The 470,351-nt window shown below is 38.4% G+C and overlaps 4 protein-coding genes across 5 annotated transcripts; all 4 read left to right on the forward strand.

The window, feature by feature from the left end:
* The first annotated feature begins 8,873 nt into the window (after positions 1-8,873).
* Positions 8,874-18,390, forward strand: LOC128934253 (V-type proton ATPase subunit S1-like). Its single transcript, XM_054271737.1, has 3 exons — positions 8,874-9,047; positions 12,871-13,114; positions 17,845-18,390. The coding sequence occupies exons 2-3, from the start codon at positions 12,878-12,880 to the stop codon at positions 18,052-18,054; spliced, it is 447 nt and encodes a 148-aa protein (XP_054127712.1). The 5' UTR covers positions 8,874-9,047; positions 12,871-12,877; the 3' UTR covers positions 18,055-18,390.
* Positions 18,391-45,380: 26,990 nt separating this feature from the next.
* On the forward strand, positions 45,381-68,176 carry SLC13A1 (solute carrier family 13 member 1). Of its 2 annotated transcripts, none has more exons than XM_054275763.1 (15): positions 45,381-45,479; positions 47,278-47,406; positions 48,155-48,291; positions 52,188-52,375; positions 52,966-53,023; positions 53,113-53,179; positions 53,669-53,832; positions 55,427-55,546; positions 56,749-56,847; positions 56,937-57,038; positions 62,816-62,919; positions 64,480-64,589; positions 65,250-65,411; positions 67,611-67,748; positions 67,849-68,176. In XM_054275763.1, the coding sequence occupies exons 1-15, from the start codon at positions 45,381-45,383 to the stop codon at positions 67,990-67,992; spliced, it is 1,821 nt and encodes a 606-aa protein (XP_054131738.1). In that variant the 3' UTR covers positions 67,993-68,176. The 2 variants fall into 2 exon arrangements, with proteins under 2 accessions (XP_054131738.1, XP_054131747.1); XM_054275772.1 differs by having other exon boundaries at positions 53,672-53,832.
* A 76,947-nt stretch (positions 68,177-145,123) lies between these two features.
* On the forward strand, positions 145,124-430,050 carry CADPS2 (calcium dependent secretion activator 2). The gene is made up of 30 exons (XM_054272587.1): positions 145,124-145,568; positions 202,430-202,543; positions 238,315-238,647; positions 260,771-260,851; positions 262,369-262,605; positions 266,713-266,834; positions 283,450-283,561; positions 293,234-293,373; positions 321,172-321,238; positions 326,954-327,062; positions 328,225-328,428; positions 335,948-336,084; positions 339,644-339,831; positions 350,731-350,832; positions 354,928-354,991; positions 357,055-357,178; positions 359,644-359,664; positions 370,522-370,625; positions 372,171-372,179; positions 374,177-374,333; positions 381,424-381,565; positions 381,695-381,814; positions 390,143-390,298; positions 391,966-392,113; positions 395,694-395,768; positions 399,174-399,257; positions 399,365-399,397; positions 408,914-409,021; positions 425,564-425,668; positions 429,444-430,050. Exons 1-30 carry the CDS (start codon positions 145,245-145,247, stop codon positions 429,612-429,614), a joined length of 3,891 nt encoding a protein of 1,296 aa, XP_054128562.1. The 5' UTR covers positions 145,124-145,244; the 3' UTR covers positions 429,615-430,050.
* Positions 430,051-439,946: 9,896 nt separating this feature from the next.
* Positions 439,947-442,366, forward strand: FEZF1 (FEZ family zinc finger 1). The gene is made up of 4 exons (XM_054278849.1): positions 439,947-440,744; positions 440,909-441,043; positions 441,323-441,455; positions 442,062-442,366. Exons 1-4 carry the CDS (start codon positions 439,947-439,949, stop codon positions 442,364-442,366), a joined length of 1,371 nt encoding a protein of 456 aa, XP_054134824.1.
* Positions 442,367-470,351: the final 27,985 nt, after the last annotated feature.

Here is a 470,351-nt window from a genome sequence, read left to right on the forward strand (position 1 = left end):
TTCCCTGTGACTAGCCTACATCTGGGACAAACAGTGCTGGCAAGTCTCCCAGCACTGTGAGTAACACACTTTGGCTCCTGTCTGCATTTTTCAATTAAGTGACCCACCAGACCCCTGTGTAACCTCTGTCCAACTCTCACTGCATATCTGTTCCATTTTTTTTTGCAGCAGACACTCCTCCATCCTTTTTTACATCTCCCATAGCAACTTGAATTTTGCATATGGACGTAAGAAAGGGGGGAAAAGCAACCAGTTGGAAGTGGGTATTCCCCTAGCACTCTAAAAATTATGCAAAATCTGTAGCTTCTTTTATCTCTGTGGCAGAATTGCCTGAAACAGGGCCCAAAATCTAATGCTCAGCCTGGGGACATTGGCGTCAGCAAATAGCTCTTGAATGATACATCTGGTAGATTCCTTTCAGGAATAATTTTGTTTTACAAGGCAAGTTCTTAATATATTTTTTCTCTCTTTTGTACATTGCTTGCAAAATCTGATTAACTAAAAAGGGGTAAGTTCGTTCTAACACTTTTGAAGAAGACCAGTTCATTGCTTTCATTGAAGTAATTGTGTTTGGGTTAATTTAAGGTGGCGAGTGAATTAAGTGTAGTAGCTCCTTCCAGCTGCTATTCCAGCTCATGTTCTGTTTTACTTTCTAAAATCAGGATATTTTTGTAGAGAAATACTGCTCTTTCTTAGGCTAGATGAAAAAGTTTGGTATAAAAATCCATTGAAAATTGTAGCAAGAAAATAACAGGAAAGATACATTTCTTCAGAAAATGGGGACTGCATTTACAGGTGTTCTTGCATGTACCATACAATATCTGATTTTAAAGCCTTCCAAGTGGAATTGAATTGAAGTTTTCACAAGTGCTGCATGCCAACACCTTGCTGTGCTCTGGGTTCTGTTGCTCACATGGTCCCTGCTCACTCTTGTCTCTGCACAGTGTTGGTGGCACAGAGTAGTTCCATTCTCTGTAAATGACAGTCAAGAGATCTTTCATCCATCCCAGTGCTGCTACAGGACAGGCCTGTGAAGAAGCAGATCTGGCCAAGAATGTGTGAGCTGATCCTGCAGATCATGTTTATGCACGGATGGATTTGCCCACTGAACTGAGCAGTGTAGTAAATACTGAGGTTTTGTTGTCTCTTCTAGCAGAAGGTCTTGAAGTGCTTGCTCATGACTTGGTAATCTCCACAAGTCACAGCAGTTCTATCAATTATAAAAGAGAACATTATGTTTTACAGTGAGATCATTATCTCTTACTGTAAGACGTGCATTTTGACTCTAACATTTGTGTCCCAGCCTTGTTTTTGTGAAAAACTCTGAGTGATGCAGAGCACCAGGCACAAGCTGAGTGTCACAGTTGCCAAGCCATTTGGCTTGCTGCTGGAAGTGTGCGTGGTTTGAGAGGGAAGCCATCAGATATTAATGTGAGACATGAAGGTTGGTTATATATGCAAGGCACTACAATGATCATAATCACTGTTAATAAATGAATGCACATTTCTGGGCATTCTCTTTTACCTGCTTCATCAGAGTAATAATAGAGATGGGAAATAGAGGTCAAGGATTCTTCTGGGAAAAATATCAATATGCTATTGAAATTTATTCTGGTGTCTTGTTTAGGCTTACAGTTGCAGTACAAATACATAAAATAGGGTTGGAAGGGATCCTAAAGATCACCCAGTTCCAATCCCCATGCCATGAGCAGAGGCACCTTCAAGTAGACCAGGTTGCTCTAAGCCCTGTTCAACCTGGCCTTAAACACTTCCAGGTCTGAGGCAGCCACAAGTCAGCCTAGAAGGGAATTAAAAAACAAAATCCCAAAATGTTAGAAATAATAAAAATGTGGACAGTTAAAACTTTCGGAAATAGAGATAATTGGTAACTCTACTTAATGTTCTAGATTTTGACAGTTTAAAGCACTGTTATGTTACAGTCTTCCACTGACAGGTGAAAGAATGAAGTCAAATCAAATATATTTCTGTTTGCTGCATGTGTGATTTTGTAAACTTGACACCATAAAGAACATTTTTTCAGTTATGCCAAATTCTAATGCTTGCCTTTGAAATTGCTGACCTTTAGCAGTGAGATTGCCTGCATCACAGATTTGTGATACACTGTCCTTCAAGAAAATTTTGTATTAGCAGAAGTGGTCGTGATGCTATCCATCGTGAGACCATGAGGCCATATCAAATAGAAAGCATGGAGGAAAACTGATCTGTTTGTGTGGGAAGGAATATTGAAATGATAATTTCAAAAAAGGGATTTGAAGTGTGCTGATACTTGGCTGGGATGTGAGTGCTGAGTGGTTTCTGATATGCCACAGCCAAACCCCAGAAAGAAGCACGATCTGCCATTTTGCAGTACCCCTCTACTGAGCACATGGCAGCCTCCTAAGGTCATCTTTTTAAAGGACATCTTGCAAAAAAAAATTTTTTTGTTGGTCCCTGTTAAAGCAAATGGAGAAAATGCAAGCATACAGTTCTTTTGGTATCCTGTGAAAAGAACTAAAGTTGGTACATGATATGTAGATGCAGTTCCGTCTACCAAACCCCAAATCCAGTTCAGATAAAAGGTATTTGTCTTTGTGGTGTTATTTTAGCAGTTGTAGCACCTGCCCTTCCTTCCTTGGACCTTGTGCTTCATGATTTATGGCATCATACGTGATCCAAAAAGATTCTTTGTCCTCATTTTACAATGTATTTTGAACTTTTCTCTACATACATTCCCTAAATATTTTCAGGTTCTTTTCTTCATTTGTGCTATGCTGTGCAATGCTAATAAGCAATATCTGGCTCTAATACTGCACTTTTTTTTTTTTTTAGTAGAAGCTAGGATTCTTATGTAGTTTTACAATACTAACAACTAGATTAATCAGGTTATGACTAAAATTGGAAAAATTGCCATTTGTCATCCAAGTCAGGTATATACAGAGAACACACTGTAGTGCACAAAATAGTATGGATGTATGGACTAAACTAAGATACAGCCTGAAAAGAGAAAGGGAATGGACCCTTCTGCCTACTCACCTCCCTCCTTGAAAGTACAGAAATATCCTTTCAATGAGAGCACCAATCCCACAGATCGGATGTGGTCATAAATCTATCCTGTTAGAAATGAAAAGGAGCAGCAAGCACTGCCAGGACAGTTTTCTTATTCTTGATGTGCACACTTTAATGCAGCAATAAGAAGTCAAAAAACAAAAGATTGAAACAGAAGACAGAAGCGTCTGTTGAACTGATATCCAAAAATCCCATGTTGTAACCTGTGTAAAATGTCTGTTTCTGTTGTTCATTACTGTTCATCAGTTCAGCAAATGAAAGTTTCATTTTCACAGTATTTTGTGTGGTTTTCATATGTGTTTACAACTGTTTGATTTATATTTGTTTTCAAGTGTAATTTCAAATGGATTAGATGGCCCCAAATCTTTTTTCTTTTCTCTAGCCACTCTGTGTTGGAAGAGCCAACAAAATTGTGGCAACAACAAAACAAGTAATTTTGGATGTAAGGTCTGTTTGCTTTGAAAAAGATGTGTATGTTGGTGTATCAAAATGTTCCCAGATCTGCTTCCTTTCTTGTTTTCAAGAGAAATGATTCTGAATTGGGAGGCTTGAAAAACAGATCAAAGGGAAGAAGTCTTTCAGGCTACCTCTATTGCAGGTTCAGTTAGTAATTACAACATTCCATTGTGGTCTAGGAAAATGTAAGTTCTTTGTTTTTCTTCTGCACGTTATTTAATCAGGTCTTACTGTTGTTCACTGCATGACTGAGATCAAAAATGCCATTGATAAATTCAAAGAATAAGACAGTGATTCACACATCCCTCAGTTCAGGTTAGCTGAAGGAGAAGAGCACACTGAATGACAGAATTAAATATGGTGTAATGACTGGCAACACTTCCACAATGTATTGTTCCTAAATAATCTAATTTGATTTACAGTAACTCAGTGTAAATATAATCCATTTGTCAAGGAAGTGCCTTGTAATTTATAGTTTAGCATGAAATATATGGCATCGGAGAATGATTTTGATTTGGTAAGCTCATGTTTGTGCAGCAAAAAAATAAAAAGCAAATGTTCCTTAAACAGAGAAACAGGGACATAGTGGGGAAGCTCTCAGCTTCCCACTGCAGTTACCTGGAAGGAGCAGCTGCTGTCCCCAGGTCTCCAGTGGGTCCCAGGCTGGGCTGTTTCAGAGTTCCTCCTTCCAGCCTGAAGACTAAATTTTTAAATATCTCTCTCTGATTTCAAGCATGCTTAATTCACAGAATATCTGAGTTGGAAGCAGATTGAGGGTTCCCATGAATGCTCATTTCCCCAAGTTTTGGCACACCATCTCATTGCTATTCACTGGACAGCCTGGTTTTGTTCCTTCCTCCTTCCAAGCTCATTTAAAGCTTGGTCATCAGGCCCCAGTGGCTCCTGGGCTGGAGCTCTTCCCCTCTGAGACACGTACATTCTGTCAGGTGCCACTGGACCACGTGTTGAGTAAGTTATCCCATGGTCAACAAATGCAAAATTTTTCCACTGACAGCAACCTTGGAGCCATGCATTGACCTGATGGATCTGCCTATTCCTATCAAACTAGTGAATTTCTTTGCCTCTGAAAGCCCTTCTTTCCAGGTTTGCATTCTTTTGGTTCAAATGCTTTCTGAGAGAGACAAGGGAATCTGTATGTAAGAGCCTCATGGCAAAGGACTGCTCAGAGAGCAATAGAAATAAAGCTGTAGTCTTATGATTATATTTTAATAGTTTTCCTTTTAATTTAAGGTACTTCGACCTAATCCCCAAAGTTATCCCAGCCACAATGTAGCATTGTTTTCAGCAGGTGGTTTTTAAAGCCCTCTTTAGATGAAACATGGGGCCCACATAGTAAAGTCAATAGTTAGACAGGATATAATTTAGACTTCAAATTTTCCTCTCAATTTGAAATAAAATGATTACATTTCAGGAAAGTCTAAGGAAAGGTTTAAAGTTTTATATCAAAAGTTGAATATTTTCTTTTGTTGTACCCTCTTCTTTTAAAGAACATGGTATTCATTTAAAATAATGTTTGTTCTGATGTTTTTGAAAAGGCACTACACTAAATTAAAAAGAAATTCATAAAGTATGCGTGTATGGGAGGGGAAGACTGCATTCTTCACTGGAGCATTTAGTCATAGGGTTTTAATGCAGCCCATTCTGCACAATTGATAGAATGAGGTACCTGCAAAGGCAAGCTGTAAATAACAGATGGCCAAGAGTGTTTGCAGAGCAGCCATTCAGGTGACAAAATCTTCTGGGGCTCCTCTCCACAGGCAGGTGATAAAGTGATATTATAGTCTCTGTTTCAGACTGGAAGATGACTGACTGTCATTAAGCCTGTCGTTTTACACTGGTTACAACATTGGCTGTCTTTAAACCCATGAAAAGGAGGTCCAGCAATAGCTCCACATAATTACAGTAATCCTTGTAACCTTTGTGTTGCCTTTCATTTCTTGTACCCTAAAGTTATTCAAGGGTAGAGGCCACTTGTAGTGTACAAGGTTGTAAAGCTGACATGGGAATCAAAAATAGGTGGAATATTCCAGATATGAATAGAGTAAGAAGTGAGGAGAAAGATAAGAACAGAATAAATTTGTTGTGTGGTAAGGTAAGGTTGCTTTAACTGTTGATATCTGTGGGGCTGGTTTACCAAGGATGCCCTGGGCACATTTTTTATAAGCATTACCAACTAAGTGGAATTCCTAGAAATATCCTAAATATTCATGCAAATATCCTAAATTCCTGGAAATATCCTAAAAACAGATGTGTCTCTTGTAGGCTGATGTTCACCACATCAGCCAAATGAGTGGAGGTCTTCTTTTTCCAGAAGCCATCAGAAGAGTCTAAAAATAAGCTTGCTGTAGCTAAGTAGACTGCTCTCATGCTTGTTAAAATGAAGACTGAAAAAATGGTTACTGTTACTTAAGGGGAGAGTGTCCCTGAACTAGCAAGTTGAAATTTTTTCATGATGTTATTGCAGAAAAAAACCCTAATTTCTTTCAATATTTTTTCTGGGAAAAAATTCTTCTATCTGTTAGCACAAATGAATGCTACTATCTTAAGGCAACACTACCAACATTGTTTTACATTCATTTGCCCAGTATCAATGGTGCTTATTTTCACATGTGGACCTTGGGAGCCTCATTAGCCTCCACACCAGCAGTTAAATAGACAGACAGTAACAACTATTGAGGTTGATGGAGGATTTAAGGAGAACAGGTGCTCATGGTACAGAATGGTGAAGTCTGTTTTCAGCTGAAATGACTCTTACAAATGGATGAATTGTTAATGTGTTGTTATTCCAGATTTCTAGAAGAACTGAAGTGGTGGCAGAATTAAGACGACAATTAATGGCTACAGAGGAAGAAGAAAGTTCATCATATCCTCCTCTGAATGTAACCATTGGAAATGATACATGCATCCTTTTTTATGCTAGTAATTTCAGCCTCAAAGCCAACAATTCAGTTTTAATAGATTTGACAAATGCAACATTTTTAGCACAGAATGTGGATATTTCTGCCTCTGAGTGCACAGACAGCAACACAACGTGAGTAGCATAAGAAATTTCATATCATAATACATGTAATTCAGAAAAATTTCAGAAATATTATGTCAAATCAGTGCTATTTTAATTGTTTTCTTCTAAAGCATCCAAATCTTAAAAAAAAAAGTATTTTTAGAACAAAGAAGTTAAATCAAGACCACAAAAACTGTTCAGATGAGGCCAGTTATTTTCACAAGTTTTTTCTTCTTATGTTCCCCACTTCCTTGTTTGTTTGTATTTGGCCCAAACAGGTTTCCCTGTGTCTGATCTCACAATCACAAAAATCTCCACTGGCATTAATGAGACTATAATTTCATTCCCTCAAAGGGGAGTACTGCCAGTTACGAGGTAGTAACTCAGCTACAAGTACATTAATGAAACAAGATCTCTGTTTTCCTTTACTTTGAAGCACCTGCTCTTGGGTAAATAAAACCCTAGAAATATTTAGTCATGTTTTTCTATGTACTGAACCTTTGCTATATGACTTTTGTAATTGCCTACTGATTTACAATATATCCTTCAAATTGAAATGTCACAATGATCTAATTAAAGCTGACTACTCTAACACTAAAAATCTGTTTCTTATTCTTAGACTGTCATTAAAATACACAAGACCAGTGAATGGAATCAGCAGCCTAGAGATAAGGTAACTTAGGATTTCTTTTAAATAGATCTTTTGTGGTTCACAATGCCTGTTAATGAACTAGGAACAAAAAAAAGGGGAGAAGTTAAATGAAAATATTTTTTAATTTATTATTTTCTTTTTCTTCTGAGGAGCCATGATGCAGGAAAACAACAGTACAGTCTTTATACAGGAAATATATTATTATTCTCAGGTAAAGTCCTGAAAAAATAAAACAATATTGTAGGCAAACATCCATACTATAAGGCACTGGTATATGCAGCTTCCTGTTTTACTAATAGGATTATTCCACAGTCCTCTCAGGTAAATCTAACTGTGATTTGTAAAAACTTTGAGGGGTTGAAGTCTACCTGCGTGGCCAGGGCTGTATTGAGTCCTAATGTGGGTTGCCAGTGCACTCTGTTAGTGCTAGCTTGTGGTTAATGAGAGGTGCAAAAAGTTTTAAAGTCTTTACTCCACGGATGGTGACAAGACCAAATTTCTCCTACCATGGCAAGAGAGACATTCTGTGTTAAGGTAAAAGGATCCCAAAGGAACTTGTCCTGAGGAGAGTCAGTGATGTGTTCGGAGTGGTATTCAGAGTGCGTAGAGACCCTTGTATTCAGTATTAGAGATCATGGCAGGTGGCAAAAGACCAGACATGTATCTCCCTTCTCCCTCAACCAGCTAGAGCTTTGTAAGAGAACATACTGTACAGATAAGGTTGCTGTTAGTACAGTATTTTTACTTTTTTGCGTATTGAAATTAGCTGTGTATAGGATCCCTGGGGCTTGTCCTTGGTGATGGTGTCATGCATGCCTTGGTCTGTCATGTAAATTATCAAAGAGACATGTATTTCCCTAAACACCATGGGGAATTAAAAAAATACTTTCCTTGGATCCCATTTAAAAGGTACTGATCTCAAACCAAGACTACCCAAGCTGTGTTTTTCCTTTCACTACAAGTCCCAGAATATCATTTTCTCTGGTGCTGCCCTGATGCTCTTCTGTCTGCTCTTCAGAGCTCCTCTCCCACTCTGATAGAGACAGGCCCTCCAAAACACTGCTCTGATTCTCATTTTTCATCTTTGCACATCCTAGCACAAGTCTTAGCTGGTCTGCTGTAATCTCCTTCTGTGTGAATGAGTGTGGCTGTTTCCTACATTTGTCCTGAATATGGCTATCCTCAGCATATCATCTTTTCTAGTAAAATTACAGTTCCAGAAAATAGTACAAATCACAAAGCATCCTATGGAGCATGACACTGTGCTTCAAAACTCGTTCACAGCTAGATCTTAAAGGTGTTGTTTCCTTTAGTAATCAACAGGCTTCACTTAACTGTACAATGGCAAATTTCAAACCTTGAGACAGTACTATAGAAACAAAATCCTTTGGCAGTTTATCTTAGATTTTGTTTTCTGCAGCTGGCAGAAGATCAAATGTGATGTTAGTGCAGACATGGATTTAGTGAAGATTATTTAGAATTATGTTTAGTAATCTTTTGTTAAAAACTTTTCATTTTAATTAATTATTGGATGAAAAATTTAATGCAGTCATGAATCTGAGTTGCATCAGGAGAGAAGAAATTTGAAGCAACTCTGCAGACAAACTGTAATTTAAACGAAAATGCCAGTACAAAAGGTGAATGGTTCATATTTTCTTTCTTTTTCAGGAAAAAAAAATTATATCTTTTGAGCCTGTTACAGTAGAGGCAGAAATATTCACAAAGTCTTTCTTGACCTGTGCCTCTGCTTGAACACATTACAGCTAAATACCAAAATGCATAAACAGCCCTTGAAGCTGGAATAAGAAACTCAGGCTCTACAATAGGTGAGGACTTGAAAAGAGAGCTCAGGTAAGGTCCTGGATGTTTTCATGCCAAGTAAATAAGCACAGGCTGGCTGTGTTTTGCAGGAGAATTTGATTTATTCCATTGGGCTATGTGTGATCCAGGTTTTTAATAGACCTTCAGGGCAAATAAACACAAATATGTCTAAATTGATCAATTTTTATTTATGACACAGGTGCTTAGAAATATAAAATGGAATAGAGGAAGAATTAGGGAGTAGCTTCCAGGGTAACCATTTCTTGGACCTTCTCTATGCCTTGGCCTCTATGTGGGAGATAGAGACTGACTATCTCTGTACTGCTTTTTTCCCCTCTCCCCTTAACTTTTTAAGCTGTCTTCATCTTGACCCACAAGTTTCCTCATTTTTGCTCTTTCTATTATCCCTCCTGTCCTATTGAACATGGGGAGTGAGCAAAGAGCTGAATGTGCGCTTGCCTGCTGGCTGGTATCAACCCAGAACACCTCAGAGCCTTTATAAATTAGCAATAGTTCTAATGACTCACTTGATAATTTTTAGTTTCCTGTTGGATTGTCACTTGATGGGAGAATGCTGTCATTTTAGGCCTCTGTTAGCTACCATAATATAGCAGTGCATGCTATATAATGCAAATAATGAGATTCATGGAACAGAATCAGAACAAGCCATTGACTTTTTTCATGATTTGCTAACACTTTATTCACCTTGTGTATCTCAGCATGTCTCTTGTCAGAGCTTCTAAAATTCATGGAGATATGTTGCAACCTCTGTTTTCCCCTCTGGTTCATTTTTATTTGATTTCTTTTTCAAGATTACACCTTGCTAAGATCATGGTCTGCTTTAACAAACAGGATACAAGCCAGGCAGAGAGGTGGAAGGAACAGAGCTGAGAGCCATGACTGCACTTTTTGCCTCTGTAAAGGCCTTTTACTAAGTGTAGGATAGCATTTCTTGAAAGTGACTCCAGAGAGGTCCATGTTCAAGTAGCTCAGTTTATTCTTCAACAAAGTTGGTTCTAACTTCAGCAGCATGAGCAGGATCCAGAGGCTGCCCCCCTTATCAGCACCAGTGCCCACAGCAGAGCAGCTGGTCACATCCCACCTGCACTGACAGCTGCACTGCTGCTTCATCCTGTGCACACACTCACAGCTGGCACCTCCCTCGCTCTCTCTAGAGCCACAGTCTCACTCATCCTCCTGCACTTGCACTGGAGATGAGCTGGAAGGGAGTGCCTGCAGAGTGTTGCTGTGATTGTGTGAGGAGAGCAAGCTGCTGCTGCAGCAGGGGTGGGAGCAGTGGGCAGTAGTCCTTGGCTGGAAGAAGCAAGATCTCAGTTCTCTCATGAACTGATCCAACTGTTCAAGCACTTGTCTGTCATTTTCTCTGGGGAAAAGTGTCAAAGTGAATGGGAGTGCACAACATTAGTATTCCAAACTTACATTGATACATACTTGACTGCTCTTGTTGCTCCATGTATAGAACAGAATAGAGCCTACCCAAAAAACATGTTTTAGTCTTCTGCTTAACAGTTGTATTTCTCTTTGAATATTTGAAACAGTAATTCTAGCTACCTCCCGCTTCAGAAATACCTCTGCTTGTAATGATTAGCCACAGGAGACACGATCAGTGGTGGTGGCATTCAGAGTTCATATAGTTCTCTGGCACAAAGGGAGCCTGGCCCATGACCAGGAATTTTTTGTGCCATCATACATAAAGTACATAATGTCTCTAATGTACATAATTGTCTCTAATGTTTAACATGAATGTAACATTTCCTTAAGAAGTCAAGGTACTTTCAGTTCTGCAGATAAAACCTTTGTTCTCTCTCTGCTCTGTATGATTAATTTGCTATAATGTGCTGTATTTGCTATCTACTCATTTGAGAAAATGTTAAACTAAATTAAGTAATTCTATAGATTTTTGTTTTTTGAATGCCTTTTTTTCTTGTAGTTTAATGAACTCTATTCACATCCATTATCAGTTAAGTGTGTGATTGTTGGAGGTTATTCACTGTTAGTTTGGAAAAATGCTAAGGATAACAGCCTTCATTACTAAGTTAACTGTGATCAACTAGTTAACCAATTAGAATGTTAATTCTCATAAGTCTGCAAGTAACACAAGTAACATTTTCGTCTTTGGTGTAATATGAAGAGACAGCATTCCCTTCAAAGTCATTTTAGACTATACTCACATGCATGGCCGTATAAAACTTTTCATTCTTAAGGTCAGCTTAAAGGGAATTTCCTTCTTTACCACTTTTCTCATCTTATCAGCAAAAGTACAGACCACACCCAGCCTCTGTGGTTGTCATAAACATTTAAGTAATCTTCTCTGTGTTTATAACTGGCTTTCAGCAAGTTATAAACACAGTTTAGTGCTAGTATAGTGCCTATAGCATTGCTACTGGGGCAATTCTGTTCAGATTGTACTGTACGTCAGGAAAAGATTCCTTTCTTCTAGCAATAATTTAATTTTGTAACTGCATAAGAATAGAACATTTTCTATATATATCTATAAATGTGGACTATATAGGATTCCTTTTTTTTTTCTTTTTCACTGATGCTTGCACTGATGCTTTCTGAACTTACCTGAATCAAAAGCCACTGATTATTAATAAATATTTTTTAAAAGCATCATTTTTGGTTAGATTTTATGCTGTGTGGATGACAGTATTGAAAGTAACTAATTTGTACAAACAAGCAATACTCTACAGAGAGAATATTTTCTCTATATATATATACCGTACAGAACATAAAATAGTTTATGTTGTGCCTCTTTTAAAGTGATTATTCTTTTTTTTCAAACCAATCATAATTGCATCTAAGTTATTATTTCAAATTTTAAAGTGAAAATACAGTGTCACTCATTGTGGATAAACATGTTTCATTTTGTAGCAAGTCTTATTTATTGATAAATAGATTTCTCTTCTAAATCATTTGTGGTTACCAATAATCAAAAGAAATCATCAGCAAACTATGTAGAAATACACATGCATAGACCAAGTAGGGTTAAATTATCAAACAATGTACAGTAATGGTAAAGGCTTATAATTTCCTTATGAAATAGCTTGAATGCCTAAAAGTAGCTTCTAAAATCTGGTAAAGAGTAGCGCATAGTCCTGATCTGTAAAGGATCAGAATGTACTTCTGGATGTTCTCATTTATGTCTGCTGGGAGCTGTTCAGACTGCATTGGTAGTAACATAAATTCCATGATTATAAACTGCTGCAATACTACACATACACAGATGCTTTCAAAATTATAAAATAGTTTTTTGTGCCTAGCCTACTTCAAATTGTGAAACTAGATCTGACAATCCTTCCTGACGCACCAGTGGGAGAAAGCTCTGTCTTCTACACCAAATTCAGACATTTGGGAAGGAAATGGCCATTTAGGCATTTGAGCCAAGAAAGAATTGCAATGATAAATTAGAATGGCTGTCATGCCTGTAGCTATCAGAAAAACAATTTTCAAAAAATCCCATAAAATGTTTATTCAGAGCCACTGCAATCTTACTGACACTTTCTCAGCTTCGCCTCCATTTATTATAAACTGTTGGTAACTGATGAAACACAGCACTGGCAGAGGCCCTTGAAGAATGAAACTGCATTTGCTTCTTGCCTGCCACAGTTATAGAAAGCTGTGCTTGTGAGGTGAAAGTGTAAGGAATAAACACATTCACAGAACTTCTTCACTTGAAACAATCTTAATGACATGGGAGCCCATGTCATCATCATCTGTGATGTTTGCAGCCAGCAATAGTGAGCCTTTATCTGTTACTTTATCAAATATGTATTAATATTTTCCTTCTAACCTGTTGACTTTTTCTTTTTGTCCTCTGTTGTATTCCTAGGTTTTTAATGACCAACAAGTTCTATGAAGTCTCGGCTAGAAGATGGTCCACTTTAGATTCAGTTGAGATTGTACAAGATGGAGACAAGTTAGCTAAATTTATTGTTTCTGGCCTCTCTACCCCTGCAGAGTATTCATTTCATTGTCAGATGGTGGGAACAAGCAATCTCTATCCTGCAAGGCTGGTTAGAGATCCACTCAACAGTGAGGCAAAAAATTGGGATGTTTTCCTTTCCAATTTGCAAGTGAGTATGCTTTGCCATTTCAGAGATAACTCCAAGTACTATTACTTGCTATTGTAGGTGGTGAATGACACACATTCATAATGCCCTTACTTTCATTCCAGCCAGAGGGAAAACATAAAAGAAAAGCTGTTCCCCTAGGTGAGCTATTCAGTAGGGGGGTAAACAAGACGCCAGTTGCTGAACAAGGAAAACATGAAAGCACAGCTTTGAAAAACAAAACTATGAAGTTGTCCACATAAAGAAAACCCAATTAAACCAAATGCGTCTAATCAGGCAAAGAATGGCTAAGTCCTCATGCCTGTTTAATGAATTGGGCTGCTCTTGGAAACAGAGGCCTCTTAGGTGGGTGGCTTTATGCTGCTTACTTTGTTTTTGTTTGATTTCTTGGTGCTTTGTTTACCTAGGAAAGTACAGCTTAGTGTGGCTGCTGTTTTTGGAGACATGGACTGTCTGTACTCCTGCAGAGAGAAACAAAGCCCAGTGCAAGTAGATTTAAAGGGAGGTTTGCCATGGACTTCAATCTGGAGTGGTACTAGTTCCTGCATGACCCAGAAGGAAAGCAGATGGCTTTTTTTGAATGACACATAGCTTTTCTGCTTATTTAGTAGTAGTTAATACTACATCTGTGAGGTATAGATGATTTCACTTTTACTACTTTGAGCTTTGCTGTTGACTTAAGAGAAGCATAACAACATTTATATTTTAAAACAATATTTCACTGAGGGATGTCTTTGATGGAAGAGATCATTAAAATAATAGGAATAATTCCAAACTGTACTCCATTTGTCAAACATGAACTAACCCCACAATAACTGGATAAAAATGCTGATATAATTGTATTTATAATTTTGATAACAAATCAAATCTCAATAATCTGACTCCAGACTTGACACTTCTGCTTAAGCAATGGAAATCTCACAGAGAGAGCATTGGTGCTTAGATTTATTTTCCACAAATTCCAGTATCATGTCTCACCATTTTTTGAGAAACAATGTTGTAATACATACCAATGTTGTGAAGGCTCTTTATGATGTTATTTTTTTGTAAAGGTCTGTAAACACCATAGTTCATGCAACTGTACTTTGCCTAGTAAACTCTTTGGAGTTAGGCTTTCACATCACAGAGATATGAAAGGACATGACCTATGAAATTACGAAGTATATACTTACCACCTATCTTTCCTGTCAGTTTCTATATGCACTGATATTGCTGCCTTCTTAAAGCTTAAATAGGCCTTGCTCCAACCTTAGCAGGCATCCTTTCATTGTGGTCTTAACCAAGAGTAGAAGTGGTGGTTTCCCACCTTCCTTACTGATTGGGAACCGCAGCTGCTTCCACTGTTCAGACAACAGAAACTCCAGTTCCTCTTGGAAAAGAGCTTTTTCTCTGATCAAACCCTAAACATAGAACACAACCCAAAATTTCCCAGTCTGGTATTCTTCTGTGGTGTGAGGAAACAGAAGGTGACCATTCTGGGCTCATTTCCAGGTTCTATCTGACCTAGATCATACTTTTCCAGGTATCTTCCACTGATACATACTGAAAGGCGATCTCTGTATCAGTCTTATTGCATAAGGTTTAGAAACCCCCAAACTCTATTGCATGGTGAAGAAAGCATGTGGGATGTGCTCAGTAGTTGCAGCCAGCACAAAATCTTGTTCCTGAAACTGAGAAACATGATTTTCACGTCAAAGTTACGCAATGAGTTAGAAACCAGGATCCAGTGCCAATCAAACTGGCACAACTGCACTTTGCAATGCTGGGTCCTGGAAGTTGAATCACAGCACTAGGGGGACAATGTCAGCTGCACAGGGAAGCCTTGCACTGCTTGTTCCTGGGCAAGGTTGAACGGGTGTAGCCTTTAACTTCATTTCTGGAGCTGCCTCACTCACTACCATGTAAAAGAAGCTCTGTGGGATGCTGCCTAGGCACGGTGACAGCCCAGGGTGTCACCAGACCTCTGCAGAGCACCTAAATTGCTCTGGGTTTGGTGGGGGTTTGGTTCATTATTGCTGCTACAGGAATGGCTCTTCTACCATGATATCTTTTGTGCTTTTGAGCATCTCATGTTTGTCAGTGAAGGTAAAGAGGAGGCTGCCAGCAAAAACACTGCTTTTTCTTAGTATGTGGGGTTCAGAAGTACTTTGAAACCCATGAAAAACTGCCAAAAACTTCAAAGTCAAGAATATTTTGATTCTTTGTAGGTAAAACATCTCAAAGTTCAAAAATTAGAAGTTTGGTCTGCACTTAAGAGCCATAAACCCAGCATATTTTACTTGAAGTTTTTGTCATAGGCCATATCATTAGAAATCTACATTCAAAAATATTTAAAAATTAACAGTAAATACAGGCTTGTATAATCAAGACAAATGACTGGTCTAAACACCAAAATCAAAACTTCCACTGGACAAAGGCCTATATACAAAAGACTTCTGCATTCATAAATATTAGAAAACTACATGTAAGTATTTTTAACTTTTCTATATATGCTGCTGAGATTCTCATTTTTTGCCTGATGTCTAACACCCCCACAGAAATGATAAAGCTTCAGAAAAACAATAAAATAACCCAGCATATTCTCTATCTCCCCCCCTAAAAGTAGACATAGCGTTTTAGGAATGTTCAATTTAATCTTTCACCTAGATGGTTCAATAAGCATAATGCTGTTTTAAAGATATATAAGACCACTAGAATTGAAATAATAAATTTCAATATTTCTGGCTCTAAATCAGGAGTGGCAAAGCCCCTCTAAACTGAATATACCTGTTAAGTACTTCAGAGAGCCCTTGTAAATGTGGTAGGAAATGTGTATTGTTTTCCAGAATTTCAATCCATTTTTTTGAACACAAATGACATGAATCATCACTTTCTGTCCATTTTTATTGTCAATAATTCTTTCAGGCTACATTTCACAACTCCTATTCACATTCTCACTTGTGGTCAAAGCAGTGGCTTAACAAGCAAAGGCTTTTGCAGTCATGTATTCTCTAAAGCTGTGCAAATAGTTGTCCAGCCCTGCAGCTTGTGTTCACTAATCCTGCTTTAATCAGAAGTCTCAGTACCTTTGGTGAAAGCAGACAGTCTTTGTGAGTTAGCTACCATGATTTGGCTTGGAAAGATTCTTCTGAAAGGTTGAATTGCTAAAATTGTCTTCACCTCCACATTATCTAAAGAGCCTTTAGTTCCTCACAGTTTAATTAATCACCATTCTGGAAGGTACACACATATTACATGAACATTAGGGACCTGAGCCATGCCTGAACACAAACCCAGAGTGTTTACTGGTGTGTTTGTTGCCTGGTAGTTTTGCTTGGTTTGTACCAACACCTTTCCTAGGAAGTACAAACTCTTTTATTACCACACATAAACTCAAGCTTTCCATTTATTTTATTGTAAATCATAGAATAATCATGGTGTGGGAACACATAAAAGTAGAAATCCATGATCTTCTGCTTTCGTGCTTATTTCTGGGTGAGAGAAGTGATTTAAATAAAATAATCCATTTAAAAAATTATTTGATAATATTTTATGGAAAACAGGAATTTTTAACATGTCATTTCTTTACCAGTGGGAGCCTGTTTGATATTTGGTGCTTTCCTTACACACCCATTTCATAGATTCTGTAAATGTATAAGAATCCTATTCTTAATTTTTCTTTATAAAATTATTTAAGAATGAATCAAAATGAATCAGATTAATTCTTTCATTCCCCTTCTTCCATCAGTTTTTTCCCTTCCTTCTAAAGGAATCAGTGCCTTTGTCATTATATGCATGTTTGTAGAGGGGGGATTGTCTTCCCTTTCTTCATAGTTTTCTAATCCTTTGGTTGGTTTGAACAAAATTTCTAGGAAGTCATTGGACTCAAAGGCATTCAGTTTGTTGGTATTTTTGTACAATTGGGATCTAGACAGAGACCGTATCTCCAAATTGGTTGATTTTTTTGAGGAAAATAATATGGTCAGAGGAAAGTCAGTGGTAGACAATGGGAATTCAGTCAAATCAGAGATATTACAAACTTTTTTAACTGCTGGAAAAGTTTATATAGGTTTTATAAGTTAATAGACGCCATATATCCCATACCTCAGTAAAGCAAGCCTTTCCTTCTGTTTTGAGTCTTTGAATTACAAGGAGGGAGGAAGAAAGATTTTGCAACATTTTTCTCCCTGAACTCTCACTAACTCTCAGCCAAAAAAGGTCATCTTTATTAGATGTGTTTTAAAGTAGGTTCTAGGAATTTTGTCCATCTCCTCTGTCAAGGAAATCTTAGCTAAAACTGTCAGACTATTTCAACAGATCTCATGATCTGAGGAGCCCTAACTCTCATGCCTTTGAGTGCTTTGAGTTTCCTGGTTCTGAAGTGGTCATAGAGCTGATGATCAGTGAATACTGACAATACTGATTATGTGAATACAGAATACTGTTCAGAATACAGAGAATGCAGAAAACTGACCACACGTCCCCTCTGGGACTTTACTTCTATAAGTAATACAAATTTCTGACGTGGGGAACCTACTGCTTACCAAAGAAATGGATTCTACATCTTTAGTTTCCTGGGTGAAAAGGAGATCTAGAAAATTGTTTTGCAGAAAATTTTGTTCTCACTTTTTTATTAATGGGCAGAGGGTATGATTGATAGTTAAAAGCTGTGGGGTTTTGTAATTACCAAATATTTCCTGAAAGTAAGGACTATGCTTAATTGCACTCTTCTATCTGCCTTTTCTCATTTTCAGATTCAAGGCTTCAACATTATAAACAACCAGTTTTCCTATGCAAGTGACTGTACAGGTTTCTTCACTCCTGGAATTTGGATGGGCTTGGTGACATCTATAATTTTACTGTGGATCCTGACCTATGGCATCCATATGATCATGCAGCTCACGACAAACAACAGATTTGATGATCCCAAAGGTCCAGCTCTGTCAGTTCCTCAGACAGAATAGCCATGGATTGACTTAATGCCACTGTGGCTTTTCCTACCCTGGCCTTTATGATTTTTATAACCTTTTTACTTCAAAATATGTTTAACTTAAAAAGATATCATAGGAAAACCAGATAATGAAACTACATATAAAAATGCTCCTTGTGCTTAGCAATGACAATAATTGTATCTGTTATTATGATCATTTGTTAACAGCTTTTTGTGTTAAGGTTCTGAAGTGAGACTGTAGATTACTCTCTCTGGCTATTAGACCATTAAAAACTTCCTTCAGATTAACTTCTGTTGGCAAAGAAAACATACCAAAAACACAGATAATGGGGAAGGACAAAATGTTTTATGAGAAATTATACAGTAAAAATACTGGTCTCTCTAAAGGCTCTTTAGCATCATGATGATGTTACTTCTTAAGAAATTTTAACTGTGTTTTGAAATTTTTTTCTCTTGAGTAAAACATCCAGAAATGTACAGGACTAATAAAGTATAAGTCAATAAATAAATGGTCCTGAGGAGTCTTTTCAAAATATATCACTTTGTTCAGATGTGATATCACAAAGGAGAGTGGGTAGATTGTTTAGCTTCCATCTACTGTTATCTTACACTTTTGATAATTATGTTGAGTAACACTGACTTGTGTTTGCTTTAGCAGTGGACAGCTGGTGGGAGGTCAGTCAGTGGCAGAGAGGTCCTTATCCAAACTGATCACAAAATTAGATTTGGTGTCATGGCAATGAATGCAAATTTTCAAGTATAGAACCTATTGTGATTCTATGTGCTGGTTCAGACAGCATCTTCACAGAGGTAAGGTAGTTTTCTTAGCCTCCTTCATTTTCCAGGCATCTTTGGAAAAGTTATGAAGCTCACAGTAAAAACAAAGGAAAAATAATATTATATAAAATCATTAGAAGCACTGTGTCAATGTACTGTTTGAGTCTGAGCATTTTATGGTCATTTCAGTGCTTCTAGAAGCCTGAAAACATTCACAGTGTTCTTCATTTTTCTGCAATTAATACAAACACTACATCTTTCAATTGGGTGATCTGATTATGGAAAAAGTTACTGAATTTTATGTGGAACTAGGAAATAGTAAAAGAGCAATGGTAAAATTGTAAAAAATAGTAAAAATGAGACTTCTATTTTTTCCTCTGGAATGTTTTTATGACTGTGCATGTTCAATTAGTAGTTAAAACCCTCAAAAATATAATTTTGACAAAATTACTATTGTGAAATGAGAAAAATTCTAACTTTTCTGATCTTGATCCATGTCATAGTACAATGATACAGAGGAAAGACAGTTAGAACCAACTATTTAACTAGACAGACAGTAGTTTCTATCCATGTTTTCTGGGTGTCACACTTTTATTATGCAGTCCAAAATGTAGATAAAATGTTTTCTGAAGCTATTCTTTCTGAATAATTCAGTCCTGACCTGTAAAACAAAAGGAAAGTGTCATACAACTAGCAGAGGTGTCTCCTGTGCTGTAATATTTTTCCCAAATGCTTTTCAGAACTTCAAAAAATGTATTTGATCTACACAGAACCTCTGTGTTAGAAAGGCATATTTCCTTTGCACAAATTAGTTGCCAGGAGACAACTGGACTTGTTCTATTAATTCTCCCTTTGAAGCAAGCTTGATAAGTATGACTGTGATGACAGAAAATTGACATAATAGTCACATAACTATTGCTAGAAGAGGGAAAGGCTATGCAAAGGACTTGAAAACTGCTTTCTTAGGACTTTTATCTAGCTTCAGTGAAATTTGGAAAAGATTTTGTTGAACAGTGGCAATAACAAGAGCTGAAGGAGAGCTTTACCAGGCCACCTAGCTTAGGATTCTATCCCCAGCAGTGGTATGAGTATGGAGAGCATCTCTTAGTGCTCCCTGCAGATGTTCTCCATTCTCCACCATTTAGCTCAGCCCTTCCACAACCAGAAGTGTTGCCTTTGTATTTAATAGCTCTGGGTATAGCTGCAGCCCATAAATTTGTCCAGCCTGCTCTGAAGCCTCTGGGCTCTCACACAGCTCAGTGTCTTGATTATAGTATGGCATGGGAATGCTTACATCCTCTCTTGCTTGCCTAGGATGGACTCTGGAGAAGAGGGCAAGGAAGCAGTCTTGTATTGACTGTATCATGAGGAAAAGATAAGTCTTTTTCAGAAGAGCTGTTTGATGTGTTTGGTATTACACATTCCAAGGTGAAGGTGAAGGCATTTTTAATGGAGAAAAGCTTTTTCTTCCTACCTTCTCTCACAGCAAGGATACCATGCTTTGGCAAGTAGGGCCTGGGGGGCATATAGTCTGTTTGTACAGCCACTTGGGATGTCTTTGTCATGGAAAGATGAAACCACCCACAGGCTTATCCTTGTCATGTCTGTGCTGGAAAACACATCAGGAAAAGAAAGGAACTATCTACAGCTCTAGCTGTCCTGTGGGCCAGCTGCACTGGGCTCTGGGGACAGTGGCCTGTCTGGAAAGGAGCTGCTCTCTGCCCACATGGAATGGGCTCACCTTGCCTGGCTGGCAAATGCCCGCCCTGCTGCTCAGGTCTCTTCTCACAGGGGCCATCCCTGCTGGCAACACCTGGACAGACATCCAGAACCCCCCTCAGAGGACCATGCAGGCTGCTGGAGTGCCATGCCCTCTGCAAGCCCTGCAGCTGCCCATCACCCTCCTGTGGCTGGAGACAAGGACAGCTGATCACTGTTCAGCAGGGCTGGCTTCCTTCTTTGTAAATAGGACTGGGCCTCAGGAAATTCTGGGAGGATTTTGCACCTGTGTTTGTTTCCCTTTCTGAATAAAGTTGAAACCCTGTCAGGAGCCTTCCAGTTCTACGTACTTCTGATTTCACAATTCAGCTTAATCATAAATGTACTTGTTAAAACATGCCTGTTTTGGGAGCTGTTCCAGACAGAATATTAGCTCTGTCTGGAAAAGTGTGAGCCTTTAGGACTTCTACCAAACTTCACTGAATTTATCAGAAGTACTGACTTCTCTGTGTGCTGGCTCATTTCTCTACCAATTTAAAAAAATATACAGTAAAGATGAAGGGGATGATGGGTAAGCATATGAGTTTGAAAAGTAAAAGATTTTTTTTTCATTTACATATATATAAATTAAATTTTATGAAAAAAAAATCAGGAACTTTATAAAACTCTGACAAACCTAAAAAAAAATCAATTTAACTCTGAAGAATTAAGAGTTAAACCAGAGAAACCCCAAAACTAAACACAGAAGTCCTGAAGAAATAAGGTATTTCATCACAAAGTGCAGCAATAATCATTTGATGAAAGGGATAGCTGAAATGGAGCTAGAATCTGAACCTCCTGATTTGTGTCCTGGTCTTTGGTTTCTCTGCCTGTAAAATTACTCATTCCACAAATCCTACAGAAACCCATCAATGACTTATAATGACACCTAATTATAATAGATATAGCCCAAGAATAGTATTTTCATGGAGACAATAAAGGAAGACAGGTTATTCCATCTGCAGGGAAAACTCAATGAAGTAATTAGCTCCACCTTTCTTTCTGTGTGACTAATAAATTATGCACAAATCTAAATCAGCTGAATTACTAGGCTGTGCCCAGGAATTAAAGAGTTCTGTAATTATTTCAGCACAAACTGAGGTCAAACAGGAGAAGCTATAGAGGCTGAAAACAAGGAATGACCTTGATTAGCTAATTCCTAAGATAATCAGAGACATAAGAAGGAGTCTGAATGTTGGATTCTGGTCACTGCTGGCAAATAACATAGCAGTGGTGGTGATGATTTTCAGGGCAGGTAGTGACAATCTTATTGTTACACTAAACAGGAGGAAGAGACAATGCACACAAGGGGGGCAGGGGACTCCTTTTCCTGAAGGCTGTGTTTTAATCTTGCATTCTCTGATGGGTTGACCTTGCTTGGCTGCCAGATGCCCACTTGGCTACTCTCTCCCTCCTCCTCCTCAACAGGATGAAGGAAGAACATAAAATGGAAAATCTTGACAGTGATACCATTTAGCAGTTACCACTATGGGCTAGAAAGATTTATGGAACATTAACTTATTGCCAATTAAAATAGGTTGGGAAGTAAGAAACCAAAGCAACACTAAAGCAATGCCTTCAGTCTGCACAAACACCAAAAAATCCCATGGTGTCTTATACCTTCAGTAAAAACCCCTGATCTTCAGTTTGCTAATAAAGGTTCTGTTCTCAGGTTAGTTCATTACCTACTAAAAATAAAATAAAGGAGAAAAAACCAGTTTCTTCAGAACTCAGATTTCTAAAGGCTTAAAACTTTGAAGTACAGGGAGGTGGGGCAAGGGAAAACAAGAGATCTTACCAAGGGGTGGTTCCTGAAACAAGTAGCCTCTCCTCGCCAGAATGCGGGCCAGTGTCTTTCTTAATCTTCTTTCTTGTGTAGGTGGAAAGGAGACTTACAGCAGTGACTGAGCCCAAGAGCAAACCAGCTGCTATTGATGTCCCACAAATGAAGTGGCTTCTTTCTCTCCACCACAACTTTTTGTATACCTCCTGTGGAAACACAGGTTCCCTGCTCCAAATTATCTGGATTTCTGTATAACCCCTGGAGCTGGTATGTTCTTGTATTATTATTATAGTTTGGCTTCATTTTAGACTGTCTTTTATGTCATTCATTATTGCCATAATAGAAGATTGTTTACTGATGTATGCTTTCTGCTTCGCAGAGAGAAATATAAGTGCCCAGTTGAAGACTGAGAAACCCATTTTTAGTCTTCCTTAGTATTTCTTTAGCTAGTTGTGTAAAAGTAACCTAATGAAAAAAAGAATGGTGTACAATCAGCATGACAGCATATGCAACTAGCTTTCGTTAATGAAAACTGAAAAAATAATGTTTGTAATGTAAAAAAGAACCCTAACAAATGCTTTCATAAAAGTAATTTAGGAAGGTGGATAAGTTAAGGACTTTCTGATGTAATGTTTGAATTACAATTTTGTGTACCCTATTTACTTTGAGTAAATATGAATGCATATGGATAGCAGATGATCAATTTAGTTATTTAACAGATATTTTTCACTGAAGTGTACTGGCATGATTTAAGATACTGCTGTCCCTAACTACCCTGCTTTTCATCCATGTGTATCTGTGCCTCAGCTGCCTGATAAGACCACAATGCTGTGCTCCCTCGTTGCACCAATGGTGCAATGTGTCAGATTGTACACTGGAGTGGCAGAGATGCAGGTTCTTGTCTGGGTCTGCCGTTCCTGCTGCTGAGTAATAAAATCCTGGCAGAGGAGCAAAGCAGATAGCTGCAAACACTGATGTGTAGCAATGCTGAGGAAAGATCTTTACTATAGTTGACAAAAGGGGAAATATAAAGAATGGAAATTGTCGCAGACATCTTTTCATTAAAATCCTTTCTTAGGATTTTTCTTGCTGAGAAGCTGAGAGGCTTCAGCAACAAAATGTAAACAATGGTTATCTGCTGCTGTGGAATGCAACAGGTGCATCTGTGATTGGCCCATCTTGGATGTTTATAGTTAATGGCCAATCCCAGCCCAGTTAGCTTGGACTCTCTGTCCAAGACAAAAACCTTTATTATTCATTCCTTTCTATTCTTAGCTTAGCTAGCCTTCTGAGATGAAAATTTTCCTTCTATTCTTTTTAGTATAGTTTTAATGTAATGTATATCATAAAATAATAAATCAAGCCTTCTGAACATGGAGTCAACATTCTCATCTCTTCTCTCACCTGAAAACCCCTGTGACTACGGTCACAGAAATAGCCAAGTGCCTTGGCAGGACCAACATTACTGTCAGCCTGAGAGGCAGCACCAGCTCCAGTTCAGGGAATGTGTTTTCTGTTTCCACATGCCTCAACACACTTCAGCTAATAACTATGTCAGGGTAAGGTCTGGAGTGCTCTGTTTGGTGTCCTGCTGTGGAGAAGATAGATAGAGAGCATCTAGACCCAGCTGTGGACAGCTTCTCTCATTCTGTATCTTCAGACTGCAACTGAACAGGGATGGCCAAGGCCCCCAACAAGTCTCAACTCTTCTCTTTAGTGAAAAAGAAGAAAAACAAGTGTGGAAGGGGAAGGGCAGAACAGATCTCTTCCTCCACAGTGAGAGTCCTTGCCCTTCTGGGTGGTTTCCTGAGTCCTTGCCTGGAACAGCAAGAGTGAGAACAAAGGACCCAGCCACTTTCAGCAGAAGTATGCACACCTGTGTGATGCTGGGCTGTCTTGGAACGTTGTTCAAATCTTCAGCTTTCTCTCCCAGAGCCACTCTTTGGAGCTGTCTGCAAACTAAGGCAGAAGTCACTGCTTTGGCTGCCCTCCAGGAATTCTGAGGTAGCTGAAAGGGAGTGTGAGGAGGGTACCAGGCAGCTATATCACATTTATCTTATCACCTGCATGAAACAGCAGCATTAGACCCTAGAGTGCTTGAAACAGAAAGCTGACTTCTGATTAGAAAAATCTGAGATTTCATCTATCTTTTTGCAACTAATTAATATTACAATACCAAAACAGACAGTCTGCTTTTGCTTGTAGATCTTTCTTGGATATGTACTTATACTGCAAGAGTGGACTGGTTACATCAGTTTTTATTGATTTAGATTTTCACAGGAGTTTTTGCCAGTGTACTCATTCATTTTGACATCAGAATTTATACCTTAATGGCTTACTGCTACCAATTCCTGTGGTCTAACAGTGATTAATAGATACCTAAATAGAGATAAATTAGTATGGTGGGGTTTCCATTTGGGTTTTGTTTTGTGGTTTTTTTGTTGTTTTTTTTTTTTGTTTTGCTTTGTTTTTTTCTCTTAAATAGCAAAAAAAATTGTTTACTGGATAGATCAGGGAATTTATAGTCCACTCATGTTTTGACATAATTTGAACCCATTTCTTCTATAATTGCTTTTATAGCAATTATGAAGCTCAAGGGGGCAGAAAGGGTTTATTGGGCTAAACATGCTTCTGGCAATGGCTACATGAGCTAAAGATTAATGATGACTTTTCTGAATTGTAATATCTGAAATTCTCTATAAAACTGGTGTCTAAGAATTAAGAAAGATATAGATTTTTTTCCCAATGAATTACTATCTTCTGTTTGTTATGAAACTCTTGGTTAACACTTGATCTAGTTACTTTTACCAGCTTTATCAGAAAGGTGAGGGCCTCCTTCAGCAGAGTCACTGTTTTCATCTGGAGAGCTGGTGGTTTCACTCCAAACGTTCAGAAAGGCTGAATGTTACTCATGAAGTAAATCTGCCCATTGCCTAGTCAGGAGTGCATCCATCTTCTGCAAATCCAGGGTCAGATTCAGGTGCTCCGCAATGGGACTCTCACTCTAGAAGCTCTTTCTGTTGTATCTGGAAGTTACATAGTGATGAAAATTATAGCTCTGACAGTGTAATATATAGGCCCTCCTGTCTCAAAGTGTCAGCACAGTTTAACTGCAATAGAATTTGTGGTCTAGCACTTTGCACCCTGAAGGGCACTTGCAGCAGGGGAGATAATGCCTGCCATTTGTTCTAAGTGAAATAATTTCATTATTGTCACTATGCATTATTGGTTTACTGTGTTTGGGAGGAGGATGATCTTTCCCCTTTAAACACTAAGGCCAATGTTAAACAATTTTATATTGGATACTTCTTTTAAGGAACATTGTATCTTCACTCTACTGGTAGTGCAGTGGTGGTAGTCATTTCATACCAGATAATAATACAAACTTCTGATACAGAAAGGGTCTCCAATTCTTGATGTATTAATGGAAATCAGTTCATGTATACATTAAAATTGAAGCTTTTTGTCAGAATACAGTCTCTTTTCTCTGGCATGCTACTGTATATTCCCATATATAAGCATGAATAAGGTAGAGCTAATATCTGAGATAGCCTGGTTGTGTAGGCCATGTGGTTTGTCCAGAACCATAAAATTAGCAGTTCTCCCCCAAAACCTGAGGGATTAATGTGAAGATCATACAGATTTACCTCTTCCTCCTCTGCAGCATGATGGTCCTTCCCTGTCTTCTCCAGACAAAGTACTATCACTCTCCCATCACACAGGCAAAACTGGTTTGGCATTTGAATATTGAACCTGCTTTTACTTCATCATTTTTGTTCGTGGGACTATGCCACTCATCTGAACTTCTGGCTTTAAGCTTGGTCTGAGTTGAAACTTACATTGTTTCTCCACTTCTCGATGTTTGCAATGAACCTTCTTAGCCAGTAAGCAGCAGAAGTGAGGGTTAACCTGATCTGATTTGGAAATACTGCCAGGTGTGAAACTTGAGGTCCCTTCTGCCCACACAAGGCAACACCTTCTAGCTGGTCCTTCCTGTTGGGTGACCTGCATGCCTAGAGATGACCTCTGTGCTTAAAAGCATTTGACAAGTGCAATGCACACCTGAGAGTAGCACAAGGCCCACTTACAGCCCTCTGCAGGAGGAAGCTGCTTATTTGTTTTGAAAATAGAGGCTATTGCTTAACTAACAGTACTTCAGTCACTTCCATGGCAACAGGCTCTGAGAGACAAAGCAGGCCTTCATCAGAATGCACAGCAGCTTGAAAAGAGAATGGAGATAATTCTACATAGCAGCAATATGAAGTTTCCATTAATTTTTGAATTTTACCTGTTAGTTAGCAGATGATTTAATCAGTGAAGTAATGGCTATTCTGCTAACCATTTATGAGCAAATTGGCATTGATTTCTTTCAGCTGTCAGGCATCCCTTGTTTTTGTAATGACTGGGGATCTGCCAGCACAGCGTGGTGCCCCCTTCCCTCCTCTGCCCACACAATCTGCCAGGTGCCTTGCAATGATAATTGTATTTAAGGGGGAACAACATTTGGAAATTATGGCCTAGTTCAAAGGTACTGGAATTTTTGTATGAAGAAGTCAAGAAATCAAAGGAATCTGTAGCAAGTTACATCCATGTTTGTGATTGAATATGAAAGAACATGAAAGTAGTTGGAAGTGAGGAAACATGGTGGATGCAGTCTTTTTGTTGTCCTCTCCCCCAGGTTTTTTTAACTGCTTCTTGAGAAACAGAACAAGCCTTGATAGATCTTCACAAAATTATAGTTCTTTCTGCTTTTGCTCATGAGTGTTTAAATCCAGTATTCCTAAAAAGCATCTGGGAAGAACAAGTGTGTTGATATTCAAATTATGGGCAAATACTGAAATTTCATCCTCCTATTTTATCATTGTATCATATTTTGTATAATGATTGCATCAAGATTGTAAGAACATAAAGTACCAAATTCATAATCTCCTGTTGTTCATGCTTTTAGATGATGTGGCATTTTTTAATGCAGGTAATTTTGAAAGCTAAAAAGGAATCCAGTTTTAGAGCAGAAACCCCACAATACTGTTGCAGTCCTATTAAGAACTACTTAGCCATAAGGTAGCTGCATAAAATCCTTGATTTTCGACTGAAACAAAGGTCTACTTGAAAACTTCTTCCCCATTTATGTTCTTTCAGTTAAATATGTAGGCAATATAACAGAAATTTTTGGCAATCCAAAGGCTGCTATGGAAGCCACCAGCTCAGCAAAAAACAGGAAACATTCTATCTAGCTATCCATCTATCCATCTCTGCATCTATATATCTCACAGAATCACAGAATGGCTCAGGTTGAAAGGGACCCCAGTGGGTGTCTGTTCCAATCTCCCTGCTCAAGCAGGGTCATCCCAGAGCACGTGGCACAGGATTGCATCCAGATGGTTCTTGAATATCTCCAGGAGGGAGACTCCACAGCCTTTCTGCACAACCTGCTCCAGTGCTCAGTCACTGCAGAGTAAAGAAGTTCTTTCTTCATATTCATATTCAGGTGGAGCTTCCACCCACACCCTTGTTGTTGCTCAGACAGTGAAACAGCATCTCTGCTTTGCCATTTCTGCGCACACACACAGAGGCACAGCAAAACTCAGGTGTCACCATCACTTGTAAGGAGTCTATCACCTCTTAGTCTGTCCTCAGACCTTGCTTCCATGTAGCACTCCCATGAACTTCCCTGAATATCTGCTCTAGTATCTCATTAGTTTTGGAGTTAGGAACAATTTTCATAATTCCACGCATCCAGAACATTTTATTTTCCTCAATTCTTACACTGGGGTTTTTCTTGGCTGTAAGAAAATCAGACCCTTAGATGCCTAATACATATTTTTCCCTGATACAATTTGCTGAGATGAAAAATTCTAACTTTTTTATTGTATATGATCTGAAAAAAAATCAGGAGAATCTCTGTAAACAGTCCTGTATTCAAAATTTTTTTTGAATGTTCAAAGTTGAAAAGGTCACACATATTTAATCCCTTGCTCTTCATGCAGAAGAAGCTAGTCCTTCTCCTTCACCCTTTAAACAAGTAGTCCCTCAAGCCTGGTCAACATTAGAATCTCAGGACCACAATATTAATTGTTATAGTTCATTATCTGAAGAATAAATGAAAGTTATTAGCATTTTTGTAGCTAGATTAGAGAAAAATGACAGAGCATTCGACTTTTGTGAAGCCTGGATATTTTCAACAAGTTGGTGAAAGCAGAGTCCTTTGAAAAGCCGGTGTTGAAAACCTTTCAATTTCTCCTGAAGTAATACTATTTGTCTGAATGTGACAAAATTCTCACTGTGGTTAAATGAATTGTGAGGATTCTGTCCTGTTAAGTAGGGAAACGAACCATTTTTAATTAAATTTTTTTGTAGTTTAGTCTGCCAGAACTTTTCTGTAGTTTAGCCTGCCAGCAAGTCCACTGAGGAGCAGAGAAAAGAAAGAGAGCAGAGAGACAGAAATGACAGGGCATACTGAAAATGAGATGAAAAAGGAAACACTGGAATACTTAATTCTTCCAGAGAAAAAGTTGCTTCTGGTACTGCGAAAAAGGCTCAGCTCCACCTTCCAGAGACAGGAAAGCTGAATATATATAATAATTACAGATGGATGAATACCATGAATAGTCATTCACATTCTATTTTGATTGTATTTATGTCATCTTTTTTTCTTTGGTTTTGGTAGATATTCTAGTGAGCTTGTGGTAAACAGCGGCTCACAGTTGATTAATGTAAACTCCTTGTTTGTACATAACAGCTTTAACAATATAGTATGAATAATTCAGAATCTTTAGCAAAAGAGATGTAAACAAACATAAAGTACTTCCCCTGCCCACCATTCTCCCGCCCCCCCACCAAAAAAAAAAATCCTTCTTCATTCTTTCCTTTGGAGTATGATAAAACATACAAAAATATATGTTAGTGAAGATCACTGAGAATTTTTAACAAAGAAATCTTCCATTTTATGTACCAACACTGCACTGTGCAGCCCCTAAATAATCCTAGCACATCCTCCCTAAGTGATCTCCTATACTTATAAAGGTTTGAAAGTTTACTGCCTTTAGAATTCTACTGACCATTGCAACAGCAGAGTTTATGAGAAACTTTGAGTAATAAAAATTGTGCTCTTGTTGCTTTGTTGTAAGTTTGAATTTGGCACACATGTTAACAAATACTGCATGTGCTTTCTATAAAATACAGTTCTGCTGCAATGTATTAGTAGCCTGTTTTCTGTGAGTAACTTTAGTCAAATCACACTACAGCAAACCATGGAGAACCACTGCAAAAAGAAACCTTGCCAAAAATAATGTAAATGCATAGTTAGTTAGAATTAAGTGAATTAGTAGGAAATTAGGGAATCTTTATACAGACTTCTAAAACTCAGAAGAAGAGTGCAATGTGTGTTTTGGGTTATACTCAGCTATAACTCACCCCACTGCCAGAATCTGACATAGGCACAGTTTGCACCACATCAGTCACTAGCTGTGAACCAAGTGTGTTCAGCTACAGAGATTAGTCAATGTTAAATTGCATTAGGTGAGGAGTTTCCTCACTAATTATTATATTTATAGTCCCATTGCCCACAGTATCGATAACAGTGGGCATGGACTTAACAAGAATGTTGTTTTGCAGCTTAGTCTGTTCTGATTGTGACTTTTAATTGGGTTGTTGTTTTGGTGTTTTTGTTTTTTTTTTTAAATAAGAGATGGGCCTTAATTGCAATGGCCCTTTCCACAATACCTCTGACTTCCTGCACAAGTGTGCATGTGCCTCTCTCAAAGTTTGATGGTGCCACTCAGATTCAGGGATACCAGCAGCTCTTTTGCAGTCTGTTTTCAGGGAACAGGACTGACAGGAGTCACCTGTGTCTTGGAGAAGGCAGCCAGGGTGCAAAGCAGAATGCTGAGGAGACCCAAATGTGGCAGTAACAGCACAGCCCTGGTGACACTGCCACATCCTTTTGTGCAAGTGTCTGAGTTTGCTGAATTTGCTGTGTCGTCTGTCAAGAGACAAGACAGGTAAGGAAGATATCAACAGAGTTAATGGCTTTTAATAAGGCTGAGGGCAGCACAGTTCCCTTTGCCTCCAAGGCTGAGCAGCAGGGCCTAACTCATCTTACCCCTAGGGCTGGCCACCAAAAAGCCAGTTGGTCCACACAACTGAGAAACTCTGAGCCAGGCAGTTTTAACGCTTAGTTTGTTGCTACAGATGTACTCATGCTGATCACTTAAATAGAAACTTAATGGGCTCAGCCATCTGGAAAGAAGGCAGGATGAGGGAACTTGCTCTTGAGGGAGAGTGCTGAGGGACTGGGCAGGTTCAAGAGCTGTCAGGGAGGGGTAGCAAAGGATCAGGGCACAGAGAAGGGAACCTTTAGCTCAGAGATGGGAACTGTTGCAAGGAGCACAGAGCAGCTGGCCAGCCCTGACAGGGACAGAGGGAAAACTGTCCACATCAGAGGGCTGTGCAGGATTTGCTCTGGTCAGGAAGCCGCAAAACCAGCATCAGAATAAAGGATTGTTTTGGACATGGAGTGGTCTGTGTAAAAAAGGTAATATTTATTTATTTAATTTTCCTAGCATATCAAGTAGTTGATTATTTTCCATTTGAAATGTTAGCTGATTCACTTTATATCATGATAAAGCCTATTTATTTTAGAGAGTTGTTTGTTTGTTTGCTTGTTTGTTTTTTTAAGCTTTCAAGCCCCTCAGTTGCCTTTGAGTAGATGTATAAGAAAGTGGATTACAGAGGCCACTCGAGCGCTGTGGGAAGCTTGCAGTCTCACCCAGCTGTGATCAGCTATTCCCTGGCCCCACCAATACTAACTTGAGCCTGGTTGAAGACCAAATTGTTATAATACAGGTTATTTGTCTCCTTGGTTGCTCTGCAACCAGCAACAGCAGGTTTCCTGTTGTTAGATCACCCTGACACTCTGCAAAGGAATGTGGAGGCATTGAACCTTGTGACAGAGGAATTTGCAGGCTGCTTGAGTAGCCAGGAGAGCTTTCAGAATCTGACAGAAACTCCCATTAACCTCCCAACGTTATTGTTCAAAATACCTGGGGAAAGTGGTGTTTATCTGCATAGCCACACAACATATTTATCTTTTAAAAGATATCATGACACTGCATGCTTGGCTGCAGTGGGTTCACAGCACTTACTGTCTGCACATAGCTAGTGCACAAGGATCCAAAGTGAAATGGGAGCCCCTTGATGGGGCTGTTAACACAGCAGAAATCTCTATTCCAAAATGTCTTGACCTCAGCAGCCAGAAGAAACTGGTTTTGAAGGTCAGGCTATCAGCCCTGCTCTGGACCAGGGCTGCAGAGCTGGCCTCTGCTCCCCACTGGCACCTCTGGGCAGGCAGGAGGAATGTGCCTGCTTGCCAATGATTGCTGATAGCCAGCAGCTGCCTCCTCCCAGGGAAAAGCAACGAGCCTAGTGAGGCTGTCCCTTAGGAAAAGCTGATTGGGATGAGCCAGCATCGAGTTGAGCCTGTCTTGTTACTGGAGAGTTGTATTGCCCTCATCAGGGGTTAAAAGAGAAAGCCCGAACAGTTGGTTCTGTATCTCTTTGGCCCTGGTTACCATAACTGGGAATGTAAGTTGTTTTCAATAACTATTTCCTTTGTATTGATAAAAAATTGTGTTCTACAGAGATCATAAACTGCTAAATCCAGTAGAAAAACATTTTCATAGCATAAGGGAAGTTGACAAAGAGTGTTATGGTTGTTTTTTTGACATGAAAGTTACTGTGTCACACATCAGGAAAGTAGAGGAAAGGATAATTTTGTTGAAATGCAGGCAATTTGTTTAAAGTGTATCCAAGAGTTGGCTGAGAAGCTAATTTGAGCTACTGCTGTTCAGTTTGCTCTGTTAAGAATCCAGCCCTTGGGAGCCCAGTGTTGCTGTGTCCTGCTACCCAGCTGTACACAAAATCATCTCTTACCCTTAACTATATTCTTCTGTCTTCTTCATAAAGTTATAATAATGCAGGATATGTTTTAGAAAAAAGTGACCCTGTTCTGAAAAAGTCGGCATAAGAGACAAATTTTTTGTGGTATTTTTAGCTACTGTTCCACTGTTGTTGGATGAATTTAATTTTATTTTGGGGAAGAGGGGTGGTGGGGAAGAGACCATATACTGGAAGTTGATTTGGAAGAGCCCTTAAGATAGGAAGTTTGCCAGGATATCTGAAGCTCATTCCTACCATTTGAACCTGTAAATCTTTTACAGAGCTATATATATGTAAATTGGCTGTTTGTTAATCTTTGCAAAGATTAAGAATAGAGGTAGTGATCTGAAGCTAGGTTAGAGGGAGCAACGATTGATGTCTCTCCATAACTAATTCCAGTAGGAAATTCCAGATTGCCATACTTTACATATTTGTGCTGTTGTATCTCTCTCCTCCTTGTCCTTAATGTTTTTCTGGGACTTGGAAATGTACAGCTAATGAAGCCTTTCATATAATTTAAAAAAAATACTGTTAGTTTGTAAGACAAAAAAGATGTTTCAGAATTTTTAAAGAGCATAAATTAAGCTCTTGCCACTTCTTGATTTACACCCAGTGGATCTGGAGATTTGACTTCCCAGATGTAAGCAGATCCTTCAGGCAAGTGGGTCAGTAGGGCTGGCAAAGGCTGTGTGTTTCCAGGCCACGGGAGCTGTTAATATACAAACTAGATAGTTTAATCTAGTTTCAGATCAAAACTAGATTAAAAGCAAAAAAAAAAACCTTCTTGCATGGTAGAAAATTAAGAGGGGGAACACTTATCTCAAAGGCATGAGGTGTTTCCAAAATTAGATTGTTCAGCTGATATTGGCTTTGGGAGCAGCTGCTGGGAATGTAGCCTGGCCATCTGAACACGTTTCTATGCATTGCTCTCACTGATATGAAATAATCTATGGCCATTTATTCCTGCTTCATATCTGCCACACGAGGCTAGTAGCTGACATGTTGCAAATCTATCTCCCAAATTTCTCTTGAAAGCTCTTGTTGAAGAGGCCTTGCCCACCCCTGATGTGAACTTGCATGAGCCCATTAGCCCTGGGGGCTGGGGCTCAGCCTCACGTGGCTGAGCTGGCTGCCTCGGAACCAGGCTGCTCCAGGGATATGCAGGAGGCTCAGAATTACATCTAATAATAAAGTAATAGCATCTTTATGCATTTTTTAATATATCCTCTTAAGTTCAATTAAGAAATCTGATTCTTTCCACAAAAATGGCAGGGCCATGAAATATTAATTTAGAGCTTTCTTTGAACCTGAAAAAGGTAATTATTTCAGAATAAAGGAGAAGGGGATAGTGCAAGTCAAACCTCATGATTAGTGCTCCCTGATCTTTCATGCTGTTAGAATTTGATACTGAATCAAATTCAAATGAAACAAATTAGAAGAACCCTAAAATGTGATTCAGGGCAGCTCTGGACCTGATCTCTGAGCTTGATCTATTTTAAAAGAAAGTACTAATGGTTAAGCAATTACTGATTAATATTTTTTCCTTCTGTATTACTTTAATAAACACATACGGAAATCAAAGTGGGATTTTTTTTTTTTAAGTCTTTATTCACTGAAATATATTTTCCTTGAAATACATGTTTTCCTTTACTGTTTATTAAATGACAGATACAAAAATGCTCTCTTTTTAGGAGGCTGATCTTTCATCCCAGAAGAAATCAACTTTTTGTAAGGAAAAAACCAATTGCAACATGGCATATAAGTCTCATGTTGGAGCCTGGTTGAATCATGAGACATTAAGGGGGATTGCTCCCCAACTCAATGAAACCTCCTTATCCAAATTAAGAAGGATGCCTACTAATTCGTGCAGATTAATTCTGTGGATATGAGAAAATTTGCACTTGGTCAGTTTTCATCTCATGACCTTTTCAAAAATAATTTCTCAGGTGATTTTTTTTCCCACCTCTCCAGTATTCCCTCAGAGAATTCCTGTGAAAAGAAGTAATCTATGGAAACACATTATTATCAAGCAGAATTTGCTTTTCAGAGTTGAGCTTTCTTTAACATGACAGCGGATGTTTTTGGCATGGGCAATGTAAACAGTGGGACAATGCAGATGCAGAGAGAAACATCCCAGCACTGCTTCTGAATTTTAAACTGCTCTTAAGACATGCTATTAACAACATAGCTACCCTAATATTCTGTGATTCATTTCTGTGGGTAGTAAAACACATACACATGGCTATAGGCATGAAGAGGAGATCAGAGACTTTCTTCACTACTTCTACTCTGCTCTGGTGGAGGTTATTTGGTTGCAGACTCCTCTCATTGCTGCAGTTTCAGCCTGAAATTTAACTTTGTTAACAGGAAATTTCCTCAGCCATGCTGAATGGGGCTGGAGATGTGAAATGTGTACTATACCTTACATTCTTATTCCAGCAGAAGCTTGAGCCAGGCCCATTTTCCTTGTCCTGCCTGGCTTGGGGCATGTTGGGAGCCCACACTCACTGCCAGAAGTGCTGTGTGTGCTGGCAGCGTAGGGGACACTGCCACCCAAGCTTGGAGAGTGTTTGCTAGGTCTTGACAGAACGGGGAAAAAGAGGAATGAGTACAGTTAAATCCAAGGCTTCACAAGTCAGTTTTATTGCAATTTGAGTTTGTTTGCAGCAGCAAAGGGCAATGGGAGTACTTGTGTGGATTGTTTTGATGGTAGACATCATAGACATTTTTTATGAGAAAGTTAAGATTACAAAGAATCCCTGAATAAATAGATTTGTGCCTTTATTGTCAAAAATTAGTGTAAGATTAGGAAATAATGTTTTGAATAAGACATTAGCCCAGCTTTGATCTAGCTATGTACTATTCTCAGGACCTTACAGAAATAAGTTACTGAAACAATTTTATTGTTGATGATAAACTGATCACTGAAAGTTCCAAGAAAGACAAAGAATGACTGAAAATTTAAGAAAAGAACAAGGAAAACAGATCTGAAGTTTGGCTAAATATATTACTGTCAATGAGAAAAATGTGAATGTGGTCATCCAGCAGTTTGATAAACTTTATGAAAAAAAAGAGTACATAAGAAGACTGAGAGAAGAGATTTTCTCCTGAACTCAAAAGTACTATGAAGTCAAACATTTACACTTTATAAGATGCATTTATTCATGTGGGGTTTTTTATATGTGGACATTTATGAAAAACAGATATTATTCAGAAGAACAAAATTTTAATGTGAAGTTTTGGGTCAAAGTGGGAGAAGACCTAATAAAGAATTCTAAAAAACTCCAAAAGATAAAATAAAACTATGCAGAAACATGATTAACAAAATATCACCTGGGGGAAAAATGTGAGAACTTACAAAGTGTATTAATAAAATGGAAATATAAATGTCATTTACTGAAAGGAAGCAAACTGTTAAAATCATTAGTAATTTAAAAAGAAAGGAGAAAAACTAAGATTAAATCTCGGAATAATCTGTTTAGAATAATTATGCCACTGAAGAATTTTATATAGTTACATCTATCAATTAAAAGTTCCTGCATAATTTTGACAAAATTTTTTTATTCAGTTTTGGGTTTCACCAAAATAAATTTATCCAAGGAAATTAATTTGAACTTTGCTCTAAGTCAAGCATAATAGTTAATGGTTTTGGCTGATGAACATCTTTCCTCAACAATAACACAATTGATCAAACATCTTAGGTAAAAGCCAGCATGGATGATGACATTAGCATGTCATCATCACACAGACAACATCAATTATGAGAAGCATAACTCTAGCAATACCAACTATCTGTCATCACCTGGAATAATTAAAAATGAAAAAGCTAGCAAATGACTGGGGAAAGGATTTAAATATTTTTCTTTCTCATGTTGCGCCTCAACAGATATTGTTATGGTATTACTGACTCACATTTTATTTGATAAAAGTCCCCATAAAAGATTTTGCTGTCATGAAGGGAAATCCCATGCAAACAAAGACACCTTTTATAGTGCCACTATAGGCAAAATTTTTTCCTGTTGCTTTTGCGTTCTGTATAAAAGTAAATAGAGAATAGTTTGGGTTGGAAAGGACCTTTAAGGAGCATCAAGTTTATTTCCTGCTGTGGGCAGGGACATCTTTTACTGGACCAGGTTGTTCAAAGTTCACCCAAGCTGTTCCTGAATGTATTGACTTATGAAAATTAAAACACTTTCCTGGGAGTTAGATCATGCAACTAATTTTAAAACAAAATTCCTCCTCCAAAATGATAAAAATCGAAAGTATAGGATGGTGTTTTATCAGAGCACACCTAGTTTATTTGCAGTTCAGATAGTTTGCTGACAATTGTGGACTATTTTCAGACATATATTTTGAAATTCATTACCAAGCCAATGTTTTGTAAGTTTGAGGAATATTATTAGCACTTTATGAAATTAATTCTTACAAATCTGTGTTAACTCTACCACAATCTCTATCCTTTCATGAGGAATGTGCACATTTCAGTGGGAAGAGGTCTGAAAACTCTGTGCTGTTAGAGAATTAGATCACGGTGCAAGACCAACAGTTCTGCCTTTATAGCTGCTCCAATGTGCACATGAGCTCTCCCAGGCTGTGAGAGTGTCTCTTCTAGAAAGGCAGATCTGCTTGTCCGTGCAGATCCACTGCACGTTAGACTTTGGGTTCACACAGCACCAACTACACGTCATTCAACAAGAATAAACGTGGAGCTGTATTTTAATGAGGCAAAAAAATTGTTAAATGATAAATTAGGCCTATAAATAATTTGAGGTTTGTGTTCTGATTTTGTACCAGGGGCACATGAGAGCAGCCCAGAGGACACATCTCTTACAAAATGGTATTATTGCCTGTTCAGCCGATGAGCAGAATATGCAGGAAGATGAAAAGCTTATGAAGGCTTCAGGGTTTTCCCAGCCCATACTGGTTATTGGCAAGGGAAGTTTGCCAGAATATGAGAGGTGTCAGTTTCCAAAAGGCATGTGTCTGTTGTCCTTAAAAGGAGCACATTGGACACCATGTTCAGGAGTCTGAGGCACTCGGTGAAGCCTCTGGAATGAGGGTGGAGAAAATAATTGGGCAAACTGGAAGCATGGCAGCTCCTTCATCAAGAGAACTGTACTTACAGAGAGGTCCTGGCCAAGAAAATAACATGCTGTGGAAGCTGAGTTACAGGCTTGCCTGACAAGTGTCCAGGATGGGTTCTGAGTATGTGGAATTTGACTCACCTGGTTAATGTCATGCTTCAGCCTGGAAAAGCTCTCAGCAGAACTTGTTTGCTGTAGGTACAATATCTCATTGATGAAGCTAAATTGGTTTCAGCTCTGAAGTCACACTGCTCACAGCTGCTTCAACGGTGAAGAGAAGCATTGTCAAGGAGCTGTTTGAGAGAAGCAGATTGATGTAGAAACAGTTTGTATAATGAATCTCAAATAATTGAGACTTCTTAAGCTCTCAAGGTATGCTTCAAATAAAGGACACCCATATATAGGCCCTTTATTGTTTTAAAATCCCATTATTTCTTTTTCTTTTACTTTTTTTTCATGAACAGGAAGTTTACGTGTAGTTTATGTCTTGGAAATTCCCTTTTGTGTCACTGGGCAGTGATTCCAGTGGGAAGAATGACAGTAATGGAGTACCCAGAGTAAATGAGAATATTGGAGAACCTCTGTGCTATCTAGCATCATTGGAAGAGAATAATTTGTTTCAGAAACTTGGAAGAATATATAGTGATTTCCATATATAGAATATATAGAATATATAGTGAAGCACTTGAACTGAAGCACTTGAACTTAGAGCCAAAGAAAATGGCTCTAAGTACAGGTCATCTTGAAAAATCATCACACTAAAGTAATTTAGGTACAGTGAGTTTCTATTCAAAGTGAGAAGGGACATGTTTACAATGAATAGTGAACTTCTTGCCCATTAAAATTTTCAGTGTCGAGTAATTGGATTTTGTTTCTTTTCAGTTTGTTTGCTTTTATGCAGTAAGGAGTGTGAAAGTGTATTCAACGTGTCAGATTCTTTCCATTCAGAAATACAAACTGAATGTAGGTATAAAATGTGTTTCTCCTCTCATAATATGACAATTGATTCAATCTGGTTTTTGTGAACTGCTTCTCCAAAAAGCATCAATGATCTCTTTCAAAGAGAACTTTCTCAACTGCTCTGTAGTGTACAAAAAGAAATGCAAGGAATATTATGAAAATAAATGGGGTTTAGTGTTCTTTTACAGTTGCTGTTTAGTATGTCAGGACAAAATTATAGGAATACAACACCCAAATTATTTCAGAAGCCTCCCAAGTCTCCATCTTCAATCTGCAGATAAATATCACATATTATTCAGAATTTTATGCTATTGAAATTCCCAAAAGGTACTTTTGTTTTGATCCTTACCTCCTTTTCCATACAAATCTCATTGTCCCTGATAGCATTCTGCTAAGCTTAGAAGAGTCTGTTCCTTAGGAGATTCTTTGAAAAAAGAAAACACACAGTTTAAAATACAATTACAGTTCCATAAAGATTTACTAACCTAGTTTTTAGAGCATTTAGAGTTGTTGGAACAGTTGTCTGTTATCCCCTTGCATATGTACTTAGAAACTGGAAAACTTCAGGATGGGACATGTCACCACACATCCAATTCCACCACTGTGGAACTGCACTCAGTGCAGCTCTGCTTTCACTTCTGTAAGAAGAAAAAGGGAAAGAGGAGTGTTTAATTCTCTCTATATGCTGTATGGGGATGTTAATAGAATTTTCAGTTCCAAAAGCTTTTTTGTTTTTGAAGAAAAATAATGAGCAGCAACAATGGGAACCAGCCAGGCAAAATTTCCTGTACCTGTTAAAAGCTTTGCAGAACTTGCAAGTTCTTGGGGAATTAGTGCTTTTGACTTAATTTTTGTGCTTTCTAATTTGTGAAAATTTATTCTCAATGGCATCTTTCTAAAGGTGGAAATCAGTATTGGATACAAAAGACATTTAATTTTTCCCTGGCAATAATGAAAATAATGAAGCCCTCTGATCCCAGCCACTGGCAAATTAATACACAAATAAAATTAGAGATGGTTTCCAATTTTTTTTTAAATGATAAGGAGTGAAAGCTAATTATTCAATAAAAATAATAATGTTTAAAATACTGACAAAATCTTGTTTTGTGATGGGTACATGCTATACCAATTTACTTAAACCCTAAGACCGAAGGAGAGGAGATAGTTTCTTTGCTCGGTGCTCCAGGTCTTTTGTAGCTGTTCTTGACTCCAGAGAGCTTCTTAGGATTTTTTCCCAAACAAGCAGAGAATAAAACAAGTCTGTCCTACCACAGACATCTAAAAGTCAGATGCCTTGAATAAGGTCTTGTAGTCAGTGAAGAGAAACACTCTGTAATTCACCTCAGCCTGGTTAAAGCACTTCAGTTGAGCAGGGTGGGAGTATATCCATCTATCTGTAGATTGTGAGACAGAGGTTATAGTGACCAATTTAGATACAGAAGTGCAAAATCAGAAGGAAATCCCACAACAGTGCTTACCCAGGCCATTTCTGGAGCTTTCTTGTCTTTCCCCTACAGAATAGAACTTAGTAACTTTAGAGTTCAAGTTTTTCTATATAAAAATGTTAGTTCTTACAAATCTGTGTTAACTCTACCACAATCTCTATCCTTTCATGAGGAATGTGCACATTTCAGTGGGAAGAGGTCTGAAAACTCTGTGCTGTTAGAGAATTAGATCATGGTGCAAGACCAACAGTTCTGCCTTTATAGCTGCTCCAATGTGCACATGAGCTCTCCCAGGCTGTGAGAGTGTCTCTTCTAGAAGGGCAGATCTGCTTGTCCATGAAGATACACTGCTTTTTTGGTAATGCTTCTCATTTTTTTTAATCAATAATTTTGAAAATTTAATATATAATTTTGTAGAAGCATAAATCCTTCAAATTTCTTTGAGAAGATTCTTTTATTACATACCTTTGCCCTGTTTTTCCACAGATTTCTTCCTGTTGAGTAATACCTTATTCATCTTACAGTTCTTGTTGTGATATGTGGTATTTCTGTTACTATAATTAGTCATATATTGGTGTAAAAAACTTTCCCTCTAGATTGGCTGCTCTAATATAGTACTTATCTCATTCTATAAACCTATCCTGAATAATCAACCTTTGACAAGAATATATCGATTTTTCTTTTCCTCTTTCACATTTCTATCAATCCTGCCTTGCTGCACGTTGTACTAGAGTCTGCATGCTTTGAAATTTTCAGAAGTATTGCTTAACTGAAATGTTTTTCTTAGTCTGGTAATATTACCATACTGTCTGTGATGTTCCAAAGGTTTTTAATTTCATGTTAAGATGAAAAGTGGTACAGTAATTTACAAGGCCATTGACAAGGTGTGGTGGGTTGACTCGGTTCACCAGCCAAGCACCACTCAGCTCTTCTGACTCCAGCAGGACAGAGGAGACAATAGGAAGGGCAAAGGTGAGAAAACCTGTGGTTAAAAACATTTAATAAGCAACATAAAGAGAAATAATAAAATGGAATAAAAAATTAATACAAAAGTAAACACTGACCACCTCCTGCAAATAGGTCAATGCCCAGCCAGGCTCTGAGCAGTGTCTCTCATCCCAAAATACCTGCCTCCTCCCCAAGTTTTTATTGCTAAATCTGCTTTTATATGGCAGAAAGTATCCTGCTTAATCAGTTTGTGTCAGTTACCTTTATTGTGTCCCCTCCTAACTTCTTGCACACCTTCAGCCTACTCACTGGGAGGCAGAGTGGGAATATCTGGATGCCATGGAAGGACTTCTCAGCAATAACCAAAACCCAGGTGTGTTATCTGCATTTTCAAAACAACACATGGTCCAAACCAGCACCATGAGAGACCGCCATGAACCAAATCCATCCATCCCAGCTCAATCTCTAGCCCTTAGTCCATACAATGGATGCCACTCTCAAGTCTTACACTATCCAATACAACCTTACTAAGCACCACTCTCTTTCCTGTCACGTGATACACATATGTACAGATAGGATTCTCATAGTCTATGGGTCACCCCTGTAAAACATCCATAAAATGCCCATTGAGTTGTGTGATGCATGACTTGGCCTTCAAGTGTTGTGGTGGCTGCTCAGGACAGGAGAGGTTGTGTGAAATTGTTGCCTCATGTTGGATCATTGCAGTGCTTGTCTGTCTTCTTGCACAGCTCATTCTCCATTGCTTCAGGTGATTCTCGACTTCCTATAACATGGAAATCAAATCAGAATTTACTTTCCCCCAGGGTTTAATGTCCTTGGGACACACAACAGATATCCCCATTCTCCCACATTACCCATGAGCTGTATCCAGGTCTGTGAGCAAATTGCCCTGTAGCCCTGGCACTGATGACCTGCAGGTGCCCTGTGCCAGAGACTCCAATGGAGTGGTGCATCCTGGCAGCAGCACAGAGAGCATTTCTCTCATCTGGTCCTGCCTGGAGTGGCCCAAGGGGACTGCATGAACTATATATTGCTTGAACTGTGCAACAGTTTGATGCTCAGGGCTTCAGTCAGAACAGATGTCTTGGATCACTCAAGAGAAAGAACTCACAATCGGACTGCGAGTCCTGGAATATGCATTCTACAGAAAATCATAGTGCCTAGGAAATTTTATTTTTTGTCAGCTAACCAGTGGGGACATGACTTCTGTCTCATTTTATCTGTTGGGATATGATGATGCCCCTCTTGCCATCTCATTCCCCATAACTGGATCTCTCATCTTCCTTTGTTTTATTGAAAAATAAGCTTTTGGAACAATGACAATTTTTCTCTCCTTTTTCTCAAACACTTCTTCTGCTTTATTGTCCCACAAAACTTTGTTTTGGAGCATACAAGGCCTTCTTCAAGTATTAAAGAGAAATAGCAGTCCTCAACCAAACTGCAATTACAGCTATCTACACAAAACTTCAGCATAAAAGGACCATTCCTACAGGCTTTTCTGAGGTCTGAAAAAATGAACCAGAAAATTCAACTACTGGGAAAACACACAAAGGAAGTCCATAGTTAACTCAAGACATAACAAAAATAAATTAAGCTTTCCAAGAGGGCTAGGGATTAAGATATCAATAGTGACCCAGATCAGCTAACACTTCATAGCACAACTAGAAATATTCTTTATTCTTAGCAACGCTGCCTCTTTTAATTTTTTTTCCAGTGTTGTCAATATGTCCTTATTTATTTTTCAAATTGAATTTTTTTTTCATAATCATTCAGTTACACGTCAAATCACATTAAGACCACTTTTGTCTTCACATGCAGAGCTGTATGTTCAAAGTTCTTTAAGCAGGATTGCATATCCTCTCTTGTTCCTTCTTCCTGCCTGTAAGGAAAGTTTTCTCCCAAATTGCATTCTTCCAGAAAGCCTCCAGCTCTCCACCATTAAACTTACTCCACTGCATATTCATTCTCTCCCTAACCATCTATCTGTCTATTCTCAGGGTACCTGCAGAAGCTTGACTATCCAGAAACATCTCAGCATAGTTTGGAAGGAAACCTCCTCAGCGTAACACCTTGTTCTCCCCTGACCATCTCTGACAGCTGACCAGGGACCTGCAGGCAGGTTTGAGAATTTCAATGTTAATTATGCAGGACAATTTCTACTTTTCATCAGCAATATTTTATTTGAATTAGTATTGGAAGTATCTTTTCTCCTTTGTTCTGGACTTCTATCTCCACACAGCATTTAGCTATAGCAGTGATTACCTAAGAATGCTGAAAAAGCAGATTTTATGGTTTAGTACCAGCTGGAAGGTCTTATCTTTGTCCTGCTGATTACAAGTTTATGATTCAAAAACATTCACAAAAATATGGGCTAGAAAACTAAGCAGAAGAGACCTCTTAAGGATGCCATTTGAAATATCTTCAAAGTATGAATGTACAACAATTGCAACTGCTCTTCAAGAAGAAATTTTAAAAAATTATTTGTACACACAGGCATAATTTCCCCTAGAGCATTTCTTCTATGCTTACCTCTGACTTGCTCTTGGTTTATCTAAAAAGTTCATTGAAGAAAAATAAAATGCATATAATTTACATCTTTGGTCACTAAGTGAATTGCTTGAAGAAAAAAGAAAACTAAATTGAGTTCATGTGACATCTTTAATTTCCATTTCTGTCTGATCAGTCTTCTAGAAATTTATAATACTCCAACATTTTTCAAGTATTTGGCATAACAAAATATATTCAAATATATTCTAAAATAGTTCTCAGATTACTGTATGAATTATCACCCATGAATTTTGTGTGAATTTCCTCTGGAACTGTTGACTTGAATACATATATTAAATCTAAATATTCGCTACTCCCACCATCACTGTCCCTACAGTGTGTTCCAGTTTTCATATTAAAATTAATTTGACTTCCATTTACCTTTGTAAAGACTAAAGCAAAGAAAATGAATACTCCAGCACTGTCTGCAGTTTGTCTTCCCTTTTGCTTACTAAATTACTCTCCTGTAATTTCCTTTTACTTCTGATACTTTAATAGAAATTTTCTGCGACTTCTTCAACTGAAATATGTTTCATATCACAATTGTTCTGAATTTATCAGTTTAAATGCTTGTTGTTCCTTTATAGCACAGATTTTTCCAGGTCTCACGTGATTCTCTTTGGATTTTTGGATATTTGAAGATTTCCTAATTCTGTCTCTGAATTCTTTAATCAAGTTTGCCTTTATATATTTAGAACAGCCCCTTTCAAAAGTTAGCATTGTGCTTGAACATCTTTAATCTTACACCATCTTCCCATGAAGTCTCAGTCTCATCTCCCTAGGTTGTGTCAAAGATGTTTTCCCAATTCCCCAGTAGCAAGGCTGTTATTTCATTTTACTTTTTCCAGTTTGTTTCCCACCTTTGGGTTTTCAGTGAATTGCTTTCTGACAGTTAGATATGAGATACTGCTTTCCCATAGCCAAAGTCCTCCCTTCCTGAAACCAGAAGTGTGTACTCAACACCGACAATCTAATCCCTTGCTTTGCCTGCACCTTGACACATGGGATTCTTATAATCAAAAGGTTATATGGATAGCAAAAAACTGCCTTTATTGCCTGTCCTTTGGATGGTTCTGATGGCAGCTCAACTCTTCATCTGTCTCCTCTTCTGATTTTCTGCTTCGTGTAAGTTTCCGAGCACAAAACAATGTGTTCTTCCCCCTTTTAATCTTCACCCACAGATAGTATACAAGCTTCTTTCCTATCTTTTCCTGTTCCTTATGTGATGCTATTTTGTTGTATTACAAAGACAGTACCAAATGTTCTTTTTATTGAAAAAGGGGGAAATTCAGGCAAAAGGATTTCTTTATTTTTGACTTTTATCTCAAAAAGTCTTCTACTCTTAGACTTCCTCAAAACTTTATATGATGAACATAAAAAAGAACTTATCCTTTTTCTGCATGAGAAGAGAAAATGAGCTATTCCCTGCCTGGCAAGACAGAAAAAAAGGCCTTGTTTTTCTCATATACTTTAGATTCTAGACAGATAAAAGCAACAGAAAGTCTGAGGCTGGAAGGGACTTCTGCAAGTTATCTAGTCCAACCTTTTACTCAAAGCAGAACAAAGTTCAGGTCAGGTTGTTCAGGATCTTATGCTATGAAGTTTTGAATATCTCCACAGATGGAGAAGACAATGAAGAATTTTTAATTCTGTTCAATAAAATTATCTTGGTTATGATTTCACATAAATGCCCCAACTGGTTTTGAGCATATATTTCATGTATGTTATATGTTTTGACTTCCTACAGAAGTCAGCAGTGACTGGGAGAGCACCGGAAGGTTTCATTTTTCTGACTGTCTAGAACCTGTTGTAATTACATAAACTTCTTATGAGGAAGAGCAGGGAGAGAAAGTCCTGAGAGGGCTGACATCTAGCCTTGGACACTTATCTTATCAACCTACTGTTAATAAACTTGCTAAAACAGTAAAGAGCCAGATTTAATTTTAACTTGCTTTACTGGCCTGCTTTAGCAATGGCTAAAGGTGATAGCTTGGAAAAATATTAATCAGAGTCAGCTATTTAAAGTCAGACATGTTTTTTGGCAGTTTCTTCAGGGAAGTTCATCTAACAGCCATCAACCATGAAGATTCTCAGCTACCTCCTGGTTTACCGAAAGTTCCTGCTCATTGTCCTCACCCCGCTGCTTTTACTTCCACTTCCACTTATCATCAAAACCAAAGTAAGTGACCTGCTTGGACAGATCATTATTTTGCACCTGTATGTAAAGATTGAGATTTCCAGACCTTTTCAGATTAACAGAATAACAAATAGTTTGAGTTGGAAGGGACCTTGAATGAATAATGATAATTGCATTGTGATTATTTTTCTGTCAATCCAGTGTATTTTCAGAGACATTTAGAGAAGACGGCTTCAACATAAAATTCTGTACTGGGTGTATAAAGCTCAGAATCACATATTTGTTTTCTAACATCTGGACTACATTGAAAATATTGTTATCATTATTATTTTTGGACTCTTAAACAGCTCTGTATAATTGACAATGGAGATGAATTTTCAGGAAAAGAGCTGCAATTACTTTTTGTTTAATAAAGGATTGTAAGTTCATCACATTTTGTGTTGTCTGATAGGAAATGACTGAATTCAGTGAGCTGACAAATTCCCTCTGGTTCCTAAATAGAGCAAAAGCTATAGTTTTGTTTTACTGGAAATAAATTGCGGCATTCACTAACTCTTGGGACAACTCCAAGCTGATGAAACAGCTATCTAACAATGTCATTAGTGACTCTATTTGGTACAGCTCTGATGCCAGCAGATTGAAATGGAATTCTGTGATGTGTTATCATGTGTGTGTTATACATACCATGTATGAAAATACATGAAAATTTGTTTCAGAAGTTTTTGCCTCACAGTTACATGGTGGGTACAGAGCAATGTGCTTCTCACTCTCACATCACATTCCAATATTTGATTTCCTTTCTGAGAGGAAACTCATGGGAAATTCTTAATATCATAGGACTTAAGTGAGATGAACATTTGCTGGGTGAATGGATATTTTAAAATTGTTTAATACATAACAAAAACTTCTTTCCCAAAATAAATGATAGCCACAGCTGACTGACTTAGGTTTAATATTGTTGTTTTCCAGTCAAAGGTTCCAAGAGCTACATCATTAAGCTGCTCCTTTCCCAGTACAAAACATCTCTGCTGTTGTTGAGTAATTTCATACCCTAACCAGGGGCACTAAGAGTTCCAAACCATTTTCTTTAAAAGCAGAAATATAAACTTAAAACTACACAAAAGAGATTTCTAATACTCTGGAAAAAAAATAGATTTAATTCACCTCATTATATTTGTCAGGGGCTGCATTTTATAGACAGCATTGAAAATTATTCTCCTGAGAAGAAAAAAAAAGAGAAAAAAAGGAAAAGAAAAAAACTCCTGGTTTTAAGGAGTTGAAGCAAAAGACACTCACTAAATTTACAAGCCTGAAAAACAACGTTTCCTGTCAGAATTGCATGATACCTTTTTTGTTAGATTATACCCTTGCCTTATTGCTACTGATGACAAAACTTCAGGAAAGAAAACATTTGACCAAGTACTGACTGCGAGTACTCCTGGACTCCTAAATATTTGCTTACAGAGGCAAAATGCTTTTGATTTATAGGAATTCATGGCCTGAGAATGCTTCAGAATGACCTAGAAGGTGATTAATTGTCCTTGAAGGAACAGGCAGCTGACTTTTTTCCCATTGTTCCTGAGTGATAAAATTGAAATAATTTTACAATTTTACTATCTCTTAGAAAAAATTCTGTACACCTATTTTGCTGAATGTGTTTCATATCTCAGCAGGATTGTCAATAGCACACAATAACTACCCTAAATGCAGGTCCTTTGACTCTTGCTTTTTCCAGCTGTGGGGACTCTCTACTGATGGAGATGTGCTTTTTGAACTGTGATTTTTTTTTTTCCCCCTGGATGATCAGCTCATGTTGTTATTGGTGCCTTTTGTATTCTAGGAAGCAGAATGTGCATACACGTTGTTTGTAGTTGCCATCTATTGGCTCACAGAAGCTTTGCCACTGGCTGTTTCAGCTTTGCTGCCTGCCTTTATGTTCCCCTTGTTTGGTATAATGGCATCCAAGCAGGTAACCTCCATTTTTCTCTGTTTTATACTGTGCATATCAGGAATCAAAACTCCAAAGAATGAAACACGTAATGTTGAAACCTGTCAGGCAAATGCAGGGATTTGCTGAGTGCCAATCACAACAGTTCTGCCTCAGGACTTGCTTACATGCTTTGTCTTCAGGACTTGTTCACATTTTTAAAATAATTTCTTTAATAATTTCTCCTAGATAGTGGCTCAGTGTTTAGATGTCAGTTGATGGGAAAATGCTGGGTAGTTATGAAATATCCTTAATATTACAGAGGCAAAATGTCACAATAATGACATCATTTGCAAACTGCTGACTATACACCTTCGTGTCAAACAAATGAAATCACAGCTAATCATAATCTAAGTCTATGCTTAAAGTTGTTATTTTACCTGTTGGATAGATAAAAAAGTAACAAGAACAACATTTAATTGCTGATTTAGTATGCGTGTGAGATGTGACTGACAATTTCGGATTGTTCTATCTGAAACTTTATTTCTTATTTTGTTTTAACCCTATGCACTTTAATGCATTTATCCTTGAATCATTAGGTTAAATCTATTTAATAGTTCCAATGACCTAATTTTAAGAAAAAATACTCTCTTTATTTATTTCCTAATATAATCTTATTGATTTTTTTCATTAAATTGGTATTACCAAAGGCTAAAAGAAATTCACCATTGAATCTTAAAAATGGGTTTATTTTCCTTTTTGTTTTTTGGGGTTTTTTATTTTGTTTCAGGTAGCATCTGCTTATTTTAAAGACTTTCATCTGCTGCTGATTGGAGTAATTTGTTTGGCAACGTCAATAGAAAAATGGAATCTTCACAAAAGAGTGGCTTTAAAAATGGTGATGCTGGTGGGTGTCAACCCTGCATGGTATGTGCTAAACAGTGTCTTGAAGGATAATAATACTTGTGGAAATCTATGTATTCCAGAAATAATTGCCTACTGCTCTTTCTACAGTAGAAATCCAGCTTTTCTTTTATACTCAAACAAAGCAGATATTTAAATTGATATGAAAGGTTTGTAGGTGACACTTTAATATTTTGCTGAAATCCTAATTGAAAGTTCCCTGTAGTGCTTCTATTCCTAATGAGGATCCTTCTGAACAAAAAGTATGATTAGATTGTAAATAATACAGGGGTCCTGTTTCTTGATGGTCGTTGGAACATTACCACCCAATGCCTACAATATAAAATTTGTTCTATGCTGATTTTTTTTTTTTTATTTCAACAGTGTTTTCAAAATCCTGGACATTCCCAAAAATACTAAAAGAGTTCAAATATACAGTGAGGGGGAAAAAGACCAAACAGACAACTAAGCAGGTGGTGGGGAAGGAAAAACACATTAACATAATGTCTTTACTTAAGGTGTCTTCCTTTGTCTACAAATGAAAAAAAAATATCAAAGGATAGGCATTTCCTCAGCTGGATGAGGGGATAAGGTAAAAGAAATCACACTCCCTGCTTACTGACTATCAACATATATTTTTGGAAGTGAAAAATCTTTTTCAAAGCTTTGCTTGTTTTACAAACTTGCAGAAAGAGTTTAGGCTGACAGAAGCATCTGTCAGCATTCAAGTAAGGCTGCTCATAAGATCTAGGGAGCAAGTTTAGCTTCCCAGAATACAGCATGCTCACGACACCTTGCCAGGAAGCAGAAAGGAAGCAAAGGGTCAGAAAACCAGAAACCCCAGGCCTAAAAAATAAGATGCCTCTTAAGTTATTTAAATAATGACACCTCATAAGAATGCTGGATTATTTCTATTCATCAGTAATTTGACTGACCTAATTTTAAATATCACGTGTATTTTGATTTAGTTGTACCTCTTTTGATAGCTTGTAGCTTTCTGTTTGGAAAAAATTCTCTTTACATTCTTGTTCTACTGCCTCCCATTATCTTAAGCTGTGTTCTTGTGCTATGCAGGTTTAGTTATTTTGACTTCTCTTTTGAACACTCCTAAATTCTCATCTTTTAGCTGAAATGTTGAAAGGGAGATGACAAGTGGATGGTGTGCTCTGCTAAGCTGAGCATTGCTGGGGAGCTTGCTGTGAACAGTCAAACCTGAAGACAGCATCTGAGGATACCTAAAGCAACTCCAGAGCCGTAACCCTGAGGAAGCGCCCTTCATACCTATCACATTTCCTGGTCATGACAAAGAGATGATAAGAAATGATGAAATGATGAAATGATGATCATGATGAAATGATCTGTGAAGGATGAAATGATCTGTGAAGGTAGATCTGTGATCTACCCACCCCTCAGCATCTGCTGCTCCCTAGCTGTGCCCACGGTGCAGCCCGTGCACACTGTAGCCTCACCCAGCCAAGGCAGAGATGTCACTGCATGAGACCTCTGCATTGCAGGCCAGAAAGGGTGCAGCAGTGAAAGTAAAATAGCAGGAGACTTCTGGATTTTCCATTACATATTCTTCTGGAGAAACTGATGTGTATCAGACATATGTGGCCAGCAGGACCAGGACAGGGATGGTCTCCCAGTACTCAACACCAGTAAGGTTGTAGCTCAAATCCTGTGCTCAGTTCTGGACCCTTCACTTCAAGAAAGACATTGAGGTGCTGGTGCAAGTCTGGAGAAGGATAATGAAGCTGGTGAAGGGTCTGAAGCACGAGTCTTATGAGGAGCACCAGAGAGAGCTGGGGTTGTTCAGTCTGGAAATAAAGCTTCTCAGGGGAGACCTTATCACTGTCTACAACTGCCTCGAAAGGAGGCTGTAGCCCAGGGAATGTCAGCCTCTTCAACCAGGTGAAAAGTGAAAGGATAAGAGGAAATAGCTTCAAGTTGGGCCAGAGGAGGATTAGATTGGATAATAGGAAAATTTTCTTCAGTGAATTGTTGGTCAGGCATTGGAACTGGATGCCAAGGGAAGTGATTGAGTCATCATCCCTGGAGGTATTTGAAGACGTGTATGTGTGGCACTTCAGAAGACAGTTTAGTGGTGGACTTGGCAGTGTTATGTTTATGGTTGGACTTGATGATCGTAAGGGGTTTTCACAGCCCAGATTTTTCTGTGATCCTGTAAAGGCTTTCTGTCATTTGAGCTAAGCAGTAAAGTGTGCCGACTAGCAGAGAAAGTTGAATACATCTATACAACCTGCAAGGGAAATAAAATACTGGGCTTTTTGCACTACAAAGCAAAGAGTGACTTTGTAGTTGGATATAATGGAATAATTATCTGATATTTCATGCATAATATTTTTTAACAATGCCACAGAGAAAATAATGCAGAAAAACTAGGCCTGAACAGAATAGGATATATTTTATTATTTTGCAATCATTTTTAGAGTCCCTCAGTAGAGCCCATCACATTGTACCAAATGGTCACCTGACTATCCATTATACCTGACCATCAATCCATCTAATGCTGGAAATTTATGATGAATAGTTTTAGAATACATTAGTGAATGTCTTAATTTGGTTTTTCTTTTAAAATCCTCTTGCAAGTTCTACTAAAATGACATTTTCCTACAGTATGAAAATTCATATTCAGTGTGCTTATTCTGACCTGTATTTTCTGCATAAGAAACAATTCTTCCTCAACTTCTGTCTGCCAACCTAATCCAAAACTGCCTAAATTAATGGGTTTTACACTACTGATGGCAATTCGTGCTGAATCAGGTCTGTGACTTGCTGGTCTACAGATCATTTTATCACTGCAGTTAAAAGTGCACAGGGAAAGACAAGGTTCCCCTACTGAGAAAAAATCCAGTTTGAAATGTTGTTGCCATTAGCTGAAATGAAAGGCTACAAGAGACATTTTGATGGTATTTTTACATCATCAAATAATGTTTATATGATTTTATATAATAGCTATATTGGTTTCATGTACCAAGTAAAACTGACTTTTTTGTGAAGCTTCTGATCAAGGCTGCACAAAGAATTTTACAAATTGCACAGAAGTCTTCTGATAGAAAGGTGCAACACCACCGTCCCTCCACTAAGTTCTCTTGCTGTGATGATGCATGGCAGCTGTTTCATATCAGTGATAGCACCTTGGAACAGGGATTTAAGAGGACTGTTCACATTTGCAACTCCAAGAAATGCATTAAAAACAACATTGTGACCTGTATTCTAAATTTACAATACAATTTCACCAGATACAACATTGAAAGTTTGATTTTTCAGTCATTGATGCAATTCAGTGTATTGCATTGCTATCTGTAGTAAACCTACAAAAAGTTGAGCCTAGACCAGATTACGGAGGTGTAATGACCCTTCCCTTTCCCATTTAATATTGAAGATGACATTTACTGAAGCTCAAATAATGCCTATGCTTGTCTTGGTGCTCTGAGTAAGAGCTAAGTTTTGTACCTCTTTCTGAATTTTTAATATTTCTTCCTGTAACAACCAAACTGGTATATCTAGAGAGCTTAACACTTAAGTGAAAACTTCAGGGTTTTGACCTAGACTGTACAATATGAGATTAATAGCGTCAGCCACATAGCCATTTTAACTCTCATTTGAATTTGTTACATGCATGGTGTTCTTTCTTCAAAGATGGTTCATATACAGTATAATTCTGTAAATAATTATTATTGCTTCTGCTTCACTTTAAAGCATATTTGGACCTCTAAAATATGATAATTTCAGCGTCTTAGATCAAGACAATTTTAATTCAAAAATGTTCTCAGAATTATAAGCTTAAAATTTTCAGTGTTTCAACTTTTCTGTTGACAAAGTTCTCATTTATATTAAATAGACTGATGATAGGAGGTGTTACTGTAGCAGTCACAGACTCTTCTCTCCTGTTCCAGGCTTATGCTGGGTTTCATGGTTAGCTGTGCTTTCTTGTCAATGTGGCTCAGCAACACCTCTGCCGCTGCCATGGTGATGCCAATCGTAGAAGCTGTAGCTCAGCAGATCATCAGAGCTGAAGCAGAAGCTGATGAGCTGGAGATGTCCTGCTCTAATGGCTCCATCAACCCAGCCCTGGAGCTGGACGGTAGGCACGCTGCAGTTCTGCCTTTGCCACCCTCAGTGGGCAGGAGGGAGCACTGAAATGCCAGAGGAGTACTGGCATCTTCTCGTGCTTCACTGTGAGGCTTCTCTCAGATCACCGTGTGTGAGCTCTCATGGTCACAAAGATCAATTAAAACTGAACAGATGCAGAAGGTGGCAGCTGGATGAGAGGAGGGGAGACAGGTAGGGGCTGGCTTATCAGCCTCTCTTATCACCTATAAGATGGCTGGAAGGAAATATGCCTCCAGGCTATAGATATGCTAAGGCTTAAATGTTAGCACAGGAAAAGAGCTCTTTAAGCTATAGGGTAATGTTGGAACAACTACTGAATCTAAACTGATGGCCTTCACAGTTAGATTGTAAATTAGGAATATTTCTCCTCATGAGAAGATTCAGATTCTGAGGAACAGAAGTCATGAAGGAGTAGGGCACAAATCAACTGTTTCTGAGATGGGTGCTTGCAAATGTATTGATGGGATGATGTGAAGTAAGTGCATGGGATGAGATGTTGATGGAGCCTTTCCAGTTTTTCTCCCTTAAATACTTTTCTGTCTTTGCATCACTGTCTTACAGAAAATATAGGAGAACAGGAAAGCCCAGATTGGAAAGAGAAAGAAAAACCAGCAAATGGGTAATTGTTAATGATTTAGTAAATTCTGTTCTAAGAATTCATCTAAATAGAATATCTGTTTGCTACAATACATGCCTTTGTTTTTCCAGATATAACAACAATGTGGGTAGTACTGTATGCACAGTTGAAAAGGAAAATGAAAAAGGAAATGAACAGGTACTTAAAGTATTTTTATTATGCAGTGAAGCTTAGTTTTAACCTAAATTGCACTTCTATGCTCTACCTAAAATGGCACAGGTTGTAATGAAGTTGGTTACATGTGAATAAGAAATATACATGTAGTCAGACACATGTACACACTTTGCTTGTGTAGCCATTTCATTACTGGTTCGCCCTCCCATTTCACACAAGTTAAAGCAACCTCACCAGAGTACAAACTCCATATCAGGTGTGTGTATATGTATCAGCCTATACAGAGGCAGTTCTGTAAAGACTAATATCAGGGAAGGGACTTCAGGATTTGACTCTGCCTCCTTTTCCTTTACATGAATAATTGCATTACCAGTATAACTGTGAACTCAGACACACTGTAGACAACTATGCTGCCAGTAAATTGTCTGGCTCTTCTGACATATCCTCAAATTCTATTTTTGTGCCTGATGATGAGCCCTTCTTATACATTAATTAGTGTAAATATTTTCTAAGCAGAACCTACCACCTGCTGAAGCAGAGAGAAAAAGCAGAAAGGACAAATACAGTGGGATTTTCAAAGTGATGTGTTTATGTGTGGCTTATTCTGCTACCATTGGAGGACTGACCACAATCACAGGAACATCGACTAATCTGATTTTTACTGAGCACTTCAATTCGTAAGAGACTATATTACATTATTTGTACTCTTCTTAGTCCAGAAGTTTAACTTTCTTTCTTAAGCTCTCACATGGCTCCCCTAAAACGCATTAGAAACCTTGCCCTTTGATTTGATATTATTTGATTCTATTGCTTTTCCTAATTTTTTTTTTAACTGAGATAAAATGAAATTGCAGGTTTGTATTTGCCTTAGACTGGGAGAGTCTGTAAGTGACCTTCCAAAACATGCAACAAGATGACCATTGTTTGGTTAAGTAGTACATTACAATTTCGGTAGCTGCATGGAAAAAGATAGATTTTTCTTAGAAGGAAAGCAATACTTGGCATGAACAGAACAATCACTATCTAAAGATCTTTTATTAATTTTTAAGTACAGCAGGAAACAAGTTCAGACTTCTTAGAAAAGAGCATCAGGAGTCTTTCAAGAGGCTAAGCACTGTTGAAATTAGAAATCTGGGTCCATTAATCAACAAAAAAAGCAGATAATTTCAAGGCAGTCTGAAACTTTGTATTCAATGGAACAATGTTTTAAGTTTTCGAAAGCATTTTCTAATATTCATTTTCTTTCTTAAGTAGAACTACTTTGAAAAGAAAATTGGCAAATTTAGTTCTAAATCCCTTGGAATCTAATGGTTCTTGCTGATAATTTTTTTTCTTCTGCAAACCTACCATTGTCAGTAATAGTCCTACTTGAATTCTGAAATAAAATAAAGCAAAATTTTTTTTTGTCTTCCATCCACTGTTTTGTATTGCACATGACAAAATTGTTGAATACCAGTCATTGATAGCGTTTTTAGAGTTTGCCTGCAAAGAGTTTACTGTTATTGGCAGTAAATCACTGTAGAAAGAGGATTGTTAAAATCAATCACACTTGTAGATTTTCCAGAGGGAATAGGTCTAGAAAATAAATCAGTGTGTCTTGCCCATCCTTGCTTCAGGCAAGACCTGTAGTAGATAGTCCAACAATAGCAGATAATCCAACCAGAACTATGTAATAGATTATTTTTAAAAAACATTTAAACTGATCATCCATTCTACCTGAGGGATATTTGCTCTGGAGATGAAGAATACCTAACTTCAATTTTCAGATTACTAGAAATACTTACACAAATATTCATCCCTGTACAACTTACATTGTACAAAACTGAACAATAGAAGTTTCAGTGTTGCTTCCACTGTTGTCTTCTACATCCATTGGAGCTTTTTCATTTGAGTATATTTTCTTGCGCTAAATTCTCATCTCAAAAAATTCCTTTCTTTCAAGTTCTGTTTCTTTATAGTCCTAACAGCCCTTAGGCTGTGCATGGCCCTCCCTTGCCTACTGAACTCACTTTAGACACACCTCAGTCTGTGTCAGATGCCCAGACCTGTTGCTGATCCATTGCCCAAATAACTGGCACAGCCAGTTCCTGTAGTGGTCATGATGACCAGGAAGAGGATGGGAGGGTGAGGCAAGAGGATACCACAGACCACCCCATGCTGAAGTCTGCTGCCAGCCAGAAATATTCTCCCACAGAAGTGCTTTCTGGTAATTCTCACAAGTCTTCATTCCTTTGCAAAGGTGAACTAAACTTTTTTTTTACTTTCATCCAGACGTTACCCAGGTTGCCAGTGCATCAATTTTGGATCCTGGTTTGTCCTTTCCATCCCCATTGCAGTTATTATTCTGCTGCTCTCCTGGCTCTGGCTCCAGTGGCTTTTCCTTGGGTTTGAGTAAGTGAACAGTATAATCAATAAAAATAAAGGTTATTGATATAAAATTTTATTTTTACCAGGAATAAATATTGCATCTTAGCTTAATATATATTGAGCCTTTTCCTTAGGCTCAATAGGAAGAAAATGCAGCAACAGTGATTTTGTGACCTTGATTAATATGGCTCAATCTCCAGATGGAAAAGAATCTTCTAAAATAAGAATCCCGGACTATTCAGCCCAATGTGAAAAGTCCATACCACAAATGGACTCACTCCTTTAGAATATACACACAGAGTCATTAGTCAGTGCATGTGTGCAAGACAAAAGAGTACTGAAATCATATGCAATTTTTTTACTGGAAGAGTCATAGGAATACATCCTTTATTGGAGTGCGGCATTGGTTTGAATACTTGAACAATGTCTGTTATAAGCTAGATGGCTGTATTTGTAAATGTGAGGTAAGAAACTTCTGCTTTTCCTAAATCTATATCTGGTGATATGGTAGGGTTTCTGTTTCTCCACACAGCTTGGGCTTTTATGGTTTTGGAGAGGACAATATGTCTTTTGGGATGGTCCTTCAAAGCCTTTTTCTCCATGAGTTCACTGGAGAGATAGGTGGGACACCAATCTTCCAAAATTACATGGCCACTTGTGGTGCAAGACATGAAAAGTGAGACTAGTTTTAAGCAGACAGAATCATCCCATGCTTGCCACTCTATATGTGAACATTTATAGTTTCATTTTTCTTGATTGTTTTGGTAATGTTCTTTTTTACTTTGTATAAGAGACTTATCCAAGAATGAAAACCTGGCTTGTAGCAAATACCCTGCTGATCAATATGTAATCTACTCATGTGAGAAAAACCTTTTCATTCAAAAACAAAGTAAAGCAAAGCCATAGATTTAAAGAGATTCCCATTAAAGAGAGTTATGTATTTAATTCTTTCAATTAGTTCACATGGTTAAAGTTTCATCCTTCCTGGCCAAATGAGTTGGTCAGTAAGAGAGCACATTTTGTTGCTGCCTCTGTCAGTTTCCCACTGGGCTTTGTCAATTAATTCCAATATGCTCAGTTTGGTGTGTAATAACTAAATGGGAGATACTGCATTGTAAAGTGACAAATATACATTTGTCAAGTGCTATTGGTAACTGGAAAGGCTGGACAATTTTTTCTGTATACACCAGTACCTCATCATTCAATATTGCTGCTTTATATTCCAGTTTAAAAAACATGTTCAAGTGTGGCAAGAAGAAAACAGCTAGAGAAGAGGCCTCATCACAGGTGATTCAGGAGGAGTACAAGAAACTTGGACCAATTAGGTATTTCAAACTATAAATCTGCAAACAAGAGCAGGTAAATCTAAATGTCAATTCAGGAAAATTTATAATTCATTCTACTTCTGCTATAGCTACCCAGAAATTGTTACACTTGTCCTGTTCATTCTAATGACCCTCCTGTGGTTCACCAGAGATCCTGGCTTCATCCCAGGATGGTCTTCACTTTTCCCAAAGTAAGTGGTCTCTTTTAATAAACCAAAAAGAACTGTACTGTGCCTTAACTATATACCTTCTTTTCTAACCAATTAAAAAAAAATTAAAATACTTTCAATATTTCAGAAATATGCCAGGCCAAACTTGTTGCAAACCTTTGTAGTGTATACAGGAGATAAACTCCAGCAACTTCACATATGTACATGAGCAATAGCTGAAATGTGTAAAACCTGTTATAGAATAAATTAAAGTGCCTCTTAAGAGGGATTGTTACTAGATTTTTGGCTTAATATGGTGAGGGAGAATGCCAAAGGTATTTTGATGCCAAAGTACCCCACTTCCTCATCAAATGTGAAATTCAAAGAATAAATCTGGTTAGGATTTTTTGATCTACTTCCCTTAGTGACAGCACACTTATATGCATACAGGCCAACATCCCCTGCTTTGACAGCTGAAATTAATGATATAAATTACTGTCCATTCATACATAACTCCCTGAAAGTCATAGTTTAACTGAATACCAAAAAGTCAAGAACTATTGTAGGGGTTTTTTTGTCTTCTGCTGCAACTTTTCCAGGATCATCTGGATTTCTTTCCCTAAGTAATCAGTCTTACAGGAACTTATATTACGTATATTACTTATATGGTATCTCCTTTTCTCTTGCTGCAATTAATGTAATTTCAGTTCTGGTTTTCTGTGATAAAGTTTCAAGTTTTGCCATGGAGTGGTAGGAAGTAGTTGCAGGATTGGGAGAAGTGGGACTTAATGCTGTTTAAGTCCTTATGGGTTTAACATTTATTACTGGCTATCCCAAAGGCCAGCTCTAGACTAGAAGGGTTATTTTCCATTTTGTTTTCCTGTGTGTTTGTGGTAAATGACATGTGAACACACATACCTCATGCCTTCTCTCTTTAAGTATATTTCTACCACTTACACACCTTCCCAGTGCTCTTCCAGAAAGTCTGGGAGGTAGTGTCACAAGGAATAATTGTAGCACTTTGAACATTTAAACTGTAACACAAAATTATTTAGCAAAAAAAAAAATACCATTAAAAAGTCCATTAAAAACTAAGATTAGTTTAAAATTATTTACTTTTAATCATCAGGAAAAAATTGAAAAGGAACATTTGTTTTTCTCTTATAACAACAGCAGAGCTGATGATCACTGTCTCATAGGAAACACTACACTCTTGAAAGGGTTTTGGAGTGGTGACCTACTTAAATGATCAGCTAGCTAAGCAATCACGCTGGGTTGGCCTTTCTTCCTTCTTCCTATTAACACCCACAGTTCACCCAGCATTGTCTAAAGAGCTACATATTAAACTGAAATACAAGGCACTGTAAAAAACCTTTCAGATATGTGACTTAGGGTTCAAATTACTTTTTTTCATCCAGAGAGCTACATATTCCTATTTGAAGCTGGTTATCATTGTCTGAGGATGTTGTTCATTGGTAGAGAAAAACAGAACATTCTCAAAAATGAGCAGGGTTACAGGCTCTGCCCAGGGATGTTACTTTGTGGATGCTCTCTAATGTTGCCCTTGGAAGGAACTGCAAGCATGTGTCACAGCACATTAGGCCAAATTATGTTGTAATTCAGGTGAGCTAACCTGAAGAGAAACAAAGATTTCCTTATGAACTTTAAGAGGAAAGAAAGCATTTCTTACTATTCATACCCTGACTATTTCTAGATAGTTTTAATTTATCAATTATATTAACAGGCACAAAACCAGTAAATTAGGTTAAAACTTTCTGAGCAACTTTTCAGGAAAAATAAAGGAGTGGGGAATAGGGTTAGCACAGGTACAGCTGTAAGCAAGGCATATTCTTAGAAGTAAAACCCAAACCAAACAAGAGCAACAACAAAGAAATGGGAGGGAAAAACCCCTCAGATCTTAGGAACTGTATTTCTGACACTGTGATGTCCAAGAGGCTTGTAGCAGTGCACTGAACTGCAGATTACGTTTCTTACACACTTGTTCCCTAAGGCCTCTGCATATAAAATTGCTCAGTGCTTTGGACTTAGGTACAGAGATAGGGATGTGCATAACTTCTTTACATTTATGTTACAGGAAACATCTATAAGGAAATATTCTCCACCCTTACAGAAATCTGATAGCACTTGTTTTCCACAGGGTTTTATCCCACAGCCTCAAGAAGGCCTAAGGAAATTCTGCCACCAGAAAACAGCTTTAACCTTATGAAAAGCCACAATGTTGCTCTGAGACTAGTGAGGGCATCCTGTTAGGTGGGAATTGCACCACCCTCAGGGTCTTAAACCAGAAAGAGCTGTTTGAGCCTTTATTCTAGCATGTAGAAGATCAAAAGAGTTACACTGTTCTGTGTGTTAAACCTAGTAGGAATTTACTTTATCAGAACCTGAATTTCCAGAAAGAAACCAGGCTTGATGTTAGGGTGGCAAAGCCCAGGTTCCTCAAATTTTGGAATTTGCTAATTTCCTTGATAGTCATGTCTGTTGTCAAATTGAAAAAGACAAACTAACATACTGCTTTCTGTCAGAATATGCGTCCAGATATCTATTTTTGTCTTTCTCTATTGGTTTAAAAAAATCCTCTGTACTTTTAAAGTACATGTATCTTGTGATTATATCACCTTATAAGCTTTGCTTGATGAACTAAATTAAATACTTAAGTCTTTGTTTCAAAGAAAATTTCCCATCATTGTCACCACCCATGTCATCAGACATTTGTGTGCAGCATCATGTTACTGAGTATCCCTTTAATATGCAAACACTGATACTTTTGAAATCCCAGCAGAAATACCGCTATTTATTTATGCTACCTTCATACCTCTTAAGAGCTACTTTTTGTACTGTCAGCAAGTTTTTAATCCACATTTCTGCTGTAGCAGTACTGAGTAGAGCCCATTATTTCCAGCTTTATCAGATGCCTTTCAAAAATACATTACTTCTACCAGTTCATTTTTTTTAAGAAAAAAATGTATATTTATTAAAGTCTAATCCTTCCTTTGCTGTCCTGCCCTGCACCTGTTACCTCCTTCTGTGAGCGGACAGCAGGATGTTTTAATAAATATTGTATAACACTGCAGAGAGCAGCACAGGGTAAAAATGCCTGTTTCCTCCCCATCTGTTGACAGCACATGATCACACATCATTTCTGCTACAGCAGTTTCCTTCTCTGTCCTGGTCTGATTCCAGGCTGCCGGGTATTAGCTTCAATTAGAGCAGTTCCAGGTTGGCCTTTGGCCTTTGGGTTTATGAGCCTCATAAGAAACAGAAAGTTCAACACTGAGCTGCAGCTGATTACAGCTGATGTAGGCAAGGTAGGCTTCCCTCACTCTTCCACAGATTATTGCCTGGATGTACTGTATAGTTTTCTTCATGATTTATAGCTTTCTTTACTTCTAATATGAGACCACTATGTATTTTTGTCCACAGCCATGTTCTCTACTATAATCTCAGCTGGAGTGAGATCTCTTGAATCAACAGGTTTTTTGCTTCCTTATAGCACAATCAGATTTGCAGTCTCATAAGCAGGTAGATGTTGTATATGCAGTTGTATTACAACTTGCATAAATAGGCTTTAAAAAACGTTTATCTCAAAATTTGATAGTGATTGAAAAGCTTCTGTTTGGAATGACACTGTGTGTGTCCTCATAATAGTTTGATTGGTGGTAGGATGTTGTGTGTGTTCCCCAAGCAGGTTTTTTGAGAATGTTGTTTTGCATCAGGAATACTGAGTTTGTGAGCAAAAAGTTGCACTCCCTAGTTCAGCTAGAGTAAGTGCAGAGTCCTGCACCTGGGGAGGAACAGTCCCTGCAGGAAGGGGGCTGCAGGCTCGCCTTGACAATGTTTAAAACTACATGAGAGAGAGCAAAGAGGAAAGAGTCAGGCTCTTCTTAGAGGGGCTCAGTGACAGGATGAGAGACAGGATGAGAGACAATGGGCACAAAATTAAACTTACAGGTTGCCTCCTGAACATCAGGAGATGTTTTTCACCTGTGATAGTGATCCAGAGAGGTTTTTGATTTTCCATCCTTGGAGATATTAAAAAACTGTCTGAACATAGTCCTGGGCAGCTGGCTCAGAGTGACCCTGCCTGAGCAGAGGGGGTTGGCCCAGACAACCTCCTGAGGCCCCTTTCAAACTCAACCATTATATGAAAATGGAGCTGCCTAGAGGAAAGTGACAGCATGGATTGTTTCTGTATCTAGATCTCACTTTCCTTCAAAACTTCTAGCAAGCCTTAGAAAAATGTAGGATAGGATCCAAGAGGAAGAGATTTTATATCTCTAGACCTGGTGCATCTGGTCCTAGGCTAAAGATGATATACAGGCAGAACCTCCTGCCTTAAGAAACCAGAAAAATATAGTAACTTTTTTTAAAATGTATTTTCTATGCAGGCAGAGTCTAGGAAGGAGGAGACAAAAAATATTAGAGAATCACTTCAATTTCTAGGGCATCTTCATTTTGTGACAGTGTTAGCTAAACTTATGCTGGTTTTGGTGTAAGTCAGGTATACATAATAAGGTTTTGTTTGAATTTCACCTAACAAATCAAAGGACTAGATATTTTCAGCATATCACTGAGAGAATTGTTTTTGCTTTCAGTGAGAAGCTCTGGTTCAGTACAAAACATTAAGCTGCTGGGAAGATCTGATGGGAAGTTATTATTGGACCTACTGTAGCTGAATATTTAGAAAGCATATGGTCTGAGGCTGAGAGAACAAATATATTGGTGTGTTGCTTCAGAAAATCTTACAGAAGAACATGCAGAAAATAGAAAAAAATAACAAGGCTAAGAAAATGTTTGCTTAGCTTTCTTCAGTAAAATTTCTATTAATTTCAATGGCCATCTTGACTGAAATAAGACAGGCTGGGATATGTCATCAGCTAACATTGGTTAACAGACTTGTATGTGTTAAAATGGCTTTACAGCTCAGCTTGGCACCTTGCCTGATCGTGGTGCTACTCTTTACAAGTTAGGATATTGAAGCAGTTTAAGACACAGTAGTGCAAACAGTTCTTAGGTACTGGAAATGACCAAAACAAACACAACCCTTGTGACTGTGACCCTAGTAATAACAGTCATAGAGGACGATAATAAAGTTCTGCTGCCTTTCCTCACCTAGAAAATCCCCCTTGTTGGTATGCACTGTGTTCTTTAAGGCCTCTTAAACAGAATCTATTGCAGCGCATATTAAAATTATTAAATTTATCATTAAACTGTGAAAGCTAGTTATCTAAGCATCAGCTACTTCTGAATATCCCCCTCCACCAGCTAATTTCTGTATGGCAAAATAACACATGCTCACTTGAGATATTTATTTATGAATTTATAGGGCCTCCACCAATAATTTCTATAGATCTGAGGAGCTGACCTTGATTGTCTGCCAGGTACCCACCCAACGACTTTGTCACTTCCTCTCCTCAACAGGAAAGGGGATAAAATAAGGTCAAAAAGCTTTTGGGTCAGGATAAAAACAGGGATAAATGATTGCTTATCATTTACCACTATGGGCAGACTTGATATGGGAAAAATTAATTTAACTGCAAGTTAAAAATAGAGTTGGATGGTGAGAAACAAAGATAGAAACTAAAGCTCTTTCCCCTTGTCCTATTTTTCCAGGCTCAACCTGACTCCTCTGCTTCTTTCCACCACACCTAATGGTGCAAGGGATGAGGAATAGAGGGTTACGGTCAGTCCACAGCAGACTGTGGGCTTTCCTGCTACTCTATCCTCTTCCTCTCTCCTTCCCTCCTTCTCCCGACTATATATGTTTATCTGGTTTTTTTTTGTTGTTGATTTTTCCATAGATATAAAAGCTATATTACGGATTCAACAGCTGCCTTAGTGATAGGCCTCCTGTTCTTTATTATTCCAGCAAAAACATTGCATAGGACATCGAATGGAGAAAACAGTTGAGTATAATTTGATGTTGATTTTACTACAATAAGGTATCTAAGATGCTACTGTAAATGTAACTTATTGCAGTGGTTAGAGGAATGTAGTTAAATACTAATGCTGAAGTCTTAATAGAGGGTATAAAGCACTGGGGTGTAAAGCATCTCTGACCTGGAAATCAGTGCCATCATACAATGTGAGCAGCAGGAGCCAGTGCTGTGCTGTGGGTGTTACCTGTACCCATGGACACCAATGGAAATCACCTGCCCATTCACTGCAATGGGCTTTGAAATGGGCTGCATGGAGCAGGGCTAGGCTCATGTTTTGAAAATGCTACTGCTTGATTAGGGTACCCTATAAAACCCAAAATAGTACATTAATTCATTATCATGTAATTTTCCCTCTTCAAAATGGATTTTTTTGTTTAAAGCATGCCTCTGGCTCATCCTCTTTATGCATTTAGTTGTCCTGCTGAAAACAATGGGATCTAGGGGTTCACAGAGAACAGAAGGTGTCTTGGTTTGGAAAAACAGGTGTGTGCTGTTGAAGGCAGGTGCCTCCCCTGAAATGGAAAATGTAAACCCCCTCCCTCTGAATTGTTGTAAATTTGAAATTCAGCGGGGCTCTCAGGCAAACATATGGAAGCAGGAATAACAGTGCTTTATTAGGGAAGAAAATAAAAAAAAATCCAGAAAATAAACAATGCAGTAAAATAAAACCACACTGACAGAGTCAGAATACAACCTGACACCCTGTTAGTCAGGGTGTTGGTAGCAATCCAATTGGAATTGTGGCTGCAGTCTTCCTGGAGTGTCAGGTGTGGTTCTGTTGGAGCAGTGATCCTGTGGAAAGGTGTAGTCTTCCTCTGAAGATCCAGTGGCAGAGGCAGCTGCTCCTCTGGGAAATCCAGTGGAGAGGCTATCCTGGTGTTCCAGAACCTCAAGATTATACCTGGGTAGGAATGCTTGGCTCCTCCCTCTGGGCGGAGCATCTCACAATGGGATGCTGTAGTTCTTATCAGTCATGCAGTGACATTCAGTAGCCTGTTATCAGCAGATGTCTTCCCAGAGGGAGGAGTGATTGCAGAAGAGATAAGGAAAACTGCCCACTTAACAGAAGACAACTGCCATACAGATGGCAAATAGAATACAATTTGCTTGGCAATCCAGGACAGAAGGTCAGAACCTAAATGAGTGAAACAGCATTGGCTCAGCAATCTGCCTGAATAGTGAAGTTTTACTGAATAAATAAAACCCATTGGTATACTACACCTCTCTTCTACATGGGAAGGAGGGGAAAGGGACCAGTGCTCCACTGGCGGTAACCATCACAGCTCTAATGTTTCCATGCCATGACAGTTTTCCCCTGTCAAAGATCTGTACCAGGAAGTGCAGGTTGTTTCAGTCAGAGACCTTGTTCATGTTACAATTATGAGCTTTTTGTCTTTGAATTTTTCCCAAGTACTTCCTCAGGGAGATTATTTCAAGAGCTTGTCAATATGTTTTTAAATGTTGGTTGGGGGGTTATATATATATATATATATTTTTTTTTTTTTTTTTTTTTTTTTTTCCTCTAGCTGTTTCTGGTTACATTCCACTGATTACTTGGAAGGAATTTCAGTCATGCATGCCCTGGGAAATAGCTATTCTTGTTGGTGGCGGGTTTGCACTGGCAGACGGCTGCGAGGTAATGCAATTTATAGAAGTACTGAACAAATAATGTGACCCAATCAAGAGCAATTCAGACATGCAGTGAATTCACAGTTATTCTCTTGTTTTAGCAAGTTATTCTGTAGCAACATTGAACAGGATAAATGTGATGAATATTCAAGATGTTCAGAAAGCAGTTTTAGACAAAAAGAAGTTTCCTATGTTTTCCAAGACTATGCACAGTGATGACTACTGTTTCTTATTTAATGCAGATCTGATGGGGGCAGGGGTTGTGACAACACACTGTTTCCAAAGCCTTAATGTCACTGAGATAACTCCCATGTGGAGCCTGATGGTGACTCCAGTAAATCAAGCAGCTTTGGACCTAGACTCTGGTTATGAGGTTATGAAGCCTAATATACTCGTATTACCATTTTCTGATTAAGACTCCTCTAACCATCTCAGAGATGCAAATATAAATAAATGAAATATAGTTTGCATGGGCTCCTATAGAGCACCATTGAATTAGAAAAAACGTCTTAAAAACACGTGGTAGAAATATAGAAAATATTTCAGATTTTTCTCTTTTACCTAAATACTTCACTATTAGCAGATAAGTTCTGTTTATATATAATTCAAAAAATTTTCCTTTCAGTGACTTGCTAAACATAATAATGTTCTCATGTTCCTAATGCAGGTTTCAAAACTTTCTGAGTGGGTAGCAAGTAAATTGACACCTCTAGGATCATTACCCTTGTGGCTGATTATCTTGATATCCTGCCTTATTGTCACTACAGTAACAGAAGTAGCCAGCAATCCAGCTACCATTACGATCTTTTTGCCCATACTATCTCCTTTGGTGAGTATAACAAGCTTATTTTTAATCAGAATCTACTCTATCACCTATGTAGTAATGCTGCTGCTCAAAGAAGTGGTTTAAAAAAGTCTCAATAAAATACTTCAGGTCTTTTGCTGTCCTGTATTGTGCATTGTATATTTGGTTGCTTTAGGTGTTTTTACCAGGAGATGCTGAAAAATTAGTAAAATTAGATAAAAGTTCATTTTATGGATTAAACGCAGATGGCAATCAAGCCATACGCAGCTGCTCACTCACTCCCACACCAGAGGGGTCCTGGACAGAATTAGAAGGGGAAAAGCTAGAAAATTCATGGGTTCAGATGAAGACAATTTAACAGGGAAAGCAAAAGCCCCATGTGTAAACAAAGCAAAACAAGTAGTTAATTCACTGCTTCCCCTGGGCAGGCTGCTGTTCAGCCATCTCCAGGAGAGCAGGGCCCCATCACACATGACAGTAACTCGAGGTAAGAAATGCCACCACACCCAACTCCCCCTGCTTTATGCACTGAGCATGATGCCATATGGCATGGAATATCCCTTGGTCAGCTGGGGTCAGCTGTCCTATGCCTCCTGCCAATTCCACTCCAGCCTCTCATCACTGTGGCAGTGAGAAAAATAGGAAAGGCCTTTGGTGTATGTAAGTACTGCTCAGCCAGGAGAAAACAACCCTATATTGTCAACACTGTGTTCAGCACAAATCCAAAACATACAAGCCACTGTGAAGAAAATTACCTCAGAAAACTCCAGTACAGTTCAACATGTGAAAATTGATGCTGTCTTTACTATTTGTGAATATTTGAAGCTCTTAAAAGGACAGTTCTCTTAGGGTTTCTTCCAGACTGCATCTTCTGCAAAAATGGTTAACACTCCAGGTTGTCACAAAGAGAAGAGAGGTCTAATAGATGTGCTTTGTAATTCACATTTCTTCTGTCCTTAGATCAATTATGTTCTTTCTTCTCATCATCTTTATCAAAACATCTGATTCTTTCTTCTTCAAAACTTCTTGTCTTCTCGTCTGTAGCTTTTTCCTCCTGGCCAGCCTTGACACATACTAATGCCTTTTTCTTTGAAAGAAATGTTAGTCCTCTTTTCCAAGAATTACAGAATCAATTCGGTTGGAAAAGATTTGTGAGATCATCATGTTCAGTCTTTGACTGATGGCCACTTTGTCAAATAACCGTGACACTAAGTGCTCCATCCAATTGTTTTTTGGACACTTCCACAGATGATGACTCCACCACCTCCACAGGGAGCCCATTCCAATGTTTAACAACCCCTTCACTAAAGAAATTCTTCCCAATGTCCAACCTGAACCTCCCTTGGTGCAGTTTGAGGCCATTTCCTTGTCCTATCGCTAGTTGTCTGGGAGAAGAGACTGAGTCCTCCTTTTAGGGAATTGTAGAGAGTGATAAGGTCTTTCCTGAGATGCCTTTCCCCAGGCTGACCACTCCCAGCCCCTTCAGCTGCTCTTTATAAGGACTTCTGCTCCCAACCCTTCCCCAGCTCCATTGCCTTCCTCTGGACAGGCTCCAGCCCCTCAACGTCCTTCTTGTAGTGAGAGGTCCAGAGCTGGACACAGCACTCAAAGTGTGGCCACAACAGTGTTGAGTACAGGGGGACAAACACTGCCTGGTCCTGCTGGCCACACTGTTGCTGATACAGGCCAGGATGGCAATGGCCTTCTTGGCCACCTGGGCACACACTGGATCATGTTCAGATCCCATCAACCAACACAGCCAGCTCCTTTCTTCACCAGGCACCTTTGCTGCCTGCCCCCAGCCTGTGGCACTGCCTGCAATTGCTGTGACCCTAGGGCAGGACCTAGCATTTAGTCTTGTTAAATCTTATCCATCCAGTCTGTCCAGATCCTCTGCAGAGCCTTCCTACTCTCCAGCAGATCAACGCCCCCCAATGTAGTGTCATTCACACCTTTACTGAGAGTACATGCAATCCCTTCATCCAGATCATCAGTAATGCATCATATACAAATTCAGCTTTATCATCTCTCTTGCAGTGCTTTTGCTTTTCATGCCTGTGCAATGTTCTTTAAAAATGATTTACCAAAAAAGGTGTTTTCTCATTATTTAAACTGGTAGTTCCATTCAGATTTCACTTGTGTTAATATAGGAAGTTTATATTTCTGTATTTAATTTGGCAAATGCATCCCTTGACAGCTGTACTCTCTTTCATTTTTTGGTAGGCTGAAGCCATTCATGTGAACCCACTCTTCATTTTGATACCTGCTACCTTGTGTACTTCCTTTGCATTCCTGCTTCCTGTAGCAAACCCAGCCAATGCCATCGTGTTTTCTTATGGTCATTTAGCTATTATGGACATGGTGAGTTTTAAGCAAAAGTCCTAAAGGGGATTTTTGGCATTCAAAAATTTTTCTTCATTGTCTTGATGCATGTTTCTGCTTTCCTTTTCCTCTTCTTTAGGTGAAAGCTGGCTTGGGCATTAACATCATCGGAGTTGCTGTAGTTATGCTTGGGATCATGACATGGATAGTGCCTATATTTGATCTCTATACTTACCCAAGTTGGGTACCCAACATCCCATCTACAAATGGCACTGGGCTGTAAAAAAAAGTTTCCTTTTATTTTCTCACATGTGGTGAGTCACTTAAAATGCTTTCAGTCACCACAATTATAAGGATCTACATTACTATAAATGCTGTATTTCACAGTCCTAGAGACTGATGATCCAGTCTGAGAGTCTAATCAGGAAGAGTGCTAGACTTTCTAAAGATCATAGTTAGATCAGGTTTCTAATCTAGTTCAGCTAGTCTGAATTTTTATATCTTCATGTTATGAAGGAAAAAATAAACGTGCATAGCCATTATCACGGGCAATTTGCCCCCATTCTCAGGGTAGCAGAATAATGAAATTTAGAATTTATTATTTCAAATAAAAATCCTTGTTATTACTTTTTTGGGAGTTGTCAGAGAGCATGTTGGTTTTCTGTTTTCTAGATTCAAGCTTTGTTTGAAACAGTGTTGATCACAAACAAAAGATCAGGGAGGGGACTGTCTTGAACCCATAGTTTACAGACCCGTCAAAAATGCACAAAAATGGAGAAGAGCATCATGACCGCTTACACAGCACTTTATCTATTAAGCACCTTGTAACCTGGAAGGAGAATGCATACTTAAGCAAATGTTTATGCTACATCCTTTTAGGACTTCATTAAAATACATTTTTGCTTTTGTAAAAGGAAAAAAAATATATTTCTCTGTATAGACATATGTTGATTGATCTGAGTTGATCTGTACAAGTTATCATCATATCTCTCTGCCAAAAGTAGATATCTCTCCTTGAGGAATGAAACCATAAGACAGTGCTGAAGATTTAACAGTCAATCTGTCAACCAAGTGAATCTTCACCAGGAGGCTCATGATATCTGCAGGACAGGTGGCAGTTTAAGGTTACTATACTGTGTAAATATTATAATGTTCTAAACAAAATAGCGTAATATGGTCAGAATGTAGGTTGGAGTTCAAAGCTATCCCCAAATAATGATGTTCTTGGTTGTTGCATATTTTTCACCATAAAGACTATAGCTTTACTTGTTGTGAAGATATGTAATAATTTGTAAAGAGCATGTAGTCTAAATGTAGTCTGAATGAAAGCTGTGTGTATTTAGATTGGATCATGCCTTGGGGCATCCATATGATAGTTGTAAACATCAATCTGTCTTTTAAAGATAGTGTCCATTTTTCCTAACAACAACAACCAAAAAATGCTGTTGGTTTTTGATTAAGGGTTTACATTTGGTTTTGGTACTGCATATTTAGAGATGTCAGTCATGACTTCTGCAATGCCAGAATGCAGTGTATAACCTTGTATATGTAGCTTGTTACCTGTAACTATTAGTTGCAGGTTCAGCTGCAGTGAATTATTAAAGAAGCACTTTTTCTTAATTAATGATTCTGTGTAAGTATTGAATAAGTATTGGTGCATGACACCATGCTTTTAAGCCTGATTGAGGCTGCTATCACATTTTTTTATGCAGTGGCAAAATAGGGCAATGAACATCACTGGGGCAACCAGGAGCTGCCACTATATATGCTTATTGATCTCCTGTAGTATTGATCATCAGTACAGATATACAAGGCTTGGCTAAATGAAGTCAGGTACCCGAGGGAAATGCTGATACAAGTAACTAATCCAAGATACAAATCCTGGAATATATCATATGGTATTTTACCATAAGCACGTGCAGTGCAGGAGCTCATGGCTTAATTCAGACCTTTGGTCCTGAAGGCATAGAGAGCAAGACGAACAAAGAGTGCTCCTACTTACTTTAAGGTATCACTTTCCAATTTTGTCAGTAATTTCCCAATTATTCAAGAGCAGTGGAAACAGTGAATCACAGTATTTCAAGTGGAAGGGATCTCAGAAGCATCCAGTCTTGCTCAAAGCAAAGTTATTATTCTGTTCAGACCAGGTTGCTCAGGGATTTGTCTAGTCATCTTGAAACTCTCCAACATGAAACCCATCATGCACAATTTCCCTGACTAATGTTCTCCAGTGCTTTACTGGCCTTGTGGTGAAATATTTTACCTTTAAACAAATAAGCAAACATATTTATTTCAGGTTAACAGATTCATTATTCCCCCTTTTATTTGGGATTGATACTTTTCTGTTAGCAAAACTGGGGTTTTTTACTTTTTAATGAACCATGAAATAGGGAAGACAGTCCTCTTTGTGGCTTTATGTTCACCACTCCCACTGGATGTTGTATTTTTAATCTCCACAGGTCTGATCTGCAAAGCCTTACAATCATGTGGCAACTGCTGTTTAGCCAAAGGAAATCTGTTAACTCTTCTGAGCTGCCCCTGACTTTTATTAACTTTCCCAAAACAGAATTGGCTACAATTGGTTATAACCTCAGCCTTGAATATGACAGTGAGGTCTACAGGTCCATGAATGCGCTTCTCCTTTAAATCAGGCTTTGACACCAGCATTCTCTCTTCAAGTTGCATATCTTCATGGAAGAAAATAACCATTTTGCACCAGTTAAGAGAACTCTTGAGAAGCTGTCAACCATAAGAAGTGATACAGTTTTCAGTAAAGCTGAAGCTGTTTCTGCTGGTTGATTTTCAGCTGCTCATTTTCTTTACTTTCTGGCCTATTCATAAAATCAGTATGACAACAAAGGCCTGTCATGTCTGAACCATCATAATTCAGACCACAGAATTTCCCTAAGTTATTTTTCAGGGAAGAAATTATGGTTAAGTATCTTAGTAAACATGCAAAAACAGTAAAATTTTTCATGAAGGATGCATTTTTAAAAACTATTTTCACTAAAATTGGTGTATGCAGTGGATAATATACAAAGAGACAAGGGAGAGTTTTGTAAAGCTGGTCATCTCTTGGACCTCATGTTTTTGTAATTTGTTAAAATGAAACACAGAATTATATATAAACTTACTTTAAGCAACCAGTATCTTAATTGTGTCATAATGTGCTAAGTTAATGACGAAAGTAAATGATTAAACATGTTGGTTTTGGAGACTTTATATTGCAAGTAAGGCAGTTATGAAAAATCAGGTTGGTAGTACTGGGAAAGTAGGTTCTCAGCAGAATTATTAACTTGTTTTGCTAGAAGTATAAGGAATGGGTCAGGCTCAATGTTTGAGATTATTTGTTATTATTATTAACTTATTTTTAAAGCTTTTAGGAATGTTTTAAGTAAAAATTAACAACTCTGCAGTTCAGGGATTAATATTGATATTTTATTCCCCACCTGAGAGCATTGAAATGGAAGAAAAAGAAATTCAGAGTGTGGTCATCTTGGTACACAAGGAGTGGATTTAGCTTGGACTGCAGGCACAGATCACTATGCCGATCACCAGCAGAAACACACTCTTCATATGTTGCTATTATATTCCTTGCTTTGACTAGAATTTGTATTAGGACAGATGGTGGGAATGCACCTATAATTATTTTAAGAGTTGATTATTACATGATGACATTAACTATTTGTAAATTGCTTTGTTCCTAATTTCCATATAAAAGGTGTTGGTTTTTTTTCTTTGAATCAGATGAGTCTAATCAGTTTACTTTAATAGTACATAAGTAATATTTGTGACTTACTATTTATTTGTGATCCCATTCCTGATTAATTAGAAGGAGCTTTTGCTATGTACTTCACTGGGGATATGTTCTCCCTTTCTATGGTCATGGTATATTTAGTGTATTTTCACTTTATTTTGGAAGATGTGCATTTACATTAGAAGAAACCACAAACCATGTGTACCCTGGAAATATCTTCTTGGCTTTTCTGTTTTACAATCAGGCAATCAGATCAATCTTGCAGCATAAACCCCTTTATGTACTTTTAAAATGAAATGACTGTGTTTGTTTACTGCCAGGGTCTAGCTTGTTCAAAATCAACCAGCCTATAGCTCAAGGGCTCACTGAAGAGCAGTGCAGCACAGCAGCTCAGGAAGAGAGTAGAAAAAAATATCCTGGATTTCAACACTTTGATTATGTGTGGATACGAAACCACCTTGCAACAACAACAAAAATACTCTTGCATGTTATGTGCAGCTGCTGGCAGGACTGGAAGGCTTCTAGTGAGCCTGTAGATGTCCAGAAGTTTAGTCCTGCCCTCTCTCCTGCCCTGCCCTTGGCAGCCCACAGCAGGATGCCCCTTTCTGTGATGGTGGCATCCCAGAGCACCTGAGGACATCCCCCAGAGGTCAGGCCTGCACATATATCAGATCACTTTGCAGCTATTAGTCAGAAATTGTAATTTCAGTTATCAGCTTAGTTTTTTGTCTCTGCAAACTTCATTTGATGGTTTATGGTTTTAACAATCACTTGAACTGAATTCCTGTCAGTGCTATTCCCTAATACTTTTGCCTTTTGTGTTTGGAAGTTTATATTTGTTATTTTACCTGCACAATGTTCAATTTCTGCACAATTTTACTTTACAATACAAATCTAGTGTTTTTAAAATAAATATTTTCTGAATGCTGCTCAGTCCAACATGTTTATCACTTACAAGAGCTAAAGTTGTGATCTGCAAAGAAAAGCTATTTGTCAATAAAAGTGCCTGAGATTTCTTAAATCTTTTTTATTGTTATAGACCAAATCTTCATATACATGGCAGAGGAAAATAATTGCTAAGAATAATTTAAATTAGCTGGATATTGAAAAAGTCCACTTTCAAAATAATTTTTAAAAGAGAAAGATCTTTCAGCTTTGAAAAGTAGTTGTAAAAAATCTGCTCTCTGCCATATTCCTGTACAAACACAGAATAAATATATCACGGTCTCAAACAGATTTGGGAATAATAAGAAATTAGAAGGCCAAAAAGCAAGGCATATACCTATGAAAAATAGTTCTTTAGCACCTTGTTTCTGATTCAGGAATAACCAGTTTAGGTTAGGATGCTGGAGCAGACCCAAAAGGATAGCAGGAAGAGTCACTTCCAAGCATTTCATTTGGTCATCTTTCAGTGCAGGGCCTCAGATTCTGCCATCTTCAGTTGTGGCAAATGTGAAAACTTGAGTGAAAATTGCTGACCTAAGTTTGCAAAATCTCTGTACAAGATGTAGGATAAAAGGTACACAAGAAGTCTAAAGAATCAGCAAACTGATGCACCCAAAACCATCCTAAATAAAATTATAGTTAAAAGCATGGTCCTGGAACTCTTGTCCTCACGCATCAATCCAAGAATGCTGCAGGGCATTTTTGTGCATCCTGCTTCCTTCCCATAGAGATTTCCATTTTCATCCTCCAACATTCTTTAACAACACAGTAAGAATGAAAACTTTTTGTGACCCTTCCTTAAATGCTGACTAATTTGAATCCACATATTTTACATCTCAAGAGACCAGTGTTACCAGGATCAGCCTTTTTCTGGCAGACCTTAGGGCCAGCAGAGAAAAATTCCTGATCCCCAAAAACAGAGCTTGAAGTAAATAGCCTGGGCAATGAGCTGTGAGGGGAAGCTCTGGGTCTGGTGGCCGGGAGCACAGTCACACCTCTGCTGTCTCACACTGGTGCCCCCTCCAAGGCACAGGAGAGATTCTCACCATGGGAGGCTGAGGATAGGAATGTTTTGCTGCAGCTGGATTCTGGTCTCATACCCCACAGAGAGTTACAGGCACAGTGACATTCATAGACGTCTAAATTAGGAATCAATTTGAAAAATCTGAGAGAGAAGTGTAATATTTCCAGACTAAGCAAGCAGGCAGGCTGATTCACAGATTTTTCTTTGAATATAATTCTTTAGGTAAGTAATCATGCAAAAAAAAAAAAAAAAATTCAAGGCCTAAAATAAAGACAGCTGGTTTTCCAGGCCAGGTGTTTACTTTAAAAATGAAAGTCTTTCTATTATAAGTGGGATCTACAACAATATAATTCAACAGGCTAAGAGATAAGACCTTTGTGGTACACAGAGCATCAATGAGGTAAGGTTTTCTTCATCCTGAACATTTTAATTTATGCTACACTATATGATGTCCATCTTCACCTGTGCTTACCATGAGCATAGATAGCAAAGCAAGCATATGTACTAAAGCTAAAAAACATTAGCATCTTAGGCTAAGTCAGTCTGGAATAACTAAGCCATAAGCATTTGATAGTTTTTTATGACTTGTCTCAGCAGAAGTAAACAATGTTTAAATCTCTTGTATTTTGTAGCACTTCCTTGAATACATAACAAATGGAAAAAGCATTTTCTGCTCTCCTAGATGATTTCTCTGAACAATTTCCCCCTTAAGTTATCTTGAAAAGTTCTGTCTCTTATTACAAAGAAATAAAAGGAAGAGATGAAGAAAAGAAAATAAATGAGAAGAGCATGGAAGCAAAGAATAAGAAGAGGAAGGAAGAGAGAGGGAGAGAGAGAGAGAGAAGCTAACCTACAATCTGCAGTTCTGAGTCTCACCTTTCAAAACTGGTAATGATCCACGTACAAGACTGACAACTTCTCCTGACATTCTTCATGGATTTGAAAAGTTCAGTTTGCGTAATATAAAAAACCATGTGGTGGCTAGTTCTTTCTTTAGATGTTATTATAATGCATCAGAGGAGAAGGAAATGGATGGCATAGATAGTACTGTAATTTTTACTGTTCTCACTGTGAAAACAGATGGAGTTTTGCACCCATTGAGAACAATCCTTCAATTTCAATAAGCCTTTAACACTTTCCTAGTTACACTGCATATTTTCAGTGTAGCAACTATTGAATGCATGGCCTAGGCAGTACCTCAAGGGTGACATTTTTGAAATCCACTCTTGAAATTGGTCTGGAATCCTCTTTATGTGATAGTGAAGTAAGATAAAAGCCTTATAACTAAAGCTGAACTGCCAGTGCCCTCTTGCAGCCACCTCCCTCCTTATTCTCAAGTTGTATTGAAGTTACAGTATGAGTTTACAGAACATAAAGACGAAATAGGTTGTGTTATTCATTAAGTTGACAAGGTCAATGAAGGTCATTATGTGAAGCTGCCAGAAGCTTAGGAGTTTTCTGCTTCACACCTGTGATTGGACTAAATCACAGGAAATCTAAATCTCCTCCTAACAAATCCAAGATGGAAACTTCCATCTGCTCTTATTCCCCTTCAAAGGTGAAAAAGTGCAGTAGCAGACAGATGAACTTGGTCCAGCCAAACAGGTTTTGTTTCTATAATACTCCCTCAAACTGTGTCACAACCAAAGGCAGCTAAATGTTAGTTGCACCCTAATCCAACCTCTTCCCATGGATTTTACCTTGCACTGTCACTTGGGAGCACAGCTCCTCAGATTTTCTCAAGGTTCTCTTCTGACAGTAGATACCCACACAAGAAGCTTGCAGTCCAAGGAGGCATCCTCAACTTGGTTCAGTTTCTACAACTGTAGAATGCATATCCCCTCAGCACATCTTGGGTCTTCCTCCTTGTCCACATCTGGGAAATGTGGAAATGTGAAGCTATCTCTGATTTGAAGCCGTTGAGCTGTTTTCCTGAAAAGTAAGCAGTGTTAGCAGAAAAGCAAAAAAATACTAAAAGAAAACAATAGTACTAATTACAGCTAGCTACTGTATTGTGTAGGGCCCTAGCAAAATTATGAGTGTTCTTTTAGGCTAACAAAGAAATGAAAGTAAAAAACATTTTCAGAGACTGGTGACAGACAACATTAATGAAAGGTTTGAGCTATGTAGATCAGAACTATAGAAAATCCCACTCATTTTACTTTTAAGAATAGCTGTAAGCCCTTGCAGTGTGATTACCCAAGGCTGTGAGCCACATCCTGCTGAAATCCATTTGTAAATAAAATTCATACATAAATAAAATCACATCACTTGATTATGGTTGCAAATTAAATAGAACTGTTTCCCAAGATACGTGCTCCCCCAGGATAAAATAATGACTTTCAGCAGGACCGAGCAATAAATTGCTAGCATCATATTGGCTTCTATCTTAATTGTGAAAGTAACTAAATATCAGTTGGAATGTGAAACTAGTTTGGGCATTTTTCCATATTTTCCTGTGTCTACTAATACCTCAAAGCATAGCAATTGCAAAATGTTTTTGTAGGTACTTATTAAGACAATAAATAGTCTTTGCAATTTTGATTATAGCCAAGATACTTGTATTGTTAACACAAGTAATGAACTTGTATTAACAATACTTGTAAATGCAAAAAGCATGGCAAAATAATTAAACATTTTTAATTTGGTTAACATATTAGTATTTGCAGGTGATAATGTTGCTATTAACTTCAGGAGGTACTGCTCCAGCTGCAAAAATAAAAAAAAAAGCTAGTGAGAAAAGAGAACTCCATTGAGATGAATGCCAAGTTCATCTACTTGAGTTTCAGGAAAGAAGACTCTGGTAGCCCAGGAAGTTGTATAATATGGATTTCAACCCATGACATATAATTTAACTTTTTCTCACATAAAGTAGCCATGTCTCAGCTGGAACCAGGGGATGTGGTGATCGATTGATCAATGCTCCCTGTAATGGTTTATTTTGTGTCTGTGTTAAACATTTTAGCTGCCATTCTGCCACTTATTCAGACTTCAGCTCTCTAGACTGAAAGAACTAAGATGTTTCTGTAAGTTCCTGAGCATGATGCCAGTGGCCAGTCATGGGTAGATCAGCACAGAGACAACCTATACTTTACCCAGTAGATAAGTCTGACAAGTGTTATTGCTCATGTAATTATCTGTATATAGAAGCAGCATTTCCTTTGTGAAGTTCAGTATCCTAAGTTCCCAGATGCCCAGAAATATTGAAAAAAATTTGGTGTGGAAAAGTCTTATGTTCAAAAAGTTATGTATGTTTTAAGCAAATGTAAGTATTTATCTGACAGAGGAAAGTTTTCGATGGGATATCTGCCTAGTGGGTTCTTCATCATTAGACAGTTTTCAATTTCTAAATCACTTGAGTATTTAATAATAATTATTTTTTAAAATTTTGTTCATTTGTTTATGCTTTTCTGGACATTTTGCACTGTATTCACATCTCTTCTAAACCCAGGTGCCACAGAGGTGGAGGCCTTTTAGGGTTCAATCATATATAGGCAGGTATTCCTGGTAAATCTAGACAAAGCCCCATCAGCTCTGAGTTCAGTAATCCACACTCCTTTTCTACATCCCAAAATGCAGTTTATGCCATTTTTAAATTCCTTTTGGTGAAGTATATTTCTCTGCTTATGAACCACTGCAGACCCTGGACTTTTTCAATCCTACCTGTGTCCAGGTAAGAAGTCCTTAACTTCATTAAGTTGATTTCATTGGAATCCTTCATGGGGAACCTTCAGGAAATCCTTATCCTCACCAAGTTCAACAAGGCCAAGGGCAAGGTGCTGCTACTGAATTGGAGCAAATCCCAATATCAATACAAACTGGGGGATGAATGGATTTAGAGTAACCTTGCTGACAAAGGGCAATGATTTCAACTGAAGGAGGGGAGACTTACATTGGCTATAACGAAGAAAGTCTTTATCAAGAGGGTGGTGGGGCACTGAAGCTGTGCAGGGAAGCTATGGATGTCTCATCCCTGGAAATTTTCAAGACCAAATGGAGCTTTGATTGCATTTCAAAATATTTACTCAATTTAGCTACACAGTTTTGAATTCTAAATCCATCTCCAAACAGACCACAACCCACAAAATATTTCTGTTACCTGTAGGCTTTATTATATCAGTCCCTTGCATGTTATCTAAATCACTGATTAAACTAATGCTACAGGAATCCAGAACCAAAATTTTCTCAAAGATATATATCTACTAGATATATGCCTCCACTGTTTTTGGCAAACTACCCTTGTTTTTTAAGCACAGATTTTGGACACACTATATGTGTTATACCTACACTATGTAACTTTCTTCTAGGTCCTATCACTATAAACTACTTAGGAGAATGCAGTGAAACAAAATCCTTACTAAATCTAAGATACATTACTTTTATTGCTTCTTAATTTACTAGACCAGTCTTGCTGCATAGTCAGAGAAGATGTTGCTTTTTCTGGCATGACTGGCTTTTGACAAACTAGTGTTGGCTGTTTCTTACCAAGTTATTATCACCTAAATATTTAAAATTGGTTATTTGATTGCTAAAATAGCATTCTGTGTATCCAAGTGAGCCTGACACATTTGGTTGTTCATTATTTACTCATGTCAGACCTTGCTGTGTACTTTCTCACAAAGAAGTGATTATTCAGAAATTGTTTCATGTGAATTCCTGAAATATTCAAGAGCATAATTCAATAAATTATCCCTGGTCTGAGTCCATCATATCTGTTCAAATGCCCTTCATCTGTTCTTTTTCTATTCTGGATTGCTTCCCATACCCTTTATAATTGCCATTTATTGAGCATTGGTTACAACTGACTTTTGTAAGAAAATTTATACAGAAGTAAAAGGTCAGAAGATTTTTCTCTTCTTGGTGACTTACTGACTACATCTCTTACCCCGTAAGCTATGGCCTAGACTTTATACTCCCACAAATTTGTTTGTTAAACAATATTCTGTTGTGTCTTTTATGTTCTTTGTTACTGGAAACACATTTTGAATACTGGCTGTGGAGGGTTCTGGAAGGACAAGAACCAACGAGCAGGTGCCAGTGAGCAGTCCTAGTTCATGGCCCCTGCTCAGCTTGGAGTCCCTGTGCGTGCCAGGCAGCAGAAGCGTGCACATCATCAGACACCTCAACACTGGCACGCTGCAATTGCAAAAGTCATGGGAGCTTAGATGTTGTACCTTTCATGAGCCTGTTCCACAAAGGTGCACAGAAGTGGAATGGATGTGATTTGTCACTAACTTTTTAATGCAGACAGAAGGTCCTTACATTCAATTCAGCTGAGAAAACAGAAATTATTCTCCAGATTACTTTGTGTTTAATGTTTTACATTAAGTTCAATGCTTTTGTTTTTACTTCAAATATGGCAGTCACATGGTATAAGCTATGGCTTTTCTTTACCTGATTTCTTTCTTAGTGATTTCTTTCCATGATAAAGAAATCTTGCTAAAATGGAAATAGAAGAAACCTTCTCAGTGTGAAGAGACACATAAATGGGCTTTTTGGCACTTCATGTGTTTATGCTTCAGGATGTACAACATTATGGAAATAAATATTCAGGAGCATGTTGGAAGTTCTTTAAACATCTGAGCATAAAATTAAGGGCATGTATGTAGGATATAATGGAGTAGCAGTTTTGTCCTTTCTTTCTGAGGAGCATCTGTATGTATCCAGTTTTTCTGACTTCATAGAACCTTGTTGAAGTGCCTCCAAGAAGCAAACAAAATATTTAAGGAAGCAATCATAGCACCATAATGAATACTAACCTATCTCAGGGGTAAAAAGGTCACTAAATCTATTAGGGCTATTGAGCTTTGCCTGCTGATATTTCCAATTCCTCTAACTTATTTCCTTATTATTTCTAAGATAGATAACATAACTTGGCCTTGAATTTATTAATGGCCTATGCCACTAATTATACTACAGGTAGCAGTTAGAAAAACACAAGGTAGATAATACTAAATAATTATGCAAAGACTTTCTGCAGTTTCAGTTTTAATTGGCATTGCCTCAGCTAATTCCAGCTAAGTGAAGTTAATATGCAACATTGCATATTCAGTTATAAATATATTTGTATCAGAGGCTTTCCATGGATCTATGAAAAAATAATAACTGATATTCATGGAGCAACATAAGAATCACCACTCAGGTCTCACTAGGAAAGGGATTGTGTATAGAATTTGAGTGTAGTGTCTAAGAGAGGACCATGAGGTAGGGGCCATGGGCTTCTCTTCACTGTTTTTCTGTGGCTTCACTCTAACCAGTAGCTCAACTTGCATGTGCTTTTTTTTAACGAATACTATTGAAGAGATGGAATAAAAACACCCTCACAATCTTCTAGGAGATTGCTGACATTCAAAATAAGTTGCTCAATATTATCCAAGATAGAATGAATAGTTTTATTGGAACAAGGTGAAAAAACAGAGAGAATATGCTGAAATTTTCATAATATTCTTTTGTTAAAACTACGCATACTCAAGTTGAAGATGATGTCATAATGCCATCTATTTCCTAGTGTAGGAAATAGATGGCATATTCAGTAGCAAAGTCAAATAAGGTGAATTGTTTCCCAGACTGAGAAACAGCTGTAGGTGAAGGAGCCTCTTCCTGAGACAGTAGAGTGCAGTGAAAATAAAAATGATCCCTAGACCTCATGGTTTAAAGCTAAAGAAGTTAAAGAAAACCTGAAACAGTTACAGAAAACATCAAATCCTTTTTAGCATCTAAAGCAAGGAATCCTGTAAGCTTCCCTAATGGGTGGCTTTCTTCCCTTGCTCATTCAGTTTCCAGCTACTTTTCACAATAACAATCTTCTCCTGTTTTCTCACTTTCCTTTTATCCAGAAGGAAAAGTTCGAGCACATGCACAAAGAGGTGGCAATTGTCTGGAGAGCCCTCAGGAGACTAGATTAGGTTTTGGCTGACCTTGCCCAGATGTCCACAAAACAATAGGAATGTTCTATTGTACCAAATTGCCATGTAGGAATAAATCCCAAATTTCCAATAACCCTAATAAGTGCTTGGTCAATGTTGCTTTTCCTTTTCCAGCTGGCATTAGGGTAAATCCCACCCCCCTGCCCCCCCAGGAGTGCTAGCATGCAGAGATGGAAAGAAAGAGTTATGACTTTATTAAGATGCTCTCTTCTTGAAAGACCCCTTGAAGATATAGCACTGAGAGAACCTGGCCATTGCAAAAATAAACATCTAATAGGGTCACATGCAGCAAACTAAGACAGATGTCTGTAAATAAATACAGTTTATTCACAGAATAAGTTTAATTCAATAGTCCTGGTTTTTGACAAATCAGTGTCTTTTCACCAAAGGAAGAATTACTGCTCCCTGGGAATTTAACACTGTGCTATTTGTTATTCATTAAATACAAGAACTATTAATGTGACTTATAGAACTTAAAGCTCAATGGTGACTTCAACAATCTGTCCTGTTGGCCCTTAAAGATTCTAGGTGTATGAATTTTCCCTTTAATACATTTAACACCAATAACTCTTACCATCCATGGGCTGTATACTGGTTGGAAAGATCATGGCTCTTTCATTGTCCTCTGTTCACCCAAGGGAAGATATTCTAAAATGTGAGTTTTTCTGGGAATGAATTAAAATGTTGTGGTAGGGTGCCTTCTTGTTGTTATCCTAGTTGTTTGGGTTGAAACTGGATGGGAAAAGTATCCTTTCACCTCATAAAAGGTAAGGGGAAAAATAGTAACTGGTGGCATATATGGTAAGCAAATGACAGATGTGAAAATCTAATAATGCCTTCCTAATAGGATGGAAGAACTCAAAATATATTCAAAGACAGCATCTCCAGGAATCCTATTCTGTAAAATTATGGCAATGAAAAATTGCCATAATGTTGCAGTGTGTTATAATAGCCTCTTTTAAACTTCCGGGTCCCTTTGCCAGGTGTGCCTATACCTCTCTCCCTTCCCCCTTGCCCCCATGCTGAGTGAGTCCTGTCAATCAGGCTTAACATTCCAGGAAGGCCGTGGTGTGGTTGGTCAAGTTCAAAAGATGCCCCTATGCCCAGGGGTCATTGGCCTGTCTGGGTGTCATCCCCCCCTGAGACCCTGCCCCTCCCACCTGGTTGGTGCTCAGTGTCCCCTCCCCTCCCCCTGCCCCGGGAGCTTGAAAAGGTAATAAGGCCATGCGGTGCATTCTGTTGGAGCAGTTGCCTACGTTCAGACCTCTATAACCATGGAATAAACCTCTGGATATAAACCCTCCAGCAGAATCCATCTCCTTTCCTCCTCACCATCGCCTGAAGCTCTCCTGAGGTAAACGGAGTTCCTAACAAGCCTGGACTTGTTCAGTGCCCAGCTGCAATCTCCAGCAAGCTAAAGGTATCTCTGGGGTGACACACCGCAGTTGCTGCCTTTGGCCCAGCAGCAAGGGTCAGACTGGCCCAGGCACAATATAACTGGTAATATTGGGATTCATATTCCAATACCATAACAGATGCACATTAGCACTCCCTTTTGTTCTGTTCTCTTTATCAAATACGTATTCAGAAGTGAATTATTATTTTTCTGGCTGTTAGACTGCAGAGAGCACAACAATTTTGCTATTTTTTTAGCACTGAAAAAAAGGGGGGAAATGTATAATCTATGTGTATATTCAATACCTATTGGTCAAATAAAATGCTGGATTCAACTGCATACAGGTGTCTTTGAGAAGCAGCAGGATAGTATTGTCAAACTGCCTATCACTGTCTTGTTCCACTGTGCTGCTGAGTATTGTGGTTTGAAACCAGGACACCCTGTCCTTAAAATTACCAATGTGTAAGTGCTTTGCTGGGTAGTGGCCAATGATACCAGGCAAGATAAAGTCCACTGAGCTTTTAATATTGCATTTGTATAGATAAAATTTACAGATAACATCTGTTGGATATACCCAAGAGTATCTTAATTTGTTCATCATATTTGGGAACCTACCCAAGTGTTTTTCTTTCTCTCTGTCATAAATAGATTTACTCTGAACACCATGATAGTTATTTATTTAAATTCCACCTGTCCTGTAGGGGATCCAACTGCCTGACAGGACCAGGGCTTTAAAAATGACAAGCCTAAGTATCTATAAAAAGATATATTCTCTTTCAGTATTAGTAATGATATTTTTATGCTCCAACACCATCTAACTTAGGGGGTTTTGGGGTTGTTTTCTGCTTTTCTTCATGATCATGGAGAGTGCAGTTACATAAATGAGAGGAAAAATAAGGTAATACTTTTTCAAAACTTATTTTAAAACTGTAAAATTATGCCAGAAGCAATTATTTTCCTGCTTTCCGTTTTCTTTGACTTCTATCCCTCATGTTTCTTTGTATTTTTTTTGGCTTGGCCAACCTCTGAGCTGCTTACACGCTTCATGCAAACAATTCATGAAACCAAAATTAGTCTGAACTGATATTTAATGACCTGGATCCAGAGGCACACATGAATTCCTGCTACATAACCCCCAAAACAATACATTTCATGGTAGGGAGCTTGAGAGATAAATTTTAAATAAACAGGGAAGTCTGTGTAATATCATGGAATATCCTTGGAAAGGATGCTGTGGCACAGCCAAACTGGAGGTAAGGATGATACCAGAATTGCAATAGAAACCAATAGTTCTTGCACACTTAATTTAAATTTTATAAATTTAAAAGTCAAGATGGCTTTTCCATTAGAAAAGTCCAAAAGAACATTAATGTTTCCAAGGAATATTTTCCTTACAATTGCATTAATACTTGTGATATGCCTTACAGAAAAAAAAATAATGCACACAGACAACTGGGATATCTTCTCCAAGTCCTGCTGAATATCCATCAGCAGTGATGCATTTAGTGGGACAGCATTCCTGCTCCCAGGCTTCCCCAGACTCCTAATGTGGCCTTGGAGAGATCCCTCAGCTTTTGCATGGGCAGGAGGAAATATTCTCCATGGGCTGCTCCCAATTAAACACAGTAAACACAGATATGTGAGTACATGTTTCGACCACTGCAGTGACCACACTGGTGTTACAGAGGTCCACCTGAGCTTTCTATCACAAATAAATTAATCAAGAACAGCTCATCTATACAAAAGTGTTACCCCTGCCGTGCAGCCAGGAGCCACGCTGTCTGCAAAATAGTGATCAGTCAAATCAGTTCTGTTGAAAATTAAAACTGCCTGAAGGCAGCTTTATTTCATCTAAATAACTTTTTCACATCTTCATATAAAATGATAGAGACTCTAGGCATGCTACTGGTTTTTAACTGAGTTTATTTAAAGCAGAATTGTAGCATCATTTGGACATTGGCCCCTTTGGCCCCTTCTTTACATACACAAAGTAAATAATTCATTTTCAAATCCAGGGTTGCTGCTCAAACTGAATTAAAATCTGAGTTTCACCAAGTTAAAGTACAGGCTTACATAGGAGCTGAGACATTTAAAATCCTGGTATTGAAACAGAGAGATACTTTGCATGAAATTCTTTGCCCTACATTTTAACCAGTTACAATAGAGGTCTTTAAATTAATCCTCTTTTCTGGAGCTCCTTTCTGGTTGCAAGGGGGAGAGAGAGATTCCCATAGAAGAAGATTCCTTTGACTTAGCAGCTATCCTACAAAGCAGAGCTTCAGCCCTCTGAAATGACTTCTAGAGGCAAGGGAGAGACACCCACTAGAGGATGCTTCGGACAAGATGTTTAACAGTAAACTAGCTAAAACTTTAACCTACTCCAAACTATTGCCTCAGGATATTTATCAAAACCATCCAAAAAACATCAGCTGATTAAACCTGGTGGCAAATGTCTGTGTTCTCCACAGCTGCTGGCAGGTGCAGAGGATGTCTATGCAGACCCCAACCCCTCAATATTATCAGATAGGGCTGTGGTTTGGGAGCAAAATTAGTAGCTGCAGACCTACTGGTTATTGTCTTCTCCATTTTATTGGAGAAGACAATAAAAGTTGCTAAGTACTAAATTGCTCTAAATACTCTGCTTGGAATGCCGCAGTGATACAGAGCTTATTACTGGGTTTTTATTTATCCCTTTTGGCAATTCCTTAACTGCAATTTCTACCTTAAGACAGGTAGAAGAAGCAACTGACAGTCAGTAAACTATGGCAATTTTCAGGGAACCTATGACTCCTGAAGTGATCATTGTCAGTTGGTTTAAATTACAGAAATCTTTAGGCTATACTGCCTGTGTCTGGATTTCTCAGGTTATGAGGAAAAAAAAAAAATCAAGGCTATTTTCTCCTCTGCTCAGCAAAAGAAAAGGAAAAATTACCCCTGTAGGTTAGGTTAAGACAAAAAAAAGAAAAGCAATAAAACAAAACCAAATTTCTCATTGATTTTGTTCATATGAGAAAGACATCAAAATCATAATTAATGATGTTAGAATCTTTTAGATATGGTCTCCAGGGCTGTGGAAAACAGAGACGTGTATGGCATCATACAACTCACACCAAGGTCTCAGCTTGTTCCAAATACTATCCTATCAACCCTGATTCACAAAGGCAGTCCAACTGAAGGAGTCCTAAAGTCATTACTGGTTGTTCAGTGTTTCATCTCAAGTTACATGCTCTGAGAAATAAGTTTTAAACCCATAGCAGGGCTATAACATTCCTGGCACCATGAAGACATGCTGGGATGCCTCCTGTGACTGTAGTGTTGGAATGGAAGGATCCAGCTCTCTAGGAAGGACAGGTGTGGGTAATGAGTGGATGGAGCTGCCTTCTCCATCAATGAGCAGCTGGAGGGCCTCGAGCTCCACATGGGAATGTTGACTGAGAATTTGTGAGTGAGGATCAAAGGGAGAACAGAGACAAGAGATACTGTAGGTGAGTCTGCTACAGGCTATAGTCTGCCTGACCAGGCAGGCTGAGTGGATGAGGACCTCCATGGACAGGAAGGAGTGGCCCCACATTCACAAGACCTGGTCCCCATGGGGGACTTGAGCAATAGTTCTTGAAGGAACAACACAGTGGGACATAACCAATCCTTTTCCAAGTGCTAGAGGAGCCTACAAGGAGAGGTGCTATGCTGAACCTTTTTCTCACCAGCATGGAGGGAGGGGCTGGTAGAGAATGTGAAGATCAAGGGCAGCCTGGGCTGCAGAGACTGAAACAGAAGTCCCTCCTAAGATACTCAGGAGAGCAGGGAGTTTGCCCAGCAAGCTCCCTACCCTGGACTTTTGTGGATGGCAAGGGCAACAAGAAAACTTCTATAGGCACGTTGGTCATTAGGTGAAGACTAGGGAAAATAAAGGTCCTGTCCAGAGGGAAACGGGAAACTGATTTACCTGGGATACAGAAAAGGCTGAAGTACTCAAAGTTTTTGCTTCAGTCTTCACTGGCAAATGCTCCAGCCATGCTGCCCAAGTCACAGAAGGTAAAAGCAGGGACTGGGAAAATGAAGAACTTTCTACTGAGTAAGATGAAATCATCTAAGGAATCTGAAGGCATGCAAGTCCATGGTGAGACCTGGTGAGATGCATCCATGAGTTCTGAGGAAACAGGCAGAGAAGGTGGCTAAGATACCACCAATTTTACCTGAGAAGTTGTGGCATTTCAGTATAGAAAGAGGGTTTATGTGAAAGATGGAGAGAAACATTTTACCAAGGTCTGTAATGACAGGATAAGGGGCAACATTTTTATCCTGAAGGAGGTAGATTTGGATTGAACATAAGGAAGAAATTGTTCACTGTGAGGGTGATGAGACAGTGCACCAGGCTGCCAGGAGAAGTTGTGCATGTCCCATCTGTGGAAGCATTCAAAACCAGTTTGGATGGGGACCAGGCCAACCTGATCTAGTGGGTGGCATCCCTGCCCACAGCAGGGGGATTGGAACTACAAGACCTTTAATTTGCCTTCCAATTAAAACCATTCTATGATTCTATGATAATGAGCCCATCAAATGGCATTTATAAAAATTAAAAATAAATGTTTGAAATATTTTTTGATTCTGTCATCTGACTTAATTGTAATTCTGTAATATTCTTCCAGCAATTTAGCTGTAAGCATGAACTATGAACCTGCTCACTGAAGAGCTCTCAATAAGTGCAAGTGACATAAAGATAGAAAGACTGAGATTAGCTGACCAGTTCTTTTCTCTGCAGAACACACAATTCTAAGTCATAAGTAGTTTGTTTTTCCTTCACAATTTATTTTTAATCCCATCTCTTTCAGCTTGATCTGTACAGATATAAAACGAGGCAGATGCATGAGCTTCCTCCTTATTATTCCTTAGCATTCCATTTGAATATTTACTAGTAGAGAAAGTAAGAGCCAACAATAAAATTTCAATGCAGGATTTCACAGCACTCCTTAGGAAAGATGATTAATAATCGTTGTCAAAAGTACAGGATATGAATCAGCCTCTATGTCCTAATGATTGGCTCTGTGAGAAAAAGAAAACATCACTATACCAAGGCAAAAAAGGTATTTATAAAGTGATTTAAAGCAATCTACTTGCTGATTTACTTAGCTAGGTAATCACTACAGCTTTGGTCTGGGAAAGAAAGATTTCTGGCCCAGTTTAAAAATATGAATTGGTATCTCAGAACACAACTTCTGAACAGAAAAAAAAAGATTTTGTCTTTGATTTATCTTAGATCAATAGTGAATCTCTAACAAAACACTGCAAAATAGGTATTACTTTGCATACTGTGATACAGCAATTTGTGCTTGCTTTTCCTTTGGTAATAGGTCTTATCTAGAAAAAAGTAGGGATGAACATATTCAATTAGCTTTCTATAATACAGTGTCATTATTTAATTCTCCTACCTTTTTATCCATGGACATTTTCCCAGTCATTTTTAGTTACTGCCTCCTGTGGGCTTGTGTAGCAGACATGCTGACTCCTTAATTAAAATTGCATGCCAGGAAGTAAGTAACTGCCAGCTGAATGCTTGCCTCCTACTGCTGCATTCTGTCGGCTCAGGGATGGTTTTCTTTCTCCTCCCTTCTTATTATTTTTTAAGGAAATGCCAGTTTCTGTTTCTGAAAGTAAATTTGGGGAAATCTGTGAAATGCATTTAACCTGGTGTTCAAATCTAGAAAATGTTGTTATTTTTTGTATAGAAGAAAAACATAAGCACATTAGAGGAATGAAGTCAGTTTGATAAGTCTGACTAACCCAAGGACTGTGCAATTAGTACTGGTTTAAAAACATTGATGGACAAATCAGAGTTGCTTATGCTGTTCTCATCTGAGGACATATCTGCAGAACACTCCTGGAATTAAGCAAGAACTTTCCTCAGACACATCTCTGTTTTCCTGGAGGTAAAGTCCCATTCATGGAGGGATGAGAACACTGGACACCCGCCTGAAGCTCCCCAGGCTTTGAGAAGAGACGCAGGACAGCAGTTGGTCTTCAAGAGCGCACAGGTGGGGCATGCACATCTCTGCAAAGCAAAGGGGCTCCCACACCATCCATGCTGCTGCTGCCCAGGGCCAAAGGGCTGTGGCCAGCACTCCTCTGGAGACTGGTGCTGCTTCTCTGTGCTTGTGCACTGAGCTCTGTCGGGAACCTTTCCCTCTGGAGACCCATCACACTACCTTTGCTCTCAGCCAAGTCAGGGCAGAGTGTTGAAGGCCACTCCTAGAGTTGAAATGTTGAAGTCAGAATCATTAGGGCCCACACCTTTTGTTGATTTTCACCATTGCTTCCCATGACATCAGCCTCAGGTAGTTTCTCATTTTGCTCCTAGGAGATTACATACAGAGGCCTTCTCCTAAAGAGGGGAAAATTTAAAAACTTTGGCCTAAGTTCCTCCTATCCCTCTCGTTGTACCTTTTGCACATTCCTCACCCTGTCAAAATAAACTCACAGTTCCAAAGCTTTCCACATACCTGCAGAGAGCTGAAACAGGCTGGTTTGTTTGCCCTGATAACTGGAATCCACCTTTATGTTGGCTGCCAGAGACCTCCAGGTAACTTCTGCTCTACCAGCTCCCAAGAATGGAGCTCCTGAGCAGCCAGAGGCCTCAGCAGCTTCAGTTCTCATGCATGCTCTGCTCCAGAGCTCCCAGGGAGAAACAAGGGCTTAGCAGCTGTGATAGCTGGCTGCTTTAGTATTTCATATCTTCAGGCCATGATTTTTAGGTTTTTTACAATTGTCTTTGTTTTTTCGCCTACAGAGTGAAATTTTGACCCTAGAAAACTCGATAGGAAAGTTCCCCTGGATTTTAGCTAAGCTAGGATGTCAACTTATTATGACAAAATGAGGAAGCAAAGCAAAGGTTTTAGAGACAAGTAACATATTTTATTGCAGTAACTGACATAGTGGGAAAAAAACAGGTAAGCCTTTGGGCTTACAGGCTTTATATTCATATTACACTGGCTTAAATATTCATTTGAAGTTAAAATGTACATGAATATAATCTAAATACAGCAGGGCTTATATTTTAACTAGTAGTCAAATTATTCACACTTTTCAGAACTAAATTTAGGCTTCCTTTTTTGGGTTGAAACTGATAAAGCACAAAGCACCACCGCAACCGAAACACTGAAAAGGAAAATAAATTTTTAAAGCCCTCAAAGTGCAAATTGGAAGCCAGCTAAGGTCCTCATGTAGATTGGAGAGAAATGGCTCTCTTGCTCTGGTTTGCATTTTATTTCTCATTTTTCATGTTTATTACATGCAGGTAGGAGCAAAGATCGTGAGTCCAGATGTCTTGCTGCATTTAAACCTTCTTGAGTTTGGATTCAGGAAAGTGAAAAGGAGCAGACAAAAACATGGATAAATACAAGATAAATTTTGAAAGAAAACTTTTAAAAACCAATCATGGTTGCTAAGTAACAAAAGCATACTTAACCTTTGCTAATGATTAACAAAGCACAAAATTGGCACAAGCCAGGAAACAAGTAGCAAAGGAGTTTCATTTTGGGAGTTTTACAGGTTTTTTACAATTTTTGCTCTTCTAAAATTTGCAAGGCGATAAGAGGGAGGAAATTACTAAATTACTGAGCTAAAGAAGACTTTGTTCCCTTGTGGAATACTAGCAAGAGATGTTTGTGTTCAGAAGATTTTTCCCCAAATGATACTCACCCTGAAATGAGATCTGGGCCTGAATGTACCAAGCTCACTTTTGGGTAGGTGCCTGGCTTCCCAAGGTTTATATCACCTACTCATCACTCCAAAGACATGGGGCATGACCTTCACTTTGACTTTCACAGTTAATTATGACTGTTTGACTGTTCAGAGTCTTCACCGAATATTTTTATGTCTTGATCCTTTTTATCCCAGCATGGGTGATCACAGATACTGCTTAACAAATATTATTTCAGTCCTTGAAAATCTTTTATTGCATCAGCTAAAGTTAAATCCAGTCTATCTCATTTACATATCTCTAAATTCGTTTATAAGGCCTTTATCACTATGTTTTGCTGAACTTCTTACAAACTTCCCCCAGAGTAGTACATAAGGGATCAAATTAATTTCTCTTTCAGGTTTGGGCTGTTAGAAAACTGAAGATTGTACAGTGAGGTACAAGAGTTAGGCCATGAAAATGCATTCTAGAGATCCATGAGACCACAATTTAGTCCATGGCTACCAATGCTATGAGTGCAAGTTACTTGCATATAAAAATCTTGGGAAAACCAAGACTTTAAGAACATCTGTCTCCTTGTTTACATAATTAAACCAAGCTAGATTTGTTTAGATTTATCCTTTATGTCTCTTTTATATTTCTGCCTGTTTGATTATGGGAGAAGCAATAACTTGCAGTTATGAAAGCAAAACTTTGTCTACATGATTGTAAGATCCTTGATCTCTGCACATTTCTGCTGTGTGATTCCATTTCTGCATCCAGTGAAAACTTTTACTGTTGCTGCTCTCTTGCCTATTTTTCCTTTCTGCCGTCATTACCAGGCAGTACATCCTCACAGGGTACATTATGTCACAAAAATAGATGATGTCTGTTCCTGTCAAACAGCCTTTGTTTGGAATGTCAAAGACAGGGCACTAGGACAGAGCCTTCTTATTACCCCTGGCTCAGAAATGGATGTCACACACCTGTGTACTGGAAAACAAGATATTCAGTGAAACTGCCTGGGTATTTTGGGAATTATGTCCTTTATTCTCCAAAAAATAACAATTTCTTGAAATTGAAACATAGAAGAGGAACAGTATTGACCCTTTTTGATTCAATTTTTTGTATAAAAACAGAAATTACAGTTTCCCAGTTTGAAATTATATTTAGCATCATAATTTAAGATAATGAGACAGATGTTAAAAATTATCTAATATATAAAACCATTCAAAGTCAATTGGAACAGTATATCTTGATTGATGCAGACAAACTAACTAATACAAATACAAGTACAATAATTATTATGCCAAAAACATTCAAAAAGACAAATGTTTACTCTAAGCTTGGAAAAGAAATTATTTTAATTGCATAAAAACCTTCTTGGATGAAAAAGCTACTTCTCAGAAAATGTGCAAGAAAATCCTGGCAGTACTTTTTCTCATAAACAAGACAAACGACAAAGAGACTAGGAATAGGAATGCCAGACAAAGCCTTTACTAATGCCTTTACAATTTAAGACTTCATTGGTTCTAAATTTAAAAGAGTTAACTCTGGTAGATGGTGATTTAAAGCATTCATAGACTAAGATCCTAAAGGGGAATTTCCTCACAGATCTTCTAAAGAAGACCTTTAGAAGACCTAGATTTGGAGGACGTACTGTATATCAGAGACCTAGGTGGAAAAAGCAGTTTCCATAAATCTGTTCAATAGGGGTGAAGTTTATTTCCTTTATTTGTGACATGTCTACATTAGATGCCTAGGCCTTTACCAATGTTATGCTCTAATTAAGGGATTAAAAGACACACGTCCTGTTGATGATTTTTTAGGTTTATGCTAGAGATGTATCTCAGAATACACTGAATTGCTCTGGTTGCATGTTTGTCATGCAGACTATTAAGGCAGGGTAGGATATCCAGTTTAGAATTACAAGTCTAAGTTTGGTCACCGAAGTAAAACCAGACAATTTCTCAAGTGTGTTTGTTTCATTTTGAGAATAGATACAACCAAGACAACAGTATCTTTCTCCAGTTGTTATGATGGTTCAGAGAGTCCCTCTCATGCACTTGCTTAACCCATGGTGCTGGTTAAACACAGCTGTGTATACTACTTATTCATCTCTGCAGAAATTATTAGATCTTCATGTAGCACTGGGTATGATTATTCACAAATTAAAGAGTTTTATTACAACTTCCAATGTACTAAAATGTTTCCAATTTAAGCAAACTGAAATTGCCCCTGGATTATGGATACTGTCATAATAGCTTTGAAGCCACTGCCTTGCTTCATAATACTGTTCTTTTAGAAAGCAATCCTGCTCTTTTTAAGAGCATTAAACATCAAACTGATGCTAAATGCAAAGATCCGAAATCAAGAGGACAGTTATAACAGATTAACTTTACATAGGGGTTCAAAAATTTCAGAGCAAAACTGAACCAACTAAATACACTCTCCTTAATCGTATTTACAGTTAAGAGGAGGAAACAGGAAAGAGAAGGAAAAAAAATGGCCACATCCTGATGGGGTTAATAAAGTAGGCAGGATTAACAAGGCTGATGAAATTAGGTAAGAGAGTCTGCCACAAACAATAAAAACATTTTTAATGGGTTTTCCTTTTACTGGGAAACATTGTGTGAAACTAGCCAATGCACTGGAAAATGAAAGCACCGGTGGACTGGAGGGAGCATGATGCATCTGATACTGAAGAATCCAGACATAATACTTTGTATGTTTGCAAAGTACAAGGAGATGCAACTGAACAGAAATTTCAGTAATCAAGCATCAAGAAAATTCATGCAAAGTAAGTGATCATGTTAAAAGACTTTCTGCAGAAATTTTCTGTAGAAAATTATCAGTGTCATAGCTGAGATTAATCCTGTAAACTTCCAAATAAAACATGGCTTTTTGTAGATGTTGATGTTCAGGATGTTAACCTACAGAAAATGTACAGAAATGCTTACTGATCTATACTTTAACACAGATCTTTTCCAAATGCCCCTCAAACTGTAGTTCCTCATATTTCTGACAGATATATACCAAGTACACAGAGGTGATGGGAGGCATGACACTGAAAGCCTACTTGAGCTTCCCTGAGCTCTTTCCTTGGCACAGTCAAAATTTTGATATTTTTTATCTTTTATACTAGAAGCCTTAATTTTTTATAGAGTTTAAGATTTTTTTGTGTGTGCCTGCACTTAGATGAAGAAAGATGAGGGGTACAATTAGTATGATGGGGGTACATTTAGTATGATTGGCCCCCTGCAGACCCACATTTCTGAGTGTGAATTGCACCTCATTTCCCCCTTTCTGCCTACCTACACATACACACTGACACACACACTTCTTGTTGCTGATAATTTCTAAACTCATAGCAGCTATCTTAAATTAATTTACATTTTCAAGGGGCAGTTACTCTTATTATTGAAAAACACTTTGTTTTTCAAGCAAGTTCCATCTTTACCCTTACAGTGTCTCCACAGGAAGGGAATTCCCTGCTCTGGCACAATTCAAAGTCCAGTTCTGCAGTTAAGCTCAGAATTTAAATTGTCTTACATGACATTCCCTAGGTGAAACTCATTCATATTCTTATCAACAGATTATTTTTTGATATTCTGTTTGAAATTTGGCATCAAATACCTATGTTCCTCATAAAAAAATAAAGAATTTGTTTTCAAGAACTGCTGCCAAAACTCTGGGCATTATGCAAAAGCAAGGAAAGTCTCTTAGAAAGCAGTAGAAAAGGTTCAATATCTTGAGCAAATAAAAAAAAGTACCTGTGAGCCAAAAATTCAAGTACCTGTGAGCCAAGATGCTGGGTCAGAGTGGACATCTGATGTACACTGGGAAATACATATTCACAGATTTGATAAAGAAAAGACAGAGTGATACTTTTCTGCCTGAGAGAAAATAAACACCATTTTATTTACAGAAGTTTAACTCTTTTATCACAAAATAACTAATCAGCCTCTTTGCTGCATGCAGTACTCAGAACAAATTCTTTTTGCTGTGTGAAGATTCATGTGTATGTCTGTACAAAGGAAAACTCCCCCAAGACCAGATGTCTTCTCCAAAATCATATTTCATTGCCAAAGCATCATGGCTACTGGACAGCTCAGAGGCTGAATAGGGGTAGACAGATTTGATCGTTTGTCTATCAGTATAGAAAATGAATTCCCAGTTCTATTGCCATTAGAAGTTCAAAGAGAATGTAACAGGCATATGCAGTTTTAAAAAATAATAAATCTAGTTCTTCCCAGATGCAGAATCCAGCTGTTTGAAGCTAGGACCAAAGCAATCCAGAGTGTACTGCATATAATCCAAATGGCCTGACACCCCGATCTCTACTGAAAGACTGGATATAAAAAAAAAAAAGGTTTGAAATATTATTTGGCTCTTTAGCTATTAATCATTTCAATAACACCTCAAGAGAATCTGACAATGCAGTTACAAAACCACAGAGGTTAAGTATAGATAAAAACCCCACATCTCTGCAGAACAGTGCTTAAAAAGCCCATAAAGCACAATCCAGTACTTAAGATCAAATGATCCAAAGTGAGCTGCTACTGAATCTAAAATTGACTATAACCTTCTCTTTTGGATCTGAAAGTTCTCCTGCCTTCGGCACCTGACCCTTACCTCAGGGAGTGCTGGCACAGGGTCACTCTCTGCTGAGGGACTCTGAGGCACCCACCTGCAGTCAGCAGAGGTCTGCTGCCTCCCCAGAGCTACGGTCTGAAAGGAACACAAATCACTATCCACTGTTACTCTTTCAAGCAGGTATGACTCCAACAGAAAAAGGTCTCCCTCCTAACCTGAATGCACAAAAAATTAGTTCCTTCACTTACTAAAAGGCCGTTTACTGTGGGACTTAAGCTTGTTGTTTACTTCTACAATTGCCATATCATTAATTGCTATCACATCCTATCTGAGGATGCTTGATGAGCACACTTAATATTCATGCATATACACAAATTCTTTCATCTTGGAAGGAGGGCTGTTGACAGTCTTACAGTGAACAACATTCTCTTTCACCGAAATAATTTCTTACATAGCTTAAGTGCACTTACTATGGGTTTAGAAAGAAAAAGCCTTTGCACTGCTGGTATTTTCAGAAACTGGATATAGATCAAATTCCTGGCAAATAAATTCCAAGCAACACATTTGTGTTCCATTTATTTTTTGCAATTGCAGTATATGATCGCCAGTGTTCACTAAGACTGACATCTATTTTTTCATGTTGGTGAGACTTTTGCAAGACTGGCCAGCTTTCTAAAAATCTCCCCTTCTTGCTCAGACTAACTCAGTGTGTTCTTGTTATCTTGTCACCATTCTACTGTAAATTTTTTCCTCTTTTATATGAAAAGGCCCCCAAGTAAATGGACTTTATTATTTTTATGGGAGAGCAGAATATTATCCTAAATCTTCAGGGAGTATTTAGGAGTTACTACCCAAAATACTGTTGGAAAGTTGCATGTTTGAATTTTATAGCATGTCTCTTTTTTGGTCATGGACAGAGGGAAAGATTCAAGCTATATCTCCATGCTATTAATGGTGTGACTGAAGCAGGCTGGAGACATCAAACTTGCCCCAATATATCTATATAGGTGGGATATAACAATCAAAAGAGTCACAGAGGTAGAAAGTGGAGCCTTTAGCTTAGGCAAGAAATCAGGGCAGCTGCCCAGAGTTTGGCATGTAGCCAAAGTGGTAGAGCTGCTAGTTCAGAGGTGTATAACACATCTCCTATTGTACACATATAGCCAAAAAGCAAGGCAAGTATATTGTCTTTCTGGCAGGTAATCATGTCACATCTCAAAAAAACTTAACTCAAAAAGCTGTTTGCAAGCACTTCAGGTATTTCTATTAATTCATCTCTGATTAACCTGAGAAGAGGTGGGATTTATTCTTATTTCTGCATTATGACTTCAGGGAACTGATCTTTGCTTCCCTGGTTATATCTTTCCTGTTCTGTAAAAGTGGAATAATAAGAACTATATAAAGCATTCCAAAACCTAAGAGGGAAGGAAGTACAGAAAGAAAAATACTGTTATTTCTTCACCTTATCTACACCATATCTCTTCCTCCAAACAGCATTTTGTTCTAAACAAAAGAAATTCATCAGAAGTTCAACATCATCCTTGGCCCATCATGTTTCTATGGTTACAGAGCCAGTGTTTTTCATCTGTAGAAACCAGCAAGAATTTTCCATTTTACAAGACTGTTGTGCCCTATCTCTCTAACCCTCCCTGATCAAGGACAGGTTATTCTCATCTTGCCAGCCTTGTCAAGCCCTGCACTGAAAGCATCTCCCAATCAGACTCTAGCACAAAGCTTTTAAATACACAGTAGGCATTATTTGCAATAATACCAAGAAATAGCATCACTAAGAAATGGAAATGTAAAAAGGAATGCTAAACTTTACCCCTGAAGGCTTATCCAGTCTCCATTTTTCCACAGATCAGACAGGCCTTGGCATGATGGCAGGGACATGATACTCTTCCCGCCAACTCTACGTGCCTTGGTGTCTGTCTCAAGCCTGTTGCAGGGCTCATGTCAGAGACAAGCCACCAGGCTTCACCTCAGGTCCAGCCCAGCTTGGATATTTCCTCGTGGCATTTGATTTTGTATTTAAACTGCAACACAATGCATACACAAGCATATATATCTCTATATATGCATATGCTGTCACAGCAGATAAGCAATATATGTAAATATACAAGCACACACACACACTTCTACTGCACAAACTACCTTGAGGCAGCACAGATCCCTTTTATCACCCCAAGTTTTCTACAGTAATAGCACATACTTATAGATTAAGCCTAAATTTCCCTTAAGCACAAGTTTACAATTCCCTACCATTCCCTTAAAATCCTCTTGAAATATTAATTTTTTTGTCTTCTCTATGCCTCTATGAAGAAAAACAACCGTGCCTCCCTTCTCAGAAAAGGAGCAAAGCCCACCCCTTCTCAGAATAACACCAGAATATGGCTGATTCTGAGTCAGCTTCCTCTTTATTCCCCTGTCCCAACCAGTGTATTCCTCATTTGCATTCCTCTCCGTCAGTCATGTGTGGGATTTTATCTGTTGCTGTAACATTAGTGAAAATTACCACATAAAACTTCAAAGTTAGTTTGGTGCATGACTTCTTGTAAGAACACCCTTTAACAGAATACTGTTTCCCAGTCTTCTTCCTTATTTTTCTCTGGACTCTTTCTAACTCCACAGGGAATGACCAGGGCTTGAGGAACCTGCAAGAATTCCTGAAAGAAAATGCCTAGGAAAAAGTATATGGCAGAATTTCCTGCCAAATTTCATGAGAGAGAATGGAAATTTTCTGTACTTCATTAAAGTTCATTAAAGGCAACTTCCCACTGTCTAATAACTCTTCCTGTGCTTTTCTACCATGAACCAGCAGAAGCTCATTTTGAACCCCTTTCAAACATGCACAATATTCCAGAGTAAGGAGTTCTGGTCTAGTTATTTGTGGCATGAAGCACCCTGTACTTTTGTTTGACCTCATACCTAGCTCTATCACACAATTTCTGAGTGCAACTTGGACTATATGTTCAGTGCTAGCATGTGTGAATTCACAGTGAAAAAAAGAGAACCATTAAATCATAGCCAGTGTGCAGCTCCAAATCATTGGCACAAAGGTTCAACTGAGCAGAAGCTGGCACAACCAAGATATCATTAATTTAAGTGACAGATCAACTAAAATTCACAGAGGATTAAAGTGTTTTTCATGTTTTTCTTCTAGACTACAGAGTTTAGAATTAGGATAAATATTTGATTGTGATAGAAGGTTTACCAGGGTGACATATGCCAGAAAGGAGATAAGAGGTTGACAGCAGGAGTTCCTTGGAGAGGAACCTGTCATGGCCCATCTCTCAAAAGCTGCTAATTCAGCAAAATAACTAAACCCGTCTTCCACTCTAGATCTGGTTATGGTTAAGTTTTATTTTTGTGCCTCATCAAAAGCTTAACTGCAGTTTTAATTAAAAAATTTTGACAATTAAGTGGCTGCCAATTTCTTCCTAATTATTACATTCACCAAACACTGGAGCTAACTTGCCATCATTTTGAATTTTCTAAGTGGAAAGAAGTAGAGAAAATAGATAAGACGTCAATTACAGTGAATTGCAATTAAGGTTATTGGCAGATAAAGACTCTCAGGGATCTAGAGTCCTACATAGCAATAAGCTTGATAATCAGATGGTCTAACCTTGCACTGATAAAGAGAATGTGTCATGTTATGCAATATAAATTAATCATTTTAAATCAAAATTTAAAAGAAAAAATGGATAGAGAAATACACACTCAAAATCCTCTCTTTTCCTTGTCATTGAGGTGACAATCACTTATCTGATCACAGGCTTCTTGACTGCATCCCGAGCAGAGAGCCCAGGAGCTCCTGGCACACACAACCATGTCCCAGCTCTGTGACAGAGTGAAACCCCGGGGTGCTCCTGCCTGGAAAACAGGCTCAGGCCTCCCTACTGGATGTTTTTCAGGCTCCTCAGTTTAGCTGGAGAGGATTTGCTGGGCAGCCCTGTGGGGCTGCTGGCAGGATCTGCCTGTCAAGAGACACCACAGCACACCCCCAGCAGAACACAGATGCTGCTTTTTCCTTCTGTCATTAAACCACAGCAAAAGCAGCCAGCTGATCTAATATGTAGATTATCATAACAAAAGACAAATCTAAGGAATGATCCTGAAGGTGATATCAGAAGGTAGGAGGCTCCCTGGATTGCTAACTTCTGTGGCAAATCAATTCAGAAATTACTAATGACAGAAAATGAGAGAGAGAAAACCCTACCTCTGATATTAGAGATAAGAACTGTCATTTAAAGACAATGACAATCTTTCCACCAGCCAGACCTTGTGGAATAGCACTCATGTCAAGTTAGAAGCATGAAAACAAGATTTCTTCTGTTCTCATTTCTTCCCACCACATCTCTCAAACAATAATGAAGCTGAGGGGAAAGGGAGTCGTAGTCTTACCAGCTGTAAAACATTCACACCAGCAGATACCATGAGGTTAGAATAGACATGCCAGTCCTGGAAACAGGATTTCTGTCCTTAACTCTGCAACCACCACCGAGGCTTTGTCATGGTTGTGCTGAACTGTCTTTGCATTTCTTATTCTGAAAGGGGTGAAAAAAAGAGCTGTGCCCATTTTCCTCCCTGTTAGCACTGCCCAAGGGGCAGTATAGGTCAGAAACACTCATAAGACAACCCCATTCTCCCTTCCCTGTAGCATGGAGCTCTATCAAGCTGTGCTGTAATACCTTCTTATTCACCATAGTCTCCTTTAAATCTAAATAATTAATTTCTTTCATATTCAGAGTCCCATCTGCTTACTCAGGAGACAGGAGAAAGCTGACATTCTTTAGACAGCAATAAACCACCAGCACATTTCACAGAACATCCGTAAGGTTTTATTGGGACTTCCAAGTTATACTATATTATAGTTCCCAATAGTAAAAGAAATTCTGCCCTCATTTTTTTTCTGCTCACAACATTGTGTGACAGGGACCATACAAGCAAATATCTTTTATAGACAGCCTGATAGATGATATAGATAAAATAGGAGAGATGTAAGTTCACTTTGGCTTGTGCTCAGTAAAACTCACCACTGGATTCAACTAGCAAAAAATGTATTTTTAGTGAAACATAAAGTGGAAACAATAGACCTTGAGATCCAGAACTAAGATGCACTGCACATAGAAAGTGCTGTTTTGGTTCACAAAGACATTGCCCCTGTGTCATTGCTTCAGCGGTTATTTGAGAGAATAAAGAGTTTTGCACCCTCAGAATAGAAAGAATGAGAAAACTTGGCAATTATACCTAATAATCTACAAGGAAGACAGCTGCTTTGGCATACCTGGCACATTCCAGCATCAGCTGCAGGTAAGGGATTGTGGAGGTGACATCTGCATCCCAGTGGCTGGTCCTGGGCCCCCTGCTTAGGGGGTAACTGGGAGCCACGGTGTCTCAGCTGTAGCTGGCATTACCCTGTACTGTCATACTCTGCTGAAAAACCCCAGCCCACCAGTGCAGGGAGCACCCTTCCTCACCCCAGGTGCAGTGGTGGGATGCTGCACGGCCTCAGCACTAAACTAAACGGGAGAGCAAGCTCCAAGCTCGTGCAGCTGCAGTCAACATCGACTACTTTAAACGAGTTTTTAACTTTCAAAGACTTCTTACAGGTTTATACAGCTAATTAATGTTGTCCCCAAACTATCAAGTAACTCCTTTAACTTTTTTTTACTGAAACTTATGGCACTATTCTGCCTTGGGAACTGATATGACTGCCAGACATATGATGGCGGTCTCTCACAATAATACCGTGTGAGAGTGACAGGCTCACTTAAATAGTATTAGAAGTAACTAGAATAGCAATGGTTGGGAATTGGTTGGAATTATACACTATATAAGTGCAGTTATTTAAGTAAGCTTAACTTTGGAAATAAAGCATATACAATTACCTGAAAGCAAATGCAAGTTTTCCCAGTAATCATTAAATTATACTTTCAGAGGGACAAGACACATTCCATTTTGAAAATCACTGTGGTGAGAAAGAAGCAATGCAGCACATGAAGGTGCTGTAGTGGATTTTACATTTACATTTGATCTCTTTACATTAAAATTATCATTCAAAAAGAGACAGTGTAGCTTAAAGAGAAAAAAACTGATTAAGTGCCAAAATTACTTGCTGAATTTTTAAATGTTTATATGCTCTAGTAAGTCAAGTGGTTAAATTACTTGATCGCCGTGTCTCTCTACAGTTGAAGATCTATAAATTGCCAGCCAAGCTTAGTGATGTTAGTGATATACATAGACTAGAGACAAAAGGGTTGCAAATTATTAAGGCAATCATTTCACTAATCAATTCTACTTTGAAAATACTCTGATACGGAAGTTCAGATCTCATCTTTCCATTAAATAATAATATAAGAACTTAGAAAATAGAAAACAATTTATTTTGGTGAAGGTAAAGTGGATAAAATAATGCAGACAACAGAAAATTAAGTAATGGTAATATTTAATTATTTTATTCATTTTAGTTCTGATCAAAAGGTTTAAACTCCTAAACTGCATAATGCTCCCAGTTATTTTTCATATACCTCCTACTGTGCACAGGATGTGAATAAAAACATGCCTGTAAACTTTAAATCACAACCATCAAAAGGGATACTGGGGCTGAAATTTTGCTCCATAAGTATTCATAAAATTTTTTATTCATCCAGAAGTCATGGAGTCACCAGGGTAGAGCACTTACAGAACCAACTTAGACTTAGGAATTTACAGCCTTATTTAGAGAACTGCATTATTCTCTGGAGTTCTCTGCTGTTTTCTCTTAGTGAGACACCTAGACTACCAGCTTCTAATTTAGATCCCCAAATGGAGTTTTGTATTCCTATCATGTTGAGAAGATGAAAAAACTGCTTTTTGAAAGAGACTTGAGAAAGGAGTGGGGAGAGGAAGATTAAAGAAGTTTTGAGGCAAGCCAGGAAAGAGATTTTCTGCAGTTTTTCAGACAAGCAGGATCCAGTTTTGTACTTAACCTCAAAGAGGGAAAAAAGCAAATTTTGAAGACCATAGATATGTTTGAATGGAGCTGTAGAAGACTTGATTGCAAAATACCTCAAAAGGGCATGTGTGTGTGTATATATATATATATATATATATATGCAATTATTTATCTAACAATCTAACAAAATCTCAGGAATGTGTGTGGAATGCAGATAGCCTCTCCATAGTTAACACTGAATATAGAATATTATTATTCAGTACCAGAATATGATTCTGGTATTGAATACAGCTTTCAAGTTCAGCCCTTTTCTTCAAAATTCTATCAAAAGAGAGAAAATATGCAATTTGCATAAAATAGCTCATCCCAGACTACCTAGGTTTTGAAAAATTTTTAAAATAAATATGATTAAGTATTTCTGCTTACTTTAAAGAAACCATTTTGAACTTTGTTTTATATTTTTCAGAAAATTACAGTAAGAAATGGCATGATATTGGAAATTTATTTAAATGGTCTAGCTAGCTGAATAGAATTCATAATGAACTATACATGCTTCTGAAATTGTATGATAAATATCTTCTTGGAAATGACATTAGGAAAATGGGGACCTATGAGATCCAAACTGAGAGCTGGTTATTACACTGACAGCAGCTCAAAGTCAAAGCCATCTTTTGGCTGCAATGAATACTAGTTGATGATTTCAACACAGGAACCAGATATTCAATCACACCTGGCTTACCTTCTCTGGTCACCCTAAAAAAGTCCAAAGCAGGTACACATGTACCTGTTTACATGTTCTCCTCTAAAGCAGGATGGACATTGTCAATGATCTGGGGAGGTTCAGACAGTGAGCAGCACAAAAGCTGCAGGCACAGCGTATGAACCTTGCTATTACCTCCTTCAATTTCTCAAAAATTGGGGTTTTTCCTTTGCCAACAGCTACCCTCCCTGAAAATTCCTTCATCTGGGAGTTCATCCCTCTCTTCAGTCCCTCAAGATACATTTGTCCAACTGAGAGCTAGACAATATCTAAAACATCCTTGTATCTCCCTCTGATGGGTGAGACGGAGAGAAGAGCACCCTCCTTTTTGCAGTGCCTTTTGCTAGTCCTTGCTAGCCCACTTTGACCAGATGTGCCAACAAAAAATACCTCTGCTCCTCCTGGTATCAGTCCAATTAAGCCTTCTGTCTCTCTGGGGCAAGAAGACATTCTCTTCTCCCTGGCTGGAGAGACAGAAACCAGAAACCGTGTGTGGCAGGTTCTCCCTGTGTGTTTATCCCACATGCAAGGGCAGACTGTGGGACTGGCAGCCTCCCCTGTGCTTTTTCTTCAATGTCTGCAGCCTCCAAACAGCTCCTGAGATTTGTGCTGAGAGCTTTTGCTGCCCCAGGACTCGACCAAGACTTTCCACAGGCTGCCAAGGTTTTCAAAGAGCCATGGCTCACAGTCACAATGGTAGAAAGCCAGATTTTGTGCTGAATGCAGTATGGACACAGCCTCTAGTGCTGCTGTTGAATTGCTCTCTTCTATGGAGTGTACTCCATTCACATCCTTATCTCAATGGACCTCGGAGAAAATTAAATGCCTCTCAAACTAACTCTTTCCATCCCTCTCTCTCCATGTTCATGCTTTCTTCTTTGGTTGTGCTTGTCAGATCCATGTGAAGTGGATAGTCACAGTTTATAGCTTACAGCATGCTTTTTTCTTCTACCCCCTGCCCTACCCCCAAAAATGCAATAACCCCTTAATTGGTCTGTCTTATGTATGTAGCTGTGATTGTACAGCTTTACAATTTTATTCATTGTTGAATTTGTTGTCCTGCATCTGCCACTAAAGTGTTAGGCAATTCTGTTACCTCAAACATAAATATAAAATAATTACTTTGAGTAATTATACACTATTTAGTACATGTCCTAGAAATCATTTGTTTATATTTGACCAATAATGAAACCACATAGTAGATATTATCTTTAAAAAAGGGATAAACATGTACTTAAATTACAGCAATTTTTAAGACAGTAGTTATTAAAAAATTAAATAGTCTGATTATAATAAATACCCTAGAGATATTTCAATAATAGTTACTGATAATCATTACACAATTAAAGGCTTTTGTTGTTCGTGCATATACTTATATATTCATCAGTGACCACTGGGTTTAAATGACTTCCCTGCTAATTGCATTTAGCCTTCATGCAACTTTGTCTTCCTTTTTCTACCATGATTTGTGCAATATATACTTTCTATCATTTATGAAATTTCCACAACACTTTTCAGCTACTTCTCTGCACTTTTCAAATATTTTTCTTTTGATTCCGTCTAGGTCAGACATTGAAAGACCTCATCCAGAAAAACTAAAGCCAAGCTGAATATAATTAATTGACCCCAAAAAGGCCAGCAGAATCCCATTCACATAAAAATTATTTCCTTCTGGCTCCTGTTTGAATCTTGCTATTTCTGAAAATCACCCACAAATAGAGAAAGGGGAGACACAGAGAGGAGCAATACCGGGAATGGAGAGTTTTGCAAAAGCCCCACCCACTGGCACAGGCTGGTAAAATGCCGTGCTGGAAAGGGCTGGTGTGACCTGCTGCTGCTGGGAGGCAACCATCAGGCTTTCACACAAGCCACACATCAGCTTAAGACACCCTCACCAGCACTGGAGAAGCAGGGCTTAATTCAATCCCTTATCTACCCTCAGTAATGCGACTGGAAGTGTTGCTTTTCTTCATGTTTTCCCATTTAGCACTATGATTTACGTTTGGCCTTCAGCTTGCATCATCTCTTTTCTGCAAATCCATCCTCTCCTTTGCTTTCTCTCTTCTTTTTTTTTTTTTTTTTAAGTTTTTCACTTCAAATCTTAGTAGTTAAACAGAAACCATACTTAGCAATTCCTCCTTGGCTTCTTCTTTCAAGGAGGACTTGCAAAGCCCCGTGCTTGGCAGCAAGTGCTTGTGCCACCCCAGCAAAATCCCTCCTGAGCAGCACTGCTTACTGGTGACAGCACTGTCCTTGCATGAATCACAGACATGTGGAAAGATGCAGAGTGCTAGGATTTGTATGAATATTCAGCTTAAATATATGTCTGAAGCCCTCATTTCTATAATTAGACTTCCAAATATCATAATAAAAAATAAAGGTATGTGTGTGGTTTTCTGTTATTTGTTTGGCAGTTGCACTTCAAGTACTTGCACTTGGTGATGTTGTTGCTGCTCACTGTAGCAGATGGCTGGGTTAAATCTTTTGCCCTTTGCACAGGAATGTTTTTGCTATTGTTGTTTGATAAAATAACTGGCTTTCAAAAGCAATTTTAATTTAACTAATGTACTCTTTGGGAGACAGGTGAAATTTATAAAAGTTTGTTGAAGCAAAGTGTCTGGTCACAGACACATTTAAAATGAGGGACATGTACGAGGCAATTTGGGTAGGATGTTCAGAACAATGGCTTGAAACAAGCTTCTGTTTATAAATTGCTATTTACATAATCTGCCATTTCTGTTATCTACAACATTTCTGCACAACAAAATTACTGCAAGCAAATGAAATTTAAATGTCACTAGATGAACTAATCTTAGCTAAAGCATAAGAAATTTAAATTAGCCCATCGTTAAAGCAGCTTGCATGACACCCTTAGAGGATGAAGTAATCTTTTCAGCTGGACAAGGATGGTGGCTCAGGCCTTATTTTTGCTAAAGTGGTAATTTGGCTGTAATCTAAAGATGAGAAGTCTCATTCTTGGAAGGTATCACTGTCCTGCCAAAATGACACACTTCTCACATGAGTGATCCACCTGCAGGTCACCTTATGTTTCAGTTTGAACTATTGAACAACATGGCTGTTCTTGTTTAACCGTGCAATATTTGGTATTGTTACTTCTGGGACAGCTAACCAGGAATGGACATTATGGGTTCAATCCCTAAGAGTGTCTTTTGACCCTGATTCAGCAAAACATTTAAAGCTAAATTAAATGGGAACCATGTGAGTAATCTGACAGAAACTCAAGAGTACTTTGTGCTCCTCAAAATAAGCACATGCTTACAGTCTTTGGTGGATTAAGGCAAGAATGAGCACAAGTTTGTGGTCAATGAGACTTTGGTTTGCCCTGTTAATAACATGACCCTTGTTAATCACTTTGGGTCCCAGGATGCTCTCTGAATGAGCTCACACAATACCTGCACCAGTAGCAGCAGCGTTTGGGCACCTGGAATAGACAAGGCAACTCTAAGTAAGGTATGTGCTCTGATTAGCCATCAGCAGTCTTTGCAGTAGAAGTGATTTTTACTGAAACATGGTGAGAAGTCCTGTCATGAATAAATGATAGCACACACCCATTATGAAGGTTGTGTGGGGCAGGAAGAAATAGGGTGATGCTGTGTTGTTCTCCCCACCTTATTAATGCGCATGTTCTGGCTGCCAAGGGCACTTAACTGCATCAACTGATGTCCCTAACCCATATTGTGTATGGGCACCCCTCAAGATCTCCTCTTCCTGCCTTTCTTCATCGCCAGTATCATGAGCCACACGAAGACCCTGTGAAACATTGCTCCTGCACCACTCCAGAGATGTGCACTTGCCCACAAATCCATGAGGTTGCTGTAGCTAATAAAGTCTCTTCCTTACATTCACTGTGGCCTTATTGCTGAGGAAGTCAAGAGGGAGATCTGGCTCTTAGGCTACAGCATCTGCTTGTGTACACTCAGCACTCATTGCAGAAGCACACGCACCACAGGAGGCTCAAGCACAGCCTTTCTCTCAAAGATCTCACAGAGATCAGCACAGCCCAGCAGCTGGGTTCAGCTGCAGCCAAGAATCCCACCTGTGTGTGTGCCCCCATTTCTTTATCTTTGCACCCACACTGCAGTGCAATTTGCCCAAACCCAGCGCAAGGTGACCCAGTGTAACTTCACACTAGGACAGGGAAAAGGCACAAGAGAGAAGATCTTTCCATTTCCCAGGTCCACCAAGTGTGAGCTCCATTTGTGCAGATGTTGACCACAGTTCTTTTTGCTTCCTATACAGGTCCTTCCATATGCATGTGTTATATCATCCCATACATGTGGTTTTGTATGGGATCCATATATGACCATGATAAGTGTGGAGATAAAGAGGATGCAAAAGATTACACAGAAAACTACCACTGTAAAGAGAAGAGACATCTTATGGTCTAGGATGAGAAAAATGGCAGAGGAAATTCAGTGTAGGTAAATTAAGAGATGTGATGAAAATAAACACTCTTCACTTTATATATCTAAAAAATATGACCTTCAAAAACACTACTTCCAAGGAACAAAATTTGGTGTTATACTAGATAGCTCTATGATCTCTCTGTCTTTAGAGGACCACCTTCCTAGGGAGGAAAAATGTTTTTATTATTGCATGTAGTCTTAAGGAGCACATTCTAAAATAATTTGTTGTAAAAGCATTACAATTATATTTAAAGATTTGTATTTAAATTTATATAGTGAGATAAAACAGATGCAAATATTTTTACTGGATTATTTCCTGCCATTTTTTCCTTCTTGTCAGGTTGTTTGTAAAGATGATGGAAAATTCCTGAGGGCACCATAACTGTGTTTCGTAATATAAGAATTAAATGTGCATGACTGTAAAAATGGAGAAATCTTTGGGGATATCTTCCTTTTATAGACTGTGCTGCTATCACAAAAACCAACAGTCATGTAGAAAATTAAAGAATTAAATGTCAGAAATTGCTCTTGTTTTTAATTTCTTCCACTAACCATGTCACCATGATTTATTGGTACATATTTTTACAACAAACACAGAGCATACAGAGAAAATGTACTTATAAATTATTAGTATTTTAGACTAAAATTACAGAAATCATTCCTTTGAGATAAAAACTTATAAATATTTCTATTTTTTTTCTTTTATTTTATTGACTCAGGCAGCAGTACTAAAGCAGCACAACTGAATTGTGCTTTGTTTTTCTGCAATTGTACTGTAGGACTAGATGACCTCCCAAATCCTTGCCAAACTGAATTACTCAATGGTTCTGTGATCATTGACCAAGACCAAGGCTGTGGCTAATTCTAAGCTGCTCTGCCACTATTCCCCAAGTGGTTAAATACACACTTTTCAAGAGAGACTAAAAGGACTTGGCCAATATTTGAAGTCCAGCCCCAGCACTATAACAGAAGCCTGAAACCAGGCTTTAGTTCCTTTAGTTGAATTATAGCACAAAACCAAAATAATACAGCTATTAGCCAGCTAAATGATCAAAGACTCTATTTATGTGTAATGTTTATAAGGCTTTAGTGTGACAAAACTCAGTCAACACAGTTTGTCCTGCTTAACATAAAGTTAGGAAACACTTATCCACATCCTGATTCATTTGACCTGCTTGACCATGGTAAATGGAAATCTCTGCCTGTCCATATGTAATGCATCTCTGCAGCAAAGGTCTTCATACAATGAAAACTTTTAATAACGAGTGCATTAAATAGTATTAAAAACGAAGGGAGGAAAGAAGTCTTAGAAGAATATATGGGGACTTACAGACTCACACTAGAGTAGCAAGTTTTAACTTGTGAGCCCATACAAGCACAAGGAATTGGAATGCATAAAATACATGGGTCTTGAAATACCCTATTAATGGCCAAGTGAAGGCTAAACATTTAATTCCAGCAAAGTGAATCAAAGGATAGCAGAAGATAAAGCTCAGTCTCTTCAAGAAGAACCTGATTCACTAAGAAATGAAATGTGAGCTAAATAGAAAGCCCTCTAAAAAAGAAGGGAACAGCCATCCATTTACCAGACTATTAAAAAAATTTAGAAACTGATGGCTAATTTCTTTCTTCACTTTTGTCTGAGCAAGCTAAAAGAAATGCCCTAAATTTCAGTGGAGCTGGTCCAAACTTCTAGCATTTTTAATGATGTCTGTCCTTTGTCATAAAGATCAATTCTTTTCCTAAACCCTGAGTGCTATTGTCTGCTTTTCAACGTTGTAGGAGTTTTAATAAGATTAGTATTTTATCTCTTGATGTTCTTTTTAATATTCCAGGCAACTAGATAGTTTCTGTAATGTTCTGTGTGGCTGCCTCCATAAGCTGTCTTTATTCTGAATTCACTGAACAGGTGTTCCTTTTATGTACCTGCAGATGGTAAGGCTACCAGGAAGGACATCACAGCAAAGCTAAATAGCATTTCTGACAATATAATGCCAATTCCTCATCCAGCATACATCTATCATGAGTAACTTCAAAATGAGCAGGCTCCAAATACCAAAGTGGACTTAGATGGAGTAGTGGAGATACAGAGTTCTGGGGGGTAATCTAGAAGTCTCACACTTTCTACAGAAAGACATGCTTTTGCTTTATACACAGTAAGGAATCCTGCTAGACTCTCACAAACAAACAAACAAACAAACAAACCCAAACAAAAACCACCAAAAAAACAAAAAACCAAAAATAACCCCACAAAACAACCAAACACTTCTCCAAAAGGATACTCTCATAAAAAAAAAGCTGGTTTAAATTTAAGTAAAAGGGCTTATTGGGGATTTCCTGAATTATTTCATCGCTGTATTTTGTGTATATTGAGTAATATTGTAATATTAAATAAGAAATTTTTAATGTGGTTTTACAAGAGACAAGACAAGGCTGTGACTTAAGAGGAAAAGGACTTTTTTGTTATTTTTGATGTATTGTCTGTCTGTTCTGGTTCCCATGAAGCATTTGATAATCACCAGTTTTCATTATCCAATATCTTAACTGCTGGCCCTCATAAACAGTATCACAGAGTGAGCCCAATCCAAAAGCTGCTATGGCATAATCTCATTTCCTTGGCATTGTGAATTTTTCATCAAGAGGGATGGCAATGTTTGTAGTGTCTTAGAGGTGTGCCCTTTGCCTCCTCCCCACCATAGTTCTGCTGTTAGAAGCACCTGAGTTCAAGCTGGTTACCTGCACTACAGAAAACTGAAAACAACAGTATCTAAACCTTTACTGGCAGCTTTCATGGACTAAGATTCTAAATGTGATGAAGAACAGGACACAGAGATTATGGCTTTCACAACAAAATACAATAAAGTTATGTCAATCTGAAGCAAATCAAATTGCAGCGCTATTGCATGTAAAGCCACAAGAATTGCACTTTGGACTTAGGAATTTTTAACAAAACCAACAGCACAGGGTAATAATTTTGAACTAAACTTTACTAGTAGCCTACATGACTCTAGTTTCTACTTGATATCTGCCAGAAAAAGTAGAAAGGTATGAACAAAGCCTTAAAACATCAAAGCAAATACAATTATAAGAATCTAATATAGAAACCTTAAAGGCAAGATATACAGAAGATCAACACATGCTGATTTAATTTCTTACATTCAAGAGCCAAGAAACTTAGACATTTTTATATTTAGAATATGCCACCAACAGATTAGGCCTATGCTTAATAAAAGTGCAGCATACTGCATTTTTTATAGACCAATATGTCCTCATTCTTAACCATAGGAAATATTTTCATTGTTTTAATGATCAGAGACAAGAGGCACCTTTCTGTTCCAAAATAAAACTACAGTAGGATTGCATAACACGCTTTCTCTCACGCTCTTTGGCACATGCTGAGAGTTTGTCATTGACACAGCTGATAGGTATGATGTGCCCTAATGGCAACACTTTGCATCAGAGATCAATCCCTCTATCTACAGCTCAGTTCTAAGATACAGCATGGTTTAGTACAAATGAATATCTACATGGCTGTTCAGGACTAAAGCACACAAAGAATAAAGTCAAAGTCATCGCCACTGAGACTGCAGGAAGACTTTGGGGAGAGAATAAATGTATTTACTCAAGTTTGGATTAATGAGGATACATGATGAAGATCTTCATTTCTGTTGTTTTTTTAAAGAGATGTAAATAACACCACTTCATTTCTCAGCTTAGCTCCATTATCAGCCTTAGATCCAAATGTATTTCTATTCATTAACTGACAGTGATATTTGTTATGAGTTTTCTACTAACACAGGCCATAAATCTTTTATTCAGCATCCTAAGGCTGTAAGAAAATTGTGAAAAATCATAAAAGGCAGCCTGGCCCTTCACAGCTGGTACAGTTTGTCATGAAAATACCAGTTAAGAATTCCAAGTTGATTGTCAGTTACATTAAAAAATTATTAACTAAAAGTTCTCAGGAAAAAGTGGAGAGGGGAATAAGCTCTTGATTTACAAAGGTACTGAATCTCCAGTATAATGCACTAGAAATCTAGAAGAAATAGATTCTAAGGATTCCAAACAAATATCCTTAGTAATAGAAGTATATGGCAAAATGAACCTTCCCCATTACTTGATAATAAACACTATTCAAAGAAGAAACCTAGCTTAATTCTGATTGGACTCTTACATCCTGAAAACTGATACATTATTCATCAAGTCCAGTTAGAAACTACTCTGGATCAGTACACAGACTTGAATATACAAGGCAGGCTGTGCAAGTACTTACATTCAAGATAAATTTGCATTGATGAGCAAGTCCTGAGTATGCATATGTAGCGGGATAGAATATAAGAAAATAAATATAGTGTAAAAAGGAATCTCACCCCTAAGGAGTTGCAGCTGGGCCAATTAGCAAAGATTAGGAACAGGCCTGACTTTAACAGGCCACAGGTGTGACCAATGAGAAGAAGAGTGCCATAAAGGAGTGGGTTGGCTGGTTGAGTAGGGAGTTAGAGTTGTTTGGCTACTTTATGAAAAAGAGTCGGTGCTCTGGGGAGATGCCCACAAGAAGCACCAAAAAGGTAAGAAACTTTTGTGATAAGGGGACAACAGTATGGAACCCCTGCAATGAGATGGCAGCATGCATAGGTATGAAAAAAGGGAGTTCTATGTTTATGTGCTTATTTAATTAATGCGCAAATGCAACACCAGCTACATTCAACAAGAAAAAAAAGCATATAAAGGGGAAGGAAGTATTAGTATCCCAGTTTTACAGAGCATGAAATAATGAACAAAGATCTTAGTGGCTTATCTTGAGTTACATAGGAAGTCTGAGGCACAGGCAGGAAATGAAACCAGGACTGTCTGCTTTTCCCCCAATTCTTAGCAAAAAAAGCAATCCTCACCTTTAAGTCTACGTATCTGGGATCAAAGGCATACAGATGCTTTCAAACTAAATCAGAGAAGGTTTGTACAGCACTGTTCTTGTAAGCAGTAAACTTTCAACTTAATCTATAATTGAAGAGGCAGCTTTTCCAGGAGGCAAGCCCACGACAGGGCACTGGTTCAGTACAGAATATGGCTACTTATGAAATTTTTAGTACTTTTTCCTCTATCAGGTCTGTAGTCCTTAAATTTTTCCATTTGAATTTACTGTATGTAGTAAGATCATGACCATAAATAATACAGCAGCAAGAAAACAAATCAATAAAATATATCACAGATATAGTCTGACTAAGAGACCACTTGCTTTTAAAGAGCAGAGCAAGAAGCACTACCTAATTAGACTGATGGCTACAGGTTTGTGAGAGGAAGGGATACTGGCAGGTTACTGGTGAATTCAATCTCTTGCTGGACAGTTGAACTCTCCCCACAGGTCCTTGTTACACAGCTGCCTAGAGGATAAGATTGAAGGAGGCCCTGGAGAGCTCTGCCTGGTCACTCCTGTTCCTTTCCAAGGAAACCAGAGTGCACTGAAGAGTGATGTGGGTGAGGTTTGCCCTTATATAAAATCAGCAGGTGGCCAGAATAGGCATGGCTACCACAGTACAGCCTTGAAGTAACACATGCTGTAAAGCCTCAGGTCACCATATCTCCTGACTTTTTATTATGCTTGTCCCATCTCAGAACTAAGAATGTACTTAATTTCTTTGTGTTGCTAAATCTTTGTGAGAAATATTTTCACCATCTGCAAAAGAACATACTGGAAGAAAATAACTGTCTGTCTGAAAATGTAACTTTTGATTCCCACCCCCCCCCCCACCCCGTGTAGGGCACCCAAGGTTAAATAAATGAACTTCTGATTGAATGCAAAACATAATTATGAATGCAACATATTTGTTTTGCTATGCCTTACAACAATTATGTGAAAAAACTGTTTGTTCCAAAAGATACTTTGAGAGCGCACAATGTAAAGGATTACAATACAAATATTACTGAGTTAAAGAGTAGGAATGTTTTATGAATGGTGAATCCACACAGGCCGATTCCGTTCATATTAGTGGCTTATTTGCACCTTTCTTTACTTGTTTTCCTGAATGAAATGATAGTCCCTGCTAAAAAGAATAGATTCCTCACCTCAAAATGAGCAACAAAAAGCTAAGAACAAGATACATGCGTTCTGCATGTAATTATGTGTTGCTTGATGGATATTAATTGTACTAGCTGATGATTTGGTCCCTTATAAGCACAGGACTGCATAATCTCAAATATAATTCTGTGATATAATATCACAGAATATTAAGAATTGGAAGGGACCCCAAGCATCAAGTCTGACTCCTGGCCCTGCACAGCACCATCCCCAAGAGTCTGACTCCTGGCCCTGCACAGCACCATCCCTCTCAGTGCCTGAGAGCATTGTCCAAGTGCTTCTTGAGCTCTGTCAGACTGGTGCTGTGACCACTGCCCTGGGGAGCCTGTTCAGTGCCCAAACACCCTCTGGGTGAAGAACCTTTTTCTAATATCCAACCTGAACCTCCCTGACAGGACTTCAGGCCACTCACTTGGGCCCTGTCACTGGTAACCACAGAGAATAGATCAGTGCCTGCCCCTCCTCCTCCCCTCTTGAGGAAGTTTTAAACTGAGGTTTCCCCTCAGTCTCCTCCAGGCTGAACAGACCGAGTAACCTCAGCTGTTCCTCATAAGGTTTCCCTTCAAGGCCCTTCACCATCTTTGCTGTCCTCATTGGGATGCTCTCTAATAATTTAATGTCTTTCATATATTGTGACACCCAAACCAGCCCCCAGCACTCAAGGTGAAGCTGTCCCAGCTCAGAGCAGAGCAGGACAATCCCCTCCCTTGCCCGGCTGGTGATGCTGTGCCTGACGCACCCCAGGACAGGACTGGCCCACCTGGCTGCCAGGGCACTGCTGACTCATGTTCAGCTTGCCGTTGACCAGAACCCCAGGTCCCTTTCTGCAGCACTGCTTTCCAGTCTCTCATTAGTCAGTCGGTCTGTACATCCAGAGCTGCCCCATCCCAGGTCCAGAATCTGGCACTTTCCAATGTTGAACTTCATAGAGTTGGTGGTTGCCCTGCTCTCTGTGTTGTCAGGGCCTCTCTGCAGGGCCTTCCTGCCTTCGAGGGAGTCAACAGCTCCTCTCAGTTTTGTTTTTGCAAATTTATGCAAATTTGCTCAGTATCCCTTCCTGTCCTGCATCCAGCTCATTTATGAAGAGGTTGTAGAGCACAAGGCCAAGGATGCAGCCCTGCAGAGCCCCATTAGTGTCAGGTCACCAGTCTGATGTCACCCTACTCACTCTCTTTGTCTCCAAATTAGCTGGATAGATATATGTGTAGAACTGTCCCACTCAGCTTGTGGCTTTGATTACAACTTCCTCAGCTGCATGGATGCCACACATCTGCTGTTCTAAGGGACTGACCCCTTCATGACCAGATTCTTCTCAATCATCCACATCAACTCAGTGCCACTGCCTGTCCTGGGCCTACCAACTTTTTCTACCTCTCTGTGACTTTAAATCTGTGAGCCTGACTTCCCATCAGTTCTCATTCCCTCCTGCTCTGCCTGCCCTTTACTTTGCTTGTGAGCAGTGCTCCTGTCTGTGTTTATGTCTCCTGCACCTTTGGTCATGACCATGGAAACTGCCTCCATCCAGCCTGTCAGTCAAGTCTGCAGCACAGCTGGCACCTTTGGCAACAACTCCAAATCACCAACAGTTTTTTAAATAATATTTTAAATTGTTATATTTCTTACTATCTTACAGCTAAATATTTGTCCAGATTTTTATGATTCAGCATGTGATTGGTATTACAATTATTTTTTTGCTGTTTCTGACATGTCTCTTCTTGCCCACTTGTGCCTATCAAAATTTTTATTTAAGGAGCACCTTTTTGGCTGGTGGCTATAGCAGTTCTCTCTGCCTACCCATAGACTCTCCTTTTTTGGTCTCCAGCTACACACCTTGTGTTTTGGGTACCTCACAGCCTCTGTGTATACTCCTTGAACCTCTTATTCAGTGTCCAGAGTTACTCCACAGCTCCCATCCCTATAATACCACCTTCCACTCTGTACTTTCTAATTTCAAGGATGCCTTTGGCTTACCTCCCCACAAGACTCTCGTTGGACATCTCCAGCAGTGGCACTCAGCACTGCCCTACCTTGTGCCAATTCTGCTGTTTCTTACGCAATGTTTGCTGGGATAAAAAAGTCTGAACCAAGACTTCAGGCTCCTGGGCACCATGATGATGGAAGCAATATAAATGCTTCTGGATCTGAGTCCTAACTCCATTGTTGCTGAATTTGATGGTCCCAGTGGACTCTCTGAACTTAAACCAGATGAAAGAAGAGCAGAAATCACTTTGTGCATTGTAGATTTTGTATTAATTTCTACAGGGATTTCCAATCTGAACATTGTTCTGCAGCATGCAAGGGCCATGTATTTCCTACCATGTCCATCTCTAATTGACAAAAAAATGAAGGTCCCTTCCTTACTACAAATTATATATATAAAGTTTTGTTATGATGTGTTGCACCTTCCAAAATTAAGAATAAATATCCGTTGTCGTGTCAACATGAGAGATTTCAGCTTTTGAGCCTTCTCACAGAAAATTCTACTCCAGCCTTTTACAGTTACCAGTTAGGTTCTCTTAGTGCTCTATACTTCCCTAAGTAATGTATTCCTAATTTCTAGGATACTAGAATAGGATACTATTCTAGTACTAGAATAATAAATTGTTCTGTAGGAGACTGTTAACTAAAGGAATGTAATTTACCCAATAAGGAGAAAAAAAAATTAGATTTCATATAAGCTCATAGGAGCAAATTTAGTTTGTGTTATCAGGTGGCAGGGCCACAATGATACTTGATTATAACTCAAATCACCTATTTAAAACTGTGAACTGTTTTTCAGCTCTATTTCATTTATGTTCAGGGTATTCCACAAACAGTGGAAAAAAAATAGTCCCAAACAACCTCATTGCTGCTGATATTGGAGCAGTTTAGGAAAAGTCCTCCTTAAAGCCAAGTCATAAAGCAATGAACTGACCTGTTGGAGAAGTGCAGGTCACAGCAGGGCATTGGGAGTCACCACCTGGCAGACTACTAGATGGCACTGTTCTGCTTGGCACAGCTGTAAACAGAAACTTGTTTGCTGGGCTACTGGGACACCCAAAGGCCTGACTGATGTACCTTTTGTAATCAGTACGAACAGAAAAGAAAGAAAAGGCAATCTTAGTGTCTTTTTGTATGAGGGAAATATTTTTATTCTTTTCTTCTTATTTATTGTAAGGATACTTAAAAAACTCTAAGCATTAAAAATACATAATCAGGCATTTCGTGTTACATTACTTTAGTAATTTCTGACATGGTCTCATTAGCTAAATGCTTTAATCATTGTAGACCCCAAGTTAAAATCAAGCTGCAGTGAGCAATGACAGTTATATTAAAAACATATTTTTCATGTGAGTTTCAATGGTTTTAAGGCAAGCTAATTTTAGTATAACTGATGGTCTAACAGGAAAGCAATATTCAATGTCATTTGAGGAGATTCAAAACCAATTATACGTATGGGAAGTAATTGCATGTGTGAAAGAGAGGAACTCAAGGGACAGACCCAAAGGACAAAACTGCTAACAGTTAAATGATGATCTTTTTTTTCAGTGCAGTGTTTGAACCAAGATAATGATCTCTGATTAATAAAATCAGGGTTTTATTCTGATCTGCTAATGACCTAGGGTGAATCTGTGAACTGAACTTCAAGGCTCAGAGCTGACCTGCCCCTGCAGAGCCAGCTGGAGCCTCAGGCCTGCATGGATGCACCAGCTGGAGCTGAGAGGTTTTCCAGCTCTGGTGGAACACGAGGTGAATTTTTCATCATCCAATTCAGGCAAAATCAGGCAAATTTACTTAGATCACCTCTTTAAATGCTCCAAAGAGAATGCTTCTGTGGTCCCATCTGTTCAGCAGAAGAGCTTGGGAAGCCAGTATCCCCAGAAGAAAGGTTCCAAGAAACACCTCTGGGTTAAGAACTTCTTAAATCATTGCAGCTTTTTGCAAAGTTAAGGTCTGTGCTTGATATCTTTATTCCTTTATATAGTTTATCTGCCCAAGGGCTGGAGAAGACCTAAAGTAATTTAGATTGCAAAGGGGAAGTACTGAAGATCTTGGTAAGTAGCACATCCTTTCCTGATTTGCTTCTCTTACTCCATGAAATAATCTCGTATATCTCTCATCTCAAAGGCTCAGCTTTTCTCTACTGCCAAGCTGTGATGAAGTCTTTGCAGAGATCTTCATGTGTTTATGTTTGGCAAAGGGACAATCTGCCACATGCCAAACAGAAAAGTTTTATGTAATCATTCCAACACTTCTATCTTTTAATCTGGAATAGAAAAGCCAAAACTGTGGGAGAGGGTTTCATATCTTGTATTTACCCAGATGTCTAAAGTTTTTTTTCTATCACATGAAAGAATGCTGCAGACTGCTAAGTGACAAAGGATTTGTCTAGTTCACCAAATCTTTTGCTTTGGGACTTCTTTTGCCTGCAGCATTTACAATAAGGCACCTTCAATTTCTAGTAGCTACATTGTTCTTTGACAAACCTTTGCCCTAATATTGCTATAGGCCTAATGTAAGCTATTCAGCTGTGCTCACAATCAACCACAGAATGAATTGCCTTGCAGAAGAGAGAGAGAAATTATGTCTCAAAGACCTTTAAAATAAATTCAATAAAATTCATAGAACCCTTCCAGCACTTTGCCTGAGACCAAAGCAATTCTCAGCAGGCCCATCAGGTCTGGCACGGGTAAAGCAGGCAACCCACTGCCACTGCCTCCCGGCTGCTGCACACTCCATTTGTGCACAGCAACCTCTCTTTCAATCTCTGATCCCACATGTCAGACCCAGTTAGATGATGGGTCACTCCTGGGTGTTCCAAGGAACATTCAGTTACTGATTTTTTTTTCTTTCATTGCAAGTCTGTTACACATAGCTTCAGTTAAGACAAGTTATTATTGTTATCACTGTTTAAGAAGTTTGTGAGAATGATTTTTAAAATCCATAAGGTTTCTGGAACTATTCAAGTATTTTAAATTAATTTATCTTCTTTTTAATTATGATTTTTGTCTCTCTTTTTTTCCCCCCAGATGTGATGTGTTCTAACCCACTTCAGATCTTAAATCCTTTGTTGTACAGCCGACAGGAGGTTGACTTAGTACAAGGGAACTAATGATGTGAGGATAAGAAGCAGCAGGCATGGGAAACAGTGTAAGGATAGCTCTTCCTATGGCAATGAAAATATTGTATATTTTTAGGGATATTTTAGAAAAACTTGGTATGGTGGAAAAACACAGCCTTTGACTTAGCACAGAGAGTCTGTTGCCCAGGGTCCCCTGAAGCACGGGATGGCCAGGCATTTCACTGCAGGCAGAGGTGGGGGTTCCAAGGGCAGGAGTACAACTGCCACAATGGGGTGAGGTCTGTGAGCTGTGTCTCATCATGAGGGTACTGCTGTGGAGTGCTCCATTGCTGCCCAGGTATTCAAAGATTGCAAGCCAAACATCAAGAATGTAAGAGTATCTAAAAGAGCAACATAGGAAGGCATTCACAGTCTTACCATGTACTCATGGGATATCTTTCAAATCTCTTTTTATATCTAGAATCTCCTTAATTAAATTTAAACCTATTTTTCCTTAGTAGCCTAGAAAATCAGGATGCAATAAAAGTTCCACTACCAGAAGCTTTAGGTTAAAATTCTGTATGCTGGCAATGCTGACTGTATGAGATTCTACCTCTTCAATTATCAATTCATTTTGTGTTATTTTTTTCAGCTTTATTTCTGAGTAAATCCATCCTGCTGCCTTACCAGCCCCACTCTGCTTTGCTTATGAGCTCTAACAAGGTCACAGCATGAGGTAGCATGATTGCCATCAATAGACAGAACAGGGTTGTGATCATGGTGATTTGCTGAGACATCCAGGCCTGTAATTGCTTAATAATAACCATATCTGGTCTTTTTTTTGCACAGCAATCCTGTGTTAAAGTTGTCTCTGACTCCTAGCTAACTCAAAGTCGTGGTGCAAAAAGTACAGCTGCTTGCAAATGGTGTGACAAATATAGAAACCATCAGATATGTAAAATGCTGCAATACAGGAGTAAGAGCAGCTAGCAGAAAAATCCCTGCTTGGAAAAATCAGGCTTGAGAAGCCCATGGTTTCCTGAAATAAAACAGTACGCAGTCATACTCAGGAAATACATCTCTGTATCTCAAATTATAGTTCTGTAGGACATCCTGTGTGCTTGTGGTCACTTTTCAATTTTTCATAATTGTTTTTCTGATCTGCCAGTGAATATTCAGTCCTGAACATAATTACTTTATTCCCTCAAAGCTATTCCTTAAGGAATGCCATTTGGGTGAGGGTTAGTAAACAATCTTGGATGAGAGACTTTTTTAAATGCCTCCTATATTAAACTATTTCAAGAACCATGATTGATTGGCATGATTTCTCTGGACCATCCAGTATAAACATTAATCTTTGCAAGAGCAAGTCCTGAGGATATTCAGGTGGCAGGCTTTTTTTTTTAATGCAGAAGGAAATTAATGTCTGGGACAAGTTGTCAAGTAGCAGTTGTACCTGTCAACATCACTTTGTGCCCGTGTAATACATGAATTGTATCACAAATGTATAGAAAAAAATGACAGTCCAGATGAGAAAGTTAGACAGAAGGATATACAGCTTCAGATAAGACACCTGTCTGCCTTTTCTGATTAAATTTTACCATTTTGAGTAACATTCCTAGGTAATAAGCATGGGAATTCTATGAATGAAAATGCAGTCTATTTTATTTGCTATTTTTCAGTATTTGAATGATGAATTTCTCCATATATGCTTTTTTTCAGCACTGAGGAGTATCATTACAGTGTAGAAAATGCTACCGAGGAGAAACAAAGAAGAATAAAAAGCAGAGCAGCAGCAATCAATACAAAGATAGGAAACCTGGTAAAAACAAAACAATTTAGTTAAAAGTCATGACATAGGTTTATATAACTAGTCAAAACTTATAAATCAAATGTCCTGACAGCCCATCACTTGAGTCAGTTTGTTGCTCAAAGGTACTTGAAGAAAAAAAGAAGTTTGCATCAGAACTGAGTGAGTTCAATTCCTGGTTGCAGAGAGAGAAGATTGTGCTCTTTACATGTAAATCAAAACAGTTATGTGCTATATACTATGGCATAAACATGAAATAAAAGAACTCCTCTGTTCTGGTGATGATAGGATGATATGAACAGTGGCTGGAATCACAAGACTTTGAGACAGATTGAGGAGATGCTGAAGCAAAGGGCTGCACCATGCAGAAAGCAGGTTATACCTGGCAGCAGATTTTCCAAGTACTTTTCTGCTTCTCTGATGATACAAGCTGCAAGCTGTGCAAAATGATGATGTGCTTAAATCAAAGTGTTCTATTAACTCATACTTTTGCCCATGGTATGTTTCTATGTACTTAAATAACTGTGCAAATTTTGGTGTTAACAAAAATCCAGAGACTCACAGATAGAGGAGAGAAAGGAGGAGTAAATCAAGCCAAACTAGCTGGCTTGACAGTGCACATAGCTGTTAGACTTCGTGGCATTCTCAAACAGACTTTCAAGCTGTAAATTTCTCAGTCTGCTTAACAGTATTATATTTTACAAACTTGCTACCAGATTAGTCTAAGGGAAACAGCCATAAATCTGTAGCATTCAATTTAATTCACCTGAGAAAGCTTTCTGACTCTCAGTCTAGACTTTAATGACTTCCTGGAAATTGTAACATAAAAAAAATCCTCCCAAAAATTTCAAGTAGGAGCACAAAAAGTAATTGCTCATTTGATCAGTCTTACACTTCATGAACTTTCCACAGGTAATTTTTACCCATCAGATCAAAAGGCAGATTTCTTCTAGGTTGCACTGAACTTCTTTAAATTCTTGCAAATTAAAAAAGCAGTAATATCACAGAAGAGCCATTTTGTTAATATCTGCATAGATTTTCTGACTCATGTAATTACATTTTAAAAAAATTTAAAATATGGATTCCCCATGTAGAGCAAAAAATTTATCAACTGTTCAGACATTTTACCTATAGAAAAGCATCTTCTGCATTTAAAACTGTAAAATCTAAATTTTAGATTGTATGTAAGCAAATAAATTCCTATCTTTTTGTAAACTGAAAGCATGTTCATGTTGGAAACTCTGAGGATTCTGCAGTTTTAAAGTCACACCACATTTCAAGGAGTTTGCAAACATAATTAAAGAGCAGATTTAAATTGTTAAAGGGATTATTGGGCCTTCTAAGTCTAGGTGTCTAACATTGGTTCAGTTGATGGAATCCAGAGGGAATAAACCTAAGACCATGACTTTGGAAAATATACACACTTAAACATAATTTTCTGCAAATGCCAAGATATAGGCACATGCATCTCCTCAGGGCAGTGTCTTTTAACTAGATAGACCTTTCTCAGTTGTCTTTTCTAGGAATATTTTCCCAAATCAAACCCTAAAATAATATACCTGCTGCAGAATATGCAAGCTTATCTGGTGGGGGTAGAGGATGTTCTTGTGTCCTTTGGCTCCTGGCATTTTGCTACACGATCAAACTGCCACAGATGATATTTTCAAGGACAGGCAATCACACTGCACTTAAGCAAACAACAATATTCAGCTGCACAGCGTCAGAGACTCCAAGGCTATGGAAACAACATTATACTTCAAAGGAACATCATAAAAAAATTCTTGATTCAACCACACTGGCAAAGTTTGGGGTCTTAAAACTTAGAGGCCCTGGCAATTTCTGACCCAAATACCTCTCACACACAAACATATATTAAAAGAGCAAGCAAAAAAACCAAAAAACTAAACCCAAAAATCTAAGTAGTTATTGTGTGGCAGAGCATGTTCTTATCTTTGCAATATACATAATGAAATACAGTCACTCACCAGTTCATCATTCAAAAAGCTAAATCTGATTTTACAGTGAAAATGCAATTTTGTCTCATCAGGTTCCATAGTGCTGAAATGCTAAACTTAACAATAGAAACTGATGTGATATGTTTGAAATTAAATTGAATCACTGCAAACAATGGGTTTCTTCAGGGGCCAGCCTTGATTGAATATGTTTTTCCACTTCATTTTGCAAAGAAATCATCAAGTGTAATGGCTTCAAGCAATCTAAGTGACATGTAGGTTGAGAAAATAGAAAAGCATCACTGAAAAAATGCCACACACAAAGAAGGAGAAATTATCACACAGGGCACTGAAGGCCTTATCACTTCCACATTTCATCTGAAGTCCTTTTAAGCAAAGCAAGGAGCCCAGCCTTAAGCCAGTGAAGTCAGTAAAAAAGATTCAGACTTCTTCAATCCCTGAATAAGGCCAATGCCTGAAGGCCCCTGTGCAAACCCAACATGTGATGGTAAAAGGTGGATGGTAGAAGACAGAGGGATGAGTTTGGATTGTTTATCAAATGCCAGATTTGTCCAGAACCATCAATGGGAAGAGAGAAGAACAAGTTCTCAGCCCGCAGACAAGACACCTCAGAGCCAGCCTGATGGGCCAGGGCCAAGGCCACCTGCCCCAATGGATAGTACAGGCCATGGGCTGGATGGAGATGCTGCTCTGCATGGCTGCTTGCTCCACACAGAAAAACTGGAACTTTTCCTCTAGAAGAGGAGAATCTTACAGTGATTTTCATCCATTTTCCTGGGAAGAAAGGGAGAGTACAGGCCTGAGAGCACATCACAGATATATAATAGAAAGAGGCTTGTTTAGCTCACAATCATTCATTTAAAAATTACATATAAAGCAGGATGGATCTCAGCCTGAATTTAGTCTTTTCATGGTCATTTATTTTCTTCAAATACTGTCCTAGGGTGATGTTATGATGCTTGTATCCCCATTCCTTGTTCTGTGTATGCTGGATATTATGTTCTGTGCCTTCAAGACTGGCCCTGAAGAGCGAAGTTTTGTTTTGGTTTTGCTATCAGCCACTTCCCCCATGGCTGGCAGGACACAGAGACAGGCAGTACATGGTGCTGCTTTTGCTTTTTGCTTTGCTTTTCACTTTGCTCTTGCTCTTGCTTTTTGCTTCTGCTCATTAGCTAGGTTAACTAGGCAGTCCAAATTTTCCCTGGACTGTTTCTCCTTTCCTTTTTGAACCAACTTGAACCTGCTCTGGACTGGGACCTGGGAACGCCGAGAGTTTGCACCTTGGGGCTGCAGCAGCCATCCCCAGTGCCAGAGGGATTGATAACAGAGCGACCACCCCCAAGAGAGACTTTCTGAATTTGTCATCTTTTTCAGAGCAGTGAAAGAGCGTTGTCATCTGGTATTGTTCCTTTTGTGTGCTGGTGGTGCTGTGCCTGTTAAATAAACAGATTCTTTCCACTTCTCTCTGAGGAATCCTTCCTGAACTGGTTGGGGGGAGGAGCCATGTGGGTTTGCTTTCTGGAGGGGCCCCCTTTGGAGATTTTGTCCCAAATTTGCCCTAAACCAGGACAAATACTCTGAGAGACAGACTTCTTCAATATAGCCACCATATACTAATTATTTTTTTTCTCTTTCTGCAAATAAATACTAAAATGTTAGGGAGAAATACTCAGTGTAGTTCATTTCTTTCAGAGCTGAACTACCAGCCAATTCCTGCTTTCAGAGCCAGATGGCTGTTAGGTAATTCCAGTATCAACTGTCCAATTCCTAGTTGCCTGTTTAACAATATTGTTCATTTTATTTGTTTACTTTAAGGATAGATCTGCAGGGAGGTTTACAGTCTCTATTCTTACTTAGGGGAAAGCCTATATGAATAAAGAAGGGGTTAGGAAAACAAAACCTGTGAGGTTTCCTGGGGAAGATTTTTCCTAATCCTTCCAGGAAAATAATGAGCTGAGTGATTTATTGAAAGAAAAAGCACTCAGTTGAATGCTGCTCCAGTCTTTAGAAAATATGGACATCTGAGCCTTCCCTGCAGGACAGCAAATGTGTCCATAGCAGTGTTTTCTTTTCAAAACTGAGCTCCACTGCCTTCTGTTGCCCTCCAAAGCCCTCTTACTCAGGGACATCCTTCTGAGAGCTCACCTCAGAAGCTACAGAGACTTTGGAAGAATTTCTAGGGAAAATATGTAAATTCACAGAAACCAGCTCAGTATCTCACATGGAAAGCCTGCAACACTCTCACTGGGTTATTGCCACAGCTGCAGCTGGTACAATAGGAATCCAGAATCTACTTAGAACAACAGTTTCCAGGTTCACCTTTTCAAAGAACAGAGACTGTGAAGGCTCTAGTCTTCCTCCATGGCTCACAGCTACTGTTTGGCTCATAACTTAACAGATATATCAAAACAGTAGTAGTAGTAGTAGTAGTAGTAGTAGTAGTAGTAGTAGTAGTAGTAGTAGTAGTAATAATAATAATAATTATTATAATAATAATAATAGTCTTTCTTCTACATTCATGTTCTTCCTCTAGGTAAGTTATACAGCCAAGGTGAAAAAATGCTGACCTGCTAGAGCCAGTGATCTTAATTAATATCTACCAATGGAGAATATAACAAATGATATATCAGGAATACTAAATGTGTCAAACTAAGACATTTTTACATTTACAAATATAAAGAAACTTTAACAAATTAAAATATTCACCATTTCCTTCCTGTATTAATAAATTTTAAGCTAGGTTTTATTTTTCTTTCCATGTGTAAAACTTTTGAAAAGTTGGCAAAAGTTTTTTTAGCCCTGGAAGCACAGAATTTTCACTAATTCTTTTTTTTTTAATTATTGTCTTAATAGCAGAGCCTACTGAAGTTATGATGACATAGTTTTCATGATAGCTTTTTTATTCCTAGGAAATGAAAGAAGTCTAATGCAGTCTGTAAGAATCCAGTCAAATCAAATGGGTAAAGTCAGATCAAATGAATAAAGATTAGGCATGGAAAGCGCACATGGCTAACTATGTTTTTACACATCATTTTATGCTGGTGAAAATAATCTTGCAATATGACAGAATCTCAGAATCTTCCACATTACATATTCTTTTACAGACTGCCCCTGGAAAATCAAGAGAAAACTGGGAATTACACCATGATCCCTTTTATTTCTTCCAGCTATTTTTCTTGGTGGCAATGTCTCTGCATGTTAGATAATGCTTTACTTATGCCTGTGCAGCTGCAGTGTTTTAGGAAAGTGTCAGGAACAGAAAAGACAACAGATAACTGACAGCATAAGCAAAAGCTTTGGCTACCTTAGGACAAAATTTGCGTAGGGGTCCAAAGGAAAGGTTCAGCTTTGTATAATAAGAGAAAGTACAGTAATTTAGGAATTATGTGACTAGAGAAACTGATGATAAAGATTAATTTTGGAGCACCCTTTTGGTTGCGTTGATGTGGACAGACAGAGCAAGGGTGAACAACTAAGCTGCCTTGGGCAGGAATTTCAGTGGTGAAGGAGAGATGAATTTGAGATGTGAATCAGGAAAAAGAAATTTGAAAGCACATTGATCTTGGGGAAGTGGAGACAGTCATATTAAATATATTACCTTACGAATATTTGTACTTAGCTCAAGACATTACATTTTGAACGTGTGATTCTTTGTCAGCCCTCCATAGGGCTAGACAAATAGTCTCTGGAAACTGACCTGATAAATCATTTTTTTTTTAAATTTGTTTGTGGCAAAAAGACCTTCTGAAGGCTGATGAGCAGAAGTAATTGGCTTTCACAGAGTAAGTGCCAGGGTTTCATCTTGATTTGATAGAGGATTCATTTAAACTTGAGTGTTTCATGCCTTCTTTCTTAAAAAGAAACAAATATTTACATTTCCTCCATTCTTATGCTCATGCAATCTAATTAAGAAAGGTAACAGCATTAAGCTTTTCTTAGAAGTTGATATATGTGAGCTTAATGAGCTGTGGAAGGAGCAATTTGAACCAGCCACACTACTTGGTTTTAAATTGATTTTAGCCACTCAGAAAATGGACTTAGGTATCATCAAATCTCTGATCTCTCTGTGAAAGCAGTTAAGAAGCAAACAAATTGCTAGAATTTAAAAGGAGCAGGTGGGAAAGTAATAGCAAAAGTATAATAGTGCCATTCTCTAAATTGTCAGAATGGTGCATATGGCTCTAGACTCTCTATTCCCACAAAATACAAAGTAGAAAAATAAGAGCTCAGAGATAGTTGAAGAGTATAATTTAGATTAAGAGAATAATTAAATACTGGAAAGAGAGAATGGTACTATTTTCAGAGAATAATTAGAACAGATATGCACAAGACAATGAAAAATCTACCATTTTTTTTTTAAAGTTGCCCCTCTTTCTAAAGCATCTGTACTTTGTTGCAAACTGTCCTGATGGTGTCAGTACTACACATTCTACAGATAAGTCTTATCTAATTTCTAGGTGATAACAGTAGCATGAAGAACTCCATATTAAAGATTTTCTTGAAGCCAGTCCTGTGAACATCTTCCTATTTAATCTGCCTCCTACATTTTGCTGTGACCTGTTTCCTACCCCCAGTGAGCCTATTGATGCAGTTGGAAATGATGCTGCCTGAGGATGCAATTCAGCCCTTCCATGCTAGCAGCAGGTGAGCGATGGCACGGCGTGCATAGCACTGCTATGCAGATCATGCACAACTCTGGCTGTCCTTCAGAACGTTTCATCATGTCAGTGTCAGTAAATTGCCTCATCCTCAGGTGTTTTCTCTCCCACATAAGAACCAGGAGGTTGGCTGTGAGTCCAGGTAAGGGAGGACAATGTTAGCAGGTAGATGAAATTGCTCTGAAGGATTTTCTGCGCAGTCATCTGTGGTTAGAGGTACATATTCATTACAGCCAATTGAGCCTGTTGCTAAGGCCTGCTCTCTCATCTCTCCATGCCACTAAACTCTCACAGCCAGCCTCTCCAAACGCTTTCAGTTGCCTGGGAGACCCCGCTCCATCCTGGCGAGCAGCAGCTGCCTCCCTTCTGCACACCTTCCCAGGGTCTGTGCTGAGCTGCAGCGACCTGCCCCAGCACAGGGCACTCAGGGAGCAGCAGAAAGGGCCCTTGCCCATCCCTCCAACAGCCTGGGGTGCTGCGCAACACCACTGCATACACCTGCAGCACAGGTTTCCCACTAAGTACAGGTCCACAGGCGCTAAGCTGTTCTTAAAGGTGCCCCATGGTACAGGCCAAAACCAGCTGGAAAATTCAGGATGAATATCACAGTTCATGCATCAGGAACAAAATAATTTTATTTCTAAATTATTGCAGAAAACTCAGATTTTTTAGGCATTTGAAAATGTGGTATGAATTTGCATAGGCAGTAAGCTCAGCTGCATACTTCACCCTCTTGCTTCAACTTCAAAAAAAACAGCTTCAAATTTACTTTCTTTTAAAATAAAAACAGCTAACATAATAAAAATGAAATAAAAAATATGTACTCTTAGACAATAAGTCCATCAAAGCCAAGCACTACCCTTCACACAATTCTCCTCCTTGGAGAACAGATGAAGAGAATGAACCATATATAATTTTGACCATTTGGTCATTTAAAGCATTACTGCCAAAATAACTGGGAGAGCTTGGCTGTGACTCACATTTTTCTGCTAAAATCCCATAATGAAAAAACACACTTTTGTGACAGACCTTGGCTCCTAAGTAACAGCACATCACATAATTGCTTGAATCTTTTTGCCTTGTTTATTTCTAAACCAAATTTCCTCACCTCATAGCTTTCCAGGAAGATTATGACTATATTTTTGAAGAATCTAATTTGCACGAGTTTTTTTCAAGAAAAAAACAACCCTCCCCCCAAAAATACACAAAGAATATCTCTTGCTATCACAAGTAAAAATCTTCAAATAGCCTAGGTCACTGTTCTTTACATGCCCAATACAGTTATCAGACATACTGTAGAGCATTTCTGAAACTTGTTTAGTACTGTTTAATATTACATATGCAAGACATGGAAAATAAATATTGGTTTATTTACACCTCCACCTCATCAAAATTTATTGAAATATAGTTAGGTCTTTAAATTAACCATTCAAATAGATTTCCTTCAAAGGAGCATGTTTTTTAAAGTGGCCCTTTAAACCCTAATTGTAATCAGGCTTCAGACAAAATTTCCAGATGGTAGTTTCATTCCAGACAATCTGCTCTTTCGAGTGCCTCTCTCTGTAAAGCCCAATGAGCATCAAGTGCATTTATCACATTCTGATGCAGTTCCTGGCACAAGATAAATTTACTTTTCATCTAATAGCATATCAAATATTTTACATTGTCATAATTGATGCAGCGATTGCAAAATTGCTGTTCAGCAGTGGAAAAAATGCCATTACAGAACTCAGCCAAGCACCCTGACAGTCTGATGTGAACCCTAATGAATTAGCTGACAAACGAGCCCAGTAAGGTTGCTCAAGTATGCTCTCCAAGCAGCAATTCACAAAATCTGCTTTTCACTGTATTTTTCCCTTGTGAGGCTAAAATCCATGCAAATTAGTTCTCATCTGGGGTCAATATTAAAAATATTGAAAACATTTGAAGAGAAGCTTCCAGACTTGTTCCCAGCCCAGCGCCATCCTCAACACTTCCTTTCTGCACACTAAACCCCTCTGAGCCTCTCAGCACCAGCCATGCTTTAACACTTATTGGCTGTGACACTGAAACAGATGGAACAAGAACATTTTGACCACTGCCCAAACCAGAATTTTCTCCTTGGAGATGTGTCTCCCTTGGCCTGTTGTACTCTTGCTTCAGAAGAGTCCTTCCGTAGCATCCCAGGCTCACAGTGAATCTCACAGAACCTTCACAGCACTGAATCTGCAGAAGAGATTTTGAGATTCTGTACTGCAATCATAGTGCAAAGCCTGCCTACCAAGTGTTCTGTAAATCTTGTTCTGGCAGATTTTGATTTAGAAATAGGATATAGGCCTTATCACAGTTGAGGATTGCATAGAATCATTTAGGCTGGAAAAAAACTTTAAAATCTGAAGACCTCACATAACAATGGACATAAAAGACAATGTATTTTAGAGACAGAGATTCATCTCATCTGCTGTTGGTTGGGAATAACAAGAACTTTTCCAGTCTGAGCAGCCCTGACTGATAAGGTTACAGGGATGAGCAAACCAGCAGCCACCTCTGCTGGATGGCCTTAACTCAGAGTGGAAGGATTTTATCTCAAAGCTGCATTCACATTTGTAGGTGCCACTCAGTTACCATCTGAAAGGTAAATTCCATCATCAACCTCACTATCTAGCCACCTGACAAACACACCAGGAATACTCAGGCATGAAACCATGAGGGAAAAAGGAGAGAAGGCTCAGGGCTGCTCATCCTACTGCTTGCCCAGAGGGCTCCTTGGAGATGACAGTGAGAGAGACTTTCAATCCAAATGGAAAAAGTGCCTCTTAGAAAGCAGGTTCCGGAAACTGGACCACAAATGTCACATAGGGGTCCAACAATGACCTTGCAGGGAAAGCACTGCAATTGGTGTGATGGTAGGGACAGATGAAAAAAAAAGTTCATAGTCAGACCATGAACAGCGATTCTCCACTGCAGAGGAAACAAATGTACCTCCAAAATTACCTGTCCCAGGAGGACTTCAACAGAGTACTCACATATATGTGTATGGAAGGAATGCTATAAAGGATGTTCCAACTTCAGCCCTTAGTCCGATTTCAGAGAGAATGGGAGTCCAAGAATATTCATCTTTAGCAGCTCCAAGACTCTGCTTTCTACAAGCAGCCTGTTAAGGAGGCCAAACAGGGAGCAGCAGGCACCAAATCACTGGGGCCTATTGAAGGCATAGCCGGACAAACTTGATCAGTAAGCCAGGACATAATGAATAACAAATGTGAACCAGGAACCTGCAGGGAAAAAAAGTAATGGTCTGTGACAGGTGTGTTGTGTACCTGCAGACACGCTGTGTGCACCTCAGTTCTGAGGCTGTCTGACCTCTCCCAGGCACCTGCTCTGCCTGCTGCCCAGGACACCCACCAGAACTGCAGCCTGGCCCAAGGACTGCAGAGCCACAGCAAGGGACCTGCAGGGATGGAGCTTGCTCCATCCTTGTCCCACAGGCAGAGGCAGTCTCTCATTAGGGCAGGGCCAGGCACAGACACAGCACTGCAGTCCAGGTGGGCAATGGTGCAAATGAGGGAACCTCATGGAAACTCTTGAGAGGTGTCTTGCAGCTGTGGTCACAGTGGATATGCAGGGATTTACAGAGGCTCGGTAATGTGTAAAATAGATGCAGGCTGTATCCGAGCCTCGGATGCCCTTAAGAATCCCTATATCAGGAAAAGGGGACAGCATCTAAATATTCTTAATGTTATGGAACCTGGTTCCTTGATTCTTTACCTCCCTTTTATGCTCTGTCACAGAACCAGAGTTCAGAGAAATTATATGTTTGTGCTGTTGCTGTTTCATGGGACTTATGAAACAGCATAGTCTCTCAGGATGTACCTTTGCTCAAGGAACCTATTCCTCATGAGGCACACTGATGTCTTTACCTGTCACAAAGACTGTTAACTGCAAGCACCTATGGCTTTTATGACTTATATTAGAATTTATTTTAGAAGTTACTTTTTTTTTGTATGTCATTTATGTACCTACTGAAAACACAGTATTTAGTCATCAGATCTCCTGGAGATAGCTGCTTTATAAATCCATAAGTACATTCCAGAAACTCTTCACTTTTTTCATTTTCTTATTTTAATGATAATATATATACAAAAAGAATCAAGAATTCTGTCATGTCAAGATTATAATGGATGAGACCATGACTTCATATTTTTAATAGGTCTTCTTGGTCTGGAATTATCTTACAAGTTTCATAAAGTGAAAAAGACAAAGCCAAGGGGCATTTTGCCACTGCTTCATCTATACCATTTACCCTGAATTCATGCTTGCCACTGAAACATTCCATCTTTTTAGAAATGATGTGAGCACTTTGCTTTGTTGATGTGGTGTGCTACCTAATGTATCAAACAAATGAGGTATCAGGTGGCATTATAACAACACAGCACATCAGCAGAGTTAGCTGTCTCTGTGATCAGGTCTTGCATCATTACACCAGAAAGCAATCAAAAAGCTGCTTGAAACATGGCACTGTAGAAAGGAAGAAAAACATTCTGAAGCATCTGTAACAAGAATTCGCTGAATTAAATTAAACCAGAATACACTGACAAGTTCTAGCCTTACATTGTCATGTAATCTTTTGCAACCAATCCTAAAGCATCCCATGAATAATTGGGCATACACTACATTTGCTTTATATATGTATAGGTTTAGACTCCAGTTTATATTAGCTACATTAAAGAAACTTATGCTTCCATCTTTTCTTTCCTGATCCTCTGAACTGGTTCAACAACCAATTTACCTGCACAGGTGTTATCATGAGATCATATTAAGAGTGATATTTCAGGTTTTGATCAACAGCTAAATAACAAGGAGAAAAAGCTGAAAAAATATCTTTCAAGTTTGTGTTTACCTTTCACCAAAATACTGATTTTTTTTTAAATATAGGGACTATGTCAGGAGTAAAAGAACACAGGTTTTTTTCAATAACATTTACAAGTGAATTAAATCCATTACCCATCTGAAAAAAAAAGGTTTCTAACCTTCTTTACTTAGTTCTTCTTACCTTCATTATCTCTGAGGTAATTGGAGTTTCACCAGATCTGGAATCAACAGGGTGACAGATTTATTCAAAGGAGGATGCAGTCTGCAGATATTATCATTCAAATCCTCCTGAAACAGAGGGAAGATGCTATGAGTCTCTTATTGGCATATTTCATCTCCTAGACCATACTGGATCAGCTCAGGTACACTCCTGAAACTAAGTGTGCTCTCTGTCTTGCCCATTAAAATATCATTCACCATTTCCTTTTTTTTCCTTACTGCCTACAGCATTATGCTGCACTGAACCTTCTTTCCTTCTTCCTTTACTTCTGTGTTAGATATTTTTTATGTTGTTTCTTCCCCGATTCTTGTTTTCATAGAGAAAAACTGACTCAGACTATGTACAGATAACTCCAGAAGTAAATGAGTAACTGAAAGACACTGTACAGAAAAAGAGAGATTTATCAACTGATCACTTGCCCTTGTCATTGCACCCCTTCAGAGAAATGAACAGGGAGAAAAATGTATGGGCACACCTGGATGACTCCAGAAGGTAAAATTCCCAGTGCATTGAAGTATAGTAGCGTCCTACCTGAACCACACATGCAATTGCATGGACCTGGGAGATGTGACAGCCTATTCCCTCTCTGACAACCTCTTTTTCCTCATCCCGTCAGCAGTTTGTCTGCCCTGCTGCAGCCACAAGATGTGGTGGAAGGCTGTTACTGAGCAATGACCCACTGCCCAGGCTCCAGGGGCATCATGCTGTAGCTGGTTGCTCTCCAGCCAGTCCTCCAATTGACACCATTGTTATCACCAAAATCCCACAAAACTATGTGTTGGCTGCACATCAAATCTCTGCTCTTGGGTAGCTGTAATGTCTCAGATTCATTTCTCCCACAGTCTTTTCATCTGCTGGACAGATTTGGCCATTATCTTTAATAGCCAACTTACCCCTTTAAGCAGACATTCCAGTGCACTGGTTTTTTTCTTGGGTTTTTTTTCCCATTAAAGTAATGTCTAGAGGAGTTCTTGCACCATCACTTGCCTTTAGCAAACAAGGAGGGAGTGAAGCTCAGCTGTGAAAGCAAGGTACTGACCACTCATAGCCTGAGCATGACTGATAAACCTTTCACTGGTTTTACACTTTTCAGGCTTGAACAAAAATGCTGTGACTAATATTTCAATACATGTAAATTAACATATTGGAGTGACTGGAAACTAACATTTGCAATATGTTTGCCAAAGAAATTGTTACCAACACAGCTTACAACAAGAGCTCTAAGCTACAATTGCAGCATAATTTTTACTTTTCAATGCAAATTACTCTGGTCAGATTTAAGATACAGCACCATCTTATGGATATTTCTTTATAGATTAATGAGTGCAGCTGGTTATCTGCTGGCAGAAATATTTCTTTGCAAACAAAATGTAGCAGGGCAGAACTATCCATTGCTGCACATTTTGTATGTGGGAAAAGCCAGAATGAGCTCTGGAAATCAGAAAGGATATTGTTCTGACACACTTTCTCAAACTTTCCTTTCAACTACCACGTCTGTGCTAAGGATGCCAAGTATTCCCATTACTGTAGTATCACAGATTTCAACAAGTACTAAAATTTCATGTAAGAGATATCATAATACTTGCTGGTAATTTCTTAACCATGTTAATAATGAATACATTTAAATTCCATTTAATTTGTCTCTTTGTTTCAGGGCCGTTCATAAGAAGTAGGATCAAATTTTCAAGATTTTTTGCCTCAATTTTAAATAATAACGACTATCTCAGTAAGTTTTCTTTCCATGAAAGTTTAAATTTATTCCTATTTTGATCATTTCAGGAACTCCAAGAAAAAACCCAAGAGAACAAAAACCAAAGCACATTCAAATAGCAAGAACCAGCAATTCTGTTTTCCAATTTAACAGCCCACTATTTAAGAGATCATTTAATTAAAAGAGGTGTAAATGTTCACTGTCATTTCATGCATTCTTAGTCATAAATGTCAAATAGAATCTTTTGTGAAAGTAAAAGCCAGACCTTAATTTTTTTTCCTTTCATCAGCATTGCAAAAAAAAAAAAAAAATTAAACTAATTAAATATATTTTTGCCATTTGTCACTTAGCAAGAAAAGCATTAGCTGAGTTTATTGCTTTGGTTTTTAAAGTATTCAATTAAGCATTGAACCATTGAATGCTCCAACTCATTAGCAGTGACTGACTACACAAACCCTGATTCTCTTGACTAATTCAGATCTGATTATAAGAAAAAAACATATTATCACTTAAAAAAGAACAACCTTCAATAAAACTCCGCCTTTTTGGGAGCCTGTGTAAGTATGTGTTTAATCATAAATACAGGTTTTAGTCTCATCAAACTCAACAGTCTTAAAGTTTTGTAGGTACTTGCTTGACTAGTGTTAAGTTTGCAGGTAAAATGAAGCATCTTCCTGAATGGTGGAAAAAATGTCTGTAGGATTGATGGATGTGTAGATGTGTGTGAATTGAACAGAAATATTTTAAATTACATGACTGTTATCTAAAATATAGTCTAAAATTCTAGGTACCCTGCAACCATATAGTTGTGTATACAGTGAAGTCCTAGGGGCTTTGAAACATTAATTGATTTCTGTAATAACTTATGTCTGGGATTTTGTTTCTTAAGGAAGCGAAGGTTTCCAAAATCCCAACAGACTGTATGCTTGCAACCTCCCTGAAGTATCACCACTGAGGGGTGAAGGAGAAAGGTTTTCTTTGTCTTAGGTCATTAAGATTGTGTTGCTGCTGTCTCCCACACTGTCCTATCCAAGGCCCTTTACAGTTTTCTGATTTACAATAAATGTCTTAAACTCCTCTAGAAACCAAGGGACGGGCAGTGCAATATCCTGATAACAGTGTTGAGGCCTCACATTGAAGCAGCATGATCACATCTTCACCTGTATGATCTTTGTAATAAAAAGGTCAGGCAGGTGCTGCCGGAGATCAAAAACCCTGTTACAAAACTCAGTAGCAACGAGTGGCAGGTGAATTTGGCATAACTTCTGCCATTCATTTTGTTAACTTTCTCTTTAACACTAATCTCATGCCATTATTCAGCAACAATTCCCCAAAGGTTGTATTCCAAAAAACTGACTGCAAAATGCAGGACAGAAAATAGAAATTATATTTGTATTTGTTGTTTGCCTTTGGAATTAGCTTAGTACAAATATTTAAACAGATTCTGTACGAAGAAAGTATCACTTTCTACTTCTATATCTATTGTGGGGACAAATATGTTTCAATAAACTTGGCATTGAAGCACATGTTTTCATCTAGGACTCTACTGTCTGCAAATAATTTTTTGTGAAAAAAACCAGATTTTAAAAAGGAATTGATTTTTAAAAATGTATTTTAGTAAAATGTACTTAGTAAAATTACTTAAAATATCTATTAGATACATGAAAAGATGAAAAAAAAATTAGTATTGCTCATGGGGTGTCCTGTGCAGGGCCAGGAGCTGGACTTGATGATCCTGACAGGTCCCTTCCAACTCAGCATACTCTATGATTCTATAAATATGTTCCTACTTTAGAAGCAAATGCAGGAATTACTTATCTGGCAAAGATTTCCAGCACTCCTTTCAGCTTACTGCCAGGCAGAAATTTGGTAGTTTCAGAAAAATCATGTCAGGGCTTCATTCAAATCAAATCAAAGTCTTACCTGTCTTGATTTTTTAATGATTTTATGACAGCCTCTCTGAAAGAGTCACCATATGACAGAAGGTGATAAAAGGCTGAAGAGCCAATGTGACATTATTAAAAGATGCATACAGCCAAAGGCAGCAGCACCAAGCTCAAGTTCTTGGGAGTCCAGGGTTCCAAATGGTAATTTTGCCTTTGGAGTCACCAGATCTGGGCAAATTGCACTCTTTTTACCTATGAGAAGGCATTAGAGCACAACCACTTCAACTTCCCTCCGCAGGCAGAAGGACAGGGGGTTTTGGGAGGGGCTGGGGGAATATGAAAGCTGAATTCTCAGTATACTAACTACAGGTGATTAATTTAAAGATGCTGTTAAGATTGTAGCAAATTACATGAACAATGCAACTTCATGTTTTAACCAAAAATTTCCTGGAAAAAGGATCATAAGGTCATCTGTGAGAGGAATGAACTGGACTGTATTAAAATTGAACTGAAACTGTACTAAAGCAACTATATATTGAAATCACGTCTTCAGCTAATCCAAGGCATTCTGTTAGAGAACAAAGAGGCTGAGAGCATGAGAAAGCAGAAAATTTTCAAATGGTGATGGAGAAAAAGAGTGCCCTGTCACTTTCACTTATTGGTTGAAATTATTTTGCTGTTTCAAAATAAATAAATATTTTAGCCAAGTCTAGCCATAGAATAGTAATTAAAAAAAAAAGTGATTAACAAATGTTTTCAGCTTGCTAGGTTTAAAGATATTCCCCTTCAGAAAGGTTATAAGAAGGTCTTCTAAAGGATAAATCCAGACACTAACAAGACTTCTCTTATCCCTGGATTAAAAATAATTCTATTCTGGCATATCCAATGAGCAACTTCCTTTAAGTTCAAAGACAGGGCAGAATTTAGGAGCCTTTGGAAAACAAATGGCTAAAGTTCACTGAAGAGAAAAAAGGGACTATTTCTGTCAGCAGTGGACTTTGAATCAAGTCCTAACTTGTCAGGATTAACATTCAAAACATGGACAACTGGTGTGATCAGAAGACTTTTCCAAGAGGCATAATCACAGTGACAAGATTTTTGCCCTTTCCAGAGCACAGCCCTTGGGCATGCTTGGGCTGCCTCTATCTGCATTCTCTGCAACATTTTTCTGAGGAATAAAGTATATAAGTTGTTTGCAAGGATTTCTTCTGGGAGATATATCAAATTCAAACTCATACATAGCCATCTGAGAGACTATGACTCTCTGAGTACTCAAAATGCAGATTTCAACCCTGAGAAGAGGGATTCTTTTTGTTTTGATCATGTGCTGTGAGAGGTCTGGCAATGCATTTGAACACTCTCTCCATCACCAGACAGAAAATGACCACATCCATCACTCCCTAAGGGTTTGAATCAAGATGGTTTCCTAACATGCAGTGGAAAGATGTGGTCAGATCACAAGGTTCTCTTGATACAATTTCAAACTCTTGAAGAAATTTCCATACAGTCTCAGCATCATTTTAGAATGGTTTGATTAAAAAGTTAATCTTGCTTTGCCATCTAGAAGTATTTTTTTTACATGAATCACTGAGTTAATGATCCTCTGTACCATTTATTTCACTATCCACAATCTGACAAAACAAACATTGACTCTGACTCTTGTTCTAAACATTAGGGCATGATTGTTTAAAGTTAATCTATTTTCTTTTCCAGAAGGATGATTCTCAACTCGTCGGTCAGGACAGTGCAGAATAGGGCCCTGTTAAATGACAGGTCATTTCCATAACAAATGGAATGGAAGATACGGAAAGGACAAAGTCCACCTGAATTCTGATACCCACCTTAAAGGAAGACGAATTCATTTTAAGTAACTAGACTGAGACTGAATTCCAGAGTTCAGAGCAAACAAGAAATAATTCTCCTGAACAAAGCAGGCAGTCACCCATCATGATATTCAATTATAGGCCCAGTTCCTGGTAAGAGTCCAAACAAACTGCATTTTTGGACAATTTTGATTAATTATGAGCACTGCCAGAGACCTGAGCTCACCCAGGAAACAAAATCAACAGGATAACAATACCCTCAAACTAATAATACCCTCAAAATATTTTTAAGTAGATGATATGCAAAACTGCAGACTTGCATAGAGAGAGTAGAAAGAATTAGAAAGGCTGAGCCCCTTCTGCATCCCTGTTATCCCACTCCCCTCCTCACCCCTACTCCTTTCAAAATCACAGAGCTGCTGTCCCTGGTAATATCACTGCACTGAACCCCTGCTTTGGCTGGAGTGGGGCCACATTTCTAACAGAATGACATTGGTGGCTGCTCAGTTCACAGTGTTAGGAAAATGAGGCAGCTCTGCCATTGGAAATATTAAAGGGACAGTCATATGCAAACTCATAAATTCTATCTGTTCAGCATGATGTGGTAAAACTGGCTTACCTCTGAAGTGCCAATTTGGGGGAAGTGCACTTTGAATGTATCCATTGCCTTGCAGGAAGAATAAGGGATCATTTAGCCCACAGAAAGCTGAGCAGGAGGAAGATAATTCCTTTTATTAAAAAAACCCTTTTATAAATTTGGAAGGAATACATGGTTACCCATGTTTGCTGCAGACAGGTAAGACTAATATGTTTAAATTGCTCATGGAAATGGTGTAGATTTTAGTGGCTCTGAGCTCATTACTGGCAAGAGGCTGAAAACTCCTGCTCCTGCTTTTGCTAACAGTATCTCCCAGTCATTGCCCCCTCCTGTTTCTGTTGTCCCCTTTGCAGGACTGGAACCAAGTTTGAAGGCAGTGCTGAAGGGTAAAGAAAAATGAGGTACTTGGTTTCCTCTGCTCAGGCCCAAAAAGTGCCCCAAGCTCTCAGCAGGATCATGCCCTGCAGTGCTTCCTGGAAAGGGGATGGGGCCTGAAAATCCACCCTATGTTTCCTTCTCCTTGCCCAGGTATCAAGTGGAGAACCAGGTCACGACCTCTTTGACAGTACCTGCTCCCTTCAGCATTAAGATGGACACCGTGTTGTATTTTCTCAGATGAGCCCACTTTGCACCTGACAGGTTCCTCTCGGGGCCTTTTCCTCCTACACAGGGAGAGTTCTTAAGGTCCACCCTTGTCTTGACTGAGCAGAATATCTCCAATAGGAAAGGGAGTGGAGCCAAAGTGGTTTTGTCCTCCAGCATGCCCAGGCATTGAGCAAACACAGTGCAGGGTGAGGAGGGACAGAGGTTGGGATCCTCAGAAAATCAATAACACAGGCTAGGTTGCATGGCACAAGTTTTGAAAATGGGAGGCTTGGGGTAACATTAAGACAAGCTCTCTGAATTGAAAAAGTTCCATGTTGGAACTATTTGCCTAGGAAGATTAAATACTAGAAGGTACTAAGAAAAAGTTACACAAGCATCAGTCAAAAATTACTCAGGTGTAACAGATCTTATTTTGGAGCAGAAATACAATCCCAGTAACTTCTTATGTTCCTTTCCAAGTCTACTTTCTATTATTTCTCTTAGAACTGAATGGGGCTTAAGCAAGCACACTCCTCTGGAGATTCCAGAGGATTCTATGGAACAGGATTCCATGGAACTCACTAGCTGTGTCTGGCAGCATCACGTGCAGCATGTCCTCTAAAGGATACCACATTCCACTGGATCACTGGAAAGACTCCACACCACTCACAACAGTGAATCCTGTGTCATCTGGGCTTGCTATGAAACCAGGTATTTTAGAAAGTAGTAACAGTCCCTGGTCATGCTAGCTGTGTGTTAATGATAACAGCCACATGAAAGTATTAATGAATTATGGCATAGCCATAATGCATTACGTGAACATTCCTTGATGTTGCTAATTCAGAAGTCTACTAACCTATACCAAGACTAATTTAAAGAATTTCACTGGCATTATTAAGCCACAGGACAATAGACTCTGTGGTGTACATGCCAATATCCTTGCCAATAAAGACAGGTTGTGAGGAAGAGAGGTTTCTTGTGGATAGAAGCATTCCTTTAAAAAACGAATTTGGATATTTCTTTAGGTTTTTAAAGGAGATATTTGTGTCATTTTTTTCAACCCCACAGGTGAAAATCAAATTGCCTTAAGTATTTGAGCTTAAGGTGTAGAGAACACTACCTATCAGACACAAGGCTATTCTGAAACAAATTAATTAAAAAATCTCCATTTTATAGCTTTTAGTACTAAGTCATGACGTGACACAATTTTTTATATGTCCTCTTAGTGATAACCTACTCTTTACATAGCTGCTGCACAGCTTGTGAGTAATGCAGTGCAGCCAAAATGTCAGAGCAGGGCATATGATCAGCACTTTCTCATATGTTTCTGTATATTTACATACATATACACCAACTAAACATGAGCTACAAAACTGGGACCTAAGTGTGGAAATGATTGGATCAAACCTAGGTTTATCTCTTTATATGAATCAGCTCTTGCCATCACTTACACTGGTCAGCTGCCCCTGGGGACTCAACTGAGGGGTTTTGGGTTAGATAGTACAAAAAGATTTTTCACATGGAAGGTTGTTGGACACTGGGATGGGTTCCCCAGGGAAGTGGTCACAGCACCAGCCTGACAGAGTTCAGGAAACCTTTGAACAACGCTCTCAGGCACTTGGTGTGACTCTTGGGGATGGTGCTGTGCAGGTCCAGGAGCTGGATGATCCTTGTGGATCCCATCCCACTCAGCATATTCTGTGATTCTGTGATTCTGTGATTCTGTGATCTGAAAAGACAATGGGAATTTCTCTTAAGGGCTAGGAAGGCTAGTCAGGAATCAAACATGTGGATACTCTTTGATCCTCCCCATGCTCTTGTCTGAGACTTATCTAACTCATGAACACTGGCATCAAGTTCTGGCTTGCCAAAAAGAGCTATCAGGTCATAAAAGCCATTTTGTTTAATGATTACTCACAGAGAGTCAGATAAAATGTAATTGTTTGGGAGGAATGCTGTCCCAAACTCTGCAATTCTGTATACATCAGTGGAACAAAGGTGTTTACATAGGAGAAGAAGAATATATTACACATTGCCTGCAAATGCAAGTTGTGATGAACTGATGAAAGAAAGACTTTGAAGCAGAGGAACAGTGTGATGCTGGCTGCAAGAGTGGAACCTCTCCATCTTCTAAGCCTGGGAATGCTCTGCCACTTGCTTGTCTGGTTGAGAGGACCAAAGAAATGAATCCCATCTTTTCAGGCAGAGAAAGAAATAAAGAAAGAAGCTGTCTAAACATATATGCAGAGTCCCACAACCTGTATTGTTCTATATTGAGACCCACTATGAAGTAAATTGGTGGCAAGCCTGGTTTTCAAGGAAAGCTCCATTTTGTCAACACAAGCTGAAGAGTTCTGTTCATTGCAAGTTAGTTATTACTACTACCCATTTTCTGTGTGGTCAACATCACAATGTTTAGTGATTTCTTTTTACAAATTCCAATCCAAATACTTGAATCTGCACAGAACACCTGAAATGAATAGAGAGGTACCATCTGACATGCCTCCGGGAGAAATGCATTCCTGAAATGAAATGAATTTATATTATTTTTCAGAAATTATACTGGCAGAAATTTTAGCCACCTCCTGCAAACTTTTCAGAAAGGATTAAATTAATCTTCTATGGAAAAGCTGGGGGACTGGAAAATGTATTAGCTAGGCACAAACTTCTCATACCATAGACGTGAGCACTGCAGTGGTAGTAGTACACAAATGCTGATAAATTAGTTTTTCTGAAGATCTACTGTACACAGATCATCAGGAAATCATCAGAAAAAGAATGTTAGCTTTTTTGAACTTTCAAACTTACATTCTTCCAAGCAGATTGTAAATACACATTAACAATACCATAGGCCCCTAGAGCATCTTTATTATGTGTTTTTGCCTAGGCAAAAGCTCATACATACAAATGGACAATAGTGTCAACAAATGCCTTCAGAAGCAGTAAGCAAGACAACAAAAACAATACATACTCAACCATCTTATTATTAAAAAAAAGAAATCCCCTAAATATAATTAAAATATGTTTTTCTACTTTACATTTAGGTTTTATACTTTTGAGGAAGTATTCTGTCATGCTTTCCAATTTTTCTCCAAAAGTTCATGGTGTACAAACAAAGGAGGTCACAGTGGGTAAGGGTAAAGCAATACTTCACCCACCATTAAGTGCTGCCTAGTGTGATAGAGTCTCATGAAAAACCAATTACAAATCACCCTGGAAACATCACTGTCATGTTTGGCTGTGGCTATGACCTGCTTAGAAATAACATAAGGTGAGATTCATGCTTAATCACATGGTTTCATAATCTAAAACATTAGAGAAATATAGTACAAGTGTCTAAAATGACAGTGCTATGCATGAAGCTAAAACTCATTACTGAGCCTCAAAATAATAATGAATTATATGACCAAAAGACAGTTACAGGTCAATTACAAGACACTGATTCTCTACTAGGAAATCTTTTACTGAGCATAAATATGTTCTTGTATACCTTAATTTTAGCCACATATTTTCTCAAATGAAGGATTTGAAAACATAGGTAAAATTTTTTTATCTTGGGGAAAAAAAATCTTAAATCAGCTCAAAACTGATCTTTTCACCACTAGCTAGTTAATTGTTTCTTTTATCCCCTAAAAAGCAAACTTTAACAACAATATCCTCATTTCATTGCCATATAAAAAAGAAGAGTCCGGTTCTTAACACCATTTTGTTTAGGTAAATATATTCTACAAACTAAGTAAGGCAGAATATAATACCTAGGCAGAAAAAAATGCAGTCAAATGAGTGCAATTGTATATAAGTCTGTGCTGAAGTTGGACAAATTGAAGAGTAAATATAAATAAAATGGGGGTTTAGTTAAATTTTCTTAAAGGGAATGAATGATTGACTTTTCATTGTTGTGGTTGGTTTTTTTAAGCTTGTAAGTATTTGAATATGAATATTATGCATTGACATTTGTGCACTTAACTGGCTGAGCATTTGAACACAAGCATCTGAGGAATGCAGGGACAAGTTCTGACTGGTTCCTGTAAGACTGATACCACATTGTTTGATGGTGGCATTATCAGGGAAGTACAAAAAGGGCTCCAGAAAGGTAGCTTTTGTGCTCTGCAGAAACATCAGAGTAGCTTTACAGAATGGAAATACACAAGATCAAATAAAAGGTTGTGATACAAGTAGCTGCAGAAGGTAAGGGTGCTCATCCTAAGCTGTTAGATATACTGATAGTTATTGTCAATTCATTGTACCAAGGTACCAAATTTCAAGCTGAGAACATTTTATTTTGAGCCTGATCTGATGGAAAACAAAATCTAAATTGTTTTTAAAATTCATCTTTTTCTCCAAAAAGGAGATATGGGGGAAAAAATCTGAGGCCTGCTGACTTGCTAGAGGTCCTACTCTGGAAACTGTTTCCAAATATATTCAAAGCAGAAAACTGATGGGATAGCCAGCATGGGTCTGTGGAGGAGAGATTATGCTTGAGCAGCCTGATAGGCTTTCATGACTGAGCAACTCGCTTGGTGGATGAGCAGAGAGCAGTGGGTGTTGTTTATCTTGACTTCAAGCAGGCTTTCAACACTGCCTCTCTCCCACAGCAGTCTCACAGACAAACTGATGAAGGGCAGGCAGGCAGGCTAGGTGGGAACACTAAGCTGCTGGCCTAAAGGTCTGTGATCACTGACACAAAGATCACCTGACAGCCCGTCAGTAGTGCTGTACCCAGGGATTGATACTGTGAGCAATGCCATTTAACATCTCTGGTTGTGACCTGGACGATGGGACAGAGCACACCCTCTGACACTGAGCAGACACCATGAATTTGGGAGGAGTAGTTGATACAACACATGATTGTGTGAGTGTTGTGTGACTCAACCAGCTGGAGAAAATAACAAACAGGAATCTCAAAAAGCTCAACAAAGGGAATTGTGAAGTCCTGCACCTAAAAGATTAAAACTTCCATGCATCAGTGCAGGCTAGGAGCTGGCTTCTGAAAGCAACTTTTCAGAAAGATTTAAGTTTTGCTGGAGACCATGCTGAACACGAGCCAGCAATGCACCCTTGCAGCAATGAAGGCCAACAGCATCCTGGGCTGCATTAGAATAGTGCCACCAGCAGATCTTTCTGCTCTCCTCAGCACTGCAGAAGCCACACCCGGAGTGCTGGTCTCTATGATACAAGAGGAATGTGGACATGCTGAAGCAAGAAAAAGGTCAGAAAAAGAAAGAAAAAAAGAAAAAGGAAGGTGATCAGTGATTTGGAACGTGGGACCTGTGTGGAGAGGCTGAGAAAGCTGGGATAGTTCAAACTGAAAACAGGAGGCTCATGGGAATCTTATCAATTTATAAATACCTGATGGAGGGGAATAAAGAACACAGAGCCAGATGCTTCTCAGTTATGCCCTAGAAGGATAAGTAATGGGCACAAAATGAAATACAGGAAATTAATTCTGTTTAGACAAAGGACAAGGCTTTTTTTATTGTGAGAGTGTCAAACATGGGCATGAATTGCCCAGGGAGACTGTGGAGTCCCATCCTTGCAGACATTCAAAACTTGGTTGGACCTAGTCCTGGGAAATCTGCTTGAGGTGACCCTACTCTGCTGTTGGACTAGATGAGCTAAGAAAGTTCCTGTCCATCTTAACAATTCTGGTCCTGATATAAAGTGTGAGAGAAAGTAAGAGAGACATCTCCCCTCCATTAGGGTTCAGGCAGCCAGTGGAGCGACCATAATCTTTTCTAAAAAGAAGAGTCATGTAATCTTATGTATGATAACATGATTATCCTGCCCTTAATGCAGCAGTAGTTCAGAGATGACACTGCTGGATTGAGCCATTACATTTAAAATTGTTTGGGACCTGACTGCTTTAAAGTTTCAGAGAATTCACATGCTTTCCATATCTTTAGTGGAAAGATTTTTGTAGTGCTTCTTTATTTTTATTTACTAGTAGAACGAGAACAACTTTTTGCAAAAGGCATCCACAAATCTGAGTGGAAACTGTATTCCTCTTAGTGAAAAAGTCATTACAGTAACCATATTTTTTATGAAACTACCCCTTATCTATTAAGGGACTAGCACTACTTGCCATGGAGACACAAACACTGGCATGTGATTGATGATGGTGGTCCCACAAAAACTGGCTTTACCAATTACTGCACTGAGGAAATGTGACCAGAGATGTTCAATAGGTTGACATGTATGTTTTCCCCTGACTACCCTTCTGCATTTCACAGATTTTGCTTACTACTATTAGTTAATGTTAAGGATAGAAGCCAGCCAATAAAAATAGCTTACCTATTTCTGTTTGACTGCTACATTTTGCACCCAAAGTGTGAAGAAAGCCAGAATGTTTGTTAGCACAACTCTCCCTCAGTATTCCCCTCATTCCCCTGGTACAGATCCAGAGGCAGAAGAACCCAGACTCTTAATGCTTAATGCTGCCATCTAGCTAGTAGTTGATGCTCACAGCAGGAGGAATTCCACCTTCTGAGAGCTGGCTCACGAGGGAGATAACTGACATCTTTAAAGATCTTTTCCTAAATTTGCAGTACCAGGCACTTCAAAATATTGATAATGGACTAGAGCCTTTCACCATTCTAAACCCAGCTCTGTTCATACAGTGAGAATCAGGTTGGCTGCCTGAGTTTGTTGAGTTTTCATACAGGGCTTTGAAAACTTGCCACTGCTAATGAGCAGGGCCTGGAGCAGTGTGGACACAGCCCCAGCTGCCATCATTTTAGAGCTGCATGGCCTTTCTGTGTGCCAGTCCATCCCTCCAGCCTTTGTCCTCCTGGCCCCTAATACTTCCTGCTCAGTAGTTCCCTTGTCTTCCCTGGTACCAGCACCATCGCCTGTGGGTAGGCAGGGAGTGAGAGAAGGACCTGATCCACATAAAGTCTGATGTCCCTTCCCTCCCCAGCCTGTCTTCCCAGGAGGCCCTGATCAGACCCCAGAAATTTGGCTCTCACATGGTGAAACCTTTTTTGTTTAATTTTAGCGAGTGCTAGTGGTAGGCTTTTGTATGTTTTTCACAGCCTTAACTGTGACAACAACCACTGAGACTATGCACCTATCTGCATCTAGATAGTCTAAAAAAAAAATTATTTCAGACAGATGTGAACCACCTATTTGTGGCTGCAAGCTGTAAACAGAAGCAACTTGCGAGAGCAATGTACACTTCGGCATCAGCCCACCCGCCACCTCAGAAATGCTCGGTTTCGGTGGCATCCTATTCTGGGGCCATTTGAGATGCCTCTCATTCCCCCACCAACACCTGGCAGAGGGTGCCAGCGAGGCTCGGGGTCGACGGCGAGCACAGCGTCCGCTCTGTCCGTCCAGCACGGAGTCCCGCCGTGTGTCCGAGCCGGCTAGCGAGCGGCGGCCGCGCTTCCCGCGCTGCCCGGGACGCGGGGCAAGGCAGGGCCCGAGCGGAGCAGAGCTGCTGAGGGCTCCCTGCCGCTTGTCGCTGGGAGCAGAGCAGCCGAACCGAGCCGTGCCGTGCCGTGCCGTGCCGTGCGCTGGGCTGCGTTGGCAGCTGCGGTGTCAGGGCAGCCCCAGCCCAGCCTGCCCGACCCCGTCCCGGACCCCGGCGGGCCGCTGCGCTCGCCGGGGCGGGCGGAGATGTTAGCCCGGCCCCGGTCCCGCCCCTGCCTCCGCCGGGAGCCGCTCGGAGCAATTCCCACGGCAACCCAGGCTCGACCCCCTTCCCAAACCCCGCCTCTGCTCCCCGCCCCGCCGCTCCCGCCCGGCGGCCGCCGCGGGTCGGAAACAGTCCGTGTGTAAACTCGACGTGTCCGGAAAGGTGCGCGCCGCTCCCCGCCTCGCTCCGTGCCCGGCCGCGGGGCGCGCCCGCCGAGAGCGATGCTGGACCCTTCCTCCAGCGAGGAGGAGTCCGATGAGCTGCTGGAAGAGGAGCGGCGGGACGTGCTGGTGGCGGCGGGCGGCGGCTCGCCGCGCTCGCTGCCGCAGCCGCCCCGGGACTCGCGGGGCAGGGAGGCCGGGGCGGCACGGGCAGCCAGCCCCAGCCCTTCGGTGCTGAGCGAGGGCCGTGATGAGCAGGAGCGCCTGCAGCGCGAGGAGCGGGAGAAGCGGCTCCGGCTGCAGCTCTACGTGTTCATCGCGAGGTGCATCGCGCACCCCTTCAACGCCAAGCAGCCCACGGACATGGCCCGCCGGCAGCAGAAGGTGAGCCCCCGCTCCCCTGCCCCGCCGTGTGCGCTCGTTCCCCCCGGGCCGTCCCGCCCGCCGGTGCCGCCGCCGCGCCGCTCCGGCCCGCAACAGGTGCGCGGGGCCGCGGCTCCGGCCGGCGCGGCGCGGGGAGCGGCTGCTGCAGGGCTGGGTGTCAGCGCGCCCTGCCCCGCACACGCCCCCTCTGCTCAGAAACCCGTCCGTCAGCGGGGGTGAAGTCGTGTAAGTTTGTAGAGTTGCGCTCGAAGTCGCCGTGCGAAGGGCACAGGAGCGCAGGGAGCGGGCGCGCTGGGGCCGGGCTGCGCTGGGAATTTATTCCTGCTTCTCGGCCGTGCCTGATGGGTGGAATTAAACCTTCCAGAGGTGCCTCCTGCCGCTCGCGTTCTGACCGTCTGTACACAACCCGAGCAAATTAAGCCATGAAACACAGGTGAACGAGAAAACTATTTTGTTTCATGAATTACTGAGTGTTCTCTCTGTACGTAGAAGCAATCAACATGCGTGCTTGTGGTGATAATGACCTGCTAATGAAGGGTGACCTAAGTTGTTCTCTGTGTCTTATACGTGAAAGACAAGCTTTTGAGAACTGGCAGGTGTGTGTAGGTATTTATGCTTATTCTCTCTTATTTTGAGCTGTTGAATAAGTAGAATACCTAAAGTTTTGGATTAAGGCATTACATTTCCAGATAACAACTTAAAAGCTCCGTTCCTGAAATGCTTGGTCTAAAAATTGTGTTTTTGCTTTCAGTTATATAAACAAATAAACTAATCCAAAACAAAAGAAACAAACAAAAACCCCGTTTTACATCACTTTCTAGAAGGACAGTGATAGGACACAAAAATTATTTAATTCTACGTGGATTTTATGATTTTTATACTTCCATATGTCTAAGGGTTTGTAAAATCCAGTTCTAAATGTTTTGGCATGACTGAAGTATGCCTTCTGTAGGTAATTGTGTTCAGTGAATTCTCAGACAAGTTAATGTGGCAACATAGTAATAATAAGATTGCTTCCGGAAGATTATTTTGTTTTTATTAAGTGTTAGGTACTTAAACTCTAGAGCCTGAATAGAGACATTTTGTAAACAGAAAGCCGAAAACATCTGAAATAATAATTTTCAACCCACTGGAAATTCCCTAGCCAAAGATGGAATCATCATAGAAACTATATTTTTAAGAGATGTCTGGATCCCTCTAAGTGTGACTTCCCACTGGACAAAGCCAAAGCAGACTTGATGTAGTGTTGATATCAACCTAGGTTTAAGCAGGAGTCAGAAGCCTCCAGGGATGAGATCTCACAACCTGTCTGTGTGACCTGCTCTACTGCTCCATTGCCCATCTCTTGATTAAAGTTTCCTAATCAGCTTCCAAGTTGCAGCTTGTGGCCATCAATTGCGGAAGATACTGAGCATTTAGAAGTTCTCACTGATCTAAGTCACTAAGTATAGGAACTGTTTTAAAAATAACTACTGTATTAATTAGTTTTATTAATAAAATGTATGAAAAGAGATTACTGGTGTGCAGCAAATGCAGAAATAAAACTGTTGTGGATTTAACTATGAGCAATGAACAGACTGATTGACAAAATTGACTTGATACCTACAATTAAATATTGCTCTTACTAATTACTACTCTTAAGTGAACTCTGGAGTTTTCTTTAATTGCTGTATGTACAAAGCTACTTTTGTCATATTTAGGAATTCAGCTGCAGAACAAGGATGACTTGTCTTTTCCTGGTCAGGAAATAGTGTATTTAAATAAGGCATAACACAAAAAATAAGTCTCCTGAGGAGTTGCACTTCTTTGTAGGCCTAATGAAATGCACAAAACCATCCTTCCTCTCATTTGACAATTTCGTATGTATTACCCAGTAAATTATTGCATGTAGGGTAGTAGAAGTGGTCACGAGTTTTGAGAGTTCAGAGAACCTGCTTTGATAGTTTGGGATTGCTGGGAGATGTCTGAAGGAGCCCTCTTTCATGTCTGACTTCTGTTCTCTGCACTGCCCTGTGGCCTCCTGTCAGCGTTGGGAATGAGAGCACAGCCACCTGTCCTAAACCATGTCCTGAAGGAGGACACTTTGGGAGGTGTCACAGGGGGTCTGGAGAAGAGATGACTGAGAGGGGACCTTGTCAATGTATATAAGTATCTGAAGGGAGGATGTCAAGAGGATGCTCTTCTTCATGGTGCAAAGTAGTAAGACAAGAGACAGCAGGCAGAAACTGATGCACAGAAGTTGCATCTGAATATGAGAAAGAACTTCTTTACTGGAGTATGAGGGAGAACTTTACTGCACGGGTGATTGCACCCAGGAACAGATTGCCCAGAGAGGCTGTGGAGTCTCCCTGACTGGAGATATTCAAGAACCATCTGGATGCAATCCTGTGCCATGTGCTCTGGGATGACCCTGCTTAAACAGCGAGCTTGAACCACATGAACCACTGTTGCCCCTTCCAACCTTACCCGTTATGTGACTCATATTCTATGGGATAAAAGTCTATCTTATTTCCTGAATTAATTTTCTATGTGCTAAGATAGGATATGGACTTGATCTCTTGCTCTTTTGATTCAGTTGGGACTTGTGTGACAGCATGTGGCTGGCTGTCCACTGCGAGCTGGCCTGAGGTTCCTTCCCTGTGTTGTGTCACTGGAGATGTTGGCTGCAGCATGCCCTGTCCATCATGGGTTATCCAAGGTACGGTTTGGAATGAGAGCTGTGATGCTGTGTCATTTCAGCTTGTGAACTCCTTGTAGTGCTTTTGCACCAGCAGTCTTTCAAGAGCCTAATAATAGTATCCACCCTGCTTAAGAGCAGAAGTAATTTGTTCTTTCTGCCAGTTCATTTGGCATATTGCTGAGCAAATATTGAGGAATGCAATTTGCTTCCTTTTTAATGTGGAACATACTTTCCAGTAAGGGAATGAGATGGAATTCATATATCAAGTATCTTGAACTGCGTTGTAATATAAGTAAGGAAATGGGTTACAGTATGGCTAGCTTCTTACGTTCTTGCTTTAGTATCAAATTAAAATATACTATATGATATCTTTAAACCACCATACTTAACGACTCTGTTATACTAATTAAAGGATTTTGACTACAGGCAGTGTGTTTCACTCCTCTGTTGTCCTTTCTTCTTCCTTCTTTCTTCTTGCTAAGGAAAATTAGCTCTGTTGTATTGTGATAGATAACGTTATCTAAAAAAGAAAATCAAACTTTAAGAAAAAACAAGAAGTAGCATAATTTGCCAGAGTCCGTCAATTCCTCTATCTTGCTTTTAATGATAAATTCAACATAATTTAGCTCGGGGTTTGCTGCATCACATACTTTTATAATATGTCTCTTTGGTTTTTTCCTTAGTCTCTAGGATGCATATGTGATAGAAATATTCTTTTTTTAACTGTTCAGAGTTAGTTGATGACCTGCTATTATATCCTACCTTACTTTGGTTGCTGGTAGATTTTTGATAGGAATGGGGAATAATCAAATATTAGAGATGTGGAACTGAAGCATGGTGTTGTTTTTCAAGGTGAGGTAGCCTATCCTAACTCCATTGAAAATGGAGTTAGCTCTACAGAGAAGGGCTAGTATGTATTTAGTAACATATTTTGAATAGGTATTTGTGAACATTTAGTTGTGTATTTTCCACCTTTCAGAGAAATATTGATGCATCATTACATATTGTTATTTTATAAAGCAAATTTTGTCTGTCCCTGGTTTAAAGAGACTATCACTTTTTTGTACTACCACTTTTTGATGAGTCCCCTCAAACATATATCACCAAATTTTTCTTCTGCCTCTTTACACCTCCTTGTTTCTAGTCCCAACAACAAGAAGACCATTCCTCTTTCTTCTGTTCTCCTAGCCCAGCCAAACCGAATCTCAAACCACCAGATTGAGATTTAGTGAAAAAAATTCACTTGTCACTGTCTTCCATCAAGGGAAAGGGGTGTGTGTGAACATATATTATATATATGAGTATATATGTACTGAGTGATTAGATGATAACTGGTAACTACTGTCCATACTAATCAGTTGTACACCCATATGTACCCACCCAGTTGTACTCAGTGAGTGTACAGAACCAAAGGCAGGTTCTGTATCTGGGAGGTGAATCAGAGTTAAAGTTCCTGGGGAAGGAAGGGACAGCAAAGTGCGACAGTTAACTCACAAAAAAAAAAAAGAAAAAAAAAAAGATGTGTTTTCTGTTTTTCCTGTGTTTTTCTTTCTTTCTCAACATTTTAAAATTTCCTCTAGTAATCAAGTAGAGTAGCCACACAGAAATCTAAGACTAAGGGAGAAGTAGCTAGGCTACTCCTAGGCTAAAAACGATTTTTAATGTATGAAAAGCTTAGTGCATCAGAGCTGATAATTCAAGTCTTGCTTTCATAGGTGATAGTATTAGAAGTAATTGATCTGGCCATGTAGAATTCATAACTGAGTTAACTTCCTGAATACTTGATGACCTATTTTCCTTCCACTCCTTCTCTCCCATCCGGCTACTAAATCATGAGTAGATCAGAAGCATTGACTTCTAGCTAATTCTCAAAAGTAGGAGCAGTAGTCAGTGATTCATTTTCATCTGAATTTTGTGCATTCATTCTTTCTTCTTTCTTGGGCCTTATCTGTAAAGGAGAGATTTATAATGATACTACATAACACTGGCAGGAAATACTGGTTGTGGGGATAGACTTCATTCTCTGGACTGCAGTTTTATTCCCAATGTTTGTCTTTCTTCTGTCTCAAGCCCTCTATATCCTTGCTTTTGAGCTGGTGGTATATATCTACTTATTTATTGGCTAAGCATGTTTTGGGAAAGAAAAATTGTCTCTTGGCCTCTGAACATGCTTCATTAGATATTGCTTTCTGCACTGCTAAGGTAGCAAGGAGAATACATCCAAACCCATTGTTTTCAGAAACTCTAGACACATTTCAGAGAAAAAAACCATAGCTATAAAACTTGTTCATCTGGTCAAAATTCTGCTGAAGATCTTTCTAGGAACATGTCTTCCAATTCTGCCTTCATTGCTTACTTTACAAATTTCAGTTCTTTTTGTAGTGTTATAGAAAGTAATTTAAAATCACATTTATTTCATTATTTTTCCCCATAGCACCTTGTCATCATGCTCTAAGCTGTGTATAGTTTTTATTTTCAGTCAAATGAGTATAGAGAGTTCTGGTAAATCCTGTCAAAACCCATAATAGGGTAGCCTACAGACCTGTCTACATGCTGAGGCAAGGTTATTCACAAATAGATCTTTCTACCCCTGTGAGAACCAGCTGTTTGGGGAAGAAGTTGGTTTTGCCTGCAGTAGGAAAGTTGGTCCCCATGGGCAATTGAATCAGCCATGACTGAAGAAGTACTGAAGGGTGATGAGAGAAGCAAAACCTCCTAGTAATCAGCACCACTTCAGAAATGACAACCCATCAGAGTTCTGTTTTCATCTTAAATTCTTCTTCTGGCCCACCAGCTCAGCATTGATCAGTGTGGCTTGGCCAGGCGGTGTGCTGGGAGAGCCACGTGTTGGTAAACAGCTGTGTAATGAAGTGAACACGTTTGGACAGTCTGCAAACCTCTCATGGTCTACTGTGATGAAAAATTTATTACTCTCTTATTTTGTCTGCTTTTTTTTCCTTGTTTTCAATGCCTATTTTACTCATACTTGCCTTTGAAATTTGAGTAGTTATTGGATGGGACAATTTTATTTTTTGTTTTCTGAATGCATGACCTCAGATTCTTTTTTTCTGTCACCTGCACAGTTTGACAAATGTGCCAACTCTGTTGGCAAATACCCCATTTGAAGTGCTGTGGAAGACTAATTTTTAGGGTTTTTTTCTACAGGGGAGCTGACAGGAGGAAAGTTTGAAGGATCAGTTGATTGCCACCCTCTCTTCAGGGACTCTATGGGGGAATTGTCTGGCTGGGCTGCCTTGCATTTCTAAGCCCTTTGCAGCTGTTATTCTCAAGCATTTTGTGTATCTGAACTGGTGTAAGTGGTGATTGAGAGGCAGAAATACCAAATCAACTCGTCTTTAATACTTTCTCAGACATCATCTGTGAAATATACTCACTGATGCTGTGGAATAACAAAGCTGGGGAAAGCACTTTTTTCCCCTCTGAACCACACTGCTTTACCTGCCCGAGGTGCAATATATCAAAATATCAATTATTACATGCTGTCTTTAACTGTACACTATTGCCAGAACAGAAAATACTGTTTGGTTGCTAGTTTACTATTTATTGAGCAGTGTATTTCTGTCATAGCAAATTTTTAGTTTTTTCCCCTTGCTCCCCCATGCAAGCCTGTTGTCACCAGTTCATGATTGAGGACACTACTAACCAATTGCCTTTCCATTTTCATGCTGGTTATTAGAGTCGGTTTTTCTCTTTTTGGCTTTGTACCATTTCTTTTTAATACTAGTGAATATCATCCTGAAGTTGCTTTCAGTATGTATTGGTTTGCTTTTTTAATGTACCTTTGTATTTGTGTTCTACTTTCCCATTATCCTTGTTTTTACCTTGTGTGTAGATGTCCCTTACTTTGCTAGCTTAACATATCCCTGCCTCCTGCTGCTTCCCTTGCTGCAAGTGGAGAGCTGATAGCTCAGGGACAAGACTTGCTTTAGTGACCAAAGAGGTGTCCCTAGAGGAGATGGGATGGTGTTTGTGGTCTGCTAGGAAAGTGCTTGGCTCTCCACCTCGCCTCTGCTCTTTGAGGAGTGTGTTTTGGGGTGTTTGTCTTTATGCCTTGACTCTGTTTCACTATTTAGTTGCACTGAGCCTCAGTTAGTATGTTGCTCTCTCTGAACCAGGTGCCAATCTCTAAGGCTTTTAAACGTTTAATCCTGTTAAGAATAAGAAGCTTGACTAGGCCAATATTCAAGCAGCAATCAATTTATTATTTAATATGGTAAAGCATGAGCAATACAGCACTGGGTGCGGTGGGGGAAGTTTTCCCTCCAACTGCACACCGATAATTGATGGTTACAGGTATTTATAGGGGTACTCATCAGTTTTTTTCAGCAGTTTCTATTTCCAATCTTTTACTCATCAGCAATTTTTATTCCAAATTATTACATCACAATTCTATACACTATTGTGATTTTAATTTCTCAGGATGTATCTCAAAGGAGTATCCCCAGATGGTGACGGTCCAGTTTCCGAAAGAAGAAAGATGAATCCCATCTGGTGGAGATTCCAGCTCCCCAGATGTGTCTACCTTTTAATTGCAGAGACTATAAATCTCATAACAGTGATGTCCAGCTTCCCTTTGGTCAAAACCATAAACCCTTGAGGTGACGTTCATCTTCCTTTCTCAAGCTGTTTTTCTCTGCTTCAATAAGGCGTGAGATAAGCATATTTCCTTTATATATATTCCAAAGCTATAGTTTCAAGGATACAAGTAATATTCTAAAATTATACTTCAAAAGGTTATTATTGCAGAGCTTTTCATAGATTAAATGCAAGCAAAAAGCAACATCTTTAACACCTTAATTCCAGTGCTCCTAAATCAACCAGGGTTAATTGCAAACAAAAGATAGGTTCAAAGGCCTTTTTCCATGCTTTATTTTCTTCAGTTATTATTAGAATCGCCTGTTTGTACCTGACACGAAACACAGCTTTGCATCTCACAATCCTGAAGTCAGTTTTCATATAGGGGTTTTTTGGCCCGTTAGCTGCAAACATGCCTCCTATATTTATTTTGTGCCAAGTTACTCCCCTTGCTGCCAGCTGATGGCAGTGGCACGCACAGGTCTGGCACTCAGACTCTCTGGGACGTCTGGCTCTTGCCATTCGGGATGGGAGGCAGGGTGAGGAGCAGAGTCTGCTCAAGTCCTCCTCATTTGCTTAGTGCCTGTCTCCAGTGCCCACTCCTGCCTAGAAGTGCTGGCACTGAGCTGAAAGCAGCCCAGTTCTTGTGCATTGCAGCTGATTCCCCCAGGTTTCAGAATAGCAGCTGTGAAAAGGCAGTTTTCAGTTTGTTGCTGTGTGTGGGAAACCCTGAGCAGCAGGAGAAATAGAGTGTTTGCATGTCAGTACCAGGCTGCATCAGCTTAAGCTTGCATTTTGAAGGTTATTTTCTCAGCCATAAGCATTGAAGGCTTTTCATTTTGTATTTAAAACTCCCAAGAATTTGATGGTACTTGCTCAATAGAATTTATTTCTAGTTCTTTCTTATTTTGCAGTGAGGAGATAAAGCCTATGCTTCCCTTCAAGTGTGACTGCTTGTATGCATGAGTGCAAGAATGTTCTTGAGTGTTTTTCCTGTCAGGAAGGGGAAAAGCATTAATTAATAGCATTGTAAAGAATGAACAGAGCTACAGTGAGTACTTCTTTAAATATGTGACCTGGTGAATCAAAATTAGAAAAAGAGAAGGTGATTACACAAGAATTTTTTTGCAACTTTGTTTCAGTTTTTTTCTTAACCATTAATTATTCATTTGTGTTCAATTGTCTTGTATGTAGGGTTTTAGAAATAGAGGCTGGCAGCTTCTGTGTAATGAAAGTGCTGGAGGGACACTGAGTGATAGACACATAAAGAATCCTTAGGATAATACTTTGAGTAGACTTGTTTGGGCCGTAGACAAGGATGTGGAAGGAAGGACAAATACACAGGGCATAAATGAGGCTTCTGAAGAGATGGTGTACATCTACAGTGATTAGAGGAGAAATAGCCACCAGTGATGGAGAGTTTCATGGACTAAGTTGAAGGTGTTGAGAAAGTGTATGGAACCAAATTAATTTTGGAATAGAGTAACTGTTCAGCAAGGACAATGACAGAGTTAAAGAGGAACGAATTTGTAGCAGAGAAATCCATTGGTCATGAGAGTTATGCTTTTCAGTATTAAACAGAAATGAAGGAGGAAGATCTTGGGGAGTGAATTTGCAAGAAAGAGATTGGTCTAGAAAAAAGGATAATGGTTAAACTGGTAAATAAGAGAATAGTCTCAAAATCCATGCTAGTGTAATACAGAATCACTAGGACAAAGACCTGGTGAGAAAAATGGTATGTAGAATGGACTGCATGAAAATCAAAGCAGTAGCATATAGTGCACTGGGGAAAACTTTTTTCTGGAGAAGGTTTGAGTTGTTTTATATGTTTAGATTTTTCTAATGGTGAATTCATGAGTTTTCTTTTTCTAAGAAAAAATTCACCTTCAGGCAGTCTACGCCAAATGTTTATCTTCCTGGCTTTTGCTGGGAAACATCCCCAGTTTGTGCCTATTGCTCATAAATTCCTTGATTTATTTGTAAATTATGTATTCTGAGGCCTTGCAGCAAGGTTATTTCTTATTCAGAAGTGTTCTACAAATGTTTTTTCCACTCCAACTATTTAATATACCACATACATATTATTGCTAAAATATTTATATTGACTATTTAATTTTTTTTATTATTTTGACCTTCTTATGGATAGAGCATAGGCAAAAAGAAATAAAAAAAGGTAAGAGGTTGTTTGGTATAGATCTGATATTAAATCATAGAAATCAGTTCTCCTTTCTCTTCCTTCCTACAGTGCCATTAATAGGCAGAGGATTTTTCAGTCTTTTACCTGTGGGGATTTAAGAGTAAATAGTGATAGTGTGTTGAGATGGAAGTTAACAAACTCCATTAGAATTTTTTTATTTGCAGTAATATTCAGCTAGCTGTTGGAGTATTTGCCTGAATGGACACTTGGATTCTGCTTGCAGTGACTTAACTCCAAATGCAGTGTCATTCTCATAGCCACACATGTGCTACACACAGTAGAGATTCTGAGCATACTGGTACATGGTTATGAAGCAGCTAGATGTGTTTTAGCTTAAATATTCTATGATACAAGTTCTGAAAATCTTGTTTATATGACTTTGGGTTCTTTTCAGTATACTTTGTCTCCCACATTAATTTACTTTAAAAACACTTCTTGAAATTAAGGACAGCTTTTAAAGTTGTCTTTCTCTGCCATCCAAAGTTTTTAGGTGCTTAATGTTTAGGTACTTAATAACTTCATATTCTCAGGGCTTTTTCTGTGATAATAAATGTTACAAAATTATATAAATTGTACATAAAGCTATTATAAGACTAACTATGTTTTGTGAATAAAAGCCTTCTTTTTTATCACCTGGAATATAAACACCCAAATATCCTACAGTGGAAAGCTGAAAATTACAGGATCCAGCTGTGTGTGCATATATATTGATGTGTTTTGCTCCTGTGTTGCTGAAAAGGAAGTGTTGTTCTTAGCTGTGTAATGTAAAGCTAATCTGTTTGTTCAGCAGATCGCAGACCCACTGATTCCACACTGTGTGAGTATTTTTGTGTGTGGCTCTCACACACCCTGAGTGTAGGATGTACCTTACAGGACTTCTGTTGGAGCCAGATGAAAGTTTGTTTGTCTCCTGTTTGCCCCCAATACCCACAGCCCGGGGTGGGGAATGCTGAAAACCTCTTTTCTTGTTGAATTGCCCGCAAGGTCAGTGGCATGCTGTGAGCAGAGCTGCTGGTGTCTTTGCTTGACTCTTCCCTAAACTTTAATTGGAGCAACTGGATTACACCAGTCTTTCTGCTGCTTTAATATACCTTACTCTCTGTAGATGAAAAACCCCACCTAAGTAAGAGAAGTATTATTTATTTAAAACAATAAAATTATTCAGATTATTACTAAACCTCTAGCTGGTTTATGTGTTCTGGATATTTAAACTCTAATGGTTTATTAACCCATTGATTGCTAACAACGTTTGGTCAGAACTCAGTCCAGAATGGCCTTCAAGAGGCCACAGAGGCATGACAAAATCAGCAAACTGGGTAAAGCTTCCATACATGACCCACTTGGTGTATTACAGGCTGAGTCTGTTACAAGTGCACTTAACTATAGAAAGCAGCACAAATGGGTACGAGACTGTATGGGCTGGTAGTTTCTGTTTCACTGTACAGATGCACTTCTCTGGTGTCACTGTGCTTGCCAGTGTAGATGTGACTTCAGAGAGTCAGAGAGATTTAATATACAGCAATTAATACAGAGTCAAGAAAGAGAGATGGAACCTAAATGAGATAAATAGCACAACAGGGACAAGGAGTCTCCTTTCTGAGCCATTAAAGCAGGACAGCATATGCAATGCAAACATAAAAACAGCTGAAATAACAAAGTAATAAGAGTCTTGCTATGTCTGAAGTTAATTAAGGGCAACAAACTGCCCCTAATTACTGAAAGTGTGGGCTTCTCAGCAAAGCTGCCTGGGATACTAATTAAAAGAACTGATTATAAGAAATAGAATGAATAATTAATGACTAAGAAATGGTTTTCAAGAGTATCTTCAGAGAGCAAATAATGTGCCCTTGGAAAATATTGTGACACACTGAGCCATCCCCTGAATCTAATTCTGGAGACAGACCTGAACTGACTTGCAAGTTTGCTGTGCCTATGCTTTCTAGTGCTGAGGCAGGGACTAATAGGGGCAGAATGACAGGTGAAATAGGAATAGTATTTCCATTTCAATATCAAATGCTCTCTTCAACTGTTTTCTTAATGTATGACTTCAGCAGAAGAACCTGCTTGTGAAACAAGCCAGTGTAGTGCATTCTGTTTCAATGGTTGGCTTTGCAGTAGCTCCCTGCTCACAGAGCTGAGAGAGGCCCTCTGGGGAGCATCCTCTGTGTTGATCAGCAGCATGTGTGTCTGTAGCAACTGTTGGCTGTCAATTGTATGGGCCACCAAATGGACTGTGATTCTTCAATGTCCTTGAGAAGACAGCAATATGGAAAATTCATCTGACAGAATAAAAATTGAGAGTTTAAAGATTTATCTCCTTCTTAAGCTCAAATAATAAGGTTTTTTTTATCCTAAGCAGTTCTTTAAAGGGACTAATCAGGGGTAAAGTTTTATCCAGGCATCCATTTGGGTATTCCAACCTAATTGGCACTCCTTAATTTATTCATTTGAACTGTTTTTAATAGCCTTAATCCTCAATTACATTGACACATATATAGAAATTTAGATTAGGAATAAATAAAAATAAATGCTTGGAAGCATTAAACCCTAGGAGCAATTTCCTGTACTGGTTCCGAGTCTCTGCTGGAGGCTGAGGTGGGAGGCTGCAGGTAGCCCAGAGTACTGGGGTGCACATGAAGGGGACATGGGTCTGTGCAATCAACCCACTGCTGTGTGGTGTCCATCTAAGACAGACGTGACATTTAATTCTCTATGATTGATCTTTGATCATTGTAGTGAGCCCCTCTTTATGTGGGATTCATGTTCACAGAGGGATCAAACCCAGAACCAAAAAACCCATGTCCTTTGGAGTGTCTTTTAGTTGTTCTGAGCTTCAGTAGAGCTATTGGGGCATCCTTGGTCCCATGAGGTTGTGTGCTGCACTGAATTGATTAATATCTGTTTGGTCCCATGAGGTTGTGTGCCCCAATGAATTGATTAATATCTGTTTGGTCCCATGAGGTTGTGTGCTGCACTGAATTGATTAATATCTGTTTGGTCCCATGAGGTTGTGTGCCCCAATGAATTGATTAATATCTGTTTGGTCCCATGAGGTTGTGTGCCCCAATGAATTGATTAATATCTGTTTGGTCCCATGAGGTTGTGTGCTGCACTGAATTGATTAATATCTGTTTGGTCCCATGAGGTTGTGTGCTGCACTGAATTGATTAATATCTGTTTGGTCCCATGAGGTTGTGTGCTGCACTGAATTGATTAATATCTGTTTGGTCCCATGAGGTTGTGTGCTGCACTGAATTGATTAATATCTGTTTGGTCCCATGAGGTTGTGTGCTGCAATGAATTGATTAATATCTGTTTGGTCCCATGAGGTTGTGTGCCCCAATGAATTGATTAATATCTGTTTGGTCCCATTAGGTTGTGTGCCCCAATGAATTGATTAGTATCTGTTTGGTCCCATGAGGTTGTGTGCCCCAATGAATTGATTAGTATCTGTTTGGTCCCATGAGGCTGTATGCTGTAACTCTGGATGTGTTCACATCCTGGAAGAAGGATGTGAGCACAGTTGACCCCTGTGTGCTCCCAGTGAGACCATGATCCATGGCAGAGGCAGAAAGCCATAGGTAACCATGGAAGGGGATTAGAATGAGTGCTGCACTGCACGTTTATGATCTCATTAGTTTTAAAGTTACGATTAAGCATAAAATACTGAAATAGAAGTTACTTAATACTACTGCTTTTTCAGAAATATCTTATTTGGTCTGTGTATTGTAGTAGAACTCATAAATTGCCATTTAATTTCTTTAAAAACAAGCATCACACTCCCAACCCCCCAAACCAAGCCAATAAATCCAACATCCCAAACCCTGCAGATCTGTGTTTCTGCCTTGGCTTTTGTAGCTTTTTCAAAGACAAAACTACTAAACCCTGTAGTTAGGAAGCAAAGATGTTTCATGTGAATTGTGTTAAAAATAAAGATTTTATTTTTTTTATTAATATTGAGCTTTTAGAATTGATCTGATTCCTGAGGGCTAGGTCAGAGTTCATTCTGTTGAAATGAATACACTGAATTTCTAGTATTCTGTTTCTGTTTTTTAAGTTTCACAGGCATAAGACTTAAATATCTACTTGATTCTATATTCAGGATGGATTTGTGCCTTGGCTGCAGACATTTGCTTTGGAAGCATACTTGTTCTCAGTGTGAAGGATAATTTGTTTTCCTAATTTGATTGAATTTGTTTTTTCCTATAGTGGAAAAATGATGAGTCCAACAGGAAAACAGCTATCTCAATTGTGGTTTAAAAAAAACACTAAGAAAAAATTCTCCTCCTGCACTGCATAGCTGTAGAGATAGTGCTTACCTTTTACTCAGCCTGACTTTTTAGTGAGGCTACAGAGCAGCCATCATAAGTCACTTTTTAGGGAAAAAAAAAAAAGAAATTGATCTATTTTATTTTTAGTAGTGATGTGGTTAGGCTGGAACAGCTGTTTCATATTGGTGGTCAGACTAGCACTACCTCAGTCAGTGCTAATAAGATAAATGGGGTAATGCCTATTGACTGTAATAGCTGGAGTAATGTGTCTGCTCAGAGATTGAGTGAAGAGGTGTGAGGAGCTGCAGCTCTGAGCAATAGAGATGGTCAGTGATGCAAATCCATTTCTGTCTATAGTTCTGGAGAGCCTGGAAAATGGACAGGATTGCATAATAACATCAGAATAAGATAGCTAGCCTCTAACCTTTACTTTCTGAAAGGCTGAAGGATTCAGGGAGAAAATCAGTCATTTTGTCAATGGGGTGAACCCATCCTTGGAAAGGATGTGCATTTGTGTGTCTAAGGCACATGTCAGATATCATGTATTCACCACAGCCATTCATATGAATAAGTGAGCAAAACAGTACTGAGGGTACCAAAATTGAAAACCATCTCAAATACTTGTAAGTAAATACTTGTAATGCTTGTAATGTAAATACTTGTAATGTTTTCTAATTTTGGGCCCAATAATTTTAAGCCAAATAAAGCACTAAAATAATATGTTGTTTGTTTGTTTGTTTGTTTGTTTTCTGTTGCATGTGCAGTCAATGCAGAAGAGTGAGAAGGATCAAGATGGACTAAACAAATCGTGTTTTGAGGAGGATTTGCTTGTCTGAGTTAGGGACACCATTTCTGATGCAGTACCTTCTAAACAGTTTAATGTCTGTATTTGAAAATTGTGTTCATACAACTTTGGAAACCAAAATGAGGGTTTTTTGGAAGCACAGATAGGAGAGCTGTAGATTTTCCCTCAATATATTGTGTGAAAACAAGTATTTTATTCCCCTGCCAGTTCACAGAATTCTTTTTGAATCACCAGATAGTTACCAGGGGACACATCTGCTGCCAGACAGCTCAGCTACTGTATTTGTGCCTTTGACAGAACATGTAATAAGCCAGGTTGACAAAGCCGCTGTGCCTCAGGTACACCAAGTAAACATGCTGGCAAATATCATGGCTGAATGAAATTTTGGATTTGCTATAGGATGGTAAGATTATATTGCAAAATTACTGGAAAGCTGATGAATGTATTCAACACACAGACAAGTTACTGTGTATCATACTTGAACTGCAAATGAGAAGGGACCTCCTGGGTTGAGTCAGTCTCATGTCCAAAAATAAGACATCTTGTCTCTTTTAGAAGCAGATGAACTTTCACTTAGTAGGTGTGGCTACTGTTTTTCCTTACTCTAATAGTTGTGAGACTTTTGTTTCCCAGACAAATGCATTTGCATGTTTGGTTTATACCCAGTTCCTGTTCTGTCGGCTCTGCCCTGCAGCTGTAATAGCAGCTTTTCCTTCCTGAAGGATTTAGTAGAGGGTGGTGTCTCATTCTGCTATATGAAACAATCCAGGTCTGAACCATCCCTCAGGCAGTAGTCTCTCTTCTTCTCTACTATCCTAACTGTCTTTATCTGTAGGTTTTGCAGCTGGAATTAATGCCCCCTTGTTCTCATGTCACATGAACATGGTGCCTGGAGTGTGCTAAGGCAGTGTGTCTGAGCCTTCAGCTCTGAGCAGCCAAGGAGAACAAAAATATTGCAGAAATTGTTATGACCTGGCCTCAAGTTTGGGATGCTGAATTTCACCCCATTTATGTTACCACAGCTCCTGTGGTGGCTGTTTTCCAGTACATCTTTTTATCCAGTACATTTTTTTAATCCACTCTGTGTGCTAGTGCATCCCAGCTCTGAATGCCAATATCAGTCTTCAGATTCAGAATATTTGTAGTCATATTCCTGTTCTCTCTGCCAACAACGTGGAAACACTGTATTTATAGTCAGTTTTCAGCTACTCTCTATTTCTCCTTTAACAGTTACCTTCACATTTTTGGAGTCTTTTTTCCCTTTGTGACAGTATCTCCACTGTGTAACTGTTGTCTAGAGAAGATCTGCAGCCAGAAAGCAAGAGTAAAAAGAAAACAGATTACTTGATTTTTATAATCTTTTAAATTATTGTGGTAAATTGGCAACTTTTTAATCCTTCCTATTCTGGGTCAGTTATTACTCCATTACTCTTACACTGATTCTAACCTTATTTTTATATCCTTGTCCTGTGGAGTCTGTGCTTCTCTGCATATAGATACCTGCTGCCCTCTTTTGGGAAGGAGGATACTTTGGTCGATGCTGGACAGCTTTCAGACTCTTTAGAAGAGTTTGCTCACTGTCTCATTCAGGTCTCTCAGCTCTTCAGATGACTGAATTGACTAACTCTTCTTAATTCCTTGACATAGAGAATAAATTACCGCTTCTCAGTTTCCAGGCTAAAGAGATCTTCCTGACAAAATACAAACTACTGAGACCAGAGTTGTGTTCAATAACCATGCCTATCAGCAAGCTCTCAAAATAATTAAGTGCTGTGGTGATAAAGAACAAAACGTGTTCAGTGGCACAATTTGTATGAATTCTCTTGCAGTGTTGCTGTGTTCTAATTTGTTTTTAGCCCAACTGCCATCAATAGTCTTGAGTTCCTGGTTGTCCAGTAAGGTTCTAAAAAGGCTGTTCCTGGCATTCTGCCTGGCTACATTTGGCACACTGCAGGGCAGAGTTTACAAAACATCTGTTAGGTCAAGTGTTTTGTTGACCACAGGAGGTTAAATGGTTAGGACATACTGATTTCTCTATAGAATCTGTATAGACTTGTGAATTTTCACTATACTTTTGCATATGACTTGAATGCTTGTAGCAATCATGTGTAGCATGAATAACATATATAACAGCAGCATTTGGAGTTGATCCTTCCCTCTAAAAGGTTGAGCCAGTGTTTTTGTTTTGCAACCCATTGGCATGTGTATACACAAGTTTTCTGTGCAACAGAAAACACAGACTGGTGCTTCCTTCCTAACTTTCCTTACTTTGACACCACAACTTTGTGGTTGAATAGAGTACAAGAGTGAGTTACTTATGGCCCTGTGTCATCTTTTATTCTGCCTGTAGTGTGGTAATTCAGGCATCTCCCAGCATTGGATACTTGCAAGAACCTTGGCTTGTCTGCCTTACTCCTACTCAGCACTCCTAAGTAATAATTTTAGGAGAAACTGTTATAAAGTATATACTGTGGATCCTTCTGAAGGTCAGTCATTTTTTCTGTGCTTCTTGAGAATGCTGCTTGTGCTTGTGCTGGGGACCAAGTGAATCACTTTGACAATCTTGGTCTTATTCCTCTGAGGTTTAACTGCACAAAGTTAAGCAAACCTCATTCACCACAGCTCTTCCACTTCTCACACTCCTCAGGTGTACTGGATTTTATGGAATGGCATATGTATCTTTTGGTTTACGTTTGCGTTGTCTGGTCCTTTGCACCAGAAGGAAGAAAAGCTTTAGAAAGGGGAAAAGATCCTGTCAAATTAAGTTGGTAGTCTCGGTAGAAGAGTGGAGAACTGGGAGTTAGAGGAAGGAATAAGCTCTCTCTCTGGAAGCTCTGATTTTTGTATGCTTCAATCCTTCATCATTATGCCTTCTGTGCAGAACAGGAAGAATATCAAAGTATTGTTCCTCTACTGTAACTTTGAAAATAATAGAAATACTGAAAGTTGGGTTCCATCTGAAGTTTGGAAAGGAAATTACATCTCTGGGATATCAGACTACCCCCTAGCTGACAGTGCAGTAGCTATGTAGTAAGTGTCAGCTCAGTTCCTCTGACACGTACATAATCACTGTGCCATTTTCTTTCTGTGACAGTGAGAGAGATGGAGGTCAGGAATCCTGTTCTGTTGTCTTTTGGCTAGATACATAAACTACCAGTCCAGCGTATACCAAAGTTTTTTAAGGCAACTTCTGCATGATTGAAGATAAAAATTTATTCCTGACTTAAACTGGGAAGGCTGGGAGGCTTTCAGCCAATTTCCTTTCATTGTTTCCTTCAAACATGTGATGTTATCTGGTCTGCCCTCATGTTGTTAAGTGTGTGCGCTGTCCTGGAGCCACTTAACCTTTTCCCCTTTGCCTGTGTGCTGTGCCCTGCTCAGATCCTGGCCTTCAGGGGACTCGAGCAGGGAAACTTCTGTGGTTCAGTGGGATTTTGCACAAGTAGATGCTCTGTGAATATACTGTGAAGTTGTAACTAAGAATTTATGGAGAGTAATAGCTTTAAGACTATTTTATCCTTTTCTTTTTTCTTTTTTTTTTTTTTTATCTTTAAGAAGGGAACAAAAAAATGGTCACACTGCTAAGCTCTAATTAGAGTAGCTTTAGAGAGACCTGCTTGATTTGCCTTTTGAGCTCTGTGCTCTGTCAGGTAGGTTTTGATCAAATGCTTTCCTGCCAGCATTCAGTTGTTAGCATTCAGTATAAGTTAGTCACCAGTGAATTATGGTCTGTGATATGGTCCAGGTCCCATTGCTCTAGTTCTTTTCTCTTTATTGATTTCCATTCTCATTTTCATTATTGTCCTGGTCTCTCACTGCGTGCTTCCTAGTGCTTTTATTTTGTAGCTTTTCAGAATGAATGTCCATGAGTCATGATTTGAAATGAAATGCTAATAATGACATTATGCAACACTTGGAAATAAACATTTCTGAGATTGTTCCTTTTAAGTGGTAGACTTTGAGAAAAATCATACCACTTTGCAATGATAAGGCAGTAGGAATTAGAAAAAAAGAACAGGCTGGTAAACTTTAACATTTTAATTTAAATACCTCCTTCTTGAATAGGTTTGCCAGCATCAGGAAGAGTGAGAAAATTTTCTGGGCCATTTCCTTTAAGCAGAAATTAAATCATAATTGGTGCAGAATTAAAAAATATGTAATTATATGGTTTTTCCTAATATACACAGATCTGATTAATGGCTGAATAATGTTGTGTCCCTTTTCACTGTGGGTTTCTGTCTTTAGGAGTGTGCAAATGTTAAATGCTAGCTCCCCAAGTTGTCCAGAGGGACATAACATGGTATGGCCATAGAGCCAAACATTGTGTTCAAATAGGTAAATTTGAGCATGGAGTATTGTGATATGAAAACTTGCCAATTTTTGACTGTTTCTGGTCAGCTGTTGGGTCTATAGTTCTGGGTTTGTTTCTAAACTGAGAGATTTCTACATAACTCTTTTGTTTCAGTGGTTTCCTTCTCCCTGGAAGTACTGCTTTTTAAAGACTTACTGATGAATGTGGGAAACACTTCAGATACAAGTTTGTGTCCCTTGTCTTTTCTTATCTTTACAACTCTCTTTAGAGTTCTCTTGAAGGTGAGACCACAGAATGCAGCTGCAACTGAAGAAGTTTCATTATATGCTTTGCAGAAGTACAACTCCCATCCTCACTGCTGTCTTTTAATGAGATCATGTAATCTGAATACTGTGCTTTTTTTTAACTGTTTTTCAGGAGTCTAAGTATTGCCAGAGGAGTCAATACATGGCGTAAGGATAGGCAGATGAGAGGGGGAATAATTTGTTCTAGGGGAGGCAATCTGGATTTTCCCTTCCTGATTGTGATGAACACCCTTGCTTGAATGTTTTGACTATGGGGAAAACTTTAGAAGCATTAACAAAGGAAAACTCTTATTTGGCAAAATTTTCCAGAACTAAGCATACTTTTAGTTTGGGTAGTATAGTGTTTCCTAGTAATTGGTATTTTTTTCTAAAGTCAATTTATATGGTTTTACTTGTTTTGACAATGATGCTGCTGAAGGTCAGACATGAATAAGAGGAACCCCTCAAACTCTTCACTCTTTTAGCTCTTCTGCTTTCAAGATACTAATTTAGTTAAATTAATAGGAATTACAAAACTATTGGTGGTTGGGAGCCCGCTGTAAAAATAAAATCCATTGTAAAGAAGAGACAAGCATCTAAAAGACTTAGGTGAGTTATACAGTGGTATCAAGCATTAGTTGTCTGAGGCAAATCTGCTGTTATTTGTCTTAAAAATGCCTGTTGAGCTAATAAGCAGCTCAGTTTAGCAATTCCTAATTGGCCTGTAATTTAAGAGCACCTGGAAGTGATGAAAGGACTTCAGTGTTATTTGAGTGAACTCATACCAATATCAATGCACTGAAAATTAGGTGTGTGACGATAGCAGCCCATAGCCAGACTGTAAAATATCTTCTTTTTTTGATATTTCATTCAGCCTTCTGTTTAGAAAGGGACATGTTTGTGAATCTGCCTTAGAAGGAATTGTGGATTTTTGAAAGATGTGTTCATTTTGAAGGAAAAATAATTTACTATTCTTATGTGAATACAAGATTTCTGGGTGGTGGAGAAGAATACTTGGCTTTAAACCAGATGGCTCATGAAGAATGTGAATTTATTCTTTAACCTGTGACTCTGGGATTTCACTGTATATAACCAACATAGTCATCAATCTTTTTTTTTAATTCATTTTAGATAACTCTGTAGCAGTTGTTTGTAGGAGCAATATGATTTGGGTAAATATGTCTGAAAGTCGTTGTTAGAAGTTAGAAATTTAGGCTGAATTTGCATGGCTCTAGAATTTAGCAGAAATGGAGATCAAATCCTGGAGGAAAATTCCTTGTCAAAAGATGAGGAAGTGTTCACAAAAGGCTTACAGAATCCTGATTTATTTGCCTTATTTTTCTGCTGGTGGATACTATTTATGATTAAATAATTCATTATCTATTGTTATGAAAAAGGGGGGTTTGTTTTTTTTTTTTTTTTTTTTGCTTACACAGAACCTCATTTTCTAAAGCAAGAGAAGAACTGTTCCTTAAGTGTTAGCTCCCTTTAAGCGTGGATTTTCCACAAATTCTGGATTATTGTGGATGTTTTGAGCATGCTGCTGTCCTGCCATGATGCCAGAAACATCTGTTATTTTTGGGTAATAAAATGTTTCACTTTCAGAATATTTTTTAAACTGTGATGCTGTATCAGGATGGAAACTGAAAGATGTAAAGTTTTGTGTTAGCCTCTTTAGTGATTGTACAGTTTTTTGTCCTACATGCAGTAAATGAGTCTGTGTACTTTATCATGCACTGTAACCACTCTTCATATATTTTACTAATAAAATAACGGAAAATTTGGAGGGAATATGCATTTTATTGTAAAATAAAAAATCTTCCACATAGTAGGATTATTTCCCTCACTTCATACACAAAGAGGCTTTATTCTCAAATGCTGTAATGTCAAACTGGCAGTATTGTTGTGGATGCAGTCAGTGACTCAGAAATGAGTTAGCTAATTTTCAGTTCTGTATTTGGCTGAAGAGATGAGTTTGCACATGCAAGTAGACAAGTTTGGGAAGGCAATATGTAAATTTGGGCACTCTTATCTGGACTCCTATTTAGTCAGGGGTTATTTGGTCAGCAGAGACAGCTGTGCATCAGTTCATTCATTAGGACATCCACTCATCTGGGATATTTATAAGGCATGTGCTGTAGAGTGACAAGTGACTTGCTTGCCTGGATTCATTGACTCTGTGGGTAAGATCTCCACTGAGCACATGGGGGAATTTGAACATCCTCAACAGTGAGGACTCTGACCTTTCTGAATATCTGTTCAGAATATCTGTTCAGGGGTTTGACCACTGTTCTATAGGTGTAGAGAAGAATTCTCCATGAGTTGAGTTCTCCAGCTGTGAGCAGTGTAGGTGGGACACAGCTGCCTGGGTCTCTGGCTAGGGGGAAGTGCTGACCTGCAGTGTCATTCAAGTTGTGGTAAGGAATATCTGTGTGACTCTCTTATAAGGAAATATATCCTGCATCCTGAAGTATTGCCAAACTGTTTACAGTATAGACTGTATCTAGAGTTGAATGTTGGTGTTGCATTTGTTTTTCTGCTGTGCTGCAGTGTTACCACATTGTGTTTTGCAAGGAGTCACTTATGTCAAACCAGAATTTGTCAAAATGAGGACTCAAGCAACAATATTTTGCTTGCATGTGCTGTTTCACCTTTGGCATTAGGTATTGGACTGTCTAGTTCTTGACTTTATGAAGTTAGGTGTCAGGAGATGATAGCACTTGTTCTACCTATGGTAATTTGAAAAATAGAATCTTATGCTTTATACAGTTTGTTTATTTCTCCTTTATCAAGAGTATTAATCTTATTTTCAGTCTTTCTTTGCAAAGACCTTTCGAGGTAGCTTGCTGCATCTGAAGCCTTCCATAGTAACTTTATGCTTCACTATATGCTATCATAGGTTTGTCTTTAAAAAAAGAACAGAAGTTCTACCTCCTTTTGGTGTTTCTAAAAGCAAACTTTCTTGGCATATGGGCTTTAAAAATTTAAACCTTCAAGTTTCAAGGTTTTTTCAAAGGAAAAATTAGTGCCTTTATGAGACTGCTTTGCTTCCTTGCAAGCTTTGACTTCTTTTAGATCAGAGACAGTGCCTTGGGGAATCAGTGTTCCATTCGAAGTAATAGACACGCAGATAGCGGTGAATTCTAATATTGTGAGAGATCATGATATGGGATTTCTGTATGTTAACATAAGTAACTTTAGAGCAGAATTGTTGTTAAAGACTTATCCATTTTGGGTGGTTTTTGCTTCCTTTTGTTTTCACCTGGCTAGCTTGTAATACCAGACTCGAATACCAAGAAGTGTCAAACTGTTGAGAGCAGCACGTCTGTAAATGTGCATTATTTAATGTATGTGGCTTAAGGTACATAAGAAGTATCTAAGCAACATGAGAATTAGAATACAAAGTTAAGTAATGTGCTTCCTTTAGTGGTCAAGAGCTAAATTTGCAAGACCAAAAGAATAATGGAATATACATTCAGTATCCTTCATGATTCTGGTAACTCCTTCAATGGCCACTTGTGTTCTATTATCTTTGTGTTGCCATGGAGTTGACAATCTCTCTTTTCCCTGGGAACTGTGCTCACTTGTATCACCCATGGGACACTGTAATAGCTTTGCACCATTCTGGTGCTGAAATTTCTGGTCAGAAAGGCTCTGGAAAGTTTCAATATTGAGTTCTTGACTAACTTCTTCCTGTGTTGAGAGAAGACTCAACACAGGAGTCTAAGTGTACCTGAGAAAGAAGAGCTTTTATAATTTATATTACACAGGTGGGTTTTGTTGGTTGGTTGGTTGGTTGGTTTTTTTTAATCCCTGTGTGTTTCTTTTTCTACCACTGTTATTGGAAGTTGATCAGCTTGATGAGCTTATTTTGGAGCCAAAGTATAAAGCTTTTCTTTAAAAAAACAGAACATAAAAGTCAGAACTTTAAGCTTACGTTTGTGTAGTCTTAAACCATATTCATGGGTCATCATGTGGCTTTTAGTTTAAATACCAAAACCCTGTTGCTACCCACAGATCTTTTTGAGCAAAAGCTAGTTTTGTTTGGTATTTATCCTAAATTGTCTTGACTATGAGTAAAAGTAGTTTTGGTTTTAGATTTAAAAACTCTTTCTGCTTGGTTTCTTTGGAGCCTTTTGTTGGCTTCTGTTTAGCTGGAATAGCTGAACTTCAGCACAGAGATACAGTTACTTAGAGAAGATTCTTACAAGTGTGAACAAGAGTGCTGTGGGCATAATGTAGCATTTGTATTGATTTCTCTTTTTGTTTACTGCAAGTCGGTGTTCAAGTGTAACATCCTTCTGAGACCTGGCACTTGAGAATGCCTAAGAGCTCCTTCTCCCTTCCGTGTAGCTGCTTGTTTCTGCAGGGTAGTGATGCTTTCAGCAAGCTACCGGTAGTCTGCTCTGCAAACTTTTTGCTATCAGAGTTCACTTTGATAGGGGATGAGAAGAATTAACTGTTTCAGAGGGATAAACAAAAGTGTTGTTGAGATGTAATCTTTCAAGTAATTACTTCTTGTAAGTGGTCTCAAGCACTTCAGATGATGTAGAAAGCTTGGTGGAGGAAGAACTAAATATTTCTTGAAGTCCAGGCTTGTATCAGACCTGAGTGCCAGTGAAAAAGCAGATGAGAAATTTTAGGAAGGGTTGCAGTTAAGGAGAGGACATTTGTGGCAGATGTGGCTGGTGGCCTCCATGCAGTGCCATGCAGGATCCCTGTGTGCCGTGCACCGCAGCTGGCACCAGCGCTGGGGAAGCGTCAGCCGAGCTGCCGTGCTCTGAGGCTGCTCCAGCATCTGCTGGGCCTCTCTCTGCCCCCTGCCTGGCCACTCCCTGTCAGAGGGGATAAGAGCACTGTGCAAAGCATCCAAACTGCCTGTGTGCCTGGGAGGGAGGAGGAATTTGCTGCCAGTGAGGACGGGCTGGGATTTGACTTTGGTTTAGCCATGGTGGACAGTCTTGCTGCTTTTCCTAGAGATGTTGAAGGATATGCCATAGGGCAGGCATCGCACTGAGAGCAACCCTACTTATTTCACCACATTGACTTGTGAGGACATTTCCACCCAGTTCTCTCTCATTTTCCTAACCAATTTTTCTTTTCTACCAAAAGTCATCCCATAATGGAGCTCTCCTGCAAGTCCTGTCTCCTTGTGCTGGTCACCTTCCCGTTTCCCTGTGCTACCTCCAGATCTTGTCCCAGCCTTGTGCAGCCTGACCCAGCTCTGGTTTCCTGTTTTTCCCAGTTTTCATCCTACAGCTGTTCACCACCCTCTCACTCTCTTTCACCATTCATCAAATCACCTTCTCTTTTACCATTTTTGCATATCCAGTGTCCAGTACCTAAAGGATGCTTACAGGAAACCTGGAGAGGGACTTCTTACAAGGGCATGTACAAGGGGGAGTGACCTTAAACTGAAGAAGGGTAGATTTGTGTTAGACATTAGGAAGAAATTCTTCGCTGTGAGGTTTATGAGGCATTTGAGCAGATTGCCCAGAGAAGTTTTGGACTTCCCATCCCTGGAGGTGTTCAAGGCCAGGTTGGCAGGGGCTTTGAGAAACCTGGTTTAGTGGAAAGTTTGCTGCCCATGGCAAGGGGTTGGAACTAGATGATCTTTAAGGTCACTTCCAACCCAAACTATTTTATGATTCTGTGATACCCTGAGCTGGGTAGGGTGATCTCATTGATTTGGAGGGAAACACACAGCATGGCTACACTGGCAAAGGCAGGATGGCTGTCTGTAGTTTTCTTTTGTAACCTCTGTTTGCTTGTTAGCTGTGTCAGAGGGCAGGCCAGCACCTTGTGGGGTTTTGGCTGCAGAGGGAGATTTTAGCTGCTGGAGGTTTTTCAGAGTACACAGCTGCAGAAGACTTGATTGACTAGACAGAAATTAGTTTTATAGCTCTGCTGGGTTGACCTTGGCCAGCTGCCAAACATACAACCAGCTGCCCTCTCATTCCTTTTCTTAATAGGACAGGAGAAGAAAATATGATGGAAAAGTTCTTGTGTCGAGGTAGACAGGGACATCTCTTAACAGTTGGCATCACAGGCAAAACAGACTTGACGTAATTTAATTTAATTTATGGTCAGTCTCAAGAGTTGGATGGTGAGAAACAGTGGTCAAAACTGAGATGTCTTCCACTCCCATGGCACCTCATCTTTTTCCCAGGCTTATTACCGCTTCTTTATTTCCAGCTCATTTGCCTCTTCCCCCCCACCCTTAGTGGCACGGTGGGAATGGTAATGGGGGCTGTGATCAGTACAGAACAGCTTCTCCCTGCTGCTGTTTCCTCCTCATACTTTTCCCTGGTCCAAGGATGGGTCTTCCCCAGGCTCTGCACTCCTTCAGAAAACACCCCATGCTCCAGAGGAGTCTCCATGGGCTGTTGGGGCACAGCCTGCTGCACTGTGGTATCTCTGCTTGGGGCCTGAAGCGCCTCCTCCACTTTTCTCACCTGAGTGTCACAGGACTCGTTCTCACACTTTTTTCCTCCCTCCTTGCTGCGGAACAACGTTTTGCCCTTTCTCAAGAGTCTTTTCCCAGAGGGGCTGTCACTGTGCCCTGAGGAGGCTGGGCTGGAGCTGTGACTCTGGCTGTGTCCCGCCCAGGGCTCCCCTCACAGGGGCCACCCCTGCACCCTCTCATGGTCACTGCTTGGGCAAGGACACCCCCTGCAGTAACTTGTCTTAAACAAGAGGTTGTTTCTATGTAGATGGAAAAATACCTTTTCTGCCGACAGGGAACATTCTTTTGTATGCTTCTGAATCCTCGGCCTACAGAGGTGTTACGGCCCTGTACCGGTCACCATGGTCATTGCCTGGGATAGTGGGGCAGTGGGGTGGGCTGTGATGAAAGGGGAGATCACTGCAGGTGCATAAAAGCAAAGTTACAGCCTAAAAGTGAAATTTGTGCTGTGTGATCCAATTAAGGGGTTTCCAGTTGAGTGCTGTCAATCTTGCTTACCCAAGCAAAGCATCTGTCTAAGTATGTTAAATCATGCATAGGATGAACAAGATTTATTTAGAAGTGATCTGTGTGTTTGCACAACACAGTGATTGCTTCTTTATTTGTGGGTTTGTTCTTTATGCATTTGGGATATTTTCTGGTAGAATAATCATCTTGATTACTTTCTTCTGGTAGCATTTAAATCCGTCTTCCATGCCCCCTTACTTTTGAAAAAGATATAACTGATTTCTTTTTTGTTTTTTTTTTTTAGGTCTAGGTGGATTGGATATTATGCTCTTTTTATCTGCCGTAGCAGCCAAAGAAGGAATAATCTTAAATCAAGAGGTGCACAGTCCATTGTCATAGTGCTCCTTTTTATTAAAAAAAAAATTGGTTTAAGTAATGCAGGGGGAAAAAGCATTCAACTTTACAAATACTTAATTTCTGTTCTCTCTAGGGATAAAAGGACATGTGGGAGTCACTTAAACCCCGTTGTATTAAATGTTACTGGTTCATGGTGATTATTGCTGTTCCCTGCAATATGTCTTTACAAAGTGAGAGGGGAAGGCAAGTCAAGCTTGGCCTCCCTATGTGTGAGGGTGGACTCTCAGAGGTGCTAAGCAGCCTTTACTCCCTTTGCACACCAGTGGCATTGGTGGGTTTTTTTAATGTTGCTGTATTTTTACCACATGTATTCAGCCCTAAACTGGATGTAATTTTAAGTCTGGAACATCAAAGAGCTGTTTTAGTTGGAAGTGTCTTGGGAGGCTTTTTTATTTTCTCTTTTTGTCTCTCTCAGGTTTTATCTATTACTTGAAGGAGACAAAGAAAACATGAATATAGAGGTTTCTGTCCATTGTGGCTTTGATCTGTTCCAGGAAGGAAATAAGAGCTGTGTGGATGCACCCTGTCTCTAAAGGTGACCCTGTACCACTGTTGAAGATCAGAGATTGACTTTCATCCCTCCTACCTTTTAATGTGCCAGGGAAGGAATTCAGGGGACCAGACCTCTCTGCAAAAGCTTTTGCATTTTATTGCACAGCAGAAATACCTGCTTTTACTGTTCTTTCCTCTCCCACCTGATGCACTTGGAATAAATGTTTAGTTTTAAGCTGGAATGGAGAATTAATAGATAAGATGGTGTGAAGATAGCTGGCTGTTTGCACTGCAGCAGGTAGGGGAGAGCTCAGCACTTGAGATGTGTGGGAATCAGGGAAGGATGGAGAGCTAACCTCAGTGTTACTTTCACAAAGTTGCAGGCAGCATGAAGTCCTACATCCCATGACTGTCATTGGGTATATTGGCAGCTAGGCTATGTTTCTGGGTTTCAAGACACTTTTTTATTTTTCAGGATGGCAGAGAAGAGCATCTAAGTATATCCAATAGTTTGTTGTTCAGACACACAGAAGTATTTGCATGTGAGTGTAATTCTGTTCACATTTACAAATATTCTTATCCTTTCCTGCACAAAAGAGGAATTAAATTCCTTTGATGAAAATCATGCTGAAATGCTGACAAGGAATGAATGGAATAAGGGTTTTACACTGTTATTTGAATAGTCCAGTTGACTTTGAGACTGTTGATGTGCTTGAAAGAAAAGCTATACTGATATATGTGTAATTTTGCTCTAAAGTCAGTTTCATTATCTCTCAATAGCTCACTTTTTAGCACTAAGAGATCTTGTTCTGAAACAATTCAAATCTTAAGAATTATTGTAAGTTACTTCATATTATTGAGTCCTAATGCTTTAGGTTTATAGAATAAAACCACAAATCCTACAAATGCCAAAATCTTTTGGCAAGTTAAACCGTAGTTACTGTATGTATGTGCCTAGTAGAGAGGACTTAAGAATTCATGTGATGTGGAAGCGCAGGATTTAATACTTTCCAGCAGTAACCCCTCCTGGTAACCCCTTACTGCTACTCAGAAGCTCTTGGGCTTTAACTGTGCTAGTGAATGCATAGGTGCATGAACTGAGTTTATATAGTTCTTCTTGCTGGAGAAGTCACATTGACTTTTCTAGTGTAGGTGATCACTTGAAATACAAAAAAAATGGAAAAAATTATCTGGGAGAAGCCTCTGTAAGACAAGGTAAAACTTCTTGAGGAAGAATCAGGAAACCAAAGAAATGCAGTTGGAAATACACTAGTAGCCTACAGCTAAAAACTGAGTAGCATCCAGTTTCATACAGTAGTTCAACTTGACGTTAAGTTAAAATTGTTGATGAATTTTAACAAAAAATACCTTGCTAAATTAGATTTCTCTTTCTAAATCAGGAGTTGAATCATATTTCCATGATTGCTTATTGATGCAAATGATATCAGATTCCTTTTTGAATGCATTAATTTCGGTTGTACCTTTTTTAAGTGTTCTGAGTAAAAGTGCTCTTTATAGTTTGGGTAAGACTTTATTTCATACTTACAGTATGGCCATTTTTAATGACCTCATTAACTGAAATAGTTTTCAATTCATTTCTGATAGTTTGTGAGCAGGAGGATTTTTTAAGTAGAAATTGTGTTTGCTTCTTTTCATTTTTAAGTTTTAGTAGTTATGGCAGGGATGAGGGAACTCGACCCTGTACGTCAGAACAAGTGGATTTCATCACAGAATGGCTCAGGTTGGAGGGGACCACAGTGCATCATCAGGGCCACCCTCCCTGGTAAAGCAGGGCCATCCCAGAGCACATGGCACAGGATTGTGTCCAGACAGTTCCAGTGGGGGAGACTCCACAGCCTCTCTGGGCAGCCTGTTCCAGTGCTTGGTCACCAGCACAGTGAGGAAGTTCTTCCTCATGTTCAGGTGGAACTTCCTGTGCATCAGGTTCTGCCCATTGCCTCTTGTCCTGTTGCTTGGCCCCCCTGAGAAGAGCCTGGCTAGTGGGAGTGTGTGGCTCTGTCTCACAGGTCACTTTGCATTGTCAGCAGAGGCAAGGCAGGCATTCCAGGCTGCAGGGTCCCATCTCTCAGTGTTTGCATTAGGATGAGCAGATCGTGCTGTGCCTGCTGGCCTGCCCTGTCTGGGAGGGGACCTGAGCTGATGGATCAGCTGCCAGAACAAATATATATTTTATATATAATATGTATATATATATTCAGAGACATCTCATGTGAGGGTACAAAGCAGAAGGAGCCTGCCACTATTAAATGCTGACAGGACCAGAATCTTTTGGACTTTTTCTTGTGGAAGCTTAGGCCATATTTACTGAAAGAAGTAGTAGCTTGTTAATAATGATTCTTGTCCTCCTAATTTATCATATCATAAAATGTTTTTGTCAGTGCATTTGCCCTGTTACAATTTTTTTTTTTACAATGCTTGTGAAAGTATACAAAATCTTTCTGCAATCTGAAAAAGACTAATAACACATTTGAACTCGCCAATTTAAAGGCTTGTTGCTGTCTCCTTTTCCTATCAATGACTTGCCTTATTTTGCTTTACTTGAGTGGGTCAGAGGCTTTCTACTTGTGAATTTAACTGAGTTCCTTTATTTGTTCAGTTCAACATCAGTATATTATATTTTTGTCCTACCTTTCTAGTTCAAATTAAAAGGTTGAGCCTAGAAAATTTGTACAATGTAGGATGTGTTTGAATCCCTGAAAGCTCTTCCAGAACTTTATAAACTCAGAAATCTGTGTCTTGACATAACATATGCTCTTGAATCCGTGGAGGCAAATTGTCACTGGAAATGGTCTTTGAGCTTTAAGATTTCTATCACAGGGATTTTATTGCCAGACAAGTTGCTGTGTAATTAACTGATGGCTTGCAATCACAAGTTCTTGTCATAAAGTGGAATACTACATAATTCTGAATTGAGATCTGTTTGTTTGAAAACAAAGTTAATTATCCTATTCTTCTTAATACTTAAACTTCTCTTGTGGTTCTCTTTGTTTAGAAAATGGTTTTTCTTAAAAATTCTGAGTATTTGGCTTATCTTCATTAATTTGCATTTAAATTATGACTTTGGTCTTTTGTGCAGCTAGAATATAAAGAAATGCTGATAAAGACATAATTAGGTAGCATTTTCCTTTAAGGGTTTATAACTGCTTACTACTGAGATATGTGAGGGGGAAAGGAAAAGAAATTGATAGTGTTGTGCTGATTCTCTGATACACTTTTCTTCCATAATGCATCCATTGCATACCCTGAAGTTCAAACCAGAATCTCTTCTACTGGCATGCAAGAGTTTTATGGGATAATTAACCTTCATCCTCTCTGGTCTGTGAGATTGTGTTCTGTGAGATTGTGAATATATAAATAAAGAATGCACAGAGAATGTATTTTTAAGCAAGATAGCATGTAGCAGATTGCCAAGTTTTCCCTTCCTCTGTTTCCTTTGCTTTTCCATTATGTTAACACTCGGATTAGACCAAAGCTAGATGGTCACCCCACAAGTGCAGGTTGTAAGAATAAGCAAAGGAGTGGGGAAATTAGTGTTGTATTCACTTACATGCACTTGTGGAGCCACCTCAGCAACGTAAATAGGTTTGGCACACACAGTAAAAGTGTATCTGTATATGTATGAATGAAATGGCAAAGAGTGTAGTTCTGAATAGTTAAAATAGTGTACATTTTATAAAATATGTTATTAATATGCACTACAGGAACTCTGCTATGAAGCATGTGGTTTTGCAAGAGATGTAAGGGGGAAAAAGAGGAGACAAGTGTAAAAAGAGAAGATAGTCACACACTGTCCTCTGTCTCTGGGGAATCATCTGCATACTGGGAGGTCATGAGTTTCTCGTGTTATTGATAGTTTTTCAATTCAGACAATTCAGAAATATGAAAGAAATAATAAATTGCTGCCTTAGAATATCTTCTGATTCTCCCTGCCCCAAAGATTCTAACTTCAGTTTTAATTTTTGCTCATAAAAAATCATAGGCTTCTGTGAAAAACTTTGAATGTCTAGTCAAAGCAGAATACAGAAAAAAAAAAGTTATTTTGTCTGCTCAAAACAAACAGCTCATTCAAACACTGTACTTTTTGGGTTTTAGACGCTTTCAGAAATGTTAAAGATTTTTTTTTGTATTATTATCTTGTGGGATGCAGCTGTTAGTCACCCATTTTACAGCTGAAAGTTGTAAGTTTACACATGGCTTCAAGCTGAGTTCTGAATAGAATGCAAAAATAAATATCTCTGTTACTTACAGTGATTATCCCACGTAGGAAGTGAGGCGACTTCTGCACACTTTTCTGCACATCAAATGAAAACTGGTGGCAGACTCAAAATTTATGATTCATATTTGGATTTAATAGTCACCAGTCAGTCTATACCTAGAGATGACAAACAGCTTTGGCTGTTGCAGTAGTTCACATTAACATTTTTCTGCCTGCTAGCATTTTTTTGCTTTGTTTTTATTACTTATCTGAACTAGGACAGACACTAGCAGTGTTACCCTGCTTTCATTTTTTTTTACCTGGGGTCCTGAAGAATTTGTGAAAACTGAATTTTAATTCTTTTTCTATTTTAAGTTTGTGCGCATTTAAATGTGATGCAAGTAGGATTTATCACCTTTCAAGAGAAGAACAGAAGATTATTATAACTCCTCTGACCTAAACAGACAATTTCCCCAAGCTTGCTGGATCTTTTCTTGGCTGGTGGTTTTGAGCACTTTCTGTGCTAATGGCTCAGAGTTTTCTGCTTTTTAGCCTTCTTGGAAAGGATGTATATAAAGCTTAACATTGTATATGGTAATACACAAATCTGGCTAATTGGCTAATATTTTTTAAATGTGCCATGCCTTTTTTTAGTTATCTTTTTTAATATATGTGGTCTTTTGGACAGAAGGTGCTGTAGTGCATTGCCTCTAGACTGAATTCATGCTAGAAGCCCTTGGCTGTATCAGGTGCCTGTGCACGGTAGCCCATTTTGCTGTTTAACATTGTAGCAGGAGATCATACCTGTACTTTTCTCACAGATGACTGTAATGGGATATTTTATAGTTGGATATATTGCCTGCCATCTTTAGACTGCACTCTTGTTCCTGGAGCCATGTAGAAACATCCCTTATCCTGAATATTCTGCTGCTGTCACAAAGTTAGTGGTTTCCTGGTGCAGCATATGTTGCCCATATGGGCTGCTCTACATGCTGCTTCCCCTCCAGTCATTCCTATCAACTGCGTTGTGGATCTGAGAGTTTTAGGTTCCAACACTGGATGACCTACATATGGCTGAAAAGTAGCCTTTATTTCTTTAGCCACTATAATTATTTTGGTTCAGCTGGTGAAAGTGTTTAGAATAAGTTGTATTTAGAAATAAATGTATCGCACTCGGCATTGCACGGAACATTAGCCTGGTGAGCTTTGTGTTGGTGGTGTTTGTTTTCCCAGAGCAGAGAGGTTTGCTCTGTGCTCTTGGCAGCTGACAGAAGGGCTGGAAGAGCTGCCAGGTGTCTCTGAGGAGCAGAGGAAGGTCTCACACCAGCACTCCCCTCCTGCCCTCCGTGTGTGCGAGCACTGGAGCCTGTGAGCGAAGGAGCAGCCAGGCTGGCTCCTGTCCCACAGCCCGGGGCTGGCACGGAGTCTGTCACCAGCGCTGGCCCAAGGAAGGGCACAGGCTGAAATGAGAGCTCAGCTGGATGCTGAATCCACCCAGGGCAACAAAAGGATAGGAAACAAGGAAAATGAGCTGATGGAAAGAAGGATGCGTGTTGAAAACCTGGAGTTGGGATTGATGCAAAGACATTGATAGCAGTGGGGAATAACAAAGAGGTTTCCTCAGTAATAACAAAACATAAATTAAATTAATAACTGCCTGAGCACTTTGTACTACAAGACTCTGAGATAATTCACTAACATAATAAAATCAATGACATGCTGGAGTTCTGTAGCCAAATATTTCTTGGGCAAAACAAACTAGTAAAACACAGCACCAAAGGGCCATCTGCTAACATGAAACACTATATTAAAACCTTTCATTTTACCATTAGCATGTGTGCGTGCATGTAAAATGTGGTCCTGTAAATCTTTAAAAAGGAAAAACAAAGAGTAATACTATTTGTATCTATTGTAAAAGCTATTAAAATACAATCATTCCAAAAATAGTTTGCAGTCCCCCTTGTTGATACATATATTCCTGATTGTGTTGGATATTTTTAAGTGAGAGAATTAAATCCTTTTTCCAAAAGGTAGAAATCACCAGTGGAAAGGATTCTTGAGAAAAGATTTAGCACTAAGCTCTGCTATTATTATCATGTTCAGTAATATGCTATCTTTTAGTCTGTGTTAGCAATGTAAGGGAAAAAACCCATTTCTGAGAGCCCACTCTGCATATCTTTGTGAGAAAAAACCTTGTAAATGGAAAAGTGTGACACTGATAAGGAAAATCTTAATTTTTATGTATTGGGCCAAGCTGACTGAACTCATGCAAATTGTGTAAGGTTCTTCCCTACTCCCTCTGAAATGGCAAGAGGATTATGCACTGTGTGTATTGCCTCTGCTCCATTGTCTTCCTTTCTTCATTTCATTGTTTCTGTTATGCTGATAGGAATTTATTATTAATCTCAAATCAAATTAATAATCATACAAGCCTTTTATTGTGGCTGTGGTTGCACTGTAACTTGCCAGCCTTTATACTGTTAATAAAGAAATATACCTGAGATTTTTGACACTTGCTGGGTGGAGTCTGGATTTTCACCAGTTCCTAACTGTGGTCTGTTCCTGCTGCATCCTGGAGCTGGATGATCATTGTTCAGTTCACTCTATTGCAGTGAAGAAAGAGCCTATCACTTTTTGTTCTCTGTGTTTTGGTTCTACATCTTGTCTGGGAAATTATGCCGCTTCTCATCTGTTGTCTTCTAGAAGAAAGATGCTTTTGGAAAGAAGCTCTTTCCACTACAACAGATCTATTAAAACTGATTTCTCCATCTCAGGAAATGGCTCTTCAGTGACTAAGGAGTCAGAATTTTCCCCAGGAACTGTGGGATTTTGATCAGCATCCTAAATTGCTAGAGAAAGTCTCTCTTCACTGAGCACTTTTTAGGATCTTTCATAGTAATGCTACGCTGCTGTAGGAATAAAATGAGGGGTAAAAGCTGAAATAGAGACTAGTCCTTCTAAGCACTGTGTTAGTAAGATGGGAGAAGATGGCAAATCTTAAATTTGGGTTCAGTGAATCTTTCCTGTGCAAAGGTGAATAAAACCGAGAATTACTTGTGCTGATGATAACACTAAGGCTTAAAAATTATGAAACTATTTTTTTTTGTTTCCCCCTCACTATGTTTCAAAACTTTTTCTCCCTAGGCAAATCTAAACAGCAGATGCCCCAACTCTGTCAATAAAGAAAAAATAATTAATTGAATCCTGGTCTGTGTCCCCATGTGGAACAGGGAGAAGTGACCCATATTTATATCATTCATGTTTGTTACTTGTAGGATGTGTGTTCTGTAGCTGCACTTTTTGATTTTAGCTCTCAGTTTTGTCTTCTTTCAAAGCACAGCTGATTGTTTCACCTCTTTCACCTGCACGTACATCTTGTGTGGTTTCTGTAGCTTTCTTCCTGCCTTTTCCTTCACCATATCTCTGCCCTAAATGCTTCTATGAAATCTTAGAACGAAGGTATAAACTGAGATTTTCCAAAAAAGCCTAGGGAAAATATTACGGAACTTACAATTTGATTACAGTTGCTGGTGTATGTTGGATTTTGGGGGCTTTTGGAAAGTTTGTATTGACTCAATAGCTGAACTCCCAAATCTAACAGTTTCATTTGATTTAATTGTCAGATTAAACTTTTTTTTCCAACATCATTTTTGTTTGTTTGTTTTCTTTTAGGGAGGCAGGGGTGAAAGAAATGGTGTAGGAAGAACTGTTTCCTTAAGCATTTCCTAATTTTCATTAATAACATATGGTCAGCTGATTTGTCACAATTTTTCAGTGTCTAAGGAAGAAGGGGATGGTGAAGGGCACCTGTTTATGTTAGTTTGTAAAACAGGCAATTCTGTGTTTGTTTACCATGTTGTAAAGTAAAGGTTATGAAAGCTGCCAAATACCATTATTCCAGTGCATTTGACAAAGTAGGACAGTGGGAAGACAGTGTCTTGGGACTCACCTGTGATGGCAAATATTGGCTCAGTTTGATTATCTCAGGAGATCTTTAAATATCACAGAACAGGTGAAGTTGGAAGGGAGCACTGGAGACAACCTAGTGCAGGATCCTCTGCAGCACATCACTCAGAATTGTGTCCAGACAGATTCTGAGTATCTCCAGAGAAGGAGAATCCACTACCCCTCTAGGAAATGCAGTCTAAGATTACTCATAAGATAGACAAAATTTCATTTATTTTGATAACTTTGAAGTAATTTGTGGATTTTTTTAAACTTTTCTTATACCAGTTCATCAACATGGTACTTAAAAATGAAGGATTTCTATCCTTGATAACCATATCCATGTTAGTGCTCTAGGCAGCTTGATTTATATGAAATTAGCTCTGTTCTGATTCTGGGTTTATGCTAAATGACTTCCAGGCATTCCTGCCAACCTTAAATTCTCTATGATTATGTTGGAGCAAAGGATGGTTACATGATTAGATTCAACTGATATTTCAAATTTCAAGTTCCAGGACTGCCAACATGACTGATTGCATGTGTGAGTGCAGATTAGGTAATTTGTTTGTTAAAATCTGTTTGGAATTCATGCTTCATATATAGGTTTAGAAAAGACAATTTGACTTCTTTAAAATAAAGGCAATTTTTCCAGTTGTTAACAACATCTGGTGCTGTTTTAAATCTGAATGCTAAACCAAATTTCTGAGATTTAGAATTTGTCACCTGGATTGATTTCTTGTTCCCTATGGTGTGTTAGGGAGTTTGTTAACTTGTTGTTCTGCTTTTTTCAACACTAATATGTATCCTTTAGAGCCAATATGCTTGACCAAATTTATTAACCATCATCCTTTCCTTTCATTAATTAGAATACTAATTATCCTATTTCCCCCCTGAATTTCCTGCCAAGAAATCTGTGAAGCAGTCTTGCATAATAGATTTAATTGAAGTGTTTTGGTTAATAAGACAGATCTGAACATACTTGGTTCAGCTTCTTGGTTCAGTTCTTTTCCACGATTGCTTTTTTTTTTTTAACTTTTCTCTTGAGATTCAGCTTCATCTCTGTAAATGAGATCACCCTGTAGCTGCAAAGAGCGAATTTTGGGTTTCCATCACTTATTTAGCTGTCTGGTTTTACAGCAACAAGTGGTATACAATGAGCATTCTGAACCTCATCCTCACTGAGGTAATAGGACTTTGGGACTGTCAGCCCTGTGTATCAACCAGTGCTCTGTCTGTAGAACTAGAGTTGTGTCTGTTGATTGGATTTTCCCTGACCTAATTAAACTATCTGCTACTTTCATACTAATTTTTTCAGCTTTTAATCAAGCAGTTTAATTGTCTACAGTCAACAGCTGAATTTGTCACTGGGGCAGTGGGGTACCTCAGGATGGAAACTGTCTTTTGGAGAGTTATCTGACATGCAGGGAGGACATATGTGCATGCATCTGTGTTTAAAAAGAAGAATGTCATATGAGAAAAATATTTTGTGATGATTTTTGTGACATCAGACAGTCTGACATTAATGTGTATAGGTATATGTGAGGCAAGTTAAGGTAGGAACTTTAGCTATGGTTTCTTTTGAGTTCTTGGTTTTTGCAAATTGAATGGGTACTTTAAACACAACTTTTACAGTATACGGCTCATTATCTTCTAACTAATAAGTGCATGTTCCATTGCCACTCCATTTTAAACCTCAGAACAAGAATTCATGTTCTTGAGAAAATGTTATGAATTTCCTGCAAATATCTGTTAGTACAGGAGAGTTGGGTTAGCAGTGGTATTAATATATTGACTGTACTTGTCAATACAATCAAGCCTCTATGCAGTCAAACCTCTTGATACAGACACTTTTTTACTTTTAATGGGAAACCAGGAGACTTACAGGTAGATAGATCTGTGAATCTAAACAAAGCTGCAGGGACAGCACAAAATAAGTCTAGGGTGTTGATTTAACCTCAAGGATTTACTGCACATGAGGTCAAGATTTAGAGCTTCTATTGGATACTGCATGTGTCTTATCTAAGAGGATTGAATTTTAGGCAGTGAAAATTACAGATCATTACCAGCTTCTTTACTTATTTGTAGGAGTAGCAAATATTTCCTGAAATGAGACAAAGCTAAATGGATATGTTATTTTATGAAAAGAGCTAAATCCTGGAATCCTGACAGCTTAAAATCTAGCTAGTGGGCATCAGGGTTTTTTTCCCCAAAGTGAGAGTGTTTAAAATAGGTGTAATTCAGCTTTATTGGAGAGCATTTTGGCAAAAAAATCATAGAAATACTCAATCACTTGATCTAGTGCAATGTGGAGTTTTTTTTCTTTCTTCCTTTCCAGTGAAAAATATCAGATGCTGAGGAGAAAAACAGAAAAGGGAGGAAAAATAACACAAAAACTCTTAACAAAACCAACACACCAAACTAAAACCCTGTGTATGCATTTCCAAATAATGGTACCTCTTTGTTTATCTTCTCTCTCTAAGACAAAGTTAAGAAATCCCCTGAACTTTGAGACTTATTTTCCTCATTGGTATTCAAATTGTTGCTTTTGGGGTTGATGTTGGTGTGGAAGTGGTAGTTACTGATAAAAACCTTTCAGCTGGTAGGTGGCTGTAGTATCTTGCTGGTGCTTTTGTCTCTCTTCCTTTCTGCAAGTTTGTTATGAATTGGGTGTACTGTGCTGACGTGCATTGCTGAGCTCAGAGGGCCTTTCAGAGGCAAGTATTGCTGCCTCTGCCACTTGTTTTCTCTCTGGCAAGGCAGCAGAAGCCAGCAGCTGGTCACCTTCTGGACACACTGCTGTTGTGCTCATGGAGCTCAAGTAGCTGAGACAGTGTTTTAAAACACAAAAATGTGCCATTTTGTATGAGGGCTATTTCTACTCTCCATATCACTGCAGTCTTCTTACTACTCACCTATCTTTGTTCTTCTGTTGAAATTAGTATCCATTGTGCTGTCACAGACCTGGCTGGACTTGTGTGAGGAAACACTTTCTTCTTTCTCATCTTTCATGGATAAATTCTGCCAGTGTTGACATATTGGGGATATACTGTTCTCTTGTGGGTGCTGGAAAGTCTTGTTCACAATGGACAGATGGATGTTTGACCTTTGAAGTCAGGGAGAAACTCAGTAGGAGTGCAGTGGAACAGAATAAAGGCAAATGTCCTGAGGCAGAACTCTTTTAGGGACTGGAAGGAGTGGGAAGGATCATTTTAGGGTGGAAAGTCATTTCAAGGGAACTAGAAGATTCTCATCAGTACTCTTTTTATATCTTCTTCAGCACAGCTGGAAGATCCAATTGCTTTATAAGAAGCTTGCCTGCTGTCCCATTGTACTCAGCCTCTGAGTTAAAACTTACTTGGACAATGCCATTCAAGAGCTCACAGTCCTCCTTCCTACACTTTCTTGCAGAACAAGTGGAGAAGGCGATAAGGAGTTACATATTGATGAACCAGAAAATAAATCAGTATACAGAGTCTTGGCAGACATTTCTTACCATAGTTGACATAGCTAACTGTGCAGCAGATGTGTGACTAAAAGTAATTTGTGGTTGTGAACATACTCAGTTTCTCTGGTCAGGATGATACATTTCAGTTGTGTTTGCACAGTATCAACTAAACCATGCTCTATTTTCAGTAAAAGAGTCCATATGAAGATTTTTAAGGAAACTGATGCTCAAAAATACTGGAAAAAATATCTCTATCTGTTTATCTGGCCCATAGAAGCAGAATATGAAACTTAAATTCTTCAAAAATTAATAAAAATTTAACACTTAATGCCATCATGTCTAGTGATAGAAACCTATTATGTAAGGCTGGGTCTTTACATCTATCTTAATCATTAGGGAGCCTTTCCTTCAGTTCCTTTTCTGTTTGCATGTAATTAATTAGGAATAAGAAAATAAATAATAATAATAAAAATAAAAATAATAAATTAATAAAATTATTAAATAGGAATTTTCTAGAGTTGCTGAAACCTGGCAATTCCATATTTATCAGTCAACACAGTTGAGTCATCTATAGCTGCATCTATATGCATGTGTGCTGCAGGTCAGGCAATAACTGTTGTTTTCAGACATACATTTGCTCCCTGGATCTGACTCTAGCAGATATAGGAGATTCATCATGTTTTGTGGATTTTTTTCTTCTCTGGGTTATTCTGAAGGAATAACTAGCTGTGTGTTTAAATACCTTGCTTATACTTTTTGCTTTTAGTCTGAAGTTTGGATTTCAGCTTAATTAACTCTGAATTTGAGCTATTTCCAAGGCACGGTTCTGGAGGGTGACTGCAGTCTGTAAACTAAAGACTTTGTTCTGGCACATATAATTTCAATGTTCTGTGACTCCTTCTAGTTTCAAAAATCTCATTGAACTACTTTGCACAGAGAAGAAGCACAGTATCAGAATTCATTTTCTGGTATAGGCAGGAAAGATGAGATTGCAGAATCAATGTATGCACTTTCAAGGACCTTAGCACACGACCTTCTGTCTGTGATGCCTTGAATGTGACTTCCACATTTTCTGCTATTAGCAGCATAGTCTGGAGATGAGGGAACCTTTAAAGAATGCAGAGATGTTTGCAAGGTAAGCTACCCAGAGCAATGTGCAGTATCTCTCTCAGACAACTAAGTACTTAAGGGTGGTGCCTTTTTTTTTAATTAGGCAAGTGTTCCTGTTTTTGCCAATCATATGTGCAGAAGACACATCTAACCATTGCCTTATGTGTCTTCCTCTTTTCTGACCGATATCTTCCAGTGTTAATATTTTTTATGAGTAACTTTGCTATTGATATGTACAGAAATAATTAAAAATGGTCTCAAAAGCAGTTTTCTAACAGCTTTTGAAGAGTTGGGGTCAGTGGAATAGGAGAAATAGAGATTCTTCTGAGAGATGGACAGCAAAAGGCTAAGATGCAGAAGTTGTGAATTGCAGCAAAGGAGACTCCAACTTGATATCAGGAAATTCAGTTCTGATGGTGAATATGGTTAAGCACTGCAAGAAGTTGCTCAGAGATTTTGCAGAATTTGTGTTATTGCAGATGGGCAGGCCTGGACTGGCCAATGCCCTGAGTGTTGTAGTAGTTTCAATATAGCAGCTTTGATTGCTGACTGTGCTTTTGAATAGGAGTTTGGACTGTATGTTCTCTACAGTCATATCCCAGCCATCCTACATTTTTCTTTGATTTTTGTGCGTGAGAAGTGCTCAAATTATGTGTACTTTCATAGCATGCTTGATTCAATCCAAGAAATTTTGGATTGATTTATTTGGACATATGTGTACCAGCTCTATGGTGTATACAGACATGTCTCAAAAGCATGGGACACACTGAGCTTTGGTGACATTGCCCAAAAATAAGAAACTGTTAGGAAAATCATAGAAAGAACTATGCTTAGGGAGGGTTGGGGAAGCTTACTTGGTGACATGATTTAGAGGTGTGAGCTGACTGCAGCAATGTCACACACCAGTGTGCTGGAGCATACAGGCTCTTGGCACAGCTGGAGTGGTAAACATGCTGCTAATACTGGAAATTATGTTGGAAATAATCCTGTACTGTGAGAGTTACTCATCTCATGGTGGCAGAGTTGACTTCTGGTAATGTCAGACTACCCTCCCTAGTTAATCCCTGCCTGTTTCCTTGTGTATTAATCCATTAAATTCACTGGGTGCAATTTAACCTAATTACTATATATTTTCATTGAAATATACCGTATTTGCTTCATGTGAAGTAATTTTAACCGTATGGGGAAACTACATGGGTTTTGGGCATTCTTTTAGAAAATATTCTGAAAGAATAAAGAGCAAAAGCTGTGCCTCTGGAAGAGCTGAGATAGATCATGGGTTGGTTTATTTGTGATCTTTAATAAGCCCTTGAAGGCTTAAATTTTTGCTTAATGGCTTAGTGTTTTGGAGGCAAAAACAGTGTTTAGTTTAACCAGCAGTTTTAGCTGTTGATAGTCAGCTATGCAAGTTCGGTATGTCTTTGCTTGCTTGTTTTCTCTCTGTGCTCTTTTGACTAGAGAGAAAACAGTTAAAATTGCTATTTCATTCTTCCCTCTCCTACTCCCCTTTTTCAAGGGGAAAAGTACTCCTCGTGAGGGTGGCAAAATAGGATTTGTAGAAGATTAGGGCAATAAAATGTGTATGGAATCCCCTTTTCACTCTTCGTGATCAAGTGTTTGGACTTTAAGAATAAAGAGGGATGGATGATGGCTGTATGATATGCACTTTCTTACTTATCCTCCTATATTACTTGGACACCTAATTTTTATGTGTTAGGATAGTAGCAGCTTGAGGGAGTGGAAGAACTCTTGGAACCTGAACTTGTGAAATGTTAATCAAGCACACCATACTGCAAATACTTGTCAGTGTAGAAGAAAAGGTAAATTGAGAAAAGTTCACTGTTTTTTCTATACTTCATAATTTGGGAATTGATTTCAAGAGGAAAAAATGGAAGTATTCCCAGTAAATTTTTAATGCACATTCAGTAATAAATAACAGGAAACCTCATCTCCACTCGCTTATCTGCAGCCCATCTCACTCTGAGGTCCACTTGCTGGCTGCTCTTGTACTCAGGGTTTTTTCATACAGCTCTTTGCTCCTTCTTTTCTTCTTTATTGCACACTTTATTAAAGTCTGGCACAAGACATTGCGTCTTGATGCTTGTGTCACACTGAGCTTTGTCCTTGAATTGCAGCTGGCCAGTTCCAATCACTCAAACCCTGGAGAATCTGATACTTCAGACTTGGGCTGTTCACTCATGCATAATCAGTTTTATTTGTGTATGTCTCTTTCCCCATTTGTTTCTTAACATTATAACATAAATTGTTCTAGTGTAAGTAGAAACTAAGCACAACATCTGATAAAGGGGTTATATTATCTTGTGTTAGGATGTCAGTAATGCAGGGGTTTTGTGAAGTGTAAAAACTGTTTGACAGACTCCATCCTCTCATTCATATCCTCAGACGAAGTTTTAAAACCAGTTCTTCCTTTGAAGTTGTTTACTGTGTACCTAAAATCCAAACAGTTTATTATCCAAGTAATTACCAAACTCTATTCATGGTATTCATTTTCTAGACTCTGTTCCCTTGAATTCTCTTTTCTAAATAAAAGTTTGTTGAATTCTAATATTGTTTCTCACCTCTAGATTCCCTGTAACTGTGTGGTACATTTCCTTATCTATTTTTTTAGCTAGCTCCTAATCAGAATTGTAAGACTTCTACAATATCTTTTAAATCTTGATCTATTTTTTTTTTACACTGTACTGAGTCTATCAAATGCATGTATCCCAAAATACTATGTCAATCCAGTACCCTTTCAAACCTTAATGAACAATCTGTGACAAGTTAATTAGGGATATTTATAACAATTCCAGACTTAGTGATATACTTGTGTGAAAAAAGTTATTAGATGCTGTGTTGTCCTCTGAACATAGAAATGATCTTGTTCGGGTTAAAGTTTGGAGGTGATAAAAATGGAATTTATCTATTCCTCTGTTCTGCAGTTCTAGAAGGAACCTTGGCACTGGTTTCAGTGATTTAGTCTCTAGCAAACATTTGAAGAGAGGAAAGGAACGTGATCACTTTTTGCCTGATTTCCTGGGTTTGCTGGGGGTCAGCAAAATATTCTTACTATACCATGATTTCCACTTCTGGGTTACTTTATCAAGGCAAAGGACCATATTTTCTTCTGTTGGAATGCTAGCGACAAACTACTGAACTTGGCTCAAACTTGGCTCCCTCACTTAGATCTCTGGCCATCTGTTCCTGCTCCACCCAGGCTGCATCTGATGCTGCTGCCTTTTCCTTCTGATCTCTTGTGTTTTATCAAACCTGATTCCACAATGTGCCCTGGAAGTTATTGAAGTCTATATCAATGGTATAAAACTGTCAGATTTTCTGCCACTCTTCTCTTTCCAGCTGCATTCCCACAGTGTACTGCACTTTTATTTCCTAGCAGGGAAGCATGGACTCTTGATTTAAGAAAGGAGTAGTGAGGTTTCACTGGCATGGGCTGTTTTGGCAAAAACCTATGAACTTTACCATGAGTATAAAAAGGAATGTCTTTATAAAAAATTGATCATAGGTAAATCTTCAGATTCACATGTTCTCGTAGTGGAAGCATTTTGTTTGAAGTAACTTCTTGTGTAATGTGACTATTTGGATTGATTAATTGGAGAATGTCTTGAAGCTGTTGTTCCCCATTATTTGACTTATGGAAGCTGTAAAAAAAGAAGAGAAAAATAATACATATTATTATGTATTAATAATAATTAATGTGCAGAGTAAGAGTGAAGATCTTAAAGGTAGCATTACCGTTGGATTTTCTTTGTTACTTTGCAAATAAAAAAACCCCAAAACTTTCCTGTAGAATGAGTTTTAGTAACAACCTTTATTTACTGTTGATTGAATATGAATGTGTAGAATAAACAAATCTGTAGTATTATATTGCACAACATCATTGTTTGTTGTGATTCATTTGGTTTATTCATTGAGGAGGAGCAAGTTATCAATACATCAGGCATGGTCCAGAGTCACATTTCAGCTGGCAGACACTCAGCTTTTGTTTTCAACATTCTATCCTGATTAGTATTCAGAGCATGGAGGAGAATGTGATGCAAGGGAATTGGTTTCTGTTTTACTGACTGACTCAGCCATTTAACTCTGTTCCCTCAAGGCATCAAAGACTACAATAAAAGAAATACATTTTGCCAATAACTTCCTATGGAAATAAGTGCAGCTTAATAACTTTTTTAATTAGTACTAACATTATTGCAGAGTGAAAAACTCCTTAATTAACCTTGTCTTCTTTTTTTTTTTTTGGTTTCCTGTTAAGACTGTATTACTGATACTGAAATCTTATGTTAATCTAACCTCTGATTTATAATTGAAGATGAGATTTTTTTTTTCTTTTAATTGAAATTTCAATTCATCACAGGAAGGTGGTTTCTTCCAGTACTATTCCTTGTGGGAAGCAGAATTTTCTATGATTTTATTCCTCCTTATTTTTAAGTAGGATAAGTGATAAGGTTAAGGCCAGATTTCTCCAGACTTTTATGTTCTATTTTTACAGAATAAAATTTATCTCAGTGCTGTATTGTGCATTGCAATGTGTCTGATGGTTCCTGATGCTTGCATTGAAGGGCTGATGAGAAATGAGATACTGGGATACAACTCTAAAGGATATAAAGTCTTTAGTTAAACACTGTATTGAACACTTAATTTTAAAAAATCTAATATAAGTATATTCGAAACCTAAACCCCAAAATTTCTCCATTAATTGGTTTAGAAAAATGCATCTGTGTAAAACTAGTGACATGACTGAATTATAGCCTAACTGTCTACCTTCTTTTCATGGCAAAGAAAGGAGCAGATATTTGCAGTGGTGAATAAATATGTCTTTGGAGGATAGTGATGCTGGGCTTAGGTAGAAATTGAGAAAATAGCTCAAGCATAAGCAGCGTGTGTTGAATGTAGGAAAATTTGGATCACAGAGATAATGTAGGGAGAAGCAAAAATTCTGCCTGGAAGGACGCCTGAGCTGAAGATGATTTCCATTTCTAGTCCTGATGGAGAAGTGCAGTGTCTCCATCAGCAGTGAGAGAAGGAAGGAAAGGAACTGTGCATGGACACCACTGTGAATATCTGAGGAGGGGCACTGGACCCACGTTGACACCCAGGCACCCTGGGAGAGATACCAGAAGGACACCAGTCCCTTTTTCTGAGTTAAACCTGAGATGAGGGAAGAAGCAAAGGGACCTGTGGGGGGTCTGCTTAGGTAAGCCTGTTGAATGAGATCCACTTATGCATGTGAGCTGCAATGAATACAAAGATGAAATCTTCAGGATTCTCTCCAAAGCATCTGTGGGGAAAGAAGACACAAAAAGAGAAAATTTATGAAACCTGAAAGACTGCAAAAGTTTGAAAACCTTAGAGAAATGAGGAAGACGAAGATACAACATGGTTTGTATTTGAAAGTAAATTATTGTAAATCTTGATGAAAGCTATTCTGATAACATCAGGGAACAGCTTATACAATTTGTGCAGTGTGGATGTGGAGATCTACATGGAGATGTCATGAATTATGTTGTTTCTGCTTCTGTTTGAGTAATCTGTGTTCAGATGTTAAAAATGCATTTTTATTCATGGGGTTGAGGGCTGGTTATTTTTAAGTATGTTGTTCTGCCTTTCTGCTGGAGCATACCTGACAGGAGCAGGAGGAGAGGGAACATAGGAAGCAGCATGCTAGAAGCTCTGTGATCACTGAAGGAGGTAGAAGTAAGGAAGGAGGGGAGATAAGATGTGAAGACCCAGGCCTATTGCTAGGAAAGGGATGATTCTGAGGGTCATAAATAGAAATGAAAGAGGCATCAGAGAGCAGTAAGGGCAGATTGACCCCTAAGGAGAACAAGTTGGGATGCTGATGGGGGCCAGAGTCATGATCATGTCTGAAGACACTGGTCAAGGTCAGCCTCTGTGCAGTGGTCCTCTGTGAAGCCGTGGTGATGAGGCAGGTTGAAGACCAAGCCAGGGCAACTGGCTTGTGGGTCAGTGTGTGATGTTGAGGCTGAGGATCAGGGAGGTGGGAGATGAGGTGCTGATGCATGCCTTGTAGCCACCACAGGGGCCAGGGAAAAGCAACTCCCAAGGTAAGAGGCTCAGGACCTGTCTGCTGCCCTTCACCACAATTCTGCAGTGATGGGGCTGATCTCTACCTCAGCCAGCACATTATACAGCAGAGGGGATAAACACGGTTATTTTACTCAGAAATATTAAAATACTGATATTGTCCATTATTCAAGTTCTCTCTTGTGCAAGTACATCTGTGCTGCAGAACAAATTAAAGCTTATCAGTTATGAAAATTCTGGCCTGAATTGTGCATATCAGGTTGCAGAAAGACTTGGTGAGAACCAAGAAGCATTTTCAGAAGGGAAGACAGAAATAACACTAGGAATGAAATTTGTAGGTTATAATTAGTAGGTGGTGTGATGGCAAATACTGTGGGTTCATTTCAAATGGTTAAGAAGAGGGAACTATTTAATTAAGTAGAAAAGGAAAATGAATCCAGAATCTTGATTATGAAAGAAAAAAGGCAGGAAATGGTTTCTTTTTAAAGTATGAAACTGCCTTCTCCCTCTGAGAAAACCCCACAGGAACAAGGATGAGATAGGAAAAATGTTCTGATAAACAGAAATAAATTCTAAAATTTTTGGATGATATGAATACATACCATGCAGAAGAAATCACTTATCTTAAGAAAAGGCAGCACTTGAAATAGGGTTAAAAGGCATCAAAAAAGGAGAAGGTTCTGAATCACTATCAGAAAAGCCTGACAATAAAATCTGTTAGCCACTGTTATAAGTTCCTATTTAATCACTGAGGATTCCTTTGCTTGAAATCTCTGAAACATAAGGTTTTTGTGATACTCAGGGTGGGAGGGTGTTTGTGCATTTCTCCTTTTAGGAGAATTTTAATAAGGTGTCTTCTTGAGGCACTTAAATGCATAAAGATTGCCAGGCAAAATAGAGCTTTGGATAGCATTATTGTACCAGTCTCTTGTGTGAAGTCTGACAGATTTATTTTGAATGTGAAAACTGTACATTTAGATTTATGTACTGTGTTTTCCTTCTACACTTAAATGTTATAGCATACAGTTCTGAGATGAGCTCATTTTTCCAGAGAGCTGAGTGATTTTGTAAGAGTTAATGAATTTACTCATTAATATATCTGCTGTGGAAAAAAATATTTACAGATGTTTGAGTGCTGCTTTAAACTTTTCATAAGTTTTCATAAAATAACACTTTGATGGAAGGGGACAATGTAGTCATGGGTGGTATATGTACATACAACCACAATGAAATGGTCTGTGGAATGCTCCATCTTGTGTTTCAAATACATGGTTCAGTATGACTAAATATGTAATTTGGATAGTATGTCTATGTATTTTGATATGGAAAGGATGTCTAGTGCACCCAGACATCTGAGAAAACATTTGATTGTAATGCTAAAGGATTGAATGTTACCTCTGCATCCCTTTTAGAAAGTTTTGAGTTTTTTCAGCTTGATAATTCGAAACTAATCTTAGCTTGAGAATTCAGAATTAAGTGGAGTACTGCTTAAAGCTGCAATCAAGTTGCAAAATCTGTATTATTCTCCCCAGTAGTTTCAGCTGTCACAGACATGTTTTATCAAAAATCCTTTCCTTAGGATTTTTTTCTCCTGAGAAGCTGAGAGGCCTCAGAAACAAAATGTAAACAACAATAATTATCTGCTGTTGTGGAATGCCACAGGTGCATCTTTGATTGGTCCGTGTTGGTTGTTTCTAATTTATGGCCAGTCACAGGCAGCTGGCTCGGACTGTCTCGGTCAGTCACAAGATTTTATCATCATTCCATTCTTCCCTTTGCTTTCAAGCCTTCTGGTGAAATACTTTCTTCTATTCTTTTAGTATAGTTTTAATATAATATATATATCATAAAATAATAAACCAGCCTTCTGAAACATGGAGTCAACATTCTTGTCTCTTCCCTCTTCCTGGGACCCCTGTGAACACCACCACATTCAGCCATGTAAAGTAAGCCTTGAGAACTTTCTGCAAACTGACCAGAAGGACTTTGATGATCTAGTATGGCTTCCTAATTGTGTGCATGTAAATAAATCCTTTTGTTCATTTTTTCAAATCCTTTCTCTCAGCTAGAATATTTGATTCAGGGAGATGTTCCTTTATACTTTAGTCTTCGAATGGTGGAGAATCTCCTGCATATCCTGATGAGAAAGCCTAGTGGTGTATTAAGAATTTCCATTTGAGTGTATTAGATTGACTTCCAGTGTTGAATAATCCTGTAGCAATCATGGCTCTTTGATTTAAGAAGAACAAGATTTGTGGGGAAAAATAAAGTCCTCCTATTAGATTGGTTCTTTATGACTGGCGGAGGTGGTAAAACAAAAGGGAGTTTTTGGTATGTGAGATATTAAAAACTTTTTGCCATTAAAATGGCAAAAGCAAAAAGTTTCAGAGTTACTTAGGTTATAGAATAGGTAGTTTGTGAAAGGTGCACGCAGTATTGGCAGGGGACATGATAAAACTTGTACTTATTTATTGGATGTTTCTCTGGTAGAATCTTATAATGCAAAACAAAAACTAAACTTTCATGGGTTCATGAGTACTGCAATCCTCTAGGTTAATGAAAAGTAGTTTCCAGAGAGAGTTCTGGGAGATGGGGCCGACAAGTCAGAAAGGGAGGAGCATTTTCATGGCAAGCGCTCTCTTTGCATTGAAGGAGCTTTTAAGTGCAGATGGGTGGCCGTGTGCAGTTGCTTAGTTTCATCCCTGTGGTCTTCATGAGATTATCTGCTGTGCTGGTTCTAAGTCATATTGCATGCTGAGAAATAAATGTATTCAGGGACTTGGATGTGTCTCTCACGGAGGATGTTTATTGCGATGGTATGCAGATGTTTGTATTTATTGTTCAGATAGTTTCTAGATTTTGTTTGTTATAAATGTATTCCTGAGGCTCCTAGAAAAGTAAGAGATGAGAATGTTTGAAGGCTCCTCTTGTGAGGCTGAGAAAGGATTCCAAAGTAGAAATTTTTCCCACTGCAGGTTTCCAAGGTAGAAGAGCATATTACAAATAGAAGTGTACAAGATGAGATAGTACCTGGATAGCTCCTTCAGAGTTGAAGTCCTCTTTCAGAAGCAGGGTTGTCCTTGCCTGACAAAACTGAAGGTCACTTGGCTTAGCACAGTATTTACTTTTTTCATGTAGTCTCTAATATTAAGAGTCCTTGAGCATCCTAGTTCTACCATACCATGGTTAAATTGGGTTGTGTATTGACATGTGTAAAATAGATGTCCATATGATGTGATTACTCAACTGTTAATGACCTTACAGGCCAGACTTTACCTCTGTTTCTGTAATTTCTTCTGGTTTTTAATCGATCAGAAAATCAGTCCATCTACCCAACCAGTGGTCTAGTGGAAGGTTTGCTTCCCACAGTGCAGGGGTTGGGACTGAGTGATCCTGAAGGTCTCGTCCAGGCCTGACTTCCATGGAAGGCGCTGGTAGCTGAGGTTCCCACTGTGGCCACACATCACTGTGTGCTCCTGCTGGGCATGGTTTTCATGGTCACTGCATGAGTCATCACCAGTTTCCTTGTCTGGAAGCTTTGTTTGCATAGCTCTGAGGCATGACTGTTCTCCTTGTAACTCTGGCCATCTCAAGGAAGTAAGGCTGCAGTGCCCCTGTGTACCCTGCATGGGACATGGCCACAAGGGACAGCAGAACATAGCCGCCCTAGCTGTAGAGCTCTGGCAGCCACTCCAGACTAAGAGGACATCAGTGAAGCACAGCACAGAGGAAACAAATATTATAAATTTAGCTGATGATTGTCAGCTAAATTCTACAGCAAATCTCAGGTAGTAGGAGTAGGTACAAAGAAAATGATTGCAGCTGTACTGACAACCTCATCTCGGTGGAGATAGCTTTTATTGGGGTGTGTTATTTACTGCCTTTAGGAAAAACACATAGCAGATTCTTTCTTTTCTAGCATGGCATAGTCTGTAAAAGTTTGACTTTTTTTTCAACAAGAAAGAAACCTATCATTGCTATGAATGTGTTCTAAGAAGTTAAATTATCCTGTATTTATTTATATATTTTCTCACTCTTCTGCCAAAAAATTAGGAAAGTCTGATTTTTATTTCTTCTTTTCCCCCACAAAATACTTGTTCCTCTTCATTATCAAAACACATGTTTTTCTTTTCCCCTCAGGTGCCAATCTGACCTTGCTGGAATCTGTCTCCAGTTCTATATTTTGGTGGTCAGTGAGATACACTTGAATGCCTTAACATATATCAGGCTTTGCTTTGCTCACTGCCTGGGATTTTTGTGCCATCACCTCTACTCCCTGAAGAAAACTAACCCCCAAACCCTCTGGTCCTTGTGAGATATTTTACAATTCTGCCAAGGAATCTTGAATATGCTCCTCTGGACAATGAAATTATTTAAAATTTCAGACCTAATGATGCATAAAATATTTATAGCTAAAACACCCTGTAAGTGGAATTGACTGACCATTATGGTAATGGTAAATGTTCTGGTTTTTAAACAAGGCAGTGAAAGGTAAATGCAATGTTTGCTTGTTAGATTATAAAGAATGATAAATGTGTTTGGTAAATGAATTGGCTGATTTTGGTAAGCTAATATTTGATACTACAAGGCACTGAATTGTTACACTAGGATTATGTACTCAGTGTAGTGTGCATGGAGTGACAGCAAACAGAATCCTTACAGACACTGTTTTACTTGGAATAGCTTCAACTTCAAGAAAATCAAAGAACAGCCGAGGTTGCTAAGTGACAACAAAATATTTATCCTTTTTTTAGAAAATCAAACCGGTTTATGCAATGAGGAGTAGGGGACAGCATATATTGTGTGCCACCCACATGCTGTATAGGACCATTATTGCACATAATTAGGACCTGCATAATTCAGCACAGTAACCACGAAGCTATCACCTCTGCCTTAGTACTGATATTTTCTAATAGTGTTTATTTAGTCTTCTTCCTCAGAAAAAAATAATCCATTATAAATGAATACTCTCTGTCTCTGCTGTGAAATACAAGTATTATCCTTTTGTAGACAGATACTGGAAGGGGAGGCAAGATGGGAGAGAGAGAGAGAAAACAGAGCAAGAATCACTGTTTATAACAGGCCATTTGCTTTGCAGGCTTATTCTCATCACCAGTGTGAGATGAAGCTCACTAAGAGGCAATGATGTGGCACAAGTGTTATGTTTTTCTGGAAAGAGAGGATAATGATGGGTTCAGCCTAAGGCTCCATGCCTTGTTCCTGGCTCTCAGAGAGGAGCATTGTGTGGCTTTCCAGTCTGGCCCTGTGGATAAAGCCCTCCCCACCACCACGGAGGGTGATGGGAAGCTCTAATTACAGCAGGGTGGTGAAGCCTGGGGTGGCTCTTGAGTCTCACTCAGCAGCAGAGTGAGAGTTTTTTCAGGTGTCCTTAGATCCACTCCTACCATTCAAATGCTAAGGCTGATTTGGGAGGAGGAGAGCTGCTGTGATGGGCTGAGCATCAGTATTGCCTCCCAGCTGCACTGGGAGACCCTGCAGAGGAGACACAGGGAGGGAGTCACTGAGCTCAGCATCCTTGAGCATGCTACTGTGGCAGTGGGATGAGCTAGTCTTTGACAGAATTTCATCTTATTTTTTGGGTTTTTTTGATTTTCCCCTTGACAAAGAGGTTGTCAGGACAAGAAACAAAGTTATGTTCAAAGATATGTGTGAGAAGTTGACTGGAGAAAGATTTATTTGTACCTTCAGTTTTCTTAAATCGCCAGACGAAAATTTATCTCCTGACTGAATTGGAAGAGGGACAGCTGTTTGAGGGAACCCTCATCAGGTTCTTTTTCCGCTCTGCTCTCAAAAATTACAGCTTTGACTGAAGTTTTTTAAAAACAACTGCTGCAATCAAAGACATTATACAAAATGGCATAATTTTGAAATAAAAATGCTTCTTATTTCATGGAAGCGTTAGGGGACTTGGGTTTGGTGCTGCAGACAATACACATCACAGCACTGAGGGTTCAGCAGGTGGCTCTGTGGCTGGCTCCTCCCTACCCCTGTGTTTTTGCAGTCTGTGTAAGAAATATTTCACCTTGCTCTGTCTGTAGTTGCAGCCATCACCTCCTGCTATTTCCCTAAAATTCCCATATGGTCTGAAGAGGGGAGTTGCACTCTGCACTGTGGGAGGGAGCACAGAACAGGCAGTGCTGTTGCTGGTGTTGAGGTCAGGGTTGGGGACGCTCCGGAAATGCAATCCTGGAGTGGGCGGAGCCACAGCCTGCGGTGTCCCACACCCACTGCAAGGTGGCGATGGCTTCGAGTGTCACCGCCATGGCTCTGAATGTCCCTGCCATGGCTCCCAGTGTCCCCGTGATGGTTCCGAGTGTCTCCCCCATGGTTCCGAGTGTCCCCACCATGGTTCCGAGTGTCCCCACCATGACTCCCAGTGTCCCGGCCATGGCTCCCAGTGTCCCCGTGATGGTTCCGAGTGTTCCCCCCATGGTTCCGAGTGTCCCCGCCATGGCTCCGAGTGTCCCCGCCATGGCTCCCGGTGTCACTGCCAGGGCTCCCAGTGTCACCGCCATGGCTCCGAGTGTCCCCGCCATGGCTCCCAGTATCCCTGTGATGGCTTCGAGTGTCCCTGCGATGGCTCCCAGTGTCCCCGCCATGGCTCTGAGTGTCACCACCATGGCTCTGAGTGTCCCCATGATGGCTTCAAGTGTCACTGCCATGGCTCTTGAGTGTCCCCCACCATGGCTCCCAAGTGTCACTGCCATGGCTTCCAAGTGTCACCGCCATGGCTCCCCGTGTCCTCACAGTGGCTCTGAGTGTCACCGCCCAGCACCACACCCGGCCAGTTGCTCTGTGGGGACAGTGGCAGTACCAGCCTGGCTGGGGCCCATGCACCACTAACCACCTGTTAAACCTGTTCATTTCTAATGTTTTTTCAGGGCAGTGGTCCCGTGTGTTATATCTCTGCCAGCTGCTGTTGGCTGCATGTGATCAGGGCAGTAGTGAGTGCTCTGTGTACTTAGGCAGCAAGAAGCAGATGAAGATGCTCTTAGTGAAGCATCAAGCACTGTGAAGCTACAGTTTTATTTTTTCTCCTTCTGTCTTTCAAAGAGAAATAATCAGTATTACTCTTAAAAATTGTTTTCTATGATTATTGTATGTATACGATACAAAATATCAAAAAGAGTATACGAAAATCGTATTGCTCTTAAAAATGTATTGTTTTTGCTTCGTTGGAGTTTATTATTTAAGGAAGCAAAACTTGTGACATTGGAATAACTCCCTGAACTTCAACATCTATTTAAAATACTACTTCTTATGAAAATAGGATTTTTAATTCTGTGTAAAAACGGTTTATTGAAATTGTTTAAAGGTAAAAGTGGAGCTAAACCAGAAGTGCCCCTAGGTTTTCATACCCAGCTTTCACTTTAGAAGGGAAAAAGCAAATCTTTAAATTAATGCTCAAACAGGAATATATCTGGATATATGACTTCTTTGAAATGTTAAATGCAAGGTGCGAAAGTTTTTTTAGTGGTTAAATGCTTGAAGCTCTTTCATGCTTTTATATTACTCTGGTTAAATTGCTACTGCAACTTGAAAAAGTTATTCTTACTTTAATTAAATAGCTCTTTGAGAAGTTTACTCTTAAAAATTTTCATTGTTTGATAGCTTATTAAGGCTAGCGAATGTAAAGCGAAAAAAAAGTTACCTTTTTTGAAAGACACAGGGATGAAAGGGAAGAAAACTTATCTGTTGTGTGACTGCAATAAAGAAAAACAAATCTGAGGGCAGTTAATCTTGTTTTCCCTTAAATTTGTCTTTACTTATCTTCAGTCATTTTGCAGAATGCACTCAGATCTGATATTCTGAGTCACTGGAATTTAGTTACAGTATACATTCTCCCATGAAGCAGCAGTAGTTGCTCATGAAGTATCACACAGAGTTATGACAACAGATTCTATGCCACTGAGACTGCAAAATCCAAAGAAGCAATAGAAAGCTGAAGCAGGTTAATGGAAAGCAGCAGAATCAATGAGGCTTTGCTGTGAACTTTTGTTAGTATTCCCAGTTTAGTTTACATTTGGAGGTACATATAGTAATGTATTTCTTTAATTTTAAATTTCCTGTTTGTAGTTATTCCTACTAAAATTAAATTGTGGAAGCAGAGGCACTGGCAGTGAAGATGAGAGCTGACTGAAAGCCAAGGTCTGATGTGCATGGATCTTGCACAGAGCAGAGGAAACGCTTGTGCCATTGAAAGGAAGTGCTGCTGTGAAGGATTTGAGCTCCATTATGGGAGCTCATTCCATGTTGACCAACTTCAAAGGTGGCTCAGGCTTTGACAGGTTGAGCTGCTTGGCAGTATCCAAGAGCTAATGTCCTGTACAAACGCCTGTTTCTCTGCTTTTGCTGCTACAGCATTCCAAGTCAATTAGTCTTTCTTTTTCTCTCCACATTTCCAAGCTATTACTTTTACTGTTAGCTTTGTTTCATTTTTAAGTGCTTCAAATTGAAGAGTGTTAATGAATTCCTTAAAAATGACCAACATAACAAAAGAGATGAGAGAGAATTCACTGTACACTCAATATTCTGACAAGTAAAAAAACCCAGAGGAGCTGTATGCTGCAGTAGACTACTATAAATTATTCTGTATCTTGACAGTTAACTGCATTTCTATATATGACAGTGCTTGGGACATGTTAAATAGACTTCAGATCATCATTAGGACAAGTTGTAGCCTTTCATCTTTTCCATTGGAAATAGTATTATTTTTTAGCTTTGCAGGAGAACTTTATTCTGTACATCCAGATTTGCACAGAAATAAAAGTAATTTAGGAAATATACAGTAATCCTAAAATGCCACTCAAACCTTAGAAATTCTTACTACCTAAGGTAGTGAATATGGAAGCCATATATTAAATATTTTAAAGGCATTTCAGTTTACTGAACTATGATGGTTAGAAATGAGAAAGTCAGAATTAAATTTATATTTCATTGCCTTAGTCATAAGGTTTTGTTTGGTGTGGGGGTAATAGAGAAGCAAATCACCTAAAGAATGAAGTCTGCAAGCATGAAAACACATTTTCATAATTGCCTTGGCAGGAAGCCTGCATGCTCTCGTGGCAGAGCTGTGAATATTCCAGGGGATGAAGGAGCTGCTCGCTCTGCAGAGGGGCACTGTCTGTGAGAGTGCTCATCTCTTTTCTAACTCCCCCAAAAGAACATGTGTATGCTGGAAAAAAACCCTCAAATCATCCATAAATATTTGCATTTCTGGTATCTCAGCTGGTCCAAAGTATTTAGAAAATGAAAGAAGAATAAGAGGAATCAACTCAGTGCAATGGAGTTTGATTTCTGTTAGAAACAGCTATCAAGTCTTTGTAAGGAGTGGATTTTTGGCAGGCAGGTGAATAGGTGCTGTTTTGGGTGGATGTGCAGACACAGTATGAATAATTCTCCCATCGATTTTTAATTAGCAGTGGGACAGGATGGGGTGTCAGTGTCAGGCTGCTGCTCTCAGGAGTTCGTCCAGGAAATTTGTCCAAGTCACAGCAACCTCTGTTGAAGTTTGCTTGCCTCTACAGGAAGCCTTTTTTTCCATGGGGGTCTCCTGGGGCTTGTTCTGTGTCGTTAATTGTTCTGTTAAATGAGGAACAGAATTATAATGTATTTATAACTAGCTTGAATTTTTTTTTGGAGGCATAGTTTTTTGGCTTTGCATCACTACTGCCTACGTTGCATTTTTTTTAGAGGATTTCTGGTACCCAGTATATAGATGGCATCTATGCTGTTGTTTCCTGTCAAAATAAAACAGCTTTCAGGTTTGTAATCAATTTGGAGAGTTTTGCAGAAAATTGTTAAATTTTTCAAACAACCACATCAGTTTGCAGACTTAGCAAACTTCGTGTAGAATGGAAATCTTCCTGTGATAATTAAGAAAATAGAAGTTGTCCACAGTAGGCCCATTATCAGGATAGCAGAGATTTTGCTAATTTGATAACAGTGTTGTAGCTTAATTGACTTAAAAGTGTTGACATAAGAGACCTGAAAGCCTAAGGCCACCATATTTACTGTAGATGCCAAAAAACTCTTCAATAAGAAATTATTATGCCATTGGGGGCAGTCTTATTTGCTCCAGGTTAGCCATTACCTTTCTTCCCTCTGGAGAAATATTTACATTTTCTGGCTATATGTTTATTTGTTTATCTGTTTGTTTGTTTGTTTTACTTAAGCAAAATACAGGAGGGATGAAAAACCTTTCTGTCGGTTGTGTTTGAAACTTTTTTTGTGTTAAAGTTCAAGAACATGATGTGATATTCAAGCTTCTCACAGTTTTGATAAGGAGAAATATCCTATTAAATAATTCAAGAGTGGATAGAAACCTTGGCAAAAGACCTGGATCTCAGATCCCTGGAGAGCTTCTGAACTTTGCTTTTTCCCTTAAAATTAAACTTTGATAAAAATGGGTTGATTGCAAGGTTTAATTGTGTAATGTGCTCTTGTAGGAGTTTGTTTTCAAAATGTACTCAGCTTTGGTATGAAGTCCCCCAAGTGTTATTGGGTGTCAATCTTGGAGCCATTGTCTGCTCTTCCTGAAGATCCAGTTGTCTCATGTCATTCGTAATGTTGTAGCATCAGTGGCTGGAACTCCATTTTCTTCACAGTGCACATGCTTGCTGAAGCACTCCAATGGTAGTGCTTAGTTTACTCCAAGAAATGGAGGCATCTCATTTGTTTTTGTTCAGTTACTGGAAGGCTGAAAAGAAAATTATGTATTTGAAGACAAGCTAAGAGCTGTTTTATCAGCTGCTGCTGCTACCATGGAGAAGATCAACCATTATATTCAGCATGTGCATATGAAATACTGCACAGAAGCATCCATGCAGACCTACCTCTGGCATCCCAGGGACACCAGGGGAAGAGCAGAAGTTTCCTTGCATGCTGCCTGTGTGCATGTCTGGCTGCCACAGCGTGGCTTGTCCAGCTGGGACCCCAAAGAGCTCCACGCTCCAGGGAGCCAGGTGGCCAGGGAGCCTGTTTTCTTTTCCTGTTCACAATTCCAAGTGTGTGCAGTGCTGTGTATTTTTACATGGAGACTAACTGCATTTATTTTCTTCTCTCCCCTCTCCTTGTTTTTCTCTTGCACAGCTCAACAAGCAGCAGCTGCAGGTACTGAAGGAGCGTTTCCAGGCCTTTTTGAACGGGGAGACACAAATCGTGGCAGATGAAGCATTTTGCAATGCTGTGAGGAGTTACTACGAGGTGAGCTGTGTGCTTTGTGCTCTCTGTTATGTTCACAGTATGCCTTTTAATGCAGGTACAAGGAAAGTAATTTTAAGTTTCAAAGGCTGTGAACTTCCAAACCTTCTAGAAACTATTTCCTCCTAAACCAGCTTTGCTGTTTTAAAAGTTGAAATCTACTGCCTGAGCACAGGAGAGAAACTGAACTGGAAAATATCCACATATCCACCCTTTTTTAAGAAGGGGAAAAAAATTTATAAGAGAAGATAAAATGAAAAACCCCTGGTGCTAAAAATCTTCCTGGCAGCACTTGATACAGCTAGGCACTGCTATCTTTATCTCCATATGTCCAAGGTAGCTCTTTTAATCAGCACTTTGTAAGTTACCATCCTGAGAAATATGTCTTCAGATTTTTAGTTGCCGTGCAAAAGGTTTTGGTGAAGACCTGCCTGTTGCCTTCCAAAAGAACAGAAGGTTTCCATGCAGACAGGCCAGCTCTCACAATCTGCTGTGACCTCCCAGGCATGTTCAGTGCCTGCAGCCCCAGTGCAGATCTGTAGGTGAAGTTTTAATTGCCTGAGGGGCAGGTCCAGTTCCAAACTAGAGGACAGTTCCCTGTCCATCAGCAGCATAGGGCTAGTGAATTAACTTGTTACTCTTAGTAAATGTTGCTATGTTTTATTTTGCTTCATCTAACTTCTGACCTGCTCAATGAATCAAAAAGGCTGGATGTTAAACTTCTGTGCCTTTTGAGAGATCTTCCCTCATATTTCAGCCTACCACTTTTTTTTTTTTTTCCAAAATTTAGCTTTATTTTTGGTATATTATTTGTTTGTTTTTCCTGTCAGCTATTCTTTGCTGGTGAATAACTTTTTCCTCAAGTAGAAAAAGATGTGATTTATGTCCTGGATTGATTTTATCTACAATAAATTATATTGCACAAGAAAAAAGAGAAGGATGACAAATGGTTTTCCTTTTGTGCTGACATCATGGACTTGGTGTGTAGAAATAGAAATTTGTATAGGAGCCATAAAACTCAGTGTGCCTTCTCCCATATTATGGCCTGACCGGTGCTGTGGCATTTGAAATTAAGGAATTCTCACAAAAAGACTTGTGAAAAGATGAGGATATGTCTGCATGTGAAACTAGAATTTTTAGGTAGTATTTTGGGTGTGTAACAACATGACAGAAGTGGTTAGAAAGTAATCCATTTTTCTGTATAGCCAATGAAGAGGTTAAGGCTGGGAGGAAGGACAGTTTGGAAGATGGTGCAGGGCAAGGCTGTGCTAGTCAGTGGCCCAGCAATAGGTTTCAGAGTAGGGGGATGTCTCAAGACACTGAACAGAGGGTAAAAGTGAAAAGGACTTAAAGGTTCATTCTTTAGCACACTGTGTAAAAATCTTGATGTTTTAGAGGAAGTAGTCTGTTCTTAGGAAAGGATGTGATAGTGAATAAAAATTATTTGAAAATAAATGTCTAAACAGTAACTGTTAAGATTTACTTCATGCCTTTTTTAATGAAATTTTTTAAACATGTTGAGAACTGTTTTTTGGCATATCTGCTCTTGCAGTGAAAGGCTGTGCATAATAATCTAAGATAGCGCTGTAAAATGAACAGCTCAAATTCTCCAGCTATTTTCAGACATTCACCATTTTGAATTAAGTGTTTTGAGTGTCCAGATTCAAACAGAGAATTCCAAAGCATTACTGTCAAGGATGTAATGACACCAAAGGCTTCATCCTATGTTAGTATACCATCATCTGATATACCAGCTGTAATTTCAGTCTTTTTTTTTTGTTTATCCCAGCCTCCCAATTCCATTTTGCATTCTTTCCACAGACTTCCTTTCAGACTTGCACAACCCTTTCCAGTTGTGCAGCTGGAGTCAGCATTTGCTAGTGATTTTTAATTTCTTTTCAGGGTTGTAGTAGATAGTTACCAGTAGATTTTATGACCAGTGCAGTGGTGGAATCCAGCTGGAGACTTAGTTCAAGTTACTGCTCCTCTTTAATGCATTTTAATCAAATTTTATGGATCTGATCAATATTTTCATATTTACTTGTATGTATCTCTTGTGCCTTTTTCCTTATCTTTGCTACCCATTGGTTGAAAATATTAGTCTCTATTACTTCTTTGTGTGCTCTGTTGATGCTGGGCTTTGGTGCTTTCTCCTCTCCATGTCTACCACATATGGTCCATCACATCCTCCATGTGGTGTTTGTTAGTACTGTGAATTATGGGCATCTTCCTTGTTTCTGGCATATGGCATCTTACAAACTTCTGTGTTAATTTCCTTATACTTCAGTTGCTCACCTACAGTTTAATTTTACCTGATAAGGCAAGAAAGAAATATGTGGTCTGCCCAGTAATTATTTTATTCTGAAAATTATTAACTTGCCTTTAATCCTATGCAGTAGGCATGGTTTGAGAGTTATTGTAACATTGTTTGCAAATCCAGATTATATTCATTACTGTAGTTGATTTTCTGCTTTAAGTTTGAATGTGAAAGAGAAGGTCTGCTTTGGGGATGTGACATAAATTCTGTATCAGTAGTTGCAGATGTTTTCACTCTAATCTGTCATTAATGAGTTTGTTCAGACTGTGTCCTGTTAAGAATCTTAAGAAAAAGCTCCAAGGATTTAGGAACTTATTATTGCTAAGTCTTTGATTTGCTTTTTTATAAATATTTGCAGAAAGAGCAATTTGTTTGCTAAATAAAGAAATATGAATTTCAGCATTAATTTCACTGGCTCAAAGTCCCGCTCCTGTGTTAGAACACTTGGGAAGTTTACACCAGTCAAGTTTTTTGCCTTATTTCCTCCACTATGTCTTTTCCAATGCTGCTGTTGTTTTTAAGATTTTGTATGAATAATCTGGCATCAGTTTTCATTTATCATAAAAAATTAGTAGGAAAAAAAAAAATATTCATAGGAAAAGTTTCATAAATTCTTCTTTAACTCTCCAGAAAAGGTTATTTTCATATTCTGTGTAATCTCCCTCTAGAATCCCACCATATTTTCTGAGAGTCTCACTGAAATTTAGCATGTTTCTTTTTTGTATACATTAAAGTATGATTATCTTGTTTTTCTTTTCAGTCTCAGCTTAGAGAAGGTATGGAATTGTTTACTCTTTCTGAAATCCTTCTCTCAGAATTAACATAGGATTTTATTTTTCTGTGTGTGGAAAATTCCATTACAGACAGACATTGAGCCAGATTCTAATCAGTAGAACATCAGATGCTAGTGCTGCTTTTCAGATAAAGAGAAAAATTCAATCATATGGCAATTTTTTATGAGTAATTATATTGGACACACTGCTAAGTATAAAATTAACTGAGAAAGTGACTTATGAAATGAAATCCTTTTTTTGCCTAATTCAACCCTGTATTTTAAAAACTTGTTTGTGAAATAGTAGGTAATCTTCCATTCATCAATTCTTGCGTGCTCTTGCACTGAGGTTGGAAAATGCTGCTGGGCAGAGCCCTGGGAGGTTTATTCACCACCTGTAATATACTTACCTCTAATAGGTATGCATATACCTTGGGCTAAACTCACAGTGCTAATCCTTTATTCTTGAATGTATGCAGTCTTAGATATCAGTAAAATGGGTGCAAAGAACTGTAATGAATATTTGAAATACTGTGAAAACGTTTTCAATATTGTAATGATTGCAAGTTCTCAGGTTTCCAGCACTGCCTAAAGAAGTACTCCATACTGGTGTTTTTCCTGTTTTTCTTGCTGTTCCATTTTAAATATGTGGTTCTAAGCCATGATTACTTCATGCTGCTTAAATCTGAATGTTAAATGCAGGATCTGTAACACTTAGTACTGTGGGGTGTTTGAGAATTTAAAATCAGAGTTTGTTTGACTGTACCAGTTTGCCTGCGATACAAAGATCATATTTAACATACTTTCTGTTTAAATTGAGGGGATTTGTGTACAGAAACCTAGGTGTTAGTTTGGCACTACCAGGCTGCCAAAAATGAACTGAAAGTAGAAAACAAATTAAATAAAAAATAAGAAAAATAGGAGGACCCATATCATAGAATCATAGAATGATTTGAGTGGGAAGGAACTCTAGAGATCATCTATTCCAATCTGCCTGCCACAGGCAGGGACATTTTTCAGTAGATCAGTTGCTCAAAGTCCCATCCAGCCTGACTTTGAGAGCTTCCAGCAATGGGGCATCTAAAAATTCTCTGGACAATATGTCCTTGTATTTGACCACCCTTATTATAAAAATTTCTTCCTTACATCCAACCCAAATCTACCCTTAAGAGCTTTCTAAGTGGTAAAAGAAAGCCTTTTCCTTCCTTCATACCAGTGTGCATAGGTGGCATCTTTCATCTTCTGCAGGAAGTGAGCCAAGTGTCCTACAATTACCAAGCTCCTTTGGTACCAAATTCTGAACTGCTAATGCAAGTCCTTGCACTTATCCTTAGAAAAGGTTGAATTTTGTTCATGAGAGCTTTTTTATATGAAGACCTTAAATGATTTGTTACTCTGTAGAAAAAGTTGAGGTATTTCTGTAGAGAAAGGAGTGACACGATGCTATTTCTACCTGTGATTATGGAAAACTTGATCTGAAAATTTTTTGCATGGATGTGAGGGCAGAAGGATCTCCCTGATGAAATGAGAAAAAGGATCTAGCTTTCTGGAGTAAGTGGCGCTTTGGTTGCTTTTACAATTTTATTTTTACTGTCAGCTATTTTAGGCACACCATTTTTATTCTAGGAAACAAAAGGCATAGTTATCATGATGAATGTTTCAGAGATGAAGATGACACCTAAAGGAAACAGAAAGCATTCATTAGAATCAAAACATAGTACACACAAAATAAATAGTAATTAAATGTTGGAACATTCAGTTTTTATATTATTGAGATAAAAGAATGGAATCAGTAGATTAACCATTTATTTAAATACATTAAGCTAATAAGTGTAGAAGATAAAAGGTTCAGAGTGAAAATTCACTGTTGTCTGCTTTCATGTTTTTAAAAAGTCATAATTGGCATGCACATGTATTTAAGGATATGGGCTTTTTGTTCTGTTCAGGTTCTCTTCAAAAATCTGAGCACTACACCAGCATGGGATTTATGGTTTGTACAGTCTCATTTGGAGAAGCTGTTTCAAAAGGATATTTTTTTATATTAACTTTAGGATGGTCTTGTAGTTTGCCTAGTGAGGATGCCTTTCAACACATTTGTAGTTGTAGCCTATTAGCACTTCCACAATTTCCTTCCAGTTGCTTGAAAACATGGTCAGACTTGAGGTCAGTGTAGTATTCTATGGGTTCTGTTATTTTAGCTGTTAGAACTGGTGTAGACCAGTTCTTTGAAAAGCTTCTTAGAAATTTTAGGGCACCCCCAGGAAAGATGCATAACACAGGTTTATGTAGGTCATCCTCTTTGCTAAAGAAGCTCTAATGCCTTCAGTGTTTTGGATCACCAGCCACAATTTGGCATGTAATGGAGATCGTCTCACTGTTAGCAGTCTAATTATTTTCCTGAAAGAAGTGAGGGGGAGATAAGATACAACAAATTAAAACGTGCTGTGCATGATCTGGACCCCTTCACACTAAGGAGAGACCTGACAGAGTGGAACTGCAGGGTTGTGATGTGCAGCTTTCCCTTGAGAGTGCTGTTGTGTTGCTGCTGCATGGGAAGTAAATCAGTGCTGAAATCCACAAAGTCCCTTGCTTCACGCATAGCTAAGTGTAACTATTCTTTGTGTTTCCAGACTGGAACTCCCCTTTTCACTCTCACCTGTGTGGTGTCAGAGAGGCTGTACACCTGCACAGAAACACACAGCTGCCATTGACACTGGGCTTGTCCAGTCTCTCCGCACGCTGATATTTGTGGATGATCCCTATTCCTTTGAGGATGCCGTAAGGTTTCCATATTAGCATGGTTGTAAAAGACCTGTATTTCAAACTTTTATATTAGGTAGGTGGTTGATGGATAGAGTTTAGTGCATTACTTATACCAGTCCTTTGATTTGGATGTGCTGATAGGAAGACAGAAAGGAATGGATGTAGATTAAAAATTTTCCAGTAATGGTATCCATTTTTGTTGGTTTGGTGACTGTTGTTGTCCCAGGCAAAGAAGGATGCCTTGTAGGTCTGACACTACACTGCAGAGGCAATTAGTGTTTGGTAGTGAGGTATGTCTACTGTAGTAAGCGTTACGTGATGTTAGCTACTTGTTTATTAGATAAATTCTGAATGTCTATTAATCTGAACAAACCAATTAGAAAACTAGCAATGGCCCACACTGTTACACAACAGTGAATTTGGTCTGCTTTGCTTAATTGTTTTCTTCCCTAATCTCAGTTCTGTTTTACTCAGTCTCAGAGGAAAATAAAACTTATCTGAACCTTGGTTTTGCAATTAACAGCATGTTGCACTGAGACATACACTATACATGTTTTTGTTGATGGTGTCTTCTGGGCAACTAAAAGCAGTGGGGATTTTTTCAGCTAGCCTGATACTGGCAAAAAATGTGACAGTTTAACATCCCATCTGCCAAAATCTTGCAGGAGATACTAACATTTTATTCTGTGGGTTTTTTTAAAATTTGAAAATTATTATGTGGAAGAATTTTTCTTTCATTTCATCATGAAAGGGTGATAACTCTTGATATTTTTAAGTTATCCTTCCTACTACCTTTTCCAGGTCTCAGCACAGAGCCCTTAAAGGCCTCTGGATGTGGAAATAATATCACAAAATATTTCATTGGAGTTATGTTAATGCCAATGAATTTTCTTTTGTGTCTTTTTATCGTGATATCTGTGTGTCATGATTCCATTCAACAGTATCTCAGGGAATCTCCAAGTTACTGCGGAACAACAGGAAACTTTTTTTCTCCATTTAGCAGTTAAACAGAAATTCAGCCATGACTGAATTTTTGTCTCTCTCTGTGACCAGAGAGAGGTGTGTAGTTTCACCTTTATAGTACACTTGAAGTATCTCAATAAAATTGAAAATTCTTATAAGATGCTTATGTAAGCCAAAGTTAGTCCAAGCAGGGTCTCTCTTTGTCATGACTCTTTAGGTTCTAGAATTTTCTCATGTAATTTCTTTAGGCTTCAAGTTTTGATTAGCAAGCCACTGCACAAAATTGCTATATTCGCCTAACCAATCATTTCATTGAATTGCAAAAAACTACTGTCTGATTGATTTCTCGAGCTTAAACACACGCAAAAAAAAACCAAAAAAAAAACCCAAAACCCCCACAAAAAACCCCCCAACCAAACCAAACAAATCAACCAACCAAACACCCAAAACACAACCCATTCAACAAACAAGCAGTAAAGGAGAAAACCTCTTGTTTTCCTGCACCATCAGACTGAATTTTTATGACTGGTATTTACTCTGTAGATTGTTTTGCTTGCTCTTGGATTTCTAGATGGTGGGATAAATGGTTTTTTTGCATGTTTTAATTGAACCTCTCTGTCACTATTTTACTTTGTGTTAGAAAGCTTTTCCCATCAAATCCTTAGAGCTGTGTGACTTTTCAAAATCTTTTAAACATAAAAGTAATATCTTGCAAAAGTGCTGTTAATGGTGAATTCTTAATCTCTATGTAAACCAAGCTAGAGAAGGCATGGAAGTACGGGCTAAAAAAAGTCAGAAAATGTATGGCTGAAATCCAGAAATCAGTACATGAGAAGTGAGGCTTTAAATTCTCACTGATCTCTCTCAACTCCATTTCAGATCTGTTCTGATACTAATTTCAAAAGCCAACAACAAATTCTTATATCCTGAGAAATGTAAAGGCAGAACACAGACAGTGATGATGTAAATACTTTCTGAATGATTTTTTTTCAAGTATTGCTTGATTTACATTTCCCACCATAGGGTATTTCTGAAAAGCTTTATTGGAAAACAAGATTCTTCTCAAGCTTTTATTTCCTTAAGTTTTAGAGATGCTTTTTCTATTTCATGTTGCCTTTAAAAAGCTATCCTCACTGAGCAAGCAAGAGGTTCCTTCAAAGTTAAGGAACCTCTTGCTTGCAGGCAGGCATAAAGTTTCTATCCACCCAAGATTCTCAACAAGAAACAACATTATCTTAAACAGAGCATGCTAGGAGAAACAGATTACTGAGTCTGTTCCAGTTACTGAATGCCTTCTTCAGGCATTGCTAGTGAACAGTAACTACCTCATTAAGGAAACTTTCTTTCCACTCGGCCTTGCCATTAAACCATTTCTCCTAATTTCCTTATTCAGATTTTCCTATTAACTTAAAGGCATTGCATTAATTTAAGGTCATTGCTTAGCTTGCTTTGTTTTAAATGTGAAGTGTACAATCCCTTCTTTTACTGAATTATCATTTTATATAAATGTGTCTGTCTTATGCCTCCTTAGCAAAACAAAAACACTGAGCAAATTACATATTCTTAATCTGTGGTATATAATTTCATATCAGGCATTTATTATGGTCCCTCTTTGACCTTTCACTTTCTTATTTCTCTGGCTGCAAACACAGCCCCAAATCCTGGTGTGGTTCTGATATTTTGTACTGCTTTATATTTTAGCCTGCAATTCCTCTCACCCAGGTAGTGATGGTCCTTACAGAAGTGAGTGATCAGAAGGGATTCAAATTTTAAGACTAATGTAAAGGAAGAAGAATATGCCTGCAGGTGAGCACGTGTTTAGGGCAGCTGGTCCCTGAGCTACCCTGTCTGTATCTCAGCTTGTCAGAGCTGGCTGCTGTCTGTGTGCTTGCCAGCATGTGGTCACAGAGATGTGCTCCAGCGTCCAGAGCAGAGTCCCACACAGCCTGCCTGCTTGCACAATTGCCAGTGACCGGCAAGATGATTAAAGACCATGCTGCTGGTTGTTTGGTTGGGGTTTTTTTTCCCTCATTAAATAGTCAAAAGATGCAGTTTTGCATCTGTACTTAGATCCATATGGTCCTAGATGCGCACATGACTTGATTTCCCTGGACATCTTTGTGCTTCCTGATAGCTGAAGAACTGATGCCAGAGTCCTTGTTAAGATGCTCACCATGCTACTGGTGCAGCACTGCCCAGCCAGAAAGTTGCAACTGGGTGCTTGGAACTTTGGAGCATCACTTTACTTTCAGCATTTCCCCTCAGCTTGAATGTCAGCATGCTGGTTGGCAACCTGAATGAGAGAATGAATAATCTCCTGGGGATGAGACCTTGATATTTTTGTTTTATTTAAGTTTTCTGTTCTTGGTGTACTTTTCGTAAACAAGGAAGGTTTTCCTTTGAGAGCAGCAGGCATCCTTTGTTTCCATGTGTTTGTTTCTCTGTAATTTTCTGTGATAAATATGCTTCATGAATAATATGTTGTTCTGCTCCTTGGATGTGGGTACTCCTGCAGCAGAGCCTTCCAAGTCTAAGAAATATGTTAATCAGGGATGAATTTTCAATTTCAAGGAAATCCAAACTTTTCTCAAATCTTTATCCCTGATCAGCATAAGGTTAGTCACAAACACTTATCTCCCTTTTTTGAGTCTATTCACTTGCAAGTCTTCTGTAATCTTTCTTTGAACGTGAACAATAAAAGGAGTACACCTTTGTCAGTTTATCTATTAAATTACTGCTATTTATTTCTTTTTCTTTTGGTTTATTTATTCTCCTTGGTTTATTTATGTCCAGACAATCTGGAATGCTGTGGTAGAAATCTGGACAAATTACAGGAGTCAGTATCCAAATACTGCCCCTTCACAATTTTGCTGGTTGTCTCTGAATGCAATTCAGTTTTTAATGCTTTCGAGAGTGTTTCCTCTATAAGTAGTTAAATTATATGGTTGCAAAAGGAAACAAAGCAGATCTAAGTGTCTAGTTCTGTACTGTTTTTTTCAGTGTTGTAATGAGCTGTGACACATGCAGTGTAATCAGTAGTAGTGAAATGCCCACTGAAATCTCTTTGGCTTTACTCTCTTGTCATCTCTTATACCTTCCTCCAGGGCAGTAGTACAGAAGTCTTTTGTTTGAGATAAATCTGCCAATTAGAAAATATCCTTAATTTTTGCCTTCAGATAAGTAATTTTGTAATTTTAAAGTTTAATCTTTCATAATGGGAAGCAAGTTACCTTTTTTTTCTTGGTTTTGATCATTTTTAGCTCAATAAAACTTAGCAGAAAGCTATGAAAAAAACCCCAAAACAAAACAGCCAAATCATTTTAAAAAACTTGATTTTTAAAAAAGGCAATGAGCAAGTTTCCCAAACTTAGTAACATTCAAGCAGCAATATTGTGTCAGATCAAAATTCAAGATACTCAAGAATCCTTTGTCAGATAGTGCCAAATCAAAGGAGATTCCTGATGAAAAAATACCAGGGCAGGGGAGGCTCATGCAAGGATTTCCAGGAAAGTCTTCTTCAATTCTAGTCACCAGGGCTCAGGGAGATCTGCCTGTCCGCATTTCCATCACTGTTAACAGCGTAAAGCAATTAACCAGGTCTCCTTTTGTCTTTCAACCACAGGAGGAGCTTGTGGTTACTGTATTTGTATTCCTTGCAGGCACTTGTGTGTCTGAAAAATGAGCTTTGCATCAGTTGTTAAAATGTTACATTTTCTCATTTCTCAGAAGTTTGTTTTTGGGAAGGCATATGGGTGATGTTTTAGAAGCCCTGTTGTCTTATCTCCCTCCACAATCAATTCCTCCAATGTAGTAAAGGTGGTTTTAGTTGCTGTCTGACCATTCTTTCTATGCTTGTGTTTGGAGGGAATAATAGACTTACAGAAGTAATCTTAAAATACAGACATTTCTTCTGACAGTGGCATACTGTCCTAAAAATTTTACAGATGTTCAGTTGTGGAAAGACAAGTAAGCTGGTCCTTGGGACTCCAGTAACTGATATAGGTTGTGTAACTGGAGAAAAAAGTTCTTTTGAAACACCAATTCTGACCTGAGACTTACAGCAGTAATCAGTGATTAATTGTAAATGATCTCTGTTGCCTGATTCCAGCTCTCAGGCTTCTGACTGTGCTTCAGATATGCTGCAAATACAATTGAGAAAATGAAACAAGGGAACAAAATTCCATTTATCTTCCTCTGTTTCACTGCATGCTTTGAGCTGATGAGTCTTCTGTGCCTTAATTCTGGCAAGGGGCTCAGAGGGGAAGAAGAAGGAGTGTCTCTCAAAGTGTGCTGGGAATCCACAGCCTCACCATGGCAGTGCAGCTCACTGTGATGCTTTTAGCTCTTTTTCCCTCTTGAGCACAACCATCAAGGCTCACTGGGAAGTAAGCTAAGGCTTTCATCCTTCCACATGAAAGAGATTTACCACTTTTCTAATCCAACTAGCAGTGAGTACTGCCTCAGAAAGTCAATTTCTGCTGATGGTGAACTGATCAGAAAGGAAGAGGTAAAATGTCCTTCTTCCCTACTTGGGTTCTCCTGATGCGGCCATTATGCTACTCTAAAATATCCTTATAGTTCATTGTGTTCAGCACTGGTGTTGAATTTCAAAGCTAAGATTGAAAGGAAGGATAGATCCAAGTCCACACCAATAACAGGCCCTGAAGAGAAGATGAATGAAAGACCAAGAGAAATAAAAGACCATAACCCTCATGTGAGTAGCAAGTTTCTCACTGTTTGAGGAGTGAGCTTTAAACATGCAGGACTCATGGAAGTGGCCATGGACCCCGATATGTATGGATGCCAAAGGCCTTTTTTTGGATGCCTCTGAAACAAAAGTTGAGATGTCACCCCATGATCTACTTGAAAAGTGTTCTCCTGGAAATATGCCTTGTTTCTGATACTGAGCAAGGAAGCTCTTCTGTGTAGGAGGATACAATATAAGAAAATAAAGGTAGTATAGAAAGTAATCTTACTCCATTAAGGAGTTGCAACTGAGCCAATTATTAGAGATTGGGAACAGGCCTGACTTTAACAGGCCACAGCTGTAGCCAATAATGAGAGTGTTATAAAAGAGTGGGTTGGTTTGCTGAGGGGAGCTGGAGTCAGTTGGCTGCTGTGAGGACAAGGAAGAGTCAGTGCCTAGAGGAGCTGACTACAAGAAACATCAAGGATCAAGGAGGTACAAAACTCTAGCAGTATGGCACCCTTGCTATATAATGACAATAGAACTCTTGCACTCTAATGGCAACACTTCTACATTTGATATTGAACCCAGATGGAGTATGCAGCTTTTGTTTCCTTGGCAGTTTTACAGAGACGGGCCTGAGAACTGCAGGTGGGCTGCATCCCTCCCATGCGCCAGCCTGATCATCATGACCAGCAGGTGTGCAGGTTGCATCTGACTGCATTCTGTAGGCCCATGGGGACTGAGTTGTCTGCCAGCATTATAAGACAGTTTGATGATGCAGAGGTCAGACTTCTATAACCAAAAATGGCAGCAAGAAAAGAAAAATTTACATGTGAGAGATGCTATAGCTATTTTAAGACTGCCTGGATAAGGCCTCCTTGAACAGGAGTCACTGAGAAATTTCCAAGCAGTTGGAGGGGAAGATAATTTAGCTTGTGAAATGTAGATTTCTGTTCTACCATTAACTCTGAGAATAACTGTGTGTATGCTGTGAATGGAAAGGGGAGTTTTAAACAAGTTTTTGTCTTTGCACAGGCCTCTGGCAGTAGACAATAACTACTGAGGCAGCCAGCACCCCAAAACCCCCTCTTGTTGCAAGTTCTTAATAATGGCAAATTAGCTCTAATACAAAATGAATTATTCATTTGATACACAAATTTACAGAAATAAGATTTTAACAGATGACTTACTGCACAGGACAAACAAACACTGCTAGAAGATAAACAATACAGCACGATTGAGGTACTTGTATTACAGCTAGCAAAGAAGTTGTACAGATTAGGATTCTGTGTATCTTACCATCCACTTGCTGATGCGAGATACAGATGATACTTCCTCTCAGTTTTCAGAAAAGTATCCAGGGATATGCATCCAAACTTTGTGGGCAAAGCCCTGCACATTTCCAGGGAGTGTGTGGGAGAGTTCTGTCTCTGATAATTTGTGTAGCTTTTATATTGTAAAGCAGTGACTTTCAGTCAATGATATTTAAATTTTCTTTCTGTCTAGATCTGCTCTCCAGACCAAGCTATTTATTCTCACCTGGGGGTCCCAGAGATAACTCCCTGTCAGGTTATCTCATCCATGTACAACAGCTGAATGTGTTGGTAGAGAAGGGAGGGGAGGAGGAACGTCCTGCCACAGTGCATCACTACAGAATCACATTGATCACTATGGATGTCTTCAGGCTTAGCATTGTTTTATGGCTCTTGATCTGAATATGCAGAGTAATTTCTCCTGACTTAAGTATGAAGACTTGCAGGGGCTGTAGACTTCACAGTAATTATTTCTTTAAACCTGAATTTGTCTACTGAAAGGAAAGGTGAGTCTGTCTTTTCCTAAAGTGACACAGGAGGCAAATGCTGCTTCTAAAATGTTCATGTTTAATCATAAGAAAGTTGAATAAGTTATCCTGAAGGACTGAAAAAATGTGTAGGTAAATAGCATGTGGTACAGGGACTAGAATAATGGAACTAGTCAAGGAATGAGATTATGAGAGTCAAGGAATGAGACTATGAGACTTTTTTTTAGAGGTAGGTAAGCCCTGTGTGTGTCCGTGAACCCAGACCTCATTCTTTGAAAAAATAATAGTGAATACTGGTGGCAGGGGAGTTTGCAAAGCACAAGCAGGCATGGACTGAAAGCTGTGTGCAGTGCAAACAGTAATAAGATGTCCTTTTTATTACTGTTTGTTTAGAGAGGGGGGAATGCCTTTTTTACTGAAAGCTCTTAAAAGTACTGAGGTTAAAAATGTAGAAAATGTCCCTTATTGTAGTCTGCAAATTTAATTTTTGGCGATGGTCTTAATTTGCTTGTTAGCCTAAGTTAGAAGAGATGTTAATGAATGTTAAGGTCATGCTGTTGAACTGTCAGAAAAGGTTATGGTAAAACAGCAGTGTGAACAGGTTAGCAGCTTTTGTTAAGGACTGTTCCCTTTCCACTAAACTGACTTTGACACAGGAGTTGGTGATTTGCAAAGGAGGTCTATTTTCCCTGTCAAAGTATTGTTACTGCTAGTGTAATGACAGTCTCTGAGTTGGAGTTTTACCTTCACAGCACCAAAAGACCCTTGATACTCGTGCTAAAGCAGCCCTGCTACATCTTTATCTCTTTGTTCTCTGCATAGAGCAGGGTAGCAGAAAGATCTCCTGTACCAGCTGTGTGTTCAGGTTCATTGCTTTGTTTGAGGAAATGCCCAGGAGTCCAGTGTCCAGAATTCTTTTTCTGGCTACCAGTGCAGATACTGAATAATATTTATTAGACTGTTTGAACTAATGGAAGCATTTAGCTCAGTCTTTGTTGATTCTTTAAAACATTTATTTGCCTTAAATTTTTCAAATCTGTGATCATGAAACAGTTGCTGTTCTGATTGAAATCAACTGGAGACATAAGCCTGCCGCAGTTCAGAGATTCAGAATGAGCACAAAATTGCTAACCTAAATAACTATGGTAAGGGGTGAGAGTGTGTGTGTGTGCAGAGGTGTGTTGGATTTTTGGGGGGGTTTCTCTTTACTTTGTTCATTAACTGAGAAAGCTTTGTGGTGAAGGTAGGTGCAGTGGGTCTGGAATATACAGAAGCTTAAAATGGAAGTCAGAAAAAGTTGCAAAATTACACTTCTAAAGGTTATTTCTGTAAAATGTACTTGGTGCTTGTAATTCACATGTTGCTGTGTGATGAGATCCAGCTGGTACCTGTCAGCCTGATCATGGATCAGACTAATATCCTAAGCATGACCCATTATTGAAATAAAATGCAGTCCTGAAAAACAACTACAAAGAAGGCTGTTTACATTTAAAATTCAACACACATTTAGCTAATTAATAGAGCTTCAGCAAGGGACTCATCACATTACAGCCTTCAGAAATTTATTTAATCTGGACTGGAGCAGCCTATCAGGCTACATTTTGTAGAAATGCAAAGGTTCTGGTGCTCACATTTGGATTGACAGGTCTGTTTAAATTAGACATCCCCCTCAATTTGTTACATCTGTGCCCGGTTTCAACATGTCCAGTCCAAGCCCAAGAACCAGCTTTTTGCCTTACATTGAAGTTGGTTGAAATTTGTTTGGAGTTCCTAAAAAGTAAGGAGACATGGTATTTTAAAAAGCAGGATTTATAAAAGGTTTTTCCAGTGATTCTGTTCAGATGAAAGGTGAGTAATAGACCAAAACTTGGTGGGAATTCTATGTGCATAAAATATCCTGAGCTGGAAGGGACCCCACAAGGATCATCCAGTCCAACTCCTGCCCTGCACAGCACCATTCCCAGGGGTCACACCTTGCGCTGAGAGCATTGCCCAAACACTTCTTGAATTCTGTCAGGCTGGTGCTGTGACCACTGCCCTGGGGAGCCTGTTCAGTGCCCAAACACCCTCTGGGTGAAGAACCTTTTCCTAGTATCCAACCTAAACCTCCCTGACACAACTTTGGACCATTCCCGTGGGTTCTGTCGCTGGTCACCCCAGAGAAGAGATCAATGCCTGCCCCTCCTCTTCCCCTTGTGAGGAAGTTAAAACTGCAGTGAGGTCTCCCCTCATTTTCCTCTTCAGGCTGAACAGAAGTGACCTCAGCTGATTCTCATAGGGTTTCCTCTCAAGGCCCTTCACCATCTTCATTGCTGTCCTTTGGATGCTCTCCAATAGCTAACATCTTTCTAATACCACCAAAAAGTGCACACTGTTATTTATAGTTCTAGCATATAAGTCTGTAGTTAAAAAATGAACTGCTGGTGCTGCTTTGCTTTCTGTGGGGGCTGGGCTTGATAATCAAATTCATCATCTGCAATCCAGACCCAGTGAACTTGGATGGCAACGAGCAAGAGGTTGCCATAAGCAGAGCTGAATGTTTGTTTTTCAAATTTGCATAACTAATTGACAGCTTATTAGGAAAGCTGAAAGCTAAAGGCAGGAAAACAAATTGGTTACAGCAGAGGAAAATTATTGTTACAGCATTTGGGTACTGGGGACACTTAAGCTACATTAAAAAATTATCATTCGGGGGGTAGATGGAGCAGTCTGTCAGGAGGCCTCAGAAATAAGTTTAAGCTGAGCTTGTTGGTACTGCCACCTGTTTGATTCCATGGCTGTGCTTCTGCAGCACACTGCCTGACTGCTACAGCCATGGCCAGAGCAACAATAAATCTTGTTCCTTGTTCTGGTTTTCTTCTCTGGGAGCTCCAGCTGTCCTGTTTCTGCACCTCCATGCCATGCTGGATGGCTGCACTGTTCACCTGCATGGGGCCTGACGGGCAGGAGTGCTGACCGTGTGGGTGCTGCTGGCTGGGCTGTGAGCTCCAGAGCTGGTCTGAGACTGCAGCCATGGGCAAGGCACCCACTGCTGCTTCCCAGGGCTCCTCTGTCTGCCAGCAGCATCCTGAGCCACACTCTGGGAGAGAAACTTTGATGATTCAGTGTGGACTGTATTGCACCCACCGGCAAACAGGATAACCAAGTGTAGAGAGGGAAAGGATGTATCCAGCCTCAAAGAAAACATGTAAAAAGAAAATAGCCTTGCCGGCCAAAACATCTACCTCAAATACCCTAAAATAAAGAAAGTGTTAATTATGCTAAAATAGTTCTAATCATATATGTCTTGTGGTCATGATGAAAGCAACAGTCTTAAAGATTAGAAATACAGAAAAATTGGCTTCAGAGGTAGAAGAGAAGAAATCATGCTGTCTGCTGATTTATGTTTGAGAGTGGGAGAAACTTGTTTCTTAATTTCTGTTGTAAGGATGGGAAAGTTAAGGAAAAAATATTTTTAGGTAGCTTTGACTGGAGATTTCATGTAGCTGGTTGTAAAATACCATCAGATCTTTTTAGGGCTTCTTGCAATGATTTTTCATATAGGACTTCTAAGGAATATCTTTTGGGTCATGTAAAAATAGGACTTAAAGAGTAGAATTTCCATGGCAGCATTCTGGAGCTCATCCTGCCTCTTTAGCTGGCCCTGTGCCTTGTGCTGGGAGCATTTCAGTATGTTCTTGAGGAAAATGTTGTGAGGAGGAGGAGGTTTGTTAAGAACTAGCTGAAGTTTAGACAGCCAGAGGGCTGTATGAAAAAGATGGGCATTATCTAAGCCAGAAATGGACTGGGCTGATGGAAATTGGAAAAAGATTGTACCAGATTTTTAAAAACCAACTATAGGAGAAAGCAATAACTTCAAAATAATGCATTGTTTGTAAATGAAATCATAATATCCTATCTTAGAAAAAATAGGAAAAAAGTCTGCAAAAAGTCCCAATAAATTGGAAAAAGCAATTTAAAGAAATGTCAGTTAAGCAGAGCACATATATTAAAAGCAGAAAATAGTTTCCAATAATCCAAGTGAGTAGTTGTACAAATGGTTCTCATTTGAAGGGGGCAGGTATCTTCAGGTGCAGCAGATTTTTAGATGGCAGGAACCACAACTGTGATCTGTACAGAGCAAGTGATAACTGTGCAGAAGGAAGACTACTCACAAAAAGAAAACAAACCCATAATTATTCTGCATGGATCACAGAGCAGTCAGGGTTGGAAGGGACCTCTGGAGATCTTCTAGTCCAAACCTCCTGCCAAGGTAGAGCCCCTTATAGCAGGTGACAGAGAATCCTGTACAGTGGATTTTGGATGTCTCCAGACAGGGAGACTCCATGACCTTCCTGAGCAGCCTGTTCCAGTGCTCTGCTATCCACCGTGTGAAGTCTTGTGTTGAGGTGGAACTTGTGTTTTAGTTCATGGCCTTTGCTCCTCGTGTCACTGGGCACTGGTGAAAAGACTAAACAAGCCCTGCTCCTACAAGTCTTTCCTCACAAGAGAGATGCTCCAGTCCCCAGATCACCTTTGTGGCCTCTGCAGGACCTGCTCTCGTGGTTCCTTGTCTTCCCTGTGCTGAGGAGCCCAGAACTGGAGCCAGCCCTGCAGGTGTGGCCTCACTGGGGCGGAGTAGAGGGGCAGGATCACCTCCTTCAGCCCGCTGGCCACACTCTTCCCAATGCACTCCAGGATATCAAACTGTAATGATTTGTAATGACTTCAATTGCTGTCTATTGCTACATTTGTTCCATCTCCGGAAAAGGATATAGCAGAAATAAAAGAACCATAGAAAAGAACATCATATGTGTGCATGTATATTTGTATATTTATGTGCATATATTTTTTACTTATTTGTAAACCAGAGTGCAGATTATAAAGACTCTTTAGCAAGGCTGCTGGACTAAATGCAACTACTCTCGAAGTTTCTGAAGCACAGAAAAATTGCTAAAGTTCCTGAAGCTTAAGAAACTGTAAAGATTCACTGGGTGGGAGGGGGAAAATGGATGTGGAAAATTAGGAGCAGTTTAATAAGAGTCGATTGCCTACAAACTGTAGTTGCGAATGTGTTGGATAAAAACAACCATATCCACAAAGAAGGAGAGCCTGCAATTAAACTGAGTGTAAAACATGTGTAATTAGAAGCAATCAGTACAACAGAGAATATATTCAATGTAGGAGATTGATAAGAGAATATTCATAGGGGGTAGTGGAGAAAAGAAATTCTGAAGTTACCAAGACAAAGATGCATGCTCTCTGCCTCTGATTCAGCACTTCTTGTAGTTCATTAAAGAAAAAAAAGAGTTATATACATTAAAATGACAAGGGTGTTACTTAGCATCTTTTCTAACTTATAACTACAACTTCTATTAAACTAGCTTCAGTCTGGCAAAAGGAGACACAATTTTAGCTATGTCTTGTTATCACAAGGAAAAAATACTATCCCAGTAATTAACATGACAGTCATTACCTCTTTGGGTAGACCTTCATATGAGATGGTTGCTTGGAATCTTTAAGATCAGGATAGCTACAGCCTTGATATATTAGTTAAATATAAGCTAAATTTCCCTTATCAGACTTCACATATGGTAACTGAGTCAGATGCCTTGCTCAGAAGGTTAAATATTTGTTTTCTAAAGATGTAAACAAGGTCATGTTAGGCTTGTGAGCAGTTTCTGACTTTAGGAACTACAATAGAAATAGCTTCTCCAGGTCTTTTATCTATTTTTTCTGTCTACTCTGTTGGCATTTTATCTTCTTTGAGGCTTCTCTCCAGTGATTTGTTCAAGCTCGTGTTTATGTATTTTAAATTAATTTGTTGCTGGTTAAAACAGATTACCATGCCTTAGAGGAGGAACTAAGAATAAAGACTGCTTCCTCCCAGGTGAATGTTGTAATTAACATTAATCCTGTGTGCCAACTTCCTATGTCTCAGCTGTATTAGGAAGATGGAGAAGGCTCCTGGACTGAGGAAAGTCAGTCTCCTCATTGATGGAGAATTTCTCCTTTAGAGAACAGGAGATGTAGTTTTCATTCTCCCAACCTCTATCACCTCTCACTGTGAAGGAAGTGGAGGAAGACATGGCTTCTTGTCCATGTCTCAGTTAAATTATTTGACCATTTCTCTCCAGCACTTTGAGGCAAGTTAGGTCAGCCAGCTTGATGCTTGACAGTGGAGCTCTGGAAAAAAATAGGATCTTTAGATACCATCTCTTTTGTCTGTGTTTAGACATCTGTGAGCCCTGTAATGTTGTGCCAAACCTTCTGGTACAATGCTTTTAGCATGCGGAGGCACCTAGGCCTGGAATTTCCGCTCCATGGTAAATTCCTACCAGCAGAGCTGCGGGTTTCTTCTGAGGTCTGTCCCTGAGTTTTCACAGCTCCTTGCATTATAAAGGGCTTCTGATGTCTGTATGCCACAACTACTTAAATAATTGATGCTTTAAATAAATGGAAAGAGTGAAATGGTTTTTAGGATGTGTATGTAAATGCTTTCAAATACAGTGGTTTGAGAATTCTTTTAAGTAGACTGTAGTGAAAACTGTGGTGGGAGGATTTCTTTCCCCCCATCTCACTGTCCCCACTGCATAACCAAGCTGTGAGCCAGGATTGTAAACTCATAGAGGGATAGAGCAGGTTGTTTCAGTTATCCATTTTTTGTTAAGTTTCAGCTGGATTAGCTCCTTGATTTATATGACTGAGTCATGGAATTGAGATAATCAGCAGATTTGAGTCAGGTGCCAGATAGCCACTGAACACTTGATGAGAAATTTGGGCAGGAGGTGTTGGCTGCCTTTGGGTGGCTGCCAGTCTCTTATTGTCATAAGCATTTTTGGTCAGGACTACTTCTTTTTCCTAGCATTTTAATAATTTGCAGGGGGAATTGAATGATGATATTATTGACCTTGTTAGATGTCATTATTTAGGTGACAGAGCTAGTATTAATGCACGCAGAAAAATTCAAATTTCATCAACGAAAGAATTTTAATGGTAATATGGAAAATAGTTTGACAATGCTTCTTCACCTTTTTTCCAGCATTCTGTAGAAGATTAAAACTTTGTACACAGATAGCAATTTTCTTTTTTGATATAAGATGATGACCCCCTCCAAGCCTTCTCTATTCTTTTTCACTTTTAGCTATAGATAATCGCGATTCTGTTGTGACACATGAAGAAGCTTTAATAGTATTTTCTTCATATAGTGTGTGGCTCATAATTGTTACATAAAAACACAAAGTGAAGTGCACCCAATTAAACACCTGCAGGAATAAAATAGGATAAATCAGGAGAGAAGCCACCTCTGTGTGGTTGGGGTACACATCTGTGATGCATTTCTTTTCTAGTCCTATTTTGCACAAATTAGAAAACGTAACTTTTTTCTGGCACTGTCCCCAGAGTTCTCAACTAGATAAAATGAGAAAAACTGTACTATTGTCTTCTGATCCCAACTGAAATATCAGAAGATGTTACCTAAAAAGATGAGGAAGTCAATAATAGTTCCAGTGGGTTTTAGATGGATAACATTGATCTCTATGACTGTGTTGGAGTCAGAAGTTCATGTTGTTTATATAGCATTTGTATAAAGTCTCTGTGGTATTATGGATTGTTTTGAAGTTGTCTTCAATCCTTCAGGTTTTTTCTGCTTTAAATAAAGCTACAGAATGGAAGTCCAGCCTTAGGTTCACTCTAGAACTAAAACAAACCAACCAATAACCACTAAATGAAATGAAGCATAATATCTAGAAAGTGCAAGCAAATTAGGGTTCCTAAGTTACTTCTGGACTGGAGCCATGCCATATATATGTATCGCACCACCTTTTTTCCCCTCACATTTTGACTTCCTTACCCATTAACTCAGTGGGCATAAGGTAGAAAAATGGGTGCTGTTCATAAACAGTGTTTCTGATGAAGAAAACAGTGCAGGGAGGGTTCTTTTGATGAAGAAAACAGTGTGTCCAGTTTAACACCTTTGCTCAGTTTAGTGTTAGTTCTGAGTATGTCTGGGTAGCCGTGAGAAAGGGGCCTGGTCCATGTTTCACTGGCTGCTACACATGGAGTGAAAGATGAATCTTCTTGGATATCTCCTAGAAATATTCCAGCAGGGAGCATTTCCAGTCTTACAGGCTATAGAGAGGAAAATTAAGGGTTAAAAAGGGAGCATCGTGCTTTTAATTAAGTACTGAGAAATAGCTAGCATGAACCTTTATTTGAAGTAAAGCTAAAATCTGGTTAAATTTCAGTGTAAATCTGTTTCTGTTGCTGGTATTGAGACATAACTGCCTTTTCTGAAGTTTTAATTTAGGCTTTTTCAAATCTAGAAGTGGCTGCTTAGCTTGGCGTTTTTTCATTCTTGATGTCAGTCATTCTTTGCATCCCAAAAGATCAAAGCTTGTGCATGACAGTGAAGTTTTCCTGCCTTTTGACAATGTGTTTATCAACCTGCCTCTATGATGATTCCACTGCCAGTTTCTTACTTGATGACATTGCATCTCTAATTGCTTCCGTATTGCATGGCTGAAGCTGGACTTTGCTGTGTGCCTGGAAGCTCCAGAGTTTTTGGTATAATTTAATGCAGGCAGATTTCAAATGCAGCCTGCCAAAACGTATAACAACTTGAGATGTTGAGCTTGGCTCTGTCAGCACGTGAAGCAGTGCCTGCCAAAACCATGGGATGTGCTGGGCGTGAAGGAGGGCAGCTCCAGGTGATGCCAAGGCAGCATTCTGGTGTTTGCTGTAGCTTCCGTAGGTGTGAGCATCTTCCTGGCTGTGGCTGCTCCACAAGCACGTGCTCAGGGATGTGGCAGAGCTGCTGCACAGCTTTGCTCCACTGTGCCAAGCTTTGTGGTTCGAATCTGACAGTCTTCTAAAAACCCTTTTCTCCTTGACTTGAAAATAGAGTTCACTTTTTTGGTCTTGTTGGGCAGATGCGTACTGACTTTGTGGCTACAGCAAGTATTAGACTGACCTTCCAATAGTGTTTTTTGTTAGAGTTTTTTTCCTTTTCTTAATCTTTGCCCCTTACATGTTCAAATTCTCTAGCCTTTTGCCTGTTTTGTGTTTTATGGGCTAAATTCTTAGTGTGAGGGTGAAATAATCTGAATTTCACTGATTGGAGCCATGAATTCTGAAATGACACCTCAATACAAACTCTTAAGTACACGCTTACTGCTTCTATTGTAACAGATTTTTTTTCAGTACTTAAATAGCGATCATGATAAATATGCAAATTCTACAGTAAATTAACCTGTCAGTAATAATAACTATGTTGAAAGGTGCAATCATTTGTAGAAGTGGCCATGATAAGGAGGTTGTTTCTGGCTGTCATAAAATTGATGATTAAAATAAAAAACCTTTAGGGATTATTCTGGGCTCTTCGGACCATCAAATTAGAAAATCTGTGTTAGAAGATGACAGAAGGCTCTTGGTATGAGTAATATGTTTCAGAAGTTGGCAGATGAATAGTGCAAATGTTTCCAAATAGCCTGATGCAAAATTGAGTTACTTTTTTATAAAAACTACTTAGATCAGTGTAAGTCTGCTGCTTAGATAAGTGGGAAATATGTTTTGAGAATAGTCTAAAAGAAGCTGTAATAAAAATGAAAAATCTTATGCATTAGTGGAATTATGGCTAGAGATTGAGTGGAATGACAGTACAAAGACTAAATTTAGAAGAATTTACAATTAGACTTTGGCTTTGCAGTGTTCAGGTCTTGGCCCTATGGGTGGCAAGAGATGTGTGGTCTTCTCTCTGGGCATTAAAAGTGCATTATGATGTTGACTAATAGGCTAGTCACAATAACCAAATAACTTAGGCTTTATCTTGGTGTAAGTAGAGCTGGTTTTCCAGCAGGAGGGTAATGTTTGCTTGCTTATTACATTTGACTTGCAAACCATTTGCATTTCTTGCCAAAGCTCTTGACTGGCGTAGCTTGAAAACATTTTAGAATATAGGTGCTACTGTCATTTAAGAGACAAAGCTTAAAAATAAGCATACTTTCTTGTACATTTCTGGTTTATTGAAACTGGAGCCTATAATTGGAGAAAAGAGAAGTGAAGTCCTTTTAGGGTGAATTTGAAACAGACTGGGTACACACTGGAGACGGAGAACTTTTCAACATCATGGTGGTATTGTTTTTTTAATTTCTTTTACCATCTTGAGTTCTCCACACTGTACTTGTTGCTGGGAGCTTTGAAGCAAAAAAGTTCAGGACTTTAGGGGGTTTTTTTGGGAGAGGCCCTCAACTGTAAGAGCTCTGTGAGGAATTTTTTTCCTGATTCTGTGTGTAACTGTGCAACAAAACTCTGTAGGATCTTGAATTTCAGTGGGTAGATAACTTGGGTTTGTCCCTTGGTACACAACCGTAGTTACCTCTAGGCAAGAGGTTCCTCTGATTGTAATAATTGCAGACTGCCCCATTAATTGCAAACGAAGTTTCATAGATTGTTCTGCTATTGTCAGCACCTCCCTTGGAAGCCCAGGAGAGAAATGCATGTTTGTGGAAATGCTGAGGGAGGAGGATAAAGGCGTATGGAGAATGTCTTCTCCATCGTCCCAGGCTGGGTGCAAATTTTACCTCACCTTACCATTCCTTTGGAGTTCAGACATTACCTGAGCAGTATGGATGCCATGGAGGTCAGGGGCAGTGGGAACTTGACACGCAGAAGTTTTTCCTGTTAGAGGTAGAGGCAATAACTCACTGGTGTGGCTGTAGAGAAGAACTTACTTTTTGTGTCTTAAGTTAAATTTAAAACACAAAATAAAATAAAGTTAAATCTTTGCCATAGAAAACTACTAGCAAGGCAAAATAGTTGATGATTGTGTAAAATTATTTATAAATAAATAAAGAAGAAATCAGAGGTGTTTCTGAAGTGAGATGATATCTTGAACGGTGATCTTTAAAATGGTCTAGAGAATGTTGAAGTATAGTGAATTAATATTTTCTAAAACTTAAGTACTCTAAAGAGAGAGTAAACTATGACTGAGAAACCTCAAAGTTACCATTAAAGCTATTTGGACCTTGACATATAATTGGAATGCATAAAAATAGTCCAACTTTTAAAAGTTTGCATTCTGCATGCTAAAATCTAGAGGGATTAAACAGCAGACCAACTGTTCATTAATCTTCCCATTGAAGCATTGCTTTCTGAAGTGCAGCCAGCTGGGTGATTATTAAATCTAAGGAAGGATTTAAGATTTAGAATGCATTTTGAAGCTCTTTTTGTGTATTATAACTTTCCTGCCCACACTATGAATTGATCACCCTTGTGAAAAATTAATCAAGGAAAATGTATTGTTGTTTTTTGACACACAAAGATTACACTTAATAAAGATGAAGAGAGAGAATGTATTTATGATAAAGGCTGTTTTTTTAAGAAAGTTGTATTGGAATAAAAATATTTGTACGACTACAGTTAGCAGCTGAATGTGACATGCCATGGCTTAGTGTCTGCCAGCCCCGAATATCCTTTATAACTTTCTGAAATAGAAATGCATTCTAATGAGTGATGAGATGGTGTTACTGTTGAGAAATGTCCACACAAGTAATAATGCATTCTAAGTGCAAAGACATAAAAAACAATTCCCCAAGCATTCCCATTTTCATGATGCATTGTTCCTGCCTGCATTTGCACTTATATTCCATTGTTCTTATCTTCCTCTTAGAACAGAAAGACTTTGGAGTACAGATTGTCCTTTGGGAGAAGCAAGGAAGCAGTTTTTGTAACACCAGATACATTCTCATCACAAAACTAGTATTATCTATCACATCAGCTTGCAGTTAAACTCAACTGTGTTGTTCCATCCTGTTTCTCCCCAAATGATTCAAAGTCTTCTTCTGTTGTGACTGTTTAGAAGTTCTGGAAGGCGCTCGCACCACTTGCCTTGGGGTGTTTTGTAGAAGTCTGGACAATGAATCTTTGCAAGCTTCTCTGTCCTCATTGTGGCAAGAGAGCTTCCTCTAGGAGGGCTTCAATGCAGAGCCTGCATGAGGAGCTCTGGGCTGTCCTCTGGAGCAGTGTGCCCTTGCCCAGTATTCGGAAAAGGGTCTAAAATGGGTGAATTGCATAGGTAAACATGGGTAGTAGGACAGTTTGTACTCCTTTCATCTTCTAGATTACATCTCTTTATCTACTTGACTCCAGTCAGGCAGTTTCAGATACCTGTGGCAGTTGCCACCTCCTTTTCCCCTCTTCAGCCTTGGTTCTTACTTCCCATATTTTAGTAAGGATGGAATTATTTTTTAAGCAACTATCCTAGCAGCTGTTGAGTCATGCAGGAGGTGAAAGGTGCAAGCAGCCTTTTCTATTTGGTTTTGGGATGCAAAGTACACAGCTGTGATTCTTTCTCATAGATCTTTTGCTCTGCCACTTCATCTAATTCTCAAGAATACTGTTAAAACTAGGTCACCCTTCATGGGGTACAGAAGAAGTTTTTCCTTAGGTGGAAAGTGGCTGCATTTTCCCATGTGTCTATTTCTCCTTAATCCTGGGGATCACTATAGGAGAAAGGAGCCATATTGGTAGATAGGATATCATCAGGAAGCCTTCAGAGGCTTTAGAGGGTCTACTCTTGTCCTTGTTTTCCAGTGAGTACCCAAGTTTTGCAGTATTTGCAGTGTCAGTTCTTTTCCAGTTTCCTTAGGCCACAGAGTGAAGTCAGTGCTTTAACCTTTCTCCCCACCCAACAGTGCCCTTCCTACTCCACTGAAAATATAAGCCACTAAAACGAATTAGTACAGGGAAAGAAAGTGGCAGGTTGTTTGCTTAAGTTGTCAGTTTGCTGGCACTTCTTCAGTTGCTAAAGCAGAAAGAAAATAATGTTATGAGACAACATTTCAGGTGGCTTCAGCCCAATTTCTGTTTGCTCATGTCCTTTCTGAGGATTCAGCTGCAGAATATATAAACTGGAAGTGAAACAGTGGCACTGATCAGTAAAAATACGTGTTCTGAAACAGTGTCCTCACTTTGCATGAAAGTATTTAGGGTGGTGGTGGGTGATGGGGACTGAAAGGATCTCAGCAGACCTGGTCTGACTATAGAGTCCTTGGCATTATAGTCAAAAATTGAGATATAGTAGTGTGCTCATTTGAACTAAAAGCTATTAATCTATACTCAGGTGAAAATGGTTAATCCAGAAGCATATTAGTGGTAATAGGGAAGTGAAATAGCCAATTCTTTTCATCTCTGACAAAATGAACCCGGTGCAATACCAATGATGAAAACTGTCACTTACATAACTTACACTTTCAGTCAAGTGGAATAAAAACTAGAACCACAAGTGACTGCAGAAGAAAATTTAGAGAAGTGAAGGACTGTTTTCTCTTCTTTATTGTACTTGGCCATTTACTTCAATTTTTCTCACAGTTAATGCAAGAAATTGGATTTTATATTTAGAAACATTGTATCCTAAGAGGTAGGACTGTCGTAAGAGATAAAGTGCTGGGGCTTCTTGTGTTTTTTACAGCACTCAGTAAACACCAAAAAGTATTGAGGAGTTCCTTAGCAAGCCAAATGAAAATATGAGTTACTGATTTTAAGCAGGTGTGTGTTTTTCTCAGGTTTGCACATACCAGAGGTAGTTTTGTATAAACTAGTCATCATCTGTTGATATCGGAATAGATAAGTATGCTAAGTAAATGTTTTTTTCCTAATCCTTTTTAGCAAGACTCTGTTTGCTACTCATTATTTCTATGTAAATATGTTTTCTGTTTGATGTCTTTTTTTTTTTTCAATCTTTGGTTTCTTCTTTTCTGCCTTTTTTTTTTTTTTTTTTTAGCTTTTTTATCCTTTGTCTTCTTCCCTTATAGTCAGGGTTGGACACCTTCCTTATGGAATTTGCTGGAAAATAGGGACCAATTGTGAGGTGAGAGTAAGCCTTTTTACAGTGGCATCCCCAAGGCATGCTGTGTTACACATTCAATTTAACAGCCTGTTTCAGTTTTAGGCTATCTAAAATAGAGCCTTTGAAATCCTCATAACCTGGAACTTTGCAGTGGTCACCAAAGGGAGGAGTTGTGGTCAGGCAGAATCAGCCCACTGGAGAGCAAGCTGTTAGCTCTCTTACAGCGTGCTTCAGCCTGAGCAGTGGGGCTTGGGAAAAGGGGAAGCTGCTGTTGAAGGGAAGATCACAGTGCCTGTTCCGAGGGGAGGCTGAGCAAAAGTGACCCACAGCCGTGCTCACACAGGCAGCAGCGTGTATACTGTGTCTCACTAGGGTGTAAAAACTATTGCTGCTGTTACCAGCCGTGAAAGGAGGATAAATATGCTGGTTTCAAAAGGGTAGCTGGTTAACTTTGATAAATTAACCCCGGAGAAAACGCTGCTTCTGGATGAAACAGTTTGGTGGATTTTTTAATGGTGATTGTCACTCTACCTCTGTTTGTTCTTATGCCCAAGGCACGAGCATTGCAGCACACGACTGTGAAATGTCTTGCCATCAGGAACAGGAGTTTGGGTAGACATTGGCAGTTGCTTGTGCATTTAGAAAAAGCTGGAAAAGAAAAAAATCCCAGTGCACAGTGCTGTGTAGTTTGCTTACAAGCATGTACCCCTGGAGCTGTAGCAGATATTTTAATTTTCAAGAGTTTGAGTTTTGGTGGTTTTTTTTACAGATAGCTGGTTGCTAAGCTGTGGTAAGTGTTCAGTGTGCAGCTGTTGTGCCCGAAAGAGATGAAGAAAGCAAAGTACATCACCTGAAGATTTCAGCTTGTGATGGTTTCTGAACCATTAATATTTATAAGAAGAAAGGTGCTCAGGAAGGGTAGTAGGTATATTTAAAAAAAAAAAAAGGAAAATTTGGAATTATATGCCTCTTTGGATGATGATGGTTTACTACTTTAAATTTTGCTTCCTTTTTTACCTTAATGTAATGTGCTACTTTAAAGAGGTTTTAAAAACAAACAGAAACCCATGACCTCAGTGTAAGCCAAAACTCTTTTTTTTTTTTTTTCAGATTTCTCACCCCCTCAAAATTAAGGAAAACTGTACAATGTACTTCTAAGAGAAGTAACTTTCATTAACAAAATAATCATGAAAATTCTGAAGTAATTAGAGTTTATAGGTGTGATTTCTTAAAATATTTTTGCTTTTACCTGAAGGTGAGGACTCTGTTCTGATGACTTACATAGATTTAAAAATTGGATCCATTAACTCTGATCATTTCATTGTAAAAAAATCAAAATAGTGCCTGGAGGATATTTCTAGGGTATGAAAGAGAACAGGGGAGGAATAAGACTTGCAAGCAATGTCTAATTTATTTTTTTTCTAAAAATGTGAGAAGTGCTTCTGATTTCAAAATACTGAGCAAATCTCATTAACTACCTCAATTTCCACTCATATTCAGCAGCCAAGAGTTATTAGAAGTAGCTATTAACATGCTACATTGATAACTACTAATGTCTTCTTTGATATAAATGCTATTTCAGTAGCCAGTGCAGAAATTTTAAAGAGCATAAAAATAATTATATTACTCTTGGATATATGATGCTACTACATTAACTATTTATTTTTGACCCAAAATGATCTTGTTGTTCTAATTTGCTTAGTTGAACTAATCTAAACATCAACTTAATAATTTTTGGTGTGAAGAAAATAATTTTTTCTTTCTTTCAAGACTGTTGTAAGTGCAGTGAGAATATTGTATCTTCTGCTGCTCCAGGCTATGGCAGCAGACAGTGCTGGACATTACATATGTTAATTGCTACTAGGAATAAACCTTTTTTCTTAAAATGTAATAGCTGTGGAAAGCTGTTCTCCAAATTGTGAGAAGTTTTTGCGCCTTCATCAAACAAGCCCCAGCCCTTGATGTGATGCATTGTGTGGTTTCAGTCTAGAGTGGAACTACTGAGCAGTGTGAGAGCTGTCCCAGAGAACATTGCTCACATTAACGACTGAAATTGGAATAATTTTTATTCCTGTGGAACAGGAAGGACTTTAGGTTGGTGAGATCTCTCAACAGTGACTCTGAGGAGCTGCTGCAGTAGCTGCATTGGGGCTCTTTAATATTACACAGAAAATGTCTTATGCTTTGTTTTGCCTCAAGTAATGATTCTAGCACAACATGATGATGCATGTCACATCCAGTTTTTTATTTAAAAACTTGTTTCAATTCCTTTTACTTTGCAGAACAAGAATTATTGTCTTTTGGAGAAATTTTAGCGCTCAATTTAGCCCTGAAAATTGCTGTCTTTTTCAAAAAAATTATTCTGTAAGTCATAAACTCAAGATGGTAATTGTGCAAAGCACAGCAGGAGCTTGAGTACAAAACACATCAGAAAAGTATATCAGAAATCTAAAAAGCTTTCATAGACTTGAATATTCCTTGGACTTCCATCAAAGTCCTTTTTGCCCTTGTTCAGTCTTTATCAAAGAGGTACTTCTGTTCATTTTTATTTTTTAATTGACAATTTCTGATATGACATAGTTGCTAATAATCTTTATACAGTTCCAGCTTTGCTCCTGGTAAGATTAAAGGAGAAAATTCCTTTAAAACAAGAACACATCCGTAAGAACAAAATGTTTCTCTCCGTAGCTGTGTATCTGTGTCTGGGTGATAGCGTACTTCTGAAAAAAATCTCCAAAGAGAAATAAATATCTTTGGGCCTTACATGACAGTCCTTTTTCTAAGTTATATGGAAAGGTTCTGTTTTAACAGTAGCATGTTTTAAGGATGCCCCAAATACCAGTTTCAGCATATTGTCCTGAGTAAACACACTGGAGATCTAGGTAGTTACCTCTCTGGATCATCAGTCATTGTGCTGCTGTAGGAGGGCAGTGCTTGGCCCTTGTGCAGCAGGACCCTTACAGTTGTGCCAGCCTCTGGTGGAGTCTTTGGAAGAAGGAGACCATTAAAGAAGGTGTTTGGATTGCTGGTGCTGGCCCAATGGTCATGCTGTAGTTCTTGCAGCTCCTTAGAAAGCTTCTGGAGGCCAACAGAGTCCTGAATAGTCCTAGTTAGAAGGACATCATGTACTATCACAGGTTAAAAAAAATAATGTGCAGCATCAGTTGGAACAGTTGATGCAACCACTTTTGAATGCTCAAATGTAGGTAATGAAGCATTTCCTATGGTCTGCATCAGTGCAGAGATTCCTGTTACAATTGTTTTATGCCTAATTCAGAATGGCATATAAGTAATAGAAGGAGGAAGGTATCAGAACTTCTGGGTAACCTATTATTTTGAGACCCTGGGTGCAGTGGCTGTGTTTTTTATTCCACCTTGTCATGAATGCGTGATTTAGATTTCTTAAAGAAGCCTTGTGAAAGGTATTAGCAAAAGCATTTTGAATATGGTGTTGTGAAAGTGTGATTTAACAAGGTTCAATGTCAACGTTCACTCTGTTACTCTGCAGCAGAGTTGTTTGAACAGTGATTCAAAACTACAAAGGCATAAGTAAAGCTACCAGGGCACAAGTCAAAGTTATCATGCTAAAAGGTTACACACAATATCAGTTGCTTACCAAAGATCTGCCATTGTAAAGGGTCTCAGCCTTGAGAGGCTCAAGGGAAGATCGCAGCTATGCAGCCAGGCTGTTTAGCTGGGAGAGCTCAAAGAAAACTCACTTCATCTGTCATATACAGGGAACACAGTTCCATGTACAGGATATGTATGTTGGCTTTTACTGAAATTACGTGCAGTGGGAGAGGTATTTGTGAGATTTCTTGTGCCCACAGCCTTCTTTGTTCCTTGATAAATGGGTCTTGGAAAAGCCACCTGCTGTTCATGCGTGAGTCGCCTGAGCAGCGTTCCAAGGTCACCAGCGCTCACCTGGGTCCCTCTGCTCCTTTGTGGGTTTTCAGAGAACACATGGGAGCTAGAGGAGTTCTTGGCCAAGCTATGGGCCAGGCCATGGCCTCCACTGGAGCCTGTACCAAGCTGCTGCTGGTTTGGTCATGTGGCTGAGCGCACCCATCACACACCCCTAACTGTGCTGGAGTCTGCATGGAGCTCAAGGGTTTGCATCCAGAATTTAGCAAAAGTGTGAAAAGCTGTTATGCAGCCCTGAAAGAGGTATTGGAAGAAAGGTAATAAGCTGATTCAGGTGGTGTTTAGTGTGTCTAGCAGTTTGCTGTCCCAGAGATGTAGTGTGCAATTTGGGCTTTCACAGTATCTTCCATGAATGATGATGCATTGAGCCCTGACTGTTAAGACATAGGACATGTCTAAAGGGAAAAGGTGATCTCCTCAAAGCTACAGGAGCAGAAGTGACCATCAAAAATGAAGAGAAATCTCTAATGGCTCTTGTGGAAGGTGGCAAATGAAGCTCCAAGTGGTGCATTGCTTAAAGAGGAGGAGAATGTTGGTGCTTTTGCACTACTAGAAGGTGTACAGAGGCCTGATGAGCAAGAAGTTTTCAGAGGTTGAGAAATCATTCCTGTGGCCCACCTATCCTACTACATTTGCTTGAATTTTCTTTTTTCCTTAGCTTAAAAGTAGAGAGTAAGATAATCATGTTTGTGTTGCCTAATTGTATAATTAGTCAAATTTGGTATGATGTCTAATAAATAGAAAAGTTATTTAAGTTCTAAAAGTTATTTAGGTTATTTATGTTCTAGAAGTGAAAAACAGTTATTTTCATAATATTTCTAACATTTTCTTAAGTTGCAGACACTGCTAAATAATGATTTTCATCTTTAAACAAAAATATACTTTTAAGGTAATTATCTAGTGCTAAAGACTGTTTTGAATTAAGGTTTTTTACAGGCATTTGCATTAGATGAAATTGCATATGTGTAATGATTGGAAAAAAAGTGGATTTAAACAGTGCTTGTGTAGTTTACAATTGTTACTGGGGCTTTTTAAAAGCATGTTATCTCACCTTTGAATGCGTTGAGCTTTATCCATCAGAAACTGAAGGTGTGGCTCAGTCCAGAAGTATTTAGGAGGACACTAAATCACACGAACTGAAAAAATTCTTCAAAGTGGATATATATGGCCCATTGGAACCTGTATTTTAATGATCTGTTTTCTCCAGAATGCATTTTAATTGTTAATAGAGCATTCCTTTTTAGTGTTTGATACTTTGTTAGCAGTGGGTAACATGGACAGTTGATGCTGATTTGTGGATTCAATAAACTGGTAATGATACTTGACATTCAGATGTTGACTGTCCACAGTATCAATCCAGGATGTCTTTGAGGAAGTCTGAAAAATGTTTGTAGTAATAAGAAATGCTTCATTAAAAACTTTGACTCTTTCAAATTATTTCTGAATAATGTTTGGACTTCCAAAAGATTCTGGCTGATCTGCCAAATCTAGTTCCATGCAGAATTAAATTTTTGTGCCCACAATAACTTTTTCTGATGTTTTATATTTCACACTCAAACCTCTTAATATTTTTCATCTCCAGTTCCCCCTCCCAAGTTGAGAGACTGGAGATAACATTTTATATTGTAAGTTTTTGAATAATTATTTAATTAGAACTAAGTCTAATGATCGGTTGAAATACAGGAATGAAGGCAGTACGAACCAGAGATTTAGTGAATGTACTTAATTAGCATTTTGCTTTAAAGATAAATATCAATAAAAATATTTTCCCTCATGGGGATGATTTTGCTGCTCGTATAATCTTTGAAAGCTCTGAAACCAAGCAGATGAATCTCAGAAGTCTAACTGAAGCAAATGATTTTACATTCAGCATGAATGTACCATATGTCTTTCAGGAACAGGATTAATGAGACACTTAATAGCTTTTTAATGCTATTTTAGTGTTTTAAATTTGTGACACATTTGATACAATCGTAATAGAATTTCTATTCTCTTATGGTTTTCTGTTGCAAATAAATCCTTGACTATGAAATAGTTTTACTAAAATGTTATTATCGCTTTTTAATTACCTTAAATGCAAGTACTTCATTTTAGAGATGATGTTACTTTTTTTTCCCCCTCAGGAAAAAAATGGTAAATTTCCACTCAAATAGGAATAATACTGCAAGAGCTTTAGGTCCAGTGGATTCCTTTGCAGAGCAAACCATGTTTTTCATACCCTGTCACTCACACCTTGAGTTTATATCTTGAGTAATTTCCTTCTCTATCCATTGTATCTTGAGAAATAATTACCTTAGAATAATTTTTGAAAATTTAATAAAAATACAGTTTGTGACCCAAAACACATCAGAAGGGAATATTTTAGAGTCAAGGGCACATGCATATTATACTTTCTTTTTGCACATGCCTGTTGTTTTGTCCAACATGAACATGCCATTATTTTGTGATTATTATGTGCACCAAGTGTTGCAATAGTGCTTCCTTTCCATGATCAAGTGGTCAAAAAAATGGAATGGGTCTTGCCTGGAAAAAATTCTTTTGGAAAATCAACTTAAGAATCACTAATAAGTTTTGAATTAGTAGGGCTTATAAATCAAGGAGAGTGCTTGCAGCTTTACAGCCCTTTCATTCAGGATTAATCATTTCGAATAACAACACAGAAAGAAGGTAATGCAAGGTGAATGATATGCTGATGTTCTCACAGTGTGTATTTTGCAGGTTTGGAGTTGGGGTTTTTTGGTTTTGGAAGTATTTTTTGGTTTTGGGGGGGATTTGGGGGGTTTTTTTGTTTGGTTTTGTTTGGGTTTTTTTGTTTTGTTTTCACAAGACTGGTCCAGTTATAATAGCAATACATCAGTTTGTGCAATCTTGCATGAATATGAGATTTTGGGTGGGAAGTGTCTTTAAATATTCTTAATTTCTCACTGTCTTCTGCATCTGCTTTCTCTTGTTGGTAGGCAGGCTAATGTGATAGAAGATTAAATATTTTGATGAACAGTACAAAGTAGCTGAAATAAGTTTGAAGTAATTTTTTTACCAGTGAAGCTGTTAGATGAATAATTTGTAATTACAGACTGTTAAAACAAGGCAAGACTTAATATCCTTGCACCTGTTTGTGTGAATAAGTTTTATTGCTGAATGAAATGTCTGACTATTAGTTGTTTTGAAATGAGATTCAATATTTGTGTAGTCTTTTGAGGAAATTAATGTAAGCAGTAATTGACAGTAACTACGTCAGGTCCCATTATGAGTAAGAATTTAACCTTAGATGTTCATGTTTACATAAAAGAAAATGTATTGTAGTACAGATAGAGCATCACATGTGATTAGCATATATTGGTGATGGGGTTTTTTAGAATAATCTCTTTGGGCAAATACTTCTAGCTTTAATCTGCAGCATTCCTGTGCAATATTGATTAGTATATCTGTTGAAAAATACCTTTTATAAGTAACAGTGTTTTAAAATATGCGGCAAGAGAACGTACATTGACACATTTTAGAATTAATTTTTTTTATCTGTTTGCATCTGTGTACTCCTCTGCTCAGCTTTTCAGCTCCTGCCCTACTCCACTTTTCCGTATTTTGAAAGTGAAGCACGGTAGGTTGGTTTAGATTGGTTGTTAGGTATACCGTCTTCTAACATGACCTGGAGTCAGAGCTCTGCTCTGACTTTTCCATTCACAATCATACATGATTTCATAGCCCTTGGTGACTGTAATGACTGTCTGAAAGTGCATGCTTAATTCCCAGTTCATACATCTGACTGGAGAGGGCAGACAGGCAGAAAGGTGATGGTTCTGTTTCAACTTAGTGGTTTCTCATGTGTTCCTTGCATTTCAGCTGTTCTTGGGATGTTGGTGTGGCACCCAAGCAGCTGAACCATGCAGAGTGGGGGGCCTTGATTCATCTCCCTCTCCTGCGGAATCCTGGTGGTTCTCCCTGAGTTATCCTTCCAGTGGCATGATGTAGTTTAATCCCTGCCCAAGGCACACATCCATTGTTTACACAAGTGATTGTGCTGCATTGTCAGCTTTTTGTTGGTTGCATCTTGCAGAGAAACAGTTTCATGAGACTTGTGCTATAAATGAGCTATGTTCAGGCTACATACAGTGTCTGGAAAGGTTGACCTTGCCAGAGCCCTTCTAAAAGAGATGAAAACAACTGTTCTTGAGCACTGAAAAGTTTTTACAGAATGTGGACCTGATTTAATTGGTTTGTTGTTTTAATGTGACTTGTCATATCTTAGAGTATGAGTAGTTGGGAGGGGCATTTTTATGTTGATCATTGCTGATTTTACATGGAGAATCCCATACTGTATCTCCAGTATTGTATCTACGGCAGTAGAAAGAGCTCTCTGTCTTTGAGTCTATCTTCTCAAGTGTTAATATTGATTGTGGTGTTTCTTTAGTTTTTGGGGATATTTTGGTTTGTGGTGTTTTTTTTTTTCCTTTTTTCTTCCTGGATTTCTGTCTCATTGTGGGTAAATTTTAAATTAGCTGCTGTTAATCCAAGGTTCATCTAGTCTAGCTATTCTAAATTTATGCATAAATACTTGTAAAAAAACCCCATAACAAACTGTATAACTCTCTCATATAAAGCCATCTTGTGTAGGAGCAAAATATTATCTTGTACTCCCTTACACAGGAATTGTTTTGTATTTGTGTCCATGCCTGACTGGTTTTGTTTCTTTTTTTTTCCCCTCTTCTTTTACTTTAAAAGGTTTTTCTCAAGAGTGACCGAGTTGCAAGAATGGTCCACAGTGGAGGATGTTCTGCAAGTGACTTTAGAGATGTTTTTAAGAAAAACATAGAGAAGAGAGTCCGAAGTTTGCCGGAAATCGATGGATTAAGCAAAGAGACAGTGTTGAGCTCTTGGCTGGCCAAATACGATGCCATATACAGGGGAGAAGAGGACTTGTGCAAACAGCCGAATAGAATGGCCTTAAGTGCTGTATCAGAGCTGATTCTGAGCAAGGAACAGCTTTATGAAATGTTTCAACAGAATCTAGGGATCAAAAAATTGGAACACCAGTTGATTTATAATGCCTGCCAAGTAAGTATTGGTGTCATTTGCTTTTGTTGTGTCCAGAATATCTCCCCTCTGCCAGCTGGTCCAGGGCTTCCTCTCTGTGTGTAGAATCATTCAATTTTAGGTACATTTCTGCAGTCCAAGGAGATGAGACTGCTCAGCAAGGAATCTTTGCATGATCTGATTGCTGCTGAGCCCTGGGATAAAGGGTGTGCAGAGAATGTGGTACTTATGCTACAGGGGTCTCCTTTTACAGTGTCACAGCTCACATGATTTGAGTGATTCTGAGGAATGTGCCATGGTCTGTCCATCTGCATACCCTCTGATAAATTAGATATGCATGCACATACGTTTCTAAGCCGGTGTGTGTTAATCTTTAAAAGAAATTTGCTGCCATAAATAGATGACAGGTGATTCAGGCTCCTGTTGGACATCCAGTGTCTAGAAGGTTTGCGTGTTAGAACTAAATGTGCTTCCATTCAAGCATCCTCTGCAAAGCTAATTTTCACATTTCTGCATTGTTGTTTTGTTGGATAATGATTTTTCTTGTAAATTACTGAGGCCAAGACAGTCGATTCAACAGTCATATTTAGATTTATGTGTATAATCTCTTGCTAATCAGTAATATATTTGGTATGTAAAAGTATTTTATTAACCAGTGTTCATAGTGATGGAAGTGTAAATTAACATTTACTTAAGGAGGAAAAACCTGAAGAAAAAGAAGATATTTTTGCTAGTCTCACAACCAAACAGCATAGATGAAGCATTTAAACTGAGATCAGACGGCTTCTTACACTGTCTATGAAATATTCAACCAGATTACAGCTAAAATGTGTTTCATATATTATGCTGAAGGCTGGTTTGTAGTTATAGACCATCTTAATATAGGAACAAATTATATGTGTTAGTGTAGCATAAAGTCATGTATCTGTTCTATGATCGAAACATCTGCAGTATGTAACACTTCTGCTGCTTCAAATTATGAGCAGTGTTTTGAATTAAATGAAATAGAAAGTATTCCTTCTTTTTTTTCCTATTGGTCCCTTCTTTTTTGCTTTTGCCTCTAAATTTTCAGGTAAATCACTAAACCTCTGAGATATGTGGGTTGGTAATAAGATGAAGAAGCATTGAAATCTAGGGGAATAATTCTGCTTAATTTTGGGAGGGTTTTATATACGATAGAACGGAGATGCATGGGAGGCAGTTTGGATAAGTCCTCCAGAAGTCATTCAGTCCATCCTCCTGCTCAGAGCAGGGTGAGCCATGAGGACAGACTGGGTTACTGAGGGCTTTACCAGGCAGGTCTTAAAACTTCCAAGAATGGAGATGGATTTTGCAAACCTTATGGGCAACCTTTTCCATCATCTGAAAACGTGAAAAAACCACTTTTTTGCCAAGTAGATAACTTGTTACTTATCATAGAAACTCGGTATGGATTCCTCTCTCCTCTAAAGTCTGAGGATTGCTGAGTCTTGCTTTTTACATTACTGTGGGTGGTCAAAATCTACTGTTAGTCTGCACTGGGCTAGAGGAACACAAAAAAAGTGTGCCCTGCACAACTCTGAAGAATTAAACAAGAAAATTGTTCCCTTAGTCTAGTAGTGGTTTTGATGATACATCCACTAGATCATTGTATCTGTATACTTGAAGGCCTCTTTGTTTTGGTTCGTATCTGTATAAAATGTGATGGACCAAAACTGTTTGGCAGATATCAATAATTTTCTGTATCATTCTTGGTCCGTAACCCATAGAGAGACTGAAACATCCCAGTGGCTAATTTCTGTCTTCTAACATGGTAGAATTGTGAGTATGGAATGGTTGTCTTTTTTTTATTTCTTACTTGAAAATTAAAGAGAAAATAACCTTGTTGTGCGTAAGAAGGGAGAAAGATTGACCACCCTGACACGTGCAAAGATGACTCAGTCGGATTAAGAGAAGGCATTTCTCTTGTTCTTCCTGCTTCTAAGGTCTGAAATCTGTTAAATATCCCTTGCAGGTCTCTGAGGTACACAATGTTTACCCTGGATTTGTGTGAGTATTGGAGGATGGGAACTAATGAAAATCTACTTCTTTGGGAGCAGATATATGAGCACCTATGTACCTAAAGCTGGAAAGAATGGAGAGGGAAAAGCTTCAGGACTATACCCTTGTTTGGGGTTCTAGCTTTCTGCAGATTTTAGTTTTCTGAGGCAAGGATGAGGTTACTTTGCTAAAGCAAAAACTTCCATTATGTACTCCAACAGAGTTGCTACCGACAACATTTTTCATATCCTGTTCCTGTGGTCCAGTCAAGCACATAATAGACCAAAGTTATCAGGAGAAGTCTGTTGCAAAGAAAAAGACAACCATCATACCTAACCTTGCTGAGAAGTGCAGCGTAGACAGCAACCAGTCTCTGATAATGTAATACCTTTTCTCCTTTAAGGGTGAAATCCCTTATTTCTCTTTATAGTTTTAATAATATTTTAGTTTAGCCTGTATCTTACTCCTTTCTACTGACAGTGTATTTATAAAAGTTGAGATGAAGTTAGGCTCTGTTTTCAGTCAGACCAGCAGTTTTCATTCTGCCCTAGAAGCCTCTATCTGTCTTTGTATGGAAATGCTCACTTTCATTTCCCTTTGCTGCTGCTGTTTAGAATACTAGAGACATGCAGATAATGATAATCAATAGTGTCTGGGAGCAGTGAGATAAGTCCAAGCCCAAATAGATATTAAAATTGTATTTTTGATAGAGGTTTGATTAGTTTGGCTTCTAGCCTGTGCTTCTAGCAGAGAATCAGATATATGAAATTCTCTATTTTTTCCAGCTCTGAGAAAGAGTTGCCCTTTAAAGCAAATCTGTACAGTTATAATTTGTGCAGAAAACTCTTTCTTCTTTCCCCCATTTTTTTATGCCTTCCAGCCATTTGGAAATAGGAAACAGAAAAATGTCTTACAATGTTGATGATAAGAGTAAATTATCCTGCTCCTACAGGGTTGCTAAGCAGACAAGAGTGCTCTGTATAACTGTAGGAGGTATTGTCTGCCAGCCTCCTCCTTGTGACTTCCTCAGCATTTAGAACTTTTTATTGGATTTCTGTGTCTTCTGCTCCCCAGCCTGTTGTAAATGGAGCATTCCCTTCAACTCATGGACCATTGATATCTTGGTATCTCAGCCCAGCAGGCTGTTGTCGCAGACATCTTTAATGAAAAATCCTTGCCTTAGGATTTTTCCTCCTGAGAAGCTGAGAGACCTCAGGAACAAAATGTAAACATTGATTATCTGCTGCGGTGGAATGCAGCAGGTGGATCTTTGATTGGGCCATGTTGGTTGTTTCTAATTAATGGCCAATCACAGTCAGCTGGCTCAGACAGAGAGCTGAGCCACAAACCTTTGTCATCATTCTTTGCTATTCTATTCTTAGCTAGCCTTCTGATGAAATCCTTTCTTCTATCCTTTTAATATAGTTTTAATGTAGTGTATATCATAAAATAATAAATCAAGGCTTCTGAAACATGGAGTCAGATCCTCGTCTCTTCCCTCATCCTGGGACCCCTGTGAACACCGTCACAGACTGTTCTGCCGGGTGTGGGTTCCTGCCCATCCACACTGGCTGTGGTTCTCCATCCCTCGTGTGATAGAGTGAGCACCAATGTTCATTCAACCAGAAGAAAAACCTAATCAGAAATAAAGTGAATAGTGATAGACAACTCTCTGACACTGTCAAACAGAGTTCACATAGCTATGAGAATTTTATGCGTTTTCTTCGAAGAACTCTTTTTTCACAATTTTCTAGCATACACTAAATGCCTGAGCTTGTACTTAGGGAGTGAACATTAACAAGATGTTTACATGAGGATGTTGAAGATGTCCATGATCTTGTTTTTGACTTGACAATTTAGTGACTGACCAGCAATTGCTGTTAACCACCCACATCTCTTTGTGATTAAAGGGTTTGGTTTTGCAAGTGTTTAGACTTTCACCTGATTTTTATTTACATTGTGTCGCCTCAAGCAGTGTTATATGATAAAGAGATGATTTCTAGTTAGCTGGGACTTAATGAGCTCCTGGACTTGCGTTTGAGATGCTTGGCCAAACTGTTTCAATTTCTTTGATTTACAGAGATCAGGCATGATACTTTTTTCCTTTTTTTTAATTTTATTTATTTGCTGATGTAGAAGATAATTCTGCAGTAAGTCAAACCGAAAGAAACTCAAACTGATTTGTGGTCATAGACTACTATTATTACACCACTTTATCAGAACCAGAATTTCTTTGTCAGGTAAATTGTAATTCCACGCAGGAGTTTATTTTATTTTGTAAATGCCTTTATAGGGTTGCCTTTTTTGGGTGATCTGAATTCTCTTCTTGGGTGCCCAGAGGAGAGAACAATACTTTTCATAAGAAAAAATGCAAATCACATTCTATTTTCTAACAAGCAATAAATAACTTTCAGCATAATGTAACAGCTTTTAAGAATTATTTGCTAAGTGTTTTAGTCTTGACAATCAACTAGTGGTAATCTTTGCTAATCAACCACAAAGTAGGTCTTTTGGAAATAGCTTTAGATGGTGCTTTGCTGCAAGATACAATTATCTGCTTAAAATCCTTGTATTGTGTCTGATTCTTGATTATCTTTAGCAAGATACTACTTTTTGTATGTGTCTAATATTGAGAACGATGGATTATATTGTCCCTTCCATAATAAATATTTTTAATTCTAAGAGTAGTTTCTGTCTAGAATTTCTTCTGACTGAAGTCTGCTTATGGTGCTACAATTGCAGTCTTTCACCTAGCACTTTTCTGAAGTTCAGTTAATTATGTAGTTTTGGAAATAAGTCAAATTAAGGGCAATTTAATTTGCAGCAAGGCCTTTGTGACTTTTGTATGTGTTTAGTTCTGATCCTTTCCTGGGTAAAATGATGGGAAATAGTAGAGTTATTTCATAGATCATAGAATTTCTCATGCTTCTGGATATTTTCTGTAGAAACTTTCATACCCTATATGATTTATGAGGACAAGTATAAGTTTATGAAGCACAAAGAAGAATGATATCTTTGTACAGAAATTTTCAGTGTAGTGTTGGTTTTCTTCCTCTTGGAGTAATTAAACAAGTACTAAGATTCAGTTTAGGTTTTAGACCAAAATTTAAACAGATTTGTTAATTCTTTACGTTGAGACCTGGTGCAGGGCAAAATATTGGTTTGGGCTGTATATTCTAGAACACATAAATATGTATATCTGCAGGGGCTTTAGTCACAAGAAAAGACACTGACATCTGGGAGATGATACAACAGACCAGGGCTTCTGTTAAGCCACTGTATTTTTGATGGTCACCAATGACTGTCATTCCTTACTTCATGTACAGTTTTTACCTTGCACAGCAAAGCAACCTGTGAAGAATATTAGCAAGGTCCATTGCTGTATTTTCAAGGTAACATCAAGTGTTAGCTAAGACATCCACTGATGTCTTAAACATCCCATAGAGCTCAAAACGTCCTTTTACCTTGCCCAAGATATTCCTATTTTCCTTTAATAAAAAAAATCCCACACCACAGTCTTGTTCTCATCATGTGCTTTATACAGGAGATCTGCTGCTTTCAGGCCTTACCTGCTAAGAGTTTACTGCTGGGTAGCTGATGCACAGCCCCAGCATGGGGCAGGGTTTTTTGCTCTCTAGATAAAAGACATTTTTGCAGACACTGCAGAGTGGATGCAGACAGGGCAGGAGTGAGGGTAGAAGCTGTCAGGCCTCTCAGTGGGCAGAAGGGACTGCAGTGGTTTGAGAGATGTCTGGGGAGAAGAAAAGCAGTGATTTTGTGGGACTGTGGGAGGCTGGTGTAGAGTTATAGTTAGTATTCAATTGTTGACTGGATTTTTATATGCTAAATGTGAGTCTAGAAAGTTTCTTCACATTGTCATGGGATCATAGTGATGTCCTTCCTTACAGAACAGGTCGGTCCTTTTAAATTGCCCTATGTGTCTGTCAACCTGAAAACGGTTTCATGCCTTTTATAGCAGAAAAATTCAAATAACCACACTTCAGGTTTATTCACACATGCTTTTAGTTTCTAGTACCTGTAAACATATCTTGGAATATATCCAGAATATATCTTCCTTCATGGTGTCCTCCTAAAAAATAAAAGTTTGCTTTCTGATTGATTTTACCCTCTTCATGGGGAAGAAAGATGAGCCACTGTCTGTTCTTGAGCAGAGTAATTCAAACCAAGTATTTCAATGAAGAAATAAATTGTAATTCCCTACAGGATTTTGGATGAGATATCATTCTTGATTACATGCATATAGGATTTTAATATGAAATTATTTCAGTAATTATATTTTCTTAATTATGTTCTTCATTGGTATTTTGCCTCCATTCAAAAGGTTTGGAAAGGTCTCGCTCAACACAAAAAATTTCAATGCTTCTGGAAATAGTGTTGCAACCTCAACTCTTCCTCCCAAGATTACTTCTGTGATCCTCTTTTGAGAAATTCAGAGCTAAAATGAATAGTGTTTGTGAGGCCAGTTTAGATTTTCAACTTAATAGCATGAGTTCTGAAGAAAAAGGAAGTCTTGTGACCCCAGGTGCTTCAGTTCTGTTAGCATGCAGTGATGGTATTTAAATAGGCTGGAGAGAGAGTGTTTCAGCTCCTGTTAACAAATGTTTTTTTCTATAATGGCAGAGTTTACTTTGGGAAAAAAGTCTCTGATTGGCCCAAAGGTTGTTGATTTGTTCTCATTTACTCTAATGATAGAAGAGTGATGGAAAGAATATTAAAACATCCTCAGAAAAGCAAGTTACCTTTTTACCATGCTTAAGTATCTGATTCTGAACAATGTTTAGAAGCCAGCTACATCATTAAATACTTTGAATTATTTTTGTTTGTAGCTAAAGCAATACTGAGAAAATACCAGGGAGAAATGGTATGTTGGCAGCATTAATATGTTTTTCAGTACTTGAGGTATTGCAGTATCCTTATGCAGCTATTGCACAAGGAAAATAGGCTTTGACATACACATTTAAAAGAAAAACAAGTGGATCTTCTGAAAACCATAAAACTATTCAAAGCTTTATTTGTCCAGCATAAGCATTAAGAAAAAATTCTGAAGGATAGTTTTGCACTTTTAATTTTAAGATGAAAGTTACATGTGGATTTTTCTATCATAGAGCTCTTTATGCATATGTGGCTTCTGTTTTGCATCTGTGTGAGAGGTTTGGACATTTAGGGTCTCTAGTAGACTGAGAGAGTATCAACACTCATCCACTGGTGGATTTACTAGTTGGCATCCTGGTAGGCCTGTTCTGTGCATCACCTCTGTTGCCATGAGAGGCCTGGCTGGGATCAGCAGAGAGAAGCTGAGAATCCATCACCCATCTACCCTGCTCAGTCTTATGCCTCCTCTGAGGATGAAAATCATGGACACTGGGACTTTGGCTGCAGATCTTTCTTTCAAGCTGCTTTGTTTTCTAAGACTGTCTTTGGCATTCAGTGAGTGAAGGAACAGCAGTGGAATGGCTGTGTTAGCACAATGAAATAAGGAAGTTGTTCTGGGCTTTATAAAAGGAGATCCTCTGAGCTTTTAATTTTACCTTGCCTGTGTTTCTTCCCCTAAATACTCTTTTGGAGCCTTAATGAAGTAATTAATGGTGTTTTGACAGTCGCTTGAGTTCTAGATCCAAGGGAGTTAAGCTTGCCTGAACACTCAAAGCCAAATATATCCAGCATTTAACTTGCACTTACATTAAAATCACCCATGCATTTGACTCATCATGTTTCATATTACCAGATAAGAATAAAATTTGTCTACTTTAGTATTAAGGAATAAAAATAAATCTTTTCTACCAAAGGTGGTTGTATTATTAATTTATTTTTAAATCTTTTTTAAAGAGAGATTCTGTGTCTTCAGGTAGGTGAATACAAAACAAATCATTTTTACAGCCACATTTCCAGACTGATGATTAAGTTTATTAATGTGTCTGACTGCTAGCTTATATGTGCATTGGAATGAATCCCTGTGAGCAAGCTGAGTAAGTTAATGACCCTTAGCATGAGTTAGTTACCTGTTCTTCTTATGGCAAATTAGTATTTTATATTTCATCTTCATCAATTTGAAGTAAAGAAGTTTTGCTTAGACAACTGTTTCTCTGCAGCATTTTTCATCCTGAGGTGTCTTCAGCAGCCATTGTGAGGCTGCTCCTGTGGAAAAGCCACAGGAGAAGAATCATCCTGTTTCTGTATCTCTTTGGCTCACTGGTAGTGAACTTTTTGTTCTGAAGCTCAGCTGCTTTTTTCCTCCATTTTTTTGAGATTTTGAGGGAGAACCTTCTTAGCTCTTCCTTCTTCAGAGGAAGTTTCTTTACAAATAGATTCCAGGACAAGATCCTTAGGGGTTCCTGCACCCCAGTCACTCCAGAGGCAAAGACGCAGGTCGATGTGGAAATGAGCTGTCTCTTACTCCCTCTCTATATATATGTGTATATATATATATATGACAGATACATATTTTGGTCATTAACTCATTATCAGGAAGAATTAGAAAAGGCTGCTCAGGGAGGTCCCATCTGGACACATTAGGTTTGACCCTGCCTTGGCAGGGAGGCTGGACTAGATGTTTTCCAGAGGTCCCCTCCCAACCCCTCCTGTTCTGTGATTCTGTTATATTTTAAATATAAATGTAATAGCACCTCCATAGTACAGGATGGACTGCCCTATGCAAGAGTAATTGTTTGTATAAAATGACTGAGAAATCTACAGCTCTCTTCGAATGAGCAATAATTCATGTGTTTATTTTTTTGTCCTCTAGGAGGATATTGCTGTGCCTGTCCTAAAAATGAGAGAGCTCTCAGGACACCTTTTCAGCTGTCTCCTCTGCTGAGGCTGTCCTGATGTCTAGAATCTAATCTCTCAATCTCTAAGCTTTCAGGCTGTCCATCCCAGATACCTTCTCACCTTGAAAGCAGATTGATTCTCACCATCACGCAGGGAGGTGCTGCTTGTCCTTTCATTTATTCCCAGACTTTGTATTACAAGCCTCAAGGACAGTTGTTCAGATTCAGTCTGGTGTCTGTGCCAAAGCGGTCTGATTTGTGATTAGATGTTCTTCATTTCCAACTTCTGAAATGTTTACAAGGATATGCCTGTTTCTCTCTCTAGGTCTTCTATACGTAGGTGTATTATCCTGATTTTAGTGTTGTATGCATTATATAAAAATTCTCAGGCCAACTAAATTAAACTTGGTCAGTAACATGCGTAGATACTGAAAAAAAAAGTAACTCTCAGACTAAAAGTTTACAGCCTACTGAGAAAAAGCAAGAGAAGAGTAAAAGTAGGATTCATCTCTACTTTTTCCTTATAAAAATCTGTTTCTTGAGATAATGAATAAATAAATTGACTCCCAGACATTTTAGCTACAAACAGGAAAATTCTGTAATAATATTGAGGCTATATATTTAGTAGAAATGTCAACTTCTAGCTGATGTTAAGAGGAGGTGGTGTATGGTAAGCACACTGGGGCTATTGCAGGAGAAATATCCCTTGCAAATGATGTAAGGGAAGAGTCACTCCTGGTATCACCTTGGAATAAGCTGTCTTCCCAACTGGTCATGCAGTGCCAAGATTTTTTAATGTGGGAACAGTAAAATTCCTGTAAATGAGGGAAGATAGGACTGAACCATGCCTGAGAGAGCCTCCAAGGTATACACAATTTCTGAAGAAGCTTTATTTTATTCTTAGGAGCACTGTAAACTCTGTAAACTCATGTTCCAGTCAATCTGGCACAGTCTTCTCACTGTACTGTGTCTTTTCTCAGGGGGCTGGAGACAGCAGAATCTTTCCTGAAACACCTGTGCCTCCCTTGGGGAACTTTTCTGAGTGATATTCCATGTTAACCATACTGGAGTAACTACTTTGCCTTAAAGATGGATAGGAGACTTCCTGTGAAAACTGGTGTTTTCACACATGTTTGATGTTAGCAATGAAGCTCTCCCTGTCTCTCTGCAGCTGTTCTGGAAAACTGGCTCAGGACCTGGCTGCAGGAGTGGATGAGTTCTGTTGTGGAAGGAGAACATGGTGGACACTTCAGGTTGTGGGGGTGGGATCCGAAGAAAGACAAAGCAAAGTGTTCTTGGTTGAGTTCACCCTGTCCTGGACAAAGGCTCTCATCTGCTGGCCAAACCTTTATACTTCCTTCTAGCCTGCATCTGTGAGGGTACAAAGATTCCTGAGGCCCTTTTGGCCTTCCAGCAGCTGCCCCTTAATCTGTGTGAGCACTGGTGACATGACCCTGATGTCAAAGGTGACTGTAAGAGTCTGACAACAAAGACGGCCCAGGTGCCATCCAGTGTGGCAAGAAAGCCAAGACATGATTGTGGGCAGGATTGCTAACCTAACATGGAGGATTTTAAACTAGATTTTTAGACGGATGAGCCCTAAACTGCTGTCTTTTGGGCCTCACTCCACAGATAAGAACCTTCACAGATAGAAAAGTCAAATTCTCATGGTGCAACACAAATCTGAAGTTTGCCTTCTTATACATTGACCTCTGGATTAAATCTATTCTTCAGTCCTTACTCAACTGTTTGGGATTTTGTGTTGTGTGGATAGGTATCTATACATCACACCACCACTGATCCCTAGAAATAGGTGGAAATACAGAACATTCTCCAGGTTATGCTATAAAATGGAACAGAATTGGGGGAAATTGAATTCCATTTCTGCTGTCATCTAGCTTCTTCACACCATGTTTACAGAAAGTTGTCAGCTTGAAGTCTGTCTAATAAAGTCAGCAATATTTAATTATTTGGAAAAAATACTGACGTGACATTCAAGGTGCTTTTGCTTACTTAATGCAATTCCATTAACATTTATTGCCCTAATTGCGTATGTTCCCTTTGGTTTCAACACCCCAAAGAAATTCTTACCAGTGATTAGTAAGGCAAGAAAACATTTTGCATGATATTTTTGGAGAGTGAGTAGGGTAAGCAGAAGGAGAGGGGATTTCCTTATGAAGCAAGGATGACTTCAGGAAAATAGAAAACACTGTGAGCCACTTTAGGACATAAATATGCATATACCAACAAGGTTTGCATGCTAATCTTTTGGTTGTCTTGGTTATGGTAATCTCTGTGCAGGTGGTGGGAGAGGAGGAGGGTGGAAGGCTTTTCCTAAGGAGGATCAGGACATGAGTCATAACTCATTTAAGGCCCATCACTTCCTCTGAGGGTGGGTGTGGGAGGGTATTCCCTAGGCAGAACCTGAAACTAAGTTGTATTTAAGGTGACAGCCAATATCTATTTCAGCAGGGTCTGGGGGAAGGTGAGAGAGAGAATAAAAGCACCCATTTCTTTGATCCTCTTACTCACCAGAGATTACCAGTGCAGCTGGGACTTCCACAGTATCCATGGTAGGCATACAGATAACTGCTTAAGCACTTTAAATAACTCTGGGGGCTTTTACATCTCTCCATTGATCACCTAGGGACCCTACATTCTGACTTAAAAGGTACTTTATTTAGATAGTTCAATAGACTCTGTAAATAGCTTTGAAGCTTTTTGCCCTGCCTAGGTGTAGGGAGAACACTCATACAAATAAGATTAAGATTTGAGTGAAAAAAATTAATAAAAGTTAAGCTATTTTGTTTGTGGATATTCATAATTTCTGTGGCAAAGTTGGGGTGGAAGGCATTTTCATAGTTACCAACAACTGAAAAGTTTGACCTTTACAGTGTGGAAGATAGCACTGTGATGAGTGTGAAAAGTCTGTCTTAAAGGTATTCCTGAACTCCAATAAGCAGATGTGAAAACCAAGATATAGTTAGATTAAAAATGTTTACAGTGTGGCATATTAAAGACTTATTCTTTCATTTCTGTTAGTAAAAAAATGATGCTTTGCATCCATATCTTTGATTTATCTGAAGGATGTATTCTTAGTATTTATTGTGACTAAATCTGTAAATAGTAAGAGCTTGTCATTATTATCCTTCCTTCTGTCACAGCATAAAGTGCTTTCCTTGTATTTTCATCCTGTCTAGCAGTGGTGGCCAAACATTGTAGTTTCGACCAGTAAGAAGGGCAAACCTGGGTTTTGTCAACTGCTCTGTTGCATTGCAAATGCCAAGAGAAAGAGAGGCAGAAAATTAAATTGTTTTCTGTGGCCCTTCTGACCTGTGCTGACATCTTTTTTCTCCTCTATAATCCCTTACTGATTCAGTAATTTGAATCCTAATGTAATTCTAATCACATCTAATTGTGCAGTTTAATATTTATGTTTGTTATGTAAAAACAATGCTGCTCTAGACACCCAGTGGTCTGACTCCTCATCGCCCCATGACACTTTTTTCTGAATGACAAACTCTGTAGTAAATACCCAAGTCTAAGTAGCAGTCTTCTTATGGTACAGTCTTGATGTTTTCAAAGGAGGTTTTGGATAAGGGTTTCTTATGTTTTCCTTTTGATTCGTTCCTAGGGAGTTTTAAGCTTTTTTTCTATCTGGTTCACTCTGTTTAGGAGAATTGTTGCCTGTTTATTCAATATATTTTGGCCTGGAAAAGGCAACGTAAGAGAAATCTCTGACTTTACAGATGAGGTGAATATGTTTTGTCTACTCTAACGTTGCTTGAGCTGCAGGGAACTCCAGGAGAATCTCACAAAACTGCATGGGCAGAAGTGTGAGGAGATGTGATTTCATTTAGCTCTAATGTAGCTAAGCTAAGGTGTTGCACCAGAGGAGAAATAAACCAGTGCAGGTCCAGAAGATGCTGAACTGAGCATGGGCAATTACAACTCAGTAAGACACTTTTGTTTCCCTGTGGTGAAATCATTAGTTCTTTATACAACAGTGGCATCATTTTCCTGCTGTATATAACCTTCTTATGCCTTTACATTCAGTATTTTGTGCAGCTTTTTTCTCCCTCTCTGAAGGATATAGGGCAGGTCAGTGAGGACTAGAGGGTGGCATTGAAAATCATGGAACAGCAGCATTTTGCAGGGTGACTGAAAGGGCTGAAACTCTTCAGTCTGCAGCTGAGAAGGTTGACAGGGAGGAGGAGTATGGTTTACAAAGTTTACAAAGTCATGAAGGTAGTGGGTAAGGTGAATGTGTACCTTCACTCAATAAATGCTACACCACCAGAAACTGGGACACCCAAGGAAATTTGTAGGAGATTGAAAATGGAAGCAATGCGTCCATATGCAACTTTTGGAGAACTTGCCAAACCTTTTGTCATGGGGAGTGATGAGGGCAGAGGTTCACAAAGGTATGGACAAGTTGCTTGAGAGCAGGTCCATAATTTGACAAAAATAGAATTTTGCCTGGGTGTACCTTATAGCATGCCACACATTTCCTCAGGCTCCACAACTATCATTAGAGATGTTTGCTTTGGAGAGCAGCCAGGCCTCAGCATTTTACCCAAATAATCTCTTCTGCTCTCCCTTTCACACCCACAATTCTGGTCTGTATGGACCAAATTCTGGGGGAGTTTAATGTTGTCATTTTCTTTTCCAAATTTGTTTCTTATTTGGGTTTTTTTCCCCCTTTCAGAATCTGCTGGTAGTAATGTCCAAGTATTATAATGATTCCAAGGCTAAGTAAAGAGTCTGTAATACTTACAGACACTCTAGCTAAAGCCCATTAGATGTCTAACTACATGCTGTCTCATTTTTGTCTCCTTGTTGCCTAAACAGACTGCTGTGAATAAATAAATATTTAAAATGTCTTTATCTAGGTCAGAGTATCTTTATCACTGAATGCTCACATTGCATAATTAACAGCTTCTGTGAACCAAATAAGGCATCAGCTTTTATCTTTGCATCAAGTCAGAGTTAAAACTAGTAGCAGACTCAGTATGGAGGTAGTGATTTTCTTTGTAAATACGAGGTCTTAGCAGACTTTCTTCAAATGGTGTTATCCCAATATCTAGGCAAAATAGTGATATGTGTGAATTATTGAATTATCTTCATTTGTTTACATATCTCTTGCCATGATTTTTTCAAGACAAGAAACCAATCTCAGCTCTTGGAATTTAGATTATCAGAATGCCAACATTCCTATAAAATATATCTTTTATTTGGGCAATCAATGCAGAGCAATTAAATGACCATTATGTGGAGAGGACCATGCCTATAAATTAGTGAAAATCCTGGTTGGGAAGCTCTAGTTTCTTTTCAGCTCTCATTAACAAAAATGGTGCTGGGATTCTGTTCACATCCAAATAGGCCAACAAAAACCTCATTCTTAACTGTGCAAGGAGATTTGCATTGCTTTTCCGAGTGTCCTGTTCACAGAATATCAGATCAACTCTGTAGATCAAAATATACAATAAAATATTGAAGGCCACATTTTCATTTGGTCTAGAATAAATTTTGAACTGTTAATTTATTTTTTAGTTTTCTTCGGTAATGGTAATATTAAGAAGAAGAATATTAAATGTCACATGACATTTGCGACATACAATAAAGGCCAAGGTTGTCTGGCAAGGTTAATCAAGTTCACTGTTAATAAAAGGTTTTCCACTACTTAGAGTTTCTCTGAAAGGTTAATAGCAGTCAAGTAGGAAAGATGATTGATAGGGAAGCAGTCATTGACTGAAGTTGTATTGTACAGCTGCACATCACAGTATTAAATAAACTCTTTCTTGATAGAGATTTCCTCATTAATACATGGTGTGTATTTATTTCTTCAAATATCTCACCATTTACAGAATTGGCAATGTACAGTGGAAGTTTGACCTCTGTACATGTCCTGAATGAGTGGATTTATGTCAGCTCTTCCCATTGTGTACATTGTGACTAGCTTGAATATTGGATGTACTTCCTTTCCTGTTTATTTTTAAGTCTTATTGTAGGTTTTAGTTGGGATTTTGGTATTGGAAGCCCCTAAATAAAATGAATAATGAGAGACATTTTAGCCAGTGCTGAAAACTCAAAACCACATATACTTTATTTTCCAAACTTGAATGTAAGGACAGGCCATATTAGATTCTCAGCTTCGATTATTTTGGAAATTTCTTAAGGGTCCATCCACTAGTTGATTAAAAAAAGTCTGTATTTTAAATTTTATAGTTTCAAGTGTTGTTTTTTGCAAGTTTGAATTATTTTGTTAATTCATTTAATTCATTAATATAATGACTCTAGATTCTGGGTTGGTTTAAATATTTTTTATGATAACCATATTTTATAAATCAGTATATAGTAAGTTTAATTAATGAGTACAAGCAATTAGTATAAGTGGTACCTTACAAATAAATATTGGAATCAAATAAACAGGTTCAGGACTTTATAAAAATATTTCAGAGAACAAAGTATCTCACTATCTGACATTGCACATGATTTTTTAGAGCTTTTTAGGTAGTACAAAGATTGTAAAAAAATTTTTAGTACAATTGTACATTTGTACACATTGAAGGTGCTCAGACACAGTTTTTGAAAACATTGATTTATTTTTTTTTATTCAGCTGAAGCCAGTGTAGAGTATTTGACTGTTAATTTGCCTTGCTCTTTACCTGCATTATTACTTGTTTTAACAATATTGCCACACTACAGAGAGTGATATGCAAATTCCAATATTTATATGATTATAAAACTGCTGCTTAGTGTCCCCCCAAAAAAACTGTTAAAAAATTAGCAGTCAGTAAGACTTTTGACTAAAACTAATTTTAGCAAATGTTTGAGCTTTTTGTGGGCACTGTGTTGCCAGAAAACTGAGTGATCAGCCTGGCCAGCTGTCTGAGAGGCAATCTTGTGCTCTGCTAGAGCAAAATCAATATAAGAAGCCTAAGAGGCCTGATGGTGCATTGGGAGAAGGTGTTTGAACACCTAATATGGCTTTTGGACCTGTGCAGCTTTTATAAGTTACTTCAGACACATTGAAAGCAAAAATTATTTCAGTGGTAGCTGAGTTTTGTCATAAAAATTTTTCGAAAATGTCTCCTGCATTTTACAAAAGAAATAATTTCTAAAGTCGGTGCCTTTTCTTCCTCTTTATTTTAAGTATTGAGATTTTCTCTCTCTTGACACCCTTTCCCTTATGTTTCACTAGATTTTTTTGTTGCACATATTCTAAACCAAATTCTCCATATATTTGCCAAAACTAGTGATTTTTGAGGGATTTGTGTATGTTGACTGGGAAAAGGACTGAGTTGGGAAGAGCAAGATATAGGAAATGAATTTTTAAAATTTGTGGTTTGCAAAGTTCTGTGAGAAATCTAAGGGATTTCATTACCACAGTCTGGGTCATCTGTCAGCACAGGCATTTGCATGATTCATGATAGGGATTTTACAGCATGCAGAGAATATGAGAGTTTTAAAATATCATTTTATTGATCTCTTTTACGAATCTTAATTAATCCTCTGTGTAATCTATGGACAAGGAAGAGAAAATAAAACTGAAGCAAAATGGCACAGCCTCCACTGAAATAAAGGAGTGATGACATTTTCTTTACTTTTACAGCTGTGTCCTCCTTGCTGTGAAGCAGGAGGCAGGAGGTTTATCAAAAGGTCCAGAAGTAGCTTAAGAAAGCTCCACACATCCTGCCCTTTAAATCTGGTTTTTACCTCCAGTATGATGTGGAAGCAATTTACTTCCATCACAGTCATCCTTCAGAAGTTAAATCCTGTTGAATTCATGTCCAAAAGTGATTTCAGTCATGAACTGGGTATGGCTTTTCTGAATTGAAATTTGTTGATTCTTCTACTTTCTCATATTTAGTTGCTAATCTTGGTTCACAAATTTGGGAAACTTTGGGAATCTCAGCCGGCTGTTTGTGTTCAGTGCACAGTGGCTCCTTAGCACTGCAGACACCTTTATTCTTTTCCCAGTCTGCTCCTCTCAAGCAACCCTGCCTGTGTAAAGATAAGCATGGGAACAAATCCTGCAGGCCTGAGAGGTGCCAGGTCTGTCTGCAGCAAAACTCCTTTTTTTTTAGTCAGAGATAAGAGTAGCAAGGACAGTGATCTGAAAACTGCCAGCATCTGCATCTGCTACACCCATTACCTGCCTGCTGCTTTCTTGATTGATGCCCAAAGTTGAGTGCTAGGACTTCCCCATCCTCTTCCAGCCTTGATGACATTAGTTGCTTCTAGAAAACCATTTTTTTCATTACTCTATTATCTCAACAATTTAGATCCAAGTCCTTTATTCCATTTGGTTTATGTTGAATGTTTTTACCTTGGCTGTCTGGCACTAGTCAGGGAGGGACCCTGCAGGTTACCTCACAGGGGCATCTGCAAACAGCCTTTCAGCTCAGCAGGCTCAGTCTTGGTTATTGTGGCAAAAGGTAGCTGTAAAGGAAAAACAAGCATTGCTGTCACACAGAATGAAAAAGTACTTTGGATTTCATGTTGCAGAAAGAAGAGCAAGTACTTAGATATGTGTAGCATCATTTCAGTCATTAAATGTAGAGAAATTTATAATACTATGGGCGTATATGTGTAGTTTCATGTTGATGTTACTGTGAATTAGAAAGCTGCAGGGAAGCTAACACAGCAATAAAAAAATAGTCATGTGGAGGAACTTGGTTTGAGCATTGTGAAGGCAAAGAACAGTAACTTGCAGCAGTTTTGTATTCATCTATACACAAGCTGATCTCGTTTCTTGGGCATAGGGTATCTGACTTTGTGTGTAAAGTAGTGCAGGTGTGTGCTGGGGGCTTTAGCACAGCACCTCCTGGCAGCATTAGTACCTTTTTTATCTTAAGTTGCACATTAACCAGATTTCTTTTTCTAGTGTAATTTTTGGGTTTTTCTGGACCAAAATACACTGCTACATTACAGCCTTCTAAGTAATTTCAAAAGAGAAAAAATATTTGAATAGGAATCACAAAGTATGCTGCCTTTTTCCAACCTGTTAAAATATAGAAGCATTCATTTATTCAGATGTATTTATAACAGATGTATTTCTCTTCTGTGCTGTTCAGGCATACAAATTAAGCAACAGTTTGTCAAGTAAGATAGCATGATGTTTCTGAATAGTAATTTTTAACTCTGATAAGTTTACAGTCTTACTTAAATTACCAGATAAACTGAGGAGCATTGACTTCATGCAGATTCAAGACAGAGGACAGCACAACCTGAAGATGTGTCTGAATGCAGTTTGATTTAGGCTCTGGTAGTGGCTGTTTGGAGCATGACTACTGCAAAAGTGATTTTTTAAAGGTTTGTAATGTGATTGGGATTGAGCTGATTTTCACAGTCAGGATCCTGCTAAATGTCAGATCCTTACTTCAAAGGAAGGTACTGCTTGAACTCTTTGACAAGATGGTCACCACTTTTCTAATAGTGGATAAAGCAGTGTGTTGTCTATTGCCTAGCATGGTCTCTTCAGAAGAAAGGTAGTGTTTTGGCTGAAATCCTTAAAGCAGAAATTTGGAGTAGAAAACTTCAGTCTGTCTTTCAGAAGTGGACACTTGCATAAGCAACTGAATCCTCTTAATAAGACTTGCTGGGCAACTTGCATTTTGAGGATGCTCCCACTCTATCTCCAAACATGTTTGTCCTTTCCAGAGTGAGAAAAAATAAAGGCAACTTCAAGCATTAAGGAATAAAAATATTTTTGAATTAATAGCTTGATGTCTAATGGTGGTGAGTTTATTTTAGAAAGCTGTTTTAATGTAACACCATTGGGAATAAAAAAGAGACGATGATCTTTTTTTTCAAAGTAACTTTTTATGCCCCCAAGTGTAGTCACTCATAAGTACTGATTTTTCTGATGAAGCTTTAAAAATCAAAATCATCTTTGGAGAAAGAAAATCCATCTCACTCATGCTTTTGCTCAGATGGGAATGTTCCAACTGAATTAACTAGCCCTCAAAAGGGGAGTCAATGTCTTTGCCTTGGTTTTACAAGTGTTCGACGCCGTATGCGTGGCATTTAGGGGAAACATTGGTTTGTTTGGCCAGGACTTCTGATGTGTCTGATCTGCTGAAAACTGGTCTCTGGTGTCTGTAGAGTGTTCTGTAGTCTGAGGTCCCCTGCTGGTAAAACACTAACTGGTTATGTTAGGTTTAAGTGACATGGGAAGCATCTCTAGTGTCGATGAAATCAGTGAATAGCTAGGGTATGGTACAATTACTGTTGCAGCAAGCTGAAAAGTTTCTTGTTAAATGAGATTTCTGTATACCCTCTTTTTCAATAATCTCTAATGCTGCAATTTTTAAAAAACATGACTTTAAGAGTGGGAAGCATTATGTGTGATGCCCATGAAAATGTGAATTGTTCATAAAAAAAAAAAAACAACAAACCAAACCTTTTGTACAAAGCCTCTATTATAAATCTATCCAGATGAGTGGTTTCTTTTAACCAAATTTCAATTGCAATACTGAGAAGAATCTGAGTAGCTGTTCTGCACAGTTGCATTTATATTAATTTCTATGCAGTGTCATGCTTTTCTAGTTTTTATTTAACAGTTTGAAAATTACTCCAATGGTTGTCATATCTTGATATCCACAGATGTCTTGGGCATGGATCTGATATTCAAATACAGAATTAAGGAAAAGGGTACACTTGATGTTAATGGTTGTCACGTCTCCCACCCATGTTATGGGTCCTATCAAGTGTCTCTCTATGTAAAAAAGTGGATACAACTCAGAAATTCCGAATTCTTACATTTGCAGAATTTTCTCAATCTTGAATTTTCACTTTATATTCATTAGATAAATAAGTTATGATTGAGTACACATCCATAATCACTCCAATGCATTGCTTGTAAACTTGGTTATTCATGTAGTTTTTTGAGTTTAGAATAAAAACAGGTAAAATCATCTTGCATGGAACGAGATATCAAGGTTACTGTTTTTCTGATTATCACTTCATTTTGCATACTGCAAAAATAATATCAACAGCTTTACTTCTTACTGGGACAGATGTGAATGACCTACCAGTCATTATTACCTTGGCTCTTCCCTGCAAATAAAACAACCTTCTTTGCTTTTCACCTCTTCAGCTTCTTTCCATACTTTACAAAACACCATTACATACAAACAGCAAACTCATTAGAATTTATAAGTATTTTGGGAAGAAGACTGAAGTTTTAAAGTAACTAAGTAGGGAAATCATATTTTTAAGTACTCAAGTGCAAAGAGATGATGAAAAGCAATGCAAGGTTAAGGAAAAAATTGTAAGATATTCAAGATTAGCTTACATATTCATTAATTTGAATGATCATTTTTTAAAATGGAAAAATAGCTACATATCAGTCTTGAAGTGAAATCTCTTAGTACTTCAAATGAATTAATAGTGGAGGCAGTCATTTAAGTTGTGCATTGGCACAGGAAGAGGTTTTAGCTTTGTTCCATTCTACACTCTTCTTTTTGCAGAAATCAAAATTCAGTCATTGAAATTTCAAGCAGATATTTTCAAGCAAATGTGTGTCATGGTATATATTATTAAAATTATTTTGACCTTCTCTTGGCCCAAAAAAGAAAAACAAAATAATTTTTCTTATTTGACAGGCTTTCATAGTGAGAAAACAAAAATAATTACAAAATTATCTGGTTATAATACAAAAGAAAATAGAAATATTCTCAGTGACAAGTTCAATAAGTCTCTTCTTTTGCAAAATGGAAGAATGCAAACTTGGGAATCTTTTTGGAATACCATAACTATATTCTGAAAACTTAAAACATTTTCTTTCATGAAGAAAAGTTTTGCTGTTTATTCTCACAGTCAAGAAAAGAGGAGATTTTTTGACAGGCTTAGTGGGAGAACCCTTCCAGTCTGGGACATGATCCCTCTTGTACTCTCTGGTATAAACTTGAGCCTGTTTGGGGATGCCATCAGCTTTTGTTCTCTTTCTTTCTGGTAGCCTGGCTGAGTTTCTGCAAGGATTTTGTAAGATGCCAGATTGTACAAGTGGCAGATTCCATGTTCCGTTATCACTTCTGTACTAGGAAAACACTTTTCATCCCATTTCTAAATATGGTCAGATTTGCATTAAGCACATGGACCTGTAAGCACTAGATAGTGGATTTTTAATTGTTATTTTTCTCTCTTTTTTTAATTGGAATCCTAATTTTCATGAATGTTTTGGTTTGAGAAGCATTAGATTTAACTGAGAAGCATTGTAAAGGAGGTGTTGTTACATACTTGGCATGATACACTCAGAGTAGCAGTCTTAGTGAGAAAAACACTGAAAAATCCTAGTTGAATGTAATAAATAATCTGCCAAACTAACTGTATGTTCATTAGCTGGAGATCTGATTTAATTAAAGGACCAGTTTATGCCAATTTGCATCACTAATGATTTTGAGTTTTCTTTTAGTCAAGAGCAATACAGGTATCCCTAAACCTTAGCTATACACTAAATGCACCAGGGTTGTTTCAACATGTCACATGTCTGTGTTTAGCCCCAGGGACAGAGAGAGGCCTCTGTAGCAACTCTGTCTTTGCCCTTGTTTGGCAATTATTCAGATGAGATGGCAAGATGTGTCACTCTTTTTTCTTCTTAACAAGCCTTGCAGGTCCGTGCATTGAGCTGGAGCCCCACTTCACCTCCCTCCCCTCCACTGCCCTTGAAAAGTGAACAGGTGAAAAGTGAGTTGGGCAGTTTCATTCCTGGTGGGACCCAGGTGTTCTCTTGAGGTGAAGAGATGTGTCCTTCCCCTTTGCCTCCCTGGTAGAAGTCAGACATTAAGTCCTGACTATTCTGTAGGTATGAAAATATTGGAAGTTCACAAACTGGATATGCCTTGGGGTGAGCAGTTGAGCAATACTGGGAGAAAGGAGCTTTGTGAGTGAAATAATACCATTCTTAGGAAGCAAAGTTGCACAGTTTTATTCCATATACCTATATATGTCTATGCAGGAACTCATGGCACCAAAGGGTAAATTTCCTTGCAAACATTTTCTGAGCCAATTTGTCATTCCAGTTTTCTGATAAATGGAGGAATTATTTTAGCTGCTATTTTTATAAAGAAATAATACCTCTTCTATATAGCCTGAGTATTAAAAATGCAAGGGAGCACTGGTTACCCTTCAGAAACCCTGAGTGCTCTGACTGTATGGTGGCCATTATATTTCTTTCATCTTAGTGAGCCTCAAAGCTGTGTATGTGCTTAATGTTTCACTGATTTTAAGATGAAAATTAATTTCTCTTGTTTTTTAGCTACATGGCTTGCTATAAATTCAAAATATAGTGCATTTCTCACAGTTGGATTTGTTTTTGTTCTCTTTCCAAGTTGGATAACGGAGATGAGCAAGCAGCCCAGATAAGACGTGAACTAGATGGACGACTGCAACTGGCAGAACAAATGGCAAGGGTAAGTGGTTGCTTTCCTGTACCAAAAACATATCTCCAGATAAGATTGAGTGGGATGGTCCATAAAGTGTGTTTCCTGTTTCTTATTCTAAAATTAAACTGAAGATTGTTTGAAAACAGTCTGGCAGATGCATTTCTTTCTGCTCTGAAGAATGTCTGACAACTGGCTAGGGAGAGAGCAAAACCTGGTTTTGGAAAGGCATATCCTGTGTGATCCAACATTTCCTTCCACAGCAAGTCCAATTTTATTCATTTTTTTACTTTGGATGGGAAAAGCGTCTTAGCAAGAGGATAGATCTTTTGAGAACACAATAACAGTGTGTTTTATTTGTCTTTTGTGTGGGCATATTATTATCTGAATGATCCTCACAGGATACAGTACAATTTGAAAAAACACTACTAAGGGTTTGAGTTTTTTTGCTAGACAGCCCTGAGCCTTGGCCTGTGTTTTTAGTCTCTAACTGTGAATTACTTGTTTTTATTTTTAGGGTTTTCTTAATAAGTCATTTACTGGCTCTGCCATGGTGTGGTGAGCCAGTCCACACGACTTGCTGCAGGACTTTTTGGTCACAGTCGACTTGCTTGGTCTTTGTTATTGAAACAAAATCAACTGTAAACGTTTTAATGTAAAAAAATATATGATAGGCCTTATAACATAAAACAATAAAAATTGTGCAGTTTAGGAGCTAGGTGCCTGTCTTTGCAGACAGTATATTGGGATTAGTGTTTGTTTCTCATTACTCTCCTAAGATTCCAGTATTCAATATTTGGAGAAACTGTGCATAAAATTAGCTCTGTATAAGTTCATATATGCACTACACATGTACATATGTTTTTTCTTTGTGTTTATTGTTATAAACACAATATTTAAATATTATTGTCTAACTTCTACAGAGGAAAAAAAATTATTAAGTTATCTCTAATGTTTAAGAGAGAGATTATTATTTAAAATAAACTAGTGCATTGTAAGTAAATGTTACTTTCAAAATGAATATCCCATTATTAAAAATAAAGTAAACAATTATAGGAATTTCTTGTCATGGTTGTAGTTTATTAGCTTTATATTAGAAGCGTGAATGTGATTGACTTATTATTAGTAGCATGGGAAATAAATGAAGTAAAAAAACTACTGGTGGACAGGTCCTTTTATAAATGTCAGTTTATAAAATGTTGAAGGTAACATTAAAGGCATTTTATTAATTAGTATGCTTAAAACACCTGTAAGTGGAAATACCTAATGTGTGGTTCTTCAGCTTGGGTTTATGGTTAAATGAGTCAGGAAGATGTGCAAGGATCCATTTTTACTTTATTTCTTCTTTTGAAAATTACCTGTACTGAATTTATGGGACAGGATTACCTTTCCATTATATTTTGAAGACATAAAAATAGATAGACACTGAAATTATTACTTCTATTGTTATTTATTGTCGCTTAACTGAAAGCAAGTTGGTAAATTAATATGATCTGTAATGTGGGAATTTTTTTTCCTACCCTAACTTTTAAAATTTATTTTCCAAGGAAAGAAAATTCCCAAAATTTGTAACAAGGGAAATGGAGAACATGTACATAGAAGAGTTACGGTCTTCAGTGAATTTGCTGATGGCAAATTTGGAAAGTCTGCCAGTGTCTAAAGGTGGGCCAGAATTCAAACTGCAGAAATTAAAGCGATCACAGAATTCTGCATTCTTGGACATAGGAGATGAAAATGAAGTTCAGCTATCAAAGTCTGATGTGGTTCTCTCCTTCACATTAGAGGTAATCACAAATTTCACAGGAAACTTGTTGATGCTTTAAATTGCTAGAATATCTGTCTTGATACTCTTTTTTTATTAGTCCTTTCTTGGTAATTTTAGAATGTTATGTTAAAGAAGTTAATCATGCTCTGTATCTTTGGTAATTAGGATTTAGAATACAGCTGGATGATGCATTTTCCTCTTGCAGTGGTAGTTGCATTTGGGCCCACACAGTAGTGTGGGAAGTTGAATCTCCCACACAAATGTACCTTTAAATGAATTCCAGTTTATTAAATAGCTAAGTATAATTTTAAATGTTAAAATGAAGCACTGTTATTATCAGGAATGCCTGTCTGGAATTTTATAAATGAATAGAGTTTTCTCTCTAGAAGCATTTAGATAAAACACAGTGATTTTTCTTTACTGGTGATCATAGCAGTTTTTTATAAATTTCTGCATTTTCCTCAAGAAAATGTTTTTTCTGAGATTATGCAGGAAGTCTGGCCTGTAGGGATGCAGTCCTAATCTGTATGGATTTCATCTTCTTCCAGAGGAAGCCACAAATACATTTGGTTATCAAACAATTCTGATGACAGAATAGAATCATAGAATGGTTTGGGTTGGGAGGGACCTTAAAGATCATCTAGTTCCAACGCCCCTGCCACGGTCACCTTCCACTAGATGTGGAGATGACGGATTAAAGCCCCCTTCAGCCTGGCCTCATAACTCAGGTCCAATTCTGAAAATGTGCATACCAAGAAATTATTATTTTGCTTTCTGTATTAGTAGAATCAAAACATTACCACAGTGTGCATTGTGTATTTGTTGGTCAGAAAGTGCCATACTTGTGTTATGCACTTGAAGTGCCTGTAGTTTGTTTAAGACAGCAGGTAATGTTACACAATAAATATTTCAATTGTTAGAGAGTTCAAAAGACATAAAAATAGTTTATCCTTTAACTATTTATTTTCTCAAGTGAAATGAGCATCTTTTTTCATGTATTGAAAAGTCAGATAATTTTTTCCCATGTTGTCATTAAAGATACAGAATAAAAAACATCAAATATGGACAATGAAGTTTCAATTCTTTGTATAAAAGAGAAATTACTTATCCCAATATATGCAATTTTAATATTGCTAAGTAATAATGTAAAAGCCCAACAATCAGCTTTCAGATCCATCATTCTATATGCCAAAAAGTTTTAGTTCATCAAGCATGTAAAACTGGAGTGCAGTCTTAGTGTTGAAGGATATGAGAAAATGAAGTATTTATAACTCCTGTGCTAAATCCTGTGTGCCTCCATCACATGTGCCATGTCTGCCTCAAGGGGAATACCAAGCCTGGAATGGTCCATAAATAGCATTTACAAGAGTAGTTCTGAATAATCTAAAAAGTACCATAAAAAGTTTGGCAATAATATTTCTGGTCTTCAAGAAAGCATGCTTGGTGATAGATGTAAGAAGAAGAAAAGCCTTCCCTGTCCCTCTAGAGAGAAACGATGTGGTATTTAGGGTAAAAGTTTGAAACAATAATGAAATGAAAAATGACAGGAGATATAATTTCTGGTACATTTATAGCAGCTTTGCTTTGTTTATAGCCCCTCTGCTCTTCTACCACTCTTCTATATATGTAGACTATTAGGTCTGGTGAACTAAGATTTTTTTTTTTCCTTTTTTCCCATTAGCAATGAGGAGATTTGCTGCAAGATAACTAATCCACAGTTCATCCCATGCAAGGCAAAGAATTAAAGTATTACTCCACATGAGATAGTTTGTAGTAGGGCAGATTTTCATTTTAGACATGATAGTAACCACATAAGTTGACTCTCTTGCCAAACAGTGTGTGCATCTTTTGCTCTTGAGAAGCAAAATCTCTGAAGGTATAAGGGCAAAAAGAAAGTTGAAATTATATGAATGAAGACTGAAATATGAAAGATGTGATCTTTTTCTGTGCAAATGGCCAAATAAGAAGTGCTGATTGCATTTCCTAGAAAACAGAGTACTTCCTTCTTTGAAAATGTGAGCTCAAATGTACACGATTCCACATCTTTTGAATAACACATAAACATATCTGTGTCACACCTTGTGTGGGGACTCAGTTGTAGGGTAACCAGCAGAATCCCCATTGGGGGCTGCTGAACTAGCACATGAATGAATAGGAAATCTACATCATGTAGGACAGGGTAGAAGAACCCCAAAATTTCTAGATGCTGGGTAAAGTGGGCAGGGTTCTTGCTGTCACTGTGCATTGTTATTATAAATAGTAGAACTTGTTAGTAATATTAACAGTGTTCTAGTGGGAGTAGACCTTACTGACTGAGGTCAGAGACATTCCTGAGCCTCCTCACTGTATGCAACAGCCAACGTTTTTACAATTTGAATATTTCTTTAAATATCCTGTTTGTAGAAATTTATAAAATAAAATTTTAAAATCCATAGTAGTAGGAGGGGACTTATTTATATTCTTCAGCTGTTAGACAGTTTCAAAAGTAGACAGGCATCTAGGAAGTTGTTTATCAGCTAATGAGCTACTACATCCACCAGTGACAGTTTCCTTTGGAAGGAATGAAATGCAACTTTTTTCCAGTGCTGGAATCCAGAATTGTTACCAGAGAAAAGTGTACTGTGCAGTTACATTGGAAACTCAGGAAAAGAAGTATCAACATAAAAATGAGTAAACATGAAGTCAGTATTCAGCAAGGACATAGATTTATGTAGAAAGACCACATAGGCAGTATTACCTAGAAGAATCTTTAGTGCTGCCTAACTGCTTGAATTCCTGAACAACAGATGGAAAAGAAGGATGACTTGATCATCCTCCCTGGATTGCTGTTATTATTTATGAACCATAGTAGGCAGTATTGTTTATTTATTGGTAATATGAAAATGGTCTAAATGATGAATGACTGTTGTCTTACTGTAATATTTACAAACTGGCAATTTTGCAAGACATGTACCTATTACTAACATTCTGGGATATTGAAAGAAAAAAGGATTTTATAGCTGGGGGGCTGGGGGTAAAGTCTGGTTTAATTTGCTTGAATTGGAACAAAGTGTCACATGTGCAAAGAAGTTCAGTAGCAACGTATTTTAGTAGTTGCTTGCTGACCTAAGAAGCCTATTGCCTATGATGAGACCAAAAGTAGTCATTACTTCTGGCACCTTTAAAACAAATTAAATAAATGTTGGTTTACATGTAAGGTTCAGTTGAGGGCAGTTTCTGTTGATAGAGTACATTTTTCCAAGTTTCTTTTCATGGGCCCAAAGGGAACTGTCAAGAAAAGCAGCTTTTCCAAAGAAACCCGGGGAACCTGACTGTGTTTTCAAATCTTCTGAATTAGAAACATCTGAAATGCAAAAATTCCAATAATTTCACACTGTGACAAGATTTATAAAAGGCAGAGAGCATTTAAAGTAGAGCTGCATTTGGCTTTTCTGAGCAAGTGTAGAGTAGTCTAGAGGAGGTGAAAATCTACAGGATCTGCCAAGCTGAAAATTTCCCTGGTGAGGAAAACTTTCAGGGCACAGCTGGTAGTGGTGGCTTTTTCTGTTTCTCTTCTCCCTCTTCTCCATATGCATACTGAACCTGACTGCAAGTACTGCCCTGGGAGAAGAAAAGGATGTGCATAGTGGGGAGAATCTTACAGGAGCTGATACCAGTGCTCTGACCTGCCTCTCGCTCAGCACAGCACCAAATCCCTTCTGAGGTTCAGGGGTTGCAACCTCCAGAGACACAGCGCCATAACTCACCTGTCTAGATATGATCAATGTAGTTACTTGTTTACCATCAGACTCATTAATAGATACAGTTTCTCATGTACAAAAATTTAGAATTATGTTCAGACATGAGTCTCAAATTGTGCTATTGGCATTTAAATAATGATTGGAGTGAGTTTTTGGTCACTGCCCAAGTAGAAACAGAACAAAAATTTCAGTTCCTTTTAGATGTTGTTGAAAGCGGAAAAAGAAGAAAAAATCAAAACTTTCCTCTGTCTTAAGATTTGAGTGAGTGGACTTTGGGATTTTGGGGATTTTTGGTTTTTTCTTAATCTTCACAGAGCTTAGTACTGCAATAATTATGCTGTGTAATTTTTTTCTGAAGGGTGAACTATTTGCTCTCTTTTCCTCAGATTGTTATAATGGAAGTACAAGGTTTAAAGTCAGTCGCTCCCAATCGGATTGTCTACTGCACCATGGAAGTGGAAGGGGGAGAAAAGCTTCAGACAGACCAAGCAGAAGCTTCCAGGCCACAGTAAGCCACTCTGCTCTTGCTGCATCAGTATCTCTTTTCTGTCATGGGGCAACTTGTCTGGTTTTCTTTACAAATTTTAAAATTAGCTTAGTGCTAGGTTATGGGATTTCTTTTCCTGAGTAGTTATCTTGAATTCTTTCTGAGAAGTTAAAATACAGATAATACTTTTTTAGGGCAAGGTAAGTTCACTCTGTGGATGCTGTCCAAATGAAAGCCATTGAATGAACAGGTGAGGAAAAGAACTAGAGACTACATCCTCCAAAAATACAAACCTCTTGATAGATGTTAGCCTGAGGTGATTTTATGTATTCTAGGTTAATGTGCAGGTGGCCTTGTGGAGTGTAACTTGTACAATTGGAGGGAAATCAATACTCAGTAATCAATCTTGACAAAGCTTGCTCACCTGCTGAGCCTATTTCATTTTAAATTATAGGATCCAGTTCTTTCAATTAATTTTTGATGGAGCCAGTCAGCAAACTGGCTTGGAGGGGGATAACATCATGCCATCTGTAGTTGAACCAGTTAGTGTAGCAGAGAGTAGGAAATTAAATTGGTTGATTTGTTTGACCTACACGCTGTCTTCAGACACTTTTCACTCTGTTAAAATGTAATTTGGAATCTTTTGTAGATAACTTTCCAGACAGTATGTTGAGGTTTTACTGGCACCATAGTGTGCCGTGTGAAAGACAATTTAAAAATTGCAGTTGTTACAGTATCTGATAAAACATCTTCAGCAGAATTGGGATGGTAGTTTCTCTTCCATTCAGACCACAAAGACAGAATTTTTTTTTTTTGACAAAATTAGAAGCACAATTTTATCTGTCTCTTCTACAGTTGGGAGTAAGAAGGAGATCTAATTTGGTGGACTTTATTCTAGCTGTGGCAACTTTCCTTGGCAAATAAGCCAGCAGCATATTCAAACAGCTTTGCAGAACACTAAGTATGTGGGACAAGATGTAAAATTCATTTGTCACAGTCCCTGGCTGTGTTCCTTCTCCAGGGTATTGGAATGCTTATTCTTATCATTTCCATGTACTGCAAGGGCCTTCTAAAAGGAGCAATAATAAAAAAGACACACAGATGTACACATTGAAGCAAGGTCATAAGTGGGTATGCAACATCATCTGCTGATTTTTTCACCTTTTGGAGTGTTTTTTGGCGGTTCGGGGTCCCATGAGACCCACTAGGGGTTTTTATGGAGGGCACATCTCCAAACTGTCCTGTGTCTTACAGTTGCTCTCATATGGTTCCCTGCAGCATATGCCTACAGCCTTTGCCTGCTGGCACAGCCAAGGTTCTTGTTTCTTCTCATGGTGTATTGGTCTTTTTCCTCACCCTTGAACTCGTTCAGGTCTGTTTTAGATGCTTGGTTAACCTCTGATGTCATTGGTATGAGTCTATAAATCACCTAGAATACACAAGTTTTTGAAATTTGGACATGTTTATCTTCCTTTCAGAAAACAGTCTGAGGATGTTAAGGGTTTTGTTTTCTCTAGCTATTTCCAGATATGGTGAACAGAACATGATAGGGATGGCTCACAATCAGTTCATGCCTTACTTATTTCATACTGCAGGTTAAGGTAAAGGTTGTAAAGTCAATCAGAAGTATAGAGATTCATCAAGTAAAAATTACAAAGAGGGTAATTGATTTTCCTACTTGTAAAAGTGGAAGCTTTGTAAAAAGGAAGTTCCAGAAAAGATGGAGTCAATATAAGAACTGAAGTGTTTCTAGGAAAAAGTGTAATGTTAGGACCTGCTCCAAGCTTGTAAACTGATTTAATGAACTTCAGGCTCAAAAGGTATGAGTTGATTGAATATGGGAGAGAGACAGATTATGTGCTATTGCATCTAAGTGATATCATACAAACCGAAGTCATATGGATTTGTTTGCAAAAAATTATGCATTTTTAGAAGATGAATTTTTGAGAAATGCCCTGAACTGTAGCCTGGAAGAACAGAAATGGGAGTTACTGGTGCTGTTGACCTGCTGACCTCTAAAACAGTGTGACTTAAAGGGGGAAGGATTATAGAGCTCTGAAAAGTATCTAGTTCTTGTGCTGCTCTGAGTTGTGCTCTTTTCCATTTCTGGCAAGAGTGATTAGGAGACACTGGCATGCAGTATGATTATGAGTATTTAGAGACTTAGCTTTTGAGCACAGATAGAGACCTCGTTTGAGGCAATGGGGGAGGATATTAAATTAGACAAGCATGAAATTAGCAAATTACGAGCAAACATTAAGAAGATGGAGGAAGCTGCCTATGTAAAGGGACGTGCTTTCTTCCATAGTTTAGTTTTTCTGTTAGAGCCAAATCAGGTTTTTTTGGCAGTAGCAATATTGCTTTTATCGATTGGTGGTGGAGGCAACCAAGAGGGCTCAGCAGAGTTTAATCAGAAATTACAGTGGTGGAAGAGCACTGGTGGGCAAGCACAGCCAGACCTTCTCTTTCCTGATACAGAAAAAACAGCTGTCAGGTGCCTGAGGCTACTGCCTGCCTGCTCTGCCTGCTGCTGGAGCTGCCTTTTACTGGTATGATTTTTGGTACTGTCTTTCTGATATGATGGAAAAGTATCAGTGAGGCTGGAGGAGATGGTAACTTCAGATTTTAAGTAGGATGTGCAGCTAGAAAAAGGGTACCAAAACTCTCTTACTAAGCATAGAATGAGACAGTGATGAAAAGTAAATGATTACCACCAGCCTGCTGTGGGGACTGCTGGCAGGAGATATTTTTCTGTAGTCAGTTAGTCATTTTGAACTGGTAGCTACACTTATGGAAAGAAAAAAAAAAACAGTATAAAGAATTATTTATGCCTACTTTTTTTATCTTTGGAACATCTCTATATGCAGTGCAATGCTACTACTCACAATTCAAAAACTTTTACAGTGAAAAGGAGAAAATAAGATACTCAGATGAATGTTTCAAAATGCCATTGCAAGCCAGTGTGATCTTAGAGGAGAGATTAATGGAAACATGAGTCAAGTGCACACTTAATTCACAATTTATCCACTATTCCAAATGCTGAATATTTTCGCAAGTATTTTTATGCATGTATGTAAGTATTCCTCTAAATCCCTGAGTGCTATTTTAAGAGTAATACAAAAACTAGAAACAATATTCATTCTTAAAGGGAAGATGCCTAATTAACGTCCCTGGAAGGGGCTTTCAGTTTTCATCAGTAGTAAATATTTTCTGGTTTTTTAATGCATTTAACTCATGCTTTCTTTCTCTTTGAATAATGACTTTGTAAGTTTATGTTTAAGTGCTTCATTTTCTTCTTTAGCAACCTAAATGAAGTACTGTTTATATGCATCTTACTGAGTAACTTATGGTCATTCTAAAATGCAACTGCTATAGAATGATGTAGTTTTACTGAGCTTATGTCTTGGACAGTTTTACAAACAGATCAGTTACACAGCTTCATATGCAAACCAAATAAAATTTTTATAACTGCCTGTGAAATATTTCTTCATTCCTTCCGACTGTTTCCTGCCTTTTAGCCCTGCTGAAAATCCCTCCAGCATAGCCTGTGACCTTTTCTACCAGAGATCAGTAAGCAGAGCCCTCAGAGGGCCCTTTTAGTTGTGTGAAGCTTTGCATAACTTTGTTGTGATGCCACAGGGGGTCATCTGCAGAAATCCAGTGCTAATTTCATTTTTCAAATGTTGTTGAAGTCGTCTTGTTTTTAGTTTTGTGGAGTCTGGTATCCACATTTCTTTCTTACCCTTGATTTTTATTCATTCTGAATATTAAATAATGTGATTTCTTGAAAGTGTCATGTTTTAGGCATGTAAAATCATGCCTAAAAATAAAAAAATGGGAACATACTGTCATTTAGTACTACATGTGACTTCTTCTTGTCACATACTTATGCAATCAGAAAAGATCATATCTTGATGGTGAGAAAACTTTAATAGAGACAGGATATTTATTCGTGTGGACAAGACAAATAAGATGACCATATTTTACTGCCAGTGATTGTAGAATCTTATTAAAAGGGCTATTATATGTTAGAAGTATGTGAAGAATGCATGATTAAATCTGACTAGAGGAGGCAGGGAACCTCAGTCAGTACTGCACAAATAAAGTAAATGCTGCTCACATTATTTTTATGCCATATTCTACCATCATTAATTCCATAAAATATTTGAAGTATGAGAACTTGTGCATGCATTAGCTAAAGATTGCATAGAAAATCTTCCATAGAGCAGTTTAAAAAATGGAGAAAAAGGCTTAATTTGTAAAATTTCAGACTTTCTTAAATTACATTATCACTCATAAAAAATAGTACTTTTTTAATGTGATGTTTTGAGAATGTGGCCTAAGCCGACATTTCTGAAAGGAAAAAAGATAAATAACATTTATAATGTTGGACAATCATGTTCCAAACATCAGGAAGTTTTCTTTCTTCACCTTCATTGTAGTCCCTGCATCTTTATAGTTTTTTTATTTTTTATTAAGGGAAACAAGGGGACAATAACACTTAAAGCTGTCGCCTAGCTTGTGGTTGACAACACAGATATACAGTGTGTAAAGGAAGAGAAAGCACACCTACTCCTCCTTTCCCACATGCTACTGCTCTCTGTCTGATACATGTGCATAAATGAAGTTTGTTTAATTCAGTAACACTTCAATTATACTGTTGGTTTTCTGCAGTCATTCCTCATATTGTTTTCATGTGTAGGAATTCATGTTCTTGCTTTTGCACAAGAGAAAAGATAAAATGAAGAAGTTTTACTTGCCTCATATTGCTTGAATTCTTAAATAGAAAATGAGAGAATATACATAGGAAGAAGGGCGGGACAGAAAGACAAATTTTGGCTGATCAGAGAGGCAGTAATCAAACTCTTCTGTTGCTGGCAAGCTGACTAACTCTCCTTACAGTGTTTACAGTGTTTTCTGTTCTTTGTTTGGGTGCTTTTTTTATTGAAACGGGTATATTTGAGCATGGGATTTTCTACATGGGACTACTAAGACTGCATTTTCATAGTACCTGATACAACTGTGCTTAGCCTTCTGTTCATATGCTTCCTAATGTATCTTCTGAGGAAAGACTTCCTTTAGGATTTAGCTTCTTGATCAGGGTTTTATACTTTCACCTGTTCTTTTGACTGTTTATTACCTCTGAAAGATTTCTACTTGCAGCTAGGTGCTGCAAAATCCAGTGTTGATGTCACAGATCAAGTACAAAGTAGTTCATCCTAATTTTGGCATACAGAGTTATTTTCTTTAAGTCGTAAATACATTTACGGCAACATTTACAAAAGTGAGGTTATTTGTTAGAGAATGTCTGTGTATTTTTAGTAATATCATTTCACAGGCTTAAGTTTGACAGACATAATTATGTTGAGGTATGCAATGCTGAAAACTTGGTGAAGATGAGCATGATCCTTTAATAATATTTTGGAATTTTAAGGGGAATAGTGGGGATCATGACAGGAAACTATGTGTGTCTACTTTCATAAACTAGGCTTGACTGAGTGGTGTAAGGATTGTTATAATATTCTCTAAATTTCACCTTTCTATCTCTAAAGTAAAAACTCCATCATTGTGTTCATCTTGTCATGTATCAGTATGTGCCTCTGGAGCAATTCACAGAATACAGTAAAGAAACAATCTTTCAAAAAATTGGGTTCATTGATTAAATACTGTATAGGTTTGTTATCCAGCTGTTAAGAGGAGAAAAAAGAAATTAACAGTAGGAAAGTATCTGATGTTTCCTTGGTTCTGCAAAGGAAATTATGGAGAAGAAAAAGAATACACATTTATCTCAGTGTGTCTTCTGGATTAATGCTGGAAAAGTTTCACATAAAAGAGTTTCACCAAGTTTCACTTGGTGCCTTGGTTTTATGGTCTGTCATTGATTACTATTTTATATTGTAGAAGAAATTTTTCCTCTCTCTTATTGCAGAGAAATATGAATTATATACAGACACTTAATATTAAAATACATTTGAAACTCCACTGGATAATAACCTGAACAACCTAATTTTAACTGCTCTTGCTCTGCACAGGGTTTGAACTAGGTGACCTCCAGAGGTTCCTTTCAGCCTAAATTTTATGGTGATTTTGTGATTAACTCCCAAAATAGTCTAAGTCTGCTCTATCTGAGGGACTTGTGAAAGCCACTTTTGTTAGAAGGGAATATTCTGTTTTCAGGTAAAGAAGCATAGCATGGAAGAAATTGGGATGAAAGGAGATAATTAAGGTTGGTTTTATTCTCTGCTCTATTTGGAGAGTCAACAATAAACATAAACCTTATGTCACTAAGGCATATATTAGGGTAGATAGTATATATACCCTATATAATACATATAGCATATAGAGAGAGTATTAACCCTCCTCATCCAGAGGCACCACTGAAAAGGAAAGAATAGCTATGTATCTGTCTTCTTTTAAAATGTAGTATTATGTTACATGTGTCTTGCAAGACTGATACCAGTTTTATTTCACAGTGCATTTTGGAAATTTTGGGGTTTGAAGATGCATGTTCCACCCATGCCTTTCACTGTAATAATCAGAGCTTGGAGGAAGACTGTTTACACACTGCTTAATGCACAAGTTGTGTCTGTTTCCATTCTCATTCCCACCTGATCCACAAAAATTGCAACTAATATCTTGCAGACAGCTGTAAGCTTTCTATAACATCGTGCTAAAGCAAATGCAGATGTGTGATCCAGTTTAAACCTGGAAGGCCTTTGGCTGTGAATAGCATGGTGAAGCCAAATCTTCACCATCAAATCTTACTTATAAGCAAAATGGTTTTGATGAGGAAAACCTTATTCTATCTACCTGGTCTCTGGCTGGCTCAAGCTGAAGGCAAGGGCAGCCTGTAAAGTATCATCTACAGGGATGTGGTCTGTCAAAGAAAAAGGTGGGGGAGAAGGATTACCTCAAATTTTACCTCCCTTCTCCTCCTAGAATACTTCAGTAGAGTGAATTTGAAATTTGTGTTTCAGAGTGATCTGCACCTGTCTTATCTTGGAAAAGTTCAATTGTTGTTTGTGGGTAATAGTTGACTTGAAAACAACTCCTTTGGATTCTTCTTAAAGTGTGATATGACCTGAATGCCCAGTTTTATATTTTAAAAATATCCTATTCTTGTATCTTGATTTGAAGAGACCTTTCAAAAATTTGCTTATATGTCTTATAAGTATGACACAGGTGCATTCAAATTAATTAGAAAATATTTTATTAGATATAGAATTTTAACAGATTTTGTAGCCTACTTTAGTTTAGAGTTGTTGTTTTGGGTATAAAGAAATCTTGAGAAAAAGGATTTGAAACAAAGAAGTTTCTACTTTTGGATCCTGCTCAGGCTAAGAATACTTTATTCATCTCAAATGCTCATGGCGTTCAGAAAACTGTTTTTCACCCCACTATGGGCAGGCTCCTCTTTGCTGTCACTGTGTTAGTATGTGCATTGATCCTCAGAGGTGTTGAGAGTTCCAGTAGTTCTAGAATACAGAATAGCCTACTGAACAGATGAAAAAAATATAGTTATAGATCCTAAAATTTCTTAATAACTACACATAATTTCAGGTGTGAGTCCACAGGTTAATGTGCCTATTTGAAAGCAATACCAGTGGATTGAGAGTAGGAGGACAGCAAAAACAAAGGCAGGGTGGTGTGGACAGCTAATAAGAGCAGTATGAGTCAGAAAGAGCAATAAAAGGGGTTTCAGAGTAAAACACACTAATCGGTCTTATGCCAACTGGAATACTGACATTTTCTGATTCTATTCCTGGCTCCTTCCTGGTAGACTCTGCAGGCCCAGGTGGGTCAGTCTAGTTTGTGATTTGTTTTCCCATGTCTTTAGACTGACCTGACAGCATCTACCTGCTTCATCAGAGTACTGTCTGTGAGTTTATCAATGTTTGGCAAGATTTTGAAGGTTTAAAGTGTCACAGAAATACAAAGTAAAATGAAGTAAATAGGAGTTGCAACTTTTAACAGTATTGTTGTGGATTCATAATTATCTCCTTTTCAAGGAAATAGTGAAATAAATATGCATATAGAAATTTCGAGAGCATAAATGACCATGTCTTGCCCTTTTGCCCATCACCAGTCTCTAGGTGGTTTTGAACCTTGTTGAGAAACAGGAGGTAATGCCTCTCATGAATTGTTCACTCAATATGTACCACTGCCTGGCAGTGTCAGTCTAGATACACACCCATGAAAATTTTCACCCTGGCTTGTGTCTTGGTTGCCTGTATTGAAAGTGAGATGGGAAAGCAAGACTAATAATTTATTCATACTGTTTTATGTTTGTAATGACAATACTTGTCATAATAGCATTCTGCACTGTTAGGGTGCACTTTTCTTCTTTTCAGTGTAGGAAGCCTAAATGAGTGTTTTTACTTAGGTGCTTATTATGCACAGGACCCCTCTTCTGGTTTGCTTTTCTGCTTTCTATTAGATACATTTTTGTTTGAAAAGAAAACTACTCAGTTTTCTTGTGATTTTTTACAAGTAATTTTTTTCTTATATTAATAATTATTTATGCTTAAAAATAAATACATGATTGTGCATAGATCATTATTAGCTCTCAGATAAGCAGTAATTTTGAGGTCTGTTAATTTTTTTATTTAAAATAGTTGTTATTTTACCAAAAGCAGATCCTGAAAAAAAAAAATCTGCATACTGACAGATTATTCATTTTTCTCTTTCATATTAGTCTAGTTGTATAAAGGAGCATTACAATATAGCATATCCATCTAAACAGTGTATCCTTGCTGTTGCTGAAATTACATTTTGGAGCTTTCTGTTCCTTGAGAAAAAAGTTCCAAGAAGGGATTTCCAGTGTTATGTAACAATCACCCTAAAACCCCTTAATTTTGCTGCTGAATACACAGAAAAAGAAAAAATTACCCAAATATTTACATTTTCATTTAGTGACTACACTAGGTAGTGGCTCAGCAAAGCATTGAGAAGTCAAGCAATGGGCTGCTTGGTGTGTGCAGCTGCAGGTGCTGGACACAGATTTTCTGGAAGGAAAGTGCTGAAGAGATGGTTTATTATTCTGCATTTCAAACTATTAGTGTGCTGGGTCAAAAGTTCCCATATAGACAGAAATAAATGATAAAGGGTAAAAGACAGTAGTGTAGACTCAGCTTAGGTGGAATCAAAGGTGACATTTAAAAGTAATTGTGTGACTTTCCATACTTATACCAGGACTTCCCTTTTCACTTTCCCTTTCTCATGTCACTCACCTCTGTAGAACAATTTATTTTTCTGCTATCTACATTTTGTGGCTTTAGGAACACTTTGATTGGAACCTCAGGGTTAAAACCATTGCCATTGTCATTTTCCTTCGGTAGCTGACAGTCCATAAGGTAGTAGCTAAATAGAGAAAGCATTTATGCAGAGTATCAGTGTTTCTTCAATAGGGATTGTAAAACAATGAATCTGTAGCTCTCCTCAAGATTTGTGCTTAAAATAGTGGCATCATAGTAACACAGGGAGGAACAGAGTCACAGAAGATTAGGTAAGGTCATTAATGAAAGGCCAGACACATGGCTACCTCCTGGTTCAGTTTGCCTGAGTGTGGAGCTTTTCTGTGCTTCTACTGTGAAAGGTTTTTATGATTTGTTTAGTACTTTCTTTATGCCTTGCTTTTCAGCTGCAGTTTAATGTGCTTGCTCTGAGCGAGCAAATTATGCTCCTTTTTCTTCCATTAAAATAAATGAGTAATTTTGAAATAGAGAAACAAAAAAATATTTTCCAGGGAAAGCATTAACAATGTAAATCCCATTCTAAGCATTATAGAAATACAAGCTCTTTCCCTTGGGGTTGCAAGCATTAATTCCAGATCTCACTGATGTACTGGAGAATGCATACCTAAATAACTAAATAACTAAATAAATAAAAGTAGTGGTTGTAATGTTGCATATAAGGAATGGTCTTTACCCTGTTAAATTCTTAGTGGTGCACAATAGGCTTCTGTTGCATGTGCAGCACCTTTCAATATCCTTTTTCAAAGGGAGAGGCTTCAATGTTCTTATTATTTTGTATGGTAGTCATAACAAAAACTAAACATGCTTTTGGGCTGTATGAGACAGCTGTTAGAGTTAAATCTGTGATTTCCAGTGTAGCATCCTGGTGTCAATCATTAACAAATGGATGAGTAATTTTGTGCTCAGAAGAGAAAATGAAATGCTTGTGATATTTTTCCAAGTATCAGCGGGGAAGAACAAGTAGCAATTAGCACCAACTAATACTCTCTTTAGGAGTCTCAGTAAAAACACCAAAATCAGATAAGTATGGATTTAACTCTATTTTTATTTGTGTGAGTGGAGCCTCCTTGTCAAATTATAGATTTATTGTCACATTGCTGCGGGGTGACTTGCACTGCTGGTACAGCGCCTGGCTCGCGGTCTCACATTTTCTCTCTGTGTCTGTGCAGTTGGACATAGTAATATGCAGCACTTCATAAATTCCACACTCACACAATCCTTCACTAACAACAGAAGGTTTTTCAGACCTGCATTTGAAGTGCTTCAGTGTATCAGTGTACTTGGATGTGTCAGGGGGTGCTGAGCCTCCTCCCTCCTTTAGTTTCCTGGTATTTCATACAACTTGCTCTGTGAGTGTGATTTCTAACCTGAGGGTTAAGATACCTGGTTTTATACAGTCAAAGTTGGTTTCTAAACAAAGTAGAAAGAGCAGAGATTGTATAGGTTCTTGACGTGGTTGAAACACAAAGATATTGCGGAGACCTCAACATACTAATTCCAGTCCAGCTCCAGGATGTGCAAAGGTGAAGGGCTGGTAAATCTCTTACTCCTCTGGAGCAGAAAGTTGCTTAACAAACTATCTTGGATGGGTCTTCCTGCTCATTCCACCTCTGTCCACATCCCTGTTTGGATAGCAAATAAGAAAACTCTTCCAGAAGGCCTCTTAAGGTAATTTAACTTATAGTTAAGAAACATGATGAGGTTATGCAGAAGACTTAAACCCAAAGTCAAACCCAGAATGATGCAAAAGATGGCACCAAGGAGACTAATACACTCTGATACTAGTTTTAAAAGGGAGATTTCCATATTGCTGAGGACAAAACAATGGTGTAAAAATTCTGTAGAGTTGGTATTTTATCAGAAATAAAGTGTTCCAATAAACAGGGCTAAAATAAAATTTCTAGATCTTTGCTTAGAATAATAAATTTTATTACATTCACCCCCATGATCTCATAAAAAAAGTTTTGACTAACAGAGACCATGAGTTAAATGGAAAACCTGTGAGAGAAAATTGCTTCTGTTTCCAGTGTATGAAATGCATTCCAAACTGAAGTAGAAGAATAAATTCCCTTAGAGGGGTTTCTGTGACACAGTGATAAATCTTCAGCTGAAATAAACATTCACCTTCTTGCTGGCAGTAGGTACTTTTGCAGTGAAGGGAAATAAACTTTGGCAATATATTTTGTCTCTAATTATTATATCAACCCACGTACCTCTGACAGCAGCAGAGAAATATGGTGAAAAGACTGTGGCTTATGGTTAAAGATGAACAAACATCAAATCACTGCAGTTTCTATAGTAAGGAGAATGAGTAGGTAAAAGCAGAAAAATTATTTAAACAGAGGAAAATTATGTGGTGAAATGAGACCCTGAAGAGGCAGAATTAGGGGCTTTTTTTAGACTTAAAGGTGGTACTTTTAGAGCTATCCAGTATGCTACATGGGCTGCAGCTAAAAGTGCTGTGCGCTCACTGCAGCAGTTAGTGTTGAAATTAGTGTTACTTCGAGCAGTTTATCTAGCAAGATTTAAACAGACAAAAAAGCAACCGTACTATAAGGGTAGTTATTTAATATAAATATTGCATGAGATGCATACTTGTTTTGTCTAAAACTTTGCACTTCCCATCTGAACACTTCCAGCACCAAAATTGTTCACATTATTGGACCAGTACTCAAAAATCAATGGCTCCTCAAAGGTGTGAAGGTGGTTGTTTTTTGTTTCCATCATTTGCATACATTTGCTAGTTAAAACATATGCTATTACAAACACAAATCATTGCATTTTTCTTTGTAGTTAAGATTTACTAAAGGTACACTGTTTGCAAATAACAATTTCATAAGGTAGATGAATTAATTTGCTTGATCTTTCGTCCTTTCTTCCATCCTTCCTTCAGGAGCTCCATAGCAGAGCAAGCTGTAAGTAAATTACCTGCAATATACTTTGGCTCAAACAAGATCTAAATGGCACGAAGGAATTGCATCTCTTTTCACAGAAAGCCAGGTTTCAACCTACAGGTTCAGCTGTATGAAAAGTAAAAGTCAGCTGTAAGATTTATTTTCATGGAGAAAACATTTCAGTTGTTGATGTTGAAAGTTAAAATAGAAATAAAAGCAGCTTTTTTTAATTCGGCATTCAGATTCTAGAGACCACATTGTTAGTTCCTATTTAAAACAGAAAGTAGTTCAGTTAAGCAATTTAAAAATTTTTGTCTTGCAAGTAATGTGAACGGTCTTTTGTATGGTGATTGACTTCCATGTCTGTGGTTCAGCAAAAAAATATTTTTTGGGAAGTACTGTATTTTCTTCAGGAAGAATATCAGGGTGCAAACCCGAACTTGGCATTGATTTGTCTGACATATACGTAGCAGCTTAGCTTTTTAATTTAAAGGAGATGTTCTTTCCCAGGAGATTAAGAAATGCAAGAACCAGAAATATTAATGTTTTAATAGGGGTCAAAAAATGCATTTTACAGGCAACAAATTTGTTTTGGAAGAAAATAATGACATTTTTGAGAAACAAAGTGGATGTAATTATACTAGCACCTAAAATCTAATAGTTGAAACAAGAAATCACAGTAATGGTGATAAAAATTTTCATAATGATATTTACTATTCAGGTATTGATTTCATTAATTATTAGGTATTCTCCTAACGTATTTTCACCATTAAACTCACCAGCTCCTTGAACAGATATATAGATCTAGAATAAATATCCAAAAGTATGGAGAAAATTGATGGAATTTTGCAGTAGAAATAACAAGTGATTCAGTAAAATCTTATTTATTGTCAAGGAATACTGTATTTACAATCTTGGCATAATAGGGAAGATTGATGCAATTTAATTACACAGTTCTTAGTCACAGCTGGTGATAGGACAGTACCTTATTCAAAGTTATTGTTTGCATGTATGTTGTAATGAATTTTAAATTGATCTGTATGCTGAAAATCTGATATAGTTTTTTATGCTCTGAGATATAGAAGCTGAAAGTGTAGTATCCATTTAAATGGAATTTGGTTAAAATGAAGTGTTATTCATAAACAGGAAGAGTAAACAAATTGTTGATTTGTTGACTGGAGTCTGGCCAGCTGTCATAAAAGAAATAGCCAAGGGAGAAAATAAAGTTGAAATCTGACATATCTTGAACACCTATATAATTTCAGAGCAGTAAAGGGTATTTCAAAATAGGCTAGTTTGTGTACACCTGCATGCTTTACTCAGTCTTTCCTTTATTTTGGGTCATCCTTAATAAATACTGAGTTCCTGGTATCTTGTTATATTCATGGCACAATCTTTACAGATATGAATTTTATTTCTGACAGAACTGAAGTTTATTGGGAGACATTGACAGTGCAAAATATAGCCAGAAAGGCCATTCTTATTGCTACACCTCATTTCATACCAACAAAAAAAAAAAGCAAATTTTTATTCACATAAACATTCATACAAGTTAGATTACAAGTTGGAGTTTGGATTAGGCTGTCATTTGTGACTTCTGCTTCAGTTGTTGCCTGATGCATAATAACATAATAGTGTGCTTTTAAATGTACAGCATATAGATGAACTCAATCTATCTAGATAAAGTCAGTTTGCTTGGAGTATTGGGTCTCTTATGTTCTTTCTTTGAAGGAGCAAACTAAAATCAACATGATACCACTCTTTTGGCTGCTGATGTCAAATTGTATGAATTCATACCTCTGCAAAAACATGAAGCTTCAAAGAAACAGGACTTGTGTTCTACTAATTCACAAGGAACAAAAGGATGATCTACGTGTACTTTACTGTTATATTGGCAACATCAGATACCCACAAGTTAAGTGTGTTAGTAAGGGATGCAATCTTGGATTTGCATTTTCTAACTGAACATGATTTCTCAGGAGCTCTTTCATGAGCAATGATATTAAGACCTAGTCAGTAAATTCTGTGATCATCAGCTCTGACACATAATTCACTTCCAAAGAAATGTTCCTGAGAAGCTATGGGAGTCAGCTGAAGTCCTAATCATCCAGGAGCATGCAGATAAGTGCATGGAATATTTCTACCATGAACATTAAGCCTTAGGAATTGATTCAGACCATTCATTTTCAGTCCAAGATTTTCACTTACTGCTGCAGATGAAACAAGGGATGAGAGAAAGGTGTCAGTCAAGGCTGGTGATCAGATTCAATGCTAAAGGTGATTTCTAGTACTACGTGAGTGCCAACAACAGGTGGATGGCCCCACATTACTCCCATTCTCATCATCCCTGTGCCTCTAAATTGGAGAAGGAGCAAATTCTCTCAGCTTCCTGGGCTAGGCTCATGTGTGCCCCATCCCTGGGGGCTGTGTCCTGCAGAGATGGAGCCTGGGTCTCCAAAGATAGCTGCACCACTTTCCAGGAAGTTCTTTGAACTTGATGCCAGGGTGCTCAAACCCCAGCAGATGCTGAAGCACACTCTGCTGCTCAGCTTGCAGCAACTGAGCAGGTGATGGTCTCTTCATTGAATGGGCTGGGTCTGTTCCCATCAGTCAGCATGACCTCTTCTTTCTCTTCTCTTTTGTATGAATTGATGCTGGCACTAGACTTTTGTAGAGAAGATTTGGGTTTGTTTTGTTATTTTAATGGGAGTCTCTCTTGGGTTTGGTGTTTTTTTTGGTTTTTTTTTTTGTGGTGCTGTCCAATATGGCATGCACTGTTTAATGCCTCTGGAAGCTCAGGGACAAGCAAACCTGACAGCTGAGAGAGAAGGTGCAGCTATCAAAATGCTTAGATTGTGTTTCCAAATTCAAGGCAGCATGCTTCCTGAATACTGGGATCTGGAGGCTAAACTAAAAATACAACTATCTCATCTTTTATGAAGGTGCTTTCTCCTTGGAAATTTCATTTCTGTATTGTGACTAAACCTACCCCTAGCACGACCACTGGGAAAAGCAGTAGTGCTAGGCATTGTCTAATTCTGAATTTGCAGCATCTATCATCAGATCATAAACAGGTTTTCTCTCACTCAGGAAGGTAATTTGTCAGAGTTCCTATTTCTATTACCACTTTGCTGAGGCTAAAGCTATGCATGCCACAGACAGATTAAGCATCTATCTAACCTAATCAGAGTGAAGAAGACAGAAATTAGCGCAAGATTCGATTAATTTGTGGTGAACCTCCCTTTCAGAGTCAGGCATGTTCAGCCGCCTGTAGGACTGGTTTATACAGAACTGCTGCTTCCTTAAAGCTTTTTGGTTTTGATTGCATATTACTTTCTAGATTTGGTCTTGAAGTCTGCAACTCATGCTAATTGAAGCATTTTCTTTTGCCTAATAGGTCCCTTTGCTGGAAAATTGCTATTCTATGTTCACATTGCAATACTGGAGAGATTGTGTATTCTTGAATGTAAATGAAAATTGTTGCTTTTCCTAAATGAGGGCCTAAGATTTTGGCTTGTGTAATACATCCTTTTATAGAGCATACTCTTAAGGTCTTCTGTTTTCTTTATTTTATTAGTTTATCTCACACAGTGGACAAAAGCAGGAGAAACTGGACTGTGCTTACTTTTTGCATTTTGTATGTACCTACTAGCATAATCACAATAAGTTTAATCAGTTAATGCAATGAGCTCCATGTGGTTGTCCAGGATAATGAAATAGATCATTGAAGGAAATTGCAACCTAATTTGTATAACTTTTGTTTTATGTACCACTGACACACAGGGAGGTGGAGGGGAAGGCTGGCAAACCAAGTGTCTTAACTGAGATAAGAGATTAATGACTAAAAGTCTGTCTGTCTAATTAAGGTTCTCTAAAAGCACAGAGCCTTGCAGCAGTAATTATTTTGCAGAGCTATAGTCACTCCAATAATATTTTTTTCCTATTACTTGCATTTGTGTTTATGTTTTTCCTACATTCTAAGTTGTAAAATATATAATATAAAATATAAGATTTTCTCTGCCTAAGTCTCCTAATTTATTCATGCTGTGGTTGCCTGAAGTGAATTGTGACATGGTTCTTTGCTAAATTAATTTGACTGGTGTGCAGAAGATAGTGAATATGTTTCATAGAAAATATATCTCTCTTTATTTGCCTTCTTGCTTGATTCTTTTTTCTCTATGAAGATATAATTTCTGTTCTTTGAGTTTTGCCATTAATAATTTTTGGATTGATATTTTATGACAAAAGTCATAAAGAAAAGCCCTGATTTGTTTGATGGCAGGGAAAAGCCATTTTTTTCTATGTAGATATTTGATCTTGGATGTTCAAAAATGTACCTCCCTTTTCTTTCCCACCCTCCTCCTCCTAAAGCCTGAAAATTAAGTTCCAAGAGTGCATTGATAAATATTCTACAAAAATATTAAAAGTCCTATCACTCTCAGGCCTGTACTCAGCCCCAGTTAAATTTTGTTGGTTTTTTTGTTGCAGATGGGGAACCCAAGGGGATTTCACCACTACTCACCCTCGGCCTGTTGTCAAAGTAAAACTCTTTACAGAAAGCACCGGGGTGCTGGCACTTGAAGATAAAGAACTGGGAAGAGTGAGTATTATGTGCAGAGAAGAGAAATATGTGAGAAATGATGGGTAGAAGTGTGAATATTGATAAAATGTGCCATAAAATGATATAATGCCTTCATTACCAGGCTGTTTTGCTGTGGCTCTATCAAACAGTGGTTTTTTTATGTTAGGGTGGCTTTTAGCAGTGTTCAAAACGTGGTAGGTTGACTTTAATTACCTTTCAGAAACTTACATCCGACATCCACAGTGGTTCTCTTTGTCTTATTTAAAGCATTAATTTCTACATGACATATCAATGCTTTTATCTATTCAAATTAGGAGTGGAAGGGAGAGGGGTAGGACTTGGCATATAATAAATGTAGCAAACAATGGGGGTAAGGAAAGGGAGGACTTAAGTGGTAGAAGGATGGAGCAGAATGGGAGAGGAGTGAGGGATAATATGGGAGAGTAAAATAAGAGCTTATTCTTGTACTCCGTGTGCTTTTCCTCTGTTTCTGTGTTTCCCTATCTTGGCAGAATAATCTGATATTGGCTCAGTTAGTCAGAGGACAGTGCTAATAATGCCAAGGTCATGGGTTCGATTGCCATATGGGCCATCCACTTAATAGCTGGCTTCAATGATCCTTCTGGGTCCCTTCCAACTCAGACTATTCTGCAAATTCTGTCAATTTATCCTTCTTGAGCCAAAATCAAGAGCTAGTGAGTGCAACGTATCGTAGAAAGAAGACAGTAGGGTGAATGAGGCAGAGAGGCTCTGCAAATCTCCCCCTCTTCTTCTGTTGAAATTTTCCCCTCTGCCATGTAGCACATGGAAGACAGCTCACATTTTAATGCTTAGTTCTACAATCAGAGTCCTGGCTGTTTCTCATTCAAGCAAGCAAGCTCATTGGAAAGAGCAGGGCTCTTCTGCACTTTGTGCCTCTGAACACAGGTGGTTGTGCTCAGACACGTTGTCCCTTGCATTGTGTCACTTGTTAAAGTCAGGACTGTGTCTTCAGGATTACTTCTTGCCTCATCTCATATCCTTCTAAGGGGCTTCCAGGGTCGCTTGGTCAAGGTGTAGGTGGGATCTGCATGGAGAAGGTTCCCACAGAGGTAATGCCCTGGCAAGAGCCAGGCAGGCAGTGTGACAGGCACAGAGGTGCCACAGTGTGCAACTGAGCAAACCAGAGTCACAAATATCTGGATTCAGAACAATTAAAGAGACACTGAAAGGGTGAAATTGCACACAGAGAAGTTTTGTCTCTGTCCCTCCTTGCACAGTCCTTTCAAAGAAGCAGAAGGGAAGTCAAGTGCCAAGGTGAAGGACAGTGGAGGAGGGACTATGTGGCCATTGTGAACAGTAGCCAGCATACTCATTGCCAAGGAGTCAGAGAAGAAAAGAACCATTATCAATACAAAGAGGCTAAAAGTATCACAGGTTTTAGCAAGATCCTCTGTTTCTGCAGCCTCAAATAGGCAAAGTTCAGGTACCTTGGTCTGCTTTCTTACACTGCAGCTTGTCTAAGTTTCTAGGAGAGGAAGTTAAAAAGATTTCAAATTTAATTTTAAAGAATAAATGCATTTCAAATGTAAACTATTGAGTATAGCTTTTTCCTTACTTGTGTCCTGTGGCCACAGAGGGTTGGTGTGTAGGTTTTTTAGTCTTTCCTCTCCCTGCCCACTCCTGGCTGCCTTCTGACACATCTGTGTTTGTCAGCTAGTCCAAGCAGTTTAAAGAAGGTGTCTTGGTTGGGAGCAGTGAGGGGAAAGAGAAAAAACGACAAGTAATTGAGAGGGGATAGTGACCTCAGTGCCCTGTTGTTGGAATCTGACCCAGCTTTCCCAGAAACAAAGCAAGATCTCTAAAAGATGAGGTAGGGAAGAGCAATCTTCTGTTTCTGATTCTCACTTTCCTGGTACTTGCTTCTTGCTTTTATCAGATGCTCTGAGATTTGGCACTTTGTACCAGAATAAGCCTATTAAAATAATTTCTTTTTGCTGTTTTTCCTCGCCTTGTGAAAAAGTATAAAGGCCATCACCTTTTTTCCCTCTTGCATTAAAGCTTGTGCTGAGATTGGGAATAGCAAACAGGAGTATCCATGGGATGCCTGGATACTGCTTTTCTGTTGTATAATACAGTCCTGATTTGCTGAAGAATTCTTTCTGAGAAAGACATCAGTAAAAGAGAAACCTCCCACAATGACCCTATGTATATGCACATGGTCTTTAGCAGTGAAAAGTAACATAAAAAGGGCATGTTGGCTGTGCAGTAGCCTGTTTGGGTGAATGTCTTTCTGCACCTCCCAGGTCTGGTAAAACCTGTGGTTGCTGACAGACAACTTGTCCTTAATTCAGGAGAAAAAGAAATCTTCCAAGTCACTTCTCTGATATAACCAGAGTATTTGTGAGAGGTGGTTGCTAGCTCCAGGGGAGACTGGGAGAAGGTTTGACATAACTTTTACAAAATAATTTGCAGTACTATGTACTCTTGTGGTACACATTTTAGCTTTCAAGCTCTTCTTTTGTTGGTGATGTCTTTGTTTTCTGGTCTGAGATTTTTAACTTCAGGTATTATTTGAAAATATGTGGGATCCCACTGGATAAGCTTAATTTTTGTAAAGTTTGGCAACTTTATGCATGGTCATTACAATGCAGTGACTTGCAGGAGTCCATCTGATTCAGCTAGGTTTCTTATCCTTGGAAAAGGTCTGAAGATCCTTCCTACTGGTACTTTTCCTGTACTTAATAATTCAACTCAAACCTTTCCCTTCTGAGGTAGGCTTACTGTGGACATTAATTTTCATCTGTCAAGTACTTTCTTAAAAGTGTGTGTCTTGACGTGATACCACTTTTCTACATTACTGAAGCTTGCATTTCCAATACCTTGCAGTTGTCCTGAAAGTTTTGTTCTGTTTAATCTATAATTAGAAATATAAGGCAGCATCAAGTTACATGATTGGAATTTTGAACTTCCATCACACACCAAAAGGTTTCTTCTGCCACCAAGGGGTCAGATTTTTAGAAAAAAAGAGACAGATCATACTTGCAGCTTTTCATACTCCATGTTTGAAAACTCAGGCTCACAACCTCTGCTGTGGACCAAGTGATAGAAAGGCTGATGTCTGTATTTAACATCTTTTCCCTTCAAAGCATTTAAGACATGGTTAACTGAAAGGAAGTAATACTTGCTATGTCCCTTGTCTTATATGGCTGTCTTCCTCCAAAAATACCAATAAATCCAGTTGTGAATCCCAAGAGAATATTTTGCTTGCTGCAGGATTTTCTTCTGGTTTCCTGCTGACCACTTTCAAACAAAAATAAATCTTAATATTTATTCTCCGTTCTACACAAACTGTGTACAACAATTTGTACAGATTCAGATACAGATACAACAGAACAGTTGTACAAATTCAGTTTTTCACTGAAATTAAAAACAGAGATGTGTGCTGTACAAAAATGGAAAGGATGTTATATGGATTTGGGTTCTGCAGAAGCTTTTTTCTGAGCTTTTGGTGTGGTGTGTGTCACTCTACAAACAGTGAATTGAACCCCTGACTAACTTCCAGAAAGGAAAGCAAGCTTCATCTTTGAAGCTAAACTTATTCTAATGAGGAAATGTTAAGAACTTACTTTAGTCAAAGATCTTTGAAATTTGTGGTACAGATTTTATGTGACTGATACTGATCTGGCCACTTGAATAATTTTTGTATGTGCATGCAGAAGGCAGAATTGATGTTTCATTTGTATGTGCAACAGCTGAGAAAGTGTGAAGAAGCCTTCAGAGTTTGATGTAACAACTTCTAAAAAAATCAGCCTCGTGGTTTCTGAAACACAGGGATCTGACACCACTTTTGCTTGTTCAGTACTTTGTGTATAAAGATGTTCAGACCTAGTAAGTAATTCAAAGTGACAGCCCTTGTGCGTGCTTAGCACACATGTGGTTACAATGTGAGAGCAGCAGGTGGTGTTTGATCGCTGATACTTTTTGAATATAAGAATATTTCAGCCTTGTTGCTCTGACTATTCAATTAAAAGAGAACTATTGTCTCACAGCCTGCATGTCACAGTCAGCTGCAACCAGCAATAATTAGCTGTGTAGCTATGCTTTTTGGTTTTTTTTTCATTTAGTGCTGTTACTCTGTGTTTGATTTAAAATTATAAAATAGCAGTACTGGGTAGGTACCTATACTCACAGGATTGATGGGTTTCTGAATGTTGACTGCACTGGGCAGTTGTTGTTTTTCTTCTGGGCCACATTCAAAGAGCCCCTGAGCAGAGACAGTTTCATTCTGTGACTGTTAATTTAAAGCCTGCCATCCTGGGGATTGTGTTTCTCCATCGCACTTTGAAATTACTGTGGTTTCTCAGCCCTGAGTTCTTCTGTCTTTCTTTTTTTAAGTCTGGAAAATTATAAGAGATTGCTTCCACTCCTGCTTTGTCTCTTGCTCCCCAAGTAGTTTGCCTGTCAGCACTCTGTGATGTCTGAGTGTTATTGTTTCCATTCTAACAGGGAGGTTCTCAGTAGCTTCTTTGAGAGTGCCTCTCATTGGAAATGCTTGAGAGAGTTTGCATTCAGGCCTTGTCTCTCTTAGATGTGGGGGAGAGCCTCTTTGGGAAGGACTCAAAGACTGCTTTCATCAATTGCTAAGGCCTGTTAGGGTTAGTGTTCAGGCAGCGCCATCAACAGAGGGTGATTGTATAAATTGCGAAGTCTTCCCAGTTCTTTTTCATCAGCAGTATTCTAGATACCTCTCTCACCATGTGCCTATTCAATTTCTCTTGTTTTTTGTTTCTTTTTTTACCACCTGTTACCCAAAGCCTTGTCTTGGTGTTTCAGCCATAATGCAATCATAGCCTGAAGCAAGAGATCACTCAATAGGTGAGATGGTGGAGCTTGCATAGAAAACTCATAAACTCCCTCGGTGATTGAGCTCTTATTAACCCATTCTTTAGGGGTTCCCAAGATGATAACTTTTGTAGGGGAATTATTCTCAAGAGAGACATCTCCTTTTCCCCCTTCTACCTCCAGTTTTGAGTCTCTTCTTTAGCTCCTTTTTCTTCATCCACCTGGCAGCAGGGAGTCATGACTTAAAGCTCAGGGAGAGTGAGTGCAGTGCTGTGCTTGGCAGGCTGCTGCTGGGGATTCAGCTGAGCTTCTTGTCACCCTGACAGCAGCTTCTGCCTTTCTGGCATCAGCCAGTCTTTGGGAAAGGGGCTGACAACACAGAACAGCTCCAAACTTTCAAGTTAGGGTAGAAGATGTCTTGAGAAGAGTCAGTAGACATTTCTTTCAAAATCAGATGTCCCATAAGTGAGGTTGGGGCCATTTGTATTCTGAAAGAGCACATCAGGCATGAGAACTTTTGTCTCAGTTTTCCTGTTGGAGACTATGGAGTTTGAAGAAAGGATAGGAAGCTGGATGCCAGAAGCAGGAACAATTCCCTGGGGTATCAGGGCACAGAGCAGGATTGGGAGACACCAGGGCAGCCCCTTGCATCAGTAGCATCCCTGGGGATGAGGCTAGGCTGAGGTTTGATTTGCTTCCTGAAGATGACCCAGGCTGTGTTATGAAGAGGAGACTGTGGATAGGCTGCATCTTTCTTTTTTTCACAGATCTGTCTGTACTGAAGGCAAGAAAACAATTTTCTGTAATAGCATGCTAAACATCACCTGCCTCTTCAGCCAGGGCATTAAGGTGTAGATCTTCTTCACTTTCATCTCTTTTGCTTGTGACAGTGAGCCAAAACTCAGCACAGTCGACTCAGAATTACCATGATTACCAAGGTCTGGTGCATAGAGTCTAAGATCTCAGAATGTGTCTTAGATCATCCCTACTTGAACAATCTTTCTCACCTCAAATACTTGGGTCAGAAGTGTGGGTAACTCCATCACTTGGGCTCAGCTGTTGAATATCATGGGGTTTGGTGGAAGTAGGGGACTGGGGAGCATCCAGAACATGACAACATAAGTTGGCTGACATGCAGCCACAGGCATCAGGTGGGGGAAAATGTAGAGAATATCTTGATTCTTGATTTTTCCCAAGGTCTTGCTAGTCTGTTTGTCTCTTGCCTTCGTGAGTCCCTTTTGAAGGCTGCATATTTTTTTGATAACAGGACAACTGCAGCCTGGAATGGTTAGCTTGATAGCTTTATCTCAACATGGGAGTACCAGTAGGAGATACTTCAGCCCAGAACTTTTGACTCTGAATCTTTTGCTCAGTTACCTTCTCTGAGAAAGCAAGAACGCCCCCAGTTTTAGAGTACTTTGGACAACTCAACCTTTCTTTCATACCTTTAAAAGAAGATATGATCAATGTGCCAAAAATAGAATTAATAATTCCAGCCTTTCTGGATTGGCTCAGGTGTACTTTAATTAACTTTTTTTATTATGATCCAGCTGGGGACCTAAATAAATAATGGAATCACAAAAATGGTGGTTAGTTCAGCTGTCAAGTGATATTAGCTTCAACCTGTCTTTCTACCTGTCAGCTTTTAAGGTCAAGAGAGAAACATTTTCGGTCATTTACAGCTAAGAAACAATATTTTCAGAGCATCACTTTGCACAAATGCCTACAAGTTATGCTCTATGATATTTAAAATTTTTGTGTTTATTTTTCATCCAGATGTGGAGGGGCACAAAGGGAACTTGACATTTTTTTAGTTACTGTGTGGTCTGAGGAAATGTAATGCTAGATGTAATTGGAACACGTGGTCAAGTATTTTTTAATGATTATGAGATGATTAAATTTACTGAATTGTCTCAACCCACGCTGTTCTCATACTATTAATTTGCCTTAAATGAGTTGAAGCAATGCAATGCACAGCAGCTGTGTTTGCTATGTAGCTTTCTAGTCATTAATAGTTCATTATACTTTTTAATGTTGATTACCTGTTAGTATAATTATGGTAAACACTTTCCTATACTAAAAACTCATAATGCTCTGTGCTGTTGCTGAATAAACTACCATGGTGATATCTGCAGGTGTATGAACAATAAAATAAATTAAAATAAAATAAAATAAACTTCAGAAATATATGATGTAGTACAGAAACATATGATTCAGTAGGAATTCTATTAAATTTATAAAATTTTCAGGCACAGTGAGGGTATCCTCTAGGTGATTCTTATGCCTGCCAGAGGAGACATTTGAGTTGATACCTTTTCATTTTTTAAAGTAGATTATGAAACAACCAGAAGATTTAAATCCTTAAGGAAATCTGATACAGAATAACCTTAGAAAGTTTCTCCATGGACAATGGCAATGACTTCAGACTGCAGCATTCCATAGTGGAGAGAATGCTTTTAATAGAAATTTCAGCAATTTTTTACTTTTCTTATCAAGGAGAATTTGCCAAGTGTTTTGGTTTCAGTGATTTTGCGGAAGCTTGCAGCTTGCAGCCACCTGATGCTGTGGTTCACAGTAGCTATCAATGCCCTTAAGAGCAATATTAGTATGAAGGTTTTTGCAAAGATAATTCATGCTTGTCACATGCTTTGTGTGTGTTTTTGTGTAACAAAAAGTTTGATTACAAAGTTCTTTCAAGCTCTCGTTGTTTAAAGCTGGAAGGCTTGACAAAATATAATACAAACCCAGCACAGTGCATGCTCAAATAGTCTGACAGATACTTATTCTTTGTGAGAGCTTTGAAATTGAAGCTCCATAATACTCCTTTTAAAATTCAGAAAAGGAATTGTCACTACCACAGATATACTCTTGTCTACTTTTATTTTCATCAGCATTCTAAAAACTCAGGAAGTTGACAGGACAAAGGTGTTACTTGAGATGCATGAGCTGTAATAAGCAGTTACAAGACAACAGGAACTACAGACTGTAGAAAAGGAAAAATTCTTAGCATCACCTGCAGTCCTGTGTGAATGCCTAGTGATTAAATGCAAGGAATGTATAATAATTCTGCTTATATAATCTTGCAGTTAAAGGGATAAATAAACTAAAAATAATTTCCCCCTTGATACATCAGAACACAAAGGTTTCCATGCTCATAATGTTTTTAAATGTTATTTAAGGAATGCCTTTTACTCAGAATGAGAACCAGAAAGAAGGAATAACTCTGTTATAAGTAGTGGTTTCTGTGCATTTGTAAAAAGAAAAAAAAGGTAACCAAGTTTGCTAAAATCAGAATGTACTGATTCTTCTGGTATTGCTTTAAAAGGTACTCAGTGTACTCAATAGGTCTGACAGGTTAATTCTTCCACTGGTCTTACAAAGGTTGCATATTTGATTAGGAGTGATGCATCATATTCCTCTGCTTGACTGCAGCTCCTGATATTAACAGCATGTGCTTCTGCAGAATATTGAGAATATTTGAGATGAGGAACTGAAGGCCTTCTACTTATACCATCTTTCAGATGATTTTGATCTGAATGACACTGTTGTAATATTTTTGGCTAATAACATCTGTTAGATTTATACTTGCTTGGACAGTTTTGCTCAAATCCTTAACTTATCCTTTGTAGTAACACAGAGGACAATATATTGTGTTTTATATATATGACACAAGTACTATGTGTAGGAAATTAACTTGATGGTTAACATAATGATTCATTTTATTTTTCAAGAAATGAAAGATGTGAAAAATGATGCTTTTTAGAGTGTTGTTACTTTCAAAATGATAACGGTAATTCATGGTAGCTGTAATTCAGAACTCACTGAATGTTATGAAAGTCTCCCTAGTAATACGTTTAGAATACTTTAGAGTCTAAATTCTAATACTTTAGAATACTTCAGAATCCAGATTCAAAAGTAGTGCTTATAATAAAAATGAAAGAAATTATATTTCAGCAGCATTTAACTGCTGAACATGTCACTTAGGGTAAGAATTTGATGAAGCAGTAATTTTTAATTGTACTGACTATAAATGGATACACTTTTTGGATGGTAAATAAATATTTAACAATACTCATAATTTAAAATAATTAACAATACTAATAACAATAATATTTTATTTGTTGTGACTTACACTAATCTAAAATTACTTGTTAATAAAAGTTTCAATAAATGGATATAAATGTTTTAAAAATTAAATATTTAAAATTCAGTGTTTTGGGGGTTTTTATGTCTATTACTGTGGATTACACAAAAGGTTTGTGTCATATCACATGTGAATTGGACATAGTATCTTACCTCTATTACATTCCATTTGCAGCAAAGGTGCTTTGGAATTCATCTACAATTTCTGTGGTTTTTTACTAAAATTGACTTTTATTAATGCTATTGATCAAAATTGGAGACAGTAACAAGAGATACACTTTGGTTATCTTCTCTCAAGCAATGCCACTACTGAGGGCTGATCCGTTGCATAACGCTACAGCAAATGGCTTCAAAAGGGTTTCCAGCAGAGCACTGAATAATGTAAAAGTTTAAGTTCCTATTTAATTGTACATGACCCTTTTGAAATGCCAACTGTTCCTTTAAAAAAAAAAGTTAATTCAAAATGTATTAACAGGAGGAAATTTTATTAACTCATAATGGGAAAATTTCCATTTGTAAGAGAAGGAAGGAGTTAATTTTTGAAATTGGTCTGTTACAATGAGATTGAGTCAGCTGGTTTATTAGATTTAGGAAATCTTTTTTAGTCATCTTTTGTATTGGAGGAGATGCAACAAGAATCTTCACTGCTTAGACATTTCCATTAAAGACTACAAGCAGTTTTTTTAATCAACTTGCTGAAGTTTTTCTTTTCATGACTTGCAGGTTGTGTTGTATCCAACATCCAATAGTCCAAAGTCTCCTGATCTGCATAAGATGATAGTTCCCAAAAACAGCCAGGACAGTGACCTGAAAATTAAACTGGCAGTGAGAATGGATAAACCACCTCACATGAAGCACTGTGGGTAAGTGGCCATTTCCTGGCTGTCTCTATTTTACTATTTTGTCTCACTGTGCCTGTGTTTTAACAAAGTATCTAACGAGTATTTAACAAAGTATCTATAATCATAAAGTTTGTAAAATATTTTAAATGTCTAAAACATTACCTATACTATGGTTTTGTGTTATTCATTTTATACAAAAAGTTTGGACTAATCAGGAATAAGGTTCATTTCAGATGTTCTGTGATGTGTAAATACAGATGATGAGCTACATCTGAAATGGAGAACTAAGAGTACAGTCTCATTTAGATACTGGTCTTGAATTTATGGCACTTTGTTAAAAAATATTTAGGAGAAACATACTTTTCCATTAAAATAGGGTTAATTATATACTTGAATAAATATACCACATATACTATGTGGTATTTGCCACACAGTCTCCCCTTCCTTTCTCTGTCTGCTGCATGGTCTTTCTCTTGAAAAAAATTATGTATGAATGCTAGTTTAAGGATGTTTTTCTGTCTAACACTGAAATTGTGTGGAATAGATTGTTCATAAAGAGAGCTCCTTTAATCAGCTGCCACCACTATTCCTCAGCCCACCTGCAAAAACAGGTAGTGTTGCTGACAGTAAGAAAGTTTGAATCCTTTTTTATAAAGCAATCAAAAAGAATCAATGTACTTTCCGTGCTATATAGGTTTCTTTTTAGTCTCCTCCTGTTTGAATTCTTCCCATTGTACACAGGCAATAATTGCCAAAATTTCCTATGTATTATGCTTTCTTTAAAAAAGCACCCAAACTGACTTAAGTTTTTTTCAAAGTGTTAATCAGTTGGACTCAAATTTCCCAGGTATCAATTGTATCCCTCATTTTGGTTTTGTGAAACTTAGACACAAATGGTTGGGACTTAACAATGGGATTTGGTGCATGGAGACCTGTCCCTGCTGACCAGGAACCGTGAGGAAAGGGAGGGAATCCAGTCATGGAGTCAGTGGGGGACTGGAGTTACTGTGCTTGGAGACTGGAACTGAGATGAGAAAACATCCAAGCAGGGCAGCAAATACATAAGGGAAATGGGATAATGTAGCAGGAGAAAGCAGGAGGACTCGGGTGACATGGATAAGTTGGAGTAGAGAGCAGAGATAAGCGTTTGTACTAAAGCATGACGCTCTCCTGTGAGTCCCACCTTCTGCCCCATTCATTTGCACTCACCAAACACCTGTGAAAGGGTTTGGTGATGGTGGCACATCTTTGTCTGGATCCAGCCCATTAGCCTGGATTCAATTTCCTGCTGCTGGAGGGCGTTCAGCTGCTGCAGGGAGCGGGGGTCACAGTGCTTGCTGCCCGCCCTCCTCAGCAGCCTTGTCAAAAGGCAGCCACACAGGCAGGCTGCCTTGAGCACATCAGCAAAGAACGATGTCCAACTGATTCATCTGCACATGACCTGGTTCAATTGCAAACTTCCACCCTAAACACATCAGGGGTGTTGTGCTGCTGTGCTTCCATCCCAAGCAATGACTGGGAGAAGTTCCCGTTTTTGATCAGGTCACTGATAATGTCGGGGTCATGCTGTCTACAACCCCAATTAGAGTATAATGTGCAGCTGGATCCAGCAACAAGGAGAAGGCTCCAGTGTTTCCTCTCATCATGCTCCTGTGTTTCCCCAGAGGCTGTCTTGGCAAGGAGCTGTTCTTCTGGGGTCTTCAGAGGGTCTTCCTAACCTCCCCAGTTCAGTTTTCCATACTGGTTTATATCAGTCTTCTTGTCTGACCATTAAAGAACCAAATCAAATATTGTTGTCAATAATTTAGTTCAACCATTATCCCTTTTGTCTGCTGCTGATGGTTGCTTCCTCAGATTGATTTTGAATACTTGTCTCCTGGCATTGTGATTTACTTCTACATTTTACTTCAGGGTCATTGCTGTGACTATTCTTTAGGCAGATACTGTAGTTCCTCTCACTAAAAATGCTATGGGTCAGTCATAATTTTATAAAGCCAAGTCTGTCAAAATTTATAAAGGAATTTATAAATTTTATAAATTCCTTTTCTTTATAGCTATTACCTATAATGATTATTACCTAGACACTTGTTAAGGAAAGTTAGGGCACCAATGGATCTGTGGACTTCTCCACCATTAACATATGTGAAATTAAATAAAAACTTAATAATTCCTTCAATAACCATTGAGTAGATTGATGAGGTACTGTAGGAAACACTGGAGTTGCAGTAAGAGGAAGGAAAAGGTTATTTATTTAGAGGGAAAAGAACACCTGCTAGCAGAATTGTTAGTGTGTACAGTCAGGAACTGTTAATATTATGAAGAGCCATCATCCAGGCACTCCCTGCAGCCTTCTCTTGACTTCCTGGGTAAGTGTAAGTATTAAGTGGTCATTTGCTGTTTTTTCAAGAGGGATTCCTATCTGCTTCAATACACCTATTAAAGCTGCTCTGGTTCTGAAATGATGCTGTGTTATCAGGGAAATCTGCATTTGTGAAGAGACTGGAAACCTGTGATGGATGATGGGCAATGTCATCAGAAAGGCAAAGGAATATTTCAGAGTTAAAATAGTTGAGAGTTGATTGAAAGGAACTGGCTTTTATCCCCGTTTGTGCTGCACAGAAGGACCTCCTTGTAAGAGACTGAAATGTTTCCCCCTGTAGTAACTGATCGTATCTTATTTGTTTCCTGTGTCCAGTTTGATAGACTGAAATCTGATTTCGTAGCGGTGCGCACCACTAACAGCTATTAGCTGAAGTCAGTGGAAATGGGGCTTTAAATATTCATTGTGCTCTTCAAGTCCAAATATCCTAAAAATTAATATCTGAAGCCTAAAACTTTTAGTATTTCAATTGTCCTGTTTTCAGGAGGGTACTGTTTACAAGGGAAAACAGTACCACCTCCCAGGATCATACACATATGAGGGTGAATCTAGGGAAGCAACCGGTAGAAAAGGTTCCCACACTCTGGAGGAGCTGTGGGAGTGGAGGCACTGTCACTTTGCTCAGCCAAAGGCTTGTGCTCTGCTGAGCAGGGTTATAACAGTGCCAGGATCTGCAATTCCCTGGAAAACCTGCACAATATGGAAATTCAAGTCTCTCTGTAAAGCAGGGTTTGCTTAAAACATAATGAAGGAGGCCATAGGATAAAATCAAGTGCTGAAGAGCTCAAAGACAGCTGCTGCTATTCTGAATAGTGAAAATGACAGGGAGATCTTTGTCTATGTTAATTTTATTTTATTTTATTTTATTTTATTTTATTTTATTTTATTTTATTTCCTTATTAGAATGTTGTCATATATATACAGGGTCGTAGAGTACACAAAAGGAACAGATATAAAAGGATGACAGAATGTGATCATCCTTTCTCTGGGAATTTCATAATATCAGCAAGTTGAATTTTACAACCTTTATGACAGACTTCTAGTGTAGTTAATGTGTTCAACCCAGCTAATTCTTCATTGTATTTTTCAGAGGCATCTCATGCCTTTTCCTTAACCAGTGTTTGAACTAGACAACTTATATTTTCTGTGTGTCAGAGTTAACAAACTAACATACAAGATTCGGTGTCTGTCATAGGAAAAGAAGGCAATGTGTTGGCATTACATAATGTTTTTCAGATGAGAGTCTCAAAATTTATTCAGAGTTGAATTCAAATTTTATCCTACAGCCAATTGCAGAAAGATGGGTTTTAGTAGATTGATACTCTATCTAAGATAATTGCAGTAAGAGACAGTTTTTTTAGATATGGGAACTGTGCCCAAATATTTCAGGTTCTGCAGGGTTGGCAAAACCCACAGGCCAAATCTAATGGTGGTTTTCAATTTTATCTCTTGAGAACATTTTCTCTTTTTTAAGGCTGACTTTACTTACTAACGCAGGGGATACGTTAGAAGACTTCAAAACTTGTCTTGCATTTATGTTTCAAGAATATTCACTTCTACAAATTATACTGTCTTGTACTGAAGTCACAAATAGTATTCTGGACTGCAGCACCTTCAAGTCATGTTCTCACTTTGATTTCTGCAGTCATAACCAAAAATTGTATTTTAAATTATAAAGTTGGGATTTTTAATTATTAATTGTAACCTTTCTAAGAGAAAGAAATAAAAATCTTTATGACTCAACACTACTGAGAATCTCAATTGCAGTTCATTTGTACTTTTCTAAAAAAGAGGTTTATTTTTATGTTGATGCATTTGTACAGTCAATCTAGTGTTACTCCACTAATTTGACTTAAAACATTATTAAAGAAACAATTCATGTTTTTTTAATGTATTCTGTTACCTGCTTAACAAAATGGAACACTATTATACATCTTACAGTAAACATAATCCTATTACTTATTTTACATTTTTATTTTTATTCTTGCATGAAAGGCTCTCAAAGTGGGAATTAACTTGACTAGTAGATAATTATCCTTTTGTATCTGAATCCTGTCAATACATTACAAGGCAAAGCATTCACAGCTAGTCTGAGTAGTGACAAGGTAAATATAGCTCATTAATGGGGATTTGTAGAGCAGTTCCAATTATTGACAATTCATGACATTCCAGATTCCTTTCTCATAATTTGTATTATATTTTCTTGCTCACAGGATGTGGTAACCTTTCCCTTATCTATAAGTACGAGCACATGCCACATACTTTTAAAATCTCCTTTACTTAGTAAAGCAAACATCCATATAAAAGATTTTTTAACATTTCTAATTTTTTTTTCAGTTGAAATCTTAAATAAAAAGCAAATCATCAGAGGAAAGAAGTAAAATTTGAGCGAAAAACTTCCTCTATAAAATGCTAAAAGCCTGTTTATTTCTGTTGAGTTACAACAGCAGCATTAGGTAGGTACTGTTTGCTTCAGGAAGGCTCAGTTGGATCTCCTTAATTCATAATTATATTAGGGTTTAAAACCCCAGCAGGACAGGTTAATTGACTCAAGATATGTGGGTTACTCTAAATATCTTCTCTAATGCATGGGGGTTTTTTGATGTGCCTTTGCACATCTGTGTGCATTTAAATCATGCATTATTTTAAAAAGTAGATTGAGTTGTATCTTAGCATAGCCTAGTGGTTACTAAAAGGTATTATTCTGTTGCTTCCAATCTAGAAATGGAAAAAGAATGAATGAGAGATGGTTTTGTAAAGCTTGCTTTAAAATTATTAGTAGTGCTCTGTGGTCCTACCACAAAAAAGAAAAAAAAAAAAGGAAAATAAATAATAAAGTAAAATGAAATTCTTACTAACTAAACAGCCTGAACAGGACAATATTACTAAGTGGTAGTATTTGGGCTTGACTTCCAAAGTAAAACATTTCAGCCTTGCTCTTGCTCTAAACTTTTGCCAAGATTTGAAGGACAAAATTAATTCTTCATGTTCTGTTCTGCTTTCTGCTATGACATGTTACATAGGGAACTGATATTCATTTAATTTCTTAAACTTGTGCATTTGGAATAAGCATTCTACAAGCACTTAGAATTTTCTCTCTGTCTCTCATCTATAAAGAAAGCATTTTGGTGACTTCTTTAAAATTGTAATCTCTGTAATAATAAAGAATCTGTGCAAGATGATTTTCCTGTCACAATTTGTTGATGCTTTGGGTTTTGCTTTGTAGTTTTTTGTTTATAGTTGTAGTTTGAGAATATAAAGATCACCATTAATTTGCTAACATTTTAATTTTTATTTTCTCTTTTGCACTTGAAATTGGCCAAGATGTTCTTAGGAGACCATTTAAAAGTAGTAAATATAGGTACTGATTCCTGAATGTGACTAAAGAATCACCTTTCTCCTGCTGATGTAGTTCCAGAACTAAAGGAAATCTGTGAGACAAATGCTCTGGTTAGCAGTCTTCTAAGATCTAGAATTAGAGAAGTAATTTTTTCCTCTATTTTATATGACACTTGTCACCCATCCTTAGAGAGGAAGATGAGTATAATCTGCTTTGCAGCAGAGTGAAATGAAACATTGGAGTAAACAGAGATCGCCCAAGGTCACGGGCAATTTGGTGACAGAGCTGAGGATGGCACTGGGGTCTCAGTGGTAGGGCTGTTGTGTGTGCCTGTCACCTGGATAAACCACGGTCACTGCTGCTACTGAGCTCATAACTCAGCTGATCAGAGCCATGGGGGCACTGAAGTCAGCCAGAATGAGGGTGGTGCCAGCTCTTACACAGACACTTTGTCTGTGGTCACCTGGCAAAGAAGAGCAGGATGAGAAACAGAATTACCTTTGCAACTTAAAGATGGGTAATCTGGGTTTGATGTGAAGGTGACATCTGCTCCTACTTTCATTATTTCAGAAAAATATGCAAGGTGAATACATTGAAATTACTCTATTGCAACTCTGGGTTACTTGTACAGATAAAGTAAGATGTCAAGAATACAATCACACCTCTTAGCAAGTGCTGCAAGATCCCTGTCACAGATAAGATAGAAGGAGTTTTTTGCTAATTTAAAACTTCAAGTTTAATTTTTTCTTAAATGACTAGGTGTAGAATTGCTTCAAAGTGAAGGAAAGTGTTAAAAACCTAATAATACTTAAGATGTTTCAAACATCTTAGAAAATCCTTACTAATGCTTGGTATTATATGGTAATATGAAGCATAGACTTTTTCAATTAGTACTACATTCTGAGAGATAAAACTTTGTATATTGCTTTTCAACAGTACTTGAAAATATGTTTCTCCTTAGTGTTTTTCTCTTTCAAAAGCAAGAGCAGATTATCCGAGAGATTTGTTTTGCTTTTTAATTTCTTATCAATATAGCCTAATTTCCTGAACCAAAAGTTAAAATACTCAAATACTTACCTAATTACAGCATTTCTTCATTTACATATGTAAATTCTTCTGGATCTCTTTATAGTGTTTGATTCATTTTTCCAAGTTTGTGTACTGCGTATCTGGTTGTAATCATAAAGTCAGCTTAGTAGCACCATCTAGCTTTCTGTTTGCTGCTGCTGCATTTCTTCTTAGAAAAGGGTAGCAGAGCAAAGACTTCAGCTGCTGCCTCAGAGAGCAAAGCTCTCCCTTGTCCTTTGGTAGAACGCTTACTATTTTATTTGGGAATTCAAGGCCAGGAAGCATAGAAGTCAGATGGAGGCTGTTGAGTTTGTTTGAATTTTGCAAGCTTTACATAGCATCAGATAGTTTACAATTCTTTTCTGATCATTTAATCATATGGCCTCAGTATAGCAGCCAAAACAATTAGGTGTTTAGGCTATGTAAGCATTCTCTGAGTTTTCTCAAAGCAGCTACCAGGTAGGGTGGGGTACCTTGACAAGTTGGCTTATCAGTGCTAAGACACTGGCAATGGAAAAACAGAAAAGGTGCACTGGAGGTAGTAAGGTAAATTTTTCTCTCTCTATATATTGCACTTAGAACAGTAGTTAGTATTTTTGTCATTTCTACTACAATTACTCCTAATTAGTCTCAAATAAATTTATACGGTAGATCTTTCTAAAAATGCTTGACAGATTGCCCGCTGCCAGCATTTTTTTGAGATGACCAGCAATCCATATACAAATGGGAGATTTTTCTACTAGCTTTGTGCCATTTGAAACTCCTCTGTGAAAAGACAATCCTCAGCCAGTCTTCCTCATGTGTAGTAAAGGGATGATTTCCACAAAGTAAAGATGTATTCTTGATTCACTAACCAAATAACAATAATATTCCTGATTCCTGTTGTCACAGTTGTTGCCTTGTGAAATCCTGCTACATGTTGAAGCACTGTGGGATGCAGCACTCTGCTGCAAGATAATCCCCTCACAAGAATTGTGTGTATTCATCTCAGCTGGGTCTAAGTAAAACTTAGTTGCTCCCTCTCACCATGATTTTATATTGTGTGCAGTTTTTCTTGACTGTCCTGTTACTGGCAAATGGGATGCAGCAATGTTTGCTCAGTCTAACTGGCCTCTAGTGCCCAAGTTGTCCAAAGAACCTCATTTTCATCTACTCACACTGAGGAGCTCTTTTCCAAAGAGTGCCTTATAAGCTAATTTTATGTCTGGAATACAGAACATGAACAAAAGTGTATATTTCCAAAGGGAATTGTCTCATAAAGAAACTTATTTATGAAGCAAAAGGGAGGTGGAGATTTCTTTTACTTTAATTGAAGAGGTCATGGGACTTGGTAGCAGAGATATGGAGCCATAATAGTTGGCCAAAACCCAGCACAAAACCCAAACATTGGCACAGTGATGCCAGTACCTGCACTACAGACCTGTTGGGGTCACTGACATGTTCACAACACTTTTGAATTTGAGTTGGCTCATGCTCAGGCTCAATGCATGGACAATGTGACCATGTTTTTACTTGCCATATACTTTTGAGACACTGGGCAAAAGATTTCATTGTCATTTCTTACAGGAAGGGATAAAGATGTATTAGAGTTTCAGCTGAGTTTATTTGACTTCAAAGACAAAAGAGGTGTGAACTAAAAAGTTTCATTTCCCAATCCATGTTCAGTCTGGACCTAGCATGACAATCTCAGGTTTGATCAAGACAAGCACTGTGGCTGTAGGTGGCTCTGTAGGGCTGAGGCAAACTGTATTAACGCAAGGTTTTTACCATCCATGAAAGCTATGTTGTGTGGCTGATGAAATAGGCTTTTTTGAATTTCAGACACGGTGGACTGTTGAAGAAAAAATGTGGGGCTGGTAAAAAAATGCAGTCAGCACCTGAAGTGTGCAGCACAGCAAATACCACTGCATATTCAGAAATGCCTGCTCCTTACTTTACATGTGCCAAAGTGTCATCTAACATCCAGCACCACAAATCTGTGTGTAGAGCATACTTTCTTTACTCAGTGAAAAATCCTGAAGAAGGATATGTCACAAACTGCTATGAAAATATCCTGGCTGCAAACTTTAGAATACTTCATTGAATAATACTTCATAATACTTCATCTGCTGGAAAAGACTAGCATGGTTGATCTGCAAGTTAACTACAGCAGGAAGTTAACATGATTCCTTTGAAACCATAACAGCTTTTCTTGAAAAACTTGTCAAGAGGGGATAATCTTTCTTTTCAAGAGTAAAGCACAGACAGTTGCTGACTCTGAAGATCCAAGACCCTGTGACCCTGAAGACAAGCATGTGAGTATCCCTTTCTGCAAGATAAAACTCATAAACCCCAGCACAGAGTAAACCCAAGGATTTCAAGGACTTCCAACATTTGGAATGAGACTACTGAGAAAGTAACAGAAAATTTAAAAACTAAGCTAGTGTATTTATATTTCTGCAGAAATATTGGTCAAATTTTGGCCCATAATTAATTAATAACTGGGCTCAAAAGCAATGGTGTATATTTTTTGCTTATTTTGTCAGAGGGTCAAAAATATCCTTCATGTAGGTGTAACTATCTTATCCTGCTAGATTCTGATAAACCTGTCCTCATTTTAACATTCATAAAGGAACATGCTCTTGTATATATCAAGATCAACATTTCCTATGTATGTTATAAGCTGCGCTTCTGGTGCTGTGTGAAGGTGTTACTATTATTATACCAAGGTGTCTCATGTGAGTATTTTCTGTTGTGCTACTTTGTGCTTAATGCTGGCATTTCATTGTGCTAAATGAATGTTAGCATCTTGCCATGGAGAAAAGTGCTAATGTGATAACTGTCTTCATTTAAATGATTTTGCTATTACACACTTCTGCAAAATCAATTTACTATAATCAGTTACTTTTTAAAAATTAAATTGAACTTCATGAAAAATGACACATTAAAATTACATTAATGATTGATTGGATAATGGTAATGGCTTAATGTGAAATTACTATGGAAGGAAGAAGCAAAAGTGTTTATCCTGCTGCTAGATCCTTAGAGAACAGATTATAGCTATGAGCCTGATTTTCAGTGCTTCACATAGTAATTGCTTCTGAGGAGGCACAGGGAATCTGAAGATCTTAATGATATGCCACTGCCACTTTAATTGCTGAAAGAAGCCAAGAGAATCCTAATTGCCAAGGGAAGCATTACTAATTAAGGTGTCATTCTTCATTTATTCCATAGAAATTCATCTGAAATATTTGTAAAAGCTGAGATGTAAATTTAGATCCAAACTCACTTAGCTTAATCACAACAGACTTTATGTGAAAATATCTATGGGTTAGGCAAGGTTGATCGTAAAAATTAAAATATTTATTTTCCTATGAAAAATTTTGGTTTGCTTTTGCTCATAACTTCTTTAAAAATGAAGTAAAATAATTGAGAGTAGATTAAATAATCTGGTTTTATTAATATGTAATTTATATTTAAATTGTGATTCTATCCTCACATTAAAAAATTGTTACAACTGTTTACATAGGGTGCTTCTTTTTTATATTTCACCTTAAAGCTCCATACTTTTGAAATATTAAGATGGATTTTCTTCAGCTCTGATAGGCAGAGTAATGCAGGTTCAGTTGTATAAATATATTCTTTAGATCATAACTGTAGCAACACTTGTTCAGTATCTCCTTGCCTTCACTAGGATGGAGTATGCATAATTGATTAGGTATAGAAATTTCCCATGATCAGTGCTGCATGTGTGTCAAATCCTTCTTTGGCTCAGCTTTGCTAAAGTCCTTATTCAGCCTCACAAAACAAGCAGTTGGGGTGAGTGGTCATGCTGGTGGCACTTGTCCATTTCCTGCATACTGGGTTTTGTACCTTGTTCTCTTCTCAGCCTTCTTTAATGCAGTTATTCACATTCTCACAGTGTCCTAAACTCTTCTTCTTTTGCCATGGATTATCTCTTATGGTTGACCTTAATGGTGCCTTGCATTCACATATAAATGCCAATTCTTTTTCCTCTTGTTATGTAATATCTCAGAATCTATGACCAAACATCTCGGCAGCCCATGGAACATCTAGGTAGACTTTTCTAGTTTATACTATCCAAATTTGCAATTCTTAAATTTTAAGCTCTTCCCATCTCAACTTCTTGGTCTTTGTGTGCATGTGTTAGAAAAAAAGGGAGTGAGAAAACCTTTGGCAGTAATTCTCAGCTTGTCACAAAAGAGAAGAGATCAGTTCCAGGCCATAAAGATGGTGATGAGCTGCACTGCAGCATCACTTAGACTTGTCATCATAGTTTATGGGACTGACTCCAAATTCATGTCCTCTCCATATGGGCAAATTTGAATGCAGAATCACTGCTGAGAGAGCCTGGTCAATTGAGTACCTTCTAGCAGCAGCCACTTGTTGCAGCAGTGGGATGAGATTCAGCCCTGCACCAAGAAGGCAAATTGCATGTGATAAACCATGGAGAGAGAAGAATTAAAGAATTAGTTGTTCAAAGAGCAGTAAACTGGGCTTATCTGAGGCACCTGTGAAGGATTTTTAGCCACTGATGGCTACCAAAATTATGTTACCCAATACAAAGAGATGGGAAATGTGAAAGACCTGATCTCTGTTTGGCATTTGTCTTCTTGACTGCAAGGGGAGCCAAGTGTGAAGTGTCCCCAAAGAGTTCTGTACAGAGACTCAGTGATTGCTGGGGATCTGATAATCACCTCATATGCATTTCTGGTGGTGTAGTTCAGCCTCTGTCCTGTCTTGTCCTAGGCTTACATCACCTTAGTGGCTGGAATATGTGAGGTACACTGGCTGAGCACCACAGCTCATTTCATTTAATTCAAGAGAGGTCCAGTTCACCTGCCATGGATCAGTTCTGCAGTGTGAACTGCTGCAGCTTTGGGGCAATGAAGGGATTTTCTTCATAAGCACACTCGTTACTAAGACTAATTAACCAATGGAGATAAAATCTTTTTTCTTTATATATTTCATTTAAGTACCTGAAAGGGGTTGGGCCAAACTGAGCAACATCTTCAACTGATGCCCATGTCAAGGGTTCCATTAAGGCTTCAGTCCTGGAAGTACATGAAATATATGTTGTGTGAAGTCTTGCATTTGTGATTGTAAATATTTACTTTACTGGATTTTTTTAAAAAAATATAAAGAATTCAATCTAAAAATTTTGCCTGTTATTGGAAATGCTTAAATCAGAACTTTGGAAAGTTATTAATGTTCAAAAAGTGGGGGTTTTTTTCTTCTATTTTCATTAAAAATAGCAAAGCTGTTGGTAACTCATAAGCTGAAATGATCCACTAATATTTTACTGCAAATAGACATTAAGTTCATTCAATTGTAGGGGACGAATTGAGAAGAAACTTGGATTTGTAACTGGGATTTTTTTTCTAAAATTCTAAGTTATAACTTTACAATTTCATTTGCATGTGTTTTTTCTACCAAGTAAGTAGGCTAGATGGACTGACCAGTCAGTGCTATATGGATTGAAGGTAGTATTAAAAAATTAATTGTTTTCATGTTGTAGCAAAAAATGCATGCCTTGTTATGTCCTCACAAGGAAGATCATGAGCTGAGTAATTTCATGGACGTGAGGTGAAATATAGGTAGGACTTTTTTTTTTTTTTACTATGCATCATTGATCTTACTAAAATGAAAGCATAGAGGAGACCGCTTATTTTTAATACAATAAATGATGAAGAAATTTATCATATCAGAAGTGTTCTGCAATTTGCAGTAATAAGTTCAGATATTGGGAACTTCACAGTAACTCTACGGCGTATTTGAGGAGTCTCTGCTCTCACTGGAGAGTTCAGGCTGCCTTCTGCTGAAATTTCTTCATGCTATTGTTACACAGTTCCCTTAGCTTTGGAAAAGAATCATTCAGAGCAAAATCTGACTTTTAGTTTTGCTTGAATTTGCAACTCAATGCACCCAAAATATGCTGACAGTATCATTAGAATGAAATCACGTGCAGGTATTCCTGCTTCATAACTTATTCCAGAATTTTATATGGTAGACTCCATGTGTTATTTTATATTATATTTTTTATTTATTTCAGATTAAAGTTTTTAACTTTTTGCCAAATAATGTTTTTTTTGAAGCTTGTCTAGAAACTTCCCTTACATGCATGAGTCTGCAGTACTGGGGACACAACTGATTATGATATTCATAACAATATGCTGTACATAGTCACCCAAGCAATATTCTCATTTTCCCAGACTGCAGGACCAATCATCATTTAAATAGTTGTTTCAGATTTTGTTTATATTGCTTTATTCTACTACAAATAAGCATATCACAAATATCATGCAGTTGAAAGATGCAGTTTATTTATTAGCCTTTCTCATCAGGTGATCGGAGCTGTTCCTTGATACCACACCTTCATCTGTGACATCAGATTTAAGAGAGAGTTATTTTCACCTGACATACATTGACACTGCATATGGTCTGGCCTGGCCTGGCATTATTTCTATACTGAAAGTGCCAGTCTATTAACTGCAAGGATGGGGGCATGCCACCTACCTCTTATGTCCTTCTGTCTTGTGCTGCCCATCTGTTACTTCTAGGAAGGTAAAATTCACCTAATTTTTGTCTTTTGGAATATAAGCCTTTAGAAAATCAGAGGTACTTATGGCAGCAACATTGTTTTCAGAAACTAAAAGTATGTGGCCAGTCTAATCCACTCTCTGTGTCAGAATGCTGCTTCAGAAACTGCAGGGTCACTTGTGGTATTGTGGGTCTGAGGGTGGATTTCAATTCATAATACCCTCTTCTTTATGGCAAAAATAATTCTAACACAATACTGAATGTAAAGGCAGAGGTAACTTTCTATAAATTCAATTAAGTGGTTTGTTGGTTTTGTTTTTCCTCCACAGTAGCATAGTTTCAATTATTGAAGTATTGCATTTATTTCTCACATAATAGCAAAGCCCCATGGTCCTGTACTACTCTTGTTTTGTTCAAATGGTTGGTTTGTCATAGCTAGCTCCCTTTAAATAGTCCATGTCCTGTTACACAATTGTGTTGGCAGATCAATACTGTACTGCTTTGTCAGGGGCCTCATCCCCAGATAGGCATCACCTTGGAAGCCTGACATGTAGTGTAGTTAATGATGCTTGCATACAGAGTTATGCACTGTTAGCTCACATGGTCCTTTTATTTAAATAAAAAATGTAAAGAACAACTTATCCCGTACTACAAATGGTCTTTTATGTGTGCTTACCATTACAAACCTGTTTCCATTTAATCCCAACTTAAATTAACTTTGTGCCTGCTCAGCAATGTTGCTCAAAGTTGCCCCATCTAATCTGGCTTTGAACACTTCCAGGGATGGGGCATCCACAACTTCTCTGGGCAATCTTTTCCAGTGTCTCACCACCCTCATAGGAAAGAATTTCTTCTTAATATCTAATCTAAAGCTACCCTCCTTTGGCCTAAAGCCATTCCCTCTTGTCCTATCACTACATGCCTTTGCAAAAAGTCCCTCTCCTCTTTTCTTGAAGGTTCCCTTTAGGTTCTGGAAAGCTGCTCTAAGGTCTCCTCAAGGCCTTCTTCAGGCTGAACAATCCCAAATCTCTCAGCCTTTCTTCATAGGAGAGGTGGTCCATACCTCTGAGCATCTTTGGGACCCTCCTCAGGACTTACTCCAGCAGGTCCTTGTCCTTATGTTGGTGACCCAGGGGCTGGACTCAGTGCTCTGGGTGGGGTCTCAAGATAAATGCATGCATGTTAATTCCTGCACGTGTATGTTAAATTTTGTGTATGGTTTGTCTTTGGAGCAATGGACAGCAAAGACCTCTAAGGCTGCCTCTCATGCTGCTGTTTATATGGACTAACCTGGGGACAAATTGGCAGGGGAAGTGTTCTGGTGGGGGTAGGTTTGAGTTCCACTGCTAAGTTTCCATTGGGGTCAGACCAGCTTCCCTTTTCTTCCAGAGCTTCTCTGGTAATGTTAGAAGATTGCTAGCCCAGAACTGTTGTCTTCTTTTCTTCATAGTTTTTTCCAAAGATGGAAATCAATATGGTTGTGATGAGAGAAGTGTACCTTCTCCTAAATACACTACTAGTTGCCCTTGCTCAGTAAATCAGTGACTTAGAAGTTAGCCATTTTATAATGGTTTATTACATTTGTGATTTTAACTGTTTATTTAAAATTTGAGATCATTTTAGGTTCTTAAGTAGAATGCACTATGTAGAAAGTCTTAAGTAGAATGCATTATGTCATAGACCAAACGAATGAGAGTAAGAAACTTGGCTCAGATTTTAGTAGTTTTGCTGTAGAGAAGTGTGCCTAAAAATATACTCTCCTCATAGCTGGATAGCTGACAGCAATTATCGTTTCTAAAGCTGAATGTTTGTAGATCTGTAACCTTTTTCATCTGGTTTAAACTCTTAGTTTTGAAGGGCAAGGTAAGATCTGAAGCAAAGGTCTAAAGATTTAAGGTTATGGAATGATTCCTCTTAGATTAAGGGCAGTAGGCTGGGCATGGGATGTCATTTAACAGATCTTTTAGTCAAGCCATTTAGAAACACATTCTGAGTAATGAAGACGTCCAAATGAAATTGGAGTTACGCAAGCAACACATCTGGGACAGGTATTAAATATTACAAATATTCCCAATAGTTGAGAGCACTTGCTAGGCTAAGATCTCTACAAATAATACATGCATTACAATTGGGGGGTTTTATTCATTACTGATGAAAATAAAAAAAAGCTTCAGAGAAGGGAGACCCAACAATTTCTGTAAATACAGCTTTACCGTTGTTTTGTATATCGAGAACAATGGATCCATTTTCAAACAGAAAATAGCTGTGATCCTTAGATTAGAATTGGATGATTAAGTTAATAAAGTAATCATGTAATGTGAAACTTTATTGTCATTATAGAATGTGAGTGTTCAACTTAATCACAAATGTTACGTTCATTTTTAATTGAGCTGTATATACTCTCCTTAATGGAAGGCTTGGTTTTTTTTCCTTGCACACTCAATATATTTTAATTGAACACCTGATTCTTGCCATCAACACATTAACATCTGGACACTCTGTTTTATGCATATAGATATACTGATTAAAACTCAGTAGAGAAGTAGATAATGCGAAAATAAAATGACATTATAGAACACTTTCAGCCATATTTTTTATTATATATTGAGAAGCTTTTAATTACCTTATTTCATTTAATTAGTCCCACTGCTTAGGTCATTTGTTTTTTATTGATATGGCATGTCAGCAACTTTGCTAATTGGCACAAAATGGCATATGACTAAACTGTCTTGTCTAGTTTGGTCCAAAAGAATTTCTTATGTTTTTTCCACATTCCTGAGACTTCTTATTTATTTCGCAGTCTTTTCAACAATATAAAAAATATTTTGACAGAGCAGCTTGATTTAAAATTTGACATTCCACTTTTCATTTTTGTTTCTGAGTTAAATAAGATTCTTTTTAAGTGATTACTTCCTAATGTATTTTACCTTCAGAAAATAACACTAAATTCTGTAGCTTTTAAAAATTTTAGTCTTTCTTCAGAGAGAAAATTAATTTAAAGTATTTTTTGTCATTTAGACTTTAGGCACAGTTTGTCAGCATTTACAAATATAGTCCGGAAGAAGAGCAACAGTCCTGTGCCACCCCAGCAGTTGTACTCTAAGTTTTAGAGATCTGTTTCGCACTGTTCTGTTTTAAGCCAGTGATTTAACAAATCTGACAGCTGTTGAGTATTGATGAGCTCGTTACATAAAAATTTTAGTGCATAATATTAACTTCCTATTGATTATTAATACACCTTATAACAATAGAGATTTATAAATATAATTTAAAAAGGATTTTTTTTGCCTGAGAGAATTTCATTGAGTAATTGATACTAGATCTCTCCTAATTTGAGATTCTTCTGTTCCAAACCATCTTTTGTATTTTTCTTTGAAGATGTAACATATTTTTTACTCAATAATTTCTAAAGTTTTGTGTAGTATCTCTGTACCAGGCAAAAAAGATTACAGTTTAACTAATTAACGTTTTTTGGTTTACCAAATACTGATACTTTTGCAGATTTTTTCTATGCTTTTTGAGTTGTTGGATAATCTTTATAATGTATGTGTTCAACTGTGTTGGCACTTCAGCAGATGAAGTAACTCATCGCTATGCAATGAATGTTCTCCCCTTAATTTGAGAATAAATGTATTATTAATATTTATGACACTGTGCTCCCACAGATTCATGATTTGTGGAACAATAAGAAATTCTACTAATTTAAAATACTCATTTCAAAACTATTTGAAATATAAGTTTCACACTCCTTGCCCTGAAGTTTAACACAACCACTTTTTATGATTACACAGTAGCATTTTCTTTCCTCTTCAAGTCTGTCACAAACAGGTAACAGGGATCGATTTGAATGAGTTTTTTCAGTCTGGGCCGTGGCATTTTACATGTCCTGACATCCACAGGAGGGCAGCATGGTTAAATCAAGGGAGAGGATGTGAGTATGATCATAATGCAGCTAAATTAATCTCACTTTTGATTGTTTATATCATCTTGTGAAAGTGTTTATACTAGAAAAAAGTGCATATTTTCCTGGCCAGGACAGGTAAAGGAACTGCATGTTAATTTTTGAAGTTTCAAAGTGTAGCTTCTTAGTACCTATAAACATTAAGTTTTTCTCTGTATATACATGATCCATTTTGGAAGAAGGTCTTAAAATATTTAGTGTGGGAGTTATTAAAGCCTAGTTAAAAATTTAATTCTTGAAATTCCAAGAAATTCTGTTACAACATTGTAGTAAATAAAATATTTGAAGAGTGGAGGCAGCTGTTCTTATATATTTACAGGACACAGTAACTGCTCTATCCTCTAATACTTGACTGAGCTATAGCAGGAAATGAGTCCTTTTATATACATGTCTAAATATACATATACATTATATATACACACACACGTATATATATATATACACACACACATGTAAAATTCTATTTGGGGAAAGAGATTAAAAAATCTCAATCTCACAGTTGAACAATAATTATGAGTAACACAAAAAATATTCATTGTAATTTTTTTTTAATTGATCACCCAAATGCCCATAGAAGACATTTTATTCATTTGGGTTATTTACAAATAAATGCTATTTTTCAAAAAGTACTTCTAAAACTTGAAGTGAGGAGAAGCTTTTCTTCTTACCTCTGCTCTCATCCAATTCATCAGCACCACAGCTTCTGTTCTCTGAGATTTTATGGATTTTAAAAAGAAATTATTTAATGGCAATTTTGTAGATGAATATCAGTGTAGCATTGAAGTTTTGGGAAGGCAGTTGTCAGACAAGTCTGTGCAGCAGCAATGGACTGACCCCAGTAGATGGCTCTGATGCTCCCTCACAGGCAGGATTCTGTATTCCTAAACTCGTACACTCACAAATCAGTTCCAGTTTAGCAACTCCAATGGGAGAACAGCATTTGAATGTTTTGTTTGCTACATATTTGCTATAATAAAGAACTACTGACAAATAGGAAATTCTGGTTTTTTATAGGCTTATATCTTTCTTGCATAGCTTTTTTATTTTTTTTCCCTAACGATCACCCAAACTAAAACCATCTTAGGAATTTTCTTCCTAATTATATAAATCAATTTTTAAAATCCTAAATACATGAAGAAATGCATAAGGAACTTTCTCAAAGGGGAGATATTTTTCAGTGATGCATTTCTGTTGTTTTCTGATATAAGTCCTGCAGAAATCAGTTTGCTTGTGTAAGGCATTTTCAAGGATAAACATCCAGTTATGTTAATGATTCTAAAACAAATTCCTGTACACTGAAGTCTCTTCCAGTGCCACAAGACAATTGCTGGATAGTGCTAGAGGTGCCAGTTTCAGTATGAGCCCTACAAGCTGCTTCAGGCACAGCTTGTTCAGGTGTGGAACTGTGCTCCTGGGTGTAGATCTTAAACATTTTAAATGGTTGAGAAAATCATTACAGAAATTAATTTAAGCAAAAACCCATTTAAAAGTTTCAAACACAGAGACACCATTTCTAGATGAAGAAGCTTCTAGGGACAGTATCAGCGTGGGTATATGAGGAATCTGTATATGGGAATATATACCTGCATGCTTCCCTCCATGTCCTGTTGAGAACAAGGCATAGGCCTGAAAGTGCTTCTGAGTGTCCACTTCTGTGTTCTTTTGGAGAAATTTCTTCCAAAGTGACATGGAGTCAGAAGTCTATTTGTTTCTCTGGCGTCTTTAAAATTCTAAATGTATTCTGTATAGGAAAGTTTTTTTAAAATTTATGTTTTCAGAGAACTGGTTTGCTGGGTCGTACTATGAAAGCCTTCTTCCTTGTTCTTGCCGTTGTATTGTCATCAAAAGATGACCAGGAGTGTAAAAGTACTTTTTTGAATCTAGTTTTTGATGAAAAGATCACCTACAGGTGTCATTCTGCATCAGTAGGTTTTTTGAGGCAGGATGACTCTATTAGAATATTAGATTTGCCTTAGTGTCTTGGACCAAATGTTCATCTAAGTAGTCTTCCACTATGGCCAGAATCAGATGACTTGGAAAATTTTTATAAGAGTAATTTCTTAATATTCTTTCATACTTGACCCATCTGCAGATGAAGGACTTTCTGAGCCAGATAGGACTCTTGGCACATGCGAACATTCATTGCAATTAAATTTCTCTTTTGCAGCCTGTCCAGGAATGCTTAAAATGCACAATGAAATGTAACTGATGGAAACAAGCCTCAGTGGTGGCACTGCTGTGTTAGAGTGGAAATTATTGTCTGGCACTGTTCCTACATTCCTTAGAGGTGCTCGAGACACGAAGGAGTCAGTCTGATACACAACAGTGTTGTCTTGTCTTGCTGTTGTGTGCTGGGTAGACAGAAAAGTGGTATTCATTGGATGCAATGTTCACATGAAGTCTGCTAAGGTAAAAGGGAGTTTTCCAGTGTGTGAGAGCATGAAGTGTCAAAATTTCAATCCAGAAGAAAGTCATATAGTACCAATTAAAAAGCTTTTTTTACTTCTGCAACATGGGGAGAAACTGCTATTTAAAAGATTGTGTATGAATTCCAAAAAGGGTTAACTGCGTTTTTGCCACTGCTGCTTAAATTGTACTGTAGTGCTTTTCATTCTGGATGGTTCTATAATTGCACATATAAAAAGATTTGTTTTCTGCCAAGTGTGCCAAACATTTTGAAATCTCTATAGTCAATGTCATCTCTATTCATTATTAGCTAAGTTCAGCCATTGCATCCACAGAAGTTTTACCTCCTAGAATTGGCTGAAAAGAGCAAACAGGTTTATTTTTCTGAATTGTGCTTCAAAATGAATAATTTAGTAGGGCAGCAAATAACAATCATTTTCCACGAATGCCACATGGTTGACTTTTCATGATTCTTAGATACAGAAAACCTCCTTCATATCATCTCTTTTCATGCAACTAATTACAACAGCTAAGTTAAGAGTCTGCACTGTAGAGATCTGGGAGAGCCCATGGAGACAGAAGGGTGCTTCCAAAGGGTAATCTGCAAAGTTCTGAGGGGGAAATATACCCCAAGCACTTTACACTGGATCCCTACAAAATACAAAGGAAACATGATTACTGAAAGTAGCTGAGTGGAGTTGCAAAGACAAATACATTTAATTTGCTGTTTCCCTTATAACATTTTCTTTTCCCCCTTTTTTTTTTTTTTTTTTTTTTTAATCATAAGTGTGTTGCATGTTTTGACACACAGTTAAAAGGCTGAACAGCTTTACAATCTTCTGAAATGCATTTTCCAACTTCTGGAAGATAAGGGCTGTTGTAAGGCTTTCCTGAGTGTTTCTTCTGGTGCACTAGGACCTCAAGTTTTGAACAGTCTTGCTCTTTTCCACTTCGGTTTCTCTCCCAACAGAAATTAATGTGGAAATACTAACCTCCTGCACTGGACATGTTGTGAGGAGTAATTGCTTGGTTTATAAAGCACTTGACTAAGTGTCAAGTAATGCTCCTATTAAGAGAATAATGCTATGTAAGTGAGAACTTGCTAAACTGATTTGTTTCAAAGCTTTGGTGATGTTTTTAAGTGGTGGTTTTAATTGAATTCCTTTAGGGTTTCTTTTAAAAATCCAGCTATCAAGAATTTTTTAAAATTGTTTGAAAACATCATATCATTCTGAATAAGCATCTTCTGTGTGCACAAATTAAAGGAAAGTGCTAGACTTATTCATTATCATAATTTCTGTCCTTTCTTTCAAATCACAAATAGGATACCAAGTTGAACATGCCTTCTCATGCCTTTGCTAGCTTAGGTATACCACTTTATACTAATTCATAAGTACTTTAAAATACTTAGTCATGATAATGACAAAAAATGTTATGAAAATACTTAGAATTTACTGTCTTTAGAATGAAAAGATATGTATCTTATTCTTCTAACATGTTTTATTTAAAAAATAACTCTGCTGAGGTCTGTATTCTTTATGAAATTTAAATTATATCAATACAAAAATGGCAGTGAAAAGGAGTGCATAACCAGTCAGAGATAATCAAAGCCAAGTATCATTCCTGAAGGAACTCTCTGCTCTTACTGTCTTCTACCACCAAAGTTTTCAACACCTTTTGGCGGTTTCCATCAGTGGATGTGTATGACCTAAAACAAAAGTAAGTTTTTCATGCAAACAAGCTCTCAGCAATTAAGGCTTTCTAGATCACAAAAACTATCACTGCCTGGCTGGAAAAAAGGTCATTGGTCTTTTCTATCTGATTGCGGTGCCATGTGCTTCCAGTGGCATGGAGAGGTGTTTAGGCTGGACACCAGCTGCTTCTGGGTGCTCAACATGCTTGCAAGTTCTTTAAGGTCTGTCAGCGTTAAGAATTGTTTCCACAGCCAAAGTGAATGCTCAAGGGAGAGCAGTGCAATTGAAATTTTTTCTACTACTTCAACATCAGAATTTAAATTTAGGTTTTCCCTTTGAAAAGCAGTCTCTTTGCTCCTTCTTTCTGTGCTTTTGTGGTAACAGGCTATTATCTTTTTAGATTAAATAAAACCAAGAGTTCACCTTCAGGGGTGTACCCGTATATTCTGCAAAACACTGGTAGCTGTTTTGTCCATGGGTTCAGTTCAGAGCTAGTCCAAAGTAAACTGCCTCAAAAAGCTCAGAGGGTGGATGTCAGCTCCTCAGCACCAGCTGTTTTGCAGCAGTGCTGCATTACCTGTTTACACTGCAATTAGATTACATTAGAATCAGAGTGCTTTCTACATTTATGTTGCATCTGAAGGATTTCATTCTTTTATTGCTTGGAATTCTTTCAAGGCTACAGAATGTTTTTCTGTCTTGACAAACACTCACATTTGCATGCCAGATAGGTTTCATGATATGACATAAATTAGATTAATAATTCTCAAGTTGCCATTGTAGTTACCTCTCAGGTTCCATAAGTACTGGCATGCATATTCACAAATGGTGAAGCGCTCTAGAGTGCAGTAAGATATCACTGATAAAGAATCTAGGGATAGCAGGTCATCCAGCAGTCTTAAAACCATTTAGACTGGAAGAGAAAAGTGTACAGCAGGGAAAAAAGCCTCACATTTTCCCGTTCATGCCATGAGTATCTTGCTTATTGGAGTAAATGGAACTGTTTTCTGTGGCTGTGATGTTTTTATTGCTTGACATTCTTACACGTTTCTTTATTCTTAGCAAGCATAATTACAGTAGTTTAGGCTGATTGTTTTTCATTCCGTCTGTTGAAGGCTTATTTAGTTCTCTTTCTCAAGAGCACAGAAAGGACTAAAATGAATTTGAAAATGTTTACAGCTAGGTTTCTTATGACCCAGGTCATATTGTTGTCTTGAATCAGTTTTCTCCTCGTCCTCAACTGAAAACAAAAAAATTTCTTAATCTTGCAGGGTTAAATAAAAGGAGGAATGCAGTGCAGGGAAGATTCCTTTTATGCGAGACGCGGGGATGACTGAAAGTGCCTGTGGGCATTTGGTCCCCATTGGCTCTCTCAGCGAATGCAGTGATGCCCACGGATAGCCTGTATTGTTGTCAGTTAAATGGGATCATGAGTGTCTGAAAGGTGTTTGAGAATGAACTGAAAATCATTTTCACAAGTGGATGATTACTTCTGCCACATGTTAACCGAACTCTATCAGAGTGGCCCAGATTTTTGAGACTGCATTAATTGCTCTTTCAACCTTGACTGAGGTTTCTCTTTAAGAAAGGCCTTTGCTGGACTAAACTGCTACACGTATTGATTTTTCTTTCTATATTTTTTTCATTGTTTGTGATAAATGAAGCCTTTTACAAGTAGAGAATTTATCATTCAAAATGTAGATAGATTGCTTCATTCCTTAGAATAAAAAGGCTGGTCTAAAAATGATCTCTGTAGAAGGAGTAAGTCCATTCTCATTTCTCTCTCAGTGAATAGCTCTGGTATTCCACACACAATTATGCTTTTTCAGCTATTCATTAGTGCTGATTTTTTTCATCAAAAAGTGGAACCCTGCACCCTCGCAGTGAGGTGAGGGCTTTAAGCAAATAAGCTGCCATCTTCCCTCCTGTGTGTGTCATCATGGAACTGAAAGTGAATTATAATATTTAGCAACATGGTTTTGCATTTTGGTAGCACAAGGAAATGCACTTTGAGAGATGTACAAACTTTGTGTAATTACAACATGGTTATGCCCAGACTTTTACAAGAAAATGTTTGCTCATTTTATTTGTTCTGTTTCTGGAGAGGAAAGTGATACTGACTGAGATGAGATGATATATAAAACATTTTTATCCAGGTGTTTCTGTGTTTTGTAGTAGAAATGTAATTTCTTGTAATTTTATTTGTTTTCCAGGAAAACTAAATATTAAAGGGAGGGGGGGGTTTGTACCATGTTGTAAGCATTGTGAGGTATAATCATGTGTAATTCTGTGACTTCATACAAATCCAATTTTTATTTTTTCATTGGAGAGTGAGTGAAGAGAAAAAAAAAATATTAAATAATATTGAAGAAAAGAAGATTGCAAAAGATTGTTTTTAAAAGAAAAAGTCTCAGAAAAGTGATTGTATGGTTTGTACATTTGGTTGCATTTTCATGTTACTACAAAACATGTTAGAAAATTTTCATATTGGGGTGACATTTAATGACTTATCATATTTTCTTTGTGATTAGTACAAGCAGGTGTATTAGTCCTAAGTTACCAGAAATTACATGAGTAAAATAAGAAAACTGAAGAAGGCAACCACACATGCATAGTAACTATGAATATACTTTCTAATGTGAGTTAGAACAGACATAGATGTTATGTGTACATATCTCATATATTATATATTTTTACAGAATAGAAGTCTGTCGTTTATATGTGTTTCAATGTACATGAAAACCCTGATCTTTTCTCCTTGTCAGAATATTTATTAGACATTCTCCAAACATGATTGTAAGGAGAACTCAAAACAAATCTAAGCAGTTACTATTATGGTGTTTAGATACAGGGGAAGTATTTCAGTGTCTTCTTTCCCTGTATATGGCTGAACTTTAATAATTCAAGTATCATTTTAGATTATCCCAACTTTGGAACCCAAATGACAGCAAGAAAAATTGAAGCAAATGGTGGTTTTAGTGTTTAGAGATCTGGAACTGGCACTTCTGAATATCAGTTTCTTGTTTGTATTGCACAAAATCTTTTGCCTAAAGATACAGTGTTTGAGTGGCTGTTCTGTGTTTCTTGTTGCTGCTGAGGATGTTTAAAATAGTCTGAGCAACTGATGCTGAGCATTTTGTGTACGTTATTTAGGATGGAGAGAGTGACTGTGGCTTGTGGGTGAGTGCAGAGACACTGATGGGTAGAGGAGCAGCAGGCTGCAGCTCTGAGTTCGTGACTGAGATTCTGTTCTGGTTTTCAGTACTGGCCTTTACCTGAGACTCATGGAAAGTTACACATATGTCCATCTTAAAAATAGAACGTTCTTCAACTTAGCTCTAAGGCTTAGCTCACTTCTGAATCTGTTAACCTATTAATTTTCTGCTCCAGTTGTGAAGCCCAAGTGTCGTTTAATTGTGAAAACTGGCTATTGTAGATTTTTTTTGTTCTAGACCTCAACTGCAGTTTCAACATATCCTAGATGTTGCTGTCTAAATATAGGAAGGTTCTTGAAGGTTCTTAGGTCCTGTGCTTCCTTTTTTTTCTTTTTCTTATTTTTTTTTTCTCCAAATGGAAAATGAATGTGAAAGAAAGGCTCAAAGAAGACTGTAGAAGCCTAGGTGGGTCCTTCCACCTAAAAATGTTAGACTCTTGACTAAGAATTAATCTCTTTATCTTTCAGGAGCAAACATAGTTAAGATGAGCACAGGATATATCCCTTGTAAATGGCTGAAACTTAAGAAAAAATCTGGTACCATTAGAGATGGCACTGGAAGAGGGATTAATAACATACCTGTGTGTTTATAGTGATTTGTAAAACCAGACAGCATAAGTCTTTGCATTTCTATGCCAAATCCCAGCTTTGTGTCATGAATATTATATTCTTTGTTACCTGGTCTTATGTAAGATCTGTGAATTTTAAAGTTAGGTAGTTAATGTTCCGCTCTTTTGTTTCCCAAGGAAGCTCTTATTTAGCACCTTAGGTAGAAGTGATTTATAGGAGCAATAAAAATGCACATTGCTATTTAATTTCTTTTTGTGTGCTTTATTATTTTATACTTTTGAATTTGTTGTATTTTATATTATTTCTCCTATACTGCAGAACTGTAGGTGGTATGTCTTACATGAAGAGCAATTTAAAAGGCAGCCAAGTTATATAAAAACATCACCTTTTCTCTGATTTAAAATGTTCTTTTAAGACCTCTTGTTTTAAAAGCACATTTCTGGAGCAGGATCAGTTAATAATGAGAAAGAATTAGCATAGAGTTTCTAAGATTGGGTTACTCATTTTCTGATGTGCAAGAGGCAAGAAGTCTTTGTTAATCTATGATTTCTTTACAGTTATTTAAGACATGCCAGAAGGGTGGGAACATGGTCAGGATATCTTTGTACTGTAGCTTTGGAGGACTGTGTATTTTCATCTGAGTTTTCAAAGTACAGTTTCAAAATGGGGCAGTTGCCTTCTCACATATATCAAAAAAACTTTCATGATCCTCCAGGAATGCAGGGGGATGCAGTGGATGAATCACCATGAAGAACAGAGCAGTCTTAGGACTGAGAGAGACCAAGGGCCACCCAAGGACTTTTTTACTTTTCTCCCTCAGGTCATTAAGCTTCAAGGTTATGTGAAATTCATAATTTATTTCCCCTCCACGCTCTGACACTAGTAAAGGCATTAGCATGGCAATAGCAATGTTGTGTGCTTTAGGGAAAGGTAATGCTCTGAAACATATATGAAAAAGAAAACAGTTTGTATTTTGTGGGAGAATGTGTGACCATAAGTCTGTGAGATAGATGTTTCCTTCATTGCAAAAAGTATAAATTTAAAAATAACCCCTAGTAGGTACTTTTTTGGTACCCTTTCTGACATAACCCTTACTCCTTTATTTTCATTGAATTTATAATAGTCACAGAATTAAGAAGTAAAAAAGACTGTGGCAAGATCTGGACTATTCAAAGGCCACATCAACTGGTAATTGTGTACACAAGGCCAATTTTTTTCCCTTTTCATACAAATAAAAAGCAGAGTAACCAAGTAAGGTAGACCTTCAATACAGGTGTAGCAGAAGTCAAAGAACTTCTGTTCTGTTTTCATAATAGTAATGGAGCCTCTACATAATCTGAAAACAATAATTGTAAGCAGTACGCTGAACATTTATTTTAGACATAAATTTGTCCTTTGTGATGCCTAATGTGGGAGAAGGCGTTCTTGAGAGTACACCCAGGATGGTATAAAAAAGTTTTTGCCTTTATCTTGCTTACTCATTTCACATAGGATGTCGGTTCATTGCTCTGTTTTTTGACTGAGGTGCAAACCACCAGGCAGCAAAGCCACAGAAGTGAGTGGAGGACAGCAGACCATATTCTCTTACCAGAGAGGCCCCTGTTCATCTGACCAACCATCTCCCATCCTAGTTATTTTAGCTACTTCATAATGTGTGTACTGGCATCCTCTGGAGAGTGCCCTGTGAAGCCAAGATTCATTGGTCTGAACAACCTTTAACTCTGCCTGTGACCACCCTGGCTGTACCAGCTGTCCTTGACAGAAGCTGGCCAGCCTGAAGGGGCATCTCCTATGTCATATTTTGCTCTCCTGTCAGATTTTAAGCAGCAAATCGTTACCACTCATGGGCTCTTGCTTACAGTCTCACAGCTCATCCTTTTCTTCTTGCTGTCTTTGTTATCAACAGTGCAACATGACCACAGTGACAGAAAAAGTGTCACTATAATGCCAGAAAATTCACTCCAAGTTCTTGGGTAATGAATGTGCTCTCTCTACCACCCAATAGTATCAGCATCTGTGGTTTTCTCTTCTCACTGGTTGATACTCCTGATTATGTCCTCTGATTCAAAGCCTGGAAATTGCTAAAGTGACAAGGAGTTTTTGTAATCTAAGAGCCTTTATAGTGAAGTGCTTCTGTTTGGGAAATTAGATTCTACTTTACTCTGAAAAAAAAATTAATATTGTGTGTCTGGTGACATTGTGTATGTGAGCATTTTATCACACTATCTCTGGGACTGAGTTCTCACAGACTAAATAAACACTAGCAAATCTGTGGAAGCCAAATGGAATAAAAACTGTCAGGAACATCAGCTTTGATAACATCAAGTATTTCTGTGTATATACTTTAAGCTACTTTTTCTGTTTTTCAGATAAAATTGGTGAAATAAAATATGATAAGCCGTTAATCTTTGCAAACATGAGATCATTTGTTTCTGATTTTTGTCTTGTTTTGGGTGAAAAGGAATGTCTCTTTGCATTTTTATGGTTTGAGTACATAGAAAAAAAAAGATCAACTTTTTACATATGACAACACTGAAGAAGCAGCTCAGTAGACAGAGTAAATTAATACACAGATTTTTGTTTGCTTCTTCTAATATCATGCTCCTTATTAATGGAAAACCACTCCCTTTATTATTTCCTTTGCAGGTACTTGTATGCCCTAGGACAGAAGGTTTGGAAGCGGTGGAAAAAGCGCTATTTTGTCCTTGTTCAGGTTAGTAGCCAGCCATGGAATTTCAATAAAATAATTCTTGGACTATAAAATATGTATGATTTCTGGAATAGTTTGTAAATCAGTATCTTCAGGCAGCACATGCAGTACTACTCCAACTTCTTGCAGGACAGAGACATCCAACTTTTTATTTTTTTTAATTTGTATACCTAGTAAACAGAAATGTTACTAAGTTTTACACACATATATAAATGGATCCATACGCTGAGCAATGTTTCAACTGAAACCTATAAATTTCTGGATGAAATTTTTGTGACTTTTTAATAGTCTGATGACAGCTTTGACAGCACTCAATTTGAAATAAATTCACGTATTACAAAATGGATTGTACTTACTGTTTAATTTATTCTATCTCAGCAAATATTTCCTGCCTTTGAAATTAAAGCAACAATACCTATATTAAGAACTTTTTCTGATTTTTTAAAATAATGCTATTTTTTTCCTTTCTTGTAACATTAAATTGGGTGAAGTTATATAATTGTTGCATAAAATTTGTTGCAGTAGTTGTTCTTGGCCACAAAAATGGTGCTCATATTTTATAACTTTTTGTCCAAACCTGAACTGTTAGTATTTTCACATGCTAGTGAATGGTAATATTGACCTGAGATAAATAGAAAAGTAGATTTTGAGTGGTCAAAACAGAGAAATTAATGATTTTAGGGAGTCTTTGGAAAAAAGTCATTGTTTTCTGTTGATGTTCGTCTTCAGATTACATTTGATGTTCTTCACAGTAAGTTCAGAGGTTACTGTTCTGTTTCCTTTGTTTTATTGACAGAAAACTCTTAAAATCTGAGTCTCCATAAGTATCATACAAAGATTGAAGTCTGTTAATGAGGCTTTTTAAGAAAAAAAACTTCTAAAACTGCTTTACAGAAAGTCTGATTTCTCCATCAGTCACACTCACCTGGTCTCCTCATACTCCTAAGTGATTAAAATCATAAGGTTGTAAAAAAATTACCAACTGAGCAAGTTCTTTATTAATGTTAAAAGCCAAGAATATTTGAAGGAAATTCTGTAAAGTCTACAGAATTAATTTGGTTTCTGATTTTACCAAGGTCCTGTGTGAAGTGATGAGGACATTTTGTGACTCTTAATATTTGTTGGGAAGATCTCTATATAGGATAGCTGTCAAGGCGTGCCTGTGAAGAGAAAATAATTTCAAGTTGCAAAGAAAAACAATAATACTGCACGCTCCCTTGTCCTTCGTGCTTTTCTTCAACACTTTTCCTACTTGTCACTCCTTTCACAGAAAGAATGAATTTGTTCTTTTCCTCTAAACCACAGGTGTCGTCTGATTTTTAAATTGTACATCTAACAGACACACAGTCTTCATGTGTGTGTAATATGGAACCATCATCTGGGAGACTGGTTTATTCCAGTCAAGTTAATTTTAACTATTTTCTCCTCTCTATGCTGAAATTGAAATACTGGAGGAGAATATTACAGGAATTTTCCTACTGTGATGGGATTTAGTCATCTATTTCATTTTAAAACAGCTATCAATTCAATAAAGCTATATAAAAAATACAATGTTAAATCAATATTTACTGTCCTGACAGCTCTGGCTCATTGATATAGTCCTGCTGTGATACATTCACTGGCAATAAGCTGAAGTCAATACATGTGAAATAGCATTCAGTAATGGACCAGTCTGTTGTATTGATATATTATTGACATATTGACAAGTCTTCCTCTATATATTAACTTTTAGCTTACAGTAGTAAAACATCAAGGACATGAAATTCAGTGCTAGAACAGAGGCTACTAGTATGGTTTAACACACTTTGAAAAATTAACTCAGTTGTGACATTAGATGAATAATGTTGACTTTTTCCGAGTGTGATGTGAGTAATGTGCACCTTCATTATTGCTGCACCTTTTACAAGTTGTTAGTGGTTTCTGAAAGAACAAATCAACATTACAGAAAGGTTACAGTATCTAACCTCTTCATTTTTTTTTTTATTTTTATCCTTTAGTATCCAGTCTCGTCTCTAAAAGGTTATTAATTTAAACCAGAAAAAGACAGGGATGTAACATGGTTGCTAAAAAGCCACATCAGACCTGATGTGTTTTGCTTAATTTACTGCCTGATATCTTCCTCCAGTAATTGGAATGCAGATCCACTTCTATCCTTTTAATTTCTAATTTTAATTAACCTGCTCAAATGTTTGAAAAGTCAGTCATTTGTTTCATGGATAATTTTTTTCCAGACGCACAAACCACGCAGGGTAATTCTTGCTGCTGAGCCCTGGAGTGGGCAGCCCAGTGCTGGCCTGTAGCAGACCCCACAGAGCCAGCTGCCAGGTGTGCAGTGACACCTCCTCCCAGCACACTAAACAGAGGCTGTGTGCCCCGTGGGGGCATCCCTTGGTGACATTCCTCAGAAGTCACAATCACACTTCCATACCTATCTGTCTGTCATAAATGCATAGGTTGTTGGCTTTCCCCCTTTTTACAAAACAGAACAGCTGATAGGTGTTTAAACATCTGGAAAATCTGGACAAAATTCAAGTAAATGCAGTTGTAGGAAGAGGATTGCCTTTTATTCTGTCAAGATTACCATTCAAGAGGACAAACTGATTCTGTTTTTGTCTGAGAATGTGTTGTACATGGTCCTGACTTGTGAGTACTCATTATTCTATGAAGTATTTATGCTAATTTGCTCAATTCTTAGGCAAAGCTGATTACAGCTCCATTTACTACTAATAGTACTCTTAAATCCAGTCATAGATCTATATTTAAAAGTGTTATTTCAGACTGTGCTGGTGATTCTTTTTGTAGTAACTGAGAGCAGCCACTTATGACCATAAGGAAAAGGGCTTAAGAGACTTCAAGTCTCTCTGTAAATAAATGAGGCAAGTTCTGTATTTCTTTGTTTTGTTGAGCCTTTTTTCCCCCAATAAAATTTTCTTGAATTTTCTCTATCTGTTTCTTTCGTGAAGAAATTTCAAATTGTCTCATTTTCAACCAAAAGATGAAGTCACCGATTGTGACTGCTTGTTCCTTTAAAATAAGAGAACACATTTGCAATATGTTCAATAAAATAAAATCAGCAGCGTTATAATGTCTGTCTTGTTAAAGCGGTAAGGTTAAAAATAAATAAAGATACATAGCTCAGATCTTACACAAGTTTTTCTTCAAAAACTTTCAGTGGCTGAAGAAATCTGAAAAATATGGGCATCCTATCCGTTTCCATGATTAGTTTTTACTAGCTTCCCTTTTGATGGCTCAGATTGCCTATACAGTGTGGTTGTGTGGAATTGTTGACATGAAAATGTGAGAGATGAACGTGGATCTTGCCAGCTTATTTCATTCAACCAAATGGAATAAATTGAAAAATGTTTTTACTACAGTGCCAAGTATCAAAAATTAAAATTATAGATTCAGTTTACAAAGAAAAGAAAAGGAGGAAGCTCTCATTAAACATAATCTTAGTTGCAAAGGATTTAGATTTGTGTGACTAGGCAACATCTTCCTCCATGCTTGTCCATGAGGGCAAATATGGTTGTGGGACAATAAGCAGGGAAGTACCAAGCAGGGACAGAGGTGATGCTGCTGCCAGGCCTAGAGCAAAGGGCATGAGCCCCATGTCAGGGTCCCCTCCCAAAGGAGACCACCTGCCCTGGCTGTCTCTGCCCACAGCCCAGACTCCCATTTCAGCCTCCTGGGGCCATCATCCCAGCCCCAGAAATGCCGCAGCAGGGCTGGCCTCCTGTTCCCACATCCCAGTCCATCCTTGGCCTGTGCCCAGGGCTGGGGCTGGGGCTGGTTGTCTTGCTTGCAGCTGGACCCTATCTGCAAGGCCCTGCTCTGTCAGCCCAGGGAAATCTTAAAATATTTTAACCAAAGTATGGTAATTTTCTAAAATTTTCTATGAATGAAAGCAAAACTGTGGGCTCAATGCACAAATAGTGAGGTGCAATTCTGCTATGCCTGTCATGCTGAAGGATGGACTGACTGCTTGTAGTAGTCCCTTTCTGAAAAAATCCTGAAAAGGATTTTCTGAACAGGCCTGAAAATCTGAATTTTGGTGTAGACTAGATTTTCCTTTGTGTTTATGTATATTTAAGGTGGTCTTGGTGTGCCCATTTAAGCAAATGTACCAAATCTGATGTGGAAAGCTGACACTCAGTTGCCTGACAGTGTCTCAAATTCCTATCCTTGTAAAACTGTCTTTGCTTAACTAAAGAAATAATTAAAACTAGAAGAGCTATGTTTAGCTTCTCTCCCCTTTAGACTCCTGCTATGTGTCTGGAGATACCAATTTGGCATTGGAGACCCAATGACCATTTTACAGAGAGTTGTTACACCTGTTCCTTTTGCTTGGACAGGCTGTGCCAGGGATGTTCAGTCACCATGCACTGCACACACATAGATAGCATAGTCCTGTTTCAAAAAGGCCCAATACATAAAATAATGAATATTTTTAGAGCATTACCCAGATAATAATCACACATTCCATTCTTATTTTCAAAAAGCATCAATCTTTTAGAAAGAGTAAAGGTACAGCACCAGCAAATATATTAATTAAGCTGAAATCAGCTGTCCAGTTTTTACTTGAAAAAGGATCATTCCTAAAGTTGTAGCTAAAACAATAAATTTATATAAGTTAGCTGAGCAATCAGCAGTCAAAATAAAAACGATCCACTATATATCAGATGAGCTCCTTTCCTGTCTGGAAATCATAGCACAATTTTACAGATAGCTTAAAACAAGTCTGTTGGCCAGGTATCCTGAAGTCCTTGGAGATGAGAGTTTCAGAGGTGCATATGCATTCAGTTCCCTTTAGTTTCAGGTGTTCACAGATTGATGTGCTCTTTCTTCTGGTCATCTTCTATAATCCTCCCAGCTCTACATGTAAAACTGGGAACACCTCGGTTTTCTTCCAGTGATTGCTTTTCTCCTCACAGATATTACATGTCTTTCTTTATCATTCTTTATCTTTCCAGTCAGCTTTTCCTCATCTATCCTTATAATTTTCTATCCTGTCTACAGAGTCAAAAAACACCTGGTCACAGATTCTCTTCTTATTGCTTCATAAGTTTTTTGATAATTGTACTTGATGACAGGTGACTGGTGTTGTCCATGCCAACTGCAAGCAGCTTGGCCTACACGGTACCTTGTCTAGTGAGCCAAGCAGCACAGGGCTGGGTGAGAACAGAGATGCAAAAGACACAGAAATTAGACTGTAAAATCAAACTGAAGGTTCTGATACTTGCCATCATTCGCTAGAATTGGCCAGATTATAGCAGTTTCATGGTAATTGTGCCACTTGTTCTGCAAACAGTACTTTTATACATAAAAGTTCTTGTTTTCTCAGTTTCTTGGAATATAGTTATTTTTCCTCTTACAGTATACTGAGTAATTTGGTCAGTACCGCAATACTAAGTGTTTTCATTACCAGAATCTATATGGCTTCCCCTCACTTTTTCATAAAGCACCTGCCCAAAATTTATTTCAGGAAAGTGCAGAGATGTGTGTTCGTGGGTTATTTATTTTAGAGCTTTTTTTCCTTCATTTTGGCAGAAAGGGGAAATAAAGGAGGAAAAATTTTACACTGTAAATGCTTCTGGGAAAGGGGAAAAAAAAAAGTGGATTTATTTATTCAGTGCAAATGAAAGCTAATTTAAACCATGGTACATTTCTTGTACAGTTCTGAAATGCAATTCATTAATTAAGAAGTCCTTTCTTATTCAGGTTAGCCAGTACACATTTGCAATGTGCAGTTACAGAGAAAAGAAGTCTGAGCCTCAAGAACTGATGCAACTGGAAGGATACACTGTGGATTACACAGCTCCTCACACAGGTACTTTACATTATTTTGAACTAGCACAATATATTTGTGTAAAAAAACTGTTTCAATTTGCTCCTTTTGATCTAGCAACAAAAATTCCCAAGTTTCTTTGACAGAAAAAAAAATCTCAAGATTCTTTGGCAATTACTCCACTAGGACATTCTGATGTGAAAAATCATGCTTTTAGAAATAAGTTTGTTGTAAGACTAATGAAAAATAAACTTTACACTAAAGTTTCCTGAAACATTGTAAGATCACATAAAATACGAGAAGAATATTGTGAATTCTAGTTAGTCTTCCCTTTTCTCTTTTTGATGTTGGTGACCTGTGGCAGTATACTGTGAAGTATATTCATAAATAATTTAGAAAAAAGACAAATTATGACAATGCCTGTAAAAGACAAGTTATTCATAGTAATCAAAAATCAATTTTGACATAACAGAAAAATCTCCACAACTTAATATTAAAATGGAAGAGGGAAATCCCATGCGGAGAAAAACAATTCTGTCTATGCAGCGGAGGGTTATGGAATTAGGAGACTTCTGAGACATTAAAGATTTATCTTTGAAAATGTTGTGTCAACGTTCAGGATAATTGAGAAGGCAAAAAAAACTCAGAAGGCATTTGGAAAACTGAAACAATTCTGTCATAAAGAAATCCCCAGCACAGCCACGTTGACTGTTGTGTCCTGTTCTCCTTACGTGCTCTCAGAAAGAAAAACACTGGAATGAGAAAAAGGACTAAGGAAGAGCAGCACTGATAAAGGATATGGAGTTGAGTTGTCTCTGTTCAATAAGAGATAAAGTTGACAGGGATTTCCAGCTAATAAAATATTACCAGGAAGGAGAATATTTTAAAAAAAAGCAAAATAGCATATGGCAGAGAGAAGATTATTAAGAAATAACTTGGAGCTGAATTTAAAATGGAGTCATGTAAATATTTTCTCATGTGATTTCTGTATTTATTTTACTTATGTTACTTCTATGTATTACCATTTGATCTTTATAGCTCTAGATTTATCTTATTTCTAGGTCTATAAATACCTATAAAATGTTTTAGCACACCCCTCCACACACACACATACTCTGAGTAAAGCCAGTAATGTAATAAACATTGATGGTGATTGAGAAGTAACTTGTATTTATCAAGATTACCTTTTTATTTACTCCTTCAGGTCTCCAGGGTGGTCGGATGTTTTTCAATGCTGTTAAAGAGGGCGATACTGTGATATTTGCCAGTGATGATGAGCAGGACAGAATACTCTGGGTTCAAGCCATGTACAGAGCCACAGGTCAATCCTACAAGCCTGTTCCTGCAAGTCAAGCTCAGAAGATGAATCTTAAGGGAGGCAATGCCAACACAGATGTATCTCCACTTTGTAAGTTGGCTTTTCTTTTCTTTTGTGGCTTTGGTTTTGGTTTTTTGCTGGTAAAATATGTAGCAGTTCCCTCAATGAAGTTTAATTAAGCAGAACTTATTCACTAGGCAAATGTGTCTAGCAGTTCATTGTTAGCCAGAAGCTCTTTGACTCAGATTATTATTAACAACAAGGGAAATCCTGACTTGCAGGTCATTATTTTTATTATAATCCATGAAAATACAGCAATTAGCTTCATATTCCTTACAATTGACCCATATATTACCATGGAGACGGTGTTTGGTTTGCATTATATTTTTCATTAGCCAGCCAGTGTAGTGTTGAATAGAAAAGTGTCAATCTATTCTCACAATTTTTGTAGATTTAGATCAGCTTTATCATGCATTGTACATATTAGTTACCAAAAAATTGCTATGTAGGCATTGCAGTACATTGTGAGTTGAAAGGCAATAGATGGGCTCCTGGATTTTTTGGCACATACTGTAATATTAAATTAAATATAAAAATTTCTTTAAATTATTCATGTTTAAATTTTCATCACCTTTCTTTGAGGAAAGAATGGTTTCAGAGAAATTGAGATAGATATTTTAAATCTTCAGATTATGTCTTTGAAAGTATACTGTCATGTAGATATCTGCACAAAGGAAGCTCATTGTTTTATGTTGTTACAGAGGCTGAATGCAATTCAATGACCTTTTGTAGTAGCCATCAAATTTCTGGAACATCATATGATTATTATACAATAATCCTTCTTTATTATCACATAACCATACATGGATAGTGATAGAAGGGAGACATATGTTTTAGACTAAACTTGGTTTAGTGTCTGAAGTCTGTAGCAGGTTGATCCAAACCCATTCTCTTTCCCCAGTCTTCTGTCACTCAGTTTCATGAACTTCTGTTCTTCCTCTACTCTTATATCAGTTTGCTTTTAGAAAACAGTAAAATGTGCTTGTTAAACTTAGTAATATTTATGTAAAATCCTGAGGAGCTCTCAATGTCATTGAGCTTTTCAATGTCAAGATCATTGAAAAAAGTTTAATCTCACTAAAGCACTGAAATCTGTTTTTCATCTGAAGCAATTTCGAGGGGCATTAATCTGAAACACATTGTGAAGTAATCTTTCATTATGGGGCCATTAAGGAGGAGTAGGATGGAAGCAACATTGCAAAAGCAAAGGTGAGGCAACAGGCAAGAAATGCTTCTGCTCAGTGGATTTGTGCTCAGTGGTGGGATCACTGTGTGCCTCCTAATGTCCCTGCTTCATGGGCATCAATTCGAAAGCACAAGAGAAGTGACCACTGACAGCAGTAGCCAAGGACCTGCTCCTGCTTTTGGACACAGTGTTTACCTGGAAGTGAAAGCAACTAGAAAACTCTGACCTTGGGGCAGTGAAAAAAGTACAGAAAGCAATCACAAATTTGTATATACTGAAACTGTGTTTTCAGAGATAAAATTACTGATAGTGTTAAAGAATTAAACAGCAATATTGTCGCATCTTGATGTTATTTTAGACATTATCTTAGAGGTGCTACAGCTCTTAGGTAGAAACCACAGAAAAAAGTAAGGATTATTTTAAAGATGTTTTAAGCCAAGCTCAAATATGATGTATTTTTCTGTCTTGCTTATGTATCTACTTACACAAACTAGTATGACTGAACTGTATATAAAGCAAAATTCCATGTTTAAATTATTATTTTCTTTTGGATATAATACACTTCAATGTTGATATTTTGTAATAATTCACAAAATAATTAATAACTTATAATAATTCTTAAATTTTTTTACAGTAGAGTAACTTGTGGAAATTAATTTAATGTGGTATTTATAATCATTGTTTGACTGATTTCTGTAATATCCCAGTACTCTCTACATGAGGAAATTTTTTATTTCATCCCTTATACTTGAGGTAGAAATGGGCATAATCAAATTAATCAGTTTTTAAAAAACTTCAGGAACTGGAGTTTTTAGATATAGCCTTAAATAATTTTCTAAGAGTCCTTCTTCCTTTAAATATATGCTGTGCTGAATTTCTTGAGGCATAGTTTTACTCCTAAGAAGAGACTCTATAGCTGACCTTTTGTCACATTTAAATAGATTCAGTTTCACAAGAAGTTCATTTTCTTTTCCCCTAGAAAAATGTTTACATGAAGCTAAGTGTCTTTTATTTTAATCAGGATATAACAGCACGTACTTGAGAGCTGGCATATGTATTAAATGAAATTAATTTCAATTTTTTTTCTTTGCTTCTATGGCACATTTTTAGTATCAGGAAATACAGTTTTGAACAGATGATTTCTCAGTTACTATTTTTATGATCTTTAGTTTCCTATTGATGCACAATTTAAGCATTTCCAGCCAATAGGAGATCACATTGTTTTAGTTTCTGCAGTATATCATGCAATGGCATCTCCATGTACAGAAAGCAGAAAACCAGCTTGGGTTTTGCAAAACAAATGTCAGTTAATGGCATTCAAACCTCAGAAGTCTGTCCCCATTTTCTTTATCCTCCAAGATGAAAAATCAATTCACCCTGACAAAATGTTCCAAAAGAATTTTCAATAACTTGGAGAAAATTAAATATCTTTAAACTGCAAGATGTAAAAAAAAATCAACTTGAGGAGAAATGTTTCAATATTTTTCTATATTGTGCTTAGAAAAAAATCTTCTCCCATCCTGAAATTTTCTTGGTCACTAGAAAAATATCTGAAAGTGGTATTTAACAGAATCAAACTACTGTTGTACTTGTCCAACTTCTAAAATGTATACTAGTCAATTTTTTCATCTCTAAGTAACGTGGTATTGCAGTGTTGTGTTATTTGGTGACTCCAAAACAAAAGTGAAGATAGGCTAATATCAGCAATGATCAAGAAAAGGAGACTGACCTTCAGATCCACTGTTCTGCATAAGCATGTTGAATGAAAGAATAGAATCTTTAAGGATGCATGACTGTAGAATTGCCAGAAGTTTCCCAAGGACATTAATGTTTCAGGGAAAGCACCAATGAAAAACAGGTTAATTTGAATCACATAAAGGTTCAGGAAGTGATCCCTTTTTAATGAGCGATGTATTAGGAGATACATTCATACAGTTGAAAAGGCTGCTGGAGTGCTTAGCACTGCTAATAACTTGTTCATAACCCAGGAGTTAAAAGCAGCACATGAGGGGATTGTCAGGTCTTAATGACGAAATACAAAGCCAAACATCATTCTGAACCTACACCCTCATGAGTTCAGAGGGGTAAAGAATTGGAAGAGGTAATCTATTGCAATTCATTACATTTTCAGAAACAAACAAGTCAAAGGTATTTTTTTATTTGACATAGTTTTCTCGGCAGGTTTTGCAGCTTTATGTCCACCATACCCTTTTAGTAACTCCATCTTCCCTGCATGTTTCCCCATTCCCCTTATGTCCATTTCCTGCTTGCCTCCAGCCATCCCTGTCTCCCTTTTAGAAAGAAAATGTTTACACCAGCCTCCACCACCTTAGGCAGCCAGTAAGTCACCTGTGTGCTCTCTTCTGTACTAGTCAGGAGCATGTAAAACTATCCACAATCCTCTTCAAATCTGCCCTTCAACAAAATGCTGGCAATCAGTCCGTGTGGTATCCCCAGCCCAGCAGTCAGACCATACGGGCCAGCTGCTTTCTCATTCTCTGCCACTTTCTCTGCAAAAGTTATTTCATGGCCTGATACCTAAATTATAAAGTACTGGGGTCACAGATTGTCTCTTTGGCCTGTGTAGTACTTTGGAGTCCTGGTCAATGATCAGGAGTCAAAATGTTCCCCGTGCAAGCTGTCACCATCTGTCTGGAGTGGCACTTGAAGGAATGTAATGCATGTCTTACCACTGTCTTTTCCAACCAGTTCCAGCTCCTTCTGGAACAGAGTCATAGTTCTTACCCTACCAGTCTTAGTCTTTAAATCTTTTTAATCCCTACAATACTAGATTGCTTGCCTCTACCTTCTCTTCTTTCCTGCTTGCCTGAGCTGGTTCAAATTGCTTTTTTGACGCTTAAAATCAAGGAGGGATGTCACTGAGAGGCACAAAAAGGAGTAGGTCACCACTCAGCAAGGCCAGTACCTGTAGCTCACCCTAGCACAGAGCAGATGATGCAAGAAATGTGTATTTGCTTCTAGGCTGGAACGAGGCAGAGATGCTGTGCAGGGATGCTAGAACCGCTTGAGAGTGTGCCATAAACATGAAAATCTTGGTAGTCTTAATTCACTCAACTCTGCATGATCTGAGTCACTGAGGATGTGATGATTTTAAAGCCTTTGCAGCTGGACTAAAATTTAAAGTTTCTTGCAAAGATGGCACAAGGCATACTTAGAATGCTCTTCTGCCCTAATGAATATCTTTGTCTAAAAGAGCACCCAAAGGATGTGCTAAAACTTCTGTAATAGCTTTTGTTAGTTTTTATCTTTGCTTGAAAATATATTTATTTGTCCTAAAAAGGATAGTTTCCAAAGAATGAAATATACAACCTGAAACAGGCAGTGCAACATAGAAATAGCAGCCAATGATTTTGAGTTAAAGGCAACGTGGAAGCATGGCAACAAATTTGATTAAGAAGGAAGAAAAACTAATTGTGAAAAAGCAAGAAAAATATTACTGCTTCAATGCTCTCCCCAGATATCTTCCCAATATTTTCCAAGATTGAGAAACTGTAGTAAAAAATGAATTTGTATTTTTTTCTTTGTGACAATATAGCTCCTTATATGCCTTTTGCATTTGCTTGCTGTTTGAACAGGACATCTAAAGCTCATTTATGTAAGAATTTTAAAAAAGTAATTACTAACAATTTTTAAAGTAGAGTCTTGAGTAATTTTTTAGTCACAGTCATATACCATTTATGAATTGCTCATGATTCTTGCTCAAATTCTTAAATTTGTTTTAATTCCTTTTTGTTTCAAAATGTTTGCCAGTTATCTTGTTTGTACATCATAGCAATAAACAAAAATGTAATGTATTACTCTAGATCTATTTTTCTGTTATTTCCTGCTTGCCTACAGCTGGCAAAGGTAAGTTTTTAGTTGTTTTTCTGTTGCTTAAATATATTTGATAACAGATCTTCTGTGACTGTTTGACAATGTTATTTGTACTACTTGATCCACTCAAAAAGATGATCAGTCATGGATCTTTCTTTTAGAATTAAACCTAGCAAATATTTATACTTTTAAATCAATACTTTTGCTTATTTTGCCCAAATTATGTAATAGCAAATTCTGCTTTCACAAGCTGTATTGTGTTCAATAGGTCACATTACTCATTATGATCATCTGGATACTGTATCAGTGTGCTGGATCTGTTTCATTTGCAACATCCAATCTCCTGATTTCAAAATACTTAAATTACTTGTCAGTACTTACACCTTCTCTCTTAAAAAGGGGGATTTTTTTTTTAATATATTGATGTGGTTAACCAGAGAAAAAAACAAAAGGTTATTTTAAGAATGATTCAGCTCTGTATAATTTTCTGAGTGATGGCAAAAAGAAATATTATTGCAACTTCTTTTTTGTCATATGTCTTACTATGAGAAATGTTTATAGTATATGATAAACCTGATATAAGAAGGAAAATTTATAAGAAATGCTGAAATAAGTCACAATAAATATAATGGACTTGAAAAGAGTTTTATCTGGGTTTGAACATTTTGAAAGCTACAGATAACTTCATATGTTGTTCAGTATTTTTGGTAGTGTAGTTGTGTTGATGTCAGTTGTTTATCTTTGAATTAATGTGTTTAAATGCAGTTAGATTGCACTAATTAAGAGAGGGCATTTGTTGTACCTATGTCAAAAATATGAGCTAGATTTGTCATTAATGATAGGCAGGTCTAATGCTCATTGAAATATTGCTAATCTGTGTAATCACATATGCTACAGACATTTCAGGCATTTAAAATACATGCTGCTGCTTGTCTGGGGTGATGGTCTCATACCTTACACCATCGACATATTGTCATACTGTTTATTTGCTACATCCACCTTGGTGAAATCTGTCACATGGATGTGACTCTTGCTTTGACAATGCAAAGCCAAGTGATATGAATTAGTTTCTGCATCTTTCTAGGATTTGATGTTGCAGATCCTTCAGCTTGAATTAAATAATTCTCCCATCCACAAATACAGCTGAAAGTTGGACTTGACATGGATCAATATGATCTGGGGCTAAATTTCTAAATGTGACTGATTATGTTAGCATCATGCCCACAGATCAATATTGAGTTTTATTATGAACCTGACTCTATAATTGGGTTTAATCAATAAACTTTTGTCTCCTTTCTTTAGAAATTTTAGATTTCTACTATGCAGGTTTTCAAAATTGCATTTAGGGTACACTTAGATCTATACTTTTCTGGTAACGAATATAAAAAGACCTAGGTTTGAATTTAAAGGAACAAAGAGCTAAGACCCTATTGAAAGGGGAAGTCAATTTTTAAGTTGATAGGACTGTTCACCCCGGTACAGTCTATAGAATCCAAGACAGCTAATGTGCTAATATGTAACTAGTCCTTTTGGGCACTGTAAGGCTTTTTCTGTCCATACTAGATAGATAATTCACATTGAAGACTTTGACAAAACATAACATTAATGAAAGCAATCACTAGAGCTTCTCTTTTGATAAACCCGCGGGGTTTAAAGGCGTTGAAAAATGCAATCTGTGAAGAACAATAAATTTGGGCCTTTGATTGAAGTGCCATTTGGGATGGTATGCTTTCTCAATGTATTTACACAAAAATGCTGCTCCCTTTTTCAGTACACTTTGCTGGAAGGTTGAAGGAGCTCTTTGCCATTACTACATTAAGGTTCGTCTCATTAAAAGCTGAGTACAAAAAGAAGGCTGGAAATGACCTAGCTCAAGCCAGTGTGTTCATTTCTGCTCCAGTTTGCCATTTGAGAAGTAGGCTTCAAGCCATGATGAATATTTCTATTAAGTGGTACTTTGAACTGCAGTAAAGATGCTCTTTCTTTTCTGAAGAAATAAATGCATAAACCTGTTTGGGGTTCTTTTCAGTTTTTTCTATTTCTTTTCCTTTTTTTTTAATATTTTGTGGTTATTTTGCTAAAATTAGAAGAAGAGCCATACTAAACCAGGAAATTACAGAAATTTTTTCCTTTCTACTCATAACATTGTTTTTACATTGAAGCATTTTCAGAGCCCACTAGAAAACAATGCTTTAATACTTTTTTTATGTACTATGTTGTGTTTTCTGGCAGCCTTTCTAAATTTTGGTTTATCTGTCAGTGGGTAGCAATTTTTTTCCACTGTTACACTCCATAAATTGGTATGATTGATTGATAGAAAAATAATTCAGTAATGATATTTTCAGATTAAAAGATCAAGATTCTGTAATAATTCACCTGCAAGCATTCCTCTATATATGAGTTATTTCTTTGAGATACTTTCAAGAAAGCTTAGATATTGAGACTTATATGCCATGCATACACTGGTTTTTGTAGGTCTGAGCACACACTCACATGTATTGTTCTGCACATTTTTCCTTTGTATAACAGATACGGACCGTGGCCAGAAACATGGCATGGATGAGTTTATTTCTGCTAATCCCTGCAAATTTGACCATGCTTCCCTCTTTAGACTGCTTCAGAGACAGACCTTGGATCACAGATTGAATGACTCCTATTCTTGTTTGGTGAGTACTGACTGAAAGATGGATATAAAGAAGTGAGAAATAGTTGTTACAAAGTAGTCCTTTCTTCTTCGTTCATTCAACAACTGCAGTTGTAGGTGGAATAAAGGGTCCAATCGATTGGTTTTAAATTTGAAAATTACATACTTGCAAGCGGCTGCTGTGCCACTCAATAGAAGGCAAAGAGACACGAACTGTCTTCAGTTTCATCAGCTGAAATGTGTCATGTCCTCTGGGGAGGTCTGAATAACAGAAAGTTTTGACAATAGCAAGAGCTCCTGTGGTAGAATTTACTGACACCTGTACAGGCATTTCAAGGTCCAGATGTAGTTGCCTCAGCTCAGAGATTTTTCACCTGTCTTATAATTCTTCACTCCACTCTGGTGTGAAGGCAAAACACCAAAGAAGGGAGGCAGACCCATAAGCAATATAGATACATGGGCATATGTGCATTACCTGAACTGCAAGTAACAAAGAGGAGTCTAATCATTAGACAAAAGCAAATACAGTGTGATCTCTGTATCAGAATGAATGTTTTCCACATTCAAATACCATCATTACCATCATTAAAGGCAAGATGCTTGCTGCAGTTTCCTTTTTGTACAATCATTTTCTGTTCTGTGCTTTGCAAACTAGTTGAGGATGGGGCTGCTTCAGGTTTTGTTTTCATTAGGGAAGAAAACCAGCAGCAATCTCATGGAAGTTCATCAGATTATACGCACTTGTTAAACAGGTTTGTATGGGGCAGACCTTTTAACTTCCTGAGGCTTTATTTTTCACCTGATATTACACCTGAAATAGTGATCTCTCACTAAGAATCTAAAATGCCTCATAGCACATAATTTTTTTTTTCACTTTAATGTCCCAACAGCAACAAAAAAAAAATATAATGGGGATTTTTGCTTATTTTTCCATTGTTCTGACTAGTCATGTAACACAAAGATAATAATTGGAATTTTTAGAATTGTTGCAGTTGCTAAAAAGGGGGAAAATTATTATTTGATGACAGTTGCCTCCTTTTTAAAATACTGCCAGATACATATGTACAGAAAAGTTAAAGGATTCATTTTCTGTCTGTGGGTTGCACACTGTATCAAAGAGGCCTGAAGGTACATCTGTACAAAGTAATTGGCACTCAAAGAGAAAATGGTTAGCTTTCTACCAGTGCATTGGGGTCAAACTCTTTTTTATAATAATAATATAGTAAGACACTTAATATAACCTTGAAATCAGGAACTTTTAGAAGAGGTTAGGTGAAATGCACAGTGCTATAGCAACCATAAAGCAGATGTATTTCTTATCGTTCTTTTTTTAAATTCAGCTTTAAATAAGTGGAATGGGTGATTTTTTTTTAATTGCATATTTAACTACATTTTTTTATTTTAAAAAAATTGGGAATGTCAAGGTAACAATAGAATAGATGGACATGTAAGTGTGATTTTTCTTTTCTCTAACAGCTCATTTCCCATAATCTTTTAGAAACAATTCATCCCTTATTTCAACAAATACCACATATGTGTAACCACACGTATGACTTGTAAAAAAAATTTTAAACCATAGGAATTAATATTATGCAAAGTTCTGTTATTTAAAAAATAATCTGTTAATTATTATGTAACCTAAATTTCTCCAATTCTACATTCTTCTTGGAATAGGGAGAGTATTGAGGGGATGGGGGATTTTGAGTTTGGGTTTTTTTTTCAATTATAAAATGAAAAAATATGTAGCTGTCTAATACCAGTACTTTGTAGGACATATTATGTGTTTGAGAGACTTGTGCCTGATGTGGGATTGAACCACTCCAACAGATATTTTAAGAGGGATTGAAGTTAAATTAATGAGTTCTTTACAATTTTGTATTCTTGTCACAATTATATCTTATGAGAATGAGCAGAAATTTTAATAGTTTGCTTTTGTACTGCTAGGCAATGATATGCAACATTTTGTTATGTTTTCCATAAAAACATAGGGAGAGATCAGTGACAATGACAACATATTGGGAGAATATCAATCACAATAACCACTGTTAATTATATCTAGGCATACATAGGGCTGGCATACATATTATTGTAAAAATACAGTTAAAATCCGCTTTCTTTCTTCTTGCAGTAGAATACCATATTTTGTATGAAACACTGTATAAGCTATATGAGGCATTGCAACATGATCAGATTAACATGTTGAGTACTGTTCTGGGTTCTAAAGCTAAGTGTTCTCTAGACATAGATGAAGCTCCTTAAAGGCAGTGGGAACACTGATTTCAAAGAAATTAATTAGGAGCAAAAATTATTAAATATAAAATACCATTGAGGTGTTCTTGTTTGCAGATAGTATGTTAAATTGAAGAGTTTGAGGAAAATAGAAAGCTGGAATTCTTGTCTCAAACAAGTATTTTTGTGAAGTAAAAAAACACAGATTTTTTAAAACTGATGTGAATATATTTTTAAGTTTTGTTCAATAGTATTTCTGCTGATATTTTGAACAAATATTAACCATCAGATCTTGTGAAAGTATTCACAAGCATTAGGGAAATATTGGTCTTCAGCTGCTATATTGATGTTATAAGTTCTTTATTTTGCAAAATATTTTGCTTATCCAAGTTATTTGTATATTTGAGTTCAGGTATTCCTCAATCTCTCACAACCATTTGATGAGATGGAATGATGAGAGATGATGAGAGGGAAATATCACCGTAATCAAAACATGAACAAAGAAAAATGCTTACGTAGAACAGCTGTGCAGTATTTTTAGTTTTCCAAGGTTTATGTTTTTCTCCATGCTGCTTTTTGGAAGCTCACTCTGCTACTTCTTATCATATTTCTGCATCAAGACTCAATTATATTTTTACACTCTGGACTCACTCAAGAACGGTTTTTATCGTGTGAAGGAGTCTGTGTTTTGCTCATGTCTGTGTCAGGGTTAAGCTGTTCTCATCAAGACTCTGACCAAGAAATCTCTCAGTAAGCTTGAGAATATCTAATAATTATTTAAGGTCAAATCTTACTCAGGTGGCTTTTAACAAGCTACCTAGCTTTGCATCTCTTTACTAGTAAAAGTTGTTTTAAAGTTGTTAGAAGTGCATGCATGTTACATGGGTAAAGGGTAGAATTGTGGTAAGAATTTTAAAGTTGCAGCCACAGAGAAATGACCATCCAGAAACCGTGCTTTAATGTCTGTGTTAATGTCCTTCAGCATTTCCCAAATTTTATTTTTCATCTTATAATTGATTGCTAAAACAAAATAAATTATTTTAAATGTTAGCTTATTTTAGATTTTGATATATGACTTAATCTTTGGATGTATAAGCATGTTTTTTGTGAATTTCATGGTAGTGGTATGTATAACTGCAAATAGTTTCCTGACATTTAATCCTTTCAGTAATAGGGCTATTGTAGGGTCTAGTTTCAGTGCCATCAGTATTAGTCAGATGGAAATCATTCTAATATAAAAAGTTTATGTAATGGGCATATATAAAAATCTATGTTTCTATTTTTTGTCTGATTTAAAGCTGAGAGTGGTAAAATAAATCTCAGACTGTTGTGTGTGTGTTTTTGCCTTTCAGGGCTGGTTTAGCCCGGGTCAGGTGTTCGTGCTGGACGAGTACTGCGCTCGCTATGGGGTGCGGGGCTGCCACCGCCATCTCTGCTACCTCGATGAGCTCATTGAATACTCAGAAAATGGCTCTGTCATTGACCCAACCTTGCTCCACTACAGCTTTGCATTTTGTGCTTCTCATGTTCATGGTAACAGGTAATTTAATGATATCTTTCCTAATCCATAGTATTTAAATGCGTAGTCTGAATAAAAGTATTTATAGGCTCTTGCATTCACCAGGCAGGGAACTGCAAGAGAAATCAGTTCATGAAAGTTTCTTCAGGGAGTACTGGAGGTTCCATACAAATTACTGTTAAAAGAAATCTTTTAGCATGTACTGTCTTAATGTAATATGTTTTCAAGATAAAAAACTGTTAAAAGGATAATCTTCTTCATTCTGCATTTATATTGTGGTACTAAATGGTGTTTCCAGTAAACATTTTGAATAATTATGCAGTTTAAGGGAAATTTTGACTCTTTCTGCAGTCTGTAGCTTAGCAACTAATCATATGATACCGTGTTCTTCTCTCTGTGCTGTTACAGAGAGAAATAACTTACATTGGGAATTAGCTGTAAGCCCCAGCCAGGAAGCACTAGGACACTTCTGGAATCCTTTCCACTAGACAGGTAGACTACTTCAGGAGCTTTTGGCCGCAGTGGTTGTCTTGGGATGATATCTTCATTCCACTTGCAAGTGAAAGACTTAGAAAAAAATAAGTTGTTGCTTATCTATTTTTGCACATTCTTTAAAAGAAGCAGTGCTTCATCTATCTCTTATTCCAGACTGTGAGGACAAGCTCTGCTGCTGGAGAGCACCCCTTGCAGATCACTAGCTCAGGTCAGGAGGGACCACAGGAGATCTCTAGGCAAACCTCCTGCACGAGGCAGGGTCAGTTATGCGGTCAGAACAGGTTGCTCAGGGCTTTTTGCAGCCAGGACTTTACCCTGTTTGAACCTGTCAAATTTCAGTGTAGCTATTTCTATGCCTGGTGTGCACCCCAGAGGGCTCAGTCCACCCCATCACCTCCCTTTCTCCAGGCTGAGCAAGCCCAGCTCCCTCAGCCTCATGTCAGAGCATGTGCTCTGGTGTCTGGCCATCACAGTGGCAACTCAATAAACTTGCTCCCTGTCTTTGAGTGGGAAGTGGGGCAGGCAATCTATCAAATTATAGGAGAACATGCATTTACGTCTATTTTGTGCACTAGAGGTGTAGACTGCTGTATGGAATATGTTTAAGAAGTCCAGAAATAGCAAGGAGAAACCCAATAGATCTTCCCAACTGATCCAATCCTGCCACTAGGGGAAACATCACAATCCCAAAAGGAAATTACTCTCAGGATGTCCCCAAACTGAATCTTGATTAGGATTGGAAGAGACATTTTCTGTCCAAGATGTATGCTTATGTTGCTTTGCTACCAGCCAGGCACAGAGGCTGTTTCACTTGTCCTCAAGCCAGAGAAAAGCTAATCTTTAGGAAGGATATTGTTTCCTTCACTGGCTCAGACAAAGCCTCATCTGGAGCTGGGGATCTGTGACCTGAATGATTTCATTGGGGTAGACTAACAATATATAATACATGATAATAATATCCAAAATTGAAATGATTTTGAATGTGCTTGAAACGCTGTCAAGAATCTTAACATTCATACCAGTAAGTTAGGAGATTTCTGGCTTTTATTTGGTAACCTATTCTCTGTAAAAGCCTGCTTCTTCATCGGTTCCTCAAGAACCTGACACATTTGTATTTCCTATTGAATCCAAGTCTTTGTTGTTTCTCGCCTTTTTATTATTGGGTTCAACCTAAGCAGACAAACATATGTGATAATTGCTCAAACTTATTTCAAGAATTCAAAAGAAAGGTAGATACATTTCTTTTTATTTCATAATTTGAGTGAAGGACAACCATGCACGCAGTGCATGAAAATATCTCAGAGAGCACATCATTTACACAGTGGTAAGCACTCTGTATTCTGTCTGTTCCTACAGTACAGATATTCACTGAATAGCATTATGAGTGTTTTAGGAATAAAAGAAGTGTTGAACAGAGAGGGTCTGACTAGAACTGAGACATTGTAAAAAGGAAGAAAAAAGAAACATGAAGAAAGAAAAAAAGTAAGTCAAGGACAGAGGCAGACACACTCACTCAGAATGACAGACACAGATATACGGGCACATAATATACCCACTCATTCATTTACTGCAGCACTGAGAAATAGTAAAAGGTAAAAGAGAATTTCACAGACAATGCATGACAGGCCAAAGTTCTAGGCTGGTCCCTGGCATTACACATTTTTGTTTTGTAAGTCAGTCTGGGAATCAGAAAGACCACAGAACAAAGGGCTTTGTACTCTGGCCATGATGTATTTAATTTATATGTTACCTTTGCTTCACAGAGGGAACTTAGACCCTCCCCAAGCCTGAGAAAGATCATCAAAATTGATCTTGAAGTCAGGTGGCAGAGGGGCATGTAGAAATGCAGCTGTATCTGTAGTTCACATTGTCCATTTCTTTTATGTATGAATTTTAAAATAACAGGCAATCTAGTGACATCAGTCAAACAATCAGATACAAGTTTCTCTCACCTTTGTTTCTGGTGAGGAGAATCTAAATCTGAATCACCTTTGGCTCTTTCCACCCTTCATATGTTTTCAAAATTCTTCCAACATGTTTTTGAACCTTCAGGTGTCCCCTCTGCTGGTTTTCTGCACCGTAGGACATGAAACATTTTTCATGCTGCAGGGTGTAATCTTGCAGATTTTAACACAGTACCGTGGGTTTATTTCCAGACACCTGGAATAAACATGCAGAAGTTTTGTTGTTACAGAGCTCCAGGGACGTTTGGAGGACAGAAGAGACCTGAGCTGCAGAGTAGGCTGCATGCAGCAGACCTTGTCTCCTGATCTCAGGACTAGAGAACAGTCCCCAGCTCCTTTTTATTCTTTCCTGAGATGAAGAGGTAGACAACAACTTCTGCTAGATTTATCAAGCATACTTGTACTTTGTGTGTCTTATGCCAGTGTTGTTGGTTTAGGAACAGAAATGTTTACTCAGGGTCAAACACAATGTGCTGAGTCCTAGACTGAGAAATTAAAAGCTTACTTGTTCTTTTCCTTTCCTGTTTGTTAGTCCATTACAACTGGGCTAGCAAACTGCTTATGTAGAAAAGGTATTTCTGCTTTTGTAGATGATAGTCTTAAGACATTCTCTTCCTAAATAGCCAACAAGGAAAATATTTCACTAAAAAAATAGCTGTGCTGTGTTTAAACAAATATACATCCTTGGTTTTGAGTCAGCTATTTTATTTTCTTCTGTAAATAAAATCATCTTTCATTGCCTGTACTTGTGGTGCTATGTGGATTTACTGTACCATCTCCTTTGGCTTCTCATCACCATGATTTTCTTTTAAATATTCCATGATCATTCATATGAAATATTCTATATAGTCCTCATCAATAGAGTTATTTCACAAGTAAACTTTTTTCTCTGGACTTATGCATAAATTTATTGCTGGTGAAAGTGAAATGGGCAGAACAGGGAACAATAGGACATTCCTGAATGATGACATTTCAGTCTAAACAGTCCAGGTAGGAGCTATTGTTTTCTTCCCCATCATGTTCACTCTTGTCTACTTTTCATGCTGTGACTTCTATTTAGCCCCTCTTGTCTGAAATGAATGCTGGTGGGTATCACATGAAGTGTGAAGTGACTTCTTTCCACCTGCTGAGTTACAGACTGAATTGAAAAATTCAAAATTCAAACATATTCCCTTGTTATAACTTTTCTTATTCAGAAAGATGTCTGATGAAGTGGAAGTTCAGATATGAGAAGTAAATGTGAAAGTAAGACTACAAAAATCAGTATATAACTGAAGATGAACAGATTGGGAGTTTTTGTCTTTATTGTAAAAGCTTCAGCACAGGTGTGTTTCATAGAAGAACAGTCATACTGAGTCAGGGTTCTTCAAACCAGTCAGTCATTTGCCTCCAGCATTGACCTGCTTGGAGTAAAAGAAGAGCAAGCATGTGCAATATTTCCTCTTTCTGACTCCCAGCTCTCTGCAGCTCAGAGTATTCCCTGTTTGGTAACCTGGAGTGAGTCTTTATTTCAGATACTTGTCCATTGCACCCCTGAGCCCTTTTCACCCTCAACACCTCAGGCAGCAAGTTCCACAACTCAGCCTCCTTTTGCTTGAAGAACTATTGCTTTGAACTTGACTCCTACACATCTCATTTCATGCTCTGCTGCTATTGGAGAGGTGAAGGAGAAAAAAGAAAAATCCTGTTCTGTCTCTTTCCTATTTAAGAATCAAGAATTGAAGTGAACAATACAATGATTGCATTGGACAGAAGTTGTCTGCTAGTTGCTTATCCTTTTCTGGTGTTTCCCAGTGTTGATTTGCTCCTTTGACTGGTACTGAGCAGGAACAATTAAATGGAATTATCCATCATAAAACCAGGATCTTCATTCTGAACAACAACTGTGTTTTCCTTACATTTATCTATGTTTGTCATTGTTTTCTGTTGTATTGCTGCCTGATTTCATGGGGTCTTTCTGGAATTCCACACTATGCTACATAACTATCATTAAATTACATTTTCTATCACCTCAGTTCTCAGCTGTTAGCCAGGTAATTTATAAATACTATAAAATTGCTCAAATCTCTGCAGAACTTTACTGATAACATACCTTCACAGCAGGTACTCACCTCTCTAATTTTAAGTGTAAATGTAGGAACTTTTACTCAGACACTGTTTAATTGCCTTTAAAGCCTTTGATTAGGGACTGTCAAAAGAGCTTTGGAAATCCAGGTATTTCAGATTAATCAGGTCACACTCATCCACCTGTTTCCAATCCTTTTAGAGAACTCCAGGGTCAGAAGGTAAGATTTCTCTGTCTTACGGCTTCAAAGCCATACACTCTTGACAATAGGTAATATTTACCCAAATTTCCTTACTTTTATACTTAAATATCCTTATGTTATAGTTCCTTCTGACTTTCTGAGATGCATGTAATACTTACTGGCCTGTATTTCCCTTGACAGCCTGGAGATTTTTTCTGATATTTATCCTCCCATTCTGATTCTTATCTCCCATTCCCCAGAAGTTCTTGATGAGAACTTTCACATACCTGCAGGTAATTCAGGTCGCCAGGTGGTCCTGACAATTTTCTGCTGTCTATTTTTCTCATTTGTTCCATAAAGGGGTTTCTTTCATTGCCTTCATTTTTAAAACGTATTATGCCGAAAGTAAAGTGTCCTTATGCTGTGGACAAGGAAGGGTTCCAGCATAGAAGTCTTCTTCATAATTATTTACTTCATGATAATACACCAGTACAAAAAAATCATTTTCTAGTTCTGTAGTAGCCTTGCCCTCTCTGAAAGCTACTTTTAGGTCCTTGCCATCATTTGGCAGTGTAGATTTTCTCTCTGATAGGCTTCTTGCTTTGGTTATGCTTGGAGGAAATAGAGTAGAATAAAGGGTTTCACTTGACAAGAGAAGTGAAACTATGGAAACTTTGGAGAGTGCTATGCATTCATATATTTCTTTTCATTTTTTGTGTTTTGTGGCAAGAAACATTATTGCAATTTTACACTTTGTGTCAAGTCAAGTCATAAAAGAATGTTCAGAGAAATCACCCCTTTTAAATCTGGGACGAGGAAATTCATGAAAATAAAGAAAATAGTGTCATTACATTGTTCTGTCTACTTATTTTTTTTCTGGAACTTCTGAATAGGTATTTTATTCTCTGACTAATTTAACTTCAAAGTAAGGTTGTCTGTGTCTTGATAAGCTCTCCTTAATTTTGTGTCATTCATAAACAATATAGAATATGACTTAAAATTCTAGAACTTTAGTCAGTAGTTTCACCATTTATCTGCACATGGTCACCATCTGACATGAAACGTTTTGTCCAGTTGATCTCTTCCCAGGAGTGTTATGTTTTCACATGCACAGCTTTATATATAAAATATTTGTATATCATGTAGACTTGTTCTTAGATGGTTTTCCTCAAAAAAATGTTGCTAACAGGATTTTGTGGAACATTTTGGTTTTAAGGACTTGAAAATGCTTCCTCTTCCTGTGGTGTTTCTTATTCACTCTCAATCCTACATGTTCTGTCTGTGTTGTAATTACAGCAGGTGCAAGGTCTACTTCTACTGGTTTTTATTGGCAGTTGGACCCTCTGCTTTAGTCCTAGATCTGTTCCCAGGCTGTCCAGCAGCTGGAGGAAGGAGTCTGAGATCCCTTACAGTGTGGATCTTTAGGGAAGTTAGTGTGTAACATCAGTCTGCTAGTCTCTCTCGTGTTTGGTACAACATCTAGAGGTGTAACAAGAGTCTATTGTTTTTGCAGTTTGTCTAATTTTTCTATCAATCATGTATAATGAAAATGGTGAGAGTGGATTTCTCATCCTTAAACCCATGGTTTTGTTCAGAAGTGATTTGGTATCAGTCACTATTTGCCCAGAACAATGGAATGAGAAAATGACCTTTTAGGATTGATACGCTATGTGAGTCTGTGCTGCTAAAGGAGAAGCAATATTCTCTCAATAAAAAGCTGTCTCTCTTCTTCCAAGTGAATATAATCTTCCCTTTTTTCTGAGGCTTGTGGGCACTGTTGAGAATAGAAGTTTTGTACTAGGCCCTGTGTCAAGCACCTTGCATCTTCTAGTTCATCCTTCTTTTTTTGGAAGCTGATCATGTCCAAGGTATATGAAACACAGAGGCAGGCTTACCATCCCTAAACATTATACAATATTTTGTTATTATTTCAACTAATTCCTGCCTTTACATAATCCTATATAAACCCTATATAAATGACATTATATTAATACATGCTTTGCTTTTCAGTAGCAAATATAACTGCATAAAAGATTATTAAAATCAACCCAATGTATGATCTTAATCTGTTTTAGTGACCTTCAGAATTGATCTTTTTCGTTCCGTTGTGAAAAAAGGGCATGACCTGTAAGCAGATGTCAGAGCAGCCTGGGAACTGCATACAGCAGAAGACTGTATTGTGCCAGTTTTGTGTCAGAAATATTCGAAGAATAGTTAATATAAACAAGAAAATGCTCAGTCTTCAAGTGTCTGCTGGTTAAAGCTGTGTTTGAATGCCATGCAGTAATGCACTGTCTTCATTTTCTGTGATAAAAAGACATCTGCTCTGTGCTCTTATGAGCTGATAGTGGAAATCATCATTCTTAAATTTCTGTAACATAAACCATGGACTCTACAAAAGCCTTAATACAGTTACATTTTAAAGGAAAATTTTTGTATTTAAGTTCTTGAATATAAAGTCCCATAAACAGGTAATAAAAATTCTACATCAAATTCTAAAAAATTTAATCTTTGGTTTTCTAAGAAACAAGCAGTCAGACAAGCAGTTTATCTTGCTAATTTGAAATTTGTCACTGTTCTTTCATTTGATTGTACATCCTGCTGGATATAAAAACAAGTGCTTTCAGAAAGCATGGAAGTCTTCTAGAACAATTTGTTTCTAGAAGAAAGATGCCTTTAAGTTTGGTTTTGTTTTTTCTATGTCTTAAAGACCTTAACTGAAGTAGGTTTTTTTGGTTTTGTTTTTTTTTTCCATAATGATTTTCCATCTTGATCTAGCAAGATGGCAAATTCTTTTTGGTCAGCCTTACTGTTCATACTTGTGTGTATGTTAGAATATCAATCTGTACATTACTCTCCTCATACTCCTTTTTTTTTTCATGACACACCAAAGTGATAGTCTGTCTTTTTAATGAAGAAAACATGTTGAAAATACTTTTATAATTTTTAAAACATGTAAAGATGCAAAAATTCACCAGTATCAATGATGTTCCAGTGCAAGAAAGGCATGTTCAGTTAGTATTTCCAAGGCAGCCTTGCTTAAGGTAACAATTCTCTCTCTGAGAGGCCACTAGGAGAAGCTGTTTCCAAAGTTGAGGGCTGGGAACAATCCACAGCCAACCCAGTGTCCTTATCTAATTCCTGTTGGAACAAGAATACAGTTTTATCTTACCTGTTGTAGGTCTTCACAGTAATTTAATCCTACAATTCATCAAGTGACCTCTGCAAATTATTGCAGGTTTTAAGACCTCTAGAGATCAAAATAATTCTAGATGATGCTCCAAGCCTTAAAGGATTATATAATGTGAGGAAAACCAGATCATTGCAACAGGAAAACCAAAATCCACTGCCTAACCAGTCAGATTCTCTAGAGTAACTGCTGTAAGGACAACAATCTTGCAAGATTTTTGCAGTAAAAAAGTAAGTTTTGAAATTCTGATCAACCATTGCTTTTGGTTCATTATTTAAGTGGTTCATGGTTGAACAGCTAGTTTCCACTTGAATTTACTAGCTCTACTTCATGAGATATTTATTTCAAATCTCTTCTGATGTTTAAGTCTGAGTGAATTAAACAATTTCACTTGTGACCAAAGACAACATTATATCTGTGCCAGTTAGACTGTGATCTAGGCAGGTGAGACAAGCCAATCCAAATCCAATTGACAGAGTCCTCAAAAAATGGTAAACTAATATAAGTGAGAGAGAGAAGGCTACTCAGGTTTTGAATGCTAACTCTTTCACCTAGTTCTCTAATTCTAAAAAACGTTGTGAACAATAAGGAGGAAAAAGAGTTTGGAGGAAAGGAAAATTCAGTCTCCATTACCTTCTTGAGAAGATGATGTTAAAATGAAAACTCTTCCCAAGACAGTCTGTCACTTTTCTGGCTGAGTTCTTGTAAGAGAGTTCCCAGGCTGCAATATCAAAGCTTAGTACTAGTTTTGAATTGAAAAAAATCAAGTCCATTACATTTGAGACAGCAGGAAAGATACATTTGTTGTTGCTTTTAATTGCAAAATAGTTCTGGCATAGTTTACGGATGGCCTAAACCTTTGAAAACTAAATGACTGTATGAGTCTGATTTTCCTTGCTTAAGTAAAAGTAATCAGATGCTATTTATTTTATGCAGTCTTCAAAGTAAATAAAGAAAAAATATCCATAAGATTAAATGACTGGAAATACTGAAATATTTATTTATTTTTAATATTTCAGCTCATCTCAGAAACAGTTTCTTTTTTCCCATTGATTCTTTTCTAATAAGTAGGAGTAGTATATATTCCCTGAAGTAGAAAAATTATCACCAGCATGATATGTCTTAGGACTCTGTTGCAAAAATGCATTTTTATATTGTTGTTGCAATGAAGTTTGCAAGAAGAAGAGACAAACTTGTGGTTTAGACTTTGTGCTATTTTCTAGAAGCATGTTTTCAAGAGATTAATTTTTCAGTGCTATAGGTGGTCATTTTCCAAAACCTTTTTTTGTACTGCTCTTTCTGGGACATCTGCTTCTATGCAAACATATATTTAGCAGTTCTGAAAATTTTAGTTGTTGTCTACAAGGTTCCTAATGACAACAAACTCAGTGAAGTGACAGGTCCCTGGTACATAGTGATCCCAGCCTTAGTGCAGGATGACAGATATGACATCCTACTGGCTCACCTTTTTCACTTACTGTTATCTGCACCCCTAGGTCTTTCCTGACACATATATGACATGCCTCAGTGAGGCTTAATATGACAGAACTATTTACTTTATCAGTCCAGAGCACAATCTCTCCTGACAATGAAATCAGACAGTGCAATTTACTTAAATTTGAACTCATTCTGTTTGTCAGAAGGCTGAGGTAAAGTATCCTGGCATCCATCAAAAGAGAGAAGATAAGTTTTTTGCTCTTTCACATCAAATTTATACAACGGTGCGTTGATGTGCCTCACTACTCCCATCCCCACCACATCTGATTTTTTATTGTTGTCTTCACAATAATTTAAGGAAATCAGGCATTCTTTCCACCTTGACTTGACAGGTCACAAATAGAAGTGATTTAAACGGTGAGAGAATTGTTCAAGTCATGACCAGGTAGCAACTTATCCCTTCTAGGTTTAAGTATAGTGCAGAAAGTCAAAGTACCAATTTTGGAAAAAGATGCTCATAGAATCCTAGAATGATTCTTGGAACATTCAGAATGTTCCAAAAAAGAATGTTGTCTTTCTTTATGTCATTTTACTACAATTTTCTCAGTTCTAGAAACACTGAGATAGTTTTGGAGGCTCTGGAGAAGATCCAGGGCAGAGCCACACATAGTGTCAGGTTCACAAACTCAGGCAAGAAGCAGTAGCTTATTTGTTACCTTGGAGCAAGAAGTTAGGAAAGTAATAGGAACATTTCAGATACTTCTTTTTAATGTATGCTGTATGTGGGGAAGTTGTGACTGCATGGCATAAATAATATTTGGAAGCTGTATATTTAATTTTTTTTTTTACTTTTGTCATAATTTTAATATAAATACATTAGTAACACCTTTAGGCTAAGACTTTAGACTAAGTGTATGTTTAACATACTAAATATAAGCTTATTTTTAATTATTGCGACTCAAATTTGATGCTTAAAAATGCCAAAGCTTTTGGTTTTTAAAGACTTTTTCATTGCATCTTTAATACTGCATTTATATGGAAGTCTTGATTACATGATGCTATTTGTCAACATAGGATGGGGAATCAAGCTCTATCCTCACTATGCAGGATTCCTAGGTGCTGCCTGCTGTGGCTTTTCTCACTCCAGTTTCCCTCCCACCTTTACTTTAAAATCACTTTTAGCTTTATTGTGCCTCTAGGAAAATAAACAGAAGATTCAAGGAGATGAAATTTTACAAGTTTTCAGTAGACCTCTCTACTCTAACAATGGTACTAATTTTTTTGAGAAAAGATATTGTGTTTTGAAAGGATTTGGGAGAACTACATGCAAACTTGTGTTCATATTGAGATGATGTAGAAACTTAAAAACTTAGGACTTGAATTCAAAAGTTCAACTCAAAAGAGAAATTTTTGTCTAGCCAGTTCTTTAGCTATATTCACAAGTAACTGTTTATCCTTGGAGACAATGAGGAAGAGGAAAGGGGAGTTAACACTCACATTAAATGAAAACTTTAGAATTAAAGATCATTGTCCAAAGACAAATCAGCATGAAGGGATATCAATGGTTATTAAACATTTCATATTACAGGCCAGATGGAATTGGAACGGTATCTGTGGAAGAGAAAGAGAGGTTTGAGGAAATTAAGGAGAGACTTTCCTCCCTTTTGGAAAACCAAATAAGCCATTTCAGGTGAGTGTATAATTTATTCAATGAATACTACATTTTTTCTGGAAGAGTTTTCTCATGGTGTTTAATTTTGGTCTTGAACGAGTGGAGTGAAAATAAAATGGTCTGCTTACAAAGGAATAGCTTAAATATGGAATGATTTATTTACACAAGTGGTTGTACTTGAAATTTGTGTAAAATGTGAGTTTATAGATGTGATAGAAAAGATTATGCAGTAATACAGGCCTTGATTTTGTGGATTTTTTCAAAGTTCAAGCTTTGTGTAACTCTAACCAAGAAAATTGTCTGAATGAAAGTGACTGTGCCATAACTATTTCTGAATTACTGTGGATCAAGAAAATCATAGGAGTAGAGAACATCTTTAATAGATGGCAGCTAAAACTTTTCTTGATGTCTAATGTAATTTTCTTAGTTTCATGATATACTTGTCTTTCTTAAGTTAAGGTTCATCATGCTGTATGAGCAGTTTGTCATATTAAGGACTGTCAGTACTAGCAGAAGATGTTTAGAGAAGGAGTATGAGAAACAGAGGAAACATGGGATTTCCTGCTGTTTTGCAGCAATTGATGGTTTATGAAACTTAGTATAAAAATTGCAGATAGACCATCAAACCTGTTACTTTGTCACACTAAGCCAACCTATCTGCCACTATTCTTCAATCTGATTCTTTTAGACTGTATGTATAGATTTTTTTTTGTCTCTGTATCACATCATAAGAACCAGTTCCACAGTTTAAATAGTTCTTTGTGAATCAGAACTTTTGTTTGGCAGGGTTGACTGTGAGTTTCTTGAATGCCTCTCTGGTCTGATGAGGTAAATATCTGATATTCAGTGTCATCGTCGGTCATTGGGGATTTTTTTGAGCATAGAGGACATAGCAGCCTTCACTTGGGACTTCATATGCATATTAAACTAAAAAGAGCTAGAGCTCTCCTTGGAGAGTATTCCTTTCAGGGAAAAACAAGTCTTTCCTTTTCTCTTTCCTCCCTTCCAAGGGAGCAAAGAGCTCTTGCAGGAGAAATTATACAGAGTGCTCCCTACCTTCAGGCCTTCACATGCATGAGACTAATTAGAAAATGTATAGTAAAGTCTAAATTATCTTTTGAGTTGGAACAAATAAACATCCTCATCATGTCTGCTGCCCTACACATTAGAGTTACATTGATGAGCTTGGGCTGCAACAGGGACCATAGAACCTTTCTGCCTCAGTCTTGGTGGATTTTGAGCAAATTTGAACAGCATTAGAAATTCCTCCTTGAGAGCAGTTAAATGTGTCATTCAAATATGAATGACTTCATCCTTCAGAAGACTCTAAGGTTTGCCTTAAAATCCTATTTGATCAATACAGACAAACTGTGCTCTGCCAGGTGAGGAGTAATTACTATTTCTTACTGTGAACAAATATTGGAAATAAAATAAAATAATAGGTGAAATGTCTGGATTTAAATGAGGATAGTGGCATAATACTGAAAGAAAAATTATAGTGCCTTCAAATCTGAATTTATAAAGCATATAAAGTCACAATATAGGACATCCTGACAAAGCACTGGTAGTAATATTTTAAATAAAACCTTGACTCAAGACATGTATAAGGGTCCCCTCTATCAATTAACAAAGAATAACCTTGGCTGTCAGATTGGTTTCTTAGGAAAATGTGGTATTAAAACAACTCCATATTTCAATCCTTCAAAATTGTTAGGATAACTGTGAAATGCAGAATATTTGGAAAAATACATTAAGCAGTGAGGATTTATGCAGAGTATACACTGAATTTCTCTCTTTGGCCTTACTGTCCTTGAATGCCCTGTATTCCTTGTCATCAGAGCATCCCACCTTCTCCCAGGCTGGTTTCTTGCTTCTGCTGTCCTTTCTGCTGTCAATTTGGGCACCCATGCGCTTTGTTTGTTACATTTCCTAGAATGTTTCAGAGACTTTCATGCCCTCCATTTCAGATAAGTTTTATTATTTTATTTTATTATTCTCTATGGTAACCCCTTTATCTTCCTCATGGAATCACAGAGAGGGTGTCAGATTGTTTGTTACTACTTTGGGTTCTTAATTGTGGCATGCATTTGGCTCCTACTTTTTTGAATTTTACCTCAGGCTGCTTGTAGGTTTCTTGCTTTTTTTGATTGCATCTTTTGCTTTTGTTTTTCAATTTCTTCATTTTTTTCATAGATCCCATTCTTGAAATTGTAGATACATGTACTAATTGTACATGTACTGAATTTTCTGGCCTGTTCTCTTTTGCTACATTATTAAATTGTATTGTTTTGTGATTATTACTACAGAGCACCTCTTCTGTTCTTCACCTCTCAAACTATGTTCTCTTCACATTTGAGACTGAATCCAGAATAAGATTTTTTTTTGTGGCTAAATTAGCTGTTCAAGAAAGCAATTCAAACCTGTGTCCCAAAATATTGTCATTATACCTTATCCTAATAAGATCAGTCAAGTGTATATGTCTAGAGCTGAAATTTTGAATTTGCAGCTCCTCTAATCTCACTTAACATTTTGTAATCTCACTGATCATTATAACTAGCAGATGAGTGGTACACTTTCAAGGATCATCAGCATTTTTTTTTCCCTCTGGAATATGTTGATACTTATTCTAAGCTTTGCCCTCTCTTCATTGCTTATTGTTGTGTGCCCTGGTCAGCTGTCATGGGCAGTTTAATTGAAGAGTGCATGTCTCTTCCTGCCTTTTCAGAGCAGCTCTGAACATTTGCTGTGTCTATTTAGGTGACTGGGTCACACCCATCTGGAAAAGATGCTCTCCCTTGCCTGCCAACTGACCTGCACCTCCCAGTTTTAATATCCCCCCATGGCCTTTTTAATTTTCGTTTTCACTGCCATCAGCCTGGTTCCATTTGGATTAACATGCAGTCAGCCCATCCTGTGCTAGTGGCTGTCGTCTAAAGTAGTTCTTAAGGCACTTACACCTTTCCTCTCTGTCACCTTCTCTGCCCACTGAGACTTCTGGTCTCTGCCAGCCTCTCAGGCACCAAATGTGCAAGAGACAATATTTCTGAGAAAGCTATCATGAAAGTCTTGGACTTTAACCTCTTGCCTGGCTGTGTGAATTTTATCTCTGGAGTCCTTACAGAGATAAAAGTAAATACTGGAATTCTCACTGCAGGAAATCCTGTTTTGACCTCATTTATAGGGCTTTATTTTGGCTGACCAAAATGTAGATATAAAATTCACTGGTCTGAATCCTTTTATCATTAGAAAAGATTTCACTAGTGGAAAACATTAGAATAGGAGGCTACTGTTCTCGGTGAGTAATAATAAGAAAAAAATTAATCTCAGCAAAGCAAAAATCCTTTTTCCAATTGGGGATATCCCAGTGAGATTTTATAGACAGGATTAAGAGAGGTTACAGTTGCCTGAGAATTGTATTCTCATTGACTTGCTATATTGCATCATTCAGCAGACAAAAATAAAAAAATAAAGCTATGAATGCAATCACTTTTTAATTTACATGATTTTAGGAGTGGGTATGGTTTAAGTTGTAGCTGATAAAATTTATGATAAGTGCTTTTCGCTTTTCCAAGGTATTTTAAATATAATAGAAAAAACGCAGATTATCTGACAACATTAATATCTCTAGAAATTAAAATAGTTGACATTTTATCCTTGTCTTAATCTAATTTTAAAATAAAATACTATATACAGAATGTTGCTTCACAGGTCCAGTAGCAGTCATGGCTACATGAGAAATAGTGCCTCTTTCCAGGAAGATGACAATTAAACTCATCAAAGACCTTTAAATATCCTTCATAGCTGATAATTTGGAAGCGATGCTTTCTGCCTTTTAGGGTTTTTTCTGCACTTAGGCCTAAAATGAAGTGTTGGTGAGCTGATACTGCTGTTATGTGTATGTACTCCATGGTAGACTACTGAAGAGGCTTTCTGCTTTTATTAGTACTTCAGGTATGAGAGTCTTCTGCTAACATAATACAAGTTGTATGTAGATACATCTTAAAGTAAATCCATAAAGCAGCTTTTATAATTCTGATAATTTTATGTTCCCCTTATTTTTTCTTTCTCCTTTTTGTTCTTTTTTTGTTGTTTTTTTTTTTTTTACTTTTTAAGATACTGTTTCCCTTTTGGACGTCCTGAAGGAGCTTTAAAAGCCACACTTTCATTACTTGAAAGGGTAAGTTTGAGAGCAAAAGTTCTGCTGAGCCTGCATTTTTCTTTTGCATTCAGGTTGCTGAAAAGCAAACTCATAATTTTACTGCTGGTTATAACTGCTTACTGGAATGATGGTTGGTTTGGTTTTTCTCTCATTGTCTTCCACAGAGGCAAACAGCTGTTTTCTGCAGGAGTTATTTACTGGACTTTCACAACAAGCCACTGAATTGTAGTCAGTGGCTCTGGTCCTTTTTTATTAGGACCTTTTTTTATTTAACACTTACCCAGCATTAACCCTAAAGTCGTATAAGTCTACTCTACAGCCCATCACTTCCTGCTGTTTATGCCTTCTTTGCTGCTGATATTGCCTATACTCATATGTAATATTAAAATCCTTCTCTATAAATAATATTCAATAAATGCATCATCTGAGTCAATTTAAGAAGCAAAAGCTATATAGCAAATCTGACATAGGCAGCCATAAATGTCAACTCCTGCCCAGAAAATCCTCTTGTATTGACTGGAAAGGAGAATATCTCATAATGATAAAAGCACCTCAGTTATCTCTGTGGAAAAAGGACTTTAAATTCCAGCAGAGATTCCAAAGGAATTGTATCAGCAGGAGTCTGATGAAGTTATAAATTTGAAAAAAGCTTAGGTCCCAGGCTGTGTTGCTTTGCCAAAATTTGTTAGGTTTGATCCTAGCAAATATTAGTTATTCTGCAGTGCAGAACAATTCATGGATGCAGATTCTCTCTTAGAAAACCTCTGCTGTGTTCTGAAAACTGATAGGGAGTCTAAGTATATATGTTTAATTTCACTTAGCGTCTCAGTGATTGCAGTGCTGTGTAGGTTCCTTTGTGCTTTTTGAAACATCAATTTCTTCTCCCCTTTCCTGCTGTTGCAAATTATAATGGTGCTCTAACTGGTGCCCAAGCAGCACCACTGTCAGTTTTGACTGGGAATAAATGTGCTTTCCTACATTTGTGAATGCACAATAGGTTAAAACCATCTTATTTTACTTGTCTTTGAAAAATTTGGAAAAAAATCAGACCAAGAATAAAAGGTTTTGAATACTGTAAATTCACTTGTTGATAACTCAGAAGTTATTAATTGAAAAATCAAGTAAACACAGATAGAGGAGTCATATTTGTGTACAGCTATTCTGGAAGCCTGATTTGCAGCAATGTCTTCATAATAGCATCTCTGTTGCTGAACCTGTTTCTTTTCTACCATGTCCTTCCCTAGGCTGCATCTCTCACTCTCTTCTTTTAGCAGTAACTTTTAGATATATAAGGATGTATCTTCTCTAGAGATCCACTTGAGAAGCATTTTTTTTAAGGTTGTGAGTTATCAAAAATTTTATTATTTACATGAAAATGTGATAAAACCATGTTGAGTTTTGTTTACACTTACCTGTTGAAAGTTGATGGAGTGCAGAATTAAATTTTAAATGCAAGTGAATTATCAACATTTTTTTTAACATAGTAATCCAGAATATATTATGCTGCATTCATATAAAGAGGTATGGATTCTTGGTTCACCTCACTTGCAATAGGTGAGGTAGCAACTCACATGTTTTGAAAACATTTATATGGACTGTTCTTCTACTTGTCCATAATAAAATATTCTGCTGGAAGTTCAATGTTTTCCTTTCCCACTATATAGATGACATTTTTTTCACAGCAAGGACGTGTTGAAATTGAATAACCTTACCCTGTTGAAGAGTCCATGGTACTGCAATGGTGGAAGCTGAGAACCAAGCCAATTTCCATAACCACATCTTTGTGGTAACTGTGATCCAGCCCATCCACAGAATGCTCTTGTTCTACTGCTTTCAGTATCACCCAAAGACTGATTGGCATGCTGCAAGATGGCAAACAGGAGGGATAAATACTGTACAGGCAGTCAAATCAGGGCTAAACAGAAACCTTCAAAGATGAAGGTCCACCAAGCTGAAATAGTTCCTTTTTTACTTCTGCCTTTAATCATTATCAGATCTGTAGTAACTTTAGTATACTTTTATCCTTTTCCTGTGGGAGTTTGGGTAATTGTAATGAAGTGGTATAATTGTCTCTGACACAGGTTTTAATGAAAGATATTGCCACTCCTATACCAGCAGAAGAGGTGAAGAAAGTGGTTAGAAAATGTCTGGAGAAGGCTGCCTTGATCAATTACACGCGACTTACAGAATATGCCAAAATAGAAGGTTAGTACAGCAATCAACTGCCGAGGTGGCTGTAAAAGCCAACAATGCCCATTAACTGCATATTCAGTGAGCAGCCTTTTCCCTTTCCAGAACAAACCCCTTCCACAGCAAGGGGAAATGTCTCATTAAAATCTCAGCTGGTGAACTGTGGAGCTTTTTCCTATTCATTGCTTTAATATGCCTCCTGGGACCCTGTTTGAATAAAAGACTAGGACTTCCTAATTTAAGTTGCCCTTTGTTCTTACTTTTGAGTTCTTCATAAATTTAAGAGGTTGTTTATGGGTTATTTTTTATTTCTCTAGCTATTTCTACTGATTAAACTGCTGACAGGAAATTCTTTCCTTAACAGCAGTGTTGCTGCCTTGAAATTTGAAAATTGTGTATAGATTCTTTTCTGAAGTATTTAGAAGGCAGACAAATAGATAAATGCTATTTTTTTTTTGCTACTGTGTGATCAAATGTATAATAACACTCTGATCATTAAAACCCTAATTATATCCTGATTTAATGAATTAAGGGAACAAAGTACTAAGTTTGAAGGTAATCAGGAGTTTTCCTGAAAGTTTGGTATGTTCTATAAAGTATATCATGAAATTAACTGAAATTCTGCTTTAAAAATGGCCAGGATGCATAATGTCATTTTACTATTTGTAAACCTTATGTAGAACAAAAAGGAAGTCATGATAGTCAAATGCCTTGTCAAGGCAGACTTTTATGCTCCACAGAGTACAAAAAGCTAGAGATACTCCTGTCCAAATGTATTCAAGAACAGAAAGCTGTATGCACTGGATTTTTGGAGCTAGAATTATTCTCAGGAAAATATTGTAGGATTAACTCTGTTTTTTAAAAAGTACAAATTTTATGCATATTAATTTTTTTTAATAGCATGTATTTCTAGCAATACACCAGAAGAAACAGAGCTAGCTTAGGAGCAAATTGAAGAAGCCTCAAATATTTAGCAATATTATAAAGCCAACTTTTTTCTCATTTTTATCTCTGCTCAAATTTTCTGAAAAACATGAGTTAACCGATCTCACAAGTGATTAACAAAAGATCCATCTCATCGCTATAGCAACCAGTATTATATCATGGAAGTAACAACATGAAACCATCCTAGTAACCAGTTTATCATAATTAATTATGATATCATGTTGTGTTAAAGAGAAAAAGGATGAATATTAAATCTGTTCTGGAAAATGAAAGGGGAAAAAAGAATGTTTTCCTCAGTTTTTTTATATTTCTGTGTTCATAAAGGGAAATGTTAATGTTCAGTATTTAAGTCGTGTATCAAACCTGTTGAAACAATGAGTATAAAAATAGAAATGTTTTTTATAATTTGAAAAAAAGCTTGTAAAAGATACCTGACAATAAAATGGATTGGAAAGGTTTTTGTCATGATGTAAATAAATCTTTTCCCAAGATTTTTTACTGTATCTTAGAGAATTGTGGGACCTCCCCTGAAGTAGCAAAGTTTGCACTTTAAGATATTCACACTTTTAACACCGAGTAACCTGGAACAGAACATGAAACTGACTCCCATATTTTGACTTGCAATTTTCTTTTTTGGATTTATTGCCTTTTGGTTGGAACGCAACTAGATTTATTTAAGTAGTTTTACACTCATAAAGTTGTAAACCCAAAGCACAGCACATCATTGCATATATAAAGAGAAATAGGTGAAGTACCTTTGTGAGAATAAAGTACTGTTGAAAGTGAAGGACTCCAGCATCGTAACATCAGAAAATTCAATGCACTGGATTTCAATGGCAATGAGACCTGTATTGATGTTTTTTCATACTCTGGTCATTACAAACATCCTACTTTTGTACCAATATAAATGTAATATTTTTCAGCAATGGGTTTCATTCTGCTCCTTTAGGTTTATAGGAGCATTGTTGTATCTGTGCACTGAAGTTACATTCTTCTCTTGAAAGTAATTTATGTTAGTGTTTGCATTAAATGCTTACTCCTCAAACTGCATACAGGAAGCATAGAATCCTTATCTTTATAATATTACTGATGTCCTCAAATGTGGCTGGCACATCTTTTGGAGATTTTTGTCCTTTGATAATTTCTTTACTGAACAACATCATATTAGTTGGTCAAAAGGTAAATATTACAAGATAATATAAGCTATAGACCAATAGCAAATACCTAAAACGTAGAGATAAAAAGAAGGTTCTAGTACAAATAATATTCTCATATATGTTTCTGAATTCCCATGCACAGTATGGATGCAAGCTCAGTGCCTGAACTTGAAATAAAGACCATATAGGGCTAGTAAACGTAAATATATTACTCAGAAATATGCACCATTTCTCCCTCACATGAAAAATCCCATCACTTGTGTGATGTACTCAACATGTTAAGAAGCTATTAACTCCTTATGTGGTATTTATTCTTCTCTAATTATATGAGTTTTATTTCTGTAATGATGTTTTTCTTTCCCTATTTTTTTTATTCAGCAACAACGGAAAAGGACCCAGGTGATTACAATTTGTGTGCATGTCTGCATGTATTACAGATGTCGTGTGTTGTGTCTGTTGTTAATATTTTTCTTGATTTGAACAGTACCGACATACCAGAACATTTTTAAATATTAAAATTAATTTTGGTGTAGTTTAGTCCATGTATTTACAGTAATACTTAATTATAATGTACCTATTTATTAGCAGTTTAGCTTTCTGGTTTGGAATATGATGAAGTTGTATTTTCTGTAAAAGGGGTATAACTAAATGATGCAGAAAAGTTTAATTTTGTTAAATTCAAAAACAGTTTGTGTATTTAGAGAAATGTAATTTTGCAGTCCTCTGCAAAAATTGTATGTTTCAAAACAGAATTGTTCAATTTATTAATGAAGATATTGCTATGAAAACTAATTTTGTAAAACTGGTTTTACATTTCTCTCATATGGCTTTGTTTAGTGATATATTTCTTTTTCTAGGTATAGCTGAGGGCTACATGGAAGGTAGTTCTTTTTTTCCCTAATTTCATGATGATATGGTGTATCTTCTCCAGTCGTACAGGGAGGGAGTTTTGAGTTCTTATATCCCAATATTTTAAAGTCATCATACAAAGTACAGCTGAAATAGTATTTGCAGCTGAGTAAAACTGGCTGCATAGAAATATGAGGGATTGTGCATATCTGGACTGTGAAATAGAGCTGTGCACTGCTTTGTCTTACCTGACATACATACCCAAAGATTGATTGTGGTGCATTTTGGGGTTTCACCAACAATATCAAACACAGTTATGGGCAGGGGCATTGAGCTGGTAGTACTCTTATGATGAACATAATTTTCCATCTGGAAAGACAGACTGGTGGGATGATAACAAAGTTGCATGAAGGTAGTTCAAAGAGAAGCTCCTTGCCGATAAGGGGCTTGAAAATTTCTAGCAAATTATTAAGACTGCTTTTTTTAAAAACTGTGTCCATAACTGAAGTAAAAAAAATTCCACTGATTTCCAAGACTTCCGGTGGTTTTTGTTTAAAAGCTTTAAATGCTCAGTAAATAGAAGGTCTTTTGGAATTGTTAAAGAAGAGAGCAGGCAGTGCACTGGTGGAATGGATATTCGTGCCACAGTCAGTCAGGGTGGGCTGGGGGGAGCCCACAATGCTCAGATCATCTGCTGACCCCTCCCATCAACAGGAGAGGTTGCTTAGGCTGGGGGCTCCGAGTGCTCTGAAGGTCCTTCAACAACTTCTCTGTGCAAGGACAATCTCACAGCATCAAATGCAAAACACCCTAAAAAACACTTTCCCTTCTGTGTTAAATACCCAAAGCTAGATAGCACAAATATTCCGTTTAATACTTTTACGCCTCTAGGTATGAAAGAAAATATCTCTTGAAATTAGAAATTCAGAAACAATTAATTGAAGTTAATTGAAAATTATTTGGCAAATTGTACAGATTTTTTCCTTTCACCTTGGCACTCCAAAGCCTCACCTGTACACTTTTATACTATATATACACTTTTATGCAATGCACTGACTTTTATACAATATGTATCACCTGAAGTACCAATCTTCTTGTGCCACACACTTGCTAATCTTTGTTTTTCTCAGGCTCTTTATGAGGGAAGCCCAAAACCATTAAACATCAATGACATAGTTACAGACACATAAATAAATAAATAAATAAATAAAGTGCTGTACCTGTTTTTAAAAATTTTACATTAGGCTTCTCCACGCTTTGAAAGAAACCATAGCCTTTCTTAACACAGGATAGCAAAGTTGTCCCTTAAGTGACCTGGCAAATAACTAGATTGGAGAATGGATGAGAGGAAAGCCTATCACATATAGTGAGTAAGTTCACTGCCCGAGTTAGCTGAAGCTAGAGGTTTATAGGCTGCGTTTATAATTTAGCTGCTTAATTAAATACCAGTTCTGACTAAAAATGCAAATGAAAATTAATCAAAAACTCAAAAAAAAATGTTGTATTGAAAGGATTAAATAGACTGTATCCACTGGAATTTTGTGAAGCATTGAGCATATTTCTCTGATGCAAAAGACAAAGCCACTGAGATGAATCCAAATATATTTTAGGGCCAAATCCTGCTCCTGTTGTTGTCTCTAGCTGGACTCCTACAGATTTCATAATGAATTTGATGTACAATATGCTTAACCCTAATACCATATATTGTACTTTTGTGGAAAATGAGAAAAACTATGTCTAGATAACTGTTATTTACCCTTTAACTTGTGCACTATATACTGATAATGAAGCTTGAATTTCAGGAGTGTCCTTGTTAGCTAATACAGAGGTGAATATGCAAATTCTTCTTGTTGTGAGAGCCTTTTCTTGGCAGTGTGGTTGCCAGGTTCCCAGGTCTATTCCCCAAGTGCTCTCATTTGCACAGTCTCAGCTGAGCAAGTCTCTGAATGTTTTCCCAAAGACAGTGGTTACTTTCTTAATGGCAAACATGGTGGCATAAGCTGGACTTCCATCAAAAATATTTGTTTACAGTCAGGATGACGTTTTATTGAGCATCCTTCATCATTGTACTGTTATGAATATAGAATAGATTTTTTTAACAAAAATTACATTTGCCATGAAAATTATATAGGGTTCAGTATGTCATTCTTTATTACATGTACAGCTGAATTTCTCATGGAGTAGCTAATCTGCTCAGTCAGTGTAATTACCATTATGAAGAGAATAGCAGGAAACCTACTATTATAATTTTGAACTATATCTAAGAACTCTTAAATAATGTTCTGGTAGTTTGCAGCAGGGGTTTATAATTTGTCAAGGATATGAATCACAGCATCAATACATGAAAATCTTTTCTTAAGTATGACCCATTTTCATTTCAGCATATGCTGCCTTTGAGATTTCACTACCTGAAAATACTTTTTCAATCATTTTGTGTATGGCATGTATTCCTGTCTTATTCAGTATTTAACTTATATTAACTCTTCCTATATATAATGTTGAACATAAATGGACCTACCAGATTCTGAAGCCAGAGACAAACAGTATTATTCATATGCATTTTGCACACTTCATGTGAAGAGCCTACAGAGATTTGCATGGTCCCATCACCTGTTTTCTCTCCCTCAAAAAAGATGGCCTTCCTTACACAGACTTCTTATTTTTACTTATATTTAGTACACATCCATACACACAAAGTAATAAAATTACTTGTTCTTTCTCATAAATTAATGGTTTTGCCTCTTAAGTTTATTAGAAATCTAAATGGCGAGGACTAATTAATTCTGCTATTGCTGCTGTTATTGCCTGAGAAAAGACAGAAAGTTACACATAAATGCATTTTTCAGCACAGGGGCATTCCTTTGCTGTGCAGATAGAAAAGGGATTAAAGTGGTAAATGTCTGTAAAGCAAACAGGGCAGTATTTATCATTGTCCATGGATATTAATTTCTGAAGCAATAGACAGATTGTAAACATTTGAATTATAAGTTCAGTTGTCTTTTAACTCACTTAATTTTTTAAATTCTGTAGTAACTCAGTATACTGGGCTTTTTCTGCCAAACAGTTTGAATAAAAGGAATAAGAATAAATTTCATTAAAATTGGAGCAAATAGTTACTCTGAAGTGTACAATTGTTCAAAGACAAATCAGTTGTGATGCCCACATTTGTTTCTATCAGAAAGACTGCCAAAGGCTGAATAAATGTTAACTCCATACAAGAGAAGGTCAGGAGAAACTCAGAAGTTTGCTGGGGTTTAAGACATCAATCATTAACATACTCATTGCATTCAAGTTTCTAAAGGAAGGGTAGTATGTAAATGCCCTCAAGGCTCAGAAGGATCTGTCTGGCTTAAAAAAGAAGAACACTACAAACATTATTGAAGCTGAGAAGGCAAGTGGAGAGAGTCATTGTACGTGGAGAGGACTTGATTTAAGCTCTCCATGCATGTTCATTTCACTGAGCAAACAGAAGTGGGTTGCACAGCAGCATAGCACCTTCTTGGTCTCTGTTGTGCAACTAAATGGAAATGAGGATATGGGCAAACATCCCTGATTTCAGTTTTGGACCTGTAAAATAATCCCCAGACTGGATCCTGATACTCCTTTGTAAACATACCCACATCCTCCTTTAACAGTAGGGCTGAGTCAGCCTCTGTCACTGTGCTTCCCCTTTTCAGTCCCCTGCTTCACCCACAGGAAGGTCATTTCAAGTCCTGTGCCTGTACAGGTGTATTATCACCTGTACAGTTCAATTAATTCCCAAAATTAAGCATGACAATCTTATCCTGTCTCCCAAATGAGGGAGGGGTAGTTCCATCCTTCATTAGCATTGTCATCTCCAGTTCCTCCATGCCCTATGATGCATTTTTAGACAAGAGTTTAGTACTGGTGCAGCCTGGGCTTTCATCACCTTGTCTCAGAGTAGCTGCCTGTTCTATATTTCTATCATTTCAGGAGTCTTTCTCTGTTAAAGTTTGAATTCCATCTTGTTGAACGTCGGTGACAAGAACTGTGCAAAGTCGTCCCCATTAGATGCCTTGCACAGTATTAGCAGCGCTGTTATAGCAGAAACATTTTATCTGACATAGGAAGGGTCTGATATCTGTATCATGCTTGTATCACACAACCCTTCTGTGAAAAGCTAATTCAACCCAGTCTCAGAGTTTTGATCATTTTGAGCTGACATGTTCCCAGTTTATAGGAAATTTTTATTGCTGTTCATGTGTCAAAATGTACTGTCCCTTCTTTAACTCTTGAAAGTATTTTGATATGTTTCTCTCTTCCATTCTTTGGAATTACCAAATTCTTGTTTCTGCATCTTTCTATCTCCCATGTTTTACACACTGTCATTGTGCTTATAATATTTATTCTAAAGTCCCTGGTGAAAATATTAAGGAAGCTAAGATGAATCTTCAAGAAATCTCTCAAGAATCTTTTTCTTGCACTTTCTCAGCACTGCTTATTCCCTTTCACTTGAGGCATCTTCTTTATACCCCATACAGTTTCTTTTTTTAATCCTCACTTTCTTCAGCTTAACTGGTAGTTTTCCCATGAGGCACAGTACAAATGCTTCATGTACTCAGAATAAATAAGATCTTTTCTTTTATACAAAAATATCCTATCTAAAAATGCACAAGTCTAGTTCAACCCACCTTTGCAAATCTGTGTTATATTTTATTTTATTTTCTGTTCATTTGATGTCCTCAAGTAGTAATTTCTTCAAATTTTCTTTCAGTTAATAATTTTCAACATCTCTTTTCCCTTCCCCTTGCCTGCCAGCATTAGTGTTTTTGTTTTCATTTTTCAGTAAGGCTCCAAAATTTAGAATCTTAAAATATTCTGGGGGTTTTTTTAAATACTTTTTACTAAGTCTGTATTTTCAAGTGCCAGTTTTCTCTCCATCTGATAGTTGAGTTATTATTCTATCCAGTTCTCTTTATTCACGGAGCCTTGCAGTTTGGCATGTTTATTATCTCTGAGTTTTATTCTACAGTATCAGGAAGTGCTGAGAATATTAGTTCTTTCCCCCTTTGAAGTGAAATTAGAAGTGAGAAAAAGAAAGAAAATACCAACTACTTATATCTGTCTTGCCAAAATCAGAATACAAAAAAAAATCTTATATTAAATGCTTTGATGATCAGCTAGCGAAGAATGAGATTTTTCTTCCACTTTTGCGTTTTCGATTTTGTTATTTTTATGCTTTTCAATGAGCCATGATTCTCTTTAGAAAACAAAACAAAACAAAACAAAAACATGTGATTGCCTCATGAAGGTAATAACATTCAATACTATGATAAATTTTAAAAACCAGAAAGTATTGGAACATGACACACTTAATAAAATGGTAGATCATGGAGTAGGAGATGTGTACTCTAACTTTTTACCAATCTCACAGTCTTTCTGTATTTGGTTAATAATGGTAATTAATTCTAATTTTTTCCCCTAGGATTTAAAATGCTGTTGAAGTCATAGAAAGCAATCATGGAATGACTGGTTTCAGCTTCCTAATTAAAGCTAAATTCCACTATTTGTATAAGGCTGGATTTTGTTTCTAATGTGAAAAATGTAGAATGTCCTTCCAGATCTACCTCCTTACTTTTTCATGCAGGATTAATTCTGTGAGAAATTGCACAAAAATTTAGCACAGTGAAATCTAAATTATCTGTGGGGTTGATTATACCAGTTTTGGGTTAACTCTTCAGAGTCAGTTCAGGTTTAGTAGCAAACTAGCTTCAAGCAATCTTGCAGGTTTCACATGTTAAAAACACCAAATGAGTGGGCCCTGCTGGAGCAGAGTTGGCTCCATAAAGCTCAAATTATGCTGTGTCTGTATTGTCAATTATATTGTGTCCTGCTTTACTGTAAGCCCACTGAGGCTGTGAATTTGGGAGCTTCTCAGCATGCTTGCCCTTTTTCCAATGCCTCTGGCTGGAGATGGGCTGGCTTTCCTGAGACACTGGTTCTGGACATGGTTGTTAGAAGAGAAGGGGGAAGAATGAAATCTGAGGCAGGGAAACCAGCAAGGGATATGTGCTGTGTCACTGAGGGGGAGACTGGCAGGCCAGAGTCAGGAGTCTCCTTGTTGCATTTTATTCATAACCAAGAAAAAAAAAAAATGCCTCTCTAATGAGCAGATTCCTGTGTGCAGCAAATGTCAATGAGAAATTAATCACACATGTTTAACAGCTTACATGCTGGGGAGAAAATGAGAGAGGCGAATTGTGCATTTGTCTTCAAGGATGTCTTCAACTCTCTTGTGGGAAGAAAGCTTAAGGTGGGTTTTAGACACACTGATGTTAGGTTTTAGACATCCTGATTGTCTCAGCAAGGAGGACTGGGGAGAAGTTCCCTGACCTGTGTGATGCAGGAGGTGAGGCTGGATGATCTGACAGTCCCCTGTGGCCCGAGGCTCCGCTGGTTCATGAAGCAGTCACTTTTTCATTTCAGCAGTGCTTCACTCAGTTAACTTAGCTCATTTAACAATATTGCTGGGTACCTGTGTGACTCACTGGTAATGCATACTTGAGAAAGCATCCATTATTTGCAAAGCTTCGTTTGCTTTTTCATTTTGGCAGGATGTGAAGCTGGAAACAGATGATTGATGGCTTTTTCTGTTTATTTTCTCAAAGATGTCAAGCAGCATATTTACTGACTTGACTCCTGCTGCAACTTGTTAGTTTGAACAGTGTAAACACATCTTAACAACCTTTAGTAATTGTGGGAAGAAAGACATCATGAATATAATGAAAACTGACAGCACTGATTTCCATTCCTGTAATTCCTTTATGCTTACGAAGACAAGCACAGTATTTAGCTCAGGTGTTTTGGAGGGTCTAAAACTGCCAAATAAGAATTTATTGCTACTCATATTTCATATACACTACTTGCTTGGCTAAAAAAAATATTCTTTCTTTATTTCTCAAATTACTTCATAGCCCTTTATGTATATACACATGTAACTGGTGGATATCCATAAGATATATTCCCTAGAATTTGAAAGGTGTTTAGTTACAGAGAAAAATGGCTAGATGGTGTGGTGACTTACATATGGAGAAGGAGGCTTTACATGAAGCTTTAGTGAAATATAGGGAAGTCTATATCATGCAAAAGAAATAGCATGTACTGATTTATTCTGTGAATAAGTAAACCAAAAAAAAATTAAGAGAGATTTGTCCAAGAATACAGACTGATACAGATACAGTCCAAGGATACAGACTGAGTACAATTCTCTACCACCTTTTCTTAAGAACAGATCTTCTAAGAAAATAATTATTTTTAAATTATTGCAAAAAGCTAGAAATATTAAGGGTAATTTGCATATATTTAGCTAGTAATAAATAGTTTCAGTGTAAACTAGTAAATAGCATACTGAGTTTTATGGAAACATGAAACTGGAATTGATTCAGTCTAGTATAGCCTACATTTTTAGTCTTTCCTGCCATTAAATATCAGTTGGAAACCTGCCATACTCAACTCAAAGGTCTATTTACAGTTTTCATACTCTTTTTCCTACTAAACATGCTAATCCTATTGAAAATAACTGTTCCTGAATATTAGTCCCACAATGACTGAAAACTTTAAAATGTCTGGTTTAAATCACTTGTCATGACTGATCTATTCTTCTGCCAGCATCATCCCTGATCAAAGGTAGGTCCTGTTCTTCCCAAGTGTTTCCACTCTGGGAACACTGAATTCCTTCATTGCCTGGAATGTGTGAACATTTCTGATCCTCACTTTCATCCTTCTTTTTATTAGGCTTATGATGCCTTTCAGACAAACACAACAACAAAACAAAACAAAACAAAACAAAATAAAACAAAAGAACCAACTCTTTTCCTTTTCTGATCAAAATCCATCACTTCAGCACAGATGACCAGAACTGTATTTCCTTAATGCCTTGTTCAATGTAATTGGTACTTGCCCAAGACCATATTTCTCTTCACTGTGATCTTATCACAGTGGTGGAGCAAGATAATCTCACAGTTAGGTGGTAAATCTCTTTTCTCCTGCTCTCCCTAGTGATAATGATATCTGTTCAACAGCCATTTTTAGGCCATCTTGAGCTAATTGCAAGTGTGGAATAAGTGAATTTATTCCAGAGCAAAAATGCAACATGAGATTCAACGTAATTATTAGAATTACTTTCTTAATAATGTAGAGGAGCCCTTATAGGATAGAATTTCTGAATATTTTACAGCTTATTTAGTTTCATTAGGAAGGTATGCAATTATGCATGCAATTATTTTGTTTACTTGGTAAGTGGTGAGGTAATGAAGATCAGGCTGAGTTTGCAGTAAAATGAGTTGTTTATGCTGAAATCAGATGTTCCAGTCATGGTCTCTATTAATATCCCTGGTTTATTCCTAAGACTCATTAACATCAGTGACACTGCCAGTGATGTATCTTATCTGTATGAATTGTACTTGCTATGTGTTCAGGGAGGGGAGGACACTGATCACTAGGAGAAAGAGCAATTTCAGTCCAGGATAAGTGTAGAAACCACTGGTTTAGTCTGAATCCAATAGTAGTCTTTATAATATAAAACCTAAATAATAGGCACTTGGCTGATCCTTGCTAATCTCTTTTGATTCACTATGGTTGTTGTTGTATTCATGTAATCATTGTACAATATAAGAATTGTAAAGGCAATACAGTACAGTATTATAAACAGTGATCTTGGCATTATGAATGTATTTTTGTGCCTTGTGTGTGCTTTGTGCTTGACCCATGTTCCTACACTAACTCTTTCTTGAGCTAAATTCTGGTTTTAGAAAAAAAAAAGTATTTCAACATATCTGGTTATGTGGTCTCTTCTATTAAGAATTGAAAAAATTCTTTGTAGTTGCTTCAATAACTAGTTTTCCTGCTTGGTTTTTGCATGCAAACAATGTGGGGTGTTGGTAACTTTGAAGTAGGTGTTTGCTGGAGATTCTAATCCAGTGTTTCTTCAAAATTGCATCAAAGCTCTATATTTCATTGTTGTAATATGCATTAATGTGTGAGTGCTGGAGAACTGGACAAGGTCACCTGCCTTTAAAATATCTGCAGTGTTGCTTTGACTTGCTATAAATGTCAAGTGCTAAAAATATTTATTGCATGCAGATTGATATTCTTACTAAAACCAAGGAGATTATGTGAATTGTTTCATTTATCTGCTAATGGTCTGTGTAATGATGAATGCAAAGTGGGAAGGGAATGTCACAGAATTTTCTGCATATGAAGGTGTGTATTCACGTGATTTGCTATCCATATGAAGATGTGTATTCACATGATTTGTGATCCATAAACTTGCACAAAAAATGAGAGAACAGAATTCCTGAAATCCACTTTACCTTGTTATCAGCTTTATGAGTTCTCTGCAAACCTGGTTAATGTGACCATACATTTATGCTTAGCAACAAGAACATTTTTAAGCAAACAAGCTCTAATAGCTAATGCTGAAGTTATCCCTAACAATGCAGATTATGTAGTCAGACAAGTTACTTTTACTGACTAAATTTAATGTTTGTGGAAAATTCTGTTGGACTCTTCCCTTATCTCCTGTGATTCTTCCTGAAATATAGTGCTATGATTTTTTTAATTGCAAGCTAACTTTTGTTTCATTTCCCTGTAAGTATTTTAGTTACATTTGGTTTACCTTTGTTGTTTCCTTTCTTTTTGAAGTCTTCTGGGTAGAGTAAGTGACCCTCATGTAATTTGTAACTTTTGCATTTGTACTTCTTCTAGGTGGAATTTTTAGTAGGCTTGTGTTAATTCTGTTAAAAGATCCTTATTTCCTAATGCTATTTTTCATGGTATGGTATTGAAAAGAATTCAGATTCGCCTTTACTGATGAACAGCAGGTAGAAAATTAGTTATTTGAATAAGTAGTTACTAGAAGTTAGTTGTATGAATTATTTTGGTTTGCATTTTCTTATTTTTAAATATACCTAAAATGGAATGTCTTCTTTTGATTAAACATTTGGAATTTCTGACTGCTGCAAAAGGTATGAATTTTGCTGATGACAGTAATGAGTCAACTGGTGAGAAGACATTGTACTGATAATAACAAAAAAGGTCTCCACTATCTTCTGTCTTTGTATATATGGCCTTGAAGAGAAAAAGAACTTCCTTATTGCAAAAGTTGAGCATCTAATACACTGATGCACCTGTTATTTCTCACATCTTAAATCAGATAATGTTTACAGTGACCACTGATGCTCTTGTGAATTATTTTCTCTTTTTAGTAATCTGGACATTCAGCTCTGTTTATGTGTATTAAATCATTATCCTTAACACTTGAAATTTCTTTTACTTTAGAAATTTGTCAGTTTGCAGCATTCCCATTAGTTTCTGACATAATTTTCTCTTACTGTAAATAATATTTGTAACTTAAACAATTTCGGTTTACATTTTATATTCATATAGAGGCTATGAATCAAGCAACTCCTGCAAGAAAACTGGAAGAGGTTCTTCACCTTGCAGAACTCTGTATTGAAGTATTGCAGCAAAATGAGGAGCATCATTCAGAGGTGAGGCTGTAATTGCATTTGCTGCAGAGAATGATTTGTTCCTGCATTTTTGCTCCTCTGATGCGAAGCAAGTCTGTCAAGAAACATTTTAGTTTTCCTTTCTGACATATGTTTAAGGCAGTTCACATTTACAGAGGAATAAGAGACTTGAAGCTTATGTAAAGTGAAGTGAAATAAATCCCTACTTCAATTCACTTGAATGAACTGTAGGTTTAGAAGTGAAAATTAAAGAGCATAAAAAAGAGAAAGCATCTTTGTGCTGGAGGTGCTGAAATGGTATGGAAAACATTCATAGCCTTATACAGTTTTTCCTTCCAACTTTTCACCTGATGTTCAAAATAGAAAGAAATATAACTGAATGCTAGTTTTCATCATGCTGTATAGATCTAATATGTATAAGAAAATAATGATAGGTATAATAATCTCATTTCCATTGCTCTTCTGTTGATTGGAAAAGTATGCTCTTAAACTTTTGCTTTTAAAAATGGCATTGTAAGGTAGAAGAAATGAAATAAAGCAATTTTATGTTTCTTACTTTCACATCTTTTCTTCATGATACAGAAACCACAACAGCTAGAATTCTAGTACCTCTTATGTCAAGGAGTTACAAAATCTAACTTGCCCAGAAACACTGGTATATATTATTGAAATTTAAATAATAAATACAGTTTTCTAAGGTTCAGGAAATTGTTTTTAAAATGTTCTCAAAAAACTCTATAAATATTTTTTTAAATATGCAAATGGATAAACATTATCTAGTATATATAGTTATAAAATATGATCATTCAAAACATCTGGTTTTATATCACACTATGGAATCTGGTTTTTAGCTTACATCTGTCATGTGTGAACTTGTTATAGATGTTTTATCATATACTGAAGAAACAGCTGTTTTGCTGATTTGAAATTAATTCCCTGGAGGTCCTGTTCTATGCTACTGTTGCCACTGTGTTACAGTGTAATGATTACTTAATAAAATGTATATATCATGGTCTTTGTCTTTTGAGGACCTGTACTACTGTAAGAAAATTGGACTTCTGTGGAAAAGAGCAGAGAAACAAAAGCCAGATCAAATCATACATATATGATTAAGCATCTCTGTTGAAAGATTGCATTCTATACTGCTTATTTGCAGTCAGAGATGTGGTGTTTTTCAGAAGGATAAGTATATTGCACGTGCCTTCAGAAAAATTTATTCAGCAAAAGTTTGCAATCTAATCTAAGGTACCTTGAAAAGAAAAAAGGTAATGCTAAGGTTATTTTCCCTTTCCTTTATTCATGTAATGCATGTACAATTTCACTGAAATTTATAGGGCATACAGAATTTCTGAGAAAAAGATTGCCAAATTATACATTCCCTACTCAAAAAAGATAATTAAGTCTGGTGACTTCACATCTTAATGTTATGCAAATATTCAGTGCTTGATGCTACAGTTAACAAAAAGGATCAGTAATCTCTAAAATAATATATCACATTTTTAACACTAGATTTTTTTTTCTTTTTTTTTAATTCATAACATTTACAAATTTCGGGGATTCCCAAAGGGAAGAGAGGTATGTGATTCCTGATGAACTAAGCATTGTTTTGCTCTGCTCATAGCATGGAACTGTGCATTGAACATGTAGCATAAAATGTTTTGATGATTTCTGGTGTTGCATAGCCACATTTATGTGCCTTCTAGAATCTCAGAACTCCATTCCTCCTTTAATGCAGGCAATGTTTCTGTTCTCCTAGAATGTGTGTCACCAATTGCTAATTGCTTTTAGCCTATTATTATCCATAGCAACTGTGCTGTTACATTTAGCTTTAACTTTTTTTTTTCTATTCTCTCTTGCTGCCCAAGTAATGATGCATAGCTCTTGAGAGAGAGTCAGAATTTCTGTCTGGGTTCAAAGTGTCATTTACAACAAGGAAGAAAATGGAAAGAAAATGTGCTCATTTTCTAGTTTTGATTTTGCTTTGTGTTGAAATTTTGGCAATATTTTCTGAATAGAGTTTTGCTTGCTTAGAAGGGTCCCCTGCCAGTGCCTATATACATATTTTATTTTCATGTAGCTATTTTCTAGAGTAAGAAGCCTGTTCTTTTAATTGACTCCTACTTAAATAGGTTCATTAATAAGAAATTTCTTCCACTTTGATGAAACTGAGAGACTCCATTTCAAACTCTTGCCCAAGTTTTTACAGCCTCATCTCTCCTCCTCACTGTGGTGCCAGTTGTCATCCTTCAGTCCTACCACTGGAACACACAAAGTACTTTTCAGTAATAGCAGGAGATGCTCAGCATTTCTTTCAAACTTTTGCCAATTCATCATCTCTCCATTTGCCCCATGTCAGAAAGAACTATAGGCAGTCATCAGAAAGTCCATCATGCAAAAACACATTTGTAGACCACTTTACAGAAGCTGTCTTTTATTTGATGCCATTTAGACCTGACTACATAAGTCTGCACCACCCAGGGCCTGCATTTCATAAATGCAAGTGAAGATTTATCTGAATTTATTTGAAGCTGGGGGGACTCAGCTCTTGTGTAGATCAAGCTACCTGTGTTCCATGCTGGCAACTTAAAAATATTCAAAATTATATATTCAAAATGAGTGGCATAAGTTTGAAAGCAGTGACATCTTCCTGTGTTGCATGTGTAGGCATTTCTCACTGTGATATGTTCTTATAAACCCTGAGCAAAACACTCTCAGCAGGATTCAATGCTCATCCTGTTTCACAAACTCCTTCCACCTTCATCTTTAACTCCCCTGATCCAGTGCTCAGCTCCAATACTGGCATTTTAAAGCCTAGGTTTATGTGCTGGTAAAAAGGTACAATAGTTATATGTCTTTAATGAAGAACTGGATTTACGTGCTGATAATATTTTTCACAGATTTCTTCTCTTCTTTAAGGATTGCCTAAGAATATAAATTTTTTACAGAGAAAACAGTTCCAACATGTTAAGTTACTGAAAATGAGTATGGACATTAGTGAACTTCTAAAGATTTATAGCATTTGCACAAGGAAAACTGGATGTCCTCCTCAGAAGAAGCTGACCTCTTTAAGGCAAAAATAGGAAGTAAAATTACTCTCTAGCTGTTAAAAAACACCCTCAGACTTCAAGGAATAAAATTTTACTATAAACCATCCTTTTTGATTACCAAATGAATGTAAAATGTATTCAAAAAGATTTATTTTAAAAAATAAATTCATCTGCTCTAGAATTTAATAAAATCAAAAGAAACATATACAGTCATTTTTTCAAGAGTAAGGCCTTCATGCTTTTCTTTGCTCTCTGAAAAAAAAAGTGTTTATATTCTCTGTCTTTTTTTTTGCTGTTATATTTTTATTCTGATCATATCACCTTTCCCACAATAATCTGTTTGATTTTTTTCTTTTTTTTGATGCAAAGTTTCATAAAATATTTTCACATTTTTCACTTGGCCCATTCTTCCTCCCCAGATGAGACAGGACATGATGTGACATACTCAGATGTGTTCTGCCACAGACAGAGCACATCTCTTGGCTTTGGCTCATGTTTAGTAATTTTATTTTGTCGTGTTTGCAGGCATTCGCTTGGTGGCCAGAACTGTTGGCTGAGCATGCAGAGAAGTTTTTGTCTCTCTATTCTGTTGACATGGATTCAGCGCTTGAGGCACAGCCACAAGACTCCTGGGACAGCTTCCCACTTTTCCAGCTGCTGAATAATGCCCTCAGAAATGACAGTAAGATCTTATTTTTTGTTTACATACTGTTTGCATAAGTTTTTTCAATGTACCCACACCTTAGAAATGTGTTTCCAAACAGGACGATGCTCAAAATAAAAGTGACGGTGCCTGTTTTTATGATACATGCCCTGGTGTTCCATCTCCTGCAAGCTGAGCAGTTTCTCTCTATCCTTGCACCATTTCACTCCTTATTCTGGCAGTGCATTAACCACTTGGTATTCACAGATTACTCAGTTTTGAATCAATTATGTACAAGTAGTAAAAGAGGTATTGATAGCTTACATTTAATCTATATTGCTTAAATAAAGTTGTAGTTTATATTTCTTTCTAAGCCTTCTAAACTTCTTTCACACTAGTTATGTCTATAAAGCTATAGTAGTGTTAGCATGAATGGAATAAAATGCACTCAACAAATTTTCTGTTTGGATCCATTGTCGGGCAAACTGCAACTTCAGAAACTTATTAAAATCACCATGATGGCAATTTAGGTTGCTGAAGAGGATGCAGGAATTTTTCAATCCTGCTGCAGATCTCAGAAGAGCTGGGCTCCTGAAAGGTGGATTGTGCACTACTTTAAGTGATGTCAAATCATCTAAAATCCAGATTAAAAATCTGAAGCCTGTATTAAGATGGGATATTCAGCCTATTTTCCTACCATTATACATTTTCAGTTAAGGAAGCACATCTCTAGTTGTGATGGTTCGTGCTCTTAAAACAATTCTTTGGTTTCTGAAAACTGTGTATATATTTTAAAGCAGTCTCCTTTTAAAGGATTTGTGACACCAGTTTTAACTTTATTGTTGTGTCATTTGTGTTTCTTTGAACTTTGGTTCCAACCTGAGAGAAGTGTTAGGAACAAACAAGGGTTGTCCTCACATAGAAGAGATTGCTAATAGGCTGCTGATTTTTCTTTCCTTAAAAGATTAAATGGACAATAATGCTAAGTTGCTAGAATAGGCTTAAGAAAGACATTTTATGAAAACTTCCATGTTAAAGCAACTCTTACAAATATTGTAAAACTTTAACTGAAGGAAATGAAACAACTGTTGTATGAAATATCACACCTGTATACCAATTTCAGTAATTCCCTAATGGTAACAGATATATTTAATGACAGTTTCTGGCAGGTGAAAACCATCTGGAAAATTACACACTTTTTCTTTTTCCAGAACTACTGGAAAGGAACCATGGAACTTAGTCACCTATTAATCAGTGGACATGTTAGCAAGTGGCAAGTGACCATTCTACCAAGAAGTGATTCCCAAGTGTAACATATCTCAGTGCTCATCCTTTAATTAACAGCCTTTTCACCTTTTAACTGCATTAAAAGCATTAGCAAGAGCTTCCCATGCTTATTTAATAAAATTTACAGTCTTCCAAGATAAAAAAAATAATTCTTACTTTACCCTAAGTGGAAATCTTTTCCTGAAAACTGTCACCTTCATAAAGATATATTTAGAAAAAAAAATCTAAAAAGGGAAAAACTGGAATGTGGTCTCATGAGGATAAAAAGGCTAGTGTTAATAATTAACAAGGAGAGTGAAGTGGAGTAAATTAGCCATAATAGAGCCCACAGTGACTGGCAAAGTCACCTCTCATTATCAAAAAACTCATTAGGAAATGAAGAGGTGGAAATCCCACTGGGTTATTCTCACTCTCTGGCTATATCAGAGATTACCTTTCAGACTTCTTTCAAATGAAGAACAGTTAGGTCACCATATTGCATATTAGGTTAATCTTCACTGAAATTTGGAGGACTGACACCTGCATGTTATTCTATCTTGAGAGCATTAAATGAGCTCTAAATCTTTGGTGCATGAATCAGTTTTCACATAAACCTGACATGAGAGAACTCCTAACAATAAAGAAACAGTCTTACATTTTACAGCATTAAAGAAAACTTGCATGTAAAACTATTTTTGCAACTACAAAACTAAAGTATAATAAAGAAAACTGTGAGATAATGAAAGTTCATATTCAAATAATACTGAAGGTGCTATTTTAAACAGTGTAAAAAACATTGTACAAGATTCAAGACGAATACTTCAAAGTCGGCATTCAGTTAACAATGAGAAAAAATGCATTTTCCAATATGGTGTATTATTTTTTTATGAAGAGAGGGGAGGATGGGGAAGTCCTGACTGAAGCTTCTCATTTCTTTCATGAGAGTCCATTTTGTGTCACCTTAAGACTCCATTTTTTCTGATCTTATTCCGCAAGGAAGAGTACATCAGCCATTGCATTCCCATTTAGTCTAACTGAAAAACTGTAAAGAATAGAGGGACGGAGGAGGATGATCTTCCCATCTTGTAAAATATTTCAGCTGTTCTCTTGAGAGAACAGCTCTCATGGGAACATCTAACTGCTAACATCTAACATCTCTCTTCTAACTACAAAAAGTGAATTAAAAAATTATATTCGCTGTGGAGATGAATAACAGATTGAAGATAAATTCCTTGTGTTTTTTCAAATTGTAAATATTTGAAAAAAATATTATAGCTGCTTTTATAGTATACATTTTAATGATCTCCAGAGTTGCTATTGTCCACACACAATTATGCCTGATTCTGATAAGCTTTGCAGACTGTCCACCAATAGAGTACTCAACATCTCTCTAGGACAGCAAAATTACTTTTTCCAAAATTAGATATTCATAAGGGGAAGAAGAACATAGTTGTCCCAGGATTGTATCTTATTTTCTGTAACGACTATGTTACTTTTCTTCCACAGAGCCTATAAATTGTGTTTGAAGAGGCCTGCTTTAGAGGGCAATTTATATTCTGTAGTTGTTTAATTATTCAGATTAATCTGGGTTTTAGTGCCCAAAAGACAGACCTATTAATTCCTCTTCATTTAACATGGTGTGAAAGATATTTTTAGGGGCATATGCCTAGTTGGTTGAAGTGTCTACATATTTTGGTTATAGAAGTCTTCCAACTCTATATTCAGTATTCTCATCATTTTCCTACCAAGTTTTCTCTGCAAGTGTCACTTCCTGACACTTTGTCCTGTGCTATTGCTCAGCATTGTTGCATTGCTACCTTGGCATGAACCAGTCAAAACCAGGGGTGTTATAAATGTGACTCATAATCTTCATTCTCCTTCAAGTATTACTCAGTGGAATGTCTGTGCACCTGCTCTAAAGGGCAGAGTCTGATGAAGCTGATTTAGAAAAAGCAGCATGTTGGATGTTAGCCTTTTGAAAGCCATCGCCATAATTATGGTTATTGACCACAAACAGGAATTCTTTGATACACTTTTTTCCACTGTTGTTGTTAGTAGCAGAGTGGCAAGCACCACCAAAGACAGAATCATCACCTTCCTGCTTTGTTACAGACTGTGTACCACTTCAGGACTCGAATTTGTGTAAAACATTGTGCCCTCTCTTAAACTAGAGGGTAGAGTTAGAAAAGAACTTGGATTTAAGGTAATCAGAGCAAACTGTATGCCCACCCCAATACCTCAAACCTTACACTTCTCATTCATTGTAGAGGGTATCTTTTCTCACATCAGGGCTCAGTCCTATTAGGAACTGCTTTGAAATCATAAATAGATATACAGCTACCTATCTTGGTTACTGATACTGAGAGTTAAGCTGCATTATTCCTTTACAGAATATTCAATAATCATTTTTCCTAATGGGACTTCTACACAAAGGTAAACTGTGCTATAACCTGTTTATGTCACTCTATCTTGTAAAGTTCAAATAAATTTTAACCTTGCTTTCACAAATCAAACCTCTAAATTTCACTTTTAAAATATGTCTTATATCTAAAAATACAAGATCATTTCCATTTAAATTGGAACACTTGCAATTTTTACTGCAATTTAACTAGCTGATTAAGAAATTCTCTTTGGAGGCAGAATATAAACAGCAAATGAACAGGAATATAAACTTTCTTTTCACATGTCATTGGTTGAGTTTCAATTGCTAGAAATATAATCTGGACCCTCAAGGATATTTCCTTCTTGAAATATACTCTTTCTTATTTTGGATTTTAAAATATTCCAGAAAATTCCGGTTACCTTTTCAGTAGGATCCAATTAAGAGCAGAATAATTACAGACTCTCTGACAGAGTGCTAGTTTTGTCAAGGGAAAGGAGACTCATGTTAATCTGTGTGATGCTTGCCTGCCTTGGATTCTGCAGAAGCTCTTGAGGACAGCATGACATGCTGACTCCAGGAAAGCCCCTGAGATGTGCCTGTATTAGTAAAAGCAATAGAAGCCTCTCTGCTTCTGTGGTACACAGGCACAGCAGATTCAATTCCTACTGTTGGAGATGAAACCTCATTCCAGTACTGAATAACTAGACTTTAGATTCATCTCTGATATTTTCTTGTAATATTTTAATATATTTCAGCTAATATGTTTCCTAATATGGAAAAAATATAATGGAAAAAATATAATAGTTTTCTTCTTCAACTTCAATATTTCAAGAATATCTAGTTCAGGTTTGATATCTGTTTCTATTCCCATCATGTGTTTTTCTTTAATATGGCCTATGCATTACCTTGCTCTGACATAGGCTTTCATTTTGTTGTTGCTTGTGTGAATATGCATGGCTCATATGATGGCTCATATGAAGAGGGTGTGAGGTGTCTATATTTAAAAGACAATGGAGAATTAAGCTACATAGCTTTGAAGACAAGTGGTAGTTGAGGGATCTGAAGCGTGGCATTTCCTCAAGGATCTCTTGTTTTGATGCACAGGTGGTACCTTTTGGCAAGATCAATTTTAATCATAGGGTAGAGTGCCATGAGTCTGATGATGATACTCAGCTATATCACTTCTCTCTGTGCTCTGAGTTCTTTCCCTGCCCTGCATTAATCCTTGATGGAGATCTCCAGATGGGTAAATCAGAGCTGCCAAGTCCTTAACCCTGGGAAAACAGAATGCTCATGGATCTGTTGATCCACCACAGTTCTTTTGTGGGTGTGTACCCACATACAGAGAAAATTCCGTGGAGGTGAAGTGACAATAAGTCTTGGCATAATTTTGGAAAATTTCACTTCTCTGTAAAGACTGGTGTCATGATGTTAGGAAAATGATTCAGCTTTTGAGCACCTTTATTGACTGTGACTTCTTAAAATTTCATGCTGGCTTCAAAATAACAAGTCACCTTCCTGCCCATGAGGCTTCATTACTGTAATTCCCAGAGCAGTGCTTGTAGCAGAGCATTTCTGCAGTGAGCTCAGAAAACACTGAACTACAGGCTTATCCCTTCAAGTAACTGTGATTGCCTGATTAATTACAGTTCTTCACTGGTTCACTATAAACCAGCAAGATTAATTTAATTGGCACAGTTGTATTCTTGCTGTTACTTTTCAGCTCAAAGTTGCCTTGAAAACTCAGTCTAATATGCAAATGGATACCAGCAACCTTTTGTTTCTCAAAGGCAGTGCTCATCAGCTGTTTACTGTGCAACTTCTGTAATATCCAAATCCTCCTCAGTCATTTTTGCTGCTTGTGAAAGGTGCTGTAGTTTTACGATATATATAAGATAATTATAAATAGAGGAAAATAACACTGTTTTGAATTCCTGATATAGAAATAATAAGCCAGAACTAACTAGTTAACAATTATTTTGAGGAGCAGTGTAAATAATGGATCATGTTTGTAATGGACTCACAGGTACTCTCAAGGGTGGATTCTCAAGTGTTTAATAAAGAGATGATCCTACACCTCTGCCTTTTTCTCAGTGGAAACCCTAATAATCTCTGCCTGCTACCTAGCTGCCTGTTTTTATAAAACTTCATGTATCTGGTATCTCCCCCCCTGTGTCTAAAGTGGTTAGAAATTAGCTGAAAGTTTCAAAATTCTTAGCAAGATAGGCAATTACACAAAACCAGAGAGCTGATCACATAATATTGTTTCCTCAGGTAAAGGTGATTGATACAGTATTTCCTATTGCTCTACAAGGATGTTTTCAAGAAAATAATTTTTTGCTTTCAGATCATTTTATTCAAGGAAAAAAGTAAAATGGTGTTCAGACATTCAGCAACAAGGGCACTCCTTGCAGTACAAGTAGCGACAGGGGACAGAAATTTGACAGCACATTTTCCATACAGTCTCCATCTCTCCCAAGTTGTTTGGGCTGGACATCATTCAGGAATGGAAGGCAGAGTAGTTTCTGGAAGTTATAGAAATTATTTTAGCATGTTAGACATGGCATTGATAGTAGAACAAAAAGGGATTGTAATTTTAAAGGATTGTGTCCGTGGTGAGCTCCGTGATCCAGGATTTTCTTCCTTGGAAGAGGAGGAAGCCTCCTCAAAATGTGGTTTTGGTGCCCATCCAATTATACAGGAAGCCTGTATGCTAGAGTAAGTGGGAGGAGAAACCCACAAAATAATTTAAAACAACAGAGCACAGACAAAAGAAAACAAAGGTTGGCAAGGTCATGAAAATTCCTCTCTGTGTCTGAGCTTCTATGATTTCCATATGCACATGGGAATACTCTCATGGGTTCTTATTACAGTGCTAGATTAAAGGGTGAACACAGACACATTCAAAACATTAAACATATATTGTCTTGGTGGGACAGGACATTAGTGTGCTAAGAGTTCGCATTTGCTGAGAGAGCACTTCAGCAAATACAGGGACAAGCAGGGGTGATGGCAAACTAATTTTCAGATTTTGAGCATGTTCAGTTTGCATGTGTATGCAGTTTTTCATGTAGTAAGTCCCATCTGTGAAGTAGATAATATTCTACTGCTTATGAATGGCATTCAAATACTTTTTTTTTTTTTTGTTCAGGTATTTTTCTTCTGTCTTGGTGTAGAAGTAATGAACAAAATTGCTAATCTTTAGATTCAGCAAAGCATATTATTAATTTTAAGATGCAAAAAGTTCTGGTTCAGTAAAGAATTTCTGTATGTACCTACTTTTCATTACACTGACAATTTGAAATGGACTACACTGTCCTTATGGAACACTTCATTTATCTTTTCTGAACTGTATTTCCTACTAGATCTTATAAGCTAGATCTTATTCTTATAATGCCTTTGTGTACCAAAACATTTTAAGATACACTTCTTCCTGTAACAAAAGGTCTGACATTTTTGTCTCTTGTTTGTTTTTTAAAGCACTTTTGTGCAATGGAAAGTTTCACAAGCACTTGCAGGAAATTTTTGTTCCCATGGTCGTCCGCTACATTGATCTCATGGAATCATCTATTGCTCAGTCCATTCACAGAGGTCTTGAACAAGAGTCATGGCAACCTGTCAAGTAAGTGCTTTTTACAAAATCTGAACAAAGTACCTGCTTATAGCTTTCTGTCTAATAAGGGGTTCTCCCCTGTTGTCCTCTAAATATGCTATTTTTTATTGTATTCCTACATTGTTTATTTCTTCACAGGAGCATCACCAACAGTCTTCCTAATGTAGCTCTTCCAAAAGTTCCAAGTTTGCCTGTTAATCTTCCACAAATACCTAGCTTTACTACACCAACCTGGATGACTTCTTTGTATGACTCCACGTGTGTATTCTTCAATAACTTTCTGACTGTATGTCAGCTCTGCATGGCCTTGCTAGTGTTCTGTGCAGCTGTATTTGGATTGCATGGTGTTTATCCTCTCTTAGTTAGAAATTGTTGTTTCTTGGGAGTGAGCCCAGCATGGACTGTTAGTGAGTTGCGCTTTCTAGTGCATTGAAATGTAGCAGTCTTAAACCTGGTAACTCAGAAAATCAACTTTGCAAAGGTCTGTCATAGCAGGGATGATGTTTAATACTCTAAACATTGTAATGACTCCTTTGAATTAATAAGCAGTGGGGAACCTTTTGGATGATTGATTTTAGATTGTGGTTTTGTAAAATGAGGCAGCCCATTATATTTTTTGCATGGGTTTGATTAACTCATTTTATATTGGCTCGGAAAGTCATTGATTGTAAATATTGTCATCAGATTAAATATCCATGTTAGAGGAAAATAGTAAAATGTTAATAAGTGCCAAGGGGAGAAGTACATCCCTTTCTTTGTCTGCTTGAAAAAAAAATATTTATTTTTGGTTTTTCCCCAACATTTCAGTGCTCAGTGGAAATATTCCCATAGTTATAGGTCTGATTTCTGTGTGGAGACCCATCAATTTATGTCAGAGAAAGGCTCACGAACCTTATTTTAGCGAAAGTTATATTAGGGAGGCATGAAAGTGAAAAGCTTCAAAAAACACACATTCAAAACACATATGTTGATAACATCATTTCAAGACAAGTGTTGACTTCTCAAGTACATGACAGACTCCTAAATAGCATTAGATTTATTTCTGCAAGAGTTAATGCAATCATAGAATACCATGTTAAAAGGGACCTCAAGGATCATCTCATCAACTTTTCTTGGCAAAACCATGGTCTAGGATGGCCAAGTGCCCTGTCCAGATTAATTTTTTAAATGTGCGATGTTGGGGAACCCGTCATTTCCTCTGGGGGGATTATTCCAAAGGCAGATTGTCTTAATTGTGAAAAATTTCCTCTACTTTCTAATCAGAAACTCCCCATAAGTAACTTGAACCCATTATCCCTTGCCTTTTTCATGTGACACCTTGTAAAAAAGGGAGTATTATCATTGTTGTTCTGCTGTTAATTCCCCTAAAAAGTGACAGAATTCCTCTTAATCCTTGGCTTTGGTACCTTTTGTGTTTACTATAGTAATGCTAGGTTTCTCCTGATGTGCTTATGCAAGTCATTTCAGCTTTGAATACAAACTAATTGGCCTTCTGGAACTCAAATTCCTTTCTGTTATCCCCAGGTTTTCAAAGGTCACCTTTTTTTAAAGAATAGCTTTCAGAGTTAAGAGTTGCTAATCTTGGATGTGCTCTTGTAGTCTGCTCTCTACCACCCCCACCCAGTAAAAATAAATTGTGTAGATGAAATTTCATGTATTTTGAATACTGAATTTATAATAAATACAGATTTTGGTTGGAGGATTATAGTGGTAGATCTTTCCTAAATGAAGGGGTTTGTGCAGCAATATATCTGGACTCTGTGGTCAAAACATGTACAAGCAAAGTAAAATTCAGCCATGGGCTCATCCTCCTTGCATATGTTCTTGTATTCGGTTTCGTGGTATTTATGACACATGCATAAAATGCTAAACCAGCCAGTGAGGTTTTCATAGCCTTTGGTGAGCAGTGAGGTTGGCATGCTGTGAACACCTGCCACCATTCTGCTGCTTTTGGGGAGAAGTGGGGGTGAGCAGTGTCTCTTACTGGGGTTGTGACCTCTGTAAGGCCATCATCCCCTTTCAGCCACCCCACACTGCATTCTAGATGAGATCTGCCATGGTGCTGGCTCTGATGGAGGCACCTCTTTATGTTCTTTCCCCAAAACATAGAGCTTTGAGGTTATATTTATAAAATGTGTATGAATTGACAGTCTTGATTGCAGGCAGCATTAAGTTACCTTTGTAATACTTTGGTATTCAGGCAGTATTTTAAGAATCAGCCTGTCTTAATTCTACTGCAGAGCCAAGTGAATTCTCAGAATGGTCATGTGTTTGGGTAAAAAAAAAAAAAAAAAAAAACCAGCAAAAGCACTGCAAGTCACTTGTCCCTCCTCCCATGCCAAGGAGTTTCCTTTTTCCTCCTGGTAATGGTGGCTCAGTTTCTGGCAGAGGAAGTGGGTCACTTTCACTGTTATGTCATAGAAAGGAGGAGGGTTTTATTTTCTCCCTCTTCTCCCATCCCATCTTTTTCAGGAAGAACACACTTACTAGTCAAGTTCTTCAACAAGGAGTAACCCAATACTTTTGCTCCAGTACCTACTAAGCACAGCCCAGAGCTTCCTGACAGTTTTCCCTTTCAATGTGATGAACAACTCAGCTTAGGTGGACTAGAGGGGTACACAGAATTATACATGCAGTCAGCAGAGTCATCTAATTCAGAATGCAAATGTACTCCTCCCCACTGCCTCCCCCAAGTCTTTCTTTCCCACTTCACTCTGCTTCCCCCCTCCTGGCCACAAAACTGATAATTTGGCAAGAAGATGGCTATGTATATCACAGAGTTCTGCGGGACTTTCCTCTTTAACCAAAAAGTTATGGTTTTGGCTAGTTAATGATTATCAATTTGAATTGCACAATGTAGAATTGGGAGTCAAAAAGAATGAGAATGAGTAGTGTGTGGGCCGTGTTAAAGGTTTGCTGCAGTCCTTGTCTCTTTTATCTGTAACAGAAAGAGATTTATTATTCTCCAAACTTTACTAATGTTTGTGTCCATGCTCTCAAGCTCACATTTAAGTATATTCATATTCAATAGAGCTATTATGTCACTACCTAATAATTTTGCTGAAGAGAAAGAAGTGAAAATTTATTCACAGTGGACATCCATTTGTGTGCTTTACTGATGAAAATAGATTTTCCCCATTTTCACTTTAAAGTTGCTACAATTCTCTTGAACATTACTAGCAAAGATTGTTTATATTTTTTAATTAATTGTTTCCTTTTTTGTCCTTGATAATTTGTTTTGGAGCAATAAATATATGCTACTTATAACCGCATTTAGAAAGATCATTACCTTTTTTCCACTTCTTTTTGGGCATTGGAAAGTGAGATATGAAAAGGCGAAATTGTTATGAGTAGCAGTCTGTTCTTCTTGATTGGTCTCTGGAGAAGAAAACTCAGAGGGCACACTGGCTAGACATGCAGAGCACTGTGAATTACTCTTCCATTTGGCTGAAGATAATCTTAAAGAGCAAAACTGTTTGAGTATTCTGTAAAAGCTTTCAAAAAGCCACAGTGAGGAGTTTTTCCTTTCTTATTCATACATTCAAATACAATATTTTAAATGGCTCTTCATACTTTATTTTTTTGTGTGTGTCTACTGGACCTGGGCTTTAAGTTAGATATGTGGGTGATTTTAATTGTTTATTGTTTAATTTATGATTATTCTTTTCAGTGCAGACATAACATAGTGTCACTAACCAGAAATATTGTAGGTACACACCCGAGCTTGTTGCTATCTGGTGCCAGTCTAAAACATCATCTTCAGGAAAATTCAGGGCTGGGGAAACCTGGAATAAGATATTTGCTTATAGGAGAATTGTCCTGTCTTGTCTTCAACCCAGAAGAAGAAACGTCAAAGGAAATGTGTCATTTCTATTCTTCCTGCTAAGGCTCTGCTGTAATGGGTGATGAAAGAGACAAAGGCTGGGGCAGTCACAGTGCCCCAGTAGTGATGTAGAGGGAGTTGGTCTGAACATGTCTGAGCTCCTGTGCTAGAGCTCTCTGTGTGTTTGTGAGTGCTGAGGGAGTCAGGAGACCATCTTTCATCTCTGTTCTGAGGGGCTGTGTCTGCAGTGCCACATAAATTCCTGTCATAGAGCTTTCCTCCAGCAAAGTGCTAGGAGGCCATGGCCTGCATTTCCAAGGATGGGTATTTAGAATTATAGCCCTAGGACTGATGGCATGGGAAATCTGGCTGATCTGCTCTCTGTGGAATAGGGAATTTTGAATAGCTAGGTCCTATTCTGGAAGACAAATTTATATTGTGGGGCAAATTTCTTTCCTTCTGAAAATATTAATATGCAGTAAGAAAACTTGAGAAACTTGTTTTGGTTGCTTGATCCTTAGGTTGACTCAGCCTTGAGCTAAGAGAAGTCATGGGGTAGCTCTGTCCCCAGTGTCTTTGAGGGACTTTACACTAACTGATGCTTGCAAAGGTTCTGCTCTATCCTTCTGCCTCATCTGCTGGTGAAAAGTAGAGAGATGGGGCTGAGTGCAACTGACATTGAAATTATTGAAAATCCTGTTCCGTTGAAGGAATTCTCAATTGATTTTCTGAGCCCTGAGCATGTATTTTGAGGCAGCATAAAGAATGAAAAGCTGGAGTTCACAAGTTGGGGGCTCACAATAGATGCAGTGCTTGTGCCATGTTTTCTAAATGGTCCTCACAAAATGCTAGTGGGTAGTATCTCAGTAGTAACCTTAAAAAAAATTGCAGTAATTTATAAAATGACCATCCCTGTCCATGGTAGATTATAGCATAAATGAAACCAGCTGCTTTTGAATCTTTGGGTTTATTGATAATATTCTTAGATATTTAATACTTACATTTTCATATCCCAAGCCACCCTATGGAGTTTCATATGTAGCCAGAAATTATTCATTCTACATCTACTCTGAAGTCATGTGTGGGAGTATCTTGCAACCAGTGTACTTTATTAGTGTACTGTTTGACTAATTGCTACTGCTTAGGTACCTGGCAAGCCCAGTGGGAAGCTGCCTCTTTCAGCTGTCAGTGGATAAGTGAATTAAGGCTGCATGCAATTCCTAGATTTCATATGCTGCAGGTTCTTGGAGAAACATTATGTCTGGGATCTTATTTTTGTGCTCTCTTCAGTATGATGCAAGGCATAAAGACATAAAATAATTTAAAAGGGACCTCTGGAGATACCTGGTTTGCTTTCCCAGTCAAAGTGTGACCAGTTGCAAAGTTAAATTCCCATTAAAATAAATCTGAATATAATGTGCAGAATATTTGCCTTTTTTAATCCCTGGTAATCTTCTCTTACTGCCATGAGCTGATTAATAGGAATGAGCAACTAGACAGTGGCTGAAAGGTTAAGTTTTGGACAGCAAAGCAGTAGAATTTGTACTTAATTTTAAAACTATGGATAACTGTTGTAATTTTTAAAGAAAGAATGTCACTTCAGTTTCCTGGTAGAGCAATGTTTTTCTTTTCTTTAGACTGAAGTAGCTTTACCATGCACATTCAAATAAAAACTTTTCAATAGTCAAGAATGTGTCCTGTCACAAAAAAAAAAAAAACCAAGGTTCTCAGATAATGGGTACAGATTCAGTCTTGATTTGAATGCAGGAATTACTCCTGTGCCAGGAAGATGTAAAATCTGAGTTTAGCTCTTCTTTTGAGGCATTCAGCAAACAAATTAGACATTTGTGTTAGGATGTGTGAACCAGGAGAAAACAATTTCTGTTGTAGCACTTTATTTTCTTTCTTCATCTTATCAGTATGAAATGTTAGTCAAATTCAAAGGTCATTGGGCAATGCTGAATAAAAGCTGAGGGATGAAAACTCAAAACTATTTGGAAAGAAGACAAATGAATTAGTGTTTCTCACAGAATTAATTCTTCCATGAACCTGTGCCTGTTACTACAGTTATAATAATTGTGAAATTTTATTTGGTAGTATAATTAAACAAAATTAAGTGGCTACTACAATGTAGTAGTAAACAAAGTAGTAAATGTGCATAAGAATACATTTATGTTGTTATGAATTCATCCACCCTCCTGAGTCCTAAAGAGTTTCCTTTGGAATTCCATCAGGTGAAAAAGAAACAACCATGGGAGAGTAAAAATTATTAATTGTATGATCTGATGATGAAAATTATTAGTTTTGTTTCTTGAGAAAGTTTGGTTTGTTTTCTAGAAAATACGTGTTTTTATCAACAGTTATAAAAATACTGAGATTATCCCATTTCTGTCCCCATATGATTTGTCTTATTCTTTTACCCCAATCATCTCAAAACTTGATTTAGTCACTTTTGAATCAGATAAGGTCTAAACAAAGCATCTACAGCTTCATTCACTGCCAGTGTACACAGCAGATGCAACGTATCTTCAATATTTGCTTGTCATATAACTTAAAAACAGTCTAACGGGATTATAAATTTTCCAGAAGCTTTGGTTGTTTTTTTCTTTCTGTTCCTTAATTAAACTCAGTGATGTATGAAACTTAGCTGGGGTCCCTCAGCAGGTAGAACCCCTGTGCAAGTTGTAACCTTAGCAGTCCCATGGGCCTTTTTCCTGTTTTTGCTGTTTTCTTTCAGGACCACAATACAATGCAAAATTAACAGTAGCTGTGTAACACAAGTGGGGAAAATATGCGTAATATCGAAAAAGCCTAAATAAAAAGTATGTTGGGGCTGTGGAATATCCTGCTGTGCACCATGATGGGATCAAAACCTGCACCATGAGAGCCAGAGGCAGAGCTGGTTGCTCAGAGGCAGCGTTTCCCTCAGGCAGGATGCCCTGCTGCCAGCTTGTCACTGCCTGGCTGTCCCCTCGCCTGGCCCGGGGCTGCGCTGGGCACTGCGGCACCATTGCCTCAGGTGGCAGGGCTGGCTGTGGTGGCAGGGGAGCAAAGGGCACGTGGGTGTGTCTGGAAGGCGATGGATGCAGGTGTGAGACTGAAGCAGCGCCTGCTGCAACCCTGCTGCCCTTCAGGGCCCTAAAGGTGGGCTGGGCTGTGGTTCACCCCTGAACATGGGCTGTGCTGAGATTCACCTCCCTGCCCACTGCCCCTGAATATGGGCTGGGCTGAGATTCACCTCCCTGCCCACTGCCCCTGAACAGGGCCTGGGCTGAGATTCACCTCCCTGCCCACTGCCCCTGAACGTGAGCTGGGCCGTGATTCACCTCCCTGCCCACTGCCCCTCAACGTGAGCTGGGCCGTGATTCACCTCCCTGCCCACTGCCCCTGAACGTGAGCTGGGCCGTGATTCACCTCCCTGCCCACTGCCCCTGAAGGTGGGCTGTGCTGAGATTCACCTCCCTGCCCACTGCCCCTGAACATGAGCTGTGCTGAGATTCACCTCCCTGCCACTGCCCCTGAAGGTGGGCTGGGCAGTGATTCACCTCCCTGCCCACTGCCCCTGAAGGTGGGCTGTGCTGAGATTCACCTCCCTGCCACTGCCCCTGAACATGGGATGGGCTGAGATTCACCTCCCTGCCCACTGCCCCCGTGGGACCTGTGGGGTGCCACTGGCCGAGGGGTGCCTTAGGTGGGCAGATATTAGAGCTCCTTCCTGGTTGTTTCATTCTGAATCTGACCCTGCTCTGTCCTGAGCACAGTCAGTGCTCACTGATTCCTTCCATGAGAGCTGGGGTCACTTAACACTTTGATAATTCTCTTCTTCTGTCATAAGGCAGAAGAAACAAAATGATAGCAGAGACTATCATTAAACTGTTTGGATTTGAATCATTTAAACTGGATCTGAATTGGGTCTGTCAGGCTGAGTTTTGGTTACTTGTGTCGCTCACATCCTGGAATTCCATGTTGCATAGTATAATCTTAAATGGTAATGCAGGCATTGCAATACAACACATTATGAAAATGTAATTAATCTCTATTGACAGTGGAAGTGTAAATCAACTTACTGCTTAGTTTAAGTTGTTGCATTTTATCACAAGCGATTGATTTAGCAATCAAATCAGGATGGGAGAACTTTAAAGCATTATGGGCAATCTGAGATAGCATAGATCCTTATTAATCTGCTGGTTTGGTTTGTACACAAATTTTCTTGAATAGTTTCTCTTCTCTTTTTTTTTTCCCACCGAGATCTGATGCTATTCCCTCACTTAGAATTCATGAGCATTTATCAAGGGGCTATTTTTCTGGTTATCTCTTCTACAATATTAGTACTACCATCCTCATTTCTTTGGTAGACTTGTCTACCAGAGTTATGAAGGCAAGAAAATATATGCACAAAATCTTCACTATACTGAAAATATCCATACTATTCCTGTACCCTATATTTTACCTGTCTTGGTCTGAAACTTGAGCTATTTCATTTTCCATGCTCCCCAACATCCCATCTACCTCCCATCTGGCCATATTTCTCAGCTAACAAATGAAAAATCATTCACTTTTTTCACCCTAAGGGGATATATTTTAAGCTTCCCACTACCATTTTCACATTTTTTAAATAAAAGCTACTGTGATAAAAGATACAGGGAAATGAAGGAAGAAGGTGGTGTGATAAGGAAATCTTATTACCTTAATTATGTGGCAACTGGGATAGACATCCATATATTTATCTTCTGTTTCTTGGGGGCTTGTTTTGTCTCTTATAGCAATGGATCAGCTACATCAGAAGATCTTTTCTGGAAACTGGATGCTCTGCAGATGTTTGTTTTTGATCTTCACTGGCCAGAACCAGAATTTGCCCACCATTTAGAGCAGAGACTTAAGCTCATGGCCACTGACATGATAGAAGCCTGCGTTAAAAGGTACAGTTGAAATGATCACTTAAAAACTGGGAGAGATTTGAAAATTAACACAGGAGGGCTCATGCTGCCTTGCAGAGGTACACCTATACCAGAATCCTGTCACTGGAATCAGGGCAGTTCTCAAAGGATCATGACTTCTGTTTATTTCCAGTATCTGGCAATCAGCAATTTGGCAACATCCAGGAAATACCAAGGAGAATTGCTCTATCTGTTATGAATAGACCCTAGGTGCTTCAGAAAGCTTAATCTGGACATATAAAAATGCAGATTTAAAAAAAATAATAGAATGGGGGAAATAAATTTTGTAGATAATTTGTGTTAATCATAAAATGTACAATATTGATAAGAAAGGCTAAACAAGTGGAGAATCTTTACAGATGACATAGTATTGCATTATTTTCTCTAAACACAGTGGGAAAAAATAGAGCCTCAGGCTAAGGGTATGAGCCTGTTCCTAGAGCTGGAGTGATGAAATCATGATTGAAAAACAGAAATATTTAAAAGAACTTTTCTATTTATTATGAATGGACAATGATACAGGGAATGGAATTAAAGTTAAAGCTCTAGTAAAGAAAGGTAGGAAACACTAAAATTAAAGCAATCCATCTGTTCTAAAGAATTTGGCATAGAAGCTCAATTACAGTTATTTAAGAAACCTTAGAAAAATGGTGAAATCTTAAAGGACTACAAGACTATTAGTATAATCATAGTCTAAAAAAATATAGAGTAGCAAAGAGATTCAGTGCTACTAATACATGGATTATTTTGATTTTGAGCTGGACAAAGAAAAAAAGCTTTTACTGTCTTATCAACAGGACTATAGACTATATTAATATTTTAGACTTAATACATAACATACCAGTCTTAATACACTAATTATGTTTTTTGTGTGGTCAAAACTGTGTGTTAGGTAATAAAGATTAGAGTAGCAACGCAGAATAAAATGGTGGAATTCTTCTATTATAACTCTTCTTGTGATATTAATATGATCTTAAAAAAATTTTAAATGGGAATCGGATTCTTCTGCTCCCATCTTCTAAAAATACTGTGTGAATTTCTGGTATCCACATATAAAAATAAGGGTGAAAATAAAACATTTTATCTTCAGGTATGTTGATTTACAGTTCATTTTAGTGACATTGCTCCTTATTTACACTGTTTTGAGAAGAAAATAGGGATTTTATAATATGCATCTCCTAAAATGTTGTAATTTTCATTATAAATATTAGTATTTTCTTAATATTGAACTAATTTTCTTTATTAAAACTCTCTTTCCATGAAAGCTAGAAGAGGAATTTCTCATTATATTTCTTAGAAGCAAGCATTTTATACAATAAACTGCATTTTAGCATAGAAGAGCTGGGCAGTAAAGGGTATTTTCATTGCTTTATATTAAACACAAGGAAACATATTGTTATCTAGAAAGCAAGAAGATAATACTTTTATTGTTCAACTGAATTCACTAAAGAAATACAGAACCTTGAGATTACCATCAGTGCAATTGCTTATTGAAAGGCTGATATTCTGAATTTACAAAATTTTAATTCTAGTGTTCTCATGCATATGTATATTTTTAAGCCAACATGTTTAATAACATTTTTATGTTTACTGTGGTTGTTCAGAATTATCAGTGATGCTCGTATTACAAATTGTGTTTTAATAAACAGAACAAGAATTGCATTTGAGCTGAAGCTGCAAAAGACAAACAAGTCAACAGACCTGCGTATACCTTCTTACCTGTGCACCATGTTTAACGTCTTGGTTGACGCCAAGAAACAGACAGCTAAACTCTGCATACTGGATGGGGGGCAAGAGGTAAGTGGAATTTTGTATGTTTAAATTCCGTGTTTGGTTGATCTGAAACATTTCATGCTGCAGACTGTCCTTAGATTAATTTCAGACTAACTGAGATGCATCACATAGCTCTGTTGGTATAGAAGTGTGCATCAGCTGATCCCTAGCAGCATCATGCAAAGACACAGCCCCTCATCTTCCACCAGAGAGCACACAGAGTGCCTCTGTAATTTGCTTGCTTTGACCTGTGAGTGTGTTGAACATTCAGAGGATTTCTTGACTCACAGCCCCTCCAGGAATTTCTCTCGGGCTACAACAGAAAAAGATCCCACTTCAGGACTCCTTTGTAATTGTAAAATAGAGCCAAAATATTGTGCTTTGCAAGCAGGTTTTAATTTAGTAAGGTTTGGTTTTAAATGGATTATAGACCCAGCATTCATGCCTAGGAATATGCTGAAAATAGAGGAAAGAAATAATCAGGCAGTTTAATGGGGTTTTTTAATTTGGTCTCCAAGGACAGGGACCATTTTGGCAGTAGTCTGCTGCCAGGACTGTAGGTACTCCACAGTGGAGCACTGATGTGCTTTTGAAGGAAATGTAAACTTCCCTGACTTCCGTCACTCCTGCGTTGTCACTCTCAGCAGGATTAATCTGTGAGATGAAAAGAATATGTTATGTAGGTTGGTAGAGACCACCAGCAAAAATTAAAACTGGTCCTTCTTGCATTTGTGCTAATGCATTAGCATGTTATTTGCTTTGTTATTTGTTTGATTTGGTTTTGAAGAGACAGTAAAAACATTTTTCGGAATTTGGCAACAAAAAATGTATGTCTGCTTTAGGCATCTTCACAATTATACTGTTTGAACATTTTTTTTCAGTTGATTTTTGCGTTTTTATATTGTGTTTTTCATTTCATTGACTGATCTTTTCAAGTGAGCATATTCGATGTAATTGTCTTTTTTTTTCCTAATTCAATGAGACATTCATCATTTTCCTGTTCCACCCTGTCGTCTTTATTTTTCCTTTTGGTTTTCCGTGACACGAACCAGTTTGCTAGTCAATGGGTAAGTGTCTTTTCATTGTTTTTTAATTTGCATTTTTTTCATAGAATATTAACAGCCACTTTTCGTTTTAAATGGTAATGTTGCTTTTTGTTAGCCAAGCCCTCAGAATTCCTTCACAGTCTGACTGTGCAACAGACTGGACATCAGCTTCTCAGTTCTTTCCTTGTTCATCCTTCAGGGCATTCCAGATGAACTCTTCACTTTTTTGCTTTTCAGATTCAGTGTCCTGTCTTACCAGGTCGCAAAGTTTTGGGTTTTTTCATCTTTCAGTGAGGCTCACCAGAAATAAACCCCAGCTGTCAGCTCTTGCCCTGAGCTGATGCTGCCATTTCACCTTTCATGTGTGTGAGCAGTAACCTGCAAACACCCACGAGCACACGCTGCTTTGGGGACAGGCAGTGCCAGTAGCTCTGTGCTGCCCTGCAGACAGACAGAATGACCCCCTTCTCCAGGGTGTGCCATTCCTCCTGCCTGCTCTGGGTCATCCTCCTGCACTGTCAGCCAGTCCCCTGGGAGCCAAAGTTCAGCCACCTTCATAAAGCCCCGAGTCAAATCATCTTCCACAAGGATCTCAAGTTTTGTTTTGCTGAGGGTGACTTTTTAGTGGAAATTAGCACTGAAGAGGAGTGGGTTAGAGTATTTATGATCTCATGGATTTCAAAATAAACCATGAAAATAAAATCAGATTAATGTGATTTTAAAAATTATTTCTAAAGAAATGTCTTGGTTTTGGAACCTTGTGGTTTTTTAAAAGCTTGATTCAGTTCTTTTTTTTTTTGCCTTGTCCAGAAGTGAAGTTACTCTTTATATGCCATTTCTACAAAATTATATTTCCTTTATGGTGAGAAAAAAGAATATGAGAAAAGGAAAGAAAGAAAAAAATACAAGAAAAAAAAAACTCACCAAAAAATAGGAACTGATCTTATATACATAAATCCATTAATTAATGCACTGTGGAGATAAACTTGCAGACACTTTCTGGGAGGGACAACTGATTTTTTATGGATCACAGGAATATATACAGTTTTGATATTCATCAGTGGGAGAATAATTGTTTTTTGTTTCCAGAGAGTAAGAAAGCAATGCCTTCTGAGGGCTTGTAAGCAACAGATATTACACACCGTTGGGGGTGATTAGACCCCTTAGCAGATCAAGACAATATTTTATTGGTCAAGACATTAATATGCTTGGAATGTAATAAGTATGAAAATGTAGAAAGCTCTTTGATATATTTCTAATATGCTCTTTTACTGTTCCAGTGTGACCTCAGCTGTTTGTCTGAGTTGCGAATTTACATTTTTCAAGTGTTCTTAAACATGAAAAGAAATTAGAAGCAAAAATTGATGTTTGGTGTTAGTACCTGTAGCAGACATATGTATGTGGGCAAACACATCTCATAGTTTTATTCTCTCTTAATTTAATCCAAGTTCAAGATCTGTGCTTTTTAGAAAATCATTCCTTAAAATATTCAGCAGATTGGAATTAAGGTTTTGATCTGTATGGCAACTCTGAAATGAATGAAAAATGCCTTTAAAAACATAGAACTCTGAAAACTCTTCAGCTGGCAGCTGCTAAGTTAGGCTGATGTTTACACTGACCTCAGTACTTTTCCTCCAAGCATTATGCTGTTAGCTGCTCCAAGTAGCCTTGAACTAGGAAGATAGGGTTAGTCTTTACAAGTCACATTTTCTGTGAAGTGGCTATTGGGGACAATCTTTGCTGTCAGATAAATGTTTCTAAAGGAAGAATTACTGTTTAAATTGATGTGCCTCCTTGACAGAATGGGATCCCTAGTTCTCGTTAATTTCAGAAGGGAGCTCGGTAGGATTATCTAAAAAGTCTTTCGGATTTATTTTAAAAGCATTTACTTAAAGGCACCTTCTTTATTAAAAATCAAAAGAAAAAGTCTATGGAGAATGAAGTCTGTTTTATTATGCCTTCTCTGGTCTATTAATTTGTTACCATCTCTTCTGCTTTGTTGATGAAATTTTAATTTTGCCCTTGCTTGAGCATATTGTAAGATTTGTATAAACTGAAGCTCACTGCGGTAACAGAAAGGCTCTTTCAGGATGAACAATTGGAGCTCATTTTATTTCTAGAGGACATTTAAAATAACTTATGAATGAGAGTTGTCAGACATGAAATGCTGTATTAATTAAATCTTATTCTAGTCTTTTCGCTTCTCCAGCTAAACCAACTCTTTAGAAAAAAATACACGGCCACCTTAATTATATAGGAGAAGACAAAAACTATCCTTCACATTCCTTTGCCTGAATAAGTATAAGAACTCAATTCATCTAAATAATAACCCCCTTAGCTGCTTAACTCAACAGTGTACATGGGAAAATTTTCAACACAGAATGTAAGAAACTGTTGATTGGGTGGATCATTTTCAAGGGTTTGTTCCTCTGATGTTCAAAATGATAATTTTAAGTGAATCTGATCTGGCAGGGTTATCAGCTTTGCACCATTTATGACTTATGGCAAAAGTGTGTGTTCATATACATGCTAATGCTTTTTTATCTTTTGAATAACAGCAACAATACCATTCAAAAATAGATGACTTGGTTGAAGAAACTGTTAAAGAAATTATTTCACTTCTTGTTTCAAAGGTAAAACTATTTACATTTTCATTTATAATACAGCAGAAAATGGATGAACTTTGGAGCTGTATTCAAATATCACACAGTTTCTCTATATGCAGGAAAATTTTAGGAGACAACATGATTTGTAAATACTATTTGTACAACTAATACTGAATTTACAAAATTAAATTTTATAACAATTGAGTAAACAATTTCTGTGCAGCCTGCTATTGAAATTAAGTTTGTCTTCAGTGTTTCTGCTGTAGATAGGAATTGCTAGAAGCTAGTAGAACTGGTAGGACTAAATTTTGTCAATATTGTCTTACATAATGCCATGGGTTATTTTTTGTTGAATTTCTTACATGAGAACTTTCATCCTATCATTTAGTATTTAAATTTTGTGTTTGGAGGTGAACAATATCCAGAGTTTCAATTTAAGTTTTTAATGAGAATTTGGTCCACAAAGCATTTAATTAAAAATATTTTATAAGGTGTTGTTTCTTGAAATTGATTTTTTAGGATTTTATATTTAAAAATAAAATGTGTTTTGACGTGATATAAGAACCGGAGATTAAGTGAATAAAACTTAAACTGTCTTGTCTTTCTGAAGCACCTCTATTCCACTAAAAGTGTTAAATGATTGATACAAAAAAAAACTTTCCATCCTGAATAGTTTGAAGAAAACAGCAAATAATGACAGAAAAGAAAGATTTTATAAGAAATTTTGTTACCTATACATTGCAAACTACCCAGAAATATTTGGTTTTCAAAGCAGGATAAATAAGCCATATATTCACAATTTGTGAGTTAGTGACAAAAAGTGAGACTCTGGTGACACTTTCATCATGCTTTTATTTTTGCTTGTCACAGCTTGCTGAGGGGGGATGGGGGGTGGGAATCTGCTTTTGGACTGACACCTACTTGAAGAGAAAGGCTTTGTAGAATCATTATAGAAGTTTAAAATAAATGTGTCCACTTATTGATAACTGTGTAGAAGCATTTAAACCATATTTGGTCTAAAGTGAAGTTTTGATGTAAACATAATTATAAGCAGTTCAATTCAATGGTTTCAAGTTTTACATGTTGCCTACCCTAGCTCCCAAGTAATCTTCCAGTTTATGGTTTTAGTGTTATTGAAAAGGAATAGGAAGAAAGGGGAATTTGATCAGAAAAAATTGTGCTATTAAAGGTTAAATTATTTTTTTTTTCCTTCATATCTGAGATTATAAAAAAGGAGGAATATAGTCATATTCCCTCTGGATGTATGTGCAAGAAATTCTAGGGAAAACTGCTGTCAGTACAGAGGGATTTGGATTTTTAGTTACCACAGTAATACTAAAGGCTGAAATCTCAATACAGAAAGCAAATATTCTGTGTCATTGGCTCATCACTGGAAGCTTAACCAGTGTCTCCTCACTTGAGATGTGAAATACCAGGGACATCCTGATTGCTTTTGTTTCAAGGCAGAAAGCTTCTGAGGGTACAAAGGAAGACTGAGGTTTAGATCTTGGTTTTGGCCAGAAAAAATGCACATCAGTGTGCATGATAACCCATATGCATTCATCTTTTGCATCTAATATATTTTCATTATTTTCCAACCTTTACCTCTTTATTGACTCCTTTGTGTCTCAGTCTCAGGAATAAGGGTTTCAATCACTGTTTTTAGCTGCAAGTCACTTGTGAAATTGAAAATAATTCTTTTCCTTCAGCGAGGTTTTACTTGTTAAGAACTGTACTGGGCAGTTTTTACACAAGACACATCAGTCTAAAGCACTCAGGAATTCACAGGAATAGCACAAGACAGTGAAGCAAAGCACAGTGTGTCTCAGGGTAACCAATTCATAGTATGTGAGGCGTGTGCAGAAATGCTTTTACAGTTTCACAAGTCCATACACTGACATCTCAGAAAACAAGTTTGCAGCTACATAACTGAGCCTTTTGTTTAAACAGACATCCTGGATGCTGAAATGTTTTGCTGTCTGTTATTTTGTGTCCCACTTGTATTGGATTTGTATGCTGGCACTGTGGACACCACGTTGTTTATGAAATCAGCCTTTTCCTTAGCCAATCTTTGCACAGTAAAGTTGAACGCTTTTCTGCAGAAGGAGTCCTTGTCAATCAGATAAAATTAGTTAAAGTATGAACAGCAGCTTCTCACAGGCATGCAACTGCAAAGCAGAAAGCTGATATTTGGTCTAATAAAGTGGGTGAGGAAACAACTGCCAGTCTCTCTTGTGATGGGGATTTATTCTTTGATTGGCACCTATGTACCAGTGTCTTAATTAATCACTGTAAATATGACAGGTTAGATTGATAAATGACAAATGTAGGTTTGCACTTGCTCCTGCTCCTTGAACTGTTAAGAGCAGGGCTTATTGTAAAGTGATGATCTCAGTTCCTCTGGAGGTGACACTGTTGTGACACTGTTACAGGGCCCATTAACAGCATGCCAGGTGGAATTTTGTTCTGTCCTCACACTCATAAAATGATACTCTTGGTTGAGGAATGACTGTTTTGGGAGCAAGGGATGACTTTTAAAACAATCTTTTTATAAACTGGAAAGCAATTTATATGTGTAAAATAAATGTGCATGAATACAATGGCTGACAGATATTTTGTCTTATATACTGTGAATTACTTGAGCAAAGTAGCATTACAGAGGGATGTGAAAAGGAAATTTGTTTGCTTTAAGGCACATTTTGGGGAGTTTAAACATTAAAGCTGTCATTAATGCAATTAATAAGATTTTTTTTTTGGTCAGAACAAAAATTTTGTCAAAAACACCTATTCATACCTCTTACTGAGGAGTGACACTACTCAGACAATAGCAGGTGAAAGTCCAGGGGAGAGAAACCACATCAGACCAGAGACTTTGGGCATACATTTTCTTGCCACCTGCTTGGCCACGGAATAGCAGCTCAACAGCTCATGCTGCTGACAGAAAACCAGTGCTATTACACTTTCAGCTGAAATCAGAGCTGGTTTTCTGTTTAATAGCAAAAATAAAAGAAACATGGTATCACAATCTCCACCTTTAGCAATTGTGCTCCATCATCTTTGAAACTGTGGTCCTAGAAAATAACGTGATTTCTACCCAAAATACATGCTGGGTACACACACTCCTATATTCAACCATGTTCTAGAGGCAGCAATGTTTTATTGGAAGCAGGCCTGCCTCAGGAGACACTTTGGGTTGGGTTTCTATTTCTGCTGTGGTGCAGCAGTTTCCATCTGTTTGATCAATAAGTGATGCTGCAGAAAGAAGGTTATCCTTGATTTCAGCACTTTGTGAGGTGGACAAAGTGATCAGATTTACAGTTCATGTTGCCCTGCTGATCGAGACAAACACGAGGAAGAAAAATTCACATTCTCACTCCAAATATTTAATTTTCACACTGTTCATTTAGATTTTTCTCTGTGCTTTTCCTCCAGGTTGTTTCAGTGTTAGAAGGTGTGCTGTCTAAATTGTCAAGATATGATGAAGGTACTTTCTTCTCATCATTAGTTTCATTCACTGTAAGTTTCTCAAAGGTTCTGTTATTCTTTCTGTGCATAATTCTGAAATTGTGTGCAATTTGTAGTAATAAGTACTTACTGTGTGTTTTATGCTTAATTTTCTAAAGGTAAAAGCAGCTGCCAAATATGTTGATGTTCCGGTAAGTATAAACCTTTTAGATTTATTTATTCTATTGCTCATACTAATTCAGAAATTAGGGGGGCTTTAGCTCACATTTTTTATTGTTGACATTTTGCTTTCCTACAGAGATTCATTACAGCTTTACATAGAGTATTTAAACAGCCACTCCAGCCCTTAGAGGACGTTTCATTTCCCTTGTGCAATAAGTAACTCTCAAAGCAAACTGTGGAAAGGTTATTCTCAATGCACTTTTCCAGTTGTGGAACAGTGAGGATTGTAACTTAGATACTCTTTTGTGGTGATAAATTGTTCAAATATGTAGTATAAGGAACAAGTAAAAGCATCATACTTGAATATCCATTATTTCTTGATTTCTTACTTCAGGACTCAGGTCTGCTTGTTTAAACCCTTGCTTGCTTAATCCCTATTTGATTTACCATTGGTTGTGCAATAAGTAAAAAAAATAAAGGGGAAAATTTTGGAGCTTTTTTATACATAAAGGCAAAATTCGACTGTTAAAATATTTTTTATTAGAGTATGAGAGTAGAATATCTTTTCTTTAAATAAGCAAAGTTATGTAATATTGTCATTTTCACTGTCAATGTCACTTGTTCTCTCAGAAGTCTGCATTCTCATCCCTTTTTAATGCAGTTCTAAAAAAATCTTGTTTTTCAGGCACAGCAAAAAAAGACTACAATTATTACATAAGTGAAAATTATTTTTTAAATTAAAAATACTAAATTAAAATATAGATAAAGCCAGATATGCTAAACTGTGTGGTGACCAGCAAAACCTTCAGCAGTTCTCTCCTGAAAAATGCAAGCTTAAATTTTTTTTTTGACTGAATTATTTTTCAGTCCATGCATGTTAAATAAAAGGAAAAATCTCTGTTTCTGAAATTTGTTATTTTGCTGTCTTTATATTTGTTTTATTCATAAGATAAATTGTAACATTTCTGTTGTTTTCAGATAATGTTTTCAGACTTTTTTTTTTGCCTAGGTTTTTTTTACCTTTGTAAGTGCTCTTTTGTTTTATAAAAAAGATAAAAGTAGGCTGTCTTTCATTCAAAGGACTGACCCCATATCAAATACAGTTAATTTAGTTTACCTTTTGTTAATATATTGTGCTGTGTAGCTGCCACAAAAGGTCCTTGTTGAGTAACCTAAAACCCAAAGGCCTAAAGAAAAAATTAGTGGACAGACTAGAAATTCATTGGCTTCTTTCAGGTAATGTGGAAAACTCTCCAAATTACATATCTATGAGGAGGAGACATCAAAGTCTTTTACCACTGGCCTGGATACACTGATGTTGAAGCTCACAATAAAAATGAGACTGAAAAATACATTTGCCACAAGCTCTGTGGAATATTGCAAATCAGTCCCACAGGGATGCACCCACTGTTCCAGAGGAAGAGAGAGGCGATCAGGGAGGGATTGCTGGAGCCCCACTGCCCTTCTCACATTCACTGGATGGTGTGGCTTGAAGAAACCACCAGATTATTGACAGGCTATCAAGATCCTTGCATTGTTACAATATCTTCACTTCCCAGCTTTCTCACACACCTTTCCCCAAGCACTTCAACTGCACTGTAGCTCCACGGCTGTAAACTACAAATGTAACCTGTGCTTTAGGGAAGCTGTGGATCTGACCAGGCAAAGATTTTCAAATTCTGGAGGTCTTTTTACCTGGACTGAAAGATTTTCATAGGCTGGGGGTTAGTTTTGCTTCTTCACATTCTTTTGTTGTGAAGATGCAGTTGAGGCCAAGAGCCCTTACTGACAGCAGCTGTCCAGTCTGAATAGGGCCTAAAACCTCCAGATGTCAAAGCAAAAAATTCCAGCTGTAAGAGGAGGCTGAAAGCCATCACATCACAAGGTCATCACCTGGGCTCACAGCTGAAGTGAGAAGTGGAGTGAGGGGCAGCCACAGGGAGGAATGTACACTGAGCTCTTGCTAGTGTGACAGTGACCTAGCAAGCCTGCACTGAAGCTAATTAAATGCCTCATGTTATATTTTGACCTAATATGTTGTAAAATTTCTTCTTGTCTTCTTTCTTCTTCTTCTTTCTCGCCATATAGCTGCCTGTGTGAAAGTTACTTAAACTGACCACAGTCAGCCCTTTCTTTTGATGTAGTTGCAAATATATGCAGGCTTGCACGTGTTAGACAATGGCATTCTGCCCCTGTGCCCCACCTGCACCTGAGTGAGACCCCTTGGTGCATCTGGGGGAGAAAGCAGGGGGGCTGGGGGGGACAAGGTGTTTGGGGGGGTTATTTGAGTGTGGGTTTGACAGAGTTTTTCATCTTTGAATACCAGGATTTTGCAAAGAGTGAAAAATGTGCTGGTTTGTACTGAAATAAAAAGAAGCTAACTAGGCAAAAAAGATGTCAGGATAAATGAAGGTAGTACTGAGCAAAATGTTTTAGAGGGAGGATAAGAGGCAAAGGGGATAAAAAAGTTAAATAAAAGTAAATAAAAATAGTAAATTATTCAAAAGAATGGAAGACATTCCTGGGTGATTTTTAGTCATTTTGAGGAACAGGTTAATTCTGTTAATGTTGAGAGAGGCTTTAGACAGTAAATAGTTGGACACAAAGGTGCACACTCCCTAGACAGCATCTGTCAATCTCTGAGAACCAGGGTTGGAAAGATAGACACAGACTTGTGGTTCATTTGGCAGATAGGTTGGTAAAAATGCTACCTACCCTTGCTGTCTACCCCTCTATTCATTATTCTTGCTAGAGAATTATGGTTAATTACAACCAAGTGAAGAGAAAAAAAGTGGTTTTATGGGGTTTTTTAACTGTTTGAGAAGACATGGAACGTAAGCCTCCATTTTTCAGAAAGCCCTTCAAGAAGTGGGACATATGAAGGGCCAAGGAGCTCTCATTGCTTTCCCCAGCACTGCATAGAGGGCTGTATGGACACTACCTATGTTTTGGTAATTGAAACCCCAACAGAAATAATAGCAACAGTGCAGAATTACCCAGACTAGGAAGAATAACAATGATATCCTGTGATTTCCTAAAAATAATAATGAAAAAATCTAGTTGCTGTTACGCTCAGCTTATTGGTAATTGTCACAGTATGCAAGGCTCTGCAGTAGAAAAAAATGTGGCTGCTGTGCAAGTGGAAGAAACCAAATGTTTGGAGGAAAATAGTACAAATGTTACAAGTAGTGCACGAGGGATGACATTGGTTCTCTTTTTCATGCTATATTTTGAAAACTGGGAATGCGGAAGCTGATTTAAATAGGCAACTCATCTAAATCCACTGTAATCCTTTGTTAGTTTCTCTTAAAGTCTAAGCAATCCATAGGAGATGTAGAAGTACAAACTAATAGATTTCCTTTTTTTAATATTCTGCTCACAAAGCCAGTTAATTAATGAGAATAGGGAAAGAATGCAGTAAAACTGAGGATAAAAAAAAGTATGTTGTTAATCTCAAATGATTATTATTCCTTAATCATGTAGATAATTTCGTTGTGTTCAATTTCTCATCATGTAAGTCAGTTTTGCATACAAATAAGTGTGTCTTTGGCTGGTCATTTCCACACACATTTGCTCCATTGACAAATACAACCAGAGCAATTACTCATACAAATTGAGCATCCAGTTACATGCTCATGTATATAGTGCTTTTTGTTCAGAAAGGTATGTTTGAATCCCCTTGTAGGAGCCAGTAATCTATGCCAGTTACTCAGAGGGCACAGAAGGAACCTAATCCTCCCTCTCTTCCTATGGGCCACCTGTCATAGCCAGTGCAGAGGGGCCATTGGAGGGAGCCAGGGCTGACAGCAGTGCACAGCTCGCACAATGCCAGCCCTCTCCCTGCCTTTATGTGGGGATCAAAGGTATGAAAAGGGGGCCTCACACATGTGCCAGCATTTGACTTATGGGGTCTTGCAGAGGCCAGAGAAGGAACTCTGCCTCCTACCAGGCAGACACACATGGGGACCTTCCAGATACCTTCATTTTCAGATATCACACTTGTACTGCATGGCCTCATCTAGCTGATTTTAAGAAGCAAAAATCTTTTTGAGAGGAATAATTGTTTATTCAGGTGTGGCCATACAATGCTAGTCATTTTTAAGCTGGATTTTCTTTTAAAACTCTATTTTTATAAAAAGACCACAGAAGGGGTATTATCCTTACACTTAGGGCTTCTCCTGGCTTCCTCCTCCTCTGTATACCCAGACCTGAGAACTGGCCCTTCTGTTTTCCAGTCTGTGGAAACAAGCTATTGTAGAATTGGAGGGAAAGCCCTGCAGCATCTGTTTTAAGTCAGCATTACTTTTGAGATACCTCTTCAATGGCAATCAGAAGGATGACTAGTAGTAGTAGGAAAGCTAATAGTAAAATACAACTTTATGGAGGGAAAAAAAAGCATATTTTAATACCAAATTTTTTCATAGGGGCTTTAGTGTTTTTTTCACTAAGAATCAAAATCCTGGTGCAGATATTTGCATGCCTGTGTTTCCCCATGAACGCAATGAAACTATATGTATATGAAAAGGTGTTTTTGTAAATGCTTGCAGAATCAGCTTAAATTTTCCATGAGACTACTCAAAATACACAATCTCCTCTTTGCCAAATTTGCTGTTTCTTTTAAAGAAGATGTTTTTAAGGGAGAGAAAATGCTTTGCATTTTTTTCATTTAAACGAAACAATTTCTTTATAACCATGTGAAATTAAAATGTTATCTTTATAATAGACTGATTATGCAAATGGTGTACCTTCCTCCCTGGCTTATGTATTTAATTTTCTAAGAAAATATGGGGATGATGATCTAGCCATGGATACAAGTAGTTTTTATTCCAAAAGTATTTTAATGTTATTTTAATTTTGTAATTCCATACCCCAGTGATGAGCCTTGCAGTATTTAGAGAAGAACTTACAGGCAGTGAAATTTTCCAACATGCTTTTTCATTTTGTGGTGGACACTGAATAAGGAGCTCCTGTGTTCCTCACAATAGCCCCCTCCAGCTCATCTCTCCTTTTCATTGCATTGTTACAACCATGCTGTAGTTGAAATGACTCCCTCCAGGATGCAAGGGAGGGGAAAGAGGTGGAGAGGAGAGCAAACAGAAAACTGGATGGATTTTGTTATTGTATGGTTCGTCTCTAGCATCTGTTCTCATCTTTGAAACATTAATGCCTTGGCAGGAGAGCCACTCAGTAAAACTAGTAGTGAGTTGAGGCTGGTTTCTAGTTTTTTGGTAATATAAGTTCATTTAATACTCTCTAATGCTAAGAAATGTTCTGTGGCAAAAGCCAAAGTGAGAATAAACACAACTCAAGTATTACAAATGTACTGATTTTCACTGAGATTTATGCCAAACTGTTGCGTTGCCAAATGCTGTTCAGAAACTTAGGTGTACCTTGCCTGTAGGAAAGTGCCTATTATTAGTGGCAGCGTTAAACCCACAGCAATCTTTCAGCAGCAAAATATTTGAATGCCTGGAAATTAAGGCAATTTCACTAAGTGCTTCAGGCAAATATTGCCTGTGGGAGCCATGCATGTCATTCATAAAACAGCTTCTACAACATCTTGGAAACAAATAATATATTTTAACATTTAACATTTGCCTCCATGTTAAATAGACACTGTGATACTGTTTTCCTGTTCAAGTGGGGAAAACAAAGCTGTTTCTTCTTTATCTGAATTTATTGCTATGTAAAAGAGCCTGGCAGTAGGACCCACCTACCAGTGAATAGTAAGGGACAACCTGCACCTGTGGGATTAGGTGCAGCAGCAGGAAGTAAGAGCACTTGCAGTATATAATTAACAAGGATTTTAATTTTTTTTTTCCCCAAACAGCATGTTCATCTTGCCAGGTTAACTAGTGATTAACCCTAAAAAAGAATGTGCTGAAGCCTACACCCTTGTTTAAACTCATTCACTCACCAGTGTATTCAGTTACTTGTGTAACCAGCGACAAAGTAACCCTATTTACAACTCTTAATTTCCTGGTATTTTATTTGATGTCTTTGTGTTTCCAGTTTCTCTATTCATCTCTTTGTCTGGTTCTCTTTCATTTTCAGATAGGCAAAACAGCTTGTCTGCTATTTTGAATAAAACAAACTTAAAATAACTTTCTATCTATCATAAAAAACCCACCTTTTTTCCTGGGGAAACTTTCACACAATATTTTTTTTATATTTACCTGGAAAACATACCAGGTTACATTTTTCTCCCAAAGATGTGCAAATAACTCTCATTAACTTCAGCAGATGTTCTGCCAGAGATTCAGAGAAGATTTTTTTATGGAGTATGGCTGTGGAGACTGGAATGCTTTAGTCTTTTCAATTAAATGCCCCCTGTGACAGTTATTTAAAATAGATCTCCGTTTCTATTTGTTTGTTTTCTAAGGCACAGGAAACTTCTTGTTGTTGTTTGTTTGTTTAATTCTGTGTTAACGTGGGTTTTTTCTGATGCTTAATAATTTAAAGCAGATCAATAAAGAATAGTGTTATCAAAGGTTACCAAATATTACAGAATACCTATAATAAAAATTAAAACATTAAATATACAGCATTAATGCTATTTTGATTTTTATAATAGTTTTCTTTTCTTTTTCCCCATGTTTGGAGAAAACAAATAAATTCAATTCATGCAATATGAAAAGATAATGAAGAATTTGATGTTCTGTTGGTTCATTCAGTGTTTAATGTGTACTTTGCCCACTATGAGCAAAGATGATTAACCTTCAGTGATTTTGGTGAGGTTTAAACAGACATACTTCAGAGTATTGATAATCTGCCTTACCCAGACTTACTTCCACTGAAGTCAGACACTTTAAAAGGAAAATTAATTTTTTTTTCCACAGCAATTTCAAAGATAATTATCCTGCACACATTAAGAAGGATGAAGTGTTTAAAAGAACTGTAATTCTAATTGGTAAATGTCACCAGCTGTTGCAGTTACTCTTACTTGTGTGTATTCTTTTAATGATTACACTCCTGTGCCACAAGCTACATGAAAATATATTCACTAGGTGTGAAATTCCCATATGTCACAGCTTCAAGACTAGGTAAACATCTCAAAGATAAGGGAGTTAATGCTGATGGGAAATGTTACTTTTTTTGCTTTGGCTGTCTGCAAGATGAACATTTTTTATTGAACTTAGTAAAAGAAAATATTGTATTAATTGCAGAACCACTAGGTTTTAGAATTCAGTGGAAGATTCATGAATACACTTGAATGTCTGTCTTCAAGAACTACAGAGAGCCTTTCATTTACTAGATTATCTCCTTCGCCTATCTGTGGAGATTTCAAAACATTTAAATATTTTAAAAATATTTCAAAATATCTTTCCATTATTCCTCCAAGTTAACTCTAGTCTAATTCCTATAAATTCTGTATCAGGTTTAAGAAAGTTCATAAGGTTTCAACACTGATTGTATTCTCTTGTGCCATCACAAATGAGTATGCTAAGGTGAAATATGGAGTTTTCTGTTTTTTAATCTGCTTCATTTTCTGATTTATCTTAAGAATTTCTATCACATTTTAGTGAAGGTACTTTTTTATGAAGAAAATTTATTAATTTCTGCAAATCAGGTTTTCCAATAGAAAATGTTTTGTCTATTGAAGTCGTAGATTTTTTATTCTATGCTTAGGATTTAGGTATGTAATGCAGATATAAATATCAGTGGTCCTGCTTTCCTCTTAAGAGTTTCATCTAAACATATATAGATGGGATAAGTTTTTGCAATGAGCTTTCATTGCCTCTGGAATGACCAGTCCAAATGTAGGAGATATTTCAGTTTTTCACTCTGAGTTTTGGAAATGCTACTGCCATGTAAGCTGGCCATCATTCTACATTTAATGGTTACTTTTGAAAAATGAAACTGCACGTGTATAAATGAAAAAGAAAATCTGTTTATTTTGGAACATATTCCTCTATATTTCGGTGGTAGATTCAGGGTAAAAAGAGTTGAACCTCATAAGCCGGGAGGTTTCACTCACTGCAGCATTGAAGAAAGAATGTTGTCATCCTGTTACTGTAATAAGATGACAGCAGTTTCTGGACAAGTTTTAGTATGGACATGTTGCACCTCTCCTTCCCTCTTGTGCTCAGACCTGTTCATATAAATTACAAAATATTACATACAAGATAATAAGAAATAAGAAAAAAGTTGAATACTCACTTGCAGACTAGAAAGGAAGCCTAAATATAAAATAATATATTAATATTTTAACTATATGAGCATGTTCATGCATACAGGCTTTTAAAGTATGCTAAATATGTTACTGTGTTGTTCATGTCCTATTTTCAGACAATAACAGTTTCTAAGAAATAGACATGTCTTATGCTTGGGAATTCAGGGGCTGGGTATAACTGCTTTTGTCCTTCTTCCTTAGAACTATTAATTATTCTATCTTAGCAAAATCTACATCCTCTACAAATTTTAAGGCCCATGTTAAAACTATAATACTATACTATATACTATAATACTATAATACTATAAAACTGATACTATAAAGTATTACAGAACTTAACATTCTTTTGCATGCCAAGAACATTATAAACCATTGTTTGGGAGTAAGTAATACTTTAACAAGCTCGTTCATATAGAGGGCATTTGCAGAAGGCTTCTCAAAGTGCCTGTGTGCATTCTTGGTTCCAGTTAGAAGAAAGTGAACTCCTTAGCAGCTTTGCATACACTGCCAGGAAAGGGCGAGTTGCAGGCTGTTAGGAGTGTTATTGTGGAACAACTTTTCGTGAGTACAGAGATCCAGAAATCACAGCTGGATTCTGGAGCGGTTCAGAGGAGAGAGCAATTTCAGCCACCACTGTGCCCGCACACCTGCAGTACCACATGCACACACCATGTCCTAGGGGGTTTGGTATAGAAGTTATGCCTGCTCTGCTGTTCACACAGAACTTCCATTGGTACAGGAAGGGAAAAATTTTGGTCCTTGCTCCTCCCCTAGCCATCCTCTGGGCTGACTGCACCAATGCAACAGTTTACAAAATATAAGCAGCACTACACTCAAAACTGCCTTTTTATGCCATTGCTCTCAGGGGTGTGCTTGAGCTCAGTTTGAATTGCAGTTAGTTAAAGCTAACGTCAAACACAAACTTTAGCTGTACACTGGAAGTAAATTAGAAGAAATCTTAGGCAGTGAAAAAGGAGCTGAATGCTTTTTTAAGTATTTTCTGAATGTGATAGCAGGGTTTGGATCTCCACACTTGGGCTGGAGTGGCTATCTGTGAAAGCCTCACTATCGAAAACAGGGGAAGATGTCCGAGTTTGGCACTGATGTTTCCAGAGCCAAGACTTGATTCAACTGCATATGGCAATGTAGATTTATGACTCAGAGCTTCCATAAATTAAAACATGTAGAACTACCTTGATAGTGAAAGTTCATGAACATGTTAACTAACCAGAATTCACAGAAGGTATTGTTAATGCAGTGTGTACATCTATGAACATTGTAACATTTGTTTTCATTATGCTTAAGTCTCAGTTTTTGAGGGGTTTGTTCTTCTGTTCCCATTACTTTCTCCCCTCACTTTTTTTCTTCACAGAAACCAGGAATGGATCTAGCAGACACCTACATTATGTTTGTTCGGCAAAACCAGGATATCCTTCGAGAAAAGGTCAATGAGGAAATGTACATAGAGAAGTTATTTGATGTAAGTAACTAGCCTTGCAAGGTGTGCTTGTATCACTGCTACATCAGGAGGGATAAGCTGGACTTTGATGGTGTTCAGCAAGCTGTTTGGATATTCTTCTCTGTTGATAATTTTTTTTGCTCATATTTTCTGTGTGAAACTTAAGTGCTAGAGGACAAATAAACTTGGTTGAATATTATTATTTGAAACAGTAATTTTTCCCACCGTGAGTAGTCCAATTATATTCCATCTTTTGATTTTAATTTGTTAATGGAGAGGATTGGATTGGTGTGGTTTGTGGATTCCATTGCAGACCAAATTTTGCTAAATAAAGGAAATTAAGAATTAATTACATATCCCTGCCTGCTGGTATATAGAAGGAGTACACAGATGCCAGGTACATCTGTGGGTTTGGCTGGTACTTCTGCAGAATGACTTTTAGAATTTTTTTTTATGGATTTCCAGTTTAAGACTTCTAATTTCTTGAAGTTGGCATTTATAAACAATTGCTGAATTTTCAAACTCATTTTCAAATTTCTAATCTGACTTCTGCAAGTTCAGAGTGATCCTCATCCTCAAGGTGCACAAAATAATTTTCTTCAGCTTTGATAACTTCTGCAGCCTTGTTCCATTCATTCCTTTGCCCTGATTCCTCATCTTTTTGTTAGAAATTATCACATTTCAGTTCATTCAAGTTCTGACCACTAATTTATGTCTGGTATGTCCTTTTCTTAATTGGCTGAAGGGGAAGCTGTAGGCAGCTGAAATAGTACCTTCTGTATAAATTTAAAGCACTACACATGTAAAATATATGTAAAATAAAAGCTGGGCTCAGTCTACATGACAATTATCTCAGTCACAATTACATAGGAATTTGAACAGGAAAAGAAGTCATCTCTAGCACTGTGAAATGGAATTTATTACAAAACTAATTCTGGAACGTAATATAGACTTTAAAATGTATTTATTTGTGTCATCTCCTAAGTATTTTAGGAAGCTTTGCTGGCAGTTTAATTTAATTATGCAAGTTACAGCAAATGTTTTCATAACAGCAATTCACAGCCTTTACTGTGACACTACAGTTGTGGCAGTCACAGAAGGTCCCATAACATAGACTCTGAGCCATGGTATGTCATGTCAGTGTTTGTTGTTTGTTAGGCTGGCTGGTCAAAATAAGACTTAACTCTCAGATTTTATATTTCCAGACACTCCCAGGCATCTTTACAAAACAAAAACAAAAAAAAAAAAAAAAAAAGTATCATCTGTTTTAATAAGCTAAGTGCTAATATGTGTGAAAAGAATGATTTTATAAAAGCTTTGATGCCCTGCAGGGGTAGAAAAATTATCATCCATCCAGCTGGCACCTTCACAAAGTACTAAAACCGTATTAGCAACTTCTGCTTCAGTTTGCTTTTGCAATGAATCTGCAAGCATATGTTTCATTTTCAAGTTTCTATTTTTTTTGTTTTTCTTTGGGGTTATTTTTGCTTATGTTGTCATTTCCTGAATGTTAATAAAATTATCTGCCTAAGGCCAAATCTAACTCTCACTGGGGAGACCACATTGACTTTTTTGAGGTAGTGGGATGGGACTGATTTCACTGTGTCAATGTGGGGCACTGGCAAAGGCCTGGGCATGGTCTGGGAGCTGTCAAGGGATCCAGCACAGTTCCTGGCATGATTTTGGCTCAGCACTAGCACACAGACAGGGCTTCAGTAGGGCTGAGTTAATATGGGTTCAGGACCTCTTCTGCATTTCATTTCAGCAATTAAGCTTTTCAGCACTAGAAGACATCTCCTGTATGGACACAAGTTCTGATACAGCACTTGCCTTTGAGTTTGCAAATCCTTTTCTATCCCCTTTTACTCAATAGTATACATTGTATGCTGCTGTGACTAATGCTAGTATCTCTAAGAAAAGAAAAAATATATACATAATGTGTATTTTTTGTATCAGATATCTATTTGTGTCTTTATTTTTCTTTCTACATGCTGGTATCACATTTTGTAACATCACACTTGGAGATATTATTGATTGAACAGATGCACCATTAAAAAAGCATTAACAAATAGGGAAGCTCATAGCATGCAGAAATGTAAAACAAAGTAATCTCACTCTGTTAATTCGCCTTTCCTGACATTAATTCAGATTTAGAACATTATGACTGAGCAAGATTTTGCAAATTATTTTTGAAGGTTTTTTTAGATTATTGTTATTATTATTATTTAGGAAAACCTAGGTACTCTTTTTATAAATTCAAATCTGTCAAGTTATGTTTCAATAGAAAGAATAAAATATATGAACTTTTTTATGTAAATGTACTTGAAGCCATTGGACTGGCTAGAGCTGTAGATCACAGTTGCCTTCCTCTTACAACACATTGAATTAGTATCAGCTAAGTAATCATCAGCATATTGAAAGAGGAAAAATACACTTTCCTGTGCTTCAGCCGGAGAAATACCTCATCCAGAATAACAAAAAAACTGACTTTTCTGTGTGCTAGAGGTCTTAGTTATAAATATAGAGAAGACCAGACCCGAGACACTATTTTAACCCCACAAAAATGTATAATTGCAAACTGTTTATGTCCAGATATCACTGACTTGATCCAGGGCTGCTATATGCTAACAGCTATTAGGGTGACCGAGTGAACAGCTTGTCTGTCACACAAGTTATGTGCACAACAAAGATAATTTAAATTTAGGAATAATATTGATACAAGTACAAGTGCCTGACAGTGAGTCACAGTATGTTAAAGCTAGGAGTTGTAACATTTTTAATCCAGCTGAGTAGTTTCAAACTGGAGAGAAGACAAAAATATATGTGGTGTTTTATGGCAGTGTTTGGTAATCCTATAAATGCAGTGCCCTGCTATACAAAATATGAAAATGAGGAGAATGGAACTTCAGTTTGTGGTATGAACCCTTCAATATGAAAGAGGTTCACATCTATGGTGACTTTGACTGGGCTGTTAGTTTTTTCAGCAGCATTTTTAAACCATTTAAATCTTGTGCTTCAGTGTATCTGCTGATCATGCTGCAGAACCAATGTGGATTTTTTTTTCCTTCGTTTCCACTGAAAAACTCAGCTCCTGGATACATTTCATTATTACCTCCTCCAGAAGGACTACAGACAGCAGGCAGAGTGATATGTCCAGGTGCTCCTGGTAGCATTGGTCTCTCCCAGGTCGGTGTGCTGCCTTCCTCTTCTCAAAACGAGTCACCAGGTTTGAAGTCACAAAGATTTTTCACTTGATCAGTTTATAAAAGACATGGGAATTTTTGCCTCCCTTTGCAGTATGGGACATGGTCTTCTTCCTAAAATCAGCTGAGAATTTTACTTGTCAAATTCCTTCTGTCACAGGGATTCAGGACATTTGTCTCCTACTCTCATGCAGTAACAGCTTATAGCTGAGGGCACAAGGGGGATGGAGAGTAGTGTTTATTTGTTTTTAACATCACAATTCTTAAAAAGCACTTGAAACGTTTATAATCTATTGCCTATGATTAAGCTCTGCAGTAGCTCTGGGTTAATGTTTTACAAACAGTATTTAACATTAGTTTTAATTTTTTGTATAATTTTTTAAATATTTGTTTTCAGAAAAGGCAGTAAATCAAGTTGGGGAATGGAGAAATTAAATATTTAGAATATAATTGTACAAAACTAGAATTAATAGAGAATATTACTAATTATTATTAATGCCTCTCTTATTTATAAAGACAATCCATTTCATGGATAATGTAAGAGCATCTGTGCAGCCTACCAAAAAACAGTGCTGTATATCTGATCACAAAATTATCAGATTTTAAAAATACCCAACTATGAAATTCCTGTGGGATCTGGTTCTACCTTTTCAAATCAATAGGCCTTTTACCATTAACTTTAATAGATGCAGTGCTGTGTCCATAAACATGCCAGGTTTTTTCCATTGGCTAAACTTAGATTCATGTTTCTACTAGAATTTTTAAGATGGGACTAATAAATCTTGAGGATTTTAATATATATTAGACTTGTAAATTAAAAACTGCTTCCTTTAAACAAAATTGGATTTTGTTGACAAACCTCTTGGAAGAGCATTTTTTAAATTTTGCATACAGCTCTCGTAAAAGATCAATGCAATACTTACTTTCTGTAGTAATGTCTAGTTCCTAAGTGCCACCTGGGTAGATTCTCATTTTCTTGTACCTGTGATTTGCATGTGAAGTATGGATATTCAAAAAGAGTCATTCTGGACATTTTTTGCTTCAGATTCCTTCTTGGTGTGTTTGCCATTGAGAGCATTATCTAACAGGTTATTTTGTGTCTGCTGTGGAAAACTGATGGTGTAAACAGATGTGTGATTACAGTTTTATTAAGTCTGTATGTGCAATGAAATCTTTATGCAATTAGTGATTGCTGCTCTGAGAAATAACAAATAGTTTCAGAGAACAGCTTTAATGCATCAGTGTTCAGCCATTGATACAACTGAAAGGGCTTCCAATTTTCTTAGGCCATAATTTCTGGGAAACCTCTTCCCAAGTGTACCATAAACACCTAAAATAGTTGGAGTGCACATCCTGGAAAGGTGAGCACTGGCAAAGTGATGCCCATAGTTATCTTGTACCAGATGGCACCTGTGAGCAGATGTTGCCCATCTCCTCTGGTGCTAAACTGGTGTGGTGGGATGCAGTATTCCTGCTGATTTTGCAGGGACTGCCCATGTGGGAGGACTTCCTGGAGGGTGTGCCCTCGTTCATGGTAGCAATTCAACAAGCTGTGCAAGAGTTGTATATGGCAGAGAACTCATACAACTGTCTTTGGAGTGCAGAAAGACCGAGCATCTTCATAACTCATTTAAAAGCTTAAGCACTCCATGTTTACATTGCTGGTTTTGGCTTTTGTATTTCGAAAGTTCAGATGTAATGGGATATTCTTTTTCTGTTGAAAAACTGCTTGTATTTTGCCTGGAATGTTTATTAAATGCTAGTGGTGTTCCCATATTCCAACCATTACTTTCATTTTCCATTAGTAGCAGGGATGGAACAATTCAAGTTCAATGATGTACTTGAGATTATTTGAGGTCTTAATTATTCTTCAAAGGTTATTATGATATGTGCTCTGCTCAGTGGCTAAATGGAAATATGAAGTACTCATCTGACTAATTTCTGTTTGCCAAATGCTTTATTCAATTGCCTAATTTCTATAGATTTTCTGACCTATTACAAAAAAAGTGTTTAAAAATGTGCAAATTGTGGTGTTACACAGCTAAGAGGAACACTTAATTTAAATTGAGTTTTCAGTAGTAGCAACTCCTTGTGCTGCTTATGTCTACCTCAAAAGCACTATTTTTGTAGTATTTAGTAGTCAACAATGTTTTTCTAGAAATTTTCAATTGTGGATTTTTTTTTCCTTATTCTCAAATTACTTCCTGTCACGCTAATTTTAATAAGTAATCTTCACTTTTGTTGTTATGTAATTATTTGCAAGTGTGTGATTTGACAAAAGGTCTACTTGGTTAAAGGCCACATTTGAATCAAAAGCTGTGTTTGTATTAACCTCTGCGAAACATGAGAGGACCGTGCCTAATTACTTAAAAAAATACTCAACAAAAATGGATTGTAGCTTGTTGATCTTCTTATTTCTTTGATAACTCAGAGTAATCTTCAAGAAATATGTGGGCTTCTTTCTCAGATTCTTGAAATTTGATCACAGTGCAAAATTGTCCTTTGGCGCAAACCCAGAAATACGCATCTTTGCATGATGCACCTGGACATATGTGGCAGGTCTGGTAGAATCAGCTAATTAACAACACAGGCTTAAACAGGCACCTCATCTGGCAGTGTAGTTAGTTGCCTGATGGTGCTCAGCAGGATTTGGTAGTGCTTTTTATTTTTCTATCCTAATGGTCTGCTGCCCACCTAATTTTGCCTTATTGTCAGCCACTACTTACCGCAGCTTGAGGCCCTCCCAGGAGGCTAAATTATTATCAAAGGATTAGGGAGATGTAGCCTTGCAGCTCTGACATTTCTGATTACTTGTCTATGCCAGAACAGTAATTAGCTGTGACTAATTAAGAAAAATGTTCCTGCCATAGAAAACCATTTAAAAGAACCGAGAAGTAGAAAAGCAATTGAAAAGCTGAGCAGTGCTCAGATTTGCCGATGCTCTTTAGATTTTCACCAAAGTCTTAACTCATCTTTAATTACGTCTCTTACTTTATAGGGGAAATAGAAAACTCGTGATATGAAAACCACTCTGTAGTTGTCTCGTGATCTAACAGAGTTTTTTGTCATTTTGAAACAGTTGTTTCTCTTTTGGTAAAAGAATTTTAAAGAAAACTGTAGGCAGTGTCACTGAAAAAGTAAGTTATATTGACATGCTCAAATATAGGAAACTCTTCTGCAAGACGGGAGCAACATCTTCCAAACTTACTGTTCAAAGTCTTTTTAAAGTTCACTAAATTATTCCTGATGTTTTCAAATAGACTCACCACATTTCTCAAGCTAGCAATCTCTATAAAAGAATAAAAGTTCATTTGAAATCTGAAAAATGTAACCTCCCTCTGTTTTCATTTAGTGTAGAAGTTTGTTTTTTTTTTTTTTCCTGGATTATGCTGAGAAAAAGAGTGCCCACTCTTAGAGGGTGCTGATTATGCTGCTATGACTGCAGCAAAGCTCAGTTCTGTTGAAATCAGTACAACCACAACATACTTAAAGTAAAGCATGTGCTTCAGAGCTTCCTGCTTCAGGATCAGAATATTCAGGACTTTGTAAGCTGTTTTATACTGCAGCTGATAGTGTTTTCTCTAGAGAAACACAATGACATAATATGACTGTATTTATAGGGCTTTGACATGATACACTTTCACATGTCTTCATTCTTTATGTCATTCTTAATTCTTGAATTTCCATTTTGTTGTGTACCACACAACCCAAAAATATACAAAAATTATTTTCCCAAGACATTAAATATCCCATAGTCCAGTCTGCATTTAGTATTCATGGAATGGATGTCTGACACCTTTTTCACACCAATTCAATCATATTAAATTTTTCCAGCTGGGAAGTAAGAAACTATGAAATGGATATTTTGATATCTTGCTAAAAGTGCTCTCTGGGTATAAAAGGAAAATAGAAGATTATTTTTAGGGCACTAAAACTCATAGCTTGATATTCAGAATTCCTTATACTGCGCCACCCCCCAAGTTCCCTGACTTGTGTGAGAAGCTCACTTTTTTAGAAAGGAAATAAAGAACAATGTATAAATTCCTCATAACAAGAAATTTTAAATGGGTGTTACAAGTCACAACAGGAAAAATGAGGGGGAAAAATCCTAAACTTAATATTCTAAAACCCATCTGATTTTTTTTTCCCTGAGGGTAGTTTTTCAATCAAATAGAATCACAAGGTATTTTTGCTTGTTTCTTTGGGAAGTGTCTATAATAGTGGGAGCTTCCAGTACAGTTTCCTCATATGCATTTCTGGTATATACTATTCATTCATTTATTAACTTAGTTATTATGGATCTATCCATCACTCACAATATCCATTCACTAAAAACAATAACAATTCTATCTAATAAAGGAGAGCTCCTTCCAACATCCAGGCCCAATTTAGTCCTTTAACCTTTTTATCCCACTTAGGCATAAAGTAGCAGCATCTCATTCCAGGCACTGCACTTTTTCTTCTTACCTAGATGGCTTGAAATGTGTCTAGCAACTTAATAGAATCAATTGAGCATGGACAACTATAAAAATATAAAATAGCACTGAAACTTCAGATGAGGCTGTCAGTAAGTGTTAACTGTGGCTGCAGCTTTCACATTCTACACAGTCAAGAGAAATCAATAAGGATTGTACCATTTGTATTGTCTTACCTAATGTTTGTTCACCATGAAGTGCCAGGCACAAGCACCATCTAGGGAATATTGATTTCTTGATGTACTGTAATTCACACACGTCTAAACAGCAGGAGAACCTTGTGGCTTCTCAAACCTTACTTGCAGGTTTGATGTTTATACTTGTATTTCATTTGGGTCAAGCTTATTTGAAAAAGGAAAGTAAAACAAAACTCTTCATAAGTGTTCACAAATAGACACACAACCACATTGTTGATCACATTACAAGGAAAATAGTACCAGAAACCATAAGAATAATCTGGTCTTACTATAACGAGTCAGGTATAACACAAAGAGGTTGCTATGTTACAAATCAGAATAGATAAGGATGCTGCAGAGTGCCCTGACACAGATTTGTCAGTGGAAAGAGCTTCTTCACCTCTTCAGTCATGGGAAACCAAAGCTTTAGTGGTGGTTTAAATGTGCAGAAGTGTTGAACTGTACAGATATGATTTTCTTTAAATAACTTTCAGATGTTTCAAGATATATTTTCTTAATTTACATTGCATTGACTTTCTTTTGCGTTATACTGCACATAAAGAGCAAGGAAAAAAAAAGTAAAAATAATGCAGAGAAAAATCAGCTCAAAAAACCACCCCAACACAGCTGTAAAATTTACATAGCTGAAAGAGTGTTCATGGGCAACAGGGTCCAGGATGGAAAGGAGCAAACCAGGCACCTGCCAGTCCAAGGACATTTCATCCAAAGAGAAAGGGGAGGAGAGAAGCAGGAGGGAGGTAGGAGGCTGGACCTCTGCTCCACATTAGGACAGTGTAGTGCCCAGTTGCTGTGGTGTAAGAGCTGCAGCAGTGTGCATCTCCCTGTCAGCTTCACAGCTACATCCAGCTCTGCCACATGGCACTGCAGTAACATAAAGAGTCAATGGAGGAGTCAAGATTGATGAGGTGGAAAGAAATGAGATGCCTGTAAATATTCACTCAGAACGGTTTAAATACTGTAATAAAAAATATGTACTTGACCTCACTCCACAGGGAGCAGGGAGTCTTAAGCAGAAGATTCTAGGACAAAATGTACTAACGTGAGTGCAAAAGCTACAGCACAGATTCTGGCCCAGTTTCAGCCTATCTCACTTTTGGTACTGAGATGAAGAATTTTCTTACTTAAGGGAGAAGCTAACAGGAGATCTCCTGTGGTCCCTTTGATGATATCTCACTCCAGGGAGTGAGAAGTCCCCAAGGAGTTCTGGATGAGTGGGCTAAAGGAGAGATGGGGGTCTTGATTGCATACCTTGCAGGCAGAGTGAACCCAGACCTTTAGCCTTACTGAGGGCCACAAAGATCATACAAGGGCTGGAGCATCTCTCCTGTGAGGACAGGCTGGGAGAGCTGGGGTTGTTCAGCCTGGAGAAGAGAAGGCTCCAGGGAGACCTTAGAGCAGCCTTCCAGTACAACAAGGAGGCTTATAAAAAGGGAGAGAGACTTTTTATAGGGGTAACTGAAAGAGTGTAGGTTTAGATTAGATGTTAGAAAGAAAGTACTTACTCAGAGGGTAGTGAGGCATTGGAACAAGTTGCCCAGAGAGGCTGGAGATGCCCCATCCCTGAAAGTGTTGAAGGTAAGGTTGGATGGGACCTTGAGCAGCTTGGTCTGCTGGATTGGCAGGAGGATTGGAACTAAATTATCTTTAATGTCCCTTCCAACTCAAACCATTCTATGATTCTATAACGTTAGACATTCACTTAGGAAGACTGCTTAGCATTTGTACAGCTAAATACATTTGTAGGGCTTTTGAAACTAGAGCCTGATAGCAAGAGGCAAGTGTTATAATGAGTAAAACTTGGTCATTTTGCGTTATGTTAATTTGTTTATTTTGAGGATCCAAGCTGGCTTTCATTTCAGGGTCACTCAAGTGATGTTTTCAGTTCTGTGCCTTGGAGGATGTTTGTGGATATAGCCAAATTGCAACACAACACAGTGTAGCAAGACTGACAGTGTTTGCTCCACAGAGTTTAGCACCAGAATAACCTATGGAAGTTTTGTTCACAGATGCAGTGTGTATCCAGAGTGGAGCTGTTTATGCTGTTAGTCTCTCACAGTCAGGAGCATCATGCCTGTACCTACTGTTTCAAATCAGAACAGTAACATTACATATGTCCAGATATGGAAGGAAGTTACGCGTGGCTAATTTTGCAAAATTCCAGTTTTTCAGCTTATCTGCCATATGTGAAGAAGCCAGAAAAACAAAAAAGGTCACAAACATTATAAAGTAGCATATATTTTAAATTGCTGTTTAAAAACTAATATGAAATATAGGCAAATATGAGTACTGTATATTTTGCATTAAAAGTGTATATTTATTTGTGATTTGGCAGCAACTCTATAGCAACTGCTCATCTTCTAATTAGAAGCCAAAAATATAAGAAAATAACTTTCCTTCTAAAAGATAAGCTTTTCATACGATTATGTTCTTAGGTTTTTCAGAACTATATATCCTTTTTGATCAAGAATTTCAAAGATGCTTAATATGCTTTTAAATGAGCCACAGTTTTTCTTTTCTTCTTGTGAATGATTTCTGAAAATTAATTCTGTTTCCTTTTATCATCAAAGTATCTCATCCAACAACTGTTCACTTGTTTGTTGTCAAAAGTCTTTCTGAACAAGGTCTTTCCATCAATGTTTGGGTGACTTTTTCTGTTGAGCTCCTTTCCCCAGTGGCTTTGGGAGTGGCAGTGGGAATCCTTCATTCAAATAGGCAGAAAAGAGACTGGCTAGAGACTAAAGTATTTGTTCTTAAGAAAAACAAAATGCTTTCTGAGCTTCCTGAGAGGCTGGAGTAATGGCACAAAAAAAGGAAAGGCAAAAGAAAGCCAAAGGAAGCATCCCACTGGAAGAAAGAAAAGCTCTCTTCCTTAGTCAAGTAGTGTGCAAGAAGCAAGTTCTTAAATCTACTAGAATCAGATTAAAAAAACAAAAGCAAAAACAAAAAAGGGGGGTTGGAGGGTAGAAAGGGTAGGAAAAAATTAAAGGGGGGGCGGTGTGCAAGTACTAAAACAGAGTTTGTAATTTCAAATCACTAAGCTTGGGAAATCTTGTATCAGAAGTTTGAGTGCTGAGGCAGACAGTGGTGTCTGATTCCTTTCTCACCTCTCCTTTCCTGATACATATACCTCTGACTTAGGCTAACATTTTTGCACATTCCTAAGACAAAGCTCAAAACATGACTTAGCATTCTAGGCCCAGAGGAGGAAAAAAAACATGGAAGCTGGATGGAAGCCTGAGATGTTTCCAGGAAGGTTCCTGGATAAATGGTGCCAAGCATTGGGAGGGTAAGACACTGGTGAGGTGAAAGAGGAATGTGTCAGAAGTTCAGGAAACACAGGAGCATTGCAGCAGAAATAAGTGACACAGGAATAGGAAGACTTCTGGACAAGTCCTTGAATGAAAATGCATGAAGGGACTTTAGCAAAATGGGGAATAGAGATAGAGTTTCTGCACTTGATACAATATTGATTTCGTCTTTGGCATTTTCCAGATCAAGGGCTTTTAAATATCTGATTTTTTTTGCATAGGGAAAAGCTTCATTTGTTTGTCCTTCCTGCTAATCCTGTGGTTCCATCAAGGCCAACTCCATGGATTTTCCAATCATACTTACTTTAATTTTAATTCTTTTCAGTTTATCTTAAATAGAAGTTCCTAGGGGAAAAAAAGATGCAAAAGGAATAAATGTGGTGGCATCATGATGACCCCCATGACTTGGGGGGTACTGTCAGAGTTACCAAGACTTCCCAGCTTTCAGAAGAGTGTATGAACTTATCATTGCTGAGATAAAAATCCCCATTAAGTGGATGATATCTATCTAATTTGAAAAATCTACCTAACTTGAAAATAAAGCTATAACTTCTAAACCTCTGAGTATTTTCAAAAACACTACAAATGACATTTGTGTCCCTCATTATCTTTAACATTCAACAAAGGCAATCAGTATGACTACTCATATTTTGCAAAACGGGGAAATTAATTATGAAACTTAAATCAGGGCCTTTTTTTTCAGCTTTTGCTGTTTGCATTTTTAAGAAATAATTAAATTTTTTTTAAATGAACTAAAAGTTCCATGGTCTACTTGTAGTGCTGTCATAAACTTGAAGCAATATAATAGCATTGACCTTTAATAAAAACTAGGCATTTTAGCACTTAAATTTTAACATGCTCCTGTTTTGTCTTATATTAGCTCATTATTATTTTCTCATTTTAGCTTATGCTGCATTTAGTGTACAGTGTCTTTAGTGAGAAGTGTACTTTTTGTTACTGTTGCTGGTAGGGCAAGGAAAGCTGAAGGAAGTAGAAACATCCTGTTGTTGTCTGAGCTACTAAATTCCCGATCAATAGTGCGATAAAGGCTTCCCCAGGAACATAAAATGCAGTTCCTAGAAAAGCTGTTCCCCTGCCATACTCAGTGGAGAAAGCATTCTGACAATGCCCATTTATCAGGAGCAGTCAAGGTATAGAAACTCAACGGGGTCTTGTGGCTTAGGCGTTAGGGATACCAGCCCTAGAAGGACTAAGCCATTGTGTATTGCTATGTATTGAGCCTCCTTCCAGGTGGCAAACAGCTGCACCTTTTTATAAATCTTCAAAAATAAATTTGAAGTGCTTGCTTTCAGCCAATAAGTGTTATATTTAATTGAACCATTCTGCAAATGTTATAGCTCAGACACCCAGAAAGGTGGTGAATATTTATTATATTTGTTTTGTGTTTCCACCGGTCAGCAGAATAATGAAATTCCTTAACTACTTCTCTTTAACTTGCCTGAAGAAAGCACGGTATGTTGCTAAATCGCTTTTCACTAGCCCTGCCGAGAAACAACTTTAATCCTTGTTAGAAAATTGCAGAGTCTGGGCCTGACAAAGAGCTCATGCCTGGCGCATTGTGAGCGCTGGGAGCGGGGCGAGGGGAGCCCTTTACAGCTGCGTGCCTCCAGCCCGTCTGAGCTGGACTATTTAGGCCAGGAGGTTTGTCAATTCCTCCTGACAATGGAACGAGTTTTTCAGTGCCTGTAGCTGCGCCGAGCCCCGTTGGGGATCAATGCTGGCCATTCAAGCTGCACCCTCTTTCATTGCTTTGGTTTGTTAATTTAAGACTAAAGGTCTGCTGAGGGGGTTTAGGGTGTTTAAGAAAGCTGATGAACTGTTTAAGAAATCTGATGAACTGAGAGCGTTTATAGCCCTGGTGTGGCAACTATTGGCACTGAGGGAGCTGTGTCCTTGTTGACCCTCTTGTTATTAAAAATGCACAAGTGCTGCGCTTCTCAATATTTCAACACTCTTTCATTGTCAATACCACCTTCTGAGCCCTTCAGCTTGTTGCTTGCTCTAAAGATCTTCTTAGATTGGGTTTGAAAACTTCACCTTAAACACTAGATTAGACTGATGTTCTGTTTTCCGTGCTCCTGTTGATTTGTTGAACCTTCCCAGGGCTGGAAAGCAAGTAGCAGCTTGATGGGGAGACGGGCTGCTAATATGATTTACCAGTGTACAGTCATGCACAATAAGTGTGAATAAATACAAGGGTCTCACAGAGTCAACCCCAGCCTTTCCTTTTCTCTTATTTTTTACTTTGAAAGAGGTATCTCAGGAAAATGAAGTGAGTAATGCATGCCCTTACAGGAGCTGGATGGGCTGTGAATGAGGAGACAGGAGGAAATAGCGAGGCAAACATTTTTGTTAAAGTGGTTGGCTGCTGTTATCTGCTGATTTGGAAAACATGTATAATAAACACTTACTGCTTTACTCTTGCGTAGACACCAGCAAAGAATGTGGCAGTAGTACCAAATAATGAGATCTGCAAGAGATGCATTGTCCTTTCACTGCTATTGTTACTAATGGGAAAGTTACTTTTTCTTAAAACTGGTTAAAAGCGATTGTTGTTGTTGTTGTTGTTGTTGTTGTTGCTGCTGCTGTTTTAACTGGGTAATCTCAGGACAATTATCCAATCACTGAAGTTTTGGGGTTTGCAAGAGGTTCCCATCAGTCACAAGAGATCCATCCCTGCCTTTCTAACCTGCTCATGGTTGTCAAAATGTATGGCCTTGAATTCTCCGAGAGGAATTTGCAGTGCTGTGCTTTTTAACAGACTCAAAAAGAAGTTATAGGGAAATATTTATTTTCTTGTTATGGAGTCCAGTAGATTTAAGTTTATGCAGCTTCAGCCTATACTAAGTCCTCAAAACTAGTGGATACAAGACCAGTCATTAACAAGAGTCCTACCTACAAGTACCTCTGGGAGAATTCTACAAATATACTGCATGTGATTTTTATTAAAAATACTGTTAAAAAATAAAAATACTTTTTTAATAAAACAGCAGTCATATTTTTTCTGAACAAGAGGTGTTGACAGAAGAGCAAGTATTGTAGTATTATTTCACAATCACTAAATTAAACATTTGTACTGAAAGTTTAATGCATCAAAGCTAGTCAGGACAACATATTATATTGCTTTCATTCATAATGTTGAGTAGAGAATTCATTTCCTTCAATGTTTTAGCTTTGTTTTCAGTGTATGTAAGAATATCACAGGTATGTAAAGTCAAAGTTTTATTGCATCCATCTTAAATAAGTTTCCTGGTTGGGCTTTAAAACATTTTGCCAGAAAACTGGAACAGTCTATTGTCAGTAATCTGTCACTGTTCAGTATTGTTGCATGGGAAAATCAGTCTCAGAATTTTCAATCCTGTCTGTAGGTTGCTTGTCTGAGCAAGTTTGAGCCCGTTCTGTGTTCTGCTTGATACAAACAAAATACATAACAGATGCATTTCTGGAGAATATCAGTTTTCAAAAAGCTCCCCTACCAAAATAGTTCTCTTTACCAGGATTGTGTTTACAATTAAAAACAGTAGGGTCTGAATGGTAATATAATTTCTTGGCTTATCTTATTGCATTTGGGTAGAATGTTTCATGTAGGAATTTTTATGTTTATTTAGATCAGTAGAGTTCCCCAATTAATAAGCACAATTGCATTTAATTTTCTAGACATCTGTATAGATACAACACCTGTCATATAATTTACCACTTAGCAACAAATCTGTCACATTAAAAATATTTTGCAGGTACTTACAAAGGAAATCAATACCAGCATGCATGTTAGGGATGAAATAATGTAAATAGGATAAGAATGTCATTCAGTGATCTAAAACCAGTATTTTATGAATATCTAATCAGTCCCACAATTTAGTGAATAAATCAAACTACTTTTATGAAATTTTGTAGCTGTCTGCCTTTTCTGTGCTGCATTTTTTCCCATCTGTAAAATAGTAAATTAATAGGAGAAACTCTAAAAAGTAAAAGTAATTTCTTTTCAGTGACTTATAATTAAAATAGAATTTAACACATACAAAAAATAAACAGAAAAACTATTTTATGAATATTTAATTTCAAACTCCTCTTAAAACTGATAGTTATAATGTGATGAGACTGTTCCCTGTAAGGAAAAGGCATTTGTAGTTATTTACTGTATGTATTCCGAGCTTTTTACAGAAAGCTGCATTTTGATGGAAGAATTCTATTTCTTTCTTTTGTTACATCCAGTAGCAAATAATTTGTCTTCATATTTTCAGCATATATTTTATTTTATTTTTTCATGTGGAGGTGGATAATGAGACATGTTAGATACTTCCTTTGAATTACTCTCACAAAATATACCTTGCCTAACATGCTGCATTTTTAAATATGCATGATTTCCTCTCTTTGCATATCTCTGTATTTTGCAAAGACACAGGAAATTATATTAGAAAAGAATTTAAGCCTCTTTCTTGAGGGAAAAGAGACTAAAAACAGAGCTATGACACAACTCTTTTAATCTCTCACTGTTAAAATGAAAAAAAAAATCCCTTCTTTTTTACAGTTTGACTAAATGACATCTGGTTGTGATTTTACAGGAGGGGGAAAAATGCTACGACTATATTTAGTAAAATCTCTTCTAATCCAGTTAATGTGAAAGAACTATTACAGTAGCTATTTGGAACTGAGCATTTTTTTACAGTAACATAGACTCCAACAGCAGAGGGCTTATTCTTAACCCATCCATTTGTGAAGTGTTGAGTGAAAACATACCCATGCCTAAGACATAAAAAGGAAATAAGGTAGGCTGTAATTATAATTAGTAATTAATGTAAATCAAAACCTTAATATGGTATTTTTGAGAAGGGTGGAGTAGTGTTTTGATCATATTTAAAAACAGTTTCCAGGGATTTTTGATATTTTTTATTTAATGATGAAGTAATAAAAAAAATAAAATAAAAAGTTTCTTATTCTCTGGTACTGTTTTCGTGTCTGGATTGAAAAATCTAGTTATTGTAAATTCTCTGTCAAGATAGCCTACCTGCTTCTATCCTGGCTGTTTCAGCTGTCAATTCTCTCCTGTAATTGTATCTTTAATATCCATTCTCACTGACAGATAACAAAGTGCATAACGCTATTTTGCTTGAATATGTTGCAACTGAAAGATAAAATAGCAGGTGCTAATTCATGTAAAGAATGGTTTAGGTCAAGTTATTTGATTTCCTACTGACCCATGCAATTCTCATAACAGGAAATTATATCATTGTTGACTTCAAGTGCTGATCTGTGATCATTTCAAAGTGTTTCATTACCTCTCATTACCAAATCTGTTAAATGAATACTGCAGGGTTATTTAGTGGTGTTTGTTGTTGGTTTTTTTTGTCCTTCTTTTCAGCAATGGTATAGCAACTCCATGAAAGTCATAAGCATGTGGTTGGCTGACAGATTAGATGTTCAGCTTCACATCTACCAGCTGAAGACTCTCATCAAGATAGTGAAGGTAAATAAAATATGTTTGCATTAGACTGCATAGTACAGAGAGAAAAGTAATAAAGTAAGAACATAGATGATCAACCTGAAACTTAAAAAATGTGTGGGTTTAGGTTGGGATTTTTTTCCCCCACAGTTGTAGCAAATTCCAGGCGTAAAATAACCTACTGAAACCCTTAATGTTAATTATATGTGCAATTGGATTTGTTATATATTCTAGATTTGGGGACAATTAAGATAGTTTCAAGGATTTTTTCAGCTAGCTGTACAGCATTGCTGTATGATTATTCTTACTAAATTATTATTTGTCTTGTTACTGATTTTTTGTTCTACCTGAATAATTTTAATACTGTTCCTTCTCCATTTTCCCCCTTCTCCTAAAAATAGGAACTATTTTGTTTTTTATGCACATGTAATTACTGGGCTTAATTGAAAACAGTTTTCAATGTATTAAATAACATTTTCTAATCTTTCATACTCAGGGATAAGTAATAATAGAAATACCAATCCCTTCTCTTCAGTCCTCAGTCATTTACATTGGCCAACGTCAAAAGCTTCCAAGCAGAGTGTAACATGCCTTGCAATAGGCAATTATGGGTTAGCCTACCATAAAAGAAAGTTTGCTCCTAACTCCCTTTCAGATCGTAGTTGATACCCTTAGGGAAGAGACAGAAAACCATTTCAGATTTTTTTACTTTTAATTCTGTCTTGTTTAACTTTGGACATTGTTGTTATCTGTACAAAATGTGGAATAAGAAACACCTGTTGTCAGTGGTAACCTTGATTTCTTAAAAAAATTTCTCATTAAGTTCATGCAAGACTATAAAGTCAGAAGCCTTTTAATTCTTGGTCACTGGAATTGCAACTGCAGCCTTCAGGATTCACTAGCAAAAAGGAATGGAACAGAGAGAAATGCAAGAAAACAGTCACAATAATGATGGCTCCCTGGAACACCCAAGCTTAGCTTTGCTGGTTTTGACCTTAACTGATTTCTCTGGGAGCAGGATTTGGCTCTTCACTTGACTGTGTGCCCAAATGACAAAAGCAGTTTGCTGTTCCTTGTTAAAATGAATGGCTCTTGGGAAAAGTTTAAAGCTATTCTCAAATGAATCGCAGAATCATAAAATGGTTTGGGTTGGAAGGGTCCTTAAATATTCCTAGTTCCAACCCCTCTGCCATGGGCAGGGACACCTCTCACTAGACCAGGCTGCACAAAGCTCCACCCAGCCTGGCCTTGAAGACTTCCATGGATGGGGCATCTGTAACTTAATCTGGGTAGCCTGTTCCAGTGCCTCACCACCCTCACAGGAAACACTTCCACAAATGTCAAATCTAAACATACTCTCAGTTTGAATCCATTCCCTCTTGTTCTCACTCCATGCCCTTGTAAAAAGTCCCTTTCCGAGGTAGCTATCATCCTCTGAGGAAGAAGATAGGTGTTAGAGGATCTAAAACCTGTGCCCCATGAGATCTGAGAATGGGCAGGCTAAATTGTACAAGAGAAATATCACCAAGTAGATTAAAGGAAACTCCTACAAAGCTGAATTTCAGGTGAATGGGCAGCACTGCCAACCTACCTTCCCTCTGCCACCTGGCACACTGGTTTAGCCTTGTTCAAAAGGGGGAGGCTCCTGCTGGAGGTGGGGACACTGCTGCTGGCAGTGGCCTTTCTGTGCCATACGTGTACCTGGTTTGCTCTGCGTAAACCAGTAAATTCCAACTGTGTTATTCCATGGCACCTTCCGTGGATATTAAAGACTGAGGAAGATGATGTCAATCAAATTGGTTCTGGAAAACAGAAAATTTTGGTGGGTGAAGATAGAACTGGTAAAACAGGAACTCAGCGGACAGGAATCTGCTGGGAAATACAAAAGAGTGGTTCAAGAAGAGTATCGTAAGAAACTTTTCCTGCTGTAGCCCAGCTGCAGAGAGATGTGGGGAAGCACAGTTCCTCCAAAATAGAGTGAATGAACACATTTTTGTGTTTGCTTTAGGAAAAAAAAAAAAAAAACAAACAAATTAAACCAAGGGAAAAAAAAACACACAAAAAACCCCATAGGAAGCTATTTTGCTCCCATTGCCTCTTAAAAATATCTAAAAAAAAAATAATAATAAAAACAGCAATAAAACCCCAAATAAGTAGGAGGTCATTTTTGAAGGACACGGGATGAGTAAGAGTAATGTAATTCTTTCAGATCTGGATGCAACAAGAGTAGTGGCCTCATAAAGAAAACCTAGAAGAAGAAACATTGTTCCCTTTATTCTCTTTAAAGGCTTATGATGGCATAAAGGTTTCATTAGATGTCTGAGACACGTGCAGAGGGATGTGACTAAAGAAGGGTCAAGGACCAAGAAAGTTAGGGAGAAATGAAAAATTAAGCTTGGAAGTGAACATTATTATCCTGCAAAACTATGTCAAGAGAAGAGCAATGTCTGAACCCCAGAGTGCTGGCCTGAGAATGGGAAGAATGCAATGTAAAAGTGAAGGAAATTGCTGTAGGACCTGTTCACAGCATCAAAGCAAATTGAATGCACAGTGTTATAAAAAGGGAATGCAATGGTGACACTTGAAAAAGATCAGGCAGGGTACTCGCAGGAGTGTGTGAGCAAAACATAAGCTGCATCCATTGACTCTGACGTTGACCTGTGAAAGTCAAATAAATCTGTCACAGGGATTCAAACAAGGTTTAAATAATCATCATAGTAGCAGAAAAAAAATCTCCCAACTGAAATGTTACCCATTTTGAAAGTGGTCTTTTGCAGTTCTCTGAAGTTTTGAGTGAAATCTTTTCTTTCTCTAAGGGTTGTACATGGTCTCCTCCTCAGGCAAAGGAATGGGCCTGATAGCCCTTAATTATCTTCCATTTTCTTTTCCCCATATTCTCTTCCAAAACATTGAGAATTTGTAGTGATAGCATAGACAAAATAAGAAACTACCTAGATCAACTTGTCCTTTTTAAGCCTTTAAGGGTAACATCAGGAAAGATTATTTCAAATGCATTACAATTTAAGAATAAAGTACATAGGTGATTTTTCCATGTGCTTACTTGAACATAGCATTAATGAATAAATGCTTGCACTCAGAATTCTTACATGAATTCTTACATGATGGAAAAACAAAGAAAGAAAGGATGAATACCAGGGAAACAAAATCTTTTGAAATGAAAAAAAAGAGTAGATGCGAATCAAGATGTAGAGACTTAGAATGTAAATTAACTAGGTAGTCACCTCAGAAATTCTGACACTGCATAGCACAGATCATAATCTGCATTCATTTTTAGAGTATATATATTATAATGTAATTATAATCATTATTTTCCCACATTTGGCATAGAAATGTATAGAGAAATATAAATAAAATTGCACTATGGGAAAGAAGTTAGGCATTTACATTTTCTGTGAAATGACAGAACTGAACTATCTGTAGCCAGATTCACATTTCAATAGGTATTTAGAAAAATTCTCAGCTGGTGTCTTATTGAATAAATGAAAGAAATGGAAGTTCTGAGTTACTGAGAAATCAGCAGTTATAGTATGCTGCAGCACAAAATGCAATCTCTTAAAGGAATGACCATCAAATTAGAATCTCTAGAGTTTGTAGAAATCTCAGAAACAAAACTAAGACCGCAAAATCATTATCAAGGCAGGTCCTTAATCTGCAGGAGGAATAAACCTGTACCCCTGGCATGCTAGAAATGGCCAGTGTTTAGTGAAAGAGTACTGAGGGAGTACTTGCTGGAGAGACTTGCTGGAGTCCAATTGAGGATGTTTTGCTTTTGCCACAGAAAACCTACCGAGACTTCAGGCTGCAAGGCGTGATGGAGGGGACGCTGAACAGCAAAACCTACGACACCGTGCACAGCCGGCTCACCGTGGAGGAAGCCACAGTCTCGGTCACGGATGCAGGAGGACTTCAGGGCATTACAATGAAAGACAGTGATGAGGAGGAGGGATGATTTTGTTTCACGAAGCATTCAGAGCTGGGGGGTGATGGTCTGAGGGTGGGGTTTATCTTTGCCTTGGGGTTTTTTGGCAACTTGTCCTTGTAATTGCTTTTATAGTTTTGCCTTATGATATTGGTGCAGAAATGTAATTTGCTCCATTACAAAAAGAAAGTAAGATTATCAGAGGAAAAGTGCCAAGGACTTTTTGAGACTAATGGTTGTAGCATATTTTTATGTATAGCTTTGCTTAGGGCTGCAAGAACACTGGCATGGAGTTTGAGTTCCACTTGTGATTACATTTCTTTCCCTTATGTTTGCTACTGTTCATTCATGTATCTTCATCTGATATTGATGTCCTGTGCAGAAACAAGGTGTGTGTCTTACTTAAAACATAACTATACAAGAAATCATCCTTGGAATGAGTCAATGCCCTAGGTAAAAAAAAAAAGTATTTTCAGGATTACAGTTTGTTCACCTTTTTTTGTGCTTAATTTTACATTATTATGTGATGTGCATTAAAAATTTTAATCTTAGTTCTTTGTATATTGAAGTTGGTATATAAGCAGAAGAACTTCAAGGACAGTCAAACACATACAAACTGCTTAGGAGTGTCGTGTCTATTCATTTTGCAAGTTTAAAGATACCTCATCCTGTTGGATGTCAGTAAGCTTGCCATCTATGTTTGTATTTCTGTGAAAATTTTCAGGCAATAAGAACACATTTTGTTGTGGCCATTTATGTATCTACCCAAGTTTGTATAGAATTCTACAATTAAAAGATGTTTTCAGTATTTCAAACAATGTGAACCATTGTATGATTCCTCATGAGAATGAGGGTTTTGAATTATTTCATTTACATAGTGATTTGTTATTTCATTTACATAGTTTTGAATTATTTCATTTACATAGTGAGTTTGCTATATATATCTGCCCTATAAAAGAAATACATTTCTTTTATAGGGCAGATATATACAGCAAACGAGTACCCAAGGACACAATGCCTTGATAAAGGAAAAAAGCAAACAAAAATCTCTCAGTAGCAGATGAACAGACAGGGCCCACTGCCTGCTTTTTGATACCCTCAGGATGAACTAGAAAGAACTCAAATTTTCATCAGTCAAAACCCACACAGCTTATAAAAACACAGCAGCCTTTTTTTGATGTTTGTTTTGTGGGAGCGTGACTAATTCCTGAGTTTATGTACACAAAACCAGAAAAAACACAGATGACACCCAGAGAAGTAATAATAGGTTACCAAGGTCCTTGTTGAGCCATAGCATTATACTTGAGGGACTTCACTGAGGAACTGGTGTGAGTTTACAAGGTTGGTGTGAGGTTTCTGTGCAAGAACAGTCTGTAGGATTTCAGGGGTCTATTGCAAGCCTGCAGGGCTGCAGGAACTGAGAATGAGAGCTGCAGGGAAAAGTGGCTTTCAGCACACTTGGAAGCTCAGCCACGCAGGGAAGGGCAAATTACACTTCTCCTGGGTATCTACAGAGAAAGCCTAAGTGACAACTTCTTTCTGTGGCAAACCAGCCTAATCATCCCATGAGCTGAGGTGAATTCAGCTACGAGGAAGAGCTGGGAGTTGCTAAGGTAGACCATTCTGCTCAGCTTTTCATCACCATCTCTGCTGGGCTGAAGGAGGCACAGGGAAGCCAAGCATTATTTTTCCCTATTGCCAGGCTGCTAGATGGCTGATTCAGTTTTTGACAGCAGTAAAATAATTGTATATTCCTTTCCTGTCATTTGTCCTAGTTGTGCTGGTGTGTGGAAGCTGAAGATGCTTGAAGGGCCATCTGGGGCTCTGGCTGAGACCCAGCCTTGGTAAGGGATAACCTGGGCAGGAGCTGCAGCCTCAGCCCCCGCCTGGCTGGGGCAGACAGCAGGGTGCAGAGGAAGCCAGGCTGTCCAATGTAACACCCATGTCCTAAACCCAGAGAGATCAGTGTCAGGCACAGAGGGAGTTTTAGCTCTGCTAAAGTCTCCCTGCTTCTCCTCTCCCCATCCTGACATTCCTTAGACCCAGCAGAGGTACCTGTGGAGAAGCCAGGTGTGAGGAGGCAAAGGCAGGTATCACTTCAGTGGCCCTGCAGTGCTTGCCAAGGCCTCCTACTGCAGAGTTGTGCCAGGTCTGTGCAGGACTTTCACCAGAAGGCATTAGATTTTTGAGCTTCCAAGGTGACACAAGGGTAGGAAGCAACATCCAAATTGAACACTATCTTATCAAGCCACTAACAGAGTGTAGAGCTGGAGTGGGACCTGGGAACACCAGGACAGAAGTGCCTGTCACCAGCACAACTCAGGAGGTATGTGATGGGTCTGTCTCCTTCCACAGAGAGTGACCTGGCACTATCCTCTCTGCCCAGCCCTGCTATCCAAAAGCCCTGGGGAAACAGTGATTGCACTTACCTCCCGTTGGGGCTTTTCCTCTGTCCCAAACTGCCCCCATGCCAAGAAGGATTTCCTGATGAGGCAAACAACTCTCCCTATCAACTTGGATGATTACAGAGTAGGTTATATTAATTTCACCTGTCAGGTCCTCAAGAGACTGTAGGCCATCATGGTCCTGCTGAGGACCATGAGACCCCCAGCCACAGCCAGGGGTCTCAGGGACTCAGTCTCAGCTCTGTTCAGGGCTGCCAGCCTCTGCCCCAGTGATGGAAGAGGAGTGCTGGATTCTCACCTCAGCTACAGCCCCTGTGTTCTTGTTTATGGGCCCTGTTTGTCTAGAACCTGATCCAGAGATTGACTTCAGAGCTTTCTGACCATCACAAACATGTCAATGGTCTCTGAGTTGCCACCACCTCTTCCCCTGCTCTGCTCCCTGGCTGGGTGTGGTGGGACTGGCCCTGACTGGTGAGACCTTGTCCAGGCACCCAGGGGAGTCCCCCCAGCTCCCTATGCCTTAGGGAGCAGTTAATCCTGTCTACATCCTGACATAATTTTTTTAAAAATAAGGAAAAACCCATCTGAACAAGGCAGGACTATGACTTTTTGTGGCTTGAAGTGGGCCCGAGTTACTCAAATTTCAAAAAGTATTATACCCAGACACCCCATATGTCAAGCACTTTGCTATGCAATTTCTTCTGCTTGCAGTACTTGCAAGATATATTTGTCAGAAAGAGAGAGATGAGTAAGGAAATGCTAAACGAACAAACAAAAAACCCAAAACAAAGATGATGAGAATTAAAAAAAAAAAAACAAAAAAAAAAACCAAAAAAACCCCAGAGATTATGTAACCATGAAGGAGTTTCGAGATGTTTGGGGAAGAAATTAACTCAGTCACAAAGTACAGGATTGTTAAAGACACAGCACAGCAGACATCAATGGATGACAGGTACAGAAAAGACAGTGCTTCAGATGTCCTTTAATTTCTTCCAAAGGCAACTCATTTTTTTAGTACCTAGATTTGTGAAACAGTGAACCAACACGATGCTTGAGAGTACCAGTGAGTACAGCGTGACAGCTCCAGCGTTAGGCACCGTCGCCTCCCGCAGCCAGGGCAGTGCCCGGTGAGGGAGGGCGCAGGGGCCGCCTCTACATCCCAGCTCGTGTTTAAGCGAGGCTGTGTGCCCGTCCCGAGCGGGCAGCATCCCCGCTCGCTGTGAGCCTTCGGGCGAGGCAAACAGCGCCGCGCTCTCCCGGGGCTCCGCGGGGACCTCCGCTCTTCCTACGCGGGCGCGGGGTGCAGGGAGCCCTTCGGAAAGGGGCAGGAGCGGCCAAGTTTAATTCATTTCCCCTGAGTCTCAGTGGTACAAACGGGGTTTTAGCAGCCGAATCAGAAGTCACGCCAGGTGCGCGCCGCCGCTGCGAGCGCTGCTCGGGGCCGGGACCGGGGGGCCGGGACAGGGGAGCGATGCTCGCAGCTCTCCCGCCGCCGGGCAAAGGGCGCTGGAGCCAAGAGCTCTCTGCCCTCGGCTGTCGCTTACTCCAGACAAGGAGGCGATAGCAAGGCAGCGGCTGGGGGAGCCCCGCGGCGGCAGGGGGATGCTGGGGCACTGAGCCTCCCAGCTCCGGATGAGCACAGCGGCCGGCCCGGGCCGCGCTCTTTGAGCCCGCACCGGCGGGTCCGGCCGCCGAGACCGGCGCTCGTAGAGCGACCCCTCCCTTTAACCCCGACCCGGAGCGGAGCGCAGCCCCCGGCGCAGGAACCGGCGCGGCTTTGGAGGAGCAGCCGAGGGAGAGGGCGAGTGGCTCCCGGGCACCGCTGCTCATGGAAGGCGCCCAGCGGAGCGCCCTCCCTCCCTCCCTCCCTCCTTGGCCCTGTGGACACGGCACCCACGACGGCGCTTCCTGGGCTCCCGGGGGTCTTGGGTCAGGTGCCGGGTGTTTCCAGGTTTTGGGAAACTCCTCCTGAGACCCACCAGACCCCGGCGCAGAGGGCGGGCGGGGCACCAGCGTCAGCCTCGGCGTGGGCAGCAAGCGCGGCTCCACGAGGGACGAGGCGATGAGCGCAGGGGCCGGGGAGCGAGTGTAGGGCTGTGGGGCGGGTTCCTGCCCAGAGAGTGCCCCTCAGGCACCCCAGGGGGGCTGAGTCAGATGTCTGACTGTCAGCATGGGAGCCGCACGGCAGCGGCGGGGCAGTCGGGGAGCGGGCGGGAGCTGGGCTCCCTCTGTGCCAAAGGGACGGAACCCGGGACGCCTCTGGAAGCCGCAGAGACACCACGGCCGGCCTCCCTCCGGCACGGGCGGACTTGGATTTTACAGCGACTGGGGGGAAAATGCAGCTAAACAAACAGAAAAATCAATCGCACACACGCCAAAAGTTTGTTTTAGGCCTTAGCAGGTGTATTGTCGTGTCGCGCCCATCTCTTCCTCCTCTCCCCTCACTTCCGAGGGTGGCTCAGCTGTCCCCTGTGTCTGCTCCCGGGTAGGGGCGCCGAGCTCCGTCCGCTGCGACAGAGCACGACTGCTACTTTCGCTCTTATGTTCGCCTTTCTCACTCGGCTTCTCCCCTCTCTCAGCAGCGGCACATCGAAACGCGTCCCGCCATAAACGAGCGAGGTTTTGTCCCGCTCCGTGTCCGGCGGACACCTTCCTGTCGCCATGGCGAGCCCGGCGTATCCCGGTGCCGGGAATACAGCACACGGGCGCCCACACAGCGACCAGCTCTTCGCTTTGCTCCAGGTTACCTCCCAATACACCGACAGAAAATGGAAACAAAAAATAAGTTAATTGCTCCTGATCCTATTCAGGAATCTTAAAAATAAATAGCTTCCCCCAGCCAAAGAGCGCAAGGCGTTCATTTAGCAGTAACGGGACTAAACATTTGTTGAACTGGGAAAGGAACAAATGAGAAAGTGTCATTCATGGCTCCAGCTGCCGCTGGCCTCTCCCAGCCACTTCCACCAAGGGCCCTTTGGAGTTGATGACACCGCCGGGTCCCCTCACAGGCGGACTGATTAGATTAGACGTGATAGCTGCAGCCCACGTTCGGAGCTGGCACACTTAGTCAAATCGCTCGCATGAATTACGGGAGGGCCGGAAGCGCTGCTTTAGAGGGTCACTTGTAATTTCGTTTATATGTGATTAAAGGCTTTATACATGAAAAGGCTTAATTTGCACCAGTTTGGTTTTCCATTTAGGGGGGTCTGTACGAAATGTACTGTGCTGCCAAACTTTGTTTTACCTCCGGGAGCACTTGTATTTTGCGGGTCAGCGTAAAATGTTTTTCTTTTGTGATGGGTTCGGTTACAAATAGCAATACTTTATTATTTTACTTGCGGTGGAACTGCTATAGAAGGACGCCAACACGCCGTCACTGTATGGGAAGATTACACTTAGTCTCGGAAGGTATACATACACACACGCACGCACATATTTACATTACTTTCTTCCACTGGAAAAATTATCAGTGGAGAAAACGCCGAAGTGTTACAACTTAAATACCGGGAAAGGCCGAGCGCCTTTGCCCACGCTCCAGAACCTGAGGCTGCTGCGAGGTGTGCTCGGGCTCTGGGCCGACCTGCGCCGAGCAGAACGGGAGCCGGGGCCGGGGCCGGGGCCGGGTGGGCCAGGGAGCCGCGGCCACCCCAGCAGCCGGGCGGGGGGCGGTGGCCGCAGATTCCCACCATAAAGGATGGGGTTGGGATCTCCCCCAGCGCCAGGTGGTGATAAACTGTGAGGGCGGCTGGTCCACTTCCCCCCGCTGTAACTCTCCCGTTCATATTTTTTACTTCCCTTCAAACATACAGTAAAGGACAAGTTCTGAGTAGGAATGAACAGCGGCATCCCTCCAGCACCCCAGCAGCCAGGGGCTGGTTGCGAACTGTACCAAGCCAGGGACACCGCGTTCCGGGGTGTGCGGGCGGCGGCGCTGCGGCTGGGGGAGCGCGGCGTCCCTCGTGTCGGGGTAAATCACCTCTTCAAAAATCCGGCGGCTCCCGAGGGACCGTCTTGGACTGATGCGTAGCGAGAGCAAACCCAAGCTTTAGCAGCGGATCCCGACAGTGTCACTATTAATGACGACTATCACAACAGTAATAACAGTTATCAGGGTCTGTCCAGCCGCCGTCGAGCCCGCTGATGTCGTGGCCAGAAGGATGTTTTGTGACCTCCCTGGTTCCCTGCACGCTCGGGCTGCCCAGAGGCGTCCCGGAGCCAGGAGGGATGCTGCCGTCCCCGCCGTACCCGGCCGCACGGAGGGAGCAGCTCCCTCGGGCAGGAGGGTTACGGTAAAATACTCCCAGGAAAATATTCATACAAGCAACAGAAGGTTAGCGGAGTTATTATCCTTTTCAATTCATTTTTTACTTAAAAACGCAATGGAATTATTCATTTTATTAAGGAGGAAGAAATTAAAGATTAGGCTCTAAGGCGGTATTTTACCTCCCTCTAATCGCCTCTGGGATCGGATTGAAGTAATCCTGACGACGAGATGAATTCGCTGGTGACTCGGATTTTGAGTGCATGTAGAGATACGTTATGATAATAATGCAAGTGAGCAATATCAAGAACATACCTTAGGAACGAATGAAACACAAAGCCGATTACGGGGAAAAAGAGAACAGCAGCTTTCCCGGGCAGAGCACGAAATCAACTCGAGGCAAAACTTTTGCCCTTAATTTCTGCGATGGTTTGTAACTGCGGGAGGCCGGCGGGCAGGCTCCTTCCCCCGTCAGCCCCTTCTACGGGACTCGGTACGTGCTGCCAGCCTGGAGGGAGCCCGGGCCCGCCGTGCTCCACCGATAGAAACCGGCCGAGAGGTTCCTTACTGCCCCTTTCAGAGGCTGTAAATGTCTCTGCCTCGGGAAAAACGCCAGCACGAGTGCAGCATATTTGCCGCTCGACAGATATGCAAAACTTAACAAAAGATGCGATCCGAGAGCAAGGCAAAGCTCAGGACAGGACTAAAAGGATAAATCGAGGTTGATTTTAGTGACTTTATCGATATTGCCGGCAACAGCAACACGTAGCAAGGCTCCATCTCTGAGACAGAAGACGATGACGTCCCCCCGCCCCCCCGCCCCCAAAAAATTTTGCTTTTAGATCGCTAAGGAAAATTTGGCACTTACATAAATTATCGTGAGGGGTACCGAAAGGAAGGGAGATATATTCCTAAGGACGTACTGAATAATAAAGCTATCGCTTCTTCAAAAGTGCATCTCAATATTGAGTAGACCAGTATAATTGCAATGGCAGGGCTGTAATTGCTGCTTTGGGATATTTACCCTGCTCAAATGACACTACATATTTTACTTTCAAACACTTGTCAAAAAGTCAATCCCAAAAAGACCAGTTAAGAACAAGCTGTTAACATATTAAGTATATGAGATTTGAACCCTCTAAAACCCACTCAACAATAATTCCCTTCTTCAGCACCAATCAAGAGGAAATTTGCCTAGATTGAATTAAATGTAAATTGCTCTGAAGGAGGAAAATCTCCTCTGGCGGACACAAAGTATACGAGAGAGAGACACCGACAGTGCGGAGAAGGGGGCAGCCCGAGGCAGCTGCCCCTCACGGCTCTGGGGGGGCCCGCCAGCGTCCCCCGCCAGTGCACGATCCTTCCTTCCTTCCTTCCTCCAGGTAAAAGGCGGGCGGCTGCAGCAACCCGATCCGGGACAGCAATGACGGTCTGAGCGCCCCGACCCATCTGCCGTGGGGAATTGCGGGGGAGAAGAACGTGAGCGGTGCAGCCCCGGTCAGCGGCCCCCCGGGCAGGGGAACGCAGGGAGCAGGGCCGGAGAGGCATCGCGGATCCTCACGCTTGCCCGCACGGCTGTGTCCATCCCGAGGCCAGCCCCGGCTCCTGTCCCCGCCTGAGCTCCGGACACGGGAGGGACGGGCCGGACACGGAGGTCGCAGGCAGAGGTGCCCGGGCCACTGCCCGTCGTTCGACGTCTGTCCTGGGGACCGCAGGACATTCTCTTCCTCCGTGCCCCGCACGGAGCTCCCGGCTGCGGAGGTGCCGTCGTGGAACAGCCGCTGCCTTGCTCTCCTCAACAGGAGCCGCGGTGGCTTGAGGCCGCAACAGACAGGTCACAGCTCCGGGGGCAAGGATGCCTCCCTCCATCCCTCCTTCCGTCTCCCCATCTCTCTCTCCCTTTCTCCCTGGGCCCCAGCCCTTCCTCCCTGCTCTCACTCCTCGCAGGACGGCTGTCCCGGGCCGGCGGCTGCGGGGCAGACACTGCCATGTGCCTGTTCCTGGGCTGGAACCCGAGCTGTGGGGTCGGGCCTCCCTGCCTCGCTGGAGCCTTCTCTCCATCAGCAAACCCGAGGCCTCCTGCCTCTCTCCCGCTGCCCCGAGAAGGGCAGTGCAGGACCTCTGATACGGGAGCTGCTGCCCGGGTCCCTGCGCCGAGGGCCGCGGCCTGGCCGCTCGCTGCCGGGGGCGGCGGGGACGGAGGGACCCTCGCTGTGTCCCGGCTGTTATTGCGGTAGCGGCCCCTCAGCCACCAGCCGAGCGAGCCCCAGGCCGGCGGGAGGAACGGGACCCTGTCCTGACCCGAACTGTCCCGTGGTGGGGTGGGCGGGAACACAGAGCGCCCCGTACCCACTGCTGCCCCTCTCATCTCCCCAGGCACCCCTTTCGCTGACAGGACGAACACCCGAACAGGGCCGTCAAGCTTCTATTAAATACATGGGAACTGCATCTGTTTAGGTGCATATGGATCTATAAACAGTGTGTGAGCTGTATATTTCTTCGCGTATCTGTGCCAGCCCTGAGTTTTCGGTATTTGCGTTGTGTGTGTATTCTGTAAGGACACAGAAGCTATATTTAGTGCATATGCAGGCTACATATATATATATACAAAAATATAGAAATATATCAATAATGCTTCGGATTCAAAAGGCACCCCTTCTTCCTACCTCCTTTTTCTTCTCTTCCCCCGCCCCAGGTTTTGAATCATCCTTTTGCTCCCAAGCACTCGCTCCATTTGGCCCGGGATGTTCCTGCATCCCCACGCGCTGGTCTCGCCGTCTGCTTGTTGCAAGTCCCCCGCTTATTTGTCTACCGTGTTTTCCAAAAGCTCACCGCCACCTGACCTTGTTCTTTAAAGCAGTGAGCAGTCCCAGGAGCAGTCCCAGGAGCAGAGCAGCCATTTCCCTCCCTCCCTCAGACACACACACGTACGCACGCACAAAGAGAACTCGGGCTGGAAAGTGGCAAGGAAACAAACAGCTTCCCCTCCAGCCGCTTCTTCTGCAGCACCTTGTTTGACAAACACCCTGGCGCTTGCCCTTGAATTGGGTTTCACATCCCTATTTAGCACTTGGACAATGATTTTAGATGATGTCATTTAAAGCCAAACAAGAAAATTGATCTCGGATTTGCTTGGCCTCTAAAGCCTGGTTAAGCAGATTGCAAATAATAATAATAAAAAGCGAGAGGGAGGGAGGCAGAGGGGAGAGAGGCGAGAAGGAGGGAGGGCCACCTCCTTCCCTGGGCGGGGGAGGCGCGGGCGCCAATGAAAAGTAGCCGCTTGCTGGGGGGGAAAAACTTTTCCTGTTGACTGTTGGAAGCGAATTGAGCAATTATCTAGTTTACCTTCTCCTCTTGGAAGTTAACGATTGGCGAGATCTTGGCTGCGTTATTGACACAACACTTTCTATTGATAGAAATAAGTAGCGATTGTCCCGAGTCATTGGTGCGCCAAAGTAAACTGTGATGGGCTGGCATGAGTCCACTGGACTGAGAAGGCTGGTTCCGCCGGCGGAGGCTGTGGTGATGGTGGCGGCGGCGATGCTGGTCTCCCTCCTCGCAGATCAGTAACAAGAAAAGAGGCAGAGAAAGTGAAAGAGAGAGAGAGGGGAGAGAGGAAAAGAAAGAAAAAAAAAAAAAAAAAAAAGAGGCGTCTACCAGAGCGGCTCAAACCGGGAGAACAAATGCAGTTCAGCCATGGACAATAGTGGCAACCACACGGCGACCAAAATCCTAGCGACTCCTCCGTCCAGAGAAAGCCTGTCTGCCAGGAGCAACATGATCAGCACGCCCAAGCCACTCGCCTTCTCCATTGAGCGCATCATGGCGCGGACTCCAGAGCCCCGCTCCATCCCCGTCCCGCAGCTCCTCCATGGCTCTGTGGCCAAAGGCGACCCCAAGCATCCTCTGCACCTCAACTCCTCCATCCCCTGCATGATCCCCTTTGTCCCGGTGGCGTACGATACCCTGCCCAAAGCAGCGGTGGCTGGAGCGGAACCCAGGAAGGCTCACTTAGAGTCCTCTTCCTCGCCCTCCTTTAGCTGCGGCGATCTCTTGAACTGTGCCCTGAGCTTGAAAGGAGATTTCCCCCGCGATGCCCTGCCCTTGCAGCAGTACAAACTGGTAAGACCCCGAGTGGTCAATCACTCCTCCTTCCACGCCATGGGAGCCCTGTGCTATTTCAACCGAGGCGACAGCCCCTGTCACCCGTCCTCCAGTGTCAACATCCACCCGGTGGCTTCTTATTTCCTCAGCTCTCCCTTGCACCCGCAGCCCAAGGCTTACCTGGCGGAGCGGAACAAGCTGGTACTACCGACCGTGGACAAGTACCCGGCGGGGGTGGCCTTCAAGGATTTATCGCAGGCTCAGTTGCAGCACTACATGAAAGAAAGTGCTCAGATCCTCTCGGAAAAAATCGCCTATAAGACGTCGGAGTTCAGCCGCGGCTCCCCGAGCAGCAAGCCCAAAGTTTTCACGTGTGAAGTTTGTGGAAAGGCAAGTAGCACCGTAGCCTCCTCCCTTCCCCAGCCTCCTGTCCCTGTCCGTCTTCCCGCCGGCTGTCTGTCGCTTGCTTGATTTGTAAACGACGGCTCCCCCTTGGCACTCTCACCTTCTAATCGCAATTTCATTTTATTTTATTGTCTCCTTTCTCTTTCAAGGTATTTAATGCACATTATAACTTAACGCGCCATATGCCGGTGCACACGGGAGCCAGACCCTTTGTTTGCAAAGTTTGCGGGAAGGGCTTCAGACAGGCGAGCACGCTCTGCCGGCACAAGATCATCCACACCCAGGTGAGCCCATCCTCTGTCCCTTCCTCCCTGCCCGAGAGTCTCCACTCACGTTTTTCGGGGAGCTCCGAAGCAGCGGCGCGGGGGGCGGCCAGCCCCCAGCCGCGGGCACATTTCGTTTGTCCCGAGCGCCGTGGGTTCGGCGGGGTGCCCGCATCGGCACCAGCGAGCCGTCAGCTGAATACACAGAACTGCACAAATCAGCTCATAAAATCCTGCTAAACAGAACACAGAACCTCAGGACAGCCAACAAGCCGTGACTCGGTGTTTGTTTGCTTCTAGGAAAAGCCACACAAGTGCAACCAGTGCGGCAAAGCTTTTAACCGGAGCTCGACCCTGAACACGCACACGCGAATACACGCCGGCTATAAACCGTTTGTCTGTGAATTTTGCGGCAAAGGATTTCACCAGAAAGGTACCAATCTCCAGCACCTTCTCTCCTCCCCGGCTTCCCCCTCCCCAAGCCAGGTCAAGTGTCGGGAAAATTTGCGACAGGGAGAGTGGTGAAGAGTTAATTTTGTGTTCAAGTTTTATTATTAGATATTGAGGGTAATTTTAAGTTTCCATAGCCCCGACACATGTCTTGCCCCACGACGCGGGGCAGAGGTCTCTGTTCGGGGGAACGGCGGGGCAGTCATTCTGCTGGAAGTGTCTGTTCTCCCTTCACCGCAACATGCTGCTTCCAGCGCGGTTCGGCAAACGAATTCTCCTCTTATTTTCCCCCCCAAATACAAGAATTTAGCTACTTTTTTTCCCTGGATTGCTGTGAAGTCTAAACCCCGGGGTTGTATTTCCGCAATTGTCGTGATTTTGGTTTATTCGATCCTTTCTTTGTCGTCTGCTAAGTGTAACAGCCGCGGGGAGGATGGAGAGAAGGCGGGAGGTTTGCGGTCGTTTCATCCCAAAGCCGAACTCTGGTGATGGGACAGAGTTCGGGTGGTTTGTTTTTTTTTTTTATTTTTCTTGTCTTTTCATTGTCTTTGAAATCCAGGTCCATTTGCCTTTCTTTTCTCATTCCCAGGCAATTACAAAAACCACAAGCTGACTCACAGCGGGGAGAAGCAGTTCAAGTGCAATATCTGCAACAAGGCTTTTCACCAGGTGTACAATCTGACCTTCCACATGCACACCCACAACGACAAGAAGCCCTTCACCTGCCCCACCTGCGGCAAAGGCTTCTGCAGGAACTTTGACCTCAAGAAGCACGTCCGTAAGCTGCATGACAGCGCCCTGGGACTGCCCCGGGCCCCCGCCGAGCTGGGGGGGCCGGAGCCGCCGGCCCCGCCCGGGGCGCTGCTGCAGGGCCCGCCGCCGCTGCAGCCGTGAGGGGCGGCCCCGGCCCCGCCGAGCGAGCCCCAGCGCCTCCTTGCATGCACCTGTTAAGCGGTTTTGTGTATTATGCTCTATATCGCCACTAACGTTAATGGGACTGATTGTTTCCTAATTTTTTTTTTTTACTTTTTCCTTTGTTCTTTACAGACTACTTTTTATGTTGTCGTTGCATCTCAGGTGGAGAGATGGTTAAAGACAAAACAAAACAAAAAACAAAAAGCGCCAAGCCAATTTCTGCTGTATTTATTTGGGAAACTGTATTACTCGAGCCGGGAATGCTGCACCACTTTAATTATTTCGATGTATATATATATTCCCCTTGTGTTGATCCTGCCCTGCCTCCGCTGTCTGCTGGTTATCCTACCCTTCTTGGTTCCCTCCTCTCCCTCTCCCCCTGAATATCGTGTCTATATGGACACAATTGTTCTCTATGTACGGATTTGAATTTCGCATTGATTCTTGCACGTGGAGAGAAAAAAAAAAAAAGAATTCGTTGACCTGATGGAAATAAACCTTTGCCAAGGAGTGACTGCGGCGGCGGGGGCTTCGGCGCGGACGGGCGGGCGGGGAGCGCGGCGTTGGCGCTGCCGCACGGCGAAGCTCTCCTCGCCCTTGCCAAAACACTGAAGCAACCGCTAAAGACTTTAATTAAGAGGGGTAATTAGTTCGAATTGATCAAAGCAGGGTTGTTATGTTATTAGCTGCTCAGCAGCCTCTGCCAAGCCGAACCTTGAAAGCGAAGCCCGCCCGTCGGTGGGGGCCTGAGGAGCGGCGGGAGGGGGTCTGGGATTATCCTGCTCCCGGGGTAACCAGACCGGGCACGGAAGATGGGTGCTACCCCCCGAGCAGGGCAGGCAGGCCCGCTCGGCTCCCTCTGCCCTCTCAGGGCTGTGCCCACCGCCCCCCTTCAGGCTCGGGGGGTCTTTTCGGACAGGGTCGGGCCGTGCTCCACGCCGGGGTCGGGCCGAGGACGGCCAGGCGGGGCGGTCCGGGGACAAGCGGAGGGTGTCCCACGACCCCTGGGGATTTGCCCCGCTCGGGGAGCCTGTCAGGAGCGCCTGCGGGTCTGCCCCAGGGTGAGCCCTGCGAGAACGGGCGGTGTGACATCCCAGGTCTCGCCCAGATCCTGTACACCTGGAGCTCCCCCAGGGTTTCGGCTTTTGGCGAGGGGCGAGGCGCCGTGCTGACAGTCGTAGCTAACGCGTTACACCAAGAGAGGGATATCGCCTTACGGGCGGCGCTCCCGCCGCCCCCCCGGGAGTGCCCGCATCCAGCAGGTGCGGTCCCCGGGCTGGGGCCGGCGGCTCTGCCAGCACCGTGCGCCTTTGAAAGCGCTGAGAGGGGAAGCGCATCCCTCTCCTTTCACACGTGTCAGATTACCGCGGTAAACTCCCGGGCTCTGCGTGTAAAAAGCAAAGCAACAGGTCAGAGCCACGGCGCGGGCAGACCTGCGGCACCCGGCAGGGCTCAGCCCCTCGGGGCGCCGCTTTTCCCCCGCTCTAGGAGAGAAGTGTCCCATGATTTGGGTGCGGGGCCCTCGGTACAGCCGCAACAAGCGCTGGCTGCAGAGGCGTGGGCCTCCCTCTGCGCGTCTCCCCTTCGGAGACCTTGGGGAAAACTTCGGGGAGATTGGGGAAACCCCTGCGGCAGCAGGGGCAGGAAGAAGGGGAGTTGAGACAGCCTTGAAGTGACCCCGGGTAAACTAGAATTCTGGATGAAGCAGGGCGGGGAGGAGAGGCTCCTGCAGATAGAGCAAGTGTCCTTTGAGGATCTGGCCCCATGGACAGCTCTCTTCAGCTCGGCTCGGATCCCAGGACTAGAAGAGTGTCATTCTGGCTTCCACACAGATAAATTCCTCCTAGATCAGGTGGCTGCAGTGTGCTGCTAGTTCAAAGCAAAACTTTTGTGACATGTAGTGAAAGGCAAGGAGTCCCAAAGATCCCACTGATTTGATGCTGGTGTGGCATTCCTCTGAGGCTCAGCTTGAAGGAAATATTTCAAAGCAGAAGCTCAGCTTGCTTTCTTATCTGAGCAGAAGTCCAACTTGTGTTTCTTATTGCTGATCAAGTGTGATAGTCCAAGGTACTGAAACCTTGCTAAATATCATAATTTTACTAATATTTAAACCGGTTCAAAACTATTCAAGCACCACAGAAATATTGAAGCAGTGCTAAAAATATTTTATATCATGACAAAGGGATATTAATGTAAATATACAGTAAAACAAAAGGAGAATATAATCTGTCCACCTTGTGATGAGCACATAACATCAGCTTCCAATCAAACACGTACATGAGGCCTGAAGATACTACTGGAGATTATGAGCATTGGTTACCCAGATGTCTGTGCTCAATTTTGTTTCTTCAGATTATTTTCCAGATGCCAGGAGAAACTAGGGCTCAGTCCTCCCCATGCAGAAGCTGTATTTTCTCCCATTTTTATCAGTAGAGGAGAGAGAATTTCCAGTGTTGCTTTACCACAAACCATTTGCATGTTTATAAAAAATAATTGGATTTGTTTGCCTTTTCTCCCTTAAAAGATCTTCAGTCACTGCATAATCTGGATTCTTCTATGTCTTCCTGGTGAAGAACAATATTTTGCTAAGGAACACGCATTGCATGCACGGGTGCCATATAGAAATGAGGCACTCCAGCTTTATTCCAAGGTGAAGCAGAGAAAGCCAGTGATGAGCATAGATAAGCATTTCTCTTCCTAGATATCTCAGAGTAAACACTACTGATGTGGGACTGCACAGGGAGATGAGGATAGCTCATTTGTTATTTCACTGTATAAAACATTGTTTGTGTCAAAGACTGGTATTAATTCATGTCTTGGAAGGCCTGCACAGAATTACCTTTCATTTCCTCTCTTTCAAGATTAATCTCAGGTCAAGCAAATTTCTAGTTAATGGTCAGAGGCAATTCAAAGCTGGTGAAATCATCATGAGAGGCAAAAGCTATAATTTTATGTATATCCAAAGTGTAGAACTATTAACAGTTCTCCTTACTACAGACAATTTAAAAAAAAAAATGTGAATAATTTTGACAGGAGAAATGGAGCCATCTGTGCCTAAAGGAAAGTTTATATGTTCCCATTTCTGTGTGTCAATCAGCATCACTGCCATATGATGTGCATTCTGTGTGACAACAGGTCAGCCCCATTCTACCAGTCCCTCATGGATGCTGGGAGAAGAGCCTTGGTGTGTCTGGATCTGCTCAAATCCAGAGTGCAGAGCTGAGCATTGGCATCCTGACACCAGTGATGCGCACCTCCCACCAACCACAGCAGCTTCACTGCGTGCTGAATGAAAGGCAGGCAAGTCTGGTCCCATGGGACCCTGGAGCAGAAAGCCCTCGAGGAGGAGGAGCTGTTGCCCTCCACCTTCATCCCCACCCAGGACTTCTCAGATGGGACTGAGTTTCTTCTGTGCTTCTCAGATACTACAGTTTTGTTAGCATGTGCCAATACTGAAAGTGTTATGTATCTGAAAGAGCTACCAGAATTACCAAAGCTGTTGTATATTGTTGTAGAAATAAAATAGAGCACAGCAGGATCTGCTCGCAGCATCCAAGTTCCTTCTGAAGCTGAAATGGTATTGACTTTGTTTTGCTAGTGCTTTATTCATGATCAGACATTTGTCAACAGCAGAAAAAAATTCTCCCCCCACCCCCCCCCCCCCAAAAAAAAGGAAAAAAAGGACAAAGATATTAGTAAAAATGTTTGTGGGTTTTTATTGTTGGGGTGGGGGGTTAGGAAGGTGTGACTGTGTGTTTTTGTTTTTTACAAAAAATCCATGCATGCCAAAATGTAAACTAAAATCACAGCTTTTTAATAGCTTCCAAAATAATTCTCTGCTTCATGGGAAATTATATAGAAATCCAGCATATCTCAAAGTACCAAAAATGAATAGAGTATTTAGTCAAGGAAGTGTTTTAAAAATAATTTTTATTATTTTTAATCACTTTTTGCTCCCAGTCTTTACAAATACAGTGGTGAAAATTGAGAGATTAAACAAAATTCAACAAATTCATCCAGAGCCATCTCAAATGAAGGCATGTTGATCACAGCTTAGTACCAGAACAGTTTATTTGGACAGTGCTTGACAACTAGCAATTAGAAAATGCTCCTAGCTCTCTGTACCTCCTCTGCCATACTTAGAGTGGGACAGTCACCATTTTGTTCTTTGGAGCTTGGTACAGGAAAAAGGGACCTAATTTGCTCTTGGGGTTTTGACATGTTAATACCAGATAGTTATAACTCTTTAATTATGTAAATCTTTCCACCCACGCTCTGTTTAGCTGCCAGTTTGCTCAGGTACAATCCTTATGGAGGGAGAATTGTGTCGTACCCTGCTGGGAACTGTAGCAGTAACTATTTAATGGGAACTCCCATATCTCCCATGAAAGTAGCAGTGGTAGCTCCAGCCCCACTCCATGCTGGGTCCCCTTCTCTTCCTGGCCCAAGGGTTCGGGCTGCATGACTTTTGTATGACCACTCAGGGGCTGCACAGCACATGGCTGCGACCCTCTGCAGCACATGGCTGTACTCACCCTTAGTCCTGTGAGTTTGCAGAAAGTCTTTTCCTTCAGTAATCTGCAACTCCTGAAACAATACAAGAGTTCTCTTTTTAAAACTTCTCATTGTATTATGAAGTACAAGCTGTGTCTATCTTTTGTCCTCCTTTGAAACTTCCATGGAAGGTATTTAATGGCTTCACTGTTCAGTCACTGTTGTAGTGAAATCCTTGCCTATTTGATTAGGCACGGTATTAAATCCAATAACCATGCCCATGGAAATACAAAAAAACTCCTCCCTTTTTGTGTTTGGGATGGTTAGTATTTCACCACCATTATTCTGTGAATTCTAAAAAATCATCTTCAGTTACCAATGAATTAAAATACATAGAGAAGTTGCATTTCTGAATTTTTAATAATTATATGACAAATTTACACACAGTATGTTTTATTTGGTGTGGCAAATGGAAGAGCGATACGTTGCAAATGTAAGCCTGAGCATTTATCTGCAACAATACAGGTAAGTTTTTATTTTCAGGGATGGGACTATAAGATTTAGTTGCAGACTGACACAACATGAAATAGAAACTTTGATTCACAGTACTTTAGCTTATAGGGATTAAATACAACAGATGGCACAAAAAGAAACCTTTTCAAAATATTTCTAAACTCCCTGTCAATCTCTTGATATTACCATGAAACATCTGAAGAGTGTATATCTCCACTTAAAAAACTTTGTCTAACTCAGATTTTATAAAAATAACCTTAAACAAGAGCTTTCTTTCTAAACAAAAATAATGAAAAACTCTTGGACAATAAATGAGTTCAAGTGAATTTTTTTCTGAGCAAGCAAGAATTTGTAAAACAATGTCTGCTGAATAAGTTAAACAAAATCTGAATCACAATTTATTTAGAAAAATATTTAGCTTTATATAAGAAAAACCTCAATAAATTGTGGTTTTTTCCTGTGTTCACCAGAAAATAAGAAAGAAATGGAAACTTTATTTTCTAACCTAGTGTATTTTAAAAGGAACAATATATTTTCTCTTAAAATTAGGAATTCGGGAATCACATAAGCATTTGCTCTTTTTTTTTTTTTTTTGCCAGCAAATACATTAATCTGCATATCATAAACAAAAATACGTTTTTTAAAACCACTTTTGGCTGCTTTAGGTGAATACTAAAAGCTGAGGGCCAATGGTTGCTTATGTCCAGTAACGCTACTGCATGGCATGAAGCAGTGCAAGAGAGACGGTGAATTTAATTTAGATGACATTTTCAAATTCATGGCACACATTTCAAATTTACCCAGTTTGAAAAGACGCAGTAGCACTGGCTAGAACCTTTAGGTAAAGACCAAAACAAATTCTTAATTACTTTTGTGGGCAACGTGTAATTATTATGATTTCCTATAATTAAGTAATGGACTGTTTTGATCTGCAAGTTCTAAGAAGCAGAGACACCCTTTGCTACAAACAGTGCTTCTTCTGTTCTGTGGAGTGTGCTGATTCTCACATACCTTTAGAAATGCAGCCTACAGTTACATTTTCTTTGTAAAAATATGCAAGGGTTATAACTAGAGCAGAAACTGAGTTACCCCAAAACAAAACTGCCACAAGACAGGCAGCTGAGTCCACATCAATGCACAACTCATGTTTCTTGAAAAAGCAGTCAGCAATTGTTCTAAATCCTGCCTGATGCTGAATGTTGTTGCACTGCAGACTGACTTGTGACAGATACAGTGTGCAAAGAGCTACATTAATTTCTGCAAGCAAAGGAGTACAACACAGATAATTTGCATTTACTAAATTTAACTTACATATCTCTCTATACTAATTACAGAGGGTGTTACTTTATAAGATTTTAAAAAATAATTTTTTGGAAAAATTTCTTTGACAAATCAGCATTTATATATTGCTGTAGAAGTTTACAAGTAGATGATGACAAAACATAAATACAAAACCTTTCACTATTGGAAGGAATTTTCTCCAAACCAGAGATAACCTGTTTAAGGGCAAGGAAGAGATTGCTGGGTTGGGTTCTTGCCTGTGAGGGTCATGCTCACATTCAAACACCCCTTCTGTTTCACATGCTTTCAAGCACTTCAGGAGCACCTGTCCTGTATTAATAAATCAGAGTATCTATTCCTGCTTTCCTTGGACTGCTTCTCTTTGCATGAGTGTCAAAAAGTTGTAAGATCGGGGAGGGAGTTGGACATTGGATGGGGATCCCAAATCTGAAGCAAGTGATTTGTTCTGTGACAGTGTTCAGGATTTAGATTGCAAGAGAAATGCCTTTTTAGACGTGGCTGAATTAAAAATTATCTTACTATGCTTAAGCAACTCATAGGCAGGTGTGAATAATTTAATTTAATTTAATGCAGGTGTCAAAAATCTCAGGCACCTTCCCCAGTCCCCAGGTTTTTGATATTCTTGATTCTGGGATTTAAGTATCAGAAAAAGACTGTTGGTCCTCAGAGTGGGGCTGCAATACTTTTGAAAGAGCTTGGTTTTGCCCTAGTGCACAAATGAAGGTAATTTCTGGAATTATGAGATTATTTGCTAACCAGCATTCCTGCTTCCCCAGCTGGTTTTTTGGTCATGTTCTTTGTTCAAGCCATCTGCTTCTTTTACAGATCTCTCTGGCTTTTTTGTTTCCATTTCCTAAGGGGCATGCAGCACCAACTCATAAAGTGTCCCACTGTCTCATCCAAGGTTTAGATACAGTTACCCCCTCACCACTTTTTATAATCAAGTGGTTGCCTCATGCCACATGGAGTAATTAGGTTATGAATAATTTTGTTTTCCAGATTTTTTTTTCTCGTTAGCAAAGTTCAATTCAGAAAAATCTTGCTCAAGGTATGAATTCAAACCAGCCTGTGTACTTTGGGCAATGCTTATGGGCTTTGGGCATCTTAATAGGAAGTAAATGAACATAAATGTATTTTCTATACCATCAATGGAGAGACACAGGTGCCTCTAGCAGCACGAAAAAGAGACTCGGTCCCTACTGTGTTACATGCTACCTTTAGTGCAGACAGTCTGCAGTTCTAGCAGCCTCCTCAAACAATCCAGTTGCTGAAGCATCATTCTCTATGATGCCTTCTGGGTGAACAAGGTGAAATCCCAGCATTTGGTGATAGTGACCAGTTTTTGCACAGTAATTTGGTGGTAAAGTTACTTATCCACATGGCCAGAAGCTCTGCATGCCTGACTCACATGCCCAACCAACACCTGCATTGTAGGTGACCATCCTGGTCCTCAGGCCATGGAGTATGTGGAGTGAAAGCACTCTCCAAGCCTCCTAGTTTGCTCTGTAGCTGACATGAAAACACTGATGTGGCTGGCAGAACAGTGAGAAAAAATGACTCCTTCCCCTGCCCTCCTGGGTCAGGCAGTCAGAGGGAGCAGCTCTGTTCCAGATGAGTGCTGTGGAGCACACATACAGTTTTCGAGCAGCTTTGGAAGCAGGGATGAAATCCCAGTCCTGCTGCCTAGTGAGTATGTGGTGTAATCGTTGGCAGCTCTGTGTCTTGCATTCCTGGCTGCCCGGTATCTCATTTTAGAGAAAGGAAAAATACTGTCGTGTAAAATATTGTGTGGCTTTCTTGCTTTCAGCTTTTCCCTTGGATCTGTGTATCGCCCATCTTGTGTTGTGCAGATTAAGAACTTCTTCCTGCTGGATGAGCTGAATTCTTACAATTGTTAGGTTTCACTGCCAAATGCCATTTTTGCTTGCACCAGGTAGATTTTAAGAAACCTAGAGCTCCCATAAATGAAGGCTGGAATGACTTTTTCTGGAACCCATGGTTGTGTCTGTATTCTCCTGTGAAGACCTTCCAGCCTAGTAAAGTGCCCAGGCAGATGGGCTGTACCTGCTGCAGATAATGTCAGAACAGTTGTAATTTCTAATAGCTAGCACAGCTGAGGGAACAGAAAAGTTCTGGATTCTTCAGTGCAGAAAAATTAAGTGCATAGGAGACACCTCCCATCTCTTTAAAAAATATCCCAAAATTAATTTGCTTTTATTGAATTGTTCAAACTTTACAACTGTTTGGGATAATCAGGAAACCTGTTCTTGGTTTGCTTTCAAAAAGTATTTTCCTTGGAGAGGAATTTCTTTTGGATACCCGTATCTTTTCATCAAAAATTAGTATTTGAAAGTAACAGTACTAGAGTATAAGTACTGTTACCAGTGAAGGTACTTACCCAGTGAAGGCTAGCATAAGAAAATATAATTTTATAAACTTCCCCATATTTCCCACTCAACATTTGATACTTTGGATTTTATGAATTTGCATAAAAGGGAATGCTTCTTGCTTTATACGTGAAATATTTGCAACAAGTGCAGAGAATCTTCCTCACACTTGGCTACCTATCAATTTCTTCAAATATTTGAGAGCCACCATACCCTTATATCCATCGTGGGAAGACAAGAGGAGTCTCACGGTGATCTCAGGACGGCTGGGGCTGATCAGATGTGAAGTTGAGAGCGAGATGAGATGGTGGTGATGACTGCAGACACACTCACTCCTGCTTTCTTGTCTCTTGCCTGCACTGAGGAACCTGAATTAACTGGCAGCCCATGTGCCAGGGTGAACTCACTGTAAGTCATCTGACACCTCCTCAGTGTGGCAGCTGCACTTGTAGGCTGCGTGCTGTATTTGGAGACCCTTCATCTCAAGCACTGAGGCTTCTGCCAGGCAATGTAAAATTATATTGTGCTGATCCCACTGAGGGTTTCTGGGGCTTGGGAAAGCTTTTGGGGTTTTTTTGTGCTGAAGATTGGCTTTTTTTTTTCCCCCCTGAGATTGGAATTTAAATCCTATTAAATGGAATGAAAAAAAAATCCCAACCCTTCTCTCCTTTGAGCCCAACTAGTTGGATAAAAAATTTTGGAAGACAATTATCCTGTGTTATCAGGAATCTAAAAAAGTAAAAAATGGTACCATACTTTGTAACTAATAATTTTCCATTTCCAAAGGGCTCTCCAAGTTGTCAGGAAAACCATATCCAAATTGATCTGGATGTTCCCAAGTATCTTATAGCTTTCACTCTATTACTCTTTCTAAAAACCTGGTGACACACTGCACTATTCTGTGCTATTGCAAAATGAATTATTCAGAATGAGCAGCAGAAAACCTTCACAATTTAGATACAGATTTTTAAAATCCACTTCTTAAATTGTATATACTTGCATATACAATTGTATTATATACAACTGTATATACAAGTATATACAATTGTAGATGATAATGAAAACGGCTGTGCATTTTTAAAATAAAATATAGTATAGTATATTTTATTTAAAGTATATACAGTTGTATATGATAATGAAAACTGCTGTGCATTTTTAAACTAAAATAACTTACTTTTATTAAAACTTCAGACAGAAGCTTCATGGAATTTACATTTTGCCATCAACTTTATCTGAATCAGTGTGGGACATGGATATTGTAAAGATGATAATATGAATATGCTGAAATATTATCCACTTCGGTATGTAATAGTTTTGGGAAGATGTTATGTTACTATCCAAATATAAGCACTCTGAAGATAAAAAAAGAGAAAGATGAAAGTGGGTTTCAAAAATCTAAATATTCTATTTAAATTGGTAAAAATCACAGAATAACTTGAGCTGGACAAGGAGCACCAGGTCTGGCTCTTACACGAATGGCCCTTGTGATCGAACTCACAACCTTGGCACTATTAGCACTGTGCTGTGACCAACTGAGCTAAAATGGGCATCAACAACTGTGGGCATAATAAGTAAGGGACACAGTGTTTCCCACCCATAAAATGTTGCCATTATCTAGTCTATTTCAGAATGTGCTGCCAAATAAATATTTATGGCTAATTCTTCATTTTCAGGGTTAGCAGTCTGATCTCTTCAGCAGATATTTGGGCAGTGTCATTCCACTGCAGACGTACCATGCAATCAGCCTCACAGTCACAGTGGGATACTGCTGCTAATTGCCACAGTCATAGCTCAGAATAAGGTAGCAGCTTCTTAGCGAAACAGAAACAAATTAAGATTGAATAAATCAATTGTAAAAAATATCCCAATTCCACAACTGTCTCTTGCTTTTATAGTTCATTAGCTATTAACACTAATAACACCGTAAAGGAATTGCTAATTTTCTTGGGGCATATTGTACATGCTATTATCCAGTAAAAGGGTGTGTTTGAAATGTGAGTTGATACTTAGGAATCTGACTCAGGTAATCTTTGAGCTTTCTGCTGAAAGATTCCTCAGTATTCAAGTTTTTTGGTGTGCATGTGATTCTTGGGAGAGAGTATAATTTCCTTTTGTTTTGTTTCTTTGCTTTCCCAAGCCAGGAGATTTTCCTGGTCTTTGACATATAAAAATATACAATAATTCAGTATCTATGAGTTGAGAAGCTATTTTGTTATTGGTTTCTTCCGACCTGAACCTTCACCACACCAGTGAAGTAACCTGTTGTCAAGGAAGACAGATGGAATCCAAAACTGTGGGTTGATTTTTAAATCCCATTCTGACCCCTAATGCTATCATTTTCTATTTGCCCATATTAAAGACAAAAGTGGGTCATAACAAGATATCCCTGAATGCTAGACTATCTTAATTAAGAGGAGCATGCTCCTCATGATGATGAGCTGGGGGACTAGAACACCTGTTCTAGCTATAAAACTGTAATACAAAACAGACCCCTCCCTGCTCTGGAGGAACAGTCTGTGTTAGGCTTTTGCACTGGAATTACACAGATCATGTCTAAGGCTGTAGCTAAGCAGAGAGAAACTTGGCATGTAAGACTAGACACAGGAGAAAATCTTCATTGTTAAAGTTACTGACAGATCCTGTCATCTCTGTGAAATCCAATTGAACTAAACCTTTGCTTGTTGATTTAGATGTGAAGGGCAGAGATTTAAGCAATTGTTTTCTGTGGCTGGTAATTGAAAGCAAACAGTGGAAATTTAGCAGGAGGTTTTTGGGAAAACCCAAGATTAAAAATTTGTTTTTCTCATAATTTTCCTTTATGTAAGTAGGTGATTTTTACTCCCCACCCCCTTTCTCCCTCACACAAACATGTAGAGGAAAAAAGTACTCTGTGTTTACTCATTCAAGTCCGTAGTCATACAGTCCTTTCTGGATGCTTGGTGTGGAGCTTTGTGCATTCCTGTAGAGACCTGTGTCACCCTCTCTACCCAGCCTGAGTCCCTGCTTCTGTCAGGGGCTCTTGCACATGAGCCCTCAGCTCTCCTTCTCCATGCAGCATCAGAACAGAAACTGTTCATAAACAACACTGTCATGCAGCCAAAGACCCTCCTTTAGCAAAAGGAAAACTCTGTACAGGTTTTGTACAGAACCATGAATACTGGCAAGCTCCAAAACAGTTGAATAGATGTGGGCTCTGAAACTCAATTGTTAGTCCAGTCACTAGCATAAGGGCCAGACAAACAATTCCCAAACACAGTTAAGGATTAATATTTATCAGAGACCATTGCCACTGGGCAGGTTGGATGCAACTACTCTATTTTGGAGAGAAAGAAAATGTAATAATTTAAATACAGGTTGTTTTTTGTGGTTTTCTTGCAAGTTAGGTAAAGTGCTTGTAAAGAAGTTCAGTGCATGTTTTATTCACTAATATAGAGGCAGCTAGTGTGCACACATGTGCTTATGCAATTTAGGTGGTGTTTCTATGGAAGGGTTGGATGTATTGCACAACTGCAGGAAACGATCCTACGCTGGGTGTATAGAGCATGCCCAAGGCTGCAGTCCACTCCCTATTTTTCTGAGAAGTGCTGAAGAGAAGACTGGGTAGAAATTTAAAGAAGTAGCAAGTAGCTTGGACATCTTCAACAATACGGTCCACTTAGACACAGGACCATGTTCTTGATGCCATCTGGTGTGATAACCCAGGCCTGAAGCAGCTTCTAGAAGATTGTTATATTTATTTTTCAGTATCTTCACTTCTCAGTATTTAGTGTCACATTTAGTCAATTCTAAAAAAAGTCATGGGCCTGACTTAATATACTGTTCTGGGTAAAAGTGCTTGCAGCAAGGGAAAATAACTTACAAACATTCAAACTAAGCAAGTGTTAAAAACAAGACTTCAAAATACATTATTTTTTTGGGCTATTTTGTCTAACAGATACAGAAAATAATTCCAAAGCATTTCTTCTGGTGCTTTGTCTGGCATTAATATTTCCTAACAGAAACTGTTCACAGTTTAATTGTCCAGACTCCTCCTAAAGTCACTGAAGAGAAATAAACATTTCCAAAGCATGATCCATCTCCTCTAAAACTGATTTCATGAACTTTGCTTTAGATGTGCTTTTTCTTTTTTTTTTCTTTTTTTTGTAATTGTGTATAGAAGGAGTGGTGATAATCACTTGGGTTACGTGCCTGTAGTTGAAAGAACCCAGTGCTAAGCTGGCTGAGTAACACCTTCCTGTGCCTTTGTGGTAGGCACAGGGTCACCAGTCACCCAACTCCACCCACACACTCTGCATTCTTCAGAAAATAGATGACACCCAGAAATGTTATGACTAATTACTCTTGTTAATAACAGCAATACCCTCTCTTTTAAATTTTTTTTCTTCCAGCTGTGAGATGTCCTTTACCAGTAGGTGTTTCAGCAAACACATCAACCTTTGTGTGCTCTGTTTGCAAGCATATCCTCCTGTATGGAAAACCAGATATTTCGTTTGGTAGAATTTTCTTTCTATGCCCTCTGTGTTGTATACCCTCTTAATCAAACTTTACAAAATATAATAATCTCATGGCATGAGCTAAACTTTATCTACCTTATTTCCCAACAGATGCATCCTTTTTTCATTTAAACATCTATTTTAAATGTCTTTTTTTTCCCCCTGATCTGTTTAGATATTTGCATATGCTTTACCATAAATCACTGCCTTGTGCTTTTGACATGTTTTTCTCTTTGTTTGTGAAGGGTGCAAATGTGAAATATTTTGCTTTGTGTCGCTTTGTACATAGCTTTCCTAATGGTATGTTTCCTTCATGATGTAACCCACACCTGATAAAAAAATTGCAATATGTTCACCCTTTCTACTTGGTTCTGTTTCTACATTAAAGTGTCTGGTGCCATACAGCTCCATTTTTGTCTGTATAATTATTTGCAGGTACAACCTTTCTGTTTATACTATGTATTCAACTGGTGCTAGTATTTCTCTCTGCTCTTCTGAATGCTTTTTGTGGCTTTCCAACAATTTTTTTTTCTAATATGATGTTGTCTTATGATAGTGCTTTCTTTTGTATTTCTTTTGAGTGTCATCCTCCTTGATCTTTATCATCATCATGTCACATTTATCAGTGAAATATATATTTGGTTTTAGTAGGTATAACGGGGTTACCCACTCACCAGCTGCCTCTGTGGGTTCCTGTTTCTCTCACACAACACATTTCTTTGTATGAAAGGCCCTTTCTTGACAAAATAATAAAACTCAAATGGCATAAACAACCTATCTGATTTTTTCCTTTCTGCTTCAGTGAGCTTGCCACTTGAGCCCGTTGCTCTGCCAATATCTCTGTCTTTTTGCCCAACACTCTTCAGAAATGAGCAGCTTCCTGGATTGCTGACCACTTAGGTGCTTCAGAGCCTGCACAGATTAACATCATTAACTCTTTCCACTTCACATCTCTTCAGCTTCTGTTTTCATAAGTCCTTGAAGAACACATTTCTGGCACTAATCTGCACGAGACCCATGGTCAGTTAATTTTTTTTTTCTACTGATGCTATGACATCTCGATGAGATCACTTAGAGCAATGGAGAGTTGTAGACAGGTACTCTGAAAGCCCTGTGAATAACCAGAAACTTGAATATCTATAAGGTTGGAAAGAACTGTAAGATCACTGAGTCCAACAGTTAAAAATATGTTTTCTTGGACCTGGCTTCATGCCTTGGTTCATAATTCAGGACTTAAACTCCTACTGGAGCCCAAAGTCTCAGCTTATCCCTACTGCTCACATGTTGGGCATCTTCTACACTTGCCTTGGACAGGGTCAGCTAGCTTTCCATCTGGGAAAGGTAAAATATGGGGGTATCCTGATCATTACTGAGCTTTCCACTATAGTTAATATGGCTGCAAAATGGCACAGACCATGTCTCTAAATTTAGACTGGCATTTGGCACCTAGATTTAAGTGTGGTTACTAAAACAATATCAGAAATATCTGTTAACAAAAAGTGAGGCAAGCAGTGTCTTACACCAGAATAATACAGAATCTAAGCAGAGGCAGAATTTCCTAGTAACTTCATAACAAGAATTAAACACAAAGTATGTGTAACAAAAAGAAACTGTGCATAGGATAATTGCAAAATTATTTGGCATTGGCATGCTAATTTTCTCTTTGCTCCATGACTCCATTTCTAATTTAAAATAATATTTTAGTAATAAAAATGACATGATGCAGAATTTGTGTGGAGCAGAAGTAAATGATTGCTAAGACATGAGAGCTAACTCATGAGTATGTTGTCAGGACACTACTCAGGCAAATGTAGTTGTTTGAATATGGGAGGCAAAAAAGTAATTTTGAGTTTGGTTTCTTTTTGTGTGACGTTAATAACTTCCAGTTTAATTGTGAGTTAAGACTAACATGACCAACAAAGGCTGGTCCCTAAAAACCAGGGGAAATGAAGGGTGTAAGTGAGATTAATTAGCCATGGAAAATGAGTTTGGCTGTCAGACCCCTGTCCCAGGGGTAGTTCATCTGTTAGTCAAACCCCACATAGTTAATCAGAATGGCAGCACTGGAGTGTGTGCTGGGTCTGATGTGCCCTGCCAGGATCTCTGCTCCCAGAAAAGCTGCTTTGGGCTGGATGCAAGATAGCTGGAGTGGCTTGGAAAGGTGCTATGGTGCCAGGAGTTTTCTTTCTCTGTGTGAGGAAAAGAGAAATACTGCTCACAGCTGCTATTTTTCATCTCTAATAAAGCTCTTGCTTGTAATGATTGCTATTAGTATTTCCCAGAAACAGAAAAGAGGCTCATGCTCTTTTCACAGGCTCTTAGATCTCCTCACCAATTTTTTTCAGGTTCTAACAGAAAATGAAACACCAGAAATGTCATGTAGTAATTGAGTAACAGTAATGGGCAGGGAAGAAAACACAGAAGAGCATAAAGTAAAATGAAAAAGTGAAGGGCTTGGGGTTTTTTATAGTTAGTTGAAATGACTGATTTCTGTTGTTAGACAGAAATTATAAAAGACCACTTGCTTAAAATAATAACTGAAAGTTAATGAATAGTGCTGTCCTTACATGTTTGTAGGACTGAGCTTTCTTCCATGCTGTTCTTCTAGAATGAAAAGGAGGAAAAGGAGACCATGACAGATATTTGTTTTAGTGACCGAGTTCAGTTCCTGATCCAAGAACACCAGTTACATGAAATATTCATGTGCTCAAAGAGAGGGGTTTTACTTCACAAGCAGTTCTCAAATGTAGCTAAGATTGTGTGGAAATCTTAACATCCAGGACTAGGCAAGTGGCTTACTTTCTCACAGTAGAGAAAGAAATCTTGTGGAAATTAAAATTGAAAGATACTTCTGAAGATAGGAAATCAGTCTCATTATAGATTTGTGAGCTGGTAGTAGATGATCAAGTTTTATTGGATAATCTTTTAAATCTTATAGCTCAGAAGAGCAATTCAGAGGTCAACTCAGAAAAGTCTGAACCTTGAAAGCAGGGAAAGAAAGCAGGCAGCAGAAGGGAAGGGAAGGGAGATTTGCAGAAGAAAGCAGCCTCTACCTAGCTTTTACATAGAAGTACTCTTCCCTATAAATTAAGTGAGACCTTTGGATACCTGGCAGCCTGTTTGTGCCAGTGACAGTATCTTCAATCATGCTGTGTATCTGAACATCTAAGTGACAGTACATACTTGTGTATGCACAGAGAAGCTTCGCGACAGGCACTTGGTAAATGGGAAGTATCTGGGAAGTGTCAGCCCTGCTCTACACACTAAGCAGTCAATTTGCACCTGAGCAATAAATACAGCACATCCCAAGGGCTCTTCTACTGCACATGTGCACAATGTCTGTGCAGAGCACACATTGCAGAGTTGCTCCTACAAGACATAAAATGCAGCCTCTGGAATTACCTTTACCTATACCCTAAATTTGGATGAGGACATGCACAAAGCTGTTCTGCCCTTGCTTCCCAGTTCTCTCCCTAGAGAGAACTGTGCCCCTCATCCTTCAAAACCCCAAATGCTGTACCACATTCTCTGTTTTATAGACAGAAATATTACAGATATAATTATACATGGCTAAAATACTTGTTTGCAGTTGTAGAACCTGAATGGATGGTTCTGTACATCATTCATGCCACTGTAGCACCTGGGAGGTTTAGTCATGAACCACTTCATCCTCCCTTCCCCTTGCAGGTGTTGCACAGACAGAGGACTCAGCCCTGCCTCTCCCACCTTACTGTTGCAAGAGGAGATGAGAAACAAGAAATGGATGTTTGCTGTAATGTTATCCAATATACTGTCTATTGCTGTCTGGTACCTTGTACATGATTCTGACCATTGCCTGAAGATTGTGAAATCCCCAAGGACTGGACAACGATTGAAACAACATTTTTGTTTATTTACACTCCTAGTGCCTAAACAGAACAACTAAGCAGAGTTTAAAAATAGTTTTAAAGTATTTAAGGCTATTGGAGAATCACTAGTCAGTAATTAATAATAATAAGCAACAGGTAATTTAGAGTAAGAATCAAAGTTGGTACTTAGCCCTTAAAGAATTGCCTGTTATTTTGCTATGATCTGAATAGGTGCCTTTCTTTCTTGAAACAAGAAAACGCATGCGGCGTTTCCAGGATTGGGCCAGAAACAAAACTTATCTTAAAATACATTATTCATCCACATTCAGAAGCTGGCCTATAAAAATATTATAACATAACCCTTTCTTCACTAAAAGAAGATACTCTCTAACCACTGGGGGGTAAAAATAGGTAGTTTGAATGACTGTCATTGCCAAACAGAAGACTCAAAGCCACTCTAAGAAATTCAATACAATTTCTATAAACAAGTCCAGATTTTAAGAAATGTTCTCAGAACAAAGCGTAAAATAATTTTTTCCCAGATTATCTCCTCAGAATTCAAAATCTCATTAGAGAATTATTTTCAGCTAAGGTTAAAAAAAATTTGGTGCCATCAAGTGGAAATATTCTGTATTGCTGAGAAGAGCTGGCAAAGTGGCAGCACACAGATTTTATTAGCTATACATACCAGCACTTTCAACTATTGCAATGGAAATGTTTTCCCCAACACACACATTATATCCTGGTTGAAAATGGGCAAGAAATCCCATCTGTCAACATGTTTTGAGAACTAGCATCCTTCTCTCTTACACATGGAAAGCATTTCTTGGTTTTTGACAAATCCTATTTATGGCTGCCACTACAGACTATCTGTAATTACCTTGCTAGGAATGTAGCAGTCTGCTGCTGGCAAGAATTTTGCCTATTGCCAAATCCTCATTCCAGAGCACAGTGGTCCCTTTGAGGGAGCTCTTCACCAGAGCCAGCCATCAGCCAATGCTACGTATTGAATTTGTTCCAATGTAGGGATTAAAAGTCACATTCCTTTGTATTTCTACATTTCTCAAGTAATATTTTTTTTTCTTAAGGCAGGATAACCTGATAGAGTTGAAACTCACTCCAACAAGTTCTTTTGCAGTGGTCCTTTGTGTTTTACCTCTTTTCTTGGAGTACCCTGCTTTCTCACTGGAATTGGCAGAGCATAACATCCCTTGGTAATGCTTGACACTGCCTCAGCGGCTTGTTCACTGAAAGTCAATTAAATTCCTTGGCTTTATGTTAGGGAGGAATTGCATGGAATAAACTTCAGTTCAGCATAGTCAGAGGTTTCTGAGACCTATCACTTAAATAATATATTTCCTGCCCTCTAGAGACTACTTTTTCAATATTAAGACATCTGGATCAACCTGAATAACTCAGATTTGGTGTTATTTTTACTGAGTTTTTCCATGGCTATCCCAGATTTTTTAAAAATCCAAAAATGTAGGTATTTCTTAGTCTAAAACCTTTGCTTATAAAACGAAGTAATTTTATTTTGGAATGATAATAATAATTCTAAATAAACAAAGAAGTTTAATTTTTTCTGAAGCAAGATTATTTCAAATTGAATTATCAAAATCTTTGAACTATTTTCTTGAGAAAATTGGAAAAAATAGGAAAACCCTTCACTTTGGTAATTTCTTTTTTTCCCTTCTATTTCTGAACAGTTATTACACCAAATTTTTCTGCTATATTCAGGAAGGCCACTCTTGTCAGTTATCACACATAAACTATAATGTATTATCATGAACCTTTTCCAACTAAATGATTCTTCGAATAATTTCCAACTGAATTCTCTGTTATTAATTATCATGATTTCCTTCAGGAAAGCAAAATTGGTGGATTGTGTTACTTTAATAAAATTCAGAAGATGGACTCTCTGCATGCACACACTGTACCCCCACACACATGTGCGTGTATTTACAAAAACACCTACTCTCCACAGTTTCTCAAGTCTGGCAAAGTACTCTCCTAAATCATTACAATATTCAGTTGTAGACCAAAATATTATATTATGCTTTGTTTTGGAAAACAAACTCTAGTGTCTCATGCCCTGTTTTCGTCCCTTCTGGTACATAGGGACCCTGTCCCACTGATGCTTGTCACCCACTGATGCTTGTCATGAGGTGTCACTGATGCTTTCTCACCATTAGGTTTGGCTCCTGCTTTTTTTTTTTTTTTAAATTTTTTTCCCCTCCATGATCATTATGGAGAAGTGAACGAATTATAAAGCACTCTGCATGAGGCCTGGAAATCAGAGCAGAGTCCTAGATCACCAGATGCCATGTGAGATCCTGTCATGCTCCTGTGCCACTTCCCACCTGCTGCTCTGTCTCCTCGCACAGGGCTCTGGGGAGAGGGATGCTCTGGAGCTCTATTGCAGTAATGTATCAGGAAAAGAAACTCCTTAAACAAAGGTTATTTTCAGAGGGGCTGTTTCTATACATTTGAAGGGTTTTAGAAGCCTACTACATTCCAAAGTGGTTAAAAGGATGCAGATATAACTGAGAATCATGCGCCTTGGATCTCAAGGGAACAGTATGACTGTACTTGATACACTAATTTACTGAAGCATTTTTGAGTGTTTTATGTGGAGGAGAGACTAACTATATTATGTCTGTAGGTATTTCAGGAAAGGGAGGAGATTGGACATGGTTACATGCTTCAAAGTGCTCATATGAAGTATGTTTAATTGTGTATTTGTTATATATCCTCACCTTCAGAGTCTTAGGGGTTGAAGTCTCCAGGGGTATTGCTGTAAGGAAAGCATGTAAAGTTTTTTTCATGCATACAGTAACAAATATGTAAACTCTAAGTCCTTACATCAGAAGAACAATGCACTCTTGTTAAAAAGGATTGTGAAGTTTGTTGTTTAATTCTTTGGAATTGTGGTTTTGTTTCTAATATTTGAAAGAGAGAGAGAAAATGGTTCCTGAGAATTTTTTACTTGTTCTTGCCAATTAACAAGTAGAGTTGCATTCTGCACCTTGATTTTGATTGTTTAGTAGAATCTCTTTTAGTGGCAAAAAGATTTCCTTACAAGTTAGTAAATGTCATTCATGCTGCTGTTCTCCATGTTCATCACCCTAATAAGTGACTGTTTTCTTCTATTTACCAAATAAAGTCAGACACATTAGTAATTTGAATTCTATATCTATGTTAAAACAGTACCCCAATCACTAAAAATTGCTGAGGTGGCTCAAAGACAAAAAATATTTAATTCGTGAACTCAAAGGCAGTCTTCATTCACTCTCATGTTCTTCTTTTAAATGATAAAATGATAAGCATTTACTTTTTCTCATTAAAGAGGTACGCAGAAACAACCTATTTAAGTCATGCTACAGCCTCAAGGGCTGGTGGGCTGGTATTTGTTTTGGTTTGGGGTTTTCGTGCTTTTTAAAAATTTCATTGTTGTTGTTGCTGGAATTGAAATGCAGGTAATGGTTTAATGGCAAACTTTAATTGCTATGGTCCTATTTGTTATCTTATGGGATGTACAAGGGTGAGACACAAAGATTTGATTTCATAAACACAGTATAAAGTTTTTAATCCTTTCATCCTTTTTAAACAACTTAAGTGACACAGTAGCTTTCAGTACATTTTTTATTGTCCAAATGTGTCCACTGTATGTAGTTTAAATGTTTTCCCAAAGAAGATGAAGACACTAAGCATGAATAGATATACATGCATGTGGTTATATGTGCATATAAACATGCTCACATATAGTCATGCACTGGGTGTATCATTTTCTCTATAGTGTTTTTAACCACAACAGATTAATGATCTAAATATTGAAAATTACACAGAAAGATGATGTACCTCAGTAAATGGTGTGTTTTATGATGTATTTTTGTCATAGAAAAGTAATTTTTAAAGGGTAACACAAAAGCAGCAGTTTTTGTCTCTACTATTTGTCATAGGTGTGATGTAAAATAAAGGTCAGGTCTTGGTCAGCTGGGTTAGATCATGTAATTAAATTTTATCTGGATCAATCTCTAAAATTATCTTGTTCCAGATTTACCCTGTTTTTGGGGTCTTGGCTTTCCAAAGAACAGTCTTATTGGTGAAATTTGGGGCAAAGAAGGCTGTCAGTACCTCAGCCTTGTCCACACACTGTCACCAGGGCCTCTGGTCCACTCAACAACAGGCCCACATTTTCCTTACTCATCATCCTCCTGTTTGGAATTCCTCAGATGGAATTGAGTGCAAGGGGAAAGGAACCGGGCCATAAAATTCACACAGTAAAACAGGTGGATTAACGAGATAGGAAAATCTTCATGCATTACATTTTTAGTCTAGTTCTAGTTCATATTCTCTCTGTGGAAAGCTGTTTTTGTCTCCACTGCACTCTTCCAGATGGTGGAGTGAAAGGAATCTGCATAGATACATTGAGGGGAAGGCAAGGCAAGCCTTGTCACACTTACAGGGCAATTAGGGTTATCTCACCCTGATGTATATTAGTTTGCAGTTAACAATGGTGTCAGAACACTTACTGTAACACCCAGAAAGTTACCTAGATGTGATTTGGAAGCCAGCAGGCCCTTGGATATACTGTCACTCTGGTCACGTGCAGGAGTACATTGAGGATCTATTTTGGGATATTGGGTTGTTTTCCTTGGTAAAATTTTTCTTACACCCTGTGTTTCAGGACCTGCTCCAACATGTACTTCTCAATGGATGTCAAAACCGACCATTCTGAGACAGTAGTCTAGCACACATGTTTTTTTTAATCAGCAGTTGTGGCTTAAGCAGATATCTCCTTTTACTCTTCCCATCCCTATACACTTTGTTCTTCTGCCTGCACACACCTTGTGTTGTTTAAGACTGCTGACTTGTACTGAAGAATGAGAACTATTCTTATTAAAGAAATAGCTATTTTTTAAAGGCAGTTCAGTTCTATTTCATGCTTTAGAAATAGTTTTGCTAATCTAGAACCTGTCACTGTGCATGTTGTATATTTCCTACTATTTTCATGGTTGTGTTCAAATAATTTTTATAAATTTTAAAAGTCCATAAAGAATAAGGAACTCTTGCAAAAAAAACTTCAGTGAAGAAGTGCTGAACATCTGGTTTGGCACTGGTCTGACTGTGAATTGTAGGCTGGACCATAATTTTGTGTCATTTTTATCAGTTTTAAAATGTGAACAATACACATTCTCCTACAACTCAATTGATAAAGACACTAATGGTACAAAAATGGAAAAAAAAAGTTTAGTTTTGTTGTGATCTTTTTTCAGAAGAAGTTCAGCTCTCTCTGACAAACCTCCCTTGCAGGAGCTGGGGCAGTGATAACCATTGTTTGCTGAAGGAGCCTAAGAAGCAGGTTTGCACTTTTAATGCAGCTACAGCATAATTGCTTTAACAGACTCTTCAAGCAGTAACCCCTGATTCTCTCAAAACAAGGCCCTAGTTTTGATTTTATTCATTCAGTGGATCTATAATTAATGGTAGATTGTTATTGACTTGAATGCCCTACTGGTGTGAGCATCAGTAAGTCTAATTAATAGATTAAACGAAGATTTTAATGAAAGTATGTCAGGGTATTTTAGCTGACCTGCTGTGGTTTCTTGCAGTGAACCTGGTACTTGTCTTCTAATCAGCCAATTCACTAATTTGCTGACTAACCTGACATCACAGCCTATAATTTTCTTCTGTGTTTAGGTTTATTTACAGAGCCATTTAAAAATACTTACATGGTGTCTCAAGGATTACGAGAACGGCTTGAAAAAGCACCTCAGTTTGATGCAGCAGTCTGAGTATGCACTGTGAATGCAAAAAGAAAGTTTTACAGTGAACAGAAACGTAAATGATGCTACTGTGAGTTCTAGTGTTTACAAATGAGAACACATATATCCTACATCTTAGGTGTTACTAAAATTAGAAGGTCTTTGGGGATGCTGAGAAGGCAATTTTCCCCACTGGGCAATAGGAATGTAAATATACTCTCTACGTGATTGTAGAGAACACAACGCTGTGCTGTTCAGTGATGTCTAGTACTCTGCTGGGAGGTCAGTGTTCACTGTGGCAGCCAACAGCCACTGCAGGTAGTGGCTTTTGAATAAAAGGTCATGTTTTTCAACAGCCTCATTCTGACTGAAAGCCTGAAAGCTTCTTGGAACTTCTTGATCTCTGCAGTATAAAACCAGAATTAAAGCAGAAGCAAGATTTTCTGCAATAATTTCTTCAGGACACCAAATCCTTTTTTCACTTGAGACCTAGGGAGAAGCTCTATTCCAGCAGAAGTTGGTGTGAGTTTTTCATTGACTTCAACAGATTCAAGAATTATACGTGACAGTCTAAGAACAAAATCTATGAAGTCCACCTCTCTCTATGTGTTCTGGGAGTTTATTGTTACCATAATGGAAGTCAGCACTTCCCCCACAGTGCTGAGTAAAAAGCATTCCAGCTGAGTAAGAATTAGAACTTATAATTAGGCTTTTGCAGACAAATGGAATCACAATCCACACAGACCAGAAGGTATTTATTACAGAAAACAGCTCTAATTCCAAATTAGCATGTTTTGTAAAGACAGAATTCCAGATTTTTTTTTTCCTTTTAAGCCATTCAGTCTTCCATATCTGGAACACAGCACAGGGCAGGTGGGATTCACCTTACCTGGCTTTACATCGTCACAGCATGACTCCATGCTGGCTCCTTAGGCTGCCGTTTTCTCTTTGAAGCATAATGGGAATTTTTGGAGGGTCCATTATGCTTCAAATATAAAACAATTCTCCTGGTCTGTTTTGGATGATTAGGAAGAGATTCAAATGGTGCTGATAAAATTCTCAATCTCCATTCAGAGGGATGACAAATCTGTGGCATAAATCAACTCTCCAAATGGCATTTTGGCAGTATCTCAGCCACGTCCTTATTTGATCTGCTCTTCCTGCTTGCACACAGGGTTTTGCTGTTGGGTAAAGCCAGAGTCACCAAGTATATCTCTGTGACTAAAGAAGGATGATCTTTGGTTTGCTGACTATTTTGGGCCAGCCTGCAACTTCATTTCCTAGAAGAACATTCTGAAAACATCAGTAAACTAAAATGTACAAACCTCAATTGTTGCAGTGTGTTTTTTAATTGTAATGCATTTCTAGCAGTCAGTCTTATAACCTTTCTTATTTTGTACTGTTATAGCATATTTTATTGTTGATGGATTGTTCCTTTCCCCCCTGTGTAATTGGTTTTGCCCTAGCTGTCCATCTCCCCAAAGCTCTGCCCGTCTGTGCCCTATTCCTCCTCCTACTGAATGTCAATCCTTCCCCAAGCCTGCCTCTTTCTCTAGAAACTTCCCTATCAATTTTGTATCCTTCGAAACCCCATTGGTTTGTTTAACTTATTCTCCTCCCCTGCAGTCCCCTATTGGCTTAAACATTGTATTCCCCACCTTGTGTTCCACCCCCAGTTTCTCCCAATTGGTCAAAGATTGTATCCTCTCCTGGGACCTCCTCCCACCTATAGGCTGATGTATGCTCGTGAGTTTGCGTTTTCCGTCTCTGGACCTCCAGGAGTGAGCATTTTTGGAAACCATACAGAAGGCCTCTCCCTGATCCTGGTCCCTACCCTGGGCACAGTCTGTAGTCCACCTGAACCGTAGAGCCGGTGTACCCTGCAGCTGCACCCCGGATCCGACAGCTTTCTGGGGCAGCCCACCCGTGCTGTCGGTGCCGGGAGCTGGCCGGGCAGAAATCTGGCGCCGCGGCACTCAATCATTTCAAGTGACCCAACACTTGGACCCCAAGCAAAGTAGTGTATATAGGGTTCTAGCTAAAAGTGAAGTCTTTTTTATACACACATGAAGGAATCGCTAAACGTTCTTGCAAGGAGAAATATGTTAAAAGTGAAATGGTTTGGTGGTAAAATTTTTACCTACTGTTCTGTAAAATACAGTTTTGCAGAGCTGACCAGAGCTACAGTCCTGCATATATCCATGCATCCTCTATCATTAGGAATCAGCCTCTCCTTCTCATGTACAGGAGTCGACCCTATTGGTGTCTAGACTGTTATAAATGATCAATCTAGAAGCCAAATTATCAAAAATGTGAAAAGATTTTATTTATCTTTTTCTGCGACCAAAATATGGTCCTCAAAACCACCAGAGCCAAAGAGACAGCGTCGAGCCCGGGATCGGCGCTGGGCTAACACAGATCCGACCTCTATCTCATCGGACCTCCCTCTGTTCACACATGCCCGAGGCTATTTTATACAGTTTTTTATGCCTGAGGCAGAGGTGCCCCGCTTTCCTTTGTAACCCCGCATATGCATAAGAGTTTCTTTCCCTGTGCTGGGCTGGACAATTGCTGTTTCCTGAGTAGTGGCAGGCGCTGATCACATCAGGGCAAGTTGCGTATTCAGATGTATCTTTCGGGCGACTTCTGTTATCTCGATCAGTCGAGCGATGATTACTGTGGAGTGTCTCCTGATTACCCCGGAAGACTACACCATTGCGCTGGCCACATCTAGTCATAGGCAAACGGGGTATTGTTCTCTTGCTGCCTTCAGGAATTTCGACATTCCGAGCTAGACGTCTGTCTCTGAGCTGCTTGTGGTCAGAGACTCGTTTGGATTTTACAATCTTAAAAAACACATTCTCTCTTTAAGCATGAATTATTTCATAACATATATTACATAGACCATGTCCCGGGCCTCACAAAAGACAGCAGGAACTTTTAAAACATTTTTTACCACCATCACAGCAGTTAGGGCATTCAGGGGTGGCTCGGATGTGAGACCCTTCAGTTACAAGGAGCCATATCAGTTACAAGGAGCCATATACAGAAAGTATCTTCCAATGTAAAAAGCTGAAGGAGGCTCGCCCTGGAAACCCGAGTTTGCTTGCGCTTATACTTTCGACACATGTTTTCAAGTCAGCGTTTCAGATTACACAGCGACTTCGAAAACAGCCCTCAACTTTCGATCAGAGTGTTCTAAGCACTAGGCTCGTGGCCAAAGCCGAACATGGAACATAGGAGACGACACAGGGACACGTATGTTATCTCTGTAACATCTCCATTGGAAAGGCTCGTGGCCTGGTAAAGGTTCCAAACTCCCAAGGAATATTCACAGCTGACAGCTCTTGACAAAGACAGTCCTCTCCTCTCCCGTCCGGTCAGCATTAGTTTCAGGCAAGTGCCTCCTCCTGGCCTGCCCCGCTGGGTGGCCGGCATGTTTCCTGCCCAGTTCCCATAACCGGCGCATTTCCCCGAAGCGCGGGGGGCGCGGGCGGCCATTGGCGGCCCGGGAGGTGTTTCCCGCCGCCGCCTCGCGGTTGGCTGCGGCGCGGGGCGGCGGCGCCGCCGGACCTCGGCCGGAGGAGGGGCCGGAGCCTCCCGGCCGTGCCTCCGCTGCCCCGCTGCCCGAGGTAGGTCCGCGCTGCCCGGCGCTCCGGGAGTCAGCGAGCGCTGCCCTCCGCCCTGCCGCCCTGCGCCCGCCCGCTCACAGCGCTTCTCCCCCTGCCCGCCGCCGCCCCTCTGCCTTGCCCTGCCGCTCCCCAGGGATTTTTCCCGTCCGCGCGTCGCCCCTGTGGGCGGCAGGCCCCTCGCTGTGCTGCCGGGCACTGTCCCAGCCCCAGGGATGCTCGCGGGGATGTGACCCGCTCCCAGCAGGACCGGGGCGGTGGCGGCCCCGCGGTCACTCGGCTGCTGGAGGGGGGGCCGGGGAGGGTTCCCAGCGCTCAGGCTTGGAATGCTGAAGTTAGTTTCACTTTTACAACGGGATGTGCATATCGCTGTGGCTGAGCCTGAGCACACACAGGGAGGCATGCAGGCGAACTTGTGGCCTGCCAGAGGTCACCCGGCTGTTAGCTCCCTGCCCGGACAGCCGCGATCCCGGTGCACTCCCTCAGGAAGGCGCCGCTTCTCTCCTTGTGCACGTCCTCTGTGTGAAGGAAATTCGCTTCCCTGCAGGCTTGGGTATGAGGTGCGGTGTTTTAGTACAAACTGCTCTCATCGTTAGGTTTTAGTGTGCCGAGATAGTGACATGGTGTGACAAGGCTTCTTGTTTTTTGAGAGGGATCGTTATGTGCTTTGAGAACCCTCTCAGCATGCTGAAGAGAAGCGTCAAAATACCTGCAAATTCAGTACAGTAACCTTTGCTGGTGGACAGATGTAGTCGTAGGAAGACGACACTTGGAGCTGTTGTAGATGACTGTGTGCTTCCCTTCGTGCTGTCCTTCCTGTGCTAGTCCCTCTGTTTCACCAAGCCTGGAGTTAAACAGGACCTCTGAAGTCTTTAGGTATATAGAGATTTTACAAGTTTGAGGCATGAGGACAAACAGGATTTTCCAAATGATTCAGATACAGAGATTAATTTATTATCAGTTAAAATTGCGTTGGAAGCAAAGTTCACATTTTTGAAGCCTATCTCTGAGATTCACATCTTTTAATTGCATATGTATCTGACGGCCTTAGACTCCTGATGCTGGACTGCAGTGTCCCCGCAGTGTCCCTGCAGAAATAAGCAGTGGCATGTAGGCTTCACTGGGAGTGAAGAGACCGAGATAGAAGATAAAGGGCTTTTTCTCTGCAGTGGGAATCTGTTCTAGTGAAGCTTTTCCATTTTGCAGAAAATTCGTATTAGGGCAAAACCTGTTGTTCCTGGTCACACATATGCTCACTGCTACTCAGTAGTTAAGGTCTTGATCTTGTCTTCCATTGTTGGCCTGTGTAAGCATTAGTTGTATACTTAATGCTGGTCTTTCTCTTTTAATCAACTGCCTGCCATACAGCCTGTGTTCTGCTTTCTTTCTGTGTTTGTTAGTTCTGACTGTTCTTGATGCAAGTTTTGATGGTCTTTGCCTGGTTTATGGTGGCAAATGAATATAATTGGAAAATTTAAGTTTCCAGAATTCTTTTTAAGCCCTACAGTTAAAACTAGTTGCATAGAACACATT

The sequence above is a fragment of the Melozone crissalis genome, unplaced genomic scaffold (assembly GCF_028551555.1).
Source record: "Melozone crissalis strain CALT ecotype California unplaced genomic scaffold, PUWL_Pcris_2 ptg000004l_1, whole genome shotgun sequence".
NCBI classification, from domain to species: domain Eukaryota; kingdom Metazoa; phylum Chordata; class Aves; order Passeriformes; family Passerellidae; genus Melozone; species Melozone crissalis.

Excerpts from the sequence above, each read along its gene's own strand:
- LOC128934253 (XM_054271737.1), top strand. The coding sequence starts at position 12,878 with ATGACCAACAAGTTCTATGAAGTCTCGGCTAGAAGATGGTCCACTTTA. Across the intron at positions 13,115-17,844 it reads TTTTCCTTTCCAATTTGCAA|ATTCAAGGCTTCAACATTAT; the intron begins GTGAGTATGCTT and ends TCTCATTTTCAG.
- SLC13A1 (XM_054275763.1), top strand. The coding sequence starts at position 45,381 with ATGAAGATTCTCAGCTACCTCCTGGTTTACCGAAAGTTCCTGCTCATT. Across the intron at positions 52,376-52,965 it reads CCCAGCCCTGGAGCTGGACG|AAAATATAGGAGAACAGGAA; the intron begins GTAGGCACGCTG and ends ACTGTCTTACAG. Across the intron at positions 53,833-55,426 it reads TTTACTGAGCACTTCAATTC|ACGTTACCCAGGTTGCCAGT; the intron begins GTAAGAGACTAT and ends ACTTTCATCCAG.
- CADPS2 (XM_054272587.1), top strand. The coding sequence starts at position 145,245 with ATGCTGGACCCTTCCTCCAGCGAGGAGGAGTCCGATGAGCTGCTGGAA. Across the intron at positions 339,832-350,730 it reads TCTCATGTTCATGGTAACAG|GCCAGATGGAATTGGAACGG; the intron begins GTAATTTAATGA and ends TTCATATTACAG. Across the intron at positions 359,665-370,521 it reads AACAACGGAAAAGGACCCAG|AGGCTATGAATCAAGCAACT; the intron begins GTGATTACAATT and ends ATATTCATATAG.
- FEZF1 (XM_054278849.1), top strand. The coding sequence starts at position 439,947 with ATGGACAATAGTGGCAACCACACGGCGACCAAAATCCTAGCGACTCCT. Across the intron at positions 441,044-441,322 it reads ACAAGATCATCCACACCCAG|GAAAAGCCACACAAGTGCAA; the intron begins GTGAGCCCATCC and ends GTTTGCTTCTAG. Across the intron at positions 441,456-442,061 it reads CAAAGGATTTCACCAGAAAG|GCAATTACAAAAACCACAAG; the intron begins GTACCAATCTCC and ends TCTCATTCCCAG.